This window comes from Phyllopteryx taeniolatus, chromosome 7 (genome assembly GCF_024500385.1).
Source record: "Phyllopteryx taeniolatus isolate TA_2022b chromosome 7, UOR_Ptae_1.2, whole genome shotgun sequence".
NCBI classification, from domain to species: domain Eukaryota; kingdom Metazoa; phylum Chordata; class Actinopteri; order Syngnathiformes; family Syngnathidae; genus Phyllopteryx; species Phyllopteryx taeniolatus.
The window spans coordinates 11,332,740-11,779,768 of NC_084508.1; the positions used below are offsets into that span (position 1 = coordinate 11,332,740).

Consider the following 447,029-nt stretch of genomic DNA (forward strand, 5'->3'; position numbering starts at 1 on the left):
GCAGTTCCCTAGTTGCCACGGCGATGGAGAAAGGGGAGATGGGTCTTAAGGTGAGAGGAAGTACTTGATGAATTATGTTTTGCGAGTATACGCCCACGGTTGCAACCTCCGCGGCCTTCACTTCATCAACATGAGATGACTTTTGTCTATAGATGGTTTTTTTTTTGTTGTTTTTTTTAAACACATTCTGCTCCCATATTCCTCTCATCGCCTTTAAAAAAAGTCACGACTATTAACAGTTCTGCTCTCGTCCAAAGTATTAACTCTGCATGTGTCTGGCTTTTTAATGACTCCAAAAGATGGAGCGGCCTCAACAATTGGCGTTGACAGATGGAGTCAGACGCCGATGTCACAAGTTAAAAAAGGTAAGCCACACTTATTTGTTGCTGTTCTCTACAGTCTTTAAATGAGTTTTAAACTTGCACAGCAATTAAGATAATGTTAATTAAAAAGTGAAAGGCTATACTCCTCACACTAAATCACGCGTTCAGTTTAGTTTGTTAAAAACTGTTTCGTTATTACTTTTTAATAGTAATGGTGTTGAACTTCCTTCACACTTTTATGACTGAAAAATGTTAAAATGTTCTTGAAAAAAAATGCCTATATAGTTCAAAACTGATGGGTGACCCTACATGACATTTTAATGATTGTTGCTAGGCAGAATAGGTGGGGCACCATCATTATCAAAAAGTCTTTTTTTTTTTTTTTAAATAGCATACCCAGTCACATTCACTTTGCTCTTATGTTTTCATATTAATGGCAGTTAACTGTTTTTTATACACTTGCGTGACCCTTAACGTTCAAGTGTTACTCAGAATATTCCCTGTATATTTAAAAAAGGTTATCTGTCACCATGCGATGGTGTTATTTTTAACTGGATCCAGAAGCAGGCAGAGGCTGAGAGGCTGTGATGAAAGGTTTATTGAAAAAAGGGAATGAAGATGGTTCCTTGAGATGTGCTGGTGGGTCGTCGAGGTAGGGAACGTGTGGCGGGCGGTGGCGAGAACGGGCGGCTGGCTTGGCGGCGTGGTGGAAGAAGTCAACTCGGCGAGGGATACGGAGGGAACACTGAGGACAAGGAGAAATACGGAGGTCAGGAAAAATAGCGAGGAAGGGCGTGGCTTACTTGTCTGCTTGAGAGCCGTTGTAACGCGGGAGAACGTTAATACTCTGGCGAGAGTTTCCAGGATCTGGTAGGCTTTTATGCAGGTGATGGTTTTTCTTCTCAATATTAACAGTAGTAAACTTGAGTCACGTTTTTTCCCCCCTCACTAAAAGCGAGTTTTCTCCACTTTTTGGTCAGAAACCAGTGTTCTACTGCTGATTACAAAAGAACAGAAAACGACGCTAACTTTATTCTGTTGAAAGAAGAGATTCTATTCTTTCTTTTGGTAGGTTCGATGTTTATATTGTCACAGAACACAATATTCTGTGGGTCAGTCAAAATCTCTCAAAACTCTGCCTTGTAAACGACCGGTAGCGATTGAGTTGAAGAGCATACCCCAGCTACATTCATTATATTCTTTTATTTCTTGTTTGGACAAAATAAAATGTTCGCTCAGCACCAGGAAGCAGCATCAAAGACTCTTTTTCATGTTGTTGCGAAGTAGAAGAGACCAAAAGCCTTTTTTGTTGGCAGGGACGCATCCGAACTATAAGGATTGTATGTTAATTTTCAAAGTTAATTTCCAAATGAAATCAGTACTCAAGTAGTAAAAGGATGAAATGATGTGACTGGGCAGATCATTTCAGAGCCTCCTTGTTTGTAACCTTGTTCTCCAGTCGATAGCAGACTCTTCTGGCAGCCTTTGCAAACCAATGGGGATCTCCTGCATTATCATGCATTATCTGCTAATGATGCTGTCAAAGTTGAACTAGATTAGAAAAAGAAACACAGGATTTAGCGTCCTCACGCTCAGCCTGGCGGACCACAAATACTTCATATTCTGAGCACTGAACATTTGTGGTTTTACACAACTTTCTGTTGACAAACACACGCTGCAATCTTCTCTAGCTAGGCTCATGCTCACCGTTCTCTCTCTCTCTCTCTCTCTCTATCTCTCTCTCTCTCCACACTATCACTCGTTCTTTGTCGATCCTGTAACACCTTTGCTGCTTTTCACTCCAGTGATTGCGTGCTTGCAATTCTTCACCTCATCCTTCCCAAACACAAATGCGTTGAGTTTCATTAACCTGTCTTTTGTTCTCTCCTGACCCAATCGGGGATCGGTTGAACAGGCCTGGCAGACAGCGTGACGACCTCGGAGAGAGCGAGCATGTAACACGAGAAGTTAAAGTCTCCTATCGCCAATGTCCTTGTACCCTACACTGGGATACTATCGCAATTTAGGCAATTAGCGCTCTCTTCAAACTGACTGCTTTGCATGCATAAAATGTGTCACCAGAAGCATTCCCGGGCCAATTACAGAACACATCAGACGGGATCATTCGGGAGATGAGGTAATTTCCAAAGCTATTTCCCGCGAGCTAATGTTGTATAGATCTGGCATCTGTTTGTTTGCTCAGTGGCCGTAATGGTCACACGTAAACTTGTTGTATTTTCACATATTTATGGAGAAGCTTTCATTTTTCTCTGGTAGTTTTACTGACGTTTCGAGCATCCGGCAAAGTGGCCACATCAGAGCGGTAACAGAAAAACCTGGCATTTATCCGCTTTTGACTTTTTCAATGAACCCAGTGAAGACGGGTGTTGCTGCAACTGCGACTACTACACTCCTAAGTCGAGTCGACATACTTTAATCACCACATTCGTATCACCCCCATTTGCATACAGTGAACCCCTGCATATTAGCGATTCGGCATTTGCGAATTCGCTATTCATATTTGTTTGCCCGCGTGTGATGTCATGTCAATATGTGCTAGCATCTTAAGTAGGCTAGTATGCATGCTAATATTATTGATGAGCCTCATGTGAAGGTGGTTTGTTTCTGTTGAGAATTTTACTACTGAATATAGTCTATTATGTAACATGGGTTCATGAATGTGTACATGCTGGATGCATGGTGTTGATGCTTTGCTTATTATTTTTCTGTGTTGTTACAGACCACCGTAAATAAATGAATTGATTTGAAGTTTTCGCGGTAGGGCTTGGTCTGTGATGGTGTGAGTGGTGTGCTTTGTTGGTCATCGCGAGCACACCACACACTAAAAGAGCAATGAGCACACACATGGTAATACCAATTGTTGGAAATGTTCCTATAGATGAGGTAATTGCATCCACCTAGTGATACCGCCTGTTTTTTTTTGTTTTTTTTGTTTTTTTTTTTAAATAAAGAAGGCATCAATTTGAGGGGAGTTTGTGGACAACATGCCAACTGTTCCAAAAAAACCTAAAACATTTAACCCACAAATGCAATTCATCCATTTTCTATAGCAATTGTCATCATTGGGGTCATGGGTACTATATACTGTAAAATGGATGGATGGATGGATGGATGGATGGATGGATCTCCAGTGGAGTATGAACATGTAAAATGGCAGGCCTAATGAAAACAGTTTTGCACATTCATGACTGCAGCCTCCAGCAAGTGGCCAACATGCACGCCTGAGTGCTTCATAACGTGTACAACTCCGCTCACGTCCAAAGATGTGAGCGCTGCGTTCCCGTGTGCACATGAGCGTGAATGCCTCCAGGTGCTTCCTAGCTTCAGGTCCATCCCAGTCTCTCTTTTAAACTGTCCTTTTTAGGCATGTATGGTCACATGGAGAGGGAACAGGTAAATAAAGGAGAATTCCCACCAACCAATAACTGTTTAAAAAAAAATAATAATAATGAAATTGTTTAAGCAGGGAAGCCTCATTGAGATTAAAAATCTCCTTTTATAAGAGTGCCCTGGTCCTGGACAACAAGTAGTCATGGAACACAAACAACATACAGACAAACATAAACAGTACAAAAAATAAATAAAAAGGCACCACTATGTCCAGTGAAATCTCAAAAAGATCAGCCATCAAAACATTTACAACCTGTTGCATCATTATCATCCAAAACCTTCAATGGGGCATAAATACTCGAGCTGGAGGCACGATGGGCTGAGTTTCTAGGTTCCAATCTTGACTGCGGCCTTTCTGTGTGGAGTTTGACTGACTCTATTGTCTATTATATATATTTGTCCAAAAAAATCATTCTCTCACTAATCTGGAATTTAGCAAATTGAAATAATTTTGGTAATCCTTGTAGACCTAAAAAAAAACGTGTCTTTTTATCGTCGTGCTTAAAAATATTGCCACTATTACTGCGGAGGGTACTCCACGCCTTAAAGGTGTGTGTGTGTATTGCAATTTAAAAAAACAGAAAGTCGTATTTTTTTTCACCTGTCAGTATGACCTGATGGTAGTGCATGAGTAAAATGAGGTGTCTATTTAAGGGACAGCCACTTTTTGAGGAACGACAGTAGCACTCAGACCTGCACCAAGGGAAGAAAACGCGCGTCTGCGCCTTTTTCCAGATCCTCACCAAACTCTAACGAGCTCCTCCCTCTGCAAAGTGTGGTGCAAATATTTACTGTATTTCTTTGCATTATTATATTATATTACTGTGTCAAAATGACTGGTACGCCCTGGCAATTTGTGTTATGTCAAACAAGCTCTAAGCAGTGACTTAAAACCATTGAAAGTGCTCTTACAGAAAGGGAATTGGCCTTTTGACGCCATTTGGGCTCCCCTAAAAAAAACCTCCAACTTACTTGAGCAATGAAGTGCAGAAGGCCCCCTTGAATTATGCATGGCAACGTGCACCGAGAAGGACTTTGCTGACTAATTTAGTGGCAGTGAATCCAAGTTCACACAATCAAGACAAATCATTAAAAATCACCAACTTTGATCACCAAGGTCATCCCAGGGTTTCTTTCTCTGTGAGTCACACACTGCTGTCGGATGGCATACCAAACATACATTTACAAACTTTTTGTTTTAGTACAGTAATTTAATAATGTGATTCACTCTTGTAACAAACATCTAAGAAGCCTCAAAAGTGGATGAGCCAGCCTGGTCACACACCGCTGTGGGATGCCATACCAAACGCAAACATCTTAATTCATTTTTAGGATTTGAATAATATAATTTCTTCTTTTACAGACTCTGTAACGTGAATTCAGACATTTGTTTCTATGTAAAGTATTTTGAAGATAATTGCTGTAATAAATTCCAGATATGAGCGGATATATTTTCGCAGCTCAAACTTGTAGTCATGTGTAGACATAACAAAGATGCACAACAAAGTAGCATCCATTTTTCCAAGTTTTCGTATTCGATTGACAGTTGAGTGGGGTGCGGCTTCAGCGCAATCAGCGGACACTTCCACAGCGTTCGAGAGCGGAGAGAATGCCTTGATTTTTCACAATTTTGAAGCCTCATTTTATACACTTTGTTTTAATCATTCAAATGTGGAAAGGTTGTTAACAACAGTCTTCTATCACTTCACATGGACTTAAATTCATCTTTCAGGAGACTGACTAGTGGAGGAACCAGGCTGGTCACGCATTGCTTTGGGATGTCATACCAAACATAAACATCCAAAATGTTTGTTTTAGGACTTTAACAATCCACTGTTTGCTTGTAATCAAATTCTCAGGAGCCTGAGTAGTATGTGGAAGAGCCATAGACAGTTGTGGGATCAACCATACATTTATTTTTTTGTGTTTGTAGTGGTTTTCAGAGAAGCAATTTACAGACCTGTTTTTTTTTGTTCTGTTTGATAGCTCACAACATCTACCTTGTTGAAAAATGTGTATTTGTTTTCGCAAAGAAATTGTTTGAGTCGTTGCAAAAACACACTCTGTGTTAAATGTCACTGCATGTGACATTTGTAGTGCAATCACCTTCCCGGCAGTGTAGTATGGGGTGGGGGGGGGGGGGGGGGGGGGGGGGGGGGAATAGTAATGACATCGTCAATTCCACCCTAATTTTCTTAATCTTACTCCTCACTTTCAATAACGGCAAATATTTAAGTGTGTTACTATCATCATCCTCATTAATAGTATTATAGGTCTGTGTTAGAAAAATGAGTCCCGTTCAAATATTGCGCAGGACGCTAACCAAGCATGGCACCCAGATACAGCCAATTACATTTGGCACTAGCAATACTTGTCAGGCACCTTGGACTTATCCCCCCACATAGTCAGCCAGGCCCATCACTGCGCGCCCATTAGCGCTTCCCTCCTGGCGCTGCCATTCTGGCTCATAAGAGGAGCCCAAACATGCTTCTCCATTTGCACAGATTCAAAAGTAGTTGCTTCTATTCAGATGGAGGTCGTAAATTTAAACTACAATTAAAATGTAACCTAAAATCCCTCCTGTTATGTTGCGGGTAAAACTTAAAATTTTAAAGTTAACACAAGATGGAAATTTTTTTTTATATTTGTATCTATATCTATATATAGATCAGACAGACAGACAGTGGATACAACAAATCTGCACACCCCAGTTCAAATGCCAGGACTTTTGATCTTTTTTAAAAATTATCATAATAAGACCAACATCAACCATTTCAAACCTTGTTTCACCACTATAAGCCTATAACATGTACAACCCAACTGCATTTTTAAAAAAATCGAATGTGGTTGCACAAGTGTGCACACATCTTGTAACTGGAATGTGGTTGTGTTCACATTCCAACTCATGTTAAATGGGACTCAACACGCACTAGATATCATTTAAAGTGCCTCTGATTAACCCCAAATCATTTTCAGATAGGCTTTTCCTGGCATGTTTTTTGCTTGCTATCAGAAGCCTGAAGGTTTTGTGCTAACACTGACTGCTATTTCGAACTGTTCGTAATTCTTTCACCTTATCTAAGATTTGACTATGGGGGGTTTAATACCAGGGAAAGTCGGCAATCTTTGTCAACTGTGTGGCTGTAAAGTCCTTTGAGACTCTTTTATAACGAAGGGCTATACAGATAAACTTGACTTAAGGCCCCAGCCAGTTTAGTTGATGCTACCACCATCATGCTTCACTGTAGGTATGGTGTCCTTTTGGTGAGGAGCAGACAGTGTTGTGTTTAAGCCAAACATATGTTTTGGAATTATAGCCAAATAGTTCAACATTAGTTTCATTGAACCATAGAAAAGTCTCACAATAACATGTGGGAAAATGTGTGTGTATACATATACTGCATATAAAATCAAGAATAAAAAAAATATATTTTTTTTTTTAAATTCCAAATTGATGGAAACCACAAGACAGCATGTCGTTAAAAAGAACAGAACCTAATGAGGAGTAACAAAATCACGTCTGCACTCCTATTGATTTTTATGCTCGTTTGTGGGAGTGCTGGGTATCACAAAGGCAGAATATTGTCTCGTATTGGCCTTTTCCCCACCCCACCCCACCCCCACCCCCACCCCCCACGCCCGAGGGCGTTCACCAAATACCTTCCAGCTGCGCTGACCTGCTGGTTACCTCACACCGTCATGCAATAATGAACACACTGGGGAAGCTGCAGACAATCGATTGCAGGTTTCGCTCATTCCAGGAAGTAGTTTTTTTTCTGTTGGAAAGAGATTCTAAAAATGCAGGTGAAGGAGGCAGGAATACATTGAACCAGGGATGTGTGGTCAGGGGAAGCAGCGCCTCACCTGCATCATAAATAGTAAAAACATAGAGAATGTTTAAAAAAAATACTTAATACATTTTTGTACTTTAGCTGGCAACCAGTTCAGGGTGTACCGTGCCTCTCGCCCAGAGTCAGCTGGGATTGGCTCCAGCACGGCCGGATGGATTTGATTTTCTTTTTGAATCCAACAATATCCTAGATTTCATAGCCAAAATTGCTGAATGTGCGTACTTCCTGTTCAAATACATGGGCGAGAAGTGAAGAGCGGCAGCAAGAATCCAAGCTTCACCTCAGATTGCACAATCCCTCACTAATTTGGTGAAGGAGGCTTGTAATTGGCAAGTCTGTTTCAGATCCAATATAATGTTTTCAGACACTTTTAAAATGCATTCTATTCGTCCATATTCAGGCTAATGTACCTAATGTTTGTGTTACGTATTTAGTCTTGCTGATTGTATTAAAACCATAGATAAAAATGTGCAATGTGAGGCAGACAGTACTCTGCCTCACAAAGGCGGGCTTAGAAGTAGGCAAACACAGGGAGGCCCTGAGATTCCAAGGGCCCCCAAACATCTCATAGAAATTGATTAATAAAGTTTTCTTCAATTGAAACCAATTGTTTTTGTTTCAGCCTTAATTCATGCATTTGCAATTTCATTAAAATACTTCATCTATCATGATCATTTTGAATGCTCCATCCCTCCCTTCTCATGCTATGGACTATTCCAAACTTCTTACTGCGCATGTGCAGCTTTTTGATGCAATTGCACAGAAAATGAAGAGGCAGTTGCAGTCCAAGCATATTCAAAGTTTGGTCCAAATGAAAGTCAAACAAGTTCTCAAAACTGGACTGCTAATCGAAACAAGACCAATGCCAGAGGTTAAAGATCTGCTTCAAACATCAGGTCAGAAAATACAAGTTTACCAGTTTTTAATGTCAGGTTGTTAATTTAAGGGTAAATGTTGGACGGATCATTAATTTGTAAATCTGACTTTGTCCGTGCCTCACCATCCATGAACATGACCGACCTCACTGCATTGAACACTTCCAAGAAGCTCACACTGGAATTCATTTCCAAGAAGAGAGGTGCATATTTGACTACACAGTCCATGTTACCAAGAAAGTCTAGATAAGCCTGTATTTTTTTTTTTTTTGTCTACTCACCCCCATCAGCACTCCAACACGGTTGGTGCACGCTGTCTCTCCAGCACTTCCCCATCTCCTCCACAACAAAATAGAAACAATGCACATTTGTACATGGTTTTGAAGGATTTATTTTATTGTAGACCAGCCTTTACCTAACTTTTTAAGCCATATAGCCCCTTCAACACTTCTAAAGTTGACGCACCCCTCATGCTACACCAAGTCAAAGAATTGCCAATTTCTGCATGATTTTAAACGCTTTTATTGTGGTCCAGTCTTTCCCTAATTTGCCTTTTCCAACCCCCAACAGGGTTGTCTTATCCCCTCTCTCCCGCATCCTCCACGCCAAAGTCAAACGGATGCGGGAGCATCTTCCACGCCAAAGTCAAACGATGCCCTTTTTTGCAAAGCTTTGAAGGATTCCTTTAATGATAGACCATCTTTTCCCAATAATTTTAAGCCACACACCTTTCAATACACCAACAGGGTTGGCGCACCCCCTCTTCTCAGCAATTCCCCCATCTTCTATTTGCCAAAGTAAAAAAACAATACCCATTTTTGCATGATTTTGAAGGATTTCTTCTATTGTCGACCAGCTTTTTCAATATGCTTTAAGCCATGCATCTCCTTCAACACCCAATCAGGATTGGCACACCGCCTTTCCCCAGTATCCTCCACACCAAAGTCAAAACACTGCCCGTTATAGGAAGCACACCTTCTTCAACACCCCGACAGAGTGGCACCAAAGTAAAAAGAAACAATTTTAAACAAAGAAAGAAAATGCTCATTTTTGGACATGCTTTTGGAGGATTATTGTTACTGTTGATCTGCTTTTCCCAAACTTTTTCAACAGCCCAAAAGTGTTGCCATAGCCCCTTTTCCTAGCATCCTCCAAAGTCAAAACAATGCTAATTTTCTGCTTGGTTTTAAAGGAGCACATTTACTGTATTACAGATCAGCTTTTTCTTAGATAAAAGGGTTCCGTCAGTAAAAAGTTGGTGTAAAGACATAGAGTGTAAACTACACAAAACTTTTACAGTGGAAAAAATCCTATGTCCCTGCGTCCCATATTTCACATTTGTTTGATCTGACTATCCTGAGGGCGATGGGCGCGAAGCAACCCTCTGTGGGAATGAAAATGAAAGAACCTGCGGATAAAAAAAGCACACAGATGGGACTCTGGCCCACTCAGGGCAGAATAAACACAACATCCTGATCTAAATCCAAATGTCCCTGAGGCATCACAGAACAGAGATACGACCCTTATCTTTTCCACAATGCAACACTCACGATACAGTATACAGTATATTGATATACTGACTGTCTTTCAGTCATGATCCATGCTGACGGAAATGTCTTTAAGCACTGCTTGTTACTTTTGTATTGTTTTTTTTTTTACAGAAATTGTGATACAGTTGCATATTTCAAGTGTCAAAATAGGCTCATAATAAATTTGGGGAGTACTTATTTTAGTGTGTTTCTGTTCTCTGCTGGGTGGGAAAGCAAGTATACTCACAGATGCCAAATTATTCACAGTTAAGTTAGGCTTTGTGGTTAGAGTTAATGGTAAGGGTTAGGATTGGGGTTAGAGGTACTGGTAACATGGAGTGGTTAGGGTTAGTGGAGGGAGTTGTGATGAGCAAGTAGCCCAGGAAAGATAGATTTCATTCAGCCTTGTAACAAGTGACAATACAAGGTACATCAGCACTGATCCAGAAAATGTGTTGCATCTAACTGCACACATGGCCAGGAAAAGAATGAACACATCAAGATTTATAGTGGAACTTCGGTTTACGAATGACCTGGTTTACGAGCTAAATCTTTTAAGACAAATTTGCTTGCTTCATGTACTATTTTCGGCTTACGAACAGTCTTGGCACGGCCACGGAGGGCTCAATATATATAGCTTTTTCTCGAGGCACGTAATTATTAGCTCCATGTGTCACAAATTGTGAGTATGTTTGTTTTTTTGCGCTAAATTAGTACTCAGTATTGCTTCAAAACAATTTAGACCAATAGCGGTATTAGGATAGTTAAAAGTATTACTGTTGGGAAAAAACAGCTGTAAATAAAAGCTTAACATGACAATGGTGTTCATGTTTATGATTTCATCGTGCAATTTGTTTTAGCGAAATCTACCATCTGTATTATGTAATCAATCCAATTTGTATTGCACTTTTCTCGGCAACAAAAGAGACTTAACACAGGTGTACAGAAACAAAAAGAAAAGTTTAAAAAAGATGAACTGCTCCTCGGTGGGTGCAGCTGGGGAGGCGAAGTCGGGAGCCTCCCTCCACGGTTCGCCCTTTGGTGTAGGGGGAGCCGCTAGCTAGCGTCGGGTCGGCTGGCTAGCGTCGGCTGCCTAGCGTAGGCTGGCTAGCACCGCTCCCATCCAGAGAGTGTTAACCACACATTCAGCCACGGCACAAGAGCTCACTGGTGATAGCGTTAATAAGGCTTTGTGGTCTCATGTTTCCCTGTAAATCCCCTTTCCTTCATTTTACAATATTGTCTTTCACTTCCATGACTAGCACCGCTGTATTTAGATTGGATACCGCTAGCCCAAAATGGCAGCCACATCACACAATTCAATGCAATTCACAAAGCATACCTTATTCCTGTGGCAACCCCTGTTGGGACAAGCCGAAAGGTACAAAAACATGCGACAAGGCTAAGACATTCCACAGTGATTTTCTAGCGAACACATCATGTTATTTATTTCTATATTCTACTGTATTTATTTTGGGAAAAACGACAAAAACAAGGTGGATATAATTTTGTTCTAGCTGGAATGGATTAATAACGCTTCCATTGATTTCAATGGAAAACATCACATTAAGGGTTAGCGAATGAATAGATTTGTAAACTAAGGTTCCACTTTGTCTTATTCAAGAAATGTTCATGCAATGCTGCCCCCAACTGGCTAAATAATCCATCGCTTTGTGTTTTAATGCTAATTCCAGCCAGACAGATGGATAAAAAAAAATACCTCACTTTGCATCTTATGAGAATGATTATGAAAATTCCCTCCAATAGATTTGAAATGAGTTATCTGCGATCAATAAGCGCTCGAAACACATTTCACGTTTAGTGCCATTGTGTATAAAAATGCAAATCAATACTAGACGCTCCCTGGATATGAGTGCAGCCGCACGCTCTCACGTTGGTGTTTACTTTATGATGGATGGCAGGGGAGATAAGCCTCCAATGTAAATTGATGCATCACTTGACTCCGGGTCAGAATCATCATAACAACAACATTCAGGAGCTAAGTGTGTCCGGTGTGGCGGAGCACTGCTGGAGGTCTGCACTGTTTACGTGCGCATTAGCTGCTGAATCCAAAGACGGGTCCTTAGAGGAGCCGATTTACCTAACACTAACTACTTGACATGCACGTTGCAGTCAATGAACGGGCGTGCTGCATCATTAAGGTAGTCGAGTGGCCAACCCTGTGGTTCGCATGCGGCATAGAAGTGCAGGCTTCCACTTACTGTCATGGCTTTCACTTCTGGAATAATGCAGGGTGGACCGTGCACCACTTAACTCCTGAACTGAGGGGTTCTTCAACTACTTCAACTGATACAAGGACAGCATTTGTGATGTGTGCATGATTAAGACGTCATGCTGTTGTTCTGTTTGATAGGCCAAAAAAGATAACTGCAGTAAACTAAGGTAAAAGACTCGACTGAGGTAAATTACATCATAGAACGTGTTGATCAGTGAGAGCATTTTAAAAAGATAATCATTCTCAAATCAATCTTTTCAAGAAGAGGAACCAGAAGGATTAGGGTTATGATTATAAGGGGTTTGGGTTAGTGGTTACTGGTTAGGCTTATGGTTGGTGTTAAGTTAAGTTTAGTGGTAAGGGTTAGGATTCGGGTTTGTTAGTGGTAAGGCCAGGGTTATGGTTTGGTGTGAATTATATTAACCCATAGGTTAGGCTTTTAAGGTTTGGGTTAGGGTTAGTGGTGGTTTAGTTGTCATGATAGTAGTGAACTCATTCACTACCCTGGATGTTTATATTCCTTAACCGGAATCCAACCATTTACTACCACCAGCGGATATATTCGTCAATGGATTTGAGATCAGCAAAAAAGATTGGGGGAGTGAATGTCGACTCGCAACATCAATTAGGGAGAGAAATGCCTACACGTTGGAAGTCGCCCAAGTTTTGGTGCCTGACACTTGAACAGAGCATGTATATGTAACAGATTATTTGTCAAGGCAGTTAGTAGAAAGTGTGTATCACCACTGTGAGAAAAGATGTTGCAGCTCACGGAGCCAATGGCAAACAGCATGTCAAAAAAAGTCACACGAGTCATGTAATGAGTCAGCGGCGCTCACAACACGTTTCTTAGTTGTATATCTGGATATAAAATGTTTTTTTGCCATCAAAAGCTCTTTTCAGTCTTGTGTTTTTTTTTTTTTTTTTTATAGTTTGAGGTGTCACTAAATTAAAAAAATATTATAGTCACTGTTCTGCTTGATGTTTCTTTTCGTAAAGAGCATGTTTTCTCTACATTTTGGTGAAAACATCCCATGTTCTACTGCTGATTACGAAAGAATGGAAAAAGCTACAAAAACTTTTTTCTGGTGAAAGAAGAGAGTCTATCTTTTGGTAGGTTAAGTGCTTATATTGTCACAGAACACAATATTCTGTGTGTCTTGAAGGATCAGTCAAAATGCTCTAAAATGGCTGGCAATATGGAGCACTCTGCTTTGGAAACCGCTGGCAGTGAATTAGTTAAGGTTAGTGGTTAAGGATTTGGGGTCTAAATTGGGTTTAGGGAGTGGTACGGGTTAGTGGGTATGGATTAGGTGGAGTTTGCTTATGGTAGGGTTATGTTTGGGTGTAGGGGTAGTGTTTAGCGTTAGTGGTTGAGGTTAGGGTTAGGCTGAGTGGTAGGGGTTTGGTTAAGTGCTATGAGTTTGGTGTGGGAAGTTTGGGCTATGCAAATAGTTTATTTTGGTTTCTCTCCCACTTAGTCATCAGCCTGGCCATGTTCCCTTTCTGCATCCAACAAATGAGATGGCCTCCAGCAATCATGCACCGCCACCTGTTCCATTTTGTAATATTAATGTGAAAGTCCAGGATGGATTTGTTTTGAAAGGCCTCGTTCAATTGAAATTTCTTTTATCACTCTTAAGAACTGTGGAACTTGAGGCACAGTGTCGTCCTTATGAAAAAAAAAAAAAAAAAAGCTTTGTCAATCTCATTTTAGGTTGTGGTCATAATCTTCTCTTTCTTCAGCCTAATGCCTTTCATACCGACAATCCGAAGTGCTCACAGTGTGAAAGGCTCAAACACACAAATGTAACATTTTCCTCTCCGCTTGCTGGTCAATTGAGCGTGTTTGTTTGTTTGCACAAACAAAGACATCCAGAGATCCACTGTCGCTCGTTTGATGCATTTTTCAAAAGGCGATGATGAAATCATTAAGCAAGCCGCCCACACAAAGAGTGGGGCGAGGAGAGGAAATCTAAAGGAAAGGATGAAATGTGCACACACACTGGATGAGACAAAAGGCACAACTGAGGGGGAAATGGCCTCTTTTGTAGCAAGCCATTGGTTGGTATTGTGATGCGTATCAAGGTTCGTGCAAGTCATCGCTGTCCAACAAAAAAGTTCAAATTTTTTTAGTCTTTTGCTTAAAATAAAAACAACAAAAATAATATTTCTTCGTGTTTTGCATGTAAAAGTTTTTTGTTAAACTGTGACGAAGGATCTATGTGTAGGGCCGCAGATAGTTTGGACACCACTGACACCACTCTAGAGCTTTCCTCGATATGCGAAGACAAAAATAGTAATAAAGTTTCTCCATCACGGTGATTAAACTTAATTCCATTTCAGAAACAAAAGATGGTTTCCTCCACTTTCTGCTTTGTGTCAACTTTCAATTTGTAAACATCACATTATTGAACCTGTGAGTCAGTGCTTTAAAATGTGTCAGCTTACTACAGATTGCTCTTATTTTGGTTCTGAATGTGGAGATGCTATTCAGCTGCTGCTCAGTGCAATTGAAAATCTATTCTCGTGGGATACAGGACTGCGGGCCACCCCAAAATCCTATAAAACCCTTAACTATTTGCCTATTGCTATTCACGTCTAACACAAAACTGTGACCTAGCAGTTTAGTTAGGTAGTTTGTTAGTTAGCTAGATAAGTAATTGATTTGTAGTTAGCTGACACAATAATATAAAATAAAGCATTTATTAAAGCCAAGTCATGAGATACGTAGGTTATTTATTTTGGTATTCAAGTCAAGCTGTCCCATATTTGAGTTATTTGTTTTTGTACTTGGTATCTTTTTCCTCGCTATTCGGCAGGCCGGTTTGCCCGGGGAAGGGGGCGACCCTCAGGAAGAAATAAGGGTTACTGCGCACACGCAAAACCACCAGGAGGGGGGTGACGGCATACAGCAGATTGGCTGCCAGCACGGGCCAGAACACATCGCTCGGGATACGAAATGGGGCCTTTGTGTGAGGGTGTATGTACCCCCCGATGTGAGCCCACTGGCACTGTGGAGAGAAACCAACAGAAGGTACAGCTCAGTTCACTTCATCAGGGTGACCTTACTGCGTGTGTAGTAGTACCTGGATCATTGCTCCTGAATAAAACACAGTCCAGTCAGGCATCCACGTGCAGCCTGGCTTGAGGAGACCGTAAACAAATGCTGCCAGCAGCGGTAGGCCGTAGAAGAGCATGTGCAGCATCTATGAAAGCAAACAGGGATAATAGCGAAAATCTGATTTTAAAAACATGATGAAAGTAACATTTTCAGATCACACAGAAAAAAATGAGTGAGTAGATTTTTTTGTAGTTTTATTGTATCGTCATTAAATTCTCTTGCATTACAGTTAGGACTGTGCAAATGTGACGTGTACAGTTGATAAAGGTTTTATGAGGGTGAGAGTTTGAGCCCGAAACAAATTAATTCACTTCAAAAACACTTGTCTCGCAAATCATTTTTCCTCATTGAAATGAATGAAAATGTCATCGGTTCCATTTTTGTAATGTCTTTTCAATAAGAAAAGTAGTATTATTTTATTTAATAAAGTTTGTGCATCATGATTTCATGCCCTCCTTCTGGCATGGTCCTTATACTGTATGTGTCCTGGTATGTGTGTGCACCTTTGCCATCAGGGGGCAGTATAATGCATACATGTAGATGTGATGATATAACACAGATGACCTTTGGTCACACCTAAACTGCAGTAATATAATTCGGGCTTTGCAGAGGATAAAGAATGTATGTCTGTGAGTATTGTTGGATATGCTGCTTGTGAATTTCGCTGCTACCATCTAGCGCTCCTAACTCAAATTTTTGCTTTCAACTCGACAAAAGAATCTTTTGAAAATCGATCAACGTAGAATTCAACCAGCGTCACAAAACAGCTTGTGTTTGACTCCTTTGCAGCTACACGTACGTGCGCCGCACATACTTCTTTCCCCGCCCCGCTGTGATGCTGGGGGGGCTTCTGTGTGAAGCATTGGCTTATCAAGCTCTCAGCATGCGTATGCAGCATCTGATCAATGACTCGCTATCGTGTGTGTGGACAAACAATTTCGATAACCTTTTGTCACACACGCACACAAGCACAACGGGTCACTGCGAAGAAATCAAAAGGGTAGAGGGTCGCATAAATAAAGGCTTATCTGTGTGAAACAAAGCAAAGACCCAGTGCATACACAGATGCGTGAATTGTATACGTAATGATAAAAGGGCTTTTTTAAATCAATGGAGCGGAAAACAGATAAGGGCACTTGTGTATGAAAAAGTACATTATGGGGTATATTCATGCAATCGTGCTCTCCTACTGTGTGTTGCTGACACAGAACAAGAATACAGCGGTGCCTTGAGAGACGAATTAAATTCGTTCCATGAACATGTTCGTAGCTCAAAACACTTGTATCTCAAATCCTCTTTCCCAATTCAAATGAATTGAAATGCCATTAATCCATTCCAGTCCCCCCCCCCCCCCAAAAAAAAATAGGTTTCGTAACATGTTTTTTAATAGGAAAAATATCACTCTTTCAAATGTTATTAAAACATATAAGATTACATGATTAAATAGAATGTATAGAATCAAACATTTTTGCTACAATTCAATGGATATTGTGCTTCTCCTTCTGGTGTGCGCGCCTTGGCCACCTGGGAGGAGTATAATACAGCCAAATGGATATTTACATATATCAACATCAGTAAGCTGCAGTTATTGTCATTATTTTCAGAGAGGATAAAGAATATGCCTGTGATGATTGTTATATTTTCTGCCTACATATGTTGCTGCACTGTTTGTGTTCAAATAGCCATTAATCATGGAATTTAGTTGAGTAAATAGAACAACTCACCATCACCCTGGGATACCCCACCGGATCCCGCAAGTAGGGCTCGTAGTGCTTCACGTAGAAGGAACACGCTGCAAGTGGGGAGTCTAGCGCCACCTACAGTGGAGGGGGAGAACAATAGAAACGAATGCATAAACGAAAGGCACAAAAGAAAAATCGTAGAGTGCTGAATCGTTTATCAGTTAGCAGACCACTTTCTGGTAGGCGGGAAACAGCGTAAGTTAAAATGTGGAGTGCCATATTTGCTTTTGTTGGTCCATGTTTGTTAGCAAGAGAATGATGAACATGATAGGACTGTACCTTTTTTTTATTATTCTGGAACAAGGTACACTGTTTTTTATTATTATTATTATTATTATTATTGCTATATTGGGGACTGGGAAGGTGGGAAATAACAGGAACAGCAGCGACATGGAGGAACGTGACCCAGGGAGCATTAATGATAGTGATGCAGCAGATTCACTAGCAAAAGCAAAATATTCCGCCCCCATGGCCTTATTTAGGAGAACTGTTTGATGCTGTCGACTAAAAGAGTGTTTTGAGGTGAATGCATTGTGTCACAATCTCAAAAAACAAATTTAAGGTGTTTTTGGAGTGATTATCATGAGCTATTTTAGCTTTTTTTTTTTTTTAATCAGTTCACAATGTTAGCTAAGCTATGAGAACTTGTTTTGATAGCGTGTCCAATGATTATTTGTTTTATTCTCCTCAGTATGAGCATAATGCAAGTTAATAAAAGAGGGAAACTATTTTGTGTGCAGATTTGTGCCAAATATCAAAACGTGTGTTGTATATACAGTGTGAACTTTTGCTATTCGCAGGGGATAGGGAGAGTTCTCACTCTTCTCGATTCAGGAAAATCCGTGAGCAATTGATGCCCCCCCCCCCCCCAATAAGGGTTGTAATTGCCTATAAAGGCCACAAGATGGTAGCAAAGCATTACTTATAGCCAAATGAAATTCCTCAACTCACTTCAACTTCGTTCCTTTACACCAAGATGCCACTAAATGGTGCCAAAGTAATAACAGCAGGTAATGAAAAACAGGTTCCCAAAATTAAAATTTTTAATTAAAAAAATATTGAATATGCTGGGGTTTACTGTAATTGACACTAAAACTTAATTTTTACTCTTTACTTTTTTACTTGAGACCATTTCAGAGTATGTACATTTTACTTAAATACAGGAGTTGAAGCTATACCTCTACTTTTATCACAGTCTTTTACAGAGGTTTTTGTACTTTTCTCTAAGTACAGAGTGTGAGTACTTTTGCCACTTCTCTCACCAGGCCTCGGAGGACAGTGAAGGCCATGGCAGCCAGCAGGAGAAACACCAGCATTAGATCCATTGGACGCCAGATGAGCTTCATGCTCTGAGCGTGCTGAGCCTACAGATGGATGCAAAGTGGCACGACTCACTACGGGTGACAGTTCTCAGGAGCCGTCACTTCCCCTCACTGACATTATATCCACCAATCAGCGGCCTGTCCTTGGGCCGAGTGAACAGTGTGACCGCTGCCCACGCAGGCATCAGCAGGAAGAGGAAGTTGAGCCAGAAGGCCGGACGGATCTCTGCGCCATATTTCCCTGCCAGGAGATAACAAAGATGTTGACGGTACATGACAGTGGGGATGTCTGGTCTGACCAAAGATGTGTCATTTAGGGAGTGCGGGCTGAAGCTCACCTGCCACAATGCCAGTGATGAACACGCTCATGTTGGCGCACAGGGAGCCGGCCCAGAACAGGCCCAGTGTGCGGTACCCTTTTCTGAGAGACCACACACAAGACAGGTGTCACGTACGTGGTTAGGGCGAAGGAGAGGAACGCAAGGCAAGAACATGGTGGACCCAATTGCAGGGAAGCAGGGAGGCAAGGCAGGAGTGCGGGAATCTCAAAAGAATAATATTTAATCACAATGATAAAAACAACTAGCGACTATGACATGGCAAGACATGTGACAACGAAAACTGGCAACTATGACATGGCAAAGACGTGACAACGACAATGAACCGACAAGAACTGAAAGAAACCAGGGAACTAAATACAAACAAATTGACGAGACAACGAGGAACACCTGGACAAGACACGAGTGGCTGGAGAGAGCTGATTGGTCGACACAAAGTAGACGAGAACAGGTGGACACAACAACCTAATGAGCAGACGACAAACATGGAACACAGCAAAACATGGAACAAAACTAAACACAACCCAAACCAAAACACAGACCATGACAACAGGTGATGCCACTTACAGGACACTCCATGAAAATAAAACGTTAACTATATTCAGTGGTGCCTTGAGATACAAGTTTATTCTGTTTCGTGCCCATGCTTCTAACTCACAACACTCGTATCCCAAATCATCTGGAGCTGGAGTGGTACACCCCGGACTGATTGTCAGCCATCACAGGGCACATATAGACGAACAAGCATTCACACTCAAATTTGCACCTATGGAAAGTTTAGCGTCTTCAATTAACCTAACATGCATTGTTTTGGGAATGTTGGACGAAGCCCAGTATCTGCAGAAAACCCATACAAGCATGGGGAGGACATGCGAACTCCACACAGGAAGGCCGGAGATTCGAATCCTGAACCTTAGATGTGTGAGGCAGATGTGCTAACCATTCGTCCACGTGCTGCCAAAATGGATACACAACATATTTTTCAACACAATTTGAAGTTTAATTCCCACAACAGGAAGGTGTTTGTGTGACACCATTTCCACTCCCACGTGACACCCACCTGTCCATGATCTTCCCGATCATTATGAGGTACATGATAAAATGAGCTATTCCATCCCAGTAGCACATCATGATGGCGTAGGCCGTGCCCAGGTAAGGCTCGCCCTGCAATGCACACGTAGGGGCACATATTATCGATTGTATTTATTTTTTGTATTTTTGTATTTATCTGTGTTCTTTGTGTCATGAAGACACCAGAGAGACCTACCGTCTTACGATAGAACTCCATAAAGCCGGAGATGATTCCATCGTACTCCAAGGCGCTGGTCAGGTCGATGACACACGTGAAGGAAAATTCCGCGAAAACTGCAAAAGATGGTAAAAGTCTCCTCGTGCAGTATGAGCCATTACAATCGCATTTGATGTGGTGCATTCTGTCTCACTACATTTTTGGGATTCTGCTCTGTTGGATGTGTTTGTGGTTTTTGTTTCTCCCAGTAAGTTACTACTATACTGCTTTCGCCTCTATTTGTCATTGGTGTGTGTTCCGGTTGTTGTTCCCCCCGTCTCGTAGACATCTGCTCCTGAAAGCATCTTCACCACCTGTGCCTCGTTCACCCTAATTACCCCTTGCATTTAACCTCGTGTCTCATTCTTTCTCGTCGTCAGTTCGTTGTATGTTGTCGTTGCGTTCCAGCATTCCTTGTTTCCACGTTACAGACTCACAGTAAGTGAGACCCTGTTCCGATTATCGACCTCGCCTTTTTGCCTCACGTTTTTGGATACTGTTGCCTTTTTTGGATTGCCTGCCTGTGTACCGACCTCTGCCTGTATATTAAACCTCTCTTTTTTTAAACTGTCCATTTGTTTTGGAGTTGTGCATTTTTGGGTCCTATCCTCTGTTCCGTTCATGACACTATCACTACCACTTTTTTGTTGTTGTTCTATTAACCTTTCACCTTCTGAGGTAGTGTCCTAGCCATAACGTTAACACCTGACACTCACTTGTCCCGCCTTGTTGTGTTGAAAGCATTTGTCCAACACATACTTTATACTGTAAGTAACACCAGACCTACTTCCGCCCACATTCTAAAAAAACATGCATGTGGGATGAAGACACAGTACCCGGACATAACAAATGCAAGGACAGGAGAACATGTGAACTCCAAACAAGAAGGCCTGAGGCGAGATTCAAACCTGCAACCTCTGAACTGGGAAGCAGGCGTTCTAACCATTAGACGACTGTGCTGCTGTTCATACACATTTTACGAGCTCAAAGGCGTTTTATTGTACTGTATGTTGAACCACGATCCTTGCGGCTAGTCATCATCTCCGAGAGGCTAATGAATGCATGATACAAAGGTGTTCATTATAAATTAAGCCTTGAGTGCAGAGACAGGGTTGGAGGCGTGTTTGCATCAGGAGTGCGGTAAACAAAACATTCTAAGAAGCTCGCCTCAGCCGAAAGGCCACAGGGTTCTTCTTTAGTCCCATATGGAGCAAGTTGAAAGAAAGGCCGTTAAATAATCTTTTATGAACAGATTCCTTTTTTTTTCTTCCCCAGAATAGGAGCCAACCGTCGGTTTCATTCCGTGGCCTAGAATAAGCGTAATGCCTCCCTCTGCATGAAAGCAATTTCCCAACGTGTCACAACATGACAAATGGGTTGCACTTTCCCCACTTTACAATGCGTTACACAAAAAGTCTACTCTGCTACTCTTGAAAGAGCTAGGGACAAATCTGGAATGACTGGCAATTGATGGAATATGAATAAGCACTGTCCTCAAAAAGTTGGAATACAGAACCTAGAGGGTTGCTAGATAATGACGCGTTACTGTGGATATTATGGTGTCATCAGTCATCAGGTCATGTACTGTACATAATCTACAGTGCATCCAGAAACTATTCACAGAGCTTCACTTTTTCCATAATTTATGTTACAGCATTCCAAAATGGAATGCTGTGTGTGTGTGTGTGTGCGTGCGTGCGTGTTGGTGAAGAGCTTCCACACAAAGCAGATCAAAAGTACGACTCCTCCATAGTCTATAAATACAATGGACACGGGGCGTTTTTCTGGACTTGAAAAGTTTTCAGATAAAGTTGGGATAACGAGCATAACTATGGGTTGATGCCATGATTGTTGGAAGCCGAAATTGGTAAAATTTAGTTTTTCTTTATGGTTGGTGCAAAAGTTACATATATGTGTAATTTATTTATACAAATATGAGATACAGTATGTAAACACGAATGAAGTCTAAACATCAGATGTTGTCATCTTTGGTATCTCTTAAAAGACATATTGTGTAAAACAAAAGACGTTGTAGATGTTTCAAGTTCTTATGGGTGCTTTGTCCCGGCTTCCTGCTATAGGGTTCCGCCATTTACCTATGCCGGATGGATGGATGGATGGATGGATAGGCAGGCGGATGAACAGATAGATAGATAGATATGTACATTTTCTGACTCTCTAGCTTGCTAGTTACCTAACCATTATAGATCATCAAAGTTGTACCTTAGCATCTAGCTAGCTGACGAACCCTCTTAACAACTAATTCACTAGCTAACTAACTTGGAAGATCGATAATTAACCAGATCATAAAACCTCTACCTTGGGATGTAGCTGGCTAAATAACCCTTTAAATACTTTAATCTCAAGATAGTTGAATAGTAGCTAGAGCGTAGGACTTCTACCTTATCATCTAAATAGCTAGCTAGTGAACCTTTAATTCTCCAACAAGCGAGCAAGAGCATAGATCTTAGGTATTTAGATAGATAGACAGACAGGCAACAGATGATGATGATGTTTCACGATCCAAATAAGGGTACCTTTATAAAGGTTTTTTGTTTTAAATCATTTAGAAACAGAATACAGTATATATGCATAAAACAGTAGCTGAGCCTCAACTGCATGAGTCATTGTCAGTCTGAGATATTGTGTTTTGGTGCTGTAACACATCCTCCTCGGGTCATACAGGTTGCAACACAAAAACGCACATATCATCGTCCGGGTGTACAACCGTCACCGTAATCCTCGTGGCAAACCAGTTTATCTCAGGCAATCAGACAGCTACGATATGGGGATTATGGCTCCCTATCACAACTGAGAACCTGTTTCGGCTTTGCCTCTATTATTACTGGGAGGCTCTGACACAACATCGCTTTCGGCCCTTTTTAATTTCTAGAAAGAGCTAGAAATGTCAGTACAAATATAGAGAAAAAACCTGACCTAAAGCCCATCAAACACCCTGGGATAAACAGAGATGATGAGCCATATTTTCTGACATTTTCACTTTTGCTACTTTTGTCCATAAAGTGTAATGGGGGTGGTTCATTTTCAAAGTTAAGTACAACAAAGTTCAGAATACGACAAAATAAAATGTTTAATCATTTTCTCGTATACATTATATTAATTTGTATTAGATTTTTTCTTAATGTTTAAAACTTTTACATTTACCACAATATTTGTTTTTATTTTATTCGATACACATTTTTAATTCTTTTTTTTTTTTTTTTGGTCTTTTACCTCATCTACAAATGACGTGGCCTTTGAGCACAAAACGTTGCTCACCCCTGCTCTAAATTGTTTTGTCAGTCGTGTCACAGAACAGTCGGGCTAAGCTGCTGGAGCCAGATGAGCGTAAGCAGCTTTCAGCCTATCAGCTGAAATCACACAGAATGCAATTAGTTGGTTTCACACAAAGTTGCGAAAGTTGGAAATACTTTACTTTTTCTGTTTTTGTTTTTTTTTTGTCTTTTTTTTCTCCTCCAGGCGTCGGAGCTTGACCCAAACTCATTGCGCAGGATTTAATTAACTTCTGCAGTCAAACGCATTTGCAATTGAAGCAAGAAATAATGTGGAAGAAATAATCGCCAGCGAGATTACCAAAGAACAAGGCATCTTTGGGTGGGTTGCCACGAGTCACGAGGAGGTAGAAGACGAAGACCAGAATCAGTACGCCAATGCCAATCACCAGGATCACATATGGCCTGTAGAAACAAAAACATTTATGCTTTATCATTAGAACACAGCAAAACAGGGGTGAGGAACTTGCCTGTGGGCCATATACAGTACTGTAACATGGGAAACAAAATGGAAAAGAGAGAGGTTTTATTTCATGCCAGAACAAGCTCACAAACTGATTAAGTAGTTTTAATATCGGAAAAGTGGGAATATGTCAATAATTTAAACAAAAAAGGAGTGGAATGTTGTTGGGATAGTTGACTTTTGCCTCATAGAAAAACTACAGCTAATTAAGCATCTAAAGGATTAACTCCACAAGAGTGTTTTGTTGTTTCTTTGGCTTTTTATGATGAAATTGGACTTATTGAAATGTAGGAAAAATGAAATTATGACTCCATTCTGGCTTCTCAATACAATACAGCTAAAGCAGAAATATGTATGAAATGAGTGTTGGAATGTTGTTGCTGAGTGAGAGCAGGAAAAAGTTCAAGGAAAAAGTCTAACTTTTCCATTATATAAGTTCTCTAAAAAAACCATCCGATTCACATTGAGCTGACCCTTGTCGCACTTTCACATCCACCACAGTCTCTAACTCGTTAAATTCTGCAGCATTCATCTTTTGATGTGTGCCTGCTACACGCTGCTACAGTACAGTATAACGCTGTGTGCCGCTTGTTAAAGCACACTTGATTTATAAAGGGCCTAATCAATCAGCTGAGGGGGGTCGGGGGGGGGGGGGATAGGAAGCCTACCAAGCTATGACTAACTGCATCGGTCCCTACAATATCTTCCGGTACAACATTACAAATACTGTGAAGAGCTGAACATTTATGCCCACAATGCATAGAATGTTATACTTTAGGCCTTTGAACAATCTGAAGTTGGTCTAGGTAAAGTGTTTAAAGCTTTATCCTTCTCCGAAACATCCCCTGAATGGAACCTTTGTATATGCTGAGTTCCAGTAAAGCCATACAGATAGACTTTTGGCTTTGCACCAATGTCTGCACTAGAAGTGCAGTGCCTTTATCATTGGTGGTAGTAGCAGGCCTTCCACTGTGCGGTTTGTTAAAAAACAAATCCTGTTTTGAGAAACTTGCCATGGATAGCATAAATTGTAATACGCGTTGGAGTTGTGTCATGGCCATAAAGCTTCTCAAACTGGTGCTGAACTGCAGACAGGGACAGAAAAACTTCTTGCACGGCGGCAATTTTGCAATGTTGCTCCGATGTCTATAGGTGAGCAATGAGCCAGGGAATAGAATATGCTTACAAAAGCTCCAAAGCCTAATTGTGATAGCCTCAGGTCTTTTCAAATGATACCTGAAAGGAAATAGAAAAAAAGTAAGTGTATTGTAATTTTTGGGTCACCCTGTACGTTTTAATTAGCCAATTTGGGGGGGGGGGGGGGGGGGGGGGCAGCTAAATTAATGAAACAAATGTTACCAAACTCAACTATTACAGGATAATGTAAAGGCTCGGTGTTCTGGATTTATTTAAGAACAGGGTGAACCGTTTATGGCCCTCGGGCCACATTATGACAGTCCTGTAATTGTTGTTGCATGAAGAACTATGCAGGTTTTCCCTGAAATTGGTAATTAATATGTATTTATGTAATTCTTTTTTATTCATTTGTCCCAATAAATATTTTTTAATTGTAAATAATACAAAACAAATAGTGGTTTAAAAAGCTATTTTACATGTATATTTATTTTTGTATATATTTTTAATGAAGTAATAGGCTAATTGATTAAATTAAATTGATTGTTTAATGTTTTTTAATTACAATCAATTAATATTTGATTATCAAAGTCAACTATTTTACATCCACATTTTACCTCGTTTACAAATGATCTGGCCTATCTGTCTATCGGTTTTAAAAATCAAATGTGGCTCGTGAGCACGAAGGTTTTGCCTACCCTTAATGTAAAGCTGGTCTTCCAGACCAGAGAGAACTTCAGTTTTTATCTCAAAGTGTCCTCTAGTGGAAGTAAAACATACTTTCACTAAGTATTGCTGTACCTTCACATAATACTGTGCAACATTCAAACTACAAACACAATCCAATTCTGAGAATGGACTTCCCATCGGAAATAATGTAAAGCCAATTAATTAGTTCCAAGCTTAATCATAAATCCTATATTAAATGTACAGGCAATGTTTTAAGTCACATTTTAACATTCTTAACTGTAGTACAAGTGTAAAAGTAAGTTCCCCACAGTACACTGAAAAAAAAAAAGAGAGCACTTTGAATTTACTTAATTTGAACATGCACATCCGCTGGACACAATTAAATGTGGTGAAATGATGTAATTTTTAGCAGAAGCGGAGTAAATTACATCACTTTACTCCTTTTCAATCATGTACAACCGATGTACATGTTCATATTAAGTAAATACAAAGGACTCTTTTTTTTTTCAGTGCATTTTGAAACTAAATTAATTTAAAATAAAGTAAAACTACTCTTCCTTTGAGGTCGGCAAAGAGGAAACGTTTTTGTTGGCAAGCCTCTCTGGCCATTTGCATGTGAGTCTTTAGCAATTACACTTGCAGCTACATGAAATGTGTCTTAATGTCTTTAGGAATTAATTAATTAAATAATAATAAAGTCAAACCAAAACAAACTACTGATCCTTTGAAGGTGACTGACAGACACTAATACAGAGAGAACCATAAGGTGTTTACTGACTGATATTGTCACCAAGTGGCATTTTATAAGTATTGCTGGAATAATATTCATGTATTGCAGTGATTCTAAAAGTGTGGTACTAGTGATACGCTGGGTCCTTTTAGTGGTACAAAAAAGAATAACTGCCTAAGTATCATCCATCCATCCATTTTACGAACCGCATATCCTCACTCGGGTCATGGGTGTACTGGCGCCTATCTCAGCTGACTCTGGGTGAGAGGCGGGGTTACACCCTGAACTGGTCGCCAGCCAATCGCAGGGCACATATAGACAAACAACCACTCCAAATTTGGATTGATTTTTGAGGCCTGAACTCCAAATTGTACCACTTTTTGCGGCTTTCAACTGTGAAAATTCAAACTGTAAATATTGGCAAGAATATTTAGTAACAGTAGTAACCTTTAATGGTGATTGTTCGACAATAAAAAAAAACACCTTGTGCCAATCACAGGCGGGAAATCAATAAAGGTCATGAGTTGACTTACGCTTGGAGCACGGAAATGGCGTTCATGCAGAACAGAATGCCGAGGGCGGAAAAGGAAAACAAAAAGACAAACGTCTCCATTGCTTCGGGTTCAAAAAGCCGTGTGGTCCCGACTTCCAGGCGGAACCCCCAGTGGTGCGGAAATGCACTGTGTAAAGTCGATAGAAAAAAAAACAGTTGACCAATTTGACAAAAACTGCAAGCCATTCACGTGTATTTAAAGAACAAATACAATGGAGAATATTAAAATGAGTTAAGCCATGTAGGGTCTTACCGCGTGGCTGCTTTCGGTTGAGGATTAATGAAACTTCAGGGTGGCTTGGCCTTTACTGGAGAGAGAAAAAAAAGAAGACAAAGAGGCTTTGGGAGAGAAAATTTGTGCAATGTTGATCAGGTCAGAGATTTGCAAAGGTCGTATCAGCAAAAAGGCTTACTGCTGTATATACTGTAGTTCTTACAGTGGAACATTCAACCAAAACTGGAATCACTCTTAAAGTAATTTGAGTTTTCTTTGGCTTTTTTATGTAATACCACCACAGAAGGGTATGATGATGGCAAAGAGGAGAAAATGAGATGATAACAATAAACAGGAAATGTATATTTTACTACATTGTTGGGAAGATTACTTTGGAAATGTAGTTGATTACAATTACAAGTTACCCTGTTGGAAATGTAATAGTTGTTTAACTGTTTCAATTACTTTCTCAAAGTAATATAACAAATTACATTTGATTACTTTTCTTAATTTTGAATTAATGCATCAACAGGACTCCCGGATGTTTCCTTCAATAAGTAATGATTTACTTGACTGAGTCATTCAATTAACAATGGATTACAATTACATACATTTTGTAATTAAACCACATAATCTTGTTACATGTAATTAGTTTAGTTTAAATCGCAAGTCGAAAAGCAAAGCATTCACACTCACAGCTATGGACAATATAGGGCAGGGGTCATCAACCTTTTTGAAACAGAGAACTACCTCTTGGGTGCTGATTAATGAGAAGGGCTTTGTGCAAAGTCAAGTCACATTTATTTATAAAGATCTTAAGCACAAGAGTCACAAAGATCTGCTTTGACTAATGTTAACATTTCATCAGCACAATGTCTGGAATTAATATTTCTTTGAAGAGCGGATAGAAGTGAAGTATCATGTGTCAATACTCAAATGGAACACTAGATGGGAGCAAAAGTAAACGTTTGTTGACTGGAGGCATTGCACTTTTACTTACACATTGTATTGATTCCACCAGCGAATTTCAAAAAAATATTTTTAAAAATGATGTTTTAAAAGGGGCACAATTAACTCTCTGCTGTTATTATGCTGTGGAGTAAACCCTCATGTCATTTTTAATCAACAACAACAAGGACAAAAAACAGTATTCTGTTTTTAACCACAAACACTCATAAAGTGTTAGTGGGTGTGCTTCCCACCAGCATCTTTTCTTGAAAAAAAGGGGGGCTGCCAGGAAAACTCTGTGTGCGTGTGTGTGTGTCTGTGCGTGTGTGTGTCTGTGTGTGTGTTTGCTGGAAATAACTGGAGCTCTTCCAGCACTGTTCAATAATGTGGGACGGACCAATGGATGCCAAATTGGGACATGCAGGAGGAGCACAATTGATATCGTCAATAATTGTGAAAAGGACGGGGGGGGTTTTTTCTTCTGATTTTGGCCAATTTGGCAACACTAAGATTTTGGAAACAAGCTCCACTGTGCAGCCATGTTGTTAGTGAAAGCAGTGTCTCAGCGTGAATGCGCTTTGAACTCCGGAAGCTGCTAAAAAAGATTTAAAAAAATCATTCTGACAAATAAAATAAAATTAGTCAATGTATTAATCGCCCAACCCTTCCAAAAGTAATTACCCTTATCGCTTGGATGCTCTGTGGTCAATTAAACATATTAATTCCACGTCTAGACTCTGGTTTACTTATAAGTTTTTTTGTTTTTTTTTAAATACCCCGTAAGAAATACTTTACTGTCGATATACTATCATATTTACCCAGGTCAAAGTGAGGTCATAATGTAACATATTAACAACTGTATACAATGCAATTAATGCAGCAACCTCGTGGTTGGGGACCACTGCTCTACACTATTTTGTAACTTAATTGCATTCAAGAAGAATTGAAATATTAGATATTGGATTTTTTTTTATTTATTTCCCCCAAGCTGTTCTCTTAGCATTCTTTTAAACTTTTCTCCCTTACTGTATGTGTTCTGTGTACTGTTTGCTGTTATTTTTGTGTTAAAAAATCATTATGCATTTTTATTGTATTTTATTTTAATATGTTCCAGTTGTATGTTTAAAAAAAAAAAAGTATTATTATTATTATTATTATTATTATCTATTTGACTTTTCCCCTCCCGGGCTGTGTGCAGTTTCGGCAATCCGTGACATCACCGGCGGAAATATTTTTTCGCTCTTCAAAATGGCACCCTCTCAATCAGGAAGTAAAGAAAATAAGTAGCGGCGGATAAGTTGGATAAAATTCCACATTTCCGTCGATTTGACGCCGGTCGCGACTCAACATCTGCCCGCGTGCTCGGGGTTCGAACTGGAAGGAAGAAAAGGCGGCGAAAGGGTGAGTAAAATGCGAGAATATGGTTGTAAGCGGAGGCGACACATAGGCAGTCGCCTGATATCAAGACGCGTCCAAGGCAGCCTCTCCTAGGAGCGCATGTTATTGACATCGAGTTACGCCGGCTTTTATATGCTTGGCCTGTTTTTAGGCGATTACGTTATCTTGTCACGAGGCGGATGTATCAAATATAAAGATACATAGTCTTATCGGTACTATTATAAGTATGATTTTACGCTTCACTAAGTAAGCTAACATCGAGCGGTCGCTGTGTAATACGCTAGCTCCGCTTACTACGTAGTAACATCAACACATAACTGTGATTCGCTAAATAAATGTCATTTGTGCATAAGTGATTGTCTACCAACCAACACTAACATAATAACGATAGAAAATACATACAAATCCGTCCAAATGATATACATTATTAGTTAAATTGTCGTCATTTTGCTGCGTTAATCCCCACAGTACGCAAAACGAACATACCCAATACGGCTACAAGCTATGCTAACCGAGCTAGTAATTATCACTGGGCTTGTATTATCCACATTGAAAGGACACTTATCGACCTTTTGCCTTCGGTGGTATGAAAATTATAAATAAACATACTCGATGTGACGAGTACATATATTTCAGTGGCTGTTTTTGTCGAACGGCAAGCTACCAGCGGCGATACAGTGACACTGTAATGTGTAGCTTGAGCTGCCTTCCTTTGTGCTGTGTGGAAACAGATGTGGCTCACTTCTCAGAGGAGTCTTCATTTTCAGTGTACTACGACAACATTACAGTGGAAACAACTTTGAGGGGACTCGTATTACATTTAGAAACGTTTTCCACCCTTTGACTTAAACATGGTGCTTTACGAGTTGGTGTTACGAATAGACTTTTTTTTAAATGTCTGTACAGTACAGTGAACCCATCGCTTTTCGCTGGGATTAGGGATCAAACTCCGTCGCGAATAGCGAAAATTCGCGAGTAAGGGAGGCCTATTTTAATATTAGTATAAACTCTGAATGCACCCCAAACTATAATCCCAAACTAGTGGCATTTCAAACTAATTTTACAACACTACCCTTAAAAATACATGGCTATTTGATGAAGAGAAAAATGCAACAGGAGTGTGAGAACACTAGCGGGTATGTAATTAAATTGTACAGATTTACCGTAATTTGAAGGCGTTTTTTGACTAATTTTACCATAGTGATATCACACAAAAATATTTTACCCAAAAGGCCGTATTTTCCGACACAAAAAAAACGAATTTTTCGGAACGCATCATTCAATTTTCAAAATTCTTGCTGCGTTGTACTCAGGTGGAAGTGGTTGTTCCAACCAGACTCAGTATTTTGACAAACTGTCATATTTGTCAAATCTTGTCACGTTGCTACGAATATTACTGCAGTTTACTGAGCAGATCATTTGAGATACAAGTGTTTCGAGTTATGAGTGTGGGTACGGAATGAAATAAACTAAATAGTCAAGGTACCACTGTGCATATATCGCAAACAACTATTGATCTTTATCTTACTGTACCTTATGTTGAGCAACTAGCTGTTAGCTATTCTGCCGCTAACATGGCAATTTGGAAGGAGCATGACGTATGAGTGGCGTCTTGTAGTTAGTTTCTACAGGAAAATTTGTGGGCAGGTGAACTGCAAATCGACGAGGGTTTACTGTATTCCTGTTGAGCACAATGGAAAACGCAGCTCCAGAAGCTCTCTTCTACTTCTTTTTTATACAATCAAGTCAAGATTCATCATGTAAGCGTTTGCAGAGGTTACTGGGTGTCGTTGTCATTTACCCCCTTCCCTTGTCATTATATTGAGGTTAGCTACACGCCAATACTTCCTGTCTTGTTTTTTGTCGAGCACTGTTAACCCTGATGACTTGGTCAGTGACCTTTGTGTCACTTGCTGTCATATTCCTTTTGCAGCCACATCTGTCTTTTTCTCTTGTTCTTCAACTAACCATACTTTCCAGAAAGGGTGGCGAAAACCACATTTCACCAATAGTTCCTTAACATAATTGTTTTTGTTTTTATTTATTTATAGTTTTGCCTGTCCACTGACATAGATTAATGTGAAGGAAATGGCACCTTCATGTCATTTTAAATAAGTAATAAATAATAAAAGCAAAAAAAAAAAATCATCTTTTTTTTTGTTTTGTGATGTCACACAGCGGAATGGCACCCCGCCAGGTAACGTTAAATAGTTCTCAGACAGCACACAGCAGTATAGGAGAAGTACATGTTTAGCCTAATATCCCTGTCCCAACAGTCACATCTTATAAAACTCTTGCAACAGTCCATGTAATATAGCAGGAGGTTTGCAACAATACATTATTGCAAAGCATTCCCTCCTCCATCCATCCATCCATCCATTTTCTGAGCCGCTTATCCTCACATGGGTCGCGGGCCTGCTGGAGCCTATCCCAGCTATCATCGTGCAGGAGGCGGGGTACACCCTGAACTGGTTGCCAGCCAATCACAGGGCACACACAAACAAACAACCAGTCGCACTCACATTCACACCTACAAGCAATTTAGAATCTCCAATTCATGCATGTTTTTGCGATGTGGGAGGAAACCGGAGTTCCCGGAGAAAACCCACGCAGGCACGGGGAGAACATGCAAACTCCACACAGGCGGGGTCGGGGATTGAACCCCTAGCCGCTAATATTAGTAGTTCATCATGATAATGCAGCTTGCGCATCTTCATTATGTTTTGGCTTTCTCCTTCTTGAGGCTGTTCTTTTTGGTATAGACGTTTCACATTTTTTTTTAAAGTTTGGTCGCTTGTTCAAATTTCTGCAACTTTCATAATTCTTATGTTGAAAATGATATCCAGCATAAAAAGAGAATCCACAGGAAACGTTTGGATGTCACTTTTTTCACCAATCCCTGGTGGGATGATGTCAAAGAGCAAAATCCTTAGTTCAGGTTTGCCCCATGCCCCCATTTTGCCTTCTGTGATTCAGGCTTGTTCTCCTCCCCACGCCAGCCAATTTTGAGCAGCAATAAATCTCATCGATGGCCTGTGGGCTGATTAGCGGGAGGGTGAAACAAATGTGGAGCAATGTAAGTGGTTGGAAATGCAGCCTGGCTTTCCTGGAAACTCATAAGACAGCAAGCAGATCATGGATTTTCGGGGGGGTTAGAAAAGTGTGACCGGACCGGCGGTTGTTGGTGGAAAATGATGTTTTCCCCCGCAATGTTTTGGGGGAAACAAAGTGGTCTTTTAGAGCGCCCTGACTCTCTGGTAATGATACCAGCGTTCACCATGTATCATCCAGGTTTCCTGGGAAGAAAAGTGTAAAGATCCTTCTGTGAAAAGATACCAATGAGTCATCCAGGAAGGAAATTCCAGATTAATATTGCATCTACATTGGTGGAGGAGTGAACAGTGTGTTCTTTGCCTCGGTTATCATCTTTTGTGGCGTGTATAAGTGGAAGGAAAAGGACTGAATTATTTGCAGTCCTCTGTAGAAGTTGAGCTCTAAATAGCAGCGCTGTTGTCTGGCCACGCTTGGTGTGTATGTTGTATACTGACTCCTGACTATCGCAATTCCTGATTTGGTCGCGTTTGGCCTCAATTAACCCCATTATCACATCACCGCCTGTAACTTGGCCTGCCCTGTACTGAATTTAATAGGGTATTTGCACACTTAGGTAATAGAGACTGACATAAGCAAATTGCCACTGTCTAGTCCAATCATTCTCAAACCTGTTACACCAAGTACTACTTGAAAAAACACTGAGCGCTTAAAGTATCACCATCATGACCAACATTAGAACATAATAACGTAGTAGGTCTAAGTGTTCATTAAAATAATATTATTGCAAGTCAATGTAAAATTACGCACAGTTTGAACATTAAATTATGCCTAAATATACAAAATTGTACTAAAAACTGCCCTTGGGCAGTGATTCTTTCGCGTACCACTAGAGTGAGCCTAAGTACCACGAGTGGTACTAGTATCACACTTTGAGAATCACTAGTCTAGTCCATACAGTGGAGTCAACACCATCTGTTCTGTTCAAGTTGTTCTCATTTCAAGGTGCAAACTTCCATACTAAAACCTTTCTTAAATTTTCAGGCACTGTGTTGAGTAACACCTGAACATTCTCAGCTGTATAAAATCAAACTTTTTTTTAGTCGCAATAAGATACAGTTCCCCTTCTACCGGTATCATTGCACTTGGTTGGTGGAGAAAATACCCCCCAAAAAGCCACATGAAAAGCAACACACGCTTGTGTAGTTAATGTGTGCAATCTAAGGCACATGTACTGTTGCTCCGTTTTTGAATCCAGCTCACCAAGCCTTTGCAGTGTTCCCTTGCTATCTTTGCAAATAGCCAAAATCTTTAAATAATTGACAACCCAAAATGTTTATAACTGCCTATAGATACCACAAGACAGTGGCAAAGCACTATTTTCTCTTTTATACAGGGCTATGGCCAGACTAATCGAAGCTCCTCCCCTCAAGTAAACATAGTTCCTTGGGACCAAGCTGGCACAAGATGGAGCCAAAGCAATACTTTTCTGTTAGGGCTTTGGTCTGAGCACAAAAACAGCAAATGGGTGAGTTTTTAAGCAAATTACAGAGGATAGGTTTCCCCCCCAAAAATCAGCTAATTGGGGAATTTGCGAATTGCAACTATGCGGAGGAACAGCACATTATCAAGAGTCCTGTCATATTTGTTGCATTGATTTAGCATATTGTTTTTCCCTAAAATTGGTTAATTAAAATGTATTTCCTATTTTTTTTCACTAATTTCATCAAATAATTGCTTACTTGATTTGTTGTAAATGTAAATAATAACAGTCAAAGATAAAAGTAAAATAACAAATTTTACATACACATAGATATTTGAATAAATAATTGGTTAAATAATTTTAATTAAAAGCAGTATAAATGACATCATCAGAGCTGCCAAATGTTACGGAACCTCCGTATTTTGTTACGGACATCACTGAACGTTGACTCGTTACGGCCATAACACTGATTGTTCTGGATATTGGGAAAAAAAATCCAGCGTCTGACATTACCGGCGCGTCCACGTTGAACAGCTGCTTGGTGCACACTATTTTATTACGTCCTCCGACTGCCAAACCGCGGAGGCGAAAGTTGAAGACTGAAAATGGTTGTTTGTTCATATGTGGCTTGCGATTGGCTGGTGACCAGTTCAGTGTATACCCCGCCTCTCGCCCAGAGTCAGCTGGGATAGGCTCCAGCACGCCTGCGACCCTCGTGAGGATAAGCGGTACGGAAGATGAATGAATGGATATTCATCAGTGATATGGGGATGTAAATTTTGTCTATATCGCACAGCTTTGACTAGGCTAGCAATTGACAAAAGTTGACAAAATACATTTCATTAGCCTAATTGCATAATTGCTTGAGTCAACAAACAAGAACGGTCCAGTTGCCTCGAGTCAACCTTTGCAGATTACAGTGACCTGGATGACTGAGAATCTCCACAGACATGAGGGAATAATAATAATAATATTACTTTTTAGGAATAAAACATTTGCCTCATTTTTTAAAAACACGACTGTATTTTATTTCTGGTCATTATGGTGGTACTTGGAGAAGTATTATCTCAGATGGTTCTTTGTGTAAATAGAATGAGAACCACTGACCTAGACATATCATGCATTCCATAGCAAGGCATCGACTCTCTTGCTTTGTAGTAGTAGTATCTAGTAGTGCTGAAAGGAGGCTCTGAAAAAGACACAGCTGAAAGGCGTGAATAGAGGTTGTGGGAAGCCGTGCCGCCTTCAATCAATGGCAGACCCCGTGGAGGAGCCACACGGGACGAGAGGCACAACTAGAACTACACGCCTGGATCAACAAGAGGGAACGGACGTGATAAAAATAGGCTAGTAATGGCTCAGCAGGCTCCATAGAGATGAATGGCAGAGGGTGGAGATTGTGGGGCAGTAGCAGGAACATGTGAAATGAGAATGGAAGTGTCTGATGAGACGTGCATCTTGAGTGCTCCTACAATGTTAGACTCTATCTTCAGTGGCCACGTATGATCACACTATCAACTATATCCAAACAACATGAAACAAAAGAGAGTCATGTAATTCACTCAAGTCGTTTATTTCCATAATATGCCTCCCAAATTATTAGTATGATGTCAGGTAGAGACAACTGGCAGCCATGTGGCCCGCACCCACACTGAGTGTTCTCTCGATTAATCGCCCCAACCCCACAATTTTTTTCTTGTAGAAAATTCTAAACATGTTGCCTCTACTATACCTGATCAGATTTAAGTTGTAAAGCACCATTCAACACTAAATGGAAGATATTTCTTAGTAGCACTTCTACCAGGTCTTCTCCATCACAAATACCTGTATATCATCAAGAATCGGAAGCAGTTTGTATGTTATTAACAAATTTAGAGGCAAGCCTATGTACCTAATTTGCTCTGAAATCATGAAAAATAAGGCCCGCCCTCGAGCTGTAAGAATGTGCAGTTGGTCCACTGAAGGCGTTGGAGACGAGCCCTTCACCTGTTAAATATACGTTGGCCTTCGCTGTATTCAACTACTGGTTGAATAACAAGGGCAACTGAGGTTATGCTTAATAAACAGTCAACAGTTAAAGTTTGTGTTAATTTTGGACTAACACACACAACATGGAACAAGGGGCTGACAGTTGAAATGCTCACTAGCTCCTTAGCTCACGGGCTAGCGAACATAATAAACCGTTAACTTTCCTGTGTGTGTGTTAATTGGGGACCAACACGCACAACAGCCCGGAGCGAAGCACTGAAGTTTTAAACAAAGTCGCCACGGTGGCGCAAGCTATTTAGCGTCTTAGCTTGTTAGCTCATGGGCTAACTTGCGGGCTAGCTCATTAGCTCGCGTGCTTTCGAACATAATAAAGAACCTCTGAATTTTTGTGCGACTTTTGAGGCGTTTTTGTCCATAAATTTCACTCGAACTCCAAATTGTAGGACTTCAACTTTAGAAGTTCCACTGGAACTGGAATTTAACTATCCATCCATCGATTTTCTGAGCCGCTTCTCCTCACTAGGGTCACGGGCGTGCTGGAGCCCATCCCAGCTATCATCAGGCAGGAGGCAGGGTACAGCCTGAACTGGTTGCCAGCCAATCGCAGGGCACATACAAAAAAACAACAATTCACACTCAGATTCACACCTACGGGTACTTTAGAGTCGTCAATTAACCTACCATGCGTGTTTTTTGGGATGTGGGAGGAAACCGGAGTGGCCGGACAAAAACCCACCCAGGCACGGGGAGAACATGCAAACTCCACACAGGCGGGGACGGGAATTGAACCCCAGTCCTCAGAACTGTGAGGCAGACACCCTAACCAGTCGACCACCGTCCACAGAGATGTAAAAAAAAAAACAAAAACGTGCAGGTTATTTTCTACTTTTCCACATTGAAAAAGGTAATTGTGTACTGTCCGCAGAGTAAGCTGTCATGTTGCTGCTAAACTCGCAAGCAGACTGATAAACATAGGAAGGCTAGCTTGTGTTTACCCTCTGGGCCGAACAAAAACGGAGCAAAGTGTCCGCTAATTGGATGCTTCTCCCTTTTGATCCAGCAAGCCTTTCATCTATATGTTGCGGGGCGGTGGTGGTAGAAGTTAAAAACATGCCATTGATCCACTGCAAACCATTATTTGCTGATCTCATTCACCCTCTGTGTTTCTATTGACCTGGCACTCCACAGCCGTCTTAGTTCACCTGCCCCTCAGTTTTATTTACCACAGGAGGTGAATTAAGAGCCCTCTTAAGGAGCTCAATCACTGCTATAGCTCACTCCCTCCTGTGTTTGTGGGCACCGTGATATTCATCACCCCGACAGAAGAGCCACTTGGTTTAATTGACGACAATCTAATCGGGATAAGTTGTATCAGCTAAATAGATAGCCATACTCAATTATTCATTGTACACTATGTGATATCCTCATCTGTGGCCAATACCATTGTATCACAGTTAAACCCCGAAGAGATGAGTTTTTGATCCTACCTACTCCCAGGGATGCCTGTTCTGCTTAATAGCACGTGCGTGTGTTTGCTCCAAGGCAAATAGATGCCTTTTGTGTCGATTAATAATGTAGGCTGTTTTTGCACGACAGAGCCCAGTGTTTTCCCGAGAAGTAACTAGTTCCTTTTATGAATATTTCATCACAGCAGCTAATGAATCCAGCGGGTCCGGACCAATCATAACCAGCTAACGGCCCCATAGCTGCCACACAGGAAGACAGCTGGGGTCCTGATAAATTCTAACTACATTATCACTGAAGCTGATGGACACGCAGATTGGCGATGAATGTCCGTTGTGTTTAGCGTTAAATAGTTTTTATCGGTGAAGAAAGACGAAGGAGATTGACAGAAACCAACATAAAGCCTTGGGTGAAGTACAGGGGTTCTTCGGTTTACAATTCCATTGCTACATTGGCGACATAATCCAAATTTGTATGTAATCGTAACGCACTGTAGTCATTAAGCTACGCTACTGCAGTACAGTGGACCCCTGCTATTTGCAGAGGATAGGGACCAAGCCCAACCGTGAAGAGCGAAAATATGTGAAGATATATACTTCCTTATTATTGCCATGGAAAGAAAAAGAAGGAACAAAACAAGTTAATAAGCCGGGGATCGGGGAAAAAAACGTGAAAAAGTGAGGGTTTCCACGAATAACGGGGAATAGGTTACAAAAACAATATCCATTAATAGGTGAATTTGCGAATGCCCAACTGCAAATATGCGGTGGTCTACTGTAGATGTAATTATAGTACATATTCGGATGAAAAACACTTTTAGGCCAAGAATCGTTAGCATAATAGCATCATTGCCTAAGCATTTTTAATCTCTGTTACAACATCAATAAAAATTACCAATATGCTTGCTAAAATTTTGTTTTTTTTTGTTTTCCGAAAACATTCAAATATGACAAAGGCAACGATGCTACTAGGCTGACGAAATGTAAAACAAGCAAATGAAAAACAGTAAGTAGCCTACAGCGGTAACTGAGCATCCCATCTTATTCTTCTTATGGTGCTGTTCATTGAGTGTGTGACTTTGTAATGTCTTATGTCAGTCCTGTAGTAAACCGAGGACCCTCTACACTTGTATGGCAGTTAAATGGGAAAATGTTTAAATTAGAATAACTTGTGAATGAACCAGGGTCTGGGACTGGACTGTGTTCAACTTTAAGATTCTAGTGCAGTGATTCTCAACACTGGGTCAGGACCCAAAAGTGGGTCATGGAACCATTTTGGGTGGGTCGCGGACAGATCGGTAAAAAATTACATGTATTCCTATTCTGATTTTTCTGCTACAGTACAGAGAGGCATAAGCTCCCACACGGATCATAGTAGGAAAGCGACAAGAAATGTTACTTCGTTGTTCTCTAGCCACTAGTTTACTCTCTAAACCATATATGTCAAACTCAGGCCCGGGGGCCAAATTTGGCCCACGATGTAATTATATTTGGCCCGCAAGACCATATCAAATGTGTATTAGAGCTGGCCCGCCAGTATATAGCACATGTGCCACTAATATTACAAATCCCAGAATGCTTTGCTAGTGTGTTGGCCCATCACTCTAGACCGCCGAGCGCCCCTTCCCTTTCTGTTGCAGTCGTTTGCAACTATGCTACCAGTCTCCTCGAGCAAATTTACTCTTCCCTTTCCCAAAAATGGCCAAACGAAAGATGGAAAACGGTTAACTTCCAAGACAGGTGGGAGGCAGATTTTTTGTTCACGAAAGTAAAAGACAGACCTGTTTGTCGTGTGCGGAGCAATCTGGCTGTAACAAAGAATATAACATAATTTAATTAATGTTTTTTGTTGTAACAGCAACTAATTTGAAACAACATTTAAAAATATAATATACTGTACATGTGTGCTTTGAGGCTATTTTTAAACAAACAAAAGTCTTTATTGTACTCGACTTCTATGAAGGTGGGTCACGACTTGGCAACAGGAAAATGTGGGTCCCAGGGTGACAACAGTTGGGAACCACTGTTCTAGTGTTCAAGGGGACCTCATGTTAAAACGGGGTTCCCATCATAGGGCATCAACATTGCACAAATTTGTATATAAATCAGAACGTGCAGTAGTCTATCACTAACCTGATAACCGAAAGCCCAAAGCACATACAGTTTGGAGTTTGACTAAAGCATGCCTTAAATGCCTTCGGACAAATTTTTGGACATTGACCTGTTATATTGTGTGATGTCAGCACATCGAACAGAAAAGACTGCGGCAGCGTTCAAATATTTTTTCCAGCATTAGTGATTGTTTTTTCGTGTGGTAGTTGGAGATGGTTGTCAGTCATCATGTGGATGACTGAGCAGAGGTGTTTTAAAGTACTATTATTTATTTATTTATTTTAGTGGCAGCTTTCTGCTCCTTGTTTTGCTTCCCATTTCTATAGAATATATAAGATTTTCAGCCAGTCAACAACTTTTTTTTTTTTTTTTTGTCATGCATTTGAGTCCACGTGTTTCTGTTATAGAAGAAGAAGCACTGAGTGAAGATGTAGACCGCTCGCTAGCTAGCCATCAAATGGATAGCACCCATCTCATTAGTGGTTGATTACGTTTTATTTTTGTGCAACAGTGTCAGTCAAGTTAGTGAAGGGACATATTACTTTGACTTCTACTTGTATGACAATTAACAATGTTTGGAGGTGCCATTCTGTATTTTTGACATTTTGAATCTTTTGTGGTGCCTTTTTACAGGCACAGCTAGAAGACAGCCTGCACTGTTATTTTTACCCCTGCGAAAGGGGCTCATTTTGTCATTTCTTTCTCTCTCTGTCTGGATTACACAAGACCCACAAGGACATTTTTCATGCAACTCAACTGTGTGTGTGTGTGGCGTTAAGATTGGGGCGGAAGCAATGACATTTGGGAAATTATTTGTGGCTTTGAACATTGAAGTATTCTGGTTCTTAATTTCTCAGGAAATGACATGGACTTTCAGGGATAATTTTTTGTGGCTCTAATGTTAGCTGTGCTATCAGTTAATGTGCAGTAATGATAGACTGATTAATCAGGGCACACACTCACACACACACACACTCTGGTCCCTCGTGGGTGCTAAACGTGATCTATCAGCTTAAGGAAGTCACACTTCCCTGGATGATCTCCATGTGCCCTGGCAGCCATTGACACACACTCAGACCACCAGCACAAAACCACATTTGCTCACCAAGCACACGTTGGATGCTATAAAGCCATTTTGTATTTTTGAAGTGGCAGAAGCAACTTCTATCTGTCTGACATGCAGGGACCAAATGGTCTCAAATGTGGCTGTGAACAATCTCAGTATGCTTTGTATTACAGTGTAGAAAGTGGCGTTATCAGCCCCATCTCCCTGAAGGCATCTTAGATTCAGGCCACCCAGAGAGAGAGGGGAGTGGGGGGTTATACAGAACTGCGGTCATAAACAGATTTAAAAGATAACACGTTCAAATGGTTTCCTTCTTTTTGTTTTAAAATAACCATGCAGGTTCTAAAATGAATAATGTGCTTGCTAGATTTTTGGTGAATGAGCGCCTTGTGTCCTCTGTGCCTCAGTGGCTGTGTTTTAGTTATTAATGTTTCATTTTCTGTTTGTGTATATGCCATAGCTCCAGCGCCCTTCCTCCTACTGATAACACTCCTCACCACCTCCCTCTTCCTTTCTGTTCGTGTGTTTATGGTGGTTAGAAGTTGTTGGGGGTTTACGGGACAGGAATATCTGGGATCAGTCTTAAAATGATCAGTATTGATTATCCTCACCGGAGTGGGGTGGGCATACGGAATGAGAGCCATGCCATGGATTTTACCACCACGTCACTAGCCTCGTTTACACTGAGATCCCAGCAAATCGAGCTGAAACAGAAGACCCAGCATTTAAACGCCTTGTACTCTGTCAATAGAGATATCGGGATCTTGCATCCCAAATTGACCTCGTTTTCACATTTTTCCATCCGTTAAGGTGGGAAAATTATCCCTTTTACTGGCTATTGCAGTGCTGTTTCAAATGCACAAAGACAGAATGAGGTGGTGTAGTTCACCACCATTAATTTTTGTTAAGAAGGTGAGCAACCTCACTGTAGCTAAAATGCAAAAATCGCATAACCACAACAGTGGGTTTCAATGCGGTGGATTTGTATTTGTTTAAGAACAAAGATGCTCTATTATTGTATTTGATTTTGTGTGCTTCCTCCGTTAAGGTTTTTAGTGCAAACGATAGAAGTTAATTTTATACGGAACGTTTTATTTCAACTAGGGCTAGACATAATAATCGATGAATTGATTGTTTCTAATTTTCTATTGTGTGGAATTGATGGTCGATTAATCGTGTCAAAAGCAGTTGAGGGAGAATGGTGTACATTACTTGGCTGACACCAGCAGAGATAACTCCTACTTTGCTGTCTAAAGAAGTGACCAGCATGTGAGCTACAGTGGCTGTAAAACGTCTAACTCTGTTCAAATGCAAGGTTTACGTGAGGAAAATCTCCCAAACGCCTGTGGCAAAATGTGTCTTGGTCTCATCACCAAAAGAATAACATTCCCACAGTAAAACATGGTGTTGGTAGCATCATGCTTTAGGTCTATTTTTCTTTTGGAATTATGAACAGTTCAAAATAGCAGCCAATGTTAGCACAAAACCTTCAGGTTTCTTATAGAAAGTAAAATAATTAGGGCTGTACAATAAAAATATTTTCAAGCCGATACTGATAACTTCCTGCTTCTCAAGACCGATACGATAACCGATAACTTATTCATATTTTCATATTTTAACTGTAGTTTGTGCACAACTGGAGGAAATAAATACTCAGATTTGTCCTAACCAAATGTGACATCACTATTAAAACAAATTTCAATAATACATCAGTTTCTAGAATACCATGTTTATTAATTTATTTTTTTCAAAAAAGTACATTGTTTTCAGTGGCTTATCAAATATAAATTTTAGCCAAAGTTACCGTAATTTCCCGTGTATAATGCGCACCCATGTATAGTACTCACCCCCAAAGTTGACCTCAAATTCTGGAAAACCCTTCAACCTGTGTAAGGCAGTTTTACAATGCATGATTTTCCTTCTACCCATCTGAAGTTAAGCACTTTATTTGAACACATAACATTTTCTTTTTATTTAACTGCTCTTATTTTGAAATTCACAGCCCTACTTTTATTTAGTAAATGAGAAAACACAATTGTGCTCATATGTTTCATTACCCAGGCAGAATATGTAAGATGTGTACAATTCTTTAAAGAAAACATGAAGGACCAGGTTGAACACATTTAATTTTAATGGGATTCAAATTAAGCATTTCTGAAAAGCATTATCATTAAACAAAACATAAAGAAATTAATGATGGTTGTTGGTTAATGATGGTTGTTGTTCAGTCATCAGTAAAATAAACCACAAAAAAATTAAAATAAATAAACCACCAAAAAAAAAAAACACTATTTCACAAATTCTGCCTGGATATATAAACTTATGAACACAATTGTACATATATGCAGTCATATGTACGCCTGTCATATTGGATTGAAAGTGTAAGCTACAACTTTTTCATAACCTCTAGGGGGTGGTGACATATTGGAATGAAAGTGTACACCTCTAGATGGCGTCATACATTTATAAAATTTTGAAGTCTTTGCGTGGATTCTCTCCGGGTACTCCGGTTTCCTCCCTCATCCCAAAAACATGCATGATAGGTTAATTGCCCGTAGGTGTGAATGTGAGTGTGAATGGTTTGTTTATATGTGCCCTGCGATTGCCTGGCGACCAGTTCAGGGTGTACCCCGCCTCTTGCTCCCGAAGATAGCTGGGATAGGCTCCAGCACACCCACGACCCTAATAAGGATAAGCGGAACGGAAGATGAATGAATGAATGAATGAATAATTTTCACCTATACCTATGTATAATGCGCACTATTGACTTTTGAAATTTTTGGGGGGAAAAGAATGTCCATTATAAACGAGAAATTACGGTAAGTGCATAATAAGCCATGAATGTCAAATGGTCTGTGTGTCCAAATGAGCACAGAATAAACAGACCATAACTGAACATGCAGGTGCTTGGAAATGACCGCAGCATTGATCACCTTCTAGTTATGCCACTACGCGGTCAGACCTAGCAAGCTAACAGGGCTAACATCGCACACCCATAAATCAGTAGTGAAGCTTATGTTCTTATTTCTATCTATCAGTGTACACAAGAGTGCGGCAAACGTATTTTGCTGGGAAACATACAATCCGAAAAATAGCAGCGGCTCGGAAGTACAAACCAGAAAACAAAAGCCAGTGTCCTCAACAATAGTAAAGGGTTGGTTGTCCAGCGCCATCATTTCCATGATGAAATCACATTTCGTATTAGCTATCGGGTCATCTATGGCAAACTTTTTGCACCTTTCAAATGCAGCGGCGATGCGGGCTAGCTTTGGTTCTTTCTTCATGGCTGGCTTTGGGGCAGTAGCAGCGCAGGCGTCTTCGCAGGCTTTGAAAACATGACCATAGTAGCGATGACAACCTTTCAAGTGGCAGATAAGATGTGATGTTCTGAAGCTTGATCATTTTTTTCCCTCCTTCTTGGAATGTTTGCAAAATGTTTGCAAGACACGCGACAAGGCTAAAAAGAAACTAGCTCAATGACGTCATTGATCGGCTCTGCGAATTATGACATTAAAGTCGGCCAGCCGATCACAATAAAATGCGCATTATCGGCCGATACCGATCAGGCCAATCAGATCGGTGTAAAGTCTAATTCTTAGAATGGGTCAAAAAATTGTGTCTCCACTTTTTACTAGATTGAAAGGTAAAGGTTTGATGTTATTTGAGAACATTAGCCCCATTCCTACCTAAAGTTCCAGGAAATTTGTAGTTCTTGTGACTTTTAGTGCCATCTAACATTTTCAAATCAGCTATGTTCAAGGTTCCCAAACTTTTCAAAAGTACTGCTAACCAAGAATGGCCTTTTTTTGGCCCCGATAAATTACCTCTGAACTAAATTTAGACAATTGTTCCTATAGTCCAAGGACTTAATGGTCCTCCCGATGTTCCTAGTAAAGTTCCTGCTGTCGAAATGCTCTATTTCGCACTTAGAAGATAAACTACACTATTACTATGCGATGTTTGGAATGCATGAGGATTTGGAAAAGAAGCATGGTGGGATACATACCATGCATTCCTATATTAAATGAATAAAGTGACACAAAGTAAATTTTGCTCAGGTATGTTATTTTGTTTCCCTTTTTGCACTATGCAAAGCAACATCAGCCTGAGACCCAAATGGTGTCCCTGTGTGCGCAGTGAACATGTTCGGTCTCTCTTATGTATACACAGACCAAGACGGACAAAGGCCCTCTTATTTCGACCCTATTAGGGTTTATTACCGCAGCTTTGTCCCCAGTGAACACGCCTGCCATATGTCCTGGCAGAGCGGGGTGCACTGATGCAAGAGCAAAGTAAGGTAGCGAGATGGAGGAGGGAAGAAGGTTACACACTTGATTAGGTTGGTGGCAAGGGAGTGTCGCAAAATGATATGCATTGCACAGGGGGGCCAGATTGGATTGATTCAGCTGTCAAACAGCTTTGAGATTTGTGGGATGTTATTGCTGAGAAGCATCAAAAGGAGTCCGTTACGCTTCAGGTTGTTTTTAAGAGGTGATCCTTAACATGCACCAGAAGGCTGCTCTGACTTGAGACACACTATAGCCCAAAAATTAAACAAATCCCAGATGGCTGCATTTTGAAGTAAAGTGAATTCTTTAGTCGTTGAATGGCTGAAAATGTCACGAAAATCTCGGAATTGAACAGGGGTTTGTACACTTTTTATATCGTATGTATCTGTCTACAGTGCTTATCCTCATTAGGGTTGCGGGTGAGCTGACTTTGGGTGAAAGGCGGGGTACACCCTGGATCGGTCGCCACGTAGACAAGCAACCATTCACACTTAATTGACCATTTAGTCTTCAATGAACCTAAAATGATTGTTCTTGAAATGTGGGAGGACATGCAAATGCAATGCAGGAGGGCCTGAGCTGATATTCAAACCCAGAACCACTGCTTAGTGCAAAATCAGCTCATTAATGTTCAGTTCATCCATCCATCCATCTTATACACCGCTTATCCTCACCAGGGTCACAGGTATGCTGGCACCTATCCCAGCTAACTGCGGGTGAGAGACTGGGTACACCTTGAACTGATCGCCAGCCAATCACAGGGCACACATAAACAAACAACCATTCACACTCACATTCACACCTACAGGCAATTTAGTCTCTCCAGTTAACCGACCATGCAGTTCATGAAATATTAAATAAACACACAGATTAATTTTACCAAGTTGATACCGCGTTGAACAGTTACCCCCTGCTTATACAAATGTGGTCTTATTCAGCAACGTATGACATAATGCCATCTATCCTTTATTTTGTGTTTTTACAGATCATGGAGAGTATTTTTCCGTGCTAGAGGTACAATCTGGGACCCAGCCAGCAGCATCGGCGTTGGCAGATTGGGCCGTAGCAAAAGTCATCTCGTCGTGATCATGTGTGCAACTCCAGTCTGATGCCCACCCTCCCCTCAGCGCTGGCCATGGACGGGGAGAACTACCTGCATCCAGAAGGCCCTCAGGTGGACACTAGCTTGTTCTCTGTAGCCTCCTCAAACATGGAGGTACGCTAAGGCACCTTATTTTCTCATCTTCATCTCCGGTTGTTTCTGTGCATGAACCTGTGTTTATTTTGTGTTTTTAGAGTTCCCTCTTTGCCTCTTCTGGCTCCTGGAGGTCCTTTTCTCAGCAGGCTGGATATAGCGTGCACTGCCCTATGCAATCTGGAAACCAGTAAGTTGCTTTGTTAAAGCCACAATGGCAGATGCTTTTGGTGTATTTAGGCCATTTTGTTACTGTACAATTTTACTGATTTCTATATTTGAAATTATTACCATGGCTAATGCCCCCATATCCACATCGCAAACACACATGCTAAATCGCAATCACAGTATTGGTTAAAAAAACGCTATTAGATTATTTTCTCAAATCGTTCATCCCTAGTTAACATAGGTGTGCACAATGAGACAAGTAAAAAAAATTAACCTTAAGCCATGCAGAGGCAGTGTAGTCTTTCTGCGGAAGCTAGCGACGGCTACCTAGCCAGCATTCTCATCCATTGATTGTCTGTCTGGGTTCCACCTTTGGCCACAGTACGAGCGCTCGCTGGTGCTAGTTTTGGAGAGGCTTCGTGGGCTAAATAAATCCTCTTTCTTTCTTTGCGTGTTAGCTTGCCATCTCACTACGTGAGTACACAGAATTGTTTACATTCTCCAGGGTTACCGCAAGCTGGAAAATGTCCACCTCATCCAACAATGCAACACAGCTTTCGCGTTGCATTGTTGGAAAGCCATGTTGCATTGTGGGATGTCTAGTCATGGCAAATGTAAACAATCGCGTGTGCAGGGATGGCGAAGAGTCAACTGTGTCATTGTTCACTTGTGAGTTTTGTGGAATAAACATAGATAGCGGATTTGCTCTGGAAAGAGAAAACTTCCTGAGTCTGTCAGTCGAAGAGGGATTTTACGTAGAGGGACTGCACTTTTTCACGCCCTGCTGCTGTTTTTTCTACTTGTCTCTTTGAGTGCAACTATGTCAAGCGCCTTTTGGTGTTGAAAAATGTGCTATGAAAGTTTTATTTATTGTTATTACAAGAGACCGCACAGCCAGCTCACGAAATAACACCATCTTCGTGTGTCATAGTGACTAGCTTCCTAATAACTATCGCTAGCAGTTTTCCTCTTCTTAAAGGGGATATATTTTGCCAAACCAGCTTTTTCTACTATTTGGGATGTAATATTGTCTCTATGTTGCCTCAGTAAACATCTGAAATATGAATTAAAATCGTCCACGCATTCCCGAGTTCTAGACGTTTTCTGCCGAGAGGCCTGAAATCAGGTCATTCGAATTCCTCGAGCTTATCTACGTCACTAGCAAAGATCTCCACCTTCTCTTTCCGCTCCTGAGCCAGCGTGCTCTGACAAGTGGGTCTTCTACATGGAGGCAACCAATCAGAGGAAAGGAGGCGGTCTTTGCCAAGTATGGATAAAGCAGATATAAAACTGGGTCAAACAGAAGTAGCTGTCAGAGGGTGCTTTTCTGGACACTTGTGACAAAACCAAGTTTTTTTTTTTTTTTTAATGAAATTGGCACTTTTATACTAAGTCCATATTAGAGAGTCACTGTATGGAGGTCTCAATAGCCAATATACGGGACCTTTGACCATATGTAAAGCCCGGTCAAAGATCACATAAAGACATTTGGCCTGAATATATATATGGAAGTTTCTTCTTCTTCGGTTTTTTCGAGGTCTGTGGTGGAACAGAATCTTTGTGTGTGGTGTTCTGTGTTGAAATTATCGGAGCACACCACACACAATATGACCAAAATTGTTAAATACCCGATTTTTTTTTATCTTTGTGTGGGGTCTGTCCCAAAAAAAAAAAAAAAAAAAGAAAATCCTTATGTACCAGGCCTAAGGTGCCTTGAGATTTTGTTGTGAACTGGGGCTTTCTAAATGCAATTTATTTTCGCTTCAGACTGACACTTTTCTATTTCCAAAAGCAGCCGTCATTTCTAGTTCATCCTCACTGTCCTCAGTGAGTGTTTGTTTACAGCCTTTGGTCTCCTTTGAACAAAGTGTTTCCAAATGGCAGGCAAGCGCAAGTTTTTGCTGCGCACTGGCCTTTATTATTATTATCCATCCATCCATCCATTTTCTGTACCGCTTATCCTCACTAAGGTCGCAGGCGTGCTGGAGCCTATCCCAGCTGTCTTTGGGCGAGAGGCGGGGTATACCCTGAACTGGTCGCCAGCCAATCGTAGGGCACATATAGACAAACAGGCATTCGTACTCACATTCACACCTACGGGCAATTTAGTCTTCAATCAACCTACGACGCATGTTTTTCGGATGTGGGAGGAAACCAGAGTACCCGGAGAAAACCTACGCAGACATGCGTAGAACATGCAAACCCCTTACAGGCAGGGTCCAGATTTGAACCCCAGTCCGCAGAACTGTGAGGCAGATGTACTAACCACATGTGCTTATTATTATTATCATTATTATTATTATTATTATTTTAGAATATGCCACCAATAAAAAGCAAGCTGGGCCGAACCTTGGACACCACTGACTCAAATCAAAGTAAACATTTTTTGAATGTTGTCATTGCCATGGGAACGCTGGCCCCCTATTGGTGGACCACACGTGATTCAATTAAAGACATGAACTGTCTATACAGTAAACTCTCATTTATCACGGGGGTTACGTTCCAGAAACCCCACGCAGTAAATGAGGTCCGTGATATAGCGGCTAATTATTCATTATATTACTATATGTAATTGATTCATATAGTAATTCCAATGCCAATTTGTGAAACTCCACTTTAGAAAGTGTCCACTTGAGGTCAACATCCGCACACACAACGCAAGCACATGTCTAATAGGCATGCGCTGCTTGAATGACGTGACCAACAGCCCATGCGGACATGGTGTGAACAGGCAATTTCCTGGGTTAACCATTTGCACTCCTCTCACTCACGGTCCTGGTAATGTAGTTAGCAAAAAGCATTATGGGTAGCCAGAATTTATTTTGGCGATGTTTTAAACTACCGTACTGTAGTTGTAGAAAATCATGCTAAACTTTGCTCCTTAATTGCTTTGGTTCCTGTCGATATTGTTATCAGTGTGTGGATTAGCTATTGGTCAGGCCAAGATTGGTATTTGTGAATTTATTTCATAAAATTCTGACTGTGGCTTGTGTTTTAAACATTTAAGGTTTCTTTATTTGGTTTCTTTAACATTAGCCCAATTGACCTTCGAGTCATTGCTACCACATTTAATCAATGAGTCTGCAATAAAGGAACTGCGATATAGTGAGGGATTACTGTATATGACACGGGACTTTCACCACATATACAGGATGTCACAAAACATTTACTCAACTCTTTGAGTGGCCATTACTCATGTAAATTATTTGTTTTGATTTAGTTGTTTTCCTGTTGTTTCTTGACAAACATATAATTGAAGTTAAATAAAGAAAATAAGGTCACATTAAAGATTAATGGATTTGACTGTGACACCTTTCATTTGGAATTGCAAGATTACTACTTTATCATTGTCAATTTGTACCTGCCATAGTTGCCCAAAATAAATGTGCACCGAACAACTTTAGGGGAATTCCAGGAGCCCAAAAAAGACAAGTCCAGTTTTTGCTTAATATTGTCTTTAATCTGACAATGTCTTTAGCCCTTATGACCTCATAGCTGAATTAGAGGTGACTCTCAAAGGATGTATATGCGTGAACACAAGAGAGCCTATGTACGTTGCACTCTCTCGATGCGCATTGCAACGCTGCTGATGTGGATGTGGTTCCATATACTAAACTTTTGTTCTCCGTTTTAAAGGTTTGCCAACAAAATACCCTTTTGTAACATGCTCTGTTCGATGGAAGTGAATCAAGGTATGCCAGATACACTTCTCACTTGTTGACACTGCCTGCAGCCACACTCTATGGATGATTGCAACCTGTTGATAGCATGCAGGTTTCTCATTTCATAATTGTGCTGGCTGGAAGGAAGAGATGCCTCACTGTTGCATAATATCGGTGGACATTGTTACTGTAGTTGTCCAGTAGTGTAGTGTAGCCGTTACATGCCAGGACTGTTGCATTAGCTATAGTGTGAATGAATCTTTAGCAAGCGTTGGCCGTTGAGGCATTGTGTTTTTTTTTGTTTTTTTTTTTTCGGGGGGCATTAATGAAGGTTTAGCTATTCTGAGTACAGTTGTACCTGGACGGTCTACCACAGTCCCGTTCTGTTCTGCTTATAGACATCTTCTGAACAAAATTTTACATTGAGAACAATAATATTTGCAATACTGTAATTCATTCCACAGTACGAACTGTCGTGCATTGTCATCATAAAAACTAACTGTACAGGGAATGTTTTGAACATTTTATAACCCAAATATGCACAGAAGTCGGAACATGCTATAGTCGCTACCACAAACCTATCCCAACCTATTAATGAGAAAATACAATTTACAGCTATGCACAATGTGATTTGTGAATGTGAATGATATGTGAATTAAAGAAATAAAAACTGTTGATAATATTAAAAAGAAAACCAATTGGTCATTCGTTATTAAGTGAAAATGTCTTATTTTCTCCCCATAACGCATAATTTCTCTTTAACCAAGGAAAAATATAGTTTATCGGAATACTCGATTATTTGATCGAATGTTCAGTAGGATCCATGCATACTAAAATATTCGATAGCTACAGCCCTACATTTATATCCCCTGTTATATTGTCAGATTTTAATTGTTTTATAAAACCCTTGCTTCAGGTCCCTGTGGGATTTTCATCACAAGTGTCAAATATGTTTACTAGCATGAGAAGCTAATTCACGTAGCAGATGGCCATTTTATCCAGTAAATGCCTTTTCACAGCACACACAGCAAAGTACAGCGTACTTCATTGTGTATGTGTTGCCATGGTGCACCAACGGAACACCGTGTTGAAAATTTTTCACTTCGGTTGCAGCGCCTCCGTGATGTCAGACAGGATACCCAATAGGAAAGATAAGAAAAGACAAAGATATTTTGGTGTTGTTTGTAGGCTACAGTGAAGAAATTGAAACACTTGAAGAAGCTTGAAGTACACTTGGAAGTGCCGTCCAAATAGTATGAAGCTCACGCAGGAGAACTCCTCAAGATCGGATGAACCCATTCCCTTTTTCTTGCTCGTCATCTCCTCCTCAGTAAAAATAAAACCAGGGCCTTTCGTGGTAAAGGTGACAAATCCATATTACCGAGTTTCAGCCTACTTCACGTCAAACAAGGGGGAAAAGGCACGGGCCATTTCCTGTTCGGTCTCTTTGCAACCAGGGACAACTATGGAAAGCTTGAGCCAGGCCGCTGTCCTCCCTGCGCCCTACCCCACGCAAAACAAGTGCGGTGCAAAAGCCTCATAAGGAAAATAATATAAAAATTTACAGTGCTAAGCATGCATTTTCCTACTGTCCCGACATGGTGAGAAGCTACAGCAGCCCAGTCAATGAATGAACTAGCTTAACAGCGACCAAACCAGTTGAACATGCCTTACCATTTTCTTGCCTGAAAAGATTTTGCAACCATTGTGCACTAAAATGTGGTGGAATGTTTGAAGTCTTAAGGCCTTTTCACTATGCATTTAGCACAGAGCAGTGAGATGTTGGCCATTTCATTCCTTCTGTGTGCACTGCAACAGCGCAGCACCGTGCCATGATGGCCTGCCATGCACAAGGTTGGGCACTTGCCACCGAGTTGGGCGCTTTCCGCCGTGGCTGTTGCGTTTGAATTGAAAAAGGTTTTCAGTTCATGTGGCAGCGTGCTATGACAATGTTTTGGCGCATCCAATAGGAGAGATGGTGGTGGCCTGATTTCAGAATGATAACAGCAAGAGATTTTGTTGGAGTTGTACTTTGAAAACAGCAAAGAGAAAATGGAGAAAAAAGTTATTATGCAGTGTCCCGAGCTGACGCGTAGCGATGGACCGAGATCACTTCTTTAATTGCGCCAAGTTGGTTGAAAGTGGTAGAAACATGCAGTTTTAGCAATTTTAACAATAAAAAATGTTAGCTTGAAATAAAGTATAGCATAGCCATGCATCCGTCACTTGTATCACATCTCCTCCTCATTTTCAGAAAAGTTGGGCCTTTCTGTTAAATCTACTTTACAACCAAACCAATGGGAGAAGGCACCAGGCTACTTCCAGCACCATATATAGGCATGCTGGCGCCATCCTGCATCCTCCTACCCTGCGGTGGGTGCTATGAAAACCAAGTTCAGTGTGGAAATGCCTTCATGGAAATCATAAATGCCACTTGAAGTAGTTTGGGCACAACCGATCCCTATTTTGACTGTGCGAATTGGTGAAATGATGTGTTGCGTGCCACCAACAGAGGGTAACATGGACGTACTGCAAGCTTATCAGCTGCTTTGTCTTACGTTGTGCTAGCTTTTCAGCACTCAGTCAATACGACTTGTCATGTCATGTGTCATGTGGTGGCTGTGAAGGCCAGGAAGGGGATTTCCAATATGGGAAAATGTTTTCATTTGTTTGATCACATCAATTGTTTGAAAGTAATAGGACACAAGGACATTTGAGGATTGCTTGTTCAGTATCAACAAATGTTGCTTCTTTTTTTTCCTCCATTGACCAGTTACATGCACAATATTTGACAGATTTATTATTATTATTTTTTTATCTTTTACTGTTTCGGTGTGTTAAACCATCCCGTGATCCCTGACCCGTGTTTGAGGACACGGAGATAAATCCTGCAAATAGCTTTGGAAAAGCTGAGTCCTACTGAGCCTGAGCTCTGGCATGTGATTGGTGGAAAAGCAAAGCGGCTGTGCGCTACAACGGTTCCACCTGAACAAAAGTTTGCTTTTGGTCCTTGGGTGTGTGCGGTATTCATCTTTTTTAAGTACAGAGGCCCATAACGATATATATAATGAGCTGTACGCAAGGAAGTAAAATTATCTTTGGTTGGCTCCTAGTTCACAGGAGAAGGGCTGATATAAAAGAAAGTAAAATACTATTGGACATTTTTTAACAAAAAAAAATGGCTCTCTGCTGAGATTTGAAACCTTGCTTCACAGAAGAACAATTTTTGTCACAATACTTCTCTTGTTCCCTCTCTTTTGTTTGGACAGTTCATCATGTGCCACAGTAGAAAAGATGAACCTGTGCTCAGTAGAGAAGTCTGCTTAAGCTTACGGTACTGTTGTACCAGTTCATGTAATCAATTGTTGTGCCCATATTGTACTGAGCAACCACAAGCTTTCCTATACAATAGATTAAATTTCCTGTTCTTTGGCTATCTTGAAATTTTCCTCTTTGCCATAACTGCTTGGTGACATCACAGAAAAAAATAATAATAATAAAATAAAATCCATAGAAAAGCACACCACATTTTACCCTTTAGATACTTATCTCGGCTATTATGATGTTGGTTTGAACTTGAGGCTTGTTTGTCCAAAATATTTAGGTTGGATTCCCAATTGTACCACTTTTGGGGGCATTCGCGGTTCCCTCTACATTTTCCCAGGCTTTTGCAGTATGATGCAGCATAGAGATGTACTTTGGCAATATTGTTTGGAAAACTGATGCATGACTTCTCTTTCTGTCCAGGCAATACCACTTGAACAGCAGCAGCGCTACCACCGCCACAACACCGGATGTGCACCTTGACATGTACTCTGCGTTCTCAGATATGGATTTCTCCTGCCTCAACCCCCCCAGGAATGGCGATTTCTCCCAGGTTGGTGAATGAAGTGACGTAAAAGAATTTTTTTCCTTATCAGAGGGAGGGATCTTGGCCTTTCATCCTGTCTTCCTCCTGTGTGTGTATGTGTGTATTCATTCACCTTGCCTAATGCACCATAGAGCCAACTGATTAAAGCCTTGTGTTGTCTAGACCGCTGCAGTGCATGTCCACACATGTCATCACCAGGACACAGTAATTTGACATTCTTCTACACTTAAACTCAAGCAGAAATCAAGCTCAGGATTGTCTACAAATTGGAACGTTTTCAAACAAGGACATCTTGAGTGGTTCGTGGGTGTCCTAACTAAATTAGCATTCTGGCAGAGGATGACACTAATCCATCATTCCGTTGCATTTTTGTGTCTGCACCACGGTTTTAGAGATAGAAAATTTGCACCACATGGACCAGTTTGTAATCTGAGTAATCTTAGCAAGTGCTGTTCTTAAAATGCAAAACTAAGGTGCCAGCAAGCTGGATGGTATCTTAATACTATTAAGTAATCCCTCACTATATCGCAATATCACTATATAACCCTATTTAGTGCTTCGTATATTTTTTAAATCATATGTATATTACTGATAATTGGCCATATCAGGGTATTTTATGTATTTTTTTCAATTGTTGCGGTACCCTAAAACATTTAAAATGGTAGGGGGAAAAAAATCATTAAAGCACATATCAGAAGGAATAAAATGCCTGTGCATACTTGACAGTTCTTCAAATGAGATTTATTGTGCTGAGAGCTGAGATTTCCGAGTGTCTTTGAACACATCGCTTCTCAACTTTACACCGATCTGATCGGTATGTGCCGATAATTAGCATTTTATGTTGATCGGCTTTAATGTCATTCGCCGACATTGATCGGCTCCACAAAAGACATTTACGCCACGTCGCCATTGTGTACAGTATATTCGAATCCAAAAGCTAGTTTATTTTTAGCCTTGTCGCGTGTCTTTTGACTTAGTACTGTAAATATCTGACCACCAATAAAGTTATTAGAAAATAACATGTCAGCAGTGTGGGACAGACAACACGTAATGCCTGGATTAGACAACAAGACAAATTAGGTTTTTCACGTTTGCACTGCCGATGCCACCGCATCCCGTGTTTTACGATCACAGGGCTTCATCTTGTCAACTCAAACGAGACCGGATACACTCTTTACCATGGCGACGACAACAATAATGGATTGCACCATGTGTTTATGAGAACAAAATGGGGGAAAACGTGTGTTGGTGGTCACCGGTGCTCGGGAGAGGACGTTTGTTTTACGGCTTGCTTGAGGTATGTTCACGTACTTATAATACGGTACGGCTTGCAAGCAGGCAACAAAACGTTAAGTAGCCTAGCAAGCTAGTGCTCGCACTAACAGTTGTAAGGGAATATGCGGGCGTTCTGTCGACTCATGCTCTAAAGTTTTGGTGTGTGTGAAGTAATTTATTTACAATAAAGTAATTTAATTACAGTACATTAGCAGCCATTATTTCTGTCGTTGTAATGTTGGTTTGACGTGACTGATTAGAATACATGATCTGACTAGAGCAGTGATTTCCAACCTTTATGGAGCCAATGCACATATTTTACAATCGAAAAATCTGGCATAAATAGAGGAACAAAGATACATTATTTATTGTAAATATAATTTTTTGAGCAATTAAGTACACAAGTATAAACAGTAAATGGACAGGTCATTTAAATAGACACATTGCTCCATGTTGTGATCGTTTATGTTTTTTTTAAACTCGGTGATCGGCCCCAAAAATCCTGATCGTGTAAAGCCTAAAAGCAATAGTTCACATCACATACACATAAATACACGTACACATAAATCCAATGAATCTGTTTCCTGACACCCAAAAGTATTAACAAAAAATATATTTTATAGAGAGTAACTATAGTTAATCCTACATAAAACAATGTGAAATAAATAAAATGACAAATTAAATGGATAAATGAACATTGCACATCACTTTGTGGTCTTTATAGTATACCCTTGATGCCGCAGAGAAAAGGGTAAGAAGGGGAGATGGAGGAGGAGAGGTTATTGTTTGGAAAGTTTCCATCTTCGTACTTTGTTACAAGTTCTGTCTTCAATTCCAAGGTGTTTCTCTTATTTGTGTCGAACCAGCTTGAAAGTCACTGGAACCTTGTTGCACAAAAATCTGTCAGCGATGTGGTCTTCCCGTACATCCTGGCAAAATTGGCCACTTGTACGCCATTTTTGTACTTTGCTATGAGTTGTTTCTTGAATTCTATGGTGTTTTATTGATTATCACTTAAAACATTCTTTGGCCCCATGTTGGCTGGCTTAATGAACAGTCGCACTCAATAAATAAGCACAAAAATGTGAAATGCTTCCAATGAACATGCGAGGTGATGCTCAGTGTCACTTATTCGTGTGGGAGGTGCAGCAGCCCTACAAGAAACAAAAGTTGCGCATGCTTTGTGTGGGTACACGATTCCAGGAAATGAGTAGCCAAGCCACACGGGCAGGCCGATGATTTTAGTACGAACCATTTTCAACTGTACGAAAACCAAGCAGATGTACGACAACTCTGAGAAAACTATGGAATTTTAATTTTTTTTTATCGTAAACCGAATCTTACAAAAAGTAGGCCATAGGAAAATTGAGTTCCCACTGTACTTTTTAAAAGACTGTCTGAACAAGTCATTTATTAGGCTTTGTTTTTTTGTTTCATACAGTAAACATAGGTGAACATTAAAGCGTAAGGTGATCTCACCTTACTGGTTGCTTGATACAGTTTAGATACTGATGCGCTCGATGCACATAGTGATGCATTTGAACACAGGGAGGAACCTATCATGCATCCCACCATGCAATTCTAAAGCCTCGGAGGAACTGCTATAAAAATAAAGCCCCAAAACAACCCACTATTACTCATGAGCTATAATAATAAATAATTTGTTCAATCACTGCTTTAAATTTTGTCATATGAGTTTTAGTATAACCCTCGGAACCCTTTCGAAATAAAGTGAATGGCCGCTGATAGGAAAAAGTTTCACCACCCCCGCTTTAAAAAAACATTTTGCCGAAAGCGGGACACTTAATCATGTTTGACATCTTATTTTACGTCTACTGATAAATATCAGCTTCTGCCACTGGCTAATGCTTTCTCAACTATGGACACAGTGGCAGCAGTCAGCGTGACGAATGTCGGCCAGCCTTGATTGATACTCAGCTCTTGCTCAATCACTGCACGTGAAATACACATTTGCATTTATGTAACGTGTGAATTGTAGACTAGATCTAGTGTGCTATCCAAAACTATCCACACAGAGTACACTGAATTTTGTGAAATAACACATAATAAGGAAATGAAAGTGCTATACTGTACAGAATTTCCATAGTGCAACACAATCAGTTCTGTGATGCTGTATCAAAGCACTCTTTCCCAGAGAAAATGCAGTGAAACCCCTCTTGCCGCAAATTGCAAAAAAGTAATTGAGGCCACCCTAAAATGCTTATATACATGACTATATTACAAGTTTTAACTGGAACTACACCACAAACTATGGTCCCAATTCACTGTAAAATGAATTCAAACTCATTTTACATTACCCTAAAATGGCTTACAGATGATTTGGCCAATACTGGCAAGAGTGTACCAGTCCGCCGGCGTTCCATGAGCCCACTGGTGGCTAATGACACACCCGTACAACTCTGTCAGCTCACTGTGTGATCCCCATGGCGGCTCACCACAACAATGACAATTTATTGAGTCCGGAAAAACTATCATGTCCATTTTATTTATCAAACTATAAGTCGATATAGCAATTATTGTGAGAGGCCTCGTAATAGTAGTAGTATTGCATTGTTGCTGAAATTATTGAACGTTATGTATTTTGAATAATACGCCTATTTCTGTTATCATCTGCTTGTTAAAATATCCAATATTTGATTAACTGTATTGCTAACATTTTAGGGAGCATCCAGAAACTTTTCCTACTGAGTTGGGGGGGGATTTGTTTTTTTTAACTCAAAATTCTACCACTTTGAGGCCCTTCAATGTTTTTCCCAAGCTCGTCAAGTTCACAGCTGAGGATAGACACACACCCACGCGCAAACACACCCACACGTTTTACTTTCATTTCATATTTGTCGTGTGTAAAGATAAGCGAGATGTTCTGTGGAAGGGAGCACTGTTTTAAAAGGTGTGGGCCCATGCTCATGTGCTTCATCTTGGTTATGTTGTTTATCTTTTTTTAACAAAAACAAAACCCTCTGGAAGCAGCTGTTTCATTTGTTGACACAGGAGTCTTTTTTTGTCGTTGTGTGTGTGTGTGTGTGTGTGTGTGTGTGTGTGTGCACGCGCGTGCATGTTTGAGACTGCGTTTGACAAACAATTTTTCTCACCTGAACTTCCTGGTTTTGGACACTCCCTCTCACATGAGGTGCATAGATAATGTTTATCACAGGTCCTCAAATTTTTGTTTTTGCACCTGGCCTTTCCGGTTTTGGACACATCTCATGGGCGTTACACAGGCAAAATGGACCTCACATGGTCCTCATGCATTTTTTTCCTGAAAGCCAACCAGAATTTGGCTTTCATTTTGTTTCTAGGTGGGATTTTTATATGCAGGGATTGTAGTGGTTGTGTACTCAGAACATTTATTACCTATCCTCTTTGGGGTCATTAGGATGTTGGTGCAGGGCAGACACACACAAATTGGATTGTGTATTGAGTGTCTTTTGCATGTACTGTATTTTTAACTGGGCCATATTCATTAACAATGTGTTTACATTTCCTGAAACACTTGAAACAAACCGCATTCGCACATGCCGAAGCAACTATACAAGTGTTAACATCAGCAAGTGACAACAAAGAAGTCAGTGAAAATGACTTAAGTACATTATTATAGCAATAGTGCTTTGTTGCCCCGGATTGACTAGGGTTTGTTGAGTCACTTACAGATTTTCCTTGCCCACATCTTTGGTTCTTGCGAAGTCTTCAAGAGTAGGAGGTGCTATAGGGGTGTCCATTGATCGTTTCCGCTGGACTTACTGTCCCCTGAAGTCTGTTTTTGGTTTGTGGCATTAAGGAAACACACTGTAATGTGATGGATGAGCAGAGAAGAGATTTGATGATAGCTGTCTCGGAGCAGTTCTTCAGTCTTTCTTTTTATTTTTTATGAGTGACGAGGAGTAATGAAATTAACTACTGGAAATTAAATACAGTGGAGACGAATATCCCGCAAGTGGGACAATTTGGAGAACACTTTCTGATAAATGTGCCTCAAAAGTCAAACAGAAATCTTGTGAGACTTCAGTGTCATTTGATGATAAATGAAAAATTGGAAATTGATTGAGATTTGCGGATTTCACTGAATTTCAGTATATTACTGTATTTTCTTTCTATAAAGTATGACGCAAGGGCTGGCTGCTGTTACCGTAATGCATAGTATTAACAATCGTTGTGGCAGCTGGCTTGACTTCAAATGGCTGGGAGGAACTAGAGAGGGGGAAAAAAACTGACTGTCTCGTTGTTTGCCGTTTGGAAGCATACCCCTTCCCCCTCCACTATTAATTTATTTTACTTTTTATTATTATTAGTAGTAGTAGTAGTAGTATTTTTGCTACTAACATGCATTTTATTCTCATTCATGAGGGATGAACTTTGATCCTTAACCTGCATAAGTTGGGACTGAGTGTATGGTATAAATTTGGTGTACAGAATTTGAGACACCAAAGAGCTAAATGCTAAATCGTTAGCAATTGTGATTAGCATTAGTGCGCTAGCGCTTACCATTTTAGGTCATAAACGCTAACTACCATTCAGCTCACTCATAAATCCTGTTATATGTACATTACACATCTAACAGTGTCTTAAAAATCACTTACAGATGCTTCTTTGTCATTTTTGGCAAAATTTATCAGCTGCCCAACTAAGTGTCTGTCTTCAATAAATGTCCTTGTGAAATATTGGTTCCAGCGGTGCAAACATGGTTCCGGGCGGTCGCGGCGAGCTTCGAGGCAGAACTTTTGCGTTGACCTAGTTTTGAAGTTGACTTAGCCAAATTATTCAAATTTTTATATTTTTTCCCCCCAGCCCTACTCATTTACAAATTGGCTGTTACATGTTGTGCGACATTGCAACGCTGTTCACGAGCGATTTAAATTTTGAATTGCAGCAATACCAGTGGTCAAAGGTCGGCCACTCAAAAATCCGAACCCTGCACACTGCTTGACAGCTCGATCAGTTTCGGCCGCATAGCTTGGTGTGCGCCGCGTCGTAGGCTTCTGTCCCTGAGTAGTTTTACTTTATTTTCGTTTTAAAATGCAGTGGTTGACATTTCTCTATGTTTGTATGACAGTTAGGATGTTGAAAGGTTCAACTGCTGTTTCTACCTTAAACCTGCTAAGCTAAAGGTTTGCATTTGAGTGCTGATGATTCATCGAGTCAAAGTTCTCTGGTGCCACTTTGCTTACTACAGATTGTACACACAATTACACAGGCACGCACACACACATTCGGCAGAGGATTCCCACATATACGATGACACCATGGACAGGCGCCACTCTGTCTATGAGAGTCTTTTCTCCATTTCAGTCTCACAAAGATGGACATTACAGTATATTATCCTGACATGATATGGATTCCTGGAAGCTGGGGGTGCAAATGGACCCCATTTGTCGTACCGGCGATGGAGGCAAACGACGTTATTTCTTCGAATATCCCAATGTTCTCATTTCAGGACGAACCTCAATAGTTAGCGTTGTGTTTCATCAGCATAATAAATAATTATTTTGTCAACAGATAATTTGTTTTCTTGCAATGCCAGCCTTGAATTCCAGTAAATTACCTTGCTCTGGATAAAAGTGTGCACGTTATATGCACGCAGACGTTTTGACTCAGAAGAACGTCATGTTAATACGTTTTGTCGAGAAAACACAGCAGAAAAAAAGGTAGCAGTTCAACCTCCTGCACCTGCATCCTATTTTAATATTGAATGCTGGTTGACTTCCAAGTTGTTGGAATATCAAACCAGTTTTTACTTTCTGAACAAATATACAAATAAATTAATTGTGTAATGTAAATCCCATCGCAGATCCTTTATTAACTCTACAGGTATTAGGGATCATTTTAACACGCTCATCTGTCTTACAAGTACAAGTAAACCACTGTACCGTGCAGTGACTAATTGTAATTCTAATAAATTAGAATTACTAAATACAACTGCTCTCCCATACAGCTGCTCTCCCTTCAATGTCAAATGGTCTCAATAAAGAGCCTTAACAGGAAAAAAAAGGAGCAAATGTATGAATTTAAAGCAGAAACCGAGAAATGCATTAGTTTTCTATATATAATAATAAATTTGAACAAAGAGGGTGGAGTAGACCCATTAAATATAGCAGTACACAGGGGCGTGCGAGGAGAGGCAGGGTTTAGAGCGCATTTGTGTTTACACTACAAATGCGGTTGAGTTACACCATGTACAGTAAAATGGGTCTGACTGCCGGTAACTGTAGTCACTTACCAACAAAAGCATCATTTCCTGAAAGCTCCTCCTTCTCTTCACCCTCCCTCTCCCCTCCCTCCTCTGCTCACTCACTCTCTCTTAGGCCACCTCTTTGTGGAACTATTAGTGCACAACCACTATGACTTAGCACTCAGCGCCAATACCCTAGCGGCCTTGTTCTAGACCTGGATAGTGCTCATTGACCAGAGCGTCACCTCAGCGTAGACAGATGTGTTGTGTTCAACCAGAGAGGAGCCGTGGAAGGGCTAAGAGGGTCCCACTGGCTGTCAGGTGAAGAGAAGCCCATGGATCAGGCTCTTGTACTCAGGGCTCTAAGGTGAAGCAGGAGTGTGTCTGTGTGTGTGTGTGTGTGTGTGTGTGTGTGTGTGTGTCTATCCCCCTCCCCTTCAATCTACATTTGGACCCATGTCGCTCATGCAGTTCTGGACTAAACTGTATTCACAGCTGGGACGGCCACTTCCCAAGGTACTTGTACTTTTTACTTGTTTTGCCTTTAAGTACTCTTAAGCAGAGTTTCCCAAATTGTGGGTCAGGACCAAAATGGGTTAAATGGATCGCCTGAGTGAAAAGATAATGCGTTTTATTGGTCTGGTTGTTTACTCATCTGACTTCTGTGCAGGTAGTGTGGATTCAGTTTGCACTCAATAACGGTGAAGTGAATGGTTGTCTGTCCCTATCTGCCCTGTGATCGACTGGTGACCAGTTCAGGGTTTACCCCGCCTCTCGCCCGAAGATAGCTGGGATAGGCTCCAGCACGCCCGCGACCCTTGTGAGGATAAAGCGGTACAGAAAATGGATGGATGGATGAGGAACATTGTCAGCTGCTCACATAGCTTGTCTTCCTTGTGATAAGGAGCTTTATAAACTTATTATGGCTCTTTGTAATGGTGAAAATGTTCCCGTCACGGCTATGATCATGCTACACTTCCATCTGCGTCTTTTACTGAAGTTGATCGCTAATTAATGAAACTTATGTAAGTGGGACTGAAAAGGGTTGGGGCTTTTGATTAACAAAAAGTCAAAAAAGAAAGACAGAAGGAAAGAGCGAGAGAAATTAAATTATTTAAGTTGACCATTGAGTCAAGTCAGACTCCACACATCAACCAGTGGTCCGCTGTCATCCACAGCCAAGCACTTGTCATGGATTCTATTCCAGTAAAAGTAACAACTTGATATTACGTCAGGCTAAGTAGCACTCGCTTGTATGTTTTTCTATTGAATGCCGTGTTCGGGATGACCATTGACTCAAGACTGATCCCACACCAAGCCCAGTAGTGCTCCATTCATGACAAATGATTGCCTGTCACACACCTTCTATTCCAGGAAAAGCAAGAACCCAATATCATGTCTTTCCAAGTAGCACTCGCTGGTCTGTGTTCTATTTCCCTTTGCACCGTCAGCATCTTTGTCCTAGCATCATTCATTATCTGGACTTTGGTCTTGAGTAATTTCTGCAGTATTTCATACTTCATGCAAGTTTGTTAGGGGGGAAAGTAGCAGGAAGGACTGTCAGTTTCCTGGTTTCCTAGTTAAACGTCAACCATAACCTCTGCATGCCATCCATTCATTTTCAACACCACTTATCCTGGTTAGGGTCGCGGGACGCTGGAGCCTATCCCAGCTGACTTCGGGCGAAAAGCGGACTACACCCTGAACTGGTCGGCAGTCAGTCGCAGGGCACATATAGACACGGACAACCATTCACACTCACATTCACACCGTCACTGAGTGGGAACTGAACCCACGCTGCCTGCACCAAAGTCAGGCGAGTGTACCACTACACCATCAGTGACTCCCTCTGCATGCCGCTTACTGGAAATGAATAAACAACAATGGTGGTGATGAGTGCTGCACGAGTGGCAAATACATGGGGAGGGGGCATAAAGGAGCGGCATCATTTGCGTAGTTTTGCGGTCTGATTAATGCATGAAGTGGTCATGGCTCCACTAAGTGTCGCTAATTTTTGTTTGCCATTTAAAATGTGCGAGGTTACCAAGAATAAAAGACACTTTCATGTCCCACTTTGTCTCCCTAGGGTTTATGGATTGTCTTTAACTTCTAATGAGCGATTCCAGCTTGCCTATCATGTGAACTAAAATGATGTGTTTATACCCATGTGCTTTGTGACACTATTTCATAAGAGTTTTTATCGGGACGGATGTGAGCCCTTCTCCACATGAGATTCAAACTAGACTTTACACCGATCTGATCGGCCGATAATTACGATTTTATGCTGAGCGGCTTTAATGTCATAATTCACCGTTCCGATCAATGACGTCATTGATAGGCTCCGCAAAAGACATTTACTCCGCGTTGCCATCATGTACAGTATATTTTAATCCAAAAGCTGGTTTATTTTTAGCCTTGTTGCATGTCTTTTGATGGAGAACTGTAAATACCTGACAGCCAATAAAGTTACTTGGGAAAAAAAATGTTGTTGGCGTGGAACAGACAACACGTAATGCCCGGATCAGACTACAAGACAAATTTGGTCTTTCACGATCGCACTATGTCAAGACTATTGCAAGAAAATCTTGCATTCCGATACCACCGCATCCCATTTTTTACGATCATTGGGCTTTATCTTGTCAACTCAAATGCGACCGGATACACTCGTTACCGCCTGTAGATATTTTTTAAGATACGCAGTATACAGTACACAAGTATATCCAGTAAATGAACAAGTCATTTAAAAAGACACATTGCTCCATCTTGTGATCGGGTCGGTGATCGGTTATTGTTTTTTGTTAAACTCGCTGATCGGCCCCAAAAATCCTTATCGTGTAAAGCCTAAGTCAAACTGAAGGCAAACAATTGAGACATGCTCCTTTGATTGCCAGCTCATTGTCATGGCATTCATAGATGACTTCCGCATGGCAACAGATGCACAGATGGGATCCTTACTTGCTTTTTTTCATGATTATTATGACCCTTTTGTCCCTAATTTCAAAAGAGCGTCCTGTCATTTATATTTGTGATAATCATGTTGGCAAGCTTTAGGCCTGCTGTACACCAAGCGACGTGGTGGAAACCGATTGTACTGTCGCACAGTGTGCGGGTTCGGCAACTAGTATTCATGAGTGGCTGACTGTTGGCCACTTGTTTTGCTGCGATTAAAAATTTGAATCACTGGTGAACGACGTCGCAATGTTGCAGATGTAACATGCGTGTGTGTGTGTGTGTTTTACGATAATACTCGGCTATATCACATATAAATTCATACAGTATATACCTGTGACCAAAAGGCAACCCATGAAGAGTCTCTGCTTCTTCCTTGACAAATCACGTCATGTTTTTGTGGTGGAATATAAAAATAATACAGTACAATATACTGCATGTGACGCCTCAAAACCCGATACAGGGTCAGCGTTTTTCTGTTGCAGTGTTTTGGTAGCTGTGCGGTGCTCATTTGCTTTGTGTGCGGCAAATAGTCGCCAACTGTAATGTTTTCGCGCTGGTCCACTTCAGTAGCTTTTGGCCGCATCGCTCGGTGTGCGGTGGGCCCTTTCTGAATGTATTTAAACATTGGGAAAACCCAGAGTGCTTGTCAGCAGCAAGCTGTCCATGGGGTGGCTCATTCAAGCTGGGCATACACTGTATGGTGTGGTAATTTTACTTTCAGGTCATTGCTGTGTCACAAAAGAAGTGTGTCAGTGGCATGTGTTTCAAGACGACAAAGTCTGCAGACTCTGACTTATAAAAGTTTCAGTTTTTAAAAATGTAGTTTTAACGCAACTTCATCAGCTTGATGACAGTCAATTAATTGAATATTACCTCGATAAATTAAGATTACTGAAATGTCCATCTGTAAAATTGTTGACTATTCGAAAAACTTGAAATGTACCTTTGCATCAATTAGTAAGAAACACTGATGAAATATTATTGTATGGGCTCTGGGCTTCTAGTCACCTTGTTATGATTTATGTACAGTATAGTGTTCATAGCCTTTTTTTACAAGTACTTCATTAAGCGAATTTGTGAGTAAAAGACAGCTTTTCACAATTTGGCTTCTTGATCAGAGCATAAACAGATTTAGGTTTTTTAGATTTTCTAGACTCATAAGAGTATTACAAGTTTACGCAGTAGGCTATAATGCCCTGACAGTTTTCACAACTCAAACTAGACAGTCGCCTTTTCCGTTTGTTGCCCCAGACGCACCCTGTGAACTTACACATGAAGGCCGTCGGTCAAGTTGTGTTGACTGCTTGGAGAAGGTCAACAGCTGAGTCCGGAATATGGCTTATTTCACTCAGCTGAGCACGAGGGGAAGGTGATGTCATAACCCTCAGTTTGTCTGCTTCACTCACACACTGCTTAGATATTGACATGCAGGACCAATGCTTACACTGCAAACAACATCGTGTTCGCTGACAGTTTTAAGTATTAGCTCCTCTTCCTTCTGAGGAACATAGCTTGAAGCCAAATCCAAGATTAACAATAAGGCACAAATGTGAGGCTTAGGGATGGGAAAATAGGACATTTAGAATAACTTGGCAATGGTGATGTCACTTGTGTTTGACTTCCCAGCCTTGGAAAAGCATCCAAGCGTGTGGTGCGTAGGCGGGGGAAGCCCTGAGCGTGCCCCGTCTTGTATGTGCTTTGAAATTCACCGCAATGTGGCCAGTGAACAGACCAGAATTCTTGCCGATTTGCATTTTCATCACAGCAGAAGTATCTTAAATCAAGCTGGCAGGAAAGCAAACTAAGTTTACTTGGGATCCCCCAACAAACAGTGTACCTTTTGAATCTCAAAACGAATAACAATCCCACCCTCCTTTCTCCTTTGACTCGCTGTCTGCCTGTCTTCCACTTGTCTTTTTGTTCTTGTCTGACCAGTTTAGTTATATTCGGATCCTGACTGTCAGCTTCTTTTCTTACCTTGTGTCACTCAAGAGTTTTGTTGGTTTGCTAGTGTTGGTTTGCTAGATATTAAACAAATGAAAGCAAGATAAATAATTTCAAAACTTTTTCCCAATTGCCCTGTACAACTCTGTTGAAAAATATAATAATCTTTTTGAGGGAATTGAAAATTAACTACTGAAATAATAGCTGCACAAGCGTGCACAGTGCTTTATAACTGGGATGTGGCTGTAACCAGAATTAACCAATCACATTCAAGCTCATGTTAAAAGTTAGTACACACCTACCACCAAATACATTTCAGATGTTCTAGTAGGTCTTTCCTGCCTTTTCTTTTTCTTTTTTAAAAATACAAATCCGGCCTCACCTGTGTCGAGTTTGCATGTTCTCCCTGTGTCCCAAAAGATCCCAAAAAATGCTTGGTAAGTTAATTTAAAACTCTAAATTGCCCATAGTTGTGAACGTGAGTGTGAATGGTTGTTTGTTTATATGTGCCCAGCGATTGGCTAGCGATCAGTTCAGGGTGTACCTTGCCTCGCGCCCAGAGTCAGCTGGGATTGACTCCAGCACCCCCGTGACCCTAGTGAGGATAAGCAGTAGGGAAGATGAATGAATGAATGAGTGAATTATTATTTTGCTTTCTAGCAGAAGTCAATTTATTTATTGATTGATTTTTATTTTATTTATTTATTTATTTATTTATTTTACTAACACTGCTTGGCATTTGGAACTATTCATAATTCCGTTCACGTTGACTAAGGCCCCATTTCCAGCTGAAGAAAAACAGCCCCAAAGCATTATGATGCCACCACCATGCTTCACTGGTATTCCTTTGGTGCCGAGCGTTATTATTTGCGTCACACACAACTTTTAGAATGATGGCCAAAAAGTTCACCTTGTTTTTTTGTTTCTTTTGGAGCATAACAGAATTTCGCAAACACGTGGGAAAATGTGTCATGATCCAAAGGAAAAAAAATTTTTGGAATCATTTATCTTAGTTTAATCACTAGAACACGGGTGTCAAACTCAAGGCCCAGGGGCCACATCCAGCCCGCCACATCAATTTATGTGGCCCGCGAAAGCAAATCAAGTGCGTCGGCTGTTTCTTGCTAAAATAACAACATGGCAAATCGTCTTCCCTTTTATATTACGTTGATTGAAAACATTTTTGTTACCAATGCCCATTTCAAAATAAACTGAATTAACAACTTTTTACTGCCTTTTGGTTTCAAATATAGTTATTCATCGATTTTTTGTACTGTATTTTCACGACCATAGGGCGCACCGTATTAAAAGGCGCAGTCTCAGTTACGGGGTCTATTTCTGTATTTAACACATACATAAGGTGCACCGTAATATTGGGCGCAGGCATGGTAAAACATACGCTCTCTTAAAACATGCGGTAGCATGCATGCAGTATTTAACAATGTACTCACGTTATTTTTTGATCAATCCTCATCCACAAATCCATCAAAGTCCTCATCTTCTGTATCCAAAATGAACAACTGGGCAAGTTCTCAATCAAACACGCCAGGTTCAAGTCAGTCTCGTTGCCGTGCGAAAGCTCATACAAGCATCCACAATCGATTCACAGATTGTGGCGTAACTCGCCCGGCGCTGCCTCCCTGTCTTAGTAAAGCGGTGTTCGCCATCTGTCATCCATGGCTCCCACGCTGCTCACTTCACTTTGAACGCCCTGTTTACACCGATGTCCAGCGGTTCGTCAAGCCTCCCGGAATGATGGCAAGCCACGAGTCGAATGGTGACTTGTGACGCTTCTCCCGGCGGTTCTTTGCTCATTAATCCATTGCTCGAGTTGGTCTTCCAACTCGGGCCACCTCGCCTTGTTTCCGCGTTTTGTTTTTCTTTTTTTTCCACGGAAACTCAACTTCGTCTTCTTGACTGGGCGAAGCTCATTTTCCTGCTTCCTCCACTTGCGAACCATGGATTCATTGATCTTGAATTCTCTCGCGGCTGCTCGATTCGCATGTTCCTCCGCGTAACTGATAGCTTGCAGTTTAAACTGTGCTTCGTAAGCGTGTCTCTTCGTAGGTGACATTTTCGGGGATCATTAGCCAAACCCATGTTGTTTTGCACAATGCACACCCCGGAAATGCTCCCAGTCAGTCAAGCGGTTTAAAAAAAAAACAAAAAACGCGGGGGCGTGGCTTTAGCATCCGCCTCCACGCACCCTCCCCTGTCCTCAGCCACGTCCGCTTTTCCTCTGTGTAAGCACGTCTCTGTGTAAGCAGTTGGCTGGCAATGCACAAAAAAAGACTTTTTATATACACTTTGAATGGAATATTGCCAATATTCCATCTTTGGGGGTATTATCCAAACTGTAACAGAACTGGTACGACACCTGTGTAAATTTTAAATGTCAGGATGGCGGGCAGCAGTGGGAAGAACACCTGACTCTCATTTCTGTGGCACTATTGTGTTGACATCGTAATGTTCTAATTATCTTATTATACTGTGTGAAATATCCTACCTTTCGCTGGGTTCTGTGTAAAAGGCAAAGGTGGATAAATGCCTGGTTTTCTGTTATGACTACAAGATCTCTACCTTTGACCTTTGACACACATCCTTTTATGTCTATAAAGCATATGTAGACTTCCTTGTATGGCAGTGCTGGAACTTACCATAAGGTGCATGTGATAAGTAGTGACATTGCTGTTGTGGGGCACAGCTGCAAAACTTCATCACAGTCACACATTATTGCATTTTCATGTTGCATTAGCCAGGTGTCTTATGTTTGCTTTGTTTATTTTTCCATTAAATAATTCCGCTGGTATCTACTAAATCGGGCAGATTGGTTGCTAATGATATGTGCCTCCTATCATTCATCCCAAGGCACACAAGTGCTGTAATTTACAGCCTCTGCGTGCTGCACAGCAACTGGCTTGTCACATTACATTCATTTGATCAAAAGAATGCCCTAACGCTGAAGGGGAAAAGAAAACGTGTGACTATGTTGGGAAACCGGGGCAAAAGTGGAACATGTTAAAGGCTACTTTTGTTGAACAGAAATTGGTTGAGAAATTACAAGAAAAGTCATGAGCCTTCACATGCCCTTCTATGAAAATGTACATCATCCCCTGGAAGCCATTTTGGAAAGGCACACTTGCAGAAACATGCATGATGTCAGGCTTTTTTATTTTATTTTATTTATTTATTTTTTTTAAAAGACATTTGGATTTAGATGAGACAGAGGGAGGATTAGCGGTTACATGGATGTGTTGGCTGTGTGCTTCGGAAGGAGCCAGATTAGCATCAGAGCGGTTGGAATTCAAGCCTTATCTTTACGCGGCAGGGCCCAGTTTTAGGAATAGTGGATGAACCAGCCCTGGGTACAAAGTCTGCCGCTGGTCAAGTAACACTGCAGCCTCTGTTCCACTCTGCTTGACAACTCGATTAGCATGGTGCTGAGCTCAGAGGTGTCTCGCTTAGTTCGAGCCCGACTCAGTTTTCTCACATTCCGCTGAAGCAGTATTGTTGCTCAAACTATCATTTCACCTTTTTGTTGTTAGTGGAAAGTCTTTACTGCATGTACATATGCACTTGAGGTGCACTACAGGTGCATTTTTTTTCCAGATCAGATCATCTGTAAACCATTTATTTTTAAGGTTAATGTAATCGGACTTTCAAATGATTGAATGACGAAGTGTTTTCACGTCATAGTTTGTTGTATATTTGTGTTTAAACGAGGGCTGAAACAATTCATCAAATAACTCGAATAGTTAGATTACAAAAAAAGTTAACACAAAATCCCTGCCTCGAAGCTTTGCAGTTTTTCCACACTGACTAATGATACTGCTGATTCAAGCACCACAGATATAGACGTTAGCTCATTTAATACAGTGTAGCCTACCACCAGTAATTAGAACGTATTGTAATGCTTCCACAAGTGGTCAAAGATAGACACAGCCGCCGGTGCTCTTAAAAATCGCTTTATTGAAGCAATGGTAACAAAATGACTAATAAGCACATTCATACACGAGATTCTATGGCCACAACCGATGCGCAGACAATCAATGCGCAGACTGAGTAGCCAAGTTAACAGCCAGCTAACCTCAGTCCACAACAGTCAACTCTACTCTCACTTATTCCCTGTTTTAGAGTGGGAGAAAATGTGAAAATGTATGTTGTGCGCCACCATTTACCTCCCAGTGACAGAAGACTCGCACTCGTAAATGCACCTGAGGTAAACAAAGGCCTTCTGTCCACTGTTTTGAGTAGACGCGTCCTGTTCTCCTTTTTTGGGGGTGGCCTTGTTTACACATCTGTCGCAGCCAGACCAGTCCAGGGGTGAGATGGGATAGTGAAGACTCACAGCCGTGGAAGAAAGTTGGTGTTGTTTTCCCTTCTTAAATCAGGAAGATACGCCCCCCCAGCACCCTTAAAGCAGCCAATCAGAGACCAGGACAACTGAGGGGAGCCTGTTTTTCATGCCTGATCTTGCCCCCAAGAAATGAATATACTCACACAAAGAGAGTTTGCGCTAACAACGATGGCAGTGCTTCCACGTGATGGTCAGCAACTCACTTCTGAGCACAAAAATAACACCAATGTGTTTGTGTTTACCACACTTGCCAGGCCCCATTCCCACAACATGCAGTCATGTTTGCAGGGATAGCATCGGCGTCTTGTACTCTCTCACCCGTCAGACATGTTCCGTGAAACTGTTGAGTAATGCGTGGCAATAGTTAATCAAACATATTGTTTAAAAAGAGTCACAATGACACCCTTAGGCTTCTTGGACTGTGGAGATCACTCTTGTAATCTTGACTATGTCATAGTGAAATGTAGGACATTACTGCAAGCCTAACCTTTTCAGAAGGTGCTTTGTTACACGTTCTCATTGTCATTTCCCAGAGCTATACTGTGGAACTACAAAGATCCTTAATAAATATGGAGGCAGTATTTTAATTAACTTTTTAACATTCCTAACCGTATAACCGTACAATTATGAGGAGTTACCTACTGTAATAAAGCATAATTCAAACCAAATTCAAGTAAAACTGCTCTTTCTTTGATGACACATTTGAGAGGCAACAGGAAGGGGTTTACAGCACAATACTGACTAGACCTAGCCTTTGTCAGATTCTTATGGTATGTTAACCTTGAGCAAAAATATCACGGTATCACAGTATTGCAATTACAGCTGAAAAGTGTATTCTTTGGAAATGTTTGGGTAAATAACTTTTCTCCTTAGAATGCAATCTATTTTGCATATAGAATATTTGGTAAAAAGAAAATAGAATATTTTATATATTTTAAAATAAAATCGAAGTGTCGTAAATTAGTGCAAGTACTTATTTCTCAGAAAATGAGTAGCGGCTCTTCTGCTCTTCTCCGCTTTGTGAAGTAATGTCAGAGCGGAAGAAGCTGATTTAACGCTACTTTCATACTGCAGAGCATGATTCCCAGTGCTGATTTTTTGTTAATTCCGATCTATTCATGGAGTCATTCACATTACACAAACAAATGTGACTTATGATGTGGACAGAATGGTGCTGTGAAGTGACACACATGCACACAAAACAGGGACGTCACGTTGCGCAGATGCAGAAACACGAGGCACTGTGTGTTTGCGGCCCTACCCTCGCGTACGTCTCGCCACGATGCATTTGTGGCAATTTCAAGGATTTTGTGCAACAGGAGCCCATATTCTCTTATATTTTTCAGTTTTAAAGGATCTTCTTTCACGATACTCTTTTCTGCTCCTTCGTCCGCTGTTCCTTTTGTCGCGTGTCTGTTTTGTCAAACATTTGTAACATTTGACATTTTTCTCTGTCCCCCATCACTTAATCCCTATCTGGCCACATCCATTTTTATAAGTCCCCAGGGCCTAGAGGGGGCTGCCTGCGGGAAACTAGTTGAAGTGCACAGCGTGCTAATGGCTTGGACATATTAATAAAGGGGCGAATGGAGGAAGCTAGCCATGGCTAAAATGACACAAGTGCTCCCATTATTAGATGTCGTCGGCAAAGTTGACTGACACAAGATTTTTGTAATCGACTATTATTTGATGAAGTCGAGTCGAAGTCTATTAATCAGTGACGTCATTGATATTTTTTCAGCACAGTAGTCTTTTTTTGTGCAATGGACCAGTTTCACGTGAAGACATTTCAACAGACAAGCATAGATTTAAAAAAACAATTGATTGAAAATACAAGTCGACGTCACGCTAATTGTAGTTGTTCTAATAAGTGGGAGTCTTGCGTATCTTTCTCGTAACAAAAAGTCAGGTCTCATCTTGTGTTCGTAACATAGCGTGTTGTTGTCAGGTGCGACATCATAGACAGTTTCTCTGTTTCACGGTCTCTATTCCACTCGAACTTGTATTGTATTTGAGGATAGACTTCCTCCTGGTCTCAATTTTGGTAAAATATTTACACACACTTGTAGCATCCATACATACGGCTGTACAGCGCTGACGTCAGTGTCGTAAAGTGACAAGTGTCATGTTGTCTGTGATGAGTAAAGTTAGCACACAGTTGTTGTTTGTGCATTATAGACATAATATTTTGGCAATAAATATCAATTAAGATTAAGTAAGACTAGTGGTGAAGAAGAAAAACAAAGCAGTGACCAGAATAGCCAAAGCAAGCGAGGCTAGCCGCCATCCTTATCTACCACCAGCTTAGGTTTTTTTTTTAACTCTAGTTGTACTTCAGTCGGCTTCAAGCGTTAGGTAAAAAAAAAAGTTCAATAATAAAATAATCATTCTCATTTTATTATTGATAACTAGTTATATTGCATTAACCGATTATTTAATAAATTACATAAAAATGGTTAAACATATTTACAAATATGTCAAGTGTATGTTTTATTATTACATACAATAAATAAATTAACCATTGATTTAACAAATAAAATGTAAAAAAATTAAACCATTTTAACTAACCAATTTTGTAAAAAAAAAAAAAAAAAATACATTAATTAATTTAAAACTATTTCACAGGACTCTTTATAATGCAAATCCTCGGTGGGCCAGATTAAAGATGAAGTGTATGTGCCCCCAGACCATACCTTTTCCACCTGTGCAATAGACAGTAAATCAAGGTGAAACTCAAGTTCTTCTCTTCTCTACCGACAGGATCTGTCCTGCATCGATGACCTCTCCACCAATTCCCTGTTCTCTTCTCCGGCCGACTCACTGTCAGAGTATGCCGACGCCCAGTCCTTCATCAGCACTGACCACCTGGACACGGTGCCCACGCTCTGGGATGTCAGCACAAGTACCACCGCCGCCACCACACCAACACAGAGCCAGCTGGAGGTCAGTAGACTAACACACACATACATACACGCAGTATAAGCAGATGACCACACCGACCGTTCTTCTTTCTACTGTTTCAAAATTGAATGCTTGCAGTAGGGTATGCAGGTGTCGAATACAAAGCAAGCCCCGCACATTGCTCTTACACCGTTGAAATGGCATGCTCCTGAGGACACGTCACTCTATTACTTGATGTAGATCACGGCCAAGGGTTATTTTTAGATAGAGTGGAACCTAGCATAGTCATTCATAGATTCATCATATTCACAGATTTTTTTGAGGGAAACCTATACACCACTATTCGTGAAAACCCCCACTTATTTTATTTTAATTTTTTTTACTGTATACCTTGCTGATTCACATTTTTGGTACCTGATTCCTCGCTTATTTGCATTTTGTTCCATTTTTTTGTTTTTGTTTCATGGGAATTATAAGGAGTGTCAATTATTTGCAGATTTTTGCTACTCTGGTGCGGGATCAGTCCCTTTCCCCCCAATAGTAGGGGTCCACTATATTTATTTTGATTTACTGATTTTTATCATACTATTATTATATACAGAATATTTTGAGGAGGGGGGGGTTGTGTCAACTTCCATGAGTTACTGCTACAGATGCTGCACAACGAGATGCCATCATTTAATTTCTTGTTTGGTGTGGTTTATTGTAGCCAATCACCTGTCAGGCACACACACAAAAAAAAAAGCATTTTCCTGAGTAGACACCATAATAGGTACCCTCAAGCACACCTCCTTTTTTTTTTTTTTTTTTTTTTTTTTTTTTGTCTGTTTTACCCATTGATTTGAGTTTTTCTTTCTTTATTTAATGTTTTTTGTTGACAGCTTAAAGGCACCAGCACGTTTCAGGGCTTGGCCAGTTTGGATGATATAACAGCTATAATCTGCACGCCACCTTTAGGAGGATTTCAGGTAGCCGCACCAATCTGATGTAACATTTAACTAACGCTCTCTTTCAGTGTGTGCACCTCCATGAGTGGTTGCGGTCAGAAATGTGCACACATCCAGATTAAGTGTCCGACACAGTGTCGGTCATACCATAAGTGGTTTTACTTGAGCACAAATGTGTCTGCCAAACGTCAATGTCAGCCGATTTTAGTCTTTTTGTCGGTGGCCAACAGACTCTCATCCATTGTTATTTTATTTTGTCATTTTGTATTATCACAGATGATGTAAGCATTGCATATCATTTGCAACTGTACAGCGACAGCAACAACTACAAAGCAGTACTGGGGCCACACCGCAAGGAAAAAATAATAAAGTCGTAAGAATAAAGCCCAAATAGTTCCAGAATAATTGGTTGATATAAGTAAATGAGAAACAAATCTTAATTGGACAAGAAAAAGGCATAACAAACATTCTAATTTTATTCATACCGTTATTACTTTCTTCATCTTTTTTTCTTTGCAAAACTTTATTCTTGCAGCTTGATGACTTTTTTCTCTTAAAATTTGAACTTTATCTCTTTTTTTTTTGTTGTAACAAATTTTCACAACTTTGACTTCTTTCTAGTAACTTTGTAGTTTTAACATTGTCATAACTATTATGACTTAATCTCTTAACATTACAACTTTATTCTAGTTCATCTTATACTTTTTTTTCTCACGACCTTTTAATTTTATTTTCATAAAATTAACTGCAGGTTCATTCTTGTAATATTATGTATTTTTTCCCTTACCATGAGTGCTCCATTCCCCGTAACATTTGACTTTTTTTTTTGGAACAACTTCATTCTCATAACCTTGTCACTTTATCTTTGTAACTTTTACTTTTGTCTCTTAACATTATGACTATTTTCTGAATATTACGACTTTTTTCTTCTAAGATTACAGTTTCTTAATATTTTGACTTTATTCTTCTGACTTCATGACAAATTTTTGTGTGTAATTTTAGTACTTTTATTTTCAACGTGTCTCTAATACGCTACCATACATAACAAATACTGGCTTTTTTTTTTCTTTTAGCTTACAATTGTGTGTATTAAATGGGTTTAACTACGGAGACCTTCGCTGACATATTGATCTTCAGCAAGTTTTTCTCCTTTCTGCTTTTAGCCTGTTTAACTCCCATTTTCATTGCTGTGTTGTCATACTCCTGTTAATTGTGGCGTGCTAATCTGTCTGGCTACTAACATTATTTTTTTCAACTTCACCTAGGCTAAAACCAGAACTGCATATATAGATAGTAGTGTGGCATGCGACTTCTGTTGAATGTTGTCTTTGGTGTTGCCAGACTCAGAGAACTCAGTTACCCCCGGAGGAGGAGGAGGAAGCAGAGGAAGAGGATTCAGAGGAACTAGGCCATGTCGACACGTATGCCGAGTACAGACCTTCCAAATGTAGGTCATTAGACATGACGGCAAAATGTAGCCGTACACTGTGTTGAGACAAACTACATTTCTTCCTTTCTCCTCTTCAGCAACTATCGGAATTTCCCATCCCGACATAGTGGTGGAGACCAACACGCTGTCTAGTGTCCCTCCTCCGGACATCACATACACTCTGTCTATACCCGAGTCTACCATTAACAGCGGCCTGCTGTCCGCCCTGCAGCTAGAAGCCATTATCTATGCCTGTCAGGTACACATGCACATGGCACAGACATCAACCCACAGTCATTCCCTTTCACTTGGAGCAATGAGTGACCAGTCTCTCTCCGTCTTTTGTGTGGCCAGCAACACGAAGTCATCCTACAGAACAACCAGCGAGCAGGCTTCCTGATTGGCGATGGGGCCGGCGTGGGTAAAGGGCGTACTGTTGCGGGAATCATCCTGGAAAACTACCTTAAGGGAAGGAAAAAATCACTATGGTGAGTAAGCACTCCCTGATGAGGTTTATTAACAATGGTGGACTGCCGAGAATTCATGATTGTAGATTGGCAGGCTATTTGTGTTTAATAGAGGTTAGCAATTAGTAATTCCCTGGGGGCCACAGGAGAAACTGGGATGGTTTTTGCTTCTCATGTTGATGTATAATATATAAATTGTAAATATGAACACCATGCAGTTAACTAGTTTGTACAGCGACTTAAGTATGAGTGGTTATGCTGTGTACTTACTGTTATTCCATTTAATTGATTTTATTTATGGCCTAGAAGTGTTTTTCTTACAAATAGTTGATTCAATTACCTTACAACTGCATTAGCATAGCTTATTGACAGAGTAGACTTTGCCGACGTAAACCGAGGACTCCCATGTATACGGTATTTCCGCAAATGGGGGCTACGGGACATTTGTCTACCCAACTTCAAATGTGTGGGAGGCCCAAGTAATTTTTTAAGAAAAATATTACATGTTAAAATTCATGTCATGTGAAACTGGAGTTTAAAACGAGATAGGAAGTACTATCAAGGACAAAGTGAGCAAAACGGGAAAAATCTCTCACCCAATAAGAATCGATAAAAGGTTACGGTGGAGCTAGATAAGCAGTATTGATGATGGGATTGGAATATCCATCCATCCATCCATTTTCTACCGCTTATCCGGGTCGGGTCGCGGGGGCAGTAGTTTCAGCAGGGACGCCCAGACTTCCCTCTCTCCAGCCACTTCATCCAGCTCTTCCGGGGGGATCCCGAGGCGTTCCCAGGCCAGCCGAAGGATGTAGTCTCTCCAGCGTGTCCTGGGTCGTCCCCGGGGTCTCCTCCCGGTGGGACATTCCCGGAACACCTCACCAGGGAGGCGTCCGGGAGGCATCCGAATCAGATGCCCCAGCCACCTCATCTGGCTCCTCTCAATGTGGAGGAGCAGCGGCTCTACTCTGAGATCCTCCCGGATTACCGAGCTTCTCATCCTATCTCTAAGGGTGAGCCCGGACACCCTGCGGAGGAAACTCATTTCGGCCGCTTGTATCCGGGATTGTATTTCGGTCACGACCCACAGCTCATGACCACAGGTGAGGGTAGGAGCGAAGATCGACCGGTAAATTGAGAGCTTCGCCTTTCGGCTTAGCTCTTTCTTTACCACAACGGACCGATACAAAGTCCGCATCACTGCAGACGCTGCACCGATCCGCCTGTCGATCTCCCGTTCCATTCTTCCCTCACTCGTGAACAAGACCCCAAGATACTTGAACTCCTCCACTTGGGGCAGGATCTCATCCCCGACCTGGAGAGGGCACGCCACCCTTTTCCGACTGAGGACCATGGTCTCGGATTTGGAGGTGCTGATTCTCATCCCAGCCGCTTCACACTCGGCTGCGAACTGCTCCAGTGAGAGTTGGAGCTCACGGCTTGATGAAGCCAACAGAAGCACATCATCTGCAAAAAGCAGAGATGCAATACTGAGGCCACCAAACCGGACCCCCTCTACGCCTCGGCTGCGCCTAGAAATTCTGTCCATAAAAGTTATGAACAGAATCGGCGACAAAGGGCAGCCGTGGCGGAGTCCAACCCTCACCGGGAACGAGTCCGACCACCAGAGCTGCATTCCGCTTGGCCAGCCGGTACCCATCAGCTGCCTCAGGAGTCCCACAGGCCAAAAAGGCCCGATAGGACTCCTTCTTCAGCTTGACGGCATCCCTCACCGTTGGTGTCCACCAACGGGTTCGGGGATTGCCGCCACGACAGGCACCGACCACCTTACGGCCACAGCTCCGGTCGGCCGCCACAGCAATGGAGGCGCGGAACATGGTCCACTCGGACTCGATGTCCCCCGCCTCCCCCGGAACATGAGCAAAGTTCTGTCGGAGGTGGGAGTTGAAACTCCTTCTGACAGGGGATTCTGCCAGACGTTCCCAGCAGACCCTCACAATACGTTTGGGCCTGCCACGTCGGACCGGCATCTTCCCCCACCATCGGAGCCAACTCACCACCAGGTGGTGATCAGTTGACAGCTCCGCCCCTCTCGTCACTCGAGTGTCCAAGACATGCGGCCGCAAGTCCGATGACACGACCACAAAGTCGATCATCGAACTAGCTAAACCTTTATCAATTCCTATCTCTAGCCTAATATCACTTTTAACTCTGCACAGAAAACTTGTTTCCAACATGCAGTAAGTTTAGTAGTTATATTCAACTAAGAGATAGCTTATGTACTTTATTGTACTTTGGTACGCAAGTTCAAGTGGTCAACTTAAGTATTTATTGTCCATGTATGAACAATAGGGTCTATACACTGAGATAATTTGACCTACTGCCCATTTTTTTCCAGGAATGGAGTAACATTATGACATCCTATTACCTTATGACTTTTTCCTGTTACTTTGACTTCCCCCCCCCCCCCCCCCCATAACAGTACAAGCGTTATCCTTGAACTTCCTTATTTTCTCGCAGCATGTGGACTTAATTCTCATAGTTTAGTCCCTTTTTTCTCATAAGATTGCAATTTAATTCTCATATTCCATTATTCCATATTTTTCTCAGAACACGATGACTTTATCTTGGTTACTTTATCACTTTTTTCATGCAGCATTCCAACTTCGCTTCTGTTTCTTTATTGTAACTCTACGACAAATATTTCTGGTGATTTTGCTACATTTTTATTTTCAATGTGTCCCTGACACCCTATCGCAGTGTTTCCCAAATGTCATAGAGCCAAGGCACATATTGTAAATGAGAAAAATCTCACAGCACACCACCAAACAAAAATAATTGCAAAACGTTGGTAGGTTAACTATACACCTTTTGCCATCTAGTGGAAGAGCATTTAATTGTTCTGCTGTCACATTGTGTCACTGGCGTAATGACCAAAAGATACATGTAATATTGGATAATTTTCCAGGCACACCTGAGGTTCTCTGAGGCCAAGTCACAGTGCTTGTGAATCACTGCTCTGTCGTACATAGATGGCATCTATTTAGGGAGAGGTGTTTTGTCTTAAGTGGATGGCACACCTAGCGACTAATGTGGTAATATCATGGATTAAAGGGACGGCGACTATTTGAGGCATATCTCAAATCAGCACCCACATTTTATTTTTTTGTGGATTCTTGCTGCAGTCTGCTTCTAGTGAAATCTCAAAGATGAGCCGTGAGTCAGTGTAATGCCATCCTAATTGTAGCCTTCACATGCAGCACAGCCCAACAGGATGTGAGCTCATCCCTCAGTCAGCCCCAGTCTTCGTTTGGCCGACATAAAATTAATGCACACGGCCAACATGCCCTGCTTTGCATCTGCTTGTACTTGTTCTGTCCGGCCGTATACAGTGAATGACTAATCCTACTGTTCCTGCCCGCAGGTTCAGCATATCCAATGACCTGAAATTTGATGCAGAGCGAGATCTCAAAGACATAGATGCACCGACTATTCCTGTGCATGCCTTAAACAAAGTGAGTCCAGGTGCTAATGAAGAAGGCAGTTCTTTCTAAGCGGTCATGCATAAAATGGAACGGAGCGCAGCCGCGGTGGGTGACAGTGAGACTGTGTGTTGCAGATTAAGTATGGAGACACAGCTACCTCAGAAGGAGTCCTCTTTGCGACCTACTCTGCGCTGATTGGCGAGAGCCAGGCGGGAGGGCAGCACCGCACGCGGATTAAACAGATCCTGGACTGGTGCAAGCCGGATTTTGACGGAGTTGTATCCTTTCATTTTCCAGATGACACACACATTCCTCCTCCTCCACTGTGCTATACCCCCTCCCCTGTTCTTCCCTGTGTTGTTTGCCCTTGACCTGCATGCACCTCCTCACAGATTATTTTTGATGAATGCCACAAAGCCAAGAATGCCACGTCAACAAAGATGGGCAAGGCAGTGCTTGATCTGCAAAACAAGCTGCCGCGGGCCAGAGTGGTGTATGCCAGTGCCACAGGTACATGAGCAGGAAAGCAAATGCAATGAAGTTGAACCCTCCAAAGTAGAGCACAAGCCGTTCCGTGATGCTGGTTGAAAATAGGAAATGATGTACATTGGGCAGCATAGTGCTCTAGTGGTTAGGAGGTCTACGTCACAGTTCTGATGTTTGTGGTTTGAATGTGGATTTTGCATGTTGTTCCCGTGCTTGCGTTGGTTTTCGCTGGGTACCCCAGCTTCCTCCCACATTTCAAGAACATGCATATTAGGTTCATTGAAGGCTCTAAATTGTCCTTAGGTGTAAATGCTTGTTTGTCTATATGTGCCCTGTGATTGACTGGTGACCGGTCCAGGGTGTGTACCCTGCCTCTCACTCAAAGTCAGCCGTTATGCGCTCCAGCTCACTCATGATCCTAAAGAGGGCAAACGCTATAGAAAATGTATGACTGCAAATAATGAAAAGTGACTTAATTTGTTCCAGGCTAAAGCCAACAGCATCATAAAAATGTTTAATAACTGAATAGCTAATTTTGAACAACCTTTTCACATTTATAACTGTATAATAAATCTAAATATATAATCTAATCTAAATAAGTAAAACTACTCACTTTTTCAGGACAAGTGACAGATACATAATGGAGATGGGACAGAAATGTGTTGATATTGTCACCTAGTTGCAGTTTATAAGTAACGCTGGAAATTATGTTGCATGGTGTGGAATATTAATGTACATTTAATCTACATATTATTATGTATATAAATATATATGTTTCATTAGAAACTGCTCAGTAAAATGAATGTGCTGGAGCCTATCACAGCTGACTCTGGGCAACAGGCAGGGTACACCCTGAACTGGTCGCCAGCCAGTCACAGGGCACATAACAAACCATTCGCACTCACATTCACACCTACGGGCAATTTAGAGTTTTTTAATTAACCTACCATGCATGTTTTTGGAATGTGGGAGGAAACCAGAGTACCCGGAGAAAACCTTGTTCCCATCTTCTGCCTCTAATTTAATTAGACAAGAAACCACCACGTCTAAAGGAAAAACCAATCAGATACGGAAGGCGTGACTTAAGAGGTGACAATCATTTGTCACGCTCTTAGGGTCACACTTATCGCGGGCACCCCTGTGGCCCCTTTAAAAAAAAAAAACTGGAGTGTTATAGTGACACTCCATTATGACTAACGTAACGAGAAAGCAGGTCAGTGCGAAAAAAAAAATTCAGAAAATGTGTCTCCTTTTCTGACTAAATATTTCACTGGTACAACTCAACACAAGTCAACTTTTTTTGGTCACCCAGGTGCCTCAGAGCCAAAGAACATGATCTACATGAGCCGCCTGGGTATCTGGGGTGAGGGCACGCCCTTCAGGGCCTTTGATGACTTCCTGCACGCCATTGAGAAGAGGTTTGTGGCATCTGATATTTTGCAAATGACTCATAAATCATGACGGTTTCCTGTTCTTTTAAGATACCACATATTTCCTCATGTTGTGGCCAAGGAGAGGTGTTTTTTTTTTTTTTATGTGTAAAAATGCATGTGTTAGGGCGTGGTTAGACACCATGCTGCCTCCTTAGCTGCCTCTGTTTTGTTTAGTAACAAAGTTCAAATACAGAAGTAGTTAACTAGTTGATGGCCACGTGTGAACAATAGCATCTATGAACGGAGATGATTACACTCATGACCCGTCTTTTTTCCTGATGGTGAAAAAGAAGGCATCTCTTTGCACCCGGGGATTAATTGAGACACTATTTGAGGAAATACAGTATTTGAGCCATGATAGTTTCTCACTGAATGATGTAGAGAACAGATGCATCTCAATAAATTAGAGTATCATACAAAAGTTTATTTCAGTAGTTTAATCCAAAAGAAACTCACATAAAGGATTATAGAAAAAGATTAATTAAACACATCCAAAGATACTTTTCACAAGGCCAAGTCCTATCTAATTTCTACATTAGAAAGCAGATTGTTTGTTTCTCATGTTCAAACTTCTTTCTGTTGAATTTTGTGTTTTTGTTCGTTATAAAAGAAAAGCGTAAAATATTTCACTCTGTGCAGTGAATATATATATAATACCAGTTTTCCTTTTGAATAGTACTACTGGAATAACTTCAGTTTTACACAATATTCTAATGTATTGTGATGCACCTATATACCTGTATGCCTTTTATACACAGAGGTGTGGGCGCCATGGAAATTGTTGCTATGGATATGAAAGTGAGCGGGATGTACATAGCCAGGCAGCTGAGCTTCTCAGGGGTGTCTTTCCGCATTGAAGAGATCGGACTGGACAGCGACTTCAAGCTGGTCTACAATAAAGCCGCCAAACTGGTGAACGTCACAACATCACGTTGTCGTCACGTCAATGAGCGCACTTCCCGTTTTGACTTAACATTTCTTCCTTTAGTGGGCGGAGGCACTGCAGGCCTTCATGCGCGCCGCCGACGACCTGGGCCTGGTCAGCAGGAAGTCCCTGTGGGGCCAGTTCTGGTCATCTCACCAGCGCTTTTTCAAATACCTCTGTATTGCTGCCAAGGTCCGCTGCCTGGTGGAGTTGGCCAAGAAAGAGCTGGAGGCAGGAAAGGTCAGCACAAATCACTGTGGAACGCTGAGTCATCAAGTTAGCACGCAATGTGGAAATGACCAGATGGCGATTCAGACAGGAGAAAATTGCGCATATATTTAAAAAAAAAAAATTTCAATTTTTCTTCTTTTTGTCTAATAAGCAAAGTTTTTTTCCCCTGGCAAAAAGATAGTTTACACTTGACAGCACTGACAAGTCATTACACAATTTTGTCCTTTTTTTTAAATAAACGTAATAATAATACTGGGAAGCACGGTTTTCTACCAATGACTCTCAAACAGTATATCGTGGCACATTAGTGTGCCATGAGAGATCATCAGGTGTGTCATGGAAAATTATCCAAATTCATTTAATTGGTCAAAAATGTTTTATTCACTGCATATAATATATAGTACTATTTTTCCCAACATTTATTGAGCTCAGCCATATTTTACATTAGAAAAATATCACAGCAAACCACCAAAGCAAAATGACATGAAATATATATATATATATATATATATATATATACAGAGAGAGAGAGAGAGAGAGAGAGAGAGAGAGGGGGGGGGAAGGAGGGATCGAGAGAGAGAGAGAGAGATACTAAAATAATGATCTTGTCTCAATTTACTCAAAAATGTACTCAATGTGAAATCGTTATTACTTGAACTAATACTACGAACTAACTAAACAACTAATAACAAATCGTTATTAGTTGAACTAATACTACCCAAAATGGATGTTTTAAACTTTGGGTGATTTGTCAGTTTTTTGTTCCCTGACACAGTGCATCGTCATTGGCCTGCAGTCTACTGGGGAGTCGCGCACCAGAGAAGTTCTAGACGAGAATGACGGTCATCTTGACAGATTCGTCTCTGCCGCAGAGTGAGCAAGCCCCTACGCTTTGGTTTTTAAACATCTTTTTGTATGTGTGTGGGTGTCACCAATTTCTCAACCCCTCGGGCAAAATGTGTCCAAATTCAGGATATTAAAACACACCTGTTCATCTGCCTGCCAGCAACTGACAAATGAGGAATGTATTTTGAGCTGCTTTGTGCGGCCCCTAATAGCTTCGCTATCTCCCCTTCAGGGGAGTATTCCAGTCCCTCGTTACCAAACATTTTCCCTCTGAGAAGCAGCGGCGAGAGAAGGCACCCGGGAATAAGAGAAAGCGTAAGCGCATGTTTTTTATTTTCTATTCCATTTTTGCATGTTATCTATTCATTTTATGTTTGCACATTTTTTGTGTGTGTTCATGTACATTTACAATGTTTACAATTTAAGTGTGAGTATAATAAGTGTATGTTGAAAGTGTGTGGAAGTTTTCATCTATAAATAAAATGTTTTTTAATATCGTCTCTATATACAGTAACGCAGGTTTTCCCTCATCCCAGGAGTGTTGTAACTGGGGGATCGTTGTACAATTGATTAAATAACAATTAAATGCAGAAATTAATCTAGCAAGCATATTCTAACATAAATACACTTAAAAGTACTAATTCTTTCAGTTCATATAATGCACCACTAGGTGACAGTATTACTCTGCAAACACCTTCCTATTCTCTCTCTATTACGTCTGTCAGGCATCTTTAAAGCATTATTTTAATTTATTATACAGTAGTAAACCTTTTTTTTTTTTACACTTGTAGGACAGTTGAGAACGTTAAAATGTAAAATAATACATCGTCTGAAGCTTTAATACAGTATTTATGAAGGCAACCGTTTAAATCTGGAGCAAATTAATTTACATGATTTCCTATGGGAAATTTTGTTGCTGGGGAGATTTTTGTTTAGCTTTGAAAGTTCCACTGTATCCGTTTAGCTCTGGACATCCTCTTACTTAAAAGTGTTGCCCTGTTCTAATATCCCACTGGTGTAATCTTCAGGTAAGCCTCGAGGGCGCCATCCCAAGGTACCCAAGCACACGGTGGACAGCGGCGGTGTCATCAGCATCAACAGCGACGACAGCAGCACTGACTCTGACGGCATGGACACCGATTCTAACTCCTCACCAGACTCGCTGTTGGACAACGATGATGTCATCTTTGTCAACCACACGAGCTGCCACACTGGTGGATGTTATTGTTGTTGCACTCATGGTGAAATGACAACTCTCTGACATCCTCCCTTGTGGATTTCCAGTCAGGATAGAGGAGATGAAGCAGGGTCTTCTCAACAAGATATCACAGCTGGGAAAAGAACTACCTCTCAACACCCTGGACGAGCTTATCGATAAGTTCGGCGGGCCTGATAAAGTCTCTGAGGTGTGAGTCTGAAACATGCAACAAGTACAGAATGAAAAATAGCACCGTTAACATGTTTTTTTTTTTTTTTTTTGTCATTCCCAAACAGATGACCGGGCGTAAGGGTCGTGTGGTGCGGCGTCTTGACGGTAGCGTCCGTTACGAGTCACGCGCTGAGCAGGGGCTCACGATCGACCACATCAACATCAAGGAGAAAGACCGCTTCATGAGTGGAGAGAAGGTGAGTATCATTTTAGCTTAATGTTGGAAATTGGAATTTGTTAAACTGCTTTTATGGTCAATAAGGTAGTGCCGCAAATAGTACCCAGGGCGCATTTATTACACCGCCGCTGCGGGAGAGGCGTATTATTGAATTACAGTAATAGGGACCGAACCCTGCCGAGGATAGCGAAAACCCTTGAGTAATTGACGCCCCTCTACAATGTTTTGTAATATCCCGTATTGATATTTTAAACCACAAATATCACACATGGTTAACATTACACTTAAAAAGGAATTGCTTACAGATGACTTGATTTGGACACAATACCGCCGCAAGTGCGCATCTACATGCGAAGACGTCCATAACCATTGCCACTATTTCTAGTTGATGTGCTCTTCTTATTTACCGTGTGCGTCTCCATTGTTGTGTGAAATTTCTGTGAATCTCCCTCCCCCCTAGCTGGTGGCCATCATCTCCGAAGCAGCCAGCTCTGGAATTTCCCTCCAGGCGGACAAACGCGTGAAAAACCAGCGGCGTCGCGTCCACATGACATTGGAGCTACCTTGGAGCGCAGACCGGGCCATTCAGCAGTTTGGTGAGTCCAAGTTTAGTTCCATTGTAGGGACAATCAGACTCTTCTGCACGGGCCGGGTGTGTTTTTGTTAGTTGAAACGATGCCGGATAAATGCTTTTTGTTTATCTCACGCTGTGGAACTGTTCATTTTTCATTTGACTGTCTATTATGGACACAAATTTGTTTTCAATTAGACAGAAGATATGCCTGCTCTGTTGATTGTGCATCATTTTATGTTGTAGTCTCTAATGGTTTTATTGTTTGCAGACATTCTTTTGCTAACAGCTCAATTAATTATTTCCATTTGTAGCACTTGCTGTCCGTCTGTGTGCGTGTGCGTGCGTGTGTGTGTGTGTGTGTGTGTGTGTGATGAGCATTTCATTGAAAACCTCATTGAACCAGATAATCATAGTTTTCTACAGGGATGGGCACCATTTGGCTTTTGGGACCATTTGACCATGCTGTTCTAAAAACAAAAACAAAAAAACTCAGACTAGTGTTGTATCAAGTACCGATACCAGTACTGTACCGAGGTATTTTAATGTCAAAAATAGCACGGTACAAGGTTTTGTTTTGTTTTTTGTACCAGTAGTTTAAAAAAAATAATAACTTAAGCGACAGCGCTGAATTCATACGGTGTCTTAAAGCCCAGTACCCAAAAGCTGACAGTCTGCCAATGACTGCCTGTCTTCCGACAAGTTGTGTGCATGCAACTATGTGGGAGCGGGAGAATGAAATGGCTTCAATCTGCTGACTGGCTCCTGGAGACTCGTTAACATGCATTAGCGTTAGCCACCAGGAAATAACCTCCGAGTCCACATCTCACGAGGCTATGTGAGCAAAGCCAGTGTTATACTGTATGCAGTGGATTCTCCTGTGCTTTTAGGGTAACTGCCTTCCATGCACACGAGAGACGGAATTACCAGCAAGAGCTTGATAGCATAGACAGCATGAGACGACTTAGCACGGGTGCGCGCCGTATGGAAGCCCAGCTTGGAGCGTTCCAATCGGGATACAGGTTACACTCGTCGTCGGAGACCACTTTGGAAATTGGGGATTTCGAGAAGAATAAAAATCCACCGAATGCAAAAGGAAAACCACTTATTATCCAAGTGGAGCAAAAAGGTCCACTTTTTGAGTGGCTCCGTACGCGATGAATAACAGCACTGCACTGAGTGGGTGCACGATGAACTGTTTACAATGCAAGAAATCAAATGCAGTTAAATACAAGAAACACCACAAAAAATACAAGAAACGCCACTAAAAGCTTGAATAAAAGCTTGAAATGCACAGTATTAAGTATGAGTAGGTATGTATAGATACAGTGTTCCCTCACCACTTTGCGCTTCACGTTTTGCGGCTTCAGTGCTTCGCGGGTTTTTCCAAAATATTCATTAAAAAAAAAAAACAGCCATATCGGCAGCCATATTGCGGACTGACGCGTTGTTTCATGTTGATGCGCGCAAGAGAAGGTTTCCCTGCATGCCAACAGCCTCTGAGTTACTCAGAGGCTTTGTACATGCCTGTACTGTACGGGCACTCATACAAGGTGCTTGATTGGTTCCCGGCGCGACATTGACCAATGGGATTTATCCCGTGAGCCGATTGGCTGCGCATCATCGCAGCCTCACCCAGCATCTTCCCTTGTTGTGTCTCGCCAGTCTCGTCCACGCTGTTGTGTTCGCAATAACTTTTTTTGTTGAAGCGATTAGTTAAGCAAGCCCTTACAATGCCGCCGAAGCACTGTGCCCCTGCGAAAGCTTCCTCCGGGGCGCCCAAGAGGAAGAAGACGATGATGACCATTGGCGAGAAAGTGAAACTTTTAGATTTGATCAAAGAGAGCAGAAGTTATGCATCTGTGGCACGCCATTATGGCGTGAATGAATCTACAGTGCGGTACATAAAGAAAGAGGAAGAAAACATCTACAAAACTGCGTCAATAACCTTCAATAAGAAAGCGAAACGTGTGGTAACTCCGTGTAATAAGAGAATTGTGAAAATGGAAGCTGCATTGTGGATTGCTGATTGCAGGGAAAAGACAGTGAGTTTGGACACTAATATTATCAGGACAAAGGCCAAAGCTCTCTACGACCAAATCTTGCCCGATGACAACAATGAAGAGGCTGAAGAAGGTGCTGACAAAGCCAGTTACTAGCGCTGCCAGGAGTGATTCGCCTCCTCGAGGACGAGGCTTTTCAGCCAGCAAAGGCTGGTTCGAAAAATTTCAAAAAAGATACGGCCTCAGGAGCGTGCCTCTATGCTGAGGCTTCCTCTGCTGACAACGATGCTGATGAATGTTAATTACTGTATAATAAATGTTCATTACTGTATAAGGTTTTATAATTAATGATTTAAGTAAATACGTGTACTGTTGTAATCTTTGTCTCAAATATGTAAAGTATAAATACTGCTTACATATTTTAAACATTCTGGTAGCCACATACACATCCACGAAAATTCCTTGGGGGGGGGTGCAAATCGTACTTAGCGGTTTTCCACCTTTCGCGGGGTTTCTGGTCCCCATTAACTGCGAAAAACGAGGGAACACTGTATAGAAATATTTAATATAGTCATGGAAAAAATAGACCCCTTGTTTCTTAATTTTTACTGTTAGGTGCAACTAAAGGTAGCTTTGTTTGAAATATAATGATGACAAACAAAATAGCTCATTAGAGTTTAATATCGAGCCGATATCTAGCGCTAGCCATTTTCCCTGGTTTTCTTGGCAATAACCAAAACTAGATTTAAATGGTAAATGGACTGCATTTACGTCACGCTTTATCTACACCATCACAGGGCCCAAAGTGCTTTACAAAGCCTCACATTCACCCATTCACACGCACATTCATATACCGATGGACGGCTGCTGCCATGCAAGGTGCTGCCAGGCACACTGGGAGCAATTAGGGTTTGGTGTCTTGCCCAAAGACACTTCGACATGCAGACAGTGGGAGCCAGAAGTCGAACTGTCGACCCTTCGGTCACTGGACGTCCCGCTCTACCAACTGAGCCACAGCCGCCCTGTTTAAGAAATACAATTACGCTTCTTTAGGTAAAATGCCTTTAGTGGTACCAGGTATAGTGAACAAGGAATTGAAGAAACAAGGGTGGTGTCATATTTTTTTTCATGACTGTATATATCATACATATATTGTATATACAAACACAGTCTTAAAATAAAATAAAAAGCATTCTTCATATTATAGGATAATGCAGCCATTGATAGAATTATTGTTTCAAAATGACTAATTACATCATTTTTCAAGTTTATTGTAAAGTTTTGAACTTTTTGAAGGTATAGTATCGAAGTCAGAATTCTGGTACCGTGACATCACTACCTCAGACAAACTGCTACCGAAGGCCCACAAATGCTAATAAGTTAAAGTGAGGTTTGCAGCTTTAGCAGGATTTGAATGTAGCCTGGGTCTGTTCTGAATCCTCTCAGCTGCCTGAGGCCCCTCCACCTCTGAAGGGGAGCTCCTATGTCTACCCTTGTTTTGTCTTGACACGTGTCAAAGTCCTTCTTTTCAATGTTTCCTCCTAACCAGTGGTGGATTTTCCGTGATAGTTTCAGCTAAGCTACTGAAGCCCAAGAAAAGAAGTCAGCACGAGACTGCGGGGTGGTTGTTTGGTTGATTGTTTGTATTTCCTCAGGCACGGTGGTTTCTTAAAAATGAATTAGCGGTACAAGATGGGGCCAGAGAGGCATGATTTCGTTATTTTACTAATTTTAGTAATGTGCTACTGTCAAGTTTATACTGACATTTTCAACAAATAGGACAAAAGTAGCTGGGGTTTTTTTCATGAATGGCAAACTTCCCCCTTTAAATCATTTTAAAAAAAACACAATAATAATAATAAATGCAGAATGGCCATTGGGGAGTATAGTGGCAAGCTGCCAAATTAGCAAAAACATGCATTAGTTAGGTCATTAAAGAAGAAGACTCTAAATTGTCCTTAAGTGTGAATGTGAGTCTCCATGTTTTTTGCCTCTATTTGCCCTGCAACGGCTGGCAACCAGTCCAGGGTATGTCCCGCCACACGCCCAAAGTCAGCTGCGATAGGCCCCAGCTCCAGCACGAATACATGGATGGCTGTTAGAGGATTTCCAATGGTTTCCCTATCCCTGCTCTATAATGTGTTGTGATCTGATGATGCAGATCCTATCGTGTCATTACCTTCATCTCGCTATGTGGTTTTGTCCATCATGGCGTTCATCTGCTGTGTCTTGACACATCCTGAAACCGAAAGTGCTGCACGCAGGCTGCAGCTGGCGGTGCGAAGGATTATTTTTTTTTTTTTTACTGGAAATGGTGCTGCTGTTAATTACATTTAAATAGTTACTCATTTTTTTATTTTTGTTTTTCAGGCCGTACCCATCGATCAAATCAAGTGACGGCCCCAGAGTACATATTCCTCATTTCGGAGCTAGCCGGTGAGAGACGTTTCGCCTCGATCGTGGCAAAGAGATTGGAGAGCCTGGTAAATATCTCGGCTGTGTGTGTGTGGGTGCGGGTGCATGTTTGTTCTTGATACACATTCAGTTGCGTCATGGGAAAATTCTATGTTTCATCCGTGTTGTCTCATTGCGTAAGAGAGGTTTGCGATTGTTGTTTGTGTCTTCACACTCCTCAGCTCTGCTTTCTGTCCCCTGCTTGTGGCTGAATTGACATAACAAGTCACAATTGCAATTTCTGGCTCCCTAGCGGAACAATTTGGATATGCATCTTGGAATTGGATATTCACTGATAAGAATCTGGTGTCTTATAAGTATGGATAAACGTCGGATTTTAATTGGATATGTGCCAATGCGACGTGTAAACAAACACATTAGAACAGTGGTTCCCAAACTTGGATACCCGAACGTTCGGGGAGCCAAGAACCGTAGCTTGGGTGTCCACAAAATATTTCGCAATAAATTATATTGTATAATTTACAAAAAAAAATGCATACCTCCATATGGGGACCAAAACAAACATACCAAACCAATTACTGCTCCCACCTTATGATTGTGACGTATCACTTACTTGACATCCCTGAAAGTATGCAGAATTTCTACTTAGCAATGATGGATAAATATTTTATTTAATTAAACTTTAGTTTGGTTAATTTCTCATGTATTAAACAGGTATTTATGTTTTTTGGTTGAGACATTCCAAAAATTATTTCCTATGGCATTTAGGGTTACACAGGGCATTGTGTGTGTTTTGTGCTAGGATTAAGAGGGGGTCCTTTGAAAAATATCTCCCCTTTGAGGGGTCGCCGGACCCAAAACATTAGATATACCCGGTCAATGTGATCGATGAGGTAAAAAGACGTGTCTCCTAGAGCTGCACTATATTTTGTTTGAGCATCGTCATTGTGATATTTGTGTGCGCACTAGTCACATCGTAGGGTCTGCTGCAATGTTGGTGTACTGTAATATACAGGAAGTCCTCGATTTACGAACGAGTTCCGTTCCTACGCTGGCGATGTAACACGAATTCCCGCATAACTCGGATTTCACCGTTAAAGTCGAAATTTACGGCGAAATAATTCTGTTACGGGTATTGTCCCACGTGATTGAGCTGGCACTTGATTGTGACAGCAAGCTCAGTGTGTGTGTGCGTCGATGTGTGAGTGAGACGGGATTGCGAAGGAGGAAGGAGTGCGTGCAGTTGCGAGTGTGTACAGTGGCAAGTGTAGTGACGGCGACCGGGGAAGAGTAGCGATTAGCGGAGACGTTGAATGTGCAGAGGAGCTAATAAAGCCATTAAAGCAGCAAATCGGTGCTTCGTGCCTTTATTGTTGCCGCCACCCAGCTCAGCTGTGCAACGAGAGAAGGGAGTTAACCACTGCGTCTCCCGACCACGGTCAGGTCACCGTAGCAGGAAAGGTTAACACTTCGTTTCAAGAAACTAAAATACATTAAAATAAAAATAAAAATAAAAAGATGCTGTACTTACCATTACTGCTGAGAGTGTGAAAAAAGGAGGGCGAAAAAGGCAAAGATACTCCCGCCGCACAAACACAGACAAGCACTACGCACTAGCTTAGCAGAAACACTATGGTTCTGGGACAAAATGGCGGACGAAACACAGGCGTCGTAAAGTCGAAACGTCGTCGGTCGAGTTCGTCGTAACTCGAGGACTTCCTGTACAGTGAATCAACTGTCATATTTAAGGTAACCACCAGAGGGACCTGTTTGGACATGCTCAAAAGATTAAAAGATTGTACACCTGCTGCATTTCCTATTTTGCTGTTCAGAATGAAACTAGGCAGGCATGCGGCAGCTCTGTGAGGTGCGTTCAGCGACACAGCGTAAATGGGAGTGCGTGTGTTCTTTTGTAATACAGTACATAATTGTAAAAATGGATTACTAGGAAAATTATTTGTATCAGAATGCTTTAGTTAAAACACTATACGATCACAGTGATAATATGGAATTTATTTTGTTTTGTAATATAAGAATAGATAAATTATTTTATTAATGTAGTCAGCCAGAGCTGTGAGGATGTCCTTTCACCACTGTTCCTGGCATACTGCGTTGCACGTTTTTGTTTGCGCGTTAAGGCCAAAAGTCCTGTTTTTGTTGTAATTCTTCATTCATTTTAGAAAACTCCATTCAAGCAAGAAGTTTTCCTCATGTTTTTGAGATTGTAGAATGAAAGCTGCAGCTGGCTACTAGTGTGGACTGAATGGGTGGCAGCAATGGGGAAATGAAATGCCAGTATTTTGAGGCTAATAGCGCGTCAGCAGCATATTGGAAAAAAAATAATAATAATAACTTTGAACTAGTTTGTTTTTGGACTGGTGAACTTAGTTCAAAATTTTGAATTATCAACTGAACTAGGTCATTTTTGGAACGATGAACTGAACTTTGAACTAGTTTGATCCTGTATTATTTCACATCGAAATATATATCGCAGTGTCATTTTTTCCCAATATCGTGCAGCCCCAGTGTCTACCCAAAAAAAACACAACTGAAATATAGAATGGTGTACATATGGTAGATTAAAGGTTCAAAAATCATTAAACAAAATAAAAATCCTAGCTGAGGTTACCTGCATTTAAACCACTAGGGTTCCAGACCAACTGACCAGTGTGTAACATTTGATATTGGTAATATTAACTGTGTATGTATAACTTTTATGTTGTCTGTGCTTGATGCTGACATCTGTGTAGTTGTTTACATGCAGTTTTGGCCCAGACAGGTTGTTTCAGGTGTTCAGTTACTGTCAATGCTGTGATATCAAATTTGGGTCACTGGAACACACACATAAATAGATAATAAATAAATAAAATAATAAATAGTCTACCAACCAAAAAAAATCCCACGAAATCGGAATTGGGCACTTAGACCAGGCTGTGTAAATACTTTTTATCTCTCAAGAGATTCTGTCACTTTTCCCTAGTTTGGATAATTTACATGCCAATGATCACTTTCCATGATGCACTTGCGCGACAAACTATTTATTTCTACAGTGACAGAAAAAGACACACAAGAGGGTGGGCAGCGGGGAAGTCCATTCTTGGAAGCCGCAGCTGTGTTTGCCAAACCTGTTCGGTAAATCCGTGGGTCATATCCCACGTTCCCTGCCCTCCGCTAATGAAATGTTTACTCTCACACACGCACACACACACACACACACACACACACTTGAAGTTTGCAGCTGATCACCTTTGCGCCCTGGATGACTCCAGATCAGCAGTGAAGACATATGTTATGAGGACAATAGCAGTCTGGCCTTGCTGACTATCTTTCATAACCTTCACCTCCCGCACAGTGGATGTAAAAGGGGGATGGAAAACGGACAAGAGAGGGCCCGCGGTCACATCCCCGACTTGGATGTTACATTTGCTTTAATATTATGAACACTATTAAAACAAAACAAAAATTGTTCTGCGGGTGCATTACAACTAAAAGCCACTATTTCAAGTCACTACCATAATACCAATTTTGTCACAAGACTGGTAAACCACAAGATAATGAGACAGTAAAAATTATTTTGGAAAACGTTTACAATGAAAGTGGTGACCTCACTTGAAACTGTAGCTTATACCATTTAGTGGTATGTTTGTACCCACAGATCATATTGTTCTTCCTGTATTTATTTGATACTAATCCTTGTAAAAAGCTAACCTTCGTCCTTTTTGCAGGGCGCATTAACACACGGAGACAGAAGAGCGACTGAATCAAGAGACCTGAGCAAGTACAACTTTGAGAACAAGGTAGGCTAAAGATGCCTGGAAATAAAATCATATATATATTTTTTGCTTAGTACACACACTTATTACACAACCGTGAAACCTCCAAAGTGGAACACAATCCATTCGTGAGGCTGGTTGACATCCAAATTGTTCAAATATCCAAACACTTTGCCCATAGGCAATAATTAAAAGTGAATAAATAACAAATAATAATAACAAACACATAACGGAGAGCGAACAAACATGAAATAGTTTGATGTAGGGGCTTCTTTGCCATCACTGTTATACGTCTGTGGTGGCAGAAAAACAAAACACAGCAAAACCCACTTGTGTATTCAATCACTGAGCTTGCAGGGTAGTTTGAACTCCCAAGTTTTGGATGGCTTCATCAATATGCGCTCCTTCTTGTAGTATGGTACCAAGGCTCTGGATAAAATCACCAAAGCAATACTGGGGTACATAGAGAACAAGGTGCCTGTGCCCAAAGGTTACCCTGGAGGTGACGCCATGTTCTTCAGAGGTATGTGTTCAATGTTAGTCAATATTTAAGAGAGCACGAAGAGCAACGTGTTTATCTGTATTTTTTCCTTTACGTTAGATATGAAACATGGAATGATGGATGTGGGCATCTTCTGTCGGGAGTCACGCTTCGGCATCAGTACAGAGAAAGGTCGGTAGTGTCCATATGATCAAGGGGCCACATTCCAGCCTGTCATTTGTCAACTTCTATAAAAATGTTGTTGTTGTTTTTAAACTCAAGACTGCAGCATTACCAAGTTCCTAAACCGCATCCTGGGTCTGGAGGTCCACAAGCAGAACCATCTCTTCCAGTACTTCACAGACAATTTTGACTACCTAATCGAGAAGGACAAGAAGGAGGGCAAATATGACATGGGCATCTTAGGTACATACCTTAGGCCCACTGTGGAAACTTTTTATTAGAAAACAATTATATATATATATATATATATATATTGTTTTCATATTTTGGTTGACTTTCATCGTGTGGTCAACAGATCTGGCTCCAGGTAACGATGAGATTTACGAGGAGAAGCAGGAAATTTTCATGACAGTTGGAAACCCTCAGGACGGCCAGGTGGTTCTTTACAAGGTAGGAACCATATGACCTCAACGGGTGTATTGTGGATACGTGTAAATGCGGATTCTCCATTTGTACGAGCTAATATTTATTGGCATTGCAATATGGATTTTTTTTTTGTCTTGAATTGTGAGCTAGAGAGTTACACAGCGCTATAGATGGGGTAAACACAACTAGCACAGATTTTGTTGGAGTTATAACCCTTTAAGCAATGGATATTTGAACTGTGCAGCAAACACATGTAGACAGACAATATAACAATAGCCAAATGGATTTAATCTTTATCCTCTGCAAAAAACAATATATTACTGCAGCTTACTGAGCACTTGTGACCATCTTCTTCAGTGTATACACATATGTATATTATGCCGCCCCCTGGTGGCCAAGGCGTGGACACCAGGAGGAGCACAATGTCAATGGGATTTCAAGCAAGAAATCATGATTTATGAAGTTTTAATTCTTGACATTCTATTTAATTATATTATTACTGTATGTGTGTGTAAAGTACAATACTGTAGAGTGCTATTTTTCTAATTAAAAAAACTAATTACAAAAATTCTTGTTGGTTTTTTTTTGTGAAGCTGGAATTGATTAATGACTTTTCCATTCATTTCAAAGAGGAAAGAGGATTTCTAATGTTTTGAGTGAAGTCACGGACCAAATTAAACTCATAAATCAAGGCACCATTTTATTTAATTGTATAAACTATAAGCTAGATTGCCATCTTCAAGCCAATGCTGTGTTACATTTAAGGTTTTTGTACTTGGTCGCACAAATTTTGCATATTAGGATGCACCAGAACCTCCAAAGTCCTTTTTGTTTTGTCCCTACAGATCAGTGTAGACAGAGGTATGCCTTGGGATGAAGCCAACAACAGGTTTCTCAATCTCACTGGTGCTGACGAGGGCTTTTACTTGTCCCAGAAGGTGAGCCTGTGAATCATAAAGAACCAACCAGGTTGACCAGAAAAGCTCCCGACTGGAAAGACTGACCACTTCTGTTGCTTTCCAGCTACGAGGTAACCAGCCGTGCGTGCTGCTCGCTGAGCAAGGGAGAGGCAGGAATTTTATCGTCTACAAGCCCAACATCGGCAAGCAGACTCACCCCGAGAGCCTTGACAACCTGCAGCAACGCTATCGGAAGGTGCGTTTGATTTTATGCATGTTCTAGATACACTGGATTGACACTCAAAAAGGCAGTCGTTCCTACTCTGTCTACCTCAGCTTTACAGAGATGTCACACAACAGTGGAGGCGCCTATGCCGACGCACACCCGAGTCCTAAAACATCAACTGAATGACCATAGAAACTAGACGAATGGTTTTAGGAACCCTCACTGTTTTTGATACTGTAAATACCCACCGAATTTCCTCAAATAGTGACCTCAAGGCTACGTTTGCAGTATTTTCCCACACTTACAGTGCAGAGAAGTACAATTTTTGCCATGTTCAAGAATGTTTTGTTAAACAATATTTGATTTAAAATAAAACACATTTTCATCACAATTGCAAGCTATAATAACATTATCAAGTGTCATTACTTGGCATCAATGAGTAGTGTACCCATATTTAAGTACTCCTACTCGATCAAGTGCATCCCTACTTTCCACACAGAGTATACATGGTGGGGATAAATCAATTTGTATTGCACCCGTTGCCTCCTCATGGTCATGGAAGCACATAGCAAAACTGCAAACCAGACATATGATACATATACAATTGAAATCAACTGTCTTCATTGTTCTTTGTTAATGATGATATGACAACATATTCATTGTCCTCTCCTCTCCAGGTGACTCCAGAGGAGGCCAAAGACTGCTGGGAGAGCCAGTTCAGCTTCTCCTTGAAGAAGTGTAGCCATGCTAACTGGTAACTAGGAAAACATGGGCGCGCGCGCACACACACACAGACTCCTTTGAGATTAATCTTGATGGCTACATCCAATCAGGCGGGATCCCGTGGCAGAGTTTTTCCTGTCAGGTTCCTTCCCTAAGGGTATAAAGATGCACACTAAACATTAGTCATTTAGAAATAAGCACCAACACTTGAGGGTACTCTCACATTATTAAAAAACTACTACAATGCAAACTCAAACGCAATCCAGTCCACATTTTTGTTTGTATTCAAAAAGCAGTTTTTCTATAAAGAACAATTATATTAGGTAAAAGCCCAAACTGTTGCCTTGATAAAACATCTAATAACTGTCCAGACAATGTTTTAAGTAACATTTTACCATTCTTAATTGTCATGCAAGTGTAAGCTGTCGGTTGCCATTTGTGGTTTAAAATGCAAAAGGTCAGAATGAGCGGCTTGAGTCACCGATGGATGCGTGTAAGTAACGGTCTCCGTGGCCTCCTCGCAGGAACGGCAAGTGCAAGAAGGTCGAGGAGGGCCAAGAGTGCTTCCAGGGCATGCGTCTCCGCCAGTACCACATGCTGTGCGGCGCTCTACTGCGCGTGTGGAAGCGTGTGTCCGATGTGGTGTCCGACATCACCAGTTCCAGCATCTTGCAGATTGTTCGCCTCAAAACCAAGCAACACAACAAGCAAGTTGGTGAGTGTGAGTTATAGGTATTTTGATCTTGGGAACGAGGAACCTTTGGAGGAACCATAGGGATAGGCATCCAGACTCCCAGAAAATACAAAGAAGAAAAAAGAGTGGAAGAAGAAATAAAAGAAGCTAGGCAAACTGTTAGCTGTACATTGCAGTCGCAAATTCTTCTCCTTGTCATCTCTATTGTGGTGAATAACTTGGGGACAGAAATATGTGTCCGCAACAGTGCGGGTTTCAACGATGTTCCTGAATGGCCAGCGTTCCTTTTCAGGTCACAATCCGAACGTGGCACTGACCTCACATCTAAGGATTTTTGAACAGGTTTAACATTGACAGTTGTCAGCCAGACTCTTTTCTGAGTAGATCGGGGAGGAAAAATCCCTGTTATCACACCCGCACCACATGACAATTACTCAGGATAATAAAGACGTATAACAGTCAGGCCTTTGCTTACTTTGATCACAAGTGAGGGAAAACGCTTAAATTAGACCCAATGTCAATATGTGTGTGCACCCTGCTTAAAAAAAGGCCAAGGAACCTTTTTTGTTTGGGGCTTCTGTCAGCACCAATGAACAACATTTTAATTGGATGACACAAAAGCCTCTTGCATCTCCTTTTTTTCATTAACTTTCACACTGTCAAGTCTAAAATTTAACAAACCACTAATGTGGGCATGTTGTTGTTGTTAAGTAAAGTGTTTAAAACTTGACATACAAACTCTTATTTCTATTACAAGGGTAACCACTGCAAGAAGCAGCAATCTACCGTACATCTTTATGTGGTGTTGCTGATTGTCAAACAGTACAGACAGATGGAGTCAAACACACATCACCAGTCACAGATGAACCAAATTTGAAGGGCTTTTGTGTATAAAAAGTGGATCAAAATCTGCTCCAACTGAGAGTCCTATCAAGCCATTGCAAATGGAAGCAAAAACAGCGCCACGGGGCCTTTTTATTCCAGGAACTAACTTGGTCCCCAGCTATACCGCGGTTCATCGTTTGCACCCCCTGCTACATCCCAAATTTTTCAAGCAATCATTTTTTTTGTGTCTTTTTACAGTGTACGTACTTACTGTAATGCCCTTGCATGTGAGAGATGAGAAGCAAAGTCGCCAATGGATTTTTCAGCCATTTATTTATAGAACGCTGGGAGAACCTTAAAACACAATGAGCACAGTCTCGCTTCTGTTTGCCAAAGCTCACACCCAGACACTCACACAAGAGATTCACCGACATCACACTTCACCCCACCAGGCCCCGCCCCTTAAAGGCACATATCTAAGACACATACACTAAAGTATGTACAGTATTTTCTATACGTGTGTGTACCCCTTCTATTCACAGGGAATAAGCACCGAGCCCAGCCACAAAGAGTGATAATCCACACGTAATTGACACCCTCCAAAAAAAAGGTTTCGGCAAATTACAACTTTTTAATTAGACATAGCAATAACCTGTCTAAATGACGTCAACACAGTTCTTTGGTCTCAGGATGCCACGAGATGGTGCCAAAGCAATACTTTTATGTTACACAGGGCTTTGGCCATAGGAGTTTAAAAAAAAAAAAAAAAAATGTAATCTGAGAATCACAAATATGCATGGTAACATATTTTATGCTTGCAATATTTTGGTTCGAATACATGTACAATGTGTTTCAAAGAGTGTTAAACAAGTTTAAAGCATGTGGAAGGGGTAAAACAATTAAAATGTTTTTTTTTAATGTGGTATTTACCGAGTCGTCACTGTTCCAGGCATCAAGATCCCCGAGAACTGCGTGGCCCGGGTACGCGAGGAGCTCCTGCTAATGGACGAGGAAGTGAAGCGGAGGCGCAAGGAGCGCGAGAAGCAGGCTATGGAGCAGCGTCTGGCTGAGGAGCGCATGCGCAAGATGGAGCAGGACAATAAGCACCTACTGGCCAATTTGTTCAGCCAGAAAACGATGCCCAACCAGTCCCTGGCCCAGTCGCTGGTCCACAGCCAGCTCTTCAAGCAGAAACTGAACCCGCTGCAAAAGACACATATGGCGGGCTTTTCTCAGCTACAGAGGGTGCAGGCTGTCTTGCAGCATCAGCAGCAGCACCCCCAGGGTCAAGCTCTGCTGTCTTTACCGAGGACAAATCCCCAAGTGACTCCGAGCGGCTGGCCCGGCAAGTCGGCCGCCTCCAAGCAGGCCGTTGTGCGAAACACGGTCGTTCACGGGTCCAACTTCTCCCAGTTTTACCCCCAGTCCTTCTTACCCCCCTTCACGCAACCGCTCCCAGTGCACCAGATGGCATGCTTGTCTTCCCAGAAGGCCCAGGAGGAGATCCTGGACCTGACTGCCAGCTCACCGTCGCCCTCTCCGGACATCAGCGAGGGGGGACTGGCTCTGGACAGTCTGACGGGACCCGCCAGAGCGTTCGCCGACGACTTCAACTTAGAGTCGTTCATTTCGCAGACGGTCGCTCCGCTACCGCAGCCGCCCCCTCCTCCGCCTCCGCCTCTGTCTTTGAACCACAACCACCTGACCAACAACCACCAGGACTTGCTGGATCTCTTCGACCTGCCCCTCTCACCACAGATGCCCACCCAGAAAGTCTGCCCTTCCTCTTCCGCCGCCTCCACCACCTCGTCCACCTCATCGCTCGTCCAAAGCTCGCTCTTCTCCAACCCCCCTTCCTCCTCTTCCTCTCAGTTTGCACCCTCTCGCTTCCCCAACTATCTCCTGCCCCAGTCGGACTCGCTCCCCCTGCCCAACGGCCACTGCAGCTCGGGCGCTCTAGACGTGCGCGAGGCTCTGAACAGCATGCTACAGGCGGCAGGGTCCGACCGCAAGTCCGTCATTCACTACCGCCAGCAAGACTGACGCTTTAATGTCCTGTCTCGTTTTTTTGTGTGTGTAAGCAGATTTTAGCACGCGCCTCCACTGCTGTGCGGGACCTTCTAGTCAATGTCACTGCCTGTCCTGCTCACACTCTTCTCTCTAACCATCCATAGTCCTCGCCTGCTCCCTGTATTGGATTCCCGCACCCCAAAGTGCGTCCTCCATGGCAGCTCTAATGCAAACTTGACTTTTCGAAACTCTTCTGGAGCTGTCAAAACGAAACAAAAAAAGTCCTTTAACTGATTTGACGCTGGAAACCTTTTTTGTTTGTTTGTTATTGCTTTACTCGAGCGAGGCACTAGGTGGCAACGAACTGGAATATACAAGAAGAAGAAATCAAAGCTGACAAAACCGTGAAATGCCTCCTTTTTGTCCGTTTAGTCCTCCCCACACACACACACACAACACAGTCTCCTTTTATTTGTTTGTGTGTTCAAGGAAGAAAAGGAGAAGGAAAGCAGCAGTCTGCTAACAGTGCCTTTCAGAGAAATCTAAAAATGCAGTCTTTAAAATTAAAAACAAAAAAATCTATGTAGCCTAATGTATAGATTTGTATTTTAATTTAAATATGGTATATTTGTATTTAAATCTTTTCGTCCCTTTGTGTTACACTATGCTGGTGGCGGGTTCCAAGGACAGGCCTCTGTGAAGCCTCAACTGTGAGTGCGTTTATGTGTCTGTACGTGGCGTGCAACACCAACAACAAGCGTTCTGAGCAGAAGCTATCCAAAAATATCACCACCCCTTTTTTTAAAATTCATTTTTAAACTGACGATAACACAAGAGATTTGACTCCTGGTGTGATTTGAAATTTCTCAGGAAAGTCTCAAGTGCTTTTGGTCTTGTTGTTTAATTGTGTGCGTGCGTGCTTTGTGTGTGTGTGTGTGTGTGTGTGCATGTGCAAGTGTGTTTGTCGGTTGCTTTGGGTCATAAAATATATAGAGAAGTCATTTATGTTGTGTCAAAAGAAAGGCCCTCCTCGTCACACTTAAGACTTGTAGACTTTCAATTTATATTTTCTTGTCAACCAAGTGAAAAAGCTCTGTAATAGCTCCCCCCTCTTAGTCAAAAAGCCCATTGTCACTCTCTACTAAAAAAAAACTCAACAACAACAAAGGATTAAAGAATCTCCACATTTATTTTGATCCCAAACATTTTTTCAGATAGAAATAAAAAACTCCCTTGACAGCAAAAAGTGACGCATCACAGCCGAAAGTCCCAACATTTATCCACTTTTGCCTTTTACACAGAACCTCGCCAAAGTGGGATACATCCACAAACGCATGCAATTTGACACAGCAACACGGCGCTGTGGAATGAGCACTTCAAACACCTGTAAAATCCTCCATGACAAATAAATTCATGAAAAACACAATTGATGATTAAAATACATGCCCTATTTTATTGCCCACACTGCTCTTCTTAAATTGAGTTTGACTTCTCAAGTAATGTCATTTGAAACGCCACGGAAATTTTGACACGTCAACTTGGAGTACCCCTCGGAATTTGGGTCTGTACCAGTTTATTGTTTTATATTTTTAACTGAAACTTGTCAGACGATTGGAGAAGGGGTTCCATGAGTACCGGTTGAAATCAGAGTCTAGATGTGTTGAGAAACAATGACGTTGTAGTGTTTTACTCTTAATTTGAAGCCATTTTTTTTTATTCTATAGGCCATATCTCACAAAAACTTCAAATGCCAGGAACGCCATTTTTCCCCTCACAAAAACAAAATTTCTCCGTAACTTAATCTGATTTTCAAAGTTTTTGGTGCATTGTGTTCAGGTCGAAGTGAGCATTACAACCAGACTCAGTTTTTGACAGTGTGTCATTTTTGGCAAGTCTTGTCACGTCCCTACTTACATCTCTGTCCCAGAGTCGCAAAATACCCTTACACACAGCCAGCTTCCCTTCTCCGTCATGGCTCTGATACTATTTCAGAAGTCGGAACATTTATGGGTTGACTTTGTTCCCCACCCTTGCCGCCTGTATACCGTTTATACAAAACAGCAACACGGAAAAAAGTCGAAAAATGAAAGCTACATTTTGGGGGGTGTAGTTTCAGAACACAGAATTGCCACATCTTATAAAAGGCAGACTTGTCGGGACAATTGCTTTCAACGCAAATAGGTGGGAGAAGTGACTAAGCTACTATTTCCTGGCATGGCGAAATAGTCTTGCGTATAGGCGGCAGCCGACCTCTTGTTACAGCTCTGAGACTACCTCCGAAGGCAGAAAATAGCCTGGTTGACTTTTTTGCTTCCATGCTGCCTAAATACCATTTATTTATTCAGAAAAAAAGGCCAAGACAGAAGACCTTAAATTACAGATTGAAATTTGTTTGTGTATGTGTGTAGTTTCCGTAACAGCACCCTCGGAGATTGCATAGAATTGCCGTAACAGAAGACCCGGAATTTGTGGAATACCCTTACACAACCCTGTACATACTTGTCTGGAGAGTGACAGTTGCTTTCGATGTAACATGGCAGAAGACGCGTGTTAAACTTAACACCCCTGTCCTTACACCTTACATGTTGCGCCTCGAAAGGCGAACCAAAAAACGCCGGGTCCACTTTGCCCTCCCCCCCTCCATTTTGTCCATGTCAGTGTTGTTTATACACAAAAGCAGATCTAACAGGCATTGTGATATGGGGCTACAACATGTGACTATTACTATTTTGTGAAGCTGAGTAAAGTCAAAGTTCTTTGTTAGTGCACACACGATTCAAATCCAGACTAAAGCCATGAGTTTGTGGTCCAAATGTACGGAAAATGTCTCCAAACCTCCCCTTTTCCTTGTAATCGGTGCGTTTGAATTGTGTCCCGTGTGGCTTTGCCATTAATGTCCGCTTGTGCACTGCGCTCAGTCGAAGCAATAAAAACAGGAAAGAAAAGTCAGTCGTACACACGTGTACAAAGTACTGTTTACTCTCACTGGGCGCGGGAATCTCCTCGCTGGTTGTTTCGATGCATACCACCTTTATATCGTCGTAGTTATAAGAATATTATTTATATTTAAGGGATATCTGTGTTCTTCTGCTTGTTCTTTAAGAAGAGTCAAAAACGTTTGGTCAGGGAAGACAAATTCTATTCAAATCTGCTACCAAATATGTTTGCACTGTCTTGTCTGGATTGATTTATGCTCATTGTCCTTCATGGAGTTGTTGGGTTTTTTTTTGTTCTTCTTCAGAGAGATACCAAAGTGTTTTGTTGCCCTAAAATTACCATTCAACAATCTCAGGAAGAAACAACTAAAAAGGTTGGTGGACGGGCGAGGGTTACATAAGAAATATTTCCCCGTTAACAGTGCTGAAACCAACGTGTTTGTACTTGTATGTACCATTTGCTGTTCTTGGTGTGTTTATGTTTCAGGGCTGGGGAACTTTTCTGCTATTTTATTTCACTTACTTAAAATATGTATTAAATATATGAAAAAGATTCATGAAAATGGCAACGACAGGATTTGGGCAAGGGAAAAAATGCTCTGGTGGGACATAGATTCTCCTACCCCTGTGTTAGACTGTTTTGTGATTGGACATCATGTTATTGCCTTGTTAAGGCAGCATGTCATCATTTCTACTGGTTTGTGAACACGTTTTTTTTTTTTTTTTTTTTCTCCGAATTCTACCATTTAAACACATTCTGGTTCAGAATCACGAAATGTATTTATGGCTTACAATTGTTATTGTTTTGTTTCGTTTTTAACCCTCCTGTTATGTAAATTGGACCTGAAATGCTGATTCACACTTTCTTGTTGAGAGTAGTGATTAGCACCTCCACCTCACAGTCGAGAGGTTCTGGGTTCGAATCTCTGGAGGTGGCATGCTCTCCCTATGCTCGTATTGGTTTTCTTCGAGCACCCTGGCTTCCTCCCACATTCCAAAAACATGCATGTTATGTGAAATGAAGACTAGAAATGGTCCTTAGAATGGTTGTCTATATGGGGCTCTTGATTGGCTGACAACCAGTCCAGGGTCCACTTTCCAGATAGGTTTAAGCTAACCTGCAAACTGTAACGAAGACATGTTATAGAAAATGGATGGAATGAAATGTGTGTGTATGACATGAGATCTAGTGGGATTGAGTTAGATTTCTGATTTAGCTCTTTGACTCAATATATTTAATATACCACATTTGGGGAGGTGTTTGCAAATGAAAAGATCATAGAATTAAGGCAAACAGAACTTTTTTTAAAAAATATGTTTGGGATATTTTTTCTAGATTTCTTTTTCTCAACATAACAGGAGGGTTAACTATAAACAAAGTAATGGAATTGCTATTTTATCTGAATTACTTAGTTTTTCCAAATATTCCAGAGCAGGAACATTCCGTCAGAAGTTTTTACGCAGGGTTTTACCTTACTATTTAACTAAAATACCGTATGACCACATCAGGAACATTACTTAAGAAAATTAATGCTAACAGAGGACATGAATTGGCTACATCTAACGAAAGTACTTACTTAACCCAGGGGGGGAAAAATTGGGATTGGACATGTTTTGGGCCCCTGATTTCTTTTCACGGTATTATACGTTGGTTTGTTGCGCTGCACTAAGAATGGCATCATCACGTGACTGTCCTCCTTCAACCAGCTTTGGCATGTTGTGTTTCTTCTGGTCTATGTTTGTTTGATGGATTTGTATACCATAACCATCCTTCCATGTTTTTCCACTGTTTGCGTATTCTATAAATCACACAAATAATTTATTGCTAACAACAACAACAAAAAATAACACAAAAACATGCTACTGATTGTATGTATTTTTAAACAAAGTCTATTTTTTCTGTAAAAAAAAAAAGAGAAAAAAAGAGAAACTGTGTTCAGCACTTTTATTCTGGGTTTTTGCTTTTGTTTTCTATATATATTTATAATTTAGATCCAAATGTATATATTGTAAAATTTGTGCCTTTTGACTAATTCTTTTAAAAAACAAAACAACAAAAAAGTGGTTTTCTACTCATTAAAGGAAGGACTATATGAAATTGCAATCTTTGTAAACAAATAAAAACTTGAAGATTGCTGAAACTCAAGTGTCTTATTTTCATCTGCATAAAAATACAAACACGTATTGTCTAAAAAAAACATCCAGACTTCTCGTCCTGAGGAGACAAAATGCCACACGGCCCCCGTGGAGTGAGGGAGGAGGTGAAGTTTTACAACACTTCTCAAGACAGTTCAAGTGTTCAAAAGGATTAATAGATTTGTTCTCAAACGATGTGGGGACAGATCACTGGCATCGATTTGTGGGGGGCGGGGGGGGGGGGGGGGGGGGGGTGAGGATATGAAAATGACCGTATTCAGACGAGATTTAAAGTGAATGGTTTTTGGTTCCCAACCTTTTGCTTAAAAATGCATCCATCCATCCATATTCTACACTGCTTATCCTCACAAGGTGCGAATGCTACTTTGTCTATATGTGCCCTGCGATTGGCTGGCGACCAACCCGGGTTGTACCCCACCTCTCGCCCAAGGTCAGCTGGGATAGGCTCCAGGTCACCCATAACCCTAACGAGGACAAGTGCAATCAAAAATGGGCTGAAAATGTAATAGTCCTGAAGTTAGGGGACCGTTTTTACAATCATAAAACTAAAATAAATTAAAAGTACTCACCCTTTTAATGCAAATGTAGTGTAAAAAAACAGCAAATTTGAAAATTCACAGAAAGCACGTGATGTTTATCATGTCTGCCTTATAGTCCAGAGGTTCTGGGTTTGAATCTCTGTAGAATTTGTATGCTCAAGTCCAGCTTCCACCCACGTTACAAAAATATGCATGTTCATGGAAGACCATAGGTGTGAATGTGAGTGAACATTTGTCCATAAAAGTGATATAAAAATTGTACTCACAAGTTTGGGAAAAAAAACCAAAACAGTTCCTATAGATTAAATGCAAAAGTTAAATAATACTAAAACAGTACTTTAAAAAATACTGAACCTGAAAAGTAAAAAAAAAAAAAGAGTACTGTTCACGAAAAGTTCAAAAATGTACTGTACTGGATGTTTTTTTTTTTGTTTTTTTTTTTGTTTTTTAGTTTTAAACAGGCTGTATATATAGCTAGAAGCTTCATTCTACTATGTTTGACTGTAAAGTACAGCACTTCGTGTTTTAAATGTTAATTTTAGTTCAGTGCCACTAGAGGAAGCCCGCGTAGCACAAGTGGTACACATCCTGAACTTGACAATAATTAGCCTACGTCATTTTGTTTTCGTTAAAGGAAAAAAAACAAAAACTTTGTTTCATGCCGCCGCCCACTGGAGGCAATGTGACGCTACAATTTCATTCTGATATTGTTCTGAGCTACTTTGCTCTCCCGCGAATTTAGGTCCATCCACCATACAATCTCTGTACCACTTAAATATTTCAACATTAAAACTGCAATGAAAAAATGCGATTCATATTGACCCCCTATTAATTATTCTTCGTGTGCCCTTGCTTGCACTAGTGAAGGCAATGTGACACTACAATTTAATGTTGCTTTTTTTTGGAATGACTTTGTTTTAGCAGCAAATGGAAATGTGTTAGGACATTTTATACATATTTCAACATTAACATGAATCAATTTAGTTCGGGATTCAGGTCTTGATATTTTTTTAAATAAAAACAAATTTAAAATACTGTACACGTCTGCTTGTTGAGTGAAAGCATTGTTGTGTGAGTACTTCCGCATCTGACTAAAACCACGCCCATTTTAGAGGACTCGCCCATTCTACCTGTCCCAAAAGCCAGGAAGATTTAAAAGTCACCACAGTGAGTATTGTAGTGCTGAAACGTCCAAGGCGAAACTTGTGTTACAAACCACTGAAACCAACGAGACTTACTGACACTTGAGCGAGGAATTTTGCGCGAAGGGAGCGCGTTCGGCGGAATATTGGATCGGCGTACAATCCGGAAGTGGTACAGGTAAAACACCTTTCGCCTGTCAAAATGTCTCACCGTTTCACTTAATTCACTTAAGATAATAATGATGATGATGAAAAAACGACCGTAAGCATGTAAACAAGTCATGTGTGAACTTTTAAAGAATGTCGTTTTTCTTTAAATAACGTGTGGTGTTTCTCCGTCCTCGGGAGATGTGACGAAAGTGCTACTTTGACGTCGGTCTTGGTCGTTGGCTTGTAGCATTTTCACATGCTTTTCTGTTTAGCAGGCCCCGTTAGTTGCATTCATTCGTACTTATCGATAGCATCTGGGGGAATTTAAAGGATGTTTCAGCTCTTTGTTTGAAGGGACGTTTGAGCTCAATGTGTGATGTGATTCACTCTCCTCTTCATCTTCCTCCTCCTCTTCTCGCCTTTCTGGTTCTCGAAGCACTCATGCAAGTTTCTACCTGCCTCAAACTGAGTTTCATAACAGTTTCGACTCACAAACAGCTGTTTTGCTATTATTATTATTCCTAATATATCCACATAACTGCGCTTCCGCCAATGGATTATTCAAAATAAAACCATGGTATTATTAACAGACAATTTTGATCCATGATCCAGCTAAGCGAGCAGTTGGGAGGAAAGGGATTTATATTGTCGAGCCTGTAATAGTATTTTTTTTTTAATATAGAATATAATAGAATTGATTAGCGCTCATGTCAAATTGACCCAGTGGTAGGGCAAGCAAGGCTTTCGTTGCTTAAATGACCAAAATTAGAATATTTGTTCTATCAAATTGTATTAATTCAACCACAACAGGCACATCTGCCTCACAGGTCTGAAAGGTTGGTGGGTTCGAGTCCAGGCTTCCAGTGTGGAGTTTGCATGTTCTACTTGTGTGCTCCAGCTCCTTCTCACTTTCCAAAAAACATGTAGTTAGGTTTAAATTAAACTAAATTGTCCATAGATGAGCATTCACACTCATATTTACATGTCTATGGGTGCCCTGCAATTGGCATGGCGACCACTCCAGGGTGTTACCCACCTCTTGCCCTAAATCACCTGGGTGCCAGCTCAGCCAAGACTCTGGAGAGGGCAAGGGGTAAAGAAAACGGATGGATGAATATTCTCATCTGTCTATTGTTCTCATTCTGTAGTGTTTTTCTTGGCTGCCAGTTTGTGGATGTTAAGAATTTTTTTGTCCAATCAGATCTCAGCCTCTGTGCCTTGCCATGTCAATCTTATCTGCTAGGGCTTTCAGAATCAGTAGCGCTGGCCGATGTAACCTAAACTATATTAGTTAATAGCTGTTAGACTGTTTATTTCACCAAAGCTATTTCAAATGTGTCCTCACAGAGTCCCCAGGACAACAACAACAACAACACACACACAAAACAACAACTGGCTGAACGTTAGACAAAAAGTAGCCCCCGAGACCCGTTTTACTGATACAAGTGGGCATTTCTAGATAATAGAAAAAGTAGCCCCTGGCCCCTGTTTCACTGATGCATCCATCCATCCATTTTCAACACCGCTTATCCTGGTTAGGGTCGCGGGACGCTGGTGCCTATCCCAGCTGACTTCGGGCGAAAGGCGGACTACACCCTGAACTGGTCGCCAGTCAGTCGCAGGGCACATATAGACACGGACAACCATTCGCACTCACATTCACACCGTCACTGAGTGGGAACTGAACCCACGCTGCCTGCACCAAAGTCAGGCGAGTGTACCACTACACCATCAGTGACTTCACTGATACAAGTGGACATTTATAATTTCGTATCATAACAGGATGCACACACACTTCTCAAGGACCCATGTAAAAAATTGTACAGGAAGTCAGCCTTTTTGCGCAATTCCAGGGGTAGTACTTAGACAAACTTTGATTCGGCAATGCTCCCAAATGAGCTCCAATCGGAAGCAGGTATCCTAGACAGATGGGCGGTGTTTAATTGCAATGCTTTCTTTTTGTCCTACGCCATTTAATATGGGCGTAGAATGGTGTCAAATTGTGACTATCATTCTGAGGATGAGTCATGAAAAATTCCAGGGCTCGTACACCTGCTAGGGAATTCAGCCAATTTAGCCCCAATCGGAAGGAGGTATCCTACCTAGACAGATTGCAAAGCTTTGTTTGCCTATTTCATCCTTTGTGGCATCAAATTATGATTGTCATGAACACGGATGTGCGATCCGCTATTCATCACTGCTTTTATCATTTCAAATCCATTGTTAAAAATAAGGTTTCAGTCTAACCACTTGTAGACCTAATTGTAAGTATACCTCTTACCGATACTCAAATCGAAAGTCAGAAATAGATGCCATCATACTGACCCAATGCACCTCTGGGCTATTAAAATGTGTCATGTGTCTTGTGGATGTACCTTTTTTTTATCGCTTGTGTAACTTGAGCACTAGAAGGAGTGGCTTTCAGCGCTATTCTCTGCTATGATGCAGCGCAAAGGAATGACGTGAACTATAGGTGAGAAGACCTTTTATTCAAGTGTTTGTTTTAACAGTAGTGCCTGTGGATCTGTTTACTCCACTGACTGAGTAATAAAGTGCCAGGCTTGGCCATCTGTGCCTTTTGAGGAAACTGGAGCGGGGTATAGAAGTGATACATTTCTGCTTGTAGTGGGCCCCCATGAAGCACTTCAGGGCAGGACACACGACATTTGGTCCGGGTCTAACCTAGTGGAGCTGAGTTCGAATTTCATGGTTTATCGCGAGTCATCAAACTGAGCCACCATGCTCCACAAAGATGAAAACTCAAGGTTTTGACAATTTAGAGTTGCTCATGTAGATGTGTAAAAATGAATTACTTAAGTGAAGGTAAGTTACAACTTAGATTTACTTAACAAATGTACTGTACTGGCTTTAAAAAAAGTTTACACCACAGTAACATTATGCACGGTTTGAATGTTTAATTCAGTGATTCATTTCGTTTACCACTAGAGGGTGCCCACATACCACTAGTGGTACTTGTACCACACTGCAAATCACTCGTCTAATACACTGTGGTTTCATTTTGGTAGCAAACCGGCTCAATCTCTAGAAGTTTATATTTAAGGGATGATTGGAAATGGCAGCTTCAAACCAAAATGGGTCAATTCAGGATAGGAGATTCAGCACAAACAGACATTTGGTCAAGTTCTGACCTTGTGGATTTGTGGTGTCATAGTTTTGTGTTTTATGGCAAGTAGTCAAACTTTGAAGCCATTCTTGTCCCACCGGCAACATTGAAAACCCCCAAAATTTGCTTCACCCACCGTATACCATTTTCCAATTTGAAATCGGACCTAACCTAAAGAGGTTTGCCTTTCAAGGAACCCTGAAAATGTCCCAAAATGACTGAAAAATGGTCACTTCACTCTAAAATTTGGTCAGTCAAATTTTACTGCCATCTGCCAACACGCATTAACAAAACTTAAAATACTCACTATTTTGTGTAAGTCATCGGTCCAGTATACTTGGTTCAAATTTAGTCACAGTTGGACTATTTCGAGGAGAAGTTTGTCTTTTAAGGGCAATTGGAAATGACCAAAACAACCCTGAAATTGCTGCTTCAAACCAAAATGAGTTTCTTCAGTGGGGGACTTTTATCACAAACAAGATGTTTGCTCATGCTCTGACCTTGTTAAGTTGAGTAATTGCGTTATCAGAGTTGTGCATTTTATGGCAAGTCATAAAACTTTGTCTTGCCTCACCCACGGGCAAAAATAAAAACAAAAAATGTTGGCAATTTAGCTTCGTCATCTTATTTAGTATATACATTGTTCAAATTTGGTAGGAAATGGTAAAATATTGTAGGACAAATTTGTCTTTCTAGGACAAGTGGTAACTGGCCAAAATGAACCTTAAATGGCCACTTGATACCAAAATGAATCTCTTTGGGACGGGACCTTTATCACAAGATGTTTGGTCAAGATCTGACCCTGTGGAGTTGCCATTAAACCTGAAACTCTAATAGTGCAAGATCTCTGCCTTGAAACTGGGTATCATTTTTAACAAAGGCTAATATTACTGCGGACCCATGCACCGCTCTGTGTAGAAGTAAGGTGGCATGATGGTGGCAAGCCAGTAGAAAACGATCTGTAAAAGACAAAATGTCCAAAGTTTATTTCAGAACTAAAAGAAAATAAAGCGAAACTTGTCAAATTGGTGTATGAAACGGCATATTTATGGTCACAGACATTTTTATCCAATTAGGGATAATGCGATAATCGGTAGAGCACTCTGTCCTAAAACAATATTTGTCAGCAGCTGCCCTAGTAGAAATCAAACAAAATCTTATTTGATACCTGGAACTGCTTTTCAAACCAACATGGATGGTTTAGTCTTTTCAGGCATGACTGGCACTTTTTTGTGGGTCTTCTCATGATAGATGTGTCTATCAATTGTCAGGCTGCTAAGTGATGCTGCTTAGGGGGGCTGAATTGTTGAAAAATAACAAAGGGGTGCTACCAAACCAATTTTGGGGAGTATTTGCATGAGAAAAAGCTCTCCAAAAGGTGATTTATTTGGTCAAAGAATAATAATAATAACAAAGAAACCGCAATTTCTAGAGGGCCCCAAAAATGTAACTCACAAACTTCCTACTTGCTGTGTGGTGTGAAGGCACCCAGGAAGCTTTACTCAAGCAAACAGCCTTTCAATTATTAACAGTTCAGCGCTCTCATTCCGCCGTCGTAACCATAGCGCCCGGTGCACTCAAACCAGCCTTGTGGGAAAAAGTCTCAAAGTGGACCGAGAAGCTCTCATATCACTGTGCCTTGGTGCAGACCGCCGCAATGAATTCAAACGAGAACAACTGAGCTTGGAATACGTTTTCTGCTGACGGCAAGACATTTGAGTTTTTTACGTTGAAACTTCTTGTTGCTGTGTGGTCCTGTGGATTTCCTGCCTGTGAGATTCAACAAGGTGTCACTCGATTCTACTTGGGTGGGCGTCGCCATCATGAATGCGACCCAGCGGATCAAACTAATGAAGCACTTTGGTTCTGTGCCGCCAGAGTCCCCACCGCCTCTGCTAGTGGTGCCTGTAAGTTAGTGCTGCTATTGGTAAATTTCTTGTTGCTACCAGCACAGAGTTTACATGTAAAAATAATCATAATTAAAAACAGATTCGGATGAAATTTGATTTGCCACTTTGTTTAATTCACCATCTCTGGATGTAGAATCTTGAGTTGGATAACCTTTTGGGGAACATGGGGATAACCCATAATCTTGGAGTCCAATCAATATTTTCAGAAAAACTATGCCTCAACATTCAAACAATACCTGAATCAGGAGTCCTGAAAGAGAAGGGGAAAATAGCTCAACCATAAAAAAAAAAAAACAACTATAAAGTTGCACAGGTTAAATTTAAGACTACAGTAAAATAATAATGCACGTTAAAATAAAACAATCTTAGTCATCCAAAACCTTAGCATGTTAAAATAAATATAGGCCTACTGTAAAAACAAAAAGAATTTTAAAAAATGCAGGTAAAAATAAAATTACTGTAAATCCCCCAAATTTGTGTGGTTTTGCTCAGCTTGAAATAGGTCTTCTGTAAATCCCCCGAAAGTTGCACATGATTTAAAAAATGACTACTGCACAGTGGACCACCTCGTCGGGGATAAGGACCGAACCCCGCCGCGAATAGTAAAAAAATCTGCGAGTAATTGACGCTTCACTTAAAAAGATCTGTAATTGCCACAAATTTGGGGGGAAATGACTACTTCTGTCTTCTCAACTCACTTCAAATGGATTCATTAGCACCAAGTTGCCACCAGATGACACCAAAGCAATACTGTTCTTCTTTCGGCCTGAGCGAAAAATAGTGGATCGGTGACTTTTTTTTGGCAAAAAACAGAGGATGGATGGAGATTGGGCCCCAAAAATATGAAAACGGGAATGCCAAATAACTAATATGTGGGGGTTCATTGCATAGCCTTCAAAAGTTGCATGGGTAAGAATTAGCCCTGTCATGGTAATTGCTATTTTGACTAAAAATGGATACAATAGCGTTTCCGGACTTGATAAATTGTCATTGTTGTGGTGAGCCGACGCACAGCTGACACATTGAGCTGACGGAGAGTTGGACGGCTGTGTCATTAGCCGCTAGTGGGATCGTGGAACGCCGACGGACCAATGTTTGCTCGGTCTAATATGCCACGGCGCATAGATTCACACAACAGAGACACTTAAGGGAAAGTTAATTTGGTATTATGTTTACTAGCCCGCGTGTTAAGGAACTAGCCCGCGCACTAAGGAGCTAAACCGCTTGTTCCACCCCAGCGACATCGTTTAAATCTTGTGGCATCGACAGGCAATTGCAAACCTTTATAGTGGGGGCGTCAATTCCTCGAATAATGATGATTTACAGTACGGTTGTACAAATAAGAAAAAAAAGAGAGTGTGCAGGTACAGCAGTAGCGACAGTATCACTCAACAAACACTTTTTTGTCCTCTTTTCTGTATTGTCTGCCAGGTATCTTTGTGTTGTTTTGGAATAAAAACAACTTAAAAGTCAACCATGTTGTCTTTAGTTTGACCCTGTGGTCATTCCATGGGTAGTTCAGTGTTTAATGGAGTGCATCAGGGAGTCACCGCATGAGTGGTCAAAGTGCGAGCAGGGGAGGAGCACTTCCCAGGTGGGTCCTCCTGCCCTATGCCAGCGCCTGTCATATCGCTCTTCTTTTGCCCGCCACCGTGAAGGATCAGGTTTCAGGAGCTGGACTAGTGGCCCGTGTATTGTAGCTGCGCTTGGAATATGATCTACTGCTCGTGCCTTAGCGTTGTTGTTGGGCTTGGAGATCCGAGTAGGAAATGGAAGTGAGGTTCAAAGACCAAGGGGTGAGTGCAGTAAAACGGCAGCCTGACGTGACCTGTAAAAGCCACTGAAAACAACCAAAATAGGATTTAGTACTTAAACAATACACTCAAGTTTCTTTGAAGTCATACTATAAGGAAAATGAATTGAGTAGTGTTTTTATATTTTTATAATTTTTTTTTTTTGGTCTGTTCTTATGAAATGAGGGCATGGTGCATAACTGTGTTATCTTTTATACTTTGATGCTGCTTTCATTCATGAACTCGCATTAAGATATATGTCGAGACTAGTTAACTGCTCCTACTTCGTTTTTGTTTTTTTCAAGTGACGATAGGCGATATTAAAAATGGATTGATGGAAGTTTCATCACCCAGAGAAATGGTGAAATAGTGTTTATATTCATTTTGGCTATTTGCCTGTCCTGTGGCTCATGGTTTACATCTGGTTATGTAGAATTTATGTTTTTGTATTTTATTTAATTACATTTATTTCATATTTAAAGTTTTAGTTTTTCTGTGTTCATCTGTTTGTTTGTTTTTCATTTGTAGTAGATGTTTATTGTCTTAATTTTTCTATATTCATTTTAAAAAAAGTATTGGGCTATTTTTGCAACAGTTTCTTTTTTTATTTAGCATATTGAGGGGATTTATTCATTGATTTTTATTTACTTAATTTTCTTAATTTCAAATTATTTTTTGTGTAGGGTTTTCTTTTTTATATTCAGTAAAGCTTATTTCCACATTTTTATTTTATGTATAATTAGAATTGTACTTTATTCATCTAGTTTTTTATAAGTATTCAATGGAATTTATTTATTTTTACTTTTTATAAGATTTTGGTTTTTTATTATTTTACAAAGGATTTGCTTAAGTTGATTTTATGTTTTTGTATTTATTTTATTTCTCTCTTTTATGCATTACCTGAATTCTATTAAATGTGTTTGGGTTATTTTGTAAAGTTGGCTTATTCCCTTTTTATGAGTTACATTTATAAAAGATTTTGTTTTTATTTTACTCATTTATTTGAATTTTTCTAACTTTTTTTATATATAGTTTAGGTTATTTCAGATACATTTTTAAAAACATTATCCAGGAACAGGGCAAAGTGCTTTCCGTACCGAGACAATAAAAGTAGTGCAAGAAAATCCAACTCATAAACTGAGAGACTAGTGTCTATGAAAACAGAGGATGAAAAAAATCTGTTTGTTTGAGCAGCTATGTCTTTTTTTGTGTTTAGGTTAATGATTAACATTACAACATACAAATAGCCTACTGTTCCCTGTGCTCACATCCAGCAGCACATGTGTTCCTGTCGTGTCTACTGCGTAAATATTGCACTAAGAGAATTTTTTTTTTCAATGTCAATGTTATCTCCAGCAGTATTGCAAGTATCTGCATACATCAGTTGTCTGTGCTTCAACGAGAGAAGCTGGCTCTACTCGTTCCCTCTGGAATGTGTCGTCCTCACTCTCTACGCCCTTTGCTTTTCAAACTGGCGCTAATAGATGAACAAATGCATTTGGACACGGGGCACATTTTAGGAAGTGAACGTATGCAGATAGAACTGATTGTAATATTGCAGGATCTCTGTGCTAACTAAAGAGGCCACGCACGCCCATTGACATCACAACTCTCGCGTAAACCCAAAAATGAAAACGTTTTTCAATTAAAAATTACATTTTATAGAGGAAATGTTCATACTTAACCTGATTTTTGTGGGGGGGAATCACATTAGGAAGAAACGGTCTATTTGTAAATATTATTTTTTTGTGTTTTAGACAAAACATGACAACGGAAACAAATCATTTAATTCAGTGGTGCTCAAACTTTTTACACCAATTATCGCCCCCCAAAAATAAAAAATTCTTAGCTTTTCCAGTACCAACATCATGACTAATATTTGAAAAAAAAAAAACTGTAGCATAGTAAGCCTAATTGTTTTATATATAAAAGAGAGAGAGGTTTTATTCCTAAGAACTATATTTAATATTATTGTAAGCCATTGTAACATTATGCACAGTTTGAACTTTAACACTGCGCTTAACTATAGGGGGAAAACTGTACTTAAATAATGATTCAATTAAAATGGATTGCACATAAAAGTTAAATAAAAAAAAAGTATACCTACATAGAAGTTGCACATGTAGTAAAAAGTTAAATACAACTGAGCTGCACTTAGGCAGTGTGCTTTTGCATACTGTTAGAGGGAGCTGGCATGTTTTAAATAACATGTCTATCTTTTTATCCTTCTATTGCATAAACTAATAAATTAAAACAAAAAAAAGACATGTTAGGCTTAGAAAGCATGTTATTTTTGTTCACTGTATAATTAAAATAAAATAATTCACCATTTGATGCTAAAATCAAAGTGGTAGGTAACCATTTTTTTTCACTGTATGATTTAAAAACTAAAAAAGTGAAACTACTCATCCTTTGAAGATAAAATATCGGGGTCGAGCTGAGTAACCATTTTACTTTCGTTCACTGTATAATAGACTTAAAATATAGTAAACCTACATTAAAGTAAAAACACTCACCCATAAAGAATAAAGCAATGATATCGGATACAAAAAATATTTTTTGTTTACTGTATAATAACTAAAATATACGGTAACTACTCACCCTTTGAAGATATCAGTGCGAGAAGAGTTTTTGTGTTGTTTATCTACAATATGTGTCGGCTGCTCACTGTGGCGCCTCAGGCGTTACACACACACACACAACCCGCCACCATTCCGGTCCAGCCAGATAGACGCAGGTGAACGCGTGCCGTGTTCAGGCTGTGTTGTACACATTCTTCCAGCTTCTCTGGAGCACCTTGTAAGGGATTATTTCCAAACTGTCCTACACTAAATGTTGTCTTATCTTACCATTGCCGTGTCTTTTGTGTTTGCAGAAACCAGGCATGGAGGAGCTAACGATATGGGAGCAGCATACAATAACACTGAACAAAGTAAGTTCCTGCTTGTTACACGATGGAATAATGTCGCCACAGTGAACGTGGCAGGATGGCGTCGTTCCACGAGAGTAGTAGGCCTGCGGCTCGCAGGCTAGTAGGCTAACGCACAATGATGATTTTTTTGTTGTTGCTTCAATTATTTAATTGTATTTATTAAAGATTTGTGTGTTACGCAAAAAGCAGAATTTAATTTTTTCATCAATTAGTTTAATTAATTTGGTATTGCTTGTATTTTTCTTTTTTTATATATATATGTTAGTTTTTCATGTTGCCTACAATCCAGCGAAAGAGAAAAGCTTCTTTCTTGTTTTATATTAGGTTGGGGTTAGTTTTATTTATATTTTTTTCATTCCAATTAATTTTGTGTTGTTTGTATTAGTTTTGTTTCCCATTGTTTCATTTCAATTTTTGGGTGTTAAGCTTAATGCAGATGTTTTTTTTCCAGATTATTAATTTTTATTTTTTTATATTTTTCATGAATCAAGTTTGAATTGCCTGTATTTTTATTGTATTCATGTGCATTTTTATGACTTGTTTTTCCAGTTAAGGGCTCTCCACAAAGTACTTTATTATCCATCCATCCATTTTCCATACCACCTACTACTAGGGTCGCGGGCATGCTAGAGCCTATCCCAGCTATCTTTGGGAGAGAGGGTACATACTACACCCTGAACTGGTCCCCAGCCAATCACAGGGCACATATTAACAAACAACCATTCGCTCTCACATTCACACCCACGGGCAATTTAGAGTCTTCAATTAACCTGCCATGCATGTTTTTGAGAGGTGGGAGGAACCCGTGTCCTCAGAACTGTCAGGCAGATATGCTAACCAGTCGTCCACCGTGCCGCCTTTTTTCAATGATCATTTTCATTATTTTATTTTTCATATATTTATTTTGCTTTGCTTGTATTTTTATTGTATTCATATTTTGTTTATTTATAATTTAGTTTTTCAAAGCATCTAGAAACTGGGCAGGTTATTTTTTAGGTTTATTTTATTAAAATTATTTTAATTATTCTATTTTTCATTACTTAATGTAGTTTTTCTTCTATTATTTTGTTGTATTTTCTTTGTCTTATTCTCGTATATGCACTTTTTTAAAAAAAAATTTTAACCCAAAGAATTGTCAAAACTCAATAGTGCCCATTATACATGGGTATAGGGGCAAATTGAAACTTTCACATTTTATAAATGTATGCCGCCTTCTAGTGGTTATGAAAAAGCTGTACACTTTCATTCCAAAATGCCACCGCCACCTAGTGGTTATAAAAAAAGGTGTAGCCTACACTTTCATTCCAATATGACAGGGGTACGTATGACTGGGTATATGTACAGTTGTGCTCATAAGTTTACATACCCTGGCAGAATTTGTGAAAGTTTTTTTTAAATATGACCGAACAACAACCATTAATTTCTTTGTTAATGTTTTGTTTAATGATAATGCTTTTCTGAAATGCTTGACCATTTAATTTGAATCCCATTAAAATATAATTAAATGTTTCGCCTGGTCCTTCATGTTTTCTTTAAAGTATTGTACCCATCTTACAAATTCTGCCTGGGTAATCAAACATATGAGCACAACTGTGTGTTTTCTAATTTACTAAATAAAAGTAGGGATAAAGCGGTAGAGAAAATGGATGGATGGATGGATGTGAATTTCAAAATAAGAGCAAGTAAATAATAATAAAAAAGATTGTTCAAATAAAGTGCTTAACTTCAGAATAATTGTTTGAAAAAAGCTAAAAAAATACAGAATACTTCGTTTTGATCGTATGGGTAGAAGCAAAATCATGCATTGTAAAAATGCATTATACATGGGTAGACGGGTTTTCCAGAATTTTGAGGTCACCTTTGGGTGTGCGTATTATACATGGGTGCACATTATATGTAAGAAATTACGGTAATCCAGGGCAAAGTGCTTTCCTTAATAATGTGGTTTAAGTATGGCTATTTTGCTATTGCATCCATGTATTGACAGTTAAACATCTGCAATACACAAATTTATAAATAGTTGTCTTCTCTTCGTACATTAAGCGTACAAAAATGTTCTTTAGGGTGCACATGCACCAAATATTACGATGGGTAATATTTGATGACTGTGGCACAATATTGTATGATAACAGAAAGGGAAACAGTGCAATATCAACATTTTGGGCACACTGATACCCTGGTAGTTTGTCTGCACAACCTGAAGCTGGAATTCCAAGCACCACACCCTACTGCAACAATCGACGGGTCGTTGGTGCATACCGGCTGGGCTGGAATGCGCTCACTCTGTCACCCGCATGCATACACCTGCATACATGGATACTTTTATCCCGTCCTCCCACCTTCATTCCAATCTCTCTGAATGGCAGGATTCCAAATTGGGCTTTGGCTTTGCCCTATCTGGAGGCAAGGACAAACCTCATTTGGACAACGGAGATACAGCGGTGATAGTGTCCGACGTGTTGCCCAATGGACCGGCCATGGGACGCCTGTTGTAAGTGGACCACCACCGATTGCGTTCTTAAAAATCAGAATAATAATACAGTGGACACCGTTTATCACGGGGTATACATTCCAGCCCCACCCATAAGGGGGAAATTTGTGATATAGAGACCATCTACATGTAATGTATTTTCACTTTCCAGCAACAAAGACCAGATCGTCATGGTCAATGGGGTCTCCATGGAGAACGTCCACTCCAACTTCACTATTCAGTCCCTCAAGTCGTGCGGCAAAACCGCTAACATTGTGAGTATTTGAAGATCAGAATCAGAATCATCTTTTATTTGCCAAGTATGTCCAAAAAACACACAAGGAATTTGTCTCCGGTAGTTGGAGCCGCTCTAGTACGACAACAGACAGTCAATTGACTGAGAACACTTTGGAGACATAAAATGTCTCCAAAGACGATGTTGACCTGTCAGTCTGTATACTGATCCCGCTGAAACGTTTGACTTCTCCTTATACTGTATGTGACATTCCACATCCTTTACATACCAAATTTGAACGTCCCCAAAAGCATTTGGAACATTTTAGTCCCTGTTAGCTGTGTGTTGGCATTCGGAGTATTAATCCGATATGTTATTTGTGTGTTAGCAGTTTTATTCAGAGTATTTCCCCACTGCAAGCCCCCGTTTTAAATTTTTTGCCACCATTACTATATTTGTGAATTTGAGGCTGTAAGTAGTGTTTCAGCACATTTTCACTCTGTTCCTCATTGTTTTCCCTTCAGACAGTGAAACGTCCTCGCAGAATCCAGATCCCTGCTACGACCAGGCCGGCTCGGGCCGCCTCCCACTCCAACCTGTTGGACCAAGACCCACCAAGGAGAACGCGACGCTACTCGGACGCCAGCGACAACAGAGAGGCCAGTCGCTACCACGTGCGGGCGCGCAGCTCTTCACCCGACCGCAATGGCTACGGAGGCACGCTGCCCTTGATGTCATCAGGGTACAAGAGACTGCCGCGCCATGATGACAAGCCACTCAGAACAACTCTTGTTAAGAAGAAAATCTCAGATGGTAAGTTTTAAAAAAAGGTTATACTAGATATTCAAATGATCAGGGACGCATAAAGCGTGGTGAATCTGTGTCCACTGACGCATAAAATTGCTTACCTACGTATGTGTGCAAGGCTCAAATGAAGCGGTCTCTCATTGCACATTAGTGGGTCAAAATTAGCATTTTGCACATAAAAAAATACATTCAAAAGCAAAACTACAAATCCGGTTTACCGCGAAGACCGAAGCAGGCAGTGGCGTATGTGACAACGCGTTCACGTCACCGATCCATGGACGCGCAAGTGAAGTTATTCAGTTGAGGAGCGGGAACGCAACGGTTGCAAAATGCGACGCCAAATTGAGGAGAGAGAGAAAAAATACAAATTGTAACAGTGTGATATCATTTCATAGTGAAATGCACCCGTTCATTGTAACACGGACCTTTTTCAACGCGGAGTATGACGCCGTGTCGCGGGACCTGAGAGACAGAGGTGAAGTTTAACATTAATCTACTTTACGAACATAACGTTAGTGCTGCGGGAGAGAAGTACAGTGGGTACGGAAAGTATTCAGACCCCCTTACATTTTTCACTCTTTGTTATATTGCAGCCATTTGCTAAGAACATTTAAGTTAATTTTTTTCCCCCACATTAATGTACACACTGCACCCCATATTGACAGAAAAAAACTGAATTGTTGACATTTTTGCAGATTTATTAAAGAAAAACTGAAATATCACACAGCCATAAGTAATCAGACCCTTTGCTCAGTATTTAGTAGAAGAACCCTTTTGAGCTAATACAGCCATGAGTCTTTTTGGGAATGATGCAACAAGTTTTTCACACCTTGATTAGGGGATCATCTGCCATTCCTCCTTTCAGATCCTCTCCAGTTCTGTCAAGTTTGATGTTGAACGTTGGTGGGCAGCCATTTTCAGGTCTTTCCAGAGATGCTCAATTGGGTTTAAGTCAGGGCTCTGGCTGGGCCATTCAAAAACAGTCACGGAGTTGTTCTGAAGCCAATCTTTCAGTATTTTAGCTGTTTGCTTCGGGTCATTGTCTTTTTTGAAGGTGAACCTTCGGCCCAGTCTGAGGTTCTGAGCACTCAGGAGAAGGTTTTCGTCCAGGATATCCCCGTATTCATCTTTTTGATTGCAACCATTCTCCCTGTCCCTGCAGCTGAAAAACACCCCCACAGCAAGATGCTGTCACCACCATCCTTCACTGTTGGCACTGTATTGGACAGGTGATGAGCAGTGCCTGGTTTTCTCCCTACATGCCACTTAGAATTAAGGCCAACAATTTCTATCTTGGTCTCATCAGACCAGAGAATCTTATTTCTCACCATCTAGGAGTCCTTCAGGTGTTTTTTTTTCTTTTTGTTTTGATTTTTTTAGCTAACTCCATGCGGGTTTTCATGTCTTGCACTGAGGAGAGGCTTCCGTCGGGGCACTCTGCCATAAAGCCCCGACTGGTGGAGGGCTGCAGTGATGGTTGACTTTCAAGAACTTTCTCCCATCTCCCGACTGCATCTCTGGAGCTCACCCACAGTGATCTTTGGGTTGTTCTTTACCTCTCTCACCAAGGCTCTTCTCCCCCAATTGCTCAGTTTGCCCGGACGGCCAGCTCTAGGAAGGGTTCTGATCGTCCCAAACGTCTTCCATTTCAGGATTATGGAGGCCACTGTGCTCTTGGGAAACTTAAGTGCAGCAGAAATATTTTTGTAACCTTGGCCAGATCTGTGCCTTGCCACAATTCTGTCTCTGAACTCTTCAGGCAGTTCCTTTGACCTCATGATTCTCATTTGCTCTGACATGCACTGTCAGCTGTAAGGTATTATCTAGACAGGGGTTGTTGCTTTTCTAACCAAGTCCAATCAGTATAATCAAACACAGCTGGACTCCAATGAAGGTGTAGAACCATCTCAAGGATGATCAAAGGGTCTGAATACTTATGGTTGTGTGATATTTGTTTTCATTTTTTAATAAATTAGCAAACATTTCAACAATTTTTTTTCTGTCAATATGGGGTGCTGTGTGTACATTGAGGGGAAAAAATAACTTAAATGATTTTAACAAATGGCTGCAATATAACAAAGAGTGAAAAATTTAAGGGGGTCTGAAAACCTTCCGTGCCCACTGTATGTTAGAATAATACAGGATATGTATGAGGGTAGCAGAACAGTGGTGAGGTGGGCTGTAGGTGTGACAGAGGATTTTTAAGGTGGAGGTGGGACTGCATCAGGGATCAGCCCTGAGCCCCTTCCTGTTTGCAGTGGTGATTGACAGGCTGACAGATGAGGATTTGTTAAATTAAAATATGTAAAATTGTTGGAAAATTCACTATTGTGTCAAGATGGCAAACAGAAAAGGGAAACTCAAACTTTATTTTGAAGTTCAGCTTGATTAGATCACAACTTTCTCATTATTTACTTATTTATTGTGAAATGCATTCCTACTTTTATTCGTAAATGAGAGAACATTACACAGTTGTGCTCATATATTTGATTACCAGGGCATAATTTGTAAGATGTGTACAATTCTTTATTATGCTCTAATATCATTGTATCAGTGGCATTTAAAAAAAAAAAAAAAAAAAAAAAACACAGATACTGTCTCTGTCAAAGGTTTTTGGGAAAATACATTATTCAAAAATATTTGCTATTGGGGCAGGCATGAACGTAATCTATTGAGAGCAAGAGCAATGGATAGCACAACATTTTGCATAAATAGTATAAAAGATTAAAGAGTAACAACTGTAATAAAAATCTGCAATATAGCGGGACCGGACCGTGAAGCAAGAACAGCAATGTAGCTGAGGATTACAGTATGTATTCCGTGACGGTAAATTGCAGTGACTCATTCTTCCAGGGCTGGGACTCATTGTTTCGATGAAGTGTGCATCCCGGGATTCACATAGTCTCAAGTGTAAAATAATGCATGATGCTAACTATAATTTCAGCGAAAATGTCCTTTGTCAATTTCCTACGTGCTTTCGGCGTTGATTTTAAATGTTTGTTTTGGAAAAATAGATGAAGATGGGATACAGAAGGAAGGTCTTTTGGGAATTGTAGTTCACTTACTGTGTGTCGCCTAGAAATGACGCCATAGGGCAGCACCATCATATTGACGGTTTGCCAGACCAAGCGCAAGTTTTGCTGCAAAGCTAACTTTTACGTCCATGCTGTTTTTGTTATTTGTTGCTAACAGTAAAGTCTAAGACGGCTACCGACTAGCTAATCCCTTCATGGAACCGAGAGTCTCAAAAAGCCGTTTCCCACCACAAAAGGCAGATGTGAAAGCAGACAAGGAGTTTGTCACCTGACACAGCAGGTGATTGAGCTACTGCCAACAACCCAGGAAAACTTAAGCTTTGTAACAATAATAACTGACTAAAAAATAAAATAAAAAACCTAATAAAAATAACTGGATTGGATGCCCTTTCACTGGAGATACAGCAGGTAAAAACAAGCTTACTTTCTATCTAACAATCACAAATCTGAAGGTCCCCTTGAAGTTTGCAATTCAGCAACTAGGGAAGAGAAACATGCACAAAATAACTTGATTCTTTTTTAAATTTTATATATATATATATATATCAGTTCCTAGAATAAAATGTAGTAGGAAAAGGTAGTTACTGTATATTACAGGGAACTTGTTTTTTGTGGGGGATAAGTCAGTTATGAGAATGAAGTGGAGTTGCTATAACTGTCATTCTCGTGTTGCAGAGTACGGCTTGAAGCTGGGCAGTCAGATCTTCATCAAGCACATGACTGAAACGGGCCTGGCCGCAAAGGAAGGCACCTTGCAGGAGGGCGACCTCATTCTGAAGGTACAACTCTGAGAGCGACCCCTGGTATTGTTAAACTGCAATCCGTTCCGTCACACGCAGCTCTCCCTCTCACCAGATCAACGGCATGACCACGGAGAACCTTTCCCTGCTGGAGACCAAGCACCTGGTGGAGAAGAGCCGCGGCAAGCTGACCATGACTGTGCTCCGTGACCACCGCAAGTTCCTGGTCAGCATCCCCGAGGTGGAGGACAGCGCCCCCAACAGCGAAGATGAGCGGCAGCGGAGGCGACACAGCAGCTCTGAAATGGAGGGTGAGTGGAGAAGATTGGGTTGATTAGCAATGATTGACATCATCTCAATTTATTTTTTTAAATGTTTTTATTTTTTTTTATTTTAGACATTTCCGACTTGGATGATCGCTCACCTCACAGAACGTCCCGTCATCCTTCCAGAGAGAAACGGACGCCCAGGTACATATTAGAAGCTAGTTATTACCTCCACCAAGGAGATTGTGTTGTCATATGTGAGGATTTTTGTAGGATAGGTAAGTATTCTGGTCAGCACTATGGATTAGTGCTTTACATGTCTGCCTTAGAGTCGAGAGGTCGAAAGTCAAAGAATTATAGACAATTGATATACGGATAATGATCATGTAACTGAACAATGCATTTTGTTCTGTAAGTGGATGACACGCAACCTCATTTGAGCTTGGTGCTTGATCTTTCCTCCTGTCTCGCTTTGACACCAGAGCCAGAGCAGAACTTCCTCCTTCGGTGCTCAAGTCCAGGGATTCTTCCCCCGTGCGCTCCACTTTGACTCGACCCCCCGCAAGAGGCTACGCATCACGCCGAGGTCTGTCCCGACGAGACCGTCCGTCATGTCCCTTTCCTGACTTTTGTGACCACGATGTTGTCTGTCATTTCTCTCAGCCCCGTCTGACTCCGAGTCGGACCGCAGTGCCTCGCCGCCTCCCGCCAGGACGGACAGTCTGGAACACTCCAGCAAATACAAGTCAGTTGAACAGAGGTGCACTTCATACGCGGCATACTTGTATTGTACGCTGGAAAGAATTTCCTAAATTAGTTAATTAGAATTTGTTTGTGTTTTTCATTTGTCATGAAATAGCGGGTTAATTGTAAATAATGAAATAAAACTATAAATAAAAATATTTAAATATAAAAATAATTGTTTCATATTTAATGTTCGATATAAATGTAATTTATTGTATGAAATTATTATTTTATTATAATGACAATAACATAATATATTTTATTTTAACCTCATCTACGAATGATCTGCCGTTTCTAAAAATCAAATGTGGCCCGTGAGCTCAAACGTTCGCTCACCGGTAATCTAGTTTATGTCCTCTATAAGTGTGTTTCACTTTTTCTTTGGCTTTTTTTGTGATCCACCAGAGGAAAAGTGTTATAACCACAGAATAGGAAATGGAATTTTCTGCTCATTATAATCTGGGTAATTTTTTTTATATTCATTTCAGTTTTAGCTGGTGTGACTACTTACTACTACAAAATGCAAGTTGTGTATGAATTAGAATACAGTGGAACCCCACGTGATAGCGGTTCGGCATTTACAAATGTACGTAGTACTGTATTCATAGATTTATTTATTTTTCAGGGAACCTATTCTGTCATTCACCTGTCAGTCTTTTTTGTGGCAAAATACAGTGATCCCTCGTTTTTCGCAGTTAATGGGGACCAGAACCCCCCTCGAAAGATGAAAAAAAACGCGAAGTAGGATTTGCCGCCCCCCCCAGGAATTTTCGTGTATGTGGGTACCAGAATGTTTAAAATATGTAAACAGTATTTATACTTTACATATTTGAGACAAAGATTACAACAATACACGTATTTACTTAAATCTTTAATTATAAAACCTTATACAGTAATTACATTCATCAACACTGCCTTCTGAGAGAGGCGACGAGGCTTGCGTTGGTGGCGGCAGAGAGTCTCTCACTTGACTCGTAGATGCTTTAGATTCACTCGGAGACTCTTCTGCTGAGGCGCTGATGGTGTAGCCGGGGTCTTACCTTGAAGAAAAACATGGTGATGGGTAGTTGTTGTCTTTGTTTTTTCTTTTGCTTCCGTAATTCCCCTGTACAAGGACATAACCCCGTCTCTTATTACGTGGAGTTACCACACGTTTCGCTTCCTTATTGAAGCAGTTTTGCGGATGTTTGCTTCCTCTTTCTTGACGTACCGCACTGTAGATTCATTCGCGCCATAATGGCGTGCCACAAATGCGTAACTTCTGCCCTCTTTGATCATATCTAAAAGTTTCACTTTTTCGCTGATGGTCATCATCATCTTCTTCCTTTTGGGCACCCCAGAGGAAGCTTTCGCAGGGGCACAGCGCTTAGGCGGCATTGTAAGAGCTTAACTAATCAAATAAAGTTAGCGGTTAAACAAAAAAAGTTATCACGAATACAACACTAAGATACAGTATGCGAGACAGTCAACAACGTGGACGAGACTGGTGAGACACAACAAGGAAAGATGCTGGGTGAGGCTGCGATGATTCTCAGCCAATCAGCTCACGGGATAAATCCACTCTTGCTCTCATTGGTCGATGTCGCGCCGGGAACCAATCACGCGCCTTGTGGCATGTACAGTACAGGCATGTACAAAGCCTCTGAGTCAACTCCTCTCTTTGTTTGGCATGCAGGGAAACCTCTCTCATGCATCAACATGAAACAACACGTCTTTCCGCAATATGGCTGCTGAAATGGCTGTATGTTTTGATTTATTTTTTTTATATATATTTTGGAAAAACCGGCGAAGCTCTGAAGCCGCAAAACGTGAAGCGCAAAGTGGCGAGGGAACACTGTACTACAGTATGTAATTGTTTTTTGTTTTTTTTTGTATGTAATGTTTTCTTTGTCTTTTTAATTGATACAATGAAAGGTTACTGTCAGCTGTTGCGACGCCCCCCAAAAAACATCCAATTAGTTGTACGCTCAACTTCCACGGCAGGAGGTTGTTCTGTGTGCTTGCGCTGTTCCTAGTCCACGACTCACTCATCTAATCACAAATCTAACAGCAGCCGTGTTATTTTTGCGACTGACAGTTAGCTGGAGTGGATCGATGAGATGGTGGTGCCCATTTCTGCTGCAGCTGCTTTGGCTCACGATAGTTAAACCAAACTAGTTCTAAACACAGCATCAAAAGCAGTGGAATCTGTAACAACAGCTCAGCTGAAAATCACTAAACCTATTTATGACCAGTGATGCCGGTAACGCGTAACAAAAAATGTGGTCCGGTGATGTCATAAGTAATCTAATGTATTACTTTTTATATTAGTCAGATTACAGTTACTTTGATTTATCTGCCAATAGCAAAGCAAATTTATTTATAGAGCGCATTTCATAGACAAAGTAACTCAATGTGCTTTACATGATTAAAAGCTTTTAAAAACAAAGAGAAAAAACAGCTTATAAACATTTAAAACAAAGAGAAAAAAATATATAATAAAAATACAATTAAAAGAGCATACAGTGCAAGAAATATCATTTTATAATTGGAAATGCTCTAAAAAGCATACTGATATTCCTGCCAATTGACAGCTGCTGAAAGTAACTAAAAAGTTACTTTTTTCTAACTTAGTGATTTCAAAAGTAACTACCGTAATTTCTCTTGTATAATGCGCAATTCCCCCCCCCCCCCCCCAAATGTCAATAGTGCGCATTATACATGGGTATATGCCCAAATGGAAAAAACTTTCACATTTTAGAAATGTATGCCGCCATCTAGTGGTTATGAAAAAGCTGTACACTTTCAATCCAAAATCCCACTGCCACCTAGAGGTTATGAGAGAGGTGTGCACTTTCATTTGAATATGTCACCGCCACCTAGTGGTTATAAAACAGGTGTAACCTACACTTTCATGACAATATGACAAGGGTACGTACGTATGACTGCATATATGTACAGTTTCCATACCCTGGCAGAATTTGTGAAATATTGTCTTTTTTTTTTTTGTTTGTTTAAATATGACTGAACAACAACCATCGTTAATTTCTTTATGGTTATGTTTTGTTTAATGATGATGCTTTTCTGAAATGCTTGACAGTCTAATTTCTATCCCATTAAAATACAATTAAATGCGGTTCCCCTGGTCGTTCATCTTTTCTTTAAAGAATTGTACCCATCTTACAAATTCTGCCTGGGTAATCAAACATGAGCACAAGTGTTTGTTTTCTAATTGACTAAATAAAAGTAGGGCTGTGAATTTCAAAATAAGAGCAAGTAAATTTAAAAAAGGTGTTCAAATAAAGTGCTTAACTTCAGAATTATTGTTTAAAAAATAAATAGAGAGAGAAGCCGGCGCCGTTTCTGGGTGTTGTTGATAAATGGCTTTTGCTTTGCACAGTAGAGTTTTAAGTTGCACTTACGGATATAGCGCCAAACTTTATTTACTGACATTGGTTTTCTGAAGTGTTCCTGAGCCCATGTTACTTATATCCTTTACACATTGATGTCGGTTTTTGATGCAGTGCCGCCTGAGGGATCGAAGGTCACGGGCATTCAATGTCGGTTTTCAGCCTTGCCGCTTACATGCAGTGATTTCTCCAGATTCTCTGAACCTTTTGATGATGATATGGACCGTAGATGATAAAATCCCTAAATTCCTTGCAAATGTACGTTGAGGAACATTGTCCTTAAACTGTTCGACTATTTTCTCACGCACTCTCGCCCCATCTTTGCTTGTGAAAAGGGAAGCTCCTTTTCTACCCAATCATGGCACCCACCTGTTCCCAATTAGCGTGTTCACCTGTGGGATGTTCCAAACAGGTGTTTGATGAGCATTCCTCAACTTTCTCAGTCTTTTTTTACCACCTGTCCCAGCTTTTTTGGAACGTGTTGCAGCTATAACATTCTAAGATAATGATTATTTGTTTGTTCAGTTTGAACATTAAATATCTTGTCTTTGTAGTGTTTTCAATTAAATATAGGTCGAACATGATTTGCAAATCATTGTATTCTGTTTTTATTTGTTTAACACAACGTCCCAACTTCATTGGAATTGGGTTTGTAGATCCAGCGGTTTTGGGTCAGTTAACACCAAAGGCGACATTCCATTTGTGTCACATGATTGACCGAAAACCAATGTTTGTTATTAAGATCATCATTATGAATATTTCCATTAAGTTTTGCTGTCAGTCTTATCACACAACTTAATTCAGTAGTGAAGAGTGCTAAAAAGATATACCTGTATGGCCTGTACAAGTTAATAAAGGTTTCTATTGTGAAACAAAGAAATTAATTATGAATTAATAAATTCATTAACATGATGACCTTCTCTATCCCCCATACACACGCACCGCAGAAGCCTGTCTGGTTTGTCAACCCTACCCAACCCCAGGTCCTCCCCCGCCGTCCACAACTGGTCGTCGTCCAGGCCAGCCTCATCATCCTCGCGACCACATAGGCCCGTGTCGGACTCTGACTCTGACCGCAGCGCCTCACCCCATAGAGGGAGCCCCCGACCAGACAGCAGATATAAGTAAGCTTTATTTGATGCTCAAGGGGAACATGAAATAGAAAGTCAATGATTCTGATTCTAATTGTCTTCCTTGTCAGCCCCAGAGTTCTTCCTGCTGATCTGTCCCACACTGGCCTGAGAGCTTCCCCCATCCTGGTGCGACAGGAACCCCCAAGGAGGGTCAACTCTCCCCTGAGAGTCCCACCCCCAGGTCAGTACATTCTAAGAATTGAAAAGTAATAATACGTTTTAGTTATTGGTGGACATTTGACATTTGGATAGGATTTTGGGGGGCTGGGGGGAGGGGCAAAGGAGTACTGTATTACTTTATATGGTTATGTTATATAAGAATATGTAAAATGACTAACAATATAATCATTTTATATTGTATTTATAGGTTTTGTATACATGTAATGTACGACAATGAATTTGAACGAATACATAAACTAAGAAATTATTATATATAGTTATATTTATAGCTACAGGTTCATCTCGATAAATTAGAATAGCTTGGAAAACAATTTATTTCAGAAGTTCAGTTCAAAAAGTGAAAAATATACTTATTTACCAGACAGTGAAATATTTGCTGTAAATATATTTATAATACTATTTAATAGAAATAGAAATATTTTATCATTTTGATGAATATAGCGCACAGTTAATGAAAGTCCACAATTCACCATCTCAAGAAATTACAATATATGTAAGAAACAATGAAAATGAACTTGAATTTAGAAATTAGGTAGGAACTGGCACTCTGAAAATTATTTTTTTTATTTTTTTTATTTTCGGAGCTACTGAAATACAGTAAATGAATTTTTCTATCCATTTTCCGTACCGCTTATCCTCACTAGGGCCTATCCCAGCTGACCGTGCGAGAGGCGGGGTACAACCTGAGGTGCTCGCCAGCCAATCACTGGGCCATATGCTAATTTATTGAGCTGCACCTGTATATAGTGCAACATTAGGTGAAAGTGATACAGTGCAAAATGATTGTGCTTCCAGAATAATAACTCCTATTTTAACGTTGTATAAGCTGTGCAAAACGGCATCCCAAGTAACTCTGTGATACCTGCTAACCGTCATGTTGTTTCCTTTCCTCCTCAGGCTCTGAGTCGGAGTCGGAAGGCAGCTCAGCGCCTCCTTGGAGGCAGAGCGCCACCTACAGTCAGGATTCATACAGCAGCAACAGATACAGGTACACATGAAGGCGTCGTCCCCTCCTCCCCCACCTCAACACCCTGCTGGGACACTGAGCAAACAAGGCTTTAATTTTTATGACTAAACTTTTATTTACCCCCATTTTATTATAAATTACATCCTCTGTCTTGTGGTTTTTATTTTTTGTATGCATGTGATCAGATTGTAGCTTTTTGGATTTTTGTGTGGTTTTGGGCTGTATAATTGTGTGTTAAAGCGCTGAAATAAAAGGTGACTTTCACTCAACATGTCCCTCTCTATTATCTGGCTATGTGCTGATTAAACAGAGGACACCACCATCAGATACATATTAATATATTCACTAAAAACATATGTTAAATTGAGCAATAGTCATCACAAAGCGGTCAAAGAGACGAGTCCCCTCAGAGACGCAAAGGTGAATATTACCTCTTCCATAATCGTCATATTAGCCACACGCCCACCCCCCATCCTTCCAAATATAACTGAGACTTGTCTTCCTCCTCCCTCACTCCCACCTCCCTCTCGTCTCTTGCAGAGTTTTGCCGGATGTTTCCTCACAGCCAGAAACGGGGCGGCACAGTGCCTCCGGCATTCCGGTCGGCGGTGTGCCACACAGAGGTGAGCTTATAAGCACTCACCAGCAATCTGTTTTCTAGAGTACTTAGGAATGAATGTGGGTGACCTGGTGCCTATCCCAGCTAACTTTTGGTGAGAGACTGGGTACACCCTCGACTGGTCACCAGTTAATCGCGAAGAACATGTAGACAAACAACCATTCAGACTCACGCTCACACCAATGGAAAATTTAGTCTTAACTGAACCTAAAATTCATGTTTTGGGAACGTGGGAAGAAGCCGGAGTACCCTGAGAGAGCCCAGGCAAGCACGGGGAGAAAATGAAAACTCCATATAGGGAGGCCAGAGCTGAGATTCAAACCCTGAACCTTTGAACCCTGAAATGTGAGACAGACGCCACTAATCACTATACTAACGAGCAGCCGACCAACTCCATACCCGCCTGAATATCTCCACAATTCTTTTAAGGATTTTTTTGTGTGAAATTCGTGTTGTTGGTTTTGTTCTTTGAACACACTGATTTTGTGTGCAACCATTGCATGGTAACTTCATTTTGTGAACTAATAAAATATATAACTTTAATTTGGTTATGAATGGTTCGATGAATGCACATGAAACTCAAGGGGTTCAGTCAAGCCCACAATGTTAAGAACCGCTGGTTTATACAAACTCAGTAGGTGTAATAGCAATACAGATCTAATCCAGATTGTGCATGCATCTATATTTGAAATTCATCATTAAAAAGCTTATTTAATATTCCTACAGCTCTAATACCATATAGCCTCAAATGACTGCTGTACCACTTCGCCACCGGGTACGGCATCCGCTTATGACAAATAAACGCTTCCCTGAAAGTATCCTTTTCTCCTTGGGGGGGGGGGGGAAACTGGAGTTATTGTATTTCTTAACATTGTGGCCTATCTGCCCATAGGCAGGTGTCTCATCCTCTTGAACCAATAAAACAAAATGTTGGTGTTGGTAGGATTTTTGGGGGTGCTGAATGTTTAAGCTTGGCAGCATGGTTGATAGGCTTTAGCTCACCCACGAAACTCATGAGGACGAGTGCTATACAAACTAGATGGATGGATAAATGTTGAAGCCTTGGTTAAGCTCTTTAGAAGAGTAACAATCAACATCTTAATACTAATTATAAACCGCTGTATGCATTTGATTTCTGGTAATCATTCCTTACAGCGCCGTCCGAGTCGGATTCAGAGGCCAGTTACGAGTCTGTCCCTCGCAGGCACTCGACTGACAGCGCAAAGTCAGACAGAGCCAGAAACCGATACAGGTGGGCCTTTTCCACCAAAAATTCCCAAATATTGCCGGCTATTTGTTTTGGATGGTCACAAGTGTGCTATCAAACCATGTTTAACATCATGCTTTCCACAGGGTCAAGCGACAAATTGCACTTGTGCATTCTAAACGGAGCCCTCGTGGTGTCAGTGGCTCCAAGAGTTTTATTGTCTTGGATGAAAATGTGAAATTGTGTCAAATAAAGAGTTTTGAACAATATCGTTCGCCCTGTGCTGCTTGCAGAGTCCTTCCGGAGATCAAGCCCTCTTCGGTTGATGTGAATCCGAAGCCGCCTCGCCGAATCGCTTTGCCTGTCCAACCGCCTTCTGATGGTCAGTCTAATGGTGAGTGCATGCGATGTGTGTGTGTGTGTGTGTGTGTGTGTGTGATGACAGGGTCTTTGTGGTCTCTCCACATCATTCAGATTCCTCAGAGTCCGATGACCTGTCACACCTGCGGAGGTCGGGCAGCTCGGACCGCGGGGGTAGCCGACGCAGGTACGACCGTTCCAACTAGAAAGTGGAAAAAGAACTCAAACCATTGTATAATAAAAATAAAGTAAAACTACTCGGACATTTATTTGGTGTTTCTTAATTTGTAACGAAAAGCAAACTTGTGGAATTTATACATGATGACAATGGTTTGAATAAGTTTTGTTTGAGTTTGGTGGCCAATTTTTCGACAAAATTGGGGGTGAACTGCAAATTGTACCACTTTGAGTTTATCTTTGGAGGTTCCGCTGTTTTAATCGGATGTACGATGTTTAACAGTGCTCCAGATGTTGCTCACAGTAGTGGCACTATGAGGTCTGGGATCTCCGTGAGGAACGATCCACCAGTCAGCTGTAAGAGCTGTATTCAGTGGTTTTCATTGTTTTCAGATAGACAAATGAATGACTCACATTTTTAGCAATCTTTTATCATCAGCAGCAGCAGTCGTTGCTCCAGCCAAGCTTGCGGAAGAGCCCATCTACTCCTTACCTCCAGACTCATACCCGACATCCCACCCAGGGTGAGTAACCCTCAGGTCTTGACCTCACAGCACGCCCCACCACATTAAAGCTCTGCTCTTCTGTTCCCGGTCCTCTAGGTACAGCTCCAACTTGCACGAGGTGTCGTTCGTCAAGGAAGGCAGCGTGGGCCTGAGGCTGGTTGGCGGCAACGACGTGGGCATCTTCGTGGGAGGGGTGCAGCCCAACAGCCCAGCCTATGAGCGGGGGATGAAAGAGGGTGACCAGATCTTGATGGTGAGGATGGAAATGACCAATTGATTGAATTCATTTATTGTATTTATTTTTGTTTTGTCTTTTTTTAAATATTAAAATAGGCATATTAATTTCAATAGAAATTTACAGCTTTTACCATTTTTATAACTTTCTTATGAAATATAATTGAATATTGTATAAGTTTAAATTAAAATATACACATTATTTTAATGAGTGTACACTTGTGAATGAAAGCTTTTACCAGTTTCATAGCATTAGTATTAAAATGTCTATGAATATTTTATTTATATTTAAGTAAATGTTATTTAATTCAAATTTTTTTATTAAATCTGTTTATTTAATTTTTAAAAAATGCATTTTTTTTATTTTAATAAAAACAAATGCAGCTTTTACCATTTTTAGAACTTTATGAAATAGACTATAAATTGAAATATATCTATATTTTCTTATTGAATTCTGTGGTATTGTAATTTGTTTCATTTTTAATAAAGATTTAGATACTTTATTTAAACACGCACATTTTAATAAAAATGTACAATTGTAAATGTAAAAAATTTACCAGGGGGGAAAAAAATACAAATAATGTATCAAACTTTATATTTTTTAACATATCTTTATTTTTCTTTATAATTCCAAACGTTTTGCAGTACTGGCCCTTTTTGAAGTGTAAAAAGACTTTCTACCAATATATTATCACCAATTTATAAATATCACCAGAAATACATTGTAATAGACAACCATAATACATCCCATCGGACATCCTTCACTTGTTTACAATACTGTGTGTATTCCATATATCCGCAACTAGTGTTCATTGGTGTTTATTGACTCAACTGCTGGTGGCATGGGGAGATTGATTTGTACACACAAATTTTTTGAATATGATGACATACTCCTACAGCAGTTTTTGTCCCCCCCCCCCCCTTTGTCTCAGGTCAATAACATCGACTTTGGCCATTTCACTCGGGAGGAAGCAGCAAATTTCCTGCTGAACATCAAGAGAGGAGAGAAGGTGGACATCCGCACTCAGAACAAGATGGACAGTAAGTGCAGAACCACAGCAAACTCCAGTCAATGTCTTCGTCACATGGCTTTAATGGCTGTTGGTCTTTCCTTTTCAGTCTATAAGAAGATCATAAAGTCTAATCTGGGGGACAACTTCTACATCCGCACTCACTACGACCACGAGACCGATCACCCCATCGGACTGAACTTCACGCGAGGAGAGGTGTTCCGGGTGGTGGATACCATGCACCGCGGGAAGCTGGGCAACTGGCTGGCCATTCGCATGGGCAACGACCTGCACGAATTGGATAAAGGCACCATTCCCAACCAGACCAGGTCAGGAACAGACTGCTCCCAGGAAAGGGTTACTATCATATCATCGGCAGGTCCAATCCAACTATAGTTATGTTTTATACACTGGCCAACAACTATAACATAAAGTAAAAGAAAGTTTGACAATAATATTTTACAAAATTAAAATACAATTTTACAATATAGAAACACATTGACAAGTGGGAAATGAAATTTTACAAAAGTATCAAAAATGGGTCAACTTTTATCAAAATTAGAAACAAACCTACACAAGTAAATTACAATTTTACAAAAATCGTCATTTACAACAAAAACATTTGTTTTTTTTTTGTTTTTTTCAACAAAAGTAGGAACACATTTAACAATTTAATAAAAGCTAAATTTCAGTCGGCAAAAGCCCAAATTAGGTTTCCTAACGTTAATGCGGTCGCCATTCCACAGGGCAGAGGTGCTTGCCAGCCAAGAGCAGGCGCAGAGAGCAAGCGGCGAGAGGCCGGTGTCTGGGCCCAGGGCTGAGTTTTGGAAACTGCGGGGCCTCAGAGGGAACAAGAAGAACGAGAAGAACATGCGACGCTCACGGGACGACCTCATGCAGCTCACCATTCAGGGCAAATTCCCAGCCTACGAAAGGGTCCTGCTCAGAGAAGCTAATTTTAAGCGGCCCATCGTCATTCTGGGTCCTCTTAACGATATCGCTATGGAGAAGCTGGCCAGAGAGATGCCTGATGAATATGAAGTGGCTGGTTGGTTTCTTCATTTATTTTTTGATACATTCAATATTGTACCTGAACATGGTTTGTTTTCCCTTTCATTATATCAGAGATGGTTCCTCGCAGCGGGGGCGGTGACAGCGCCTCGACGGTTATCAAACTGGACACCGTGAGGAAGATAGCCGAGAAGGTGAGGTGAAGCGGGCTGCATGCAGAGCAATTGTCAACATTTTATTCGATTTTTGTTTTTTTAAATATCCGATACTCCACACACGAGAAAAGAATCGCCACGTGTGTTCTTACTGATCTTTATGGTATGGTGTACTCCAGATGACCAACACAACAGAGCACACCGCTCACATAACCGTATCTCCACCACCAAGCGAGTCTCCTTCAAATATATTTTTTTTCTTTACAGATAATACAAAAATTAAAACGAAAAAAGTGTGTCCGCTTTGGAAAATATCTTTCTCAAAATAGATACACTGCCATTCAAAAGTTTGGGGTCACTTAGAAATAGGGTCATTAAGAAATGTCCTTATTTTTGAAAGAAAAGTACTGTTTTTTTCTTTTTTTTTGTCAAAATGGCTATTCTCCTACTACAGCGGCTCCAACTATGGGAGACAAATTCCTTGTGTTTTTGACATATTTGCCAAATAGAGGATTCTGATTCTGAATAGTACTGCATGGAAACAGGATGCTGAATAAATTAACATGTAGGACAGAGGCCTGCCACAAATGGTGAGCAATTGAAACCCCCCAAAAAGGATTATAATTGCCTATAGTTGCCACAAGATGGCGGCAAACCCTATTTTTGTCAAAATGGAACTCCTCAACTGACTTCAACATAGTTCATTGACACCAAGATGCCACTAAATGGTGGCAAAATATTTTTTTTATTGCTTTGTTCTGAGCACAAAAAGAGGGAATAGACGTTTCTTTTTTGGAAAAATAATCACTGGAGGGGTCGGAAAACTCACTAGATATGGCAACCGAAACACTAAGTTGGCAACACTGACTGCTTCTGTAATCTATCTCCTCTCTGTTCACACCCATACTGTTTAAGTGGTTCACATCTGTACTGTGTCATGCACTCACCACTTGTGGCTCACTCTTAAATACTATTGCGTTTCCAGGACAAGCACCCTCTGCTGGACATCACGCCCACTGCTGTGGAGAGGCTCAACTACATCCAGTACCACCCCATGGTGATCTTCTTGGACCCGCACAGTCGCAAGGACGTCAAGGTCATGAGGCAGCGGTACAGCCCCGACTCCAACAAGAGCTCCAGGCGCCTCTACTCGCAGGCGCTCAAGCTGAGGAAAGACTGCAGCCATCTTTTCTCAGGTACATCCATGACATGCATCTCTTGTGTGTGTTTGTAGTAGGTATTAAGACAAAGTTCTGTTGCTCTTGTAGGCGTTGCCTTCCTTTTACATGATTCCAAGAGGGCCTAAACAAAACCTCTGAGAGTCTGTTGTAAGAAGCCCCCAAAACATTTAACCCACAAATGCTCATCATGCAGTCGAACAAATATTAGACCATTCTTGTTTCTTCAATTTTTCTTGTTCCTTTAATGCCTGATACCACAAATGGTATATTATCTGAAAAGTACAATGAACATGACACAAATGCAGCTGATTCTGTAATAAATGTTCCTATTTGACATGCTGAAGCTACATTGTATTCCCAGTGATTTTGGTGATTATCAAGAAAACCATGGAAAATGGCTACATATCAGCTAAACCTTTACGAGCTATTTTTGTCGTCATCATTATGTGGACATTATATTTGTCCAAACAAATGTACGTTTAGTGGTAAACGGGAATTAAAAATGAACAAGAAACTGAAGAAACAAGGGTGGGCTAATATTTTTTCCCAATACGGTATATAATGATGTATTTGTTTGATTGGTACATCTTATGTTGTTATAAGTTTAGTGCTGGCCTCAGAGGAGTTACAATCTTGAATGTCTACACGTGTGATTGGCTCCTTTCTCCGTCCAGCGCGTGTTGACCTGCAGCCTGGCTCCAATATTTGGTACCAGGTTCTAAAGGACAAGATTCGCCACCAACAGTCCAAACCAGTTTGGGTTTCTGAAGTCACGGTAACACACACACACACACACACAAAGCATATTATTATTATCTTGGCTATATATGCCGTCTGTGTGTATTCCACAATGTCAGGACAGTAGTGTTTAGTTTAAATACCTCCTCACACACTTCTCCCGCCTTGCTGCGTTAAATTTTGAATTTGCAAGAGGTCTCAGTGAACTTATTTCTTATGTGTGGATCTTTGTTTAGTTGGATAGCGGAGGTGAGCAGGACCTGGACGCACTGGATCAAACTCAGTCGGACTACCTCAGCGCCGCCAGTGACCTGGAGGACACTGATGGCGAGCCCTTCACAGACGGCGAGGCCTATACGGACAACGAGGACCTGGATGAGGCCTACCCAGGTCAGGACGCAGCCAGGAGCTCCAGGGTCTCCGGGGCCGCGCTGGCTCGCTCGTCCGAGCCCGCCTGGGGACACCGTAGCCCCGACGAAGAGCGGGACCCCGAGCCTTACGCAGACGTGTACTCGCCGAGGAGAGAAATCCCGCCCCTGATGCACGTGCCGGAACCGTCCATACTCCGCCGGCAGAGTCGCAGCCCGCCTCTCCATCACCCGGACGACGAGCCTTTTCACCGCAGTTTTGCCGACTCTGACTTCAACCACCTCGACGCGGATGCACCCACCACTCCATCGGACGGACCCCCGGATTTTATCGCCCCCGACCCGTCCACGCGGTACTCTTTCACCGAGCCGTCGTATGCGGATGAACACCCGGAGAGCCCCCAGCAAGCCAGTCTGTCTGCTATTGAAGATAAATTACAGCAGGTAATTACATTGTTTGGTTGGTCATCACTTGAAATCAAGTAACAAGATTAAAAATCAGTGTGCAACAAATCACATCGAGTCACATACAGTATCATATTAAAGCACGTCAAGAGTGCTCTCCACATCTGTAATTCTTTTGGCATTATGCCATTGTATTTTCGCACAAGGACCAAAAAAACATGCTTGTAAAAGATCTCCACCTTGTTTCAAAGTTTGCTAGTAACACGGTAAAAAGTCAGTGTACAACAAACCACATCAAATAATATTTAAACACCATGATGAGTGCTTTTCAGAACTGGACATTATTTTTTGAGTCACGACTTACAAAAGCACCACAGAGTGTTTTTCTTTTTCTTTAAAGTGTTAAGTCATCTCCACCCAGCATCAAAGTTCACTCGTAATAAGGTAAAAGAAAATATGTATATATCCAGACACAATGCACATCAAGTCACATGTCATATTAAAGCCATTGTTATGAGCTTTCCAGATCCATCCAGGTCTATAATTATATTTGGCATCATGCCGTCGTATGTTCACACAAGGACCAAAAAAACGTCCTAGATTTTTGCTTGAAAGTGTAAAGAAACCTCACCTTGCATCAAAGTTCATGCATACCAAGGTCATAAATCTAGAAAACAAACCACACCAATTCACCTACCCCCTTAAAGCACTTAAAGGTCTCATATTTTGGCTATTTTAGACCTCCATTGAGTGACTCTCTTAACATGGACTTAGTATAAAAGTCTCAATTTCATTTAAAAAAAACTCCTTGGTTGTGTCCAGAAAAGACCCCGGACAGCTTTTTCTGTTTGACCCAGTTTAGTATCTGCTTTGTCCATATTTGGTGAAGACTGCCCCCTTTTCTCTGAATGGTTGCCTCCGTGTAGAAGACCCACTTGTGAGAGTGCACGTTTATTTTGACAGCGCTGGCTCGGGAGCGGAGACGTAGGCGGCGATCTTCGCTAGTGACATAGACAAGCTCGAGAAATTCCAATGACCTGATTTCAGGCCTCTTGGCAGAAAAACATCTGGGACTGAGGAATTCGTGGACGATTTTAATCCTAAATACTACAAAAAGTTGGTTTGGTAAAATATGGGCTCGATACTCAGGGCTTTCCAGGTCTGGAATTTTGGCATTATGCCTTTGTATGTTGACACAAGGCCTTGCAACAAAATAAACTAGTAACAAAGATTTATGAGAAACAAACCATATCAAGTCACATATCATATTAAAGTGCTTAATGAGTGCTTTACATATTTGTAATTATTTTTTCCGTTACGCCTTCATATGGTAGATACAAGGATAAAAAAAAAATACATGCTTGCATCAGTTGACTTGTAACATGGGAAAAAAATCAGTGTGCAGCAAACCACATCGTAAAATAGATTAAAGCCCTTGGTGAGCGCTTTGATCCATTTCAATTCATTTGGCATGATGACATCATATGCTGACAAAATGACAAAAAAAATTAATTTTTTGCTTGAGGTCAACGCTAACTTGAACGTGTCTTTCAGGTCCGAAGGGCAGAGCCACAGAAACAAGCGGAGGACAAGAAGGCCCTTCAGTTCATTGTGTAAGTCTCATGTGGTTCAATATTAGAGGAAAAAACTTGACCTGCAGATGTTTGACACCCGCCTCTCCCGCATGTTTACAGAGTGGCACATCACCAAGCAGTTCAGGTCAGACGCACACAGATACGAGGGGGCAGCAAAAGCTCAGAGGAGGATGAAGAGGACGAGGCGGAGGACATCGAATGGGGTCCAGCGACAGAACTGTAGACAAGCCATGTGTCCAACATTCGAGTCCAACGATCTTAAAAAAAAAAAAAAAAAGACACTCCGAGAGACTTCTCTGTATTACCTTTCCCGAATACAAACTAGTACAGATTTTAACATAAACGCTTGATTCACTTTATAAGTACTGCGTGACAAAATTGAAGTCTACTTACTGCCATCAGCGCTCCATTGTGAATGTTTTCTTTAAGCTGTAAATAAAATGACCAAAGCTGGCCTTCTGGAAACTGTGAATCCAAGGATCAGTTATTTTAATGGATTTGTGCGCCAGGAACTGACCATAAATAAAACCTTAGAGGGACTGTTATGTCGTAAAAAAGAGAGAGCTTTAAACCCATGAATGCTCCCAATATAGCATTATAATATTGAACATAGCATCAATTCTCATAAATTTAGCATACATTTTTACTGTGCAGGTGTACCTAATGTTGTGGCTAGGAAGGGTGTAACTCATCTCTGTTAAGACTGAAATTTACAGTGACACATACTGTAAGTTTTTTTTTTTTTTTTTTTTTTTTTTTTCATTATTTTACCTTGACTTAAAATTTCTATCATGGTTTTGTTTTTAAATATATTTTGTAATTTTTTTGAGTGCGTGTGTGAGCTGGATCCCATTAAAGGACAAGAAACCATATTTAGGAACTTTTAATGCAGAGGTTTGTTCCCAGTGTTTTCTTTCCACACAACACCACAGGGAAGACATTTTTTCAATGGACCCCCTCACAGTTCTAACACCAGTTAAACATAACTACCACGTACCTTTAAATGCCTCAGGAATTAAAATGTTGTCTATTTGGGGAAAGAATAAATATGATGCATGCATTTTTTTTTGAGAAAAAAATTTTTTTTTTAGAGAAAATGTTTTTATTTTTTTTTCCAAGTAAAAAAAAAAACCTAAACCTTGCAAAAAAGAGTTTTATCGGGATAAAAAGTTGTAATATGTGAATAATGTATTTTTTTCTTGTGATATGTGAATAATGTATTTTTTTCTAAGATCAATCGTAATCTTACCTGAATAATAGTCGTAATATGACAAAGTAAGTTTAACAAGGGAAGAAAATCATATTAACGAGTAAATAAAAATGTATAACTAAGACAACTAATATAATGGAGAATGAAATGAAGTCCTAATATGACAAAGTCAAAGTTTAACAAAGAAGGAAAGTCAAGTTTCACAAATGAATTTAAAAAGATGCAACTTTATTCTCGTGGCGCCCTTTCTCTTTAAATTGACTTTTATGCCATTTTAATAAACATTGTGCAGTATCTTGCAATCGTAATGAACATTGTACAGCACCAGACTACGTGATAAATGTTGCCCACTCGAAAGCCATTGCAGCCTGGTCATCCTGGAAGGGGGATCGCCTCCCATCTGCAGTCCCTTCTCAAGGTTTCTTCCCCCCCAATGGGGGTTTGAGTTTTTCCTTGCCCAATTAGGGGATGTTGTCAATATTTGCCAACTGTGGGCCTGTGAAGCCCTTTGGGACTCTTTTGTGATTAAGGACTATACAAATAAACCTCACTTGACTTGTAATATTATGCCTTTTAAAGATGTTTGTTCTAAAAAAAAATAAGACTATATTCTCGGGGGTAGGGGGTGGGGGAATACACTGTTTTTGAACAAATTTGACTTACTGTAATATCCCTTTTACTAACAAAAAAGTAGGCATGTCAGCTTTGTTATATGTGGTAATCATAGTTATTAATTAGTACAAAGCAAAATTATTGTTTTGTATTAATTATGATGGAGGTAAGCACTAGTTAAAATAATACATTTATTTGCAAATAATTGTTCTCACCCCAAGCTACGGCTAGCGGACCCCCAGGGTGGAACCCAGTTTGCTCACGCCTGACTACAACCATGTGACTTAAATCAGCCAATCACTCAAGAGATATATTTAAAAAAAAAACTAAGTATAACAAATATAAAATAAAAATAGTGTAGTAATAAACGTTTTAAAAAATACAAAAGTGGGACCTATAACGTGACAATACCTTCGTCGTTAGTATCATAAAGGTTAGTTGTTAGCTATTACGATGGCCGCCTTTAGATTGTATAACATAAAATATAATAATCTGTTCATCCCTCATAAAAAATACATACTATATTTCATAAGTCTATCATGGATTTATGGCTACAGTAATATTTTTTTAAAACAGGGGTCTAACTTACGTCCTGTTGCAGGTGGCAAGTTAGACCAGGCGGCGGAAGGATACCCCAAAATGACTTGACGTGGGCGCGCACGTGCGCTTTGAACCCTAATTGATTTGTTAGTCGAGCTGTCACTTTCAAGGCGGACACTCACTCGTTGTGCTTTGTTGTCCCGGGGAGAAAAATGAGAACGTTCACATAGAGACACTCATTGAATGTTGTCTGATAAAGTAGCACCTTTCCGGGCACCCCCCCCCGCCCCCCCGCCCACATCCCCCGTTGAGGAAGAAGCAGGCGGCGCGGAAGAAGCTGGTCGTCAATGTGCGACGGCGCGAGGAAGCACAGACACCCTGCGTGGAGCCGGACGGATGCCCGCGACGCCTCCCCACTGAGCGGCGAGAGCGGCGGCGCAGCACCCAAGTGGCGAGTGGGGGGGTGGGTGGGGGGTCTGTACGTCAAACTCAAGGAGGCCGGCATGGAAGGCCGAGGCACCCTCAAGATGTTCGCACGCAAGAAGCGAGAACTTATCAAGACGCCGTCCATGTCCAAGAAGAGTCGAAGCGGAAGCCCCGGACCACCCAACACGGTGAGGGAGACGCTTGTTGTTGTTGTTGTTTAATTTATGGGACTTTTTCATTGAGAAACTTCCCTACTGAGTGTGTGTGTGTGTGTGTGTGTGTGTGTGTGTGTGCGCGCGCGCGCGCGCGCGTGCGCGTGTGTGTGAGGGAGATTTTTGGCAGCGTGTGTGGTGCATTGGCGTTGTTAGTTTGTGTCTGTGTGTGTTAGTGTTAGTAATTTTTTAAATCTGTTGCGTTAGTCTGTGTGTTTGTTTGTAGTTGTGTGTTTTGTTACTATGTGTCTATTTCAGTGTATGTGCATGTTGGAGTGAGAGTGTGTGTAGCAGATTGTGTGTGTGTGTGTAATCATTACTTCCTCTGTGTTTACTGTTAGTGTATGAGTGAATGCACCCAGTTGTGTATGTCGGCCATTTTACAGTATGCGTGGCTCTATAACTTATAGTGTCTTTGTCGAGGGTGCATGTGTCAGTCAGTGTTTGGACTGTGACAGTCAGGGCTTTACGCGAACACCGGCCAACATAGCCAAATGTCAGCCGTAGCTCGTATTATTGCCTCTCCCACTAGCCACTTTGTCAGTTTTAACGTTTTTTTTTTTTTGTGAACTCTGACATGTGTCATGCACACAACTTAGATGCACTGTGGCTTTCATGATGATATTCTTTACTTCAATGGGTAATGACATGCATTACCCACTAGACTGCACATGTGAGTGACTACGAGGCAGATCTTTAAGACGAAACTCACTTACGGCGCTTAAATAGACAAACCAACAGTTAGTGAACAATAATATAATCAACGGCGTGGATGAACACACGTAATGTCTGCTACTACATCCAACATCAACAATAAAGTCAATCAATGGGTCACCTATTTACACAAAGCCGCTCGGCATGCTGGGCATTCCAGCGTCAACTTCCTCGATACAACAATATATTTAATTATAGGTTTTTCAAACGGCATCTGACATGGTGAACCAGGCCTATTTTTGCAAGTGGCTTGTTTTGACCTTTAACTTGATGTGGCCTGCGAGACTTTACTATTTTAATTTGATGTAACCTATCGTAACGTGTGTGTGTGTTTGCAGTGATCAATAAAATCACAGCGATACAAAAAAACCTATGAGGACAGGTTTGTCCAAGTGGACTTTCCATAAATAGTCATTTTAATTTGCTATTACAAAGTGAACGCAGAGTACCAGTTATTCTATATGGGAATCTGTCACATCCAAGTTTTTGTATAATTGAATGAGCATAAAAGCTTTAGGGGTGCGCGTGCCATTTTGTGGCACGTGCCATGTGTGAACACATCCCTTCCGGGATGCACGCGCTAAGCAAACTGTCACTTCTGGTGAGTGTGTGTGGTGTCAGATAACGTTCCGTACAAGAGGAGGCCAGTGATGATGTGTTGTGAATTAGTGTGTTGCAAGTCAGGCTGTAGTGTAGTGTTTGTATGATAAAGGGGATGTGGCCATTGCTTTGAGATTGTATGGCCATGATGAAGCGAGGGTACAAACACAGCTACAAGCCTTATTCCATCAGTCTAAGGGCCAAAAAGGGGGACGGTAAGGTCACAAGGCAACTGGCTGTGTGGCTCAAACAGGTAATTATATAAATACATCCTATTTAGATGCTTCTAGAATAACATTGCTCTTGTATTATATTTCTTCACATCGCTGCCGCACCCTCACAATCGGGAAGTGTTGCCGTGCAGGATCTTGTGAAAGTCTCTCTTGTCAACATGGTGTCAAAAAGAGGAGCCATTTTGAGCGTTTCTCTCCTCTGTGTCCCTGCCAGCTGTCCATCCTCCAGGAGCAGCCTCGGAAGGATGGCGGTGACGTCACACTCTCCTCTTCGCCCACCTATTCCTCCTCGTCCTCGTTCATGCTCAGCCCGTCCTCCGCCGGGCAACAGGACCCCTCGTTATCCTGCCCGGGAACCCCGAGCCCCCAGCTCGACAAGCTGGCGGCGGGCGCCCCGACTCCCGCCGCCACTCTGAGGCGGCCGACCACCCTGAGCCGCCACGCCAGCGCCGCAGGTGAGACGATACGGGAAACCTGTAGTTGGACCACAACACTAGAAAGCCCACTCTGCTGGCTGAAACACTATCATGGTATGGTATTATTCTATGGTAGCATTTTAGTCGGTCCTCAATACATGTGGAACATACAGAGGGCTGAAATAAATTTTCCAAGAGGTGACTGTCACAAAAGAAAACCATAAAGCATCCATTCATACGGGCTTTTTGTTGTATGAAACTGTTATAGAAGAAATAAGTCTGGAGTCTCCTAACCAGTGGATCTGGTTGCGATCACAGCTAGGGATGCCACGGATGATTATTTTCAGAGTTGACTTGTCACCAATTATATTTGCAATTAGTCGACTAATCGGGTCATATCCCTGGCACTGTGCTGAAACAAATTTGGTCAATTACGTATTTTTTCAAGATTTGAAAATGGCTTGCTGTCTTTGACGATGCAATGTTAATGGCTCAACATACATGCCCTTTTTTTGGTTTTCATAGTTTTGGAGGTACGAGGATTCCGGCCGACGTCAGCAATATGTAAATTGCAGCTTATCACATCAGCAAGCAGTTGCTCTTATACAACCATTATTAGCTTCCATCTTGACGTGTACGAAAAATAATGAATTTATAACATTTACTCATACAGATAGAAAATTAAGAACAGCTACTTGACCATTGAGAGTAGAGACAGATATTTTTGGAAATGGGCCATTAAAATCTTTTATACTTTGGTTCAGGCTGCAAGGTTATTGCAATAAATACATTAAAAAAAACAAATATTGAAGCCATACATTATTAATGATTATGATGTAGTGTAATGATTATTGTACAATTGAATACTATGCAGAATTATTTTTATCCTATTAAGTAATATACTGCAGTACCTGTTCTTGACATTATTTAAAAAGTATGGAAATTCAGACAAATTGCTCTGGAAGTGAATTTCTACAGGTTGGCAGCTCTGCATAGTCATTGATCGCAGTACACAATTGGATTTGAGGACTATGAAAGTCCACGGCAGTGAATGAGTTAGGAGGTGGATTAAGTCTGGTAAATCCTCACTGAATGCCTAGGTGTCAAATGCACGGCCTCTCACTGTCTTAACGTATTTGTGTCCCCTCAGGTTTGACACTCCAGTCGTGGGTGTTCACCAAAGGCCAGGCCAAAGGGGCCATGACAGCGACGACACCGTCATCCGAGGGCGCCGCCATCGAGGTGGAGGACATCCCGGCCCTGCTCAGGGACGTGGCGCGCTTCGCTGAGGCTGTGGAGAAGCTGAAGGACGTGGTGGTGCTGGCTGAAGGTAGTTGAAGTTTTTAAAGAGCACTACCTGGTTTTGTTTTTATATTGAGTAAGAACAGTGTAAAAGCACCAAAACGACAGGTGGAGTGACAACCTTTTTACACTATGTAGACATTTTAGCCAATCAGAAGCCAGATGACATTTCTGGAAGGGACGCAACTAGAATAGCAGTTGATTTAAAGAAAAGAAATCATGAAGTGCAAGTTAGAGATCACATTTAGATAGAATTTTGTTGAATTATCTTAATTGTCCATAAGTGTATAGTGAATGAATGCTTGTCTATATGTGCCCTGCATTTTTTTGGGGTAGTGGGGAGGGGGGGGGGTGTGTGAGGTGACCAGTCCAGGGTACCCCACCTCTCGCCCAAAGTCAGCTGGGATAGGCTCCAGCTCGTCATGAGGACAAGTGCTTTAAAAAATGGATGGATGAATGTTTTTAAAGGGAGGTTAGAATCTCATCATCTTGTGAACTGCTTTTTCCATGTCTTATTGCTTTGAGCGCCCTCCAAAATGAACGCGCACATTTCACAACGAGACTCAAAATGGTCGAGCAATCTTACCAAAAGCCACCTGCAACACATGTGTGCACTTGTGTTTGTGTGTTACCGTGACTTTCATGTTCTTGAGTTCTTCCAAACAGGAAGCTACAGTGGATAGTGTCTTGACAGTGCAGCCTCACACGCCCGCCCGCACTCCCAAAAGTGTTCTGTAAATTGACTGTCTGTTGTACTAGAGCGGCTCCAACTACCGGAGACAAATTCCTTGTGTGTTTTGGACATACTTGGCAAATAAAGATGATTCTGATTCTGATTCTCCGATAGGATGGCTTTGCCTGCTTGCCATCACGGTGTAGGGATGTTTCTTTACATAAAGCAACTTTAGAAAAGTCTGCAAGGCAGCATTTCTTGAGGGGGGGGGGGGGAAGTCCCCTTCCTGTGTGGCACAATGTTGAGGTAACTGTGTTCGTATCATCACAGACAACTCGAATAGACGTCACCAGGGATGCTATTGTGACATCTGATGCCATCAAACTATTGTTGTCTGTGTTCAAAACGAAGAGGAAATTGTTGCCATCATCAAAATAAATGGCACACGTATCTCATTAACTGACACAAAAGTATTCCATTAAATAAATGTAAAATATTAAAGGTCCCCTTTCATCACAGTTTTACTATTTAATTTTGATCATGTTTGAGGTCCTTTTATCTGGTTTGTGTGATCCAATTTTGGTTGAAAATGCCAAAAATGTCCTTTTTCAAGCTATTCAAGTTGGTCTTTTCCACTTGGCATTTGAACTGCTGAACAACTGACTTTGTTTATGCGCAGGTACGGAGAATCAGCGGCCCGTAGCCCACGAGTGCTTGGGGGAGGTTCTGCGCGTGTTGCGGCAGGTCATCAACACGTACCCCTTCCTCAACACGGTGGAGATCCTCACCGCTGCCGGGAAACTGATATCCAAAGTCAAAGGTCAGTCAGACGGGATGGGTGACTTGTCTCTCTGAATGTTCTCAACTCCTGTTTCCAACCGATATAATTTGTATATGTTTAAGAATAAAGCAAAGCAGGAAAACATGGTTGCCTAATGTATCACAAACTGCTGGGTACAGTATGGTAGTCTAATATCAAGCATTCAGTTTTATTGCTGACAGAAATTTAGATCCGATCTACTAAGGGGTTACTTTTGACGTCTCACTAAAGATGATGGTAGTATATTGCTTTTTTTGTTTTTGTTTTTTTTATAGCAAGATGCAGTAATACAATCTATGAATAAACACTTTTGTAGGTTTCCATTATGAGGCGTGCAACGACTTGGACAAAAAGGACTTTGAGAAAGCCATTGAGACCATCGCAGTGGCCTTCAGCAGCAAGTGAGTGGCCGCACTATTGCTTAAAACATAAGTTACGTAAGTGTTAGAAACTGTGTCTGTGTGTGCGTTTGTGTGTGTGTGTGTGTGAGAAGGGTGTAAATGGTGACACATTTGCATGAGACCGAGAGCACGAAAACAGGAAGTGGTTTTCTTGTACGTCATGACACAAAATGCCTGGCGATGATCACTCAGATCACATTTGGATTATTAGAGTGTAAGTGATCACATAGGGCAGCAATTCTGTAATTTAAAAAAAAAAATTTATTCATCTTAATTTAACAATTAAAAAAAAAAAAAAAGTCACAATGGTATAGTAGAGTTTTTGTTTGCGTTTGAGGCAGTCACATGTCTGTTTTAACTGTCAGGAGAGCCGCAAGAGGAAGTGAGCGATCACGCAGTTGAAATGTCTGACTCCTCCGTTTCCTCATCCACTCAGTTGCGCTCCTCTCCGGCCACAGTAGCATGAAATTTACCCTCTTTAAAAAAAAAAAAATCTGATGATGGCAAACGAGGACACATCTCTGTCTAAGCTGCAATATAAATCTAGTCATGTCTGACTACAGTAAAACATGTTAAATTGAATTTGCTACTAAATGGGCTGTCTGCATACACCTGACAAATTGTATGATCATTAAAAATATAGAAATGTAATAGTTTCAATTGTTTACCAAAAATGTTTACCGTTAAGACAGAACATTTGTAAAGTACTGTAATAAGATGTCATGAGGAAGAAAGTCTGTTGAATGTTACAAGAATGAAGTTTGTACAGTGACCAGAAAATAGTTTTAACATTTTCAAGAAAGGTTGTAAACACAAGTTACATGACCAAGTTTTTAATGAGGAAAAAAAAGTGTGCAATAAGTCAGTTGACTGTGTTATAAGAAAAAAAAAGTTATAAGAATCATTTGTAAACTTGCCAGAAAAGGTCAAAAGTTACATAATGCAATTTTACAAGGGTAAAACTTCATATTACGAGAATAAAGTTATTTGAAAAACATTGCAAGGTTATGAAAATTTTAGCTTTACGAGAGTTCTTACTGGAAAAATGTTAGGAGAATAAGGAATGACTGAAAAAAAATCTTAAATGTGACAAGGGGAAAAGAGACATTACGAGAATAACATTACCAGGAAAAGCTTTGCTAGGTTATGAAAAGGAACTTTTTTTTTAGTTTTATGAAAAAAAATGTGATGTTAGTTGTAAATAGAATAAGTTATTACAAATTATAAAGATAATGTTAATGTCTCATTATTCATGATAAAGTTGTGCCATTATTTATGAAAATTAAGTTGGTTTTTTTTACAAGAAAAAAATGTAAATGTAATGAGGAGATGTTTGTAATATTATGGAGGGGGGAAAAAAGTCATAATGTTTCAAGAACATAGCACATGTACAATGTGGCCAAAGGTAAAGGTGTACCTTGTGCTTGTGTCCAGTGTGTCTGAGCTGCTGATGGGCGAGGTGGACAGTAGCACACTGCTGTCACTGCTGCCCACTGAGAAGAGCCGGGTGAGTGACTGACTCGTTCTCCTCCATTTATCGCCACTTTCGAATAATCATGTCCAACAGTTGGTCCTTTTTAAATGTGCGTCATTTGTTCTGTGCAGTCCATGGACAACTTGTATAGCGCTGCAGGCCAGGACGGCGGTCATCTCGGGAGCAACTCGGACAATATGGGTAGGCAGCCTCACCCCACATTTTCCCTTGAGCTTTTTTTTACTGTATTTACTTTTTCATGAATGGCATTTCCTAAGATGACAAGAAAAACGCAAAGACAACATTTTTGTCTCCTGAAAAAACGTCCAAGTTGCTAAGTTACAAGGAAAATAATGTCCATTTTTGAGAGAGAAAGTTAAGTTTCAAAGAAAAAAGGTGCAAAGTTACAAAAAAAGTTGCTACGAGAATAAAATTGGGCTCGAGCTTGAGTCGTGAATGATTTTGTGAGTGAGTGATGTGAGTTGTGAGTGATTTTACAGTTGTAAAGTTAAACAAAAAAAAACTGCTATAAAAAAATGCACAAAATAGGGTTCCACAGTCATAGTGTTCAAAGAAAAAAGTTGCAAGGTTACGAGATTAGTCATGTTCTTGTTACGAGGAAAAAAAAACTTGTTACTTGAACGTACTTAAGACTACTGTTACTTTAACATAACGACAAGTAAAAGTAAAAAGTAGTCCTGAATAATTACTTAGGTATTCAAGGAAAAATACTTATTTTGTCAAATACACAAAAATAATAGTCATCATAATGTGCAAATTGGGATATTGCCTAACAATAGAACTTTAAAACAAAAATAAATCGTCATGAAATAACAATAAATGAAAGCAAAGTATATGCAATTGAGTAAAAATAGAGCATTACTACCCACCTCTGGTAGTAGTATTACGATGACAAAAAGTTGTCATATTGAAGCATATTTTTCTAGAAAATTTAGGTTGAACTACAAATTGTTTGATATTTAGGTTGTTTTACTTTTACCTTCGATTGTATTTAAACAGAAATAACTATTTTCCAACACTACAAGAATACTGTTTGTTTGTGTGATCTGTTTTTGCACACTTATCAATGCACAAGTGGTCATGTTTCCGATCTGCAGGCAACGTCGAGGGAGTGGACGTGATTCTGCAGCGCAGCGAGGGCGGCGTGGACTCTGCTCTGCACTACACCAAAACTATCTCCAAGTACATGAAGGATCTCATCAGTTACGCGGAGAAGAGAACCTCACTGGGTATGTTATGATTCCTATGCTACATAATCTGCAAGTCATAAAAATCTAACATCTTTCACCTTATTAACTAGAGTTTGCTGCCAAATGTGCAGTCGGAACCTACATACACAATTCTAGAATCAAACAAATTTGCTTTACAAAGAAGTGTTTTCAGTAAGAAAGTCATGTTATGACAGTGAATATGTAAAGTTAAAAGAAAAGGTTGCAACGTCATGAGAAAAATTTTATTTTATGACAAAGTTCCGCTACAGGAAAAAAAAAATTGGTACAAGAAAAAAGTAATGTCACGAGAAAAGTAGTGCTAGTCAGTTACGAGGAAAAAGTTGTTTTATAAGATGTACTTCTACAATTATCAAGTTGGAATTTTACCAGAATAAAGTGTTACCAGTGTTGAAAGAATAAAGTATTTAAAAGGACACCGTTATAATGTTACGAGAAGTTTTAATGTTATGTGAACGTGGCCTTACGAGAACAAAATTGTTACAGGAAGTTAATAAAAAAAAAATATATATATATATATATATATATATATATATATATATACACACAAGAAAAATAATTGTGAGGAAAAAAGTTATGTTATGAAAAGTTGTCATGTTAAAGAAACGTTCTAGTGTTAAAAGTCACTAGGAGGAAAAAGTGACAAGAATACAGTTGGAATGTTATGATAAAAAAGTCCAAGTTTGGGGACGGATGTTCCAAAAATAAAGCTGTAACATTATATGTAAAGTCGTAATGTTTGAAGGGCCCGTATTTTGGCAATTTAGAACTCTATAGTCTGACTCTCTAACATGGACTTAGAATAAAAGTGTCAATTTCATTTTAAAAAAAACACCTTGGTTTTGTCATACCAGTTTCAGAAAAGGCTCCTCTGACAGCTACTTCTGTTTGATCCAGTTATGTATCCGCTTTGCCCATATTTGGCTAAGACCGCCCCCTTTCCTCTGATTGGTTACCTCCGTGTACAAGACTCACTTGTTGACAGCACTGGCTCGAGAGCGGAAAGGAAAGGAGATCTTCGCTAGTGACGTAGATAAGCTTGAGAAATTTGAATGACCAGATTTCAGACCTCTCGGCAGAAAAGCATCTGGAACGCAGGAATGGGTGGATGATTTTAATTCATATTTCACATGTTTACTGAGGCAGCATAGAGACAATATTACATCCCAAATAGAACAAGTTGGTTTGGCAAAATATGGGTCCTTTAAGTAAAGTTGTATGTGAAGTCAGTTTCATGAGGAAAAGGTATAATGTTACAAGAATCAAGAAGGAATGTTATGAGACTAAAAAGTTTTAATGTTATGGAAATAAAGTTGTGACGAAAAGTCGTAAAGCCCTGGGGGGAAAAGTTGTACATTTAGAATAAAGTGATAATGTTACAAGAAAAAAAATCATTCAATTTTTCAATGATGAAAAAGTGTTTTGATTTAAAAATTATGAGACTGGCAATGGAATGCTACAAGCATGGACTTGTTGTGTTACAAGAATAAAGCCACGGTGTCATGAGAAAAAGTTCTAAAGTTGCAATAGTCTTAGAATAATAGTCACAAATAGTCATACATTTAGAAGAATTAAAATTATCGTGTTGAAGAGAAAAAAATGGATTGGACCGCTACAGTCTTGGTTCCTCCCAACCATGAGAATGTATGTGTGTGTCTGTCTTCCACCAGAGATGGAATTCTCCAAAGGTCTTCAAAGATTATACCAGTCCTGCAAACACAGCATAACACATGTGAGCCGCATTTTTGATAATGTAATGTAATGTAATGTCTTTTTGTTTGTTTGTTTTTTTTTTTTTTTTTTTTTGTATCTTCCTATGCAGTCAATGACCTACTAGTATTATTATTCCCTTCAGCCCCACATGCCCCTCTTCTCCATATACTCTCTGGCTCTGGAGCAGGACCAGGAACAGAGCGTGAGCCTCCAGCAGGCCAACGCTACCCTGCACAACCAGACTTTTATCCAGGTTGCGACCATTTGTTGTGAGAACACTTTTTGTGTCATGAAAAAAAAATGTCTAGATATGCGTGTGTTTTGCGTGCAGCCGCTGGTGCAGCGCAAGCAGGAGCATGAGAAGCGGCGGAAGGAATTAAAGGATCACTGGATTCGCGCAAAGAGAAAACTGGTATGTCTTTTAACACATTTGAGCACACGTGACTGAGGCTCGAGTGTGAGTGGAGCTGCTTCTCCTCCAGATGGACTGTGAGGCCAACCTCCGCAAGGCCAAGCATGCCTACATGGCCCGTTGCGAGGAGTACAAGGCCAAAGCAGCCGCCAGCCGAGCCGAGGAGGAGGGAGCGGGAGCCAACGCCAAATCCGTGGACAAGAAGAAGCGGTTGGAGGAGGAGGCTCGCAACAAGGTGCTCGCCAATGCCTATGTTGTTTGTTCAAAAAATGTCGGTGCTCTGGGTGGATGTAATGACCTAAAAAAATAAATAGTTCTATTTGTAAAATGTTATTTGTATGTAGTATGTTACAAAAATTCATAGTTTAGAGGAAATCAACCTCTTGTATCAAGAAAATGTTTTTGTTTTTCAGTACCAGTCAATAAATTTTTTTGCAGTTATTTATGAGGGGGAAAAAAAGTCATGGTGAGAAAGTGGTTATGTTAATACAAAAAAGTCATAAGGTTAATATAAAGGTACTGTTAAATGAAAAAGCTGTAATGTTATAAGAAAAAAAGTTGTAGTGTTACAACATAAGTCTGTTATCAAAAAAGTCATGGTATAAGAAAAAATTGTAAGGGTACCAGAATGAAGTTGTAAAGTTATCAAAAAAGTCATAATGTTAAAAACAAAAAGGCACTAATGAGAAAGTTGTAACATTACAGGAAAAAAGTCGTAATGTTCATTTGAAGTCATAATGTTACAAGAAAAAAACGTTGTTTTGTTAATATTAAAAAGTTGTAATGTTAATATAAAAAGTCTTAAAAGAAAAAAGTTGGAATGCTACATGTAATCATACAAGAAAAAAGTCGTAATTTTAATATTTAAAAAGTGATGATGTTAAAGTCATGCGATGGGGGGAACTCGTGTGGTTTGTGTGTAATGTAGTTATGAGAAAAATTCTGAAAGTAATCACGAGAAAGTTGTATTATGCAAAAAGAGTTTGTGATGTACTGAGAAAGAAATTGTGATCCAAGAGAAAAGTTGTAATGCTAAAACAATAGTTGGCATGTTAATAAAAACCTAAAATTACAAAAAAGTTTTAATATTATGGGAACGGTTATGAGATAAAAGGCTATAAAGTAGAGAGAAAACAGTTACGTTATGAAAATGAAGTTTACAAAGCTCAGTTATAAGGAGAAAAAAAAACTCTGTATAAAAAGCAGAAAGCTGTATAGTCACGAAACAAATTTGCAAAGTTCAGAGATATATGTAAGTTAAGAGTGGAAAAGGTCCACGTCTCCCCCATTCGCTTTGTATGAAATCAAATTACCGTTACTAGGTTTTAATGTAACCAGTGTCGACAACCTTAAATTATAAACACAGTGTTTTAATCACTGGCAACTGGTGTATGTTTTCACCGTAGGCAGACGAGGCGGAGGCGACCTACAGGACGTGCATCGCCGACGCCACGGCTCAGATGATGGAGCTCGAGCACACCAAAGTCACCGTGCTGAGGCAGCTGCATGACCTCATCAAACAGAGCGACCAAACATTGCGCTCGGTCTGATTTAAAACACACACACACACACGCGTAATATCTTTAACATATTTCCACCGAGGTTTTCCTCACGTGTCGTCTCAATGCGACTGCCAGGCCACCATCTCGTACTACCAGCTAATGCACATGCAGACGGTGGCACTGCCCGTTTGCTACCAGACCTTGTGCGAGAGCAGCAAGCTATACGACCCGGGCCAGCAGTACGCCGCCTACGTGCGAGATCTGCAGCTGCCCGACCAGCCCGCCGTCTGCTACGCGTTCGAGCCCTATACCCCCTCCGGCGCAACCTCGCAGTAAGGAAGGATGCTTGCTCTCATGGTGAGGTTTCATTTTTTAATGTATATTGTTAAATGAATATAGCCAAGGCTACAGACCAAGGAACGACAGCCTCAACACAGAGCAGATGAGCCAGGCGGACAGCACCGCCGCGGCTGTGGACACGGACCACCATCCCAGTGAGTGATGCCACTTGAACACGTCCCGTTTTTAAGTCAATTTTATCTATATAGTTGTGCCTTGAGATATGAGATAGGATACGAGCCGAGCCTCCTTTCGGCCATTTCTTTTGCTTTGACTTTGGAGCAAGAAATTAAGATACAAGCGCAGTATGGTGGCAGTGAACTCTACTCACTTCACAACAAGGAGCAGATAGAGAAAATTCTTCTTCTTCTTCTTCTTCTACAAAAAAAGAGGCTTCAAGGTATATATTACCACTCCCAATCTAAGTTTACTGTCAAACTGGACATAAAAACAAGGAGAATTGCACATTATGTATTGAAAACAACCACGTAACTTTGTTATACAGTATGCTAGAAATCCTTGCATATTGGGAAACACCACAGACGTGCTAACAGATGGCATGTGTGTCGTGATGTTACAATACTATAAGCAACAGATATTCAGAATCAGAATCATCTTTATTTGCCAAGTATGTCCAAAAAACACACAAGGAATTTGTCTCCGGTAGTTGGAGCCGCTCTAGTACGACAACAGACAGTCAATTGACTGAGAACACTTTTGAGACATAAAATGAGCAATAAAGGGTTGCTAGTTATCTGGTAACACAAACACAAACGGTGGAGTAACACGTACTAATATAATAGTACCCAGAGTCAGATATTCTTTTACCTCTGTGAGGAACGACTATTATTATTGACGTACTGAGGAGCTGCGACTGTCTTCGAGTACCGTATATCTGTATGTATATATTCAATATACTGCCATTGAATGGCCAAGGCGTGCCTTGAATTGCAGCAAAAAAATGTGGCAAAAAGTATTTAATTTCCTTACATTTTATTTAAATATGTCATTGCTGCATGGGCCTATTTTTATTTTATTTTTTTTTATAAAAGAAAGAAATTCCCAAATTGTTGTTGGTTCTTTGCGGAGTGACAGGAACGGATTGCCATTTCTGTTCATTTCAAATGGGAAAGATGATTCGGGAGATGTGTTTTGAGTTACGAGCGTGGTCACAGAACAAATTAAACTTGTATGTCAAGATACCACTGTATATGTTGATGATGTTGCAGGGCAGGGTCACAAGTCGTGGGGCTCCACAGTGAGTGAGGACAGCGTGGGAGCCGACGGCGCCCTGGAGTCTCCAAGCGCCAGCACAAGTGAGATTATTTGAATGGTTGAATGAATTGTTTATTTTTGGTCATTCTTGTAATAAATCACAACAAAACACGTGTGAATGCACAAAGTAGGGAGTGGAAAAAAATTAAATAAATACATCATACAACATTATCCACCCAGCTCATACAACTCCACAAAATCCTTGACTGAAAATTTCACAAATTGTCAGTTGCATTTCTTTCTCTTGGCAAACATGTTTTTACACTCTAAGGTTCTTTTTATTTTGCTAGCCGACATCAGTAAAATTGCCCGGACGTCATCCACTGGAACAGTGTCGTCCAATGAGGACACGGACGACAAAGACGGGAATGTGGCCTCATTTGAAACACCGAGTAAGACTTTTACTTGCACCGTAGCGGTCATGTGACAAACACACTGCAAAAGCTGCCATTTCTATGCCTTTTTCCATGTCACTTTTGTATAAATGGCACAAAAAGGGAAGTGAAGTCAGCACTGTAAATATCTACCTTTGGGGAGAGGTAGTATCAAAGATGCAGCAGAGCTGAGACTGGATGTTAGCATATTCTACAGAGTCAGTTGAGCCACACACTGCTGCTCAATAAACAGAAAAGTCATATCAAATACTTTTCTGTCATTTATATTACTTTAACACCTTACCCTCACTTCTCCCGCCCTGTTGCGTCGAAAGCAATTGTGCCTGTCCGGCAAGTATTTTATACATCACATAGGACCCTACTAGTTAATGTCATCTAATGAACTGATTGCGTGGTGCTGTGTGTTTTTGTGAACGTGCATACAGTTGTGGCAATATCCCGCCCGCTTTGCTGGGGTCTGTGTGAAAGATAGAGGCAGGGTCTTCTGTGCGGAAAAGAAGAAAAATGTTAATATTTGTCATACAGGTTGCCCCGTATGAGTCCAATGACTGTGTGTCTTTGCTTCTTCCGCAGACATGAACGGCATGGACCCTGACGTGGTGGTTTCCACCAGACCTTTCCGGAACGTGGGCCTGTCCAAAGCCGCCCAGACGCACCGTATGAGGAAGCTGCGCACTCCCGCCAAGTGCCGCGAGTGCGACAGCTATGTCTACTTCCAGGGTGCCGAATGCGAGGAGGTGAAAGAAAACAGTTTTTTGTTTTGTTTTGTTTTGTTTTTTGAAGCCCCCTCAAACAAAGACGGTGGTCCTCAGACTGTCTCCTCCTCGATGTGTACGCAGTGTTTCCTGGCTTGTCACAAACGCTGCCTGGAGACGTTGGCCATCCAGTGCGGACACAAGAAGCTGCGGGGCCGTCTGCAGCTCTTCGGCAGGGAGTTCTCTCAAGTGGCCAGCTGCGCCAGCGACGGCATCCCCTTCATCGTCACAAAGTGCATCTCAGAGATCGAACTGCGGGCGCTGAAGATGAAGGTGAGAGAGCTCTTTAGCTCCTTGCCTCCTGTTTAAGGGCCATTCCACCAAATTGGAGCCAATTGCTTATTGTAACACTCTTAAAATAAACATAAAAACTAGTTTTTTTTTTCCACCATCTCTAAAAAATAAATAAATAAATAAATAAAAAATCCACATTGAACTACTCTAAATTTCTATTGGCCCAGCTCAGGCAACTTAATTGTTTTATACTGAAACTCCTCATTTGACCCACAGTAGCGCTACGAACGAATGAGTAGCGATTCGGATTCACTGTCTGTTTAAAATAAATAAATAGATAAATAAAAAATACAAAATCCCGACTCATTTTCGCATTAACACTCATATTTTGCAGTTAATTTTAGCGTGCATTTCTACATTCTATGTCCTAGGGAGGCAAATGGCACTAGTTCTAAAAATGTGCATCCCCTAGCTTGAGAAACCTTTGGGTCATTTTCGACCAGGCTCATTTACCTCATTCAGACCTGGAAATGATCATTAATGCTTTTGTCACTTCACGTCTTGACTATTTTAATTATGTGAAGCACTTAGTGGTCCCCCTATGTGAGAAATGCCACATGACTAAAATGTGTTTGCTGGCTGGCAGGGCATCTACCGGGTGAACGGCTTGAAGACGCGCGTGGAGAAGCTGTGTCAGGCCTTTGAGAACGGCAAGGAGCTGGTGGAGCTGTCACAGTGTTCGCCACATGACATCGGCAACGTCCTCAAGCTCTACCTGCGACAGGTCAGTCGTATCTCCCATGCTACAGTTTCAAGAAATAAACCAGAAGAATAATTAGGAAGCTGCTAAGCTACCTTCAACTACATGAATATAGATGTAGTGTATGTGCAGTTTGGGATGCTCAATGTGCCACACTTTGAAACCCCCTGGCATTTATTAATGGGTCTTTTTTCAATTGTTTTTTTCCTATTACTGAGCTACAGATAGTAATGGGCATGTCTCTGGGGGGTAAGGTCTTTAATAGGGGTGAGTCCCGCTGTTTTTTTTAATAAACTTGCTAAGTTGCATATATACATTTGCTCCATGTAGTTTGTTGCCTTCGGGTAAATACACTGCCACGCTCTCAAAACCCCTGGGCATGTATTAAGGGTAGTGGGTTTTATTATTTTTACAATACAATATATTTTTTATGAACCCGTTAAGCTAACTTAGCAGCATTTATAGGTTTTTGTTCCTGGAGGGGACTCTCACTGCCACACTTTCACTACCCTGGGCGTTTATTAGGGAGGGGGCTTTTATTTGTGCTAACAAATCTTTTAAATTAACCATTAACGTTCTCAGGGTATTGAATCGATTCCAACTGGACTGTTCTAGTTGTCTTAGAAGACATTTCACCTCTCATCCGAGCAGGCTTCATCAGTTCATGCATCAAGGCTTAGTTAGGACTCACTAGCCAGTGTTTGTGTGGAAAACTCAACTATTTATGTTCCAAGTTGGAGGCGTGCCGCAAACCACCGTATGGTATCATTCTTTTCATCATCTTCTTTTCTAATGGTTGTTGGGGGTTTTTTTGTTTGTTAATAATTTCTTCCATTTACTATACTGAAGAGGAAGCATGGTGTTCCATTGGGCTTGCAGTGTCTAATTTTACAAATGCTTTTTTTTTGAGCTTCGTTCAGGGAAGTGTTCAAATTTGGTTTTATGATAACAGAGGATGTTTTTACTTAGCATTTTTTCCATTTAACTGCAGAAGGGAGGTAAGGTGAGGATTGGGGGTCAAGCATTTTTGTAATAAAATGTTTTTTATTGGGTTTTTTTGTCTTGTTTGGTTGCCATCCAGTTGCCAGAGCCCATCCTTCCATTCCACATTTATAACAACTTGGTGGGTTTGGCCAAGGAGAGCGTGCAGGCCGACGCTGACCCCGAAGAGGTTGGCGGCCACCTGGCGGTGGGCAAGGGGCCTCAGCTGGTGGACCTGGGCCCCGAAACTGAGCCGGAGGCACTGGTGCTTGTAGACAAACTGAGGGAACTTCTGAAGGAGTTGCCCAAAGCCAACATGGCCACCCTACGATACCTGATTCGCCATCTTCGTCGGTGAGGAAGAGGACACGTTGGCTTCCGTCTCGTATCGCTGTGGCGCCCTCCTTTTAAGACGCGCGGTCTCGCTTCTCTTAGGATCGCCGAGCTGGAGGAGGAGAACAAGATGAGTGCCAGTAACTTGGGGATCGTGTTCGGGCCCTCGCTGATGCGTCCCCGTCCCACGGGCGCCACCATATCGCTCTCGTCTCTGGTGGACTACCCTCACCAGGCCCGCGTGGTCGAGGCCCTCATCGTCTTCTATGGCTCCATCTTCCAGTCCAAGAGCTCCCACAGCCACAAGACCTGCCGGTCTGCCTCCCCCTCTGCCCACCCGGTGAGCTCCTACTGCTAATCATTAATTATGTTCATTAGGCGTACGGTCTCTATTAGGGATGAGGGTTTTATTTGTACAAATGCATTTTTATGTATCAAATTGTGGTAAACGATTTTTTCAATTACTGGACTGCAAAGAGTACCCGGGGAAAGAGTCTACTTCGGGTAAAGAAAGTGTTTATTGGATGGGTGGCCTTTATTTTTTACAAAGTTTTACGAGAGATGTTCGATTCCAATTCTTTTTTTAAATACCAGTATGAGTATTCACCGATAACACTAGCATTTTTTAATACATGAAATTTTCATTAAGGCAATGACCGGTAATTGTGAACAACGACCTCTTTCTTTCTGACGCACATGATGACTCACCAATATGGCAAACCGCCACAGTGTATCGCTAACTATTATATTTTCCAATCCACTGATCTGTAGAAAGTGTCAGGTGTCCTCAATGTTTATCAGGGAAGAGCCTTTTATTTGTAGAAATGCTTTTTTACAATATTTAAAAAATTCTCCATTTATTTGTATTTTATTTATCTGTTGCGAGGGACAGGTGCTTTCTAAGAGTAAGATGCTTGTTAGGTGACAGGGCTACATTTGTATAAATTATATTTTTAACAATACTCTCATTTCCTGAAATGCAGAGGAGTAGTAGTTTATTTGGGGAATGTTTAGTTAGAATGGAGCCTTTCTTTGTACAAATGCATTTCTACATTATGTTCAAATTTTCTTATTTGCTGAACTGCAGAGAAAGTGTTGATTAGGAGGGGAGAGGTGTTTTTTAGGGGAGATCTTTATTTGGACAAGTGAATTTTTGTATCATTTTTCCAATTTACTGAACTATGGAGAGTATCAGAAGTATTTTTAGGGGAAAGAGGACTTTTTTGTATTTTTACAAAAACAATATCAGTTTTAGTTGAGGTTTTCACAACATTTGTGATGATGGTTCAGGTCCTTGGCGAGGATGTGACCAGCAGCTCTGCCGACGGTGAGGAGGATACAGGCCCCCACAGGAAGAGCAAGTCTGAGTCTGACAAAATGGACGAAGGCTGCGGTGAGTTTTGGGTTTCCCGAATTCTTCAAAATGTTGCGTGAGGTCCCGCGCTTGACTCCACGTGGGTACTTCCTCAGGATCCATGGGCTCCAGCGAGCAGCTCCCCGACTCGGACTCTGAACAGGACGAGAGCACCAAGCCGAGAGGCACCGAGGTTGAGGATGAGGATGAGGACGAGGACGAGCCACTGAGCTACCAGGACAGTCTGGAGCTGGACGGAACCCCGTCCCCGCCTCCCAGCGGACCCCCGGACGATGCGAGCGGGGCCGAGGGCGGTCTGATCGCATCTCTGGCCGAGCTGAACATCAACCAGTCCAACAATTACTACTATTGCTCACCGCTGTCTGGTCGTTCAAGAGTCCTGCTGGCACGTCTGTGTGGCAAGAAGGTAGCACTCAGCAGAAACCGGGCCAGAGAACCCGAATTTGTCTAACAATCACTTCAATGCTCTTAAATGTTTGCAGCTTTTAGCAGCATTTAGCTTTTCTAACGCATCAGTTCACTGTTTTTATTGCCTTAAAAGTGCTGCTGGTATTATTTCAGCACTGTCTTTTGTATGTTTTGTTGCTGTAAGGCGTTTTTGTTGCATTGTTTTTTTTTTGTCTGTTTTAATAAAGTCATGAACTTGCGACAGAAGACATCAAGCTCAGTTAACACCATACTGTTTTTCGTTTGATTATTGTAATTATGATTTTACTATTGCGTTAGTGTGGCTTAGTGAAACCCTAACCCTGTCTTTAAACGTTAATTTGAAACACTAACCCTCTTTTGAAACCCTAACCTAAAACACAATTCCACACCCAATTACAGTTGTAGACCCTTTGTACTGGAATCACAATTATGGGCGAAGCTGTTTGCCATTCATTGCCTATGCATGTCCTCTAATTTGAAACCCTAACCCTGTCTTTAAACGTTAATTTGAAACTCTAACCCTCTTTTGAAACCCTAACCTAAAACACAATTCCACACCCAATTACAGTTATAGACCCTTTCCACTGGAATCACAATTATGGGCAAAGCTGTTTGCCATTCATTGCCTATGCAAGGCCCCCAACCCTGTTTTTAAACCCTAATTTGAAGCCCTGAACCTGTCTTTAAATGCTAACCCTGTTTTTAAACCCTAACCATGTCTTGAAACCCTACTTGTTGCGTGAACTGATGAAGCCTGCTCAGATGAGAGGCCAAACATCTTCCAAGACAACCAAAACAGTCCAGCTGCGATCGATTCAATCCCCTGAAAATGAAATGACCTGGATGAATGAGAATATTGACAGACATGTCCAACAAGATGTATTTGCGTAACTCCAAATATATGATTTTAGCTAAAAATCTCAAAATAGATAAACTTGGGAGATTGACGCTTTAAAGCGTTTGTCCTTTAGACAGCAAACGAGTTGCAAATGAAATCAACAGGGTGAAAGCCCGTTGGCATGGGCGCCATGCACTCAGGAGATCAGGGTTTGAATCTCCATTGGAACATCTGTGTGGAGTTTGCACGTTGTCCCAGTGCTTGCGTGGGTTCTCCGGCTCCCCCCCACATTCCCATAGTTGTTAAGTGTGTCCATAGCACTGATCTTAATGGAAGAAATCACACTGGATCTATTTTTCAATATTTTTATTTTACAAAACTCATTTATAGAATAGAAACACAAAGAAATATAACACAATCAAAAGAGGAATCCAGGGATGATGAGTGTGGCTGGAACGTCTTCCGATTGTTCCACAGTGACATCTAGGATGCTAAATATTGATAGTCACTCTGACTGATCATAAGCATAACAGAAATATTTTTTACAAGAGAGGCTGACATGGACGAGTGTCACCTGTCACTGCACCAGTCTGTAGGTGATGTACCGTCCAGCTGTCTCACTCGGTCTGATGATCTTCACAACCTTGACCAAACGTTTTGGGCGTTAAAGTCTCAGTTCCAAATTCTAGAATGTCAACTTTATAAAATACATTTTAAAAAGCATCACAAGTCCAAGAGGGAAAACCGCAATGACAACGGCACTGTTGTTTTGGAATGACACTGGTTGGCAAGTTTTGCTGGTCATTTTCATGCTAGCCATCATTGCTGCATGCTATTTACGCAAGCGTCTTCTTGATCCAATTAACTTGTATATACCTGATATTGGATTAACGACATTGTACTAAGCAGCCAGACGCTTCTGTATCACAATAAATACCACTTCCTGTTTGATCTTTATCATTACACTTTTCCTCCTCTTGGCGTTGTTACCTGTCCTCTCTTTAAGCCAAAGTAGCGAGCCACGGGGTCTCCGGCCTGGATTCGAGGCAGCTGACTCTCCTTGAGTTTACTGAGGTGAACACGTTTAGGCAAATAAACGCACATCTTGTACAGAAAGAAACACACAACTGTACTTTTATACATCACCAGTCTAAAGTTTGGACACGGTTTCTCATGAGATAGCATGTGTGTCTAAACCTTTGACTTGTAGCGTATAAATATACACATCTGTGTTGTTGTGTATGCGTTAAATGGATACTATCTGGCAAGAAGCTCCGTCACTTCCTCTTTTGTCATCACGATGTGTTCTGGCACAAGCTGAAAGACAAAAGAACTAGTTTACGTTCCAGTTGTGTGAGGCAGTAAGAGTTATACCTGCGAAACTTCATGATGTCACTGTTTTGACACCTGTATGCTTATTTTTGTAGTCTATGTGCCTAATAGTTGGGTCAAAAATATTCGAAAGGGCCCTCGGTGTGCTGGAGTGCACTTATACAACCGTGCCAGCAAACACCGAGTGTGGCTCTCATCATGGTGGATGGTTATGTCATAATGACAAAGTATATCTTTTTTTAAATAGCTAATTGCCTGTTTAAGCAAAAAAGGATTTTGTCGCTGTATTTAATTTTATAATATATAAACTAAAATGTATTTTTACTCACATACTTAGTAATATATGACATAATTAAACAGAAAAAAATAATGTGATTCATTATGTCAGTATTGACTTTCGGCTTTTCCCTCTCAGGGGTCCAAGTACGCTCATTTTAGTTATTATATAATTTTACCACAAAATGATAACATAAATGCGGTACAATGTTTCAGTATAATGAAATGTGAGCGTGTAGGTGGTGTACATGCTGTTTTTACCTCGTGTTCTGTGATGTTGATGAGCAGCTCCTGCTGTAGAAACTGCTCCAGGATGTACTTAGGTGCCATGTCCACTAAAGACTGTGAGGGGAAATACAGTCATAAGTACCGTATTTTCCGCACTATAAGGCGCACTTAAAAGCCTTTAATTTTCACAAAAATCGACGGTGCGCCTTTTAACCCAGTGCGCACCGAGTTCCAAAATGTTGTTGTGTGAGTTTGGTAAGCACTCCGCTTGATTGACTGTCGGACCCATTTCCCGCCGACATAGGGATGTAATGCGTACACTACGTACGCTGGCAGCGATAAAACAATTAAGAGAGCATTACGTAAAGCTACGTACTGTACATACGCTTGCCTCCGGTAGGTATACTGTACTACCGGTATGCTGCTAAACATTTGTTTGGCTAAGGACCCCGAAAATGGCAGCAGCGAAGAGACATGCTTACGAGGCACAATTCAAACTACAGGCTATCAGTTACGTGGTTGTAAATGGGAATAGAGCAGCCGCAAGAGAATTCAAAATCAAGCACAAGAACAGCCGGGAGAAGCGTCTCTACAGTCACCATTCGACTGAAGGCAATAACAATAGCACAAGACATGAAGATCGAACATTTTCAAGGAGGTCCGTCTTGGTGCGTTTGTTTTCAAGAAAAGGCGCCATCTCTCCAGCCGCGCAAGGACTACCGTGTCGCAGCAACTGCCGGACACTGGTGTAAACAGGCCGTTCAAAGTGAAGTTGCGAGTGGCGTGGGAGCGATTGATGAGAGACTGCAAACACACCTTTACTAAGACTGGGAGGCAGCGGCGGGCGAGTTACCCCAACATATGTGAATGGATTGTGGATGTCTGCGCTAAGCTATCTGCTTTGGCTGTTGTCCGAGCTTTCGCGAAAGCCGGCATCATTGCTGAACAGCCACCCGGCAACGAGACAGACTGCGACAATGACGAGAGGGAACCCGGCATGTTTGATGGCGAAATTGCCCAGCTGTTCAATTCAGATACAGAAGATGAGGACTTTGATGAATTTGTGACAAAAGATTGATCAAAAAATTAGGTATTTTTAAATAAATAGTAGAATAAAGTTCAACCAAACGCACTGTTTTGCTTGTCTTTTGTTTTGTCTTAGCATGCGCCATATGTACAGAACTAGACCCCATAATTGAGACTGCGCCTTACAATCCAGTGCGCCTTACGATGCGGAAAATATGGTACACACATGCATAGTTACATAATCGTATACATACACAGTCCAGTACAGTATGATGTCGAACCTGTTTTGCAGAGGGCGTCATGCCCATCTGGACCACAATGATGGCGCGTGTGATGTTCTCCTCTTGCATCCTCTGACAGTACATCTTGATGGTCTTGATGCCCACCTTGGGCTCCTCTGGGGAAAAAAGAAAAAAAAACAAAAAACACCAAAATTAGAACATTTTCAACAGATGTGAAAGGAAGCTTAAATTCAGTTTTGAGCGACTATTTGGCCGCTTGAATCAAAATGGATTCAGGACAAAAAAAATTCTCGTATTTATGTAAATCATTACGAAATGTACATATTTTAAATACAGTGGTGCCTTTAGATAAGAGTTTAATTTATCTCAAGTCATCTTTCCCCGTTGAAACGAATGGAAAAGCCATTTATCTGTTCCAGCCCCCCCCCCCCCCCAAAAAAATAAAAAGAAATTGTAATGTGTAGCCCTCTATAATGTTAATGTTTCTTTAAAAAAAAAATCGCTGTGCATCGATTGAATGGTCATTGTGTTGCTTCCGGCCATGGCTAGCAGGGGGCAGCATAAGACAGACAAATTGATATACTCTGCATGGACATCTGTACAGTATAGAAATCTCACTTCCTTCCAGAGGATAAAGAATAAATGACTGAGTACCGTTATATCTAGTGTCTAAATGTGTTGCTGCACCATTTGTGTTCAAACTCCAGTAGCTTAAAGGGTTATATATGAGTTCCCCATTATGTGTTAGCATTAGCATTAAGCTAGTGGACTAAAAGTTAAGCTATGTGTTTGTTTTAAATACACAATGTAATTCCGTTTGTTTTTTGTTTTACTTTGCCATTTAACTTCAACAAACAGCTTGAAGCCTCTTTAAATTGATCACCATCTGCTAAGCCGCTGTGCACACAAAATTGAAAAATGAAATGCAAAATAAACTGTCCATACAAAAAAACAATGACTAATAATTTTGAAAGGTTGAAGTAAAAAATATTTGTAGGTTTTCAATTTGGTAATACATATAGACATGAATTATTTGATCACAATTTAAATTCATTAGGAAATAAATTATACAGAACATTTAATAAATGAGAAATATAATTTTAAAAAGGATGTTAAACAAGACGTTACAGGGATAATGAAACCATGAAAAATACATTTAATTAAATGGAAAAAAAAGTGAGACAAGGTACACTAGACTGTATAAAGAAATGGGGGTGGTATCCATCTTATCTTTTGTGAGCTCACCAGGGAAAAAAACAAACATCTGGTCGGTGGGGTCATCGTTGTGCGCCACCAGCACGGTGAGGTCTGTGCGTCTGGGTCGACTCTCGCTGGGTTTGTCTCCGAACTGACTCTTGAAGTCGTCCAGAGTCTGGTCCAGCTCGTCCTGGGTCACCAGGTAGCCTCTGTCGTGGCACAGCTGTAACACAGAAGATAAGAACTGAAACAACTTCAACATATAACCGCATATGAGTCACTTGTTGCAAGCTTTTGTCCATCATGGACAATCCGAAGCATCGACTGCACAGCAACATCTCCAGATAGACGAGGAGCACGACTGACAGGTTGCCCTGGTCCACGGAGGAAATCCTTCCTCACACATGACATGTTTGTTTTGTGTTTTCCGATCGTTTAGAAACTATGTTAAATATTTATTTTCGTCATATCGCTATATGGCATGGCTGCTTTGACTTGTGTTGTTTTCATTGTAGACCCTACTGGAACAAATTTCTCTTGTGGACGGATGTAGTATCAATACTGAATAGTGTATTTTCCTTGTTAATAAGTTCCCCTTTCGGATGAATAAAATACGCTTTAATGGTGGTAAAAGTGACGAGAAGGCAGCTAGCATCGGCGAGCTAACGCGCTCGCTTCAAAGCAACGATACGAAACTCGCCTGCATGATAGTCTTGCGAATTTTCCACAGTCTGTATGTTTCCTCTTCATCATCCATACTTTATTCAAAGAGTCCCTCTGAATTTCAGCCAAGTTATACTTCAATTATTCCTCATAAATTGAGTATTTTGTCGCGAATAAAAGACGAACTGCTACAAATCGTGGCACGCGATCATACGCTGTCGCTGTCTGACGACGTCACACCAACACTTCCCAAACCGGATGGGCGGAGTTCCAATATATATTTTTTTAAACAGAAAAGGAAAATTTAAAAAAACGTGGACGAGAACACGTTATTAAATTCGTACAAAGCAAAAATGTTGATGTAAAAAAAAAAACCGAATACTTGTTTTGCGGTGTCGTAACACACAAGGAAGGCGTGGCGTGCTGCTTCACTGTCACCGTTTGGATCCAAATGTGCTAGCTTCAAGCCAAAATGAGGCAGTTATGCTTCATGACAGCATGCGCGGCTGCGGCCACCGGTGGAGTGTCGTTGGCGATGCTCCTCTACTTTCTTCTTCCCTCTGGGGTAAAGTACAACCCTGTTTTTTTTGTGCGCTCTCCTGGGGTCTGAAATGTTCAATGCGCATGGCCGGAATGTCTGCTGCTGTTATCATGCTGCCACTCAGCAGCACCAATGGTCACTGATGTCAGCAATCATTCAGTAGTCATCCTTTTGTCATCTTAACATTGTAACAATTGTACTGGTGTCTTTTAGCCGGTAGTGACAACAAATTGCACAGGCAATGTTTTTGACTGAACAGTAATATGGAAAAGTGACTTTTAGAGTAAAACTACGGAGCCATCTGAAGGCAAAACCGAGCAAAGCACATGCTTAGACAATTTTACAGAGTCAACAGAGCCTGGTGTATAGAGGAAGAATATAAACTATATGGCTATAAACGTTTTGGGCACATTATTACATGGTTTCCAGACATAATTATTCAACTTTTTGTTTTTGTTTTTTTGTTTTTTTAACATTTTTGTCACCTTGTTCCAGGTAACCCTGTTTCGTCTTTTTTTTTTTTATTATTATTATTATTATTATTATAATTTGCTTGCTTGAGTTTAATGGACATTGTGCTTTTCATTGTGGTGTGCGCACCTTGGCCAGCTGGGGGCATTGTAATACAGACATTTAATACAACGATGGAATCATCTTAATGCGTTTGTTATTGTTATACCATCTGGAGAGGCCAACCACAGGGCACATGCTGTATAGCAAGCATACAACATATAACAAGCATTCCCACTGATGGACAATTTAGAGGCTTAAATGAACCTGACGTGCATGTTTTCGGAATGTGGGAGGAACATAGAGTACCCGCAAAAAAAAGCATAGAGAGAACCTCGCAAACGCCACACAGGAAGACCGAGCCAAGATTCGAACCCGTGACTTGTCAACTGTGAGGCAGACGTGCTCGCCAGTGATGAGAAAATGTACCTCGAAATGACATGAAAGCTTCAGCCAGAGTCACAGATCGTATCGTTCCAATTTCTTATTTTACAATAGCATTTTATGAGTTTCTGATAATGTGGTGGACTCTGGACCACAGAACCCGTGCATGTGTGATGTGGATTACGGGTCAGCACTGCAGAGCGTCAGCTATTGGATAACTGCAGCTTATCAGTTGAGTCACTGATCCCCTGCCGGCTTTATAAGAGGCTGCAGGGACGAGTAGAGAGCGGAGCTAAAGACACTAAATACGGAAGGAGTTGTTGGATCGCGTTCTTTTTGTTCTGAGGAGCTCAGTGAAGGGCAGCCATGCGTCTCATAGGCTCCACTGTCCTGTTCAGTGTCCTGCTGCAGGCTTTGGTAAGACTTCAGTGTGTTAGTTAGTCTGGCAATGGATGGCATGGAAGAACATCCAATGCAAGAATGCTCTCAAATGCTCCCCGTTCATAGACTGATTGTGGAGGTGTGCCTCATTTTCTGACCAAAAAGTGGATATAATGATTCATTTTTAGGTCTTGTCTGCTTAATGAGTCAATAATTGATCACTCTCATTGATGTTTATTTTATTCTATTTCAATTGGGTTTAATTGATTTGATCTGATTTTAATATAATTTTAGTGTATTTTTATTTATACTGTACACTGGTTGGTCTTTTTTTTTTTTAAATCTGATATGTTTTGAATACACGTTCGCGCTGTTCCTTTTAATTTATTGTATTTTCGATGATGCAAATACAAAATATATATTTTTAGCCTATACACTTTACAGCTGTTTCTTTTATTTCACTATATTTTATTATACTTTATAGTGTTTTAGATATCATTTTTATTTAGATGAGTATTTTAATTTTAATTAAATTTTTTAGATTTTATTTTAATTGATCTGTTTTATGTATTAATTTATACTTGCAGCTATACTTTAATATATTTTTGCCATGCCATTTTGGTGTCCGTTTTATTTTCATGTGTTTTGTTTTAGATTATATGTTTTAATTTCTGATGTGTGCCTTATTCTTAATTTTCATTTCTTTTGGAATCTTTAATGATTTATTTTGTTTTCTTTATTATTTAATTATTTCACTTTATTATTATGAAATATTTACTTTTTCGTTGATCTCTTTCTATTAGTTTCCATAACTGTTATACAGATACTTATAGTCTTTTATTTATTTATTTATTTTTTACTTTTTTATTTACCTTTTAAGTAAAATATACTTTCAATTAATTTATTTTATTTTGTTATTGATTTGATCCACTTTTTACATATATTTTGCCACGTATTTTATAATTTTTTAAATATGGCTTTTTATTACTTTATATTTCATTTAATTTTGATTTTATGCATTGTATTTGTTTTTATTTAGATCCATCATATTTTTATTTTTTTCATTTTTTTTACTTTATTTATATATTTTCGAAATCTACTTCTATTAGTTTCCATATCTGTTGTACATATAAATATTTTTTGACATATACTATAGAGAATTGTGTCTAACTTTGGTTATTTATTTTAGTGTTTTTAATAATTATCTTTTATAATTGTTGTTGTTGTATTGCTTTATTTTTCATGTCTTATATTAAATGCTAAATATTCCATCCGGTGAATTTTATTAGGGTGCTCCTATGGCTCACGTGTCTTCCCACAGGGCGCCCCGACAGAGGACTGGAGCTCGGCCACGTCCATTTACGACTTCTCAGCTACCGACATCGACGGCAACGTGGTCTCTCTAGAAAAATACAGGTGAGCCTTTACTTCCATATGAGACCTCCATCTCCAAAGCAATCACCCACATTGTGACTGTGGACATTTTTTTCCTCAGGGGCAACGTGGTCATCATCACCAACGTGGCGTCCAAATGAGGCAAAACGCCCGTAAACTACTCTCAGTTTGCCGAGATGCACGCCAAGTACGCTGAGAGAGGTTTACGCATCCTCGCCTTCCCTTCCAACCAGTTTGCCAACCAGGTGCGCCAGCTTTGTTCTTGTCTGTGCTGGCGTCATTTACCATCTGTGTCATTTCATCCATGGATGACATAATAGACCTCGCCCGGTGGCAACATGGCGCCCGCCATATTGGATTTGGCAGATCTGCCTGTAATATTTTTGTTTTTACCTGTACTGTTCATCTGCTTGGTTATGGAAAATTGAGATCTGTATGCAGTGGATATAAAAAGTCTACACACCCCTGTTCATATGCTAGGGTTTTGTGATCTAAAAAAAAAATGAGAACAATACAAATCATTTCAAAACTTTTACCAGCATTAATTAATGTGGCCAATAACCTGTAACATTCAGTTGAAGAAATTTCTTGAATCTTTTTGATAACGTAAGTAAAAATAAACAACTGAAATAATATGATTGCACAAGTGTGCACACCCTCTTATAACTAATCTTATAATCTTATATGATATAAAAAGGAAAGACAACTTTGATTGGCGGCTGGTTTCACTGGAATTCACAGTCAAATGCACGTACGGGAGTTCATAGCATTGGCCATAATATGATGTTATGGCTGAATACAATCAAAAGTCAGAGTTGAGTCTTAACTGTGAAAGGTAAATAGCATGAGGTCAGCTTTAATTGTGAAACAGTTGCTACACATCGGAGCAGCAAATGAATGGAGAAACTTTGGCGATTGGTACACTTTGCCACATCCAATATGGCGGTGACCTCGACGTATGATTCAACGCTCAAGGTGGCATATATGTATAATACATGTCTATGATTTCATCCATATATATTTTGGTACGTCTCGATTGAAAGGAACCAGGTACTAACGCCGAGATCAAGCAGTTTGCGCAGTCGTACAACGCTCGCTTCGACATGTTCAGCAAGATCGACGTCAACGGGCCCTGATGCTCACCCGCTGTGGAAATGGCTGAAGGAGCAGCCCAACGGGAGAGGCTTCCTGGGAAAGTAAGACTCCTTTCCATCACATATTCCATTGACGCTGTCCTTTTGGCACACTAAAAGTTTTTGAACGTGCCTTTTTTTTTTTTTTTTTTTTTATCCCTGCAGTGGCATCAAATGGAATTTCACAAAGGTAAATAACAGACACAAGGTGTTCATATCATTTTATTATCCTTATACTTTTGCTATGACAAAATAAATAAAAATACAGCGGAACCTCCAAAGGTGACTTCCAAATTGTTTCACTTGCTCCTGGAGCTGCCGTTTCATGAGAATTACTCATTCTTGTCTCTTTTTATTGACCTTTGAGGTGTATTTTTCAGAAAACTAAAAATTGTACTATTTTGATTCAGCAAATGACATAAAAACCTTAAAAAATAAAGCAATTTATTGCTGTCTTCTTTTTTTTGTAGTTTCTGATCAACAAAGAGGGTCAGGTGGTGAAGCGATATGGGCCCATGGATGATCCAAGCGTACGTATAAAAAGAGTTTCAATTTAGGGTGGGGCAATTTAATCAATTGTATCGATGAATTTGAATTTATTGCTTACCGTTTTTTTGTTTTAAGAGATTTTTGAAAGAAAAAAATACTTTCTTTTTAAATAGAATTTTGGGGGAAATAGTTTTATGTAAAAAAAAAAAAAGAAGACCAAGAAGAAAAGTAAAAATTATTCATTTGAATATATATATATATTCTTTTGTTTTCAATAAATAATTTTTACAAATATTTTTTTATTAGATTTATGGGGAAGAAATAATTTCTTTGTTAAAAGAATACATTTTGTGGGGAAACCTTTGATTTATTTTGATTTTTTATTTATTTATTTCCCCCCCCCGTCTTCCTTAGTTCAAAGTGTGTCTGCTGATGTGCACTGCTTACAACAACAACATGGCTGCGAACAGAACTGCGTTATTTTACAACCCCAATTCCAATGAAGTTGGGACGTTGTGTTAAACATAAATAGAATACAATGATTTGCAAATCATGTTCAACCTATATTTAATTGAATACACTACAAAAACAAGCTATGTAATGTTCAAACTGATGAACTTGATTGTTTTTAGCAAATAATCATTAACTTAGAATTTTATGGCTGCAACACGTTCCAAAAAAGCTGGGACAGGTGGCAAAAAAGTTGAGGAATGCTCATCAAACACCTGTTTGGAACATCCCACAGGTGAACAGGCTAATTGGGAACAGGTGGGTGCCATGATTGGGTAGAAAAGGAGCTTCCCTGAATTGCTCAGTTATTCACAAGCAAAGATGGGGCGAGGTTCACCTCTTTGTGAACAAGCGCATGAGAAAATAGTCGAACAGTTTAAGGACAATGTTCCTCAACGTACAATTGCAAGGAATTTAGGGATTTCATCATCTACGGTCCATAATATCGTCAAAAGGTTCAGAGAATCTGGAGAAATCACTGCATTTAAGCGGCAAGGCCGAAAACTAGCATTGAATGCCCATGACCTTCGATCCCTCAGGCGGCACTGCATCAAAAAACGACATCAATGTGTAAAGGATATCACCACATGGGCTCAGGAACACTTCAGAAAACCAATGTCAGTAAATACAGTTCGGCGCTACATCCGTAAGTGCAACTTGAAACTCTACTATGCAGAGCAAAAGCCATTTATCAACAAAACGCAGAAACGCTGCCGGCTTTTCTGGACCCGAGCTCATCTAAGAGGGACTGATGAAAAGTGTTCTGTGGTCTGACGAGGCCACATTTAAAATTTTTGGGGAAATTGTGGGCGTTGTGTCCTCCGGGCCAAAGAAGAAAAGAACCATCCAAACTGTTATGGACGCAAAGTTCAAAAGCCAGCATCTGTGATGGTATGGGGCTGTTTTAGTGCCAATGGCATGTGTAACTTACACATCTGTGAAAGCACCAGTAATGCTGAAAGGTACATACAGGTTTTGGAGAAACATGCTGCCATCCAAGCAACGTCTTTTTCATGGACGCCCCTGCTTATTTCAGCAAGACAATGCCAAACCACATTCTGCACGTGTTACTACAGCGTGGCTTCATAGTAAAAGAGTGTGGGTACTAGACTGGCCTGCCTGCAGTCCAGACCTGTCTCCCATTGAAAATGTGTGGCGCATTATGAAGCGTAAAATACGACAATGGAGACCCCGGACTGCTGAACAGCTGAATCTGTACATCAAGCAAGAATGGGAAATAATTCCACCTACAAAGCTTCAACAATTAGTGTCCTCAGTTCCCAAACGTTTATTGAATGTTGTTAAAAGAAAAGGTGATGTAACAGTGGCAAACAAGACCCTGTCCCAGCTTTTTTGGAACGTGTTGCAGCCATAAAATTCTAAGTTAAGGATTATTTGCTAAAACAATAAAGTTTATCATTTTTAACATTAAATATCTTGTCTTTGTATTCAATTAAATATAGGTTGAACATGATTTGCAAATCATTGTATTCTGTTTTAGCGGCACGCTGGCCGACTGGTTAGAGCGTCAGCCTCACAGTTCTGAGGACCCGAGTTCAATCCCCGGCCCCGCCTGTGTGGAGTTTGCATGTTCTCCCCGTGCCTGCGTGGGTTTTCTCCGGGCACTCCGGTTTCCTCCCACATCCCAAAAACATGCATTAATTGGAGACTCTAAATTGCCCGTAGGTGTGTCTGTGAGTGCAAATGGTTGTTTGTTTATATGTGCCCTGCGATTGGCTGGCAACCAGTTCAGGGTCTACCCCGCCTCCTGCCCGATGACAGCCGGGATAGGCTCCAGCACGCCCGCGACCCTCGTGAGGAGAAGCGGCTCAGAAAATGGATGGATGTATTCTGTTTTGATTTATGTTTAACAAAATGTCCCAACTTCATTGGAATTGGGGTTGTACAAAGCACAGTCAGTGTTGCCAACTTGTAGCAACTTTTCCAACCCCTCTTGCAACTATTTTTCCAAAAAGCCACAAGTGACTTCAATTCCTGCTAAGAAACAGATGAAATGAGTGGCGTCATTTTCACATTGTTTTGCATTATGACAAGAAAGGAGCCCAATCACCGAGTCAATCACACTGAACATTGCCAAAGACGGTGGCCGTTTATACATTGCTAAAGCAGCGATTTAGCAACATGTTGCAAACGTTTGACCGCAGTTGTGTGATCCCAAGCTCAAATATTTTGCCAAGATCACCTTGCCAACTCTTGAGAAAAGTGTGTAAGATAGTTGGCGGGGGCTCCACGTAACTCTTGGACAACAGACATTAATTTATTAAGAATCATGTTTTAACAAAAGTGGTATTTTTTTCCAAAAGGAAGCTTACTTTCACATTATATGTAAGGAGGAAAAAATAAATCAATGACTATGTGGACATTGATGGAAGTTAATGCTGGGAAAAACTTTTTTGAAGCTTGTTTGGTATCAGGAGACCTCCCAGAAAGGGTGAAATAAAAATCTAATCTTCTTTTGCTTTTACGCAGCAGCGAAGGGGATAAAATTGATTCAAATAAAAAGTTGGATTTTTGTGGATTTTATTTGGAGGCCATATCGCCCAGCCCTACTTCAATGTTCTGCTCTGTTCCCTTTCGTTCATTGTGTAGTTCTTACTGTGGACATTCTAATTGGATGTGGACTCGTTTTTTTTGTGTTTTTTTTGCAGGTGATTGAGCAGGATCTTCCGCCGTATCTGAGCGCCTAAATCATCCATACCTCGCTATCTCGACATTGTCTCATTTGTTTCCGTACTCCGCCTCTCTCTCTCTCTCTCTCTCTCTGAGCATCGGTCGATAAGGGTTCGGCTCGACCCCGGACGTGTGACGGTCTGCCCGTAAAGCCGTCCGACGGAGAGGGCAGACCCGATGCAATTGGCGTGCAAATCTGCCGGGGACGATCGCCGAGCTTTTGTTAATTTTCGTGGCCCGGGGAGAAGGAGACACAGAGAAAACGGATGAAATGTAGCATCGTTTGCATAGCAACACTGGAATTGAGGCTAATGAGCTTCAGTAGTACTGTCATTCAAGTGTAAAGAGAAGTTAACACCTGTCTAATAAAACTGAAATAAAGTACAACTACTCACCCTTTGAAGATGGCTTACAGACATGTAGCCTGTTATGGACAATAAAACCATGCCATTTGTTGGCAAGTGTCTTGTATACCCTTTTCCTCATAGTGCTGATTTAAAAACTGTTGTCCTTTTTGAGCTTGATGTTTTTTTTTTTTTTTTTTAAACATAAATGTACCTGTACATCACAAATATGTTTTGTCTTTTTTGGGTATTAAAATGAAAAAAGACCAAAACAAATTTGTCACGTGCATAATAAAAATAAAATAACAAAAAGACAACCAAATGTTTATTAAATTAATACATTTAATTTCCTTCATGGGATGAATAAATTACCATGCATCTAATAATGTAATATGTGATTTAAAAAAAAAATGGCTGGATGACAAAATAAAATAAAATACATAAAGCAAATTTTTTTCTTTATATTTTGTATATAGACAAAGAGGGACAGATGGTGAGCCATGCACAGTAATTCCTGTGCATGGCTCACAGTAATTCCCAACCACTGTGCTGTGGCACATTAGTGTGCCGTGAGACTCATTAGGTGTTCTAAGGGAAAATATCTCATTTCAGTTCATTGGTCTGAAAATTATTACATATTTACCACAAACTACTGAACACAGAATCTTTGTTCATCTATCTATGCCAGAAAAAAAATTACCTAAAAGTACTGTCAGTAATATGCAATACTTGTTTGCCATCTATCATTCTTGGAAGTGACAACATAAAACAATTATAATAAATATCTTGTTTTATCGTTTGCTTATTTTCACAAAATTCTACCTTTATTCAATTTCTCGTGTACTCATTATTCTCTTTCATTTGGTCCTCTCTTGCACACTCGTAAGTTGTTACATTTCTTAATTACATGTTCAATTGATTTCATTTCATTGTATATACAGTATTTCCTATTTCCCATGTATATATTTTTAATGTTAAAAGTGGAGACAAGATGAAATTTTCGTAGATTGGAGCAAGAAACATGAAGTACACGTATTATGTTATTTTTTTCACGATTTTGAAGACTCATTTTATATACTGTACATGGTGATTTATTATTATTATTATTTTTTTTTTTAATCATTCAAACTTGGCATGGTTGTTAACAGCACTGTGGTGTGTAACATTTAGAAGAGGTATTTATGTTTACTTTGTAGCGACTTTTTTTGTAGCGATATTTTTATGGGTACTTTATTCCGTTATTTCCTACCAGTGGCCTTGGCTCAAAGCTTGGGCAACCGATTCCGAGCATCCAACTTTCCTCCGCCGCCAGCAGGGGGAGTCGCTGAGCCCCAAAGTCCCGAACCAGCCCCCGGTGGTTGAGCCGTCGCAGCCTGACCGTGCAGCAGTGCAGTCGAGCCGGGGAGACTGTGTCCACCTAGCCGCCGTTCCCGGATAACATGTCTTCCGTCCTGATTATCCGCAACATATAAGGCTTCTCGTTCCTTATTTTTCGGGGTTCCGACAGTGCGCGTCGTCGCCTACCTGTTTATCCATCGTACCAGCACTTCCCGGAGGCTGAATGGAAGCCGAGGGAGCGGTCGGGCTGTCGGAGGCCAGGGACGGGAGTCCTCTATCCGGGGCCGCATCATCCGATGATGCTGACACGGTCTTCGGGGTTAGCTACGGAATGGACGCCGGAGACATGGGTAGGATGGACGTATACACGTATTCCTGTATTTTATTCGTGGTTTTGTTTCGTTAAGGCTTATTCGCCTTTTTTCTTTTCTTTTTTTTTTTTTTTTTTTTAAATCGGATTCTGTGAGGAATTTAAGCAGAAAGCCCCGACTCATCTTTAGCCGCTTAGCTGTGCTAGTAGCTGCTAGCTTAGCCGAGTGGATGAGGAGAGCAGGTGAAACGAGCAAGCGTGAGGATTCTTCTTTTTCCTCATTTTGAGCTCATAACAGCATATTTATTGTAACACCACACGTATGAGAAGGTGTTCCGACGTAAATGGGCCTGAATAACTTAAATATAAAGGATTTCTGAGTACCTTCAAACCAAAGAGCAATTCATACTGTTGTGTACGGGGTGGGCTGATTTTTTTTTTTCATAAATAGGTTTGCATCTTCTCCTTCCTTAGTTCCCATCCATCTTTCCTTCGCTGAAATGTACCTTCTGCCTTCATTCCTTTGTTCCTACTTCCGCTCCCTCCTTTCTGACCTCTTTCATAACTTTCTTCCCATCAGACCCACCTTTTCCAGGCATTTTTGCCTTCCTTCCTTACTTACTTACTTACTTACTTCCTGCCATCCTTTTGTCACACCTGTTTTTTTATTCATGCATCCTTAAATTCTTCCTTCCTTCCTACCTTCCTTCCTTCCATCACACCTGTTTTTTATCCATGCATGCTTTTTTCACTTAAAACTTCCTTTCTCCCTTCCAGATCTTATGTTGGTTGTCGATTCTGATGCGCCAATTCTACTGTACCTTTGTGTAAGAGACAAAAAAGTCAAAAAATTGCCAGGTCAACTTCTTTGTACACAGTGTAAACACGGGGGGTTGAAAGCTGTGTTGTGTTGAAAGCAACTGTCTTTGTGCGTCAACTGTATTTTACGTCATACCAGATGCTGGCGCTGATGTCGTTTAATTACTGTATGTGATTGCGGGAGGGCGTGTTGCTCTGTGAAAGTCGGGCCAAAGTCCCGCTTCTTTTGTGTTCTGTGTGAAAGAAGGCTAAGATGGCGACTCTGATACACCAATTTTGCTGTTTCTTTGTGTTGGAGACAAAAAGGTGGAAAATTGACAGGTTGACTTTGTCCTCATGTCCTGTGTTGGTGCCGTTTATACAGAATTATGGAAAATACCAGGATTTGTCATATAAGTACTGAATTCTTGTTAACGTTTTGATAATATTTTCCTAGATATTCTTGGTCAAATTCCAGTTGCTTGGGTTTAACACAGGAGCAGTAAGCAATGATCACAGTCATCATCCACTGACAGGAGTGTGCTTGGTAGAAATTAGTTTAAATGTCAGCTGCTGAGGCCCTGAGAGCTCGATTGAGCTTGCTTAATGTCACATCTAGTGCAGTGTAATCATAGGCTACAGTGTTGAGCTCAGCTGCCCCCAATGTAAAAACTTGGTGTTTAAATACCGTAATTTCTCGTGTATAATGCGCACCCCCCCCCCCCCCCCCCAAAATTGTCAATCAATAGTGCGCATTATACATAGGCTTAGGGGCAAATGGAATTATTATTATTATCTTTTTAAAATATAACTGATGACTGAACAACAGCCATCATTAATTTCTTTATGGTTATGTTTTGTTTAATGATAATACTTTTCTGAAATGCTTGACCGTTTAATTTGAATCTTATTAAAATAAAATTAAATGTGTTTTTCCTGGTCCTTAATTTTTTCTTGAAAGAATTGTACGCATCTTACAAATTCTGCCTGGGTAATCAAACATATGAGCACAACTGTGTGTTTTCTAATTTACAAAATACAATTAAAAAAGGATTACAGTTCAAATAAAGTGCTTAACTTCAAAATATTTATTTGAAAAAAACCCTAACAAAATACAGATAATACTGTTTTAATCATATGGGTAGAAGCAAAATCATGCATTGTAAAAATCATGCATTGTAAAAATTCATTATACATAGGTAGAAGGGTTTTCCAGAATTTTTAGGTCAACTTTGGGTGTGCGTATTATACATGGGTGCGCATTACACACGAGAAATTACGGTATGTGTGTTTGGAGCAGCTGCAATCTTCCAACATAACAAAATAACATTTTCACATTGTCGTTTAAAGACAAGCTAACTACTGTAGTGTATGGTAAAATTAAAATAAAAGTACCCACTCTTTAGAGACTTCTGACAGACACGTAATGAGAGAAAACAGGAAGCTACATTAGCATCACCTTGGTCAAAATGAATTCTTAATTAATTTTAATAATAATTTAATAAGTCTGGGCGTCCCTGCTAAAGCTACTGCCGCTGCGACCCAACTTCGAATAAGCGGTAGAAAATGGATGGATGGATGGAATAATAATTTAAAATTTTAATTAATTATTTTACAGCTTTATCTTCAGTAGTACCTCAACTTAAGAGTAGGGTTGGGCATCGAGTCTTGAGAATCGGTTGGAACCAGGACTAACGAATCTTTCCAATTTTAAAATTTCGGTTGCTTGTTTGGATGCCTATAGTCCGCCCACCCGATGAAGAATGCACCGAAAACCAACAAAGAAGAAGTGCACATACGCATGAGGAAGAGTGTGTGTGTGTCTTCGTGTCCAACAGTGTTCACGGCGGCAATCAAAAGTGTCACCTCAGTGCAACACTTGCAATAAGATGATATTGCCCAAAGGAGGTTGCACGACATGGTGAGGTAAAAGTGCCCCGTTTTTTATGTACTTCCTCCTACTCTGAGCCTCAGCCTCCAACGCGCTGCGCTGAACTTCACTAAAGTCATCATCGGAAGAGTAAAACAATAAAATACGTCTAATGCCAACATTGAGGCAGCTAACACGTTAAACTGTGACTCAACTCAGACCAGCTAACAATAGGATATGTATGTTCTATACCAAGCGAGCGTGAACTCTGCAGGGGATTCAGAACCGGAATCGTTCAAATTCCAATGATGGGTTGGGTGATGTTTCCACAATGTTACCAAAGAAAATGGAGGCGAGAGTGTTGAAGAATGGGGATGTCGTCGGTAAAGATTTGCTTTGGGAAATACTTCTTGCCGTCTGGTGAACCCACTTACACAAAATACGACATTGGGTAGGACATGCTTCTTTTTATTGATGGCAGAGAGCTTTTCTAGCTATGCAAAAACATACAATTTACAAGTAAAATAGCAACAAAACTTTGCCCCATGAAGAAAGATAATTTTGTTTCGGAAGCAAAATTGGTTTCCTCCACTTTATTCTCCTTGTCAAGGTCCGATTTGTGGAGCTTGTCAAGCTTTAAAGAGTGAAAGCTTACTGCAGATTCCTCTTGTAGTTTTGGTTCTAAATGCTGAACCAATCCTGAACTTTTTGTCTTTTCACCTTTTTAATAGAAAGATTTGAAGAAGCAACTTTTCACAATAACTACAGTAATATAAAAAATAAACAATATTATTGTTTGATGGATTGTTTAAATTCCAGTTGAAGAATTTCAAAGCGGCCCTTGCACCCTTTGATTTTTCTGCATGCGGCCCTTGGAGAACAAAAGTTTGGACACCACTGCTTTACATTCTATGAAATTGTGTTACTGCTGTATGTTTTTATGAAGTACAATTCTAAAGAGTGCTTTTATTTTTATTATTTTGGGGGTGTTTTTTGGGGCGCCGAACGGATTAATGGCATTTCACTTCATTTTACTGGTGAAAGATCATTTGAGTAATGAGTGTTTTGAGGTACAGGCATGGTCATGGAACAAATTAAACTTATAAGTCAAGGCACAATTGTAACTGCATCTTCTTCTTTCTTACTCTCTGGTTATGACACTTTTCTCGACATCACAAGTGTCCTTCTACCGCAGACACAGTTGTGGTGTTAGAAGCTCACTGAGCTGAAGTCTCGTGAGATTTGCTGATATCTTGCCCGATGTCATACACGAACATAGTTTGAAGTCTGTTTTTGAGGCATATTTTTGTACTTTCTTGTTGTTATTTTACTATTAAAATTCATTGTGATCTGCCGGTAATTTGAGCCAAGCACACACACACATACACATTGTTTTTCTTGCTAGGGTACCTCTCGGGTCAGTTGGGGACCCTTAAAAATGGAAAAACAGTAAAATGTCTACCATACCTGCATAACATATCTACACCACTTAGAAGAAATGAGGCAAGGTAGGTACCTTTATGTGTATAATTCTGCAAACATCCTGGAAAGATCTGCGACTTCTTCAAGGAGGCAATGAAGTGCTTGATTAAGTCCTTGCGCCTTTGCTTTTTTTTTTTTTTTTTTTTCCCCTCCCCACCGTACGATAGGAGGCCTGTCAGAATTGCTGACAGAAGCAGAAAATGCCAGTTCTATCTGCTCTGTCCTGATGTGTCCCTTTTGCTGTTGCATGTACACTCTCTCTCCATCCCTTCCTAACGCTTTCCCGGATTGTATAAGTAACATTTGGAGCTTCAGCCAGGATGTTTGACGTCATGAAAGGACGTAGTGGATGACGCAGTTGACTTAACATCTTGCTTTTAGATTCAAGAGAAGGGTGTGTGTGCGTGCGATAGAAGCTCGGGTGATATTTTAATCTAATACAAATACGGTGGTTCCTGGATTTACGAGTGACCCGACTTAGTGATTTTTGTGATACAAGACGTCGCTCTGTATTAAGAGCAGTAAATTGTGGCAGTGAACTACAAAACAAGCAGCAGATAGTGAACTAACCTTCCAAAAAGAGGTGAAGTGCTTGAGTTTAGAAGAGACCGTCTTCTTCGTATATAAGTACTATTTATGCCCCCTGGTGGCCAAGGCATGCACACCAGAAGGAGTAGAACAATATCAATGGGCATTAAAACATAATAATCATGACGCACAAACTGTTTAGTTATTCAGATTCTATTATATTATCACTGAATGTTTTTATACAGTGCAATTTTATATATATGTTGTTGTAAGTTGTGTAAAATAATTTATAGATATTTTTAACACGACAGGAAAGTTTCTCTGATTGTTCCAAACTTCTATTTCCATATCAGTGCCATGAGGAAGTAGTCCACACCCAATACTGCCAGCACAAGTACTATAAACTGGGAGTCTCAGGGGAGAAGTCTCATTAAATGGAAATAACTAATTAGTGTGCCATCATAGCACCCTATTGGCCATTTTACATGTGCTCTAGTTGTCCCTCGGTGTGGTCCATTTGCACAGGTATGAACACTGTAAACCAATTCTGGTGCAAACCAATTCATCTCGTCTCAGCGTGCAGTGACGTGAAAGGCATCCAGCCTCAGTCCGCTACTGCCAAGGTTGTTTTTACCTTAAACTGCAACATTAGCAAGATCATGGGCAGATATCAGGATGAAGCGAGGTGTTATTGATATGGACACAGTCCACTCGAAAGCCATTAGGCGTACATGGCATGGAACAGATTAGACTATTGACTTAACGGACATGTATTTGGTTTAGCTTGTGGCAATTAGCATCCATTCATCCATAGCAGGCTGTCTTCTTTTCACCACGCGAACAAGGATAATTCGCTGGGAGTGGATCCTTTTAAAGTGCACTTGGTTTTCTGGTGTGTTGTAGCCTGGTGCTGGTAATGATCAATGTTCTAAACAGACACCAGTTTCACTCCATTTGGTTTTTATTTGTGCTGCTTGATTCGCTTATCACTCGCAAAACCTTCTTTAAATTTTTTTGACCAATAAGAGAAGAGAGCAATGTCACATAGTTTGTTGCCTTGCATTTTGGTACGCTTGGAATTTTTACCGTGTGAACACAGACCAAACCAGGCGGCACACGTTGTTTACAAACCATCCACAGATTCGGACCAGAGAAATAAGACTGCAATCTGTGAAAGCACCCTGTGTTGGTGACTGGGTTGATAGGTGTAAGATCAACAAATTAGAAATCTGGGTCTGTTATTCTGTTGTATGAATGGCATCATGTGGATACATAGGTTAATTGTACCTTTTGCCTTAATTTATTGGAAGAGCATTTATTTTTTTCTCCTTGTCACCATATGTCAATGGTACAGAAATATGAACAAAGGTAAATTATTTCTAATTAAAGACCTACTAAAGTCATTTTTGTGTTGTTGTTTTTTTCTAAATACCTCAAATGTGTTTGAAGGTAAGTGCTGAAAATGTGCAAAAACATCTAGTTCTGAATTGTTGCGATATAGCTTTAGACAGTTTTTCACCATCTCAGTTGTTCAGATTTTTTTGGGCTTGGCCAAAACAGGGGCGCGCTGACACAACCGGGGAACAGCATGAGTCAGCCCTCCCGCATTATAGGAATACCGATCGCCATCTGTGGCAATTCAACGCAACTGCGAGTCACTCAGTAATAATAACTTGGCCGATTTCTACCACCGCTATATTGTTCAGTTAGCCATCATGCTATGCATACAACCCGAAAAAGGCATCTTCCCAGAAGCTTTTTGTGTTATTTGGACTACAGTGCCTGTTTTGGTGACACGCGTGTGGCCTCAGCAGCGAGCTGACGGCGAGTTGGACCACAGTGGATGGCTCCACTGTGAAGTGGCCTACTACTAGCGACTAGGCTAGTACTTTTTTAGTACCGGCGTTGGGTCCGTCCAGTACGCCACAGCTGGCTTCATGCGGCGCACGTAGATCCACATAACAGAGAGACTTACGGGAAAGTTGACTGTTTATTATGTTCACGAGCCTGCAAGCTAATGAGTGAAGGCGCTTGCTCCACCGCGGCAGGGTCGTCCCAAACAACAGTGTCTTGCTTGGAGTTCTTGTGTGTGCCTCACCACATAACAGAGACACGGGAAAGTTAACTGTATTAACCATAACCACAGTGGTACATGTTATTCAGCCGGTAGCTGACTCTGACACTTGAGCACACAGCGTACGAGCAAACATTTGATTGGCAGGTAAAGGGCTGTCTGCCGCGGCTTCAGCGGACACACCCACACAGTCCTGCAGCTCGAGGACAGGCCTTATGTTTCATGATTTCAGACCCTTATTTTACATACATAATGATTTTTGTTTTATCATGCATTTTTTTTATTCATTCAAATTTGACAGGCTTTTTAAAGACAATCATCTCTGTAGTGTGTCAAATTTACAATAAATTTTTTGGTCAGTTCAGTGGGCCTTGAAGCAAAATTGGATTCTTTCCCACAGTGGTCGGGAATCTCTGTGTGCGTGTGTATCCGTGCAGCACGTTTCTGTGCAGGTTTGAGGCGCTTGGCAGATTACATCCGTCTCACTCACTGCTCCAAGGTGCTGCTCTCAACAATAACACACTGTTAAGTCCAGTGCGCATCCATCCATCCATCCACGCTCCTCTCTGATGTCTGTAAAAGGACATTTCTTTCCGTTGCTAACAGTTTTGGGAGGATCAGTAAAGCTCGGAATGAAAAAAAACTAAAATAAGAGACAGAGCGCTGCCTGTGTGTCCTTTGGTCGGGAGGGCTGAGCTGATTTGACCTCTTTCCTTAGAGAAAAGGGTGATGCCAACTCTGTCAGTCCAAGGACACAGTCCAAGACGTCCCCAAGCGCCCTGGTGATGTGTCACAGTCATACACACTATTGTCCGACTTCAGTAGTGTAATTTTAGTATTGAGGCAACCTTGCGGGAAACAGTCAAAAGTATGAAATGTTGATTGGGGAAAAAGTAGCTCTATCTGGTCAACAAATGTACAAATTAACATTTGAAAGCCTCTTGTCCAAATTGTAGTTTCTTAAGTAAAAACAACTTTTCCTAAATGTGGGGTTAAAATGGCTTTGCCACTTGTTTTAACATTTTTAAACCTCAACATTGCAATTATTTTTTGCTGCCAATCATTGCCCCATCCCTTGGCCTAATATTAATGATCAAATACTCCTTGCAATTTATTTAATATGAATAGCTTTGTGTAGTTATGTAAGCATACCAGCTAGGGATGTTCGATCACATTTTTTTGGTTGAGTCTCTTAATTTGGAGTATTGACGGATGCCGAGTCCGAGCCAATACCTATGCATTCAAATGAGAGAGAGTAAATCGCTAAATTTCGCATTTGATTTCTTCCATACTAATAATAGATTTACGTTGTTATTTAGAAGTGCGTCTCAATTAAATGACTCAATGCAGCCTATCCCAGCTATCTACGGGCGAGAGGCGGGGTACACCCTGAACTGGTCGCCAGCCAATCGCAGACTATTGATCAATTGCCTTGTCAAATTGCATCCAATGGGCCACAAGTTTGCTTGTCCAAAAATAATTCACCCTCATTAGACTTCTATTTGAAGGTAAGTCGTTTAAATGCGTCACATTTGATAACCTGTCGATCGTTGAACTCTGGTGGTGCCGCTCAGTGAACTGTTTAACGATACGGTTCCCTCCGGTGATCGGTGCGGTTTTGCACACTAAGTTTAGTTTGTAGTATCTTTCGTCTTTCCCGGACTGTCGACTGTGTAAGCAGTTTTCACAGCTCCCTCCGTGCCTCGTTTTCCTTAACAAGTTGTGGAAGTACGCGACAGTTTGTGGCCATTTCGAACACAAGCTTTGATGACAATGGTCGCAGACGCACATCTTTTTATCTGATATTGATCATCTGAAAAAATTATGTAATCTGCCCCTATTTCCAATTTTATGATAGGATCACGACAACTCTTATACTTGCCTTTCATGGGTTAAAAACCGCAAAAATAAAAATCATATTTGATATGTGTATTTGAGGATGAAGTATATAGACTCCTTTAAATCTTAATTTTAATCTATAATCTTAATATATAATTCAGTCCCCCCCACCAGCTGCAGACAGCAAGCTTTTTATTAGGTCGGCTAGCTTCCCTGTCGCCAAAGGCCGACCACTCCAATCGCTACACGCACACACACACGCGCGCACGCACATTCAATGTATGATCCAAAGGGTGTGAATCGCTTTGACAGTAGAGGACAACACAGCTTTGGCCCGCTGCACATCGGGAATATAGAGAGGAACATACTAAATTAGTAGCGAAAATATCATATTGCAAATTACACCTACTTCCTACTCCCTATTAAATAGTCCACCTTGTTGTTCTTGTCCTAATGGATGTGTGCATTCTGGAGGCTCACAGCACTTTGAACCAATTGTTTTCTCCTGGCAAGAAAACTGACGACAAATCGATAGCCGCAGCCCCATCACCCTGACAAGATAATAAACAATCACCTCAATGACAGCTCCTTACTTAGCTCGTCCTCAGGGAGTCTCTTCTATCGAGCCGTTCTTGTGGCACATTAGTGTTAAGTCCATTTTTTTATTATTCATGCAGGCTCACACGTGAATGAGCAGACTGAGCCAGGGATCAACAAGTGATACGATTGACAGATCAGCTTGTATAGTGATCAACAACCGTCACGTTTACGCCTATCGTTATCTTCAAAATGCTGTATGTGGACGTGTGCTGTGCTTACTGTGTAGCTGTTGTGTTGATTAATTTCCGCTGTAACACGGTTCCAGACAGACTTCTGTTAAAAGTGCATTGCACCACCTACCTAAGCATTTATTCTTCTGGTGTTTCGGTACTCTACAGTGCATATTAGCTTAGCGGTTAGCATGGCTTCTCCGTCTTCTCCTGTGACTTAATCCTCTTCTTCCTTTTGTGGTAACAGTACTTGCCAGAAGTGTAGCTAATTTGCTGCCATGGAGTGCGAGGATTAGTGACTCTACACCATGAAAGGACAGTGTTTAGCAGCACTAGCTAGCCAGCCGCAGTTTGTAGCTGGTGCGGACTGGGAGCAAATTAGTTTAGAGTCTAGCATTTCCCCGCTAGTTCTGAGCAACTGGGAAAGAAGGGAGGATGGGTGACTGTTTGATGTGGACGGAACGTTTTTTTTTGGGGTGGGGGAGGGAGTGGGGAATTGATTTAAAAACAAAACAAAACACTGCTTTCAGCGCCGCGGACAGACAGATGCGCTCGAAGCCATTTTCACACTGAGGCAGATATGATGATGTCCATCCATCCATTATCTACACCGCTTATCTTCACTAATGTTGCGGGTATGCTGGAGCTTATCTGCGGGCAGGAGGCGGGGTACACCCTGAACTGGTTGCCAGCCAATTGCAGGGCACATATAAACAAACAAGCAGTCGTACTCACATTCATACCTATGGACAATTTAGGGTCTTCAATTAACCTACCGTGCATGTTTTTGGGATGTGGGAGGAAACCGGAGTGCCCGGAGAAAACCCACGCAGGCATGGGGAGAACATGCAAATTCCACACAGGGGGGGCCGGGATTTGAACCCCGGTCCTCAGAACTGGGAGGCAGATGTGCTAACCAGTCGTCCACTGTGCCGCCATATGATGATGTAATCAACAAATATTTCCTTGATTGGTTGAATGAGTCCAAATCTATACCGTAGGCCAAATTTATGCTATACTGTATATACCGTGTATACTGTGGCCCCTTACAAGCAAGTAGTGTACTGCCTTTTGTCTCAGTTGCTTTAAGATGGATTGATTAATCAAATATAATGCTGATCCTTAAAAACGACTCACCCTTTGAAGTTTCTCTGGTAATTTTTATAGTCCATTGAATTGTATTTGTGCATGTGATTGATTTCTAATTGATTTGTATTGTTCATGTACTGAGCAGATGGCCTTTCCCTATGTCGTAAGAATGCATTTAAGTACAAAGACTGCTAGGCTAACTGTTAGCTTATCTGGTAACTACATACAGTAGCAGCTGCAAACTCTTCTCCCTGTTATTTAAATTGTGGTAAATGACTTGTGAGAGACACCATACGCAAGTATTTATTTCCATTGTAAATATTGACCAGGTTTACGTTGACAATTGTCAGCTCTGACTGTTTTACCAGTAGATTTGGACGGAAAAAAATCCACACCCAACACCAGAGGATAATCGCTCAGGATTATCTTTTAGATTCATCCAACAATACAGCCTTTGCTGACTTGCTGAAAGCAGGGAAAAATGCTCAAATTTGGCCTGATTGTTGGAATGTGTGTACTCTCTTCCCCTCACGCACTCGATTACCTACACATGCATACATATTGTGGCGCAACCACAGTCAGATGCATAACATACCCTGTCAAGCATGCCCAATTGACCTGAAGTTCACAGCCAATTGCACGCCATCTTTCATATGGAAACACAAACACAAACAAACATCAGGATGAAATGGAAAAGCGGTCGACCCTGTCGACATCTACAAATTCAAAACATTCTTTAATTTTTCCATTTCATCAAATTTGAGCATGACTACGATTGCACATGTGTGTGCCTTGGCGTGTTCATCCATGTGTGACCGTGTATGACAGTGGGAAATTGAAGGAGAGCGTGAGGAAGAAGAAGAAGAGGAGGAGGAGGGGTGGAAAATAGGCTCTGCTGTTGCCTGGTCACATGAGCGGTCCACGAGAGGCATACAGACAGGCTACACAACTCAAGCTGCTGCTGCGCTTACACATCCATGCGTCGCATTATTCACCTCATTTGACTCACCCTAATTTCTGAAATAGTCTCTCCAATAGACGATGTGCCCAGTTCATCAGCAATTAGTCCATCCATTTTCTATACCAATTTTCCTCATTAGGGTTTGGACCTTTCTGGCGAGAGGCACTGTACACATGGATTGGTCGCCAGTCAATTGCACGGCACATGTAGACCAACAACCATTCACACTCACATTGACACCTATGGTCAATTTAGTCTCCATTAAAACTAATGTGAAATGTTTTAGTAATGTTGGAGGAAGCCGGAGTATCTGAAGAAAACCCATACAGATTCAAACTCAAAGCCTCGGAACTGTGAGGCCGATATGTTATCCACTACTCTACCATGCTGCAATCTACCGTTGCATTATTATACAGCGCAGCGAGGCAGGCAAGTTGTTAAGACGGCTGGCTCACCGTTTTATGGTTTGGGGTTCGAATCTCATCTCCTTCCTGCCTGTATGAGTTTTCCCATGCTCGTGTAGTTTTGCTGCGGGCACTCCGGCTTCCAACCACATTCCAAAAATATGTTGGGTTCATTGAAGACTCTAAGATGTCCATAGGTTTGAATGAGAGTGTGAATGGTTGTTTGCCTACTTTGCCCTGCGATGGACTGATGACCAGTCTAGGGTGTAGCCCGCCTCTTGCCTAATGTCACCTGGGAAAGGGTCCAGGCCACCTGCAATGCTAATGAGGATAAACGCTATTAAAAAATAATTGGATGAATTGTATATTAATATTAATCATATACAGTGTTCAAACCTCCCACAAGTCTTGCAATTTGGACTTCAACCAAAATGTGATAGGAGAAATATGCCCCAAAAGTCAAATAAAGTGTGCTAACCCACCACTAGTCCACCATTTAAATGACCTCAAATAGATGCCAAGAAAATGTGTGGAAACTGTAATTAACTCCATTCATGTTATCTTTAAGTGGTTAATGGCTGAGTCTGTGTTGCTAACCAAAACAGTAGCGTCTATCAAAGCATGTAAACAGTTTCTCTGATTAAATGAAGTGTGGAGAGTTACCGCATATTCTAAACAAGTTATCTACATGATTATACATAACTGTCATAAGGTGTCTGTCAATGGTGATAAGTGTTTCAGGAGACTGGTTGCTCCACAATGTTGCGTGTGTGTCCTTATTTTTGTTTCCGGGGAGCTACTCCACTTATTTGTTCCAACCAGGAAGTATCATGGACAAACACATGAAATACGGCTGTGTAGTTAACAGTTTTGCCTTGGCGGAGGCCTGGGCTTTGAGTACCTGAATCTGGTTGGTTGGATGATTAGTTTAGTTACTTAAGTCACGTACAATCCTATAACGGTGTTACTACTAATACTTGCATTGAGGTTGAATGGGAAATTGGATCCAGCAGATGGAACTGTGGTGGAGAAAAAAAAAAAGGTTGCGCATCAGCTAGCACCCACTTTGTAATGCTCATTATCGCCACCTACAGGACTGGAGTATCACATGTGACTTCTTTTTCAGATGCTGCTGCAAGGAAAGCCTTCATCACAGAGGTAATGGAGAATTTTCGTGCTAGTATTAGCCATTATGCTTTGCATGCTACTAATGTTTTACTTGGTCAAATTAATTTGCGTTGTTGATATTTAATTATATTGCTCATATGTACTGAGGAGTCAGACCCTTTGCGATGTCATTGTAAATTCATTTTCCGTGCTCTGTGTTTATCATCCTACGTCTCCTCTTTGCCATGACTTAGTACCCTTTTCTGTTTCACAAAATACATAAAAATTTATAAAATCCTAAAAAAGTGTAAGAAAAAGTAAAACACACTTGTGGAGTTAATCATTTGGATTTTATGCATATTTGCCTCAAAGTGAGTACCTGCTTGGTTCAGAGGGACTCTAATGACATGTAAAAGCTTACTGGTCTTTTTAATATTTAGTTAATCAAATGCAATGAACAGGTTGGCTCTTTTACTCACCAGCAATCTCTTTTGCTTGTCAGATGCCGTCCTCCTCAGGACTGCCTGGTCAGGGGAAGAAAATTGGCCACAGAGGGGTAGATGCTTCCGGAGAAACCACTTACAAAAAGGTTGGTACACTTGGGCTAAATCCACACTTAGAAAGATAGTTTTAAAAATATACAATATATATTTTCTATGTCTGGGGTAAAAAAAAAAATTAAGATCTATGTCTATACACTAACTGTGTTGTAAAAAAAAAAACATATTTACTTGAAAAAACATTCAAGCATATTTTGGTCAATCAGAAACCTGACTGTATTCTGATATGTCTGTATTATAATGAATTTGAATGCTATTGTTATCTATATGGAGCCTCTGGTACAACATGAGTGAATGAATTGTAAAAAGGCGAGATTGGCATTGTTAGACATGTTCTATTGTTAAATAACTCTTTAAATGCATGAAATAATGTCGGACATTTCAACTGTGTCGGGCCAGAAATAATGTTTTGCCTGTCTACTCTGAAGAGAAGCGTTTGGAGATTTCCAAAAGACCAGTTTTAATTTAAGAGTGTGTGGACGAAAGGGCAAAATGCACGGGAAAAATCTGGGTTTTCAAAAATATTTTACACTTTGGACACTTTGTGTATGATGTATTTTCCAACACTCCAGAGTTTACCAGCTCTCGAACAGGGGCACATGCCTCTACAAGTTTTCAGTGCAACCTTTAGGGCCGAGCAACATCAGTTATGGCGTGCAATGTGTTTCTTTTATTTTGTTTTTTTATAGAAAATAATTAGAGCAAATTAATCTTTTTCAGGGTCAACACTGTCCCCATCATAAAGTTTTAAGTTACATGTAAATATTCTCTACACTCATACAATTGTAAAAAGTCTTCTTTTAACCACCACCCTCATCCCGACCCCGTTCCGCAGACCACATCCTCAGCCCTGAAAGGAGCCATCCAGCTGGGCATCGGCTACACAGTGGGCAACCTGAGCTCCAAGCCTGAGAGGGATGTGTTGATGCAGGACTTCTACGTAGTGGAAAGCATCTTCTTCCCCAGGTCCCTAACCATGTGTCATGTATTGTGTTTGAAATGTGAAAACGGCTTTCATAACCTCATTTTAAATTAGCTTTGTTGCTTGTCCTGACTGCAGTGAAGGGAGCAACCTCACCCCGGCCCATCACTTCCCAGACTTCCGATTCAAAACATACGCTCCCGTGGCCTTCCGCTACTTTCGAGAGCTGTTCGGCATCAGGCCGGATGACTACTTGGTAAGACGACGCCTTTAAATTACTCTAAATTAATAAGACCAGCTGGATGTAACAGGACACATTCGCACGCACGCACAAACACACTCGCACACAGGTTTAAAAAAAAAAAGGCAGTTGGTGGCTCATCTTGAGCAGCATGGGTGTCAAAATAAGGATGTACAGCTTGATGATGGTGAGCCATGATGCATCCCAGCACCAAGCAGCCATTGCTATGATTGACTACAGAGCTTTTTTTTTTTTTTTTTACTACAAAGAAGCATTTTTAATATTTTTTGGGGGATCCATCCAACAATATGATTATTATTGGGTTTGTATGCACAGTGAGTCCATGACTGACAGCAGATCTACTGCACATACTACTCTTACGTATCTACTGCATTACTTGCTCAGCTCAGCTTTATTAAGCTCTACTTGCTTCACTTCGGGACAGTCGATTTCTCGCTTCAAAACAATACAAAAGAAAATCTTAAATAGTTGTGGGAAACTGCGTAACACACCACATGAAAGGCATAATTTGGAAAGAGCTGCTAACAAACAAGCAAGAAGAAGCATCTCGGACCCCAGCAGCAAAGAGCACACTGTGAAGTATAATAGTGCAGCCTTTCGAGCTAAGGCAGAGCAGCAGGGTACGCTATTGTGTTTTTTTTTAATCATTTATATCCTTGGAAGTTGTGTTCGGCCAATGAAAGACCTGCTGTGGTTATACATCTCACGCATGGAAACGTTTTAGCCCTCTTGGAACCTCGGTTAAGCAAGTCCTACCCCGTTGTATGTGGTAGTAGTGTGAGTTTCACACATTGAAAGTCAATATTTGTCATGTCCTTTGCAGTATTCCCTGTGTAACGAGCCGCTGATCGAGCTGTCCAATCCCGGTGCGAGCGGCTCAGTCTTCTATCTTACCAAGGACGACGAGTTCATCATCAAGACGGTCATGCACAAGGAGGCAGAGTTCTTACAGAAGCTGCTGCCGGGCTACTACATGGTAGGAGAGAGCATGCGGTGTGTGCACCATATATAGAGTGGAACCTCCAAAGCGGAACACAATCCAGTCCTTAAGGACGGTTGATTTTGAAGTTGCTCTCTATTCAAAACAGTCCCCATAGGAAATAAAGTCAAATTCCAGCACGGGTTCATTTCCCACTCAGTGATGGTGCAAATGCATGTGTGAATGGTTGTAGAAGGAAAAAGTATGTGAACACTTTTGGAATTTCTTAAATTCCTCAATATATTGGTCATAAAATGTAGTCTGATCTTTAGAGACAAGACAAATTCCTTGTGTTTTTTTGGACATACTTGGCAAATAAAGATGATTCTGATTCTGATTTATTTAAATCACAAGAATAAATAGTCTGCTTAAACGAATACCACACAAACAATTATATTTTTATTGAAATAACATGGAAACACTAACAGGACAGGGAGGTGAAAGTAAATGAACCTCTAGGCCACAGGTGTCAAACTCAAGGCCCGGGGGCCAGTTCTGCCCCGCCACATCATTTTTTGTGGCCCGCAAAACATTTTTTAATTGTCATATGGAATAAATTTCCAACCATGTTTTTGTTACCAAACCTCTTTTTACAATATAGTAACTTCAACAATAGTTACAAATGATCACCCTTGAATTTCGATTTCCAAACTATTCATCTATCAATTTGTTGTCTATGTAATAATATAAGGAGGTGATTCAATGTTTATATGATTTCAAAATTTAAACGGCCCTCTGAGAGAAACCATAACTACAATGTGGCCCGTGACACAAATGAGTTTGACACCCCTGCTCTAGACTATGGAATCTCCAGAACTAATGAGTCAGCTGTGAGCCAACCTGGAGTCCAATCAATGAGAAAAGATTGACGGTGTGGCTGAAAACTGCTCTGGTCATTAGAAAACACACACCAGGTTAGAATTGTCTCATGGCACGAAGCATTTATTTATTATTGATATTTTTAATACTAAAATAAAATGATTATTGCTAAAATATAATTATTGGGTGTCAGTTACTCCCAGATTTTTGCAATTCGCAGCAGGGCTCGGTCCCTGTACTCTGAAACATTTTGAGGTTACCTTAGAAGGGTTACTTTGTGGTTGTCTATAACCGTCCACTTCTAGCTTTGAATACATTTAGATGAATATTTACCATCAGATTGTAGACACAGCGGTTCTCTGATTGATATCACCAGTGACAAATGCTTCAGCCCTGGATGTGGAGGTCTGCGAAAAGAGATAAAACCCATGCCAAGGTCAAGACAAACGCACACACACTGAATGACAGAAACACAAGAAGCAAATTAATAAGCGTTGCATGCAGTCAGCTCCACACGTCTGCCGCAGCTGACTGGCTTGACGGTGAGGGCCGACTGAGCAGGCTGGCTCTGGGCTGCATGCGGATCACAGTGATGTAACTGCCTCTCTTTGTCTATTGTGTGATACACTCAATTCTCACGCACATGTCTCATGTCTCACTCTCAGTGCAGCTTATTTTCCATTTTATCTTTGGCATGTGTGTTAATCCGCAATCGCACCCCCATCCCCTTCCCCTCATGTGTCGCATCGACTGACTTCAACACAAAAGAACTGTGTGTAAGTGACGCCCCTCCCAAACATTTTTTTTTATAATTGTTCAAGTTAATAATAGTTTAAATTATAAGTATACCACAAACCAAAACAGTTTGATATCACCTTATGACATTACCCTTAAATCATACTGTAAATGACTTACAGATGCGCTTGACCTTTTTAGTGCCCACTGAGCATAGCAAAAACGTATCGATTCTCCATAACTTCTACTATAGGTGTAAACTCAGCTGAGAGAGGCTCCATCTCACCCGCCACCCTAATGAGCATGAGTGCTATAGAAAATGGATAGATGGATAATGATACTCTTTTTTTTTTTTTTTTCCCTCCAGAACTTGAATCAGAACCCTCGCACTCTGTTGCCAAAGTTTTTTGGCCTGTACTGCGTCCAGTCAGGTGGCAAGAACATCCGCGTGGTGGTGATGAACAACGTGCTGCCCCGCGTCGTCCGCATGCACCTCAAGTACGATCTGAAGGGCTCCACCTACAAGCGGCGAGCGTCCAAGAAAGAGCGTGAGAAGGCCCGGCCTACGTTCAAAGACTTAGACTTCATGCAGGACCTGCAGGATGGACTCATGCTGGACCAGGACACGTTCAATGCACTGGTCAAGACGCTGCAGAGGGACTGCCTGGTGAGATCGGGTGGGAAGGGAATTAAACACATGAGAGTGCTTCGTATTCTCAATTAGTGCAGTGGAACACATTCCGGCTTCCTCCCACTTTAAATAAAACGTTAGGTTAACTGAAGACTATAAATTGTCCATAGTTATGAATGAGATGGAGAATAGTTGTCTATATGTACCCTGCCTCCAGCCCAAAGTCACCTGGGATAGGTTTCAGCTCACACTCACACTCATCACTGGTACCGTTCTGTGGTAGCATGCTAGCAGCTACCATTAGTAGTTTTTTATGACCTTTGGGATGTTCAATTTTTGAGTTACCATTGTAAAAACCACTATAATAACCACTTTTCTCCCTCACATCCATACGTCCTGAGCCTGTCATTCCATTTGTTCAGGTGCTGGAAAGCTTCAAGATCATGGACTACAGCCTCCTGCTGGGAGTTCACAACATGGACCAAGCGGCAAGGGAGCAGCAGACGGAAGGCTCCCAAGGTGGCAGCGACGAGAAACGGCCCCTGGCCCAGCAGAAGGCCCTCTACTCCACCGCCATGGAGTCCATCCAGGGCGGGGCTGCCTGCGGGGAGTCCATTGATACCGAAGACACGTGAGTGGAGCAATGAGACGCCAGAAGTTATGGCGTTTGTGTGCATTTCCTGCAGGTGTTTCATTATGAATTTGAATCATTTTTCAGTGATGAGTCAGACTGTTAATAGGAAATGTTTGTTTTCAGTATTTTGCTCTTTTATTCACCAATTGACCACTATGATGGGTTTTTAGAATCTCAATAAATTAGAATATAGTGAAAAACCCAATTTATTTCAGTAGTTCAGTTCAAAAAGGGAAATTCCTATTACATATCAGTGGTCATCAACATTTTTTAAACTAAGAGCTTCTTCTTTCTGTCTGATTAATGTGAAGGGCCAGTTTGTAGAGTTTCTCATCCAGTAGCACTAGAAGGTGTGTCCAAACTTTTGACTGGTAGTGTATGTGAAGACACTGATCATGTTAATGATTGGCAACACATTCTACTTTTTTTTCCTTTGCAAATATTCACTCATTTTGAATTTGATGCCTGCAACACGTTCCAAAAAAGCTGGGACGTGGGCATGTTTGCTACTGTGTTACATCACATTTTTAACAACACTCAATAAGCATTTAGGAACTAATGACATTAATTGTTAAAGCTTTGTAGGTAGAATTCTTTCCCATTCTTGCTTGACGTACAACTTTGGTTTCTCAACAGTCACCGTCTCCGTTGTCGTATTTTCCCCTTTATAATGCGCCAGACTTTTTCAATGGGAGACAGGTCTGGATGGCTGGCAGGCCAGTCTAGTACTCACACTCTTTTACTGCGAAGCCAGGCTGTTATAATATGTGCAGAATGTTGCTTGGGGTTGTCGTGCTGAAATAAGGAGGGATGTCCCTGAAAAAGATGTTGCTTGGAAGGCACCATACTGTATGTTGCGCCAAAACCTGGTATATACCTTTCAGCATTAGTGGTGCCTTCTTATATGTGCAAGTTACCCATGCCATGGGCACTAACACACCCCCATATTATCACAGATGCTGGCTTTTGAATTTTGAGCTGATAAAAATCTGAGTGGCCTTTTTCCTCTTTGGCCCAGAGGACACGATGTCCATAATTTCCCAAAACAATGTGAAATGTGGACTCGTCAGACCACAACACACTTTTCCACTTTGCGTCAGTCCATCACAGATGATTTTGGGCCCAGAGAAGCTGGTGGTGTTTCTGGGTGTTGTTGATATGTTGCTTTCGCTTTGCATAGTAGAGTTTTAACTTGCATTTGTAGATGTAGCGATGAACTGTGTTAACTGTCCAAAGTGTTCCTGAGCCCACGTGGGAGTATCCTTTACACAATGACGCTTGTTTTTAATGCAGTGTGATCTGTGGGATTGAAGGCCATGGGCATTTGTTAGTTTTCGGCCTTGCTGCTAAGGTGCAGTGGTCAACTTCCAAGTTGTTTCATTTTCAAAAGAATAGTTCCCACAGGAAATGATGTAAGATGAATGAATTTATTGCAGTCTCAAGCTGTTACCATCATTGAACCGTGTACAGGCAATTTTTTTATTCACATTTAATAACCGTGGACAAGTCTAAAAAGAAGCTAAACACTGTATAATAAAAAAAAAAAGTAAAACTATTCTGCTTTTGAAGATGCCTGACAAACATGGTAATTTTCATGTTAGTGATTAGTCTTTGTGTTTTCAACTAAGATGCTATGTACATTAGCATCTGCTTGGTAAAATTATGTTCCATGTTTAATTGATATTAATGGGATTTTGATGCTCATATTGTGCAAAGCAGCCACAAGCTTTCTTTCCTATGAGGCAATAACTTCCATTTTCACATTTAAGCTTATCATAATACTTTTGCTCTTTCGTGCCACTTGTGCCCTTCTGTGGTTACATAACCAAAAAAAATGAAAAAACACAGAACGAACAACACACGTGTAGCATTAGTAGATGTTAAGTGAGCTGAAATCTCTGTACTTGACTTTTAGAATGGGCGGCATCCCTGCTGTCAATTGGAAAGGAGAACGACTTCTGCTCTACATTGGCATCATTGACATCTTACAGTCATACAGGTGAGCAGCGCACAAACTGTACGATGACGTTAGCTCAGTGCTTTATTCGCACGTGCACACCCGTCAGCCTTATTGTGTTGCCTTTCTTTGTCTGCGCAGGTTAATCAAGAAACTGGAGCACACGTGGAAGGCTTTGGTCCATGATGGGGTGAGTTTTTAATAACACTCCAGCACACACTGACTCACCTGTAAGCAGGCGTCAACATCACTTCATGCTTAAGATGTCTCCACTCAGTAGTGGGCACAACATTCGGGACCCAGTATGACAGAATTTTGGCATAATGCTTCGTTTTTAAATAAGTCTGTCAAAAGAGATACAATGCATCACATACTACACACAACACCCCATAATGACTGCATGAAAAACTAAGTAAGGGGAGAGATGGCCTTTTTTGTGGAATGTTTTTATGTTCTATCGCTTAAAGAAAACAAAACAAAAACTTCAAATTCGATTAAAACAATACAACTTGATTATTTCTCAACATATCTCCTGTATCTATTGGTTTCATCTGCTACTTGCGGAACCCTTCTCCGCTTGACTGTCCAGTTTCAGTTAAAAATATCCACCAATAAGCTCGTATGGGCCGAAATTCTGATGGGGTCTCCAAGTAACATCAATTGCCCTAAACCCTCTATTCGAATAGTGCAAATAGAACAGTATTCATAAGAAGAGCAATGTGCGCAGTACAATTGGTCGTGTACTTCAGTAATCTGTTTTTTTCCCCCCTGAATTTCATGCAGAATTTAAGAGGTGTTTAAAGTGCTCATTCCATGTTTTTTTTTTTTTTTTTATTCCACAATTGTGGCCACTTGTTAGGTTACAAATACTAGCGTTGCACACCGTGGAAAAGACGTGGGGGTGGGAGAGCAGTAACTCAGTTGCATGAGAATTCAGCAAAGTTTTTTTTTAAAAAAGGTGAAAAGTGTGCTACAATTCTTCAGCCTTGATTGTGAGTTTGACAAAACCATGTTATTAGGAATTGTTTTACCTTGTGAAAAAAAAGCATAATACTCTTATGTGTGTCTTTAAGTGGTCCTTAAAGTTTAGAATTTACGGTCTAAGCTACTTCCTGAAGATGTCGGGCCAGACAGGTCCTGGTCGTCTACTACTGTTTCTAGTTGTCTTTGTAAAGGGCTGTATTAATGCAACTTCCATATGGAATCCAAGTAGATTCTGCAAGTGTGCTTAACGTGGTGGGAAAACCTAGAAGGACCAGTGTATTCAGTCCTCTGTGTTGTTGTCCCTCCAAGTGAACCAAACGGTGTCACCCATTAATTAGCCTGCTGCAGGATCAATAATGTCTGGCTGTGTTTATGTCTGTGCTTTGTCTGTCTAGTGGCTTGACCCAGAGGCATACATTACTGAAATGAAACACAGGAGGGATTAATTGATATTTTAATCTCCAAGTATTTATTTTTTATTTTTCCTTTTTTAATCTCATTCATCTCTCCACATCTCGCCTGCAGGACACTGTCTCAGTCCACCGGCCTGGATTCTACGCCGACAGGTTCTTCAAGTTCATGAGCAGCACCGTTTTCAGGAAGAGCTCCTGTGAGTCTATTCTGCTCCCTTACATAGTCAAAGCACTGCCACAAGGGGAGGAAATAACAGACAGGCTCTCAACTGCCTTATTCGGTGTTGCTTCACGTCATGTGCGGGAGTTCACCCGCTCTTTCTCGTGAAACGATCAAGGAGGAGAGCCAATGTGGATTTTGAAATTCCCATAGTATTACTAGGACAGAATTCCTCAGGTAAAAGTTAAAGATGTCTTTAAACCGAGGTCTAGAACACCATAATGTATAGCATACATTATAACCAGCTCACTCTTAAATAAAATGAAACAAATATATATACAATTCGGTAGTATTATACCAATATTTATTGTTTAAAAAACTGCTTAGATTTATGTGAAATGTTTGAGTATTTTTTACAAGATATCCTAAAACAAAAATAAGTAAATACAGATTGCTGAATTTTTGTAACACTTGTTTTAAAGCACAGAATTGTCATTACTTGGAACACGACATGGCTTGGCTCCACTTTACGCGCCCACTCGCTCCATTTGCAAAGTTGACCATTAAACCATTCGAATGGCTCTGCTGCCTTCTTCCTTAATGAACTGCATTTGCAAAAATATTTTGTGGGCAATCTGAACTCGTATTAAGAGCTAAACACCTCTTGCCTGCCTTGCACGCACACATTTGCCCCGCTCACAAAGCTGCTCTGATTAAACCACTCAATTGGCTTTGCTGCCTTCTTTCTCAGTGAACTATCCATCCATCCATATTCCGTACCAACAATACAATACAACAATATTTGGTCAGCAATTTGAACTATTATTAAGAACTAAACATTTGCCTTACTTGTGCGCACCCACCCACAAGGCTGCTATGAATAAACCGTTTGATTGGCTTTACTGCCTTCTTCTTGAATTATATTTGCAATATTTTGTAAGTGATGCGAGCTAAGGTCAGCTGCACACCAAGCAATATACCTGAACGCAACTGAACTGGACATTCACAGATAAAACAAATTAAAACACAGTCGGTGACACACACTAAGCAATTGACCCTCGCTTACATAACCAACTTGCTGCATCAAAAAATTATGTATTATAACCACAAACTTGGCTACCACTTGCCTGCTTCGCACTCATCCACTCAGTCAGCTCGCAAAGCTGCTAAATCAGTCATTTGATTGCCTTCTTTCTTAATGAATATTGAAAAAGATTCTATGAGTAGTGTGGACTAATATTAACAACAAAACACCGCTGGCCTGCTTCACACACATCCACTCGCTCCACTCACAGAACTGTTCTGTGCAAAATATTTGATTGCCTGAGTTTTCACAAATTTTATTTCCTGTCATGAAAGGTCAAACATCAAATACTAAATCCTCAAAAGTGTTGATGTATTTATGTAATAATAGTCCACATATTGAGGACCTCTGCACTAGGAGAGGGGTTGTTTTAATGATCTTCATTCATGTTTCGATCTGTTTTTAATGTGCATTGTGCAGCTTTGAAGTCGTCTCCATCCAAGAAGGGCCGCGTGTCACTGACAGTACCGAAGTGCAGCGGTCCCGGTGCGGCCTGGTCCGCCAGCCAGCTGCCCTCCGAGAGAGACGAGAACATCTATGACCTGAGAGGCGCTCGCAGCTTCCCAACGCTGGAAGACGACGGTAATTGCGTCACTTCGACTCGGCGGACACCTCATTGAGTACACATCGACCTCCTGATACATCGAACACTAAAAATTGGCCTCATGTCATTATTCAAATTCTCTTGCAGGTTGTAGATTTCAGACAACTTGGTTTATTTTTGGTTGGTTCGTTGTTCACATAACATAATGAAGTGAATGGAAACTGACGCCATTTGAATACATGTACTGTATTTTACTGATATGGTATCATTTCTACAATCATGCCTTTGTAGTTTCTGTCAGGCCCAATTTTGTGACACATTTTAGTCATTCCATGATCTGCTGTACATTTCAATGTTCTTACTATTTCTAGGACGAGTCGATCTCCCGTGCACCCCTCCGTCGTTTGAGGAGGCCACCACAGCGTCCATCGCCACTACCCTCTCCTCCACCACCTCTCTGTCCATCCCTGAACGATCTCCCTGCGACACCGTTGATCACCCGCGCTACAGGTACCATCACGCACTCCTGACGTGGACTTCTCCCATCAGTGCTTGGGAATCATGCAACTATGGAACATCGAGCTGTGGAGAGATGATTACTTGACAACAGTTTTTCACCTCACTATTATGCAGCCAGTGGCAACTGGCAGAGGGAAAATGGTGCCATGTCAAAGGGCACCATTTTTCTTTCTTTCTGATACAATATTGCCATGATAGCCAATGATTGAGCATTACAATTCTGCCTAGCAGCGATCTGACCAATCTGTCAACACTTGCTAGATTAGAATAAAATCACATTGGAGAGTAAGAGAGGGTATTGCAGTTTCCCTGGAAGGTAGTCTACTTACCGGAAGTGATCGGTAATTTACCAATATTTTGCACAGTTACCTCGTGGTTAGGACATCTGTCTCGCAGTCAGGTTCGGGGTTCGAATCTCAGCTTTGTCCTTCCTGTGTGGAGTGGGCATGTTACCCGGTTTTCTCCCAAGTATGCCAGCTTTCTCCCACATTCTAAAAACATGCATGTTAGGTTCATTGGAGATTCTTATGTCCATAAGTGTAAATATTAGTGTGAATGGTTGTCTATATGTGCCCTGCGGTTGGTTGGTGCCTCGTACAGCAATGATGTGTATGCCACCTCTTGCCCAAAGGTCAGCTAAGGCTCCAGGTTACCCATGACCCTATTGAGGCCAAGCATTATACAAAATGGATGGATGGCACATTAAACAGTAAGAGGGAGTACTGTAGTTTCTCTGGAACGTCGCCTACTTACAGTAAGGGGTTGACAATTGATCAATATTGTTTTCATATAAAAACACCTCTTGCTGTATTCATTCAGTCACGCATTACACTGCATGCAAAAACTACCATTCTTCCGCCTTCTGAGGTAGTGTCATCGCCATAAAAGAGGCAGTGCGGTGCCTGTGTGGAAGACAATACTGTAATTTTAGGGGCAAGGAAGTGAAATTTAACACCCGACACTCACTTCATTCCTCCTGTTGCGTTGAAAGCAGTTGTCGCTGTCCGACAAGTTACACCAGACGCTGGCACTGACATCATCTAATTAGCTGATTGTGGAAAGCTGTGTCAGGCAATATCCCAAATTTGCTGGGTTCTGGTAAATTAAAAAAGGTAAATGAATGTCTCTGGCTGGCTCTAATCTGTTACGACTCTAATGCACCAGTTTTGAAGGATTTCTGCTTAAAAGAGGCTTTGACTTGACATTTTTTCATTTGTCTTCAGGAGGCACACCCAGTCTCTCAGTCATGACGGAAGGTAAATTGGTGGCACTGGAATTTCGAAACATTGTTTTGAGACATGACTTCTTCTTGTTAACATACATGGAGACACATATGTGTGTATTTTTATGCATGCAGGACCCAGGAGGAGCTGCGTGTGCGTGAGGAGGACCAGCAGACCATCACAGTGGAGGTGGAGTTAAAAAGGCACGACAGTGAGCCCACCATCTCCATTCCGCAGCCTTTGCCTGAACCCAGGTAGAACAGCTAAACATCGTCATTGTCATAGTGGAACCCCCAAAGTCTGACACCCCTGGAATCATATAACTCTTAATTCTTGAAGCTTTCAAGGGGGAAATGTGTCCCAATGTTTCACATGAACTTAGTTTAAACCATCGTTCGGCATGATGTCACGAAAGCTTAGACATCGGGATGGGTACAGAAATTGATACTTTTTTTTTGGTACCGACTGGTATGCATGCATATGCATATATATCTATATATATATGGGGCAGCATGGTGTCCTTGTAGTTGGCCTTGTGAGTGTGAATACATGTTTGCTGATGTGCCCTTTGATTGACTGACAACCAGTGCAGGGTGTACGCCACCTCTGGGCCAAAGGCCCCAGCTCACCCGTGACCCAAATGCAGACAAGCGTTACCGAAATTGGATTCATATATATGATGTTAAATGTCCATTACAGTGCTACGTGTGTTGACAATGCACCAATTGGACCATGACACCATGCTACACAAAGCTCCTTTTTCCTTTTCAACGTACTTTGTATCTGACCTCAATATGGAGTAAATATGATGGCTCCAATAGTGCTGCTGGGAGATTATGAGAAACATTTTGGGGAACCAGCAAATAGAAGTAGGGCAGTTGTCCTGGGGGCCTGAGGTGGCTCGTAAAACCACCATGACCTAATTTTTGACACATTTTAACCTGATTTTTGATTCAACTGTACAAAAAAACTGCTCTAATCTCCTCTCTCTACTCTACAATTAATCTATCATGAGGACAGGTCTTTGGGAGGAAGGGAGGGCGCAGCTTTGGGAGGGTCCAGTGTGTGTTGGCTTGAGCTGTGGCAAGACATGGCCACGGGCCCTGGATAGAGGTGTTGAGGAGGCACAGGGTAGACAATGACAGGGCGACTGAACTAGCGAACAAAATGAGTGTTGATGCTGCATGACTTACAAGTGGTTCCAATATCAAGACCGTTTTCCCCACAGGAAATAATGTTTAGTAAATCAAAATCCGTTCCAGGCTCACAGTTATAAAACCTGAACTATACAGGCAATGTTTTAAATGTGTGTGTTTATATATATGTATGTGTGTGTGTATATATATATATAATTTAAGTCAACATCCATCCATCTATTTTCTTCCGCTTATCCGGGGGTCCGGTCTTTTATGCAGCCAGACTTTCTAATGTCGCTTTAACATTAATTTACTGTTCCATGGTCATCATCACACTTTTCATCTTTCCATTTACGGGCACCCTTCTGTGGTGTTCTCACAAAAAATGTAAAACGGCAGTGGAGTTATTCCAAGTCTCGCAAGATTTTCTGACACTGGTATTTAAAAGTAAGTGTTACTATCTTCAATAGTGAGTCCCAACCACTGACAGTTCATCAGGTGTGCCGTGCGAAATTATCCAATTTCACTGAATTGCTCCAAAAATTATTTATCAAAACAATTAAGAGGGGTAGCACAGGATGGCAGAAACTTGCATTAACCTGCGTATCCACGCATTCTCATTCATACAGAATACTAAGTCATGGCTTTGTGCAAATATATCAGCTTTGATTTCTATTGAACAGGCTGAGTTTTCACACTAATATTTCAGCATGCATTATGGCGGTGTGGTATGCACCGTTGCTCAATAAAAGGTTAGAAAACACTCATCTTCATAATCCTCCTGGACTAGGTCTCCTTAGGTGATACAGGTGTACCATGATGGGGAAAGTCAGTTTAAATCAAACAAAGAACGAGAGCAAAGACAGAAGTCTGCATAGATTGACAAGCTTACTACTGCATTTATCCCTTCAGCCAATTAGGTCTCTCGATGATAGTGGGCTGCACAAACCTCTGACAATGGAGTTGATACAGCAGCATGGATGTTCCTAATCCGTGTTTAGGAAAACAGCAAAGGATCATGGCTACACAACAGCTGGTAAAACATGGTCTGACACAACATGCTTTTTCTTCTATTCCCACAGTGATGCTCAGGAGGCAGCCGCTGCACCTTCCACCTCTTATCCAGCCACTGAACCCTCCTCGTCGTCCTCAGCCGCCCCCGTCACTCCTGCGTCTGCCGAGGCAACCGGAGCCACTCCGTCCAGTCCCAAACTGGTGGTGGTTGCGGAGACAGCCAGCCACGCGTCAGGCTCGGGGTGCACCAGCCAGGCTTCAGTGGACGACGAGGACGACGTGCCCGTCACGGATATCTACTTTGTAAGACCACGCACTACACTTTAATGATTATCTCAAGTGTTGACACTGTATGATGCTCTCCTACAGAGGTGTTGACAGACGGGGTGGGATAGTAATGGGTGCGGACTCTCAGGCGGGTAAGAGTGTGCGTGCGGTGCACTCTGAGTGGAGTGATAACAGCATGTTGCCCATCTCCTTGTTGCTTTTCAGCTGCATACTTACTGGCCCTTTTTAGTCTTGTTCTACGTACAAACATAAAGATGGACAGAGACACTCCCCCACAACCCCCACCCCTCCAAATGACAATAAAAAATATTGTGCGTGAGTGGCTCTCCTTTAGCTAAACATACAGTATGGAAAATATATTATTACCCTCAACAGGTGCATCTCAATAAATTAGAATATAGTATCATTTATTTCAAATTACAAATAAAGTAATCAATCAGTCAATCAAAATGTTTTTTAAATATAGGAATTGTGTAGGAATTGGCTTCTGGAAAATATTTTCCTATGTGGTCAATGAACCGGTGTAATACTGTATGAGTATGAGTCATTTTTTAACTAAGGACTGAAATAGATGAACATTGCTACTGGAGACTATTTTATTGAGATGTACAGTACATGGTTTTGAACATAGCTGATCACCACCGGGTGGTGTGTTGGCTCCGATGGTGGGGAAGATGCCGGTCCGACCTGGCAGGCCCAAACATATTGTGAGGGTCTGTTGGGAATGTCTGGCAGAATCCCCTGTCAGAAGGAGTTTCAACTCCCGTCTCCGACAGAACTTTGCCCATGTCCCGGGGGAGGCGGTGGACATTGACTCCGAGTGGACCATGAAAATCAGCACCTCCCAATCTGAGACCGTGGTCCTCAGTCGGAAAAGGGTGGAGTGCCCTCTCCAGGTCGGGGATGAGATCCTGCCCCAAGTGGAGGAGGTCAAGTATCTTGGGGTCTTGCCAATGAGTGAGGGAAGAATGGAAAATTGACCGGCGGATCAGTGCAGCGTCTGCAGTGATGCAGAGTTTGTATTGGTCCGTTGTGCTGAAGAAGGAGCTAAGCCGAAAGGCGAAGCTCTCAATTTACCGGTCGATGTACGTTCCTACCTTCACCTATGGTCACGAGCTGTGGGTCGTGACCGAAAGAACAAGATCCCGGATACAGGCGGCCGAAATAATTTTCCTCCGCATGGTGTCCGGGCTCTCCCTTAGAGATAGGGTGAGAAGCTCAGTCGTCTGGGAGGAGCTCAGAGTAGAGCCGCTGCTCCTCCACATCGGTGTCAGTTAAAACGGAGCTTTATCTTCTGAAAGGCAGATCGTCATTAGATTGTGCAAATGTGCCCAGTGGTACAGGTATAATTTCCTGGCATGTGTATGTGTATTTATGAGTCACTTAAGTGTGTTGCCGACGAGAACGTCTCTCTTCCATTCTCAACTCGGCACGCTGCCCTAGTCATGTCACCTCTCTCTCCCTCGTCTTTTCACATCTGTGCCCATTTGTCATCTTCTGCTTCCGCCGTTGTTGTTGTTGTCAGTTCCCCGACGGAAGGACTTGGGTGGTCTCCCCTCTCCGACAGAGGGGCAAGTGGCGGTCCAGCTGGCCAGTAAGTGAGCTGTAGATGGGCAGGGCGTCAGCCTGTGTTAGATTAGAATTGGTGGCGTGCGCCTGTTTTCTGGCAGCGTTCACATTCTGCTTGTAGCCACATAGAACACAGTGGAGCTCCTTCCTATCCAGGAGGGTGGTATATATTACAATGGAACCTCCAAAGTGCAGTTATATCTGTTCCGTGACACTGGTTAAAATAAAGTCAAACTACCTTACTGACCTGACAGACACTTAATGGAGGGAGCAATGAGGTGTTTGCAAAGTGATACTGTCACCTTGTGGCATTTTATAGCTGTTACTGGTAGGAATAAACCTTTAGTCCATTCATTCTCAGTAGTGCTTGACCTAATTAGGTGCACAGGTGAGCTGACTTTGGGGCGAGAGACGGGGTACACCTAGACTGGTCGCCAGTCTATAGTAATTTACATATAGAGCCCCAGAGCATTTGCAGAAGACCCATCCAAGCAGGCGTTGGGAGAACATGCGAAGTCCACACCGGAAGGCCAGATCCCAAATTTGAACCCAGGACCTTAGAGGCAGACGTGCTACCCCCTATCACACCGTGCTGCTGTTTGACACTTAATCATGTTATATAATGTTGCCTAAAACTAACGGGAGCAGCGTCCTGGAAGGGATCGTGTTTGACTTTGGAGGTTCCAGGTAAACAAACTAAAGTCATGTTATGGTGTTTTTGTATTGACATGTTAATTACCCGACTGGCCACGCATTCTGGCTTCCCCCTACCTCTCCTTCTTCATCCTCCATCACTTAAACTGCACATGAGCTCCCAGAAGACACTTGACTCGAACACAATGTGTGATAACTGCTGCTTACAAGCAACATCTGGCTTCAAGGATTAACACGAGCTGTCTGGGCGACATTTCCCCCCGTTATGCATCCCTAACTTTCATTTCCTGTCTTGTCTTTTCTTCTCCTGCGACCTCCTGCATCTTTCTTCCTGCCTGCCTGCCACTGCCGCCGCTTATCTCTGTGCCACTGGCCCTCTCCTCTGTCCCCCTGGCGCCCTCTGCTGTGCTTGGCGTGTAAAAAAAACAAAACAGCCTCCAGAGGACAGGACCTGGGTGTACTCTCCGCTACACTATGGCTCAGAGTCTAAGGCCCTGCCAGATGGGGACTGGGAAAGAGAGACAGTAAGTGAGAAGCATCCGACTAAGAAATACACAGCGCCGGAAGAATCCTCCATGTTCTATTTAAAGCAGTTCTAATGCTTCTCAGGTCCATTAAACCCTCCCCACCCCCCTTGCATTGCAGCAATCATCCGAGTACAAATGGTCACCAAGTTGTGACCGTTTAGTGCACGAGCGGCCACCCTGTGTCTCTTCAACAGCAAGCAGCATGCACCATGCCACATCTTGTCATCAGCCTGCTCAAATGATCTAAATCGGCAAGAAAAAAAAAAAAAAAAAAGGTTTCACCCAGGGGTGGGGAACCTACGGGCCGTGGGTTATTTTTGGCACACCGCATCATATTTGATCCATGCCCACCTTGCAATTATAAAAGCAAAAACTTCAGAGAAAATCTAAGGAAAAGCCAGAGAACCATTTAACACATAACTACTCATAATACAATCCATAATACAGCGGTGCCATAACTTAATTTAATTTACTCCGTGACTGCACTTGTAACTCATAACATTCGTATCATAAATGATCTTTCCCCGTTGAAATGAATGAAAATGCCATTTTATTCAATCCAGCCTAATATAAAACACCAACACAAAACTTTGTAATGTGCTTTTTGATAAGAAAAATAGCACTCTACAATAGTGCATCATAAGTTCATGCATTCATTGTGCGACTCCTTTTGGTGTGTGAGCCTTGGCCACCAAGGGGCAGAATAATATATTACATACTGTACATACACACACAGAAAACACAAAAGTAAATCGATAGGGACTTTTCATCTTTCTCTGCAGTTGGGTACTACTTACAATGAGAACTTATATAATGCTAACATGGGAAAAAAAATAAGCAAAACGGCAACCTGAGTTTAGAAAGCCCTAAGGCAGATTGGTGAGGATTTTACATTTTGCCCTGCAGTCAGGTACTTTTTCAAATGAGAACTGATGAAATGCTAACAATTGATAGGGTAATAATAGTAAGGAATCTGAGTAGAAAAAGCCTGAAGACAGAATCATGAGGGCTTTGCATCGCGCCCTGTAGTCGGGTACCATTTCTAATAAGAACTGATACAATGCTAACAGCGGCACGGTAGACGACAGGTGCCCTGCGATTGGCTGGCAACCAGTTCAGGGTGTACCCCGCCTCTCGCCCGAAGATTGCTGGGATAGGCTCCAGCACGCCCGCGACCATAGTGAGGATAAGTGGTACAGAAGATGAATGAATGGATGAATAATGCTAACATACCAGCAGCTGGTATGCTAACGTAAAGCAAGATAACAACGCGAATAGAGAAAGCCCGAACGAAGATTGATGAGCATTTTAACGTCCCTTTAGCCTGGTGCTACTTCTAATGAGAACTGATACAGTGCTAACATGCTGTTTTCTATCTTGTTGTTGTTGTTGACTGTCTTCATCCATCCACTGTGTCTTTTTCAAACAGTAAAGCCACATTTTGTGACTGACTGGCGTGATGGGGATCGTCCACCCGAAGGCCAAAACCTCCTCAACGGTCGCAGTGCAATCTTTTTTCTCCGGACCGGAGAGAAATCAACAGACTGACGTTGCAGAGGTCCCTGCCATTTATATATGATACTTGTGTTTACGTGTGACATAGTACAGGTATGCTCGTGTGTTATATGTTTAGACGTGACACACTTACGTCGTATTTCACATAAACATCTAACAGACTGGTCTATGTTGCCCCAAGGCGGCCATATTGGAGCAGGACAAATCGATGTGGGTTGCCATTGTCACAAATGTGAGGGGACGTCATGAGAATTTTATTTAGTCACACTGTGATGCTATGGGTTATATTATGAAATATATAATATTTCTAATATGGCTGCCTCATAAACGCATATTGCCAAGCTGCGTGGGGCATTTACGGATGTCCCACCTGTGGCTAAAAGCAGCGATTGTTTTAATTTCAAGTTATTTATGATTTGCTAATTATTATTACTGTATGTATTATACTCCACATATTTATTTTTGAATGTTGCGCATTTAAAAAAAAAAAATCTTGTTTCATCCAAAGAGTTTTGATCATTTCGGTGCATCTGTCTGTGAGTGTGGCTCTCGTAAATTATATATCGTCATTTCTCAAGCAGTAGCCTGCCTTCTAATTCGCTGCCGTTTTTTGGGAGAAAATATGGTAATGTTGAGTAGCATTTTAAAAATGCATTTGTGAAAAATAAAAACCTGCCCCCTAACAAACACCTTACCCCTCATAGATGTGCTGTCCTTACTGCAGATGAGTAAACACGCACCCCCGGACAGTAATATTAGTCAATAGTATTAAAATATTATAAAGTAAGTAAAATGCATTTTCACAAATAAAAGCCTCCCCCTAATAGGTGACTCCTCTCTATCTTCAGTGGAATAAATACACGCCCCTGGACAGTATTTGAAATTAAAAAAAAAAAAAAAAAAATCCTTAAAATTGTTTTATAAAAGTACTCCGGTTTCCTCCCACATCCGCAAAAACATGCTTCGTAGGTTGATTGAAGACTCTAAATTGCCCATAGGTATTAATGTGAGTCTGAAGGGTTGTTCACCTGCGATTGGCTGGAAACCAGTGCAGGGTGTACCCTGCCTCTCACCCGAAGATAGCTGGGATAGGCTCCAGCACGCCCGCGACCATTGTGAGGATAAGCGGTACAGAAAATGGATGGATGGATGTTTGTTTGTAAAGATAAAGGCCTCCCTCTAACAAACAATTTAACCCCAAATAATAGTAACCTTGTCCTCACTGCAGTTGCATAAACAGACACCAGCATTTTATTTATTTATAACATTATTTTCAGTAGGAAAATTGATAGAGATTATAATCGACTTTGGAGGTTCGCCTGCATTTAACGGACCCTCACAAATGGTCGCTTGTTGTCCTTTTTTATGTTACGTGTAACAGAGGCCAGCATATTGCTCATGAAATGTATTCACTACCGTCATCACAGATGGAGAGCATAGCAGCAATATTTTGTATAGTCCTCACCTCCTTTTCCTTTCAAATTGCCTTATCAGATGATTTTCTTTCACTGGTGCAGTCCTATTTATTTTTATTTTTCATCGTTGTGCTCCTGAGAATGTGTACATAATAAAAAAAATAATATATAGAGAAAAATATACACATATATTTTCCATTGGAAATGGAGAATGTTATTTTTCTTTGGTTTTATTTTTGCTGCTTGGTCAAGAGACGATTGCAATCCGCGTAATTTGCTGAGTCATGTTCCTCAGTACTGAGATGCAGCTGCTCGCAGCTGTTGGGTGGGTGTTACTGTACATGCAAACCAGTAGGGATTCTTCCAACTTGTTCAAGCTGTGTTGTGTGTTGTGTGTGTCATCCAATAGGAAGAGTCCTTTACAGAGACATAGCATGGTTTCAAAAAATGAATAATGCATATCAGAAATGTGTATTTATGTATATCTGTGAATATTCATCTATTTATACCAGAGGATAAATAGATGGCTGTATATGTATGTATGTATGCGTGTGTGTGTGTGTCTTTGGACTCAATCAGAATGAATACAAAATAAAGCAGTTCTATGAATTGTCCAATGCACACAGTTTTTATTTATTTATTTATTTTTGCTTTATTTTTTTGAGCAACAAACACTTATTAGATTACATCATTCTTTATTCCTCTTCAATAAATTATCATAATAATACATTTGATTTATAAGATGTAAGATTTGCACTGGACTTTAATCCATGAAGCAATAGAATGGATATTAAATTTACCACACAAAAAAAAGGCTGAGGGAGAGGGGAGGTACATGATGAAGAGCAGGGGCCCCAGGACGCAGCCCTGGAGCACACCTCTAGTTACTGGGAAGGGGTCAGATGAGAAGGACTTAAGCTGAATGAACTGAGTGCAGTCTTTGATAATAAAAGAAAAGTAGTTGTTGGGGTCTGAATCAATAGAAGATAAATAGCCACATTCCAGTTCAAGAAATCGATCCACCGCTTTCTCTAAACAAGAAAATACTGACAAGATGATAAAATCATCCAGTAAGGACAAGGGGTGGAGTACTTCCTGTCTAACCAAAACCACATGAATGCTCATTGGTCATGCTGTGGGAGTGTGTGATGCGATAATTTATTTCAATGTGAATTACCAGTAATCAGAGTGCTGTGATATCATGGATATACTAGTATAGTTGTTCTAGAATAGATGGTTTAACCAAACCATATTAATAGTAATTTACTGCAAAGGTATAGTAGAGAAATGTAACATACATAGAAATAAAAGTGGTACTGTGGACATACTACTACTAGTCCTGTTGTTCTAGACATCCATTTTCTGTAACGTACTACTAGTCCTGTTGTTCTAGACATCCATTTTCTGTAACGCTTATCCTCACCAGGGAGCTATCCCAGCTGACTTTGGGCGAAAGGCGGGATACACTCTGAACTGGTCACGTTCACATCTACGGGCAATTCAGTTTAAGAGTTTACAATGAACCTACAGTGCATGTTTTCGGGAAGTGGGAGGAAACTGGAGAAAATATGGGACGGGGTCACAGGGAGAACATGCAAACTCCACATAGGCGAGGGCGGATTTGAACCCGAATCCTCAGAACTGTGAGGCAGATGTGCTAACTCGTCACCCACCGTTCCATCTGTTCTAGGCATACTATTATTAATACTTCTATAACAACTGCTCTGTTTAATGTATTACAAAAATACAGTGCCGCTTATTTTAAGTAAATATTTTTTTTTAAATCAAACAGTTCAACTTTGTTTGGTAATTTTCACAATTTGAAATATTTTGCATTTGTTACTCAAGTGAATTACTGTAAGTACAAAATTAGGTTTTATCAAACCTAACAAAAAAATATATAAGTAGGATATGGCTAATCTAATATAAACTATATGTAAAAAATAATGTAATACATTGAGGATAAGCGGCTACTATACTATACTATACATGGATACTATATAGTAATTTAGTAAATATAAAGTGGGCCGTGAATTCAGTGCAATGGCGTTTTCCTGGATTGAATCGTCCCGTGACTGCTTTACGAGCAGCCGATTCGGCGACACAGCTTTCAATCACATGTACCGATTCTAATTGGCCCAAAGTCACACCCCACGTGCAGTGACGCACTCAAGTTCCTGTTAGAAGGCGGAGATTGTCTGTTGTTGGGCGATATTTGGAAAAGTAACAGTCAGACACTAATCTCCACACACACAAAAACATGGGAAACCGAGATGACGAATACGATTATTTATTCAAAGGTAAGGCCTCCCGAGGGCGGACGAACGCGACGTACGACGCTCGTGGTCGTTATGACCTCGTAACACGAGGAAGTAACGCAAGACAACGGTAATGCTAAAGGTAGCTCCCTGGGGAACGAAAACACAAGTTGTCCAACGTTACAAAAATGGAAATATTACATGTTGTGAGTTAACATATTCATAGGTCATACTTTGACTAATGTTGCCTTAGAAGCCGTGGACTGAAGCCGTCAGTAATACAAGTTGCGGTGTTAAGTAGCAAGCTAACGTTGATGCTACTTTTCACCAGCCGTAGCGTTATTAGGTTTCCCACATAGTTTCGAGGCAGGACACGCCCTACTGCAACCTGATTGGCTCCAGCGTCGCCGGAAGGGAAGGTTATACAGTTGTAAATAAATTAACATCTCAAACATGTCTCACATTTGTACGAAAAAAAAAAACAGAATTATTTCAGGTTTAGGGCAAGGGTTGGGTCTCAAGGCACTTTAGGATAAATTAAGGTTAGGATTAGGGTGGGGTAGGGTTAGTGGGAAACATTAACGCCGCTACACTGAAGTTACATCTTTTTCCGCATGGAAGCAGTAGGCCGTGTTCTACAGGGTGATAACAGCCAATCATAGTGCAGCGGTGCGTGTCCTGAAGCCAGTAGTATTGGAGCAGGGCGCGTCCTGCCTAGAAACTATGTGGGGAATCTTTATAACGGCCAGCTCTAGAAGTAGGCACTCGGCATGACGTCACTAACCTTGCAGTATTTCAAAACACGTTTTAGCAGTGTAGTCAACCTAGGCTAAAAAATGTTCTAATTGTCTGTATTAATAGTTCAAATCCTAAATAAAATTATAATGGAGATTCCAAGGTGCTTGGGATTCTTAAATTACTCCAAAAATAATCCAAATTTATACAGTGGACACCCACCTATTCGCAGTTTGCTGTTAATGAATTAATCTAATAGAAAAGTAGTCATTGGTACCAAGGAAGTATTATTGAAGTGATGCATCTCGACCCAGTGAGTAAAATCTTTGCATCTCTGGGAGGAGCTAAGTTTAGCCTGGGTTGTTAGTGGAAGTTATGCAGAATCCACATGTACATGTGAACTTCCTGTGCATTTTTTTCGTTAAACAGAAAATATACAACAGACTATGATCCTAAAACAGTTTCATATAATTTCAAACTCATCTCACAACATTACCCTTAAACATAAATGACTTACCAATAATGTGATTTCAAAGAAAGATGTGCATGTACATGCACGTTATGAAGACTCTAACTTTCCTCAATAACCCAGACTAAGATGAGCTCCTCCCCCACATGCAAAGATTGCCTTTTAGTTGAGATGTATCACTTCAATATACTTCCTTGACATCAAATTACTGTGTTACTTTCTTATAAAACAGGGCTTTGGCAGTATCCTGTGGGATCTTAGGGCATTTCAGAAAGAGCACGAAAACTGTAAATAGGAAAGTTTTTTAGTAAATAGGCATTAGTTGCACAGGAAAAAAAACACAATAAAATGGTTAAGAGGAAAGAATTAATTGGTATTTTTACCTGTGGGAAGTGGCTAGGTACCAGTGTCCTCATACTTCTGTAAACTCTAAACTAACTTTAGAATAAACAGTTCATCAAAAACAACATGATGGCTGGATTTTAGCAAGAAATGAAATAGGGTGTATAAAATTTGATATATTTTTTGCTCCTGGTCAATTTTGGGAAAAGTGTATACCAGGATTTTAAATTGTTACAAATAAAAAGCATCTCCTTTAAAATTAGTTTTTTTCAGAGCTTGTTAAAATGTTAGATCAATTTCAACAAGAATTGTCTAGGTTATTAGATGACAAAATTATTGTCCATTTTTTGGGTATAATCTTTATAGTACAAAAAAAACACCCCTACATTCCCCACCACTGCTATATATTACCCTGGTTGGGTTTGCTTACTCACAGTTGTGCTGATCGGAGACTCCGGGGTGGGCAAGAGCAACCTGCTCTCGCGCTTCACCAGAAACGAGTTCAACCTGGAGAGCAAGAGCACCATCGGAGTGGAGTTCGCCACCCGCAGTCTGCAGGTGGACGGCAAGACCATCAAGGCTCAGATTTGGGACACGGCCGGACAGGAACGCTACCGAGCCATCACCTCGGCGTGAGTGTTTCCCCCGCGCGTGCGGTTTGTTTGCAAGCGAAGGAGTTGACCGTGTTTACCGGCGTCAGGTACTACCGGGGCGCGGTGGGCGCTCTGCTGGTGTACGACATCGCCAAGCACCTGACGTACGAAAACGTGGAGCGCTGGCTGAAGGAGCTGAGGGACCACGCCGACAACAACATCGTCATCATGCTGGTGGGAAACAAGAGCGACCTGCGACACCTCAGGGCCGTGCCCACCGACGAAGCGCGGGCATTCGCTGGTAAATTCACCCCATTCTTCAACTGTACCGTCTAACTGCACCACCCCCCTCATCTAAATGAACAGCTAGGACATTTTTAGACAGGTGCTTTACTTATTTGGACATTGGTATCATCAGACAACGTGAAAACAAAGTACAAATGATGTTTCAAGGTTAAGTCAAATTACAGTGAAGCAAGCATCTTTCTTGGTGCAAAGAAAATAACCTTGTTCCGCTTGCTGAGGGTTCAAGAGCTTTCTTTTCTGTAGCTTTGGTCTGTCGTACGTTGTATTAAGATTCAGGACTTCCCTGGAGATGATGTCCTTAGAGTGTATGTCATTATTACCCCCACAAATTTAGACTTTGGCTTCCTCTCACATCCCCAAAACAAACATGTTGGGTTCATTTAAGCCTCTTAAATTTTCTGTTGGTTTGAAAATGTGAGTACAAATACTTGTTTGTTTATATGTGCCCTGCGATTAAAGTGACCAGTCCAGGGTGTACCCCACCTCTCGCCCAAAGTTAGCTGGTATAGGCTCCAGCTCCTCCACCACTCAAATGAAGACAAGTGCTAGTGAAATTTAATGGATAAAGTTTGGTTTGCACAAATGAAGACCTCCCCTCACCTAAATGGTGCACATTCCTTCACGACATAAGTTTGTTGACGTTAGCATGTCACCATTCTAACGGCCGCTCTTTACGTGACAGAAAAGAACACGCTGTCGTTCATCGAGACCTCCGCCTTGGACTCCACAAATGTGGAAGAAGCCTTCAAGGACATCCTCACAGGTAAGGAGGAGATTATTATTTTTTTAACTCTAAAATGTTACTCACGTCTTCTTTTTCACGTTTTCAAGCGTGTCTGCTTCCTTCGCAGAAATCTACCGCATCGTGTCCCAGAAACAAATATCAGACAGATCGGCACACGACGACTCCCCGGGCAACAACGTGGTGGACATCAGCGTGCCGCCCACCACTGACGGACTCAGGGGCAACAAAGTGGCATGCTGCCAGAATCTGTGAACTCTCTCTTTCACACCCCCGCGCCCTCCTCCTTACTTCGACTTCATTCACATTCCCATTGACCCTGTCGCGTTGAGAGCGGCGGCGAGGGTATGTGAAGCGTTTCCTGATTCCCAGACATCGGAAGTGTGGAATCCTACGTCCCGTTTCGGAGCAGACACGATGCCCGGAAGCGGAGCTGTCGTGACTGTCTTGACCCACAAGTATGAAAGCGATCCAGTTTTTATCACACACACACCAAAGCAGGACACATGCAAATCATGAGCAGCTGCTTTTCAAGATTCTAAAATCAAACGTGAGGGAATTAATGTTGATAAAAGCATACGATCGAGCACACGTTGGCATGTCCAATCATTTCCATGTTTTTTTTTTTCGCTGCTCTCTTCCTAATATCATTTCAATGGTAAAATGATTCACACGCTCTCTTGAGCAATATCCCGTAATTGTTTTAGTAGTGCAGGGAAGGGTATGCGTGACTTGTGTGTGTCAGATATATTTCTTGTGAAAATTGCTGATGCATCAATAAAGCCAATGGCAAATGTATTTTTGGAGCGGTGTGTTTGTCATTTAGCGTTTCCCAGCATAATTCCCTACACATTGTTGGGAGGACACGCCACAGAAGTGACGTAGTTTACAGTAAGTTTTGCGTTTTGCTGTGAAGCAATCAAATGTCCCTAATATATATATATTTTAGTTTTTGCAACCTCTAAAAATGCACTCTAAAAGTAAGCCGCAAGCACGCATTACTCCTCTCTATATGTGATATGGGTTCCTTAAGCCCCGCTTTGCTGCACTGTTCTCTTTAACGAAAGAAACTCCAAACTGGTTGTGATGCCACTGTGTATTAAGAGCTGTAGGTTATTTATTGATTTATTTTGATGTTTTTATTTATTTTACCTATGCCAAAATTAAGAATATTTGGCAAAATTGCATCTTCTAGAAAGCCATTTTTATAGCACCTGACTAATTTTATTCTATGAAGCTATTGAAAAAGACTTGAATAATTAATGTTTGATTTTGTGGAACAAAAGTACATCGGTTCTAAACAAAGTAGGCTTCTTAAAATTAGTTGTTTTTTTTTTTTTTTTATATAAAGGCCATCAATATATTACCTTTAAATGTCGAGAATGTAGCAGTACAGAGAGTAATGTAATACTAAATTAAAGTTAAATTTGTTTTTATTTTTTTAACTGTGCCCCACCTCACCCCCTTCCCATGCAATGGACTATTCCAATTTAGTGCACACGTGACCATAACCAACAGCAAAAGCTAGACGCTATTGTATGTAGCATATTAGCAGTGCTGAAGGGGAGAGCGACATGGTGACTTTTTGTGACAAATATGCGAGTAATAAACTATATTAAATGTTGAGTAATGTTATCAATTCCAGTAAAAGTGTTGCGATTATTCACTTTTTAGATAATCTTTAAGAAGGACTTTACTTAATTTTCCAGCTCAGGAAATAGATTTTTCTCAAATTCACATTTCTTATTTGGTGATAATTAATATTAAAAATCTTTGGCGATAACTATTACCGTACAGGGGGAAGGTGACCATATTGAAACAGTTAAGTAACTTAAGATGTCAGATAATTTGAACAGATTTCAAAAGTCGTGTGTGCGACGGCGAAAAGGAAACTTTCGTCAGCGCAGTACACGGATGTGACTGGATTTGCCTCGGGCCCCCAAATGAGTAGCTACGCCCCTGATAATAGCAAGAACTCTTGCCGGTTGCAGCAGCACTGCTGTCAGTGTCAACCGAGGAGGGTGAAGTGGAGAGTGACACAAGTGACGCTTTGCGTCCTGATAAAGTGAGTATTAAAGCGGTCAAAAAATGGTGAACTATGTCATGTTGAGTCACCTTCCTATCAATTCCAGTAAAATCATCGAAATGATTCACTTATTAGGTCATAATCCTGAAAAGAGGTTTTAAGGACGAGCTGATCGAGCTCATGAAACAGGAGAATATGTTTCAATTCACACTTTTTAGTTGATGATGAACAATATTCCAAATGCTTACAGTACACTGATGTGGAGGGAACTGAACAATATTGAGCTGGTCACGTTGGGCGGTGACGTCATCCGCAGTGTCACGTGGTCTGACTTCATAATGTCGCGTTCGCCTCCCGAGAGCAGTTTTTCTTCAAGCCCCGTCACAGCATCAGTACCCCCTGCCACTCCCCCTCCCAGCCGAGCGAGTGGAGGTCGAAGCGGCCGGCGTGGCAGCCTGCACCGACCGCACTGCCGTCAAGCTAGCTCGTAGTTTTCCGACCAATATACGCAAAGCCCCTGTGGATTAAACGGTGTCAGAAGCAAACGAAGATGCCGTCATAAATTGTCATAAAGAAAGGGCCGAGGGGTAAGTAGTCTGGTTTGGTTCGCTTTGTGTACGCTGCTGACAACTTAGCTGTATTTATGAGGAGGTGTAATTACTGGACGAGCAGAGTATGGGTATGTATATTGACAACGAAATGTGTTCTACATTAGGAATGGAAAGTTGACCTTGTACATTTGGACCTCTGCTCCAGGTGATAGTCTGCACCAAAGCTACCCTCAACAGTTTAAACGACTTTATTTTGAATTTTTTTTTTTGTCAGGAAAAAGAGGCGAACATTGAGTTTCGTGACTTAAATTTGGCTTGAACAATTAAGTTCTAAACAGTTTTTGGTCGAGGTTTCAGAGCTTCTCTTTGTTTTGGTTAATCCTTGTGTTGGACTGTCGACCAATGATGGCACAAGCCGAAAGTCGCAGCAACAACAACTTTGGCGTAAAAAAAAAAAATTACATGAATTTTTTTCACCCAAAAAAAATTAATAGAACAAAATGTTGGGATTACCCTGCCCCCTTGCAATATCACGACTTTATTCTTGTAAGAATTTTTACTTGAAACGTTATGATTTCTTTTCTTTATTTTCTCAATGTTACTTTTTTTTCAACAATGTAATATTTTCTCTTTTTTCTCTATAACTTTTCTTAGCGAATGACAGTTTTCCTCCAGCATCAACTTTACTGTAATTACTTTGACATTTCTCAGAAATTAGCGACTTTATTCTCACAACATTTTGACTTTATAAAATAAATGTTTAATATGTCGTTACAACTTATTTCTCGTAACTCAACAGCAATAGTATATTTTTTTGTCATAACTTTTTTTTTTTTTTTACTAAATTCTGGCAACTTAATGACTTTTCTCATAGACTTTATTTTTTTTAATATTAATACTTTTTTTTCTCATAGTGCAACATTTTTCTTCTAAGATTACAACTTTTTTATTTTATTTTGGTAACCTAATGACTTCTTTTCTCAGTAAATTGTGACTCTATTCCAGTAATTTATGACAACCTTTTTCCTTAATACGACTTGATTCTCACAACATAGTGGCTTTACAATACTTGTCCTTATAGTAATGTAACTTTTCTGTTATTTTCTGACTTAATTCTTGTATCATTACAACTTTTCTTCTCATAATATTGTAATTTTTTTCTTGTAACATTGTGACTTTCTTCTCGTAACGACCCTTTTTATCGTAATTTTAAATCTTTTTTCCCCTGCGATTTTTTTGTTTTTTTATTCATTTCAAGTGTGGACCTACTATTTGTAACAAATAACAACCGTTCTAAAAGTACTTTTTAAATAAGAAAGTCCAAGCAATATACAGTGGATTCAAAAGTCTACACACCCCTGTTCAAATGCCAGTTTTTTGCAGTCTAAAAAATGAGACCAAGATGAATAATTTCCAAGCTTTTTCTACCTATAATGTGACATAACTTGTAAAGCGGACTTTTTTGTTTATCTTTCCGAAAAGTGAAGTAAATACAGTGTAAACCTCTAAAATTATGTGGTTGCACATGTGTGCACACCCTCTTGAAGCTTGGATGTGGCTGTGTTCAAAATGAACCAATTAAATCCAAACTTGTTAAATGGGAGTCAACAGACATCTGCCAACATTTAAAGTGCCACATATAAAGTTCAGCTATTCCAGTCGGCTTTTCCTGACATTTATTTTGCTTTCTAGCAGAATCTTAAATGTTTTTTAAAAATTATTTTTGGTCAGATCTTTTTATATGTCAAAAACCTGGCATTTGAACAGGGGTGTGTAGACTTTTTATATCCACTCTGTGTAAAATGTCAACATATTATTGACTGATGCAAATCATAAATCCCTACACATCAACAGTGGCGTGTTTTGTCACCATCTGTCATGTTATTTGAACAATAGCGAGATCACACAGTTAAATCCACAGGATTAGACCCGAGTATCTGTGTGATGAACATTTGCAGATGGAGGCTGTTGTCGTCATTGGTCTGCGTCTTATCTCCGTGCGGGGGTTATCGCGTTGCGGCCAGCTGTTTATCAGTCTGCTACACTGCACTCGCGCCGCTGCTGATGTTATGCGAAGCCCTTGTTAGCTGGCCCAGCTCCAAGCACACCCCTTGGCACTTCCATGACCCAAGCTAATTGCATGTAGGCCACACGCTGACAGACTTACATGTACAGTATGTCATTATTTATGCTGGATGTGACCTCGCTTGATGAAGCATCTGCAGAGATTTTGGCAATGGCACTGTATTGATAATTATAGATGGTGCTTGTTTATGTATGCGGCCTGCCAACATGAGACAATGCAACTTAATAGTTAACAAGAATTTTTTGTAGTTACCTGCTACCTAAAAGAAATAGCGATATGATTATTAACTGCCGGGTAGTAGTTTGTACCCGGTAGCAGTAGAAAATGGATGGGTAGTAGTTTGAATTTTAGGGAACATTTTACACCAAATTTTGGTTGCACTCCAAGTTTGAACCCTTTTGGGAATTTAGATAATTTCCATCCCTCTATTTTATATAGCTCTTGTTCACATTAGTGTCGCAAGGGCGCTGGAGTTTATCCTATCTGGCTTTGGGCGAGAGGCGGGGAACACCCTGGACTGGTCGCCAGCCAGCCGCACCGCACAGAGACAAACAAGCGTTCACACTCACCTATGGACAAGTTAGAGTCTTAACATGCATGTTTGGAAAGTGGCAAGAGAGGCAGCGTAATAGAAGAAAACTCACACAAGCATGGGGAGAACATCCAAACTACGATGGCTGGGTGTTTTTTTGCTTTGACTTGCAAGCAAAAATTTGAGATAAGAGCGCTAGTATAGCGTATGTAACTGATTGAGGTATTTGCTTGTACAATGTTTTTTTTATATACATGACTGAATTGCATTTTGTATCCTAGAACGTCATCTTGGTTAATATATTTAGAATTTGTGGATTAAAAAGTGCTGCACTTTTATTTCCTGTTTGTGCATGAAAAACCGTTTGATTCTCAAAATGTTACTGAAGGTATATGACGTTAAGGTTCTATGTTATGTACATTGTTGTGTTCCCAAGATTCACTTTTTGTTTTTTTATTTAAAATGCACCCACTTGGGTATTAAAGCCATTATTTTCATCTAGACCACGGTGTCAAACTGGTGGCCCGGGGGCCCGATCTGGCCCGCAACATTATTTTATGTGGCCCGCAAAAGCAAATCATGTGTGTCGACTTCATGTTTCTTGTGAAAATACCAAAATTGGTGTCTTTACTTGTATAATGTTGAGCTATTGCAAGCATTTTATGTTACCAATCACCTTTTTGAAATAAATGTAATAATAGTTTAACCTTTTTTATTGGCTTCTGATTTTAAAACTAGTTATCCATCAATTTGTTGTGTATAAGTATGTCATTGTATGAGACAATATTTTATATGGGTTCACAGTCATAACGGCCCTCCGAGGGAAGCCAAAACTACAATGTGGCCCGTGACAAAAATGAGTTTGACACCCCTAATCTAGACTATCAATCAGACTTTAAAGTGTACATGTAAAATTTTGATGATTATAGTTTACAGCAAATGAAAACCCCAAATTCACCATCTGTAGAAACTAGATTATTATGTAACAAACAATCAATAAACAATGAAAATGATTTTTAATGTAGAAGTTAGGAATTAGGAAGTGTGAATTCATCTACATAATGTATAGGTAATAAAATAAATGAACTTTTCTACCACATTCTAATTTATTAAGCTGTATCTGTATGTCATGTTCAAAGTGCGTTTTCTTTAAAAAAAAAAAAAAATCTAATACAATTTTGAGATGTTGAAAATGTTCCCTGATTTGGGTTGCAGCTTGTCTGTAAGGAGTGATGGTGAGTCCTGAAGCCACACCAGTTTAGAACTACTGGTTGAATTAAACAAGTTTGTTTTTGATTTGCAGAAACTTGGCTGCTCTGTGGTCCAACCTTGACGCCTGTCTCGGCACCCTGTAAACATGGCGACGGGCGTTTGCTGCCACCAGTGCGACTGTGCAAGAGACACGGACGTTAGGACGAGCGTGGCGGAAGAAGGAGGCAGCGATGGCGGAGATGAGGGCGGGTGCCCGGAGCTCCGTGTCACGCAGATCACGGCCATTGACGGACACCTGCCGTCCTCCGTGTGGAAAACCCTGCAAAGGTTTGTTTGAGCACAAATTCACACATTCAAGTTTATTATGATTTCAATCACATTTAACAATCTTAACTATCATATAAGTGTGAAAATAAATGAACCACTGTGTAATCAAACAAAAATAATGATGTCAAAAATAGTTTTAGAATTGTTGCGGCGTGACACTGTAGGGAACTGAGTCCATTTCTAGCATCGCTCTTTTTAACATTAACATGTGGTGCATGTGTCAAAAGACACTAACTATTTAAGCATGAAAACAATAGAGGACTCAATGTCTGGTCAAAGATGCACATTTAAAAAAAACATTCATAACTGTCACAGGTGTAAAGAGAAGTTATACACTGTCTAATAAAACAGTATACCGTATATTGAAAGTCACTGATCGTCGCCACCAAAGGACAACAAAACTAGAAATATAAAATAGAGTAAAACCACTTACAACTGCTGTACAAGAAAACTATACAAAACTTGAATAAATTTAAAACACAAACACGCTACAGTAAAACTATGCAAAACTACAAATAAAAAACGTAAAACCACTCACAACTGCTGCACAATAAAACTATGCAAAACTGCAACACAAAAAAGTAAAACTATTTCAAAACTACTGTCTATTAAAGTAAAACCACAATATAATAAACTAAAATCAAGTGAAACCACTCACAATTTACACTATAGTAAAGTGAAACCACTCACAACCACTGCACAATAAAACTATACATAACTAAAATAAAGTGAAACCACTCACAAACACTGCACAACAAAATTACAAAACTGAAATAAAGTAAATACTTTAACAACCACTGCAGTAGAGCTACAAAACTAAAAGTCAAACCATTCACCCTTTGAGAACAGCATTCATTTTGGTTGTGTGGTTATTATGAAACTTTTTCCCCTGCCATCACCGGTACCCTTCTGTGGCGGCATCCCAAAAAGCCAAATGAAAAGCAAAAGAGTTGTAGTTAATCCTGTCATGTACTTCTTTGTGTGGCGTGCTGCGCCGCGTGCAGCGATCTTCCCATTTGCCGCATCTGCCACGAGGGCGGCTGCGTGGAAGGCCTGCTGTCCCCGTGCAACTGCACGGGCACGCTGGCCACGGTGCACAGGAGCTGCCTGGAGCTCTGGCTGTCGTCCTCCAACACCAGCTACTGTGAGCTGTGCCACGCCCACTTCAGCATCCAACGCAGACTCAGGCCATTCACAGAGGTAAACACTTAAAGGTTTTGCACATGCAAAATTATTATTGTTATCGAGGCTGGTATGCTCGCTGGTATTAATCAGCCTCGGGTGAACGGCGGTTTGTTTGTGTTGAATGTTTTAACTGCTGAATACAGTTTATTTAAAATGGATTCATGATTGTGTACACGCTAGATCAGCGTTTCTCAAAGTGTGGTATTAGTAGCACGAGTGGTATGTGGGCTCCCTGTAGTGGTACACAAAGGAATCACTGCTTAAGTACAGTTGAGTTGTATTTCAATTTTTACTACATTACATTTGCATTTAAGCTTTAAGAACGATTTTTTGAAAACGTTTATTTAGGTAGAATGTTTTACTTTTTAACTTTTATGTGTAAAACAATATCATTGAATCATTATTTGAGTACAGTTTTTTTTTTATGTTTCCTATATTTAAGCGCAGTGTTAATATTCAAAATGCATAATGTACAATAGCTTACAATAATACTCAATATACTATTTAGGGAATCTTTTTTTCGATAACTATTTATGACTGCTAGTACTACTACGATGCTACTGTATTTTAAATGCCATTCTTGATGTTGGTATTTGGAGATCTAAGTACTTTTTTTAAGTTGTACTTGGTGTAAAACGTTTGAGAACCGTCAAACAGTATAATTCAGCCAATACTATTGATGAGACTCCTGTGAAGGTGGTTGGTTTGTGTTAAATAATTTAACTACTGAATGTAGTGTAGTTGTTTATATTTATATTTGTATTTGAAACAAAGATTACAACAGTACACGTATTTACTTAAATCTGTAATTATAAAACCCTATACAGTAATTAACATTCATCAACATTGCCTTCTGAGAGAGGCGAAGAGGCTTGCGTCGGCGGCGGCGGAGTGGCTCTCACTTGACTCGTAGAGGCTTTCGGTTCACTCGGAGACTCTTCTGCTGGAGGCGCTGATGGTGTAGCCCGGGGTTTTACCTTGGAGAAAATCATGGTGATGGGTCGTCGTTGTCTTTGTTTTTTCTTTTGCTTCCGTAATTCCCCTGTACAAGGACATAACCCCGTCACGTGCCTTGTATGAGTGGCCGTACAGTACAGGCATGTACAAAGCCTCTGAGCCAACTCGTATCTTTGTTTGGCATGCAGGGAAACCTTCTCTTGCGCGCATCAACATGAAACAACGCGTCTTTCCGCAATATGGCTGCCGATATGGCTGTATTTTATTTATTTTATTTTATATTTTTTTAATTGAATATTTTGGAAAAACCTGCTAAGCACTGAAGCCACAAAACGTAAAGCGCGAAGTGGCGAGGGAACACTGTAGTCTATTCAGCAGTACAAGATATGTGATTTTGAGTGTGTGTGGCTTTAAAAGGTGGGGCCTGGCCTGGTGAGGGACGTGGGAGCCAGCGAATGGGAGTGGATAGTTGGCTGTTGTAAGCTCAGGTTAGTGGCTGGCTATTACCTGGCGAACCGTTAGCTAGTCTGCGTGTTAAGTGCCAGCGTGTCAGTAGCCGTAGCAGCTAGAGTATGAATGTGGTTATTAGGTCTTTATTTTGTTAGCATTTGAAAGTGCAGTAGCGGCCGTGTGGCTCGAATGTTTCGAGTTATTCGATTCATTGTTTCAGCCCTACTTTTATGTGCCTGCTAGCTTCCCCCACATCAGTGCGAAACATCTCTTTTTTTTGTAACTAAGTAACATGTTTGTCTTCCACGAACACTTCCATTTCCATCACTTCATACTTAATTTTGGGCTCGTGCTGCGCTCCCAAATTTGTCATAGTGCACCATTAGAGCTAATGAAAACCCTCTTCCAATCCACCACTTTTACATAGAGTCAACTCATAAGTTAGCACCCGCCATTTGGGGTCTTAGTAACTCAGGTCCATGGTCTTGCTTCGTTCTGTTTTTCAATCTAATAATTCATGACATGGATCTCCCACACAGTGGCTGCACGATCCCGGCGCACACGAGGAAAGGAAGTTGGTGTTCTGCGACATCGTGTGCTTCCTGTTCGTCACGCCGCTGGCCACCATTTCGGGCTGGTTGTGTCTGAAGGGCGTCTCGGACGACCTTCACATTGGCAGCTTGCTGCAGAATACGGGCCTCATCTCGCTCACCCTCGTCCTCTTCACCATCTACATCCTCTGGACCATGGTAACCATCGCTCTCAGCCTCACTGTAGTTGAGCACCTCTGCCGCTCTCTTGTGGCATGTATAGGCACTTACAGTACTTTATAAACCATTTTGTATTAGCTGATTTTTCGCTTTTTGCAGCAGAGCCTTAATTAGTAGCAGGGGTTCACTAGATAAACAAATGGGAAGACCAAGTCAGTTGTGTCAATATTCTGTCTTTGGGATGGGCAACGGTGGACTCTCCTATTCACAGATTTATTTTTAAATATATATTTTTTATATTTTAATATATTTTTTGGGGGGTGGCCTACCCCAATTATTAAAAATTGTTAAAGAAATGTTTTTTTTTCTTCATTTTTTTATCACAAATCTTTTTAAATTATTTTTAAAATGTAAGAAACAGTTGCATGTTATAAAATATTACATCATTTTTACATCATTTTCTAATAAAATACATTAAAATTATTCAGTTTTTTAAATGTAAGAAAACAGTTGACTGTTACAAGATATGACAATATTTCAATTAGTGTTATTATAATTTAATTATTAGGTTTTATGTAACCACATTTTAAAAAAAAAATGAATGTTACAACACATCACACTACATGTTATAAAACAAAATATTTTTTATGTAATGAAAAAAGATTAATCTTACAAGATATTACACATTTATTTAAAATATGTTTTTTAAAATGTAATGTTAATTGTTACACATACTCAGTGTGATGAACAGAACAGCAACACTGAGAAAGAAGGTATAAAAGGGCAATTTTTTTCAGGCAGTCTTGTAAGATTGCGGAGGTCTTGAATGATCTGACGAAGTTGTATGCACAAGTAGGCTTTATTATTACAATGATGTAAATTATAATCATAATTTTGTGTGCGTGTGCAGGTGTGCCTCCGCTACCACTGTAAGATGTACTCTGAGTGGAGAAGAAAGGACCAGCAAGTACATCTACTCATCCCCAAAGCGAGGGAAGCCGCCTCTTCCCAGCATGCCTTGCACTCTGCCATAACCCCCAACATGCCCTCGAATGAAAGCTTAGTATGAGAGCCGAAGGGAGGATGCACTTCCCCACCCCCTTCCCTTTTTTTTTTAAACATTGTTTTAGCACTCTTGCAAAGTTGACTTTGACATGGAAAGAGTGACATCATTGCGGAGGATGACATCACAAGTGGAGGCCATGCAAAAATACAACACTGTGGACGGGCAAAGCAGTTGGACAGAGACATTGGATACTAAGTGCTGATTGAGGATTGTGAACCCTCCACACGTGGTCACTGGTTGTTGGAAAAAAAGCATTGACACAAACTGATTAAACATACATCACAAAAAAAAACCCAAAAAAACAGCTAATTCAACATGTGCCCATTCGTCCTCGCAGATCGCCAGTTGAGAGAGGTTGGAGCGAGATTGGCAGGACGTTGTCTGTGGCAATCCACAACACAAATTCTTTTTTTCTGAAGTCTTTAGTTTTGTCAAAATGTCAAACTCAAGGCCCGGGGCCAGATCCGGCCCGACACATCATTTTATGTGGGCCGCTAAAAGCAAATCATGTGTCTACTTCATGTTACTTGCTGAAATCGAATATTTGAGAGCTTTGCCATACGTAGACTGTTTATGCTGGTGAAAATGTATGTTTTGTGTTTGAATTCAGTGCCCGAAGCAAGTTTACCTCCAAAAATATGAAATTTGGTAGGCGTGTCTATCATAAGTACACGCACTAAAAAAGTCTCAGGAAGCCAGGCCCGAAAACACAGGAAGTCTGCCATTTTGCTTTAAAGCGGGCATTTCCAGGTGTCCAGTGTAGATTTTGTCAGATTTCTACCCAATCTGAACCTCATATACGAGACAGATGGACAATGCTAAATTGTGAGGTATTTGAGTGTTTTTGTTTTTGTGGCAACTGAGCGTGGGAGCAAAATTTAATGACTTCTCCAAACAAAAAATGACACTTTGAGGAGATGCGCCGAACCCCGTTTTGGAGGAGTGTTCATCCTAACATCCTCGGTTTTTAGGCCTCCAAGCCAGTGGGAATGTTGATCTTGAGTAGAACCATTAAGTCTACCACTTTACTTTAAGGCAGCCATTTTAGGGTCATTTTGGCTTTTTCAAGGGGTCCAACTTGTCCTGGAGAAGAAAAAAAAAATCGTGTTCAAGATCAGAATTCTGCACAGATTGTCTTGACATAACACCATTTGGGAGACGGTTGATTAGTATTTTATGTATTATCAAATTGTTGTTTTTTTACTAAGCTGAAAGCATAGTAATGGGACCCCTGACAACAGCCGTAAACATGTTATTGTAACAACAGCACTTTTGTTTCGAGCGCCGTATTATTTGCCATGCTTGCACTTCATTTAGTAAAGCGTGTTAGATTGGATTATTTATTTGAATTAATGATTGTTGAGTTGTGGCTGTGTGGTTGTATTCATATTGATGATTCTTATTAAAAATGCACAAAAAAACCTACTTTTCACACTATATGTAAAATCTGGTGTTTTTCTACTTTTTACCCAATGTCACTGCTCTGACACAGAATGGGGAACAAAGTCAACATTTTTCACATATATTGGCCTTTACCTTTTGCTATGGCATCTCCTTTTGTACTAAAGCACTGGCTGACCCGCAAAATGCTCTTTAATCGTTTTGTTTGTTTCTACTGCCAGTGTTCAAAGAGGGCCGGGAGGGGGATTTGTGAGCCGAGTAGGGATCATCTGTCTTACAAGCTTATGAGCGGTTTGTTATCTGTGTGTTTACTCTTTGGCACATCCAGTGGTGATAAACCCCCACCCCCCAATCCTTTACATCAGGGGCCAGGGATCTTTTTCATGTACAATAACAAATTGTTATGTACGATAACCATTTGTGGGTTAAATGTTTTGTTACAGTTCCTCTGGGTATTCATTTGTTTTGAGAATTGCACAGCGGGCTTTGCTGCATCAAATGCTCTATACTGTATGTACAGCACAGTATATGTTTATGGCCAATGTGCTGCAGGTTGCCATATGTATTGTAAGTTTCATGTACTTTAATTATGTTTCTCCCCTTTAGTATCATCAAATTTGTAATAGTCGGAGCCCTTTTGACAACCAAAAGGATCCTTTGTTTAGTTTCTTTATTAATTTTAATAAGGAAATGTATTTTTTTTTAATTGATTTAAAGAATTTTACACATAAATTATATATTATGTATGTGGTTTCATTTTTAATTTTCTAAATAATTTAAATTTATATATTAGTTATAATTTTCAGGTTTGATTTTCTTTTTCACTTTCTAATCTAAGCATTTAATATATTTTATATGTTTTTTTTTTTCTTTGAACTTCCACATTACTTTTTAATTTCTTAAATATAAAATTTCAGATTTTTGAAACTCATGAAAATATTTATAAATCATATTGGCCTTTTAAATATTGTATGTTACAATTTTATTTGGTTTCCTTTTTAATTTTTGACAATAACATTTTCATTGTTTAAATTGTAAATACATTTGTATTTTTTACAAATTGTCGTTTCCTTTAAATTAAAAATATTTGAGTTTGGTTTGCTTTTAGGTTTTTAGATATACTGTACTGCTAAAATCTAAGGTTTTGTCTTTGAATTAGGTTGAGCATCAGGTACACCTCAAGTGAAATCCAATACAAGAGCGGCTTCAAAACTGTGCCTGATATTTGAATAGAATTTTATTCAGACAGCATTGACATAATAGTTTTGTACTTGTATTACAAAAAGTTTCCAGTATTTCACAGTGCAGCTGCAATAAGAACAAACTTGATAACAATTCATCTTTTCTAAAGGCATAAAGTTTGGTATGGAGGTTATTCTGACAAAATAAAATAAGACATTTAGAGTTTGATCATTTTATTGTAAACATAATCAGTCTTGAAATCTTCAAGAGAAAAAAAAAAAACCTGTGACAACTATAAGCAATAAGTGTTCAATAAATAGACAATGATGACGTTACATAAATATATTTGGCATGATGCAAAAGAAGATGGACGGTGAGCCCCTAATACTGCTTGAGTGCCTTGAGACTGTTTGGTCTGCGGCGAAATGCTCCCTGACAGCAGCTCAGTCAACATTCAACACGTGTCTTTAATGACAGAAGGAAGAGAAAAGAAAAAGGTGCTCATCCCAGATGAAGCCAGGGTGGAGGATGAGGATGTTGATGAAGGTCACAGGTTCTGGCAGCACTGCACTCTGGGCCCCTTGTAGCTGTCGCTGGTGGGTGGCACGCTGATGTCCACCACGTTGTTGCCCGGCGACTCGTCGTGCGTGCACCGCTCCGCCATCTGCTTCTGGGACACGATGCGGTAGATTTCTGCAGCCCCACAGAAACAAAGAACACACACACACAAAAGATTTTCCAAAAAAATTAATTTAGCAATTTCTTTCAACCACTGTAGCAAAAATAAATGTCATTCTGGTGTGTATTTACATAACTGGTAAGAGTAGCTAGCAGGTCTCCAGTCTTTATTGGAGGTAAGGCATCAATTATTTCATCCATCCATCCATTTTCTATCCCGCATATCCTCGTTAAGGTTACAGGTGTGCTGGAGTCGCTCCTTGCAGACTTCGGGCGAGAGGCGATGTCCACCCTGAACCGGTTGCCAGCCAATTGCAGTCCTTGCAGTAATTTTTTTAATGATTTTTTATTTTTGTATTTTAGTTTGCTTTGTTTTTTCCCCCAGAATCAATTTTTAGTATTTTCTCAAATAATGTCAGTGGGTGTTCATTTCCTTAACAAAGAAAATACAATACATAATAAAATAAATACAAAAATAACATTGCGTGAAGAGAGACAAAAATATTTTTTTAGTTAGATACAATAAAAAAAAAAATCAAATAGGGGCAAGGGCATTTGTTTGCTTAACTAAAGACAGAAGTAGGCCTCCATTTGAGGTAAGGTGTTCTTTTCACTCTTTGCTTATTTTATTTGCATCTTTTATGTATTTTTAAAATTACATATTGTTTTATTTAAATGATTATTTTTTGTGGGGTGTTTCTGGCAATTCCTCAAAAAGTGGTGTTACATTATTCAAATAAATGTTACATAGAATAAGAAAATGTACAAAACAGGTCCACCCTCAAATGCAGAAAACGCAAAGTGTCAGGCTGAGAGATTGTGTCGTAATAGAGGAGGCTTTTATTAGGATAAGCGCTATGGAAGATGGCTGGATGGCAAAATGGTTTGTTAATATGATCAAAGTGGAGTGTGGTGTGTGCCCACCTGTTAAAATGTTCTTGAAGGCCTCTTCTACATTGGTGGAGTCCAGCGCTGACGTCTCAATGAACGACAGCGTGTTCTTTTCTGACCAGGAGGAACATCCAAATTCATCACCTATTTTCTATCGATCGCGTCATTTTTATTTTTTTGGGGGGGTGAATTTACCAGCGAATGCCCGCGCCTCGTCGGTGGGCACGGCCCTGAGGTGTCGCAGGTCGCTCTTGTTTCCCACCAGCATGATGACGATGTTGTTGTCGGCGTGGTCCCTCAGCTCCTTCAGCCAGCGCTCCACGTTCTCGTACGTCAGGTGCTTGGCGATGTCGTACACCAGCAGAGCGCCCACCGCGCCCCGGTAGTACCTGACGCCGGTAAACACGGTCAACTCCTTCGCTTGCAAACAAACCGCACGCGCGGGGGAAACACTCACGCCGAGGTGATGGCTCGGTAGCGTTCCTGTCCGGCCGTGTCCCAAATCTGAGCCTTGATGGTCTTGCCGTCCACCTGCAGACTGCGGGTGGCGAACTCCACTCCGATGGTGCTCTTGCTCTCCAGGTTGAACTCGTTTCTGGTGAAGCGCGAGAGCAGGTTGCTCTTGCCCACCCCGGAGTCTCCGATCAGCACAACTGTGAGCAAGGTTGAAAAGAAGAAAAATGAGACTCAAGAGGGAGACGGAGCGGCTAGAGAACAATAAAGAAATGTTTAAAAAAAAAAGACTTGTCAAGGTACAGTGGTGCCTTGACTTACAAGTTTTTGTTCTGCGACCATGCTTCTGACTCAAGTTTCCTTGTATGTAAAACCAATGAATTGAAATGTCAATCTGTCTCAGCGCACCCCCAAAGAAACATCCAAAAACAATGTTTTTAATGATGAAAAATAGAACTGGATTTTTATAAACATAAAACCAATTTGTTTCTTTACATTCTCAGTTTTATTTAGAGCAATTCCTGTACGCATGGTGGATGTGTGCCTTTAATGACCTTAGGACAGACGAGACAAAACCGGAACCTTTTGGCAAGGCGCATCAAATCTGTGTTCTCAGATACAAAATGAAATATTCTAAGAAAAGAACAGTGTCCCTGCTGTGAAAGTGAAGCTATGCTCCGTCTGGCACAGGGCGTCTTGAATATATTTGGGCCCGGCGACAGAGGCGACCGCTCCGGGAGCCGACGGCGTGCTTTCTCCAGCTCGTGCTCAGCGGAAAAAAACTTAAAAATCAGTGACTTGCTGTTTTGCTTTACAATGTGTTTTCATGAGGTGCAAAATGCACATTTTGACTCGCAAATTGCAATGCGAATCTGCTTATTTCGGACTTGTGGATTGACGACGTGCTACATGAAGTTTATTAAAATATCGCTCACGCCTCACAGATGATAGCTTACAATCGTGTATGAAAATGAAGATGACGTCTTAAAACCCATACAGTATGCGCCAACGTTCTGAGCTGAGGTTCTGGAGCAAAAATCACATTAACCAGGTAAAATAAATATTAATTGGCTATTATTTTGCAAATATATAGTTTACATTTTTCAGTTTAAAAAAAACCAAAAAACTTTTTCTAGTCAGATTGACAGATGACTGCAAGCGCTACAAAAGCGCGATAAAAATGACGTAATACAGAAACAGACTTAATGCTTCGCTGTAAGTGAATAATTTAGCTTTAATTTCATGAAAACGAGTACTCAAATAGACTATTTTATCTGAAAGTAACTTCGAACAAGCATCTTTTTTCATCAGTTTTTGTTACATGCAGAAATAAAATTGCGTGTTCTCTGTAGCGGTTAACTGATTTCATAAATGCAAAACACTATCGTTTTTATACATACAAACGTAAAGTAAAACAACATGTTATCCTCACTTTAGATGTTAAAAGGGTTTTGTGGCTCCCGGTGTTGTTGTTTTTATTTTTATTATTTAATTATTCTCCCTTAAAAGGGAAAAACCATACCAGCACACAATATCACTAACAAATGTTCAGTCCAAAGCTTAACATTTGTTAGTGAGAGAGTATTTATTTACGTATGTAATTAAATTTAAGAGTATTACTCATTTTATTCAAAATAAAAGTGTTTTATGAATAATTTATAAGGGTATTTGAGTATTTAAGGTTGGTTGCCAAACCCTACCAAATTATTGTGTTAACGGCAGTGGCGTAGACAAATAAAGTTTTGGGGAATTGAATCGGGTTAGCAATTAGCTGGCGGGGCTACATCACGGCAACCGCTGTTAAATTCGCAAACAAGAGCGAAATACTTTTCCCGCACGCAAATATAATAACTCAACGACTCAGTACTCGAGGCTAAAATGTTTGTACCACATGACATATTTGACAACAGCGACAAAGCGCTTGTAAAATAAATAAATAAATAAATAAATAACAGCGCCGCTAGTTAGCATTAGCCACCGCCACCACCAGCAGTTACCCGACGTCGCCTATCCGGCAACGTCAAGAAAAGCCATCTTGTTACCTTTGAACAAGAAATCATATTCGTCGTCTCTGTTCGCCATGCTCTCATTGACGCTCTACAGTCAGTCAGTCAGTCAGATGTGCAAGGGATGGGAGGCTATGACGTCACCTGACGTCACGGCCCGGAAACATGAGATGATGAAGTCACATTGTCACATGACATGACCTGTCAACGTCATCAGCCTCATATAACCTTTTCAATTATTGCTGGAGTGGTAAAAACATTAATAGATTATTTTAAAAAAGCATGCGAAGCTATTAACAGCACCAACTTGACTATTATTTTTTTTTAAAAATTGGAACTAAAATGAATAACTGGCGTCAGCCTCACAGTTCTGAGGACCCGGGTTCAATCCCCGGCCCCGCCTGTGTGGAGTTTGCATGTTCTCCCCGTGCCTGCGTGGGTTTTCGCCGGGTACTCCGGTTTCCTCCCACATCCCAAAAACATGCATGAATTGGAGACTCTAAATTGCCCGTAGGCATGACTGTGAGTGCGACTGGTTGTTTGTTGCTATGTGCCCTGCGATTGGCTGGCAACCAGTTCAGGGTGTACCCCGCCTCCTGCCCGATGACAGCTGGGAGCACGCCTGTGAAATTAATTGTGAAATTAACACAATTACTTAATTTTAAAATAATAGTAATGAAAATAAATTCATTAAAATAGCCAATAAAACATTTGATGTTGTTAACTGTATCAACATGACAAAGTATGTATTACTAAAAAAAAAATCTTAACTGAAAATTAAAAAAAAAACTTTAAAAAGATTAATAAAAATATTTTTAGAACGTAATTAGTTACATTTAAATTTTACAATGAATACAATAAAATAACGGAAATAAAACGCTGACAAATATTAATAATAATAATAATAAACACAATTAAATTGAATTTGAAAACCCTAACATTTACAATTTGAAATATGATAAAAGCGCAACATGGCAAAGTATCCATCCATTTTCTGAGCCGCTTCTCCTCACTAGGGTCGCGGGCGTGCTGGAGCCTATCCCAGCTATCATCGGGCAGGAGGCGGGGCACACCCTGAACTGGTTGCCAGCCAATCGCAGGGCACATACAAACTTTCACACCAACGGGAAATTTAGAGACTTCAATTAACCTACCATGTGGAAGGAAAACCAGAGTGCCCGGAGAAAACCCACGCAGGTTGGGGGAGAACATGTAAACTACACACAGGGGGGCCGGGGATTGAACCCAGGTCCTCAGAACTGTGAGGTAGACGCTCTAACCAGTCATCCACCGTGCCTCACATGGCAAAGTATTATTGAAAAATGCTGAACTTAAATAAAACTCAACCAGCAACATGAAAATAAACAAAAATATGAATATATTAAAATAAAAATACTCATATTTAAATGCATACATATAAAGTCATTAACCTTAAATTTAAAAAAAATTAATTTGACTGTGGCAACAGCGGCGTCATGACAAAGTACAATATCTAATAGAATTCTGATCTGACACAACAAATGTTTGTTTTAAATAAAAAAAAAATCTTAATTAGAATTTCATAAAGAACATTTTGAATGTTAAATGTTGTAACAGCATCAACATGCCTGTGTATGAGTGTATTTGTGTGCAATGTGTAATTTGATGAAATGTGTAACTGTCTTTAGTGCAAAGTGTTCTCATTCAATATGAAAGGATGAAGCAACTGTACTACAATATTTTGTCATTAAATGTATGACGGAGTGATGATGACTGAAAATGGCAGTGAGTTTGACACAAATGAAATGGAAATGTGCTGCAATAATTTTGACAGAATGATGATGACTAAACATTCCTGAAAGATACTAAAATACTACAAAGTTACTAAAATAAAATAAAAAATAAAATTGAAAATGGAGTAATCGAAATATGCTAGAATAGTTTGTCATCAAATCTTGTGAAAAATGATGAGCATGGAAAATGTTTGAAAAAGTTACTAAAGTGTTTTTTAAAATGCCTTCATTAAATATTTTGACAGAATTATGATTGACTATTTTTGACAAATTTTTGACAGAATTATGATTGACTATTTCTGACAAATTCACTAAACTGGAAAAAAAGGGAAATGTGTTACTATAATTTGTCATTAAATATATGACAGAATGATGAGTGAACATTTTTGACAGTTACTTAAATACAAATTCAATGGAAATATGATAACGATAATCACGATAATAGATCACGATAATTTTTCATCAAATATTATGATTGAATGATGATGTCTGAACATTTTTGACAAATTTAGGAGAATGAAAAAAATTAAAATGCACCACAATAATTAGTCCTTTAATTTTATGACCGAATGATGATAATTGAACAAAGTTTCCATTTTTTCAATTTCTGAGCCGCTTATCCTCACAAGGGAGCGCTGGAGCCTATCCCAGCTATCATCGGGCAGGAGGCGGGGTACACCCTGAACTGGTTACCAGCCAATCGCAGGGCACACATAAACAAACAACCATTTCCACTCACATTCACACCTACGGGAAATTTAGAGTCTTCAATTAACCTACCATGCATGTTTTTGGGATGAAACCAGAGTGCCCAGAGAAAACCCACGCAGGCACGGGGAGAACATGTAAACTCCACACAGGTGAGGCCGGGAATTGAACCCAAGCCCTCAGAACTGTGAGGCAGACGCTCTAACCGGTCAACCAACGTGCCGCCTCTGACAAAGTTGCTAAAATTAAAACAATGAAAATGTACTACAAAAAAAAATAAAAAAATTAAAAAAAAAAATAAAAAAATAAATAAATAAAAATAAAAATCTTGTGAAAATGTGGAGTCAAAATTTTTCAAAAACACACTAAAGTGACTTTTTAAATTGTGCTTATTACATTTTATGACAGAATGGTGATCGAACACTTTTTACAGTCACTAAAGCAAAAAAAAAAAAAAGAAATATATTACAATAATTTGTATAGGCAATTGTTTTGTTTTTTCTAAACATACATACATCTCTATGTATGCACCCTGTCATTGTGTTTTAGTGTGATAAAAAAGAAATATATATATAAACATTAAGACAGCCAAGGTTGCATGATTGTTGGCGGGGAAAGACGTGAACGTCCAGTTCCACTAGTTCTTCAACTTTTGGGCTTTTTGACCTGAAGCCAGGTGCTTTCCATGCTTGAGGAAAAAGCTTGTAGTACGTGCGTACACACACACACACACACACACATCCTGTGGACCAATCCCTGGTCAAAGAGCAAACTATATCTTTGCGTCCCTCGAATGGTTCTTAGTCAGATCGAGGACATGCTTTCCAATTGATGCGTGACAAAGGTGCTGTAGAATCTTTATTGATGAACAAACGACAAGGACGGCCCTTTAGCATGCTGGCGCACTGCTACTACGAGGGCTACTTGGAAAAGAGGTCCTTTAAAGACAAGGTAAAGTCAAAGGAATGAAACTTAATGAGTGCAATCAACATATAAAATGGAAATGATTAATTTTGGTGTGATTTCAAGTCAGCGTGTTGATTTGATGTATTGTTCTGAAACTCAACTTCAAAGACATTTTTAAATGTAACGTAGTTGGGTTCCCCCCCCCCCCCCCCCCCTCCCAAATCAATGCATGTAAAATTGTTGAGTTTCAAATGTCATCCAACATGCGCATGCATTTAAAAACTTTTTTTTTTCCCAAATGAAAATGGTTAATTGTTTTTTAAAAAAAAGATAAAAACAGAAAGAAGTCAAAAATTATTTCTTGCTATAAAGATTAAATTGTTATCAACATGTACTGGAACAATGGTTAATTTTGTCATGATTTCAAGACAATTTGGCTATTGTATTTTATACAGTATGTCTTTCAAAGTATGCATGCATGCAAAAACATTATTTTCTACAAAAATCTTTATTCAAGCATCATTTGTGAGTGGAAATGCTGTAAATGTTGACTGAAACAGTTGGGTGAAGGACTTAATAATGACATAAACAATGTTTATTGATGACAAAAAAAATGGACAAAGTGAAAAATATGTTGACATTTAAAACAATAATTAGTCATTAAATAATATGAAAGCAAAGAGACAGATGAACATATCTGAGCCATGGGCTCACAACATTTTTGTCATTCTGCAGAAGAGTGATTGCATGTTTTAGGGCTGCAATAAAATCTGAGTGATTTATATGGCAATGATTACTTCTATTACAGAATTTTAGTTTACCTCAGACTTGGGTTTATTCCAAACTTCTATCAAATCAATATTTCCTAAGAGTTTAAAAAAAAAAAAACATTTACTTCTACTAACATGCAGCTGCACGGGCACCGAAGCGCTACCGATACTTCCTTTCTGAATATGTTATCGATCTCTAAACCTCACTTTCTGGGATGTTTTTGTGAAGCCTGCTTTCATATAGATGCAGCTGTCTTAGAAATTGGAGTAGGCCCAGAGTTGCACTGATGAATCAGGAAAAGTGCTGAGTGCAATAATGGACTGCTCTTTGTGTCAAAAATCGAGGTAAACCTTGATTGAGAGCCAATATTTACCTAAAAGATACAGGATGCCTTTTTGCTATTCATTTCCTCATTTAACTTAAAAATAAAAAAATCGAGTTCGCCTGCTCAAGTTCTCAGTGCCTCGTAAGTGGATTAACTATTCCAGTTTTTTTTTACTTACGTAATAGTAACACAGTCTCTGGAAATACTGAGTCGCAACGTAGAGCAAGTGCTCATGTTTTTATTTTTATTTTTATTTTTTTATTCTGTTGGGGGTGTGTGTGATGACTCCACAGAACAGTAACAACAAAGGGGAAGGCAATGACAATGACAGCAGTTCAGGAAACAAAAACTGGATTGCGACCTGGGAAAGCATCAATATGAGCAATACAAGAAAATGCAAAAGCAATTAAACGTCAATGACATACGCACATTAATATTGACTAATGTCCGAATGACCAAGGACGCACGCCAACAAATTGCCACCTTTCCACGAAGTGACTTCAACGTAGCAGAAAAGGTCAAATCCTAACATGCTACCAGTTAGTAAACTACCGCAAATTGAGTATATAAAGCGCTAAAGCAGATCAATGAGGATTTTACATTTCACTGACTTTTTCAAATGAGAATGGATCAAATGTTAACTGTTGATACACTAACATATAGCAAGATAGCAACTTTAGGACAGTAAATACTCAGAGGGATGAATAAGTATTTTACCTCATGCTTTGTAGTCAAGGACAATTTTAAAAATGATGATGATAAAATCCCAACATGTTAAGAGTTTATAGCACGTTAGCGTTTGATCCATTTTCATTTGAAATTGTACCTGACTAATGGGCATAATGTAAAATGCTTATTGATCCGTCTGAGCGTTTTCTGTCCTTAAATTGCCATATATTAGTGTGTCAACTGTTAGCATGATAGCACTTGTGGTTTTGTCCTTTAATTGCAATCTCACTACATGTTAGCACGTCAACTGTTAGCATGTTGACACCTATACGGTACATATTACGAACTGTATAATGATACCTTTATTGATGCGTCTGTGTTCTGACATGATGTTGTGAGATAAAAACTGGTCGGACCGTCTGGTCTCGTCAATGCAACACGGCATGTATCCAACGCAAACTGGCACGTTGACATTTTGTAACCACATTTTCGTACGTGCACCAGTATCTGCTGAACTGTTTATGCAAGTAATGATAATGACACGCAATCATTCCCTCATCCTCATCCTCATCCAAGACTCGGTATTATTTTACCTTGCTGGCTCATTCACTCATGGGAATTTTGTCTGCATAATTTCCATCGTCGCTAAACGTTATCAATCTCTCTTGTTTGCTGCTGCAGAAATCGCGTAAGCTGTGGACTTGTTTGTGCGGCAATGCGCTTTACTTCTTCAACGAGAAGAGGGACACTGACGTAAGTAACATTTGAATTAAATGAAGCCGACTGCTAGCATGTTAGGATTTTACCCATTCTCATTTGAAAGTCTCCGACTACAGAGCATAATCCTTATCCCCAATCTGTCTTGAGGGTTTTGTTTTGTTTTGTAATCAAGTTGCCATCTTGCTACATGTTAGCACAACAATTGATAGAATGTTATCATTTGATCCAAGTTCATTTACAATAAAACTTGATAAACGGGCATGACCTTAATGATATGCTTGTATTCAAGTTGCTATCTTGCTATATGTCAGTATACCAGATGCTAACATGTCAGCACTTGATTCATTTTATTTTGAAATATTTGCCTGACAACCGGTCAAGATGTAAAATTCTCATCTATATTGCTGTATTCAAGTTGCCATCTTGCTATATATTAACATACCAACTGTTAACATTTTATCCATTTTAATTTGAAAATAGTGCCTGACAACCAGGCAAGATGTAAAATCATTTCCAATCTGTATGTATTTTAAATTGCTGTCTCGCCGTATGTTTGCGTACCAACTGTTAGCATGTTAGCATTTGAATGTTGAATTCTCACGTGCGGGCGTTTCAACAGTACATTGAAAAGCTGGAGTTCAGCGGGCCCATCACGATAACAGACGACAATACAATGGATTACAACTTGGATGCAGCCAAAATGAACCTCCAGATCAAAGACAGCAACATCAAATTCTCTGTGAGGGAAATATTAAAATTGATCAATTCAGTACAGGTTATACATTTACACGCACGCAAGTCCACTTCGTGACAAACCATTTCCTCTCCAGGCCCCCAATGCCGAGGCTCGGGAACTGTGGAAGGGCTTCATTAAATCGGTGGCTGAGGTTTGCTTCACTACTCACGTGTATTATTAATATTATGGATTGTGAATTATTAATTGGAGTGTTGCATGAAGGTGCGGTGTTTTGTGTACGTTGTAGCTGTCGGTGCCAGCGACGCTGAACCTGCTGCCGGGCCAGATGCTCATGCTGGAAGAGGTGGTGAAAAAGGAGAAAGATAGACTCCGAAATGTCCAACAGTTTTCTCCCAGTTCCGCTGTAGAGTCCACAGAGGAAATGCCAGAGTGAGTATTCACGTTCAAGACAACGAAACCCTGAGTGGGTTATGACGGGTTCATCATTTATTGTAGGTGTAGGCCTGTGTAGTACTTTGTATGTCAGGGGTGTCAAACTCCTTTTCACCGAGGGCCACATCAGCATAACGGTTGCCCTCAATGGGCCAGATGTAAATGTCAAACAAGTATCAATGTAACCAAATATAATGCATAATAAATGTAACTACTCCATAACATATTGTTAAATAACTTTCTGCATTTATTACTTCTTGAAGGGAAAAATATTACATATGCATTTGCATAGATGAGAAAAAAAATACTACTGTTACTATATCAATAATCCTTTAAATTTGTCAGGTTAAGAAACCCACATTACTCCGTTGATCAATGGTCAAACTCGACTTTACACCGATCTGATCGGCTTGATCGGTATTGGCCGATAATTAGCATTTTATGCTGATCGGCTGATCGGCTTTAACGTCATAATTGGCCAATCTGATCTCCGCAAAAGACATTTACTCCGCATCGCCATCGTGTACAGTATATTTCAATGTCGCGTCTCTTTTGACGTAGTACTGTAAATATCTGACCGCCAATAAAATTATTTAACAAAAAAACATGTCGGCGGTGTGGGACAGACAACACGTCTGTGACAGACAACACGTAATGCGTGGATCAGACAAGTAAATAAAGACAAATATTATCAAAACACAAGTTATGACATTAACTTTAAAAAAAACATTTTTGTCAGGTTTCCTGCTAGCTGCCTGACTCGGTCCGCGATCGTGTTTCTTGCCAAACTGACATTGTTTAAAGACTGCATCTGGTTGGGGCACACCTGCTCACACACATTCAGCATGCACTGCTTCAAAAAGGCACCATCTGAAAAAGACTTTGAAGCCGGGCGATTTCGTGGGTAACATAATCACCATGCATTGGGGGAAATGTAGTTTACAGTCAATTTAAAGTAATATAGACCTATTTTAAAGACCTATTTTTTTTAAGGCGAATTAAGCACTTGCGAGCCACATAAAATGACGTGACGGGCCACATCTGGCCCGCGGGCCTTGAGATTGACACTTGTGGTGTATGTCAACATATAAACCAGATGAAAACCAGTTTACCTCCATCACGAAAGTCATGTATATAAACCTTGGATTACAGGAACTGTTGACTGAAATTGTTTTGGATGTTTTGGTACATGTTAGCATACCAATTATTAGCATTTTAGCATATATGTTCCATTCTAATTTGAAATAGTATCAGACTAATACGGATAATGTAAAATCATACTTTAATTTGCCTCATTGCTTGATCTCAAGTTGCTCATTCACTACATGTTAGCAAATCAATTGTTAGCAGGTTAGCATTTTGTCCATGCTCATTTGAAGTAGTGCTACAGGTGGTTTCTCACAACATGTTAGCATACCAGTCGTTATAATGTTAGCATTTTATCCAGCCTCATTCGCCTTTTGAAATTGTATCTGACGACAGGACATGATGCAGTTTTTATTTCTGGCAAGTTGCTATTATGCGCTATGTCAGCATGCTAACTGCTAGCATGTTTGCATTTGATCACATTTTAATGTGGTCTGTCCCATAGCTGCTTCCACCTTGTGTCCCGTACGGAAGCAGAGCTTCTGTTGGAGCAACAGGCCAGCCGAGGAAACCTGTTGCTGAGGCCCAGTCGGGACGGCACAGGTTTTGCTATCAGTACCAGGGAAGAGATGAATGGGTACGTTGGCATGCACGCACACACACACACACACACGCAGGCACGCATACACACACACTACCTAAGTGTTTCCTAAACTTTATTGAGTCAAGGCACATATCTTGAATGAGAAAAATCTCACGTAACATGGACCAGTGAAATGAAATTTGATAATTTCCTGCAATACACCTGATGATCTCAATTGCCACACTAATGTACTAAGTCACAGTGGATGGAATCACCGCACAATAGTATGTCTGCATGGATGTATTATTATTATTAGTAGTAGTAGTATTAAACTCATGCCTGTGCCTTTTTCATACCATCAGGCCCATCTTCAAACATTACCGTGTGAGCCACAAGCAGGACGACGGCTTCACCATCGAAGTGGATAATCCTGTGAGTAGATCCGTGAAACCTGGCATTAGATCATGAGCACTTAATTACTGGAGAAAATGAAGATCATTTTTGTCCATTGTATGCGTTGGGTGGAGCACCCGTGTGCTATTAACAGAGTGAAAGTGCACAAAAGTCCATTAGTACTAGGAGCTAGGGCAGGGCTGGGAAATTATGGCTTGTTGGCCATGGCCACACACAGCCTGCTCCATTCTTTTCATTAGGTCACATTTTTCTCTGCTAAAATTTCTACATTTAACACGTTTACAAATATATTTTATGAAATCATCTGTTAATTATTCCTAGATTAAGTTTAAATAATACAGTGCCTCTGTATTGGCAGACTGGGGTGGTGGTTCCCCTTTTTAAGAAGGGGGAGCGGAGGGTGTGCTCCAACTACAGGGGGATCACACTCCTCAGCGTCCCTGGTAAGGTCTATTCAGGGGTGCTGGAGAGGAGGGTCCGTCTGGAAGTAAAATCTCAGATTCAGGAGGAGCAGTGTGGTTTTCGTCCTGGCCGGGGAACAGTGGACCGGCTCCTCACCCTCGGCAGGGTCCTCGAGGGTGCTTGGGAGTTCGCCCAACCAGTCTACATGTGTTTTGTGGACTTGGAGAAGGCGTCCGACCGTGTCCCTCGTGGAGTCCTGTGGAGGGTGCTTCGGGAGTATGAGGTACCGAACCCCCAGGAGAAGCTTGGTCATCCGGGAGGGGCTCAGAGTAGAGCCGCTGCTCCTCCGCATTGAGAGGAGCCAGATGAGGTGGCTCGGGCATCTGTTTAGGTTGCCTCCAGGACGCCTCCCTGGTGAGGTGTTCCGGGCATGTCCCACCGAGAGGAGACCCCAGGAACACCCCAGAACACGCTGGAGAGACTACGTCTCCTGGCTTGCCTGGGAACGCCTCAGGATCCCCTCGGAAGAGCTGGAGGAAGTGGCTATAGAGAGGGAAGTCTGGGCTTCCCTGCTAAACTACTGCCCCCGCGACCCGACCTCGGATAAGCGGAAGAAATGGATGGATGGATGGACTTGTCACCAATATGGCTACAGTGTTATTTTGATAAGAAAGTAAATTTACCACCTTGCCTCTCGTCCAAAGTCACCTGGGACAGGATCCTGCTCAACCACGGCCTACAAAGGTGATTGACACTGTGTGTGTGTGTATTTGCTTGTAGGTCCCGTGTGCTTCATTGCTTGACATCATCAATTACTTCTCTGAAGCGACAGAAGGAGTGCTGATGCCTCTGGCCAGGGAGGAAACCTACGAGCAGAACATCTGTACATACTTTTCAATATTTTCTTTATGTGGCAACGCCTTCTCTTTATGGCCTTTTTTTTGTATTTGATTGTGCAGCTTATATTGGCTTGGATAATGAAAATGGAGAGAAGAGGGTGCGCGGAGCTTCCACGTACGTCTCACTGCCTGCTCTACACTCCAAACCAGGTACAAACACACACACACACACACACACACACACAGGTGTCATTAGATCAAGTAAATAAAAGAACAATAACATTTTCCTGATACATTGTTTTGTCTGGATTTTTTTTCCCGTAACCATAACAAGGTTTTAAAAGCATTTAAAAATAAAGACAAAGAAAATAAAACGCAGCTTAAAAACAAAGAGGAAAAATATATACTGTATATATAAAAATAATGATAAGCAACATACAGTGCAAGGAAGATCATTTCAAAGTGGAAATTCTCTAAAATACTTTATCATAAGCGTGAGAAAAAAAAGAAGAGTTTTTAACCTGGATTTAAAAACATTGACACTTGGGGCTGATTTGACTTCTGCCGGCAATTGATTCCATTTGTGAGAAGCATAGCAGCTAAAAGCTGCTTCACCATGTTTGCTTTGGACTGCTCCATTATTTGCCCTGAGCCTGTAGATCTCAGAGCCCTACTGGGTTTATATTTTACTAGCATTTGTTTCATATATTCAGGACCTAAACCATTTAGTGGTTTATTGACCAGTAGCAGAACTTTAAAGTGTATTCTAAAGCTGACTGTGAGCCTTTAGAATTGCAGTAATCTCTTTGTTCTGGTCAGAACCTGACCTGAATGAGTTGCAGCTGTTTAATGCTTTTTTTGGGGGTGTGGGGGGGCGTCCAGTCAGAAGACCATTACAATAGTCAAGCCTACTTGAGATAAATGCATGGATGAGCTTCTCTTGGTCTCACACATTAACACTACTATTTCTTATTATTTTTATTTTATGGATTTCTTTCCTTTAAATTCCACAAGGTTATTGCAGCACAATGGATTTTCTTTTCTGTTCTTCATAAAACTACAATACAAAAATTCTATTAAATGTATCCCTTCAATGCATTTATAATTATTTTGAGGATTTTCTTTCTTCAAGTGTGCAAACCTATCACTCACTGCACAATCAATTTAAACTATTTTCAAAATAAAATTACAATACAAAAGTTTTATAACATGCATCACAATTACATTAGGTGGATTTTTCTTAAATAAAGTATGCAAAACTATCCCTTTACAACACATGATTACACTCAGCAAGCAAAGCAGAAGTTTTATACAAAAATAATCTACTTTAAAATGAAATGGTCTTTCTTTAAAATAGATTAAATCGGTGAGCAACATAACAGCAGAGGACAAAAAAGTGCATAAAATTATCACACAAAAACAAATTAAAATAAACTTTTTTTGAAAGTTGATAATTCAGGAAATACCTGCAAATAAAAGCAAACATTATTTGCTGGATTTTGTTTGGAACCCTCTTCTTTTTAAGAAACAGCTCTGGAAAAAAATAGGATGCCTAAAAATTTTTATATTGGACCATGGTCGAGACAATGATCTCTGCATAAATAGAAAACATTTCAAACATGTTTTGTGTGTAGGCTGAGCAAACACAATAGAGAAACCAAAAACAAATATCTGGCTCGGCAAAATCTTTCACTGCATTGTGTATAAAAAATTTAAAAAAAAGCGACTGAAGAGCAGATTGTTGTGGTTGTGTTCACATGCACGCATTTGTCACTGAGTGACAGCTGTGAAGACTAATGACATGTTTGATAAATGTTTTTCCCCCTCAGCTTTACCAAGAGAGCCGAGTGAAGACGGCAATGAAAATGTCTATTTGAACGACAACAGTGAGTATCTGTCATCTCGTGGTTGTCTCTCAGACAGGCTGAATTTTTGTGCTCTTTACTGACTCACCGTTTGTCACGCTTCACAGTTCCCAAAGATTCCACAGCGCAGCGGTCACCAGGTGAGTCTCTATTACTTTTATTTTCCGTCAAGACCTTTTTTTTCGTAATGTTTCCATTGGCTGGCCTTTTGCAAATAGAGATGAATTCATGGTGGTAGACATGAGACATGAGACATTGGTCAACAACAGATATGCAAATAGTGCAGCGTGGCGAGACGGCGGGAAGTATATAAATGGCCCGACAGAAATGTGACAACAAACTCAGACAAAAGAAATTGGCAGCATGTTGCAATTGTAAGTTAGCTGTTTAAGAAGTTGATTGCAAGAGGGAAGAAGCTGTTGGAATGTCTGCTAGTTCTAGTTTGCATTGATCGGTAGCGCCCACCTGAGGGAAGGAGCCGGAAGAGCCGGTGACCGGGATGTGGAGGGTCCGTGAGGATTTTGCACGCTCTTGTCTTAGTTCTGGCAGCGTGCAAGTCCTCAAGGGTGGGTAGGGGGGGTACCGACAACCCTTTCAGCAGTTTTGATTGTCCGTTGCATTCGGAGTTTGTCCTTTTTTGTAGCAGCACCAAACCAGACTGTGATGGAAGAACACAGGACTGATTTGATGACCGCTGTGTAGAACTGCCTCAGCAGCTCCCGTGGCAGGCCGTTCTTTCTCAGAAGCCGCAGGAAGTACATCCTCTGCTGGGCCTTTTTGAGGACGGAGTTGATGTTCACTTCAGGTCCTGAGAGACTGTAATTCCGAGGGACTTGAAGGTCTCGACGGTTGACACAAGGCAGCTGGACAGCGTGAGGGGCAGCTGTGGCGAAGGATGCCTCCTGTAGTCCACGATCATCTCTACAGTCTTGAGCGTGTTCAGCTCCAGGTTGTGTCGGCCGCACCACAGCTCCAGCCGCTCCACTTCCTGTCGATATGCAGACTCGTCACCGTCCTTGATGAAGCCGATGACAGTGGTGTCATCTGCAAACTTCGGGAGTTTGACAGTTGGGTGCGATGAGGTGCAGTCGTTCGTGTAGAGAGAGAAGAGCAGCGGAGAGAGGACACAACCTTGGGGCGCCCCAGTGCTGATGCTGCGTGTGGATGAGGTGGTCTCTCCCAGCCTCACCTGCTGTGTCCTGCCCGTCAGGAAGCTGTAAATCCACTGGCAGAAGGCAGGCAAGACGCTGAGCTGGAGAAGCTTGGAGGAAATGAGTTCAGGGATGATGGTGTTGAACGCTGAGCTGAAGTCCACGAACAGGATCCTCGCGTAGGTCCCTGCACTGTCAAGGTGATCTAGGATGAAGTGCAGTCCCATGTTGACTGCCTCATCCGCAGACCTGTTTGCTCGGTAGGCAAACTGCAGGGGTCCAGCAGGGGACCTGTGACGCTCTTGAGATGGTCCAGCACGAGACGTTCAATGGACTTCATGATCAGAAACTGTTCTGATTGATGGATAGGTGGATGGATGGATGGATAGGTGGCTATATGGATATATAGATAGATGGATGATAGATAGAAAATGAATGGATGGATCAATTGATGGATGGATAGGTGGATACAGTAGATTAAGAGATGGGTATACACAATGTAGATGGATAAGGGATGATGGATGGACAGTTAGACGGATGGCTGGCTATATGGTTGATCGACCAATTGATGGCTTAATGGATGGATGGATGGAGATAGATAGATGGATAGGTGACGGGTGATGAATGGCTATAGATAAATGGGGAAATGGATAGCTAGACATATCTAGACAGATGGTTAAAATAGTGAAAATGTTAGACAGCTTAGAGTATGAGGCAGCGCAATTCTATTTAATCTATGTGAATGAATACCATACAGTATTTGGGCCTGTGGTGTTTCCGTGTCAAACAAATGTGATTTCCTGTCTGTGCAGAGCCCGATACCAAAGCGGCTGGGAAATCGCTGAAAGCTCCGACGCCCGCCCCTCGCAAATTCCCGCCGTCTCCCTCGGCGCCGTCCGCCACCAGGTCCACGCACAACAGGGAGCCGAAAATGAAGACCCACATGGACCCGCACAGCCAGAGTACGTACGGGCTCTCTCGAGACGGAAATCTAGATGCCAGACGCTAGTCGCTAGGGACTTCTTTTGGCACCAATAAATTACGCTGGAACTACATTTAGACAATATTTACCATGTTCGGAAAACACAATGGTCGTCCAAAAGTTCCTTGTTCTTGCGGTAACATTCATGCCACATTTTCATTTAAATTTCCAGGAAATGTTCTTGGGACTTGTCGTTCCTGGAACAAAACAGTTCCAGTCATATATTATCAGTGATTCTCAAAAGTCCCAATAAGTGCATTAATAGGGCCTTCTCTTGGCCCTATTAAATGGCCTCAGACCTAAATTTAGACCATGCTTCATGTGGTCCAATGACATAATGACATTAAAAAGGTTCCTTGAATCTTCACAATCCTGACATTTGAAGTTCATGGGACTTGGAGGTTCTAAGATTATGTTCAGCCATGTTGACCCCAATCTAAAGGTTTCCTAGACCTCTCAAAAGTAGGCAAGACTTTCTTTTGGCCCAAGATGAATTTCCTCACAACTAAATTTAGACCCTACTTCCTGTGCTCCAAACACATAATGATACTCCAAAAGTTCCTTAGAACTTTAACATTCTTGACATTTGTAGTTCATGGATGCTGAGCACTCTAGACCCTAGCCTAAAGGTTGCCCGAGACCTTTCAAAAGAAGTAAGGGCCTTGTTTTGGCCACATGAAATGAATTTAGAGAATACTTCCTTTGGTCCAAACACACAATGGTCCTTCAAAAGTTCCCATTTCCAAGGTAAAAGTCCAAGAACTTTACATACTTGGCATTTGTACTTCACAGAACTAAACAGTTCCATTCAAATATGATCAGCATTGTAAACCCTACCCTAAAAGTTTCCCGGACTTCGCGAAAGCTTCCTACTAAGGCAGGGCCTTCTTTTTATCCGAATACATTTTCACAGAACTGGGACATTGAACGCACCATAAGAATGATAAATCAAGCTTTGCATTTGAACGACTGCTCTGTCATACAAAATACAAAGAATGTGTGGCTTGACTGTCAATGTCCTTGCCCCTGCAGCCATATCGGAACTCATGCTGAAGTTAGAGAAGAGGGCCAAGTGTCTCGAATGACCACCGCACCCGCCGCAACCAAACAATGTGAACGTCTCCGAAGACGCGTCTGTCGCCATGACGACCAGCTGCACTTTTCCTTCCTTCCCTTTTTCTCGGACACTCCAATGCAAATGTACTGAAGAGCTGGTCCGCTTTTGACATGAATTGTACATATATGACACCAGGCACTGATGTAAATTGAGCCCACATGTGATTTGACTGTAATTTTCTACAAGATGTAAATTGTTGGACTTGATGCCAATAAAAGTCAATAATGTGACACTGTAAGCTTGCTTGAACTTATTTGATTTTTTTTTTCACGGTCAAAACACGGAAAATATGGACTTGTTACAGGAGACAGAAAAATTACCATTAAAAAAAAACATTAAGTATTACAAATGATGGTTATATTTACAATGATTGCTTTGTCCAAATACTACACACAATGGTACTGCTGAAGTTCCTCGTTTCAAACTACCTGTAAAGTGAAAATAAGTCTTCTAAATTTGACACACCACAGAGAAGAGTATTGTTAACAACCCTGCCAAATTTTAGTGATATAAAAATAGCGTCAAGTATATCAAATGAGGCTTCAAAGTTGTGAAAAAAAAACCAAAAACTGACGTGGCCAACGCAGGAACCTGTTCAACGTTAATTGCTGCTTTGATTAACATCATTTCACGTTTTTCTCTCGGTCCAACAACAAGCCTCTTTTTTCTTTATTACCTGATTGACGATAGGTTAATGTGGAAAAAAAAGTATTTACAGTACGTGTGAGATTTAATTAGCATGTGTGCCCACAGCTTTAATTATTACAATTTCACATTTTTCTCCACATCACTTGCTCCAACAAAGTTATTTGATTTACTACCTCACTGATTGGTAACAGATTATTAAGTATTTGAGTGTGTGATGTTAAACCAGCCATATCTGCTTGCAGCTTTATTTCACATTTTTTCACAAGTCGCATCACTTGTTCCAACAAAGTACTCTCAATATTTTGCCACTATACTAATTGGTGATCGGATACTATGGGAAAATAATATTTACAGTATAGTGTGACATTTCATTATCATGTGCTTGCAGGTTTATTTATCATTTCAAATTGTTCAGTTTCAGGCACATCACTTCCTCCAACAAAGTTCTTTCACTGATTGGCGATAGATTTATTTTACCTTACTGTGCGAGACATTTGGTTTGCATGTGTGCTTGCAATTGTCTTATCACGTGTTTCAACAAAGTCCTCTCAATCCTTACTGATTGGTGACACGTTAACTACAGTAGAGCATATGTTGGTTAACTGTGTGCTTGCAGCTTTATCATTTCATATTTTTTCCTCATCAGCCACATAACTTCTTTCAACAGACAAGAGTGACAAAGTGCTGTTACTCCTTTATTACCTCACTGATTGGTGACAGGTTAATATGAAAAAAAAAAGAACTATTTACAGTATGTGGTATGGCATTTGGTTAGCGTTTGAATGAAACAAAACATTTTCCAGTGATGCTTCTTTAAAGCATCTATGTCCATTTTTCCAGGCCCAAACACAGAAAGGGAAAGCAATGAGGAAGCAGAGGTCAACGTGCGCTCACCCCCCCCCCCCACACACACACACACTATCAAATCAATTCCAGCAGTCTATTCAGCTCAAAGTTGCACACCAAACAGCTTGTTATATAACTTACTGGCACGCTACACTTGGACACACACACATGCTGACAGATCCTTTCCACTGATAAGGAACAACACTATTTGCTTCGCAAGAATGAGGATTAGTGAGCTTACTGGTGTATTTTTGCATCCCTTCTTGGCAAGACATCCCATGTCTTAAGTCCTTGAACAGACACCGATTCTACAAGAAAACAATAGTAAGCATGATAAAAGTAACAAGGTTGAATATTATCATCTAAAACCCCTTATACTCTGCCTCTACAAACTGGCATTTTCCCGCCTTTTGTCCGTATTGCCGTTTTGTATAAATAGCCCCGACACGGACTAAGGTGACAACAACGACCCGCCAATCAGCCACTTGAGGAGTTAAGCCGTAATGACGCCACTTTCAGTGACTCCTGCAATGCTGGGACAAGGCCACACCAGAAAGAGCAGGACAATTATCATTTAATTAGTGTGGCAAAAACTCTATAATTCCCTTTAATTCTATTTATGTCATTACTGTATGTTTATATATTTATATATATATATTCCCTCATTAAAATACACATTAAAACAATTTTTGGGTTTTTTTGGGGGGGAGGGGTCTCAAATAGATTAATGGCATTTCCATTCATTCCAATGGGAAATGATTTACGAACGTGGTCAGTGTGAAAGCTACAATATTCCCCTTGCGCTGGGTTCCGCGTAAAAGTCAAAAGGTGAATAAGTGCTGTATGTTTTGTTACAAATGGTATTGAAGGCCCTTTGTGTTTAAGTGGTGACTGTATGATACAAGTAAAGAAAATGAAAACGATGAGATGGGAATGTTGTTGATGACAAAGGTGTGGCAATATCGCTGGATTCCGTTTAAAACTCAAAGCGGGGTAAATGCCGGGTTTTTGGCTATGGCTCCGATGCGGCCATTTTGCAGGCCCTCAGTGTAAAAGTGTAACCCACAAAAAGGATGAAGTTACTGACTAGTCCCCCAAAAAAATTAACAAGGAACAGTGACTTTGTTGTTGACACAGTTGCTGCAACGTTACCGGGTTTTGTGTAGAAGTCAAAGGTGGATAAAAGTATGGGTCTTCTGTGACGGCTCCTATAGAGCCATTATGCAAACTCTTTGTGTAAAAGAGGTGACTCTGATACTACGGTGGAGAAAAAAAAAAAAAATCAAAATGATGAGAAGCAGTGACTGCTGTTGTTGACAGTTCCAAGAATATCACTGGCTTCCGTGTAAAAGTCAATGACAGATAAATCCAGTATGTTTTATTACGACCTGTCTGACAGGCCCTGCGAGTGAGTACCACTCGCAAAATGCTGTTACTGATACTTACCACCCCCCACAACTGATGAGAAGCAGTGACTTTGTTGTTGTTGACGACGGAGCCGCAGGACAATTGTTTGGTTTTGTTGAAAAGTCAAAGGCGGATAAATACTGGGTCATATTTTGCAGGATCAGTGTAAAAGGGGTTTTGACTAAATATCAAAGAACGTTTGAATAAGATACCCGAGCCATCTCAGCTCAAACATCATTTAAAACCTTTAGGATTATTGCTAAGATGGTAAAGCGGCAAGCTGCACAGCTCCGAAAAGCGCATAAGCTGTGTCACGTACGATTCAAAATGAAAGTAGGATTGATTCTTCATTGACTGTGTGACGAGGATATCAGTTCGTGTTACGTTCTATTCATTAGCAAAGAGTGGGTTTTGAATTTGGATTAAATAGACTGGCGCATAAGTAACACTAAGCTAGATGTTATTGACACAGGAGACACTGACAAATGCTTTAACGTGAAATGGGGAGGGCTACGTCTCTCACAGCGATGATGTGGAAATGAGAAGAAAGGCACAGAGAGAGAGTGAATGCGGGCTTTTAGAAGAAGGGCAGCGGCCAGCGCTAAGTCGTGGGACGGAGTTGGACCCGCGATAACAGCCAAGAGAGCACCCGCGCGGCGAGTGTGCAGCATGACAACGCCAACTCTTTTGCCGTGGTGGGCTCATGGAGAGCAACTGCAGTCATGCAGGATGGTGGGACGGGGGGCCGATGGTGGGCTGGAGGTGTGAGGGGTTGGGGGTCTAGGTGAGGCTGGCGTTGGAGCTGCTGGTGCCGCTGTTCTTTCTCTGGCCGCTCTGCACCACGCTGGGGACCTGCAGGCCCGTCACCACAGAGAAGCTGCCGTTCCACACCTGCGAAGGGGTACAAGGCAGAGACCCGGTGAGGCTCGGATGGAGTATTGCGAGGAGCGGGATTCCCGCTGGTTCTCACCATGAACGCCGGGATGAGCGGCTGCTGGAACTTGGTCCTGAAGGTGTGCATCAGCTGCTTGGTTTTGGCATTGAAGAAGGAGAGCACGCCTGGCAGCCATGGGGAACGTATGCAAGTGGTGCAAAGAGAAGGACATTTAAAATAGGATATACATCACCTGTGGCCTTGCACTGGCCGAGGCTTCAGGGTCTTAGCTAAAGCTACGGTGGAATATCCACCCCCGAAAAAAACTAAAACAAAGCCCATCGCTCATTTGCCAACAACCGGGTATAAGACGAGCAAACAGAAGCAGAGCAAAGGGACCTTCAGGCAGCGAAGAGGATTCAGACATGACACGGAAAAATTAAAACTAACATTTTCGTTTAAGGAATATTTGAACCAGAGAACAAAGCGGAAGAATAGTCCTGCCTGTTCAAGACATAATGAAACATTTTGGAATTTGAGATGGAAGCACACAAAATCTGCAGCAGCGGATGACGATTACAGTGATGAACTACGTGGAGGTGGTAAAAGAGGATGACGTTACATGCCCGTGGGTGTATCAACGGGAATGCTGTGCGCACTTTGGTTGAGTGCTTTTTATGACAACCTAACTGACAGATGACTTGACATTCAAAAACTCCCCGCTCAACCTGAAGTAGCACATTTAACATTGCCAATGGTCATCATTTGTCATCTAAGTTAAAAGAGCACTTAAAGAGTGTTTTGCTTTTGACCTACAAGTCATGGTCAACTGTTCTACCACATAGCAGTTAAGAATGTTAAAATGATACTTAAAACATTGCCTGATCAGATAATAAAGGTTTTAGGATGCAACACTTTGGACACATTTCAAATGTAACGTGGCAATCTGAGCCAATTGGAGGTTGACGGTGTTCCGACTTTGGAGGTTTTCAAATTAAACCAGCATTCCTCAGTACGCCTGAGTGTGGAAATGCCACATCTAAGTACCTTCGTCGTAGTTACAGTAGACTCCTATACTGCCCGGGATGGGGCAGTCCAGCGTCCGGGCCTTGTTGTTGTGCTTGGCGGTGAGGCTCTGCTGGAGCCAGTTGTTCAGATGGATGCACCAGGAGGCGCTGCTCTTCCCCAGCTGGTCGAAGCGGCCCAGGCTGCGCACGGCCACGCCCACGGCGAAGGCCTTGCTCTCCTTGTCGAAGCGCACCTCCCAGTACTGCTGGCCAGCGTCGATGCCCGTATCGGCTGCGGGTCGAACGATCCTGATGTCATCGTCAATCAGATCAGCTCTGTTCCGCTGATTTGTTTTTTCTGAGCTTACCGAGCACTGTGTAGGACTCTGCTGTGAAGCGATCCCTATTGGGCCGGGCCGTCGGTGCTCTTTTTGGTGACATCAGCGCCGACCTGATGACACAGAAGAAAAAAATGCTGGTTTTGATCAAATGCTTTCATGCCGCGAAGTTTGCCCATACTTGACCTGAACGATCAATTCCACCCATGCAAGGCAGCACCATGTTGATGCTTCATTGGAAAATGTTTTGTTACTCAAGAGGCGCCCCAACATTTTTTAAGTGGAACTTACTTTTAAACACGAGTAGAGTACATACCTGTACAAATGGATGAGTAGGCAGTTACACATCATGTTTTACAACATGAAATAAATATAAGAATAAATATACAGGTGCATCTCAATAAATGAGAACTTGGTAGAAAAGTAGTCATTTGAGTAGTTTAACTCCAAAAGTAAAACTCTTATTAGACAGATTCTTTCAACACATGGGAAAATACATTTCAGAAGGCCAATTTTATTTTATTTCTAATTTAAAATGGGTTTGAGTATTTCTTATGTAATATTATAATTGATATTTATTTTCTGTTTTCATTAACTGAAAACTATAATCATCAAGATAAAAAAAAAATCATGAAATATTTCACTGTGTAGTGAATTAGAAATTTCACTTAAAAAAAAAAAGAACTACTGAAATAAATGAAGTGTTCCACAATATTCTAATTATTTTAGATAGTGTGTAATGTAGAAATATTTGATGTATTCTCACAATGAAAAATTACTGTTGAACTGCAATACAAACTCAAATGAGGAAGCAACCAAAAAGTGGTCCAGTTGCCAAGACATGTTTTAATATACACCACATAACATTATTACAGTATTAGACTAAAGTATGTATTCATTCATCCATTTTTTGGATGAATGAATACGATTGTCCTCAATAGGGTCACGGGTGAGCTGGAGCTTATCCCAGCTGACTTTGGGCAAGAGGCGGCGTACACCCTGCACTGGTCACAAGTCAATCACTGGGGGGCAAATGAATGATCTAGAGTCTTCATTAAACCTGACATGCATGCTCTGGAAAGTGGGAGGAAGCCTAAGCACTCGAAGAAAACTCCTGCACACAAGGGGAGAACATGCAAACTCCAGCAAAGAAGGCCAGAGCTGAGAGTCACACCCTGAACCTCAGAGCTGTGAGGCAGATGTGCTAAGCACTAGCTCACCGTGCTACCCTTACTATGTATTCATTAATACGAAATGTCGCAACTCCTGTAAAACTAAATAAGATGTGGGTTTTTTTTATTGTATAAGTGTTCAATAAAAGCTACCTGCTTTTAAAATGCCTTGCACGTCAAGAATGATGTAAATATAATGGTGACAATGACATCTTCCTGATTGGCTCGAAAAACGTACGGCCCCTCATATGCAACCACAACTATTGCAATACCTGTAAAACAAAACATTGCATAAATTGCTGTGTATCAAGTTTCAATAAAATTATCTCGTATGTACGCATGAATTAAACATATTGCAATTCTTGTAAAACTGAATATGACACAAGTTGCTTTTTATTGTTTTAATTAAAAATATCTGCTTTCAAATGCCTCCCACGTCAACATTGACTCGGAATGGTGACAATGACATTTGCCAGACGTGTGGAATTAAGGCCATCTACATTTCACTTGTCACAAACAAATCTTCCCAAAAATGTTGTGGTTGTTGTGCTTCCGGCATTCTTTTTTGAGCCAACAAAAAACCCCACCAAATCCATCCATCACATGGCATCTCCCAGGGATTCCCCACGATTACTGGCTTAAGACCCAAAACTAACTAGTACAATCATGTCTTTTCATAGAATCAACACACACTGCACATACACTAATGAGAAAGCACTACAGTGAACCCCCGCCTAGTTGCGGTTCGCTATTAAGGACCCTATTTGCATTTTCCTATGGTACAAAGCCTCAGTGATTTGTTGAAAAACTCACCTAGTGTCTTTCCTCTCTGTATTTGTGGTATTTCTGTTAACACCCTAAATGCCAGAAGATGGCGCTTCAACCTTAGCTAATAGGCACAAAGTAATTAGTGTCAAAGTACAACCCCAATTCCAATGAAGTTGGGACGTTGTGTTAAACCTAAATAAAAACAGAATACAATGATTTGCAAATCATGTTCAACCTATATTTAATTGAATACACTACAAAGACAAGATATTTAATGTTCAAACTGATCAACTTGATTGTTTTTAGCAAATAATCATTAACTTAGAATTTTATGGCTGCAGTACGTTCCAAAAAATCTGGGACAGGTGGCAAAAAGGACTGAGAAAGTTGAGGAATGCCCATCAAACACCTGTTTGGAACATCCCACAGGTGAACAGGCTAATTGGGAACAGGTGGGTGCCATGATTGGGTAGAAAAGGAGCTTCCCTGAATTGCTCAGTTATTCACAAGCAAAGATGGGGCGAGGTTCACCTCTTTGTGAACAAGCGCATGAGAAAATAGTCGAACAGTTTAAGGACAATGTTCCTCAACGTACAATTGCAAGGAATTTAGGGATTTCATCATCTCCGGTCCATAATATCATCAAAAGGTTCAGAGAATCTGGAGAAATCACTGCATGTAAGCGGCAAGGCCGAAAACCAACATTGAATGCCCGTGACCTTCGATCCATCAGGTGGCACTGCATCAAAAACCGACATCAATGTGTAAAGGATATCACCACATGGGCTCAGGAACACTTCAGAAAACCAATGTCAGTAAATACAGTTCGGCGCTACATCCATAAGTGCAACTTAAAACTCTACTATGCAAAGCAAAAGCCATTTCTCAACAACACCCAGAAACGCCGCTGACTTCTCTGGGCCCGAGCTCATCTAAGATGGACTGATGCAAAGTGGAACGGTTTTCTGTGGTCCGACGAGTCCACATTTCAAATTGTTTTTAGACGTTGTGGACGTCGTGTCTTCCGGGCCAAAGAGGAAAAGAACCATCCGGACTGTTATGGACGCAAAGTTCAAAAGCCAGCATCTGTGATGTATGGGGCTGTGTTAGTGCTAATGGCATGGGTAACTTACACATCTGTGAAGGCACCATTAATGCTGAAAGGTACATACAGGTTTTGGAGAAACATATGCTGCCATCCAAGCAACGTCTTTTTCATGGACGCCCCTGCTTATTTCAGCAAGACAATGCCGAACCACATTCTGCACATGTTACAGCGTGGCTTCGGAGTAAAAGAGTGCGGTTACTAGACTGGCCTGCCTGCAGTCCAGACCTGTCTCCCATTGAAAATGTGTGGCGCATTATGAAGCGTTAAATACGACAACGGAGACCCCGGACTGTTGAACAGCTGAAGCTGTACATCAAGCAAGAATGGGAAACAATTCCACCTACAAAGCTTCAACAATTAGTGTCCTCAGTTCCCAAACGTTTATTGAATGTTGTTACAAGAAAAGGTGATGTAACAGTGGCAAACAAGACCCTGTGCCAGCTTTTTTGGAATGTGTTGCAGCCATAAAATTCTAAGTTCATGATTATTTGCTAAAAACAATTAAGTTTATCAGTTTGAACATTAAATATCTTGTCTTTGTAGTTCAATTAAATATAGGTTGAACATGATTTACAAATCATAGTATTCTGTTTTTATTTATGTTTAACACAACGTCCAAACTTCATTGGAATTGGGGTTGTAGTTGAAGTGATACATCTTGACTGAGAGACAAAGAGCTTTGTATGTTGAGGTAGTCTCGCCACGCTGCACTATTTGCATATCTGTTGTTGACCAACAACTGGCCACTCATGCCAGAGTAGCATCTGCACCACTTGCACACTGAGTGAGGAGTATCTGCAACATTTGCACAATCGACATTGTCCCAGATTATCGCGCTATGAGTCACTTTAAACTGCATACACTCCTTGAAGTCTCGGCACCCTTTGCACAATGGTCATTGCACAGGACTATTGCGAGATTAGTCATTCAAACTGCTCTAAGTGCTAGAGGACTTGCATCTAAGAGTGCATCTTTTTGGACAATTGTCAAAAAAATATTTCAAAAATTGAAAAATAAATGTACCAGTGACTGTTTTTCTCAATTTCTTTATGTCTCAAAACTGTTCTCTGCCAATTGACTGTCTGTTGTCGTACTAGAGCGGCTCCAACTACCGGAGACAAATTCCTTGTGTGTTTTTTGGACATACTTGGCAAATAAAGATGATTCTGATTCTGATGCCCTGCAGTGTGACCGTAGCATCAGACACACCTGGCTGGAGACTGCATTGGTGAGCTGGTTCGGGTCTTTTCTTTGCGAATGTCCTGGATCTTTCCTCCGCTGCCATCCCACTCCACATTAAGGTCCTCGATCTTCAGGTTCTGGTGGGCCGACGCCGAGTCCAATTTGAACGTGAATGCTGGGTGGACAAAGGGGAGCTAGCCGACAGTTGGAGCATGTGGCGTTCGTTCTCAGGAGCCCCTTGCACACTCACCATGGGTTTCCAGTGTAACGGGTTCAGAGAAATCTCCTGCCACGGCCTTGTTACATGCCCTCACCCTGAACGTCATGAACCGGGTGTCAAACCGCAAACCTGATGACAAGAACACAACCAAAGTAACATGATTTTCTCCCCAATTCCCAGCCCAAGTTATGCCGATCCTTTGCCCACCTGTGAGCGTGTGCTCCATCTCACGTATGCCCTCCACAACCATCCAGGGGTAGTCCTCTCTGATGCGTGGCGGACCCTCGTGGTTGGTACGCCGATGCTCCAGGATGTAGTGGTCTATTTTACTGTCGGGCTCCGCTAGCGTCCAGACGACAGTCACCGTGTTGTCGCACACCTGGCACTCAGACATCTGGATCTCTGGCGTGGCCGGGACTGCGACAAATTATTATTTTTTTTAAATAAATAAATAAATGACCGGAGCACAGAAGCAGACCTACGCCCAAGGCTTAAACCTTTGCCACGTGAGCAGTCAACAAGTGGGTGACTTCAACTTACATGCCATTTACGTTAGCATATGTTTGGCAAAATTGTGTATATAATTCATTATTTAATTCATTACATGGCTCATTTGTGACACAAAATTCAATTTTCAGTTCTCTGATGATCATTTTGTCTTTGTCATCACTGTTGTGAAAATTAAAATACAAACACACTTGTGGAGTTAATCCTTTAGAGGTGGAGAGGTGAAGTCTCTTAATATTTTTCCAGGACATTTTAGCTGAACTTGAAATGTTGAGCTTTTACGCAGAGTTATTCCATATTTTACGCAGAGTTATTCCATATTTTTTGTTTCTACTCATGACCGAAACGGCTCCCAAATTTCATGTCGCCAGGTCAAACTTGAATTTGCAACAAAATCCAGAGGGCGCTACTAAACCAATTTTTGGGTGCCATGCCCTCCACCATTACAAAACATACATTTTTACCAGAATGAAGATGCCTGCAAATTCTGATGATTGGCAGAGTATGAAATTTCAGGGGGTTGAACATGGTCAAATGGTGGTAAATTTTTGAATGACAAAGAATACAAAGCAATTTCCAAAGAACACATTTTCTGTGGGTAAACTGAACACCCACCTATTCGCAGATGGCTGTTCAGGAATTTAGTTATTTGTGGGGGTTTTTTTTTCTGTGGAAACTATCCTTTTGCTGAAAAATTCACCTATTTGAGGGCTTTGGCATATCTTTTATCTCCTTTCCATAACACCCTAAGATGCCACAAGTTGGTGTCAAAGCACTGGCTAATAGGAAAATAGTCGTAAAACACTTTTTAAACACTTGTCTGTCTAGGTTTAATTGATCCATCTCAACTGTTCTAAGATCTTTGTATGTTGGGGAGGAGCTATGTTTAGCCTGGGTTGTTAGCAAAAGGGACAGGGTCTTTGCTGCATGTGCATGTTTTGGCTCTGCTGAGGGCAGACGACCCGTATTTTACGGGTTGAGATGATTGTGCAAAAAGGCACACTTCCAGTGGATTCTTTTAAAAAAATCAAATCATCTGTAAGACATTGATTTTTAAGAGTAACGTTGGAAGAGGAGTTTTAAAATGGGATCTGTCTGTGGCATATTTACAGGTTAAACTATTAATAAATGCAAAATCATTTTTCCGGTGGCGTCAATAACTAGCCATTTTCAGCTAATCGCATCGGCTCTGTGTTTAATGTACTGCTAATTAGGGTTCGGACCGTACAAAAAATTGGCGAAGCAGACCTGGAAGAAACTTGAGACCCTGCAGCAGGGCCTTCTCCTGGCTGAAGTCTACCATCAAGTGACTCATGTTGTCGCTGGCCTTGGCCTTCAGGGAGAGGCGGAAGGCTGGAGCCATCGTCACACTGCCGACAAGAGAGGAAAGTCACAAAACACAGAAAGACGGATGGACGCTAGCCAGGACTACCACTGAGCTCATCGCCCTGATGGGCGCTGTAAGGCGAGCTAGGGGGGGGGGGGGCATTCATCCAGAGAGGCGGGGGGAATGGGGACGGGGGTGGGAACGGTACGACACCACAACAAAAAGGCTCTTGAGTGGAGAGTTACCACAGTGCTTATTGTCTAAGAAAAGTGTGACTACATGTTGGAACGCATGCATGCTATCATACGAGATGGCTGGTTATATAAGGGAAAAAAGAACAAAATGGAAGCAATGGGTGGCTGAGTACAATACCTATCCTTAATGTCTTTGGCCGCCTGGAGGAGAAGAGGAGGAGAGAGGAGATACGAAGCGAAGAGACAACTGAGTTTGGCGCCCATAATTGTTAAGGTCACATTTAGAACAAAACATGTCGCTGGCGGTGTGGTGACACCACAGAGAGGACAAGTGTTTTTTGTTTTATGTCACTTCATTGCAGGCCAACAGATGCACGAGTTACCTGCGTGAAGCCGTCCCTCCCGGAGGAGCAAAGCGTGTGATTGGCCAACTCCAGCAGCTCCTCCGAACTCTCCAGTGCTTTGGTACAGGCGCTCAGCTGACTCTGAGTGACGACATGAAGAGGATGACAACAGTGATGTTATGTTTGCTCCATCAGGGAGAGGCAGGCACTGCCCTGTTCTCCTTCTTGTCAAAAAGCACAAACAGACAAACTCACATGCAGTCTTGTAATGTAACAGAGAACAACTACTTCATTACTGTACCTAAGTAGATTTTTTTTTTCAACTTCTGTACTTCACTTCATTTTTTTATATTTCTGTCAACTTTCACTTTTACGCCACTAAATTTCCTAAATCAAATATGCACTGCTGCTCACACATCTCCGCCAGCGAATGACAACCAAAACGACTATAACTGTAATCTCCGTGGTGGTGATAACAGCAATAACGTTACGCACTCCTGGGCGCATTTACAGGAAGGAGTTTTGTACATTGGATAAAGTGCCTCTCATGCCTGCGTGACAGAAATATTAGCATTCAAAAAACCTGAAGGCAAACATCAGGGTAGGTTAAATTAATTGATATGAAACCAGTGAAATGAATTTTAGTTATCATGAGCTTGTAAGGCATATGGTTAACATGATGGCCAGGCAAATGTATGCTCAACTCAACTTTATTTTTTTAAGTACTTTAAAAACAGCCACAGCCTAAAAAGTGCTGCACAAAAATCTAAATCAAACATAAGCTATAAAGTGATTTAAACATAAAACAACTATAACAATAAAATAAGCTTAAAACAATTACAAAAAACAACAACAACAACACTAAAAACAGGTGCAGTCTCATGTCGAGTTAAAAGTCAAAGAATAAAAAATGGGTTTTAAGCCAAGTTGTTAAAATGGACAGAAAGGGAGCTTCTCTAAATGTGCTGAGGAAGGTCATTCTACAGTTTGGGACCAGCAACAAAAATAAGCCCGATCCTCTCTGAGCCTCCGCCTTGACCTCAGGAACTCCAGAAGCAACTAAATGGTCAGCTGACCTGATGCACCAGGCAGGCGTATCGGGATGGAGTAGCTCAGAGGGGTAAGGTGGGGCGAGACCATTTACAGATTTAAAAACAGATACAAGAATCTTAAATCTGTCAAATTAAAATTCATTCGAAAATGCACAGCGAGCCAGTGGAGGGATGGCAAAATCTGAGTTATGTGCTCGCGCTTATGTACTCCAGTTAGCTATGCAGACTACTACTACTGCCAACTACTGTACACCACTGAAATAAACTAAATTTAGAAAATGAACAAAAAAAATTCTAAATGTACACTTTTTAAAAATACTTTTACAACCAATATTAAAGTACATTTAATATCATATATTACTTTTGATACTTAAGTACAGCAAATGTCAGATACTTCATACTTTTACCAAATGTATTTCCTGGTAAGATATTTGTTGCTTTAAGATACTTCATACAAGACGGTTGAAATGCACAACACCAGTCCCAGAAAATCAAAAACGTTTTGTTCACAAAAGGTTAGGTCAATATTAGCGGTGGACAAAACAGTCTGTGTTTCGGATGAAAAAAAGATACTTTTGACGATACATGCTTCGTATTGAATAGTGACAGTATCTAGACAAAATGCTTTATTAAAAATAAAAAAGTATGATATGCAAAGCGTATTGTTCTTAAAAGTTTTAGTCAAACTCTATATTTTGTGGAGCTCTACGGCATTCGATTTTTGCGATACCACTGTACACCAAAATAATGATTTCTTATGTTGCGTGGCAAATGTTGCAGCAAAAATAATACAATTTAGTACAAAGACATTACGCTGTCCATTTTTGGACAACACTTCCTAAAGAACACATACACCAACAATCATTCCGAATTTGAGCGTTTTCTTCCCTTCGGATAAAAGTCAGCAAAAGCCAGACTGTCGGATGTGTCTGAAAGATTATATTGAGCGATTATCCTGTGATGCGGGGCTGGGTTAAGACTGGTTATTTTTCGTCCCACATCTGCACAGAAAATGACAAACGTAAATATTTGTGTTTTGGTATAGTAGTTTGTGGTATATTTATGGTTCAAACGATTAATATAGGCAATAATAATTAAATATTGGGGGGGGGGGGGGTCAATTACTCGCATCTTTTTTTCTACTCCCTGCATGGCTCGGTACCTATCCCCCCCGGGGGGATTATTGGAGCCACTCAAAAGTGAGCATTATTGCCTTTGTAAAGCCAGAATTCTTGACTGTTCTCATTAGTTTGTGCAAGTGTTCACAATGTTGTGGCTGGTGAGTGTATAGACTTACCTGCAGCTCGTATGTGCGGCTGGCTCCTTCCTGTTTAATGCGCGTCAACATGTTCTCCTTCATCTCGTCCAGAACCGAGTGGAGGGAGTTGAACTCGGACTCCAAGTCCTCCTGCACTTGGGTGGAGTTGGCCTGGAGGCAGCGGCCAAACGAAGGATGACAGGTTAAAAGTTCCCAACTTCATTTATGTGATCATTGATCCAACACGTGTGTGCCCTCACCTCCAGGTTTTCCAGACTCTGTTTGAGGCTGCAGACGAAATTTGAGATCTCATCGTTCTTGGTGGCCAGCGTGTGGGTGATCTTACGCAGAGACTCCTGCGGGAAAGAAAAGGTTGCACCTCAATTTTGCCTTAATAAAACATTTTAAAATTATTAATTGCCATACAAGTATAAGCACAAGTTAACTAGACTAACATTAATACATTAGAAACAATAAAACTCTTTAAACACTTAACTTTAACAGTGCATGATATTAAACATAGTACGCAGTCGGTGCCTACTGTGACAAGCAAAGGTAGAAGTTTAGATCTTCACTCAGTCATCCTTTTTGTGAGACAGCACAAACTAATGCGACCCAAACACACAACAGTCACAGGAGACCCAAATCATTGTCCTTGACTCCGGTTAAGAGTCTCAGACTATTGTGAAACTGACTGAGACACTCCTTTACGCAAAAAACAAGACATTATTTCAAATTAACAGTGTAGAAAATTCACAATTCAATTTAAAATTGACAGTGTAGAAAACTCCTCCAATCTGAACAAAAGTACTTGGAACATCTTACATAACACTTACAAATAAATGGCTTAAGGGTAATTCGGCGTTGCAACCCGTAAGAACAGCATTTCTCAAGCAATAATGAGACCTCTGACGTTTATTATCTTAAGCCACTCAGCAAAAACATACAAGTGTGGTGAAGACTCACAATTTCTTCCATGAACAACAACTTAGCTCTTTCCCGACATACAAAAATCTTAGAGCAGTTGAGATGTATCACTGCAACTCAGGATGCACTGAAGCCGATATCAGAATACCAGTTCTGATACTGTATGAGATACTACAACACTGATACCACTTTACCAGCCAGACATTTCCACAACACTACCCATTACCAGCATGCGTGCACAACACTGCCCCACGGAGGCCAAGTCGTGCCCTACAAAAGCAGCACGTATACCTTCAGGCAGGTGGAACAGGACCATGTCAGCTGTGTGGCGAATCTTTACGCAGTTATGGCCAAAATTATAATCAAGATTATTTTGATCAATATTGAAATTAGTTATTCATTGTGTTAGGAAAATCATCTATTTTATTGCTCTATTTTTAAACAAACAATACGTAAACAGTTTTCAGTCCAAATCAAAACTTGTAATAAGGATGAATTTAGCCAAAAATATAAAATCTCCCAAGGACTAAGTGAATAAAGATCCTATTACCAGAGTGCAATCAGATAGTCCAGAAAACAGATGGCGGTCTCTTTTGAGGCACTAGCTCCTCACTATGATGCCCCTCATCTCCACTTTTTGAAGTACTTTCTTCGTTATACATGACTGGCTCTTATCAGTCCACCGAGTGATTTTAGGCTCCCGCTGCAAGGTGCGCTTGCTTGTCATTCAGGCCTTCGCCCCCTGATGGTTGGCTGACTCCTGGTTGAGAAAGCGCTTGATTTCATATGCAGCAGAGCCCACATTTTAAATGGCAACAATCATTTTAATTTAATCATGACAGCCAAAATCGTGATCACGATTAAAATTTGATTAAGCCCTAGTCTGGAAATTTAAGAGGGGTGAAGCTTGTGCAGCCTAGCACCTTCAACAAGAAATTTGATTAAACGTCTGAAGAAATTCAGTGAGAAAATTACCTTGGAGAGACATCATCTGTTGTTTTATAAGTGTGATGTGTATGTGTTATATTTGAGTGAAACTCACGTCATGTACAATAACTTTGTATTTTTGAACTATAATTCATTAAAATAAAACATTTTCATTACAAATAGCAAGACGTAAAGTCATTATCAAATATCGGTACTACTTAGTATTGGTGAGTATTTAAATGTAAGTATTTGTAATCATCCTCGCTCTGAAAAAAAGGTGGTATCGGTGCATCCCTAACTTCAACATACTTCCTTGACACCAATTACAACTGTCCTATTAGCCATGGCTTTGACGTCATGCTATGGCATTTTAGGACATTACAGAAATATGCAGAGAGGCACAAAGTTTTCAGTGAATACCCGCGGATCAGTTTGACAGGAAAAAAAACATCCGTCCATCTTCTGTACCGCTTTATCCTCACAAGGGTCACGGGCGTCCTGGAGCCTATCCCAGCTATCTTCGGGGGAGAGGCGGGGTACACCCTGAATTGGTCGCCAGCCAATCGCAGGGCACATATGAAAAAACAACTAGTCCCACTCATATTCACACCTACGGGCAATTTAGAGTCTTCATTAGGCAGAGCTTCACTGCATTCCTATTCATGCTTATATGGATTAAGCTTGAACAAAAGTGAGAATTTCCCAAGTTTGTGGAACTGTACCAACTGGAAAGGGGACTGAAACAAAAGGCTGTGATGCATTCACGTGTCCTACTGATGCGTTTAGGTGAGTCACGTTTCCTTGGAGGCTCCTTGAGTCACGTGACAGGTTATCCTTTCGCTGATTGGCTGGCACCACCTGACCTGAGCTCAGAGGAGGCCACTTCACGGCCGGAAGGATGCGCATTCATAATTTAATCATGCAGCTGAGCAGCCATTGAAGTGGAGCAACCGCACTCAATGACACACCAAATAATAATGTTTCAAAAGAAAAAAAAAACCCCAGCAACAACCATGTCGTGTTCCCTTCCAACTAGTACCTAAAAAGCGCAAATTTAGACCCAATGAGTGTTGAAGACTGCGTCCATGTTGTTCACAGGGAGAGGCCGCCAGTTAGTGACTACGACGCCTGTGTAACCATAACACAATTGTAGTCAAATGGTACAAGCATGGCTTTAAAGCAGAAAGACTGTAATTCATTTAGGGTCGTGGCCACCAACAAAAGTCCGCCTTCTCGCCCTCTCTTTCCTTTGTACGCTACGCCCTCAAACGTCCTCCCCCAATCGGAAACACCTGTTCCTCCGTGTCGGGCTCACCTTCTGGTCTCCCATCTCGGCGTCCTGGGGCGACGGCTCCCGTCGAACCACAAAACAGCGCCGCCGGTTCCTCGGCTTTCCGAATATTAGCACGGCGATGGTGGTACTGATGCTGCCGGGGTGCGACGCATCTTTAGAACCGACACCGAGCGAGCACCAACGCCTCAGGGCCGCGTAGCGTACCGCGCATGCGTCTCGACGCGGGTGGATTGTGGGTAGCCGTGTCTCCCGCTGCGGCTCGGGACGAATGCTACCTTCAGGGACCTTACGGGAAAAAGAGACCTTTAGGTGGGCAGCCGAGGAGGGGAGAGTTCAGTGTCCCATAAATTGTACTCAATGTACTCAAGTCAGAGCACACTATCCGAGACCAATGGTGGTGGTGGTGGGGGGGATGGGGATGGGGTGACTGAAAGTAGTAGAAAGTACAGATAGTTGTGTTGAAAAAATAAGGAGTAAAAGTATACTCAAATACTCAAGTCAAGTATAGATAACTGAAAAATCTACTTAAGTACAGTATACTTCCCACCTCTGGCAACCGGACATGACATTGAAGTGCATTATAATGTCTCTTTGCAACATTTACATTAACACAGAAGACAGATGTTAAAAGACCCTGTAAAGGGATTTCAGTTATAGGTTTCTAAATACATAAAAACAATGATTGATGTGCTGAAAACGTGCAAAGACTGAGAACAAAGTAGTACTGAATTGTTGAGATAAAGCATTTAACTCTTTCTCAACATTTCAGAGGTAGGGATTTTTGGGGCGTGTCTAAAGTTGTCAATTAACCTTATGATGCATGTTTTTGGGAAGTGGGAGGAAACCAGAGTGCTCGGAGAAAACCCACACAGGTACGGGGAGAACACAGGCGGGGCCGGGGATTGAACCCCAGACATCAGAACTGTGAGGCAGACGCTCTAACCAGTCACCCTACGTGGCGCCAACTTTATTTCAATAGTACAAATAAATGGTCGTCTTTTCATGTAAGCCTACATTTGCTTGTTTTGTCCGTTGTTGTTCTCAGAGAAAGAATGCTAACCATCAAGGGAGAGAAAAATCTCACTATATGTAAAAAAATAATAATAAAAATAAGACGTTTATTAAAAAATTATTGAAACAAAACATATTTTTACATGATAAATACATTAATCAAAAATGCTTTCCCCCCAAAAAAAATTTCATTCTTAAAATAATATCATTTGTGAAACTTTTTTTTTCAAAGAATTAAAATGTTTTCTTGCAAAATAAAAAGCTTTTTTCTTCTTTAAAAAAAAAAAAAGAAATTCCAGTTTATTTTTTTCTTTCCTAATGATCAGCTGAAGCGAATGAACCAGATTGATTGAAAGCATGCCCACCACTAAATTAGGAACCAGGTATCAGGCCTTTGGCCTCCACTGTGATTGGTCATCAGACCTCCTCAGTCTGGTTAAAGTCTGTGTGTGTGGCTGTCTGTCTTTCCTGTCGAGATATTCGCTGGTCTGACTGTGACGTTTGCTGTTTCAAGTCCTTACTGGTCATCATGGCGGCTCACCTATTTGCGGTCCTGCTGTGGTGCGCTGTAGCTCTTCCTGGCCTCTTTGCAGTGCCGTCTTTGCCGACGATCACCTGTGGAAAGGACAGCGTGGCGGTGGCAGCGAGCCTAGGTGTCCAGCACATCAATGGAAAGCACAATCATGGGTTCAGGTTTAAGCTGCAGGAGGTCCAGAGCAGCAAATATCAACAGGTTAGCAGTTAAAATGTTAGTTGATTGGATTCTTGGGGTAGGGGAAATGCATTTTTAATTTCCTTGGGTGCACTGCTGCGCACCGGGCCCAGTTTGCAGGTACCATCAAATGCCATCTTTTATACTCTAACACATGACCTGTTTAAACCTTGTTTATGTTCAACTGTAGCAACGTAGGCTGGTGAGTGTGGAGACTTGTGGCGCAACCAGGAAGTATACCCAAGGCCAACAAATTGACTGAGAGTGTGGAGCAATAACAATGGGAAAAGTTTAGGGTAATTTAACAACTGCATCCCTCAATCTGTTTCCATCTGCCCCTCCATCCAGGTATCAGGAGGTTGCCATATAGATGTGAATGTGAAGCTTGTGCAGACCAAATGTCACTTCACCAACCCCAAACCTGATGACCAATGTGAGCTGTGGCGACGGGATGAACGGGTAAATGTTCATTTAGTTCTAAAAGGTTACTGCTAAGCTGCTCATGTAGGTGATGTGCTAATTGTGCTGTTGTTGTCTTTAGGGTGCAGTGGCCACTTGCAGTATTGAATTTTGGGTTATGTGGGGCGTGGCCAAAGTCACCAGACACGAATGCACCACCAGGCCAGGTCATGACCATGCTTTTTTTTTGTTTTTTTTGTTCTTGTAGGGGGGCTGGCGCAATCTGAAGCAAAATGCAGTGGAACCTCAGTTCACAAACTTAATTTGTTCTGACACCGTTTGTGAACTGAAACATGATTTCTATTTGAAATTGAATAAATCTGTTCCAGCCCAGACCCAAGTTATGGTTACCTTTTAGTATGTAGTTTAAAAAAATAAAAAATTTATACGGACCAATTCATAGTTTGTAACCAAAGTGCACTAGGCTACTTCCTTGTGGTAGAAAAGACTATTGCTGACTTTACTATTTTTAACCCGTGTGAAATGTAACCGTCTTGAAATAAAATCAAATTTTTTTTTTTTTTTTTTTTTTTTTTTAAACTGTGTAACGAGTGTACTTTGGTAACATGCCATCTGTGTGCAGAACTTTCCAATGAGGAGATTGTGACCATTTGTCCCCACTGCCCCGAGTTGTTACCTCTGGAAGACCCGACGGCCGTGAAGGCTGTGCATGCCGCTGTGGTCAAGTTCAACCGGGAGAGCGAACACCAGAATTACTTCACCCTAATGGAAGTGGCTCACGTGACAATGGGGGTGATTAGTTTTCATCAGTTTTCTTTTCTCCTTGCTGTATCATGTGCCAAATGTCCTTTTCAATAACTTATCCTTCCGGTCGCAGTACATTGCAACGATCGGCACGGTTACCTGGCTCAAGTTCGCCCTGGTGGAGACGATGTGTCCTAGAGGGGCCAGGAATACTTTTGTGGCCTGCACGCCTCTTTGTCAAGACAGAGCTGTGAGTTAGCTTTCATGCTTATTGCTGGCCAAAGATGAACAAATCTCATTTTGATTTTGTTCATAATGTGAGTTTTTTTTTTTCCCTTTCCCCCCCCATTAAGCATAATGTCTTTTGCCAAACTTCATATTACAACTTGCACAGACAAGTGGGAGAACTTGACTGCGAATTGTATCTACCAAAAGTAAGTCGACAAAAGCGCTATCTACTTGTACACAAAGTCCCTCACTGGTCTTTTGGTTCTCCACAGAATCCGGGCCCCCACCCGACCGGTGTGCCAGAGTCCGTGTGCAGGCCATTGTTCCACCAAAGTCCGGAAGCTTGTGTTTGCAAGGAGCGGCTGAACAACCCGAATCCATCCATTCACCACATTTGCCCCTTCCCGCTTAAGTGAGGTTGTCATTTGTCAACTCTTTGAAATAAAACAAACTAAAGTACTCTGCTGCCACTTGTCTATTGAATCATGGCTGTCATTTAGCTTTTCCTTAACTTTCATGGTATGCTAAAGTCTAACTCAAAATTAGGTTTTTTTTATTTATTCCTGGACCACACTTGTAGCGCAAATCCTATTTCCTAATTGAAACGAGAATCTGTTCCGGGTTTTTTTTTTTTTTTTTTTTTTTTTTTGAGGGGAAGAATAGCACCAAGTATACAGAAATGGCATTTGAAAAGAAACTGCTTTTGTCAAACCTTCAATTGTGCTGCTCATTCTGTCTTTGCAACCTGGGGACAGTAGGAAACTGTTCATTGACATCTCTCCATTTCCTCAGCTCATCAGTACGGCACTAATTAGTCATTCTTTGCAAAGGATTAAGAATATATCCCTGTATTATGGTCTGTCCATGTTCGAGCAACATTTTTCAGATGTTGCTTAAACGGTAACAACACTGCCACAGATGCCAATTGTTAGCCCACGTGTCTATAGTTTTCCATTGTATGTTAGCATTTGGGGAGCGGAGACTTTTTGTGGTTGCTTTAAACTCAAGGTGTAATTGTTTTTAGTTTGAGACTGGCAAAAAGCTTTAACACTAAAGATTGACTAAACGCTGGCTAACAACCCGACTAGTGGCTAATACATACTAGCCTAGCCTCTAGTAGCAGGCCACTTGGCAGTGGAACCATCCAACCCGCTGCGTGGGTCATCACAACAGAGACTGACACTAGGTCTGATAAAACAAAATGGAAAATGCATGTTTTTTTCTTTGTATACTAAGCTTGATGGCTAACTGCACAATGTAGTTGTGCTAGAAGTGGCTAAGCTGTTATTACTAGGTAACTCACAATTCTGACAAATAGCAGAATTAGTTATATAGTGGGCGAGGTCCGGCTCATGCTGTTCCTTGGTGATGTCAGCACGACCGTTTTATCCCAAAGAATCCAGCCAGCAGAGATGGTGTAGAAGAGTTTTAACCTGTATATCTCAATTTATTACTAAATTGTTCTCAGCCTTTGCACATTTTCAGCACTTACCTTCAAACACTATTTAAGAACAAAACATGTAAATGACTCTGGTTCATCTTGAATGAAACTAACATGCATGTTTTTGGAATGTGCAAAAACCCAAGTAAGCACAGGGAAAACATACAAACTCCGAGAGTCGAGGCCAAGATTTGAATCCCAAACCTTTAAACGGTGAGGCAATGTGCGAAGCCCTGGGGCTATGATGAAGGAACAACAAAAAAACAAAACATTTAAAGGTTATGAAGGCAAGTCACTGGTAGTATAGTGGTTTCCTCATCAGACTTCTGCGCAGGCAGTGTGGGTTCGCATACGACAGGATATGTTCCCATTATTTTCTAAACTGTTTGCAGCTTCTTCCAAGTTAAATGTCACAAGCAGAAAATTCATATCTGCTGTGTTATTGTATGAGTGCTGATCTGTTTGACACAACAGTATTGTAATGAATTTATCCACGTCTGTAACATCTTTGCACCCCCGACCGCAGCAACTGAAGCGAAAGTCTCTGACATTGTTCAGCAGAGAGGGAAAAACACTTCCCACCCACTCACATGCAGCTCAGTTTGTTTCCTTTCATGGGTGTTCATACCTGCAGACAGGATGAGAAGAAGATTTTGAAAATGTCACTGAAGCAACCGGCGCTGGTGTTACTCACTGGTAAGCAAAAACAGCCAATAGCAGTAATATTTATCATTGGAAGGTATTGCAGAATATAAGAAGGGCAGCACGGTAACTAGTGTCTGCCACACAGTTCTGAGGTTTGCCGTTTGAATCTTGACTGTCTTTTCTGTGTGTCGTTTGCATGTTCCGTCCATGGATTTCTCCAGGTTGTCTAATTTCTGGCCACTTTCCAAGACCGTACATGTTAGGTTCTTTGAAAACTCTGTATTGTCCATAAGTAAATGTGAGTGTGAATGCTTGTTTGCGTGACCTGCGGAGGTGCCAAAAGTACTCACACTCTGTACTTAGTAACCAAGTAGAAGTATATATACTTGATTAAAAAAATATTGTAAAAGTACAAGTACAGATTCAACCCCTGTACTCAAATATAAAAATACACTCTAAAATGTACTTAAGTAGACAATTAAAAATTCATTTTTACTGACAATACCTGTTCTGATAATGCCTAATTAGCTAATGATTAGAGGCTGTCCAATACGGGATTTTTGGGGCTGATTTCGAAACTGATTTGGGGGGCTAAAAAAAGCTGATATCCGATATGACTAAGGCCTGATTTTTCAAATCTTAAAGATTTTTTTTTTTTACCTGCTAGAGACCCCACACATGAAGATAAAAAAAGATTTGGTCGTATGGTGTGTGGTGTGCTCAATACTCTGAACACAGAACACCACACACATACATTCTGTTCTACCGCTGAGCTCAAAATTTTGCGTGTTCACACGTGATCTCACGAAACCAAAAAAAGAACAAGCTTTTATAGACATGTTATCCGAGTGTTTCCGAAGTTTGCCGGAAGCGGGACCGTTGTCAAAAAGACTTGCTTTGGAAAATAATTCTTGTCTTCTGGGGAACCCATTTTTATACAAAAGAACGAAATCGGGTGAGACATGTTTGTTTTTATTTACAGTCGTTACCTTGTACCTGAATCAGGGCACTTCTTGATTGGTTACATATCATTCTACGTGGTAATTCATGGCATCATCACTCAGCTTTCCATCCACACATAAAGATCTCTGGTCGTAAATATTGAACACGTTCAATATTTAAGATTGTCAGCCTCGATCTGTTTCACACAACGTAATGAGGACAAGTCCACTCTTAACACATATCAGACCTAATATCTTGTAGGATAATCTTATAAAATGTAAAATAGTCTGCCGTTTGAGGTCTTTGATCAGGAAGTGACAAAATATGGACAAAAAAAGGCCGATTGTCTTCATGTGTGTTTGAACCACTTATGGCAAACAGTCTGGGTCTTGTCGTCTACGCGATCTCTGTTGCAAAATGCACCCCATACTGTTAACCTAAGTGAGCTTGGAGGTCCGCAATTTCAGGGTTATTAGTAGCCATATATCTTCCTGTCCTCCACACCTCGCAGCATTAGCATTACCTACCATGTTGCTCACTCCGGTCAGATGACCGTCACCAGAAAAGTAGTCACTTGAAACAAAGCTGGACGAGGAAATTTACCTTTATCTATCAATCTAGGGTTACATTTGTTTTAATGAACTTCATTTAATAATAATAATTATTATTATTATTACGGCGTCACGGTGGTCGACTGGTTAGAGCGTCTACCTCACGGTTCTGAGGACCCGGGTTCAATCCCCGGCCCCGCCTGTGTGGAGTTTGCATTTTCTCCCTGTGCCTGCGTGGGTTTTCTCCAGGCACTCCGGTTTCCTCCCACATCCCAAAAACATGCATTAATTGGAGACTCTAAATTGCCCGTAGGCATGACTGTGAGTGCGAATGGTTGTTTGTTTCTATGTGCCCTGCGATGGGCTGGCAACCAGTTCAGGGTGTACCCAGCCTCCTGCCCGATGACAGCTGGGATAGGCTCCAGCACGCCCACGACCCTAGTGAGGAGAAGCGGCTCAGAAAATGGATGGATGGATATTATTATTATTTTCTCCATAGAAATATATACAAATTCTTTTACTGTCTGCAGTTATTAGGACTGCTGAAAAATGCTCTGTAAAATGAAACATTCCCCTTTTTCTGATATCCCTTTACAGTGTGCGTTGCAGCAGCGGCTCAGTGTTCCACCATTTTAAATGAAACCCAGGCAAGAGTGGACGTTCCCGTGGGTTCCACCCTGACTTTGTGCCATCGACTGAAGCGCTGGACACCAAAGAGATTCAGGATATGCTGGCATTTTAATCCATCTGGACCCACGTTGGTCCACTCTGAGCAATTGTTTTGCTCCAATATGTCAAACAGAACCGAGCACAAAGACACATTGCTCAACTACACTTTATCCAACGTCACTCAGCAGCACAGCGGATGGTACTTTTGTCGCATCCACGTGGATATTCCGACTCTGCTGACTATGAACAGTAGTGGAACACCCGTGCTTATTCGTGAGTGTTTGCTGCTTCTGTTGACATTAGTGGAGTAATGTCTTCATTAAACCAAGGCACATATTTTACAAAATCTCAGAAAAACTCAATAGCCCAATTTTTTTGTCGAAAACGCTTATTGGCGGTATATCCCCGCTTCTTCAAGATATTTGTGGCATTAAAAAAAAAAGTTTTTTTTTTCCCAATGCAATTATAATTGCCTTTAATTATTCACAGATTTTCGTTATTCCCGGTCGGGCCTTGTACGTATTACCCGCAAATAGCGCGGTCCATTGTATAAGTCTCTCTTTTTTTTTTTTGTATCTGCGTTTCTACTTAAGTACAATGTATAAGTACTTTTACCACTTCTGCTTTTTACACTTGTATGACAGTTCAGAATGTTAAAATGTTACATACAAATCACCAGACACACTATGTGTGTGCAGAGTATTTCAAACTAGCCATTTCTTGCAGATGGTGTTTCTGTGCTTCCCACAGATGCGCCCCCGCTGGACATGTGGTGGCTGTGGGTCGCCGTTGGAGTGCTAGGCCTCATCATACTGGCCCTGCTGGTCTTGTGTGTGCTCCTGATCCGACAACGTAAACGCAAAGGTAGCCTAACCTTTTCATTTGGATAATTACGTACAACTAATAGTTCTACTACCTTTTCGCAAGGCCGCCTTTTTTACTTAAAGTCCATGTAAGGTGAAAATGAATGTCTTGTAAATTTCCCCCACCACAAAGAAGAGTGTTGCTAACAACTTTGGCAAATTTGAATGATTAAAAAAAGCCAAGCAAATACTCTTAAGTGAGGCTGTTTCCTCGCTGTGGACCGCGCCCCGCTCAAATGTCAACTGTCACTCAAATACGAAGATGTATCCACTAAAAGCCTGTGGCTGGAATATATACCGCCGGGTCATCGCGAGGCTTTCCGTGCATCGAGGAGAGGCGCGTAGCCGCCAGCTAGTTCGCGAGCTAACCGGGGCTCCTCTCGCTGCGTCACCACCTCGCTTATTATCTTCAAACATGTATAATGTATTTAGAAATAAAATCTCTGAACCCATTTTACAGAGTCTTAAGAAGGCACTTTCTTGTATAACATGACAAGCTGCAGAGTGAGAGAGCTGGTGGTGGTTGTGGTTGAACAGCGCAGACAGAGGTGAGCGTTTGAGCATGTGTTCTCTCCTGTTTGGCCTTGATTACAGATGTGAGACCTTAAATAACTGGACCACACGGGGTGTTTGCAACAAACACGACCGCAACCACACAGCTCGCTTCTCATGCACTCACAAATGTCAGTAAAAACAGTTCTCAGTATGTTGCAGTGCCGTTCTACAGCACAATAAAGGACAAATTGTTAAAAGGAACGTAGTTCAGTATGCAGTTTTTTTTTTTTACCCACATTTGAAAACGTTCCCAGGTGTCTGTGATGTCAAAATGCCAAGAGCAAGAATTAGTCTTCATAATTATATCACTTTACGCACCCTATTTTAAGTCTTTTTTAGTCTGTTTTGAGGGGCGGTCCTGTTTTACCGAAGTGCGCTATGACTCACCCCAACTCAATATCTTCGGAAATATGGTCCATTTCATATTTTTTCACAAATCAATACTTTTGGTCTCTCTCAATGTCTTCTGTTATTTCTAGACATTATTAAGCAATTAAAAGTCTAAAAATACTTGAACTGTCTGAGAAGTGTCATAAAACTCCTCCGCTGCTCAACAGAAGCTAATGCTGTTAGCTAACGCTAATCTGTGTACACAACAAAACTCAATAAAGCTCTGCTTAACGTTTGGTTTTCAAGGGAAGTAAACCCAGGATTTTTTTTTGCAAGAATATATTGTATCTGCCACCGCTAATCAAAACACGGCATTCTGGTTAGTATTGCTTTTGCGGAATAAGAGTTAAACTGAATAATTCATCAAACGCCAAACTGAACTGGCTAAAATGTTCAAACTAACATGTCATCAACCCGCAGCATACACAGGGTGTCAGCTGACCTGTTTTCCGGGTTTTGTCACGTGACGTTCGCAACATTCGTAGGAGTAGTGTCGTTTATTTCAGTCACCAATGGAGGGTGATGTTGCCCGAAATAGCAGCCAATTATTCTGTTTAATTTTGAGTCAACAAATACAGTATTAACCAGAATATTGTTTTGATTAGTGCTGGCACATACAATGTATTCTTCCAAAAGAAATGTATGGGTTTACTTCCCCTTTAATATAATAGTGTTTCATACGGTAGAGTTTGAAAGTGGAAAATCTTCGGGTAGCACATTTGCCAAGCCATTGGCGGAGAAACTTGTGTGGGAAGCAGTTATTATGTAAAATTAACCGCACTGTTGCATCACAGTCTGGCCAAAGTCATAACGACATGAAAACAATGTAGCTGATTGGTGGGCGGGCACTCCTGAACCCCAGCTATTTGTATACAAGCAATGAAAAAGTCAATTTTCCATAATATGCCCCCTTTAAATTGGGTCAAAATTGCATTCTTTTTTGTCTTTGTAATGGCAGAACTTTTGAATTATATTACATTGTACGTGTGTGCCTAATTTTCTTAAGCACTGTTTTAACAGGGTTCACTTTATAGAGCCACTGTATTTGTCATGTAACTCCTGTCATTGGCATTGCCAGCGTACGATTCCACTGGTCAGTTCATGACTGGCTGGATTTTTTTATGTTCTTTTAGAATCACGCTGTGCAATCTACGTGAACACACATCATTCCCCACGACCACCCGCTCTAGGGGCCCAACTCAGGGTGGACCCCAGCTCCCAGAGGGCACGCACCCCAAGTACTGCCAAGGACAACCACAGCAGCAGCAAACAGAGACCCAAACAGCAGCCAAGATAGAGCCCACAAATTCCACACATTTTCTTTCCAATATGTAATTTATATTTAAGACCGAGTTGTGATTCCACTGTGGTAATCAATGTGTATAAAGGAGCATGTCTTCTAATTCTCTCAGAGTTGTTTTTGTCTTACAAACTTTCCCTGTCCTTTCATACCAAAATGTTACCCTAACTGTCGTATGCCAATAAGAAGCATCCTATTGCGAGTAAAGACAGCATAAAAGATGTTTTTTTCCAGTCCTGATGCTTCAACAGAACGAACATTGGTGGGCAGGTTGGGATCGAGCAGAGGATAATTTCCCCGTGCTTTTAGGAACAAAGTCCATTTGTTTGCCACACAAAGTCTATGTGACAGACATGTGTAGACTGGTTTTGGCAAATAATTATTTTTTTTAATTTAAAGATACAGTTACCTTCCCTTCCAAAATCTATAATCCAATCTATCATGCACTTTGTGATAAAACACAGTGGTAAACGTGCCCTGTCTCAGCTTTTTTGGAACTTTTTGCAGGAATCAAATTCAAAATCAGAATCAGAATCAGAATCATCTTTATTTGCCAAGTATGTCCAAAACACACAAGGAATTTGTCTCCGGTAGTTGGAGCCGCTCTAGTACAACAGACAGTCAATTTACAGAACACTTTGGAGACATAAAGACATTGACAAAAAACAATTGTGCAAAAAGATGCAGAGTCCTCTAGCACTTAGAGCAGTTCGAATGGCTAATATCGCAATAGTCCGGTGCTATGACCATTGTGCAAAGGGCACTGAGACTTCAAGGAGTGTATGCGGTTTAAAGTGACGAGTAGTGCAATAATCTGGGACAATGGTTGTGCAAATGTTACAGATACTCCTCAATCAGTGTGCAAATGGAGCAGATGCTACTCTGGCATGAGTGGCCAGTATATGCAAATAGTGCAGCATGGCGAGACAACTACAGTGAGTGCACGAGTAATACATAATTGGCCCCACAGAAATGTGACAACGAACTCAAGTCAAAAAATTCCCAGCTTGTTGTAATGGAATTATAAGTTAGCTGTTTAAGAAGTTGATTGCAAGAGGGAAGAAGCTGTTGGAATGTCTACTAGTTCTAGTTTGCATTGATCGGTAGCGCCTACCTGAGGGAAGGAGCTGGAAGAGCTGGTGACCAGGGTGGGGAGAGTCCGAGAGGATTTTGCAAGCCCTTGTCTTAGTTCTGGCAGCGTGCAAGTCCTCAAGGGTGGGTAGGAGGGTACCGACAATCTTTTCAGCAGTTTTGATTGTCCGTTGCATTCGGAGTTTGTCCTTTTTTGTAGCAGCACCAAACCAGACTGTGATGGAAGAACACAGTACTGATTCAATGACTGCTGTGTAGAACTGCCTCAACAGCTCCGGTGGCAGGCCGTGCTTTCTCAGAAGCCGCAGGAAGTACATCCTCTGCTGGGCCTTTTTGAGGACGGAGTTGATGTTGGTCGCCCACTTCAGGTCCTGGGAGATTGTAATTCCCAGGAACTTGAAGGTCTCGACGGTTGACACAAGGCAGCTGGACAACGTGAGGGGCAGCTGTGGCGAAGGATGCCTCCTGAAGTCCACGATCATCTCTACAGTCTTGAGCGTGTTCAGCTGCAGGTTGTGTCGGCCGCACCACAGCTCCAGCCGCTCCGCTTCCTGTCGATATGCAGACTCGTCACTGTCCTTGATGAGGCCGATGACAGTGGTGTCATCTGCAAACTTCAGGAGTTTGACAGTCGGGTTCGCTGAGGTGCAGTCGTTCGTGTAGAGAGAGAAGAGCAGCGGAGAGAGGACACAACCTTGGGGCGCCCCAGTGCTGATGCTGCGTGTGGATGAGGTGGCCTCCCCCAGCCTGACCTGCTATGTCCTACCCGTCAGAAAGCTGTAAATCCACTGGCAGATGGCAGGTGAGACGCTGAGCTGGAGAAGCTTGGATGAAAGGAGTTCAGGGATGATGGTGTTGAACGCTGAGCTGAAGTCGACGAACAGGATCCTCGCGTAGGTCCCTGCACTGTCGAGGTGTTCTAGGATGAAGTGCAGTCCCATGTTGACTGCATCATCCGCAGATCTGTTCGCTTGGTAGGCAAACTGCAGGGGGTCCAGCAGGGGACCTGTGACACTCTTGAGGTGGTCCAGCACAAGACGTTCAAAGGACTTCATGACCACAGATGTCAAAGCGACAGGCCTGTAGTCATTCAGACCCGAGATTGCAGGTTTCTTGGGGACTGGGATGATGGTGGAGCGTTTGAAACAGGATGGAACTTCGCACAGTTCCAGAGATCTGTTGAAGATCTGAGTGAAGACTGGAGCGAGCTGGTCCGCGCAGACTTTGAGGCAGGATGGGGACACGTGGTCCTGGCCTGCCGCTTTGTTAATCTTTTGTTGTTTGAAGATGCGTCTCACATCCTGTTCATGGATGGTTAACGCAGAGGTCAGAGGTGTGATTGTGGTCACGGGTGCGGCCGGGTTGGTGTGTGGTGTTAAACTGTCCTTTTCAAATCTGCAGTAGAAGTTATTCAAGTCGTTGGCTAGTGTGCTATTGTTCTCAGCTTGGGGGGATCGTCGCTTGTAATTAGTCAGCGATTGGAATGCATGCCAGACTGATTTAGAGTCGTTTGCGCTAAACTGTTTTTCCAACTTTGCTGTATAGATCCTCTTTGCAATGTTAATTTCTTTGGTCAGCTGGTTTCTAGCTCGATTATACAGGGCCCTGTCCCCGCTCCGATATGCATCCTCCTTAGCTTGGCGAAGCTGCTTAAGTTTAGCAGTGAACCACGGCTTATTGTTGTTGAATGTGCGAAATGATTTTGTTGGTACACAGACCTCTTCACAGAAACTGATATAGGATGTGACAGTGTCCGTATATTCATCCAGGCTGCCAGCTGAATTTTCAAAGACACTCCAGTCTGTGCAGTCTAAACAGCTTTGAAGTTCCATCTTGGCTTCATTTGTCCACTTTTTGACTGTTTTCACTGTAGGCTTCGCACATTTAAGTTCTTGCCTGTACGTCGGTATTAAGTGAATTAAGCAGTGATCAGACGAGCCCAAGGCTGCACGAGGTATAGCACGGTATGCGTTTTTTACCGTAGTGTAGCAGTGGTCTAAAGTATTATTTTCCCTGGTAGGACAGTCGATGTGCTGCTTGTATTTAGGGAGTTCGTGGTTGAGTTTAGCTTTGTTAAAGTCCCCGAGAATAATGAGGGGTGAGTCGGGGTGTTTTTTTTTTTTTCAATTTCGTTGACTTGATCGGCGAGCGTTAGCAATGCGGCGTTCGTGTTAGCTTGAGGCGGGATGTAGGCTGCAGTCAGGATGAATGATGCGAACTCACGTGGCGAGTAGAATGGTTTACAGTTTAAGAATAGCGACTCCAAATGCGGGCTGCAGTGTGTGCTGAGCACCGTGACGTCCGTACACCATTTTTCGTTGATATAGAGGCATATCCCGCCGCCCTTTGTTTTCCCCGATGATTCCATGTCGCGGTCCGCTCGATGAATGTGGAAACCGGGAAGCATAACGGCGCCATCAGGTACAGCGTCGCAGAGCCAGGTCTCCGTGAAAGCACATGGCCGCGGAACGTCCGAAGTCTTTACTGGTCTTTAACAGAAGATGAAGCTCGTCCATTTTGTTGGGTAGGGAGCGTACATTCGCGAGGTGGATCGACGGGAACGCCAATCTGTGTCCTCTCTTGCGGAGTTTCACCTGAATGCCGGCTCGCTTCCCTCTGTGGCGCCGCTTCCGTCTCCATGCGCCGAAAACCGCGGACGCCGCTCCGGTGAGTAACTCGGGGAAAAAAGTGAGCGGATATTCGAAAGTTGGTGACAGAAAGTCCGGAGTAGACTCCTTGATGGTTAGCAGGTCTCCCCTTGTGTAAGTGAGTCGTGTAAGGTCTCCAAAGACGGACGAAAAACACAAAAACAAAGACAATACTAGAGAGCGCGTTACCGAGGCGACCACACTGGTAGGCGCCATCTTGCATGTCATATTCAATCAGTGAATATTTGCACAAAAACATCAGTTTGATCATTAAATATATTGTCTTTGTAGTGTATTCAATTGAAGATAGGTTGAAAACAATTTGCGAATCATTTTATTCTTTTTTTATTTACATTTTATAAAATCATCTAGCTTCATCGGAATTTGAGTTTGTACTTACTATTTGGGGAACCCACTTTAATACAAAAAACAACATTGGGTAAGACAAATAATTTGTACCGGCATTACCAGAATGTCCGCTTCATTCAGAGTACAACACACCAGGAATTTGGAAAATCGGATAATGGGTCGGAAAAACAAATGCCGTTTTGAGTTTTTGTGTGTGTGGTGTCGGCAATAGAAAATCTGGTTTAAATAAATAAACAAGTCTTTAAACGGAATAGCTGATTGCTATGCTAAGCTAACGAGCATGACTATGGTTTGATTACATAATTGTTTGAAGTCAAACTAAAATTTCTAAAATTGTGTTTTCTTTATGGCTAGTGTCTTCGGACAAAAATGTAAAACATTTATATCATTTATTTCTACAAATATATGTAAACACGAACAACGCCTGAACATCCAATGTTGTCGTCTTTGGTGGCTCTGTGGTGACAAAAAAAGACATTGTAGACATCGCTATTGCTGCTGTGTTACAGCCCCCTTCCCAATCACCTGAACCGGGAGGAAGTATTTAGACCCCTTTTGCCGAATGGTGATGTATGTTGCGCATACCTGTAGAGTCAAACAGTAAAACCTCTTTACGTTTCAACATATATTCTTCAACTTTTTGTTTCACCTGCTACTTGGGGAACCCCTTCTCTGATTACCTGAAATGTTTCAGTGTTAAGAAGGATTGTAGTGTCATTTGAAGTGCGCATTCCATGTTTTTTTTTTTTTGTTTTTTTTTTAGAAAATCCCATAAATATGGCAGCCACTTGTCACATTAAAAGTCAGCGAGCCTAATGCTAACACAGACGGGGTAACGGATAGCAACGCATAGCTTCAGCGTTGCTGTGTTGTAACCATTTCAGCAGCGGATATTTGAACACAAACAGAAGAACAACACATGTAAACATAACAATACTAACAGCCATATATTCTTTATCCTCACAGTAGAATGACTAATATTACTGTGGCTTACTGAGCAGCTGACACAGTCTCCATGTACAGTGCCCTATATCCGTATGTCTATACTATACTGCTCCCAGGTGGCCAAGGTGAGCACACCAGAAGGGACAGCACAATGTCCATTAAAGTGAAACAAAAACTGTGGCAAAAAATGTTTAATATCTATATAATCAAGTTCATTGTCATTGCTTTATGTTTTTTATTAAGTACTTTATCATAGTGCTGTTTTTCTTTTTAAAATCATATTACTAACATTTCGGTTTATTTTGAAAGGCTGGAATGGATTGATGACATTTCCATTCATTTCAGTGGGAAAAGATTTGTGATCAGAGTGCTTTGAGTTACTAGCGTGGTCACAAAACCAAATCGTATCACAATGCACCACTGGGGGAGGGGATGGGGGGGGTGTTCAACAAGAACTTGCAGTTTTTTTCGCAGGGGTTTACTGTGTTCCAAAAATGTGTACAAAGAAAATACTGTCCTCCATCAAAGATGCATGGGGTGGATTTGAAATTTCTTGCATCTATTGCGTTCCAGTCGCCTCCACAGGTAGAGGGTGGTGCAGGACTATTACCAACTGCGGTTATCCAGATAACTGGGCACTGCTGCAGGGTACTCCGGCAAGCTGGGGCCTTGAGCGGTCTGGTTGACGGCGCTGAACTCATCCTTCCTCACCGGCGCATTCTTCCATGTGCCGGTGCCCCACTCTTCTTGAGCACGCGTCATGCTGCCTCCACTGCCACGGTACAGTCTGTGAACCTGTGACAGTCGAAGAAGAGGGGTGAGAAGTGCTCATTGTGTGTTCGTTTGTGTCAGATACGTCACATAAGTGCAAAATTTAATTTTGATATTTGAATACAAATGGTGGAGCAACGCATGTAGAGACAATACTCATAGGAATATATACTTAATCACAAGGGTCACCAAGCTTTTTATAAACTTATAAAATTTGCTCAAATTGTGTAAGCGCTAACCCATTCACAATCACATAATCTTTTGATGGGCCCAAACCAGTCTCCGTAGTCTATTACTTTATTTTCTTCTCAATTTAACATAACCGACATGAAGCTTAGTTCATGTTTGACCGTGAGCTAAAGTTACCGTAGCTAACTTGTCATCATGGGCTTAATAGTGCCGGATGAAGTTTGATATTGGAGTTGTCGTGTCTTTAAGTTACGTACCCTGAATGTTGCCATTCTCTTTTTCACGATTTTACCCAAAACATAATCCTTGATTCTAAATGTAACAACCTTCGGCTCTCTTTGCATCATAATATACTAGTGGGTTGTCAGATTAGCGCGTACTACACAAAAGATAACTCAAATGGCACACTATCTTTGAAAATCCAGATTTTCAAAAGTGAACAGGCAATACCTGACAAGTCATACAGTTCAAATCAAATTCAAGTCTCATGAACACCAAGTCAAATTCAAGTTGAGTCTTTCTTGAGTTTTTGCCAACCAAGTCCTAAAATTGGCGACTTGTGTCTGACTCAAGTCAAGTTACATGACGCGAGTCCCCCACCTCTGGTATGGGTATTTACGTGTGTGTGTGTGTGCGCGCGCATGTCCTCTCACCTTGATGAGCACCACCACCATTAAGGTGGTCACTAACGTTAAGAGCAGCGTGGTGAGAAGCATCACTGTGGCGGCGGCTGCGTTGTGACTGAAAAACGTCACCGTAGCAATCCAGCCACTGCGTGGTGTTGGGAGACAAGAGATGTAGCAGTGTAGTTAGTCCATCACACATGGGCATTTATCAGACGGGTGGTCTTTATTTGTACAAATTACTGTTTGCCAACAACTGGGCATAAGACGGGCAAACAGAAAGCAGAGGGAAGGATTCAGAGATAGTGAAGTGAGACCACATTCAAATCCTGCTAGCAGTTTTAACACTACAATCTTCCCCTTTAAGGCTGAAGTGGAAAGTAATTACATTTACTCACATTAGAGTAGTTGTTTTGTTATTAAACGTATAATTGCATTTTTTCAGCGGTACATTTTGTTGACAGTATTGTATTTTTCTACATTTTAAATTATTTCCATTACTGAGTTTTAAAAAAGCAATGAAAAAAATCCCCCATATTAACGTTTGTTACTCTTTATTTGTCATTTGCTAGTTTTAATTTACCTTAAATACAATTTTATCAGTGACTTTACGTGAGTGCAATTTTCTCTTTCAGTATTTTTTTCCTTTCAGTTTAAACGTGGTAAGTGGTTTTACTTTATTTTACTTTTCTTATAATGCACAGTAGTTAACTTCTCTTGTGCGACCGTTAACAATGTTAAAATTGGCAATACAATTAGGAAATGTTTTAATGATGACGAAAGTTAAACTTACCTATAGGGTTGCCTTTATATTTTTTTTCTGTGTTTTAAAATTTGAACTTGAAGGTCAAGAAGTCACAGAATGCCTTGCTGTCAACAATGGATCTAAAAGTAACTTTTGAAAACACTGTATTTATTTATTTTTACTTATTTGACAAGGTGGCTCGCTGAAACTCACCAAATGCCCCAGTTGCTGATGCCTAAACATTGGATGAAGGCCACCACCACCTGAAGGAAGAAGATGAAGAAGAAGGCCATGAAGTTGAAGGAGCTATCCGCCCTGTTGACATATTGAAAGAGACAACAAAGATCAAATGGTGACAATTTCCTTTCTTTCCAATACCGTGATTGCTTGAATGTCGAACACTTTGTACCATGACAAATTTGGAGTCGGCGTTAGATTTTCAGGAAAATTTTAATGTTGTCTGAATTTCAGATGTGGAACTGTCATAATGTCAGCCTGAACTGACCTAATTTCCGCCAACATAAAAAAAATTCAAAAAAATTGAAAATTTAGGGGAAACTGGAAATTAGCCCTAGCGTGCAAATATTCCTGATTTTAGCCCTCAAGAAGCAGACAAAATGTGGTCTTCAAGCCTAAAGTGCAATGTGGCTGTGGGTCAGTTGGTAGAGTGCATCTCTCCATTGATCGAAGGGTCTGCGGTTTGAATCCTGGCTTTGACTGTCTGCTGTTGAAGTCTCCTTGGGCAAGACACTGAATTCTAAATTGCCTCCAGGTCAGCATTGTAAAAGATTAACTGTTCTCAATTGCCTTTACCTGATGAGACATATAACTTTGTGAATATTATCCGCTCAAAATGCATCTTGAAATCATAATCCTAAACTGTCATTGCTGATGGTTTATGTAGTAGCCTAGTGAAAAATAAAACATTTTGATTGATTGTTGTTGTTTGTGTTCACATATACATCTATTCATCGAGCGAAATCAAATTTAATCTTTTCAAATATTTGTATTGGATTAAAAGTAATATAATTAATAACAAAGCCTCCAATGAATTAATCTTAATGAAATTAAGGATCTTTCATGGGGTCTTGCAGGTGTGAACATGTACTTTGTGTGTAAAATGCTTTGCAATGTTTTGAGAGCATCTATATTTGATTTTTTTTTTGTATTTCTGTATTGTGATAAGATCATTAATTGTGAGATAAAATTTTGCATCGTTTCATCTCTAATAGGAAGAGTGTTATTTTGTATGTGTGTGTTTCGCTTTACAACCAGCTTCACGAAAAGGATAGTGGTGGACCTTTGAGAAATACTGCAGCTGTGTGTTTTACAGTTAATACAGAGTAATGATTCAATTGTGTAAAATACTGCTTTTAATGCTGTTTCTGTTGTACTTCCTTTGCTGAAACGCCCCTGCGACCTACCTGATAGCTTTGTAGATGGGTCTGAACCAGCAAAGGTAACTGGCAGGGCTGAAGAGGATGAGCCAGAGCAACGAGAATCCAAAATTGGAGCCGTAACCCCCCGCGGCCCACCACGCTATGCAGCCAATCACATTCAAGCACAGCGTCCCAGAATAAACTGCAGCAAATGAGAGATTTTGACTTGACTGAGAAGAGGAAGTGGCATTCTCCTACACGTGAAAACACAACTCACTCATCCAAAGTGTGAAGATTCTCTTCACCAGCTGCTGATGGGGGGTGGGAATCTCCTCCTGGATATTCTGGTAAAAGCATGGCCTCACTTTTAGGAATTTAGGCAGGGGAGGAAAGTTGTTTGCCCGTTCTGAAAGAGAAAGCATTATCTATTTGAAAGTTGCTATATAGCAGGGTGTCGAACTTCTTTTCATTGTGGGCGGGTTAAGGGGGCTGGTTACAGTGGTGAAACCACATAAATGTATAATCCCTAAGGGTGTAACGGTATACCAAAAATAATGTTTTGTACATACCTTGGTGTTAAAGCCATGGTTCAGTTATCTTTTGCTTCAATACGAACACATTTGATAAAATTTTAAATGAAATGAATCATGAACAGCTGTAATATTGTCCTTTTAGGAAAGTGTAACATCAATAGTTTGACTTTTTAAGAAATAATTAATGCAGACAGGTGCAACGGTAACAGTTGGAACTGTGAGAATTATTATGCAACAAAAACATCAGAAATCGCAGTTGTTACTGTTTTGGCTACCTAATAAGAGCCTGGAAGATGGTGCTGCAACTATCAAATATTTTTAAACTTGATTATTCTACTAATTATCCCATTTGTTAATCAAGCATTGGGATAAAAAAAATATATTTTGCATTATTAAACAAGGTGCATTAATTATTTTGTTCCACATGGGTCACCATCCTCAAGTTGTACCCTAAAATATCTGTAACTTTGAGTGCGTGTAGCTTTAAAAGGCTGGATCTGGCCTGGTGAGTGATGTGGGAGTCAGCGAGTGAGAGTTTGCTGTTGTTAACTCAGGCTTAGCGGCTAGCTTGTAACTGGCTAACCGTTAGCCAGGCTGTGTGTTGAGCGACTGGGTTGTGGCCATAGAAGCTCATGTATGAATGTACTTACTACGCATTTTTTTTTTAAGTTTGTTCCATAAAGCGATTGAAAGTGCACCGGTGGCTGTGTCTATCCTTGACCACTTCTGGGGGCATTACCATACGCTCTAACTAGCAATGATAGGCTATATTAAATATGCTCAAATCGGTGTTCTGTTGGCGATCGTAGACGCCACGTTGTGGCATGCCAGTTTTGCTTCACAGTACACATATTTTACTTTATCTTCATTTGCAGGCGTGATATAAATCAGTACTTTGAACATTCTCAATTTTTACAGATCGTTTCCTCCTTGCGTCCGCAGTAAACTTAGTCTGTGTGGGGGAAAAAAATTATACCTGTGCAGCTTCAAGGCAGATATTTTGCTTCAACCTTTTTTTTTTTTTTTTTGTAAATCAAATAAGTCGAGTTATTCGAATCATCGGTTCAGCCCCATGTTTAAATGTGACTGGAAGTTGCGTTTGTACCGCACTGGTATAAATATATGCTAGCAGAAGCTGTGCTGCAGTGTGTTCATTTACCGAGTAGGCGTCCGGCTACAGCGTGAGGCGCTTATATTTTTTGTCCCTGACCTAGCATGTTCCATGTGGGAACCCTAATAATCACCCCATCATCTTACAAAATTGCCCTTGCATTTGATTATCATTTTAAGACTAGTTTTGAACAATCGTGGCAAGGTTTCGCAGGCCACATTAAACGACACAGGCTCTCAGGCCTCGAGTATGACACCTGAGCTCTGTAGTGACTGACAAAAAGGATTTTAAGGGACAAACCTGTCATGTTGTATTCCTAATGTTGCCCTAAAAAGATAAACATATAATAAAAAAACAAGCAGTCATCCAGGAGGCAAAGTTCATATCATCATTATCCACATAACAGCCTTTAAACTTTGACCTTTTACTCAAAAGGTTCCTCCTTTGGTTATAAAAACAAAACAAAAAAAGAAAAAGCTGACTACATATATTTTTGACATCTAAAAAGGGCCACTTATAAAGCACATAAGATAAATGCATACTGTATGTTAGCCCACAGAGAAAGTCTGTCTTTGGCTTCATGTATGAAAAGCTAATGTCTTGCACGCTGCGGGAGCCGTTAAACGTAAATTTATATATTTTAAAAAAACGTCTTTGAAACAAAAATGTGCAATAAACAACTCATCTGTCATTGTTGGACATTAAGAAATACGCATTAACGTTAACGGGAAAGCGTTTACCTTCTCAAGTCAACATCTGAGGGGTGGTCAGCAAATTATCCAGGACGCGCTTCCTCGACCCTCCCTCAAACTCGCGACTGCGGCTGCGCAGCACTGACACGTCTGTAGTTCCGAATCGGTTATATTGAATGCGCTCGACGGCGAGAAAAATAACAATTCCCATCATCCACTTGTGGCTAGTAAACAGGAAGCGCGTGACTTTCAACTCCGAAACCGCCCACACTAAAAACTTGAGACTCAAAAGCATTTGTGCTTACAAGTGCGTCTTAAAATCGAAACAGGAAGTTTCTAAAGAGTCACTCTTAACCGTTAAATGCTCTTACGGTGAATGACATACACCAAAATGTGTATAGGACGTAAATGCTGTCGGTGAAGATCCGTTCCGTGGAGGTGGGGTTTTCTAAAATCTCAGTGGTTGGTATAAAAATAAATAAATAAATAAATACAATAAAATTAAAAAATAAATAAAAACGCAACTAGTAAACGGAGTTGGGTAACGCCCCCATACTTTCAAGATGGTTGCCCCACATTCTTTTCTTACTTTATTGCAATGGATGGCTGTTTACAATACGAGTGTACGGATTTAAACATTTAACCATATTCATGCTTCGGCACCAGCAGATTCACATATTCGCGGATTGTTTTTCAAATTTGTTTGATTTTTTTTTCTTTAAAAAAATATTTACTGGTGGTATATCCCTGCTTATTCATTAATTTTTAGGGTTTTAAAAAAATATCTTTTTCAATGCAATTATAATGGGGATCAATTATTCACAGATTTTTGTGATTCACGGTCAGGCCCGGTCCTTTTCCCCGGTCCACTGTCAAAGGTCATGAATAACAATAAATACAAATAGAACAGTCACTCATGATGAGATTAACAAATACAGGAAGGATAAAATGATGAAGGATGAAAAAGTGTAGAGTACTTGATTGACACAATGCATTGTCTGAACTCGTTATGAAAAGCAGGCCTATATTAGTGCCCCCCCCCCCCCCCCCCCCCTCCCGACAAAATAAATTATTGGGGGAGCTAAGCTACTCGAAATGTCAAAACCTAGCAACACCCCTGATATTTACAACAACGAATGTGATATGTCAACATCAGCAATAAAATATTTATTAAGTAACCAGTATTGCCTTTTTTAAAATATGATCTTCAAAGGGGCCAAACAATACATTCTTCCAAGCGAGCACGACATTCCTTACGTTATTGTGACTAAAACTACACAGTTTATGCCCCCCAAAAAATTAACAGATGGACAGTGCTAAAAAGGGGGACAACATGGTTGCCCCACAATCAAAGGAGTCATTCTTATTTGTGACATCAGACCTGTGATCTATTGACCTGTGAACATGATCTACAGTGATTTTAAATGTCCCTACAAACCATTATATTTTGGCACATGTAGAATGTTAGAGACAAAAGAAGATGCTTCCATTTTTTTGTGAAATTAGAACAATGAGTTTTTCTGGTTTACAGATTAAAGATAATAATTTTAATTTAGGGTATTCTAATTTAACAATTAAAAGGCTAACTTGGGGGGGGGGGATCAATATTTATTGAAAAGGTCTTTCAAAGAGGTCTTTGATGTCATTTAATCGCAAACCAAGACAACTCCAAGAAAATAGTTATAGTTATATAGTTATAGAAAATAGTTATAGTTGCACACAACTATAACATTACACTCAAATGGTAAGTATTATGCTTTGTGGATAACAATAACAGGTGAGTGTACTACAACTACAGTCTCTTGAACTCAGACTTAGCCTTAAATGAGGAGTTGTTTTTTTTAAACCACTGTGCCTGAGCAAGAACAACCTAACAGAGACAGTAGGCATCACCAGTGTCAGTTATTTGCACAAAATTCAATAAAAAACGAGAGGCGTGACTTTGGTCATACTTAAGGGATGTGTTAATGAAATGAGGCTAAAAACTCAAAACTCTCCCTTTAAATAGCTTTTACTTTGTGTACAACGTATTTGGAGCTGGCTCAGATCCTTCTTTCCTGTTCTGATTTGTGTTTCAGCTTTATCTGTATAGTTGTTGTCACTGTAAAGGTTGCAAAGTTAAAAAGATGCTTTCCCGAGAAGCTCTTTTTAAATGTATTCATGTATTTATTTATTATTTTACAATTAAATATATTCAGATTATTATTGTACGTTACATGGCTTATCCATAATTAGTTATACGATTCACAATATTTTAGTGAAAAAAGTACCAATGACAATGTACCAATGACAATGAATGAAATTTCCTGTTAGTGACAATAAAAGAATAAAGACAAAAACCAAAGAAACAAACAAAAAGATATATATATAAAAGGTACCCACTATAGAAAAAAAAATCCGTGAGACTTGTTTGTTAAAGATTTCTTAATGGATATCAATTACCAACCTACAGTTCTGATTTGTTATTATATTAATACACCTGAAATAATTATCAACTTCAATTTAAAAGAATTACAATAATAGGGTTGGTTTTAGAAATATTGATTATTTATTTTGGGGATGTTAAACTTTTTTGGGATGTTAAACTTTCCCAACAACATATAAAGGTTAACTATAGCTTAAACCTGTTGACTCAAGAGTTTTTACCCCCATCAAACGTAAATCTTCTATTTTGTTTTGCACATTGTTATTGCATATAGTTCTCAAGTTCTTGCCAGAATGTAGCGCTAATGGAGCAGCCATAGAATAACTGTGTCACACTTTGAGGTTCAGTTTTACAAAAGGAACATTTGTTATCAACATCAAGCTTCCCCGAGAGGCTCCATATGTTTTACTTTTATTTTTACTGTGGTACTAGTGACGTAACAATCTTCTCAAAATTCCGACTTCTGGGATACAGTGAACGCAGCTCTCCAAACTTGGTGGCCAATCGAAACGCCCAATGCAACAGCCTGCGCGACATATAATCAGTGACCTTTAGTTTAGTGTACATTATGTTCCGGAGGTCTACGTTAATACTTATTGACACAAAAATGAAACAATTTAACTACACACTCTCATTATTATTAGTTTATATTGACTTCTGTAAATCGTAACAACATTAATTTACTCTTTAATCATACACTAAAAGTGCAGTTTTGTCAAAACGCGCATTGCGGTTCAGCAAAACAAACGCTCCGTTGTACACTCGGTGGCTAGCCTCTGACCAATCAGCTGTGCTTTCTGACGCAAGCAACTTACTCCCGCCAATTCCGACTAGGAGCGCGAGGCAGGCACCGGGGAAGCCGCGTAGGGACCTAGAAGAGGCCAATTGTGCGCTACTTTCGGGGGAACACATTAGCAATACATGTCGGTGAGTTAGCGACAAAAGGTTAAGTTCCCCCCACACCCCTTCGACCGGGGCTGTTTACGTGCCGTCATATCGAAAATTCATCCACCGGAGAAGCCGGCACCCGCAGGTTTGTGGTACGAAGATGTTGGCGGCGGAGGCACCGTCAGTGGAGGGGCACTTGGCAGCTTCGACACCCCGTAGACGAGGTATGCTAATGTTACTCGGTTGTCGATGTTTATTGGAATATACATGCGTAGATGTCACTTTTGTTGTCCGAGGGCTCGGTCTCCCTCTTTAAAGGTTGCATACAATATATGTGTGTACTCAGAAATATGGCCACTTATTTGGCATTTTCGCCTCATGCCGGTTTGGCCTCTTAAAAAAAAATGCTAAGTTTTCTTCGCGCGGCTCATAAAAGTTGACGTTCACACTGTCAGGTAAGCGCTTGCAGTTTCGCCGCCTTAAACGCCGTTAAACACAATTCGGTTCGTGTTGGTTTTAACTATCCGGCGCAGTTGACGTCGCCGCGTGCACCCGGCCTCTGGCTTCCCAACACCGACAGGCTATCCCCTCCACCTCCCTCGGCGTTAAAGGTGCTCAAAGGACGGAGTGATCCAGCCGGAGCAGCCGCTGACTGAATGGCCTTCCTGGGCTAGTTTTGCTAAGCTAATTGAGTCTAGAATTGGTTTCGAGTCGACGACTTAATCCTCTACATTTTATGTCAAATGACAAATCTCTTGTCATAGTGGAACACTGGGAAGTGTTCGCCTGGGACTTAATGTATTGAAAATCTTTATTTTTTATTGTTTTTTCCTGACGGCCATGCACCCTTGGGCTGTTATTGCACCTCTGGGTGGCGGTAGAACAAATCAAGCCATTTGGAGCAAAATGGGCACTCTTAATTATGTAAATCAAAGAGATGTGGACTGCAATACCTGCCATGAAAAGTCAGTGACAGCAGTGAACCCTTGCTAAGACCAGGTACAAATAACGAATGCCCCCTCCCCCAAAATGTTTATTAATTAAAACCCTGAATATACTCCATAATACCATCCCAAATACACTTAAATAGCATTTAAAACTCATTTTACAACATTACACTTAATAATGAATGGCTTACAGATTATTTGATTTAGAAGAAAAATGTATGAGGACACTGGCGTATGTGTCGCCGCTTTGCAACCCGTAAACGTAGGAATGCAAAAGAGTACTCGCCAATACAGAGCACTGAAACTTGATAATGCCGTTTTCTCAAAATTCTGATGAAAAGTAGTTTTGTTTTCATCAAATATCAAAACACAAACATTTCTCGAACATGGCATATTTCACTCAAATACAACGCCTTTTAGAAAAACAACTTGTCATTACAACATGACAGCACTAACAGAATTTATCCTCCCCCCCCTAAGGCATTTGGTTCTCCTCATTAGGGTCACGGGTGTGCGTCACGGGTGTGCGTGAGCCTATCTTCGTTAACTTCAGGCACGAGGCGCCGTACACCCTGGACCGAATGTCAACAAATCGCACAAATAGACAAACAATTCTCACATTCACACCCAAGGACAATATCGAGACTTCAATGAACCTAACATGCATGTTTCTGGAATGTGGGAGGAAACCAGGAGAAACTCCACACAAGCCAGAGGAAAACATGCAAACTGCACAAGAAGGCTGGAGCCTGGATGCAAACCCATGACCTCTGAACTGTGAGGCGGTCATACTAACCAGTTGTCTACTGTTCCACCAGAATAAATCCCATATTACAATACAAAAGGAAACATTAGGCAAGGCAGCTCCATTCATTGACTGTACTCATGCATTTTGGTGACAGAGACTCTCCACGCTGTGCTCTTTATCCACGTTTACCGCTGATATTGTATATATAGTTAAGAATATTTGTAAAACACAATATATATTCTGCTACTGTATTGGTATGTCTTGGCAGCTGCTGGCTGGATGAGGGCGTCATACCAGGAAATGTACATTTTTGTTGTGAGCGCTCATGTGATTCGACATGGCATTTTTAATTGGCCGTTACATCTGCAACGTTGCGAGACCGTTCATTTCCAATCGCAGCAAAACCAGTGGCCGACAGTCGGTTGCAGAACCCCACACACTGCACAACTGTTCAGTCGCTGTTGTTCGCGGTCAAGCCGACCGGCTCTCGGCCAGTGGCCTATCCTAGCTAGTCCTCCGCTAACACCAAAATAAGTGGGTTGGCATGTTTTTAAGCGAGTTAGTAAAAGGTGGTTTGGCTGTGGTGTGAACACTTGTTATTCTTGGAGGTTAGGGACCAAGACCTGCTGGGAAGAAAAAAAAAAAAAAAAAGTGCTTATGCTTGACATCATGTCTCTGCCCCCTCAAATTTTTTTATAATTACCTATGGTAATCGTTTAAACGCTAAATTTACCCCAAATGCATCTTACATTACCGTTTGGAATAAATGATTTACAGCCATGCATGTATCATGTAGTCCAACAATTCTCACACTTGCTAAGGTTAAAAATAAGGTTACTTTATTTTATTAATCAGGGTGAGGGTAGTACCAACCGTAGGGCAATAAAGGGCTTTGCAAAATTATGAACCTTGTAAATATCTTCAAAAACTGATACTGAGCTATGGGAGCTACTATCTGCATTGTACGTCATTTTAAGGGTTTTCGCGCACAAGTATTTGATTCAAAATTGAAGGTTGTGATCATGCTCAATGCCGGTTCATTGTTATTTGCTTTCTGATGTCCCGCTGTTTCTGTATTTTTCAGGTATGGATTGTAAACCGAATAAGGCCAACAAGAAACTGGTACAAGGTAAATATGGAGAAATGGGGCTCTTCCATGTGTAGATTTTGACTTGACATCATTAGGTACACCTTCCTAATCACCACAATCTGTATCCAGAATCTGGTTGCTCAAGGACAATGACAATTTCTGGGTCGCCTTCATCTGCCCCAACTCCCAAAAGGAGGGGAAAATGCCATCTTTTAAAGGCAGCATAAAAAGGGGCTCAAGAGGGGCAACGTGTTAGGTTGGATAGACTGTTATGTAAATTAGCCAAAATGTATTATGAATCATGATCTGGCAAAATTCATAACGACTTGCTCAGACACACATTTTCAGACGAGATTTACCTGGTTGTTTAATTTCACACTTGATAGTTGGGTATACACTCTCGAGACCCAATTATGTCTCACTGTATTGAGCATATTTTGCAATCTATAACAGCCATTTCCAGTGACTGTGTACTTTTTTTCTGCATGCAGCTCGCCTCCCTTTCAAGCGCCTGAACCCGGAACCAAAAGAAAGGAAGCCTTCACCGAAGCGTCCCCGTGCACATGTTTGCTCTGAACCAGTAGTCTCTGACACAGAGAATGACAACGAGTCCTCTCCGCTCGCCGTGCCCAGTAGACCCGCCTTGGTTAATGGCCGCGGGCCCCTCGATTGCTTCCTCAGCAAAAGGCGGCCTTCAGCTTCAGACGAGAACATTATAGATCTGTCCCACGGCGGCCCATCTCCCGTCAAGTGCCAAGATGGGTCCGTCACACCTCGCCGCACATTAAAAGACAGACAAAGCGGGCACACGAGCATATCCCGCGGGAACTCCAGACGCGTGGATCGCGCTGCTGACACGCACACGTCAGACCGCACAGAAAACCCGACAAATAAAGACGACGAGACGGTGGTGGAAGAGGAGGATGATGGGATCTTGCTGCTTGATACGACGCGGGAGTCCGACAGCGAGCCGGAAGAGCAGAATGCATCGGAGAATGTTTCCAGTTTGGGCAACAAGTCAACGTTGTCAAATTTGTCAGGATGTTCCACACGTGAGAGCTCGCCAGAGAGGACTAAAACAGATGAGCACACGCCCGCCACCACACCTACTGCAGTACGTGCTCGTGTGACGACACACCTCTCAGACCTTGTCTTAGAAAGGTGTCTTGTTCAAGACACCTTTCAAGATTGCTGTCCTCGGGCAGAAACGTTGCATCTCCAAAAAAAAACAACATCATTTTTCAGGAAACCAAACAAATGGAATGATTGTCGAGTCTTATACATTGCATTGTCAAAGAGAGCAAGCCCTTTTCAGCACTTCATCTTGGACAATCATTTGTAAAAATAAAAGACCAAAAGACTGACCAATAGTATCTATTTGTGTAAAATATAAAATTGATCAAATTTAGACAGGAGGTTTTGGTCCAACGTCAGGGGTATGATAATTGCATACATACTGTTGTTTTCACATCTATATTATACTGTACTCCTACCGAGGAAAGAAGCGTGATTGTCAGTTCTTCAGTCAAGCATCAGACATAGAGAATCAAGTATAGAATCAAATAAAAAATCTTGAAAATGGAAATTATTTAAGATCCAGTCTGCCACGTAATTCTAAAAATGAGTCCAACCTCAGAGAAACTGATATAAAGTCCACACAAATGGTCGTAATATATCATTAACATTTGTTGGATCGTTGCAGCACATTTTATGCATTTCACTGTGGCCCTCTGGGGGCTATGTAAGAGCTGAAATGGTCCCTGATTTAAAAAGAAAAAAATTACAGATATACAGTATTAAAGATAGTCCGTTGACTGAGTTGTGTCGGGACATTGAAAGGTGCAATTGGACCCCCCGTTTCAAACGATTGATATTTCACTCAGTTGTTGGCATAAACCAACTCAGTTTTTCAGTTTCAGCAATGACTTATGGACTGGCCTCTAACATATAAAATAAAATCTTCTATCATCTGATTAATGACTAGACAGGTAAAACTGGTACCTTTTCAGTAAAAATAAACTTGATTTTCCCATCCTAGGAGTCAGCAACCACTCCACCCCCTGCAGATAAAAGGAAGATAAAAAGACGCTCGTTAAAGGTGAGACTTAACAGGCTTTTTTAAAAATAATTTTACAGTCATGGCTCAAGGTTTCACATTAATTAACAACTTCGAAAAGCAAATTGACGGTCTTGTTTGGTCCCCCCCCCCCGTAGAATCTCCAAGAGCAAGAAGAAAGGCTTCGGCTGCGCCAGGAGAAGGAGCGGCAAAAGGAAGAGGCCAAGGCGGCCAAGGAGAAAAAGAGGGAAGAGAACCGTAAGCTGAGGGAGGAGCGTGAAAAGGAAAAGCGGGAGAAGAAGGAAAAGGATGAGCGAGAGAAGCGGGAGAAAAAGGAGAAGGAGGAACGGGAAAAGGCAGAGAAGCTAAAAGCGAAGGAGGAGCAGCGCAAGTCCAAGCTGGAGTGAGTCACACTGCCACAAAGTTCCACTCTCATATTTTTTTCTTTTCTTCACGCAAAAATGTTCACGCTTTGTTTTCCAGGGCCAAGCTTGAGGAGAAACGCAAGAAAGAGGAGGAAAAGCGGATGAAGGAAGAGGAGAAGCGGGTGAAAGAAGAGCGAGATGTGAGTTAATTATTTATTTATCCCCACCCCCAGTTTGACCCCAAAATGTAGCTTTTGATACAATACGTGGTTTTCACTGGACAGCTGTGATGTCCCTAATTTAAAGTGGTTAAATGTTAATCAACGTGGTGTGGTATGGTTTGTTTGTTAGCGTCTCAAAGCAGAGAAAGCGGAGATCACAAGGTTTTTACAGAAACCCAAAATCCAGCAGGCTCCAAAGGTGAGTTGAGCTCCGCGAGGATACGTAACCCTACTGATTGGAGGGAGGTTTTGATGCAAACCTCTTGACTCTGCTTCCTTTGTCAGACTCTCGCAGTGGCTTGTGGGAAGTTTGCGCCATTCGAGATCAAGGACAACATGTGCATGGCGCCGTTGTGCCGGGTTCAGTGCGAGGAGTCTGCCCTGGAGGAACTGGACCGCTGTTTGTCGAACCCCAGTGACGACCCGTGTTCACTGAAGGACTGGATAGGCCAGAAACCTCGCCGCTCTGGCGCCACCAGACCCAGAGTGCCAACCGCCGACAGGTGAGACACACTGTCGGTACTTGAAATACTACAATTTTACCTTTTGCTTTATTTGGTTTGGAGAAATCTTAAAAATGCTTTCAAAATCGATAGCTGTGTGACACAATATTTCCACATTGCATGGAAAAGTAAAACCTACGTGCGTAGAAAGGTACATTAAACTAAAAGGGACGTATTACGTTAAGTTGACCTTTTAATTGCTTGTATACAAATAGTTTGGTTTCTGGAGGGCCTGCCTACTCATTAAGTGTGAAGTTAAACAACCAAGTAAATCTTTTGATAGCTGCCTGTTTCTGAAAATGTTTAGGGGAGTGAGCTCTTAATTTTTTCCATATAAAAATGTAACACTGTGGATTATTTACATAATAAATTACAAATCTGACATTTTAAAGTAATGGCAGGACTATATTGTCTGAAACAATCAAAGCTAAAAGGTAAATAGCAATGGCACAGATCAGCGCTAGCTAACAGCGTTAACAGTGCATAAAATCAGCACAATTAAGTGTCATTTGGCAGCGTGATGATGAAGTGCTGCCTCAGTGAGTGAAAATACAATCCATGATCCTTGTATGTCACACGCATAATGTTAAGACACCTGGGAGCTGTCTAACCCCGTCTTAACAAAGATTGTACCTTTTGGCACTTGTGTTCTTCTCAGCGATTGTATTGCCGTGGATGGGCCCAAACCAGAGGGCGTACCCGATCGTAAACTGTACGGACCCATGAAGTTGCTGCTGTTTCGTGAGAACCACCGTCCAGCTTACTGGGGAACCTGGAGGAAGAAGAGTTTGCACATCTCACCGCGCTGCCCCCTCCGGAAAGACACGGTAAAACATTCCACTTTCAAGTACAGCAACACAACAAGAGTCAAATGCCTTGACGTCATATTGAGCTCATCATCTGCCTCTTTTAATATGCTGTGGCGATTGTTTTGAGTTCGACTCATACCGTCGTTGCCCCTTTTAACGACAGGATCTATTGGACTACGAGGTGGACAGCGATGAAGAATGGGAGGAAGAGGAACCCGGGGAGTCCCTCTCACATAGTGAAGGGGTGAGTTTGGGTGGGAAGGAATTGATGCCAGGTGACATGGATGGAATAACAATCAGGAGTCTTTCTTCATAAAAGATGGTATTAATAATCGTTTACGGCAGCAATAGTTACAGCAACAGGCCACCAATGAAGTTTACCTACGCAATGCGAAGATGCTCAAGAGTACAGAAGCAAAAGAAAACTCCCATGGCGAAGAAGCGACAAATCTTCATTTACTGTTATGCTAGAAAACAATAACTAATTATGATATTAGCCAACATCATGGTAGTTATTTCTTGTAAACCATAATTTACACAATAAAAAAATGATGCCATCTTCATATTTCAGAAAGACTATTGAGGCAGTGAAATTCCAACGAAACATACATTTAGCCTCTTAAGCAGTTCTTACTGTTGACGACAACCTGATTGAAATAAGCACACATGACTCGAAGTATTGGTTTTTTATTGTCCATCAATGAAAATCAAACTTGTCATTTCATGCTAGGCTTACGTCAGCAGTACTCGCTGGCGTGGGCTGACATCGGTCCAGCCTGGATTATTCAACCCTCGCTGGTGAGATCCAGCCACTGTTGCGCATAGATCCGCCAGCATGATCCCGCCCGCCGTTACGTGCATAGACTCGACGGCGAGATCCAGCTTGCTGCGATGCATACAGTTTCCGGCGAGACGGCACTAAACAGCCCGCCAAGCCTCTCAAGTCGCAGGACTCGCTGAGCATAATATATCCCTGCGGCTTGTTATTAAGACAACTGTAAAATAGTTTTAAATTCTGAAATAAATGCATATGTTTCCTCTAAGTGTCAAGAGCTTGGATATGTAAAGATCATTTGTATTTAAAGCAACCGGTTACCCCCTTCAGGAGGATGAGGAGGAGGGAGGCGAAGATGATGACGACAACGATGGCTTCTTCGTCCCTCATGGGTATCTTTCGGACGACGAGGGGGCGCTAGAAGAAGCGGTATGCCAGTCAACAGCAGCCATTTTTGGGGGAGGCTTCTTAACGAGTTTTCCTAACGGCCTTGCTACTCTCCAGGATGGCGGTGACCTGGAAAAGCAGAAACTGCAACAGAGAAGGAAAGCCAGGGAGTGGGAAGAGCTGATGTCTACCAAGAACAAGATGAAGGTGCTGCAGCCGGTGGTGAGGGGCTGCCTCTGGGAGGGTGAGGGGCCGGTCTCGGATCTTCTGCAGTCATACGCTGCATGCCTCATAGAACCCGTACCCAAGGCTGACATGAGCCCCAGCCCAGAGGAGCAGACTGAGAAGTGCGCCAAAGAAGCGCAGTGTAAGTGTGAGGCAGTATTATTTTGTTTAGGGGGGGTAATTTACCAGGACTTACTTCAGTCACCTTTTTCTCTCCAGTGCTCGGTCAGCTACTGCCGCTGCTGCACGGCAACCTGAACAGTAGCAAGGTGATCATCACTGAGTTTCAGGAATATTGTCGGCAGAAAACATTGTCCTCCACACCACCTTCTCAACTGTCCAGCCCCGAAACTTCGCCAGACATTCCCACCCGGTAAAGCCATACCCTCTTTCACACAGACAGTTTGCAAAATTGCTGCATCGGAGCCATAACAGTAGTTCATGCATTTATCCACGGACAGCCAGTGCCTTTTTTACTGAACCCAGCAAAGGCAGGATATTGCCTTCACAGAGCAACATTGTATCCAGTAATCAGGCAATTGGATATGCATCTCGTATAAAGTAGGCTGCTTGTTGTGCTTTCAATGCGGAAAAAAAAGTTCATTTTTACGTAGAAACCCAGAAAATTGGCAAATCAGAGCCATTGACAGCAGTATCTGGCTGCATTCATGATATTGCAGTGCAGCGACAGCAGTTTCTGGTGTGATGCATGAAATAGGACAGCGCCATTTGGTTTATCACAACACGACACGAGAGTGCCAGGGGCACGGTTATTCTAGTGAATGAAAACAAACGAAATATCTAAAACTAAAGTTTTAAAAACATTTTTGTGAACGAAATAAAATAACGAGTTCCAAAAAATAGTTGACTAACTACAATAAAATTTTACGTTTGCAAAACTAAAACTAACTATAATTATAGCGGAAATATCCTTTGTTTTCACCTTTGTCAATTTCATACATGAGCTTTTGGCGTTGCTTTTAAGTGTAATTATTTCGGATAGATACAGAACGGATATGGAAGGAAGGTCGACTAGTCCTTTGGGAATAGTAGTTCACTTACCGTATGTCGCCTAGAAGTGACACGATTGGGCAGTGCCGTCGTATTGACTGCTCGCCACTCGCCAGAACGAGTGCAAGTTTTGCCACAAAGCTGTTACGTCCAAGCTGGTTTTTTTTTTGGGGGGGGGGGGGGGGGCTGGATGCACTTTCACTGGAGATACAGCAGGTAAAGGGTATCTTACTTTTTATCTATCGGTCTATCTAACAGTCACAAATCTTAAAGTCCCCTTGAGAAGTTTCCAATTCAGCAACTAGGGATGGAAAACATGCAAATAAGAACTTTTTATTAATGGACGTTTTTTTGCGTTTTTAAAAACAAATATTTTATTGTATTTATTTATTTACAGAATACTTATGATCTTTTTTTTTTTTTATCTCACACTTAACAATTACCCCGAAAAAAAATAATAATAATAATACTGAAACTAATAAAAACTAAACTAAAATGAAGCATTGTTGAAAATATAAAAAGTAACAAACCTGATCTAAAAACTAATTAAACCTAAAGAAAAGTCGAAACAAAATATTATAACCCTGGTTAAGAGCCCCTTTGACACTGCCCATGAAAGCTGGCATTCCCCTGTGTTGCTGTTCTGTATAACTCAATTTCCTTTGCCCACAGGCGGCCTTCTGCCTCTGTTATTTCACGCATACCACCTCCCAAAGCAGAAAATTGCCTTGTCATCATCATCATCCTCCAATCATTGTTGATTGAGCGACATGGACGAAAGGCAGGCATTACTGCGATTGCGACTAATGAAATCTGGAACCTTGCATAATAGCAACAGAAATCAAAATAAACTACAAAGTCTTAAAAGTGGCAGTATTATATTATGAAGTGATAGTACTTAATTTTTTGCTCTTTGTGGCAGGCCTCAGTCCCTATTGCCTACAAATGCACTGTTTACTGTAGTCTGAGAAGCAAATGGATGAACTGACGTGGCACATAGAACCTTGGCAGAAGTCTGCACTGGTGGGCTGTTGTGATTTATTGTATCTCCATTTTCTCCTCAGAATACAGTTGAAGCGTCTGATCCGGAACAACGCAGTTTACGAGAAGCGCTCCACCTACCGACGCAGCTGCTGGTACGCACACGCCGAAGTTCTGTCCCGCTTCGGCCTGGAGGCTCTCCCGGTGCCCGGCCAGTGGTCCTACCTGACCGGCGGCGCGCGGGAGGAGTCCCGCGAGGAGGCGGCCACGGGCTCTCAGGGTAACTCACCCACCACGCCAGAGACTCCTTCCGCCACTTCGGCGGCCTCTAAAAGAAAGAGCACTGGGAGCATGTCCATCACCAAATTCATGAAGCGATGTAGCGACCCAGAACAGGTAACCAATTTTAATATTTGAAAATAAAACACTTGAAGCTCATATTGTCTTGGGCTTCACCCCTGCCAGACGGACGAAATGGAGGCCGACGGTTTTCAAGCTGACACTGAGGAGGATGACGACGACTGCATCATCGTCTCCATGCAAAGCGGTGAGCTGGTTCTGATTATTTGTATTATTAATTACAATTAGCAGTTGTTTTCCTGTCGAGAAAAATTTGTGGGTTTGAGGAGGCGGACCAATTATGACCAATAAACGTCTTGATCACCCTATCGAAAGGTGCAACGTTGATTATGTAACTTGTCCATTGTGCTCTGTCGACCCAGCCAGAGAGAATTCCTCCAACGAGGCAAGCGACGTAATGGAAGTCACCCCGTCCGACACGGCTGCTCTCCCAGTGGCCAGCGCTGCTCCGACCCTCGCCACAGCCTAAGAAAAAGGCGAGGCGTTTCCCATGTTCCTCGCTCTCCCCTTCTTTCCCTAATTAATTTCCTCCCCCGTGAGCGTGGCGAGGAAGATGAAGTGGCGCACTCTGTTCATGCTGGCATTACGCTGCCGCCAAGTGGCGGGAAGCTAGTTGAAAACTCCCTCAGGCATGTTTGGTGTGTTTTCACGTTTCCGACTGTTCCGGCGCACCATTCATGACAAGAAGTGTCCAAAAACATCATTATTTACGTTTTAGAAACTTCATTCTAATGTTGTAATTGTATATAGGCTGCCAGAAGTTAAAATCACATTAAAGGTTCCTCCATTTGTTTCCTGTTGTACCATTTACTCTGATTACTTCCGAACCCATGACAGCTCACTGGAGTAGTTGCTAGATCTGTCCTTGTACAGTTACAGCCAGTGAAGATGTTTTATATAAATATGCATTGTTGTGCAAGCATACTTGAACAAGACAAATTCATTAAACAAGAAAACAAATGGCTGCATTTTGTGTTCATAGCCTCAAAATTGCAACATTTTAATAGGCTGCACTCCTTGCCCAATTAGACTGATATGACTTGAAACTTCTCACACAAGTCCAGCTCTATGGAAGTCTGATGTGATGATTTTTGTGTATCTAATGGTAGTTCTCACGGTGACCTGGTGTCAAGCATGTCTGCCTCACAGTTCTGGGTTTGAATCTGCTCTGGACCTCCTGTGCTAAATGTTCTCCATGTTTTCTGCAAGTACTCCCAACTTCCTCCTACATTCTAAAAACATGCATCTTAGTATAATTCAAGACTCAATCATTTTCCATTGGTGTGAATGAATGGTTCTTAGTCTATATGTGCCCTGTGATTGGCTGGTGAGCAGTCCAGAGTGTATCTAACTGTTCATACTCTCATTCAAACCTCAACAATTTAGTCTGGCCAGAGTCGAGATTTGAACTCCGAACTGTGAGGCAGACATGCTGCCTCTGGAAGTCTCCTGTACATATGCTTATTTTGTAAGCATTTATAACATTTAATCGGTTCAAAAATAATGAGGCTCACAAATGTCTCGATGCAATGCAAGCAATCTTTATTACAGGAAAAACAGGTTGACTAGAACACGTGGAGAGCAGGGAGAAATGCTAGGACATAATAGTTGAATTAGCTTTTAGGTGACAATAACTACAGAGCCCCGTAACTCTCTAGATCTGCATTACAGTGTTTGATAGAAAGACGAGCAATACGAGGTAGTTTGTTGTCACCTTTGTCCGATGGAAGAAACAGAAGATTGAAGTCAAAGTAACAATGTGCATTAAGTCCCCCTCCGCTGGAGTGATAATGGGTTCATGTACAAGAAAACAATAGCAAAATAAAGGCATTATGTCTCAGCAGGAAGATGAGATATAAATAAAAATACTGAAGCATCACAGACTGATGGATGATGGCATTGCCGTTTCTGATTTTGCACGAGATCCTCTAGTAGATGTTTGATACAAACAAATACAACTCACCCGGCCTTTTTTTTTTTTTTTTTTTTTAAACTACATTTATTGACACGTGGCCCTGTGGACTGGGTTTTAATCACCGTGAAATGTGCATAAATGGAAAGATGAGGTGCAACCCATTAATTTCATGTCCTTCAGAGGTAGTATCAGAAGCTTCTTTCACAAGATGTCAAAAATTGGTGTCCGACAAACAGGATTTATCCGCCTCGGCCTTTTATGCAGAGTCCCCACAAAGGCGCCATAATATTTTATTTCCCATCTTGGCATGGCGTCTCGCAATCATATAATTAGATGCTGTCTGTTGTGATGTATAAAATGCAGACCGCAATAATTGCTTCCAACACAGGGAGAAGTGCATTGCTTGAGGTTTTTGGCTATTCGCGGCAGGGCTCGGCCCCTATTTGCGGAGATTATTGTACTACCAGGTTGACTTTATACTCCGATTCCATTTTAGTGCTGTTAACACACAAAAGTGACATCAAAAGGTGGACAAATGCCAACTTTTACAGGCTGTGTAAAAGGCTCTCGTGGCACCTGTGTAAGGACATTGAACAATGGGTGTGAATTTTAACCCCTCACTTCTCCTACCCTGTGTTCCATCCATCCATTCCTTTCATTATGGTTACAGTTGACTTTTTGGCGAGAGGCATGGTACACCCTGGACTGCTTGCCAGTCAATTGCAGGGTCCACAGGCAACCACTCCATTCATAATTACAGCAAAGGACAATTTAGAGTTAAATGAAGCAAGCACAGCTGTAGCTGAGATTCAAACCCAGAACCTACAAACTGTGTGGAAAATGTGCGAACCACTAGTCCACTATGCTGCCACCGCGGTCTGTTGTGTTGAAAGCAACTGCTGCGTGCAACAAGTTTTTTAGTTTTTTTTTATACATCACACCAGATGGTGGCGCCAGATCATCTCATTATGGGATTCCCATCTCATTATGGGACGCCATGTGTCAATAGCCCGTCTTTGTTTTGGGATCTTTGTGTGAAAGGAGCAACAGATCCAGCAGATTTGTACATTCACACATCCTGACTCGCATCTCTTTGTACTTCAGTCTGTTAGGTGTCGTGAGCAAATGTTAACATTTGTTAAGATGATGAGCAACGACAGTAATAGATACGAGCGTGACTGGTCAGTTGGTGAGGGGCAGTTTCAGTTTCTCAACTCTCAGCTCAGATTGCGAATGGTCTCTTGTAGCTCCGGTTTGAGCAGGGTCGAAGTTTGACTGCCCGCTGCCGCAATGTCCGCCTGCACGGCGGCATCCCAGGCGAAGGAGAGGAGAGCTGCGGGCACCTTTAAGGAAAAGAAAAAATACACAAACAGAGTTGAGAGCTTCTCGGGTGAGGCTACCCATCCACAGATATTTAACAACCGTCAACTGTATCCTCTTTTAGCCAATGAGGAGCTAGAATAATGTCCATCCATTTTCTATAGCACTTGTCCTCGTTAGGGTCACGGGTGAGCTGGAGCCTATCCCGGCAGACTTTGGGCAAGACACGGGTACACCCTTAAATGGTCACCAGTCAAATGCAGTGCACATATTTATGAACAAGCATTCACAACTTTAGACAATTTAAGAGTCTTAAATGAACCTAACGCGCATCCTCTTTTGGTCTGAAAAATAGTAAAACTACAAAAAATGTCAAAAGTTATAAGAATAAAGTTGTATTTTGTTTATGAAAACCAGTAATATTACATGAAAAATACCCCCCCCCCCCCCCCCCCCCGCCAAGGAATATTATGAGGAGGAGAAAATAGTTTGTGATATAGGAAAATCTTTTTGTGTTCTGAGAGTAAAGTTGTATTTAAAAGTAATAATATTACTAGGAAAGAGCCTTAAATACAAGATTTGTTTTGATATTCTGAAAAATAGTTAAAGAAAGTTGCTATTTGATTTTTTTTTCAAGAAAAAAGTTCTTGAATTGGAACCAGCTAAATCGTAAATTAGTCTCGTTCTGAAAATGTGTAGAAAATGAAAAATATATCTCCTTTAATGGTGGCTTCTGTTTATACCACACACATCTTAGTAAATTCCGTCTTGATTTCTTCAGTTGATCGCTCACCAGGTTGCACTCGGCCAGAGCCACCTCGTCGGACTCTTGCAACTTGTGACCACCGGGAGCGATGAGCTCAAAGGGCTGCCAGCCGTCCACCAGGGAGTCTCGCACAAAGCTGAACAGCACGGGAAGTCGGTCCCAGGCATAGAACGTCCCTGCGGTCAGTCACACGCGAGAACGCTGTTTAGGAAAATGGCTAATCTTTGGCAAGGCTATTTGAAAGTGGAACCTCATCTTGTAAAATGTGGTGGGAATAATTTGCCTGTGAGGACATGGAACTGTCATAATGTCAGCATATCAAGTGAACCTCATTAGTGAACCTCGCGCAGGTAGGCAGTAAAGAAGGGAAGTTTGGTATGTACATAAGTAGGAAGATACGTAGGTTAGATAGGTAGGGCGCTAACTGGTTAGCATTTCGACAGCGGACAGTCGGAGCCGGGATTCGAACCACCAACCCTTCGGTCAGTGGACAGAATGGCCTACCAACTGATCCACATTTGTGTTTCCTCTGGATTCATATTAAAGCAGTTTAACTTCTGTTGACACTTGTATGCCAGTTAAGAACATTAAAAGGGTTACTTCAAACATTGTATAGTTTTCGACAAACGGATTGAGTTTGACTTGGGAGGTTCCTTTGTTGCGTATCGTGTTGTATTGTATTGTATTGTGTGTACCCTGGAGCAGGTTTCCATCAGGAAGCCGAATGCGGAGCAAAGTGTAGTTGTACTTCCTCCTCTCCCTTTGCTCATCTCGCTCCCTCATGGCTTTGGTACGAAGCATGGCGTTCTTCTCCACCAAGTCACTCCTGACGAACACACAAAACTTCAAGCCTTTTTCCTGAAAAGCCACTTAATTGTTTATTTCTACCTCTGTTGCTGCTCCTTCTTGAGCTCCTCCGCGCTCAGGTTGTAGAACTCCGGCGGCAGCTCGAAGCGAGTGGCGTTGTCCGACGCCCGGAAGGCCTGAGCCTGCCGGTCCAGCCGCGCTCGGACGGGCTCGCCGCGCTGCAACCGATCCCGCCTCTCCTTCATCAGCTCCAGGGCGTCGGGACTCTGCTCGGGCAACACCAGGAACTCCTCTTCCTCCTCTAAACTCCCGTAAACACAAGTGCGCCAGACAGAAAAGAGGTATTTCACTTTTTAACATTTGTATTATTCACAATGAAATCTATTGCTCAATTACTAAAAAGACAAATTAATGAAAAAATACATTTGAAGTAATCAATCCGAAAAAAAACAAGGCTATGTTAATGCAGCAAATATTACCGACCGTTAACAATGGAAATGGTTGCTGGGCTCGATTTATATCATAAAAAAATAATAATAATAAAAAAAAAAAAAAGAGTGGGCTGTATACAACTAGTGCGCCAAAATTTGCCTACCTCTGGGTTAGGGTCTGTTAAGTGCCAGCCCACCCAAGAAGCGTGAAATTACACAACCAACTAAATTTTTCCTTGTGCTGATTATATCAGAAAATTTGTCTTTAAGCAAGCCGTTCAAATTTTGACCCTACTGTGACATCAGAATCACTCCAAAACTCTGTGAATTGAAAAAAATTGCATCATATCTGTTGTATGTGTTTGTGTATGTCCATGATTCTGTATCCCAATACTTTTTGTTTATTTGGTTAAGCTCCCAGAGTCATTGATTTACCTTGACCGTCGACAGGAAGCATCATGCTTATGAAGCCCAGGGCCTGCAGGAACTCTCTACTGCCCTCCACACAACGCACTTTATCCTGAAGCCACACAACAGACATGGCTTATCAGGAAACACATGCAATGTAGCCCTCCAACCGCCATGAGGCAGTAATCACCACTAAATTAGAAAAGCACCACACACCTGGAAGACTTTGTTGCTGAGTTTAAGCTTCCTGTATTTCTCCTCTGAAGGATTCTTACAAATATTTTCAACGTACCTGTGGAAAAAAGGAGGAAAGTGTCTAAAGCAGGGTACAGTTCATACATACATAAGACAACTGCACCAAATTGAAGCATTTTGCTGATGCAATCTAGTTACTACGTTTAGCGTTAGCATAGCTTCTCCGTAACACTCTAAAAGCAGGAAGCACACATTTGCTGATTATTTCCTCATCATGTGTAGGCTCTAGCCCACTTAAAAAATCAGTTAAGATCTTAGAAATCACTACGTGTGTGTGTGTGTGTACCATGCTTAGGATTCATTCGCCTCCTCCAATGAGCATCACATTTTCAGCCCTCTTACTTGCTTATGATGTCCACGGCCGCCTTCACCTTCTCTTTGTCTTTGTTAAACGTGTGAATCATCATGACGGATGCCTCCATGTCATCCTCCTCGAATCGCTGACCAAAAAAGTGAATGTTACACTACGGTTTTGGCACTCAGTAAACCGAGGGAATATCTTTTGAGGTGGATACCATCAAAATGGCCTCCTTGATGTGGGCATCCCGCTGGCTTTTGGTTAGGGTGGCTCCTGTTAGTGGGCAGGTGAAATACACGCCGGACACAGAGAGACACTCTTTCGTGGCGACGTCGGTTCCCTGTTGGTGGGGGGTAGAAGTTATCACTGCACACCGTGTCGTTCGACTCCAGGCTGATTTAAACATCCGACAGTACCTCTGCAGTTGCTGCCTTGTCCTTTCCGGCAACCGCAGCGGCCTCGGCCTCCAGCTCTCGTTTCACTGTAAGCCAGTGTAAACGCATGCATGTTATGGTACGTTTACAACAATGTAACAACATAAATGTGTCATTGCATCTTGACGCAATGGAGGCAACATTCAGTGCACTTCTATTCGCGGGTTCTTCACAAATTCACCTATTCATGTTTTTGTCCGTGGAACCTATCCTCTGCTATTTGCTGAAAAACTCACCTATTCACAGTTTTTCATGCTCTTTCTTTAACACTCTAAAATGCCCCCCCCCCCAAAAAATGGCCCCAAAGCCCTGGCTAGTAGGAAAGTAGTAATCACTGTCAATTTAGTACAAATGTTGTTTTGATACATCTTCACTGCGAGACTACCATCTTTGTTCTACGTACTCGGTCGGGCGGGGAATTTCATTTTTCAGGTTTCCTGACCCAATCAGCTGTTTTTAGACATGTCACACCAGGAAGCAGTGACAGCTCTGATGAAGGCTGGAGTGACATCTGAAACTGTCAGCAAGGTAAGAGATTTCCTCTTAACTGGGAAAAAAATGTCTATAGAAATCTATCCATCCATCCATCCATCCATTTTCTGAGCCGCTTCTCCTCAGTAGGGTCGCGGGCGTGCTGGAGCCTATCCCAGCTGTCATCGGGCAGGAGGCGGGGTACACCCTGAACTGGTTGCCAGCCAATCGCAGGGCACATGCAAACAAACAACCATTCGCACTCACAGTCATGCCTATGGGCAATTTAGAGTCTCCAATTAATGCATGTTTTTGGGATGTGGGAGGAAACCGGAGTGCCCGGAGAAAACCCACGCAGGCACGGGGAGAACATGCAAACGCCACACAGGCGGGGCCGGGGATTGAACTGTGAGGCTGACGCTCTAACCAGTCGGCCACCGTGCCGCCTATAGAAATCTAAAAAAAATAAAAAACTAGTATCCCGCTTCACTGGATTTTCTGCTACGGCTCTGATGTGGCAATTTTGTAGGCTCGTCGTGTAAAAAAAGAGGCTAGTGACGCTCGTCGCACACCTACGTCGATGGCAGTGGTTTGCGTATGTCTCACCCTGGTTCCTGATGGCGTCCTGGGAGGTGTGGACCTTTGGGCGCTGATGCTGTTCGACCCTGGCCAGCGCTGCCGCTCCCGCCCGTTGGGATCCTTCGCTGGGAGCATCGCGGTGATGCTGCTTGCCGCCAGAGCTTCTCTGCCCTCTCTCAGGCGCACTTGTTTTGTAGCACAGTACAGAAAGCCCACATAGTCATGTAAAATTACTTGTACAGTATAGAAATAGTTGAGTGTGTGGGGTGCCTGTCCACCCATCAAGTGTGAAATTAAACAACTATTTTGTTTTATTTGCAATTGTGAAGAAAATGCATAACACACTCCTCAAAAAAGTTAGGAATATCAGACAAACAAAAATACACTATAAATGGTACAGTTGAGCTTTATTTGCACTTCTTTAAACTTTTGAATGTCATCACATGTCCAACTGTTTATTGTTTCAGTACTTTTTGCACAACTTGCTGTTCCCTAACAAGGAGCTGAACAGCAAAATACCACACAAGGTGTTTGTCTACATTTTGACATTATGGGACCAAGACGACACCTAACAATTGATCGGCAGTACCTCGCCATTACGAGGTTTCCAACAGGATGTTCTGTCATCAATAGGCTGCAACACAAACACTGGAAGGGTCACAGAAAGGCATAGAAGCGGACGTTCCTTGAAAATGTATCTGTCGATTCAAGGAGCAAACACCTGTTGTGAATTTTGACTTCCCTCATTAGAGAAGATAACCGGCCATCTTTTACAGGACTATAATAATGTAATTGTGCCAGTTTATGAATGAAATTCCACTCTGCAAGATAACTCAAAATAGGCCACAAAGTCAGGAAGGTTGCACGCATGGATGAGTGCTGCACTGTGTGAGTTTGTCCCAAGTTAAAATGGGGTGAATGCTAGATATACTACATTACACTCCAGAATTTGTCCTAATGCAGATAAGATTACACTTCCTATATCTCATTATGGAGCAGAAGGGGGCTGTAAGTGTGGTCACATGACTTAATAAGATTGTGTAGGATTTACCGTTAGCCAACCTCCAATTAGACGTCTGCTCTGACTGAATCATGACATTACTTAACAGCTAACGACAACAGGTCGTGTTCAATGAGGTGTACCATTGGGACCCAAACAAATGCCGATCGATTGAGGCTTATCGAAAGGAAGCGTGATACGTCGCGTCACTAACGTTCTATTTTTAGCCGTTCGGCTAGCTCGCGCTACAGCGGGATGGAGGGGCCGGGGGTTGCCATTTACCTGCTATCTTCCGTGAGCTTCTTCCCAGGGCCCGCCGATTTAAATTTGATGTCCTTCTTGATGTCATCGAAAAGCTTCTTCATGTCTTTTCGAGAGGCGAGAACGACAAACAGGCAGAGATTTCAGCTGAGAGGAGGATGTCAACAAAGCTGCTTCTTCTTCTTCTGCGATGATGTCTCTCGCGGTCGCCTCTCGTACTTGCGAGTGCTGCCACCTTGAGTCTTATACGAGAGACAGTAAAGTGAACGTTTATCGGTTGTCTTTGCTGAATTCCGGAAGAGTCCATGAAGTAATATGATGTGAGAGTGGCGTGTGATTGGTGGAGAATGAGGAAGCGCCGTGTTCCGAGTAAAGCTTACGAGTGTAGGTTACCGGTGGAACAGCTGCAAAAAATAAATAAATAAAAGATAAAAAAAATGAATAAATAAACACGAAACACTACAATACACCCCCCAACAAACAAACAAACAAACAAAAAATAGCGGCATCTTCTGTTACTTTGTCATGAATTGGGATTTACAAGGCTCACCTGAAGGCAGCATCGGATGTCCTCCTGCCACGTCAATCGTGACGTAGAAGGAGGTGGTGTCCGGGTTGTGATGCGTTCAAACCCGGACAAGAAAGTCTCATTTGTGGCGTTAAACGTCGTCCGACACAGGAGTGACACTCCCACTCGGTGAGTTTTGTTGTTAATTGACGCCTATTTTATGTATTCGTTGAGTTATTTCACAGTTAACTAAGCTACTTCCCGCGTCTGGTACGCTGCTCAAGCCGACGCAATGTTTGTTGATTTGCACATTTTAGCCTCTAAAATAAACTTGCCCTGTTTAATCACGTTGTAAACGCACAATTGTTTATTTACCTTGCGAATACTGCGCTCCTATTCTCTATTTCAGCTTAATAGATAGTTACAGTGTCAAATATGGGCAAAAGTTGTCTTCGTAAAGGCTAATGCATGGCGCTGCTGCATGTCAACTTCACAGCTTTGTAAACTGATGATATGTTCAGGGTTCGTGGACGAGCAGGTTGCTTTAACAGGTTTAATGTTTCACTTCGTCTTTTCAATTCAAGAAGTCAAAAGACTTGTTGGCTGTGCCAACCATCAATCAACCACCCCACCCATGACCAGAAATGTCACTGTGCTTTTAAAAAGCCGAGTATGTTCACGGTTTTTTTTCTTTTATAAATTACAATAATATATTTTATTTGTAGGAGTCTTTTCGGGAAGTCAATGTCACCGTTTTGATCAGACTGTTCTTTTTTATGAACACATCACATGCTGTTCCTTCTTTCCACCTCCTCATTCCATTTCTGAACTTGGGTCCATGTTATCTCATTCTCAACTAGCAATGACCAGTCATGTTTTTTTCCACCCTTGCAATTATCTCCACATTTACTTACTGTCCCTGATTGAAATTAAACGTGATACCGCCTTGAAATTGCGAAAGCACTTTCATGTGAGCCTCTGTAGACATTTTTTTGAAAGCAGTTAAAAAAAAAGGACCCTTTATTGTTGTGTTATTTTAGTATCAGGACAGTGTGTTAAACACGTCTGCCTCAGACATTCAGTGTTTGAATCTCTGCTCGGCCCTACTGTGTGGAGATACTGCGGCTTCCTCCCACATTCCAAAAAGATCCATGTTAGGTTCACCGAAGACTCGATAAATTGTCCATTGGTGTGAACGTGAGTGTGAATGCTAATTTTTCTATATATTCCCTGCAATTGGCCGGCATCCAGACTGTATCCAGCCTCTCGCCCCAAAGTGAGATGGGACAGGCCCCAGTTCACCTGCAACCCTAATGATGATAAGTGGTACAGAAAATGGATTGATATTAGCAGTGATTCAATTAATTTTACCCTTGTATGGCCGGTAAGAATTGAATAAAATGAAATTTAACTTAATTTACAGTTTGTACCATCTTTCTTTGTCACCAGACACATTAGTGACCATGGACCCGAACAGCAGACTCCTCGGGAGGTTGACAGAGGCCGAACAGTCTCACCTCTTGCGCTTCTGTGACAAGCTGAGCCCCGATGAGTGCGCCGCCTTGAACCAGGAGCTGCAGGGGATAGACTTTCAGGAGGTCAATGGCTTCTTCAAGAGGGCCATGGAGTTGTCCGGCTGCGACGGCAAGAACGAGAAGATGGACGCCCGCATGGAACCGGTGGCCCAGGACGTGCAGGGGAGTGTGACGAGGGACAGAGCAAGTCTTAAACGCTGGGAGGAAAAAGGTGATCCAGTTATTTTGAGGATGTAATCAGTTATTAGATACCTACACTTTTCTTGGGAATGATGTGAGAACCAGCATCCAAAGTGCAATTACATAAAAAAAAAAAAAAAAACCCAGAAGCATACTGGCTAATGGCATGGAGATGACCAGAGAAACTATTTTTTGTTGTTACGCGTCATGTCAGGCGTTGTCAAAGGGCTGAGTAGTTTTGACTTATTTTTTTTTTAATCATACAGTAGTTAACTTTTAACTGTTATACATGTGTTACGATGTTACTTAAAACATCAGCTGTATAGTTAATAAATGTTTTATGGTGATAAAAATTTGAGCCCGGAACAAATACTCATTTTAAAATTTTATTTCAAATTTTAGGTTATTCTCTATGGCAGCAAGTGATGTCAATCAGCGTCACTGAACAGGGTCCTTTTTTTTTTCTTTTTTCTTTTCCTTCCCCCAAAAGTCATCTTCTGCTCATTATATACTTTGCGCAATCCTGTTTACGGTGGTCCGTTAAGTTTTGCCTCCCACCAGGAAGATTGCAACAGAGGGGTGGAGGGTGGCTGTTGTGGTGGTAGTGGTGCTCATCTGGTTTTGATTTCATCTTTCTGACGTAGACCCGAGCGTGTTTTTTGACCCTCGCTGATGAGGTCACTGCGCTCCAGCAGCAGGAAATCACATGCGAAAAAGGCGTGCGTGTTTATAGGTTTGGGAGACTAGTCAAAGTCTAGCGGGTCCGCCCAAGTCACTGTTTTTCTTTCGACAAAGGCCCGTTGCGAATGGAGTCACATAGCAGCAGTTTACGTAAGATAAAGCAGAGCGGCCATAAACTTTATGAATCCATAAAGCACTCGAGCACCATTAAAAAAAAAATAAAAAAAACTTGTCGACGTCACTTCATTTCTCATTGCGTTATTTTTTTTCTCTGTTTGACTCATTTTTTCATTACACCGTAATCCATACCAGAGGTGAGATACACTTTACCGGATGCTTGTGAGATCCAATACAAAAGCTGCATAAAAATAATGAGTAGAAATATTAGAAACCGCTAGGGCTGGGTGATTAATCAATGTTTTTCAATCGATTCACGATGATTGCGAACAGAGAGGAACTGGTTTAGCGACTTATGCGGCCCTTCACCTACTATATCCCCCCCCCCCCCACCAAAAAAAACAAAAAAACGACTAGCGACTTTTAAGTCCTGCTACGAAACAGACAATGTGAGTGGATTCCCTGGATATTTTGTTGAGGTCGCCATACCTCACCTGTGCAACTTTACATTAGAAAAGACAATAAAAGAGCTGGAAGTGCTGCGACACTTTTAACAGATGGACGAGCCTTACCCATGCAGTTGGACAGCTCATTTTATGACCTTAAATTGTCGAATGTTCAAAATGTTAATTAAGGATCGTGTTTACATATGCCACACGTTCTGACAAAAAGAGTTTTTCTTTTTTCTTTTTACTTATTTTTATTGATTTTATTGAATTTTTTTATAACAAGAGGAAACACTTATTTTCACATTATCTGTAAAGACAGATTTATTCATTTATTTATTTACTTCTGAGGAAGTGGTAAAGAAAAACTGTTTCAAAGCTTCTTTGGTATCAGGAGAAAAAAAGGCAAACTTCTTCAAAATAATGTCATTATCATTTTCTTATTCTTTAAATGCAGGAGAAATTTGATTGAAAATAAAGTTTTTGTTAAAGAAATCCGAGATTTTATTTTAAGGCCACCTCGCCCAACCCTAGAAACCCACACTTAATATATCACGCGACAGTGCAGGTGTACTTATTGTTGCGTTTCTGTTGTAATTATTAATGAAGGTAATATAAATGTACAATGATCATTCTTACAGATTAGATATAATGCTAATTTGTAAGCATGAACTCACCATCAGTGGACTTGTTCAGCAATCTAATCTGAATGGAGATGTTATATGTTATAAAAATCTGCTTTTTTTTTTTTTTTTTTGCCCTTTCAGGTCTGGAATGCATTTCCCAGGGTAAAGTGGCGGCGCTGCTGCTGGCTGGCGGTCAGGGAACCAGACTGGGGGTCTCCTACCCCAAAGGCATGTATGACGTGGAGCTTCCGTCCCACAAGACCCTCTTTCAAATCCAGGCGGAGCGCATTTTCAAGCTGCAGCAGCTGAGTGAGGGGAAGCACAAGCGTAAATGCATCATTCCTTGGTAAGACTAAAGTTCACTTTATTTTTTTTGTAACCGTCGTGCTAACTCTGTGCCCTAGCGTCAACGATTCAATGGATCATAATACTGGGTTGTATAAATATCTGAATCAACAATAAAGGAAGTTCCTTGTGGAGTCAAGGACATTATTAAGAAATATGACCGATGCCATAAAGGAAGGAAGGCGGCGTCTACCCAGTATCACCACGTTTTTTTTGTTAGTTTTTTTTTTTTTTTTTAACCCGGAGTGAAAAAAGGAGTGTCAATTTGAAGTGGGGCATTTATTTCATGAAGTGGGCATCGCACATGTACGTAACCATGAGATCATAGTCAAGGTAATCACACACATCCACCGCACCGCCCGTTTTTTTCCCTGGGGTATAAAATGAAGGCGTCTATTTGTCTAACTAGGATTTTATAGAAGTGGGAAATCATAGCCACCAAGCAGCACCATCTCATTTCCCCCTGAGTGGTGGTGTCTATTTGAGGTGCGGCATTTATTTAAGTGGATGACGCACCCGTCTAACAGTGTGACGTCGTAGTAAAAAGGTGGGAAAAGGGGGCGTCTATTTGAGGTGTAGTGTTCATTTTATTCAAGCATATAATGCACCCGTTCAACTCAGACATACTAGTAAATGTAGTCACAACCATCGTGTGGCACCACTGTGATTTTTCCCTAATGGGCAAAAAAAGAGGCATCTATTGGAGGTGCAACGTTTTTTCAAGTGGACAATTTACACATCTGTTAGAGTGGAAGCCACTGTTTGAAGAAAGTACTGTATGTCGGAAATAGCACGTCACCTAATGTTATGGACTCGATAACTAGAATGGTATTCAGTATCGTGCTGACGTTCGCCAAGGCCACGCAATCCTAAACATCCAACTTTGAAAACCATAATGTGCCAGGCAATAGCCACACATGGCAAGCTTTTTTTTTTTTCACCACACCTGGTGGGTGTTACCTTCAGGTACATTATGACCAGCGGCAGGACCATGGAATCCACCAAGGAGTTCTTCTCGCGCCATAACTACTTTGGCTTGGAAAAGAGCAACATCATCATCTTCCAGCAGGGCATGCTACCAGCCATGGACTACGACGGCAAGATCATCCTGGAGAGTAAATGCAAGCTGTCCATGGCCCCTGGTAATTTGCACCTGTTGTCTAGTCTTAGTGTCTTGAGTTTGTAGACTTTGTGCAAAAAGACTCTTCCTGTGTTTCAGACGGGAACGGGGGTCTGTACAGAGCCTTGGGCAAACAGGGCATCTTGGCCGACATGCAGCGGAGGGGGATTGAGTTCATACATGTGTACTGTGTGGATAACATCCTGGTCAAAGTGGCTGACCCAGCATTTGTCGGTTTCTGTGTGGAGAAGGAAGCAGACTGTGGCGCGAAGGTCAGTTTCGCACTTGCTGTCCCTTCCTGTTCCACACAGGATGGTGAATTTACTTGAACTTCAATCAAACTTCCTGCAAAATATATCCGCAGAACCAAAAAATAGAATTGAATAGGTCCGGCTGGTCAGTATAGCTCAATAACATATGCAAATAAATTTGACCAAGCAGGTGCTACCAGAAATGCACTTATTATAAAGTACATCACAGTCCAGTCATTCCAGAAATACCTGTAAAACACCACTCGTGGTAGTATCACTCTGCAAACACCTTTCTGTTCTTGTAACAGATGACTCGTTTGACGGTGCTTTATGGTATTATATCGGGGTTAACAACTTTCTACTCTTCTAAGAATGGTCAAGTCTGAAGACGTTGCTTGTGAAATTGCAGCAACAGTTGGAGCCTGAGACAAATCCATCTGTTTTAACATTACATGTAGTTCCAATGGAGAAAAACTGCACCTTCCACAACCTACCAGCAGGTGGGGATAAATGCCACTTAGTCTCCTTGAGTACACACCCTCAGCATTCACGTTGCTTTTTTTTGGTGGTGTTTTGTTTTGGGGTGTTTTTATGCTTTGTGCTATAAATACATGTTTGATACATCGAAAGGGCTGTTTATATCACATTCTAGTTTAGCTGCCAGTGAATCGTATGATTTAAGATTGAAAGATCCTTTCTGACCTGAGTAGTGTCCTATTTATTGTGAGTCATCATTGGGTAACAATGAAGGCGACTCCTTCTTTGCCTCATCACTTAGGACTGTTTTAGTTCACAACACCAGACAGACATGACTATGTATGCGTCAGCACAAATGCATATTTATGTTACGCAAGTGACTTAGGATTTTCCAAAAACATTTTCTGGTTGTTTGTATTTTAAAACACATTTCCCCATTGAAAATAACAGGTTTGTTTTTGTTTGTTTTTGTTTTTTGGCTGCTCGCTCTTTTTGAATAAGTGTCACCCCCCCCCCCCCCCCCCCCCCCCGCCCCCCAACAACAACAAAAAATAAAAATCCACAAAACGCACACTTGTTGACCTCTCCTTTAAAAGGTCCTCATTAACTTGTAATGGAAGGAGCCCCGCTATTTGTGTCCTGACAGTTTATCGCCACATGACCAGCGTTTCTATCTGGATTTCGTGTGCCTCTTATGAGTCTTTGGTTTCTTTCCCCACATCACCTTATCTGCAAAATGTAATTTTCACATCTTGAAAATGATGTGCCGTTTCGGTAGGGTTTTCGGGATCAGTGCGCAGCCCCTATATTAAGTTCCCTCGGCAGTTCATGTGGCTTCCCGGCGAGCGTTGACCCGGTCCGCTCACCAACCCCCTCATCAGTACTCTGTCATTAGGCACTAGGGGACATTTTTTTTCTCTCTTTTCAGTGCAAATTGCTGCTTTCACAGAGTGGAAATGTGATCTTTTTGTGGCAGTTTTATCTTCATGTAGTAGAAGTTGTAGGCCAGTTCTTGGTCTCTTATGTGATTTAGGCTTTTTTTTTTTAAATTTTATTGCAATGTCTTATCATGCCCAGTGATAATAATATTGCTTGCCAGCCAATCACAGGGCACATATAGACCAAAATGAACACTAATGAATGATTTCAAGTCTTCAGTGAAGCTAACATGCATATTTTGGAATGTGGGAGGAGGAACTACAACAACATGTCGTGTGATATTCTGACAAGAAGGCACAAACAGATGCATGACACCATTCACACCCAAACAGAAGTAATTTGTTCACAAAAAAGCCACGGCGTTAATCTTTTAATGCTAGCTGCAATGAGGTCTACCAAGATGGCACTGACACTATGGGGACGCATCATGACAGAACCATCTCCCAAATGTGTACGCTGAAGGCATATTCCTTCCGGACACCTTTGGTCTACATTGATGCTTTGGAGGTTCCCCACTGTGTTACTAATCGGCGCCATCCTCTTTTTTAGGTGGTGGAGAAAAGCAACCCGACAGAGGCCGTGGGTGTGGTGTGCAAGGTGGACGGGCTTTATCAGGTGGTGGAGTACAGCGAGATCACCTTGGCCACGGCCGAAAAGCGCAGCGCCGATGGCCGCCTCATGTTCAACGCGGGCAACGTGGCTAATCACTTCTTCAGCTTCTCTTTTCTTAAAGACATAGTAGAGTAAGCCCATTGAGGACCCCCCCTTCCCTTCAACTCAATTCACTTGTGTTGGAACAATCTTATTGTTGGTCTCTCCCATCAGGAAGTACGAACCAAAGCTTCAGCACCACGTGGCCCGGAAGAAGATCCCGTTTGTGGATGCCCAGGGTCAACTCGTCACTCCGGACAAACCCAATGGGATCAAAATGGAAAAATTTGTCTTTGACATCTTCCAGTTTGCCAAGTATGTGTGATGGCATACTCTGGATTTACACTCTAATTGTGATCATCATTCATCAGTCAAGGCCCCTCAGCAAAAGTTACTGACGGTCCGAACATATTCTTTTATTCATAATAATTTACGCCCAAATATTTAGTATTTTGTAACAGTCATACTGTACATAGGATTCCATATAAGATACAACTCTGTATTGCAACCATATCGAAATTTCAGCAGTCTGTTAGTATTAAAGTTTCAAATTGTAAATGTTACGTCGTAATAAACTGTTGGCAGCATACATTATCCCTCTGCGTATTATGACGAAGTCAGGCTCACGTTGATGGGTAGATCTGATGTGCCTACAGATGTCTGATTCTTACATATTGGAACTGTCACCTGATGCGTGGTGTGCAAATACCCACCCGTGCCTCAGTCATGCCCTTTTCCCCGAAAGTCCAGTCAGCACACGGTATGCGGAAGACTCACCTCCTCCAATAATGATACATGACATCAACCCAAAATCATGCCACTGCTAATATAGCTTTACATTCACAGTAATGAACGTGTCCAGTTCCCTTCGAGGTTGTTTTGCTGCATTTCAAAGTGAAGGGGCAGGAAAGTACTCTTTGCTTTGATTTGGGTGCTTGACAGTTGTACCAGGACTGGTGCCTTAAGCAGAATCCAGACGGGCTTTTTTTCTTTCCCTTCTTCAGTCTGGAGCCAAAAGAGCTCGTGTTTTCTTTTCTTGGCCTGAAACCAACGCCGTTAGCCTCACGTGTACACCTGCACCATCTAATGACACCCTATACCAGTGTTTCCCTTTATTGAGCCAAGGCACATATTTTCCGTTGGAAAACGCACTGTAAACCTTAAAAAGAAATGCCCTCAAAAGCATTACAGTCATGCCTTTTGAGTTTTTCGACATACAAGCCATCATTCGACATACAAGCCATCATTCGGCTAACGTAAAGACTGCTGTTCGTGTGCCACCCAACAGGACGTTTGTGGTGTACGAGGTGCTGAGGGAGGACGAGTTCTCCCCGCTGAAGAACGCCGACCGCCAAGACGGGAAGGACACGCCCACCACCGCTAGACACGCCCTCATGTCCCTCCACCACCGCTGGGTGCTGAACGCGGGCGGCCACTTCATCGATGAGAATGGCACGCGCGTGCCCGCCATACCCAGGTGAGCGCGTGGTGCGCCTCGTTGGATGCATCCCTTGTTTGTGGATTTTTGTTTTGTTTGTTTTTTTGTGTGTGTTCAGCCTCACACTCTCGCTGTGCCATTCTCTCATGCTTGGTCTTGCTCCCCTGTGTTCCCCCCTGCCAAATGTTTCCAGAGCTGGAGCAGAAGGCCGTGTCACAGATGATGGCAGAAGAAAGTAATTATCCCCCCCACCCCCACCCCGCCCCCGACAGTTTTGAGTGCATGCAGATGGTTTTGGTTTTCTTTAAGCGCTGCTTTCCTCCAAGCAAGTACAGTTAGCTTCACTTTGTTAGTGTGTGCAATTTTGCCTTCGAAGTTCGAAAAAAGACCCAAGACCTTCAAAATGTGGTCTCGAGACCAGTTACAACACTGATGATTGATAGCCGCTGTCCAGAAATCAGGGACTAACTTTTCCCAAAGTGTTGAAAGCAATTGTCGCTGTCCCACAAAGTATTTTATACGCCCCGCCAGACACTAACACTATAATCAGAATCAGAATCATCTTTATTTGCCAAGTATGTCCAAAACACACAAGGAATTTGTCTCCGGTAGTTGGAGCCGCTCTAGTACAACAGACTGTCAATTTACAGAACACTTTGGAGACATAAAGACATTGACAAAAAACAATTGTGCAAAAAGATGCAGAGTCCTCTAGCACTTAGAACAGTTCCAATGACTAATATTGCAATAGACCGGTGCAATGACCATTGTGCAAGGTATTCTGCCTTCGTTGGCTTTTTGTGTAAAAAGCACAGGCAAACACTTTCTGTATCCATTTTACATCGCAAACAAGCTAGGTGAGAGCTCACCGTTTCAAAGTGAACTGAACTGTACCGCCTGGCGGAAACTTTATACTCTGTACCGTCAGCACTTTCGACTTCCAATCTTTTTTCGTCTATTGACACTTTTGAAATCAAGGAAACGGCCGCGAAATCAGTGGCAGCGGAGCATGACGGCGACATGTACTGCATGCTAATCGCAACTGTTGTTGAGCATAATGATGAATTCTTCTCCGGTGCAAATGCACTTGATTATGAATGTTTTTCTTCCTCCTCAATCATGTCTCATCTCTCTCACTCCCCAGTCTTCCCAACACGCTGGGTAGGACTGATTACTGAAATGTTTTCTTCCCCCTCGTAATTTTTCTAGTATTAAACAAATTGAATGATGAAGCTGTGGCGGCATGCCGGGCTCACAAGTGTTGTAGACATACGAGCGTGTGAGCAGTCATTCATCTTCTGACTGCCCCTTCCTTCCTTTTGGTAACGAACTATTTCAAAAAAATCACAAAGGATTGCTGAGGATTTGCAGCCTTTTGCACCCATTTCTGTAACACTTGTTTAATTTTCTCTCATCCCTCCCTCATCCAGCCTAAAGGATGGAACTGACCTGCCAATCAAATGTGAAATCTCCCCGCTGGTGTCCTATGGGGGGGAGGTAAGACTTTATATTAAAGCAGGGGTTGAGCACAAAAATATCTAACGCAAATGCTATACATATAATAAACATTTGTTCCAACATTGCATTTTTTTCCTATAAAATTCAATCAAGTGGACTATTTATTGAGAAATGTTGGCAAAAACCTAGGGCGACCCGGAGTGTAAACATGGACACACACCATGCGACCACGTCAGAGTCGAATGGAACGCTAGTCATCCAAGACACGTCATTTAATATTGCCTGCGAAAACTTGCCATAGCTTTTCCTTGACTCCTGTTCAAAACTAGCCGTGCAAATGATAAACAAATACAAGGGAAATAATGTATTTTGGTGGGGATTGTTAGGGTTCACACACACACACACACTATATTAGGTAAGGGACAGTTTAGCTTCTGGCTGGCAGATGTCATAATTTAGACCACGTCAAACTCAAGGCCCGGGGGCCAGATCCGATCGCCAAGTGACCCGCAAAAGCAAATCATGTGCATCAACTTCCATGATTCTTGCTGAAATCTGGACCAAAATTTCAAATTGTCATATGTGATAATAACATTAAGATACTATAAGCATGTTTTTTTGGTTCATTTTTACAGAAACATCAACTATTATCCTTGACTTCTGATTTCAGAATTAGTTGGGTATGTGCGTTAATATGATATGTTCATTTAGACTGTTCAAAGTGTGTTGCAGTTCATCATTCATTTCCTAAAAAGAAGACAAATGACTGGTTTCCGAAAAAAGAAAATATCAAATTATTCATTTCACCGTTATCACTGGCCCCCTGAAATAAACTACAGTGGTGCCTTGAGATACGAGTATAATTTGTTCTGTGATTAACCTCACAACTCAAAACACTAGTAGCCCAAATCCTCTTTTCTCATTGAAATGAATGGAAATATCATTAATCTGTTCCATCCTCCCTCAAAAAAAAAAAATGTTGGTAATATGTTTTTAATCAGAAAAAATGCACCGTATAATATGACAGTGACACAATTAAATAGAATAACAGTTTTTGCCACATTTCTTTACTGCAATTCAATAGACATTTTTGTCATTTTCCCCAAAGGATTAAGAATATATGCCTGTGAGTATCGTTATATTGTCTCTCTACATGTTGCTCCATAGTTTGTGTTCAAATATTCGTTGCTTAAAGGCTTGTGCTAGCTATATGTTAGTATGGGGTTTTGTATTGTTTGTTAGCATTATGCTAAACTGACTTTCCTAAGACCAAGTATCTCAAGACACCACTGTACGATGTGGCCTACGTTGAAAACATGTTTGACACCCCTAGTTGACACATTTCAGTTCATTTGTGGTGCTTCCATTTTGGTGAGCAAAAAGCCTTCCCACCCCTTATTTAAACAAATTGTTAGTCCCGCTTATGTCCTAATGGCATTACCGTTGTTCCCCAAAAGGGTCTGGAAGCGCTGGTGAAGGATCGAGAATTCCACCCAACGCTCCTCATCGATCAGAGCGGCGTCCACCAGCTGGTCAAGAACGGCGTTTAGGCGGCCAGAGAGCCCAATCCAAAAACGCCAACCATTTTGTCCCCTCGGGGCTAAACTGTGATGTCATCAACGTGCAATAATGGCCATCAAAGTGCATGCACAGAAAACGACTGAATGAACAAACGAGCGAGATGAAGTGAGCACCCTCTGTGTATGTATGACGACAGTCCTTCGGGAGGAAAGCTTGTGGGTATGGTGCATCTATTTATTTTGCTGATGAGACTTATTTTTATATAATGTATACTGCCATAGTATATTTCACATCTGCTTTAGTTTACGTAATGATTTTTCTAGCACAATCGAATTGGACTGATCTGGCTTATGAATCATGTACAAGGCAGGATGTGGGAGCTTCTAATTATTGATGATGGAACATGACTCTGCTCAAAGTGATGCCATATTAAAGAAAAAGAAAAACACCGTTTGAAAGACTGTTCTGTTTTTTTTTTGTGGTGACCATTCACCTTCTGGGAACTGAAATACTACAACTTTATATAGATTGTTGGGGTTTATTTTGTATTTAGTTATTTCTTTCAGCAAAGCAGCACGGCGGATTAGTGTCGTCCTTTTGGGGTTTGCGTGTTCTGCTTGTGCTTGCGTGAGCTCTTTCCAGGTACTCGGCTTCCTTCTGGATAATACCCTTAATGCTGCTATTTACCATACCCACACTGAGTATGAGGTTGGAGATTTGTTATTTAGAGCAGTGATTCTCAAAAGCGAAGTACGAGTACCACTAGTGGTGTGCAAAAGAATCACTGAATACAAATAAAATGTACATTTAAAACATGAAATAGAGTCAAACATATTAGAATGAAGCTAGTTGAATCTATGCATACAGCCATTGTTTTTTAATCCAGTATTGTGCATTTTTAAATTTACTTTTAATGTACATTGCATTTTTTTAATATGGAGTACATTTTTATTGAATCATTAAGTATTTTTTTTTAGACATTCCTATATTCAAGCACTGTGTGAATGTTCTGTGCTTAACGTTCCAGTGGCTTACAAAAATTTGGTGGGATAAAACCGCTACCTTATTTTTGATGAACATGTAGGCCTACTACGGTACTTGGAGAGCTAAATAATTTTTGAGGTGGTATTGATGTCAATATTTTGAGAACCACTGCTTTAGAGAGAAGTAACACGATATAAATAAAATGTACGTTAATTTAATTCAGGAAGGTAGAGTAGAGAAAACCCACGCGAGCACGAAGAGAACTACGAACCCATGACGTCAGAACTGTGAGGCAGGAGTGCTTAACCACTAGTTAAACCTATCTGTGCCACTGAGAACTAGTGGGTGTTAACAGAAAACACCTAGTTTCATGGGTGTGGCCATCTTGGAAATGGGAGTTAGCGAGTGTTGCACCGGGAAAAGTGCTGATTGCAATAATGGACTGCTCCCTATATGTGAAAAGTGGAACTAAAACTTGACTTAGACCAGTATTCATACAAAGGATTTTTTTTCTCCATTCTTTATTGCGCGTAGCTTAAAAAAGACAAATATGGGGTTGTCAGTGGCTCATTTGAGCAAACGTTCACCTTGAAAAATTGGTGAAACCTAATCTTTGCATGTTTGGATGAGTCAGTTCTGATGATTTTCTAATGCATAACTCATGTCTTTGAATGACGCCACTGTAAGACGACTCGCCTTTTGTGCATCTGCTTTGACCATTTGCTTCTGACAAACTGGACTCTTGAGTCATCCGTCGATTTTTCATTTTCTGTAGCGCTTTTGCCCTCAATAGCGTTGTGGGTGAGCGGGAGCCTGTCCCAGCTGATTTTGGGCGAGAGGCGGTGTACACCGTGGACTGGTTGCCAACATGTTATAAGGCGCATATAGACAACAACCATTCACACCTAAGGATGGTTTAGAGACTTTGGTGAATTAAAATTTTTGGAATGTGTCCAACACTGACCTTAAAAAAATGTGTGAAAATACAGTAACTTGTGCAATTTGGACGAGTCCATTCTGATGACTTTATAGCAAAAAAATAAAATAATAAATAAAGTGCGCTTTTGTATGATGCATTGTAAGACAACTATTTTGTGTGTCTGCTTTGACCATTTGCTTCTGATGAACTGAATTCTGAGTCATAACATACGACTGAAAAAAAAAAAAAAAGTGATCTTAAAGATCATCTAGAAAATGCTTGGACGCTTGTTTTTAAATTCTCGTACAGCAGCACAAGCGTTACCTTGAAGCTCCAGTGGCTGTCAAAAAGAAAGACTCTTTTCAAGCGAGGAAAGAAAGCTTTCTGATGGAGCCTTTTGGATCGGGCCTAAATTGAAACCTTATGTGTGGCATGTGGAATTCTGGGACTTTGGCTGGCTCCCAAGAATCCACAGAATGTGAGGGATTTTTTTTCCTTCTTTCTTGCCTTTCTCCCTCTATTTCCCCCACTCTTATCCCTCCTCCTATGTGTGCGGGGTTGTCTTACATCAGCCCGAGCGAAGGCGCCGCCGAAGTGAGCCAGCGAGACGTTCACGTAAGCCCGATCCCATCACTGGAATACTCTTCTTTAGGCAAATGGTCTGAAAGGATAAAAGTAAGTCCAAGCGTTTCTCTTATTTTTTTTAAGTGTTTTAAGGTCTTGCAGTGATTAAATGCAGAATCAAACACAGAAAGAAGCCTTTCTCTAATGAACTGAACATTGTGGATCACCGTGCATATAACAGCGTTCAATTCAAACAACAAAAGTTAATTAAATTTGAAAATACTATTGAACTGTAGCTAACACTCCTAATGTTTTCCAATTCTTCACCAGGTCACACACCCGGGCAAATCTCTGATGTGAACTTCAGGGGTGCTCGGAAATTCCCCACTCCCAATTAAGAATGTTATTCATACAGCACCTTGCAATTTGTCAAATTAAAAATATAAAAAGTTAACATGAATTTGACACATACTGGGCCATACTTTGATAATAAGCCCAATTAGTCGGATTGGGCTAGTTCAGTGACAGAATGAACAATAACAGGCTTCAAGTATATATTAGTTAGGTATTGAAACATGTTTTTCATTCATCATTCACAATTTCATTAATACAAGTTACCAAACGTGTCTTGATCCTTACGGGCCGCCGTACTAGTCAGCAAGTGCCAAGCCATTTATCATAATTAGAGGGCTCAAAGACACATGAAACACCAAAGATTCGTTCATACAACAGAAAAGGATTCAATTGAGCTACGTACGTGAGCGCCAGTGAGTAACAACAGAGGAGCAAAAGAGAGTCGAATCTTATTGATGACATAAAATCATAACTCCCTAAAGTTTACAAGCGAGCGCTTCGCCGAACGCTTTTTACTCTCCAAGGCTGCCCTAGTCAGGAAGTAGCAAGCTAATTGTCTTTAGCCAGCTCGCAAAACGATTTTGAGGACAAATAAATGTCTTGAACGACTGTTTTTTTTAGTAATAAAGCTACAAATTGTTTCAAATGGGCAACCTGAGCGCAGAGTGAGTGCTGGTTTAACAGGAGAGAGAAAAGGGGAAACAAACATTGTATCGCTATTGTAGTGCATTCTGGGACTTGTAGTATCAGCATTATTTGTTTTTCCTGTATTACATTTACACATAATTACACATGTTAGTTCCAATTACATTTATTAATGTTTGATCTTGAGAATTCAAAATAAGGTTTCTGGCCAGCTCAAGTGCTGGTGTGAGTGTCTGCATTAACCTTCCTTCCTTCATCATGCACTTTCTAAATTGTCTGTGAATAATGGCAAATAATGTTTTTGGCCAATCAGTAATAACAATTTTCATAAGGATCTGGTTTGCGGTGTTCGACTCTGGGCTGCAAACGAGGTCAATGTGTGGTCATCTATCGGGCACACGCCACATGCAGACACCTGCATGTGACACCTACGTGACACTCAAACAACACTGACAATCGTGACGGACACTACGAGCGCCGCCATGACACCTAAGGTCACGTACACGACCTGACAAAACGTCTACTTTGAACTTTTGTTGATGACGTAGGATTGCACTTCTCTACTAACCTTTGAAAATACTACATGAAGTATAGTTGATATTAGTATTAGCATATACAGAGTAGGACAAAAGTACCTATATACTTTGGATGAGGATGAAAGGGAGGGAGAAAGGCTGAGGAAAAAAAGGAAGAGGGAAGTAGGAAGGAAGGAAATGAGTAAAGATGGAACGATGGAAGGAATTTAGGAAGCGAGAAAGAAGGATGTTAGTAACAAAAGGAGGGAGGAAGGACTGGAAGCAGGGAGGACAGAAGGAGGGAAGGAAACAAGGAGGGTGGAAGGTAGAAAGGGAGTGAGGAAACATTAATGGAAGGAAGGAAACAAGAATGATATGTAAGGATACAGGATGGATGGAAAAATGGATGGTATGAAAGAAAGCGAGGAAATTAGGAACAAAGGAAGGTAGGATAAATGGAAGGAAGGAAAGAACGTACCTACTTTTGGTACACCCTGTATAATAAAACCAAAATAAAGTAAAACGACTCACCATTTGACAGCTAGTGTAGAGGGAACACAAATGTTTTTGCCGAGTAGCTTTTTATTTGAATTACTGGAATTAATAAAACCTGTTGTTATAAAATCTTCATTAACTGTACATTCAATGTTTTCAGTAATATTTTAATCAGTGTAAAAACAAGTCAGCCACTATATAATGAAACTAAAATAGAGTAAAACTAATCAGATTTTGAAGAAAGGCTGAAAGTAACGGAGACCGAGCCTTTCTGGTCTTTTCATGCTCATCATTAACTATTACGCAACATGCTATGTACATTAGCATCCTCTTGAGCAACTTAATTTGTACACACAATTGATATTATTGATATTGCATTAATTGTGCGTGTGTGTGTGTGTGTGTGTGTGTGTGTGTGTGAGCATGCATCGCTGCAGCTTTTTTTTTTTTTTTTTGGCCCCAGCTCTTGTTTTTTTCCAATCTCACAGTGGCGCTGTCACCATGTCAGAGCTCGTGAGAGTCAAACCAAACTCATAGCCAACAATTTTAGACATCAGGCGTCTACTTGTGCGACAAAACACGTTGCACACTCGTGCAGTGTTGCACAATTGCAGGTGTTTGGTAAATGATTTAGTCGGTTTGGGGGAAAAAATACATGCCTCCAAAATTCAACACACTCCGTTAGGTGATGCTGGTTGACTCCCAAATTGTTCTTATCTAAAATAAAATATTTACACATAGGAAATAATGTCAAATGAATTCATACAGTGAATTTAAAAACTCTACATAGCCCAGTTCAAATGCCAGGTTTTTGTGATTAAAAAATGAGGCCAAGATAAATAATTTCAGAAACTTTTTCCACCGTTAATGTGACCTGTACAACTCAACTGCATTTTTGTTCATCTTTTCAAAAAGGGGAGTAAAAATGAAACGGTTGTGCGAACACATTATTTCAGTTTACTTGTACATGCCCTCCCGAAAAAACAATTAAAAAAAAATCACGTTTCATTTTTGTACATCACAAAAATCTGGCATTTGAACAGGGGTGTGTAGACTTTTTATATCCACTGTAACTTTTGTCCTAATACGTTATTAAATGCACTGGGAATGCTAAAATTACCATTTTCACATTCTTAAATGTCATACAAGTGTAAAAATTAGTAAAAAAAAAAAAAAGTATAATACAACTACAATAAAATTAAAATACAGTAAATACCTTCGAAGACCTGAACGGGCAAGTAAACTTGTTTTATTTGTTCTCTGGTCATTTCCACTGATAGTTAGCCACAATACTTTCAGCTTCATGTTATTTACCTCAGAATTTGCCTGGTAATACAATGATTCGTATGCAATTGTTATTCAATGAATGCTGTCGCAAATATGAGTATAATGTCTATTAATTTTTTAAAATACAGTGGTGGTTTGACTTGAGAGTGACTCGGCATACGAGTTTCTCGAGATAGGAGCCGTCGCTCGACTGATTATTATTTTTTTTGGCTTTGACTTGCGACAACATAAAACAAAGAGAATTACACGTGCATTTAAAACAATCACATACTTTAGGTAAGTTAGCTTAGCTTAATGCTGACAAATGCCATAAAACGGGCTAACAAGTTGCGGCGTTATAACCCTTTAAGCAGTGGATATTTTAACACAAACAGGGCTGCAACACGCATAGACAGAACATTTAGCTATACTTACGGGCATTTTCTTTATCCTCTGAAAAAAAACAATTACTGCGATTCACTGAGTCAGTTTTGAAACTTTTCTTGGTGTGTGTCTGTATGCGTATTATGCGTGACGCTAAAATAGATTAGGATTCGGATACTTTTGAGGGGTATTTCAACATACAATTTCTTGAACTTTTGATAAAAAAAGCATTCACTAAATTGATTCATTGGTTATCATTAGTCATCACACATGATTTTTATGGCAGTATATGATGTTTGTTTTGTAAATTTGCAACCACATTTGGAGCCCACTCAGGTCTGATTGGATTATTTGGATTTCATGTATTGCCATAAAAGTTAAATATCTGTGACGCTGCGGCCTGGGGGCAGGTGTGGGGGTCGACACGAGAGGAAATAATTGAAAGCACATGTTGCGTAGCTTCTAGACTCTCCGTATGGCAATCAGGTCTGAGCACCAAGCCACTATAGTCTACATACATACACTTTGGGGAAGGGTCCCTTCATAATCCTAACACCAAGTAACATGAGAATGAATGACAATAAGAAAAATGAGATTGTTTGAATGTTAACACTGCGCTTACAGGTAGATATGTGGGGGATAAAATAATCATTCAACGAAAATGTACTGCATATAAAGTTTAAATTAAAATGATCACAAAATGATTAATTGAAAACATCACAGTTCTAAAAGATGAAATGCAAATGTATTGTTAAATACAAGTGGACTAGACTGAACAAATGTACTGAATAAAAAAAAAACTTTTAAGTCACTGTAAAAATTATGCACAGTTTGAACATTGAATTCAGTGATTCTTTCGTGTACGACTGGAGGTACTCCTACCAGACTTTGAGAACCTACGAATTAGAACATCGTGGAAACTGTACAGTAATTTATAACTGAAATAAACCTCACAACTGTGATGCAGATGTGCTTACCACTCCACCACCATTCTGTCTCACATTTCATGTGATGGAGGAAGGTGTTTTTTATTTTTATTCCGCTCCCAGTTGACGTTTATTGTCCGACTAAACATAAAACAAAGAGAATTACACATGTACTTAAAACAACCACATAGCTTAGCCTTTAAGTCCACTATCTCAATGCTAATGCGAACACAAAATGGGAAACGTCACAGACATGCTAACGAATAGCATCTATGTAGTGGTGTTACAACCCTTTAAGCAACAGATATTTGAACACAAATGGTGGAGCAACACATGTGGACAGATTCATAGGCATCTCTTCTTTATTCTCTGCGAAGAACGACTAATATTACTGCTGAGGAGTTGTGTCATCTCGTCTGTCTCCATGTATATCCTTCTGTCTGTATTATACTGCTCCCAGGTGGCCAAGGCACGCACACCAGAATGAGCAGCACGTACATTGGAGGAGAAAGTGTGACAAAAACAGTTGAATTCTTGACATTCTATTTAATTATGTCATTATTGTATGTTTTTTTTTTTTTTTAAATAAACTGGCATGTTATATAGCTTGCTAATTTAAAATACACATTACAAATATTTTTTTGGGTTATTTTGGGAAGGCTGGAACGGATTAATGGCATTTCCATTCATTTCAATGGGGAAAGATGATTTGAGATTTTGAGTCACAAATGTGGTCAGTGAACAAATTAAACATGTATCTCAAGGCATCACCGTAAAGTCAAATTGCGCACCCTTTGAATGCAGCTTTAAATCTGTGTTGAACTCGTACAAAGAAAAATAATAATAATTCAAAGAAAAAAGTAAGTTTGACGCCTGGGAAAACATTAAAAGTGTTGCTGTTTGCTTTTTGGATGCCCTCACTTTGGTTCGGAGTGTTGAGTCACGTCAAGCTGCTGTGACTTACGTAACCACACGCGCTCAGGTTATCGGAAAGTCATCAGCGTGTGTGCCGCTTTACATCTGATTCATCCCTCTGATCTACTAGTGTGTATGCTGAGGGGATTATTTGTCCTCTTCCACTTCCTGTTCTTGCTGCTTGATATTTGTTTTATGGCAATTCACTCCCCCCCCCCACCCCCTCCCCTTTCAGAAGAAGAAATTCAAGTCAATAGTCGCTCTATTCTGATGCAATCAACATGTAATAAATATGGATTTGTAGTTTCTGCTAATGCAGATGAACAGAGCGTAACAAATGTATCGGAGCACTAAAAAACGAGAGAATCCATTATGAAGTGCTTTAATGCGGACTCTCAATTTTGACAAGCTTCCCACGTTTGATCGTTTTGAACAGGGAGTTTGATGACTTTCAAATGAGCAATGACTCAAGCATAACATTCAACCACTTAAAAATACAGCATATGGTCAGTAATGATAGTAAATTACTAGAATAGAACTGTAATTTGACATTTTAATCAATAAATAATCACATACTGTACTATTCACCCACCCCTCACCCCCGCTTTTCTTTGTTAAAACAACAACTAGATTGTCACTTTTTTTGTAAAACAGTGAATTTGAAAAATCATGATTAACTAATGATATTTTAGCATTAAAATATTTGTTATATATACAATATATCTATTTTTCATTGTATATGTTATTTAATATAATAAAATTATTATTGTATTATTTTGCATGGAGATAAACTGTATATATATATATGTATAATGTATATAGAATATTAGACATACATTATATATAATGATATACACAGTGTATAGTCACACAATAAATAAAATTTTTCCTCAAACAAATTCTGACTTCTTGTTCAGAACATTGCATCTTTTTCTCATAGTTTGTCTTTTCTTTTCCGCGCAGCCCTAATACTCCTCTGCCGTTATGTAATATGTAATAAATTGTTATTGTTATCGCTGAGCGTGTGAAAGGAGAATGATGAACTGGTTTGTTCTGGCCCACGGTGTTTGAACTTGGCTCCACCTCGCAGAAGTCATGAGAATAAATCCACCCCTGATGGATTTGTGCAGCTGGGCTTCGAAACGAAGCCCCGGTCCTTTCCAGTTCTAGTTCGCTTGTGTTTTTGGAGCTGGAATCTGAGACGTGTTGCAAAAATTTTACCTTTGGAGCAAAAACAACAAGAAAGCTTGAAATCCTGCGGAACCTCCAAAGTAGAACACCCCAAACGATTGATGCTTTTCAAACAAAATTTGTAGTCCAGCTCACATCAGTCAGCACCTAAAGTGCGTTTTGGTTTTTGTTACTTCCCTTTTTCTTCATCATTGATTTTTTTTTTACACATTCAAATTTTATAAAGCAGATGAATACTCCCAGCAGTGTTTGGGATGTTTCAAGTCTTTTGCCACCATACCCCATAACCCAAACTTATGAAGAAGACAGAAGATTGTGGTCACTTTCTGTGGGACTGAACAGCCAGTACTTGCCAGAAATTCATGCAGCCTCTTTCAATGTTTCTGTCGGTCTCTTGGCAGCCTCCCAGACCAGTTTTCTTCTTGTCTTTTGATCCATTTTGGAGGCACGTCCAGGTCTTGATGTCACTGTTGTGCCATATTTTCTCCTCTTTATGATGACTGTCTTCACTGTGTTTCATGGTATATTTAATACCTAGAAAATTATTTTGTCACGAAAAGCCTACTAGAACACCTAAACTTCATTTAGGGTTAATCATAGGCACTTTAGGTGGTGGCAGGTGTGTGTATAAGAGGGTGTGCACACTTATGCAACCACATAATCTCAGGTGTTTATTTTTACTCTTGAAATTATTTGTAATTCTTTTCAATTGAGTTGTACAGGTTGTGGGTCACATAAATGGTGTACAACGTTTTGAAATGATTTACCTTATCTGGGATTGTACACTTGTCATAGCCGCTGTGGGTACAGTATGCATTTTTTTTTTTTTTAGATGATAGGATGTAATAATTTCTTGTCAATTCTTTTTTAGCCGCCCCATGCTACTGCGCACAATTATATTTTGCAGTGGTTAACTTCTTTTTTAAACTTGTATAACAGTTAGAAATGTTAAAATGTTCATTAAAGCATTGCTTATACATTTAATATACATTTTTTTTGTGACCGTTTGAGCCTGGTTCAATTTACTCGAAATTGAAAACTTGGATGCACCTCCGTTCACAGTCAATGGGCAAAAAGCAAAAATAGTCATCTCCAAGTAGGCCGAGACCCCAGCACACACAGAGGCCTTTACAGGAAAGCGTATACCTGTATCACACGTTCCCCCCCCCCCTTTTTTTTTTTTTAATGGATGTCCAAAAGCACACAAGCTGACAGCTGTTTGGCTTTCATTAGCACGGAGGTGAAGGCGAGAGGAGGCGAGCTTAGCCTCAAAAAGATGGGAAGTGGCCGTAACCTTAGCGGCCGCCCGGAGAGCTTAGCGAGGAAAGCATTTAGGTTGAAGTGACACAGGCGGGTCAGTCAGGCGTTAATGACTTGGTCAACACTGCTCACACGGCATCCATTTAAGGTGGTTTATTTGACACCTCCAGGTGATATTCATCACTGGTGCGAAGTAACCAAGAACAAATACTTTGTTACTGTACTTAAGTAGATTTCCCCCCCCCCCCCCCCCCCCCCCAGGTATCTGTACTTTACTGCAGCATAGCAACATGGAATATTCAAGATCTTAAATTGGATGGATGCTAGAATGGTACCTTGAATTTTGAGTGCCAAAACTGTCGCTTGGTCGATTTTTACTTTGTGTTGTAAGCAAAAATTAGTGATTTCAAGTTTTATGAGTGCCAAAAAAAACTTGTTCATTTATCTGGATATGATTACTTGTTCTGGATACTGGTTTTCCTCAGATTTTGGCATTTTGCGAAATATAATTACTTTGGACTTGGATCATGTTGTTTGCACTTTTATTCACAACTGAGGTAATATCATCATCTTCAGTTACATGGGTTGGATCCCGCTCAGTATCATTTAAATTGCTCTGAAAGAAAAGAAACCATGTTCCTTGGCATTAGTCAGTGTCTTTCTTTTGTCACACAGCATTTAGTCAGTATGTTCGCATTGTTAGCATTCATACTCTCAGTTTGTTACAAAACTGTCATTTTGGGGTGTGGAGGTGAGAAGGGCGTACAAAAGTTTGGGGTCACCCAGATAATCGTTGTACATATACACTACCGTTCAAAAATGTGGGGGTCACTTAGAAATACCTTATTTTTGAATGAAAAGCAGAGGATCTCGACTGTATTTCTGTTTAATTTAATGTTATCTCAATCAAAAAAGTGACCCCAAACTTTTAAACAGTAGAGTATGTACTTTTGACATTAACAACAAATCAGGCTTGACTCACAGTATTCAGATGGTTTTTTTTTGTGTGTGTGTGTGTCCAGGTCAGGATCCATTCCATTGTTTGTGATGAAGCGCCCGCGCGATGCCCGCTTGTGGCTACTGCTCCTCGTGTCCTCTCTCGCATGCGTCAGCTCACAAGTCAACCCAGGTATGTTCTTGCTTCAGGATCACAATTTGCCATCATCTTGTGTCTCACCCTGCACGCACCGCGCTTTGTGAATACTAAACATGAGCGACGTTTGTTAGTTTTGGCTTTTGGGGCCGAGACTCCCAAGATTTTGGATAAGTTGTGCTTAGCGGGAACCATGTGGTCCACTGTCTCTTTCTTTCTTTTGGCTTCTTTGATGCCACCTCACCCCAGCGCTCTGCTGCTCGGGTGGTTTTTGTGATGTCACTAAAATAAAACCAATATTTTTATTTCTTTCACAAGGAAGTCATTTGTTGTAACATTTGGTAGGCAGAGGCAAAAAAGAACCAAAAGGAAGGTCTTGGGTTATGGATGAAACTCTAGAAAGCCAGTAAAAACCTGTTTTGTCTTAATTTTTGGACGCATTTCTAAAACTCCATAACAATGAATTATAATTGAGTCAGAAAAGGTCACAGTGAACTCCCTGTAAAAAACCCAAAAGAAAATGCCTGATCCCTTCCACATCCTTCTGCTTCACTCTTCCCACTCTTTGGCATGATATAGCCTGTGTGTTGTGAAAGCCCAACTTTGACGACAACAACAGGAATGTCGCTGTTTTCTATCGAGCAGGCTCACTGCGCCTAAATACTCGGATCTTGTTTGTCTGGTTTTGCCATTTATTGGCGTCTTTGTGCAGAGATTTTTTTTTTTTTTTTTTTTTTTTTTTTTACAAATGCAACACATAGTATGGGGCAGAGAGAGCATCATGTCCGTTTACATACAGTGATTATTTGATCCCAAGCTGTAAATTGTCTTGCTTACAAAGAGAGTAACAGTCTGCAACTCTTTTTATGGTTTATTGGTGAAGGTAAAATAATCTCTAAAATATCAAAGTTATCAAATGTTAAATGTTGGAATGACTGTATAGACAAACAAGCACTCACACTCACATTCACAACTGTGGACAATTTAGAGTCTTGAATGATCCTAACATGCATTTTTACGAATCCGTAAAACTTACGCAAGCACCGGGAGAACAACTCTACCCAGTAAGGCTGCGAATCGAACCCCAAACTTCAGAACTGTGAGGAAGACATGCTAACGACTATGGGACACAATGCTGCCTATACAAATTAGCAACTGTTAATTTCTTTGTGAGAAAACTTACAAATTCAGCAGGGGAGGAAATATTTATTTCCCCTGATATAAATCTATTTCGACTGTACGCTACAGTAGATGCTAAGAATGTTGATAAAAGACTAATCACGTGTATTGTAACTGCTCCCACGTGACACCAGTCAGCCAATCTAATTGGTTATTCAGAGCCGCTTTGCGGGTGGAGTGAGTGGGTGTGTGCGAGGCAGGACAAGCGGTGGTCCATTTCAATGTAAACAGATAGTTGCCCTTCAACTTTTAATTTGGTGTCGTTTGACCTTGCTTTGCTATTTTTCAGCGTGTGCGATCGCGCGTGCGTGCGTGTGTGTGTACAGGCTCACATGCAAATATCTGACTGAAAACACGCTCGCTGTGGATCCAGTTATTCTACTGGAGTCTGTGGCTAATGCATACCAGACATTCTGACATCAGGAAAGTTCATTCAAATAGCCTTTCTCTATGCGTGTGTATGTGTGTGTGTGTGTGTGTTTGTGAGTGTGTGTGTGTGTGTACATAAAGGACTGTTCGTGCGTCAGATTGTGGTCAAAGTTCAACAAGTTCACAATTCAGGAAAAAAAAAAAAAAAAAGAAAAGAAAGTGTGTTTACGACTCGAGGATTTCTCACCAGTCTGTTTGCATCGTTACAAGCCCGCTCTCAACCTGCTCTAATGCATGGAAGCAGGATACGTCCACCTAAAAGAGTTATTTTTTCCCCACAGCAGTGAAACAGTCACGGCTGAATTTAATCGAGCCGAGATGCTGAGGAAAGCCAACTTTCCCCTGTCTAAAATTCCCCAGCAATGGAGTTTATACCATCCCTGTCTTTTCCATCCGAGTCCTGAGTGGGTGAGCGTTAGAAGTGTGTTTAGTGTATACAAAGGCGGGGGTGACAGCACACACAGCCAAAAAGCTATCACTGTTTTTTGCATATTGACAAGCAGTTGACTCCCATGTCCAATGGGTTGCCAGACAGAGGACTTGGTGCCAGTCTACAGAATTTGAAAGAAATCGCAGTGTCCGGGAATCCAATCGGGTTGTTGCATCTATGCATTTCTGCCAGTAGGAGGCACTTTCAGGGTGGGACTTTTATCACACACAAGGAACAAGCTCTGACCTTGTGGAGCTCAGTTATTAAAGTTTCTTGGTCTGCCTGCACATAATGACAAAAACTCAACGGTTTCACAGTTCAGGGTCAACCATCCGTCTGGTATACATGGTTCAATTTTTGTCGAAATCGAACAAAATGGCTTCAGGAGGTTCACTTTTAAAGGACCCCTGAAAATGATCCTAAAATGGCTGCTTCAAAAAAGAAAAATGTCAGACTTCCTGTGTCCTTTTGAGCATGGATTTTTGAGAGACATTTTATGGGTCTTCTCTTGATGGACATGCCTATCAAATTTAATGTTGCTAAAAGGAAACTGGCTTTGGGGTGTGAATTTTAAAAATATGAGTTTTTAGACTTTCCTGTTTTATGGGAAGTCATCGAACTATGCCGCCATGGTCCACCGACACGCAATAACAAAAACACTCAAATGTTTGAGAATTTAGGGTCCCCCCGTCTGCCGAGTATACGTGGTGCAAATTTGGTTGCATTTGGAGAATATCTTTTTGAGGAGTTCACTTTTGAAGGACCATCGAAAGGAGCCAAAATTGAACCTAAAATGGCCGCTTCAAACCATAATGGCAGACTTTATGTGTCTTTTTTGGAATGGATTCTTGAGGGTTTTTTTCCCCAAAAAATATAGATCTACTCATGCCTACCAATTCTGGGGTTGAAAGTTTGTTTTTTTAATTATGAGCCTGAGGTGTCACGGTTGGCCAAGTGATTAGTACGACCGCCTCACAGTTCAGAGGTTGTGGGTTCAAATCCAGGCTCCAACCTTCTTGTGTGGAGTTTGCATGTCCTGCCCGTGCTTGCATGTTTTTTTTTTTTTCGGGCACTGGTTTCCTCCCACATTCCAAAAACATGCGTGTTAGGTTAATTGAAGACTAAATTGTCCTTAGGTGTAAATGTGAGTATGAATGCTTGTTTATCAATGTTTGTCCATACAGTATGTGCCCTGCGATTCGCTGACGTCCAGCCTAAGCGTTACCCTGCCTCTCGCGCACCCCTGACCTTAATGGAATAAGTAGTAACGTAGTTTAGATGTTCTAGTAAGTAAGTAAATAATATGGAAAATGTATGGATGGAATTGTGAGCTGAGATATTCATATAGTATCTCAAGGAGATGTTCATTTTTGAAGGACAAGTAGAAACTGGAAGCGGCCAAAGTGATCCTAACATGACCGACTCCCTGTGTATTTTCAGGCACAGTGTCTGGAGAGTCTTTTTGTGATAGACATGCCTACCAAATTTCATGTTGCTAAGCTGGACCAGACTGGGGCCTGGTTTCTTGGTCGACAAGTAGTGCCCTCCATTTAGCCTCAATTGTCTCAAGACACAATTAATCAACAAACAAATCCAACACAATTGGCAAAACTGTTATGTTTATTTGTAATATCATCTTAAATGTCCCATTTCCCATCAGCATAAAATGGTTAGTCCATACTGTGTGTATATTTATATTTTGCAGACATGTTGTGGTGTGTGTCTGAATGTATTTGGCGCTAGAAGTTAGATGGTAACATGAGTGAACAAGTCCACCTTTCAGAAAACCAAATGATGAGGAGATGGAGGTTTGCTCCGTTTCCCTCTCTCGGGCTCTGTAACACAAAGCTGGTGTTTTTCCATCTTCTCCTGGGCTGATATTTTTAGACTCTGTGGCTTCAATGTGAAACCTGATGGGTAGTGTGTGTGTGTTTAGGGTGGGGGGTCGATATGCGTAAGCATGTAAATGACTGGCCGCGCTGCTCACCTCAGGGGTCACCTCTGAGTGGGTCGGGTAGATAAATAAACACAGCAAAAACCAACATTTGGACGGGCTGTCTTAACATCCGTTAACGTTCTCAAATGTCTCACTCCCCATCTTGGATGTGCCAAACGACCTTCATACAGACCCGACAGTCTAATGTCAGTCAAGACCAAGTCTAGCCTTGAATTTTTTGAGGGGTAAGACCAAACCCCATCTCAAATCTTCTATAGGCTAGACCAGGTCTTGTATCAGTCTATCAAGGAGAAACCCGAGCCTAGTCTTAATTATTAAGAACTATCATATATGTAGCCCTCACTGGCAGTACTCACAAAACCGTTGAACCCTCAGTTCACTGGGGAAGAGAAACCGAAACCGATTGGCGTAAAACGCTTCAGTAGGCACAGCGACTGGATCCCGTAGCGTCGAAGCGGCAGCCCGGTGGCGTTGAGCAGGCAGGACCTGCGAGTAAATCCGTTCGCGTTGAAAACAGTAAATCCGTTCGCGTGGAAAAACCAGGTCAAGAACCCCCCAAAAAAACTCTTCTCTCCCGCCGCATCTCCCGCTCTCCCCACACGACCCACCTCCTTCCTCGAATCCCATTGGACGCACCACCCATTCAATCAATCATAAAAAAAAAAACCTGAAATGTTCACAGACCCCTCGGAACGCAGGACACCCCAGTATCCATCCACACAAAGAACCAAACAAACTTTTAGCTAGTTTTCACAACAGCAATTCAAACAAATACAGTTCAACACATTTTAGTCAGTACACTACATATATATATACTATATACTACAATTTTAGTCTGTCAAGGAGCAAGCCCAATTCTATCCTCAAATCTTTGAGGCAGAAGACCATGTCTAGTCTTGGTCTTTCAATGGGCAAGTGGAGTGTCAGTCTTTGAAGCAGCAAGACCAATTTGAGCCTTAATTTTATTAGTGCGAGACCTTAAGTCTAGTCTTGGCTTTTAGGGGCAACACCAACTCTAGTCTCAGTCTTCCAATGGCAAGACCAAGTCTAGCCTCTCTCTCTCTCTCTTTATTTATTTATTTATTTATTTATTTATTTTTTAGGAGCAAGTTCAAGTCTGGTCCCAAATCTTCTAAGACGAAGTCTAGTCTCAGGTTTTTAAGGGCAAAACCAAGTTTAATCGCAAATCATTTAGGGTCAAGTATATTCTCTAATCCGTTTAATGCAAGGACAAATCTAGTCTCAGTCTTCCTAGAGCCATACCAAGTCAAGCCTGAAGTATTTTAGGGGCAAGATCTAGTGTTGTCTCTGTCTTTTATGGAGAAAAGGAAGTATTGTCTCAATTCGTTGAGGATTTAGACAGAGTAGTCTCAGTCTTTTAGGGGCAAGACCAAGCCTAGCCTCAAAATCTTCCAGTGGAAAGACCAGTCTCGCCTCAAATCTTTGAGGCCCAACACATGTTCAGTCTCAAATCTATAAGAAGGACAAATCCAAGTCTAGTCTTGATGTTTCAAGATTTAGTCAGTCATGTCTGAAATGTTCATACTTTGGCGTCCTTGTCGAGTCTTTGAACTTGAGTTCAAGTTACATTTGATGTCTTTGAACACGCGTCCAAGTAAAGTCATGCGTAGTTGAACTTGAGTCAAATCTAAAGTCTATCCAGTATATTGAATCCTTCTCTAGTCTCTGAAGTCCTATTCCAAATTTCTTCACATCCTATTGCTTGAGTCCAGAGGTCTTTAAACGTTTTAAACCAAATCCAATTGAATTAAATTGAAGATGTATTCATCACTGCTAGCTAATGTGCACTGCTTAAACCAACAACATGGCTGTGACCAGAGAGCAGCTAGTTTCTAAAAGCACAGTCAGTATTGCCAATTTAGTGATATGGTTGCTCTATTTAGCCACTTTCCTGCCTCGTCGAGTAACTATTTTTTTAAAAAAGCGACTTACAAGTTTAATTCGCGCTAAGGAACAGATGATATGTGAGGCATAATTTTCACATTGTTTTCCGTATGACAAAAAAGGAGCCCGGTGGAAGTCAATCACGGGGTCAATCGCAGTGAACATTGTCAAAGATATGGCGCCCATTTATACGTTGCAAAAGTAGTGACCTATCCACGTTGGAAATCTTTGACCCAAGGAAGGCGGAGTATCAGGAGTAAACCTACGCAGGCACGAGGAGCCTGGAATTAAACCCCCAACCTCAGAACTGTGAGGCTGATGTGCTAACTACTTGGTCACCATATCGCCTCAGAATAATTTATCGCAAATTATTTTGGGGGTACCCAAGTTTCATCTCGAAGTTTGAGAACTACTGTTTTAGTGTTGATATCCTTGAAGACCAACATCTGGTCATGGGATTTCTCTCTACATTTTCTGTCAAATCAGGATGTGATTGTTTGAGCCTTTTGACCACCACGTCCTTCAGAAAACTGTAATTATTTAGCCTGCAGAGTACCTCGAATAGGATGAGAATATTAGAAGAGTCCGGCGGTTTGGCTTGATGTAGCATGCTTCTAAGTTCTAACCAGAGAGCTCTGGGGCGAGGGGAGGGGAGCAAACACATGCAGGCTAAAGGTTGTTGAGGCCAAGTTGAAAAAATCAGAACGGATGATAGTCTGTGACGTCTGGAAATGGTTTTCTAAAGTGTATATATATATATGTATCAGGTCTTGCATTTATCGTCTCATCAGTGACGGCTCTGAAAAACCTCTCTGCTTTCCACGTTGAGAAAATATTTGGATGAGATCAGCGCAGAGAGAAAGCGGGGACAGAGGAGACCTTGAGCTCTGCTGTTGCTGGCGTCTTCTCAAAGGGGACCAGGTTCCATGCTCGCACTTTCAGTCGCCCCACAACTTCCGTCTGACGTTCCGGAGCTGGTCATGTGACCCACTGGCTGTTTTATTTCATTTCAAACGCAGATGCACGCGCGCACACACACACACACACACACACACTCTCTCTCTCTCTTTCACTGCAAACGAGGTTACCTGGCGGTCACATCCTGTCAGGTGGAGTCGGTCAACCAGCACCAGGGTAAAATTTTCCCGGGCCAGAAATCAGTAAATCCAATCCCAAAGTGACTTGAGCCAGTTTACATGGCGTGTGAGAAAATCAATTTGTTATTCACTTTTTATCAAGGGACTTTTGTCTTGACAGCACGGTGAAATAGTGGCAAGCACGTTTGCCTCACAGTTCTGAGGTTCAGGGTTCGAATCTCAACCTGCCTTCCTGTGTGGCGTTTGTGTTTTCTCTGGGTAATCTGGGATGCTACACATTTCCCCTAAATGCATTTTCAGTTCAGGGAAGATTTTAAACTCTCCACTTGTCCTAAACTAGACCAAGATAAATAATTTTAAAGCTTTTCCCACCCATAATGTGACATATAATCTGTATAATTCCGTTGAAATGAAAATGAAAATGAAACATTGCAAAGGGGAAGTAAAAATAAATAACAGAGATAATTGGATTGCATAAGTGTGCATACCCTCTCATAAGTGGCTGTGTTCAGAATTTAAAAAAAAGACATTCAAACTCATGTTAAGCACCATTTAAAGTGCTTCTGATTGTCCCTAAATAAAGTTCAGGTGGTCTAGTGGGCGTTTCCCGACATTTATGTAGTCATATCTTACAGCACAATCCATGGTTGAGCTTTATTGCCATAATTCCAATAGGTGAAGTATATTTGGTGTGAACACACTACTCATCACCAAAAGAACACCATACATACAGTGAAGCATGATTTTGGCATCATTATTTGGGGCTGTTTTGCTTCAACATGGAACTGGGAACTTCGTCAAGTTTGAAGGTATTATGATGAGTTTGAAATGGTTTTCAGTGTTAGCATGAAACCTTCAGGCTTCTACTAGAAAGCAAAATAAAATGCCAGGAAAAGTCTACTAGAACAGCTGGAATTTATTTGGGGTTAATCTCCCTCTTGTGAGGGTAGGCCCAAGACGAGAAGAGACCACACAAGAGTAAAGGAGGGGGCGTGCAGGAAACAGCGGGCATATTGCTTCTACTTGACCGCAATATGGGGGCGTAATGGTTCTCTGAGCAGCCAGCTTGACCTCATGCAGCTACGCACACGCCATCCTACCATGCCAGTTTAAACTGGCACGCACACATACACACACAGTGAATCTAGCTTATTATTTCAATAACCCAGTTTGATGGTAATTCGGATCCAACAATATCCTTATTTTTTTTCCAAGCCTTTTATGTGTTTTGTCAAGCAAAAGCAATACAGTAGATGCTGGTAGTCTTCCAAGTTAATATTTTTCAGTAGGAACAATGTAAATTGAATTTACAGTGGATATAAAAACTCTGCACACCCCTATTCTAATGCCGGGGTTTTGTGATATAAGAAAAGAGATCATTTCAAAACATTTTCTGCCATTAATGTAACCTGTCACGTGTATAACACCACGGATTTAAAAAATATATATTTTCAAGAGGGTACATAAAAATAGCTGAGAAAATGTGGTTGCATAAGTGTGCACACCATCTTGTAACTGGGATGTGATGTTTAAAGTGCCTCATTAGCTCAGGCAGGGGCAAGTGGTGGGCGCTGTGTGTGTGTGTGTGTGTGTGTGTGTGTGTGTGTGTGTTGCATTGAAGTGGAGCCTCTGCACATGTCGAACTTTTTACATTTTTTATGTGTGTAGGGAATTTTTGACCAATCTTCTTTACTCAGTAGGGGGTCCTGAACCTTGTGGGAAGCCTTTTTCAGAAGAGTTAAAGCTGTTATCGCTGTAAAAGGTGGATCGATGTCATATTAAACCCTATTAATTAAGAAGGGGATGTCACTTCAGATCATATGTGAGTCAAGGCAGGTGAGCGAATACTTTTGGCAGAATAGTGTACGTGCGGCGCATACCGGAAGTGCGTCACTAGTCAGACTACACCCAGGAGTGAAACATCTTCACTCATTGATAACTATATACTATGCTATATACTGTAGCTAAAGACCTACATGTTACTTTATTAGGCTCTCTATTAGACTCTACATGTCACCAATCGCTCAGTGTTTTTGGAATCAAATCTGTGACCGTTGCCTTCAGGCCACAGATGCCACCTTTCAACAACAGGGAACGCCCTTGAAATATTTTCCACTGGGAAAATTCTAGTTTCAAACTTTCCCCAACCCCCTACTGAGTAAAGTTTTCATGATGAATTTATGGCCCGGGCTGACACCGAGCCAAGTGGAATTTTTTATATTCCTCATCAAGTTTGTGCGGGATGTATATAGTGAAACGTGTTCTGTGTGTGTGTGTCTTAGGTGTGTGTCGTTACCCCCTGGGTATGTCCGGAGGACAGATTCAGGACGAGGACATCTCCGCCTCCAGCCAGTGGTCCGAATCCACTGCAGCCCGATACGGCAGGTAGTGTGTCTCACACGTAGAGAACCACGGGCACAGTGCGCAGCCCCTCTCCAGCATGCACCCTAAAAAAGTCCAAAAATGTCCATTTATACATGCACAAAGCGCAACTAACAATGAAGAACGTCATAGGCAGGCTAACAAATAGTGTCAGTGTTGTTGTGTTTTAACGCATAAAGGAACAGATATTTGAACACAAATGGTGGTGCAACACATGTACACAGATAATATAAAACACTCACAGGCATATATTTTTCAGCCTTTGCGAAAAATGACTAATATTACTGCAGCTTACTGAGTCAGTTGTTAAACTGTTCCTCGTGTATGTCTTTATCTGTATTGTACTGCCATCGAATGGCCAAGGTGTGCACACCAGAAGGAGCAGCACAATGTCCATTAAATTGAAGCAACAACAAAAAAGGCAAAAACGGTTTAATTCTTTACATTTAAATTATGTCATTACTGAATGTTTTTAGAGAGTACTATATTATAGAGCGTTATTCTTATTACAGTAAGGCTGGAACGGATTAATGGCAATTCCATTCATTTCAGTGGGGAAAGATGTTTTGAGTTATGATTTTGGTCAAGGAGCAAATTCAACTTGTATCTCAACGCACCTCTGTAGACACATGCACACTTACAAACACACACATACACAGACTTCATAGCATGTTTACCCTGATAATGGGTTGGTGTGTGGGCGGTCTATCCAGCAAGGTGCCTGTTTATTTTCAGGAAACCACAAACGGTCATATCGGTACCACTCTCAGCAGCACCATTAAGATGGTGTGTGCGTCTGTTGTGTGTATGCTTGCCAAACACAACACGGGTGGCCTTCAGTTACTTTTATGATGATGATGTAATGCGCTTTCTCATCTGGCTGCATTTCTCTCGTCACCCATAATGAACACCTGAAAGATACAATTTACTGTACAATGCACACTTTGTGGTGTCTCTATATTAGTGTAGAACAAGGGTAGGCAATTTATTTTTATTTTTTAATTGGGTTTGAAGCAGACAGATCTGCCAGGTAGATGAGATAAAACAAATCAACAAAAGTTAAAATCTGTATGTAAAAAATGAAAAGTAAAATATGAAAAACTAATAACAATAACTCATTCTCATGTTTTAATCAGGCTATTTACATTGGATTTAATTATTATAAATTTAGGTGTATAATGCCATGAAATATACAGTATTTTTTTATTTTAATAATAAAATAATGATCAAATCTCATTAGTGTTATTTATAATTAATTTAATTGTAATTAATTATTTAAACAAATTTTACAAAGCTTCATCTTCGTATATTTTATATATTTACTTATTTATTTTAAATGTGCATATAAAATATGTACAATTGTTTATTTTAATAGTAAAATACTTCTTTGTTATATTACTGTTATTATTTCAAATGTATTCAATTCTAATAAATAGCCAATTATTTAATGAACTCAATAAATTAATTGAACACAATTATGTAAAACTGTTCATTTTTCAAAACGTTTTTGTTGTATTTATTTATTTTGAATGTGTATGTAAAATACTATTGGTTATTTTAATATAAAAATAATATTTTCTTTTTAGAAGTCATGTGTTATTTATAATTAATTTAATTCAAATTAATTAACCATATACCTAATTAAATAAATACATGAACATATTTTACAATTGTATGAAAATGGTTCATTTTGCAGTTATTTAATGAGCGAAATGAATGTAAAAAATAATGAATAAATACATTTTAACCTAACCGCTAAATTAATGCAACGCATATTACAGGACTCTTACTAATGTAAACACATGGTGGACTGAATTAAAGAATGGAGCTTTGCCAGCCCCTGGTCTACTGTATAACAACTGGGACGAACAACTCACATCTACTCTGTCCTACAATTCCTCTTCCACTAGGCGATGTGTACTGTTTTTGAGCCGTTAACTCTAACATAATGAGCCTTAAGTCTCACTCCAGCATCCGCCTCCCAGGTTGGACTTTGAAGAGGGCGACGGCGCCTGGTGTCCGGAGATTACGGTGGAGCCCGACAAGGAGTTCCTGCAGATTGACTTGCGCTCGCTCCACTTCATCACCCTGGTGGGCACCCAGGGTCGCCACGCCGGCGGCATCGGCAACGAGTTCGCCCAGGTGTACACGATCAAGTACAGCCGCGATGGCAGCCGCTGGATCTCGTGGCGAAACCGGCAGGGCAAGCAGGTGAGTTAGTCCATTTAGAGTGCAAGTGTAGAACTCGAGGTCATTTTATGCGGCCTGTGAAAAAGCTTGCCATAATCTTTCCTTGACTCCTGTTTAACACTAATTTATATCATATTGGATATTCATATTGGATCATATTGCTTGCACTTTTATCCGCTACTGAACCACTATGGATATCTTACGTTTCATAGGTTGGATGCTGCTCAGTATCTTCTAGGTTGCCTGAAAGAAAATACCCAAAGTGGCATTACAAAATAAAAGCAAATTTAGTGCAATAGTGGGCTATCTCCAAACATCTGTCTAATCATGAAAGGCGGTAAATAACATGCTTTACTAACAGGCAGATGCACTGGCACCCAACTAAAGTTGTTCTTTTATCAATCTCTTACTTTCTGGGATGTTTTACGGGAGGTGAAGCCTGGTTTCCTGGGTGCGGCCATCTTGGAAATGAGAGTTGGCATAGCGTTGCACTGATAAATACGGAAAAAGGACTTGCGCCCGATGCGTCAAAATCTGAACCAACCCTTGATTTAGAACAGTATTCATCGGAAAGTTATACCTTTTTCTCTATTCATCTCGGTGCTTAACTTAAAAATGACAAAAATGGAGTTAGCCCGTTCTAGTTCCCACGGGCTTAATTATAATGTGGCCCACAACAAAAAGAACTTTAAAGCGTGACAGGAATGTGTGTGTGTGTGTGTGTGTCGCACGCAGAAGATCGAGGGGAACAGGAACGCCTACGACATCGTGCTGAAGGACCTGGAGCCCCCCGTTGTCGCTCGATACGTGCGCTTCATGCCCGTCGTAGACAACTCTCAGAACGTCTGCATGAGGGTCGAGCTGTACGGCTGCGAATGGCTGGGTAAGATGAGCAATCAACAAAAAAAAAAACAAAGACTGGTGCCAAAGAGGGGGCCAAGCCCAGTGCTTGGGGTGGGGGCTTGCCTGGCCTCCCCTAGAACCGCCACTGCAGATAGGAAATAATGAACCCCCTTCCCTTCAACTTCCCTTTCAAGTGTTCCTAATGAAGAGTCCAGTACAGGAAGTTGATGATCTTTGATTTACAGATGGTCTGGTGTCATACAACGCTCCGGTGGGCCAGCAGATGAACTTACCCGAGCACGCCGTCTACCTCAACGACTCTGTCTACGACGGCGCCGTCATCTACAGGTCAGTAAGTGAGTGTGTGCGTGTGTGTCTATGTGTCTTCTCAGCGTCCGCAGCCTAAAACGTTTCCTCGTCGTTCCCTTGTTGGTGTTGTCACCCGGTTGCCGTGGTGACAGCAAAGAGACAGTGGCGAGTGGGTCCAGGTGGCAAACCCTCTCCTCTCAGGGGAACGACTGAGTCAGCCTGCAAAGGAATGACATATTAGGGTTTGGATTATGGCATTGTGAATGAATAATGTCCTCCATGACACAGGCCTCCACTGGCTCGAGTTTCACAATTGTTTGCCCAATTTCTCCACCTTGTGGTGGTAACGATCACTTTGGTTCAATCTTATTTCTTTCAGGGACCGTTTTAGTTCTGTGCCGGTCATACTACATTTATGAAAAAAAAAAAAAAAAAAAAAGGTCTGCCAACAACCCAACAAATGGTACTTTTGCGTACCTATTCCGTTTCCTATGTCTTGTCTATGTCCCAGCATGACAGAGGGCTTGGGCCAGCTGACGGACGGCATGTGCGGGCTGGACGATTTCACAGACAGCCACGTGTACAACGTGTGGCCCGGCTACGATTACGTGGGCTGGAACAATCAGAGCTTCCCCGGCGGATACGTGGAGGTCATGTTTGAGTTCGACCGCATACGAAACTTCACCACAATGATGGTGAGACCTCCCTACACTACCTTAATTTAAACGGTTAACTTTTTTATGTTACTCTGTTCTTCCTCAGTACAGTGTTTCCCCATCTATTATTATTCATTATTTCCTACTTGCGAATTCACCTATTCACAGGATTTTTTTAGAACCTATCCTCTGTTATTTGAAAAAAATATTTGGGCTATTCACTAGTAACAAAGAGTAATAAATTAATATATTTAAAATTAATCCAGAAAGCTGTATGTATGAAATTAATTGACAAAGATGGAAATGATGGACATTATACAATAATATAATATAATTATAATGTAGTTAAAATTATAAGTAATTTGAATTAGTTTCATAAACATAAAATCTCATTTTAGTTATGAATTTTTATTAAATATTAGTTTTTTTTTAAAATCTTGTTTTTATTGTATAATTCGCGAGTAGTCCTTTGGCGCCATCATGTGGCATCATGGTGGTAAGGAACTATGTTGAAGTGAGGGGCGGAGCTTCTATTAGACAGACCAAAGCACCATCTAATAACAATTTTATTATTTTGGTGCCATCTTGTGCCATCTATAGGCAATTATAAACCTTTTTAGGGGGCGTCAATCATTTGTGGTGTTACGCCATTCACGACAGGGCTCGGTCCGTATCCGCTACAAATGGTGGGTGCCATAGCTGTTTCGAGCCCATTCTGAAGCACCCCTAAAATGAATCCCAGCAACCCTAAAATTTGAGAGAGACTTTTTTTTTTTCTTAACTGTATGTTGTTTTTGAAGAAAGTAGAAAAGTGAAAAACCACATTACGCTGTTGTAACATAATATTTTAACAACAAAAATACAGCAACCCCCCTCCTGCCCACCATTGCCTTAAAAATGGCTTAATTCTGTATTTCTAGCCAACTTAAAATTAATCCTAGCACCCTAAATCTGTGATCCTACTCGAAATATATATATATACTACTCCAGGCTCTGTTGACTGTTAATCACTTCTGATGACAATAAAGCAAGTGCTTACTTCGTGTGTTCCTTGGGCCGGCCCTTCCCCCGATGGTAACACACACTGGAAACTGTAATATTGTCGTCTTCACCTCACCTTTTTCGTCCGATTCCAGGTTCACTGCAACAACATGTTCACGCACAACGTCAAGACCTTCCAACAGGTGGTTTGCTACTTCCGCTCCGAGTTAGATTGGGAGGCCACGCCGCTCGCCTTCAGCCCCGCAGTGGACGACAAGGACCCCGGCGCACGCTTCGTCGCCGTCCCGCTGGCCAATCACATGGCCAGTGCCGTCAAGTGCCAGTTCTACTTTGCAGATGTCTGGCTATTGTTCAGCGAGATCACCTTCCAGTCAGGTACATAATGTGTATAATACCATATTTCCACAAATAGTGTGCCTGCTGATTAGTCAAAAATAATAACTCCCTCATATAGATACCTCTGTTTGTTCCAAAAGAAAAGGTAGTAAGTCTGACTACTTCAACTATTGTTTACAGGCGAGCAGTTTATAGGGAACTGCTGAGCCAATTTTAACCCTGTTGCTAAAGAAAACAGCAGCATTTTAACAGTCTCTCAGTATGGAATCTACTGTCAAAAAATAGCGCAACAGATAACCGTTCCTCCGTAAATAGGAAATCGGGAACTAAATATAGTAATAACAGACATCGAAGAGTTACTGCTGAACCCATTTTAATTATGTAGCTAAGCAAAACAGCAGCACCTAAACAAACCCTCAGATTAATTAAAGTGTCATGTCTGTCCGAACTCGAAGAACCCAAATAGGAAACGGTAACTTAATAACCTTAGTTCACAGGCGTACATGAATGAGTTAATTGCTCAGCCTATTTGAACCCTGTTGCTAAGCAAAACAGCAGCACCAATACAGACCCTCAGATGAATTAAAATGGGAATTCATTTTCAGATACAGCCATGTATAACACAACACTGACTCCTCCCAAGACAGGACTGCCGCCCATCATCCAGCCAGGTCAGTAGTGAAAAGCACATACTTCATGTTCATATTTGCTTTTCTGTACAGCATCGTGTTTCCAGTGTGTGTGTGTATGTGTGTGTGCGCGCATGTGCACATGTGTGATCCATTAAGGCCTCACCCACCCTGCTGTGGGCAACCGCTGGCATCAGTAATCGTTTTTATAGTGCTCGTTTCACACAAACAAACAACAAAAACACTTCATTTCCCAAGGGATTCAAATTGAATAAGGAAGTGAAGAAATCCACGTTTATATTTTTCCCAAGGAGGGCTGTTTGTGTTCCTGACACTGGCGCCAAACAAACAGTCCTCTTATTGATGTGCATACATGTGGAACCAATAATACAGCCCCGGAGTCTCACGTTAACCGTTTGTTAGTGATACCAGTTGAACATCCGGCATCCTTAAAAACAGTGCTTTTCAATGCATGAGGGTGAACATTAGTAGGGTTAGGTGTCAAGGTTAGTGTTGGCGTGTACTTGTCATTAATGACGCTTAAAAAGATTAGCATGACGGAAGTACTTCACGACTACTGTACGTCAAACACCTCCGTGTTCCCCTTCCACAGAGGACGACCCCACCCACAAAGTGGATGACAGCACCACACGTATTCTGATTGGCTGTCTCGTCGCCATCATCTTCATCCTGGTGGCCATCATCGTCATCATCCTGTGGAGGCAGGTGTGGCAGAAGATGTTGGAGAAGGTGAGTCGCTTCCCAAATGTTTTTTTACAGACCCCTGGGAAACCACTGGTATATAATTTATAAGTTATTTTCAGTGTGGTATATGGCACCACTAGTGGTATGTGGGCTCCCTCTAGTGGTATGTGAAAGAATCACAGCCCAAGTACAGTTCGGTTGTATTTAGACATTTGCATTTATTAAGAAGTGTTTGTTTTTAAGTACAATTTGTATGTGCATTATATTTTAATGAAATCATTATTTAACTAATTAGTTTTTATTTTCCTATTTTGAAGGACAGTGTTAAGCTTAAGATGAACACTTAAGATTAAGCTTACTCTTACGACGCAACTGTATTGTAATGTTGATAATACTTGGAGAGCTAAGTATTTTTTTCGAGGCAGACTCACTGTACTGTACATATTGGAAAGACATCTGCTGCCTTCTGCTGGATCTCGTGAGACACTTCGGCTAGCGCACTAGCAATAACGCTGAGTCACTTTGTCAACACAGAGCGAGACCTTCGCCTACAGTCACAACCAGTCGAGCAGCACCACCAGTGAACAAGAGTCCAGCTCCACCTACGAGCGCATCTTCCCGCTGGCTCCAGACTACCAGGAGCCCTCACGGCTCATATGCAAGCTGCCCGAGTTCGCGCAGAGCTCAGAGGAACCTGGTACATTGAAACACATGCACATGTAATGCAGCAAACACAACCTACAGCCCGTGGGCCATATACGGCCAGCTGGAGCACAGTGTAATTCCCAAAGCAAATAAAAATAGATACTATACACAACAGTAGGGCATGTAAAATAAATAAATAAATCACTACAAAACATGTTTTGTACTTATTTTGTATAGTACTGTATATTAAAAATATTACTGCTAAAATAACTTAAAATATTGTGATATACTGAATTCATTTTCAAAAATTAAAGCCAAAAACTGTTTCATGGTGTGATTGTGAAGTGATGTGTGTAGAAATTTGAGGACAAAATTAATTAATTTCATCTTGAAATCATACTAATGTCACAAAATGTGGAAAAAGGTGAGACACTATCAGTACTTTCTGGATGCACTATAAATATCATATAACGTCACTCATGTTAATATTTTAAACGTGGGAAAAGTATTACGATCAGATGAAACGAAGGTTGACATTTTTGTTCATAATTCCAACGTTTGGCACAAAATTACACAACACTGCTCATCACCAAAAGAAGACCATAACTACAGTAGAGCATGGGCGTGGCAGTATCATGCTTTGGGGTTGTTTTTCTTTAGCTGGAACTTTGTCCTTCAGACAAGGTGGAGGGAATAATTAACTGTTTGAGATAGCAGTCAATGTTAGCACAAAACCTTCGGGCTTATGCTTGAAAACAAACCCAAAAAAAGGCAGGAAAAGTCTGTAGCGAATAGCTGAAATTTATTTGGGGTTAATCAGAGGCACTGTAAATGGTGGGAGGTGTGTGCTGATTCCCATTTCACGAGTTTAAATGTTTAGTTTATTGAGTTTGAGGGTGTGCACACTTACGCAACCACATTCATTTTCATTTTTACTAACCCTTTTGAAAATATTTTTTTTAAATGCAATTATAGGTCACATGAATAGTAGAAAAAAGTTTTTAAATTATATATCTTGGTCTCTTTTTTTAATATCACCAAAACCTGGCATTTTTGCAGGGGTGTGTAGACCTTTTATATTTATCATATATAACCATTTATCATTGGTGTGCTCTAGCCACCAGCAGCACGGCGACGCAGGATGGCGTCCCTCACTACGCAGAGGCGGACATTGTCAATCTGCAGGGTGTGACCGGAGGAAATACGTACGCCATCCCAGCGCTTGCCATGGACTTGCTTTCCGGGAAGGACGTGGCAGTGGAGGAATTCCCGCGGAAGCTGCTCACGTTCAAAGAGAAGCTGGGAGAGGGCCAGTTCGGAGAGGTCGCTGCTCGTCGCCAGACTTTGAATTGAGGAGTGAGGAAAGGTCACAATGATTAAATACCTTTTCTTCTTTTCTCGTTTATAGGTGCATCTATGTGAGGCAGAGGGAATGCAGGAGTTTATGAATAAAGAATTTTTATTTGATGTGCCAGAAGAGGCAACGGTTTTAGTGGCAGTGAAGATGCTCCGGTCGGATGCTAGCAAAAACGCAAGGTAAGGAGTTGAAATGTGCGCTTTATTAGGTACACCTGCACACTCTATCCATTTATTTGTAGTATCTAGAGCTAGGAACGAATCAGTGGTAATTCAAATTGACTTGCGAGTTTACCTGAAAAAAACTAATCCCGAATCATAATTTTTGCATTCGAGTTAAAACTAATTAAAGAATAACATGCCTACTTACTAATTCTGACAATGCAACGCCGCATTGACTTCATCGCCGCCACTTTGATTTACTGCGCGTGCGCATATGCGCAGTTGTACAGTTAGCTACTGTTGCCTTTGTGATGTTGTGACTTGACATTGTGCAAGATTCATTCAACACACCATGGCAGATAATTGACGAGCGCTAGCCAGCTACTGCGAAGTAGCAGCTAAGCCAAGTAGCTAGTGAAGCAGATGTTCCCAGCCAGCCCACATGGATTTACATATTTTACGGCACAGAGACCGGCGTATAACAGACCACTGCCACGATGCTGTGAGGGATCCTGGTTAAAGTAATCCATTTTAGACTAAAAAGAAGCGTTTGGGCAACATCTTTTTCCAGAAAAGTGTCAGCACACTCTTTCTGGTGTTGTGACGAAATCTGCAACCCCAAAAAAACTGACCAGGACGTTTCCAGGCGGCCGTATAATCAAATTGGATTTTTCACATGTTGGACAATGACACGTCATTATTTTGGAATGGTACAAGGACTATCCGAGTTAACCCTGGACTAGTCGCCAGTCAATCACAGGACACACTTACACTAGAGACCGATTACCATTCAGACTCATATTCACACTGCCATTGAGTGGGAATGGAACCCACGCCGTTGTGAAGTCAAGCGAGTAAACCACAATGAAGACTGTGCAATTCTAAATCTAAATAAAACCTCATAGGAACTTTTATATGGGGGAAAAAAAGCTTTGGGTCTCTTAAAAATTTAATTTTTTTTCCAACAAATTATTTATACAGTGAAAAACAGTGTGATAAAAAAAAACAATGCTTCTTTTTAAAAAATTAGGACGTTTGTATAACCCCCCCCCCCAAACTGTACTAGATTGTACCGGTGGACCTAATGATGTGACCGGCGAGGGCACTGTGAATTAGACTTCCACTGCACTGTGTGTCTTCCTGCGTCCTTAGAAATGACTTCCTGAAAGAGATCAAGATCATGTCCCGCCTGAAGGACCCGAACATCGTTCGCCTCCTGGCCGTGTGCATATACAGCGACCCCCTGTGCATGATCACAGAGTACATGGAGAACGGAGATCTCAACCAGTTTTTGTCCCGCCACGAGCCGGAGGGACAGCTGGCGCTGCTCAGCAACACACCCACAGTTAGGTAAGCGCAGAAGGAGCAGAAGTACTCAAACTCTGTACTTAAATAGAAGTACAGATACTTGTTTTGTTAAAAGTAAAAGTACTATACTGATTCAAATCCTTTATTTAAATAAAGGTAGGAAATATGCAGGCTGTGAAATGTACTTAAACTAACAGGCAAAAATTAATTTTGACAGTCAATTATATACAATGCCTGTTTTGATAACTTGGCACAAGGGGAAAAAAAATACACAAAAAAAGTTTCCTCTTTTATTAACTTGCATAGTGCTCGTACTGAAAGTAAGAAAAAAAATCACTGGATATTTTAAAAGTAAGGACTATAAAGTACAGATTATCTGTTTTGAAATGTAGGAAGTAAAAGTATAAAGTCGTCCAAAAAATATTTACATAATGCACAGAGCTGACCTGAAAAATGTACTAAAGTACACTAAAAAAAAGTACGGTGATGCCTTAAGATACAAATTTACTTTGTTCCGTTCTGTGACCACGCTATAAATAATAAATAAATACAATCAAATACAATAACAAATATATATACTTTTATATAAAATATCTCGGATTATCTTTCATAAAGATTGTTCCTCGATTGGAAGGAATGGGAATGTAATTATTCATTTCCACCCTCCCCAAAAACCCAACAAAATTTTGTGATAATCTTTTTATAATAAGGAAACTCTATAATATTGTACTTCATAAAAATATATAATTAAATACAATGTAAATAATAGTAACAGTTTGTGCATCATAATCAAGTCATTGTGGCTCCTTCTGGCATGCCTGACTTGGCAGTATAATACAGTCATGCAGACACAAACGAAGAAGAGTTTCACAACTACTGTAACTGACTCAGTAAGCGGCAGTAAAATTTGTTGTTTTTTGGAAGAGGATAAAGAATATATGCTTGTGAATATGATTATATTGTTTGTCTACATGTGTTGTTGCCTCATTAGTGTTTAAATATTTGTTGCTTAAAGTGTTGTAATACTACCATATAGATTCTATTCGTCACAGCATTTCGTATTGTTTAATAGTATTAAGCTAAGCAGACTCAAGGCGAAGCTGTGTTTCTTTTAAATACACAACGTGTAGTTCTCTTTGTTTTATGTTTAGTTTGACAGTAATCTTCAACTGGGAGTGGCGTTGAACAGCTTGAAGACTTTTTTTTTTTTTTTTTTTCGGAAAAATTGTTTACTATCTGCCAAGCTGCTGCTTGTCATTAAGTCAGTTAAGATGAGTTCACTGCCACCATGCAGCACTTGGATGTAAAAAAAATTCTCCCAAATCAAAGCATTAAAATCATCCAAACGAGGGCTCATAGCTTGAGTTGGGTCACTCGTATCTCAAGGCACCACTTTATCTGTACTGGGGAAGTGACATGTCATAAGTAAATAGATTTTTTTTTTTTTTTTTTAACGACCTCACATTCTTCCCACCTTCTCCTCTACAGTTTGGGCAACTTGTGCTACATGGCTGCCCAGATAGCGTCGGGCATGAAGTACCTGTCCTCGCTCAACTTTGTACATCGAGACCTCGCCACGCGCAACTGCCTGGTGGGCAAGAACTTCACCATCAAGATAGCCGACTTTGGCATGAGCAGGAACCTGTACAGTGGCGACTACTACCGCATCCAAGGCCGAGCCGTGCTGCCCATTCGCTGGATGTCCTGGGAGAGCGTCCTGCTGGTGAGGACCAATCGAATTAGAGCCCCAACTGTGTTGTCTTAAAGAGAGAATCATGCTTATTTTTGATTGATACTGTCAGAGAGGTATTAATTTAGCAATATCATGTATATTGTTGCAGTTTGCCCAATGTACATGTAGATAAACAAGTGGGCATTTGGGACCTGGGCCCTCGGTAGAGATTTTACTGTATCTTGGGGAGTCAGAAAAGCAGTCAGTATCTGCTGTGACCACCATTTGCCTCAAGCAGTGCAACACATACTCCTTCGTATAGACTTCATCAGGTTGTTGTTTGTCGATGATTGTTGCTGGTAATTGGCAGAAACTGGAACACATTTTCTTGAATATGCCAATCCAGAGCAACCCAAACATGCCCAGTGGGGGACATGTCCAGTGACTATGCTGGCCAAATTGAACGTTTTCAGCATCCAGGAACTGTGTACCCAATTTTTTAACTACTGGTTTACAGTATTGCTGGATATAATAAAGGTTCAAATTCCGTGTTATGTTTGACTTTTGAAGCATATTTGGGTCAGAACTGTTTTTCAAACTACCGTAATTTCACTGCTTTCTCCAGATATAACAACAATAAAAACTGTTTTGTCCTCACGCAGGGTAAGTTCACCACAGCGAGCGACGTGTGGGCCTTTGCGGTCACCCTGTGGGAGATCCTGAACTTCTGCAAGGACCAGCCCTACTCCCAGCTCACAGACGAGCAAGTTATTGAAAACACGGGGGAGTTCTTCCGAGATCAGAAAAGACAGGTAAGCGTTGAGCATCATAAAATGTTTTCATTTCATTTAAAAGAGACGCAAAGCTACCACTGGCTAATTTAACCATATCCCCTCCACGCACAAGCTTATAGCAAGCGCCCATAAAGTGTTGATTGGAATAACACACACTTCACAATTACACTGCAGCTTTGCTTACCAAGCTTCGGTCGCTCTGGATGTTTGCCTGCAAAGTCATTGGCTGAGAAATTCGGGATAAGAGAGGCGATTATATAAGTACGTCTATGGCTGTAACGAACGATTATTCAAATAATCAATTGATCTGTCGATTATTTTTTCGATGAATCAATGATTAATGGAAATCGGATAAAATTTCCATCCTATATTCAAAAACAGGACATTATTTCAAATTGACTGTGCAGAAAATGCAAAAACATAAATTGGATATGATTCAGTTACCGGTTTGGTCCATAACATGTCGGAAAATATGCAAATATGTTGATCATGGTTTTCCAAACTAAAAGCAGACGCTTGCGAATTTCTGAGGATTGGGATAATTTGAAGTGAAACAATGTCTCTAAACGATTCATTAATTGTCAAAATAGTTGTCGATTAATTTGGTAATTGATTAATTGTTGTTTAATCTGTTAATTGTTGCTGCTCTAGTTATGTCACCAGAAATAGACATCTAAGATTTACTTGGTTGTTTATTTCGCACTTGATTGATTGGCAGGCACTGTACAGACCCAACTATTTGGATGCAAACAATAACACGTCAATTTTCCATAATATGTCGCCTCCAATGTCATTTTCTCGCAGATCTACCTGCCACAGCCTGTGCTGTGCCCGGACTCGCTCTACAAGATCATGCTGGGCTGCTGGAGGAGGAACACCAAGGAAAGGCCGTCCTTCCAGGAAATACACCGAGCCCTCCTAGAATTACAACCTTAGGGCCACTGCGACGTTTTAGCGAGTTGTAAAGACCGTGTGTCCGACACAATCCAGGCTTAAGCTACTTTTTTTGCGTGTCACCTGTGCGGCGGACTTACATGCTCGGGACCGACCAGAGACACTTGTCCACATATTCTTACAACACAAAACAAAGTTGTGCTACTCCAGTTTAACTGTAGCAAGTGACATTCTGAAACTTTTCATGTTGTACGTTAAAATATGACGTTGAAATGTCCCGTGCTGTCACATTTTAGGGTGACCAAAGACTTATTTTTGTGTGTGTTTATTGTTCGAAAGACTGCTTGAATGTAGCGGGGAATAAGTGCAGCAAATTTCAAGTGTTTCATCTCAGTCTCGTCGTTAAACAAGAAAGAAACGTCAACTCTGTAACGCCTTTTGTTTTTTCTTTGTCGTGTAAATAGCTGTTTTTAAGTTTGAACTACCAGTATTTTGTACTCATATTTATATATGTTGATATTTGACTGTTTCTGTGTGCTTGATATATTTGTGTATTAAGTATGCTCCTTTCTTTCATATTTGGGGTACTTAATTTGTTTAGTGATGCGAGCACAAGTGGTTGGATGGATGGATCATGCAGATGTGTCAGGAAGTACAACTGTTGGATAAACAATGTGTACGTGTTGTCATAGAAACAGGTTGCCAGGCGTGTTACAGGTGCCGAAAAGAGTTCTGCATGTGTGTTGAATTGTAAAATACGAAACAGGGTTGAGTGGGGTCAGATGTATTTCTGTAAACCAAACATAAAGGTGTTTTTGTACAGCTTTGTAAGTAAAAATGTTTTATTTACTGTACGTGTTAACAAACGTTGTACATTGAACTACAAAAAATAAAAAGAGAAAATCTTTGGACAAGCTTTTGCTTTATTCATGGGGCGCAGCAAGTGGGCGGTCTTTCCTCCTGGCCAGATCATGCTCTACTGATCCTATTGGCTATGGCCTTGCTGTCGTATCCAATCACAGATCGGGAAGGGCGGGTCTAGCATGACGCCAGAGCGCGTTCAAAAGCAACACGGAACTTTCAGTGCCGAAAGAAGTGGTCGTGCAAAATGTGTTGATTGATTTAGTTTAGTCCGCTGCGACGTGAAAGGATGAATAAGGTTGTTTTAGTGACGGGGGCCAACAGGTAAAAGCTCGTGTTTATGAAGTCTTTCGCTGTAACCAGCCGTGGAATGGTGGGTGGTCGTACCAAGGGGTTTACAGAATCTCTCAAGACGAAAAGTACTGCAGTTTAAAAAAAAAAAAAAAGTGGTAGTAAATACATTTAATATGTTATGGGCGATGCCATAAATGTAAGTTTTATCGTACAATCTGGACTTTTTTTGTTTTTAAAAAACACTATGCGACTGCCCTCTTGTGTTCCCATAGGTTTTGTTTGGAGAGTTGGCTGAAGTACTCCCACCCTGTATTTACAGCTATTTTATTTGTTCAAAATATTCGCAATACTGTGGTAAAAGTAGACTTAAAGTAAAAGTCAAAAAGTAGCCTACAGACTGAAATTTAGGCCTAGTTACAAATAATTATAAAATAATTATTTATTATTTATTTAGTTATACATTTTCCAGTACCCGTTGAGATAACTTAAGCAGCTGAACTTAAAATAGTTTCCCTCTTTAATTAACTTACATAGTACTCGTATACTGAGATGATTTTCTTTTTTTAAAATCCCCCGACAGCTTTGCTGCAGGTTCTGCACGAGTAAAACGAATAATATTACAAACAAATTCCTCAATTAGCCTCACAGGGAAAAAGACTGTAATTTTTGGAGACATGTCCTGTGGTCTGACAAAGTTAAATTTGAACTGTTTGCATAACGACCATTGTTACGTTTGGAGGAAAAACGTTTTTGCTTCAGGAGGGACTGGTGCACTTGACAAAATAGGTGGTTTCATGAGGAAAGAAGATCATGTCGAAATACTTAAGGAACATCTCAAGACATCAGCCAGGAAGTTACAACCAAACTGGCTCCAAAGTAGCTGAAGGATAACAACTCAGTGGTTTGGAGTGGCCATCGCAAAGCCCTGATTTCAATCCTATTGGAAATTTATGGGCAGAGCAGAAAATGCATGTGCAAGCAAGGTGGCCTACAAAACTGGCTCAGTTACACCAGTTCTGAAATGGACCAAAATTCCTGCAAAATATTATGAGAAGCTTGTGAGGGATATACAAAACATTTGACCTAAGTCATACAGTTTAAAGGCAACGGTAGCCAAGATAAATGAAATGTATGTAAACGTCTGGTTTCAAATGTATCTACATAAGTACAGTTTGAAAGTATTTATTGTACTTCATTACTTCCCACCACTTTTTTGTTTCCTACCCGTAGTGGCATCGGCCTGGCTTTGTGTGAGCGTCTCCTCAGCTCTCAGGATGCCGGGGGGCTCCACCTGTGTCTGGCCTGTAGGAACACGCGGCGGGCTCAGGCCGCTCGCGCCGCCCTGCTCGGCGTCCGCCCCTCAGCACAAATCACGCTGTTGCACATAGACACCAGCAGCATCAGTTCGGTGCTCGGTGCTGCACGGGAGCTCCGACTCAGGTGGAAGAGTACATTTGTGGTTTACAGCAGTGTTGAGAAAGTTCTTTCTTTTCTATGCAAACTAGTTCAAAGATCAGTTCACCAATTTTAAAATGACCTAGTTCAATTCATGGTTCATAATTCACAATTTTGAACTCAGTTCACCATTTAAAAAATGAACATAGCCAGACGCTAATCTGTGCCAACACGGCAGCTCTGCTTACCTTTGGTTTTGACATAATAGTGTTTCAGCCGCCGCTTAAATATGGATGCTTCGTGGGGACTAATTGGCATACCGAGGGCACTTATTTGCCGAACACAAAGGGGCTCAGGATAAAAAAAAAGGGGGCAGATAAGGGTGAAAAAAAACATCTGTTAGCTAACGCTCATTATGCATCCAGCAAAACTTGATGCAGCTATGGTCACCCCGCGCAAAGCCACTACGCGCTAATTTAACCATATCTCACATCTATTTGAAGTGTGGCCGTTATTTATTTAGGTGGTAGGCACCCAGTCACCATTATATGAGGAAATCCAGTAATGTTTACAGATTCACTGAACCTAACATTAGGTCTGTATTGAAATGCAGTCAACTCTATTCTCTCTACTCCTGAATGCAGATGGTGTGCAGACTACAGTCAAAATATTCAACTTTGGTTGTCTTCTGCAGGTTTACCCGGCTGGACTATGTCTACCTAAATGCAGGCATCATGCCAAACCCGCAGTTTGACTTCAAGGCTTTCTTCAAAGGCCTCTTTTCCAGGTACGCCGCACGATTAACACCACTCACACATTTGCTGTCACTGTCATGTCTTTAGCCACTGTGTAGTGTCAGGCTTAATTCATGCTCCAAATGAAGCTCTTATGTAACATTATTCTCGTATACTGTAATTGTTCTGTTGTTTTTGCTTTGTTCTCTCTTTTTTCTCTGTCACCTCTCAAAGCTTGTTCTGTTCAACTGTATTTGAAATACAGTATTTCCGAAACATATCTGTCTTAAAATAAGTGATAACAGAGGGCAGCCAAATAGGATACATTAAAATGTGCCCTGTTAATCAAAATCCCCTTTTATACATCTCGTGAGCATTGAAAGAACTTCACAAGTGTGTTTTGCTTTTTCATTAGCTGTTTTGTTTTGCCAGTACGATTAATAAAGTTTTTATGATGGCAACTATTTCCATTATTGCCTATGCGGAAAAATGGTTTCCAAATCAACCTATGAGGTTCCACTGTACTGTATTTGCTCTTTTTGCAGCAACATCATCACCATGTTTTCAACCGGCGAGGGCATCCTGACACAGAAGGGTGGAGTAACTCCAGATGGCTTGCAGGAAGTATTCGCCACCAACCACTTTGGCCACTTCCTCCTCGTGAGTCTTTCCTTCCCTGTCAGGCTGCAGTAGAAAGACGTGTTGGCGTTGCTTTTCTGCAGAGTGAGCAACTCTTGAGGTCATTTTACCAGAATGTAGGCGAAACTGGAGCCGTCTGTCACTTGAGCAACAATTCTCATTAAAAATTAACAACCGTACTGCCCCAGATGTAAGGTCACATGGGTGGGATTGTGCTTACTGTGTGTTTGCAGGGAAAGGTAGAAAATGGAGTAAAATGGGAAAGTAGCATGATTATACTGAACTGCTTTTATTGAACTTTACCCTATAACCTTGACTGGTGAAATTTAGTTCTGGGGTAATTTACTAGATATACTTAAGTAGCAATTGGTGTCATTGAAGTATGTTTGAGTGATACACCTCAACTCTTCCTAGATCTTTCTGTGTCAGGGAGGAGCTGAGTTTAGCCTGGTTTGTTAGAGGAAGTTACTGAGTCTTCGCTGTATGTGTATTAAAAAGCTAAATCAGCCATTTACTTTCAGGATAGTGTTTTAAGATGCATTTGAAACAATATTAAAGTGTTTTGGGATCATAATTTGGGGTAAAGTTATGGTTTAAACTATTATATAGGTAATTAGAAACAATCTTGGGGGTCAATTACTCGCGGTTTTCACAACTTTTTTTTTTGGCACAGAAATTAAATTTTAATTGTTACATAATGAAGCATAGATTACACAAAAACACACACAAAATACATAACCAATTCCCACAAAACTTTGTACATGTGTGCTACATGGGCCAAAGCAGAACCCATTATTTTGTGATGTCTAAAAGTGCGAATACATTTATTTTCACTGTTTGAGTCAAACTACATTCCTACAGTGTTTGTGTTAAATGAATCTGTGTAATGAGTTTTTGACTTGATCTACTGAAGTAAATGAAGTTTTCTACTATATACCAAATTGATTTAAGAGGCACCTGTATAGTCTGACAACTAGAAACCCAATACATATTCGCCCCCGACCCCTTTTGGGTCCTGAAACCCTGCTGTATTGCATGCATCTTGATTATTTGAAGGATTCTGAAAGAAGCCTTCTCAGCCAAGAGCAATGTGCGTTTCTTTTCAGATCAGAGAGCTCGAGCCGCTTCTTTGCCAAGCCGGCCGGACCTCTCAGCTCATCTGGACTTCCTCCAGTAACGCTCGCCGCTCGGCTTTTAGCCTGGAAGACGTGCAGCACCGCAGAGGCCGCGAGCCATACAGCTCGTCCAAATACGCCTCCGACCTGCTCAGCCTGGCCCTCAACACACACTACAATAAGCAGGTTGGTTGTATTTTCCTTTTGTTTACCCAGGTAAGGCAATTGAGAACAGTTTCTGATTTAAAATGACCTGGAGGCAAGTTGGGGTTCAGTGTCCTGCCGAAGGCCACATCGACAGCAGGCAGTCTGAGCTGGGATTTGAACCGCTGACCCTTCGGTCAGAACACAACCGGCCCTCCTAACTCAACCGGAGCCAGGCTTCAATTCCCATTGACATTTGGGATGTGCCTTCTAGTGACTTGGCCACCAGGGGGCAGTATGATACACACTAAATGCACCCTTCTAAGCTCAGCAAGCTGTAGTAATATTAGTTGTTCTGTACCGCAGAAGATACAGAATATGTGTGAGTTTTGTTATAGTTTGTCTATACGTGTTGCTGCATAGTTTGTGTTCAAATATCCATGCTGCTTTAAGGGTTATAAATACCGCAAAGTCGATGCTAGTATTGTTACCCTGCCGATGAGGTTTTGCATTGTGTGTAATCATTAAGCTAGGAAACGTTCGTAATTTATGTGGTTTGGTTACTTACACAACATCTAATTAGGGCCCGAGCAGCGACCGCTGCAATGGACCTATTGTAATTTTCTTTGTTTTGTTTAGTTTTACAATAAACTTCAACTGGGAATGGCAATAAACCTCTTGAATAAAGCACTGGGCCTCTTTTATTGAAGGATTGTTTACTAACTGCTCCTTCTTGTATAGTTCGCTGCCACTATCAAGTGCTTGGAGCTCGAATTTATGCTCGCAACTTAAGACAAAAAAAGCAGCCGAGTGACAGCTCGTATCTAAAACTCCTAAGTCAAGCTACTACTGTATTGAAGAATGAGTACAAGGACTGAAACTGTTGTGTGAAAGTTGCAAATGGCTACATAGATTTTTTTGGGGCAAATTCACACTGGTGTTCAGCAGGGCTGCATTTTGTGCCCCTTGCTTTTCCCACTCGCCATTGATTTTGTCAGGAAGAAAGCGGTGGAATATCAAGCTCAATGTGTAGGCATCCAATTGACTGTTGTTAAGAGGCTGACCGATCGGGATTTTGATGTGGACGTGACATTGCGAGGGAATAATATCACCAAACCATGTTGAAGAAGTCAACCAATTAACATTTTTGGGTGGTATAGTATAATTTCTCTAAGGCCTCAATGAAATTGATGTCAACTGCAGAATTGAAAAGACAGCAAAAAAAACCAAAACATTTCTACTGCAGTGAAGGTGCAGCTCTGCAACAGTATTGTAATTCAATAACCATTTATGCCAAGAAAACTTGCTTTGTGTCTCCCAAGGTACCTGAGGAAAAGTCCTCAAAATCACCTACCATGATAGAATCACGAAGAGCTACCTGGTCGACAATCCGTCATTTTCCCAACTGTCTGCAACCTCCATCATGTCAAAGCCAAATGCCAAGCAGAACGTTAGCTGACCTGTTGGCTGCAGAGTAGCGTTAGTGTCTAATAATGGCACATAAACACGTTACATCGTAACTTTAGCTGAAATCGTTGTTCTCTCCAGGGCTTGTACTCCTCTGTGATTTGTCCTGGCTTTGTGATGACCAACCTGACCTATGGCATCCTGCCTTCCTTCCCAGCATTCCTATGGACCCTGCTTATTCCTCTCTTATGGCTTGTGAGTGACGCGAGAAGAATGCAACAACCCGACTGATTTCATTTACGACAATGCACCTTCTCTGTTTTATCAGATCAGAGTGTTTACTAACACTTTTACCCTGACAGCTTACAACGGAGCTGAAGCCCTGGTAAGCTGAAGCGATATTCCACTTTGAAAAAAAAGATGTTCTGGAACAATCATGGATGTGCCTCTCCTTTTGTAGTTTTGGATTTTTCTGCAAAAACCTGAAAGACTGGACCCGCGGGCCAAATACCAGAGTTTAACATCTGTCCTCGGCCATAACTACACGCAGCCTCAACGGGTATGGCCAGTAAATCGTTCCACTTGGATTGCGCGTCCAAGAGAAAGTGTAGTTTAAATGATGCAGTGTCGTTTTGTCCTCTTGGCAGATGGATGTCGACTTGGACACGTCAGAGGCGCTCTATGACGAGCTGCTGCAGTTGGAGCGGGAAATCGGGAGGAAACAAATATCATCTTAACAATAGGCCCCTAACCACTGCTTCCTGGTTTTCTCCAGAGTCACTGTATAGGAGGTACGTCAGAAAGGTTCCAGGACTGGTGTCACAAAAGATATATTTGAACAACAAACTACAGTTTTTCCTTTTGGAAGCAATCTTCCTGGAGTCTAACGCACATTCCGAGCCTTCTCTGCCACGCCTTAATGCACTCCTGGAAGGATTCTTCTGGGATCCACCGTAGCTCCGTCGTCATGGCCATCTTGATCTGATGTGATCCCTACTTCTTTTAAAAAGGGTCCCCTTGAATACTTCCGTGAGCTTGGGAAAGAGGAACAAATCATACAGTGAGCAGGGAGGTTTCTCCGGCACGGCGATGCTCTCCTCGGCCAGGAACTGTCAGATTCTCAGGGCATTGTGAGCAGGCTGTTTGGGTTTGAAATATATCTTTTGTGACACCAGTCCTGGAGGGTTTCTGACAGACGTCGTCAATGAGGGCATCACCAATTTTCCGCCGTCGGAAATAGTATTAGTGGTGGGACGACGGCTGTGGGCGGCACGGTGGCCGACCGGTTAGAGCGTCAGCCTCACAGTTCTGAGGACCCGGGTTCAATCCCCGGCCCCGCCTGTGTGGAGTTTGCATGTTCTCCCCGTGCCTGCGTGGGTTTTCTCCGGGTACTCCGGTTTCCTCCCACATCCCAAAAACATGCATGAATTGGAGACTCTAAATTGCCCGTAGGCATGACTGTGAGTGCGAATGGTTGTTTGTTCCTATGTGCCCTGCGATTGGCTGGCAACCAGTTCAGGGTGTACCCCGCCTCCTGCCCGATGACAGCTGGGATAGGCTCCAGCACGCCCGCGACCCTAGTGAGGAGAAGCGGCTCAGAAAATGGATGGATGGATGACGGCTGTGTGTCGGGATATTCCGTAATGCAGGAACAGGGACATGAGAACACTCACATCTGCCACCCTGTTGTGTTGAAAGCAATTGTCACTGTCCAACAATTAGTTAAAATATCACACCAGGTGCTGACGTAACGCATCTTATTATCTGATCGTGGGCACAGTTGCGGGAATATTTCGCTTTTGCTGGATTCTATGTAAAATCCAGATATCGAAATGTTGCCTTAAATGACTTCAACAACACTAAAAAGGACAAATGTTGTAATATGAAGGTTATTACACATTTCACTTTTTAACATTTTTGCCATAAGTGTAAAAAAAAAATAATTAAGCACTCTTAATTGCAAGAAGCAATAAAACGCTTAGCTACCTGAACAACTGATACTGGAGTCTTTGAACATCTTTATGTATATTCTTCTTCTCAACCTCTTCTTTTCTTACACTCCCTTGATTGACCTAAATGTCAAGAACAAATGTTTCTATTCCTTCCTTGAAGATGCCATCGAACGTGCGGTTGTCAAATCCATAACACTCGGGACAAAAGGCATCAGATTCCCACAGCAGGCTCTCGGCGTCGTCCCCAAAGCGGACGTAGGTGCTGCGAGTCAGCTCGTCTGTGGCGTTGGGCGGCGCCGGCAGTTGCATCCCGGCATTCTCGCTCTGCCGCTCCCGCGTCCCGGTCACTTTGGGGTTGCAAAAAGCCCACACCATGCCACAAAAGTAAAAGAAGAACGTGCCCATGACCAAAATCATGAGTGCGTAGGACTCCATCATGGCCTTGGTGACAACGGACGTCATGTCTGACGAGGATGCCGGGCTGCTGTGGTGCGTTTAGGTGATGCTGAGGTGGGTGTCTTTGTGTGGGTTGTACCAACGTTCACTCCATCTGTCAATACTGATAAGGTGAACTGGACACAATATTAGAAACAGCTCTCAGTGTGATGCAGTGAAGCCATACACCAAACACCATAATGAATCTATTCTTAAATTAAAACCTCTGACTGTCAATCATGAACTAAAGTTTTTTTTACCCCTCTTTAATGCAATCCCATTAGATCCAAAGTGTTAGTAAGTGTACTGTAAAACAATGACTTCCATCCCATCCATCCATTTTCTGAGCCGCTTCCCCTCACTAGGGTTGCGGGCGTGCTGGAGTCTGACCCAGCTGTCATCGGGCAGGAGGCGGGGTACACCCTGAACTGGTTGCCAGCCAATCGCAGGGCACATACAAACAAACAACCATTCGCACTCACAGTCACAGTCACATCTACGGGCAATTTTAGAGTCTCCAATTAATGCATGTTTTTGGGATGTGGGAGGAAACCAGAGTGCCCGGAGAAAACCCACGCAGGAACGGGGAGAACATGCAAACTCCACACAGGCGGGGCCGGGGATTGAACCCAGGTCCTCAGAACTGTGAGGCTGACGCTCTAACCAGTCGCCAACCGTGCCGCCTTAAAACAATGACTTATATTTCAAAATTATATTTAGAAGAAACTTTCCTTATATGGAAATACACCCAAAATAACATTTATAAACCAATGGCAGCTTAGGTTTTGCACCTCTTTTAGACCTTCACAAAGGTTGTTTGATTTAAAAAAAAAACTTGCCTAATGTTAAATGTAGAAGGAAAAAAAAAAATTTAAAAACCAAGTTGTGCAGAGTTGGTAACCTACTATTTTTTTATTTTTTATTTTTTTAACTTGGCCCATCCCCCACAAATCAACAACTTAAACTAGCAGTGGCCAAATGTTTGTGCTCAAGGGCCACATTCATTTTTTAAAACAAACAGATGGCCCAGGTCACTTGTAGAACAGGTAAAACACACACGCACGCACGAACACACACACACACACACACTTTGTGTAAAATGTGTCCAAGTTTGTTTTAATAATTTAAATTTGCAATCCATTTAATTAATTTTTTTAAATATATTTTTACTGATATATAGGGCTATAACTAACAATTATTTTAGTAATTTATACATATGGTGATTTTATTTTACTTTATTTCAAATTGATGTCGTGAATTGATTGGTTCAGTTAATTTTTGTTCCTTAACATGTCAGAAGATAGGCACAAATGTTGAGTGTTATTTTCCAAAGTAAAAGCAGAGGTTTGAAAATGTCTGACTTTGAACATAATTTGTCAGCTTTCATGGAGGACTACAAAAGTCTGGAAATATTTCCTTTAGAGAGGTTGAAATTCTGAGGATTTGGACAATTTTAAGTTAAACAAAATTGGACCTCAACTGATTTATTTCATTTTCTCATTAAATGAAATTTAAAAAATTGTAAAAAAAAAATAATGTAAATTATCAAAAGGCTATACTATACACTGCTTTAACTGTTCACATTTGTTTTAAGTCTAAAAACACATTTTTCATGAGTTCATAAATTGAATTTTTTTTTAATTTCGGAATTATATTTTTTCATCAAAAATATCTATTTAAATACAAAAAAAATGTTGAAGCGTGTCTGCTACGACATCCACGCTCGGACTAACAAAAAATGTTTTATATTCTGAAGCTTTTACTACTTTTGCTTTTGATTTGCACTCTGTCGAAGGTGCTGTCGTCACTTGTGGGGTTACAACTAGCAATGGACACATATTATTATTAGTCATTTTGACACAGAGCTGGCTAATGTTATGAATTAAAGGCTTGACGAGTTTCTTTAATTACTCAAAAGGAGAGTGGTTTAAAGCGCGCGTGCACCGCTTCCGCAAGCGAGCGACACGAGTACTATGGCATTGTGGGTCATGTAGTTTTTACGGGCGTAACCGCCATTGCTCGGCGCCCCCAACGGACTACACGCCCCACCCGCGCCTCCAACGAGGTCCCGTATGTCTATCGCGCCGGAAGAGAAGAAGCTCCTTTCCCCAGCCATCTTGTGGCTTCACCTAGCGAAGTGTTCGCACCAAACCTCGTAGAATCGGAGGAAAATCCTGCTGAAGGGGCGCCATCATGCCCGGACAAATGCAAGAAGGTTTTGGTATCGCCGTAACCAATCGGTACGACCAACTATTGGACGATGAATCGGACCCGTTTGAGCTGATGAAGCAGGCTCAGGCGGAGTCGAAGAAGAAAAAGGAGGCTGCCGCTCCTGGGGCCGCCAAGTCTGCAGCCCAAGCGGCCAAACAGCCCAAAAAGGAGTCCCAAAAAGACAGAAAGACTCCGCTGACTGACAAAAAGGCGGAGCCCCAGGCTCCCGTCCCGCTCAAGAAAGATGGTGAGCACGTTTTCTGCTTTTCGAGCCGGCTCCTTGTAGTACAAGCCGAGAGGATGTTGGGGCAAGCTAACACGACGAGCTAAATTGGAGCAAGGTGCATAAAGCTGCCGTGACGCGAAACCCGCGTGGCTGCTCGCTTTCGCTCTCGTCTTGGCCACCTTTATGGCACAGTGACAACCCGAATAAACATGGCTAATCTCGCCAAATAACACGGTGAATGACCAGTCAGAAGACCGTACTTTTGGCTCGAGGCCCTCAATGATGGTTAGGCCCTGTGTGAATGTGACGGTGGAATACCCGTTTATGGTCATATTTTACAACCAAATACACTGCGCGATAAAAACAATATAGTAGTCAAATTAGATTTATCGCCATGTTAAATGAAGCAAACTACGTGCAACGTGTGCGCATTGTCAACAGTCAATAAATAGGCGCGCACATGCTTCTCCCAAGCATCATCACTTCCTTGCTTTCCCACTAGCATGATGCTAATTGTTATTCCCAAGTAAACACACACAGAAAAGGTCCATTTAAAAAAAAAAAAGAAAAAAAAAAAAGGCCCAGTTGGATGTAAGTGCTTGCTCACAGTTGGCCATGATCAGCATGTGTTTGTACGAGTGTGGGGTCAAGTGATCTAGTTGCTGGAGAGATGATGAGACAGGTGCTCCCTGTGTGCTGCACCCAGCTGCTAGATGGTTCTATTTCGGTATACAAGGCGAGTGAAGCAATGTCTCGGCCATGTGTTGGGCTACGACACACACTACATTGCGGCCATGTGCCACGATCATGATGAGGATGGTGGTGGTAACACGGTGGAGCCACATGGTGTCCAAGACATTTATGTATATATGTATGCACAATATGAGCAACACTAAGCTCGCACACGGTGTGCGAGATGCTTTGCTCAAAGGCTTTGCTTAATGCAGGTTGGGCGGACAAGGGAGGTTCAAACCCGGGGCAGTCACAGCCCTCATTCCAAACCATTCATCCACTGCTGCCTCAGCTAATGATTGACACTGCTGTCAATCTAGTGGAGAATTACCCTCAATTGTCCAAACTCATGCCGCGGAAATGATAGTCAAGTGAATTAATCCAACCTGGGCTTGAAGCTTTGCTGTGATTTAAACCTTCCACTGTGCAGCAAGGGTGAGGGCTCTCTTTCTAATCAAGGATCATTTAAGTCTTATACGTTTCAGAAAAGAATCCTGTTGTGCACGTGGTTTAATCCACAGTATAATAAAACAGAGTAAAACTACTCAAACTTTGAATCTCTTTAATGGGGAGATTTGGGGAACCTTTTTCCTGTCCGACCATTTCAGTACACTAAATATGCATTTAAATTACATAACAGAAATTTAATTACAGTGACCTCAGGGTATTTGTAGTAGGTGGAGACTGAGTTCTGGCTCAGAAACCCCAATTTGCAAACTTAATTTGTTCTTGGACAGGGTTTGTAATTGAACATAATTTTCCCATAAGAAATAATGTAAACATGGACAATTGGTTCCAGCTTTGACAAAAGTCCCTATTTTAGTATGTTTTCACAATTTGAACACAAGATAAATAGGAATGTGACAAGAGTTGCAAAAAAAACCAAAAAACGCAAGTGTCAAAAGGCGGGGTCTGGTCGGAATGGCTACTTCAACCCTTGTATTGTATAATGCAGCAAGAAGTTTGAAAATCGGATAATGGGTTCCAGAGAAATGTAGTTTTTTGTGCTGGGAAAAATTGCCTTTTTTGGGAACGTTTTTGTGTGATATTGATTTAAGAAAATCACATAAAAAAAAGCCCTCAAATTAGATTAAAATTAGGCTTCAGACAATCAGGATTTTTGTAGCCGATCACCAATCAGCGAGTTAAAAAAAAAGATAACCGATCAGATCACAAGATGGAGCAATGTGTATTTAACTGACTTGTTCATTTACGGTATATACTTGTGTACTGTATACTGAGTATCTTCAAAATATTATCGTCAGGTCATGCATTCTAATCAGTCAGTTCAAACCAACATTACAACATGACAGAAATAATGGGTGCTAACTTACTGTAATTAAATTACTTTATTGTAATTAAATTACTTTATTGTAATTAAATTACTTTATTGTAATTTAATTAGTTCACACACAAACTTTAGAGCATGATTTGACAGAACGCCGGCATGTTTACATACAACCGTTAGTGCTAACACTATCTTGCTAGGCTACATAATGTTTTGTTGCCTGCTTGCGAACTGTATCGTATTAAAAGTATGTGAACATGTCTCAAGCAATCCTTGAACATTCGTCTACTCCCGAGCACCAGTGACCACCACCACGATTCATTTTGTCTGCTACTTGGGGAACCCTTTCTCCGATATGATGACAAGTTTCAGTTAAAAATATCCACCAATTGGTCGTATGGGCTGAACCTCCGAGGTGTCAACGTGTCAAAATACTGTGACGTTTGAAATAGAATCACTTGACCTAAAACTCGACTTTACGCAAGTGGAATAGCAGTGTAGGGACTAGAACAGGTCATGTATTTCATAAATCTTTTTTTATTGAGGATTTTGCATATTAAGTGCTTAGTCCATGAAAATTCCACAAAGATGGCGGTCACTTGTCATGTTGCTAATATAAAGTTATACAGTACCGTATATCGAACATGACAGGGGGTGACTGATAAAAAATCTCTGATAAACAAGTTCCTCCTCATTCAAATGCAGCTGCCCTGCTGACATGCACCCAGTGTCAAGAGTCACTCTGGTGTGTTCGCAGCAAGTTGGAAATCACAAATCACCCAACTTTAACAACAAAGTGTCTACAATTATGGAGAATAAAAAATAAAATCTACTTTACCTTGATGTCTTGGCTTGCCTTGCCTCCTCGTAAAATATAGTCTCAGAAATCTTATCACTCGTTAGGTGTTTTTCATTTTATCCAAACGAGCAATAGCTTTTGGACTTCGTCCAGAAGTTTCAAGTGATCCTTTGAATATACTTCACCCCCTTGGCTATGTCAGCAGCAACAAAAAAAATTTCCCACAATAGTGGCAACTGTGGACTTGTTTCTTCCCTACTGTGCTGTACTTGTGTGCAAGCTTTGCAATGCATCCGCCGTTGATATGCTCCTGTCTTTTTTAAGTCCACAGTGAGTCCCTCCCTCTTGCCAAGGTTGTCTGTTGTTGTTCTTGGACCCATATATTAAGCTAACAAAATGTGAAAATAAAGGAGAAACACTTAAAAGGCACACGACGACACACTAAGCAAAGTAGTGACCGACCACAACGCTGCAGTGGCTGAGAGTGATCCACTTCTCTACTGCCCGCCACAAAATGGATAAATGAAACGCACTTTGAAGGTAGAACATCGGGCAATATTTTTAGGTCAGGTCTTTGGTTCGTAAATGAAATAGTTTAAACATAGAGGTGTTCTTAAATCGGGGTTCTGAATAATTGACACCCCCCTAAAGGGTTTTTTTTGCCACAAGATAGCGGCAAAGCACGTAAGACAGATGATTAGAATGGGGTTAGAAGCCCGAACCAAATGAAAGTGCTCCATATAAACATCTCAATCAGAATAAACAGTCGGAATCCGACTGGAATGTCATTCGGTTTTACAGGGGTAGAATATTTCCTTTTGCCAAACCGATCAGAAGTAAATTTTCGCCATGTAATTGTGTTGGGCTGGGCTCTGTCTGCACATGCTCGGTCTCGCCATAAATGTGTGGTGAAGTCATAGTTAAAGGATGTAAATGTGGCGGCTTCCAACCAGAGCTTGTTTGCAATGAAGATCTTGTTTTTAACTACTTGTAAGTTGTTTTAATCAAGCTGTTGCTCTAATACAAGTGTAAACACAATTCCAACTACTACGCTAAATAGATGACTGACCTCCATCTTGATAAAAGACTTGACTTTTATGTTGATGTGTGCATGTCACACGGTTGTTTTGATTATATAGTGCACATGTACAGTGCCGTGAAGTATTTGTCCCCTTCTCAAATTCTTTTTTTGCATAGTTAACCCCACGTTAATATTTAAGATCAGCAAAAAAATGTAACTATTAGACAAAGATAACTCATGTAAACAAATAGTTTTTTAACGATTAATTATTAAGGGAAAAAAACTATTCAAGGCTACCTGGTCATGTGTGAAAAATCATTGTTAAATCATGAATTAACTGTGGCTGATAACATTTTTTGGAAAGCTGAATTCGTTTTCAATAACCACATCCAGCCTGATTACCTCCAGACCTTCTCAGTCAAGAAATCACTTAAGTAGAACCTGTCAGATAAAATGGCCAAAAGATCTCCAAAAAGCTGCAACAAAATGCCACGATCCAACGAAATTCAAGAACAGAGGAGAAATCAATTGACATATATCAGTCTGCAGAGGGTTACAAAGCCAGTTCTAAATCTTTAGGATTCCAGCAAACCACGGTGACACCCACATAAATGACGCCAAGAGCTGAGTGACATCTCGTCTAGGAGGTTACAAATGAACCCAATACAACATCTGAAGAATTGCAGGCCTCCTTTGCCTCAGTTAAGGATTGTGTTCATGACTCAACAACAAGGAAGAGACTTGGCAAAAATGGCACCCATGGCAGAGTTCCAGGGCCAAAATCACTACTGAAAAAAAAGAACATAAAGGCCTGCTTTCCCCCCCAAAAATACCCATCTGAATAATTCTTAACACTTAAAGGACAATATTCTATGGCCTGACGATACGAAAGTTGAACTTTTTGGGAGGTGTCTGTCTGGTTACATCAGCCAGAAATATAACAGCATTTCCGAAAACTGGTCAAACGTGGTGGTAGTGTGATGGTCTGTGGCTGCTTTTGTCCTTCATGCTGTTTTTTAATTTTTTTGCTGTGATTGATTGTAACCATAAATTCTGCTCTTTACTAGGGTTGGACATCGTTTGAATTTGACCGATTCTGGTTTAGATTCCTGTTCCTTAGTTCGATTTCGGTTCCAAACGACGCTCGATTCCGATTCTTTTAGGGGCTGGGTCAAAAAAGGTTGCATGGCTTATATAAAGGGTGTCCAAATTATGAACATCTATTTTCTTAGCAGCCTGCAGCAAAGACTAAAATGAACATTTGACTCAAGGTTCTTTATAAATAGGCTTTACACGGTCAGGGATTTTGGGGCTGATCACAGAGTTTAAAAAAACGATCACAAGATGGAGCGATGTGTCTATTTAAAAGGCCTGTTCATTGACTGTATATACTTGTGTACTTAATTGCTCTAAAAATTATATTCACAATAAATAATGCATCTTTGTTCATCTATTTATGCCGGTGAGGAATAGTGACAGCAAGAACAAATGAATGGTCTTCTATTAGATGGCAGGAAGTACATACAGTAATTAATGTATCCACGTTTTGCGACATTTTTGTTTGTTGGTGTGCCGTGAGATTTTTCAATTATAAAATATGTTTCCTTGGCTCCATAAAGGTTGGTAATCACTGCTCTAGTCAGATTGTGTATTCTAATCAGTCAGTTCAAACCAAAATTACAAAATGACAGAAATAATGGGTGCTAACTTACTGTAATAAAATTACTTCACCCACACCGAAACTTTAGCACATGATTCGACAGAACGGCGGCATGTTTACGTACAAAACCGTTAGTGCTAGCACTAGCTTGCTAGGCTACATAACGTTTTTGTTGCCTGCTTGCGAGCCGCATCGTATTAAAAATAAGTGAACATAACTCAAGCAAGCCTTAAACGAACATCATCTCCTGTCCTGAGCACCGGTGAGCACCAACCCACGTTTTTCCATTTTGTCCTTCTAATACAGTCGGTGCGAGCCACTCTTGTTGTCGTCGCCACACTAACGAGTGTATCCGGTCGCATTTGAGTTGACAAGATTGAAGCACAATGATCGTAAAAAACGGGATTCACTCACCCAGTTGACTGAGAGTTGACTTTACTGACAGCATTGTTAGTTTAACAATGCTATATATAGCTGCCCCTGTATTCTGTTTCATCATGTCAAATGGTTTATATGTGCAAGTTTTAACTTGACTTCTTGTTTTAAGCTTGTAGCCTTTTATTTTGAAGGGTACGCAGTGGAACTCAGCATTTTGGCACAAAAAGCAACTTCACGCGGCACCAGTGATTTTTATTTTTTTATTGATTTAAAAAAAAATATGATTTATTTATTTTTCTAATGGATGGTAACAAATGCTATAAAACACTGATACCTTTCCCTACCCACCGATCAGGCACAAGGTTAGTGTTTGTGATACTGTGAGACGTTTATGTGAATTTTGTCCCAATTCATTGTGAGGCATAATCCCCCCACCTCCCCCCAAAAATCGTAATAGCTTGCCTTTTGGGGGTTTTCGGTTGTGGAGATTCCATTCTATTTAGTAGTTTCTACATTTATAGTCGACAATGTGTCATCCCGTAGGCGTCGGCATGAGGAGAATGGGCCGCAAGCCGGAGGGCGAAGGCCCGAGACCCCAGGGCGCCCAGCAGGGAGAGGGACGCCCACCCGCAGACAGACGGCCGGTGGACAGGCGGCCACCCCGCCGCTTCGAGAGGCCCCCCGGCGAGCCTGGCGAGAAGCCAGAGGGAGGCGAATTCTCCGTGGAGAAGTGAGTTTTGAATCCTCATCGGACAACGCGACTAGACGAGCCGACAGTCCGTGATTGTTGTTGTTGCCGCCCTTCAGGCCTGTTGGCGACAGGCCGATGAGGGGTCGCGGTGGCGGCAGGGGCTTCCGCGGAGGCAGAGGGCGCGGCATGGGTCGCAGCGACGGCTTTGACTCAAGAGGAAAACGGGAATTTGACAGACACAGTGGCAGTGACCGATCGTAAGTACATTTCAACTTCTGCGCTCCAATAAAAGTCTTTCATGTGTAATCCCGGTCTCATGTAATTTATGTATTTGTATGGCTAGTTTTATTCCAGAGATTACTGGGCTTTGAGTTGGTCTTCATGTAAACCAATACTTCTCAACATCCATCCATCCATCCATTTTCTGAGCCGCTTCTCATCACTAGGGTCGTGGGCATGCTGGAGCCTATCCCAGCTATCATCGGGCAGGAGGCGGGGTACACCCTGAACTGGTTGCCAGCCAATCGCAGGGCACATACAAACAAACAACCATTCGCACTCACATTCACACCTACGGGCAATTTAGAGTTGTCAATTAACAGAGCATGCATGTTTTTGGGACGTGGGAGGAAACTGGAGTGCCCAGAGAAAACCCACGCAGGCACAGGAAGAACATGCAAACTCCACACTACTTCTAAACAATAGTGTTTCAATTCAATAAAGACTCCCACAACAGTACTTTAAATGTAAAATCCTTTCCAGGTGTTTTATTGACAAAATTGAAAACCAAAAATGATTGCCTTCTCTTATAAAATGAAAACAAGAGGTTGTTACCTTGTCTTTGAAAACAAAAATAAATATTAATTGGAAAAGCACAAATGTGGTTTGCGAGAGATGTTCTCAAACACAAAATACCATATATGTTGGACTTTTTAATAGAAATAATAATAACTTAGGCTGCTTATTAACAAATTTCCCTCAAAGGTTATCAGGGCTTAAAGGCAACTTGTTAGGGCACTTGCTCTAAAAATTTTGCTTGCCTGTGGCAAACTTCATCCTGCACAATTCAGTCAAGTGCACTCAAATCTTTGATATCTGTCACTGTTAGATTTTATCACAGTATTACTCTCATGGTATGCCAATTATTGCGGTATTGTCTGAAAGCTCACGGTATTGCAGGAAGATTGAAAACCCGGAGAATACCCACGCAGGCATGTGGAGAACATGCAAACTGCACACAGACGAGGCTGGATTTGAACCCGGGTCCTCAGAACTGTGAGGCAAATGTGCTAACTAGTTGGTTACCGTGCTGCTTGTAAAAAAGCAGTTAATTTGAAAGGTTCATGGGCGGCGTGGCGCAAGAGAGTAAGATTCGCCCCTGCAACCGGAGGCTCGTCGGTTCGTATCCCCCCCAATTTGGTGCAATGGCGATGGCCAAAGGATAGTTAAAATGCCCAAATAGCATTCTCGGTTCATTTTTAAGCATACTGAAAATTCTATAGCATATTTCGCAGAAGATGCAAATACCCATCCCTAATCATCTTTGTAGACAATCCTGTTGCCTGCCAGGTACTAACGTGCATGCTACAATGTTTGCCCTGTTGAGATGATGGCTAAAACAAAGTTTTTTTCCAGTGGTCTAAAAGGCGAAGAGAAGCGAGGTGGAAGTGGATCTCACAACTGGGGCACAGTAAAGGATGAACTCAAGTAAGTCCCCCGCTCCCAAATAAATTTGCATGATGAGCACGCGTCACACACGGACCAAAAATGTTAACCGATTTACTTGCAAGCCTGCAAATTTTACACTCAGAGCTCACAGCACAGTTTGTGAAGGAGAAGTTATGTGATGAAGGGAAAACAATGCCAAACTACATAATATCTTTATTGTGCTAACATGGGGACAAAGATGGTGGACCTAAAGACAGGAAGCATTATTGACTTCAAAGTTGTTCTCAAATTGATTTTCCCTTTCGGAATTATAGTAAACTGAATCAATATGTTCCAGCAATACTAATACCTTTTCACTGTTCAGGAAAAATTTGAAGTCATATTTAAACATTCTTGGAAAGGTTATACAGAGGAGTGGGAAGTCTGGTTGGCAGAGTGCTACTGCCACCGAGTTGTGTTTTATAGCTATTGCGGCAATTAATAGTTGCTCGTCCCTTTGTAGGAAGAAAATGAAAATGAAAACACTTGTTGGTTAATCCTTTATGTCAGGGACGTCCACACTTGACCACCGAGAAGTGCATGAAGGAACATCATATTACAAGAAACACATACAACATTGAAATCCATATTTTCCCAGAACATTTTGTCTGAGCTCCAAACTTGTTCAGCTTTTGTAATGTTTGAGTTTTTGGTTTGCTTTCTCCGGCACAGTGAACTCGACCAGTCAAATGTCACCGAGGAGAACACTGAAGGCGAGGAGCATCCACCTGCCGACTCTGAAAACAAGTAACTTGATCTTCTCCTTCACGCTAAAACTGCTTCAACCGCTATGGAGGGCACTCACGGTGCGATGCGCCTCTCGTGTTTTTGTTGAAGGGAGAATGAGGTGGAAGAGGTGAAGGAGGAAGGCCCCAAAGAGATGACCCTAGACGAGTGGAAGGCCATGCAGGACAAAGAGCGCGCCAAGGTGGAGTTCAACATCCGCAAGGCCAATGAGGGTGCGGACTGGAACAAAGGATTCGTGCTGCACAAATCCAAAGCCGCCGTGAGTTTTCGTGCAGTTCTGCCTTTTTAATGTCACAAGAACGAGTAAGCTTGTTCAAACACTCACCTGCACACTCGAATTTAGAGGAGGCGCTGAGTTAATGTTTGTAAAACAAACACATGACTGAACATTTTGTGAATTCTGGGGATCGTACTGGCAAACGCCTACTACAGAACTTGCCCAAATGAGCCCGAATTGGAAGCAGGTTTATTTTACAGATGGGCAATGCTAACCTGTCAAGCTTTTTTGCCTACGCCATCTAATTTGATTGGAGTACGGTGTCAAACTTTGAACACTTGAAGAAAATTGTACGCATCCTTGTGAAAATACGACCCACAAAAGTCACCCAGGCGGACCCCATATAAACAAACAACCATTTGCGCACCCATTCACACCCAAGGGCAATTTAGAGTCCTCAATCCACCTACCATGCATGTTTTTGAGATGTGGGAGGAAACTGGAGTGCCCGGAGAAAACCCACGCAGGCACGGGGAGAACATGCAAACTCCACACAGGCGTGGCTGGGATTTGTACCCCGGTCCTCAGAACTGTGAGGCAGATGTGCTAACCAGTCGCCCACTGTGCCGGCCAGTATCATTTTGTTCCCTTTAAACTTCGCCCAAATGCTGTCCGGGCTTTCAAGTATTGTATCAGCGATACTTGCTGTACAAGTCGTACATTTGGCTTTCTTAAATCTGGTGATATTAGAAGGTATTACTTGTACTGTACATGTCTTTGACGTTTTTGTGCGCCACAGGCTCCAAGAAGGGGGCTGACGTCACTCCTCATCATAGGATTAGGCCTGAGAGCAATTTTAATCCCCATAAAAACGGACACTAGATGGCAGCAGTGCCTCATACAATTTAGGGATTATTTACCTATATTCTCCTGCAAATTACAAAAAAAATGGAAAAAGGTACAAACAAACTTTTTTTTGAAAGATGGAACTCTAATCTTTTTTTGGGGTGGGTGCCATGTTTGTATAGCCATTGAACACACTATTCTGTGTGCCTTGAAAGATTGGCTGATGAAAAATGACTGGTACTGAGGGGGGGGGGTTATTTTGAAAAATGGCGGGAATTATCCATCATCCATTTTCTGAGCCGATTATCCTCACTAGGGTCGCCGGTGTGCTGGAGCCTATCCCAGCTATCATCGGGCAGGAGGCGGGGTACACCCTGAACTGGTTCCCAGCCAATCACAGGGCACATATAAACAAAAAATTCGCACTCACATTCACTCCATTAAATTACCAGGCATGTTTTTGGAATGTGGGAGGAAACCGGACTGCCCGGAGAAAACCCACGCAGGCACGGGGAGAACATGCAAACTCCACACAGGCGGGGCCGGGGATTGAACCCCAGTCCTCAGAACTGTGAGGCAGACGCTCTAACCAGTCGCCCACCGTGCCGCCCATACCATACATACTGTTGTACTTCCTGACAAAAAGAAACCCAACCGCAGAACAAGCGTGTTAAATGTTCTCATGAACACACTGTCCCAAGGCTTGATGCTTTTTTTTTTATTTATTTCTTTTTTTTTGTGACTATTTCAAATCATTTCAAGTTCTAATTTGGATCTTAAGGAAACCTTGTCTTGGAGGGACATTTCATAACATCTAACTGATTGCACCTTCCTCACTCTTGCAGGGTAAAAAGGATGAGCTGATAGATCCAGAGCCGTTTGAGCCTAAGGTGAGCTACGACATGTTCCAACAAAGCAATAGAAATACGCGAGTGATTTCTTGTGTCCCTCGTCTTTTAAGATGGAAGAAGAGCCCCACTTCCGCAAGCCGGCCAACGACATCACGTCCCAGCTGGAAATCAACTTCGGAGATTTAGGGCGCCCGGGCCGCGGACGCGGCGGGCCACGCGGTGGTGGCGGCGGGCGGGGCGGACGTGGCCGTGGCGGCCCACCCCCTGGTGAACGCGGTGGTGAAGCTCCCAGGACGACGCGTGGAGGTGGAGGAAGGCCAGAGAAGGTAAACCAAGTGCTGATACTTAGTGTTAATAGTATCTTCTTGTTGGTATCACGTTTTTAGTACAATATTCCTTTTGAAAGGCAGGCAGTTTGGATTAATGCTTTGAAAGACACATTACAGAGGTGCCAAATGTTAACGGAACGTCCGTATTTGTTACGGAAATCACTGAACGCTGGTTTTTCCAGATATTTGCGGGAGGGGCCTCCTTTCCTGGCTGCTTGCACGGGGGGGGGGGGGTGTTAAGCGGCGCGAAGCTAAATTGCTCTGAGTCCGCTGGGCTAAACACTATCGTTCCGCGGTGTGGATCCTCTCCTCTAAGTAACTAATCTTCGCGACCATGGCAGCAAATGCGTTGTGACAGCGAAGCATGACACGTGTGTACAATCAACATGTACATTATCTATCCATCCATCCATTGTCTTTCACTTATCCGTGGTCGAGAGTTTTTGCCTCAGCAACCACCAATAGCTGCATTCCGCTTTTTTCCGGTACCCATCATCTGCCTCAGGAGTCCCACAGGCCAAAAAGGCCCAATAGGACTCCTCCTTCAGCTTGACGGCATCCCTCACTGTTGGTGTCCACCAACGGGTCCACCAACCGACCACCTTACGGCCACAGCTCCGGTCGGCCGTCTCGGCAATAGAGGCGCGGAACATAGTCCACTCGTACTCGATGTCCCCCGCCACCCCCGAGACGTTCTGCCGGAGGTGGGAGTTGAAACTCATTCTGACTGGGGATTCTGCCAGACATTCCCAGTAGACCCTCACAATACGTTTGGGCCTGCCACGTCGGACCGGCATCTTCCCCCACCATTGGAGCCAACTCACCACCAGGTGGTGATCATTTGACAGCTTCGCCCCTCTCTTCACCCGAGTGTCAAAGACATGCAGCCGCAAGTCCGATGACACGACCACAAAGTCGATCATCGAACGGCGACTTAGGTTGTCCTGGTGCCAAGTGCACGTGTGGACACCCTTATGCTTGAACATGGTGTTTGCTATGGACAATCCATGGTGAGCATAGAAGTCTAATAGCAGAACACCACTCTGGTTCTGATCGGGAGTGGGGGGCGTTCCTCCCAATCACCCCCTTCCAGGTCTCACTGTCATTGCCCACGTGAGCATTGAAGTCCCCCAGCAGAACGATGGAGTCCCCAGCAGGAGCGCTCTCCAGCACCCCCTCTAAGGACTCCGACGATATCTAGTCTGAACTTCTCAACCTCACACACCAGCTCGGGCTCCTTCCCTGCCAGAGAGGTCACATTCCACGTCCCTAGAGCCAGTTTCTGTAGCCGGGTATCTGATCGCCATGGTCCCCGCCTTGGGCCACCGCCCAACTCACATAGCACTCGACCCCCATGGCCCCTCCCACAGGTGGTGAGCTCATGGGAAGAGGGACCCATGTTACCCTTTCAGGCTGTGCTCGGCCGGGCCCCATGGGTGCAGGCCCGGCCACCCGTCGTTGGCCTTCGAGCCCCACCTCCAGGCCTGGCTCCAGAGGGGCCCCCGGTGACCTGCGTCCGGGCAAGGGAAAACTTGATCCATTTAATGTTTTCTTCATACGGGTTTTGGTACATGTACATTAGTGTAAAAGAAAACTGGTTTTGGTACATGTACTATTACACATAAGCGCTCAAATTGATGTGGTAGTTATTGCTTTATTGAACCAGTTTAAATTTTTTTAAAGAACTGCCTAACAGCACTTTTAGCGTCCTTGCATTATTAGAGTTAAAGCTTTTGTTTTGAACATGGTGCTGTTATTTTCTTTTTGTGCAAGCTACTGCACATGGTAAATATTGCACCGAAGCTTGATTTGAAGAAAACCGGGAATCAAATAAAAATCGCAGAAAAATTGCAATTTGATTTTTTTCCTAAAATCATTCAACCCCATTTTGGTGAGGTCTCCTCAGTCCCTGCTGTTGGAGCGACGAGTACTACACCACACACTCTATTTATTAAAAACATGGACATTTGTTTTTTGGGGTGGAGGTGTTAAGAACATATTGGCATTTTCATTCATTTCAATGGGGAGAGTTGATTTGCGACAAGTGATTTGAGTTACGAGGGTGGTCAGGGAATAAATTCAACTTGAATCAAGGTGCCACCACAATTAAAATATTTTATTGAATGTTTTGATTATCGCGGCACGGTGGACGACTGGTTAGAGCGTCAGCCTCACAGTTCTGAGGACCCGGGTTCAATCCCCGGCCCCGCCTGTGTGGAGTTTGCATGTTCTCCCCGTGCCTGCGTGGGTTTTCTCCGGGCACTCCGGTTTCCTCCCACATCCCAAAAACATGCATTAATTGGAGACTCTAAATTGCCTGTAGGCATGACTGTGAGTGCGAATGGTTGTTTGTTTCTATGTGCTCTGCGATTGGCTGGATAGGCTCCAGCACGCCCGCGACCCTAGTGAGGAGAAGCGGCTCAGAAAATGGATGGATGGATGGATGGATGGGTTTTGATTATCCATAAATGTGTAGTTTTATACGCTTAGACATTCCGACTAGGCTTTATACGATCAGGATTTTTGGGGCCGATCACCAATCCGATCACAAGATGGTGGAACGTGTCTGTTTAAAAGACTGTTCATTTACTGTATATACTTGTGTACTTGCTCAAAAAAATATATTTACAATAAATAATGTATCTTTGTTCCTCTATTTATGCCAGTGAGGCATAGTGACAGACAGAACAAAGGAATGGTCTTCTATTAGATGGCAGGAAGTAAATGTATCCACTTTTTGTGACATTTTTGTTTGTTGGTGTACCGTGAGATTTTTCAATTGTAAAATATGTTCCTTGGCTCCATAAAGGTTGGTAATCACTGCTCTAGTCAGACCGTTTATTCTAATCAGTCAGGTCAAACCAACATTACATGACAGAAATAATGGGTGCAAACTTACTGTAATAATTGAGCGGATCGGCGAATTATGACAAAGCCGATCAGCATAAAATGCTAAATATCGGCCGATAGCGATCAGCCCGATCTAATCGGTGGAAAGTCTAATTTGGACTTATGTTTTAAAATGTTTTCCCTGTTTTCTAACCTGGTGTCTCCGCCCCCCTTTCCAGTCGACCACGTCGGTGCCCAATGTGGATGACCCCGAGGCCTTCCCGGCCCTGGCCTGAGAGCCTTGGCCACACTGGGGGAAAGGGGTGGGGCACAGGAAGCCCCCCCCCCCCCCCGCCGGCCCCTAAGCACCTCCACTACGAGGCTTGCATGTTCCTGGATCCTTCAGCTAAGTGAAACGACGGGAGGAGACTGTCATGAACTGTGACACTCGACGTCAGGACTGCGTTTTACCCAAGAAAAACAAAACAGATGGACAAAAAAAACAAATTAACAAAAAAAAAACACAAAAAAGAAAATGGACTTCTTGCTACTCGGTAGCTGCTTATTGGTAGAGGTTTTTTTTACTTGGAAACAACGTAGCAGGGATGCTTTCATACAGTATTTTTTTCAGAGGTTATGCTTTTGTCCATTGATAGAATCTTTTGTAATTGCTTTAAAAAAAATCCGCATTTGGAAAACAGTTCATCTTTTGCGTGGTGTGCGCCGCTGCCAGTTTGGCGGTGGGGTCGCCGTTCACGGCTGCACTCATTGAGATTTGTCTTTGTTCTGCTTCAGCACTGGGATATTGTTTTGTATTTTCTACACAGGAAGGTCGATGTTCTTAAGATCAGTGGCCTGTAAAACTATTTTCATAAATTCTTTTGAATTGATTGTATTTGACCACAGTGCAAACAGGACGTCTCTTTGACGACGAGGCTTGTTTTTGTATGGCAACATTAGGTCACTTTTGGGGGGAAAGGACCCCAAAAAGCAACCGATTACTAAATTAGCACTAATCATTAGGCTTATTTTGTCCAGTAGGTTCATTTGAAGCCATCTCATCAGCTTCATTTGAGGTTATGGGTTTTTTTTGGGGGGGAGGAGGGGTAGGAAGCGTCCCAAGCGTCTACAACTTGCTACTGTTTACACACTCCATTTCAGTCGGTCTCTGCAGTCTATCCTGTGCCGGCCAGTATGCTTTCCGTGGCCACTCCGGCCTGCACCACCGCCCGCATAATCACTCTGAAAGAAATAACAGTCGCCGTCCATTGTGTGGAACAACTGACGTGCTTCTGCAAATGTGTGAATTCCTGCCCTGCTATTGGAGACCTCTGTCGGTAAATAAAGATGGTCGGTAAATTATTTGCACTGTCCTTTTTTTTTGTTTTTTAAACCCACCTAAAAACCGGCAAAGTTAAAAATATCAGAAAAATGCACAAATGAGCTGGTCTGTGCACCTGCTTTGTATGTGGAAAGTTTCCCGGCGACCCTTGTTAGTGTTCTTTGCAACTTGAAAAATTTCACATTTTACTTGAAAGTCACAAAAATCGACCCTTAGGATTTATTTATTGATTGATTGATTGTCATTTTTGGGCCTGGTTGCTGCCCCTAGTTTTTCGAAAGGTTTCCCTGTAATCCTGGTGTTAAAAGTTGGTGTTTAATCAATTTATAATTTGTCACAATGGACAAAATTCAAGTGCTGGGAAAATACATGCTTTTTAAATTAATTAATTAATTTATTTATTTTTTGGGGGGGGTGCCTTTTCCAGGTCCAGTTCCGATGCCCCTGGTTTGCCTGGAAAGTTTCCTGGCACTCAGACCTGAAAGTTTGCTTTAGAAATTTGAAGTCACCTTTGGTTATATACCCCTTAATCACAATGTCTCGAAGGGCTTATTAGGCCCACATTTCATACTCAAAACATCTCCTACTCAAGAGGACCCCCTCTGGGCAAGCACAAACTCAGAAAAGCCATTTTTGGGTAAAGCAGGAAACCTCAACAGGACCAGGCTACAATGGATAGAGAGAGTGCTAAACACCATGAGCCCATTTAACGAAATGAAATGCCACAAGTAGAAACTTCTGAAGAAGTGTTCCTCAGGTCTTGTCCGAGTCAGTTGAGTTAGAATTCCCCAGTGCCACAGCTTCATTTTGCTCATCACCACCTATCCAACTCCTTGAGGAGAGGGGCGAAATTACAGGAAAACAGCCCCAAAAAATTGTGACATCCCCTAGCTGTTGAAATTAACTCAACCTCCACCCCTGGGTGAATAACCCCCCCGCCCCCTAATTTCCAGGTCTAGCCCCTCTTGTTTGTCTGTGAAGAGATTCATGTCACTGCAGGACTTTTTTTTTCCAACTATTTGGAAAAAGTTAAGATATTGTGACAGCTTTCGAAATATCATCAAAAAAACCCAGCAACCATTAAAAATGATGTTTTACCATTTCCAGCTCTGACCAGTCAAGGATTATCTTTGTGTTCCGAAGCCAAGGCAAAGATGCTGAAAGACGGGAAGCTGTTGAACAGAATACAAAGTGCACTATATATGAATATCATGTCATCAAAAGGAAAAGGCAGACATACAAGTAGGCATATTCATCAAGTGCGTCATCATGTGCCCACATAGACAGAAGGGACCAGGACATCTGCTGCGTGATGCACCGCCAGCTTGCCTCCAGGCCCTGAAGGGCTCACGCTGTGGATCACTGCCATTTTGCTGTAACACCTCTGTCTGATGTACTATTATATACTCAAAACAGCATGTAAACAATTTTCTCAAACTTTTTTCCTCAGGGTGCCAGGTGAGCTGGACCCTATTCCAGCTGACTTTGGGCGACAGGTCACCAGCCAATTACAAAGCGCAATTGCGTTCATGCTCACATTCACACCTATTGAGCGTTTGGAGTCCTCAATGAACCTAACATGCTGCTTCATAGCTATCATAAAATATTCAAATGTATTTTCTTTCTAGCAGGTTCCTGTTCAGATTTTGTTAGACATAAAATATAATGTGACATTTAAAAAATAATCTTAACTAAAACTGTTGAACTGGTTAGAAAATCTTTTTTTTTTTTTTAAATAATCCTTTTTCATGAACATTCTTATCAAGCTGTATCTCACTACAATTGCAATAAGCTTGTTGATATAGTGGGGCTAGTATTTATCCAGAAACGTATAAATAAATGTTTTATTATTGTATTAGTCATAAAAATATGTAAAATATAAAGTAAATATATATATATATAGTAAATAGTATGTCATAATATATTTTCGTTGTATTTCCAATAATTCCACAACTTTTGAGGTATGTGGGAATTGTTTGGTTTTTTGACAGAAATATTAAACTCATAAAAACATGTATTAAGATAATGTTCAAATACTGCTCATATTAGTACATAGTGTGAAAATGTGCCTTTTCAAGCAGTTCCCCACAATTTTGGTGTTAAAAAGACAAACATGTACTGTACATTTGATTGCCATCAATGGTTGACACTGGATTTTAGTGTCAAATATACCTATTAAATTATTGACACGTTTTGTAACCTGAGTCTGTTAATTCTAAATAAGAATTTAGCGGAACTATAGTAAGCATTGAAATGACAGAAAACATTATTTTCAAAAGCAGTTTCCCCCCCCCACTCCCCACCTCATGTTCTGAAATGATCTCAAATGTTAATGTTTTACTGTCAATGCAAACATTTAATTTTTTTGGAAGCCACATTGTTGCAGTGCTGCATGGTGATGATGCATGACGTCACGAGCATCCAGCAGCATCTTCCTCCTCCTCTTCCTCCTTGAGCCGCTACCACCCCCAGCGCCTGTGACCCTCTCGCCTCCGCAGTCCACAAGACCCTCCGCACCGGCCACCAACATGCGCTCCTGCTCGGGCTTGCTCGCGGTGCTCCTGGCGGCGCTCGCGGCCGCCGCGTCCTCCCCGGAGGCCTTCGACAACCAGCTGGGGGACATCGGCTACTGCAAGAAGCAATGCCAGCTCGCCGTCAAAAACAAAGGCCCTGCTAAAGTAAGGTATTAGAATGCGTGACTGATTGTGCAATTAGACAGATGCAATGTGAGGGGTGTGCGCATCTTAGGGAATGCTCGATTTGGAGCGTTTTTTAATTTAATTTTATTTTATTTTTTTGGGGGGGGGCATCCTGCTCACTTTGCTCAGGCCGAAAAAAGAGCCGAGCATTGCGGGTAGAAGCGTGTCCGAGAGGCCGTTCGAAGCGCAGAGCACAAAAGGTTTTGCAGCGCTCGATCACGTTTTTTTGGTTTTTTTTTTCTCACCAACCCTCAGGTGTGGCCCTTGATCGCATCCTGCAGCGGGAACAATGGGCCCGCGAGCCCGAGCGGAACACACCGTGCCCAGCACATTTGCAGGATATTAATAATTGAATAATTGAAACCGATAAACACCCTGATGATGTTTGGGGTTTTCTGGAAACGCGGAAATGCAGCGGGGATGATGACAAGGCTGTTGTTGAGAACTGCATGGCGTGTCTCGCTCGTTTTGGCCACCAGAGGGTGCTGTTTCTCCTCCGATTCAACGTTACATCGGAGCACATGTTGGCATTTTGCTGCAGATCCGAAGTAGACTACAACTTTATTATGAAAACCGCTTAGCATGTTAGCGTTTTATGAATTCTCATTACAAACAGTACTGGTGTACAGTGAATAATAATCTGCTTTAGGGTTTTTTGTCTCGTTAGAAAACCAACTGTTAAGATGTTAGAACTCTTGGTATGTTACCATTTGATCAGTTCGCATTCAAAATACAGTGGTGCCTTGACATCCGAGTTTAATCCGTTCCCTGACTATGCGCTTATCTCAAAACATGCATCTCAAATCATATTTCCCCATTGAGATGAATGGAAACGCACTTATACTTGATTAGGGTTCGAGTACCGTTTGGTACTTCATTTTATGAATTCAGGTAAAAGAGTGCAGGTACTAGACTGACCTGGCAGCAATCCAGAAAATGGAAAATGTCTGGCGCATTATGAATTGCAAAATACGACCATGGACGGCAACTGAAGTTGTACATCGAGCAAGAATGGGAAAGAATTCCACCTCCAAATCTTTGCCAATTACTGTCCTCAGTTCCCAAACGCTTATTGAGTGTTGTTAAAAGGAAATGTGACGTAACACACTGGCAAACGTGCTCCTGTCTCAGCTTTTTGGGAATGTGTTGCAGGCATCAAAATCAAAATGAGTGAATATTTTCATCAACAATAATTAAGTTGATCAGTTTGAACATTAATGCTGGCGTTTGATCCATTCTCATGAGAAATAGTACATGACTACAGCGGACAACGTACAATCCTTAGCGAGCTGCCTTCGCGTTTTTTCTTGAGTAGGGTTTAGCATTTTAGCACCTGTGCAGGTTCTGTACTGTATATAGACTGAAAATCTTAAATGCACTCATGTACATTATACACAGTACGTGACAACATGTGGTCTTTTTGTAGGAGTCCGTAATGAACGCCTGCCACCGCGGCTGTCGTCTCTACTCCATCTGCCAGTTTGTCAACGGCAACGCTGGCTTCAACACCAGCAAGGACGAGTGTCAGGGAGGTGAGCGGCTCCATCTGTGGCTCTCGGTTTGACTCGAAGGTCTTGTCACTTTTGTTGCCTTTTAGTTTAAGCAGGTGTGTCAAACTAATTTTAGTTGGCGGGCCACATTCACCGCAAATTTGATCTCTAGTGGGCCAGACCGGTATATCTGTGGCCTAATAAGCTACAAATAACGACAAATCAAAATTTGCCCATTTTTTTGGTGTAAATAATTACATCTACATTTGGGAAAATATTCACATTTATTGATTAGAATCTTGTTGCAACTCTTCAAATCGTGAGCAATCTGAAATAACAAAAATAAGTGCAATTTCAACAATATTATGAATCAGTCTTTTCATTTACAGTTGCAACAAAAAACAGTCACTGAGCAATAAAGGGTTGCTAGTTATCTGATCTGCGCACTGGTCTGCACAAGCAATTAGCAAGCCATCTCCAACTATTAGCACGCATCAAATTAGATCGTAGCCCACGTCTAAGGAAAGAAGTGACTTTCATCTTTTCCTTGTCATGGGTCGCCACAGTGAGTCACTCGCATGATTTGTTTGTCCGACGTAACCCAACTGTTTTTAATAAACCCATATCCCGATTAACTTCACAAACTCGTTACATGACATATAGATAGGCATTGCTTCTGCAGGAGTTAGGAGTCTATTTCTACATATGGATTGGACCGCCGCGTCAATCTTTTCTCTCTCTCTCTCTCAGCTTTGCTTATGTCCCGTCACGCGAGTCACAGAAACTTCCTGTTCCACGGTGTTGAGTTTCAAAATGTATCAATTAACTAAACCCTGCCTGACGAGCAGAACAATGGCCGAGGGCCGGATCGGACCCCCCGATGGGTCGGCTCTGGCCCACAGGCCGTATGTACGACACCACGAGTTTACAGAAGCAGTTCCTTTGAATTTTGCAGTGTTGGAAGATGCCTGTGTCTCTTACGGTTACCTCGGAGTATCTACCTTAATTTGCTTACCTTAAGTTCTGTTAGTGCACCTTGGCTTTACGAACAGGAAATTATTGCTATACGGTGCACACCGGCATAATGTAAAAAAGGATTCCTCTCTTTCTTAGTGGAAATCAAACTTTCTTGTTGCTTTTTTAAAAAAAAGAGTCTCTCGAAAAGTTGCTAAAGGTAATGACTAAGTGGGGGGGGGGGAATCAGGAAAAAAAACATGTTTACTGATAAATTTGCTTTAATCGATAAACACGTTAGATTGTGTACCTAATGAAGTGTCCCTCCCTTTCCCGTCTCTGCTTATTCCTCTTGTGGATGCCCGCAGCTTGCCAGGAGGCTTATGTCAAACTTGTGGAGCAGGAGGCGTGCAGCACCGGCTGCGCCAGCCAGCCCTCGGAACCCGAAATCAAGAGGAGGAAGGTGAGAGACTCTTCACACGTAGACACACAATCACGCAATCACAATCACGCACACGCAATGACAGAGATTTTCCCAGCAGCTCAAGGCCATGACCCTCCGCCCCAAGGTGCCTTCCATCATGGAGGCCGTGTCCAGTTGGTGCAACGACATCGTCAGCTCTGCCCAGAGCTTCATCTCCTCCACCTGGACCTTCTACCTGCAGGCCGACGATGGCAAGGTTGTCGTTTTTCAGGTAGCTTTTGGTTTTTCGTCCCGTTCAATTAAGCTACTCGGTGAACCCTCGCTATTCTCCCGCAATTGGGATTGAGCCCGGATTCGAATGGCAAAAATTCGTATTAATGTGTGTAGATTACTACAGATATGTTTTACTAGTCAAACAATTTGCTCCGACCAACCAATCAGTGGACCGAATCAAATCAAGGTTCCTCTCTTTGTGTGAATGTGAATGTAAAACACAAATCGGTGGGGCTCCACCGTACATTATCAAGCATCTGGGCCAAAACCGCTCATTTTGGATTCAACGCATTTGTGAAGGTTCAGCGAGCAAAGACACGTGGAAGGACAGCGCGTTTTCTCCGACAAAATCACAGCTCCTTAAAGTTATTTTAAGACACGCCACTTCCTCTCGCTACTGTATTCCTGTTTCAAAAACCTCATGCACTCTTCTGCCATGAAATCCCTTATTTTTCTATCAGTAGATCTACCGGTATATGTGGAAGAACAACAAGCATTTACTATAATTAATCTAGCAAATATAAAGTTCCTGCAAGCCAGTGTTGTGTGTCGAAAAGCTGCAGTAAAACAACGAGAAGCAACAATAATACAACGGGATCCGTCTCGCCTGCCAACTACAGTGTCCAAACTCAAGAGAACTGCAGAATGCAATTTGGGCTCCGTAATTAAAGGACTGAGAAAGGGAATTGACATTGTTTATGCACACTTGATGATATATTGAAGCGCACTGTGCACTAGGAGAAGTTCGACGTTACCTCATATAGAGACGCAGACGCCGCAAATGTTTTTTTAAATTGTATTCTTTTTATTCATTTGTAGACCGTGATGGATGTTTGCTTTTTTTGCGGTGCTGACATGCTGGCTGAAGCAGAAACAGGACGTCAGGCTCCGACGGGCTGTGAGAAGACTGACTGTGTGCTGACTTAAGTTGTAAATGTTGTTGTGTGGTAACTGCCTGTGGTGGTGTTGTGACAGCGAGTTGCACTGAAAAAAAAGAATTGTCTTTTTAGTTTTAAGGGTGTCCATTAAGTCTCTTTACAGATCAATCATTCAATTAAAAAAGCAAGTGAATAGACACCTCTGTAGAAATTACAGTGAACTTGCATTATTTGCAGGGTATAGGGACTGAGGAGACGGTCACAACGTCTGAGTAAGCTGCAGTAACGTTAGTCGTTTTTCACAGAGGATAAAGAATGTATGCCTGTGAGTATTGGTATGTTGTCTGTCATGCTGACGTTTGTGTTCAAATATCGATTGCCTGAAGGGTTACAATACCGATGCGATATGTTAGCCCATCTATGGCAATTTTCATTGTTTGTTAGCATTACGCTGAGCGGGCTTTCCTAAGCTATGTGGTTGTTTTAAAAATGTGTAATTCCCCTTGGTGGTGTACAAGTGCACTACATCATACTGAGAGCTGTTTCTAATATATTTAGCTGCACAAGAAAGACCTCTGAAACAAAAGTTGTGGGTGGCGAGAGTATGCGCTCTACAAAAAGTGTGTTTGTGTGTGTGTGCGCGTGCGTTGCTGAGGGCATCAACAGCGTTGCCACCGCTGACTGTGGCCGCTGTAAGGCGAGCGCAGCGGCGAGGCAAGAAAAAAATCCTCTTTTAATGAGGTCTCCAGGGGAAAGCGCAGACGCGGATCACACAATAGAGCGCCCAGTAGTGCAGCACTGATGTTATGTGATGGCTAGGAAAAAAAACAAAAAACTTCATATGACATTGAATGCAGTTGAAATGCTATTAAAGGAGACGTATTATGTTTTTATTTTATTTATTTATTTATTTTTTACAATTTAAAACAGTCCCCGTGTGTTTTAACACACATACTTTCACTAAAATGCACCCTATTTCTTGTCTTGCTGAAATTAGCTAGTTAGCTAGCCCTTATCGTGCCCTATATACTGCTGGGCCAGTGGCAAGTCTGGCATTCGTTACCCTGACGACCAGGGGCGGAGTCTCCATATGAGTGTTTCAGACATTGTAGTCTTGCCATTGAAAGTGGCTCTGGATCTTCACCCCGCCCAATTTATCAACAATAACTAAGTTAACTGTAACCGAATAACTGTAACCTAACTGTAACTAGATAATTGTAACTAACTGTAACTAAGTAACTAAAGCAAAGTAAGCACAAAAATGTCAGGAAAAGCCTACTTGAACATCTGAGCTTGAAACTATTTTGGATTAATCAGAGAGACTTAAAATGGTGGCAGGTGTGTGCTGACTCCCATTTCACAAGTTTGAATTTGATTGGTTAATTCTAAACACAACAACAGCTCCAATTATTAAAGGGTGTGCACAGTTGTGCAACCACATTATTTTAAGGATTTATTTTTACCTCATCTCTTGAAAATATATATCATTTTTTTCAATTGATTTGTAGAGGTTATAGGTCACATTAATGGTGGAAAAAATATATAACTGATTTATAACGGTCTCCTTTTTTTTCCACAAAAGCTTGGGCATTTGAACAGGGGTGTGCAGACTTTTTCTATCCACTGTATATCCACCAAGTTTTGTTTCCTCTTCGTTCTTCATCTTCAGTGCTTGGACGTCACCTTCATGCATGCTAATGACTGTCCGAGTCTCATCTTCGTCGTCCTCTTCCTCAGAGCCAACCTGAGCTGGAGTTCTCTCTCCCCGAGCTGCAGGCTCCTCGCTCCAACATGGCCGACAGCCCCTGGCCGCAGGTGCACTCGCACACGCAGAAGCCTCATGGTGAGCGCGCACAAACACACTGCTGTCAAACTTCAGTTTTTTTCCAGACACACCCCTTGAAAAAAAACTGTGACTTTTCTTCTTGATAAAATTTTACTTTTTCTTTTTTTTTTTTTTTTGTAAAATGTAAAAACACAAATCTTAAAAATCATTTATTCCTTTGAGAAGCCATATGTTTTTCTAGAAAAACAAGTCATACATAATAAGTTCGTTTTGTAAAGTTTTTTTTTTTTTTTCTGAAAAAAAAATTCCGATTTTATTTTTATAGTATTGAGTTGTTTGAAAAAAAATTACATGATGGTTTCAAAACATTACAAGCCCTATTTTCCTGATTTTCATGCAAGCACAAGGTTCGCTACACACGTTAGCGAATTTGCACGACCAGTCTACGCTATGCTGGGCGTTCGGACGCAGCGAGGCTGTGTCCTTTGACATGCGCCTGGCGGAGTGACGATTTGGTGGCAGAAAGTCGGTCGATCGAGGGTGGGGCTGGTCTCCAAGTGCCCACTTCACTGCGGCGATCTGTAATTTCCTCCCAAGCCAACCTTAACGTCATTTGTCTACTTGCATTTCCGGTTTCGTTTTATCCATCCATCCATTTTCCGTACTGGTTTATCCTCACAAAGGTCGCGGGCCCATCCCAGCTATCTTCGGGCCAGAGGCGGGGTGTTTTTTATTTTTTTGTATTTTATTATTAAAAAAAAAAAACAACTTTGTTTTTCTACCTTTACACCTTTATAAAAAAAAAAAAAAAAAAAAAACTTTATACTTGTAAATATCACTAGTATCTATAAAAAAAAAATCAATGCTGTTCATGTTATATTATAAATTTTGTTTTGAAATAAATCAGATTTCATTTTTGTAATGTTATCTTAAAATGTACTGTATTCCTGTAATATTACAAATTTAATGTACAAAAAAAATCTACTTTGTTCTCGTACGTTTTATCCCAGAAAGTACTGATAACAACTTAAAATAAAATTACAACCCTTTTTCTTGAAAGAAATTGCCTTATTCTCATAGTATTACGAGTTTTATCTATGAAAAAAACTTAATTCTTGTAGTACTACAAATTTCTTAAAAAAAAAAAAAAAAAAAAAAAAAAAGTACAGCTTTTCTCTTGAAAAAAACATTTTTATTCTGGTAAAATTAAAACTTTTTGGGCACTAAAAATTCAGCTTTATTGTTGTAAAATTACAATACTTTTTGTCTATTTCCCCTCCCCATTTTTCTCAGAAAGATGGGACTATTCATAAAAAATTACGACCTTTAGTCTGGAGAAAAAACAAAACTTTATTATTAAAGAGATCATTTATTTTTAAATTTTTTTTTAACAGGTGTGAGGGGGCGTGGCGAGAAAGCGGGAGCCAAAGCGGGAAGCAGAGGCAAACATCAGGTCCAGCGCACCGACGACTCCGCCGCCTCGGCCGAGCACGACTTCCTGGGCTGCATGTCCAGGTGAGCCAAGATGGATATTATGTATAGCGTGTATATGATGCATTGATTTTCATCTTCAAATACTCTCGTATCTCGCTCGTGTTCAGGCGTTCGGGTCTTCCCCGATGGATTTTGGCGGCGTGCCTCTTCCTGTCCATCATGGTCATGCTGTGGCTCAGCTGCGCCAGCCTGGTCACCGCACCCGAGCAGCACATCAAGGCGCAGGTACGACGTCTTTGAGTGCAACCAGATGCATTTCTATCACAGTTAAAGAAGGAATGAATGTCAATCACCTTAGTCTCCATTGGTCATTAAGGTTGGGTCTTGAATGTCTTATTCCTTTTATGTCTTAACATTAACAGTGATTCACTTTTTTTTTTTTTTTTTTTTTTGTTAAAAAGTGACACAACTCACATTACAGTCACTGAGAACAAAAGTGGGCTAACACCATTTTGTCATTTTGCAGGAGAGTGATTTAAAGTTTTATGACTTTAATAAAAATCTGGGGATTTTATATCTTGGTGATTTATATGACAGTGATTACTTCTTCTGCATCCTTGTTTATACAGATGTTGAGTTTGAGTGTTGGCATTGTTTTCATTTTTTTTTCTTACAGTAATCATAATATTAATAATAAAAGGTTTGTGGTCTAAAGGTCGCATATTTTGGCTACGTAGACCTCCATAGAGTGACTCACTAACATGGACTTAGTATAAAACTGTCAATTTCATTTAAAAAAATACCTTGGTTTTGTCAGACGAGTGTCCAGAAAAGGCCACTCTGACAGCTACTTCTGTTTGACCCAGTTTTGTACCAGCATTGTCCATATTTGGCTAAGACCGCCATAAATAAATAAAAAAAATAAAATAAAACTAAAGGCGGCACGGTGGACGACTTGTTAGAGCGTCTGCCTCAAAGTTCTGCGGACCGGGGTTCAATCCACGGCCCCGCCTGTGTGGAGTTTGCGTGTTCTCCCCGTGCCTCCGTGTGTTTTTTCTGGGCACTCCGGTTTCCTCCCACATCCCAAAAACATGCATGCTAGGTTAATTGACAACTCTAAATTGCCCGTAGGTGAATGTGAGTGCGAAGAAGCGGCTCAGAAAATGGATGGATGGATGGATAAAACTAAACCTTGAGGAAGTTAACCCACTGTAGTTCCCAGTGACTCATTAGCATTACAAATTTGTCATAGAAAAGTTGAGACTTGAGTCTTTTGTTGTTATTACAATGTGAGATGCTTAAGAAGATGGAATAGTCCATTACATGCGAAGGCAGAGGGGAGCACTGGAAACAATCATGATAGATGAAGCAGTTTGGTGTGTTTTTAAGAGCGGGAATTAAGTCCTAATTGCTGTAAATTGACGTTAACTTTATTAATTAGTTTTTATGAGACGTTTGGGGGTCCCTGGAAATTTTAGCCTAATGCTAACACAATGCAAAAAAACCCTGATAAAGACAGCCTAACATTGATGGTGTAGTAGTTATAACCCTTTTTACTAATATTTTAACACAAGCAGTGCAGCTAAACATGTAGACAGACAATATACCAACACCCATAAGCATATATTTTTTATCTGCGATGAAAAAAACAAGTAATATTACTGTACATTACTGAGCATTCTAGTAACTTACCTGCGGTCACCGTCTATTCGCAGCTGAGCATCAACGGTGACAACGCGTTCCTGGACGACAATCAGGTGAAGGGGAATCCGTACCACCTGAGCCCGCTGCTGGCCGTCAGCGTCAAGTTGCCGGCGGCCGAGGACAGCCAGGAGGCCGGGCCTCTGCCGGTCAAGGTGGACCTCGACAAGACGCGCGTCTAGAAACTTTTGGGATTCCTTTCACTCAGTCACTTGATTTTTTTTTTGTTTTTTTTTTTTAAGGAGCACGTCACTCTCCAAATCATTTTACACCGTTAATACTCCCTGTGGATGTTAATTTGATTGCACGCCCTGTCTGAGCGCTAGCATCTCTTTTCTAAATTGATTTCATATCATTTCGAAATTGATGTCACGTTGACTTTGACACCGAATCACAGTCATGAGCAATCAAGTAGAGAGAAACAAAGCCAGGTGCAGAACTCACCTTTGTACTCATGGAGCGCGACCTCGTAATGTGTCGTTGAGATGAACAGGAAGTATTGTATTTCTTCTGAATGATTGAAATGCCATGCAAAGTCATTGAGCTGCTTGTAATATACAGTACATTGTAACCTAGACATAGAGTATTATTTACCAAGGATTATCAGAGCCGCACTGAAAATAAAACACATATACTAAGAGAAACTCATAAAGTTGTATTTTTCAAGAAGGAGCTCAGTATTATAATTTTTTAAGTAAAGGAATAGCTTTTTTTAAATCGAGGGGGGGGGGAAAAATCACATACAAAAAATTTACTTTTTCTTGAAAAAAAAAAGAAGTAACGTTCTCCCACAAAGTATGTTTTTTTTTTTTCATAAATTAATTGAACTTTTTTGGAAGCGGAGTTTTCCCCCTCAGTTTTTGGGGGAGAAAAGTCTGATTTCTTTTCAGCAATTTTTTTGTTTTGAAATTAAAACATTTTTGCAGGAAAAATTCCTACTACTTCAAGACTGACATATTTTTCTTGAAAGAAAATGCATACTATTAAGAAAAAAAGATGACTTTATCCTTTTAATTTTACATGTTTTTACTAATTGAACTTTTTGTATAACAAAACAAAACAAATCCAACCTTTTCTCTAAAAGTAAGACGACAAAAAAAAGACTTTTTTTTTTTAAGAAAAATCTGACAATTCGCATATTAGATATTCTATCTAATAAAAAGTCGAAGTTCTTGTATCTTTGTTTTTTTTCTCATAAAATATTTTTTTCAGTAGGTGTTTGACCTTGAAAAATTTACGTTTTCAAAAAAAAAAAAAAAAGAAAATAGACTCATTTTCCAAACAGTGAGACTTTTTTCACCCAAGATAGAAAAAGTCCTAATTTTTCCAGAATGCTAAAGCTTAATTTTGTTAAAAATCTGACTTCTTGTTTTTTCTGACTTTATTCACACAATTTTAAGTTTTATCTTTAAAAATAAAAAAAAACTTCATTTGTGTAACCTTACAACTTTTTCCCTTTAAAAAAACAACAACACATATTTCGTCAGATTTCTTTCTAAAATAAAAATAAAAAAAACCCCAGACTTTATCCTCTTAATATTCAGGATTTTACCTAAATAAATGTAATCAGTTCTTATAAAATTACGATAAAAAACATCATGGTAAAATAAAAATAAAAGTCAAACAATATGACTTTCTTCGTGAGAAAAACCAAAAAATGTTTTTCTCTCTCCAACAAAATCTGATTATTCAGCCAAAATGACAATCTTTCGATCTCGAAAAAACCACCTTTTGATTCTTGTCCAATTACAACTTTATTCTCAGAACCTTGCAACTTTTTTTTCCTCTCATAGTATAGTTATTTGTTCTTGTCAGTGTGGCCCTAATAGCCCTTGGCAATTCTTGTGTATTTAGGATGACAATGAGCTGTTTGAAGTACCGTATACTGTACGTGCCACGTGCTTTCTAAGTCAACAGCCGACTATTTTGTATGTCCCCTGAGCACACAAGTGTGCTACATCCAAACAGACATCTTTTGTCATGGGGCCCAGTCGGACAGAGCTCGAGACTTTCCGTTCTTTGTGCTTTTTGCTGTCCTGTAAGCGCTCTTGGAATCCCCCAAATAAAGCGTGCATGCCGAGTCAAGCTTTGATAGTTGAATCCTGATCGCCCGACGCTCCCCGAAGGCCCGGCTCGCCTCCGCTGTAGATTTGTCACCTTTTTTTGTGTGTGCTCCTCTTTACTGTAAACATGATTAGAACATGTATTATAACAAGAATAATAATGATAATAGTAAGGAATGCCGATATCATCAGAAGGACTTTTCAACAGCAACAACAAAAGCCATTTAATCTAACGTGAGCATATATCAAAAACAAAAAATATGATGTGAATTTACAACTGTTGTGTTGTTTCCTTTTTACTGCTCAGCTCATTTTCAATGAAACAATAATTGCAACATAATGAATAAAGTGTTTTCATGGACAAAAACAAAGACGTATGTGTACATTTTTGGAAGAGGGCTTCAAACAGTCATCATGTGTGACTTGTGTGTGATTTGCTTTTTCTTTGGCTTTTTTGTATTTCATAATTCTCACAGAAGGGTGCAAGTGATGGTGGTCATAGGACGCGATACGACTAATTCCTGCAATACCAAATATCGCTACAATACATTATTGCTCTCCAAACGCTCTACAAGAGCCATAATAGTTTAAGCTGGAATGGAATAGTGTTGTTGTTGTTTTTAGGGAACACACATAATATTGAACAAATATTAAACAATTTTTTTTCCAGGACAAACTCAGAAAACTCAAAATGTTGAGTTTCCTGCTAAAGCTACTGCCCCCGCAACCCGACCTCGGATAAGCGGGAGAAAATGGATGGATGGATGGATGGATGGATCTCATTATGAGGATGTCAACAGATCTTTGCAGAAATAAATATTTTTCAACAATAGTTGCATTTCCTCTGGAAAAAAAGTCCTATCTTTCAAGACAAGTCATTATCGTAAAGCTAATCGGTATTCTTCTTTTTCTTTTTTTTAGACTAAAAAGGAAATGTGCAATAGATGTAATTAAAAAATACATAATACTATGAGATTAGTCGTATTTTTTTCCCAGAAACAAGTACTACCGCCCCCCCAAAAAAGCTTATTTTTAAGAAGAGTTGTGTTTTTGGCAAAATAATGCATAATATCACAAATAGTCATATTATTTCCCCCCAAAACAAAGCTTTTAGAGAAATTTAGTTTTTTTTTTTTTTTTACAACAAACTCATATTTGTAAAGAAAAAAGTCAGTATTACAATGGTAGTCTTTTTCTTAAGTGATAATTGTACAAGTAATCATAGTATTTTTTTTTAGACAAATGCATAATGTTAGGAGAATAGTCATATTTTCTTCCAGAATAAACATAGTATTTTTTTCCTAAGAAAAAAAATTAAATAAGTCCTATTTTTTGATAAAAAAAGTCACAATCCTAATAAGTAATAATAAAAAAGCATAATATGACAATAAAGTTATATTCCAAAAAAAAGTTATAAGTATTGTTTTGGTTTTGTTTATTCAAAAAAGTGCGTAGTATAATGACAATAAAGTCATATTCTTTTCTAAGAAAAACTTACAGAAAAATATTAGGTTTTTTTCAGAATAGTTGTTTTTTTTAATGACAAAACAAGCTGTAATTTTCTACAAGCAATAAGGTTTGTTTTTAAATTTGGGGAATAAAATGTGTAAAATTATGAGAAGAAAGTTATATTTTACCCCAAGAAAAAAAGTCGTAATCTTGCAAGAATAAAGTCCTGTTTCATTTGAGGGGGAAAAAAGCTTAATATTATGAGAATAAAGTCATATTTTTCCAGAAAAAAAGGATAGCATTTTCTAGGATTTTTCTTTTTTCAAAAATAAAGTTGGCGTTATTTTCGATGAAAAATGCTTACCAGAATAAAGAAAGAAAAACTGCAATTTTTTAGAGAATAAAATCGCATTTTACCCAGTAAAAAAGAAATACATTGTGATAAGGTGTGCGCGTGTGTGTTGCAAATAAATTAAATCTTACGTTTTTCATTATACTTATGGCCTACAACTGGAAGTATTTTGCACTCAAAATCTAGTTACGTCCTGTCCTACCAGACGTTTTTTTCCCCCTTGACAACCTTTTAGTTGCAATACTCCTTCTGTCCACTTGGTGTCAGCAAAGACTGGCAATTTCTTTTCGAAGGTCAGTTCCATTTAGAGCAGTGTTTCCCAACCTTTGTTGAGCCATGGCGCATATCTTACCCCACAAAAAAAAATAAAATAAAATAAAAATGTCATGACACAACCATGGAATAAAAGCTAAATACATACGCAGGTATATATTGTACAGAGATGGCAACAAGTAGATACTCTTGTTAATTGTACCTTCCGCCATCTAGTGGAGGAACATTTAAATGTTCTGCCTGTCACTTTTGCTGGCATAGATGGATGAAACAAAGGTTAAAAAAAGAATAATATCATATTTATTTTGTTATTACTATATTACACTAGTCGTCCCTGGGTTATTACACGAGTGCTCCATTGTAAAGACATAGTTACTATTATATGTTTTTTTTTTAATTTACAAAAACATAATAATAATCATACATACATACAAACATATATACATATGTACACACACATTCAGTGAATATAAAAAGTCTACACACCCCTGTTCAAATGCCAGGTTTTTTTGTGATATAAAAAATGAGACCAAGATAAATCCTTTCAAAACAACTTTCGACCATTATGACCTATAGCCTGTACAAGTCAACAGTAAAAATATATATAATAAACAACAGAGATAATGTGGTTGCACAAGTGTGGACACCCTCTTATAAAAGGGATGTGGCTGTGTTCAGAATGAACCAATCACATTTTAGTTCATTTTAAATTGGAGTCAGTACCCAGTGCCACTATTTAAAGTTCGTCTGATTACCCTCAAATAAAGTTGAGCTGTTTTAGTAGGCTTTTCTTGTCTTTGCTTTGCTTTCTTGCAGAAGCTGATTTATTTGTTTTTGCTAAAACTGACTGCTATTTGGAACTGTACATAATTCCTTATACGTCGACTATGGCCCCATTTCCATCTGAAAAAAAATCAGCCCATAAGCATGATCCTGTTTTAGTAAGCTTTTCTTGTCTTTGCTTTGCTTTTTTGCCGAAGCTGTTTTTTTTTTTTTTTTTTTGGCTAAAACTGACTGCTATTTGGAAGTGTTCATAATTCGTTCCACCTTGACTATGGCCCCATTTCCATCTGAAGAACAACAGCCCAAAAGCATGATGCTGCCATGCCATGCTGCCATGCTTCACTGTAGATATGAGCCGTGTTGTGTTCGCCAAACATACTTTTTGGAATTACGGCCAAAAAGTTCAACCTTGGTTTGATCGGACCATAACACAGTTTCCCACATGCGTTTGGGAGATTTCAAGTGAAAAGTGTTGTGGTAGTAGTAGTAGTGTACTTGTCACCGGCCCCTTAGTGGTGTAGTTACCGCTTTAGCGCTCATCTCTACATTATTTATCTGTATCTGCTCAAGTGAAGTGTGTAAAGTGAGTTGTTGTGTTGAACGCAGGTCAACGAAGGTGTCACAGTAGCACATCGTACTTTTCACAGACGCAAACGACCTCTCGCCACCTCCCTCAGTCGTTGTTCGCAAGGGAAAAATAAACACACTTTACGGACACACGTCACATGAGCTGACGTTTATGAGCGGAGCGTGTACTTTGAACACTCGCGTTGAATCCCGACAGCTGCGGTCAACACTCTGCCATCGTTTGCTTTTCCTGACTCGCCACAAACAGGGCCAGCGCCCCCAGGATGCTAAAGGGATGACGTCATTGTGTCCAAGCAAGAACCCGATTCATTTTGAAAGTAGCTGAGACTTGTTCTCCATATGTTGTTGTTTGTTATATATTTATATTTCATTATTAAGGATAACATTACAATGACTTAAATGAAAATTAAAAAATGACAATGATAAATGTATAATATAAATATAATAGCATTGTCATAAAAATCATGAATACTATATATATATATATATATATATATATATATATATATTGAAATGGACGTACATTTGATATCATACAAAATGAAATGTAAAATATGCTCTAAAGCAAAAATATTATCAATAATAATGCAATACAGAATTGACAAGAAATACATTTTATATATAATAAATAAATTACAAATACTACAAATTTAAACTAAATAAATCATTCAGAAGAAATATGAATACTGAAATTGAATATCTGGATGACAAAACAAAAAACAAAAACATATAAGTCAAATAAGTTTCAGAAGAGACAAATATTAAAATAATTTTCAAATATTAAAATAATGACCACACTTAATGAAACCTTTAACTGAAAATAAATAAATGTAAACAACTATACATGCATAATATATGCACAAATAAAATAATACAAATATTAATATTATATTATTTCTCTAAAAATAATGTAAGTATATAATGAAAACGTTTAATTAGTTGCAATACTTCAAATAATATTCGTTACTGCAGTTCATGTCTGTGCTTATAGGTGATATTTTACAGTCTTTATTGAACATATACAAAAAACAAATCAAAGTCGGCTATAAAACAAAGATGGAAAAAAAGAACAGAAAAAAGCAATAATTAACAAAAGGAATGCATGTTTTGCACATTAACGTGAAATATATTTTTTTAAACTATTAATCTACTTACATGAAACAGGAGGCGCTTCAGCTAGTTGCCTAAAATGAGTAAAGTCAAAAGTTGCATTTAAACGCAGTGGATAAATTGAGTACAAGCTACTTAACTCACAATTTTTAAACCATTATGTTAACACGAGTAATTACATGTATAATACTAATAATAATATGTAGAGCAGAGCAAGCCATGCCTTGCCACGCTCAGTGTAGTGTCCCCCATCACAAACAGGGGGCGCTATGCATCCACTCAGCTTGGATTTCATTATCCTTATTTATTATCACTATTCTTATTATTCTAATGTGATTGTGCACTGTGCAGCTCTTATCTGAACTCGCACTGAAAGTCACCTGCAATTGAAACCACAATTAATATTGTGCATTTCTACAGTTATCTGATGTTATATTAAGTTATGTTCTATTACGTTATGTTAGCTCCACGTGCACAATCACATTAGCTTGTTTCCTGCTGTAGGTTGTAGTGAGTTACCTTTACAATGTGTTGGATTACCTTTATGAAGAAAGTCAGAATATTAGGGACAGCTCTCAGAACAATGCAATGCACTTAATATAAAATCATGAGTGGCAATTTTTTTAAAAAATGAGAATCTTTCATATTTTTTCCCCCCCAGATTTGTGCAAGTGTACTTAATATTTCACTGGGCAGATGTCCCCACGCCACAGAGTTGCACGTATCGAATGACTGCCACTCAAATTTGGCACTTAATGAATGAAAATTGAAACATGAAATGGTCACTGGCCCTTTAAATCCATCGACATGACTACCACTCAGTGAATTTAATATAAAACCTAAACATATGACGGAGTGACTAAGACTAGAACACCTTTATGAGAATTTTCCATTCAGCCTATTTGTGCAGGCGTACCTAATATTTGGGCCTCCCTGGGTGTATTTAACCCACACTAATCGAGGCAGATGTCCGCCACCTCTGAGTGGCATGTTTAATGATTGCCATTCAAATTTGGCACTTCATGAATGAAAAGTGACATGTTTTTAAAGGGTGACTGGCCCTTTAAATGCATTGACATGACGACGACTCATTATTATGCTAATCCGCGCAGCAAATATTGGGTGTCCATATTGTGCCTGGGTTGCAGAGTCACGCCGGCCGTGCGTGACAAGTGTCCGACTGAACGTGCTACGTTTAAGGGGGGTGGGACATCTCACGTATCCTAAACGGAGGGAGCGTCGACACGCGTGGAACTTTTAACTGTCATAAATCCCCCCCAACAAAATTCATCCACAACAACCACGAAAGAGCCAATAAACTTTACGGCATGGTCTCCTCCACTCTGTGAGTCCTTCCACGCGCGTGGACAGACGTGTATACACGCACACGCACGCACACACACAGGCCGGATGCTAGCCGGACTATTAAACTCGGAGCCAGCCAAAAACGCCACTCGCTCCGGCGTGAGCGGCCGGTTTCAAGTTGCCCTCTCGGTGAATTGATTCTACTATGAGCTCGCACCAAGGTGGTCCGCGATGGGCAGGGGCGAACGCTCGGGAATAGTCACCAAAAATCCGCTCCTCAAACCCCACAAATGAGTCATATCAACACCTTAATGTTGTCGCTTAATCCAACTACCGCGCTTAAATCGATTATATCACATTTAAAACGTTTTTGAAGAGGATTAGCGGCGGTGCTCGGTGACGGTCACCCCCTGGCTTTCCGGTGGTACGGTCCACAATTTATTCCAGGGAAAGACTGACAGTTTTTTGGGTCATGAAGCAGCTGTTCAAGTCAGCGGCCGGTCCCCCCTCCGCTGGAATAAGAAATTAGTCCATTTTCGAGTAAATAACGACAGCTTCTGGGCCGATAAGAAGGAATTAGCCAATGGTGTGCGGGGCAAAACAGTTAAATCCAATAAATGGGTGCTTCCTGCTCCCGCGCATCCCCTCCGTCACGTTGTTATCAAAACAAGATGGGGAGTCTATATCCATAAGCAATTTACTGCAATCGGTCGCCATGAAATGTGAAATTTGACGATATTGTATGTAAATGCGCACATGCAAAATAAGGCATCCAAGTTAAATTGTAGAAAATACAGGTTTTTATTTTATTTTTTTATTTTTGCAATGTTACTATTATCACAAGTCAAAAAGTCAACTTTACGGAGTTAAACGGGAGGTAATGTATTTTAGTAATGAAATAACAACGCGAATGGTACACAAAACTGGGTAGTAAAGTAACATGCTAAATTTACTGTTACATTTATTGAAGTAACCTTTTCATAAATTGTACTTGTCAGAGGAGTTTTAATGCAATATACTTTTTACTTTTATATGAGTATTTTCCTTGTGATGAAACACTACTTTTAGTCCGTTACAATGAGCTGCATTCAGCTCGCTACTTTTATTTGATTAGGGATGGGTGAGTACTGATACCAGGTCTTATTTAAATGTATCGGGAACTCGTGAGGGCTGCCAATAACCCCCACGATACTTAAGGCAAAAAAAAAAATCTAACATGGAGTAGGTCCTTCGCACCAGTATTTGGTTCTACTCTGCTGCGGTTTGATTCATCAGCAAATCGTCATGTGCGTCAGAAAGGAAGAAAGGTCTATGTTCACAATTATCTGTCATTGCGTTAATTGAAAATGTATAAATCCAAAGTACTAGTGATAGCAATACTCTGTATCTGTTTTGGTGATTATTCAAGAGTGAATACGCAGACTGGTATGGGTCGGCAAAAAAAAAGATGCAACAAACATGCGTAATTTTCCCTCAATATTTAGCGTTTCAGCCTACAGGAACTCCACTAAGAATTTAGGCTGATTCACCAGTGTCAACAAAGGAACTTCATTTAAGATCATTTCTTGTGGATCACTTTGCTTTCATTTATGTTATTTTTATAAATACTTAATTTTTTATGGTTTTAGTTAAAGTTCCCATATTTTGGCTATTTAGACCGCCATAGAGATATTTTCTGACATGGACTTAGTATAAAAGTGTCAAAATTTGTCCACTGTAGAGTGATTGTTAGACAATATCTGAATTTGCGCATTCGTATTTTATATTTTGTCTATTTAACGTTTATGCCCTGATTCTCACCAATTACTCAGTAGTTGACAACGTTTTACTTTAACTTGGGTCATATTATTAGAAAATAACAGTGCTCTTACTTGAGTATAATTTTTGACGACTCTACCCACCTGTGATGGTATAGTGATTAGTGACAGGGAAAAAAATAATTTCAAGCTTTGATTTTTTTTTTTTTTTTTGAGGGTGGTGTTTTAATCTCGGCGGACCAGCCAAGGACATGCATCAGGATGCGCTAGCTTGATTTAGAGATGACAACAGCATTTTGCTCATGTTAACATACAAAGTTGAATTTCTTACAATTAACTCATCATTTTGGACAGGTAGTTTTAAAGCAGGGAGACTGTGGATCGTCAATCTTCAATGAAAGAACTGTATGTAATTATGGCCTGGAAATAACCGTTTTGATGGTATACGTGAACAAACGGCACCTTGATTCCTTTTGAACATGTTCAAAACTCTCCCAAATGCTTACGTGCGCTCCATGCATTGTGCCAACACGTCCAGTAATTAAGCTCCTGCGTGGCCGTATCTGATTAACATTGTGTAGGCTGAGCTAATAGTTGTTTCTGTGTCATTTTCTTTTCTCTTTCTTTTTGGTGCTGCGCGGCAGATGAGCAACATCCTTCTCCTTTTTTAGATGCCTGAACTGGCTCGTAAAGTTTATTGTGCAATGAAATATGTTGACACCTTGATTAAAAACACGGGCCGCGGTTCCTTGTAGATATTATACTTTTGTACAATGAATGTCAGCGGCACTATAAATAAGTGGATAGGACTTTGAATGGTAACATTGTACAAACTTGCAATTATGGCATTTGTCATCACATTTATTAAACAAGCGCCTTAATTAAAAAAGGATGTGCTTGTATAATTCACACAAGCTATTCATTTTATTAGGTACACCAGCGGCATCTGATTCAGAGGTGAGCCAGTGACGTGTAAAAGGGTGGGGGTGTGGGAGTGGGGGGCGGGCGGGCGGGCGAACGGGGCGGTGGAGGCCTTGTGGGGGGCATCCGAACGGGTCAACCCAGCAGAGGTCTCCGCTTCACAATTAGTGCTGTTCTTTTCCATCTTCTGCCTCGTTCTAGTCAGAAACTAACCCTCACCAAGTGGTTGGACAAACCAACACAAATATTAAAATTATTCCTGTTGTTGTGGAAAATATGAATAAAAACTGGGGAACACCAAGAGAAGTTCCTTGCAAGAAAGAGGAGAAGTTGTAAAAGCACATGCATGGAATGCACTATACGAGGTCTTCTGAATAACAAAGCAGTGACCGTCACACTCCTAACACTGAGCTTCCTGTTCATAAAATTGTTTACAGTAACTTGGAACAGAGCGTGCGCCATATCCTCAGGTGATGAACCACATGCTGCTTCACCACATCTAAAGACAAGGACATTATCTGATCAAATGTTCTGGTAAATTTCCATGACAGTGGTTAACATTTCAACTCTGACAGAGGTTTGGATTTGCATTAAAGGCAATTCGTTGCCATCTACTGCTTCATTTTTGTCAGAGCGTATGCTGCTGATTGCAGAAATTGTGACAGAGATATAGCCTGTGTCTGTGTGTGCGTGTGTATGGCTGCATGTTTGGCTCCTGTGTGACTTTTGTTTAAAGACCCTCTCATAGTTGGCCATAAATAATGAAATTTAGCTCAATTAGGCTCCTCTTGAGGTGGCCGGCAAGAGTAGAAGCTCCAGTTAACCCGCAGTAATCCACGCCGCTACCGCTCGGCCTGCTGGCGGATTATGTCCTCGGGTCACAGTTGATCCTTTACGTAAACTATCCGCGGCACGCGGTGCAGAGTGGAGCACGGTCGACACCTCCCGGCTCGATAACATCTGATCCCTCAGCTACTTGACGAAAACCAGGGCTCTGTGACTTCCTCCGGCGTCGCGGGCGTCCACTCCATCCATCTTCCGCGCTCTTGCTGGGGATATCCATCAGAGGAAGGGCAGCTCTATCTCTGTAACGTGCTAAGAAATGGCGATGTTGCTGATACACTGGGTGGGCTGCGGACCATGTGTGTGCAGTACCACACAAGAAGATCACTGCAATATACAGTACAGTACAGTGGTGCCTTGAGATAGGAGTGACCCAACCTACTAGTGTTTCAACATACAAGCTGTCATTCGCACCATTTGTTTTGCTTTGACTTGACTTGAAAAAACTTGTGATACGAGTGCCGCGTGGTGGCAGCGAACGCAACTCAACTCTCGTCACAACGAGCACAACAACGGCATAACTTTACCTTCGACTCCGGCTAGCGTAATGCTAACGCATAAGAGGAAACGCCATAGATGGGCTAATGAATTGTATCAGTGTTGCAGTCTTATAACTCTTAAATCAACAGATATTTTGAACAGAAACAGTGGAGCAATACATGTAGAGGGGTAACAACATTACTCACAGGCATACACTCTTTATCCTCTGAGCTGAGACTGTTGACATGTACAGTATATCTGTATGTCTGTGTCATAATGACCCCAGGTGGGCAAACCATACACAACAGAAGGAGCAACACAATGTCCACTGAATTGATGCAAAAAATAAGGCAAAAACAGTTGAATTTCTTGACATTATATTTATTTATGTCATTAGTATATATATTCTTTTATAAAGTACAAAATTATAGTGTTGTTTTTCCTTTTGAAAACACATTTATTAAACATTTATGTTTTTTGGGGGATGCTGGGATGGATTAATGGCATTTCAATTCATTACAATGAGTAAAGATGATTTGTGCTACAAGTGTTTTGAGTTACAAGCATGGTTACAAAACGAATTAAATGCATATCTCAAGGCACCACGATAATGTCAACACCGCATTCCCTCGAATAGTTCCCATCGCCTATTAGTCGTCGGTTGAATCATCCCTTAAATAGATGCCTCCGTCAAAAACAAAATGGTAGTAACTGTAATTATCTGAATTCAGATGTTATTGTATTGCAAAGGCGCTTACGCACGCCACTTGGTTTTGGTGTAGGGCACAGGACGGTCCAAAGACCACGGCGCAAGCTTGCCCATATTTGGCGCTGGTTGCTAAGCAACCGAACAGGAGGCAGCCTGGTGCCTTTTCCTCCTGGTTTGGACACAGCTTGACAATAGTTATTTGTCACTGAGAAGGAGGAGAGGTGAAGCATGCGTTATTATTCTATATTTAATTTTAAGATGACATTTTTATTGTTAAAAATGTTTCTACCACTTTCAACCGACCTGGCACAATTCAAGTAGTGGAGATCTCTGTTCACCCATCTGCCTTCTTTACCATATCATGGTACAACATTTGTCTTGTGTTGTAGATCTCTGTAGTAGTTAGCAATGTCTCTAGACATTATTCTAGACATTATTCGACTTTCTCTAGCATTAAAAAAATGTGAGTAGCTTTCTGAGGAAATTTCCAACTCACCAAAAAAGAAGAAAAATCCCAGAGATCTTTTCGGGTTCAAAAAAAAAAGGGCTCTGATTTTATTTCACGTAAATGAAAAATTGTCTGTGGTTGACATCAAACAATGAGCAAATAAAAAAACGTAAAAGGCCTTTAAGTGCTAAGGGCATTTGAACTCTGTTGCTAACCAAATCAGAAGCACCTCAAAGCCAGCTACATGTATCAAAGATGGGCAGTATCAAAGTATATTATCTAATACAGACATTTGAGAGCTAACTGATGAGCCAATTTTAAAGCTTCTGCTAACCAAAACAGCAGCACCTACCGAGGGATGTAAACTGTCTGTCAGGTGAATGAATATGTGGCGTTTTACCACAACTTGTGAACGAGTCCCCTGCGCAGCATTAAAGATGATCTTACATAGACATTTGAGAGTTAGCTACTGAGTCCATTTGGACTCTGTTGCCAACTGAAACAGCAGCACCTACCACGGTACCTAAACAGTCTGAGTTTGCTGCACACTATTTATGATAATATTTTGTTCAGTCTTTAATGACGCATATCATTCCAGTAGATTCTGAAGTGGCCGCTCCACAATGTTGTGTGCGTGCATGTTGAAGCGACTTTAGTACCTCTGCAGCTGTTTTCTGCATTTGTCTTTAATAGTCACTGTTTTGTGTTTAGACTCAAGTTTCCTTCATGTCTCAGTAAAATTGCAGTTGAGTAAATAAATTGCCTTAACGCCACAATCTTGACCGTTTTGTGTGCACCGTAGTTCAGGGCACAATAGCAGTGTAGCTGTACAGTCGTGTGGGGTTCAATGCAGGCTGAATTCTCACTTATTCTGTGGACTCGACTCGTCAAAATGTTCCTTATGTGTACCTCAGCAAATATGCGTCAGAAATGTCATGCTTTGTCGAATAGGAACGGAATGCGAGGTGTGGTCCGCCTGTAGGTCCGGCGTTCTCCTCGCGGGCTTCCATTTTAACGGCCTGTCGGCGAGGCCCGCTCGGATCCGGTTTCAGTCCCCTTCGGCGGAGCCCGGGCCTTGCTGCTGACAGCAGCTTTTATTTGATGTGGATGTCCCGTCTTGGGTTTCAGCGCGCCGCCTTCCACATATGATCTCCATTATGAGAGAAGGAGGAGAAACATGCGCTCGCTGGATGAATGGAGGGGAGGAGGAAGGAGAGATGGAGTGAGGCCAACAGATGGAGAGTGCTGGAGAAGTGTGTCAGAGGTGGGCACACGTATGGCTCAAGAGAAGAACGGGGTGGGACGCTGAATTAAATACATTGAAAGCATTAGTCACCAGCATAACTCGTGCGCTTTGATAAGACCGAAGCAGTAGATGGTATTGAATGGCTTCTTGCAGGGTTTAACTCAGGCACGTGCGCAGACATTTTTGGGGGCAGGTGCTCTAGCCAACAAAAGGGCAGCCATCGCCAAATGTATTCATACAATTCAGAAAGACTATGCGTTTAACTCACTGTATGTATTTGTATGCGTTAAAGCTGGACTTAGGCGCCAAAAAAACAAAAAACAAAAAAAAACAGTAAGTGGGGGAGAGTTGAAGAAGTTTTTTGGGAAGTATGTTGGAGAAGAAATAATAGCTGCTGAATGTAATTAATGAAGTAACTTGAATTGTAGTTATTAGATTGTAGATTGGCCACCTGAATTTCTGCCCTCAGTGTAGCTCAAAGAACACGCATGAGGTGATTATTATTTATTTTTTTAATTTGCAACTCGAAAAATACCAAACATGTTAGATATTCGCCTCGTGAGCCAGAAAACCGAAAGAAAATTACAAGCGCACAGAGTGCGCCAGTATCTGCTGAGCAAACAGTCTCGAATGACGTTTTGTTCAGCAGATAGGTACAATGAGTGGCAGGCTTTAACAGAAGTTACAAAATAAAATGTCTTATTTGTTTGCCTGTACGACCGCGATATGGTCAATCAGCAGCGTGGGATCTGTCATGAAGGATGCGGTAGATGTTACTGAATGGCTTCATACTGTGAATGGCAAACCTTTGCCATGATTAAACTATGGAAAAAATAAACAAATAAATAAATAAATGGAAAAAAAACCCTCAATTTCTTTTTATTGTCTGGCTACATAATGTCGAGCAGCAGTTTCTGCAAGACAATTGATGAATGTCTATTACAGTGAAGCCATACCTCTACTGAGGGTAAAGTAGCAAAGAAAAGACCCATGGAGCGTATTTATGCTTGGTTTGGGAATCATAATGTGGCGAGTGGCAGTTTCTGCAATCAGTAGTGAAGGCTCTGACAAGAATGAGAAAGTAGAGTCAAAGGAATGGCCTTCATTTTGAGGCGCAAACCTCCAGCAATGTTGATCTGTTAACCAAAGTGTACAAAAAAAAAAATCATGGAGCCTTTTGGGCCCATGGGAATCAGATGCTAACGAACAAGGTTTTTGTGTTTGGCAGAAGTAATAAAACAATTGTTACACATAAATATTACTTCTCTTTAATTTAATGCATTCAAATGGCAGTGCAATATTAACTTCAAGCAGCAATTTCCCGTGTAATTAAAGCACACGCTTGCTTGATATGAGGGTGGAATATGGATATGAAGTTTGAATGCGGGCTGATATGAGATTTATGAGTGATGACAGGGGGGGCGCCAGATGACCCCGTTTGGAGGCGCGACGCTGAAGGGGCTTCGCTCGTAACAAAACAGGCAAGATAAAACCGGGCGTCCACAAATGTCACAGTAAGAAGACAAACAAGAACAATACTCACAATAAGAGCAGGAGAAATGAAATTAGGCAAGAAAAACTACACAAGATGAGTGAGATTTGTGTGTTAATAATATGACTCGGACAAAAAGGGGAAATAGATATCCTACAAAATAGTGTGGGAGGTATTGACGTCGTACAAAATGGCGTTGGAGATATTTTACTTTTTAAAATATTTGGATTGAAAGTGAGGTGTCAGGCTTTCAATGCAGCTCCTTTTCTGTCTGCAATAAACATGCAAATGGCTGCCGACCACAGCAAATAACACACACACAAAAAGGACATCTGATTCCTCTACATGCCTTTCGAAAGCAAAAATATGTATGGAATGTATACAGAATATATGGCCTAAATTATATGACAAGCTTCCTAGTAGAATAATATTTCAAAAACCGAATAATAGACTTGTAAAATGCTAACGTGCTAACAGAATAAAGAATGCGCTAAGCCAGACCCATAAGGATCAAACAACATGCCTTGTAGTTGGTTACTATTTGGAAATTCCAAGAGAATGGGTAAAATTCGAACATGCTACCAATTACTGTGCGAACAGCTCGAGCAATAAATGAGCTCAACCGCACCCACAAGGATTATACTACATGCCTACCAGGCAGGTATTATTTAAAAAGGCCTCATGAGATTGATAAAATGCTAAAATTCTAACAGTTACTATGCTATAATCTAGCATGCTGGCAAGTGGTGCTGTGAACAAAAAAAAAAAAAAAGTATGGCACACCTGCAATGTGAGCTCGAGAAAATCTCATCAAAAGACAGATTCTGTTTCTAAGCCTGACGAGTAAATGCTAACATGCTATTGAGTCTAGTATGCCATCAACCCGCATACACAGGAAAAAAATCCTTTGAATGTACTTAATTTGAACATTTAGCTCGACTGCACGATTAAAATGTGTTAAACTAACATTTATTATTTGCTAATTTTAAAGGAAAAGAGGGGATAATTACGTCAGAACTTTTTTTTCCCCTTCTTTTTCCTTCCCATTGAGAATTGATAGCAGAGTCATAATGTTTACATGGGAATATCCTGCCCCTCAAGAGATGGGTACGATCCATCAAGGCCTAAAATGCGAACATGCTGACAGTTGCTACAATAATATATATAACACGCTAGCTTTTGCAGCCCGTTGGAGACCACACAGCTTACACGAGACATACACTGCACAGGGGCCTATGTTTTCAGGTGGCAATAAAGAGATACAAGCTGTCAGGAGCGAATGATTTATCCCGACGTGTGTACGCCGGAGAGGAGCTTTTACTGACCGTTTTACATGAAAGAACACTGCCAGCGACATGATGAATATGGCGGCCCAGGGAGCCAGCTTCTGCTTGTAAAATGGATCTGTTGCGCTTCCTTGTGTCTTTTCGGAGTTTGCCGCTTTGTGCGTATGGCAGACTACCAGAAACAAAAAGGACTATGCGCAAGGTGAAGGGTTGTTATTTTGGCAAGGCACACCCATAAGGATTATACAGCATGTAGATTAGTCAAAAACTTTATCTAAAACCTAATGATAATTGTATGCTATGCTAACATATTGCAAGTTAGCAATTTGAGTCAAGAAAGTGCTAAGGCAGACACTCGATGATTACACAGCATGCCTAATAGTTGGATACGTCTTTGCAAAACTGAGATGCTAACATGCATTTGTGTAATTATTTTAAGTACACTAATGAATAAAAGTTAGCTTTTTAAGTAAAGGAAGTGCTACGCCAGACCTATGACGATTGCACAGCATGGCAATTAGTTGCGTGCCTAATGAGACTGGAGCAAATGCTAACATGCTAACAGTTGGCAATGTGTGCTAATGTATCGCAAGTTCGAAACTTGAGCAAAGAAAGTGCTAAGGCAGATGTATACGTATGATACAACATGACTCATCAGAATTGATTTCAAAAACCTGATGACATGACGTTGCAACTGTTCACATGCTCCTAACCCTATTTATTTTAGTTCTTATGTACATTGCACTATTCTTATTTTATTTGCACCAATCTTATTTTATTCCTGTACTATTCGCATTTCCATTTTGTACTATTCTTATTATACTTTACTTTATTGCACTAGTACTAAATATTTTTATAGGCACCAAGGAGTAACAACCTCAAATTTAATTGTATTGCATACAGTGACAATAAAGGCCATTCTGATTCTGATAAAATGCTAGGATGCTAACAGTTGCTTTGCTAATGTATAGCAAGTTAGCAACTCGAGTAAACAAAGTGCCAACGTAGACCAGTGAGGACCATATAGCATGCCTTGAAGTCAGATGCTATTTCTCAAAACCTGATGATAAAATGCTAACATGCTAATAGTTTTAAAGCAGGCATATACATAGATTACAAAATCTATAGAGATAGTACTGCACTGCATTGTACTGAGAGCTGCTTTCAATGTACAGTAGGCTTATGTCTTATTGTGTACTTGTAGAACTGAATCGCATATCTATGTTTGCATGTTACTGATTATATCTTCATTGGAGCGAGAGAGCGTCTTCTTGGTAGAATAAATGCTGTAACACGGAGGCTTTGTCATCTGAGCCTGTATATACTGTGCAGTAGTGCAGCAGGAAGATGTATAGCCTCACTCAGTGTGTGTGCACGCGTGTGTGTGTGTGTGTGGGGTCACTGTGAGAAGAGCTGGAAGAGGCGAGCGCTCTCCTGCAGTCATCAGTAACAATGGAGGCCTACCTCTCTCTACCTCCCTCCCTCGCTCTCTCTGTGTCTGTCTGTCTGTGCTTTGTTCACATACCGTCTCAGCCCAGCGCCTAGGAATGTGTATGTGTGTGTATGTGTGCAAGAAGAAAAAGAAGGGGTGGCAGAGGATGAAGAGGCCCTGCAAAGGAGGAGCCAGACATGCTGAAGGTAGTTAGCTGGCTTTTTCCCTGCAGGAAATCAACCTCCAAGTGTATTTTTATGATCAAAACACAAAAAGGGCTCTTCTTCGAGTCATCTGCTGACACCATTTGAGATATATTGTATCAACAGGGGTGTAGCCATCATTTCACAAGAGGGGGGGGAGAAATTGTTGAGGCGTAAGCCAACTTTTATGAGCAAATGATCATCGTCTCGCATTCAACTGCTCCTTTGATAGTGGCCAAAGAATTGTCAAACTCCAGTTGAGCTAAAGCATAAGTTGGCAGATATTAAATGTCCAATTGTAATACTGAATATCAAATTTCAGTAAACCAACATCAAGATTATTGGACGCACAGTGAAAAGCTTTTGAAACATTTCATAAATCATTTTTTAAAAAGTCCAAATCTTGATTTCAGCCTCTCAAAGGTGAATACTTTCTGATTTCCTTAGTCCTCCAGACGAGCAGAAAAATTGTCTGTGTTTTAAGCAAAACAAGACGAGTTTCAAAAAGTTGTTGACGAATTTGAGGCAGCCGCGCTTCTGCCTCCGCCCACATGGCCTGCGCCTTGGTCTGCTCCACTCCGTAGGCCTTGCTGGATAGCATTCGGAGGCTGATAAATGCTCGAGTAGTGATCGAATACAGAATACCAAAATATTTTGGTAAAAAATTCCCAAACTGTTGCTAGCCGATCCAGCCGACTAGCCGTGCTTCCTCGTCCAATCACACCCTTCCTCTGTTGGCTTGTGCTGCTTTAAAAAAATGCTTGCCAGGGATGCAGTACTGGTCTAGTATCTTTTTTTTTTTTTTTATTTGACATTTTTTAATTTCCAGAGTTTTAATCAGTATTATCATTTTGGATTATGTTCCACAGATTATAATAATTAATGTAAAATAGTGCTTAATGTATTTTCAAATATTTTACATTTTAAATTGTAACTCAATTATTCCCCTTTTAATTGTTTCAAATAGTTTTAAATTAACTTTTTTTCTTGTAACATACATACAATTAATTTTGATTAATTACTTCCCATTTCAATTATGCACACTATTTTTCAGTTTTAATCATGTATCATTATTTGGGATGACTTTTCCCAGCCTCGTGTTATTTACATTAAAATATTTGTCCTTTTGACTGTAATTCATTTAAATTCATGAATTCAAATTTTGATTTTTTTATTGATTGAAGTGACTTTAGAATAAGTTTGTAATTTTTAAAAAATGTATCAAGAGTTTGGATTTTATTTATGTTGATAAAACGGACAATAATTGTGATTTATTTTGTAATATTTTTAATTGAATTTGTGATTCATCTAAATATATAATCCCCATTTTAATTAAATGTTTAATTATTTTTAATGAATATATTTTTTTTAATGAAATGCATCTTCCATTGTCCATAATTAACGGACAATAATGTTGTATTGATTTTTAAAATTCATTTATTCCCATTTGAATCGTATATTAAATGTACTTCAAAGTTCACCATTCCATACACACAAGAATTTTTAGATTTGATTAAATTTGAATGCAGGTCGGGATGAAGGTGAAACTCCAGGATAGTTCTATCATTTTAACACGAGCCTCTTCACACGGAGATGCCACAGAACATGAGGCACATTCCAAATGTCTTTCCCAAAAAATGTCCTCACTCTTAAAGTGATGACTCATCATCCCCAGAAAGTATGAAAACAAGAACACACACAGACACGCACATGCAAACACACACACACACACACACACACAGACATTATTGCACACATCCACAGTATCAAGTTCATTAACGAATTGCAGCTCTTCATGGAGACTCAGCATAGGGTTGAAATGACACGGGCCTGCCACATGTAATGACAATATGATGAGAGGCTGCGAAGTCACATGCAGCGGAGACATCGGCTGACTCTCCGCATATGCCCACGGCCGTGATGGTAGCCGTAACATCATCTTGTGAGAAAACACTTTGACACCACTGCAACCAACCTGTGTTATCACCTGCAAGGAGGCCATGTGATAAAGTCTTCATGGGGTCTACCAGTTGCAATAATCTCGAGATCAATATCCTAAAAAATTTACTATTTCAGATATTATGTAAAGCCTGATGATAAAATGCTCACATGCTGACAGTTGGTATGTTAATGTATCGCGAGTCAGCAATTTGAGTAAAAAAAGGTGCTCGTAATTTTACAATTTCTTTAAAAATGACTATCCAGAAGAAGTAATCATTGCCATATAAATCAACAAGATTAAGGTGTAAATGCTACAAATGTTATTGCAGATATATAACTTCAAGTCGCTCTCCTGGAAAATGACAAAACTGGAGTTAGCCCACTCTAGTTCTCAGTGGCTTATATCGGTTTTTTTTTTTTGTCATTTTGGGCATCAATCTGGGTTTCAGTACATCTGGATGTTAGTAAAAGTGAATGTTAATTATCACCTTTCATGAAATATTGATGTTTCGACTTAGACCACTGTTGCACAAACCGTTTTTTTAATTCCCATTTATTTCAGGCAACCTACATGATACTGACCGGGATTCAATTTATGAAACTGAAGATGATGACATTACCTCAGTTGTCAATAAAAATGTCAAGCAATATGGTCCAATATGAAGATCCAGTATGATCTAAGTCCAAAATCATTATACCAGGCACCATGGATGGATGGATGGATGGACAATTTCACCACATGTATCCAGATGAAGTAATCATTGCCGTATAAATCACCAACATAGTTTATAAACCCCTCAGATTTTATTGCAGCAATAAAATCACTCACTCTCCTGCAAGATGACGAAAATTGAGTTAGCCCACTCTAGTTCTCAATGGCTCACATAGGTTTTAGTTATTTTTGGTTTTATCTTGGGTTTCAGTGGATCTGCATGTTAGTATAAATTAATGTTATTTAATGAAATATTGATAGATTTGACGGATTTTAGATTTAGATCACTATTGTGCTAAACCTTTTTCCTAATCCCAGTTTTTTTCTCTTGTTTCAGGCAACCGAGATGATACTGACCGGGATCCAACCACTGAAACTGAAGATAATGACAGTACCTCAGTTGTGGATAAAAGTGCAAGCAAAATGATCTAATATGAATATCCAATTTGATCCAAGTCCAAAATCCTCATCTATGTCAAAATGCACAAATCTGTTAAGACAATTACCCAGAAGAAGTAATCATTGCCGTATAAATCATTGAAATACAGTGCGTATGGAAAGTTTTCAGACACCCTGAAATATTGCAGCCATTTGTTAAAATCATTTGTTATTTTTTTTCTCATTAATGTACACACAGCACCCCATATTGACAGAAAAAAACGTAATTGTTGAAATTTTTGCTGATTTATGAAAAAAACAAAAACAAAAAAAACTGATGTATCACACAGCCATAAGTATTCACACCCTTTGCTGTGACACTCATATATTTAACTCGGATGCTGTCCGTTTCTTCTGATCATCCTTAAAAGGGTTCTACACCTTCATTGGAGTCCAGCTGTGTTTGATTATAGTGATTGGACTTGATTAGGAAAGCCACACATCTGCCTATATAAGACCTTACAGCTCACAGTGCATGTCAAAGCAAAGGTCAAAGGAACTGCCTGAAGAGCTCAGAGACAGAATTGTGGCAAGGCACAGATCTGGGTAAGGTTACAAAAAAATGTCTGCTGCACTTTAGGTTCCTAAGAGCACAGTGGCCTCCATAATCCTTAAATGAAAGACGTTTGTGACGATCAGAACCCTTCCTAGAGCTGGCCGTCCGGCCAAACTGAACAACTGGGGGAGAACAGTTAGTGAGAGAGGTAAAGAAGAACCCAAAGATCACCGTGGCTGAGCTCCAGAGATGCAGTCGGGAGATGGGCGAAAGTTCTAGAAAGTCAACCATCACTGCAGCCCTCCACCAGTCGGGGCTTTATGGCAGAGTGGCCCGACGGAAGCCTCTCCTCAGTGCAAGACACATGAAAGCCCGCATGGAGTTTGCTAAAAAAACACCTGAAGGACTCCAAGATGGTGAGAAATAAGATTCTGTGGTCTGATGAGACCAAGACAGAAATTGTTGGCCTTAATTCTAATTGGCATGTGTGAAGAAAACTATGCACTGCTCATCACCTGTCCAATACAGTCCCAACAGTGAAGCATGGTGGTGGCAGCATCATGCCATGGGTGGGTTTTTCAGCTGCAGGGACAGGATGGCTGGACGAAAACCTTCTCCAGAGTGCTCAGAACCTCAGACTGTGCCGAAGGTTCACCTTCAAAAAAGACAATGACCCTAAGCACACAGCTAAAATACCGAAGGAGTGGCTTCAGAACAACTACGTGACTGTTTTTGAATGGCCCAGCCAGAGCCCTGATTTAAACCCAATTGAGCATCTCTGGAAAGACCTGAAAATGGCTGCCCACCAACGTTCACCATCCAACCCGACAGAACTGGAGAGGATCTGCAAGGAGTAATGGCAGATGATCCCCAAATCCAGGTGTGAAAAACTTGTTGCATCATTCCCCAAAAGACTCATGGCTGTATTAGCGCAAAAGGGTGCTTCTACTAAATACTGAGCAAAGGGTCTGAATACTTATGGTTGTGTGACATTTCAGTTTTTCTTTTTTAATGAATTTGCAAAGATTTCAACAATGGTTTTGTGTTTTTTTCTGTCAATATGAGGTGCTGTGTGTACATTAATGAGGAAATGGTTGCAATATAAAAAACAGTGAAGCATTTAAGGGGGTCGGAATACTTTCTGTACCCACTGTATATTGTATATGCCCTATATTTTATTGCAGCCATAAAGGTTGATGTCATTCTCCTGAAAAGTGAAAAAAATGGAGTTAGCCCACATTAGTTCTTCGTGGCTGATACGTATACCTGCAGTTTTCCCTAATTTTCGGTTCAAAATGGTGTGTTCGAAAGAGAAAAAGTCCAGACAATGCACTGCTGTGTCTCTCTGAGTCGAGGCGCAGCCACCACCCTTCTAATTCCAGCCTGCATCTCGCCGCCCCAAAACAGCGCCATAAACACGCCACATTAGGTCACAGTTGGTTTCGTAACCACTCTGTGACCTCTTTAACTCTCTTACTCTCTCTTTTTTTGTTGCTTTCATCCTCCTGTCTTCCCCTCCATTTTTTTCCCTCTTGCACACACCAATCTGTCTGCTGGGTTGCTTTGCTCTTCCAATCTCGCCCATCCCGCTGTCCCCCTTTTTTATGTGCCTTATCTTCGCACATGACTTTATAAGGTCCCCGCTTTACCTTTGAATTTCACAACTTCAGGGCTCCCAATGTCCTCCCCCCCCCCCCCCCCCCCACCCTCTTTGTTCACACTGAATTTATTGTCAACTTTTTTAGTCACTGACTCTCAGCACCCAGCAAACATGGCATAAAAAAGGCCATGTGCAGCATATGTGACAAATGACAGTAGGAGTAATGTCATAAAGTGTTGTCTTAAAGGGGCCAGAACACATATTTGGTACATAAAGCGACTCCCGTGTCTTCCATTATATAATCGTGGTTTGAGGGAGTTGCTGGGGTGGTCAAACATAATAAATGAAAAAATAATAATATTCGTAAATGTTAATAAATATATATGTTTTTTTAAATAAAAAAAGGTATAACTTGGGGGGGGATTTTGTTTTACGTTACATGAGATGATGTTTAAAATGTATCATTCTTTTAAATTGGTTTAAATGAATTCAAATAATTTTTTTATTTTTTATTTTCTTATCCATTTAGATTACATTTTTATATATCTTTATTTATGTTTCTAAATATTTTTAAATTAATGGATAAGCAATGTAGAAAATTCAGAGATGGATGAATTGATGGATTGAATTTGTTTTTTCATTCAATTTAGTTAACATTCATTTTATTTTAAATTTGTAAAAACCTATCAAATTTGTTGTATTACACATTTACAGAAATTATTGGACAATATTTTGTTTTTACAGTACTTTTTAATATGTTTAATTTAATTGATTAAATAACAGTAAAGGTACAGTGAAAGGTACAGTATCATAATTTTGTATTGTGTTTCGCATTTGCAGATATTAATGGACAATATTTTGAATTCATAATATTTTTAAGGAAATTCATAATGGTTGTTGTGACTTGCTGTACTAAATAATATGGTGGAAAACAATATAACAAATTGTGAGAAAACAAATTAACAAAAGCAGAACCCTTTTTACATTTCAGAAAACAAATTAACAAAAGCAGAAACACTTTTACAAAAGACGATGTCTGTGAAATGGGACGTTCCCTTTCCGGGTCGTCACAATTTTAATTTATTTCGTCTTTTGTAAAAGTGTTTCGGCTTTTGTTCATTTGTTTTCTGAAATGTAAAAGTGTTTTGATTTTTCTTCATTTGTTTTCTGAAAGGTAAAAGTCTTTCGACTTTTATTAATTCGTTTTCTGAAATGTAAAATGTTTTATGTTTTTTTGCACTTCCAGGCCACCGTAAAATAATAAAGGTATAAATTACCACTTTTTAATTAGGTTTCACGTGTACAATAATTCACAATTAAGTTGCATTCATTTAAAAACATGTTCAATTCATTTAAATTAATTGATTTATTAAAATTTGAACCATTTATTAGATTGGCTTTTTTATTAATTACAGTTTGGCGCACACACACACACACACACACACACAGACACACACAAACACAAATTGTTTTTAGAAATCATTCTGTTTTAGCGCACAAAATGACAGTGAGACTGACTTGTCTTGAAAGACCCGTACACGCATGGTCAAAGCCCCTCCCGTGTCTTTTTGTTATGTAATCATGTTTTTAGGAGCTGGTGTAGCTGCCGAGTCTAATAAAAAAAAACTAAAAACTAAAATAAAATAAAATGACGTTATGATGACATCACCGAAATCATGGAGACTACATTTTTGGGGGGCCATGAGTTGAAAAGATGCAATAAGTGTTGAAATGAAGGATGTAGACGCATATTTCATTGTTGTTACACCTCCATCGATATGGAAAATTCAACATTTAGGCCAATGATTCTCAAAGTGTGTTACAGTTCACTAGTATTTCACTTTTAAGTACAATATATTATATTGCCACTACTGTTCCCATTTTATGGTTCCATTTTTCAGCTTTGACATAATCCTGCAACCTGCAACAAACAAACAGCAATGAAAGCGCTCACATAAATATGTGAAAGCTACAGTTAATCTGCAATCTGTACTGCCCAAAAAAAAAAAAACAGCATAAATAAGGAAATGATTCACAACTGACCAGACCGACTGAGATAAAACCACAGCAATAACATATTTACGCCTAAACTCGGATAAGGCGGGTCAACTAATCTAAATCTGGTCCAAAGGGCATCATGCAAAGTATCAGAATATAAAATGAATATTACCATAAAAAGATGCTGTGATGTCTGTAATCTCTTTCCAACTGTATGTGCACACATGCAAGCGTTGCATAACAATGTATGTCTATGAATAGCATATTGCATCACGGTTCTTATAGTTTACAGTATGTGGCGGAACTCCCTGCTGGATATTTTTGGGGGGCTCTTCAGTTGTGCTTTTTGTTGCAGCTTTTTTTTTTTTTTTTTTTGTGTTATCCGGCATAAAATTAATTGATTACAACCTTCCAGAGGTGGAAACAAGCAGGCGCCCTCGTGCTCTAATGTTTGATAATGTGTTGTGGTAATTTAATTAGTCGAGAAGGAACGTGATGAATCAAATCAATTAGGTCTCACTATGAAACGTAAATCATGTTTTCCCTGGCCTCATTATCAGCCTTGAGGAGTGCGCGCGTGTATGTGTGTGTGTGTGTGTGTGTTTTGGTATCACTTTATTGGGACAAAAGTCTGTTTACACACTCACACCTTTGGGATCTCTTACTGTGTGGGGACCATAAATCAGGAAAACCATATAAAATGAACGCAGCAGCTATTCTTATTGTACATGTAAAGTTGTTAGCATTAGCACATTTGCCACGTTGTTCCGCCTGTGCGTGCGTGTTTGTGTGTGTCCGCGCACATGCATGTAGGTATATGAGCGTGTGTACTGGGATTCATGACTTTATGGGGACAAAAGTGTGTTTACAGACGAACATCATGAGGACCTCTTGCTGTGTGGAGACCATAAATCATGGAAACCACATAAAAGGAATGCAGGAGGTATTCTGATTGTGTATGTGCATATGTCTTTAGCATTGGCACATGTGCCACGTTTTCCTTTGTGTGTGTGTGTGTATGTGTGTGTGTGTGTGTGTCAAGCCAGTGTGCGCACGAGAGCAGAATGAGAGGGATAAGCATTCACAGGCAGCAATTATGTGTAATTTTCCAACAGCAGCTCAATTAAAGTTGGCCAAAACAAAACAAAGAGGGCAAATTTTACACGGTGGATGTTTCTAGTGAGTGAGAGAAACAAGGAGATGAGTGTATTTTCGCACAATTTTAACGGCAAGATTATTAAAAAATAAGTCACATTCGTCATGTGGTTGAGTCACTTTGGTTTTCTCCTCATTCCTCGGGCGACACCGGTTGCTATGGCTTTGCGATGTCGCGTGATGTGGCTATGTATTCGATATTATGCACCATGAATAGTCAAATTCATTTTTATTCCTTGCAAAAAGAGGAGAGCTTGCCTCTGACACTCAACAGAAACCATTTCTGATCACAAACATACAATTATGCACAGAATGAAAGGTACAATGTCTCCAGACTAACCGTGTAGCTGCTATCATGCTTATACTAAACAATCACAAACATACAAATGTTTAAAGTTACTTGAATGGGGAGAAATGGCATTGAGCAGATGTAGAGAATGCAAGACTATATACAAAGGTCTCCTGAATAACATGACATCAGCCCCCACACTGCATGGAGCTGTCACACAAAATGCAGTACACAAGTCTTCTTGTCTCGTGATCACAAACATACAATTGTTGACAGTTACTTGGAACAGGGAGCACGAGAATAACCTTGGGTAATGAGCCACATGCTGCTTCACCGAGACATTAGTACACGTTCATGTTTTTTTTTACAACCAACGTTGAGCTAGGGAATCCAGGGTGTTAAACCAGACAGTGTCATTTCTTCCTCCTTTGCTTTATTTGGTGCCACTCTTCTTATTGTCGACGTCAAGCCGCCATTAAACGCCGCGCCCGTCGCTTTAGCCCTTGGCGCCGTAATCCCATCAAAAGGAAACAGTATAACAACCTCGGCCTAATCCTTCATTAGCCCGACTCCTCCCCCGCCATCGCTTCCACGCCCCCAGCCGGCAAAGTGCTAGTAATTAGCTTAGCACTAACGAGTCGCCGGGGGTAGCGACAGTCCGTGTTGAAGTTCAAAACCTGCCTGATGGTGGAACGGTCGCTAATCACGTCCTCTTCCGAAACATCTGAAAGGAAACTCCACACAGTTTGTAGCCTGGTTTACTCTCTTTTACTACAATGAAAACATGATTTCATTTGATTGAGCTTGAAAGCAATTCTTTAACAGTGGACCTCAAAGTCCAAACATTAGGTGTAAAATACAGGAGCAGTATAACAAAAAGCTCTTCCTTCACTGCGAAAACAAGAAATCCATGTTTGTAGACAATTGTTCAAACTGTGCATAATATTACAGTTGCTTTAACTTTTCTTTTTTTTTTACCCAGTACAGTACATTAGATAATTGGAGTTCAGTTCTATTAAACTTTTAAGTACAATACATTTGCAATGAAACACTTAGAAATGATTGTTTTAAAATATATAACGAGGTACATTTCTTATTTAAATATTATGCGTAATACATTTGAATCATATCGTTATTTAAGTACAGTTATTCATTTTCCTATATTTAAGCGCAGTGTTAACTTTCAAACTTTGCATAATGTTCCAGTGGCTATCAAAGGTATTGAATATACTTTTTAGGAATAAAACTCCAGCTTCATTTTTGATAGGTACATGGTATAAAAAGTTTAATAAGCATATTATAATAGTACATGTTTGACTGTGTTTTTGTTATTGTTTGGTTCCTTTCTCTTTGTCTATTTATGATGATGATGATGAATATATCTCCTATATTATTTATCCCTATTATGTTGTTGTTTGTTACTTTTATTCGTGGTAGTGTTATTATCATTATCATGGAGGCAGAATAACTAAATCAACAGAACATGTAGAAGGGATTGGACTTTTTCAGAAGTATGTCTTCCCAATCCTTTTTGAACATGGAAAGCTAGTGTTAGGTGTTTCATTTTCTATGTTTTGATGGTGTCTTGCATGTTCAAAATAAACGTTCAAATCAGAAAACCTTCAAATCAAATCAAGTGGGAGCCAGCATAACACTGGGTTCTCTGTGTTTTTTCGACTGATTTAGAACCATTTTGCATCGCTGAATCAAAAAATGACACCAGTTTCTCTTGCTCACGTCAGGGTTTTATAGTTATTAACAGTTATGTTACAAACTTTGCTTACTGTAAATTGAACAGTAGACATTGATAAAAGTAAGTACCTGTAAATTAAATGTTACATCATAATTGTTCAAAATTCAGGGCATGAACCTCAGTTTATTTGAACCTCTAAAGCGAAAATGCCTATACATGTAAACAAAAACATGCGGCCGTAGTTCCAAATCTTGACCTGATTGAGCAAAACCAATGTGATATTTACATTCAGCACATCAAAATTGTCCCATTAGCAAAAGAAAATCTTGGTCAATAAATTTATTGTTGATCTATGTAATTGTAGTGTAGCTACCTCGGCGAGTGCGAAAGGTAGGGCTCTTTTTCTTCAGCTGGAGGACAAGGTGAAAGGAATTATCAACCGTTCCAAATAGCAGTCAGTGTTAGCACAAAATCTTCAGGCTACTTTCTAGAAGGCAAAAAAAAAAGTTAGGAAATACTACTAGATCATCAGAAATTATTGGAGGTTTAACAGAAGCACTTTTAATTGGTGGCAGGTGTTTGCTGACTCCCATTTAACATTAGTTTGAAAGGGATTGGTTAATACTGAACACAACCACATCCCAGTAACAAAAGGGTGCGCACACTTGCGCAACCTCATGATTTAAAAGCTTTCTTTTCTTCTTTTTTTTTTTTTTTACTTGGTTTAGTTATACAATTCACATTAATGATGAAAAAAAGTATTGAAATTATTTTCATTTTATTTTCTATCACCAGAAGCTGGCATTTGAACAGGGGTGTGTAGACTTTTTATATCCACTGTAAAGACAAACAACCATTCACACGCACATTCCCGCCTATGGATAATTTAGAGTCTTCAATGAACCCACGCAAGCACAGGGAGAACATGCTAACGCCGCACAGTTGGGCTGGAGCTGAGATTAGAACCCAGAACCTCAGAAATGTGAGGCAGAAAACCACTAACCACGACTTCCCCGTGCTGCCTATGTAATAACAAAACATTAACAAAACAAAAATAGGCGTAATGTGAAGGTATTTCGCGCCACAGGCACCTCATTCTTTAATTGGCAGCACACAAAGGTAAGGTGGTGGGAAGTTTATTGTATATTTCTTCCACCAAATTGGATGTTGTCATGGATGTTGGACTGTATCTGAAAAGTTCCTCTCGTGCACTTTTTAATAAATACCAAATGAGTAAATCATCCTTGTCATGCTGCCCACCCTCCATCTCTTCTTTTCTCGCTTGCTCCGGCACCCATCCCCCCGCTGGCTCTGCAATGAATCAAACACTGCTCCCCACATTAACAATGCATCATATTCTTGTCTTGTACGCACTTGTGTCATCGCTTTAATTCCAGCCAGGCTGCCAATGAGAGCACATTCTTGTGGTGTTCAAGAATGTGTTGTGCCCTCCAATCTTATATATTCTAAAAGCAATGCAAGAAAGCCTTAAGATCAGTTATATTGTAGTGTTTTTTTTTTTGCATTTTTGCAGGTCTTTGACAAGGTTGTCACTGGTAAAAACTAGTGGTGGGACTTGATTTCCAAATGAGCTTAAATCACATTACAATATCATATTTTTGTTCACATGAAGCTATGTTTACGAATATAATTTTAGTTGTAAGTATAAATAATAACTTTTCTTGATGTCCCGTAGGTGTAGGTAGAAAATGTTGCAGACAAATCAAGGCACTTCCGTCGTGGTACTTGATACACTACGCCAGTGATTCCCAACCTTTATTGCGCCAAAGCACATCTTTTACATTAGAAAACCCTCATGGCATACCACAAACAAAAAATGTCATGAAATGTGGCAACAAAGGTCACTTATATACCTTTTGCCATCCAATGGAAGAGCATTTCATTCTTCTGCCTGTCACTATACGACGCTGGCATAGATAGATGAATAAAAATACATTTGTCGTAAATAAATAATGTTCGGACAAATTCAGTGATTTTGGATACTTTCTTACGGCACGTGTTGATCTGTCAAGGCACACTGGTAGGGAATTCACTTCTCTACACTGTGTGTATGTGGCCCATGGGCACATCACCCCCAAAAAATAAACCCCGCCTCCACCGAGCAACCAAGTATGTGCCACTTATCGAAGCTCACAATAAATTAAGAAGTGGAATGCACCATGGGCACATACAGTGGAGATAAAAAAATCCAGACAAACCAGCTCAAAGCCCAGGTTTTTGTGATATTAAAAAATGAAACCGAGATAATGCTAATTTAAAAAATGTTTTTCAAGCTTTAATGTGACCTGTAACCTGTGTAACTAATTTTTTATTTTTTTATTTTAAGTCCCAATACATTTCAGCTGTTCTAGTAGGCCTCTCGTGCCTTTTTTGCTTTCTAGCAGAAACATGAATGTTTTGTGCAAACACTGACTGCTTTTTTTTTTTAACTCAATGCAGCTCTGCTTACCTTTTGTTTTTGAAATGACAAGCGCATCTCCCCCGTGGGGGGTGTGGGTGCTTCTGCTGACGAAGATAGTACCTCTGCATGTTGTCCAGCTGCCAGGCTCTGGCCTTTGTTTGAAGATGGCTCCGGATCTTCACCCAGCCTACCTGATCGAGTCCTGGCCGGATAAAGGAGGTTGGGGGTGATTCATATGTAAATTGTCCCACTGTTATGTCACATCCCTACAGAAATTGAAAAGGGCTCGCTCATTTATGCATTTTCGGAAATAACAGATAACAAAAGATTTACTTGGTTGTTTAATTTCATACTTGATGGGTGGGCAGACACTCCAGACAGCCAATTCATGTATGTACAAGATATAAAGAAGTACATTTTACACAATGTGTCCCCTTTAATGTGTTGCACATGTAAATGAGAATAACATGTTGAAACCAAAACCATTGAACAATTATGATATACCCCCCCCCCCCCCCCCCCCCCCACATTCAAGCCTCTGTTTGTGTGTGTGTTGTTTGCATGCAGCTCGATGAATAGACATGCGCGACGTGCTGCGGCGCATCGACAGCGTGCACTTAGGCAAAATAGATGGCGTTGCTGGTGTGCAAAGCATCTATCATTTCTGCCTATGATTAATAGTTGTCCTGGGGATGCTGCTCAGCAATGAGGAGGATGAGGGGGGGAGTGAGTGATGTGTAGGGGGAGGAAGAAGAGGAGGAGGAGGAGAAAGAAGAGTAAAAAACAGCACAGAGGAGAATGAGACAAGGAGAAAGAGACCTGAGATGAGTTCTGAATGTCGCAATTGTGTAAAAAATGATTGCAAACTAACCCGATCAATACCCACACCATATTTATGATATTTTATACAATTATTCTTGTTGCTAAATAAGGCAACCTCTCAGTATGGTGCAGTGCGATTTTACAGTCATAATAATGAACATGTTGATAAATGAATACCTCTCTGACAATCCGAGACTGTTCGTGAAGGCATACCATTAGAAAAAAAGCAAAATATATATATATGACGCATATTTAAAAAAGAACAAAAGCACAAATTAAAAATAAGTAATTATGGCAGCGATAATTTTAATATTGACTATGTTTTAAGTCTTGCTCAATATAACAGTGTATTAAAATATACATGAAAAGCAACAACAAAGACAATATATAAATAAGTAAACTTAACAAAGAGTCAAGACATGGTTCCGTATTGTTATTTTAATTATTATTATTATTATTATTATTATTATTATTATTATGCATTTTGCAAAACATGACATACATTATTTTTAATGTGATTATTTATATGATGACACTGATCACAACATGATGTACTGTATGATCAAGATTATTTATATATGCACAGTTTATTTTTAATATCTAATGAACCATTAAGTCAAATCATGTTTAGTAATAATAATAAGAATAAGAACATGAATACAAAATAAATGTATATGAACAAAATAGATTAATACAAAAAAATAAATCTTCTTTACCATGCCTTAACTGCATCATATAAATAATTACGTAACAACAACAATAATAATTATAATAATAATAATAATAAGAAGAAGAAGATGAAGAAGAAGAACCCTTTAAAAACAAGTGGATTTGCACTTCAGCATTGCACCAGGCCCATGAATTATGTCAACAACACAACATAAAACCAAAGCACACATTTGCTGTTTGCTTGCTTCAGACACACGTGACCATTTTCCTCCTTTTGTACTAAAAAGGACTAGAAAATGTCAACCTTCTTGTCACACGTCTGTCTGCCCGCATCATCATATAAATTGGAGGAAGTCGTCAAGAAAATGAGTCATGCAATATTCAAATTGCATTTGGGGTCGCTCACATATAGAGTGTGTGTCCATCTCCAAATTAACCAGATGTGTGTGTATTTATATGTGTGTGTGTGTGTGTGTTAGAGAGAGAATGCGTGCCATCTGCTGTGGTGTCGACAAACAAAGGACACAATGCAAATAATGTAAATAGCCTTCTTTTTTGGCTGTCTCTATGACACAAGTCACTGTTATCTGCCTTGTGCGTGCGCTTGTGTGCGTGTGTGTGTGTGTGTGTGTGTGTGTGAGAATAATGTGTGTATGCTAATAAGCAGCCACACATGGATATGTAGGTCACGCCTGTCTATTTTCCGCAAGGTTTACGCCCCTTCCACGTACACACGCACACACATGTGGCGACACACACACACACAAACACACACGCACACACACGTGAATGCATGCAGGGATACAGTCAAAAAAATCCCTCGTCACTTCTTACAGCACCTGTTTCTTGTTTGAGACATTTTTGTGTGGAGCCTGAGGAGAGGGGGAGGGATGCTACATTCTTCACACACACACACACACACACACACATGCACACATTCACACATTCACATGCTCTTAACATTTGCCTTGGTGTTCATCGTGTTGTGCTCACTTTTTCGAGCCTGTGCTTCCATACCCCAGGTGTCCCATGACAGTGTGGCTTTTTTTTGTTTTGTTAAGTTCATTCTCCGCATTGGCACGGTACTGAGACTAAAGCTTCACTGACACCGTTTTTGAGATTTTTACACCGTGCGGTTTAAAACAGAAGCAATGATTTGTGTTGGAGCGCGGCTCAGGAGATGCTTAAGTGCAAGGAAGCAGATAAACTCACGTAATTCCTCATATAGTGGGCCCCCGAGGCGTATTACATGTCACTTTCCTTTGATTGGTCGACAGAGAATTGTTACTTATGTGCTACAATGGGAATGAAATGTATAATTGTTAACCTGGGTTCCTAGCGATAATCTAGCACAGTCAGTACTGTGGTAATATCTTCGACAGTACAGTGATGCCTTGAGATACAAGTGACCCGAGATACGAGCAAACATTCAGCCGATTTGTTTGCTTTGACTTTTTGCTTTGACGAAGAACTGTATGGTGGCAGCTAACTCAACTCACTCAACAAGCAGTTTGGCAAATGTAATTAGTGAATGAGTCTTCAAAAATGAGGCGTGAAGCTGTTAAATGCCATTCCCAGGAGAGGTTTACTGTCGAAACTAAACATTTACATGTTTTCAGTTTAGCTTAATGCCAAAGAAAACCCCAATGCAAAACCCTATAGACAGACGAACAAATAGCATCAGTATCACCATGTATAACCGTTTGAGAAACAAATATTCGAACACAAACAGTGGAGCAACACATATAGACAAATAGTATAACAATAGTCACAGGCATATATTTTTTATCCTTTGCGAAAAATGACTAATATTACAGCAGCATACTGAGTCAGTTCTGAAACAAGTCTTTATATATAGCAATTTGTATGTACTATACAGCAGAACATTATACAGTGAGTTGAAGCAACAAATTTCATCCATTGATCCATTTTCTACCGCTTATCCGAGGTCGGGTCGCGGGGGCAGTCGCTTTAATAGGGACGCCCAGACTTCCCTCTCCCCAGCCACTTCATATAGCTCTTCCGGGGGGATCCCGAGGCGTTCCCAGGCCAGCCGAAAGACGTAGTCTCTCCAGCGTGTCCAGGGTCTCCTCCCGGTGGGACATGCCCGGAACACCTCACCGGGGAGGTGTCCGGGGGGCATCCAAATCAAATGCCCCAGCCACCTCATCTGGCTCCTCCCGATGTGGAGGAGCAGCGGCTGTACTCTGAGATCCTCCCGGATGACCGAGCTTCTCACCCTATCTCTAAGGGCCCGGATACCCTGCAGAGGAAACTCATTTCGGCCGCTTGTATCCTGGATCTTGTTCTTTCGGTCACGACCCACAGCTCGTGACCATAAGTGAGGGTAGGAACGTAGCTCGACCGGTAAATTGAGAGCTTCGCCTTTCGGCTTAGCTCCTTCTTTACCACAACAGACCAATACAAAGTCTGCATCTCCCGTTCCATTCGTCCCTCACTCGTGAACAAGACCCCAAGATACTTGAACTCCTCCACTTGGGGAAGGATCACATCCCCGACCCAGAGAGGGCACGCCACCCCTTTTCTGACCGAGGACCACGGTCTCAGATTTGGAGGTGCTGATTATCATCCCAGCCGCTTGACACTCGGCTGCGAACTGCTCCAGTGAGAGTTGGAGATTACGGCTTGATGAAGCCAACAGAACCACATCATATACAAAAAGCAGAGATGTAATACTGAGGCCACCAAACCGGACCTCCTCTACGCCTCGGCTGCACTTTGAAATTCTGTCCATAAATGTTATGAGCAGAATCGGTGACAAATTCTTTTTAAAAAACTGTAATTCTTTTTTTTTAATATGACATCACTGCACGTTTTTATCAAGCTGAATTTTATAGAGTACTATTTTTTTTTTTGGGGGGGGGGGAGGCTGGAACAGATTAATGGCATGCATGTCCATTCATTTCAATGTGATAAACACTTCAGTTTGCAAGAAATAAAACAAAAAAGAAAACATGATGATTCCCACTGTTTAGTACATTAAAAAGTATGACTTGAGGTAAGGCGTTAATTAGAGTGGAGGCCACCTCGTATTGAGGAAACACAGTAACTATCATCCTACTCAGCTCTATGTTTATCATTCCACTGCGGATTATTTTAGGAGCTTCAAACAGGCGGCAAACCTCATGCAAATGGGTTCTGTTTCTGGCTCTCGCAACAACATGGCTATGCGGCGTTCAGCTGGCGGAGGTGTGAAGAGCTGGTAAGAATGGCCGCCCGCCCTCCAAGCGCTATTATTCATGCGGCTGAGCATCCGCCCTCCCCGCCTCGGTGACACAATTACCACCCAGACGCGCACCTCCAGCCATCATGTCAGATTTTGTCCCCTCGATGACCCTCGTCCATGCATCACACGTGACGGATGAAACAAAGCGAGACGTCACATAGACTCGTGTCAGTACGTTCAGTTTAGTTGTGATTTTGAACGCCACATGTGTATGTTGATTTTTTTTCTGGACTTGTATTATGTGTCTCTGTGTGTACTATACTACATACAAGTCAATATCACCATAAAGTGCCTTTGCGATTTTTTCCTTTTAAATTGAAGTTCATATTCATTGTAATAAGTAGACGTTATTCTGTTAGAAAACAGTCAAGGTCCAACACTTTTTTTAAAGTGTGAATCTGTTGTAAAGTTAGGGAGGCTGTTGTTTGCATTTTTCTCCAGATTTATATTTGCACCTATGATCTAGAAGAAAAGCCCCTTATGCCAAATGGAGATTGAACCCGAGACCTCATACCTGCAAAGCATGCGCTCTACCACTCGCCTGAAAAAAGTGTGAATAATCGTGAATCATTTAGGCTGGATTTACACTATACGTCCTAGTGCCTGTCTAATTAATACTTGTATCCAGTTCTTTAATCTATAGATTTTAAAATAGACAGTAGTCTATTTTTCAAGTGACATGTATCTTTCAATAAGTAAATTAAGTACAGTACAGTGCAGTACAGTCATTACTGCATCATTTGCGTGTTCATTGTTGTATCATTATTACTACACTGGACACTTTGTATTGTCTAAAGCCGCAAAGGTCATTTTCGTGTTTTGTTTCTAAATACATTAAACATGCTTGAAGGTAAGTGCTGAAAACGTCCAAAGACTGAGAGCAATTTAGTACTGAATTGTTGAGCTACAGCTTAAAACTCTTTTTCACCATCTCAGCTGGATGGATTTTTTGGGCGGGGCTAAAACGGGCTTGCGCTGACGTCACAATGAGTCGGCCCTACCATATGATTAACGAGCGCCATCTGTGGCTATTAACCGGAACTGCGAGTTATAGTACATGGTAATAATAGCTTGGCCCAGTTCCATCACTACTGGATTGTGCAGTTAACCATCAAGCTCTGCCTGCAACCTGAAAAATGCATCTTCCCTGAAGCGTTTTGTGTTATTTGGGCTTGTGTCTCTGTTGTGGTGACCCACACGTGTCTCACGGCGAGCCGACAGCTCCACTGCGAAGTGGAGTGCTCCAAAGCGGCTAGGCTAGTACTTATTAGCTGCTAGTCGGCTCTAGACCGGCGGCGGACCAATACTCCACAGCCTTGCTCCATGCGCCCCGTGAAGATCCGCACAACAGAGACACTTAAAGGAAAGTTGACTCTTTATTATGTTCACTAGCCAGCGAGCTAGCAAACTAAGAAGCTCGATCGACCGGGGCAGGGTCGTTTAAAGTGTCAGCGCCTCACTCGGAGTTGTGTGTAGGTCCCCACATAGAAGACACACGGGAAGGTTAGCGCTATATTAACCATAACCACAGCGGCACACGTTTTTCAGCCAGTAGCTGACTACAAACATTTGAGCACACAGCGAGTGAACGTATTTGAGTGGCAGGTGAAGCACTGTCTCCAGCGCCTTCAGCAGAGATGCCCACACAGTCCTTATTTTTTTTATTTTTCATGATGTGAACGAGCCTTGTTTTACATTTCTTATTCATTCCAATTTGGCAGGTTTTTTTTAAAAAACACTGTGGTGTGTCAAATTTACAAGACATTTTTTTGGCCTATTTGGTGGGTTTTTAATGACTCGCTGCACTTTTTGTGCCTTAAATCTGCTAAATGTATTTATTGTTATAGTGGCTTGTTTGCTATAGAACTTGAGTTGCTCTAATTGCTGGAGAAAAAAAATCCTTGTGTGTGTGTCTGCGTGTGTGTGTTTTTTTTAAATACAACCCCAATTCCAATGAAGCTGGGACGTTGTGTTAAACATAAATAAAAACAGAATACAATGATTTGCAAATCATGTTCAACCTATATTTAATTGGATACACTACAAAGACAAGATATTTAATGTTCAAACTGATAAACTGTGTTTAGCAAATAATCATTAACTTAGAATTTTATGGCTGCAACACATTCCAAAAAATCTGGAACAGGTGGCAAAAAAGACTGAGAAAGTTTAGACATGCTCATCAAACACCTGTTTGGAACATCCCACAGGTGAACAGGCTAATAAGGAACAGGTGGGTGCCATGATTGGGTATAAAATGAGCTTCCATGAATTGCTCAGTCATTCACAAGCAAAGATGGGGCGAGGTTCACCTCTTTGTGAACAAGTGCGTGAGAAAATAGTCGAACAGTTTAAGGACAATGTTCCTCAATGTACAATTGCAAGGAATTTAGGGATTTCGTCATCTACGGTCCATAATATCATCAAAAGGTTCAGAGAATCTGGAGAAATCACTGCATGTAAGCGGCTAGGCCGAAAACCAACATTGAATGCCCATGGCCTTCGATCCCTCAGGCGGCACTGCATCAAAAACCGACATCAATGTGTAAAGGATATCAGCACATGGGCTCAGGAACACTTCAGAAAACCAATGACAGTAAATACAGTTCGGCGCTACATCCGTAAGTGCAACTTGAAACGCTACTATGCAGAGCAAAAGCCATTTATCAACAACACCCAGAAATGGTGGCTTCTCTGGGCCCGAGCTCATCTAAGATGGACTGATCCAAAGTGGAAAAGTGTTCTGTGGTCCGACGAGTCCACATTTCAAATAGTTTTTGGAAATTGTGGACGTCGTGTCCTCTGGGCCAAAGAGGAAAAGAACCATCCGGACTGTTATGGACGCAAAGTTCAAAAGCCAGCATCTGTGATGGTATGGGGCTGTGTTAGTGCCAATGGCATGGGTAACTTACACATCTGTGAAGGCACTATTAATGCTGAAAGGTACATACAGGTTTTGGAAAAACATATGCTGCCATCCAAGCAACGTCTTTTTCATGGACGCCCCTGCTTATTTCAGCAAGACAATCCAAACCACATTCTGCACGTGTTACAACAGCGTGGCTTCATAGTAAAAGAGTGTGGGTACTACGGGTACTAGACTGGGCTGCCTGCAGTCCAGACCTGTCTCCCATTGAAAATGTGTGATGCATTATGAAGCGTAAAATACGACAACGGAGACCCCGGACTGTTGAAAAGCTGAAGCTGTACATCAACCAAGAATGGGAAAGAATTCCACCTTCAAAGCTTTAACAATTGGTGTCCTCAGTTCCTAAACGGTTATTGAATGTTGTTAAAAGAAAAGGTGATGTAACACAGTGGTAAACATGACCCTGTCCCAGCTTGTTTGGAACGTGTTGCAGCCATAAAATTCTAAGTTAAGGATTATTTGCTAAAAACAATAAAGTTTATCAGTTTGAACATTAAATATCTTGTCTTTGTAGTGTATTCAATTAAATATAGGTTGAACATGATTTGCAAATCATTGTATTCTGTTTTTATTTATGTTTAACACGTCCAAACTTCATTGGATTTGGGGTTGTATATTTGGCCAATGATTTTATGATTCATTCTATGATTCTGATTCTGATAAGTGAGTAAATTTCATTCATATAGTACCTTTCACAGAGATAACTTACAAAAGGTCTGCACATAATTTAAAATATAGTCATATATACAGTATATACATAGTTCAAATTCATAACATTTTACAATACAACAAATCAAGAAATATTCTAGTCATACTGGAATGCCTGCCTAAATAACAGTTTTTAACTTCATTTAAAAAAAAAGTCCACTGTAAAGGCCAGTGTGTACACATTGAACAAAACCCCCCGCATACGAAGCATGCAACAAAACAGGAGCAAACATACAATACATAAATAATACAAATATTAAAGGTTACATCACTTTACACTAAAATGAGGGTATCCTCCACATTAATCCTGTGGCATCAATTAATGTACTTATTTAATGATGGACACACCTCCAATGTAGAATATTTACATCATATTGAATTGTGTATGCATTGATTGAAATTTACAGCAGATTTTACTTCAATGTGTTTATTTTTGTTGTTTAGTCAAATTGCTTACAAACCAAATTTCGTTTATGTTTTTGTGTGTGGCGTTGATACAGTGCCATGATGACAATCCCAATTGTGCCTCCTAAGAGCGAAAAAGCAAAATTAAGTCGCTTGAAGCAGCCACTGTAAATCCAGCCATCGTCACTTTGAATGTAGTGAACGTTTGTGGAGTGAACAGTCTTCATAGCGGTACCAATTTCTCTTCTAGGGCACCGCGGAGTAGACGACCGCATATCCCCCTGACTCCCTGGTGTGACAACCCCCATTAGCCTGTCTGTGTAAATCCCCTCCCCCACCCCCTTCCACGCACACATGCACAGACCCTCAGGGCAGACTGAGGTCACAGTGCTTTGTCGTGCACTAGGATGTGTGGGAGCAGTGCCAGCTATGTACGTATGTACAGTGAGGAATCAGCTAGTGTGGGGACGTACGATTCCATTTCCTTAATATCCATCTTAAGATCCATGAAGTGCACTAGTAAGACAATTCAGAACACTAATAGAACGAATGTCTTACTTGAATGTTTTTTTCCTTTTCTTTTTTCCCGCTACTGCTTTCCATTACTACATGACATTTCTGAACACTAAATGCGCAACTTTGGCAAACTATGTTACTAGTGAGGCCAAACTACTAGTGGACATTTTTATTAGTCACCAAGAGGTTGCTAGTGCATGGCACATGCTTACAAGTTAGGCCTAGTTGTGTTACTAGTGCAGCACAGTAATTTACGAGTAAGGGTTAATTACATACTAGTAGGTCAAAAAAATGGAATGAAGACAAAGTAGATAGATAGATAGATAGATAGATAGATAGATAGATAGATAGATAGATAGATAGATAGATAGATGAACAGATGTACAGATAGCCAGCTTGCTAGGGAGCTAGATAGAGTGATAGATCGATGGAAAATATTAAACGGTAGCTATACAATAGCTAGTTCAATGACAAATATCAAACATCGAATCAATAAAGTAAAAGTCTTTTTACTTTCTTTTTACTACAGACACAATTTAAAAAGTACACAAGCTAGTAAGACACGGTCATTCTACTAGTGCACTGAATGATCTTACTTGTGATGACATGGAGTGTACCTTAAGCTGGAGATCGAATAAAAGAGGGCTTTCCAGTGTTGGAAAGCACGTGCATGCGTTTAAACCTTCGCACTGGTGCCACCTAGGCGTGTTTTTGGCACGGTGACAGCGTTCACGCCGATGATGCAATTTCCACGAGCATCCTACTCCTTGCTTATCAAGCTCAAGAGAAAGTGACAGGAGGAAGTAGGCTACCACAAAGCCTGTTAGCCAGGCAGCTAGCGGGCCGCTGTCACATCTCCTGCAAGCGGCGTCATGGTAATTTGACTCCGTGTGAGCACAGCGAAGCCAATATGTCGCGGTGGCCGGTGAAGGAAGCGGAGATGATGACGGGGTGGAGCGTGCCGGATAAAAGGAAGGAAGGGTGGCGGGAAAGGAGTGGCGGGGTGGGGGGTGGGGGGACGACATCAAATGAAACCATATGTTTCACCGCCTGCTCTCGTCGCCGTTTGCGGTCGCGGCCTAATACCAAACAGCAAAGGGCACCGCAGCCATTTTCTTCTCCCCCATCCTCATGGTTAGCAGCCAGTGAAGACGAGGATGTGGCGATGACATTCCAGTCATGCCTGGCTTGGATCAATGATGGAGGAAATTCCTTTGCCGAAACAGCCATCTACTATTTCAAGCTACTTGTTTTCCTTCTAGCACGACGGATTATTGGTTAGCAGGTCTGCCTCACAGTTCTGGGATTCTGGGTTTGAATCTTAGCACGGGCTTTTTTGTGTGGGGTTTGCATGTTCTCCATGTGCTTGCATAAATTGTTTCAGAGTATTCCTGCTTCCTCCCACATTTCATTTGATTTCAAACGTGTCCGCTAAATGTGTGAAACCATGCCCCGCTCAGCAGTCAACTGCCAATCAAATACCTCTACAATAACCTGGAAAAATGGATGCTACTGCATCTAGCATCTTTCTGATGCCTACACATAACTTCATGTTTGACCCATGAAAATATTATCCGCTTAAAGCTTCCTGTGCCTGGAATATATCTCACGAGCTCGTCGCGGACCTGTTCCACGCCTGCGACAACGAGACGCTCTAAATCGGCCAAGCCAGCCCAAAGCCCCAGTCCACACATTGGCTGTTAAGTCAGGCCTTTTTAAAAAAAAAAAAACTGAAATGGTGAAAAACAGTTTAACGCCAAAGCTCCGCTATTGAGTACAACATAGTTTTCAGGCATCGCACGTTTTTAAGCAATTCAAACATGTAAAATGTATTTAGAAACAAACCTCTGAATTCATGTATCATGGTCTTTAAATTATCAAAATAATCAACATTGTGTCACTTCTCTGCCGTTTCTCATGGTTTTGATCGAAACATCAGTCTTTTTGTAAGCGCCCACGCAGTCGTGTACCACGTTCCCTGTTGGATTTCCTCCAAACCTGATGAGCTCTTTGACCCAGCCAGGCACATAAAGGGGCTTTTGAGTCGATGAAGGCCCCATCCTTACATTTGTCCAAATCAAGATGTGGAGGTGGAGAGCAAAGATGGACGGAGTGTGAGGAGAAGAGGGGGGGGGGCCGGCCAAAGGGGGCCAAGGCTGACTCAACGTGATTGGAGGGGTTGCTTTGTTATGGCCTGTTTTGGGCTTGCGTGATTCTCTTTTTCTGGAGCAAGACAAGGTCTTCCACTGCGCTGGCACACGCACGCACGCACGCACGCACAAACCATGCATTACTTGCCAAATTATTCAAGCTGTGATCAATTTGGATTTGGCTTCAACAAGGAAGCGAAATGGGGGGAATTCCTCCGCCGGTCGAAATTACAGCGCATTGTGCTTTTCTTTCCTGTCTAGGCTGGATGTCCGGGTGGAGCCCAGACCCAACAGGGGTGCCTGGCATCTGACTTCATCACCGCCAAAGCTGTTGCATAACAGGGGAGTGGGAAAGGCTTTGCTCTGCAGACGGCATGAAGGAGAGCAGGCGTAACATTTATGTCTTCGTCTTTTGACTTGGTGAAGCAGCATGTGGCTCATCGCTCAAAGTTATTTTTTTTTCTCACTGTTCCCAAGTAAATGAAGTAAACAACTGTTCGGGTCATGATAAGTCGGAGTGTGACAGCAGTTGCAACCTTTTATCCTGTATTCTGTACATCTACTCTGCAATTTCTCCTCTCAAATACAAAGACTTACTTACTTACTTACTTACTTATACTTTTGGTGTTTCCCAGTATTTACCACAGTAACAAAAAACCATAAAACATGTAATTGTTAAACTTAGACCTGTCTTCACTATCAAGGAGTAGAACCACATTTTGTAACGACTCTATCTGTACAAAAGTGTTGGGACACATACATAGGAGACGAGTGTAAGCACTTTAGTGATTGACATGCAGACTAACAAATGTCTTAGTGATGGAACCGACCAATGAGTGGTGCTGTCCGCCATGATTGGCTTGTGCACCCACCAATGACAGCAAATGAGATCCCAGTCAACGGCAGCGTAGCGCATTGAGATCCAGAGCTGCGGACCAAAAGAGAAATGTGAGTCACATTGCAATGGAAGAAAGCATGCTGACCGTGATAACGAAACCCCAGAAAACACAGACACACCCCGCCCACTTGCTACCAGTAATTTTTTCCACATAGTGTCATTCCCCCCCCCCCCCCCCCCCCCCCCCCCCCCCCACCTCCCCATCTAATTAGCAAGATAACACCCCTATATGTAAGCATGTGCTATATAAAAAGACCTCAAACGTTAACATATGGTCAGATTATTATTACATAGATCAGCTCACGTAGCGAGCGGGTGAAACTTTCCTTCAGCTGAGACACCTCCAGACCTCGAGGCGTACGAGTGGAATTAACTCTTGCCTCCCGTCGTCGTATACAACCCCATTGGCTTCTTGATTTTTCTTAACAATCATGTTAGGCAAAGATCATGTCCCACTTTGCTGCTCGGCGAGCACGATGAGTCAAGCCTGCTTGTGGCGTGCTCTCCATTTGAATAGAAAATAATGAATAAAAAGTGAGTCAGTCGGTTATTATCATCAGATTTAACGCCCACAACATACAAATGAAAATCAATACAAGGTCTTATAATGCACTTTTTTTTTCCCCCTCCCAAACTGCCTCTTTGAGCAGATGCAGCAGATATTTCTAAGGCATAGGTCAATAACCGCTTGAAATTGTTTTCCCGTGTCCAATGATCCGAGCCCAAATCGACAGCAGGGCCACACGTGTGCAGGAGAGGCCCGCTTGATAAAGAGGTGTGACAGGTCGAGCGACAGTGTGATGGCCGTGAGTCCACAGTGTCACACGAGCTCAACCTTGTGTGGGTCACTGACTTTCACGTATGAGCTCTAAATGGAATCCGGCAGCACGAGGAACTGAGGCTCGGTATCGAGCGGTGCTGGTCAAACTGGCGACAGACACACCGCCAATTGGGCCAAATTTGAGCATTTTGCATCCCTTGCGATCAAAGTTATTAAAAGCCTGATTATCTGATGTAAAGTTATTGACCACCGCTGACCTGAACTGAAACAATGCAAAACTTGTATTTGGCATTGCGCTGCCAGATGTACCCCAAAATATTAAATTATTATTTTTTTTTATTATTTCCTTAAAAAATAATAATAAATCAAAATCTAAATGAATCCGGCGGGAGCTGTGGGTGAGAAAGTTCAATCGAGTGGATGTCGTCAATAGTTTGCAAGACTGCCTGGTGGCGTAGTAGCCACTTCTAAAGGGACAGCCTGGGAATCAAACTTCCAACATCGAGTTTGTGGAAGGCATTTTCCCACAGGTATGTATAAATGTTTAGTTGCGTCTTCTTTGAGTAATTCAGCAGAACTGAAAGGCTAGCATGCTAGCTAATGTCAGCGCTACAGCCTGCCATCCATTTGACCTTTTTGCCATTAATCTGAGCAACAGAATAGTCAGTTTAATAGATTGTCCCTCATGATCATCCTCACTATGTTCAACTTTCCACCACATCTATTTTTGAATCAATTTACCTGTTGAAATGTAAATGATGTATTCCGTCTGGCTTTACCTCACATTACCATCTTCTTTTCAGCTGACACATCACTCATTCAAACTGGAGTGGTAGAAAAGAAGGCTACAATAATCATTTCCCTCAATTGCGCTGCCTTGTTCCAATGACATGTCAGGATCCTAACTTGATCCGTCACCATTATAAAATCCACAAAGACAGGTAAGCTATGTTAACTTCACCATTTAGCTAACCAATAGCTGGTCAAACAGAAACAAATTTTCATGTCGGTTATGTGTTGAATTGAGAAGACCATAAAGTGATTCACAATACAGAGACTTTTTTTTTTTTTTTTTTCTTCAAAAGCTTTGTTATTGTGAATGTAAGTTTGTACAGCTAACTAACACAAGTACACGTACTGTACTGAGTGCAAAGTTGCTAATGTGCAGATACATGCTGTGAGTAGGGACTCAACATGCCTTGCTTGAGTTCTTCCACAGTAACTTGCGACTTGCTTGAAACTTTAAATGAACTTGAGACTTAAGACTTGCACGTAAGTGATTTACTCCCACCTCTGCAGTACACAATATTTTGCTTGTCGTGTGTGGCCTCTCACATTTAAAAAATGGATTAAGCTGTTAAAAAAAGATCTGTATGTGTGTACCTCCGCTTAAGTACAAGGAAAGAATGAGGTGAGAGGAGCAACTCGATGCACAGCGTGCATAACGCGAAACACGCCACCCCACGGTCTTGGCTACAAGCATATGCATATTGGCAACACCGCACATGCGTCTTGGGGAGCAGAAAATAACGAGTGGAACATAAAAATCGATACGGCACAACCTTCTCCATCACTTGGTTTCATGGGTTAAAGCGCTTGACCCGAGACATCTGCTTTACTGTAAAGTCTCAGTGTATGTTTGTGCCCCAAGGGCTTCAAAGCGCCACATTAAACTTGAAAATGTGTTTGCGTTTGTGTGTGTGTGTGTGTGTGTGTGAGAAGAATATTCATATACAATATGTGCACATTGGAATCTAAAGCATCCTTCTTAAGTTCTGGAAAATAATCACAATGGAACCTACAAAGTGGAACGAGCCATTCCATAACGCTGGTTGTTTTAATTAGATTTTTTTCTTTTTTTATCCCCCTTTCTCCTATATAGGAAACAATGTAAAGTGAATCAGTGCTGTTCCTAAAGTATGTCGAAGAGTCACCATCATAAAAACTAACATTTTGAATTACTGTGGTGACTGTCACACAAGTATAAAGATACTAAATAAAACTAAAATAAAGCAAAACTACTTACCCTAAGACAATAACATCTATAAATCATGCTAATTTGGGTTATGAAACTAGTACGTCACGTTTATAGGGCACAAAACAGTAGTGCCTCTGTTGCCCTCAATCATGAGGTACAAGTTTCGTTCACAAAGATCTGTTAGAGGTAAATTAGCATACCACTTTGTTGGGTAAGGAACCATATTTGGTAACATATGTAGCTCAATTCGGACTTTAAACCATGTTAACATTCTTGATTGTGTCACAACAATAAAGAGACTGAAGAATTATACTTTCTAGTTCGTGTTCTTGCTGCCCCCGGTCTCCACTTGAATAACATACATGCTAATGTTAGCTTACCTTTTTGCTGTGTCTTAGCTCTGGATGCTGCAAACTGCTGCAATCTTATCCCCGTCAGTGTTCACTTTGCTGCAACTGTCCATTTTCTTAATGCCTTCATCTCCACTTGGGTAACACACTTGTAAACGTCATCCTACCTTGCTTTATTGCCACAATTCTGGTGAGTATTATGCTCCACATTCTCCACTTTGCTGCAGCGGATCATTTCATTGCGAACCTGAATCTCGTCCATAATGATTCACTCATTCTAACATTGACTTATCCTGTTGCTGTGACCCTGCAGTTTGATACTCCACAGTCTCCACTTTGCTGCAGTGTTCTATTTTCTTGCTGCACTCAGTCTCCTCTTGACTTGTCCCTCAGTTTTGGATGCTGCTGTAATACACTCCATAGTCTCCACTTTGCTGCAGCGGATCAAATGTTTGCTGCCCTCAGTCTCCTCTCGAATAATACAGTATATGCCGCACTATTATACTCCTTAGTTTCCACATTGCTGCACCTGTCCATTTTCTGGCTGCCCTCCATCTCCACTTGTATGACGCACTTGTAAATGTAAGCTTAACGTGTTGCTTTGCGACAATTCTAGGGAGTGTGATGTTCCTCATTCTCCACTGTGCTGAAGTGGATCGGTTTCTTGCTGCCCTCATTCTCCTCTCAAATGAGACACTCATGCTAACATTTGCTTACCCTGTTGCTGTGCCAGAGTTCTGGGCGCTGCGGTATGTTACGCTCCAGTCTCCACTTCACTGCAGCGGTCCATTTTCTTGCTGGCCTCAGTCTCCTCTTAGAAAACACACTTTAACTTACCTTGTTGAAAAGAAACAATTCATTGATTGCTCTGTAATGTTCCCCATGATCTATGAAGGAAATGTAGCGAAATGCCCAACCCTACGTGACATAACACTCAGGGATTGCCATGTTCAAAGAATTCCAACAATCTACAGGAATCACAGCGTGCAAACAAGGGTGCAAGCCCGAACCCGCGACGTCTTATCAGTCAGACAGCCGTGTGTCGGAGATGTGTGATTCATCTCCGGCTGACAGAAGCATATCCCGGGTTTGGGATTACTCTGGCAAACCTGTCAAATGAGAAGAGCTCAAGTGAACTCACCCTCTGCTACTCACTGCTTTTGCCCGCCATGGAGGAGCTGTAGGCTCCAGACACAACACCCCTCAAAACCCACCACTTGTGCGCCTGGACACAAAATCTGGCATGCATCGTGACAGGACGAAAACCTATGCAGGACTTACAGTATGCCGCAAAAAGCACATAGTAGGTATTTGAACATTTTGGTTTGAAGAAATTATTTAATGTGTATTGCCATCAAATTTAAACCTTGAAACCTTCGGGTGTGGCCAGAGCTTGACAGCAAACTTTGAAGATTCCTTATGAAACACCAAACTCTTTTAGCTTAACTTATCAAGCTCCGATCTCGATCAAAAAGTATTGTTAACCCTCTCATATGGGAATGATTGGATCGCTTCCGTTATTCAAACAGATGGATGATGCTAAATTGCAGAGAGTATATTTTCTGCACACTTGGTGGGTGTGGCATGAGCAAAGATCGGTGCGTCGCTGTTGACCATAAAACGGCAATAATATATTTTCTTGTACTAAAACAAATGACGACGGCATAATGCATAACCATTTCACAACACATACATCTCCCTTTTCCTCTTACGCTTGCAGTGGATATTTGTCTTCTCCTGTTCTTCTGCCCCTGACCTGACCTCAGGGCCAGCAGTGACTTCTCTGTTGGCCGAAACACTAACAAAAGCACTGACCGACATTACGTTTACAACCTAAATTCAGATATTTGTTCCATTGAAGTGTATTAATGTATCCCCAACATTCTGTTTGTCTTCATATAGTAGCGTTTCTTAGCTGCACTGCTTCCGGTACTTGTATGCGGATGTTCGATTTTTCGTCCAATCAGATTTCAGCCTCTATGTGCTGCCATGTCAATCTAATCTGCCCAGGACCTTCAGGATCAGTAGCGCTGGTCAATGTAATCTAAACTTTATTAGCAATGGGACTGTTTCTTTCAGCCATCAAATTTCAAATTTGCCTCACAGGCCCACAATAATTTTAATTCAGTTTCCTTTCTCTGATTGGTTGGTCAGAGCGAGCAAAGTTTGATGAGCAAAACACATCTTTAGTGATCTGCACACAAACATTTAATAACAACATCTGGTCAACATGAAGTACAGTGGTTCCTTGATTTACGATTGCCACAACTGGCTCAACTTCTCGCTTTGTGTTGCAAGGGAAAATTTAACTTATGATCAAGCTACAGAAATGTCGCTGTTTGAGGGAACTAGTGAAAAGTGGCTAAACTAAGGTACTGTAATGCCCTTGCATGTGGGCAAGGAGAGCCACAGTCGCCGATACACTTTCAGCCCTTTAATGAAGCTGTCAAACATACAAACACACAAAGAAAACACTCGCAAGGAACATGGAGCACAAGCTCATAATGAACTTGGTAAACAGATAACCCAAATGACTCTAGCTCTTGAATGCTCGCTAGGCCACGCCCCTTAAATGCACACATCAACACACGACTACTACATTCTGTGTGAGAGACCTTTGCCGTAAATACACTTTATAAAACTAGTTTGTTAATTTAGATAATACAAAAAAAAATAATAATAATTTGTTATTTCAGAAGTGTGTATGAAACAGGTAGCCCATTTCATTAATCACTACCCAAGTAGCTCTGAATTTCAAAAAGCTGGTTTCCAATATAGTGCTATATTTCTTTATTAAAAACGTAACAAAGACATTGTGGTGTTCTTTGGGGGTATGGAATTCATTTCAATGGGAAAAATGTACTTGATAAACACACAGTGTGAAATAAATGAAGGTGCCACATTTTAAAAAAAAATTCATGGCACGTTACTACATCAATATTGATTTTGAACAGCCATATATACTTTCGTGCTGTTATTTCGCTTTCTGTATAATATTGATGTTTACTTTAGTTGCTACTGTTCAAGATAGTTGTGGTATTAAGAAGTGGATTAAGTCCCAACTGAAGGCCCAAGTTCCAAATGCACTGCCTGCCACTGTTTGTTATAGATCCAAGCGACAGTTTCGATTGACAGTACTTAACAATATGTCTCTAACTGTGATTTACAGTGATATGTTACAAAGTAAACTCCGGCAAACGATTTAAAATAATCATTACATATCTCCTCCTGTTCCTGGGGTCAATACGCA

At 40.9% G+C, this 447,029-nt stretch overlaps 22 protein-coding genes and 1 long non-coding RNA gene across 59 annotated transcripts; 17 read left to right on the top strand and 6 right to left on the bottom strand.

Moving 5' to 3' along the window:
- Nucleotides 1-14,947: 14,947 nt before the first annotated feature.
- On the bottom strand, nucleotides 14,948-27,210 carry tm6sf2b (transmembrane 6 superfamily member 2b). 2 transcript variants are annotated; one of them, XM_061778339.1, is made up of 11 exons: nucleotides 27,156-27,210; nucleotides 26,883-27,029; nucleotides 23,634-23,737; nucleotides 20,019-20,116; nucleotides 19,812-19,915; nucleotides 18,752-18,834; nucleotides 18,530-18,654; nucleotides 18,354-18,455; nucleotides 17,074-17,166; nucleotides 15,315-15,434; nucleotides 14,948-15,239 (listed from the first exon to the last, which is right to left on the bottom strand). In XM_061778339.1, exons 2-11 carry the CDS (start codon nucleotides 26,960-26,962, stop codon nucleotides 15,003-15,005), a joined length of 1,146 nt encoding a protein of 381 aa, XP_061634323.1. In that variant the 5' UTR covers nucleotides 26,963-27,029; nucleotides 27,156-27,210; the 3' UTR covers nucleotides 14,948-15,002. The 2 variants fall into 2 exon arrangements, with proteins under 2 accessions (XP_061634323.1, XP_061634324.1); XM_061778340.1 differs by lacking the exons at nucleotides 23,634-23,737; nucleotides 26,883-27,029; nucleotides 27,156-27,210 and adding an exon at nucleotides 20,197-20,523.
- A 2,086-nt stretch (nucleotides 27,211-29,296) lies between these two features.
- Nucleotides 29,297-105,550, top strand: sbno2b (strawberry notch homolog 2b). Of its 4 annotated transcripts, none has more exons than XM_061778335.1 (32): nucleotides 29,297-29,465; nucleotides 45,901-46,131; nucleotides 46,212-46,300; nucleotides 53,688-53,817; nucleotides 73,287-73,469; nucleotides 74,309-74,395; nucleotides 75,716-75,821; nucleotides 75,902-76,062; nucleotides 76,158-76,291; nucleotides 79,656-79,746; nucleotides 79,851-79,994; nucleotides 80,109-80,226; nucleotides 81,515-81,620; nucleotides 82,394-82,547; nucleotides 82,624-82,800; nucleotides 83,567-83,664; nucleotides 83,870-83,952; nucleotides 84,666-84,851; nucleotides 84,922-85,043; nucleotides 85,132-85,263; nucleotides 85,705-85,840; nucleotides 90,189-90,301; nucleotides 93,959-94,030; nucleotides 94,421-94,529; nucleotides 94,608-94,679; nucleotides 94,770-94,913; nucleotides 95,026-95,120; nucleotides 95,942-96,034; nucleotides 96,120-96,251; nucleotides 96,899-96,975; nucleotides 97,469-97,659; nucleotides 99,413-105,550. In XM_061778335.1, exons 2-32 carry the CDS (start codon nucleotides 46,024-46,026, stop codon nucleotides 100,504-100,506), a joined length of 4,737 nt encoding a protein of 1,578 aa, XP_061634319.1. In that variant the 5' UTR covers nucleotides 29,297-29,465; nucleotides 45,901-46,023; the 3' UTR covers nucleotides 100,507-105,550. The 4 variants fall into 4 exon arrangements, with proteins under 4 accessions (XP_061634319.1, XP_061634320.1, XP_061634321.1 ...); XM_061778336.1 differs by having other exon boundaries at nucleotides 45,901-46,089; XM_061778337.1 differs by lacking the exon at nucleotides 74,309-74,395.
- Nucleotides 105,551-107,214: 1,664 nt separating this feature from the next.
- tjp3 (tight junction protein 3) lies at nucleotides 107,215-141,579 on the top strand. Of its 10 annotated transcripts, none has more exons than XM_061779781.1 (29): nucleotides 107,215-107,425; nucleotides 117,100-117,156; nucleotides 119,523-119,647; nucleotides 119,799-119,901; nucleotides 120,386-120,674; nucleotides 124,379-124,482; nucleotides 124,559-124,754; nucleotides 124,841-124,913; nucleotides 125,192-125,295; nucleotides 125,373-125,469; nucleotides 129,790-129,966; nucleotides 130,044-130,156; nucleotides 131,053-131,143; nucleotides 131,663-131,745; nucleotides 132,897-132,993; nucleotides 133,242-133,342; nucleotides 133,423-133,495; nucleotides 133,769-133,842; nucleotides 133,925-134,009; nucleotides 134,088-134,244; nucleotides 135,158-135,266; nucleotides 135,345-135,564; nucleotides 135,982-136,283; nucleotides 136,361-136,440; nucleotides 137,387-137,597; nucleotides 138,257-138,357; nucleotides 138,557-139,132; nucleotides 140,648-140,706; nucleotides 140,788-141,579. In XM_061779781.1, exons 2-29 carry the CDS (start codon nucleotides 117,109-117,111, stop codon nucleotides 140,909-140,911), a joined length of 3,972 nt encoding a protein of 1,323 aa, XP_061635765.1. In that variant the 5' UTR covers nucleotides 107,215-107,425; nucleotides 117,100-117,108; the 3' UTR covers nucleotides 140,912-141,579. The 10 variants fall into 10 exon arrangements, with proteins under 10 accessions (XP_061635765.1, XP_061635768.1, XP_061635767.1 ...); XM_061779775.1 differs by lacking the exon at nucleotides 107,215-107,425 and adding an exon at nucleotides 112,137-112,428; XM_061779776.1 differs by lacking the exon at nucleotides 107,215-107,425 and adding an exon at nucleotides 112,137-112,428 and having other exon boundaries at nucleotides 133,928-134,009.
- A 1,641-nt stretch (nucleotides 141,580-143,220) lies between these two features.
- arhgap45b (Rho GTPase activating protein 45b) lies at nucleotides 143,221-162,322 on the top strand. Of its 2 annotated transcripts, none has more exons than XM_061779786.1 (24): nucleotides 143,221-143,664; nucleotides 145,450-145,690; nucleotides 146,802-146,981; nucleotides 148,306-148,446; nucleotides 148,763-148,847; nucleotides 150,282-150,354; nucleotides 150,453-150,522; nucleotides 151,440-151,571; nucleotides 153,242-153,303; nucleotides 153,427-153,537; nucleotides 153,616-153,696; nucleotides 153,767-153,931; nucleotides 155,103-155,240; nucleotides 155,334-155,530; nucleotides 155,598-155,692; nucleotides 156,767-156,853; nucleotides 157,103-157,204; nucleotides 157,781-157,944; nucleotides 158,047-158,235; nucleotides 158,843-158,980; nucleotides 160,038-160,291; nucleotides 160,373-160,610; nucleotides 161,561-161,663; nucleotides 161,741-162,322. In XM_061779786.1, the coding sequence occupies exons 1-24, from the start codon at nucleotides 143,398-143,400 to the stop codon at nucleotides 162,094-162,096; spliced, it is 3,669 nt and encodes a 1,222-aa protein (XP_061635770.1). In that variant the 5' UTR covers nucleotides 143,221-143,397; the 3' UTR covers nucleotides 162,097-162,322. The 2 variants fall into 2 exon arrangements, with proteins under 2 accessions (XP_061635770.1, XP_061635771.1); XM_061779787.1 differs by lacking the exon at nucleotides 143,221-143,664 and adding an exon at nucleotides 145,089-145,255.
- Nucleotides 162,323-163,263: 941 nt separating this feature from the next.
- Nucleotides 163,264-168,117, bottom strand: polr2eb (RNA polymerase II, I and III subunit E, b). 3 transcript variants are annotated; one of them, XM_061779797.1, is made up of 8 exons: nucleotides 167,914-168,117; nucleotides 167,262-167,436; nucleotides 166,056-166,171; nucleotides 164,782-164,862; nucleotides 164,171-164,229; nucleotides 163,903-163,981; nucleotides 163,487-163,555; nucleotides 163,264-163,395 (listed from the first exon to the last, which is right to left on the bottom strand). In XM_061779797.1, the coding sequence occupies exons 1-7, from the start codon at nucleotides 167,968-167,970 to the stop codon at nucleotides 163,490-163,492; spliced, it is 633 nt and encodes a 210-aa protein (XP_061635781.1). In that variant the 5' UTR covers nucleotides 167,971-168,117; the 3' UTR covers nucleotides 163,264-163,395; nucleotides 163,487-163,489. The 3 variants fall into 3 exon arrangements, with proteins under 3 accessions (XP_061635781.1, XP_061635780.1, XP_061635779.1); XM_061779796.1 differs by having other exon boundaries at nucleotides 163,264-163,403; XM_061779795.1 differs by having other exon boundaries at nucleotides 163,264-163,555.
- Nucleotides 168,118-169,568: 1,451 nt separating this feature from the next.
- On the top strand, nucleotides 169,569-176,381 carry gpx4a (glutathione peroxidase 4a). The gene is given in 8 exon segments (XM_061779798.1): nucleotides 169,569-169,728; nucleotides 171,014-171,108; nucleotides 171,188-171,332; nucleotides 172,131-172,214; nucleotides 172,216-172,283; nucleotides 172,386-172,410; nucleotides 172,691-172,750; nucleotides 175,889-176,381. Coding segments are annotated over 8 exon segments (567 nt in total). The 5' UTR covers nucleotides 169,569-169,677; the 3' UTR covers nucleotides 175,928-176,381.
- A 1,159-nt stretch (nucleotides 176,382-177,540) lies between these two features.
- pip5k1ca (phosphatidylinositol-4-phosphate 5-kinase, type I, gamma a) lies at nucleotides 177,541-211,985 on the top strand. Of its 6 annotated transcripts, XM_061779790.1 has the most exons (19): nucleotides 177,541-177,942; nucleotides 190,844-190,875; nucleotides 191,327-191,413; nucleotides 192,220-192,350; nucleotides 192,445-192,562; nucleotides 193,392-193,544; nucleotides 195,469-195,768; nucleotides 196,155-196,363; nucleotides 198,282-198,365; nucleotides 198,465-198,513; nucleotides 199,833-199,917; nucleotides 201,385-201,546; nucleotides 201,880-202,018; nucleotides 203,251-203,283; nucleotides 203,385-203,504; nucleotides 205,469-205,703; nucleotides 207,214-207,282; nucleotides 208,346-208,435; nucleotides 209,868-211,985. In XM_061779790.1, exons 1-19 carry the CDS (start codon nucleotides 177,816-177,818, stop codon nucleotides 209,868-209,870), a joined length of 2,226 nt encoding a protein of 741 aa, XP_061635774.1. In that variant the 5' UTR covers nucleotides 177,541-177,815; the 3' UTR covers nucleotides 209,871-211,985. The 6 variants fall into 6 exon arrangements, with proteins under 6 accessions (XP_061635774.1, XP_061635772.1, XP_061635777.1 ...); XM_061779793.1 differs by lacking the exons at nucleotides 207,214-207,282; nucleotides 208,346-208,435 and adding an exon at nucleotides 205,770-205,819 and having other exon boundaries at nucleotides 177,542-177,942; XM_061779792.1 differs by lacking the exon at nucleotides 208,346-208,435 and having other exon boundaries at nucleotides 177,542-177,942.
- A 1,526-nt stretch (nucleotides 211,986-213,511) lies between these two features.
- Nucleotides 213,512-217,611, top strand: LOC133480582 (ras-related protein Rab-11B-like). Of its 2 annotated transcripts, none has more exons than XM_061778841.1 (5): nucleotides 213,512-213,668; nucleotides 215,609-215,804; nucleotides 215,873-216,066; nucleotides 216,754-216,834; nucleotides 216,903-217,611. In XM_061778841.1, exons 1-5 carry the CDS (start codon nucleotides 213,629-213,631, stop codon nucleotides 217,142-217,144), a joined length of 753 nt encoding a protein of 250 aa, XP_061634825.1. In that variant the 5' UTR covers nucleotides 213,512-213,628; the 3' UTR covers nucleotides 217,145-217,611. The 2 variants fall into 2 exon arrangements, with proteins under 2 accessions (XP_061634825.1, XP_061634826.1); XM_061778842.1 differs by having other exon boundaries at nucleotides 216,923-217,611.
- Nucleotides 217,612-219,189: 1,578 nt separating this feature from the next.
- Nucleotides 219,190-229,340, top strand: LOC133480583 (E3 ubiquitin-protein ligase MARCHF2-like). Its single transcript, XM_061778843.1, has 5 exons — nucleotides 219,190-219,426; nucleotides 223,312-223,547; nucleotides 224,552-224,747; nucleotides 226,679-226,888; nucleotides 227,760-229,340. The coding sequence occupies exons 2-5, from the start codon at nucleotides 223,366-223,368 to the stop codon at nucleotides 227,916-227,918; spliced, it is 747 nt and encodes a 248-aa protein (XP_061634827.1). The 5' UTR covers nucleotides 219,190-219,426; nucleotides 223,312-223,365; the 3' UTR covers nucleotides 227,919-229,340.
- A 1,195-nt stretch (nucleotides 229,341-230,535) lies between these two features.
- Nucleotides 230,536-234,721, bottom strand: LOC133480581 (ras-related protein Rab-11B-like). Of its 3 annotated transcripts, XM_061778838.1 has the most exons (6): nucleotides 234,563-234,721; nucleotides 232,525-232,720; nucleotides 232,263-232,456; nucleotides 232,101-232,181; nucleotides 231,314-231,496; nucleotides 230,536-231,191 (listed from the first exon to the last, which is right to left on the bottom strand). In XM_061778838.1, the coding sequence occupies exons 1-6, from the start codon at nucleotides 234,600-234,602 to the stop codon at nucleotides 231,046-231,048; spliced, it is 840 nt and encodes a 279-aa protein (XP_061634822.1). In that variant the 5' UTR covers nucleotides 234,603-234,721; the 3' UTR covers nucleotides 230,536-231,045. The 3 variants fall into 3 exon arrangements, with proteins under 3 accessions (XP_061634822.1, XP_061634823.1, XP_061634824.1); XM_061778839.1 differs by lacking the exon at nucleotides 231,314-231,496 and having other exon boundaries at nucleotides 234,563-234,720; XM_061778840.1 differs by lacking the exons at nucleotides 230,536-231,191; nucleotides 231,314-231,496 and adding an exon at nucleotides 231,521-231,609.
- A 3,035-nt stretch (nucleotides 234,722-237,756) lies between these two features.
- LOC133480849 (signal-transducing adaptor protein 1-like) lies at nucleotides 237,757-250,195 on the top strand. Its single transcript, XM_061779517.1, has 13 exons — nucleotides 237,757-237,957; nucleotides 240,359-240,430; nucleotides 241,017-241,136; nucleotides 241,228-241,284; nucleotides 241,381-241,523; nucleotides 243,118-243,249; nucleotides 243,558-243,627; nucleotides 244,792-244,894; nucleotides 244,971-245,060; nucleotides 246,680-246,736; nucleotides 246,823-246,855; nucleotides 248,679-248,828; nucleotides 249,881-250,195. Exons 1-13 carry the CDS (start codon nucleotides 237,838-237,840, stop codon nucleotides 249,931-249,933), a joined length of 1,200 nt encoding a protein of 399 aa, XP_061635501.1. The 5' UTR covers nucleotides 237,757-237,837; the 3' UTR covers nucleotides 249,934-250,195.
- Nucleotides 250,196-251,295: 1,100 nt separating this feature from the next.
- Nucleotides 251,296-267,635, bottom strand: fsd1 (fibronectin type III and SPRY domain containing 1). Of its 2 annotated transcripts, XM_061779516.1 has the most exons (13): nucleotides 267,387-267,632; nucleotides 264,478-264,573; nucleotides 264,257-264,388; nucleotides 261,947-262,048; nucleotides 261,742-261,764; nucleotides 261,291-261,412; nucleotides 259,743-259,952; nucleotides 259,566-259,664; nucleotides 259,343-259,490; nucleotides 255,116-255,198; nucleotides 254,788-255,039; nucleotides 253,837-253,925; nucleotides 251,296-253,757 (listed from the first exon to the last, which is right to left on the bottom strand). In XM_061779516.1, the coding sequence occupies exons 1-13, from the start codon at nucleotides 267,399-267,401 to the stop codon at nucleotides 253,647-253,649; spliced, it is 1,482 nt and encodes a 493-aa protein (XP_061635500.1). In that variant the 5' UTR covers nucleotides 267,402-267,632; the 3' UTR covers nucleotides 251,296-253,646. The 2 variants fall into 2 exon arrangements, 1 of the variants encoding a protein (XP_061635500.1); XR_009789380.1 differs by lacking the exon at nucleotides 251,296-253,757 and having other exon boundaries at nucleotides 254,788-255,056; nucleotides 267,387-267,635.
- Nucleotides 267,636-268,782: 1,147 nt separating this feature from the next.
- Nucleotides 268,783-270,939, top strand: LOC133480862 (antihemorrhagic factor cHLP-B-like). The gene is made up of 7 exons (XM_061779536.1): nucleotides 268,783-269,109; nucleotides 269,437-269,547; nucleotides 269,630-269,714; nucleotides 270,131-270,300; nucleotides 270,386-270,502; nucleotides 270,606-270,686; nucleotides 270,753-270,939. The coding sequence occupies exons 1-7, from the start codon at nucleotides 268,906-268,908 to the stop codon at nucleotides 270,894-270,896; spliced, it is 912 nt and encodes a 303-aa protein (XP_061635520.1). The 5' UTR covers nucleotides 268,783-268,905; the 3' UTR covers nucleotides 270,897-270,939.
- A 1,556-nt stretch (nucleotides 270,940-272,495) lies between these two features.
- LOC133480846 (uncharacterized) lies at nucleotides 272,496-277,921 on the top strand. 2 transcript variants are annotated; one of them, XM_061779513.1, is made up of 4 exons: nucleotides 272,496-272,617; nucleotides 274,657-275,001; nucleotides 275,455-275,592; nucleotides 277,670-277,921. In XM_061779513.1, the coding sequence occupies exons 1-4, from the start codon at nucleotides 272,512-272,514 to the stop codon at nucleotides 277,831-277,833; spliced, it is 753 nt and encodes a 250-aa protein (XP_061635497.1). In that variant the 5' UTR covers nucleotides 272,496-272,511; the 3' UTR covers nucleotides 277,834-277,921. The 2 variants fall into 2 exon arrangements, with proteins under 2 accessions (XP_061635497.1, XP_061635498.1); XM_061779514.1 differs by having other exon boundaries at nucleotides 275,479-275,592.
- Nucleotides 277,922-282,867: 4,946 nt separating this feature from the next.
- scamp4 (secretory carrier membrane protein 4) lies at nucleotides 282,868-289,313 on the bottom strand. 2 transcript variants are annotated; one of them, XM_061780257.1, is made up of 7 exons: nucleotides 288,982-289,313; nucleotides 288,542-288,568; nucleotides 286,875-287,003; nucleotides 286,643-286,799; nucleotides 285,432-285,533; nucleotides 284,504-284,621; nucleotides 282,868-283,685 (listed from the first exon to the last, which is right to left on the bottom strand). In XM_061780257.1, the coding sequence occupies exons 2-7, from the start codon at nucleotides 288,546-288,548 to the stop codon at nucleotides 283,497-283,499; spliced, it is 702 nt and encodes a 233-aa protein (XP_061636241.1). In that variant the 5' UTR covers nucleotides 288,549-288,568; nucleotides 288,982-289,313; the 3' UTR covers nucleotides 282,868-283,496. The 2 variants fall into 2 exon arrangements, with proteins under 2 accessions (XP_061636241.1, XP_061636242.1); XM_061780258.1 differs by lacking the exon at nucleotides 288,542-288,568 and having other exon boundaries at nucleotides 288,982-289,312.
- A 2,642-nt stretch (nucleotides 289,314-291,955) lies between these two features.
- chaf1a (chromatin assembly factor 1, subunit A (p150)) lies at nucleotides 291,956-303,518 on the top strand. Of its 3 annotated transcripts, none has more exons than XM_061778270.1 (16): nucleotides 291,956-292,470; nucleotides 295,026-295,070; nucleotides 295,523-296,145; nucleotides 297,070-297,129; nucleotides 297,246-297,490; nucleotides 297,571-297,652; nucleotides 297,804-297,872; nucleotides 297,959-298,176; nucleotides 298,835-299,003; nucleotides 299,149-299,229; nucleotides 300,091-300,189; nucleotides 300,265-300,514; nucleotides 300,592-300,745; nucleotides 302,448-302,760; nucleotides 302,830-302,911; nucleotides 303,091-303,518. In XM_061778270.1, the coding sequence occupies exons 1-16, from the start codon at nucleotides 292,407-292,409 to the stop codon at nucleotides 303,120-303,122; spliced, it is 2,586 nt and encodes an 861-aa protein (XP_061634254.1). In that variant the 5' UTR covers nucleotides 291,956-292,406; the 3' UTR covers nucleotides 303,123-303,518. The 3 variants fall into 3 exon arrangements, with proteins under 3 accessions (XP_061634254.1, XP_061634252.1, XP_061634253.1); XM_061778268.1 differs by having other exon boundaries at nucleotides 291,959-292,470; nucleotides 303,087-303,518; XM_061778269.1 differs by lacking the exon at nucleotides 291,956-292,470 and adding an exon at nucleotides 292,530-292,701 and having other exon boundaries at nucleotides 303,087-303,518.
- A 727-nt stretch (nucleotides 303,519-304,245) lies between these two features.
- On the bottom strand, nucleotides 304,246-312,007 carry ubxn6 (UBX domain protein 6). The gene is made up of 11 exons (XM_061778277.1): nucleotides 311,691-312,007; nucleotides 310,436-310,593; nucleotides 309,341-309,405; nucleotides 309,142-309,264; nucleotides 308,969-309,066; nucleotides 308,588-308,663; nucleotides 308,399-308,483; nucleotides 307,614-307,833; nucleotides 307,421-307,551; nucleotides 306,753-306,901; nucleotides 304,246-305,982 (listed from the first exon to the last, which is right to left on the bottom strand). Exons 1-11 carry the CDS (start codon nucleotides 311,771-311,773, stop codon nucleotides 305,857-305,859), a joined length of 1,314 nt encoding a protein of 437 aa, XP_061634261.1. The 5' UTR covers nucleotides 311,774-312,007; the 3' UTR covers nucleotides 304,246-305,856.
- A 203-nt stretch (nucleotides 312,008-312,210) lies between these two features.
- uap1 (UDP-N-acetylglucosamine pyrophosphorylase 1) lies at nucleotides 312,211-324,413 on the top strand. Of its 4 annotated transcripts, XR_009789251.1 has the most exons (12): nucleotides 313,424-313,503; nucleotides 313,627-313,923; nucleotides 315,904-316,108; nucleotides 317,074-317,249; nucleotides 317,327-317,499; nucleotides 319,444-319,637; nucleotides 319,720-319,860; nucleotides 320,834-321,022; nucleotides 321,177-321,218; nucleotides 322,193-322,305; nucleotides 322,414-322,480; nucleotides 323,899-323,955. XR_009789251.1 is itself a non-coding variant. In XM_061778275.1 (11 exons), exons 2-11 carry the CDS (start codon nucleotides 313,641-313,643, stop codon nucleotides 323,989-323,991), a joined length of 1,563 nt encoding a protein of 520 aa, XP_061634259.1. In that variant the 5' UTR covers nucleotides 312,211-312,366; nucleotides 313,627-313,640; the 3' UTR covers nucleotides 323,992-324,413. The 4 variants fall into 4 exon arrangements, 3 of the variants coding, with proteins under 3 accessions (XP_061634259.1, XP_061634257.1, XP_061634260.1); XM_061778275.1 differs by lacking the exons at nucleotides 313,424-313,503; nucleotides 322,193-322,305 and adding an exon at nucleotides 312,211-312,366 and having other exon boundaries at nucleotides 323,899-324,413; XM_061778273.1 differs by lacking the exon at nucleotides 322,193-322,305 and having other exon boundaries at nucleotides 313,437-313,503; nucleotides 323,899-324,413.
- Nucleotides 324,414-326,382: 1,969 nt separating this feature from the next.
- On the top strand, nucleotides 326,383-359,267 carry ddr2a (discoidin domain receptor tyrosine kinase 2a). Of its 2 annotated transcripts, none has more exons than XM_061778271.1 (17): nucleotides 326,383-326,540; nucleotides 335,403-335,509; nucleotides 344,753-344,855; nucleotides 346,838-347,063; nucleotides 347,778-347,925; nucleotides 348,131-348,233; nucleotides 348,706-348,889; nucleotides 349,987-350,227; nucleotides 350,794-350,859; nucleotides 351,431-351,567; nucleotides 352,057-352,219; nucleotides 353,285-353,490; nucleotides 353,576-353,703; nucleotides 354,838-355,035; nucleotides 356,482-356,716; nucleotides 357,328-357,477; nucleotides 358,264-359,267. In XM_061778271.1, exons 2-17 carry the CDS (start codon nucleotides 335,428-335,430, stop codon nucleotides 358,393-358,395), a joined length of 2,502 nt encoding a protein of 833 aa, XP_061634255.1. In that variant the 5' UTR covers nucleotides 326,383-326,540; nucleotides 335,403-335,427; the 3' UTR covers nucleotides 358,396-359,267. The 2 variants fall into 2 exon arrangements, with proteins under 2 accessions (XP_061634255.1, XP_061634256.1); XM_061778272.1 differs by lacking the exon at nucleotides 326,383-326,540 and adding an exon at nucleotides 327,102-327,196.
- A 140-nt stretch (nucleotides 359,268-359,407) lies between these two features.
- LOC133481333 (3-keto-steroid reductase/17-beta-hydroxysteroid dehydrogenase 7-like) lies at nucleotides 359,408-366,940 on the top strand. Of its 3 annotated transcripts, XM_061780543.1 has the most exons (9): nucleotides 359,408-359,538; nucleotides 360,739-360,948; nucleotides 361,598-361,690; nucleotides 362,183-362,297; nucleotides 363,383-363,577; nucleotides 365,084-365,197; nucleotides 365,271-365,327; nucleotides 365,403-365,501; nucleotides 365,590-366,940. In XM_061780543.1, the coding sequence occupies exons 1-9, from the start codon at nucleotides 359,504-359,506 to the stop codon at nucleotides 365,677-365,679; spliced, it is 1,008 nt and encodes a 335-aa protein (XP_061636527.1). In that variant the 5' UTR covers nucleotides 359,408-359,503; the 3' UTR covers nucleotides 365,680-366,940. The 3 variants fall into 3 exon arrangements, with proteins under 3 accessions (XP_061636527.1, XP_061636528.1, XP_061636529.1); XM_061780544.1 differs by lacking the exon at nucleotides 365,084-365,197; XM_061780545.1 differs by lacking the exons at nucleotides 365,084-365,197; nucleotides 365,271-365,327; nucleotides 365,403-365,501; nucleotides 365,590-366,940 and adding an exon at nucleotides 364,858-365,074.
- A 2,465-nt stretch (nucleotides 366,941-369,405) lies between these two features.
- On the top strand, nucleotides 369,406-385,223 carry serbp1a (SERPINE1 mRNA binding protein 1a). 2 transcript variants are annotated; one of them, XM_061778878.1, is made up of 9 exons: nucleotides 369,406-369,787; nucleotides 376,188-376,374; nucleotides 376,452-376,592; nucleotides 377,971-378,042; nucleotides 378,715-378,789; nucleotides 378,877-379,048; nucleotides 380,698-380,742; nucleotides 380,814-381,029; nucleotides 384,101-385,223. In XM_061778878.1, exons 1-9 carry the CDS (start codon nucleotides 369,523-369,525, stop codon nucleotides 384,155-384,157), a joined length of 1,230 nt encoding a protein of 409 aa, XP_061634862.1. In that variant the 5' UTR covers nucleotides 369,406-369,522; the 3' UTR covers nucleotides 384,158-385,223. The 2 variants fall into 2 exon arrangements, with proteins under 2 accessions (XP_061634862.1, XP_061634863.1); XM_061778879.1 differs by having other exon boundaries at nucleotides 369,407-369,787; nucleotides 378,880-379,048.
- Nucleotides 385,224-385,361: 138 nt separating this feature from the next.
- Nucleotides 385,362-399,276, top strand: tmem59l (transmembrane protein 59-like). Its single transcript, XM_061778880.1, has 8 exons — nucleotides 385,362-387,881; nucleotides 389,329-389,434; nucleotides 390,715-390,809; nucleotides 390,889-391,041; nucleotides 393,659-393,764; nucleotides 395,102-395,222; nucleotides 395,309-395,426; nucleotides 396,857-399,276. Exons 1-8 carry the CDS (start codon nucleotides 387,609-387,611, stop codon nucleotides 397,022-397,024), a joined length of 1,140 nt encoding a protein of 379 aa, XP_061634864.1. The 5' UTR covers nucleotides 385,362-387,608; the 3' UTR covers nucleotides 397,025-399,276.
- A 39,526-nt stretch (nucleotides 399,277-438,802) lies between these two features.
- On the top strand, nucleotides 438,803-443,075 carry LOC133480847 (uncharacterized). Its single transcript, XR_009789379.1, has 3 exons — nucleotides 438,803-438,907; nucleotides 440,034-440,720; nucleotides 442,255-443,075. It is a non-coding gene; the product is annotated as an uncharacterized LOC133480847 (long non-coding RNA).
- The last annotated feature ends 3,954 nt before the right edge of the window (nucleotides 443,076-447,029 follow it).

Coding starts and splice junctions, on each gene's coding strand:
- tm6sf2b (XM_061778339.1), bottom strand. CDS start 26,962: ATGGAGACGTTTGTCTTTTTGTTTTCCTTTTCCGCCCTCGGCATTCTG. Junction 17,167..18,353: donor TCACTGTCCTCCGAGGCCTG/GTGAGAGAAGTG, acceptor CCTCCACTGTAG/GTGGCGCTAGACTCCCCACT. Junction 15,435..17,073: donor TGGGGTATCCCAGGGTGATG/GTGAGTTGTTCT, acceptor TTGCTTTCATAG/ATGCTGCACATGCTCTTCTA.
- sbno2b (XM_061778335.1), top strand. CDS start 46,024: ATGCCCACCCTCCCCTCAGCGCTGGCCATGGACGGGGAGAACTACCTG. Junction 73,470..74,308: donor CAACACAGAGCCAGCTGGAG/GTCAGTAGACTA, acceptor TTTTGTTGACAG/CTTAAAGGCACCAGCACGTT. Junction 90,302..93,958: donor CAAAGAGATTGGAGAGCCTG/GTAAATATCTCG, acceptor TCCTTTTTGCAG/GGCGCATTAACACACGGAGA.
- tjp3 (XM_061779775.1), top strand. CDS start 112,345: ATGAATGCGACCCAGCGGATCAAACTAATGAAGCACTTTGGTTCTGTG. Junction 119,648..119,798: donor CCGGCCATGGGACGCCTGTT/GTAAGTGGACCA, acceptor TTCACTTTCCAG/CAACAAAGACCAGATCGTCA. Junction 138,358..138,556: donor TTTGGGTTTCTGAAGTCACG/GTAACACACACA, acceptor ATCTTTGTTTAG/TTGGATAGCGGAGGTGAGCA.
- arhgap45b (XM_061779786.1), top strand. CDS start 143,398: ATGTGCGACGGCGCGAGGAAGCACAGACACCCTGCGTGGAGCCGGACG. Junction 143,665..145,449: donor GCCCCGGACCACCCAACACG/GTGAGGGAGACG, acceptor TGTCCCTGCCAG/CTGTCCATCCTCCAGGAGCA. Junction 158,236..158,842: donor TGCGGGCGCTGAAGATGAAG/GTGAGAGAGCTC, acceptor GCTGGCTGGCAG/GGCATCTACCGGGTGAACGG.
- polr2eb (XM_061779797.1), bottom strand. CDS start 167,970: ATGGATGATGAAGAGGAAACATACAGACTGTGGAAAATTCGCAAGACT. Junction 164,230..164,781: donor TCAACATCACAGAACACGAG/GTAAAAACAGCA, acceptor TTTGTCTTTCAG/CTTGTGCCAGAACACATCGT. Junction 163,556..163,902: donor TTGGCTTAAAGAGAGGACAG/GTAACAACGCCA, acceptor CGTTTGGTCAAG/GTTGTGAAGATCATCAGACC.
- pip5k1ca (XM_061779788.1), top strand. CDS start 177,816: ATGGAAGCCGAGGGAGCGGTCGGGCTGTCGGAGGCCAGGGACGGGAGT. Junction 193,545..195,468: donor TGCTGCCGGGCTACTACATG/GTAGGAGAGAGC, acceptor TTTTCCCTCCAG/AACTTGAATCAGAACCCTCG. Junction 196,364..198,281: donor TCCATTGATACCGAAGACAC/GTGAGTGGAGCA, acceptor CTTGACTTTTAG/AATGGGCGGCATCCCTGCTG.
- LOC133480582 (XM_061778841.1), top strand. CDS start 213,629: ATGGGAAACCGAGATGACGAATACGATTATTTATTCAAAG. Junction 215,805..215,872: donor TACCGAGCCATCACCTCGGC/GTGAGTGTTTCC, acceptor TACCGGCGTCAG/GTACTACCGGGGCGCGGTGG. Junction 216,067..216,753: donor CGAAGCGCGGGCATTCGCTG/GTAAATTCACCC, acceptor TTTACGTGACAG/AAAAGAACACGCTGTCGTTC.
- LOC133480583 (XM_061778843.1), top strand. CDS start 223,366: ATGGCGACGGGCGTTTGCTGCCACCAGTGCGACTGTGCAAGAGACACG. Junction 223,548..224,551: donor GTGTGGAAAACCCTGCAAAG/GTTTGTTTGAGC, acceptor CGCCGCGTGCAG/CGATCTTCCCATTTGCCGCA. Junction 226,889..227,759: donor TCTACATCCTCTGGACCATG/GTAACCATCGCT, acceptor GTGCGTGTGCAG/GTGTGCCTCCGCTACCACTG.
- LOC133480581 (XM_061778838.1), bottom strand. CDS start 234,602: ATGGCGAACAGAGACGACGAATATGATTTCTTGTTCAAAG. Junction 232,457..232,524: donor TACCGAGCCATCACCTCGGC/GTGAGTGTTTCC, acceptor TACCGGCGTCAG/GTACTACCGGGGCGCGGTGG. Junction 231,192..231,313: donor CCTGCTAGCTACTCTTACCA/GTTATGTAAATA, acceptor GTGGGGCTGCAG/AAATCTACCGCATCGTGTCC.
- LOC133480849 (XM_061779517.1), top strand. CDS start 237,838: ATGCGTGACAAAGGTGCTGTAGAATCTTTATTGATGAACAAACGACAA. Junction 243,628..244,791: donor CCATCGAAGTGGATAATCCT/GTGAGTAGATCC, acceptor ATTTGCTTGTAG/GTCCCGTGTGCTTCATTGCT. Junction 244,895..244,970: donor AACCTACGAGCAGAACATCT/GTACATACTTTT, acceptor TTGATTGTGCAG/CTTATATTGGCTTGGATAAT.
- fsd1 (XM_061779516.1), bottom strand. Junction 253,926..254,787: donor CTACTGTAACTACGACGAAG/GTACTTAGATGT, acceptor CATGGCTGCCAG/GCGTGCTCTCCTTCTTCAAT. Junction 253,758..253,836: donor CGCTCATCCCGGCGTTCATG/GTGAGAACCAGC, acceptor ACCCCTTCGCAG/GTGTGGAACGGCAGCTTCTC.
- LOC133480862 (XM_061779536.1), top strand. CDS start 268,906: ATGGCGGCTCACCTATTTGCGGTCCTGCTGTGGTGCGCTGTAGCTCTT. Junction 269,110..269,436: donor AGAGCAGCAAATATCAACAG/GTTAGCAGTTAA, acceptor CCCTCCATCCAG/GTATCAGGAGGTTGCCATAT. Junction 270,687..270,752: donor GCGAATTGTATCTACCAAAA/GTAAGTCGACAA, acceptor GGTTCTCCACAG/AATCCGGGCCCCCACCCGAC.
- LOC133480846 (XM_061779513.1), top strand. CDS start 272,512: ATGCAGCTCAGTTTGTTTCCTTTCATGGGTGTTCATACCTGCAGACAG. Junction 275,002..275,454: donor TGGAACACCCGTGCTTATTC/GTGAGTGTTTGC, acceptor CATTTCTTGCAG/ATGGTGTTTCTGTGCTTCCC. Junction 275,593..277,669: donor CCGACAACGTAAACGCAAAG/GTAGCCTAACCT, acceptor ATGTTCTTTTAG/AATCACGCTGTGCAATCTAC.
- scamp4 (XM_061780257.1), bottom strand. Junction 285,534..286,642: donor CCCATCTACAAAGCTATCAG/GTAGGTCGCAGG, acceptor ATATGTCAACAG/GGCGGATAGCTCCTTCAACT. Junction 283,686..284,503: donor TGGTGGTGGTGCTCATCAAG/GTGAGAGGACAT, acceptor CGACTGTCACAG/GTTCACAGACTGTACCGTGG.
- chaf1a (XM_061778268.1), top strand. CDS start 292,407: ATGTTGGCGGCGGAGGCACCGTCAGTGGAGGGGCACTTGGCAGCTTCG. Junction 298,177..298,834: donor AGAGTGCCAACCGCCGACAG/GTGAGACACACT, acceptor TGTTCTTCTCAG/CGATTGTATTGCCGTGGATG. Junction 300,515..300,591: donor GTGCGCCAAAGAAGCGCAGT/GTAAGTGTGAGG, acceptor TTTTCTCTCCAG/TGCTCGGTCAGCTACTGCCG.
- ubxn6 (XM_061778277.1), bottom strand. CDS start 311,773: ATGAAGAAGCTTTTCGATGACATCAAGAAGGACATCAAATTTAAATCG. Junction 309,067..309,141: donor TCAAGGAGGCCATTTTGATG/GTATCCACCTCA, acceptor TTTTTTGGTCAG/CGATTCGAGGAGGATGACAT. Junction 306,902..307,420: donor TGATGGAAACCTGCTCCAGG/GTACACACAATA, acceptor GACTGACCGCAG/GGACGTTCTATGCCTGGGAC.
- uap1 (XM_061778273.1), top strand. Junction 317,500..319,443: donor AAGCAGACTGTGGCGCGAAG/GTCAGTTTCGCA, acceptor CCTCTTTTTTAG/GTGGTGGAGAAAAGCAACCC. Junction 321,219..322,413: donor ACAGATGATGGCAGAAGAAA/GTAATTATCCCC, acceptor TCCCTCATCCAG/CCTAAAGGATGGAACTGACC.
- ddr2a (XM_061778271.1), top strand. CDS start 335,428: ATGAAGCGCCCGCGCGATGCCCGCTTGTGGCTACTGCTCCTCGTGTCC. Junction 347,926..348,130: donor GTACGGCTGCGAATGGCTGG/GTAAGATGAGCA, acceptor TTTGATTTACAG/ATGGTCTGGTGTCATACAAC. Junction 352,220..353,284: donor GCAGAGCTCAGAGGAACCTG/GTACATTGAAAC, acceptor GGTGTGCTCTAG/CCACCAGCAGCACGGCGACG.
- LOC133481333 (XM_061780543.1), top strand. CDS start 359,504: ATGAATAAGGTTGTTTTAGTGACGGGGGCCAACAG. Junction 360,949..361,597: donor GCACGGGAGCTCCGACTCAG/GTGGAAGAGTAC, acceptor TGTCTTCTGCAG/GTTTACCCGGCTGGACTATG. Junction 365,198..365,270: donor TTATTCCTCTCTTATGGCTT/GTGAGTGACGCG, acceptor CTGTTTTATCAG/ATCAGAGTGTTTACTAACAC.
- serbp1a (XM_061778878.1), top strand. CDS start 369,523: ATGCCCGGACAAATGCAAGAAGGTTTTGGTATCGCCGTAACCAATCGG. Junction 376,375..376,451: donor GGCGAATTCTCCGTGGAGAA/GTGAGTTTTGAA, acceptor GCCGCCCTTCAG/GCCTGTTGGCGACAGGCCGA. Junction 381,030..384,100: donor GTGGAGGAAGGCCAGAGAAG/GTAAACCAAGTG, acceptor CCCCCTTTCCAG/TCGACCACGTCGGTGCCCAA.
- tmem59l (XM_061778880.1), top strand. CDS start 387,609: ATGACGTCACGAGCATCCAGCAGCATCTTCCTCCTCCTCTTCCTCCTT. Junction 390,810..390,888: donor CCGAAATCAAGAGGAGGAAG/GTGAGAGACTCT, acceptor TTTTCCCAGCAG/CTCAAGGCCATGACCCTCCG. Junction 391,042..393,658: donor GCAAGGTTGTCGTTTTTCAG/GTAGCTTTTGGT, acceptor CCTCTTCCTCAG/AGCCAACCTGAGCTGGAGTT.